We start from the raw sequence: 576,716 nt of genomic DNA, 5'->3' as shown, positions 1-576,716 counted from the left end.
GCACAAGCTTTCTCTCTTTGCCTGCTGCCATCCATGTAAGATGTGACTTGCTCCTCCTTGCCTTCTGCCATGATTGTGAGGCTTCCCCAGCCATGTGGAACTGTAAGTCCATTAAACCTCTTTCTTTTGTAAATCGCCCAGTCTTGAATATGTCTTTATCAGCCCATGAGAAGAGACTAATACAGTATTATATACCATTGTTTATAAAGGCATGGAGTTTGCTGGGTAAAAAGAAGGGAATTTGGGCAAGGTGAGGAATTCCAAGCAGAGGGAATGTGTTGTGCAAGGATCCTCTGTAGCCCACAGGGACAGCTGGCTAACAGTTCATCAAATCCATGGCCTCCTCTTCCTCCCGGGTTCTCAGCTGTCCCTATGGAGTTAGCTGTGGCAACTGGCTGAGGTCTAGTCATTTGCATGTGAGTGGAAGGGATGTGTGCCCCTCCTAGGCCTGGCCCATGAAAACCTTTGGGCACACTCTTTCTTGCAAAAGATTAAGACTGGGATGGTGACCTTTGGCTGACTAGGATGGTGGTCCCCAGGGAGCCCTTGTGGGATGTATGCTGGAGACAGCAGAGCTGTTGTTAGCCTAACTCTGGAAGAAATGAAGAGGACAGCTGCTCTTATCAATCAGGAGCATTCATTGTGTTCTGTTCCATGAGTGAGGGATAAAGTTCTTAAATTTGAGCCATAATACATTTTGGGGTCTTTTTGTTTTTGCAGTTAGCATTACCCTAACATATACATCCAAACCTTTTTCTCCTTTAAACTCATCACTCTTGCAATTCCTTGTGTAGTATCAACCTTTCTTGGTAGGCTGTAAGCTACACAAGGGCAGGGATCATGGCTTTCTGTCGTCCATCTCCCAAGCCTGGTGCACTGTTAAGTGCTCCATGATTTCTCTGGTTGAATGAAACCGAATAGACGCTTCTGGGAACACTGCACAGCGCCGTCTGGTGAGCGTGGAGAGCAGTGTTGCCTTGTTTCAAAGCTTTGTTGTTCTTTGCAGAGTGCTTCTGTTCTAAACTTGCCTGATTCTGACTTCTGAATGTAACATATGCCCTTAGTCCAGGCTGCTTACATGCCTGGAGCCTAAAGCTTTGCCTTGGCCACTGATTTCCTATGATGTTGGGCAGTGCATGAGCTTGCTGCCTCCTGTTCTTTCCTGAGCTCCCCGGTTCCAGGCAACTGTCTTATAACAGTAACACTGTGAGATGCTGGCGTTTGAACCCTGGCTTCACCACGTATTAGTCATGCAACCCTCAGGAATTTAGGTAACCTCTCTTGTGCCTCAGTTTCCTCATTTGAATAATCGGGATACTAATAGTATCTATATCATAGGATTATTGTGAGGACAGAATGAGGTAATACATGTAAAACACCTCGCATGTTGCTTGGCATATAGCAAGTGCTCAATAAGTGCTGTTATTGTTAGGATTATTCTTGCATTTTTCAGTTTATAAAGCAGTTTCATGAATTTCAATGAATAGCCCTCCTATGACCCTTGGAGAAATACATTATAAGTAAAATGACCATTCAACGCTCAGATGCAAATATTGTTATTGATAAGTTTGAGGCATCATGCTAATCTTTCACATGCTAAAACAGGAGGAGAAACTGAGGCCCAGAGAGGTTATGAGAGCTGCTAGTGAGTGGTCGAGTGGGACGCAAACCCAGGTCCTGGGTACGAAATCCCAGGGACTTGTTAGAGTAGGGTAACTTCCATGCCTGCTTGGAATTCTCCTGCTCAAGATGTCAGTGCCAAAGGCATTGTGGAGAAGGATCTTTAGGCCCTAGGCAGAGACTGCTCAATGCATGTGTGCATGCCACACACACACACACACACACACAATCACACTTACACACGCACTTCGGCACCTCTGACCTCTCTGAGTTTGGTGGACAGGTAGTCTCAGTGATATTTCTGTCCCTGGCCAGTGTCCAGCTTTGTGTCATTGCTCTGCCCACCTGCAGGTCTTCAGCATAGTCCCCATATTGTTACTTCAAAATGGGTTTCTGCCCTTATACCCACATCCTTAGAGCACCTTCTATTGATTTTTCATTGGCCTGCCTTCCCCAGTTGTAGCCCAAGTTGTGAATTTTCCTGACTGTTCTTCCCCCATGGGTCCCAGTCCCTCTCATCTACTCCACTAAGTCACAGTTAGCTACGCTGACACATGGGTTCCTGCAATTTGCTAGGAGGTGCTAAGGGGGCAGTAGGGAGTCATCCTACTAGACAACATCCTGGCTGGTAGGCCAGGTGAGTCTTTCAGGCATGGCTCTGGGAGGGAAACTAGGAGAGATGGGCCTTAGCAGAGAAACCTTTCAAAGAGCTTGCCTCAGCCCATGCAGCTGCAAGACTGGCCTGGCCTCCACTACCACACACCCGTTAATCACATCCTACCTCTCCTTCTGGGGTGCCAGAAAACAGACATCTCCTGGCTGAGGACTCCTATTCTGTAACAGCCTCTACCTTTGCTCTTTCCAGACTCCTGCCAGCTCCCTGGCCCAGACTGTGGGGCTGGCTCATGGTCTCCTTGCAAAGATTTCTGGGGAGGGTGCTGCTCTAGCAGCAAAGAGCTGCCGTGGCTAATCCATTTGCTCTGTGCACTTGCAAGATACATAATTAAGAGTTCTGCTGAGGGGGGAAATAAAGCACACCATTAGATTTGTTTAGCATATTACGCCAGGTCTAGTGCCCGCCTGGGCTCCCATGCCACACAAGACATTAAGGTAAGACTCCAGAAACAGCCCTAAGGTTGCCTGATGGAATCTGCTCTGTGTTAATTCCGAGTAAATATTTGCTATTCAGGTTTTTATATGCTTTACCACCAGTGGGGATTTTGAAAGGTGGGCTCCCCCACCAAACACTATTCATTTAATTATCAGACCACTTAAACATAGAGTTCCTAAGGCTCTCCCCATTTGCCCCTGTGTCTGCCTTGCATTTTGTTTCCTTCTTTTTTTTTCCTCTGGATCTTGCCTTATTCTTTCTGCCAGCTTCTCCTTTCTCTTGCCCTCTTCCATATCCTCAGTGTCCAGAGCTGGGAGCTCAGCCTCTCTCTGGTGGCATGGAATGAGCAAGGAAAGGGCACTCACAATCCTGCATTAAGGAAGGGCCAGAGCTTTGATGTCTTCCTCTGAATTCTTTGCAAGGTGGGATCAGGCATGGTGCTGTGGCTGAGGTCCCAGAGAGGAGAGGGTCTGGAAGGCTCAACACAGGGCTGGAAGAGTTTGGAACTAAAGAGGAAAGAGCGAGTAGAAGAAAGTTGGGGTCCAATGGGAAAGGGCAAGAGAAGTTTCTGAGGGTCTTTCTAGAAGCCAGCTGGTATGGAAACTCACTTTCAGGGACAGTAAGGTTTAATGCATAATGACCAGAGGAGTGGTGGACACCCTTATAGCACCCTGTGAAAGGTGCTATTCATGGCTGCCCAAGAGTCAGAACAAGAGAGCTTGCCCTGCACACCCGCACCAGAATTAGAAAAGAAAATATAAGGAAAAAAACCAAAAGAGAGGTTGCTCTTATATCTGCCACAGCATGGCAAGGAATCCTGAGAAGGAGGGAGAGAATATGGCAGAGCTTAACCTGGCACCATCTTGGGAGGCAGTGGTGACGCTCACACTTGGTCTCTGAGCCTCTCAAAAGCAGAATGACCTCAGAGGTCATGTTGGCCAATCTTGAGCATCAGTCCTCTCTATCCATAATAATGATGTTTCTTCCCTAATAATATGGGGCATACAACCCCATGGTTTAGAATCCATTGTAGGGCAGTGCGGAAGGTTAGAAAGCTCTTCTTCACACGGAGACAGCATCTGCCTGAAACTCCTGTGCTCTACGGGCCCCAGGTCTCACCTTGGAGTATCCAGAGAGTTTGTCCAATCCCTCCACCTGTGATTTCTCACACATTTGAGCTCAATCATCAAAGGACTTCTAAGTTTTTTTTCCTGGCCTCAACAAACCCCACTTTTCCCCTTCTTGATATTTATAATAATTCTCACTATATTGTCAGTCACTTGTGTAAGATGTAATTCAGTGTTTCCCAATAGACTGAGGACTTCAGGAGAGCAGGAGCTCTGTTTTATTAACTGCTATAACCCTGTGCCCAGCCAAGTGTCTGGCATATTGGAGGCACTCAATAGATATTCGTTGGATGAGTTAAATACAGTATTTGAATTCCTTTACTTTCCTTGCCTTCTGCCTACACTTTCTGTTTTCCTCTTAAGGTGTATGATCAGAGAAGACCAGAATGGGGCTATTGCCTCCCACTTTACACTGGGTTGGCAAACTTTTTCTGTAAAGGACCAGCTAATGAAGTTTTACAGTCTTACTTCTAACCACTGAGCTCTGTCATCACAGTGCTAAAGCAGCCACAGACAATATGTCAATAAATAGGCATGAATGCCCAATAAAACTTTATTTACAATGATGGGCCAGATTTGTCCTGTAGGCCATAGTTTTTTTTGACCCTTCCTTAGTTCTAGGAATTTTTTTTTTTTTTTTTTTTTGAGACAAAGTCTCACTCTGTTGCCCAGGCTGGAGTGCAGTGGCACGATTTCGGCTCACTGCAACCTCCACCTCCCGGGTTCAAACGATTCTCCTGCCAAGTAGCTGGGACTACAGGCACATGCCATCATGCCTGGGTAATTTTTTGTATTTTTGGTAGAGACCGGGTTTTACCGTGTTAGCCAGGATGGTCTCGATCTCCTGACCTCATGATCTGCCCGCTTCGGCCTCCCAAAGTGCTGAGATTACAGGTGTGAGCCACCACACCCGGCCGAAGTTCTAGGAATCTAGACTAGAATTGGATTTGCTTTTGAAAATAACCATATCAGAGAGCTCTTAGTGCCAACCACCCAACCAAGGAAGAGTGAGCAGGAGAGAACCCTTGGCCTCTTTGTGGCAACAGCAACCTCCGTAGCAAGCAAAAAGGTTAACTGCAAGGCCTGTGGACTTGTACGAGGTCAGGCTGATAATGAAGCTGGGTGACTACTGGGGAGATCACTCCCTGTACCTGAGGGCCTGTCACTGCTGGACTAGGTACTCAGTGTGCAGCCCAAGAGTGGAAATTCCATCCAAGCAGCAACCATGGCTGGAGGTGAACATCCTGGCCCTAGTGGCAGCTCTAGCATTACCTGGGGAAGATCCTGACAGGGGACACTGTAAGCCACCGTGCCTTAACTAAAGCAACTGATCATGGTTAAAACTGTGGGATGTGGGCACAGAGTGGGGATGTGTGTGCCTGTGAATTCGGCTGTGCCCATTTGCATGTCTAAGATGTGCATGTAGAATGTTCCTGTAAATTTGGAGCTATGGAAGGTGTGTGCTTGGATGTGTACATACTTCCATCACTGAGCGCATCACACTCTGATGTAATTGTCTGAATTTCTCTTCCTGACTGGGGAGCTCTTTGAGGGTAAGAGCTGCTCTTCTTCATTTGCAACTTTCCAGCACTTATCACAAGGTCTGATCCTTAGTAAGGGTTCATAGTCTACTTTAGATTTAATTAAAGTATTTAGTTTCATTAAATTGAATCGAGAGTGGGTATTCAATAGAGCCATGGTCTAGTAGAGGGAATCATATTAATACATGGCTACATTTGCATGTGGAAACAGCAAGTTTAGGTGCAAGTCCCTGAGTTAGGGTGTATGTAAGCAGACATGGTGTTAGTGCAGGGCATATATGCATGCACATGTAGGTATGGTATTTGGGGGTGTCCATTTGAAATGTGCATGCAGATAAGAAGATGTTAAAATATGATCATGGGCCCAGAAATGGGGTCTTATGTAGATACATATGATGTTAACATGCAGATAATAAAATATTGTGGGATGTTTACATGAGACATACAAATGCGGGTTGAGGGTTTATGTTTATGGGATATAAATATGCAGAATGGGATATAGCATGCATGTGTACATGAGGTGTATACAAATATACGCGAAGTATACAGGAAAGACCTAATTGCAGATGGGCTGGTGGGAGTGATGGTTTCTGTAAATATTCAACAGATATAGGGATTTGGGGAGAATATACATAGGGAATATGTATGTTGGGAGTATGCATGCAGACATAGGCTGCCTACGGTGGATGTGTATGCCAGAGTGTGCATTGCAGACATGGCTTGTTGAGGCTGAGTGTATCCGGGAGGTGTGCGTGGCCTGTGAGGGTGCATGTGCACTGGAAGTGTGCAAGGAGGCTTTGGTTATTGGGGTATGTAAGTGGTGGAGAGTATGCATGTGGAAATGGACAGTCGTGAGCATATGTGTAGGATTGTGATTGTCGAGGGTGGGTGCACACTACCAGTGTGCCTGCCAATGTGGACAGTTGAGGATGGTGTTCAAACAAAGGTGTGTCCATGTAGACAGTGGTATCAGCATCTGGAAAATGCTCCCAAGCTATGTGTCCCTCTTTTGTTGGGCTGAAGCTCATTCTGCACTGCTGCTGTCCTTGGCCGTTGGCCTCCTGGTCAGGGTCAGAAGACAAAGCATTAACTTAGCAGAATCGGCAGAGCTTCCAAGGCTGAGACATCTCTGGAACTAGATGCCCAGGAAAATCTTTAAAAATAAATAAATAAAAATGTTCCCAGGAACTCTTCAGCTGTTCAGGGAGGGAGGTGCATGTTGGGAGGAGAGAAAGAGACCCTAAGCAAAATGAGAGAGAGAAAAAAAACACAAGGCGAGGAGAGGGAGGAAGAGAGCAAGTGAATGAGCAATTTAGTTGAGCCTGAGGCAGGAGTGGCAATGGCAGCAGCTAACGGGCTGACAAGTTGTGTATGTTTTACATGCCCATTAACTCGCTTCCTCAATAAAAATGCAGAGTTACCACCATCCAGATATACCACTGCTAGAGGAAGCCTGTCCGAGCCGCCTGCCTCTAGTCTGAGGTCCCAGGGACAGCTCAGGCTGAGGCAGTCACTGTTAGGCAGTGGGAAATAAGTCCCCAGCCTCTGAATGGCAGAAATTAGGCAAGGCCCAGAGGAAATCAGGCACCGGCATCACCAAAAATCCAATCAGCTCTCCCTCTCTGGGATTTTTTTTTTGTACTATATTAGCCTCTCAGGGGACACCTTCTTGGGTTGGGAATGTGCAGTGTTTTTCAGGGGAGGAAAGGGAAGGAGAAAAGGAGAAGAAAGAGCAGGTGGACTTGGTGAAGGTGGAGAGAGAACAGGGGCCATGGAATGGAGACTCGGCTTTCCAGAATTATGGCGTTAGGCTGGGCTCAGGCTGGCAACGAGCTTGGTTCCACCCATGACAGGTGGCAGCTTGGATCTACAACTCAATGTGTGCTTCTAGCTCTCCTGCAGAGGGTTAACCTCAATTTGCTATCCGGGACTGAGTGTGCACCTACTGTGAGCCCCAGGCTGGTCTGAATACTGCGTGGCAAATACCAGAGAAGTGTGCGACATGGTCTCTGGCTTCTGCCCTCTGGAAGAGGACAGAGGAGGAGCAGGAAGTCCTAGAAAGAGCATAAGATTGGGGAGACTTGGGTTCTGTTTCTAGCTCTGTGTGGCCAGGGAAAGTGACTTGCCCTCTCTGCGTTTCCGTTTCTTCTCCTTCTCATTTGTCTTTTCTTATGTTTCGGATAAAAGATATACCCAGCTAACATGATCAAAATAAACACTTCGTTTTTCAGCATTCAGGTTAACAATGGCATCATTCCCCTAGACGAATAGCGGTGGAAAACTAAAAGGTCCTCAGCAATGTTTTCCAGAACAAAGGACAACCTCTCCATAGTGAAATTCAAGTCGCCTCCATAACAGATGCAGCAGGGCATCAATCCTGGGCAGATGACTCAATCACTCTGAGCCATGGTTTCATCTGTGAAGTGGAGATCATGACAGTTCCTCACTTCATAGTCTTGTTGTGAGGATTAAATGAGATAATATATGGAAAGAAGTTAGCAAAGGGCTTGACACATAGTAAGTGCTGATTCAGTATGAGCTGTGATTATCATTAGATCCCGAGGCTCTCCGAGGCTCCTTCCAGGGATGTTCTGATCATCTGACGCCTGAAGTCAGAAAGTTTAAATGGCAAGTAGGTGTCCTTCATAGGCCAGCCCTGGCTATTGGAGGAACCCACTGGACCACAGCGATAGAGGCAATCTGCAGCCTGGGCTGGCTACAGGGGAAAAGAGGGAGGTGTTGGATTCCCAATCTGTACAGGGACAAGGTAGACAGAGGAGCAGCTGCTTGTCACAGAGGCACCGGCACAGAGCTAGATGGGCATAAGAGCTTTCCTGGGGGTGGGTAGTCCTGCCTCTTCTCTTTTCACCCCAGCAAAGTCAGAGTCCTGGATTGGTGTTGTGTAGCCTTCAGTCCTCCCAGAGTAACATCCTCTCTTGAGCACTGTCCTGCCTGCTTGTTACACAGCTAGGTGCTTGGGCTACCACCCGGGAAGCCACAGCTGCTACAGGGAGGGTGAATGGTCCCTACCCCCATTCCTCATGGGGAAGATAGTACCAATAATTGTAATCATATTATCAGTAATAGCACCACCACATTTATTTCACGTATACTATATGTGGGGCACTGTTCTAAGTACTTTTTGTATAGGAAACCCATTTAATTCTTATGATCACCTTATAAGATCAATACTGTTATTATCTCCTTCTTGTAGTTGAGAAAAAGAAGGCACAGGAGTTAAGGAAGGCTTGAATCAGGACTTTGCCTTTGGACTTGTACCAGAGACCTGTACATGGTCTTTTGCAAGAGATCCCCTTCATAGGGGAAGGAGGAAGTTCTCTGGTACAAGTCCAAAGGCAAAGTCCTGAGTCAAGCCTTTTAAGAAAAAAAAACTGGAAAGAGATGCATTCAAATATTAACAGTGGTTGATATTAACAGTGGTTGATGTAGGTTATGACCTCCCCTTCTACTTTTTACATTGTCTTTTTTTTTTTTTGAGACTGGGTCTCACTCTGTCACCCAGGCTGTCATGAGTGCAGTGACACGATCTTGGCTCACTTGCAGCCTCGACTTCCCAGACTGAAGCGATCCTCCGCTTCAGCTCCCCAAGAGGCTGGGACTAAAGGCATGAGCCATGACGTCAGGCTAATTTTTGTATTTTTGTCCATGTTCGTAAGCAAAATATGTTCATTTGTAATGTGAAAAAAATTAAGTTTTATTGAAAGAGTGAAATCACTTCTGTCTTCTCCAGGCATTTTGCAGCCCTCTGGGGCCCTCAGGGGTGCAGGAAAAGCTGGACCCTACCAGGGAGGCCTCTCTGCCCTTCTGTGGGCCAGAGCAGCGAGTGTGCCGCATTAAATATCTCAGGCTGGGCTGGGCACGGCGGCTCATGCCTGTAATTCCAGCACTTTGGGAGGCTGAGGTGGGCGGATCATGAGGTCAAGAGGTAGAGACTATCCTGGCCAACATGGTGAAACCCCGTCTCTACTAAAAATACAAAAAATTAGCCAGGAACGGTGGCAGTTGCCTGTAATCCCAGCTACTCGGGAGGCTGAGGCAGGAGAATTGCTTGAACCTGGGAGGTGGAGGTTGCAGTGAGCCGAGATGGCGCCATTGCACTCCAGCCTGGGTGACAGTGTGAGACTTCGTCTAAAAAAAAAAAAAAAACTCAGGCTGGTTTGGGTTGTTTTCTGAAGTCAGAGGCCAAACTCAAGGCTCTGAGCTTGCTGTCACCCAGGAAGTCTGCTGGGAGGTTCAGACCAGACAGCTTGTACAGTGGCCTCCTAAATAGGTTCATGTGTGCGACAGAAGCCCTGGGAGCCTTCCCAAAGCCAGTGTAGGGAAGATGCAGAGATGGATTTGGAGGTGGAAGTCATCCTCCCGTGTATTTCCTCACTCCAGGGTCCCAAGCTTGGGCCCTACCACCACCTGTCTGCCCATCCCCACCACTGCCTGCCACTCTGTTTGATCCCAGATCTACCCCTCTCTGGGGCCCTTATCTGGCATGGAGTGTCTAAGGACGGGGGCGGAGGGGGAGCAGAGAGAGGGTGCAAGCTCCTGGCGTGCTGGTTTGGGGTGCCAAGAGGGACAAGCACAGAAGCTAAACCCGGGCACCCCTGCTTCTTCCCCTGGCTGCTAGGATCCTCCATTCAGATCCACTTTCCCTCTAGAGAAAAAGGAGCTGTCAGAAGCACAGAGGAGATGCTCAAGATAAAGGAGTAAGAGGCAGAGTTGCAGAAGCAGGGCTGCCCGGAACAATCAGCATCCAGGGAGTCTGTCCAGATCCGCAGCCTCTGGGATCCTGCGGAGGAGACCCGGCTTCCGCAACTCGTGCAGGGGGGCCGAGGGCCTGTCGCTCACCCTCCACCCAGCCAGCCTGTCTTCCTTGGGGACTGTCTTCCATAGCCCATCCTGCAGAGAGAGAGGACGGTGGCTCAAGGGGGCCAACAGTGTCTCTCCTTTGTCCCCTTTGAGCCTCCAAACGGAGGTTGTGAAGGGCGGGGGCTCCCCGGGCTCGGGCATTCTCTGCTTGAATGTGTAGTGTTTATTATGCCTGGTTAAAGATCATTAAAGCCTTTGTTGGGGGAGCTGACTGACAAGGAGAGTGGATTAATATTAGAACACGCTGTCACAACTGGTGGAAAGGCAGGATTGATTTTATAGGGAGTTTAGTCAGAGCTGCGTGTGAAGCCCCTGGGGTTGTTCTGGAGTGTATCCATCTCCTCCATTAGGAGGTCCCCGCGGGAATATTCAGCTGCAGTGTTTATGACAACCAAAGCTGCGTATCATAGATATAGTATTAGCTGCCTTTATTCAGCTGCCTTGCTCTCAATTGCCCAGGCTCCCAGTGGCTCAGTCCCATGTGCCCAGGCAGCTGCTCTGGTCAAAGGAGCAGTCCTGAGCTAGACTAGAAGAGCGCACATGTGTGTGCATGTGTGTACACATGCATGTCTGTGTCTGTATGTGTGTGTGCATGAATGTGCATATGCATGTCTGTATGTGTTTGTGCACACATCCATGCTCGTTCTGCAGTGGAGGAAGGGGAAGCTCTAGAGTCCCCACTCCTGGAGGATGGTGGTGAGCACCCTCTACTGTCTTCCCTACACATCATCCAGCAGGGTTCATAGATGGCCTCTCACCCCAGCCCAGAGGCTGAGGATAGAGCCAAGGAAATGAGGTCTTTCTTTCTTTCTTTGACAAAAGTTAGAAACTGGAACTTGGAAAATTTATGTCTCCAAGAGATTGTGTGCCTAAGGATTCACTGAGTACTACTTTGAGAAGACACACAAGAGTGGTGGCTTGAGACTGAGTGCCGAGCCAGGAGTCAGCTCTGCTACTCCTTAGCTGTGTGACCTTGGGCAACTCTGTTAACTCTCTGGGCTTGATTTCTTCATTGTTTATACGGGGATAATAAAAATGGTACCTGCCTTACAGAATTAAGTGAATATTACAAGCAAAGTGCCTGGTATATAGTAAGCACTCAATGCTACTGTATCATTACCTGACTATTCCAATATATTCTGAATAGGATTCAATTTACAAACCTTTAGTTTGAACCAAGCATTTCTGGAACACCTTTATTGCAGAAAACATGTCCTGCCCGTGGAAGCAGAAGGCCCATGGGGGACTGTTCACGAGTCCTTTCCTCAATTGAAGGCCAATGGAGCACTGGGAGGAAGTCCTGACCCAAGTGGAAAGCTCTAGGTCCAATACTGTGCACTGGGATGGGGACCAGGCACTTGGCCTGCTGGGTCTGAAATGACATAGAGTCAGGGCCTTCCAGTTCAGCCCAGGTGGACACAGGACTGGAGGCCAGCCTGACAGGCACTGGCCACCGAGAATAGATGCTGGGTCTAAGTCCCACCAGAACACAGATAGAAGAAAAATGTTGGGTTGGTGAGCAGTAAAGAGGAAACTGGCTATGTGTCTGGGTCTCATGCAAGAAGCCAAGAGTCTGAAAGCCAGGAGAAGGCGTAACTCATCTTGCTGAACTGTCACAGCTCTTTGGATAAATGTCTATCACAGTGCTCAGCAGGTGGTTTCACTTTTTCATAGAACATGAACATGATGCCTCTGGAGCCAGAGTACCTGGGTTCCAATCCCCAGTCTGCCACTTAGTTCACTGTGACCTTGGAGAAGTTATTCTCTATGCCTGAATTTCCTTGTCTTTAAAATGCATATAACAATAGTACTTACTTCATAGGGTTATTGTGAGGGTTAAATGAGATAATACATGCAAAGCATTTAAAACAGTGTCTGGCAATAAGAAACTCTCAGTGTCAGCTGCCAGCATAGTAGCCATCTCTCAGTCTCCTCTGACAGACTGAGCTCCCCACGAGGGTAGAGACCTAGAGTCACAGTTTCCAAGTCCACAAGACCCAGTCCAGGGGCCGTGCACATAATGAGCACTCGATAGATGTTTTTTGAACTGTTGGATCAAGTAGGATAAAGCGTAGTCACACCTAGGGCAGTGGGGGGTGACCTGAAACTGCTAGGGTGCAGCAAAGCCAAAGATGAAAGACAAAACAAGGCCAGATGCCAGGTTGGGTATTGTCAGGATTAACAGAGTTGAGGTCGGGAGCAGAATTGATCGCAGGGACTTCGGTGTCTGATGAGAGCTCAGTGGTAGAATCAGAATCCAAGGGGAAAATCTGAAAGAAGGTGGCAGAGGGAGGTGAGGGAACAAGAACCAAAGCCTAGGAAGTGCCCTTGGTCAGCCCAGAGAGAAGAGTTTTGCACACCATCCTTCTGACAGTGGTGGTGGCAGGCAAGTTTGGGGATTGTGATGCTTATAGGCTCTGAATCTGGAGCTTCCTGTAGGTTTGCAATGACCCAGATACCCCAAACCCAGAAGGAGAGAACTGAAGTTCTGGGAGGAAGGGGAACAGCAAGATGAGAAAAGTTAATCAGATTGCAGAGGTTGACAGGCAAGATGCGGAAATATAGGCCATCAGGATATTGTAAAACAAAAACCAGCAACAACAAAACAACATACAAACCAGCACTGTGAGCCTTTCCTAACAACAAATATTACAAAATATTTGTGTAAAATAGTTAAATAACTAAAAGTTCAGAGAGGAAATTAAAACATCCCAAATTCTACCTCTAAGAGATAATCACTATTAACATTTTGGTTAACATCTGTTGGCAGATGGAGGTATTCATAATCTCCATCAGTGTCCCTCCACACCATCCTAAATGAACATGCATTCTAAGGAAAAAAAAAACTTGATTGGTTTGTTAGCAAATGCAGCTTCAAAGTGAGACCCCCAAATCCTCTCCCCACCCCCACTCCCCTGTTCTAACCAGATTGCAGCCTTTAAGCCCCTCCTATCTGGAGCCAGCAATGCTTCAGGCATTTCTTTCTGTAAGACACCTATAGATTTGTGCATATAACTTTATGTAAAGTGGGTTCAGACTTTGCATGTTATTCTGTTATCTGATTTTTTTTTTTACTCCATAAGATGTCAAAGACATCTTTCCAAGTCGATAAGTACAAAGCTACATTATCATTTTTAATGATTGCATACTATTTTGCTGTTTGTATGTGTCTGAAGCATTTTCCTATTGATTGACATCTAGGTTGTCACTAAAATTTTGCTACTATAAATAATGCTTCAACAAACATTCTCGTAGTTATATTTTTTCATACTTAAGCAATTATTCCCATCAGGTAAATTCTTAGAAATAGAACTGCTAAGTAAACAATCATGCATATTTTATATTTTGATACATAAAACTATCTTCCAGATAGATAGGTTCTTACCCTTCAGCCCTGCAAAAGAGTGTCCATTTCTTGATCTAGGTAACAAACTAGATTTTTGTCAGCTCTTTAAAAGAATCTCTGCTAATCTGATATGTAAAAACAATATCTCTTTTCTTGTCTTTGATTATTGTTGATGCTTAATGGTTTTTATGTTTATTGACCATTAGCATTTCTTCTCATTTGTGATTTGCCTGAATATTAAAAAGCATGAGAAAAAGTGTAAATATAAGAAAATGCCATATTATAGAAGGATTTTGGTGTAAGAAAAATAGTTACCATGCAATTCAAAGTGATTAAGGTACAGACTGCAGAGTATTACTATATTATAATATTTTTCTTTAAAAATATATCGTTATACAAAGACTAAAGGCTAAAATAACACTTTCCAGAAGGTTAATGGAGATTATCTCTGGGTTGTACTTGGGAAATAGGTGGTTTGTTTTTTTTTTTTTAAGTGTTTACTCTTGGTTTCCAAGTTTTCTGCAATTAGAATGATTACTTTTATAATTAAAAGCTCCCAAGACACATTAATAAAGCCACAAAATATTCTTTATGTAATCTGTGTTACTCTACTACTGCTCCTTACCTGTAAACAGCCGTAAAATAATAGGTTTCTTGAGCTAAAAGCAACCTTAAATATTTTTCCTTCTTTTCCATTTAAAAAATGAGAGAACTGCAGCCCTGAGAAGTTAAATGACTGAGCCAGCAGAGATGGGAGAAATGAAGTGATATCCTACAAGACAGCAACAGAGGAGATGAAAGACATACCCTCACACCTCCACACCACTCCCCTCTTCTGCCAGGGTCCCACTTCTCTAGAGGACCAGTGCTATGTTTAAATTGCAGAAGGATGAATTTGCTTGGACTTTAGATGTGAGCCCAGAATTGCTGGTAGAGTGGGCTACAGAAATCTGAAACCTGGAGTCCTTAAAGGCTAGGAGAGTGGGTGTCTGGTCCAAGCTGAGAACAGATCCTGCCTGAGATAAGAGGAAGACCAAGGTGCTTTCTGAAAGTGCAGGGATCTGAGGTATTAGATGGCAAAGAAGGTGAGTGCACACCAGCTCCTCCACCCCAGACTGCCCATGCCTTTCTAATGGAGCCCTGGAGGGAGATCCAGGGGCCCCAGCCCAGCATACTCCCTGGAGACTCCAGATCTTCCCCATCTTCTTCCCTCCCTTCCCCTCAAGACCTTGGAACCAAGGTTTTGTTTTGCAATTTGTTGCTGGGTTTTTTCTTCCCTTTCTTTCAGAAGCCTGTCTGGGATTCTGCTCCATTTGGAGGTTGGGAGAGCAGCACGCTGCCTCTGGAAATCTTGTTTCCCCTGCCACATGACATCAGTGGGTTATATTGCAACTTTCCACATGGCTGCCCAGACACAGACAGTTGTGTTTATGAAAATCCTCTTGATACCAGCTTGGAGCCTCCCTGACACTCGAGGCTCCTTCTTGGGCTGTGGTGTGTTCTGCTGAGAGGGGCAGTTGACAGAGGGTGTGTGGAGGGCCAGCTCTGGTCAGGAGCTCAGGGTAGGGGCTCTCCCTCTACCCCAGCAGGAGCATCTTGGCCTGCACAGTGCTCAGCTCCCGCTGGGAAGAAGGCTCCAGATGGACAGATCATAGGTTCGGCGTCTTTCTGACAGTAGGGGCCAGCTGGGGTTGGACAGGGAGGGGAGCAGGTGATCTTTTGGGGAGAGGCCTGCCTGGGGGTCAGAACCCCCAGTTTGATTAGTTCTGTTGCTGGTCTGTAGTGTGACTGGATGAGGCATTTCACCAATCTTGGTGTCAATTCTTTATTTCAATCCCCTAAAACTGGGAAAATTATCCCTGTTTCTCCCCACCAACAATGGGGCTAAGGATACAATGGCAAACTATCAAGGAAACATTTGGGAGAGAAGCTCAGAAGACTTAGGAAGGCCATTTATCTCTCTGAGCTTTAGTTTTCCTTTCTATAAAATGAAGGAGTTATGTTAGTTGGTTTCTAAAGCTCCTCTAGTTCTAAAGAAAAAAAATTAAACCATGGCTTTATGATTTTTTTCGAATCCCAGCCACTAACACTAAATGATCCATTGATTAATACCCAGGGATCAAAGTGACCTAGGAAATCTGAACTCTAAGTAGAACCTTAGAAGGGTTAATTTAGAGTAAACGGAGTGATTTGTAGTGCCCTGCTCTTTTGCATGGTGGCCCTTTGAGCCTCAGTGTCCCTAAGTGCTCCCTAAAGAGCTGTGATGTTGGTGGGGGGAGGGTGTCTGCGCCCTCCCAAACCTCAGACATCTGGTCACTCCCCCCTCAGAACCCCTGGTCCTAGTGGTCATCTGTGATCCGGGCCACCAAACATTCTCTCTGTGATGGGTGTCCTGTCTCCCCAGAGTGTAAGTGCTGTGGGGGCACAAACCATGCCTTGGGGTCTTTGCATCCCTCATACTGTCATGCACAGTGATATTCATTCATTCATTCATTCATTCATTCATTCACTTATTCCTAGGTCTTGGAAAAATTAAAAAGACATGGCCTAATGGAAAGTGATCATTCTGCAGACTTCCTGAACCCCTCCTCACTGCTCCACCCTGCTAGGTAATAAATGCTAAAGAAGAGCGCAGCAGCTTCCATCTATCAAGTTCTTACAATATACTTCTCACCATGATCCTAAGAGGTGTGCACTCTCATTATCTGCACTTTATAGTTAAGGAAACTGAGGCACAGGGAGGTTAGGGAACTTGTCTAAGGTCACACAGTAAGTGGTGGAATCCAGATTCAAACCTACACAGTCTGACTTCAGAGCTCAGGCCCTCAGCCTCCGCATTAAACAGTCTTTTGACCCAAAGGCTAAAAGAAGAGAGAGAAGGGAGGGCTCACTTTTTCCAAGGAGGTTTGGGAAGGGTTTTCTACACGAGGAGCTGTTATGCTAGAGCTCTAATACATGAACTGTTATTCAAAACTTCGAGTTTGAAGTTTTCTTCTACTTCTGACCTTGTCTCTGCTTTTTCCAAGTTCCTTTTCTCCTCCTATTAGGTTGTATGTCTTATTGGCAGAGGCTTTCTGGAAATGTCTGGTGATCCTTAGTTGTCCATAGCTCTGGAGTAGGAAGACATTCTGCACTCTGCACATAGACGTGACTAGGGACCTTACCTCTGGCCAGCAGCTGGTGTGACCTGCTCTACTGGGAGAGGAAGCCGCAGCAATCCTGCTTCTCCATTTTTCTTTGCCTACCCCTTCCTCAGAGAAAAAGAGGTGGGGTCACAGAGGAACACCTGAGTGACTCTCATCCTCTCTCAGGAGGACTATAACCTTGGTGCTTTTTGCCCTTATCGCCATGGGGGTCCCACCCCCTGTAATACGGTAGCTGCTGGGCACCACTTCTCAGGGTCTTGCAAAGGAAGGAAAGAACTGCTGGGCAGGGATGAAGGAATGTCCAGGTCATAGCAGTTACTGAGAGGCCTGTGCAGAGTGAGGGGTGCCTGAGCCTCCATGCTTCTGCTCTCCCGGCATGCCCTCCGGATTCAGGGGAGTCTCCTCAGGTGTGATTTAGAAGGGGCTGGTGCTGAGCGGTTGTCTTTTCCTCATGGGACTGGGTCATAATTCTCAGCAACCCTCTCTCCCTCCCTCACTCCCACCCCCTCCCAGTGGCTACTGCTCTGAGACATTTAGGGCAGATTTAAGATCAAAATCAAATCAGATTCACCAAACAAGGTGTCACGCCAGGCAGGAGGGCTGGGGCCTGGGAGTTATAGCCTGGAAGGCCTCGCAGTTCCCTGGAGACTATTAAGTGAGTATATTTTATGGCCAGACACAACACCAAGCGAACCATCCATAAGCCAATTACAGGAAACTTGCCCACACATTGCAGGGAGTGCCGGTGGGCAGCTGGGTGGGTAATGAGCAAGCGTACCCTTGCAGCCATCAGGCATTCTTGAGGGTCGCACCTGCCGTGGCACCCTGGCTGGCTCCCTCCTTAGGACACGGCACCTCCCAGCAGGACAATTCCCCAGAAAGAGTCAGCAGTGAGCTCGGCCCTTTAGAAGCAGCGAGTTCTCAAGATGAATGGGATCCATCTTACCAAGAGAAAAACCAAAACTCTGACACAGGAAGAGTCCTTACTCTTACTTTGACTCTGCCTCTGTCTCTGGGCTCCTGAGGAACAGAGCTGGGAACTAATGATGTGTCTCCCAACCTAAGTGCAGCACTTTCACAGGCCACCAATGCTCAGGCCGGAAAGCAGATTTCACCACAGATCCTGCCTGCCACACTGCTCTCAAAGTCATTCTTAGGAATCCTGCAGACCCCACGCCCAGGTGGGGCCACCGCCGCTGACTGGGGCAGATACTATCACCTCCATGCTGGGCTCGCATCCCGTGAAGCATACCCTTACCTGGGACCTCCCAGATAGCTCGAACCCAAGTCCTGGACCATTAGATCTGAAGAATGTCCCCCTCTCCTTACCAGAATGCGATCCGTCTGAAATCAGGAACTGTGTCAGTTCGTCTCTACATCATTTAACAGGCTTCCTGGCACATGAGAATTACTCAGTGAATAGATGCTTAATAAATGAATACATCTGAATCACCACCATCCACAGTTGCTTTCCAGAGAAGGAAGCTGAAGTCTGCAGAGGCAAAGTTACTTGTCCAAGGTCACACAGTAAGAGTGACAGAACCAGAACTAGGACTCAGATCTCTATCTCCCCTGCCCTGGGCTCTCCTCTCTGCAATGTGTGGCCTCCCCTCAGATACCCCAGGCAGGGCCCCTGGGGCTCAACTGAATGATCTAGAATGAATTCTCTGTTCCTCTCCTACAGGGAAAATGCAGTTGTACCATCCATTCTGGCTGCTGAGGTCTCACTTTTAGAATGGGTGGAATTTTAGGGGAGGATGGAACTTCCTCTAGTGAAGCCCTGGGGAGGCCAAATGGTCCCCTCTCCCCTTTGCAGCCCCCACGGCTGCCCCCAGTGTCTCCCCTCCTCTCCCTCCAGCTCTGCTGGAGAGTCTGCTCTGAGCTCCTGCTGGCCGTCTCTGAGGACCTGGGAGAGGCTCAGGAGAGGCAAAACCCAGGGGACCCAGCTGCTTCCCTGCCAGGTCCAGCTGCCCTGAGCGTTGACGGCTTGACAAGTGGCATTAGCATAAAAACCTCTGCAGTGGCAGCTGCCGGCTCTGTGCCAGAGCCCTGGGCGTCCCTGCTCAGTGCCATTCACTGTCACCGGGGGCAGGCATCTGCCAGCCAGAGGTGCATGGCTGTCTCTCATATTAGGCTCCCCAGACTCCCGGCATCTCCATTGGGAAGCTCTCTCAGCACCCCCGCAGCCTGCGCTGGTACCTCCAGACTTTTTCCCCAGAGGCAAATGGCCCCCCTACCCTTGGTCCCCAGCACTTTCCCATCCCCAGGAAGGCCTCAGATGCCCCAGTCCCGTCTACTTTCCTGACTGGAAGACTCTGGCCTTGCAGCATGACTGGGCTCAGTTTCTCCCTGTCCTCCCATGCCTCTCTTTTCTAATTCCCCTTTCCCTCTGAGCTAGGATGCCCTATCTGCCCCTCCAACTTCTTTCTACCCAGGGTAAGACAGGGACCCTGCAAAATACTGCTGGAGATGAGCACCTCAGTGTTGTTCAAGGGCAAGGAGATAGATGTTCCTGGACTCTATGCCCAACTCCCCTTCAGGCGACGAACCTGCATGGTGGGTGGAAATGTGAGAGGCAACAGTGGCCCTTGTTAAAACAAATGGCAGGACCTCCAGGGTTAGCAGAAGAGGAGACCTGAGAGAGGGATGCAGGTGATAGTGGGGCAGAGAGAGGGAGCCCCCTGCAGGAGCCCCCCTGCTTCCGGTGCCAAGGCCAGGTCCTGCTGCCCTTTCTCCAACCTTTGTAATTTGAACACACAGATGAGGGCCTGAAACCCCTTTTCTGGGTTTCCATAGCACAGATTTTATAAAAACAAAGCAAAACTGGTGGAAGACTAAAGAGCAGCAATTACACTAAGCAAATGGCCGATGAGCCCTCCTCTGCCCTGAATCCTGCTGGTCACCTTGGTGTAGAGGCCCATTCTTACTCATCTCCTCCTCCACCTCCTCCTCCTCCTCCTCCTCCTCCTCCTCTGACTCCAGTACACAGGGGCCTTCTCTTAATTCCCACCTTGGGCCTCTGTGATTGCTCTTCCTTTTGCTTGGAACTGCACTGCCTCTGCTCCACGGAGCTCTGAGCTGCCTTCCAGAACTCTCAGTCCTGGGGAGCCCCTGGCATTCCTCTCACTGCTGTGATGCCTGGATCTTGTTTTTCATAGCACCTCCCAAATTATGGAACTGTATACTTTTGTGTAAATAGGTTTCATGTTTTGATATACATATCAATAAATAAGTTCACTTTTCTTTTTTGAATTAGATTTTTAAAAAATCAATATATACACAGAACTTAAAAATCAAATAACGTCATGAGGTTTTGCTTGGGGAAATCCATCAGGCCCTGATCATGTCTCTTTCTGCCCACCAGAGACAGCCACCTTTAACTCTGGGCTGTTTCTCTTGTATTTAGACCCCTTAATTGAAACAACTTACTTCGGCTTTTTTCGCCTAATACTTTATTACAAAAATTTCAAATATATAAAGAAGTTTAAAGAATTTGCAGTGAATACCCTTAAACCCACCACCTAATTTTTTTGTTTTTGTTTTTGTTTTGAGATGGAGTTTCATTCTGTCGCCCAGGCTGGAGTGCAATGGTGCGATCGCGGCTCACTGCAACCTCCACCTCCCAGGTTCAAGTGATTCTCCCGCCTCAGCCTCCTGAGTATCTGGGATTACAGGCACCTGCCATCATTCCTGGCTAATTATTTTTGTAGAGATAGGGTTTCACCATGTTGGCCAGGCTGGTCTCGAACTCCTGATCTTGGGTGATCTGCCTGCCTCGGCCTCCCAAAGTACTAAGATTACAGGTGTGAGCCACCACACCTGGCCTCCACCACCTAACTTTTACACTTAACACTTTGCTATATTTGTTCTATCACATATCTTTCTAATTTACCATCCTTCCATCCATTAATCAATGCATCTTATTATCTGGTGCATTGCAAAGTAAGTTGCAGATATGAGTCCACCTCATTCCTAAATTCTTCGCTGTGCATATCATTAGAGTTCCATATTTGCTTGCAGTTTATTTTAAATTATTTTAGGTAAATTCTGCATGCAGTGGAGTGTGCAGATCTAAAGTGTACCAGTCCATGAATTCAGACAAATGCATCTAACTGTCGAGCCAAACCGCCACCAAAACTCAGACCTTTACCATTACCCCACAGAGTTCCCTCACATACCTTCTCAATAAATGCCAACTGCTACCCACATAAGGCAAGCAGCCACCATTCTCTTGTTCTCTCTCTCTCTCGACTCTATTTTTTGACAAAACAATTTTTGACCTTATCTATTGACTTCCTATTATGGCATGAGCCTTAGCTCATAGCTCTGCTTTTCTTCCCATAATGTACTGATGTCACACTTTTAAAAATTAAGTCAATATTCTCTTATACAACAATAAGGAAAGCTGTTCACTCCTGAGACAGTGTCATACAATGATCATGCTTCCTTTCCTGTACTACTTGATACTCTTCCCTCGTTTTTGACTTGCTTTCTTTTTGATGCATGTCTCATTCTTTTTTCTTTGTGATTCAACAGAACTGGAAAACTGGAAAACCTCTAACAATATTATTTGCCACATGAGCAAGTGCATCAAATAATCTGTAACTTACTTTTTTTTTTTTTTTTTGCGGGGAAACTGCCCTCCAATCTATTGAGAGTGGCTCTGCCCCTGCCTCTTTCTGGGGTTTTAGATGCCTCTCATCTCTGGCGTCTGAGACATCATGATCACGTGTTAGACCTTTAGTGACCTTTTCAATCTGCAGACCAACATCTTTCAGTTCAGGGAAATTTTCTTCTATTATTTCTTCAATAATTATCCCTTCCATTTTCTCTGAATCTTTCTAGAATTCTTAATGGTCAAATGCTGGACCTCTTGAACTGATGCTTTAATGTTCTCATTTTCTCTCGTATTGTCTGTCTTTCTCTGTCTCTCATTCTCTTTCTTTCTGTTCCACTTTTGGGGAAATTTCCTCTACTTTATCTTTCAAAGCTTTTATTAAATTTTGAATTTTGGCAATCATTTTTAATAGCCAAGAGTTATTTCTTGTGCTTTGATTTTATATGTGGTAGTGTAAATCTATTTTTATCTTTCTATCATCTATCTGTCTATTTTCTTTCTCCTGCTCTTCCTTCAGGTGAAATGTCTGCATTTATCTTTCTGAAGGTATTTATGATATATGTTTTTGAAGTTTTCTTCTACTTCTGACCTTGTTTCTGTTTCTTCCAAGTTCCTTTTCTCCCCCTATTTGTTTGTGTGGTCTTATGGGCAGAGGCTTTCTGAAAACGTCTGGTGATCCTTAGTTGTCCATATTTCAGAGTGTGGGCCATTTAAAAAAAAAAAAAACAACCTGATTGGCAGCTCTACGGGCATGAATGCATCCCATGACTGGTGAGCTGCATTGTCAGGTAAATGGACAGGGAGCTGACTTTTTCTTCGGAGGACTCCCCCAAATCAGTACTGTTGTCTACTTCCATAGGTCATTCCATTTTTTCAGAGAAGAATTCTCTTGCCTTAGCCTGGGGTAAGGCATGGGAGTTGTGTGATATCCTGGCTGCTCCCCTTTACGAAAGTACAACTGGGGAAGGGGGCTGAGGGTCTCTCTGCCCAGGATGTGGAACTCAGCCTCATCTTCCTATGTTATGTCCGGTACTGTACTCCCACCTGCCGATGGGCATGGCATCCTCCAGTCCTCTTTTGTTCATTTCCTTCAGAGGCTAAGTCACCCACCCTGCCCCTCAACCCACCCAGGTTAGGAGGAGGGTTCTCGCCTGACTGCATAGGCTGAATAAGGGAACCTGGAGGTCTAACCAATGCCTCAGGCTACCTTCTGCCATGGCCAGTGTCCCTGACTCCCTCTGGTTTCCTGGGGATTCACAGGGGCCATATCATCTTTCTTAGACCCCTCCCTCCGCAGGCCTGACAATTTAAACATCCTTCATTCTGTTAAGTCTGTTGTCAATCTTTTTTTTTTTTTTTTTTTTTTTTGACGGAGTCTTGCACTGTTGCCCAGGCTGGAGTGAAGTGGCACGATCTTGGCTCACTGCAACCTCCACTCCCAGGGTTCAAGCGATTCTCCTGCCTCAGCCTCCTGAGGAGCTGGGATTACAGGCACACACCACCATAACCGGCTAATTTTTGTATTTTTAGTAGAGACAGGGTCTCACCATGTTGCCCAGACTGGTCTCGAACTCCTGACCTCAGGTGATCCACACGCCTTGGCCTCCCAAAGTGCTGGGATTACAGGCGTGAACCACTGTGCCTGGCCAAGTTGTCACTCTTGCATTTGCTTTTCGTCTTCCCCAAATTGGAAGACATTTTTCCTCTGCTGTTGTCATTTCTTCCATTCCTTTTTTCTGATGGGGTTTTAGTGGCTTGAATCTCATGTTAGTGTAATTTCAGGAGGGAACTGTGATAAATGATTGGGATCCATTCCCATTGTTTCACCTGAAGTCTTTATTTATCATCTGCTTCCCCCAGTAGCCTGCAAGAGTCCCACAGATGGAGACCCTGCCTGTTTTGTTCAGCATGGTTGTTCCAGCACCTAGCAGAGTGCCCAGCACATATGAGGTCTTAGGAAATAGATACCAGCTAAATTAAAAGTATGGCAGGTGGGAGGTTTTATATGCTCTCTTATTTAACGATGTTACTGCACTGGAGGCGGGGCCCTCAGTCTTCTCCTCTGTAAAATAAGTAGGCTGGGTGGGATCTGGGGGTTGCAGTTGTGGTTTGGAGGGGGATTATGCCTGTGATTGCAGAAAAAGAATCACAGGTGGATAACCTCACAGGTAGGATAACCTCTTGGTTGCACCAACTCAAATACTCTAGGATTATAAAGATTGTCTGGACAGCTCCCAGAGGGGATGGTCTGAAGGTCCTGGGGTGCCTGGCAGCAAAGAGGAAGGGCCTGGTTTCAGCCCCAGTGCCTGTCCCCTCGACCTTGCCACACTCCCCACCCAGAGGAAGGAAGAGAGAGTATGGCAGAACTGGACACCTCCTCCAGAGAAGGCAAGGAAGGGAGGAGGAGAGAGGAAGGCGGGGCAGCCTCAAGCCTCACTCAGCACTGAGCCCAATGCTGGTTGATGAGCTAAAAATATAATGACAGGTATCCCCCCCTTCCACTGTCTTAACGTGGTTTTTTAAATAAGTCAGCCTCTTTCTAGTTTTCCCTTTCCACTGTCATTTATTTCAGTTTTTATCTCCACAACAAAAATTCTTTCCAACTTTTTTTCCCTCTCTCCCTCTAATGCTCTTCACTTTCAAATGCTAATAATCTCCAGCTGTAAAAGGCTTAGAAGTGGCTCTAGATTGTTTGATCTTTGGCCTGTGATCTGCTTTCATCTCTCTGCTTTCAAATGTTACTTTAGATTTACTTTAACCTATTAACATGCTTGGTATTCATGGACACGCACTCGCCAAACCGGCTTCCCAGCACCCGGGCCGCACCCCCTCCCCATCAAACCCAGACCAGGAAAAGTGAAACTCCAAGCTCCGACCGGAACTTTGCAGGAGCTGGAGGAGGAGGCCTGGGAGGCCGAGGAGGGAGGAGGGAGTGCAGGCAGGGGGAAAGCTGCGGGGAGAGGACCGAGGAAGGGGGCAGGAGGGGAGGCAATAGGGTAGTAGGGGGAGAGAAGAGAGGCAGGGGAAGCAGCAGAAGACGGCGGGAGAGTAAAGGAAGGAGAAAGGAGACAAAGGCAGAGAAAGGGAGAGCAGGGACAAAGAAGGATGGACAAGGCTCCGTGGTGAACGCGCTGCCTCCCGCCTGGTTAGACACTATCTAAATCTGCTCTCCCCGGAGCCGGAGCCGGGAATGGGGAATGGAGAGACGCTGAATTAGCGCTTAAGATTTCTTGCTCCCGCGTTGTGCTGGAATGTCTGGCGTATTCGTTTCCACAGGAAACGCGAGGCATGAATATGGATGAAATTCCTCACTGAGACCACAAGGGTACGGTTCAATTATTTGCCATATAAAGTAGCACATGAGGATTCTTTGCGCTTGATCATTTCCTCTGTGTACATCTCTGTGTGCGGTGTGTGTGTGTGTGTGCGCGCGTGCCCGTATGTGTGTTGGGGGTGCGTGGGGGCGGCTGAGGAAGGACCCCCCCAACCCACCCCCCCAGGAGACGCCTTTGAAGGCGCTGTGTCATCCAGACCCTCACCGAGGGCTCCAGTTGCAGCTGAGCGCCTGGGGGTGATTTGGAAAGAGGAGCCCCCACTTTTCCACCTTCCCCACCCCAACACACACCTGTGTACGCCCGCAGTGTCAGCTCTGACCCTCCAGCCTCTGATCCGCCAAAGGACAGAGATCCAGAGGACGAGTATTGATATGAGGGTTTTGGAAAGCCCTGGCTGGCGCAGGAGTCATTCCAAGCCAGCCTGGTGGCCCCTTTCAGCTGCGGCTGCTGCCTCGGGGAGAAAGCAGATGTCCCTGTCTCCCTTCCCTCCTGAGGGGAAGCCTGACCCAGGCATCCATCTGGATGGTGGTGGCTTCAGCAGGAGGTGGCAGCGGGAGGATGTCTTGGCAGGGCTGTGAGGAACACTGAGGGAGGCAGAGTCCTCCTGGACAGTCTCCCATAGAGGAAAGGCCACTGAAGCCACTGGAGGAGGGGAGGGTGAAGAAGCCTCACCTGGCACCAGAAAGTCTAGAGTGCAAGTCCTGGGCGAGGGACTGAGCCCTCTAACCTCAGTTTCCTCATCTGTGAAATGGAATAGCAATACTCTTTATTTCAAAGGGTAGTTGTGATGGCAACAACAATTCTAGTAAGTATTATGATTATAATTAGTTGAGCACTCACCACGTGGGAGGTATTCGTCTAAGTGCCTTATAAATATTAACTGATGTAATCCTCTGTTAATCCTCATTTAATACTCATTTAACCCTATGAGGTGGATACTATTATTAGCCTCATTTTACAGATAAGGAAATGGAGACACAGAGGGTTTAAGTAATTTGCACAAGGTCACACAGCTAGTGCTATCATGTTCATTTTAGACTAATTAGGCTGCTGGGTCACATGAATTCATCTATTACCTAATTTAATTCTTTCAACATCCCTCTGGGTTGGGAATCACTGCAGTCAGTTTACATAGCAGGGAACAGGCCAACACCACCCAATGAACCCAAGTTCTTTGCAGCCCAAACCCATATCCTGAATATCTTGAGATGCTGCAAAGATGCTTTTCAATGATAATGAGCTTGAAAATGTCAGTTATGATTAGGGGATTTCTGCCAAATGGAAGAGTCACATTTGGTGCGTAGAGGTCCAGGGTGCTAAGGGAAAGGCAGGCTCCCTAGGCCATCCTCTCTCTGAGACCTTCTGGAGGGCAAACTGGAACCTTTGTGATGTGGCCGTCGGTTGCTTCTGGTCCTGAACAGAGAGGATAGGGAGAGAGGTTTCCTGGCTGGTAACACAATAGAATCAGCAAAGCGAGTGCAAGGACCAGGGACTGCCCACAGCAGGGCATTGCCTTGACTGAGTTGACCTCCATGGCTCCCACCCCCTCCCCACCAGCTTCTGATGGTGATGATGTTGGTGAGTTGTTTGCAGGGGCTGAGCAGAGGGGGGATCACTAGTGAAGCTCACCCATGGGCTACCCTGGCCCACTGAAGCAGAAGAGAAATATACCCAGTCTGCCATGTGCCTGGAAACTCATAAGGTATTTCCACACCTATCAGCAAATTCCAACTTCACCCCAACCCTGTGAATGAGGCTGCCATCTGCATCATCATTTTGCAGATGCTGAGAGTTTAAGTGACTTGAACATGGTCACACAGAATCTTTTCATTACACCCCACTGCCTCCCTCAGCACTCAGCGGATATAGATTGATGACAGCAACTGAGTATTAGACTGGAAAGCACCTTGGTGGGCCTCCTGCGCCTGAGACGCCCGTGACTTCAGTCCTGCTGAAGGTCCTGTTTCACCAGCCACTGGGCTTCCCTGGGGCTGGGCCCAGGTCTGCTTGTGACCTGGTAAAATCCAAGCTTAAAGCATTTCTCCTTTTTACTCTCCCTGAGCCCTGTCTCCTCCCAGCTTGCCTGGTCTAGGAGGGAGCCCTGCATATCGGTTGCCTCTGATGAGACAGACTCAGGCAGAGTTTGCACTCGGCTCTTCTGCTTACTGGCTGTGTGCCCCCAGGTAAGTAACTTAGCTTCTCTGAGCCAAAGTTTCCCCATCTGCTTAAATGGTGGGGTGGTCCTAATGAATCCTAGTCCCTGGGGTGATGGGGCCCTGGAGGCGCAGTTCCCTTGCAAGGAGCCCTTTGTAAGTGCTGTCCTCTTGCATAGCATTGGGCGCCCCCAGGAGGGGATGGGCATCACATAGAGCCCCTAAGTCTGGGGCTTGGAGAAGGCTCATGCTGGCAACGAAGAAGGGAAGGCACTTGTATCCTCTCCTCTGCTGGCTCCAGCAAAGCTCAGACATTCTGCCACCTGCCCCATAAAACACTCAGTCTTGAACCCCAGGAGCACTTTCCATATGTGTCTGTCCTGGGACTGTGACTAACCTGGAGCACCCAGATTCTGTTGTGAGGCCTCCCACCTGAAACCCAATAGCTGGCTCTTCAGGCTACTAGAAGAATCCTTCTGGGTTGCCTTGGGGTGTGCGGATGTGGGGATTCATTAGGGCTCTTGTTCTTGCTACTCCATGGCATCCTTTGGTGCCAACTCACCAGGGCCTCAGGAAGCTGGGAGGGTCAGGGGGCAATTAGGAAAAGTTCTCCCCTTCTTCACACCACCCACCAGCCCTTAGTTACTGGAAAGAGCAAATGCAAATGGATCCAAAGCACAATACCCAGAATACACTGCCACGCTTCCTAGGGGCTCACTCTTAGTTAAAGCTGGGCTCCTCTTGGGGGCTGACATTTTCCTTGGTTCAAACAACATCTGCGCCTTGCCAAGCTTGGCAAAAGGTGAGGGAGCCAGTTACTGCCACTGTAGACTCAAGTGAAACAGAATACCTAGCTACACTAGGTCCCTCCCACCTGGTGGGGGGGCTGGGTCCACACATGCACTCATGCACATGCACACATGCATGCTCCCCCCACCACATACACTCTCATGGTTACCTCACACACACACACGCACACATGTGTGTTCACAAGTCCTCCATACACACACATATGCCTACTTAAGAGTACCTCACTCACACACACTTGCATGCTTACAGATCCCTTCACACTCGCAAATCCAGTGGGCACATTCACACTTATGTGCAGACACATGTGCATGCCTTATCAGGAAACTCAGGCCCACTCAAACATGCCCACATTCATGCATACCTATGTCCACCATGAACAACACACAGACTCTTGTGAATGAGAGAAGGGGGTTGGCCCTCTCCCCTCCACCCCCAGCTCCTGAGATTCAGCAGATCCAGCAAAGGCTGCTGAGAATTTGAAATAAAGGGCCATCTTCCCCTCCAGGCTCCAGGCCAAATCTCCAAATAAAATCAGGCCAGGGAGAAATGAACAGCTGAGATGCACAAAACAATGTGAAGAAGCAGCTCTGAAAAAAAACGAATAATAATATAAAAAAAAGGTGAGAGTTATTTTTCAGCTCACTGGCTTTCTGAAAAGTAATATAAAGTTGGGCAGCCTCTTCTTGGAATCGACCTTTCTGAGCCGAGACCCAGGCCACACGCACATCTCTTTCCTCTCTTTCTATTACCTGAAATTTGTATGGTTTCATCTCCTCCGATTTTCTTTCATTTGTGCGCCTGTGCAAACCCCTTGTGTCAGGGGCTTGTTACTAACCCGGCAGCCCCGCCATGCTGGGAGCTGCTTCTCCTTTGGCCTCCTGCAGGGCTGAGAATTGAGAGCTTGCTCAGCTCTGTTCCCCTCGCTGCCCAGGAGGGGCTGTAGACCTCCTCCCTACCCCACTCTTCCACTAACCTGGACTCCCAGCCTTCTTTGTTTCTAAGAAAATTCTCTCGCACACTTTTCACTCAACCAGGGCTGGAAAGGAGAGGCTGGATGGGCTGAGGGGCCCAGGGTGCTGGAGCCCAGAGCCTAGCTCAGGGTCTGGTGCAGGTAGGAGCAGAACAAATGTTTAGTGAATGCATGAAAGAGCAGATGAATAAGCAAATGGTTCTGCCTTTTTCAGGGAGTGGAGGGAAGAAGTTCCTATTCTAAAATTTCCAGGAAAAAGATTTAGGAAGGGGGACCAGAATATTCCTAACAGTGATGATATTCCCTGAGGTTCTAGTTACTCCTCCTCTAGGAGTGAGACTTGAAGGTCTTACAGAAAGGTGGCCCTTAACCTTTTCTCCCCTGTCACCTCCTGTCCAAGACACAACACTCATATGCACAAACACACAGTGAGAGAACCTCAAACACACCCACAGAGTACACACACATGCACCCCTCAGACACATTAACAGAGTACACACACATACACCCCTCAGACACATCCACATAGGTACACACACACATGCACCCCTCAGACACATCCACAGAGTGCACACACACCCCTCAGACACATCCACGGAGTTCACACACACACACACCCCTCAGACACATCCACAGAGTACACACACACACATCCCTCAGACACAGCCATATAGGTACACAGAGGCACCCCTGAAACACACACAAATGCATGCACCTGTAACACATCCACATATATACATGAACATGCACCCCTCAAACACACGTGTATGCTTGTACCACAAACACATCTGCATAAGTATATGTGCAGGCATTCCTCAGGCATATGAGTGCATACACTTTACACACATCCACATAGGTACATGCACGTGCACCCCTCAGACACACATAAGTATATGCACGCATCTCAAACACACTCATGCAGTTATACACACATGCACCTCTCAGACACACACGTGTGTGATCATCTCAGACACATCTACATAGACACAAACAGACAGTCCTCAAGCACACACAAACACATGTGCACACCTCATAAACATGCACACTCAAACCCATGTGTTTGGACATCTCAAATAGATTTTCACAAATATCTACACGTACCTTTCAAATACAGACATACTGACACATCTGAAACATTTACACATATACATATGCACACAGGTGCATATGCACATTCCTTTGCATGGGTGCCTTTGTGAGCAGTGCTAGTCTCTTTTCAGTCACCTGTGTCCACTCTCAACTTCTACTTCCTGCCATGAGGACATGTGTACTTGATGATTTGCATCCCTCTTGACTTTTGCAATGAAAGAATCAAACATGGGGTGGCAGCTCCCCGTGGCTTCTTTAGTGTAAAGATGATTGAGGGGTGCCTGCTTTATCCCAGACTAGGGTATAATGGCTTCAACAGGACCAATCTGGCACCTGCCTTGGGTTCATTCGGGGGAGTTAGGAAATCTCTGTATGGATGTGCATTGTGTATGGATGGGGAAATGGGAGCATGAGGATGTAGGTAAAGTACTTGAATCTTTTCTCCAGAAGAAAGTAGGAGGAGATAGCTAACTCTGATGCCCATCCCTGCTGTAGCCTCTGTCCTGACTCACACTCAGGGCTCAAAGCACAAGGGAGCTGGATGAGGGGCTCATGGCATGACATTAGTGGTGGACTGCTCAATGCCAACAGTACAAATAATGGACATTTGCGAATCCTGGGCTGTTTGGAGAAATGCTTCCTCCTTCATTATGCCGTTTCTATCATCACAATCATCTTGTAATAAAAATGGGACAGGTATTAGCTAAAGGGCCTATTTTATAGATGAGGAATCTGAGGCTTAGGTAAGGTGAGCATCTTGCCAAGTGTATTAGTCAGTGTTGGCTAATTGCTGTAACAAACATTCCCAGATCTCAGTGGGTTAGCTCAGTAAGAGTTTCTCAAATATGCCCTCTTCAGTGAGAGTCAGCAGGGTTGCTCTTCTTGATGCAGTAGGGTCCAGGACCCAGGCTGCTTCTCCCTGTGACTCTGCTGTCCTCAAGGTATTTGGAGTTTCTTGATTTGGCTGATCAATGGAGAAGAGCAGGGGAGGGTTGTTTGTGGAATGCTTTTTCTGGGCCAGGCCTGGAGGCAGCACACATCACCTCTTTCCATATTCCATAGGTTAGAATAGAAACACACAGCTATAGCTAACAACAAAGGAGGCTGGGAAATGTAGTCCAGGAAGAAAAGGTGAATGCAGATATCGGTGAGCCCTGACAGTTTCCACCACACCCAGAATTACACAGCTAATGGAAGTGGAATCAGTTCTCAGAGCTGGGTTTTCCATTCCAGTGGCTGTGCCTTCCCCTTCTAGCATGTTACTTTGAAGTATAAAGCTTTACCGACAGAACACTGCTCCTGATCTATGTTCTAGGTCTGGAAGCCCTGACATTTATAAGAATGTAATGATAATGACAGTAATATCTAATGATTTATTGGTTTCCTATCTGTTCTATTGTGTACACTCTCTCATTTCATTGTCTCTGCCACCCCATAAAGTATGTAGATAACACTACCTTCTCTAATCTACCTTAGAGAGATTAAGTAGCTTGTCTGAGGTTGTGGGAGAGAGAGATTGTGAGTCCAGGACTTCCTGGCCCCCATCTCCCATCTATCTCCTATGTTGCTATGGCTCCCACTGGGCATAGGGTTGGAAGTAGGGTGGGTGGAGAGTCAGCCTTCTCTGTCCTGCAAGGCAGACATTCCTGGTGAAACTTAAGTAGGATGCTAGTGATGTCAGGAGTGGGCAGAGTCCTTGCAGCCTGCTGTTCTGGGGAGCATCTGAAACCATGTGTGAGCCTAGGCCATTGTAGCTTAGTTTAGTTGATAACCATATGCCTGGGTGATGCTGGGAATTGATTTCTTTTCTTTTTTTTTTTTTTTTTTGAGATGAAGTCTCGCTCTTGTCTCCCAGGCTGGAGTGCAGTGGCGCGATCTCGGCTCACTGCAACCTCTGCCTCCCGGGTTCAAGTGATTCTTCTGCCTCAGCCTCCTGAGTAGCTGGGACTACAGGCACACACCACCACACCCAGCTAATTTTTAAATTTTTTTAATAGGGACGGGGTTTCACCATATTGGCTAGGCTGGTCTTGAACTCCTGACCTTGTGATCCACCTGCCTCAGCCTCCCACCTCGGCCTCCCCAAATGCTGGGATTACAGGCATGAGCCACTGCACCTTTTTTTTTTTTTCTTCAATTTTGCCCAGGTTGGCCTTGAACGCGTAGCCTCTCCTCCTTGTGCGCCAGGACAACCGGTCGGAGCCACTGCAGCTACCTTGATTTCTCATTATATGACCTTGAACAAAGCATCCTGGGTTAGGAGTCATGCCGAGACCAAACCATAATTAACTGTGTAACTTTGGGCACCTCACTGAAAGTCTGTGGGGTTCAGTACCACCACCCTTTTTCCCCTGTGAATTGGAGATTGTCACCACTATCATCATTCTAGACCTTTCAGGCTGCAATGGCCTCCTCCTGATTGGTCTCCCCAGCACCACATAACTCCTCTTCAAATCCTTCCTGCACATCCCTGACAGATTAATCTTCTCCATTGCACACATAGATTTTCACCATGTCTTTCTTCTGCTTGACAATTTCATGACCCTCTGCTACCATAAAGCCCAAACTCCTTAGTGGAGCCCTTTCTTTCTACTCTGCCCCCAGGTTACCTGTCCAGATGGCTCACGCTTGACTCCCCTGAGCGCAGCAAATGCTACTGCCAGGCTGTCCTTTTCCTTCCCCGGGGATCCTTATTGCAGAGTGGCTCTCCTTCCTGCCTACCTGTTTACACCTCTAAGATCCCTCTCTTAACACCACGATCATCTTCATTCTCACATCACTGCACTTGTACTCCATGCAGCACTTCCCTTGGACACTCATTTGGTGCTGGGGGCTTCTACAAATGTGTCTTATCTTCTTCACTAGATTGTAAGCTTCATAAGGGTGAGAGCCGAGTCTTGCAGTTCATACCCTTGGATAGAACAGCCCTCGGACAAAAGTTAATGCATGAAAAACATGATCAGAAGATGAGAGACTTTTTGTGATATGCAAATGAAAGGTTTGGCTTAGAGGCCAGCATTAAAGTTGTTTTGATTGTTTTTTGTCAGCCAGCAATCAGGAGGAAGCTCCCACATCTTGGCTGGCTGGTAACCCTCTATGTCTACCTGCAAAACTATGTAGATTAGATCTCAAATCAGAGCCTCATGGTACTTCTGGTGGTACTTTCTTTGCCTCCTGGGGGAATAAGCTCAGGCCTCCAGCAGGCTAACCTATCAGGCAGAAGCAAGCTGGGCGTGTACATTTGGTGAGCTCCTCAAATTGAGCTCTCTTGGCTTTTTCCCCACACCCAGCGCCTCCACACCAGGCCAAACTGTAGGCTGAAGCCAGTGGAGAAAGTAATAGATTGGAACTAGGATGCTCAGGTTAAGTGGGCCGCTTTGTGGAGCTCATCCATAATCCTGCAGGAGCCCAGAGAACAATACGTTAATTAGAGCCGACGGCACCGCTCCCACCAGCCATCCATCCTGCCTGTGTCTGCTGGGCCTTCCCCATGGACATGCCAGCCTACTCTATACTCTGAAAGAGATTTATTCATTATCAATGTTGTCTGAAAGAAAGGGACCTGGTGGGGAGGGAGTGAGATTCCAAGAGAAACAGGATATGAAAGAGGCGGAGCCGAACCTGCTGGCAGCTGACAAATGGGTATGTTTGGGGGCTGGAGAGATGGGGTGTTCCCAATTAGGAGGATAAGGCAAGTCCACCTGGTTGGGGAGGGAGATAAGTCAGTCAGATGAAATTAGAAGATGTTCAGCAAATATGTCCAGCAAGAAGTGGCCCTGGCTAGGGTTTTAGGTTTGGACCTAGCTCACTTGGAGCCCCAAATGATGGGGGAAAAGAAGGTAGGGAAGAGGAAGTTCACTTACCTGGTGTCTATCCCAGTGCTTGCACTCAGAGAGCACTGAAAAAGTGCTTGTCAAGTGAATAATTAAATGACGGGGTGTTTAAAGCTAGAGGGATTTAGGTCAGCTATCATGAGGAACCCATTACCAATGAGCAAAGAGAAATATGAACCAGAGAGAACAAGAACGGGTCCTGGGATTTTTACCCAGGTGTTCCTTGAAAGAAAGGGAGACACGTTTCATTTTTGCCAGAGCCTATTATCTATGTGTCATGTAGATTTTGGAGAAAATGGGAGATGACCAGCCCTCCTGAAGTTAACGTGGCAGCCTGGAGAGGAGAGAGATGACGAAGGACTGGTTGGGCAGTGGCCCACTGACCAAAGCTCCAGAGAGAATGATCCGGAGCTGAGCAGTAGACACGAAGTCACTGCTGCATAGACTCATCTTGCGAAAGGCACATAAAAGGCAGTAGCTCCTTCTCTGTCCAAATGGAGAAAGTGAGGCTGAAGGGGGGAAGTGAGTTGCCTAAAGTCCCACAACTGATTAATCCCAGAACCTCTGTCCAGCTGTGACACCAGGGCCATAGTTTGGATGGACCTACATGGACCTCTAAGCGTGTCACCTAGAGGCCTTGTTAGACATGCAGAGCCCAGAACTTCTGAATCCGAGTCTGCATTTTATCAAGATCTCTACGTGGTTTCCACACACCCCAGTGTTGGAGAAGCACATCAATTAGATCATGTGCGTAGTGCCTAGGTGTGCATAGTGCAACACGGTGTTTTGGGGAGAGAACTAATGTGGTGAATTGTAAGTTCTAGCCCTGCCTTTCCATTAACTGGCTGGGAGACTTGGGGCACATCACTTAGTCCCTCTGGGCTTTAGTTTACTTATTTTTAATACAACATGATTGAGCAAGATCAGTGATTTTTAAGTTTAGCAATCCTCAGAATCACCTGGGAGAAAGGCAGATTCCTGGAGGCTGCCCCCAGGGTTCTGTGTAGGGCCCGAGAATTTGCATTTCCAGTAGTTTCCAGTTGATGATGGTCCTGCCAGTCTGGGGACCACACTAACTGCATGACCAGGTGACTTCTTCTAAGATTCCTTCTGATTCAGATATTTAATGGGATATCCCCCCACTACCAAGTGTCTTGGTAAGAAGAATCTCTTGACTCCCCAGTACAGGCCTCTTCTGAGTGGCACCGGCCTGTCCCTGTCATTTCTGCCTTCCCCTCCTGCTCCAGGCAGTTAATGCCATTTCTCCCACATACCCAGGATTGATGATCTAAGTCTTATAAAATGCACGGAAGGCAATACAGGCAAAGTATTATCAACAAGATTTAAGAAGAGTCCTGAGAAACACAGCAATAAAACCTGGAAATAACTATCCATTTCCTACCAACAAAACATCTCATTTCCGAGTCCATAAACGCTACCCCCCTCCAGATCCCCAGACCCATCTGTTTTGTAAGCATGTATAATTATTAGCAACATAAAGTCAGTTTCTATACCTAATGTAATTATTGGGAGCCAAAATAGTATCAGGTGAAGGAGGGGGAGAGAGGAGGAAGCTTGCTCACTGCAAACTCAGATTATTTCTTTAAAGAGCGAGAAGTAGTCACATGAGAAGATAGGGATTCTTTATGGGGACATTATACTTCCTATGGAGAGTTTGGGGACAGCTTTGCAAATAAGACTGAGCTGGCTCATCTCAAAGCAAAGAGCGGTTTCCTGCCATGTGAGGTGAGTTTAGGCCCTGTTGGGAACAAGAAATTAGGATCACCATGCTTCCTCTGCGGCCAACCTTCAGATTCTCTGGAGACGTGGAGAGCATGGCCTTCCTTCCGGAGGCACTGCTAAAGTTAGTTCATGCCTTTCCTTCTCTTTGTAGTGCCTCTGGAGGGAAAAAAAGAGTTTGCAAAGGCACTCTGAGATTTTAGCCAGCTGGGGATTCCTGGTTCACAATGAATTCAGGACCATTATCTTTGTGCCCTGCCACAGTGTCCTGGGGGAGCTAGCTGGTCACCTGTTGAATAGGTGAGTAAGTGAATAGATGGAGTGAGGCATGATTGCAGAAGGTACACATGGTAACAGGAATTGTTATTAAAGGTGAAGGAGAGCATACTCCTTCTCTTCGTATGGCTTATTTGTGACAGCGTGTCAGGGGTGGGGCAGAATAAAGACCAATGAGGCATTATAAAGAGGCTGATTTTGATTTATTTTATAATAAGCAAAATAACATTTTGACCAGGAGAGCTTTCCAAATGCAGTGGTCCCCTTTGTATGGTGGTGAGTTCTCTGCCACTAGAGATTTTCAAACAGAGCCATGGCAACCCTTTCCCATGAGTCTTATCTAGGAGCTGGGTGTATTAGGTAGGAAGGAAGTGCATGTGGGTGGGGGTAACAAGAATATTTATCGAGCATCTACCTACTGTGTGCCTGACTCTGTACTAATCTCATTTAATCCACTCACCAAACCCATAATGTAGATGCTCAAACCCCTATTTTAAAAATCAAGCAAGCTCAGAGATATTTGTGTCACTAGTCTGTGTCACCCAGCTAGTAAGAAGTGCAGCTAGGATCCAAACCTAGGTCTGCCTACTCCAAGTTTATCTGTCTTCCACAGTGCCTTGAAAATACTGTCGTAGGCTTCAGATTCTTCAGTGCACTTATTGGAACTGAACTTGATGTGCCTGGCTCCTGCAAACACAGGCTGGTGCCACCACTGGCTGAGATGATGTTGCTCTGTCTTCTGGATCCATCGCTGAGAATTCAAAGCTCTCGTAAGAGGGCCTGCGGTGGGGAGGACTGCTATCAATGCCATTGTCTTTTGCTTTGAATTTGTTTCTTAAGCCGCCCTAGCATCTTCCCCTCTGCAGATTTGCTTGTCTGCCAGAATCCCAAATCAACCTGATGGCTTAGGGATTTCACTCTATGATCTGGAAATCCATGTTCCTTCTTCCCCTTCCCCACTCCTGGGAGTGGGCTCCTTTCTTCAGCCATCACACGGACCACATTCAGGGCTGATGGGGGGAGCGTTTCAGCTGGACAGGGGCAGATGGCCTCATTGTCGTTAATGTGTAGTGATGGGAGAATCCCAAAGGTGCTGGTGGCGTAATCTGGAGACAGCTGGAAAGCCGGACTGATGTGTTTTCTGAAGCGTCTCGGCAGCCTTTGGAGGCAGCTTCGTGTGAGTGTGTTTAACTCCCATCTTTGTCCCTTGTTCTCATGCCAGCCTCCTCTGGATGCCTACCAGATTCCTTCCTGCCTGTGTGACTCCATGCCCTGTCTCTGTCTCTCCTTGGAACTGCATGGCAGGGACTCCTTCCTTGTGTGATGGGGGAGCAGGCACTGAGGAGGGAAGAAGGGGCGGGGCACAGCTAGGCAGCTGGTGCCGGCCACCACCTTTCCCTTCTGAGCCCACCCCCTTCCTTTTGCCTCTGCTTGCTTTTGCCTCCAGTTCCTCCCAATCCAGCTTGCCATTGTGCCGGGGCAGGCCCAGCAAGAGGAGGACACTAGCCAGGCCTCTGGGAGGGCATCTGCTTTGGCTGATAAGTACCCCTGTCTTTCTCCTCCCCTTCAGCAGGGCGGAGATGCCCTCCCCCATGAGCCATGGAATTAAAACAGGGAACTGGGCTCTGGCAACTGGCCTTCTCCCTGGCACCAGGCCTGCTCTGTCTCCATGGATTTTTCTCTCTGAGAGTCACTGTTTCCTGATTAAAAATGATTTCTTCTTGCATAGCAAACTACGGCCTTGTCTGGTGTCCACCCCCAAATGAGATGGAAAGTTGGAACTCTAGGGGCCCAGGACACATCAATAGGAAAGAAAGACCTTGATGTCTAAGAATCCATTCCCCTCCAGGCCAGGGGGAGGTTTGAGAGCAGAGGACTGCATGGAGGGCGAACCTGATCCTACTTGCCTCCGACCTGTGGTTTACCGTCTAGCCCAGCATGAGAGTTGGATAGGGCTGCCTAATAAAGCACCCCAGACTGGTGGCTTACACAATAGGACTGTGTTATCTCACAGGTCTGGAGGCCAGAAGTCTGAAATCAAGGTGTCAGCAGGGTTAGTTCCTCCCGAGGGCTGTGAGGGGAAGGATTTGTTCCAGGATCTCCCCTTGGCTGCCGATGGCCATCTTCTCCCTGTGTCTTTTCATGTAATCTTCCCTCTGTGTGTGTCTCTGTGTTCACATTTCTCCCTTTTTATAAGGACACCAGTTCTATTAGTCTGCTTGGACTGCTGTAACAAAATACCACAGACTATGTGGTTTAAACAGCAGAAATTTATTTCCCACAGTTCTGGAGACTGGAAATCCAAGCTCAAGGTGTTGTCAGGGTCAATTTCTGGCAAGGACTCTTCCTGCCTTGCAGATGGCTGCCTTCTGACTGTATCCTCACATGGAGTGGAGAGAGCTCTTGTGTCTCTTCCTCTACTTGTAGGGCCATGAGCCCTATCAGATTAGGGTTGCATCCTTATGACTTCATTTAACCTTTACCACCTCCTCACGGGCCCTGTCTCCTCATACAGTGACACTGGGAGTTAGGCATTTAACATATGAATTTTGGAGGAATGACACATCCCAAGTCCATAGCACCAGTCATATGGGATTAGAGTCCATCCTAATGATCTTGCTTTAACTTAATGATCTCTATAAATACCCTATCTCCAAGTAAGGCCATATTTGGAGACCTTGGGAACTAGGACTTTGACATATGAATTTTGGGGAGACAATTCAACTCCTAACACTCTGGGTCTTCCTGGCTCACTGTAGCACCCTAGAATCCATTACAAAAGAGATTGGTGGCTCGAGTGTGTCCCCCTTCACTGACACCATCTGCTGAGTTTTCTCGGGGAAGGGGTGGGCAGAGTCCCCTCAGGAGCTCCCTGTGCTGAGGCTGAACCCCAGGGCACCCCAGGCTCTGCTCAGCAGCCCCACCTTATGTCTTGCCAGCTCCACTGCCTGCTGCCATTCCTGCACTTATGCTGTCAGCTTTCCCACTAGGGCCACCACCACCCCGGCTGACTCATTTCTGAACCATAGCCTTCAGCTGGTCATTTCAGGTCTCCTTGAAGATATCTGGGCAGAGCCAGCTGGAGAGCAAGAAGGGGCACATTTTTGATGTTGCTGGGCATGGGGCATGTGGGGAGGGCATAGAAGTGGGAAAGAGGTGGAGGAGAGGAGTGAGAAGAGAGACCAATGGCAATTAGATTCTCTTTCATCCCAAACTTGCTGTCACAGCCAGGAAGCAAACCCTTATCCCACTTTTTCTTCATAATAGGTTTATTCCAAAAACATTTCAAGAAAGAGAAATGCTGTTTTCTTTTAAATCTTTATTTAAAGTACACAAAGAAAAGAATTTTTCTTTTCTAGGTCGAGTAGCCCTCATATCTTTATCATTCTCCCATCATTTCCTGCTGGAGATGAGGAATGCAGGCCGCTGTGATCAGGAGGCCCTCAAGTCACACGGTGGACCTGAATTGTGGAGCTGGGCAAGGCTCCTGGGAACCCTTCTCTTTGTTCCTTTGGGTGACCCACACACTGTTCTGTCAGCTCCTGCTTTGGTTGAATCCCAGGTCTCTCCAGTGTGCCTTCTGTGTCTTGTCTTCCTCCCTCCTCATTCACACACCTCTTGGCATTATGGTATGAAGAGAGCACAGGGTTAGGAAATAGAGAACTCACCTCACCTGCCATTGATGTAAGTGGGTAAGGGGAGAAAGGGCTTATGGCAATGACGAATGTCCCACAGCTCCTTTACCTCTGGGGACACTGCGCTGGATGACATCTATGGAGAATGACCACATCACACCCTCCCTGTCTCTGTCTTAAAATCACAGTCTCTGAGAGTTGGAAGGGTCTTTGGAAAATATAGAACTCACTTTCCGACTGCGCCCCTGATGGATGCTGGATAGCGCCCCAGAGTGAGGAAGATGGGGAAGGCACACTGGAGAGGCCTGGGATTCATCCAAGTCAGGAACCCACATGCATGCTGGATAGGGCCTGTTTCTTCTGCATTCGAGGCTGGGGCTGCTCCCTCCCTCTCCCAACTATGGCTCATCCCATGGTTGGGCAGCTTGGGGTGTTCAAATATCTTTTCTAGTGTTGAGTAGGATCCTTCCTGTATTAGTGAGGGTTAGAAACAGAGCCAAAAGGGGGTGTGTGTGTGTGTGTGTGTGTGTGTGTGTGTGTGATATAAAAACATTTATTCTAACAAATTGGCTCATATGATTATGAAGGTTGACAAGTCCCACGTCTGTCGGGTGAGTAGGCAAGCTGGAGACGCAGAAGAGCTGAGGTTGTAAGTTCCAGCCTGGGTCTGAAGGCCTGAGAACTAGGAGGGCTGATGGTGTAGGTTCCAGTTGGAAGGCCACAAACTTGAGACCCAGGGACAGCCAATGTTTCGCTTTGAGTCTGAAGGTAGGAAAAAGCTGATGTCCTAGAAGGCAATCAGGCGGAAAGAATACTCTCTTACTAGGGGGAGGGTCAGCCTTTTGCTCTATTCAGGCCTTTAACTGATTGGGTGAGGCCACCCCTGTTGGGGAGGGAAATCTGCTTTGGCCGTCTGCTGATTCAAATGTTAAACTCATCCCCAAACACCCTCAACAGAAACACCCAGAATCATGTTTAACCAAATATTTGAGCACCCTGTGACTCAGCCAAGTTGACACATAAAATTAACCACTACCCTTCCTTTCTATTTTTCCCTAGTTATCCTGGTCTACCTTAACTGGTTTTCCAGGGAGGGCCAGCCCTTCAAAGGGGCCCACTGTCCAGCCCAGCCCACTGTTCCTGGGAGGAGGCCTGGGTGCCCCAGCTGGAAGATGCCTCAGTTCCCGTTAGGTTGCCTCTCCCCATAGGGCAGTGGCTGGCTCCCCTTACCTCAGCTGGGCCAGAGGGGCCATCTGTCCTGCCCTCCCATCCCCCAGCACATCCAGGTGCTTGGCTGGCACATATCAGGATGCTCTGGCCAGAGAGGGTGATGCTGGTTGGCCTCTGCTTGGATCTATCTTAGAGAAAACAAATAGCTCTCAGGATAAGAGCCCTCCTCCCTTCCTTCTCAATTCTTGGTAAATCACAGAAATCACAGTGATTAAGGCCAATAAAAATCCTGGGACTGACCTCTGGAGAAGGAAGTAAGAAAGCTCATTTCCACCTCTGTTCCCCATCCCTAGTAGTCCCTAGTAGGGGCCTCAGAGATGGAGGGAAGGGGGCTACTTACTAGATGCCAGAGACTCTACACACATCATATCCTGTAAGCTGCACAAACGCCTAGCATGGGCCAGTCAGTCTCATCTCTATTTTTACCACAAGGACACTAATGCATGGAGAGTTGATGTCACAAGCACAGAGTCAAATAGCTGCTAGCTGCAGGAGCCAGGATTTGAATCCAGCACTGATGTATTCCAAACCCTCCTCTTTCTGCTACATCTTGGGATGTTATGTGCCTATGCAGGCTCTGTGAACTGTACTCTGTAACGGCAGAGGGGCAATAATCAGTTTTAACATAATTCTAACAGTAACAATGTAGCTCTACCCAGCTGGTAGCCAGCATAGGGGATCGCTGCAGGTTTGACACTGCTATGTCATTTTCAGTAGCTCGTGAATGAAGAGGCTGGAGGACATGGCTACTGAGGGCCACCTTTTCCAGCTCTGGGACCCTAGGCATGAAAGCCTTTCAGCTGACATAGGAGGATCTCCAGAGTAGGTAGCCTGAGACGCCTTCATTTTTGCAGCACCAAGGAAAGGGAGAGGTGGAGGAATGAGAGGCCTACCTCCCCAGCATCTCATGGTCTGCAGTCCCTCCCCCCACCATTCTGAGAGGGCGAGACCTTGCTGGCAGAGGAGGTGTAGACAGGAGCCTTTGCAAAGGGCACAGCGGAAGTGGAGCCCAGCTTCCTGTTTGTTTGGGACATAGCCAGCCTGTGTTCTGCAGAGACTCTGAAGAGGAGAGCAAACAAGGGGATTTTCGGATGGTCTTTGCCTGCTTTCTCCTTTGTTTTCCCTTAGAGGAAGAGGCAGTGGCTACGGATCCTCTAAATGTTGGCCTGGAGGAGTCAGGCACAGGAAATTGGAGGGGGGAATGGCTTATGTGAGATGAGGAGACTGAAGTTCTGTTAAGCCGAGCTGAGGAGTGATTGACTTGCGCCCTCCTCAGAGAAGCTCTGGGTTCTCTGGAGGGAGTGTGAGCTGACCTTTCTGGATCTCCTTGCTTCTTTTATAGTGGACTCTTTAACAGGCATTGTTATCAATTTGGAGAGTCTTGGGGCTGGAGGAGTCTGAAGTTAATCACTCAGACACTCCTTGAATACCTGCAGAGATGGGAAACTCACTCTCTTCCCAGGCAGCCCATTTCATCTTTACACAGCTCCTTCCTAGGCAAGCTGTCTCCTAGGATCTTCTATTCATCATTCCAGGGTCTTCAGAGCCCTGCAGTGTTTCTCCTCCTTGCTTTGTGGCACTGCAGACCATTCCTTTTTTCCTCTGACCCCACACGTGCATTTTACGTGAAGTGCCATGATAGTCCTCTGGGAATGTGACCCAGTGCTCTGAAATTACGTGTAATTGTTGTTTCATTTCCTCAGCTGGACTGTGAGCTGCCTTCAGCGGCGACCAGACCGTCTGTATCCCACATATTCACTACTAGCAGCTGAGCAGATGGCAAGCGCTTAATCACTGCATGGTGGAAAGAAGGAAGGATGAAAAGGAAGGGAGGGAGGAGGGGAGGGAGGACAGAGTTGCCCTCATCATCTTTGTCTACCAGACAGTAGGTCCCCACCCAGGATAGGGTTCCCTGTAACAGTCAGTTGTTCCTGTCTGAGGGGTACTCTGGTATAGAAAACAGCTCTGGGCTCTGGCCTCACTACCTGGGTTCCAGTTCCAGCCTTCATATTTCCTGGCCCAGCAAGCTTGGCAAGTTATTTCTGTGAGCCCCAGTTTCCACTCTGTGGGAGGGAATAATCATCACTCACCTCACATAGGGTTGTTATGAGGATAAAATCAGATCAAGGGACCTCATGTCCTCCATAAACTGGGTTTCCTTAGGGATAGAGGCCATACTCAAACTGAGTTTCCTTAGGGATGAAGGTTTAGCATATGGGGAACCAGGATTCCCGCAATAACGACGCCATTATTATTGGATTACTCTCTGCTGTGTGTTAACCACTGAGAAGTTTCTCTGTGGACATTGTCTCAGTGTATGGCTTATAAGGTGGGCAGTTTGGTGATGAGGAAACAGAGGTTCAGAAAGGTTAAGTGACTTGAAAAACTAGGATTTGAACCTAGATTCCTAATGACCTCCGACTCCAAATACTCTTTCCTCCACTTCAAGCTACTTCCCCTTAAGGCCAATATGGGCTGCGGGAGAGTAGGAGGGTCGATGTGGTGGTGGTGGTGGGTGTTGAACTCAAAGACTCTAGAAAATACTCTTAAATCCTGTGACTTTATCATTTTCCCACTGAACAGGGTAAAGAAATTACTGAAGCCTCATTCTTTTCCTGGTTTCACAAATCTTTCCCTTGCCCTAAGTGACTCATTTGCAGTTGGATTCTGGTCTGCCACCAGGTGCTGTTTCATTTTCAAGGAACCAGGGGTGGCTGTGTAAAGATGAGGGTTCCCAGGAGTGCTCAGTGTTGAGGGGGGTGTGCGTGGTGGGGGGAATCTGGAAACCAGGTGGAACAAGGCAAGGAAGATGCAGCTTTGAGGCAGCAACCAATTGATCATTTGACAAAATTTACTGAGCACTTACATGTGCTGGAAGCTGTGCTGGGAGCTGTGCTGAACCCCACAGGGCTGAAGACACCATGGGCTCTGGTCTCCAGAGGTTTGCAGATTGGTGAGGACGACAGGATTCAAGGCAGATGGAAGCTCCTTACGCTTATGGATGGTCAGGGGAGGGGAGGGGAGGAGGATGGTGGGAGGGGCATGCTGCTGGGAAGAGAGGACCAAGTCTTTACCCAGGGGATGGTGGGCAGGGGGGCAGAACACCCGTGTCCCTCTCCAGAATTCTCTGCCTCAGTGGCCCCCTCAGGCCCAGTTCTCAGTTTAAGTCAAATAATTTGGGACCCTAGTTGCCTCCTGCCTGCCACGTTCCAGCTCAATCATTCTTTGAAATTTGGAGCTGTAGCTAAAACGCCTTTGCCCTGTAACAGGATTTTCACGGTCTCCACGGCAGCGGCTAACGTCGCTCATCACCTGCTGTTGTAATCCGCACCGCTAAGCCGTGGGCTAGAGGCAGAAAGCTTAACTCGCCTTGCTGCTTCGAGCTTGCTCTTCCTGGCATCTGAGCCATATTTCAGTCAGGGGAGCTAATCCGCCCCCCCCCCAACCCAACTGCACACACAGAGACATTTCAAAGGAAACACAAATGGCAGAGGGAACTGTGGCTCCTTCTGGGAGGGGCTCCGAGAGCCAAGTTCCCCAGACCTAATGGGCAACAGGAAGTGTGTCCTGGGGTCTGTGAGGAAAACCACTCTTCGTGCCTTCTCCTGAAGGGTTTGCGGGGAGAGCTGAAGGGCTGATTTTTCTGAAGATTGTGTTTCAAGGGCTGGCCAGGCCTCAGTGTCCACATTGGGAGAGTCAGCTCTGTAAAAGGGAATACGTGAGTGAGCTGTGAGCAAGAGCATGTACATGTGTGCCTTGACTCATTGTGCCTGATGAACTCAACACCTAGCATCTTTCCTAAAATCATAATCCCTGGTGGGTTTTTTTTTTTTTTTTTTTTTTTTTGCCTTCTACCTCTGTCTTAATACTTTATGCCTCAGAGAGCCAGAGCCCAGAACACTTGGGAAGAGTGTTTGACACATGACAGGAGTTCACCAACTGCTTGTTGAATGGGTGAGTACTAGCACTGGAGCTCAGCTTTGTTCCAGCTTCGGTGCTGTGTGCTTAAATACATGGGTATAAGTGGAAAAGCAAACTAGAAACAGGAAAAAGTTGTAAACTCCTAAGAGGCAGGGGCCAAGCAAGCATACAGGCATTCATTCATTCAAAACGTGTTGACGAAACCTAACACGTGCCAGGTGTTGGGTTTTTTTTTGTTTGTTTGTTTGTTTGTTTTTTTTGATATAGATGCTGGGGAGACAGCAGTGAAACATATAGACAAAAATTCCTACCCTGGTTCTAATGGAAGGCACTGGACCAAGACTGGGCAGTGAGCAGATTTTTGCTAAACCTAAGAAATGACTTTCTGAGAACTAGAACTGTCCAGCAATGCAATGTGTGGTCGTGTGAGGTAGTAAGCTCCCTGTTTCTGGAAGAGTTTGATCAGAGGCAACGTGAGCATACCTGGGGATGCAGAGGAGGGGGCAGCAGATCCTGTGGATGCCCATATCTCCTTCCCTTATTTCTGCAGTGCAAACTGGCCAGCTTTCAGCAGCCAGCACCTGCATTTCTCTGCCCTAGAGCCTTCTCTGTCCCCAGAGTCTATTTTGGTCCCCATTCATCAACTGCAAACACCAGGGAATTAATGCCCCACCGGGGAGGTGACCTCAAGTGATGACTGACTGGAGCTGGTACACAAATGTCCCAGTTCCCATGTCCCTTGGATGGGATCACACTGAGGCAAATGTTTTCCACTGTTTCTCAGAGTTTCCAGCAGGATTAAGTGAGGGTTCCCCACAGTGGAAACTTGCTGGATAATGAATCCTTCACTGGCTGCCTTCCCGCCCCAGTACCACTTCCCCACTTCCTTTCTGATGTTTCCTGTTCTCACCTCCAAAATGGATGATTTGCATTTGAATCCTGATCTCCATATCTGCTTCTGGGAGACCCCGAAGGAAGACAAGGGGATCCCTGCCCTGTATGGGTGTTGGGACCTCTGAGGATTCCCTCCTTCCATTTCTAACACTTGATAACTGCTGGACTCCTACTGGGCTTTGGAAATGGCACCAGATTCAACCCGGAACTCCCTGTCCCAGCCTGGAGATTGGGCAGAGGACATTTCCTACCCATATAAGACATCAGAGGCTGCCAAACCTGCCTCCCTACCAGGTCAGGAGGTGCTTTGACAGCAGTCCGCTAAGTCCCTTTTGGGATAAGCCCCATGACTTCTGTGCTCCATCAGAGCAGAGCTGTAGCTTCTGAACCTAGAACCCTCCATTAAGGTTTGTTCACGTGGCTCTGCCTGATCTTTGCATCCCCTCAGCCTGTGCCAGCTCTAGCTAGGGCTGGGCCCCCAACCCCTTCACTCCCAAGGTCCTTCTGCTTCCCACAGATGTTGAGCCAGGGGCCAATCAGGCCTGGTCTACAGGCTTTATTATGACATCTGTCCAGAGAAAGTTCAGGGCATAGAACTGAGTGAACGGCAAGCTGGGCTCAATGTCTGCCAACCCCCAAGGCCTGGCACCATAGGACACAGGTACGGATGATAAAACTACATGTTTGGGTGGAGGGGAGAGGGACACACATTGTTTAGCAGGTGTGGCGGACACTGTAATATGCAGCCCAGCCCAGATCTCCTGTCAATGAAGAACATGTTGACCAGCTGCTGGGAAAGTCAGCAGACAGGCTTCCGTGATCCGTCTCTGCAGAGATCACTTCAGCTGCAGACAGCCTCATGCCTGGGGTTGTGCCCTTCTGGGGTGGCCCACATCCACTGACAGATTGATGTGGGAATAGGAAGGCCTGGCCATCTTGGCTGGATTCAGCATGGTTTCCAAAGGCCCTTATCGGCTCCAGAACTCCTTGTGAGGTGCCAAGGCTGCCTGGGCTGCATAAAAGCTGGATTCCTCGATCTGCCCAGGCTCACTTCTTACCCTGCTTGACCATTGCTGTGGGCCCCATGCCACTTCTTATTAAATACCCTGCTGGCAAAACTCCATCCATCTCAGGGGCTGCTCCCAGGCACCCTGACCTGTGATAGTGGAACATCATCCCCACCTACTCAGCTAAGCCTCTGCATCAGCCTGCCAAACCCTATTCCTTTCCAAATTGTTATCCCTACAGCAAGCTCTGCCTACCTTAAAGAGCAAGTCTCGAGCCCAGCCCAGCTCCTCCATTGGTCTTGGCAGGGGGATGTATGTGTTGGGGCGGGTGGGAGTAGGGTAGCTGCTTTCTGCAGGCCACACCCTCTCCCCAACACACACATGCCACCACAACTAAGTCATGTGCTGATGCCCCAGCCGCACACTCAGGCATCTAGAAGGTAAAGCCATCACAGGCCCCAAGCAGTGTCTCTGGATCTGAGGTGCATTCCTGCGGCTGGGACTGCAACGGGAGCTTGCTTTATTAGATCCCATTATAAACGGATGATTTGCCATCTCTGAAGATAAATGGGAAACTTAATGCAGAGATATCCTGTCTGGGGAAACTGGAGAGTTATGGATGTTAGCTTTGTAGCTTTATGAAAGCACTCTCTTATAGAAACTGAAATGACCAAGATTAGATTGAATTAGTATGTACTGGTATGAGTTTTTCTCCCTCATCCATCTTGACTTTTTTTTTTTTTTTTTTTAAGGCAAAATATTTGCCTCCTGTGCGAGCATTTCATAAAAATGCAAATCCCGAGTTTGGGTTTGGTAATTAGCAGGGTTGCCTCCTGGTGCTAACGAGGGTGCTGCCCAGCTGGGACTGTCTATGTAGGTGGAGGAAGCAGTGCCCTCTGCTGGCTTCCCTCGTGGGTGGTGTCTGCTCCCTTCCACCTGGGATCCCCCTCGGTGCCAGGTGCTCCCTTCGCCTGTCCTTGTAGAATACAGATGGATTAGTGAGGCCTTCTATTCCAGCAGCCAGGCTCCTGGCCACCCCATCCGAGGATGGGGATGATCCATCCCATGCAGACTCCACTATCCAGCACAGTGTTCCCTAGCCTGAACTTGAGACCCAGCCCCCAGCTGGGTGGCAAGGCTTTCTGCCAGCAAACAGCTGCATCTGATATATATGTTCTAGCACTTTTGATACCAAGCACAGGGCTAGGCACTGGAGGTATTAAGATGTGGAGGCTGAGATTCTTGCCCTTGAGGAGACCAATCTAACTGAGGGGAGAAAGGCAGATATAGATGATTTCCAAACTGACACTGTTTGATTGTACTTTCTGTCTTGATGGAAACGTTTTACATTTTTGCTGTCCAGTGTAGTAGCCATGAGCTTCCTGTGGTCCCATGGAGATAATAACTGGGATCTAGAGAGGAATTCTAGGGTTGGTTCTTAAGCCAACCATCCTGCGATCTCAGGCAAATCACATCTGCGATTTGAGCCCCAGTTTCATTTTCTCTTATTAAAACTTGCTCTGCTTCTCTACCATATTAGAACCAAGAGACCTAATCTTCACTTGGCCCAACCTTTTCACCTGATGGAGGGAGGAGCAGAGGCTGTGATCTGCCTGATCTTATGGCTGGGGAAGGGCAGAATCAGGCCCTTAACTCCTCATCCTGGCTTTTCGACCACAGCAGGCTGCTGCTAGGGGTACCATGGGGATCAAGTATGAGAAGAGAAATGAAGATCTTTGGAAAGTCAAAGCTACCCAAGCCCCAGACCTTTTTGACACCATGGTGGCTGGTGCAACCACCCATAGAGCCATTGCAGGCTCAGGACCATGTGGTGAGGTTGGGCACACACTTGAAGCTTAGAGAGCTAATGTAGAAGAGACTTATTTGTGAGATTATGCAATACCCTAGGCCCAACGCACAACTCTACAGCTGATGTCTGCCCCAAACTTCAGCGTGATAAAAGAATTCTAAGAGTTGGGCTGTAGGAGGAGGAGATAAAACAGTGTATGTGCCATGGGATACCAAATTTCAGGAGCCCTGAGAACCTCAGAGCCTCTCAGATACCTTACTGGGGTTGGGGTTCACCTGTTGGATGCCCAGAATCCCCATTAGATAGTGAGTGGGGTATCCCAGCATGGTTTCTGAAGCTGTCTTTGGGTCAAGGAGCTTTGCAGAGATGGAGAGGGGGAGACCTACATGGAAATAAAAGTGGGGGACTCCTTGCAATGAACTCAACTTCAGGAGGGGTGTCAGCACAGTAATAGAATTTGAATCAAGTATTGAGAGCTGGGTTGGGAGATAAGAGGGGCCAGGCGCAGTTACTCTCAGGTGGAGTCATTTAAAATTTAAAACACAGATTAAACATCTTCCTTTTTCTGATGACAAGTACTGTGTCTATCCCAGGTCCCAGGGTGCTCCCTCACAGAGGTACAGAGATCTGTTGAATGCAAGAACCCAGGCTAAGAGGCTTCCTCTGTTCAGCAGCCAGCTCTGGACAAGGCCTGGGGCTGCTTTTCCTGCAGGCCCCCATCTTTTTCCACACTGTGGCCCAGGGGGCCTTGGGGCCTCTGCCAAGTCCTACCAGCCCCAGGGCTGCCTCCATTTCAGGCTGTTCATGTTGGTGTGAGCTACTTCTCCTATAATGGAAGTATTCTTTGTACCTCTTGCCTATTGGTTCCTTACTTTGAGCATGCGGAAGTGAGATCTTTCCTTGGATGAGATGTGCTTTGTGCTCTTAATGCTGGTTTCTAGGTTACCTCCTGGCTGCAGCAGGAGCAGAGCTGGAAGAACTTTGGGATGACTTCAGCCTTCTCTCTCCCCATTGACAGAGGAGACATTGAGGTCCCAAAGAAGGAAGTGACTTGCCAAGTTCACACAGCTAGTCAGCAGCCAGGTTGGAATTGAAATTTAGGATATATAACTCATTCAATCCTTCATTACATAGATTTTTAATAAATGCCTAGTGTATACCAACAACTATGTCAGCCAAGGGTAAAATGGAGAGTGAGAAGACATGGTCTACATTCAAAGAATTTGCCTTGGAATGTGGGAAGATGAACATATAATCCTAGATTTTTACAAGTGGTACAAAGGAAAATATCTGCGTGATGATACAAGAGACAAAAGCAGAGTGGGGGGTTACTCTCTAGAGATAGTGGTAAGAAAAGGATCACCTGAATAAGCAATTATATTGAGCTTAGATAAGCAGGATCAGCAGGGGTCAGGTGAAGAGTGTTCCAGGCAGAGGGAGCAGCCTGCACAAAGCCCTGCATGGGGAAAGTTTGGTGTCATTGAAGAAACAACCACCACCAAGATCAGCGTGGTTGAGCAGGGTGCGAGAGAAGGTGCCAGGAGATAAGGGTGGAGAATGAGACAAGGGCAAGGTCGTGCAGCAGGCCTCCTTGAGTCAAGTGGAAGAATGCCGATTTTATTCCCATTTCTGCCATGCAATCTGAAAGTTGTAGCTGTGTTTGTTTAGGTGGCTCAGTCTAGGGGAAGGCCAGGGGCAGAACACAGCCTGAAAATGCAGGGACTTAGCATGAGAAGGAAAGGGCTTCTGAAGACAATGGTAGGACATAGGGTGTATAGAGCTGCATTCAGCCAAGGGAGGGGACCCTAAGGGGGTACAAGCAAAGAGGCCCTGGAGGAAGAGCCCTGAGACTGGCACACAAAGCTTTCAGGTGGCAACTGAGAAGTCAGTTTCACCAGAAAGGACTCAGTACATCCAAGGATTGGGGCCAAGAGGCATCATCTAACCAGCCAGGGCCTTAACAGATCCAGATGGAAGAAGCCAGACTTGGGCCTCAGCATGAGCCAAGCGTATCCTTGATTAAGCTGAGTGTCTGTGAGTTACTTCCCTGCATGCTGCTGGTGCCCCCAGGAGTCCTGGCCAGGCGTTCTAAATAGCAGGTGGAGTGCGTGCCATGCTGCCACTCTCCTCACCTGGGAGATGGGCTGCAGAAGATGCATACGGCAAGGTGGCAGGGCCAAGCATGTTGCTCCCGTGGATGCAGCAGGTAAGGAAGGTAGAGGAGAAGAACGAGTGGGTGGGATTGGAAGCTTCCTTCGGCTCAGATGGAGCAGGGTCTGCCTTTCGTGTCTGGGCTGTCTTCTCTGGCCCTGGCTGTGGAGGTCTGAGGCCAAAGGATCAGCCTGCTTCTTGCTCCAGGTGAGTGTGACTGGCATGGCCCTGGAGACGGCCGCCCACGCTGGTTTTGCACCTCTGGTGACCATCAAAGCTGGCATCACAACTTGATTAACAGTGTGACCTCTCATAGGGCCGTTACCTCCAATGAACGAGATAAGGCATGTCAAACACTTAGCACAGTGCCAGAGACCCTGGACGCTCAGTTTAGCTACCGTTAGATTTACTATTTACTGGGTCAGGTCTCTTCCATTAATGCTATTTAGCCCCACTCCTTTGCCCTGGGCTGAGCTCCTTGACCTTCTCACATGACCTGATGTCCTCCTATCTTTTGAGAGCAGACAATATAGCACGGGGCCTTTGGTTCTCTGCTTGGTGCTGCCCCAGGGTGACCTCAGCCAAGTCGCTTCTGCTCCCCAAATCTGTTTTGTCATCTGTCAATTGATGTGCTTGTTCTAAATCAGAGCTCCCCACTAGGTTGCTGTGCCACATTGCCGAGCCACAACTAGGTTGCCTGTGTGTTGAGATGGTGAGTCTCTTGGCCCTTCAGATGCCTGGGTGGGTCAGGACAGGGTCTCCTCTAACTGCAAGTAGCCTGTGCTATTGACTTCAGCATGCAAATATTACCATTTTCCCTGTGTGACACAATGTAAAAAAGGAAAAGTTGAGAAGCCCTAGAAATCATTCCTGTTATGCTAATATTCTGAGTCATCTCCTAGCTTCGAAACTGGCCTCTTCCAAGAAGTCTGCCTGCCCCCACAACATCGTTCAATGATATTTCTTCATCACAGTCTTCTCAGCAGTTATGAGCTGCATTCACTTGGAATGAATGAATGAATTTGTACTTCTTAATATGTGACCTGTGGGTTATTTCCTGTAACAACAATGACAATAACAACAACTCCTCTCACTTATTGAGCACGTGGGTGCCAGACAGCTCATGAAGTACTTTGCTATTCACTCTCACAATAGTGCTGTGAGGGACGCGTGCACCGTTGTGTATGCACACATGGGAAACCTGAGACTTCAATGGTTGAACACAATTGCCCAAATAGGAAGCAGCTGAGTGATGACTTGGATGTGAGTCTGTCTGGTCTGATGTAGCCCATGCTCTTAAGTAGTTAAATAGTATGCCTTGTGTGTGTGTCCTCTCCCAGTTAGACTATAGATCTCCCAAAAGAGATAGTGTTTTCTGCATTCCTTCCATCTTCCCGAAGCTCAAAACTATACTCAACAGTAAGAGCTCAGTGATTACTCTTGGGCATGTTAGACACTTTGTTGTAAATTAAAAGTGAGAGGTAGAATAGCCTTTCCTGGGTCACAGGCAGAAGGCACAACTGACTGCTAGTGTTGCCTGGGTGTAGGTGGGTTTGTAAAATCTTACTGGTACTGTGGCACAGAAGAGCAATCCCCAGGTAGCTTGACTGCCATTTCAGGGTAAAACCGTCCCCAAGGGAAGTCCAGAACTGGAGAATTCATATAGCATGAGAATTGGTCCTGAGGCTTCCCACAGCTCCTCCCACAGTCCTGTCTTCTCTTTCTGTGAGAGGGGAAAGTAAGAGCCAGTGATTGTCATCTAGGATTAGTGGGTCTTGGTAGCCTGGAGTGGGGATCACATAGCCAAGCAGTGCTCATTTGTGGCCCTGGCCCCCAATCTACAGCCCTTCTCACCTCTCCATCAGTGCCTCAGGACTGCATGCTCAACCCTTCTTCCTTGCCTCTTTCCTCAGGTTCATTGTCCTCACCTGGCCTTCCCACTGCTTGGATTCTAGTTGGGTCCTGTAAAGGACCTTGGCCTCTTGATGAGTTGTCTTTGAGTGGCCCTGGGTAGCCCCCATCCCACTCTTCTTTCTCCTGAACACCCAAACTGCACACATATACATGATGTGGTTAAGGATCAGACAGTCCTGCATTTGACTCTCTGCTCTAACTCTGATTAGCATGTAACCTTGGATAAGTTCATCAACATTCACTTAAGAAATATTTACTGAGCACCTACTATGTGCCACATACTATTCTAGGTACTGGACATGTGGTGATATAGTGTGTAGTATAGAACAGGCAGGTGCATGCTTGTGAAGGTGTTCAAGTAAGGCCTCTTTGAGTTGAAGACTGAATGATGAAAAAGAGGAAATATGGAGGAAGAACATTCTATTGAGACAGAGGAAACAACCAATGCAAAGGCCCTGGGGCACAAAAAAGGCTGACACATTCAGTAGATTTATAGGGTGTTGCTGTATGGAGAATGAATTGCAGGTCATCAAGAGTGGCAGTAGGGACACCAGGGAGAAGGCTACTGCAAAGGTCCAGGTGAGCAATGATGAAGGCTGGGATAGATTATATCTGCTCTCTGAAACTTACTTTCCTTATTCACAAAATGAATATAACAAGAGTCCCTACCTTACAGGGTGGCCATGGAGATTAAATAAGTCAGTATTTGGCATGCAATAAATGGTAACTATTAGCATTAATAAAAAGAGTAATAATCATAAGCGTGGGCTCAGCTCTGTGAGCCCTTACGGGAGAACTGAGCCTCCAATTAAGCTGAGACTTTTCCATTCAGCAGGTCAGGGATGCTTCCGGTGAGTCAAAGACCAGATACCAGCTGCCCCTTCTGACTCACCCATCCCAGGTTCTTAGTAAAGGGCATCACTGGATGCTCAGTGGGGACGGAGGCAGGCACTGCACAGGGAGGAAGAACAGGTGGCCTTGGGAGAGAGGGCAGCATCTTCTCTGTGCTATGGAAGCAAGCAGGCTGAGGAGGGGAAAGGCCCAGGCCTCCCATACTCCCTGGGTTCCTGAGCCAGACCTAGGAGAAATTCTCACCTCATCCAGGAAGACTTAGAGTTGAAAAGAAAGAATTGAGCTAGTCGGGGAAGCAAGCCAGAGTATAGAAGGCAAGGAGGCAGGCTCCCCCTCTTTCTGACTTTCCATAACCCAGGGAAGGGATGTGGGGTAAATAGAGGAAGAGAGGGGGAAGGAGTGAGGGGAATCACTTCCCATCTTTGCGATGAGTGGATGAGCTGAAAGAAGCTGAAGGCCCCAAGAAGGATTTGGTTAGACGTCCACAACTGTACAAGACAGCAGCTGGACCCTACGGCACATTTCTGCTCGAATAAACAGGATCTTCTCTCTTGCAGAAATCCTTCTCTTCCAAGTGGTATTGGGGGCGAGCCCGCTGAGAGGTTGAGAGGGCTCTGATGACCTCCAGCTCCTGCCCCCACCTGACTGTCCTAGTTGTCTGCAATGGTGGCAAAGGGAAATTTTATGAGCTCTTCAGTCCTCAGGTCCCATGGGCTTTTGCCTTGCTCCAGACCATCTCTGATACACACATATACCTTGAAAAGGAAAAGAAAGAGAGAGAAAAGCTATTTTATTTCATTGCCAAACCATCCACTTTAAATACCCTTTTTATTACAGTATCTGCATAGTAATACTAATAATAGATCTTGTTGGCAGCTCTAATGAGGCTGGAGAATATAAGGTTTCCAATAAAGTTAATTGTTGCCTTTAATATTCTCATACATTTATACATGGTAAATCTTTAAAGGAGAAAAAACATTTCATTTCATCCCTGTTAAGCAGCCGGTCCTAGACTGGATGGAGACCAACAGTAGAGACGTGGGCTGGGAGCTTGACTGTCGGAAAACTTGGATTATGATCTCCAAACTTCCTCCTACCAGGAAGAGCATGAGTTTTGAGTCCGAGAGCTCTGGGTTTCCAGGTTGGTTTTGTCACTTCCTGACTTTGAAGCTAGGGCCAATCACTTAACCTCTCTGTCTCAGTTTTTCAGTCTCTAAGATGGGATTTATGATAAATGTATATAAAGCTCAGTATAGTGCTGGCATATATGTGATGTTCCATACATGTGAACTGTTATCATTATTTTAAGCTATTAAATAGTTATTATTTTATCCACTTGCTAGGTGTATCATTAATTGTGAAGTAAATCAGGGTAGTGCAGTCATTGTATTTGAACTTCACAGCTAACTAAAAGATCTTTCTGTTAATCTATTTCTTAAGGTTGTTTAGCAGTAAGCGATAGATCAGGGTTAGAAGCCGGGATTCTTGATCTCCAGCAACTTTCAATAATGAGAAGTTACTAGGCAGCCCTGATCTCCATACCCCACCTCCCCCCAAGTCTAGAGCATACTTGACTAACTTTACCTTCTGCCTACCTTTAATCAGACCCATGTCTACTGCCTGGTCCCTGAACTAATCGTGATTAAAATGCTGGGGTGAAGGAGGGCTACTTGTCCCTATCTTGCTACAGACACTCGTGATTCCTGTCCAACCTCTCTCAGTAGTCATAAATTTTCTTTGTTTTGACTTTTACATGGAGACAATTTTGTAATTTTTACAGTCACAAAGCAAAAAAGAATATATGTTTCACCATTTATTGTATTACCGATGTCATGTATTTTTGACAGTTCCATCACATTTCTGACATTTACAATGTTTTTTTTTCCCCTGGGGGGTGAGTAGAAGGAGCCGTTTTCCCATGCCCCACTCACACGATCCTGGAAAAGGAGAGCAACCCGAGATGCCCCAGGTTAGGGACAGGCCTGTGTGACCTTGTGTTTCAACAAATGGATCACAAACAATGCAACCTGCACCTCTCCGGCCTTCCCCACCCAGTCGGAGTTCTCCGCTCCACATCATCGCCTCTCCCGCTGGCAAGTGGTAGGAAATACTATGTGACAGGATGGTTGCCATGGCAACCCTCATTTCCAGTTAAACAACCGGGCATTGATGAAAGGAGTCTCGTTTGCTTTGGTTACAGGGTTTGCTGGGAAGGGTGTGGAGTGCGTTTCTTCCTCTCTTGTTTTTCCGTTTCTTACTCCTCACTTTCCTGTCTCCTTTTCAAGGATGAGATAGAGGCACTGAAGGGCCAGGTCCTAGAGAATGGGGAGTGTCGTTTCAGGCTGGATCAGAGGCAGCCGGGCTGGGGGCTGGGGGCTGGGGTCTGAGCGGAGGTCGCGCCTCCTGTCCTTGCAGCCACGGCTTTTCTCCCAGCCCCACCTGCCTCAGGTCCCCGGTTCCCCTGCCCTTCCAAATAAAGGACCTGTTGGGGGAAGAAATGGGCTGGCGGAGGACCCTGTGTCCCAACAGGTGGTTGGGTAATTAAGTGAGCTTTATGCATACAACACTGTTTTGCCCGATGTAATTGCAGTTTCCATATAAATAATTCACGGGAAATTATTAGAGTGAGGACATCGCCCGCCTCCTCATAATTTGCTTAACCGAAATAGGCTCTTTCATCATCTGCGTTGATTTGCCTTAAGACCATGCACTCAGCATCCTTCATAGGCCTGCTCCTCCGAAAACGAGAATGCAGAATTTAATTAAGTTATGCAAATTGGGCATCCCCTGCCTGGGGAGAGGCAGGGTGTTTGCCCACATGGCTGTAGGGTGGTGCAGGGAAGAAGGGGGGGGCATGATGTGCCCCAGGTGCCCAAGCAGTGGGCAGCTGTTTGGGAAGGAAGCCCCCCCCACCCCCGCTCCCAGCCACAGAAAAATCGCAGCACTGCAACGGAGAGTTTAAGAGCTGTACTCCTTGAATGGGGTAGAGCAGTCAGAGCTTGAACTCTGGGGTCTGCTTCCTGGCTTATTCGCTGTGTAACTTTGGGCAAATAACCTCACTGAACCTCAGCTTCCTTCTCTGTAAAATGAGGCTCATAAAGGCACCCGTCTCCTGGGGTTGAGGTAAGGGTTACATGAGAGGGTCTCATCAATATGGTTCTGGCCATAGGGCTTCATAAGCACCTGCTATTACTGTTATTATTATTACTGTTACTATTATTATGATTGTTGTCATTTCCATTTTGATTGTTCTCATTAAATACAGAAGGATCTCAGCTGTAGCTTCCATTGCTCTTGATGGGAGTATCTGCCTGAGTCTATCCTGGCCTTCTGCCACAGGGAGGGTTAAATTTATGACATTCTCCCTAGATTATCCCATGATTTTTGGAGGAAATTGTCAAGTTAGAGGGAAAAACCATGCATTTTGGAGCCAGACAGATCAAGATTGAATCCCAGTTCCCCTGCTTGTATATGTGTGGTCTTGGGCAAGTTATTTTACCTTCATGAGCCTTGAGGGCCTCATGGACAAGATGGCGGTGGTGTTCTTCCTTCTCTTGGAGTTTGTGAGGATTAGAAAGAATGTCTGCAAGGCACCAGGCACATGCCTGCCACACAGTTTATGCTCAACAAATGGTCAAATGAATCTGAATCTAGGCAGGGCCTGCCTTAGCCTCCTCACTCTCTACCCTTCCTTTTTCTTAGTGGTGGTTCTTCCTGCACATCCCTCCTGGCATCCTTTCGCTTGTACTTTTCTTTTAAAGGATCAAAGGATTCAATAAACATCCACCCTGAGGTATAAGTGACTGATGAGCTTAAAATCTCTGCTCCTCCTGAGGGGATTGTCATTTTCTCAAGGGGATAAAATACCTAATTTTTCTTAAACCAAAGGTTTGGTGCTCTAATGGGGGCATTCTACAAGCCTGTCATAAAGCAGAGGGGTGCTCCCAAAATCTCTACTGGAAAGTGATAGGTTACTTATAAGGGAAGCTCTGAGTCTGGGAACCCACCCTGATGGCTAGTGCCTCTCATGGATTCTCTCTTTTGCTGAAATTTAAGATTTGTTAAGCAGTTAGTTGCTTAATTCATTTAACAAATATTTACTGAGCACCTGCTATATGCCAGGCACTGTGCAAATCATTGGGTTTACAGCAGTAAGCAAAACAGACATAGTCCCTGCCCTAATTGAACTTAAAAGCCAGTGGGAGTGACAGTTATGAAACAAATGTTAGCATTGCTAAATATAAATATAATTACACATTCTATAAGAGTATGAAGAAAATGAACAGGGGGCAATAAGAGTGAATAGAAGGGTGGCTGAATTCAAATGGCAGGTGGATGGGTAATGGAGGTATCTCTGCAAGAGAAGGAAGAGGAGGACTGAGCTAGGAGAACAGTGAGAGGGAGAGCATTACTGGCAGAGGGAAGTGTGTGTTTAAAGGCTCGGAGGCAGGAAAAAGGCTGCTGCATTTGAGGAACTGGAAGAAGACAGCAGCTGGAGTGACTAAAGGGAAAAGAGGTGTTTGGTGAGGCCAGGCGCAGTGGCTCATGCCTGTAATCCCAGCACTTTGGGAAGCCAAGGAGGGGTGGATCACCTGAGGTTAGGAGTTTGAGACCAGTCTGGCCAACATGGTGAAACCCTGTCTGTTCTAAAAATACAAAAATTAGCTGGACATAGGGGCACATCCCTGTAATCCCAGCTACTAGGGAGGCTGAGGCAGGAGAATCACTTGAACCTAGGAGGCGAAGGTTATAGTGAGCTGAGATCGCAGCATTGCACTCCAGCCTGGGTGACAAGAGCAAAACTCTGTCTCAAAAAAAAAAAAAGAAAAAAAAGAGGTGTTTGGTGAAATAGGCAGAGGTCAGGAGTGGGAAGTCTTAGGGCAATAGGGAAATGCAGATCCCAGGGTCCCAATTAAAACTGCAGATCAAGCTGGAGGCCCTTCAATAGCTAGGCCTTGAGTCCCAAATAGGCCCCTTGATTCATTTTAGAGGAAGAAAAAAGCAGACTGCCAGCAGGAGGGATTGGGGAGAATTTTGGACTCAGTGTCAGAAAAGCCAGTTTGGTTCTGGCTCTGCTAATTGTTCCTTAGGAAATTAACTGCCTCTGAGCCTTAATGGCCTCACCTGTAATGGAGCGCACTGTGTATTTCCCATTGGCCCCTCCTGAGCCACTTTTGAGCCTTCTGTGCCCTGCTCTGGGCCCCAGGAGGCTGATTTGTATGGACTGCCTCAGTGGGCTCCTTTTCCCTCTGGCTTGGCTAATGGGGAGTACCAGTACAGAAACGGGGGCAGAAGAAGAGTGAGTTTAAGATACGGACTTCCCTTGCTCTCACCCTACTGGGCAGTGGGTTGTCTGCATCTCTCTGTAAGAGGCCACTACCCCAGTTTCACATTCACCTCCTGTAGCCACTGAGTCCAGGTGCTGGTAGTTGCTATCCACCAGGTCCTAGCCTAGGAGTAGCAGTGTCTCCTTCATATTGCTAGTCCCACAGTGCTGCACTATCCCTTGTCACTTCCTCTTAGCCCTGCCCACATCTTTGACAAGAGTCACCACAGTGAACATGATGGGTAATTTTCGATGCCAACTTGCCTGGACCACAGACATTTGGTCAAATATTATTCTATTGTATCTCTGAGAGTGTTTCTGGGTGAGATTAACATCTGAATCAGTGGACTAGAAAAGAAGGCTGCCCTTCTTAATGTGGGTGGGCTTCATCCAATCAGTTGAAGACCTGAATAAAACAGAAAAGCTGAATAAGAGGTCACTTCGCCTGCCTGACTGCCTCAAGCTGGAACAAGCCCTTTGCCCTTTGACTGCAACTTAACACCATCAACTCTCCTGGGTCTCTAGCTTGCCAGCTGCAGATACTGGGACTTGTCATCCTCCATAATTGCATGTACCAATCCTTTAATAAACACCTCTCTCTGTCTCTGTCTCTCTCTCTGTCTCTCTCTCTCTCTATGTGTGTGTGTGTGTGTGTGTGTGTGTGTGTGTGTGTGTCTATAGTCATGTGTCACCTAACAACGGAGTTACCTTCTAAGAAATGCATTGTTAGGTAATTTTGTCATTGTGCACATATCATAGAGAGTACTTACACAAACCTAGATTGTTTACCCTGTTATATACCTAGGCTATATGGTATTCTCTGTTGCTCCTAGTCTACAAACTTGTACAACATGTTACTGTACTGAGTACTGCAGGTAGTTGTAACACAATGCTAATTATTTGTGTACCTAAACATAGAAAAGGTACAGTAAAAGTACAGTATAAAATATCCATTATAGTCTTACGGAATCACTGTCATATATGTAGTCAATTGTTGACTGAAACATTGTTATGCAACATATGACTATATATATGTAGTCATATAGAGAAAGTTATATATATATAGTCATATATATAGAGTTATATCTATATCTATATATGCAATTGGTTCTGTTTCTTTGACCAATACAGTGTTTGACAAACATTTGCTGACTATTGCATATAACTTTATCATCTCTCAGGTCCCTGCCAGTTCTCACACATCAATTTAAGAAACAGACTATAGAGGGGAGCAGGGGAGCAGGTAGGAGGTACAGGGAAGCTGTGGCTGTCCTGTGATTGGCCCAAGCCCCAATGTCCCTTCATCTTCACTCTTTCCCTTCCTTCACCACCCCCAGGCTGTAACTGGGAAGGTAGAATAAGAGAAGGGAAGAGACAAAACAATCTTCCCTACTGCTCCTATATCTCTTCTTGGATCCCTTTACCTTTTATTTTTAAGTTTTATTAAAATATAATTGACATACAATATACTGAACATATTTAAACTATACCATTTGATGAGTTTTGACATATGTATATTTGAGATAATGAACATATCTGTCATTTCCAAAAGTTTCTTTGTGTCCCTTTAAATCCCTCTCTCCTGCACCCCCCACCCCTAGTCCCTAGGCAACCACTGATCTGCTTTCTGTCACTATAGATTCATTTGCATTTCCTACAATTATATAAATGGAAGCTACAATATGCACACATTTTGTCTGCCTTCTTTCACTCAGCATAATTATTTTGAGATCCATCTGTGTTGTAGTGTATATCAATAGTTCATTTCTTTTCATTTCTGATAGTATTTCATTATATGAATATACCACAGTTTGTCTATTCTCCAATTGATGGACATTTGGGATGCTTTCACTTTTTGGCTGTTATAAATAATGCTTCTGTGAGCATTTGTGTAGAAGTTTTGGCATGGGTATACACTTATACTTGTCTTGGGTAAGTACCTAAGAGGAGAATGACTGGATCATATAGTAGGTGGTTAAATTTTTGAGAAACTGCCATGCTGCTTTCAAAATTAGTTGCACCACTTTACATTCTCCCAGCAGTGTATGAGAATTCCAATTGCTTCACATTTTTGGCAACACTTGGTATGTTCAGGCTTCTTAATTTTAGCCATTTTAATAGGAGTACAGGGGTATCTCATTGTGGTTTTAATTTGCATTTCCCTAACGAGTAATAATGTTGAGTTTCTTTTCATATGTTTCTTTGCTTTCTGTATATTTTCTTTGGTGAAGGCAAATCTTTTTTCTATTTCTAAATAACATTGTTTATGTTCTTATTATTTATTTTTGAAGATTTATATATTATAGATATGAATCTTTCACCAAATATATGGTTTGGAAATATTTTCTCTCAGTCTGTGGCTTATCTTTTTATTCTCTTAACAGTGTCTTTGAAGAGCAATTTTAAATTTTGATAAAGTTCAATTTACAAGTTTATTCTTTTATGCAGTTATATCTAAGAAGCCTTACCTAACCCAAGGTTATAAAGATTTTCTCTTATGCTTTCTTCTAGAAGTGTAAAAGTTTGAGGTTTTATACTTAGGTCTATTATCCTTTTGAGTTGATTTTTGTATGTGGTGCACAGAATGGATCAAAATATGTAGTTTTGCATGTGAATATACAATTGTTCTAATACCATTAATTGAAAAGATTTAAACTTCTTCCCCTGGATTGCTTTTATAAGCTTGTCAAAACTTAGCTATCTCTATATATGTTTGTGTCTATTTCTGGCCTCTAATCAGTTACATTGATCTTTACACAAATACCTCACTATTCTGATTACTACAACTTTACAACTCTTGAAAACAGATAATGCTAATCCTCTAACTTTGCTCTTCTTTTTCAAAGTTTTGCTGTCTATTTCAGGTTCTTTGCATTTCTAGAAATATTTTAGAATTAGTTTAAAACTTTCTACTAAAAAGCATGCTGAGATGTTAAATGGGATGGCATTGAATCTATTGATGAATTTGCAAGGAATTGACATTTTACTTTTAACAATTTTGAGTCTTCCAATTCATGAACATAGTATGTATATTTCCATTTATTTGGGTGTTTAAAAATGTCTTTAAGCAATATTTTAGGGTCTTTGGTGTACATGTCTTTCACAACTTTTGCAGATCTTGCCTTAAATATTTTATATTTTCTGATGTTCTCATAAATAATATTGTTTTCTCAATTTTTGTTTTTGATTTATTGTTAGTATAGTGTTAGTATATTAAAATTTAATTTTTGTATATTTATCTTGTGTCTTTCAACCTTGATAAACTCATTTGTTAGTTCTAGTGGCTTTTCATAGATTTCATTGGAATTTCTACATAAACCATCATGCTGGCTGTACATGAAGAAAGTTTTTCTCCTTTTTCAATCTTGGTTCCTTTTATTTTATTTTATTTTTTCCTATTCTTATTACACTGGCTAGAACTTCAGCACAATGTTGAATGGAAGAGAACATCCTTTTGCTATTCTTGGTCTTGGTGATGGGTATGTGTGAAGCATTAATCTTTTTTATAGATGTCCTTTATCAGGTTGAGGAAGCTGCTTCTATTCTTATTTTGCTGTGAATTTTTGTCCTGAATGAATGTTGGATTTTGTTACATTCTTTATTTGCATCTATTTAGATGATACAGCTTTTCTTCAAAATGCGTTTCTATGGTGAATTACATTAAAAAACATATTACATTTTAGATGTTAAACCAACTTTGAATTCCTGGATTAAATTCCACTTAGTCGTAATTATTATCTTTTAAATATATTGTTGAATTCAGCTTTCCAAAAATTTGTTTAAAATTTGTTTAATTTGTGATATTGATCTGAAGCTTTCTTTTCTTGTAATATCTTTGTCTGATTTTGGTAACTGGGTAACATTGACCTTATAGAATGAGTTGAGAAGTATATTCTCCTCTTCAATTATCTAGAAGAAGGTATAAAATTTGTATTATTTTTCTTTAAATATTTGGTAGAAGTCACCAATGAACCTATCTGGTGCTGAATTTTTATTTGTCAGAAGATTCTAACTACAAGTTCAATTTCTTGAATAGATTGAAATTCAGGTTATCTATTTCTTCTTCTTCTTCTTCTTCTTCTTCTTCTTCTTCTTCTTCTTCTTCTTCTTCCTCTTCTTCTTCCTCCTCCTCTTCTTCCTCCTCCTCTTCTTCCTCCTCTTCTACTTCCTCCTCTCCTTCCTCCTCTCCTTCCTCCTCTTCTTCTTCTTCCTCCTCTCCTTCCTCCTCTTCTTCTTCCTCCTCTCCTTCTTCCTCCTCTCCTTCCTCTCCTTCCTCTCCTTCCCCTCCTTCCCTTCCTTTCCCTCCTTCCTCTCCTCCTCCTCCTCTTCTTCTTCCTCTTCCTCCTCCTCCTCCTCCTTCTTCTTTTAGATGGAGTCTTGCTCTGTTGTCCAGGCTGGAGTGCAGTGGCGTGATCTTGGCTCACTGCAACCTCCACCTCCAGGGTTCGAGCAATTCTCTGCCTCAGCCTCCCGAGTAGCTGGGATTACAGGCCCCCGCCAGCATACCTGGATAATTTTTCTATTTTTTAGTAGAGACAGGATTTCACCATCTTGGCCAGGCTGATCTTGAACTCCTAACCTCATGATCCACCCGCCTTGGCCTCCCAAAGTGCTGAGATTACAGGTGTGAGCCACCGTGCCCAGCCTATCTATTTCTTCTTTAGTGAGAGTTGGTAATTTGAATTTTTTAGTTTATCAATTTAATCTAAATTCCTAAATTTACTTGCATGTATTGGCATATTATTGTTTATAATATGACTTCATTACTCTGTAACAAGTGTGGAATTTGTACAGTTGCAATGTTTCTCATTATTTATATTGTTAATCTGTCAAATCTCTATTTTTATTAATCAGCCTGGTTAAATATTTATGAATTTTATTGATATTCTTAAATAAGCAAATCTTGTTTTTATTGATTCTCTCTACCATTTTTCTGTTTTCTATTTCATTGATTTCTAATTTTTACTAATAGTTTTTTTCTACTGCTTACTTTGGGTTGCATTTACTCTTTGTTTTTAAGTTTCTTAAGGTGAAAGCGAAGTTCTCTGGTTTGATACTTTCCTTTTTCCTTCTTTCCTAATGTAGGCACTTATTGCTATAAATATTATACCGTGCCCCTCCACCACCACCAAGTATTGCTTTAATAGTTTCCCACAGTTTTGGTTAGATTGCGTTTTATTTTTATTCAGTTCAAAATATTTTCTAATTTCCTTCTTGAGTTACCTGTAACTCACAGGTTATTTAGAAATATGTTATGTAGTTTTTAAATATTTGGGGGACATTCTGGAGATATTTCTGTTATTAATTTTAATTTAATCCGATTAAATTGAGAAAACATTTTGTATGACTTGAGCTCCTTTATATTTATTGATATTTGTTTGTGGTACAGAATATGTTCCATCTTATGAAACTACCTTGCACTTGAAAAAACTTGCATTCTGCTATTGTTGGGTAGAGTGTTCTATAGTGTTAATTGGGTCAATTTGTTTGATAATGCTTCTCAAATATTCTATACCTTTTGTGATTTTCTGTCTACTTTTTCTTTTTCTTTCTTTCTTTTTTTTTGAGATAGAGTCTCACTCTGTCGCCCAGGCTGGAGTGCAGTGGTGCGATCTCAGCTCACTGCAACCTCCGCCTCCTGGGTTCAAGTGATTCTCCTGCCTCAGCCTCTGGAGTAGCTGGGATTACAGGTGTGTGCCACCATGCCCGGCGAATTTTTTGTATCTTTAGTAGAGATGGGGTTTCACCGTGTTAGCCAGGATGGTCTCGATCTCCTGACCTCGTGATCCGCCCGCCTCAGCCTCCCAAAGTGCTGGGATTACGGGTGTGAGCCACCGCGCCTGGCCCTTCTGTCTACTTTTTCCATCAAATACTGAGAAAGAAATATTTGAATCTTTGACTATAATTATGGATATGCCCAGTACTCCTTGTAGTTTTATCAGTTTTTGCTTTATGTCACCTGAAACTTTGTTATTTGGTACATAAATATTTAGGATTATTAGGTTATCTTAATGAATTGACCCCCTTTCCATTATGAAATAAACCTAAAGGAAAATAGCCCTGGTAACATTTTTTGCACTGAAATCTACTTTGTCTAATATAATATAATCACCCCAGCTTTTGTTCTTTTTCACAGCTTCATAGAGACATGTTATACAGCATAACTTCACACACTTCAAGTGTACAATTCAATATTTAATATATTTACAGAGTTGTGTAGCCATCACCATTATCTAATATTAGGACATTTTCGTTATCCCCCGAAGACACCTAGTACTCATTTAGCAGCCACCGCTATTCACTTCTCTTCCCACCCTCAGCCTTAGGCAACCATTTCCAATTTATATAATTTGCCTATTCAGGACATTTCATATAAATAGAATCATACAATATATGGTCTTTGTATTTGGGGTTTTAAATATTGTTTTTTAATTAAAATTTTTATTTTTATATAATTGTAGATTCACATGTATTTGTAAGAAATAGTACAGACAGATCACAGGTACCTTTTAACCAGTTTCCCCCAATGATAATATCTTGCAAAACATTAGTACACTATCACAATCAGGCTGTGTACGTTGATATAATCAACATACAGAAATTTTTATCACCAAAAGGATCCTTTGTGTTGCCCTTTTGTGGCCATGTCCAACCCCATCCCCACCTCTCCTTAACCTTTGGCAACCACAAATCTCTTCTCCATTTCAATAATTCTGTCATTTCAATAATATTCTATGAATGAAATTATGCAGTGTGTAACCTTTTATGATTAGAATTTTTTCACTCACCATAATTCTTTGGAGATACATGCAGGTTGTTGCATGTAGGAATAGTCTTGTTTTTTTTTTTTTAATTCCAGAGTAATATTCTATGATATGGATGTACCACAGTTTAACTATGTAACCATTGGAAGACATCTTGGTTCATTCTGATTTGGGACTATTATGAATAAGGTTGCTATACACATTCATGTATAGGTTTTTGTGTGAGCATAAGTCTTCATTTCTCTGCGATAAATACTCAGAAGGTCCAGTTGCTGGGTTGCATGGTAATTGCCAGCTTGTTTTTCAAAAAACTGCTAAACAGCTTTCCTGAGTGTCAGTACCTTTTTACATACCCACCAGTAATGTGCAAGTGATCTGGTATTTCTATATTCTCATCAGCATTTGATGTTGTATTAGTCCATTTGCATTAATGTAAAGGAATACCAAAGATTGGGTAATTTATAAAGAAAAGAGGTTTAATTGGCAGAAGTTTAATTGGCTCTCCGTTCTGCAGAGTGTACAGGAAGTGTGATGTCAGCATCTGCATCTGGTGAGGGCCTCAGGAAGCTTACAATCATGGTGGAAGGGGAAGGCAGGAAGTCCCAGGCTTTTAAACGACCAGATCTCTCATGAACTAATAGAGTGAGAACTCACTTATACTCAAGGAGATGGTGTTAAATCATTCATGGGGGTCCACCCCTATGATCTGATCACATCCCACCAGATTCCACCTCCAACATTGGGAATCACATTTCAACATGAGATCTGGAGGGTCAGACATTCAAATCATATGAAATATCATTATTTTAAAAATCGTATCCATTTTGATGGATATGTAGTGAAATTTCACTGTAGTTTTAATTTGCATTTCCCTAAAGGTTAATGATGATTATCTTTACATGTGTTTAATTTCTGTCTGTATATCATCATTGGTGAAATGTCTCTCTAGGTCTTTTGCCCATTTTCTAATTGGATTTTTGTTTTACTATTGAGTTTTTTGAGTTCTTCATATATTCTAAATGTAGTCCTTTATTGCATATGTGGTTTACAAATATTTTCTCTCACTTTGTAGCTTGTCTTAACCTTTTCACGAGATCTTTTACAAAGCGAAAGTTTTTGATTTTCATGGAAGTTTGCCATTTTTTTTCTTTTTAAATCTTGCTCTGATATCAGGTCTAAGAACTCTTTTCCTAGCTCTAGGTTTTCTCCTATTTTTTCTAAATGTCTTATGGTTTTACATTTTCAGTTAATTCTGTGATCCATTTAAGTTGCTTTTTGTATAGGTGTGAGATTTAGGTTGAGTTTCTTTTCTTTTGTCTATGGACGTCCAATTGCTCCAACACAATTTTTTGAAAAGGCAAATTTTCTTCCACTGAATTGCTTTTGCACCTTTGTCATAAATCAATTTGGCATATTTGTGTGGGTCTATTTCTGGATTCTCTATTCTGTTCCATTTATCTTTGTGTCTCTCTTCCAATACTACACAGTCTTGATTATTATAGCTATATAAATCTTAAAATCAAGTAGGCTTATTCCTTCCACTTTATTTTTTTTCAAAATTGTTTTAGCTATTCTAGTTTCTTTACATTTCCACATAAATTTTAGAATAATCTTATCAGTATCTGCAAAAATATGGCTAGGATTTTGATAGCAATTTATACCATTAAAACTGTAAATTAATTTGGGGAGAATTAACATCTTTACTCATCTTTGTTGAGTCTTCCAATCCATGAACACTGATGTCTCCCCATGTATTTAAATCTTATTGAGTTCTTTCATCAACATTGTGTAGCTTTTGGCATACAAGCACCATACATGTTTTGTTAGATTTATATCTAAGAATTTTTTTCATGAGTGATTGTAAATGATATTTTAAATTTTGATTTCCATGTGTTTATTTCTAGTATATAGAAATATACTTGATTTCTTTATGTTTATCTTGTGTACTACTACCTTGCTGAACTTATTAGTTCTAGAAGTTTTTTGTAAATTCCTTGAGATTTATACATAGGCAATCATGTCATCTACAAATACGGTCAGTTTTCTTTCTTTCTTTTCCAATTGTGTGAATTTTATTTCCTTTTCTTGCCTTATTACACTGGCTAGAACATCTAACACTTTGTTAAATAAGAGTAGTGAGAGTAGATAGTCTTCCCTTGTATAGGGAGAAAGTATTCAGTATCACATCATTTAGTATAGTGGTAGCTGGTTAGCTGTAGGTTTTTTTGTATTCTTTATCTAGTTGAAGAAGTTCTCTATTCCTATTTCTCTGAGAGTTTTTATTATGAAAGGACAATGAATTTTGTCAAATGCTTTTTCTGCATTGATTAATATGATTATATGACTTCTTCTTTAGCCTGTTAATATGGTAGATTATACTGATTAATTTCTGATTATTCTGATTATTGAACCATTCTGATTATTGAACCATTTCCACTTGATCATGGTGCATAATTATTTTAATATGTGGTTGAATTTTATCTGCTAATATTTTTAAAAGAATTTTGTGTTTATATTCTTAGGAAATATTGGTCTATAATTTTCTTTTTTGTACCATCTTGATCTGCTTTGGTATCAGAGTAATTGCATAAAATGTATTAAAAAGTGTTGTCTCTTTTTCTGTTTTCTGAATGAGACTGTGTAAATTGATGTTAATTCTATTTGACAAAATTCTCCAGTGAAACCATTTAGGCCTGAAGATTTTTTTAGAGAACTTTTTATTACAAGTTCAATTTTATTAATAATTATGGGGCTATTCAAAAGATCTATTTTGTATTAGATGAGTGTGGTGCTCTGCAATTTCCTAGAAATTGGTTCATTTTATTTAAGTTATAACATGTATGTGTGGAGAGTTGTTTACAGCATTTCCTTATTATATTTTTAATGTTTTCAGAGTCTGCAGTGGTATCCTCTGTTTCATTCCTATTATAGGTAATTTGTGTCTTTTATACTTTGTTAGTCTTGGTAGAAATTTGTTGCTTATATTGATCTTTCCAAATAACTAGTTACTCATTTTGTTATTCTGCTTTTAATTTCCTTTATTTCTCCTCTTATCTTTACTATTTTTTTCCCTCTGCTTTCTTTAAGTTTAATTTGTGCTTCCTTTTTTAGGTTCTTGAGGTGGAAACTTAGATTATTAATTTGAGACTTTTCTTCTTTTCTAATGTATGTATTTAGTGCTGTAAGTTTCCCTACCAACACTGCTTTAGCTGCATCTCACAAATTTTATCTTATATTTTTATTTTTACCCAGTTTAATAGACTTTTTAAAGATTTCACTTGAGACTTCTTTGACTCACAGATTATTTAGAAATGTCTTATTTGTTTCCAAGTGTATAGTGCTTTTTATATTTCTGGTGTGTATAAACACACACAAACACACACACACAACCAGATTACCTGTATCTATATCTACATGTATGTCTATATCTATCAATCATCTATCTACAGAAAATATCAGATAAAGTATACTTCAGAGCAGAGTATATATATATGTGTGTGTGTCTGTGTATGTACATATGTATATTTATATTTCTGATATATACCTGTTTAAAAATTTCTCTATTTCTGTTATTGATTTCTAGTTTGATTTCATTGTGGTCAGAGATCAGTTTGTGCAACATTAATTATTTTAAATTTGTTGAAGTTGTTTTTTGTGACCCAGGACATGATCTATTTTCACGTATGTTCTATGGACACATGGAAAGAATATATATTCTGCTGTCGTTGGGTGGAGTGTTCTATAAATGCCAATTAGATCTTGTTGTTTGATGTTGTTGTTCAGTTCTCCTATATCCTTGCTGGTTTTCTAGCTATTGTTCTACCAATTGCTGACAGTGGAACGTTGAAGTCCTCATATATAATTGTGTTTTTTCCCATTTCTCCTTCCAGCACTAGCAGTTTGGCTTTATGTATTTTTTTTTTTTTTTTTTAGCTGTTTTGTTTGGGTCATACCCTTTTAGGATTGCTATATGTCTAATCAGTAAACTAACTCTGCTATCACTACATAATGCCCCTTTATGTCTCTGGTAATATTCTTTGCTCTGAAATATACTTGGTCTAACATTAATATAGCTCCTTTCTTAGCCAGGTGTGGTGGGACACACCTATAGTCTCAGCTACTTGGGAAGGTAAGGCGGGAGGATCCTTGAACCCAAGAGTATGAGGCTGCAGGTGGCACACTCAGGTAGCACAATTAACACTCTGAGTGACAGAGTAAAACCCCATCTCTAAAAATACCGAAAACAAAATATAGCTACTTCTGCTTTCAATGGCTTGTTTGTTTATATATCATTTTTCATTCCTTTACTTTCAATTGCCATATAAATATATTTAAAATGAGTTTCTTGAAGATAGCATATAGTTAGGTCATGTTTTTTAATCCATTCTTTTGTGTGCTTATATACTATTTATATTTAATGTGATTATTAATATGTCAAGGTTTACGTGGGCTACTTTATTTTTATTTTCTGTTTGGTCTCTTTGTTTTTCCTTGCCCTGTTTTCCTTTTCCTGCTTTCATTTGGATTACTTGAACTTTTTTTGATAATTCTACTTTTATTTATTAATAGTGTTTTTTAGTGTATCTGTTTGTATAGCTTTTCAAGTGATTGTTCTAGGTATTATATCATCTATACATAACATACTGCTTACTGATATTGAAATGGAAAAAGTTCCCGTGTCCTCCTCACAAGGCGTGAGACGGGGGTGTGGCTCGCTTCTTCAGGGCCCTGCTGCTCAGACCTTTAGGGGAGAGTACAGATGGGCAGGTTGTGGAAATCCGATCCTACAGCAGTGTCTGGGGGTGGATGTTTACAGCTCCTGAAGCCCCAGGGGGCGTGTGCTACTGTGTGCTTTTTTAGTTTTGCCGTCTATAGGCAGCTTGTGTTAACCAGCTCAATTAGACCCTCTACCTTGTCGCAAGGACATAGGGCTTTCTGTATCCCGGGTTCTTGCCTTGGTGTACTGGAAGAATCGGATCACACCTGGGCTTGGAGAATGAATGCAGGGTTTTATTGAGTGGAGGCAGCTCTTAGCACATGGGGGAAGCCAGAAAGGGATGGAGTGGGAAGGTTTTCCCCTGGGGTCAGGCCACTGAGTGGCCTGGGCTCTCCTCCAACCGCCCCTTGATATCCTCTCAACGTCCAGCCGCTTGTGTCTTCTTCTGCCGGTGTGTTCCTCTTGATGTCCAGCCACTTGTGTGTTCCTGCACTGATGTGCTCCTCTTCACATCCAGCCACCTGTGTGTCTGCCTGCTAGGGTGTTGGGGATTTTTATAGGCACAGGATGGGGGTGTGGCAGGCCAGGGTGTTCTTGGGAAATGCACCATTTGGACAGGAAAACAAAAATGCCTGTTCTCACCTAGGTCCATGGGCACAAGCCCAGGGATGGAGCCCTAGCCAGGGACCACGCCCTTCCCTTCCCCACTTCCGTATCATTTAAATGGACCATGCCGTTCCCTTTCCAGCACTTGTGTATCATTTCCCCCCTCTGAAGAGGTACATCTAACTACCGCTAGAATATGGTTTAGCTGCTTCCTGCTGACAGCGGATGTTGTTTTGGGGAAAACGGCAGTCAGATTCCTCTCAGAAGTCTATCTAAGGGTTCCTAGCAAAAAGGAGCCATTGTCTGAGCCTCTGGTTGCCTGGCCATTTGGAGTTTGATGGCTTCTAGGTGCGAGAGAACAAAACAAGTTTTATAAGCTTAAGTATGCATAGGTTAAACATGTATTATACAAGGAAAGAATTTAGTGCCGAAGATTACAGAGATAAGAAGTGAAGTATAGTAACAACAACATTGTACCCTGAGGTGTTTCACCCTGGTGAAAGGAATTAAACCTTGTATGGGAGCAGATAAATGTTAGAAGAGAGATAACTCTTCTTGCCATATCTTTAGCGGTTAACAGGTGTACCCTGGGAATTCTGGGGTTTGTGGGCTTTGCTCAGTGACCATTAAAACTTTTGCCTCTTTCCTGTATTTCCTTTCTCTTTCCTGGGCCTCTTGTCTCTGTTATAAAACACCAAGGTGGCCACTTTCAGGAGGTCCTCCAATGTACTATCTGGTCCCAGGGTCAATTTCTGCAACTTCCTCCTGATGTCAGGAGCTGCCTGAGTAATAAGTTTATCCTATAGGATTCGTTGTCCCTCAACTGAATCAGGAGATGGAGAGGTGTGCTTTACCAAGGCTTCTCTTAGCCTTTCCAGGAAAGCAGTGGAATTTTCATCCGATCCTTGTTCGATCATGGACAACTTAGTATAATTGAGAGGCTTGGTCTTAGTCCTATGTAAGCCCTCCATTATGCACACCTGAAAGTGTCTCCTTTTCCAGGCTTCTATCTCATCATTGGGATCCCACTTAGGGTCATTTACTGGTACTGCTTCTCTTCCAGTTGGATAATATTTGCCCCTTTCCCTGATGCTATATGTGATGCAAAGCTCATCCCCAAATCTCTCTGCTGCTTGCCGAGCAGCCTGTTTCTCTGTGTCTGTCAGGGTCTGATTCAAAAGTAACATAACACCTCTAGGAGAGTTCAAATATTTGAGTGAAATTCTGGAAAACCTCTATATATTAGGGTCATCTGAAAACTTGCCAAGATCCCCCTTAATTTGCTTTAAGTCCTATAGGGAGAAGGGGACCTGGACCTTACTGGGCCCAAATTCACTGAGCATCTGTTGGAGGGGCAAGAGTGAGGCTGGGGCTTGTTTAGGGTGAGGATTTCTAGGATGGAGCAAGTGAGAGGCTGAAGCTGGATAGGGAGGTCGGGGTGGACCTGGAGGAGCAGGGCTGGAAGGAGCTGGCTCCTTTGCTGGGGGTGCCTTTGGGACTTGCATCTTTAATTCCCTGGGCTTGCCCTTCGCAGCCTTCCCTGAGATGGCAAACAGGAGGGCTAAATCAATCCTGCATTGTCAGCAAAGGTCTGGATTGCCTTGCAAGGTATAGAAAGCCTGCACATATGGGGCCTTAGACCATCTATCCTCACATCTACAGAAAAGTTCCAACTGCCAGATGGTATCAAAATGAATGCCTCCTTCCTGTAAATCAGAAAGCCCTTCATGTAAATCATGATTTGGCCAAACCTTTGTGCAGAGGGCTATGAGGTGCTTTTCCTCCAGATTCTGAGGGTCAAAGCAGTCCCACTGGTTCCGGATACACTCCAGAGGAGTATAGCTGGGAATGGTGAATGAAGAGAACTGGTTATCCATTCTGAAAGACAGGGAAAAGAGGCATCCCTCATTTCCTTCCTTCTTTCAGCAAAAATTCAGGTGTGATGGAGAGAGAAAGTAAGCATCCTCCCTTCACTCTCCACCTCTTGTCCCTGAGTCCCGGAGACCTTGCCAGGTGCCAGACCTGGGTACTGATGTGGTATGTACCCATGAAGCAGGGAAATCCCGGAGAATAGGAGTTAACCGCCCTCAGGTCCCCCGGGCCTGTTTATGCCATGAAGCACGCTCCTTCCGTGAGGTGGGGTCCAGTCGGCAGGAATCGGTCCTGCCCATTGACATTGTGCCTGTTGCATGGCTTTGGATCCCTCAGACCCGATTTTTCTTTCTAGGGCCTCAGCCTGAAGCTTAGAATCGAGTTTGGGGCTGAAAAGATATTTTAGAGGCCGTTTGTATCTGTTTAGAGTGTCTCAAATGTGCCCTGCTGAATTTGCAGTTCTCAGCCAGCAGGGGTTGTTCCTCTCTTAACTTCTCTATCAGAAACAGAGCTGGGAGGGGGAGCCCTCTCACTTAGAAAATGAAAAAAGAAAAAAAAAAAAAAAGAAGATTGAAAACAGTTAAAGGGGCAAAAAGGCTCCTGGACTAGCCCGGAATTGAAACGGGAAAAATTCCCTTGTCGCCTCACAGGGTGTGCCATGGGAGAGTGGCTCACCCCTTCAGTGTCCCGATGCTCAAACCTCTAGGGGAGGATACAGATGGGCAGGCTGTGGGGCTCCAACCCCGCGGCAGTGTCTAGGGGTGAATGTTGACAGCTGAAGCCCTAGTGGGTGTATGTTACAGGGTGCTCTTTTAGCTTTGTTGTCTGTAGGCAGCTTGTGTTAGTCAGCTCATTTAGACTCCTGCCTTATTGAAAGGACAGAGGGCTTTCTGTATCCCAGGGTTATTGCCTTGGTCTACCAGAAGAATTAGAACACACGTGGGCTTGGAGAATGAGTGCAAGGTTTTATTGAGTGGAAGTAGCTCTCAGCAGATGGAGGAAGCCAGAAGGGAGCTGGTTTTCCCCTGGAGTCAGGCTGCTCAGCAGCCCGGGCTCTCCTCCTACTGCCCCAGCCAAACTCCGCTTCGTTCTGCAGGTTGGAGGCCTGCTGGAGTGCCAGTGCCTGTCGGTGTGTTCCTCTCGATGTCCAGCCGTCGGTGTGTTCCTCTCGATGTCCAGCCGCCTGTGTGTTCCTGCGCTGATTTGCTTCTCTCAACGTCCAGCCACCTGCGTGTCTGCCTGCTAGGGTCTTGGGGTTTTTGTAGGCACCGGATGGGGGCGTGGCAGGCCAGGGTGGAAATGCACCATTTGGGCAGGAAAACAAAAATGCCTGTCCTCACTTAGGTCCATGGGCACAGGCCAGGAGGTGGAGCCCTAGCCAGGGACCACGCCTTCCTCTACCCAGCACTTCCCTTCCCCGCTTCTGTATCATTGAAGAGGATCATGCCCTTCCCTTCCCAGCACTTCCCTTCCCCTGTTCTGTATCATTATGCTACCAGTTTCAGTGAAGTATAGAAAACGTAACTCCCTTTACACTTGTTCATCTTTCCCTATTTGTAAAATAATTACCTCATATAGTTCTCCTACATTTATTCAGAACATCAAGCAATATAATAATTTTTGCTTCAACTGTTAAATGTAATTTAGAACACAAGAGAAGGAAAGCCCATTGAATTAATCTATATTTTTGCTTACTGAGTTCCTTTTTTATTTCCTGATATTCCAAGGTTCCTTCGTTTTATCATTTCTTTTCTGTTTAGAGGGCTTCCTTAGTCGCTGTTTTAGGTTAGGTCTGCTGGCTGAGCACAGTGACTTACACCTGTAATCCCAGCAATTTGGAAGGCTGAGACAGGCAGATCACCTGAGGTCGGGCGTTCAAGACCAGCCAGACCATCATGGAGAAACCCTGTCGCTACTAAAAATACAAAATTATCTGGGTTTGATGGCACATGCCTGTAGTCCCAGCTACTCCAGAGGCCGAGGCAGGAGAATCGCTTGAACCCGGGAGGTGGAGGTTGCAGTGTGGTGAGATCGAGCCATTGCACTCCAGCCTGGGCAATAACAGTGAAACTCTGTCTCAAAAAGCAAACAAACAAACAAACAAACAAACAAAAAAACCCGAAATTTTCTTAGTTTTATTTTTTCTTAAAATACCTTTATTTCCTTTTCAAGCCTGAAAGATGGTTTTGCCAGATACAGGGTATATATTGCTGGGCAATAGGATTTGGAGGATGGTGAAAACATATTTCACTCAGCACTTGAAATATATTGTGCCATTTCCATCTGGCCTGCATGGTTTCTGATAAAAAACAAAACAAAACAAACAAACACAAAAACCTTGCTATAATTTGAATTATTTCTCCACCATAGGTAAGGTGACATTTCCTTTGACTGCTTTCAATAATTTTCCTTTGTCTTTACTTTTCAGAAGTTTAATTATGGTATGTCTTGGCATGAATTTCTTTGTTTTTTTGTTTTGTTTTGTTTTGTTTTTTTGATTTTTTCAGCTTCTTGAGTCTATAGGTTTATGTCTGCTGACAAATTTGAAAAGTTTTTAGTCATTATTTCTCGGAGTGTTTTTTCACCCTTCCCTCCTCTACTTTTGAGACTCTGATAATACAAATATCAGATCTGTTGTTATAGTTTCAGAAGCCTCTAAGGCTCTGTTTATTTTTTCCAGTCTATTTTATTGAGTATATTTTTGTAATTCAATTTTATCATCTTATCTTATCAGAGAAACCTTTATTTATTTATTTATTTTTGAGACTCTCTCACCCAGGCTGGAGTGCAGTGGTGCAATCTCAGCTCACTGCAACCTCTGCCACCCGGGTTCAAGCAATTCTCCTGCCTCAGCCTCCCGAGTAGCTGGGACTACTTGGTGCATGCTGACATGCCCGGCTAATTTTTTGTATTTTAGTAGAGATGAGGTTTAACCGTGTTGCCCAGGCTGGTCTCGAGCTCCTGAGCTCAGGCAATCCACCCGCCTTGGCCTCCCAAAGTGCTAGGATTACAGGCATGAGCCACTGCTCCAGGCTATTTTATTTTTTATTGGTTACTTTAGGATTTCTAATATGCTTACCTCACCACAGGTTACTTTTAAAGGCCATTACGCCATTTAAAATACAGTATAAGAACCTAACAACTGTATACTTCCACTTTGTCCATCTACTTTTTGTACCATGATCGTCACACATTTTACCTATGTTATAAATCCTATGCTTGATCACTATTATTTTTGTTTAGTCAATTATTGTATAAAGATATTTAAACAATAAGAAAAATACATATCTACCTGCATAGTCATTGTTTCTGATGGTTTTCATTTCTTTGTGCAGATCCATATTTTCTTCTGATATCAGTTTTCTTCCACCTAAAGACTGTCCTTGCATATTTCTTGTAGTGTGAATCTGTTACTCACAAATTATTTTTGCTTCTTTATGTCTAATAAGTCTTTATATTGCCTTTGCTTTTGAAAGATATTTTTGCTAGGTACAGAATCTGGGTTGAACATTTTTTCTTTCAGTACTTTAATGATGTTGCTTCAGTCTTCTCACTTGCCTTGTTTCTAGAGAGAAATCTACTGTCATCCTTATCTTTGCTCCTTTGTACATAAAATAACTTTTTTTTTTCTGGCTGCTATTGATTTTTCTCTTTGTCACTGATTTTGAGCAGTTTGATTTTGATGTGACTTGCTGTCACAAAAAATGTTTCTTACGCTTGGGGTTCATTGAGCTTCTTGGATCTGTCAATGTATAGTTTTCATCAAATTTGGAAAATTGTTATCCATTATTCAAATATGTTTTTCTGTCTCTTTTCCCAGAGACACCAATTACACATATATTAGGGTATTTGAAGTTGTCCCACAGCTTACTGATGCTCTATACGTTAAAACAGTTATCTTTTCTTTCTGTGTTTCATTTTGGTTTGTTTTTATTGCTATGGCTTCAAGTTCACTAATCTTCTCTTCTGCAATGTCTAATCTTCCCTCAATCATATTTTGTGTATTTTTCATTGTACATACGGAAATTTTTATCTATACTAGTTCAATTTAAATCTTTTTTTTTGGGTAACTTCTACATCTCTGTTTAGTTTTTCAAGATATGAAATACAGTGATAATAACTGGCTTAATATTATTGTGTGCTAATTCTAATATCCGTGTTAGTTCTGAGTTGATTCTAATGGATTGCTTTTGCTCCTCCTTATGGGTTGTATTTTCCTGATCTTTTGCATTCAAAGTTTTATTGGATTCCAGGTTAAGAATTTTTTCTGTTGACTATTGGATATTTTTATATCTATTCCTTGTTACTTCATCTTGGCTAGAAGAGGAGGTCCTACTTTATCCTTTGAGATGCCACCAGCAGTTGGGCCTTCAGGAGGGGCAGAGCTGGGCATTAGGCATCTTCTCAGGTTACAGTAGGGGAGTGTGTTGGGCTGGTCCTCTGAGGATGCTCAGGGTTTATTCTGCAGTGCTGCAAGTTGGCTTCCTCCCTCCCAGAATTCTCTTTCTCTGTCACACTCCATTGCCAGGACCATATTTTCTATGGCATAATGGCATCTTGTTTGGGGGATAAGGAAAGCAAAGAAACTTAAACTGATCTGCTCTGTTTGCCTTAGTTAATGACAGAGGCAAGAACCATTATTTTCTTCTTTACCAAATGGATTTTGCTCTCTTCTTTCTTCATTCTTTTGTTCTTTTATAGTGTTTATGCACTGAGAATTCCATAATAAATAAGATAGATAAATTATTATAATCTCCTGCAGCTTATTTTGTAGTGAAGTCTGAATAGACGTCCACGTCCTAATCCCCAGAAACTATTAATTTACTACCTCACATGGCAAAAGGAACTTTATAGATGCAATTGAAGATCGTGAGATGGTGACATTTCTGGATTGTCCAGGTGGACCCAGTGTAATCACAAGGGTACTTATAAGAGGGAGGCAGGAAGCAGAGGTAGAGGTGATGCAACAATGGAAGCAAAGGGCAGAGTCAGAGAGCGGGGGAGTTTAAAGATGCTATACTGTTGGCTTGAAGATAGAGGATGGGACCATGAGACAAGGAATGCAGACAGCCTCTAAAACGTGGAAAAGGCAAGGAAATAAATCTTCCCTAGCACTCCCAGAAGGATTACACGCCTTGATTTTAGCACAACAAAATTGGTTTCAGACTTCTGATCTTCAAGACCCTAAGGTAATAAATTTATGTTGTTTTAAACTACTAAGTTTATGGTAATTTGTTATAGCAACAATAGAAAACCAATATGAAATCAAATATTAAGCAAATAAATAACTAATAAATTACAGGTAGTGCTTATTGCTACAGATGAAATAAATAGAGTATGAATGATGCAGTCATAGAGAATAATGGGTGTATCTGGTGGTGCTGAGGAGACCCAGTTTGGATTGAATGGTCAGGAAAGGTCTTTCTGCAGAGGTGACGTTTAGTCTGTGTCCTAAAAGATGAAAGAAGCCAGGTATGTTAAGCTCCCTTCTCTTTCTTTTCTGGTCCAGTTCAAGCTCCCTACTTTCATTCTTGCCAAAAACACTAGAATAAGAGATAAATACAATTACAGTTTGCTTTAACCTAGAGATTAACAGAAAAAAAGTGAATTTAATTTTTAGGAGGAAGTGTTCTGGTTTAGAAGGACTTTCTGGCTGAAGCTGATCAAACAAATGCCCTGATATTCCTAGTACACCAGCACCACTCACCTTTGAACTTGGAAGACAGCTCAGAGGGCAGTCAGTACAGCCTTGCAGCTTGCAGAGAAGAAGGAATCTTGGTAAGAAAATTAACTTGTCCACAGTTGCTCAGCTAGTTATCAGCAGAACAAGGCCTGGAGCTTAGAACTGGCATCCCAGTTCTCTGCTTTCCTCTTTGCAAAACCAATATTAATTTCAGATTGTTGGGTTGGGCTCCTGACACCAGTCATCTGACCAAGTCCTCCAAATGGCTTTGGGTACAAACAGCTTCATGGAGGAGGGAGGGAGGCAGGCCTGAGCTCAGAACTTTTGTAGACCCCAGGAGAAGGAGCTCAGGGCTGATAGTAAGGCCATCTGACATGTGAGATGTTTGGTGAGAGCCTGAGCACCAATGCCACAACCCCACAGAAGGGGAAGAGCTGCTCCTACTGGCTCCAGGCCAGAAAGGCTGACAGTGACAGCAAGGGTCCAGCCAAGATGGCCCATCACTGCCTTTCTGCAGCCACCTCCTGTCCTGTGACTACAGATCAGTCAGTGAGTGGAAATGACCATTGAGAAGGAGAACTGGGTCAGGACTTCTGGTGCCTCTCCTGCCGCCACCAATGTTAACATGGAATGAGTGCCCTGAGCTGTTCTGAGAATGCAAACTCACTTCCACGAAGGTGAAAGATGTTCATTGAACCTTGTTCTGTACACAAGTGTGCTAGGTCCAGCAGGTGGAAAAGGGAATGGGATGGCAAAGAGATGAAAAGAGGGTGGGTTGTGGTAAGTACCAGGGCTTATAAGTTTTCTGCTGCCCTTTAGACCATAGGGGCTGTGTGGATTCTCAGAGAATGTTGGTTAGGGAAATTCACTAATTTAATCACTGGATGCTTATCAATTGGCTTTGGTACCTGGGACTGTACACACATACATAAACCTTAGCTTACTTAATATCTGTAACATTTCCTGCCAGATTTGTCCCTCTTGTCTATATCCTACACATGAGGCAACTGCAGTCTGGTATGACTTGCTCAAGATAGTGAGATGCAGGTCTAGGTCCTCTGTAATCATTGCTACCCCCACAGAATAAGTGAGTGAATGAGTGAAGGAATGAATGGGAAACAGATATGCATGACAGCTAGCTTAGTGTCCAAATGAGCAGTGAGGGCTGAGGAAGATGCCCATGGATGGGGTTGTCAGGAGAGGGTTGGCAGGGAAGAGAGCTATCGGACCCTGCTCGTGCCGGGCTGATAATCTACTTGGCGAGAGAAGACATCCATGAAAAATGATGGAATAATTTATACCAATAATTATGTCGGGAAATGTGATAGAACCACACACAAATTCTAGTGGGGGAACAGAGAAAGTTCCAACTTTAGGAGGTGGTGATACCCAGGGTTTCAAGAGGATATCCTTAGGGAAGGGAGGATGTCTGTTGGGAGGGGAATGGGTGACATGTTTTCTGCAGGGGCAGGCAGGGGAGCACATTCTGTGAGGGAATGTTGTGTATAAAGCCAGGCCCTGGCATGGGGTAGGGATGTCGGGGCACAGTGCTGAGCATTGCACACTTGAATGGAGGGGTTGGAGGAGGAGGTGGCAGCTGGAGGGGGCACCGTCAGGCAAAGGAGACTAAAGCTTGCAGGGGTTTGAGAAAGAACATAATTGGTTGAAGCTGCCCAGAGGATCTAGTCCCTTTCCTGAAGCTCAGAGCTAGCGCCAACCCTGGTTAGGTTGCCTAGACCCCAAGTGAATAAGATCCCCGTCTTGTAAGGAATCATATTTCTGAAGCACCATATTTTTTCCTGAGCATCTTTTATGGCTCCCAGCTCCCAGAAGCTGTGGTCCTCAGTTCTTAACCCGGCAATTCTGTTCCCTAGGCTCAGGTCACAGCACACATCGGAGCTTTGCTTTCTGCTGTCACTCATTCACAATCTCTGATGCAGGTGCTCCAGCCTTTACTGGCTTCCAGGGTATGCAGAGCCTTCCTCCTGGGGAAACACTGCTTGACTCACCCTTTGCCCCCAACCCTCATCCCATGTCTATTTCCCTCCATCTGTCTTTCTGAATTCTACTCATTCTTTGAGCTCTAACTCAAGGCCCGTCTCCTCTAGAAAGCCTACCCTGGCTTCCCTAGTTCAGAGTGGCCTCTACCTCCCTTGAATTTCCATAGAATTTATTGTCCATGTAGCACCCTACTCCTGGCTTGTTCATTGTGCTTCTGTGGGGAAAAGGTTACTGGGCTGATAAGATCTGGCTTCAGAGCTTATGTGACTTTCAGTATGTTAGTAAACCTTTTTGTGCTATGATTTCCTTTTTTGTAAAATCAATGTAAAGGGTTATTGTGTCATAAATCTATTGTGAGAGTAAGACAACCTAGTGCATGAGGTGTGGCTGTTAAATACTTGGTGACCAATAAACGTTTATAGAATAAATGTGTGGTTTTCTCCTCCCATCAGTGCCTCCCCAGTAAGGGGTTTCGGAGAGTATAAGGGGTCAGGCACTGCTTTCCATGCCATGGGGACCCGAAAGCCCAAACTGGGCCCAAAGGAGACGGGGGAGAGATCACTAGCTGACTTCCTTTAGTGTGCAGGCCTACAGAGCCCCAGAATTTCCAGCCCACTGTCCCTGCTTTCCCTGACTCCAGCACAGACACAGGCACAGGCACAGGTTCTAGGCTCACTGCAGAGTGCTGAAAATCTGTAGCTCACAGCCAGGGATGATTACTAAGCTCCTTGGTGCTTTTGGTCCCTAAGAATCTATCTGCTGTCTTTCTCAGAGTTTCAAACAGTTTCTCAAGGACGCCCCCACCCCCAGGGATGTGTTCCCCTCTTTTGTTGGTCACAAAGAGCCCTACTTTCCTAATGAGCTGCTAAGGAGCTGTCAATTATGGATGCAAATAAAGAGGCCGGAAATTATTACTAGCCCAGAAATGAACGGAAGGAGGCAGCTTCCCTTAAACCTCCTGGGCTGGCACCTGCCCTTTCCTGAGAAAGCTGGGCCGGGGCGGGTCAGGAAGGCTGGCCTGCCTGTCCCCACAGCTAACAGCAATCTGGCTTTCTTTTTCCCACGCATCCCTGTCTATTCTGAAGGCTGCCCCTCAGAAGCACGTCAAAACTGCAGGGGATTGTCCATATATAATACATACTTTATTTTTTCTATGAGATATTTCATGATTTCACACACACACAAACACACACACACACACACACACGAAAAATGAATTAGCAGCTATTGAACATATGTGGTAGGCATAGTTTCTTTTTCCAAAAAATAATTCTTCTTATTAACCTTTCTTTTACTTTATATGACTATATATTTGTGTCTCTCCAAAAATTGAGGGCAGTTTTTGCTCAATAAACCTTCACTTAATTCAATTGGGAAAAGAAAGAATATAAGAGCCCACTGGGCTGGGCCAAGCAGAGCCAGGAGGTAAGCCTGGGATAGCTCATCTTCCTGTCCCACACCTCCCAGCACCTTCTCTCCCCAACCAAGCACCCTTTCCTGCTTCCCAGGGACCACCTGTTTTTCATATTCTAAAATATGCAAAGTGTTTCAGTAAAATATTTGACCAGGACACCCTATGAAGTAAAGATTAGGAGTGTGGGTTTTCAGTTTCAGACTGCTTGGGTTCAAATACCGTCTCCCGCTCCTATTTGGTAAAGTAGCTCTACCTCTCCATGTTGCAGTTTCCATATTTGTAGTAGGCAGATGTAGGGGAAAGGAAGAACTTTTCTCTCTATTTCAGGTTCATGGCTAAGGTTCCTATAACAAAAGACAGATTAATACATGAAAGGCATACAAATTTGTTTAATGTAAGTTTTACATGACATAGGAGCCTTCAGAAATGAAGACTAAAGGAAATAAAGAAACCTGTGTATTTTTATGCTAAGTTTGATGAAGAAGTAGATCGTTGTGGAGAAGTAGGACTAGACAAAGGTGGTATGAGCTGAGGGTAATAAATCGGAACTTAGCAAGGCCTGTGTGTTCAAATTCTTCTCTGTGTTCTTTGCATTTTAATGGTCTCTGTGTCATCAGAGTTAAGGATCTTCCTTTTCTTTGGGTACAGAGAGGGCACCTCTCACATGAGGGTTTTATGGCCTACTTCAAGGGAAGGTCAGAAAATTATTTCTAGGTTTTATGGCCTGCTTCAAGGAAGAAAGGCAGTGGCAGGGGAAGGGGGTGTTTGAGAGTGATATTCCTGCTTCTGCTGTTTTCTCAAATGCCAAGGTGCTATATTGTGAGGTAGTGTGTCTTGAATCCCATCACAGACAATTATAGCCCTACTTGGAGCTAATGGTACGTACCTAGCACATAGTAAGCTCTCAATCAATGCCACAATGATTCACTCACCTCCGATGGCAATCACAGCAACAGAACCTCACGATGTGCAAAGGTGCTATCTTAACCTCACAAAGACCCTGTGAGGGGAGATCTGTTGTTCCCATTTTTCCAGTGAAGAAACTGAGGCTCAAAGAAATTAGCCTGAGGCCACTAGGTAAAAGTCAAACTTTCATTATTTGAGTCTAGAAATCCTCTTCTTTGCATTAGAGGTGCTGATTACTAAACATTATTGTGTTGGCTCTGCCAAGGGATTTGCATTTTAATGGTGGCCAGAGGTCCTACGTTAATGCACAAAACTATGGATACCTAATCATAGAATCTTAAAATGTCACCTATGGGGATAGGTGAAAATGGGCAATGGCAGGTACTAAGTTGGGAAAGAGGAAATAATTTTGTTTTCTTTCGTGAATAGCAGGGAGGAAAAGAGACAATTTTTCCTGCTTTTGAAATCATGATACACAGGCATAAATTCTTTTTGTTCTAATCTGATCTAAACAGGAAGAAATCTCAATTAGGAAAAAGGAGGGCTGAGGAGGTGGGACTTCAGGCCTGCAGAGTTCTAATAAAAGAACCATTGCTCTTGGGTCTTTGGAATTTGGAGAAGCTTTGGTGGTCTGCAGGTCTAGGGAGGGGCCTGAGAGATGATTCTAAGCTGGAACCAACATCTACAGAAGAAGCCTTAAGGATCTGCCAGAAAGCAGAAGGCTGAAGGATGATTCAGTCAGAGTCTTCAGCTGTAGATACCCATGGCCAAATGCAAGAGAAAATGGGCTGAAGCAATTGCAAAGGGAATCCAGTTAGGATCAGGAGCTGAGAAGCCCCGGGCTGGCACTGGCTTTAAGCAAAGCTAGATTCAGGAGCTCAAATGGTGTCAAGTCTCAGTCCTTTTCCATCCCTCAGCTCTGCCTTCCAGAGCTCATTCTCAGACTCCTCAGGATGCCTCTCAGCAGGACCACCATAAGGTTTTCCCTAATGCTAGCAGTCCTGGTGATAGCAGAAGATAACTCCTAAACATATCATCAAGGTTTGGTGAGGAGACCAAAAGCCACTTTAGGTATCCGGAAGATGAATGAATTCAATACAAGAAGTTAAACTTACACAACCATTGGAAGGGCTGGAGGAGCAAAGACCAAAAAGGCAGCTGCTAACCTCCAGGAATCTGGATGCAGGAATCTCAGTGAGGCTGTCACTAGTGATCTCAGGTGCCTGTAGTGCCTGAGTGAGTGATTCACAGGAGAATGCCTGGAAGCCTGCAAATCTTCATGTGGCTGGAGAAAAAAAATGGCTTATTCTTCTCTTCCATCTTTTACATCTTGAACAAGTGCATCTCCTTGGTGGACCCTTACAGGGACCAGGCTGTCAAGGGCATCTGGGAAAGATAATTTACTGGCTGTCTGCCCTGTATACCAGGAAAGAGCTGACAATGGTGGGGACAGTACTGAGTATCAACAAATAGTCCCTCTCTCACTAGTTCTCTTGCAAAGGGTTGATTGTATTTTCTTGGCTTTGCCTGGACTAGGTGACTATCCCTGAACAAAGCTCTGGGCTTGGACTTCACATGTTTCAGAGGTTTACCAAGTCGCAAGACCCCCCTGAAGCTGGGAACCGAGTCAATGGCATTTGAAGGACTAGAACTGAGAGCAGGGAAAGCTGTCTCCGGAAAGGAAATTTGGGGTATTGTTACTAAAAGAAGCAGGAACTAATACTCAGGAGCCAGGAAAACATTCACATTATAATTCCTGTCTTGAACAGACAATTCAAAAACGGACTTCGGGGCCAAATGGATACTGGTTCAAATACCCGTATGATATGGGCAAATGTCTTAAACTTCTTGGAGCTTAATTTCTTCCTGAGAGTAACAAGATGATGCCATCTACTTAACAGAATTAGTATAAGACTCATGAGTAATAACTGCCTATGCTACTATCTGGTACAGAATATATGAAAAAAAAGTTCATCTATTTTCTTTATCTTTCCTTTCTATTTACTAATTGATTCAATAAATATTAACTAGGAGCCTACCATATCTATTAGCACTATGCTAGATGCTGAGAATCAAAGATAAATATGATACAGTTTTTGATCTTTACTAGGCCAGAGTCTAGGGGGTCACGTAGTTATAACGAATACAAGAAAAGTGTGTTAAGTGGAGTAATGCATTATAACACAAAGTCTCTCTATTCCGATGCAAGGAGATGCGCATTAAATGACATTTCACTAATATTTAATATCACCATTACATGCAACCAAGGCTATCTTGGGAAAAGTGGAGTTGCTGTCATTGCTCTGGCTTCCTCCTTGTCCCTACCATGGCCCAGAGCTGCCTACAGGCAGCCAACTGGATGGCTCAATTCACTGTGATCCCTTCTTCTTTCTCCGTAGCACACAGCATGATGCTCTTTTCCACAAATAAGAAATGCGGGGCTGAGGATTCCTGAAAATCAGATAACTACCCACAAGATAAACCAAGCTGGTTGTCCTTTTACCTCTCTGTTTCTCTCCTCTGCTTGGTTCCCTCTCCCTTGGTTTGGACTGCGCCTGGCTCCCAGGGATCTGGTAAGGCATGAGGTCAGGGAAGTTGCTGGGCTTAGTTCTTCCCTTGCAAGATAATTCTTAAGGCCTACGAGGAATAAATTTCAGGCTTTTAAGCAACTTGGTCAATTAGGGGTTAAGCTCCCAAGGAAAAGGTTCCTGGAGGCCCTGGCTGGCCTGTCTCTTCACTTAACAATGGCAAAGCTTCTTCTCTGCAGTAACCTTTGCTCTAATTGCACACTCGCCATCATTCAACTGGACTCACAATTCTTTGCCGGGTAGGGAAATGACAAGAGACTGAAGGGCTGTGAAAGTTCAGCTCTTGCCTTCGTGGCTTTTTGCTGCAAATGCCACTCAGGCCCCTGCAGTAGCAACATGCCACCATGGCTCCAAAGTCTAAGTGCCCTGCTAGCAGGAGCGCTGGGGGGTCAGAGCTGTGGCAATGATGGGGAAGGGTGGAAGAGAGCGGCAGGGGGGACCCTCTGAGGTCGTGGTTCCAATGCTCAGCTGTCAGAGAGATGGCACTGAGAAGGGCATCAGAACCCAAACAGCACCCAGGCTGTTTCCAGATGCGGGGCTGCATTCACTCAAAGGTCTGACTGTGGGTAGGTCAGAGAGGGTGAAGGACCTGAAGCAGGTCCAGATAAGAGGAAGCAAAGTGAGGAGTGGATGGAAGGTGCCGGGCTGTCTCTTGAGTCTTAGGTGAAAATACCAAGGCTGGCAGATGGCAGCGTCTCCATTAGATCATCCTGGGGTACAGGCTGAGCTAGAAACATCACAGGGAGAATGGAACAGCCAGTCCCAACATCCACTGGAGCTCCAATATAGGGCCTGCTCCTGCCTTCGCTCAGGCCCTCAGGACCTCCCGCTGAGGTGACTGGGCCCGCGCACGGGCTTGCAGTCTGGACTCTCTGCTTCTGCCCTCACTGCTGTCGGGGTAAGCTTCAAAAAATACAAGCGGAGCCATTCACCTTCCCCTAAATCTTTCAACAACTCTCAAAGGCCTAAAGGATAAGTTTAAACTCTTTGGCATGGCCTTCTCTGGTCATCTCAGAATTGGCCTCAACCTACCTTTAAAGTCTCAGATTCTGTAACATCCCTCTGCATGCCTTGGGCTCTGCACAAGAGAAGATAATCAGATACAGACAAGGCCTTGCCAGCAAAGGACAGTGCCTGGCATGTTCAGGTAAGGGAGAATTCATTGCGATCCCTTCTTCTTTCTCCATAGCACACAGCATGGTGCTCTTTTCCACAAATAAGAATGCCTTATTGAATTCTCCCTTACTTGAGCATGCCAGGCACTGTCCTTTGCTGGCATGGCCTTGTCTGTATGTGATTATCTTCTCTTTTTTGCCCATGGGCATTTAACCTATGTTTCAAGTGCCTCTGAAAAGCCATCACTGATCTCAGGTGAGAATTTTTGGCTTCTTGCACCTCCTGATTTGACTCTAACTGGAGATAGGCCCACCTCTTTGAAGTTGTTGTAAGTGGATCGAGGTCAGTGACTGTGTAAAAATCATTTGGTGCTGTCTACTGTGCCCAGCTCAGTGCCAGGCTTATAGCGAGTGCCCTGTGGATGGTGAATAAATGAACCAGAAGCCCTTGCTTGAGGTGAGTGATAATGAACCACAGAGGTACTTCCAGGAAAGGCAAGGTAGTAAAGAAGCTGTGAAGAGTTGCGTGTCCCTTTTCTTTAGCTATCATTATTCATTTGCCAGGCTGAGCTCAGCAGCCCTGCCACAGATGGATATAGGCTTGGAGGCCTGGAGGCCTGTTCCAAATGGGCCCAGCTATTCTTGGGAGCTTTTTGTGTGATAAAGAGAGTCCCCCGACTGGCCCACTGACCTTTCCCCAGGCCTCCTGAAGGCTGAGTTATTGCCTTGTGGTGCATAGCAGAAGAGCCGCTTCCCTCCCCAGAGAAAGAAGTAAAAACATGCAGGAGGGAGGGTAATAATAGCTTCCACTTATGGAGCATTTACAATGTGCCAGGCAGTCTGGTAAGCATTTTTTGATATATTTTCCTGTTTCATTCTTAGGACGCCTTGGTGAGTTAGGAATGATAAGAATGTGAGGCTCAGAATGCTTAGGTCACTTGCCTAAGATCACACAGCGAGGAACTGGTGGAGCTGGGCTCTGGACCCAGGTCTTTCTGACTCCAGAAGTCCACATTCTTATCAACTGCATTTTACAGTCTCGGGTGCGACAGGGCATCTGCGGCTCCCCTGCTCTTTGGGAGGACCCCTGTCACCCAGAGGTTGGTTTCAGGGCTCTGGATGGGCAGTTGGTTTGTGAGGGCCACTCTCTTCCCTGGGGTATGAGAGAGAGAGAGAGAGAGAGAGAGAGAGAGAGAGAGAGAGAGAGAAGAGACAGAGAGAGAGAGACAGAGACAGAGAGAGAGAGACAGAGAGAGAGAGAGAGAGAGAGAGAGACAGAGAGAGAGAGAGAGAGAGAGGTGGAGGAGGGAGAGAGCCAGAGGGAGAGGAGAGAATTTATTCCGCTGATTATGCTGCTTATTCTGTTGGGGGCAGCCTGGGTGACAGAAACATAGCATGCCAATAAAGAGTGTCTTTATGGCCCCACCGACCACAAGGGCTAGAAAGTCTCTAGCTGGAGATAAAGTCAGGAGAGATGGATTAGACCCTGTCAGGATCTCGGGCAGTAGAGAAAGGAGGAGGCAGGAAGCTCAGATGGAGCCTGTGGAGCTTGGGGGCTGTGGGGGTCTTGGCCCATCATGGCGGCTGCTACTCATCCTATGGGAGGCGGCCGCTCTTCCTGTGCGCTAATTCCTGTCCGCTAAGCCTCTGCTTGCCTCTTTCTAAGAAAACTCTGATATGGTACGAAGCACATTCTAATCACCACATCTAATTACAAAAAAGAGAGTAAATCACCAAACAAAATTAGTTTTCAGAGTCCTAATTATCACCAGAAAGAGTAATTAATAAGCAAAACAGGAAATGACCCAGCCAAGTCCTATAGCCTGCAAAGATGTGCTTCTCTCCTTGGTACACATTTGAGTGAGGAGTGGGCGGGATCTGCACCACCAAAACCTCAGAGCCCCGGAGGGCATTAAACATTACCTAGGGCTGCACACATTCTCAGAAGTTTGCATGCGTTTCAAACTTGGTTTGCAAACTTTCTAGGTCGTTCCTTCCAGGCCCCTTTCTTTCCCAGGCCTTGAGGCCAGAGTAAGGCAGCAGAATTAGAATAAATAGACCGTCCTCTCCTTTTCTCTCCCCGAGTGTAACAGGCTCTGGGCCAGAAACTCTCAAACCAATTGATAATAACAAGCTCAAGTTCAATGCCATTGGCTGTCTGGTGAGACCTCCCTGGCTTTTCTTGTCTCTGCTCTTCGGTTTGTATTTCTTTATTTATTCATTTTAATAGTAGCATCATATAAATAAAACACCATTACAAAAATGTCGCAGAAAGTTCAAAACTATTCATTATCCATTTCATACAGATTAAAATTGCCATCAAGGCTGTTTGGATTTGACTTGCGTTCTTTTCCTTCTAATGAGCCGGATAGAGAAGGCAAAAGATGCTAATTCATCCTTACATCTCTATCATATCTTGGCTTTTACTATATAAAGCATCAAGGTCGCATTCTGGGGAAATGTCTTTTTACCAAAGGTGCTATAATAATAATGAAGAAGCAATTTGTTTCAGCAAACTGCCTGCAGTAATGAGGCTTAATTATAACCATGTTATTAATACCGCTGCTTAAGGTAATTCACTTCTGAGCAGGGTGCAGAACAGTAAACTATAATTTAAACAAGAATCGAGACCTAATTTAAATCATCGGATCTACTGCGGAAAAAGGCAAACAGAACGACTATATTCTGCACGTGATTTAGAGCTTCGCCTCGGTGCCATTTCCGGGAGACCTAGGTGACTATCAGAGGGGCAGGGAACTGGGATCGGGGTCTGGGTCCTTCCACTCTTTCAGGAGGCTTGGTATGTGATGCATTTGCTGGACCTGTATCCAGGTGCCTTTTGCTTCTTGAACTTCATCCCCATATAGGTAGAGGAGGCTGAGGGGCCAGGAGGAAGGTCCTCTTCATCTCAAGGACATCTCCAATGTGCTCTTGCACCCATTTAAATTCCCCCACTAATACCCAGGCCAGACAGGGTGAATGCCTCACCTAAGAACACACAGTTGGCTGCCAGGTGTGAACCAACATCTTCTGCTCCCTACACCAGTGCTTTTGCAGCAATATCAGCATCAACTAGTGGTCTAAATGTCACTAGGCTACTCTAACATGGCACCCAGGACATCTAACCCAACAATTCCCAGACCTGGTTGTTCCTCAGAATTTCCTGAGATGCTTGGTAGAAAATATAAGTCTGTGGGTCTTACCCCACCACCTAGATACTGATTTTTCTTTTAGTCTGGCTTTGGGCTTGGGGATCCATGTGTTTATCAAGAACCCTGGTTTTCCAGATGCAGCTGGTCTAAGGGACCAGGCATATATTTCATTCATCTGCCCAGCAGCACCAGTACATTTAAAATATACACAAAAGTGTGTGTGTGTGTGTTGTGTTTTCTTGATTACCTCCTCTGAATTACATTTATTCATTCATCTATTCAACATTTGTAGGGTACCAATTATGTGCAAACCACAGTTTATGCACATCAGCTCTTCCTATTCTACTATGCTTTAATCCCTGCTGCTGGAGTTTCAGTGAATTTTCCTCTTCTTAATGCAGAACTATATTCCACGTTTGTCTAAATGAAAAGAAACAGGAAATTGAGAACAGTCTTAAGTAGTGGTAGATTTTATTAAAGACCATGTCTAGCTCCATGTTTTATACCAATGCTCCATGCATGTTCATTATTACCAAGGTAAAGAGCTGTCCTTTCTAAGAGTCTTCATCAATGCTAGCTAACTAAGGCCTAAGAATTCCTTGGGCAGTCAAGGCTAAGTTAATGAGGCAGTTATGAATACTCTGTCACTGAGAATTTACAAAGGAAGGAGAAATTTCTGGAGTGGGGGCAATGAAGACACTATTTCCAGCTTTAACTCCATGATAAATCATAGGGGCCTCTGCACCCAGGCAATCGTCTTTGACTGATTATCTAATTCCTGCCTATCCATCCTCCATCCAACCAGCCAATCAGCCAATCTCTTCCATTGTTCTAACTCAAGCCACTGTCCTTGGAGGTAGGAGGATGCAGGGCATGGTGAGCTGTGAAATGAAGACAGAAGCCAGTAGCCTGAAACCCAGAGCTCACCAAGAAGTCACATACCTTTAAAGACTGTGGTCTGCCTTCAGAACATGGAACTCCTCATACTTCTCACTCTCAGCTCTTTCAAGCCCCATGCACAGAGGCAGGTACAAAGCAAAGCTAAATGTGGAACCAATTGCATTCAAATTGGACATATTCTCTGAGGCAATGCTCCCCAGCAACCTTTCTCCTAAGTTCTGGAGAACTTTTTAAAAAGGTTCGCTGTTTTGTGAAATGTTACGTGGGAAGGTATGACTTCAAATGGGTCAAAGACAATAGAAATTCTCCTATATTTTAAAGGAGGTAAAGGCCTTACTTTGTCCTAAGGTCAGCCTCCTCCCCAAACCAACCCCCTCAGGCCTGCCTCAGTTTACCTGCAGTATCACCCACACACATTTCTTTGTCTCTGCTTGGGAAACCTGCCATCCCTCTCCTCCCTCTGCTCCCTCTGTTTTTTGTTTCTCTCTCACTTTTGTTCTTTTTTAAGACAACTCTACCCTCCTGGGTTTCCTCACTGGCACAGGAGCTCTGCAGAGCCAAATGACACCAAATGATGTCTCCAGCTGATGGTAATGATTGGGCTCTGGCTGAACCGCAAAAATAAGGCATAGAGCTGCAAGGCAGAGCCCAGACAGCACTGTACTGGAAGCCATGCTCTCTCTCTCTCTCTCTCTCTCTCTCTCTCTCTCACACACACACACACACACACAGTGCATGCCACACATTTACATGCATGCACATACGCATGCACACGTACAAATTCACAAACAGACATTGATGCTGGTTTGTGTGTACAAAGACATATACCCATGTGTTAATATATACAGACGCAGACATAACTTCATGCAGCAACGACCCTTCCTTTCCCCTTAATTAACCCCTCCTTCCTTCCCAAAGTGCTGGATTTACCCCACCAGTTATGTGGGCAGGTGTCTGGGGATATAGTCCATTTCAATCCTGGAGACACAGTGAACCCATCCAGATAAAAATGTCTGAAGAGTAGCTGATGGCAGTGGAGTGAGGGAGGAGCAGGAAGGCATGGTGTCTGCAGCATTTCCCTTAGTCGGGGGAAATAAAACCCCCCTCTGCCAGTGTTCCATTTCCTTGCAACCTCCCGCAGGCTGTTTCATCTCATATTGTGTGAGCTCTGAGGGGGTGTCCAATTTGAGGAACAATAACTATAAAGTCATTTTCAGTGCCCTGCTGTGGCACAGTGTCTGACTGACCTGGCTAAACACTACGCTAGCTCTGCAGAGCTGCCGCTCACTGTGGGCCTTGCATATAGCCATCCCCCCAGTCCCCCAAGTCCCCCCAGTCCCCAATCCCATGTCACTGGGGCCCAGACTCAAGTCCCTCAGAACCTTTAGTTGTGACTTGAGAATTTCATAGGAAGACCAGGGTGGGCTCACCCTGCACAAGTTACTAAGAGGGCCAGGCAGCGGGTGGTGGGACAATCTGGGGTGGATGGGAGAAGGTACTTAGAGAAGCCCCTTCTCATAGCTTGAGTCTGGAGGCTGACTGTCCTACAGAAACCGATGACTTTTTGCTAGGAACTTCAGGGTGGCATTTAAAAACTCTGGAAATTGGAATCCCTTTTAAAAAGTCATGCTGAATAGTGTCACCTTCACAGATCAATTGGCCCATCAGCTGGTCTTAAGATAAAATCGCCCCTCCCCGGGACAGAGTTCCTAGGAGGGTCTCTGCTCTTTGAAAGGACCACTCAGCCTTCCTTGGTCACTATTCTCATAAAGAAATATATCTGTTTCATCTTATACTTTTCAAAGCACTCTCACATCCATTAGCCCATTAATTGATTAATTCATTGTACACGTTTGTTGAACACACGAGGCACTTCAAATCTTTTTAGAACAAGGCAGGATCTAGATAAATATATGCATACATATTGAATATCCACAAAGTGAAATTTGCTCTGATGGGCACTGCAGGGAGTGAGGAGGGTTTTATAGAGATAAAGGAAGCATAGCCTACCAAGAGAGTCCCCTCTTCAGATCTGTAAGTCAGAGGCACATCTACTATGCTGATTTCCCAGCCGTGTAAACCAAGGGCCAGAGAGGTTAAAGGACTGCTTATGGTCTCAAAATGAGAGGTGGATCTAGAATGCACCTCCTGATTCAAATTGGATATGCTGTTTATGCTTTCTCTCTTTTTTGCTTTCCAGAAAGTTCCAAGTTCTGATCTCCCCTTCCCTACCTCTTTTCTTGACGTCTCTGGAACAAGCTATCTGAAAGGAGAAATAGTCACATCACAATTTTTTTTTTCTGGGCTCATGTGAATATTGTTTCAGGGACAAGAAGAAAAAAAAATTTGTCTTCTCTATTTCCTTAAGAAGGTCAGCAAGATGGAACAGTTGCATTTCATATGCAGCCTCTCGAAGGACATTCATTTTCTCCAGCAGAGCCCCAGGGTGGACAAGGAGGGCCAGCTGTGTGCAGCGTCTGTTGTGTACAGCATTCAGGACAATGTCCTCTTGGATCCCGAGCTCTCCACACAGACAGAGCAGATAAAGGAAGGTCCCTCTCCTGGTCTTCCTTCCAGGGAGGCTGTTGCTGAGAGAGGTTAAGGGACCTCCCAGAGTCCTCCTCAGGTGGGAGCGGAAGGTTGGCATTGCTGACCTCCCATAAGCTTTTACCTGAACTTGGGCTCTGCCTGTCTTTGTTCTGAGGTAAGATGGTGTGTGTGCGCGTGTGTGCATGTGTGTGTTTGGAGGATGTATGAGGCAAGTTCAAGGTTAAAGGCAGGAAGCACTATAGCTATTTTATCTCTGTACATGTCATCTTGTCAAAAAATTCTGAGACTCTTCAAGTCCCAGGACCCTCACAAGTGAGGGCGCAATGTCAACCCACCAGCAGCTTGACTAGCCATGGGAATGGGAATGGAGTTGCCTGGGCAGCTGAGTGAGGTGCTGGCCTCCGGTGCCCATGCCGGCTTGCCTGTGCCCAGGGGTGGAGCCTGGCTGTCAGGAGGGCTGCTGTGGGGCAGGCCTGGCACCTCAGGGGCATCCTCTGTCAGCTGCTTGCTCAGGTCCTAGGGACAGAATGTCTTGGCCTCCTGTTCCTTGGAGTAGAGGGCAAGTTCTTGGTTGCAAACAAGAGGAACTGGTTCTGGGTGGAATAAATGAAAAGAAAATTTGTAGAGGGCTATCAGGGCCAAGGGATGTTCAGATGGTCTGCGAGAGTAAAAGACAGGGAGGACAATTATTGATTTTTAGCAGATGTCTGGCCAGGACATCACCCCTCTGTTACATGGGGATGTCCCGCTTCTCCCAGCTATTCCCTATGGCCCCTGCTACTGGACACCATTTCCCTGTGTTCTCATCTCCAGGGCCAAGGGTCCTTGAGTGCCATTGTCTCTGTCTTTTACCCACCCAGAACCAGAGGCCCACGTGGGAGCAGGGGATGGATTGGGCCCAGCCCACATACCAGGGCTGGGGCATGGTAGGGTCTGCTTTTTTTTTTAGGGGAGTTTGGACAGGGAAACAGGCATATGTTCATCAGAGGAATGCTGAAGAATCTGGCACACCTTTTGTGGGGGGAATTAATCAGAGTAACAAGGCTTAATAATGTTGTTCAAATAACAGGTTTTTTCCCCTTTTTTCCTTCCGGAATATGATGGACAGATGGCAGATGGAGAATGAATGGGCTTAAATTATTGCAGGAGGGTGGAGAGAAGATGTGTGAAGGAGTTTCCTGATGGTGGTGGGTGGGCTCTGGGCCCCAGGGTGCGGTGACTCTGCAGCTGGTAGGCCCTCCCTGTGAAGAGCAAAGGGGATCTCCCCAGTGACTCCTTTTCCTGTTGCTTCTCCTTGGAGGCCTGGAGACCCCTTAACTCTAGGAGGATTGGGGCAGCATCCTCTCCTGAGATATATGGAGGGGCATAATAATGGGAGCAGGTAGTAGAGGCTGAGCCTGGGGCTCTTGATCTGGGATTGTGCAAGAAGACACTAATGGGGCCTTTCACTATTACCCCTAAGGAATGAGACTGCAAAGAAGCTCCCGATCTGAAAAGGTGGCATTTGCTAAGTTAGAAAATGGAAGTACCACCCAGTCTGGGGGATCCCATAGGCACCCAAGAGTGCACCAAGCCACTAGGACCAAGCTCACCTGAGAGTCCCACCCTGCTCGGAATATGCAGACTTGGTGTCCTGTCGCTTTAAAGCACTCCATGCCTGGAAATGCCACGGCCCACATGGAATGGGCACAGCCAACAACTCTCCAAGGAGCCCCAGCAATGAATGATGAGCATCTCCCCTGAACCCATCTCCCCATGTCCGGTGTTTAAAGTGAATTGAAATGAATATCTGATAAATGAATAAACCTGTAAATGGAATCAAAAACCTTATGAACTTGAAGGAGAAATAGGAGTCCCAGGTCTGTTAAGTCTAAATTGAATAAATCTGATCAACTGCCTGACAATTTCTGCCAACAGCTTTTGAAGAGGAAGAAAAGGGGTGAGCAGAGAAATTGGGTAGAGGAGAGGGAAGAGCGAGTGGGGTAGGGGAGGCAGGCATGACTCAGTAATGAAGCTATCACCAGGAGTCCCCAGTGTTCCTTACCTGGACTAATAAATGGATGACAATAGGAGTTCCTTGCAAGTCTGTCTGCTCCTGTGTGTCTGCCCAGAGGACACCTCTAGAGAATGAGAGATTTGCATAAAATGGGGCCAAAGTCTCCTTTTGGGCCTTGCTGGACAAGGAGCTGAGGAAGAACTCTGGAGTCCTGGAATCAGCTACTGGGCCTAGATGATCTCACCTGCTAGGATGGGTCTGTATGTTTGGGTAGCTTGAGCTGGAGGCAGGGAGGTCACATTGAGGATGCGCTCAATGGCTCTCGATTTGGCCTCTGCCACTCTTTGTTCTGTTGGGTAACTTACTTCCTGCAGTGGTTTTAAACATGGCCACAGACTTCTTTAACACTCATCTTAGTGAGAGGTGGTGGTGGTGGATCTGTGTCTTCTTCTCTTGAATCTAGGTGGCTTTGTGACTCCACTAATACAGAACAGTGGCATTGATGCTGTCTGACTTTCCAGGCTGGGCTGGAAAAGGTTGTGCAACTTCTGCCTGAGTTTCTTGGGACACTGTCATTGGGGGAAAACAGCCCCTATGTAGGAAATCCAATTGCCCTGAGAGTGCCATGCTGGAGAGGTGTTCCTGTTCAAGGCCATGCCCCACTGAGCTCCCGGCCAGTGGCCAGGCTGGCCGTGGGGAATGAACCCCGTGAGCCACTCAGTCTCGCCCAGCCTTCAGATGACTGCAGTTCCAGCCCATGTGTGACTGCAGCAGCTAAGTCACAGCTGCCTCGTCAAACTCTCCCCAAATTTTTGACCTGCAAAAGTACAAACGCTATAAAATTATTGTTTTAAGCTACTAATTCAGGAGTAATTTGTTAATAGCAACCAAAACACACCCCTTCTTGGGTTTCAATTTTTTTTCTGAACCATGAAGGGTTAGACTAGATAATTTTTAAAACCATACTTTGAAAGTTTTAAATAGTAGATGAACTTTTTTCAATTGTTTTTATTGTAGTAAAATATACATAAAATTTACCATCTTAAACATTTTTAAGTGTACGGTTCAGTGGTATTAAATATATTCACAATGTTGTGTAACCATCATCACCATCCATCTCCGTAACTCATTTCGTCCTGCAAAACTGAAACTCTGTACACATTAAACAATAACTCCGTCTTCCCCTTTCTCCTCCAGCCCCTGACATCCACCATTCTACTTTCTGCCTCTATGATTTAGACTACTCTAGGTATCTCACATAAGTGGAATCATACAATGTTTGCCTTTTGGGCCTGGTTTATTTCACTCAGCATAATGTTTTCATGGTTCATCCAGGTTGTAGTATGTACCAGGATTTCTTTCCTTTTTAAGACTGGATAATATTTCATTGTATGTATATACAACATTTTGCTTATCCATTCATTTGTTGATAGACACTTTTGTTTTTGCCATGTTTTAGCTATTGTGCATTAATGCTGGTGTGAACAGGAGTGTACAAATGGAAAGAACCTGCTTCCAATTATGTCAAATAGATACCCAGAAGTGGAATTGCTGATTTACATGGTAATTTTATTTTTAATTTTTTGAGAAACCACCACACCGTTTTTCACAGTGGCTGTCCCATTTTTGCATTCCTGCCACCAGTGTACAAGGATTCCAGTTCCCCACACCCTCATCAACACTTGTTATATATATATTTTTACAATAGCCATGATAATGGATATGAAGAGGTGTCCCATTGTTGCTTTGATTCACATTTCTCTAATGATTAGTGATGCTGGACATCTTTTCAAAGCATGTTTTTTTTAAAAAAGGAGTTCAAACATCATAAAAGGATAACAGAAATTAAACAGTTTTCTTCCCTACTCCTGAGTTCTTCTCACCACTGAGAGGTAACTAACTTTAACATATGACTGATTCTTCCAGAAATGCTTGTTGTGATTACAACATAATTATATCTTTATAAAATTACACATAGAATTATATCATAGTTAATTTTTGTAATTTCCTTTTTTTCCACTTACTGATACAGATTGGAGATATTTCCATACCAGTATACATAGGTCTACTTCATTCTTAATATCTGCATAATTCCATGGCATGGCTTGGTCAACGTTTACTTCTCTAGTCACTGTTGATGGGTATTTCAGTTGCTTCTAGGTTGTTTGGTTGGTATTTTTTGCTACTGTAATAATACTGCATTGACTATTATTGTATACTTGTTTATGCTTTTGTAGGTCAAATTCCTAGAAGTACAGTTTCTGGGTCAAAGGATATGCATTGACAATTTTGATAATTATTGCCAAATTTGTCTTTTAAAGAGGTGGCACATATTTATACCACCACAATGAGGAAGCTAGTATCCTGCTACCTTTATTATCTTTCAGGTTTTGTCATCTGCTGGAAGAAAATAATATTCTGTTTTCAAGTTTTCATTTCTTTAATTGTGAAGTTGAGCATTTTTATATGCACTTTGATGATTTTTTATACAAAATTTCAATCATGCAAAAGTAGAGAGACTATATCATGAACTCCCATAAGTAGATCACCCCAAGTCAACTGTCATTATGGGTTTACCACTTGTTTCAAGATTGATGATTTTTAATTTCTATTTTTCATTGAATAGCTAATTTATATCCTTTGCCAATTCTATAGGGCTGTTCATATTTTGTTTTTTTTTAAATGGTTTGTCGGAGCTTTTCTTATCATAACAAATTAACTTTTTGCCATTATATGTTACAAATATTTTTCCTATTAAACTTGTGTTTTGATATTATTAAAGGTCTTTTTGTACAGAAGCAATTTTACTTTTTATATCAAATTTATCAATCTTTTAAAAAGATTTGTAGTTTTGTGTTTTCAATGATCTTCTCTACTCCAGGAATATAAAATAAAATAATAAAATAAATCATCTGTATTTTCTTTCAGGATGTCATTTTTACATTAAAATCGTTGATGTATTTGGATTTTATTTTTGGTATAAGGAGTGAGATAGAGATCTAATTTTACTTTTTACATATGGTTACACTACTGCTATCCAGTAGAAATACAATGTGAGCCACGTATATAATTTTATATTTTCTATTAGCTGCATTAAAAAAGTAAAAAGCAGGCAGAAGTAATTATAAGATATATTATTTAACCCACTATATGCAAAATATCATGTCAACACGTTATCTAGCTACAAATTATTAATGAGCTATTTTACATTTTTTCATACCAACTCTTCAAAATAGAGTGTATATTTTGGACTGGTGGCATTTCAAGTGCACAGGAGGCACTTATGGCTAGTGGTTGCTGTACTAGACAGCACAGAATTAGACAATTCCCCCAAATAATGCTGATCAAGTCCTTCTTTTTCTCCATTGATTTGAAAAGACACCTCTATCATAGGCTGAATTATGTTTTATATTTAGGCCTATTTCTGGTTTCTATTTTTTCCGTTGAGCTATCTCTCCCTTCCCACGCCAATAATGGACTATTTTAACTATGATGGTTTTAAACTATTTTTAATACCCTGTAGAGCAGTTTCTTTCTCTTATTTTTGTTTAGGGTTTCTGTGGCTCTTCCAGTTTAGTCCTTTCTCTAGATAGACATTAATATCTAATATTACATATTATCTAATACTATAATCTAGATACTACACTATACTATAGATACTATCTATACTATAGTCTATATTCTAAACTATAGTATGATATATGATACTATAATATAGATATTAATATTTATTAGTATCTATACTCTCTACTATACTAATTAGTATATACTATTAGTATTTACTATACTAATAGTATATACTATTAGTATTTACTATGCTAATATTTATTAGTATCTATATTATAGTATCATATATCATACTATAGTATAGTATGTACATGATAGTATAGATAGTAAAACAACCAACCAACCAACATAGAAGCAACTGAAATAATATTAGGCATTAATATTCAAAAATATATAAGTTTGAACAGCAAACAAGCTATATTATGAGTATTGATATGGGGATTGCAATGAATTTGGGGCCCAGGTGATTAATAAGGGTCCGTCCACTCTAAATCTCAGTAGCTCCACTTTGCTGCCAGCAGATGGAATGTGGGGGCTGGAAACAGTCCCATCCTGTGTGACTAGTGTGGTGGGCTCGTCTGTGCTGTGTGTGGCACATGTGTCACCGCCAACCACAAGACCTTCCGGCAGGTCCTGGATCCCATGCGCATGGTGTGAGATGTGTGTTTAAGAACTATCCGGTGGTGATAGTTTAGAAAGTCCGACACTAGAATTGTTTTGGCGCTGCCTGGGAAGAGGAATTTCGGCTGTTCTCTAGAGAGAGTTGTCTTGGAAGATGAAAAACCGAGGAGATGTGGGGTAGGGAAGAAAAAAGGAGTGACCGCCTAAGATGGGAGGAGAAGGAGTGGATAGGTGAGAAAAATCAGGGAGAAGGGAAGGAAAGGGGGAAGATAAAGGAAGAAAGATTGGAAGGAGAGGGAGGAAAGGGGGTGGGAAGAGAGGTAGAGGGTGCAGGGGAGGTTTTCAGTAGAACAGTAGGCTGGAAGAGATGAGGGTCAGGGGGGACCCTAGGAAGGAAGAGAGAGCGCTCACTGGAGAGAAAAATGCTAAGGCTCAGGAGAACCCTGACAGGCAGGCTAGGGAGGTCTAGAGTTCTCAGCACCGGCATGTCTTTTCAAGGCAGCCTCATGGCCATGATGGATCAGTCAACAATAGGAAGGAGAACTCTGATCTACAGGAGGCTGCAGTGTCCCTAAGAGACAGAGTTAATGGTATGGGGCAGCGTGAGCACAGGAATGATTGTCAGAATCCATTGTGCCTGGGGAGCTGGGCTAGGAGCCCAGAGCAAAGACTGGCAATTCCCAGCTTTCAACAATGTCCGTGGCTGGGGTATAGAGATTCTTCTTTACCCTGGAGACTTGACTGTCCTGGGTGTGAGGGAAATAAGGATGAGGGATGGTGAAGTTGCATGAACACTGAGGAATAAGAGAGGAAGGACTCATCCAAGACACTGGGTCCCTAGATGCCACTTGAGGCAAGTGTCTTAGTGGTTGAAGGCACTGGGCTTCTTTCAGGAGGAGGGGAATGGCTTCACCCTCAAATAACCCTCTTGACTTTCAGGGTTACCTCTCTTGTTGTGACCCTCACACCAAAGCGGGGAGTAAGGAAGGACAGGCAGATTATCTGCCTATGGCACCCAGGGAAGCTGAGGCCCAGAGGCACAATCCCACTTGTTCATGGCCACCCAGGGGGCTGGTGGCAGGCCCTCTCCCATCCTGGCTGAATGCCCTTGCCAGGTATTTTCTTGTCCCCGCTCTGTCTGGAGAAGTAGAAAAAGGAATGTCAGGCGTTGACTCAAGAGCCACTGGATTTTCAAGGAGTCAGAGGGTCACAGTGAGTCGGAAAGAAAAGGGGAAAAAAACCCCCACCTTCACAGCTGCCAGGATGTGCAGCCTGTCTCCCTAGACTGCTTGCTCCTCATCACAACGGCGACAAAACGCTATTTTCCTTTCAGTGGTGTGCACAGGTGCCAATCCAAATGAATATTATTCACACACTTCTGTCCAAACACTGTGAAGTCTTCAAAGGTTGATTAAACCTCTGACATTGTTGCTTTACTTCCCCTGCACTCCCCGCCAGGTGAAGACCTCCCTCCTGTGACCTCACCCCTCCTCCTTCCCTGTGCTTCTCCACACAGCCTGCCTTCCCACACAGGAATCCAGGTATCCTAGGAGAGGGTATGTCCAGTCTCCTTGGGAGGGGAAAGTGGAATGGTGGGGAGCCCGGCTTGGACTTTGGTTTGCTGAGGACTCAGGGAACAGGGCAGAGTGAAGTCACCTTGCGTGTGATGGGGGCCAGTGGCAGGGGCACTTAGGGGTGGGAAAAGTGAGGGATTTGACTTTGATTACCCAGCAAAAATCCATTTCCTGCTAGTAATGGCTGGCTGGTGCATATTGGAAATCACAGCCTCCCTGCTCTACTCTCCCCGCATCATTAGTCCCCAGTGGAGCGATGTCTCATTGGAAATCACACCTGGTGAAATGAGGCATGATGTGAAACTCTACGGACCCGCCTTCCCTGGGTAGCCTAATGGTGGCAACTCGGAGGCGCCCAACACTGGCCAGAGTCCCTTGATAAGCCAGGAGATTCAGTCATGCTGGGGCATTTTTCAGCTTTCCTTCATCTTATCTGTCATCAGGCAGGCTGTGTACAAAATCTTAAAGCAGTCTGTACCACCTGCAGTGCTTCACATAGTGTCTGGTGTCCAGAAGCACCCCACAGTTAAGCTAGCACAGGAGAATGACAGATTCAAAGATTGAGGAGCCCAATGGTCATGGAGTCTAAGTAGTATTTGTTTTGTTTGCCCCAGCATCCATTTCCCTTTCTTTTGGTAATAGCATCCATTTCCCTTTCTTTTGGTAACAGCATCCCAAGTTTCCTTGAAGAACCACCCCTTTTCCATTCCAGTCCAGAGGTTTGGGTGGGATTCTCTGCATCCTCTGCCCCACCCTCAGGGATGGGCATGTGACCAAACCCTGGCCATTCAGCATTTGACCGTAGGGACTGATGGAAGACTGCTATGGAAAGCCAAGTGCAATGCTGGGACTACTGATGGGAAAGAGGTGTGCTTTTCACCTGGAACTGCTAAGGTGATTAGATGTAAGCCTAGGGTTACAGGGGATGATCTTGCCACCACACGAAGTGACCACATCAGTGGCTAATAAAGAGGAAAGAAAGTGGAGACACATATACAATCACATGATTTACAACAAATGCTCCACCACCGTTCAGGAGAGGAAGAGTTGCACTTTTTAATTGATGGTGTGGGTTAATTGGATATTCATGCAGAAAAAAAAATGAACCTTGACCTCTATCTGACATCATTTCCAAAAATTAATGCATGAAGGATCATAGATCTAAATGTGAAAGCTAAAACAATTAAATTTCTAGAAGAAAACAAGAGAGAACATATTCATGACTTTGGAGTCATCTGAGTTTTCTTCAATAGGATATACATGAATATGTACACGCACAACAGTAAACACAAAATAAATGTTAAGTTGGACTTTAGTCAATTAAGGGCTTCTTTTCATAAAACTACACCATTAAGAGAGAGAAGAAGCAAGCTACAGATTAGGACAAGATATTTTTAACTCATGTATCAGACAAAGCACTGTAATATTCAGAATATATGAAGAACTCGTAGAAATCAGTAAGCAAAAGACATAAAGTCCAATTTAAAAATGCTAATGGGAGTGTAAATAGTGATCACTGCTTCAGAAAACTATTTGAAAGTTCCACAAAGGCTAAACATACATAGGCTCTGTTTTTCAGCAACTCTGGTCCTAGGTACCCAATAGAAATGAGTGCTTTTTTTGACCCAAAGACATGCACATAGCAACTTTGCTCACAAGAGCCAAAATTGAAAACAGTCTATGTGTTTATGAACAATAATTTGTGGTATATGCATATAATGGAATAGTACTCAGCAATGAAAAGAACGAACTTCTGAGGCATACATTGCACAATCATGATTTTGACTGTGCAAAGTCAGTCATACAAGAATACCTTCTTATGATCCCATTTATATGAAACCAGTGATAGGAAAGACTAAACAATGGTGACAGGAATTAGCACAGTGCCTACCCTTAAGGAATTGTTGTTTATGGTAAGGCAAAGAGAAACCTTATGGGATGTTGGAAATTCTGTAGCTTGATCTGGGTAGTAATTTTTTTGTGTAGAAATTCATTGAAATGTACACTTAAGGTCTGTACATTTTACTGTATGTAAGTTATGCTCCAATTTTAAAAAAGGATAGTGGAGAGAGGGAAGGTGATTGATCTTGGGAATATATCATCTGAGCACCTGCATCCAGCCATACCTGAAGACAAACACTCCTGGACCCTTTAAGAGATTCCTTAAGAGCCAATTAGTTCTCCTCTCTTTTTTTTGTATGAATCAGCTTGTGCTGAGTTTTCTCTCACTTGCTGGTAAAGTTGTCCTCAAAACTACCATCTCCCTGCTTCTAGGCCAGAGTTTTCCTCCTTTAGCCTGAGCAGGTGGAGGAAGTCCTATACTTAACGGGACACAAGGGAACCAAGTTCCTCAGTCTGTTTCTGGTCCTACTAGCACAGGCCATCAGGCAGGAGTCCAACATCTTTGTTTCTCAGTTTCCTCATTTGTAAAATGAAGCTGACAGCAGCAACTTCTTCATTCAGTTGGTCAGTTCCCTTGTGGAGTCTCAGATACCTTTGATCATAGCCTCTGGTCCTCATTTGATTGATGTTTGTGTTATGACTGCCATGGGGACAGGGATTGTTTCTGTTTTTCTCACCACCATATCTCTAGTGTCAAGGCCACCAGGAGGGTATGTAGGGTCCTGGGCACATTTTTTCCCCTGCCGTGGGGCCTCTGTCTATATAAGCAATTTGAGTGAGGAAGCCAGCACCATCCTAGTGCCAATATTTCATGGGACCACATGGAAGAAATACTGTCAGTCAGAGGGAGCAATGTGCTCACCAGTCCAGTCTCCTAGAATTGCTTCAGAGCATCTGGTCAGCCGTGTGTGTTGGGGGATGGGGAGGGGAGGGGGGGAGGGGTGGGAAGAAACAGGAACAGGGCTCACATAGGGCTCAGGAGTCCCTACCTGGTCAGCACTGGCAGCATCAATAGGTACCAGGCACCAGAGAAGGGCCTGGAAAATTATCAGGAATGTGCTTCAAAGCATGAAGCCCTGAGGTGAGGGTCCCTTTCGCCCAAGTCTAAGGCTCAGACTGCCTGGCCTGTGTAGTATCTGGCACCTCAGAAGTACTCAATTCATGTCTGTTTGGAGGAATGAGTAAATGAAAGGTTTCACCAGGGTTATATAACACACAGTAAGTGGTCAATGATGTAGGGTAGTTGTGTTACTATTCCTGAGAGGCAGGAACCCTCCTTGCTCCCATAACCCCCAGAGCAAAGGAGTTGGGCAGTAGGGTCTTGTGACCGTGGCTTGAGTGCGTCAGCATCTCACAGGGTCAGGTTTGGGAATAGTCCCCATTGTGGTCTTGTCATAGAGGACAGATTCCCAAGGAGGAACAAAGGGGCCTGAAAATCAGGCCAGGGAGAAAAAGACCATTTTGGGGTTATTTAGCGCTTATTAATTGGTCACCTCGTTAGCAGCCCATCTGCAGTCTGACTCCAGCAAGTGAGTGGGTGAAAGGGAGGGGGTGCCCTGACCAAAACTGGCTTCACAGATTCAATAATAAGGACAGAGCAATTACCGGAACTTCTAGAGCCAATTCCCGTTAGGAGCATGCCAGGCCGGGCTTTGTCCTACGGAGAAGAGGAAAAGGTCAGTGTGCTCTGTAGGAGGAGAAAAAAAGAGCCCTTCACAGGGAAAGAGCCTGCCTGAGGGAGGGAGACAAAGAAAAGGAGGGCTCTGTGGAGGTGAAAAACTAAAGAAAGAATGACATTTGGAAGTTCCTCAGAATGAGGAGAGGAGAATAATAAAATAAAAATTACAAGGGAGAAGGCGCCAGTGGACAAACAAGGAGAGGCCAAGGGAAAGAGCGCTGGAGGATCACTACTGCCCTGGAAAGCAGCTGGTGGAGGTGGCCTGGCAGGGGCTGGTAACCAAGCCAATCACGACCTGCTTGGCCTCAGTTTCTCCATCTGTAAATCGAGGGGCCATCTAGACTGGTACCCACTGGACCTCTGGTCCTATCCTGTGCAGGTGTGTGGAGGAGAGGAAGGTGAGGCTCAAAGGCACTACTAGGAAAGCTAATTTGCTCCAGCCCCTTGGACATGGTCTGGGGCATAAATAGTGCTGCTTCCCAAATGTTCCCCAATGTGTCCCAGCCCCCTCACACTAAGGTGGAGCCATGGGACTAGGTCTGGTCCATGAGCAGCTCATGTCATTTCTAGGCTGAAGCATAGAAGAGCCAACAAATGGCCCTCCAGCTGTCTCCTCTCGGCCATAGCAAATTCCAAAGCCTGGATCCCTGAGTGACCAAGTGGAGCAGAGGCCTCCGCTGACCTATATGGGACATGTATCATTAATGGAAACACACCTTTGCTGTTTGTAAGACACTGAGATTTGGGCTTGTTCTGAAGAGAAACAGGTGAGGGTCATGAGCCACCCTATTTGCAGAGGACCAGTAGCTGAAGTGTGGACTTGAGGAGTGGAGGTCAAAGGCTGGACCATGTGTCTGAAACAAGCATGGTCTCCCCAGAGCCTGGCTGTCTGTGCAGTTACTGGGAGTCCCTCTGCCTCCCTGACATCTACCCAGAATTGTTGGACAAACCCCATTCACTGAGATGAAAGGATGTCTCTCTCTTTCATTGACTGGAAACTGAGGAACTGAAAGAGACACAGCCATCTTTGTGAGATCTGCTTGTGGATCAGCCTTCTGGGCCTGAGCCCATGGGATGGGGGAAGAGCGGAGTCTTTCCAAATCCAGGCATAAGTCACATCTAAGGACCTTTCTTTCATAGTGTGTGGTCTGCTCAACCAGAGCTAGACCTGAAGGGTATATATGGAAACCATAAAACCAGCATTCTCCTTTCCTCAGTGCTTCAGAACGTCATGGGCTGGGGGTCCTTGATTGGGTGCAATGATTTTCTCTGCACATCTTGGCCACCCCAGGAAGCCCAAGTGCAAGATTAGGCTTCCACGTACTCACTCTCCACTCCCCTGGGAAGAAGCAAGACATCAACAACAGTAAACTCAGGGCCTGTTCAGACAGGCACCGGCTTTATTCTTTGTGGGGAGGAAATTTCTCCTACCTCCCCTCTGACTTTGTTTCACAAGCCATTTGTCATTGCTTCCCAGGGGACTATGAATGGAAGTGAGTGGGTGTGGGGGATGGGACGGCATTTCTGCAGGACAACAGGAGCAGTGAGTGCAGTGTGGAGCCCAGCACACTCTCTTCTTCACCCTAGCCTTCCTGCTGGCATTGCCATATCCCTCCCTCTGCTTCTTTCCCAACCAAGTCTGTTCCCGGGCTCTGAGCATGGATCCAGGATCCTTTGCTTCTTTTTTGCCTCACTCCCCTCCACCCTCATCACCCACAGCAGTGGGTATTCATTATTTAAGCAACCCATGCCTCTGAAGTCTTATTTATCCAACATCTTTCCACAGCATATGTCAAAATCTACGGTAAGAGCATTCATCCCATAATAAACATTTGGCTTTGCTGGTCTACCAGCGGCAGGGCTAATTAGGGAGAGGGATTCCCTTGTTATCCGAAGGGAGGTCAGATACAGCAATTAGCATCGTTGCACAGCTTTAATTGTGACTTGGAGGCTAGGCCCTTTGGTGCCAGGTGGGGTGGAGAAATTGGCAGGGAGGAAAGGGGAGCCTTCCCCGGCAAGTTCTGGGAAGCCACAGCTATGCTATGAAAGGCAGCTCAACTAGTTGGTTTCCTGGACTCCTAAGCCTCTGTATGCAGTCTGAGCTCCCTGCAGGCTTTTCATCTTCCAAGCAGGGCCCGATCATGAGAATATTCTCCCACCGACCTCTATCTCCCCAGCCATCTCTGTGAGCATTCAAGAGGACGCTTCCACTTGAAAATCCTGTCATTGCCTCAAACTCAAAATATCCAAACTAAATGGACACATCCAAGAATGAGCACCATAGGATTTGAGAAGAAGCTTAAAGATCATCGGGTTCATCATTCACCTCTTCTTCTGGATGTCTCTAGGTCAGGCAGTTGTTCAGCTTTGGTGGGTCACTCTCCGGACCCCTTTCCCTGGGGAGGGAAGAGATAAGTGCTCTGGTTTGGGTTTGGATTCTCTAGGAGCAAGGGCTGGCCATGGGCCTGGCTAGGCTGATTGCTGGATACTGGGTGTGCCATCCCACAATGCAATGCAAACTTGAAGGCAGAGAGGTCCAAGAGGCAGGTGCAAGGAAATAGGCAGAGAGCCAGGGTCAGCTCCGAAGCAGAAGGGGATAAGATGGAACAGACAGGAACAATGGGGGTCAAGAAGACTGCCATTCAGGGGTCCCCAAAACCACTCTTAGCTTTAGTAATTCACTAGAAGTACTCGTGGAATTCAGCAAAACTGTTAGACTCACAGCTACAGTTCATTAGCAAAAGGTTACAGGTGAAAATCAGCAATGGAAAAAGGTGCAGAGGCATAGTCCAGTAGAGCTCCAGGTGTGGGCTTCCATTGTCCTCTCCCAGTGGAGTCAGCAGACAGCTCCTAATTCCCTCAGAAATGATGTTGACAACACACACAAAGCATTGCCAACCAGGGAAGCTCACCTGAGCCTTGGTGTCTAGTTTTTATCAGGGGTTGCTCATGTAGGCATGGAGCTCCTGCATGGCTTACCTCAGTCTCCTGCCCCTCCAGAGGTCAATCTGAGACTGAGACCAGGGACCTCAGGTAAAAACAAAGGTGCTCTTACTGGGCAGATATTCCAAGGGCTGAGAGGCTAACTCTCAGGAGCTGGGCAAGGGCCGAACTTCTCTGTGGAAGGTGAATCCCTACATTCCCTGGGAAGCTATCAGAAGGAGGAGGCAAGGCCCTATTGGAATAGCAGGCTCCAAGTGGCACAGAGGTCTAGGCCTGCCCCTGAAGCAACCCCCTGCCTCTCCACCCCCATTGCCTTGAGGATGGGTCAAAGACACACCAGCATCAAGTCCAGAGGAGTGTTTCTCCACCTGGGAATGGGCTGGTCTCTGAAGAGGAAGTCTGAGGGAGGAGGCTGTTTACAATGTGAGAGCAACACAACACCAGGGTGAGGAGTGAGAGGATGAGGTCATGAAGCCATCAGATATGCACTCCCAGGGTCTGAACTTTGTTGTTGAGGGGCAGCAATTACAGTGAGGTCCTGGAATCATTTGGGGTTTAAAGCTTGTATTCTGCACTTACCAGCTTTGTCGCTTGGGGCATGTTACAAAGCCTCCTGGAGACTCATTTTTTCCACCTGTAGAAAGGGGATGGTAATAGTTCCTGTGTAACCAGGCTGCAGTGAGGGTTGCATAAGGTGAACATGAGATAAATGGCAGCTATCTTTATCCTCACTGTGAATACCTTTCCATGAAGCCAAGTGCTTCTTGAGATATTCTTGGCCTCTGTAGAGTTCTTTCTCATGTTGAGATGAAACCTGCTTTTATATTGCTTTCTGTTACAGTGTTCTGGCTCTCCTTCCTGATCTTCCATTTCTGTCAGTGGTATCACCATTTTTGTTCTCCAGGACCACCAGTTATTTATTCATTCATTTATTCCTTCACTTATTCATTCAATATATGTTTATTGATATTTTTTGTCTATCGATATTGGTATCGTGCTAAATGCTGGGTATAGAAGAGAAAATAAGATATTCCTAACTAACTCTCGAAGGACTCATGGTTGAGATAGCAAACAACTGCATAAAATAAGCAGTTAAAATGTTTTGGTTGGTAAATGCATTGAGTGCTTGGGGCATAAACGAAGCAGTGATCTGTTTTATCTCTTCCTTCCCCTCCCTAAGGCACCTTCACACTTGCCTTTATTCCCCCCATGAGATAACTTCCAAATTCTCTTTCTTTTTTATTCTTGTTGCTATGGGTTCAAGAATTGTAAATAAATTGATTCTCAGGTTGGAACTCACAATAACTGCTAGTGATATCCTAGAGGATTCCAAGGCTGCGTTTTGGCCAGTGAGACCAGATAAGACGGTCTATCAGAAAAGAATTAGAAAGCTGTGATCATGGAGGAATACATTCTGGTGTCCTATAGCATTGTAGAATGACTATAATTAACAATAATACATAGTTCCAAATAGCTAGGAGGAGGATATTAAATGATCCCAACACAAATAAATGTTAAATGTCTGAGATGATGATATGCTAAGTACCCTGATCTGATCACTATACATCATGTGTATTGAAACATTGTTGTGTATCCCATGAATATGTACAATTATTGTCAATTAAAAAAACAAAATTAAAGAAAAAAAGCTGTAATCATGATATAATTCAGCCTTCTGCCATTTGTGCACACCCAAGGCTCAGATTAGGCAGACACCCTGGCTACATGCAAGCCCCGTAAAGTGCTACCCACTTGCATGCCCCTACTCCCTGTCAAGCACCACCCCTACCTCATGACTCACCACCTCAGCTCAAGCACACCCCATGACTCACAGTGCTCTCTCCCTTCCTGGAATAATGCCCATCGCAGGACTCGCTGCCTTATGTCTGCTGTGATGTCTTCATTTTGGATAATATTGTCCTTGGGTGGGACTTACCTGTTTTATATCATTGGTGTCTCTTTTGCCCATTCCCACCCCCAGCCTAGTATAGGTCTGGGCTCCTGACGGGTGCTGACCGATTGATAGACAGCTATTCCATGTGATTGTGAAGGGCCTCTGGCTCCACAACACCTTCCATGTTGGAGATGCCTTGGCTACATTGCCTCCAGATAAGCCACTTGCCTTAGTATCTCTGAAGGGACAATATGATGTTAAGAAGCAAATGCCTACTCTCCACCTCTCCGTTGCTTGCACTCAGCCCTTTGTTGCTGCAACGTCTCTCTGCTACTTCCCTCCACACAACCCAAGACAAAATGTCCAAGTGGATCTGGGAGCACTCCTAGCCTGCATGGTGCTTACTCTGTAAAGGCTGCCTTCACAGAGATGACAGCTCAGAAAAGAGTGGGGAGGGAAGTCTGGGGGCTCCTGCAGGGAGATGGGAACTCCGTGGAGAAGCCAATGTTCCACATATGTGACTTTCCATAATGCAAACATAGGAGGATGGGAAGGTTTCCTGGGACAGGGTGGTGCAGCCCATGGGGAGCTGATCCTGGTGGGAGGGGCTGTGGCTCTCCACTCCTTATGAAAGTGGGAAGGGATGAAGATGACCGGGAGGGCCTAGCTATTAAAATCTGGAACTAAGGTGCTCAGAACAGTGACAAAGTGAATCCAAAAGTTTTGGAAGCTATCCTTCAGCAAATGTTTACTAAGCAGGCTTCAAGGAGGCATAAGATAACTGCTGTTAAAAATCATCCATGCATGCATCCATCATTCATTTCTTCAATAACATGTTCTGCACAGCTACCATGAGCCAAGAATGGCGTTAGGCACCAGTGCCACAAAGAGAAATACCATACAGTCCTTGTTGTGGAGGCTGGAGGGTCCATCAGGGATTCTGAAGCACAGGAGACAGGCAGGGGAGGAAGGAATGAACTTGGAGAGATTAACTGGAAGCAGGCAACCAAGTGCTTGGAATAGCAAGCTGGAGAATGTGGTCTTAGTCACAGCTGGGGAGTATCAGGGCATTTAAGTGAGGGAAGGAAGGGTGTGTTTAGGAAGGCTGTGGTGGTAACAGCATGGTGGATCGCTTGCAAGGGAGCAAGCTGAACTCAGGAAAGTCAACAAGAAGAGAGGAGGAATCCAAAAGACTTTTGCAGTGAGAATTTATTTGAGGAATATATACAAAGCTATCAACAAGAAACTGAGCACTGAAGGAAACCACTTGGTTTCAGGATGGTATGGAAGCAAGACAAACTAGCAAGGAAGAATTGTGACCCCAAATGCCAGATGGAAGGAGGAGGAAATGCACTCACCTACTGTGAAAATTCACTTACATTGAGACGCAGGAGAGAAAAGTGCTACTAACACCAGCTCTGAGGTCAGATAGAAAATAATTTGACACTAATTGTGCAGATTTGACACACCAGTTGACCTCTCTGAGACTCAGTTTCTTTGTCTTTAAAATGGGCTCAAACTGTTTTGAGGATGAAATGAAGTCGTGTGTGTAACACTTAGCATAATGCCTAGACTGAAGCAAGTTCTCAATAAAAGTCAGTTGTATTTATTGTTAGGAATTAGCTGAAAACAACAACATTTATTGTTACGGAGTGTCCTTTTTCTCAGAAGGCTGGGGAAGGAAAAGGGGAGTAGAGGGCACTGTAAACAGCCTGGCTAATTGTGGGTTACCCTGCCTAGCAGTCATAAGATAGTATTCATATTTTGGAGCTGAGCACTGCTAAATATGGAAGCAACTCCTGAATAATTAAGATACAACTGCGGAATCTGACCTAGGTGCCTTTGTTTTGTGTTGCAGATTTTTCTCTCTTGACTTCTCTGAGAGAAGATTGCAGTGTCTCCTGACACACCAGGGGGAATGCCGCAGAACAGAAGGAGTGAACTTCAGTACTGTAACCAGGCTGGTACTCTAACACCAGCTTTGCACCTTAGTGGCAGCATGAAGCACTTTGTTAGAGTCCCAAATTAGACTCTAGTTAGATGTCTTAGCCATCCCCCATCTCTCACATGGTGGCTGTCTTTATTGAGGGGCGAAGGGAAATTCTCCTAAGAAATATAAAGCCCTTCTGGGGTTACCTTCTAAAAAGCATCCAGAAGTGGGTGAGCCCACACTTGGGATTCTTTCTTCACCCAGTTGGCTCCTCCTCCTTCAAGAATTTTTGGGGACAGGATGAAAGAACTCAAGGCTCCGGGTTTACCCACCACAACTTTGCAACCTCACTTTTGCCATAATGGTCTCCTTATGCCTCCACTCTGAAATGACCAGGACTCTGTGTTTTTTTCTCCTCTCACTCCTCCTCTTTTCTCTTCAGTATAATCTCTTTTTATTAAGAACTTACTGTATGCTAGGAACTATGCTATATACCCATACTATATCTCATTTAATTCTTACATATCCCGGTGAAGGAGGCAGTCTTATGAATCCCATTTTATATATGAGAAAACCAAGGCATAGTTAAGCAAATTGTCCAGGGTCATCTAGTTAAAAACTGGCAGAGTCAAGATTCAGGCTCAGGTCTTTTTGATGCCCAAACATATATACTTTACCTTTAAAAGTGTGGCTCATGGATGCCTGGGGTTTCCTAGGTCCTTTACAGGGTTCTGTGAGATCAAAACCATTTTCATGATGCTATTTACCTTTTTCACTGTGTTGACATTTACACTGATGGCACACCATCAACAATGGGTAAAACTGTAAACTGCTTAGCCCAAATCAAGGCCGTGGCACCAAACTTTAATACTGAACATTATATTTTTTACTAGATTGCAATTTTTTATTCTAGAATTTTTTATTGTAGAATAAAAAAATCACTTTTACTCAAGAATGCCCTGATGTGGCAGTAAAAATATTAATTTTCTTAAATCTTGACCTTTGAGTACATGCCTATTTAATATTCTGTGTAATAAAATGGGAAGTATGCAAAAACAGTTTATGCTAAATATGTTCATCTTGAGGAAAAGCACATGTGCACTTGAGTTGCAAGCTGAACTAGCCACTTTCTTAATAAAACACCCGTTTACTTGAAATGATGAGTGATAGACAATTTATGACTAACCAGACTTGAGTATTTGGAAAATATTTTCTTACAGATAAACAAAGTGAGACTGTCACTTCAGGGAAAATGACTGACAGTGTTTGTTGCCATAGATAAGACTGAAGTTTTTAAGCATATTAGAATTTGTGAAAATTTGTATTCCTATTGTATCAGTCACGATCTAGTCAGGAGAGAAAAACCACCTCGCATATAAATAGGGAAGGTTTAACATAAAGAATGAACTATTTGCAAGAATAAAAGAGAATTCTAAAGAACACCGTAAGACTAAGGGAGAGTTCCAATAAAGGAAGAAACTTGAGTGGGGGCTGGGAGTCAGAATTCACTGGAGTTGGTATCATGGTAGCCCCCTGCATGACAGGAAGCTACTCTGGGCCACAGCCCATCCACAGTCACTAGGCCAGGCCTGGCAGACAGGAAACTGCTTGTGATGGTCAATGGAATTTGCTGGAAGCTGTCATGGAGGCTGGTGAACACGCTGGGAAGCCCAGCTGTGGCACACACAGGGTTCACCAAGAAGCCCCTCTCTGTGGTCCTAAGAGGCTGCCCCCAGGGAGGAGCTGCACTGATGGGTGAACTTTCCATAAAGCCACTCTCCATGGTGCCAAGGGAAGCTGGTAATGGGGGAGATGCCAGCTCCAATAAACATGACATCACTTAGTATCCCATGCACTGCTGGCTACCATGCACCAAGGAGAAAGCTGAGAAGATCACTGGAACCAGGAAGAAAAGCCCTTTCCTCCTCCAGTGTTCTTCCAGTGCTGTCTACTGACAAAAAGTTCCAATTGACCAGTAAGACACATTCCAGTATCACAAGCAGGAATGAAGGTAGCCTTGGAGCTGAGCAGCAATAATTTGATGACTGGCATAGTCCACCCTTTTATTTACACAACCTCTGCACACACTTGAACTTCTGTTTGACACTGAAACAACTGTCTTTCTGCGTAATGAGTTATAGCTATCCTTTGAACTAGTGAAATTCTCATCCTTTTCCTAAACAGATGTATAGTCTCAAGAGTTATTGTATCTGTTGCTGGGTATATTAACATCTCCTTAAATTTAGCCATGGTACTACTAAATAACACCTAAACAGAACATTATAAAGTTAATCTCCAACAATTGCTATGTAAAATGATGATGAGGGCTCATCCTCAGCAGCCTGGCACCTCTTCCTAGGTGGTTTCCCTTGGTATCCCAGAGGAAGGCTTCCCAGGGAGCTCTCCTGCATGGTGTAGCATTTCCCTGTGGGCAGCCTTACAGGAGGCACCTTCCTGGGGAGTTCCATAGGTTCCCTAGCTGGCTTACCAGTTAGCTCAACGACATTCCTGAAGAAGGCTTCCCTGTATGTTTCATTAGGTGCCTCGGCAGGGGTTTCCTGTTTTCCAGTTCCTGTTTCCCAGCCTCAGCTCATTGACTATGGTCCAGCTTGGGTCCAGGCAACCCAGAGAACTTCTCTGCCTTCCAGCAGGCTGTAATTGCACCTTCTCCAACAAGGGCTGAATCCTAGTGGCCCTTGCACTGGGAACTTCCAAATAGTTAAAAGACTTTTCTGACGCAATCTGAGGCGATATGGACAAATGTGGATTTCCAATATTGCATCATGAAATGTATCAACATTTGCAAGATCTGTATAACTCAGTGAACCAATATTTCCAGATGATCAATCCATGATGCAAAAATTCCATTTCAAGTGTAAGATAGATCAATGGATTTTAATGTAACATTATATGAAAAGGTTTCTCATTCCAAGCTGTAACCTTTAAGAAAGCACCATTTTTTGAGTTTTAATGTAATTTCCATAAATACCCACAATTATCAGAAAAGATTATTAAGCTATTCCTCCCCTTTCCAAATACATATCTGTGTGAGGCTGTATTTTTTTTTATGAACTTCAACAAAACAGCCTATCACAACAGGGTGCGTCCAGAAGCAGATACGTGAATCTAGCTGGTTTCTATTAAGGCTGCCATTAAAGAGATTTGTGAATATAAAACAAGGCCACTGTTCTCACTAATTTTGTTTTGGAAAATTAAAAAACTATTGTATATATTCACGTATGATAGATGTTATTTTTAAATGAATTAACAAATATTTTGTAATTTTCTCTGTCTCTCAGGCTGGAGTGCAGTGGTGTGATCTTGGCTCACTGCAACCTCCATCTCCAGGGTTCAAGTGATTCTCCTGCCTCAACCTCCGGAGTAGCTGGGATTACAGGTGTCTGCCACCACACCCGGCTAATTTTTGTATTTTTAGTAGAGACAGGGTTTCACCATGTTGCCCAGGCTGGTCTTGAACTCCTGGCCTCAAGTGATCTGCTCACCTTAGCCTCCTAAAGAGCTGGGATTACAGGGGTAAGCACCACACCCAGCTACTTTTCTCAGTTTTAATATCTAGTACAGTAAATATCAATAGACAAAACCTACACAAGCATGAGCTCTTGGGGCCTCAATATGAAGAAGTTATGAGACTAAGACTCCTGGGTGCTGCTGTTCTGGACTAGAGTAACTTTCCTTCCAAAAGTGAGGCCTGTGAGCTTGAATATGGATAACAGGGCTGCGGCACATCAGCCACAGGGGTACCTCTGCATATGGGGCTTGAAAATTCATAGGTATTTGCATCCAGATGCCTAGAGAAGCTTCAACTCCCATCTCATTTTTACAGCACTGCACTTGCTCCCTGGCCTTTTGCCTTCTTTGTTGTCACTACCTGCCTGAGCCTTTGCTGAACCTGAGCACTGGAGAGGGAGAAGTGCCTTTTGTTTTGAAGAAGCCCGGCCTGAGAGAGACATGTCGATGACTTTGTAAGAACAGGCTTTGGTTGGATTTGGGGAGCCATTCGAAGGACACCCTATGTGAGCACCGGGACAAGCTGCTGCTCTGGGGCACATTTCTCCCCCTCGCCACCCTGGGCTGCCCATCTGTTGAACAGAGCCTGCTGCTGCTTCTCTGTTCTCCCATCTCTCTTAAACTGTGTGGTTTTCACTTTCCCCCGGTGGAGTAGAGGATCTCTGTATCTTGTCCGATTTCTTCACGCTAGACTTTGGGGAGGAGGCACACGTGCAATGAATAAAGACTGGTCACCCAGAGCTTTCAGGGAGGTGCTCACTACCCTGAGATGCCAGGAGCTCCCGAGAAGAGTGGATAGATCTAAGAAAGAACTCTCTGAATTAGAAATAAAGTACAGCAGCAGGCTGGCTTGTGTTTGCTAGTTATAACCAGGGGCAGGAGTGGCCCTAGGGAGGGTGCGTTGTGACTTAGGTGCAACTGTTTGAAACATGTCTTGTAGAGCAATGTTGGAGATGCTCACAGTCTGGCTCTCAGGACTGGGAAGACATAATGGAATCACTGAAATCTCCCAAGATTGTGCAGGCCAGGTAGGTCAGGGTCTTTTCTACTCATCTCAGGCTCTTTAAGGGAGAGAGTTACCTGGGAAAGGAGGTATAGGGAAGTGCACCCAAGAATCTGCAAGAGGGTGTCCTACTCAAACAATAAGGAGGAAGCAGATTCCTGTGCCCATACATTACTCAAACAACAGATGCCCTTGAATGTCTTGTGGGAAATGTCACTAAGAGGAGCCCTACTACTCTGCACTTTCTGTCCCAGGTCCCAAGTTCCTTGTGAGCTCTGCCTCTGTCCCCCAGGGGAGGCTTCAGGCTGACCAGCTCAGCAGAGAGGTGAAAAGAAGAGGGAAGCCTCTTCCGTCACCTTTGAGATAAAAAGAAAAAAAAAATAAAAGACAGGGGGAGAAAGAGAGAGAAACAGAAAAAAATCAAAGACTAATCCTACAAATTCTCCTTTAATCTTAGAGCTTCCAGACCTAGTTTCTCTTTCATCTAGGACTTCGAAGTTATCTAGTTATTTTATGGGTAGTGAAACCACAAGACGAAGAGAGGGTGGTGGGGGGGAGATTAAATTAATGAGCAGGTAAGCAGGTTTATTATTTCGTCTGATCCTTCCTTCCTGCTAATTTCTCTGAGCCAATTTGGGAGGCAGAGCCTAACATGTTAACTCAGAGACAGAGTATTGTATCCATGTTCTTTCTGAAGCCATTTATCTGAAGGATATTAAAGATCCAATTTACATAGACATTATGGCATTGTGAGGAGGGTGTGTGCATGTGCACAAATGAGAGAGAGAAAGAGAGAGAGAGAGCGCTAGGGTATCCATCCAGTTGGGCCTGTGTTTGTGTACATGCTCAACCTCCAATGAGTGCCATCCCTCATGAGGCTCTCAAAGAAGTTTGCAATCACTCAGCAAGTTAGTTCAAGAAGTCATTGGGCCTTGACAGAAATCAGGCTCCAGGCAACGGCGGAAATGTTTATTAAATTTGTGCTTCAACCCTCAGGCTCCTGCATTTCCTTATCATTGCTCCTAGGTTCACAGTAGAGGAAATAGGGCCCTCTTGAGCTTGATATCTGCTTAATTAAATGCCTGATCGTATTGCCCCAGCCCATGCGTGTGCCTATGTAATGAGGCACAGGGTAGGATAGATGCAGAAAAGAGGTCAGATTACCAGGTTAACCCTCAGCTCCTAGGTTAACCCCATCCAGTAAACAGAGAGCCCTCGATTCCCCACAAGGAAACTGCGTGACCTGGGACATTCTACATAATCTGGCAGCCGGGACTGTCATTTTAGTCACTCATGAAACGTAGATTAAAAAACACCTATTCTTCCTATGATTCTGCTTTGTTAAAAGCATTGAATGAAGAGATATACATAATAGCATGCTACAGAGAATTTAGCAGGAATGAGGGGATATGAAGCAACTATAGTGGTTTGTTGTGAAGATTCTTTCAGGAATAGCCAATGTCCCTTTGCTTATGTTGGGCTAAACAGGGAGCCTTCTGATGGATAATCTGGCCTCCTAAGCAGACTTTCTCACCAGCCCATGCCAATGGCTAGTGCCAGCAGTCCTATTAGGGATGCTGCCATTGTGAATGAGTGTGCTGTCATTCACCTCCAATGCTTCCATTCATTCATTGTGTATTAGTCTGTTTTCACTCTGCTAGTAAAGACCTACCTGCCTGAGCCTTTGCTGAGCCTGAGCACTGGCGAGGGAGAAGCGCCTTTTGTTTTGAAGAAGCCTGGCCTGAGAGACAGATGTCGATGACTTCGTAAGAAGAGGCTTTGGTTGGATTTGGGGAGCCATTCGAAGGACACCCTGGATAGATCTGAGAATGAACTCTCTGAATTAGAAATAAAGTATAGCGGCAGGCTGGCTGAGTCTGGGTCATTTATTAAGGAAAGAGGTTTAATTGACTCACAGTTACATATGGCTGGGGAGGCTTCACAATCATGGTGGAAGACAAATGAGGAGAAAAATCATGTCTTACATGGCAGCAGGCAAGAGAGCATGTGCAGGGGAATTCCCATTTATAAAACCATCAGATCTCGTGAGACTTATTCACTACCATGAAAACCGTATGGGGGAGCTGCCCCATAATTCAATTATCTCCACCTGGCCCTGCCCTTGACATGTGGGGACTATTACAATTCAAGGTGAAATTTGGGTGGGGACTCAGCGAAACCATACCACATTAGTTCTTCCATTGTTCAGCTGCCATTCATTGATGATCTGGTACAATTGTTCATAGCCTTGACTTTACTTTAGATCACCTGTGAAGTTATAACTCTCATGCCTGGGCCTATTCCCAGACCAATTAATTCAGAGGCTCTGAGAGTGGCTCCTAGCCACTGGTATTTTAGTAAGGCACCCTAGGCTGTTCTAATGAGTAGACAGGGTTAAAATCATTGACCTGGTATATGCCATACATTGTGCTTGTCCCAGAAGATACACAGATGAATAAGATGCTCTTAGCTCAATGCAAACCATCCCCCTAGTACTGATCACCCCTGGGAACATGGGGTGATTATATTAATATTTCTCCAACTGAAAAGTTGAGACCTAAACTTTCTGATGACCCCTCTAGATGATCTTCTCCACCTGCCTTTACTCATGAGCCCAGCTTGCTGGCCTGACCCCTGCTCTTCAGAATGATAGGCAGTGCCTGAGTCCCAGGTATCACTAAGATCACCTTGGCTTCCCAGTGTGGCCTCTCTCCTGGTCCGGGCATCTCTCAGGTCACTGCCTGCAGCACTGTTGGTGAAGCTGGTTTGGTGATGATTGGTCTGTTTTCCACCCAGGTTCTGGGCCAGATCCTCATGGAATCCGTGAGAAGACAATATTCTCAACAGCTATCTGTCTCATATTTCTTTCCTTCAGTTGCTTCCAGAAGAGTGGCTCTTTTCTTCCCTCTTGAAGCCTGGACTCTCGCTGGACCTGCAGTGAAGTTTATGGTTTGTTTCTGAAACAACTAAGCTCATTTGAAAAGGTGAAATGATGGCTATTCTTCTGTAGATGGATCCAGGTCAAGTGATGAGCTGTACCCTCTTCAGGATTTTATTATTTGATCAGGTGACACCTCCTTCAGGCAGTAATCTTTCAAAGGAGGCCATTTTCCCACACGATGCCTTTGTCCTGAAGTTTTCCAAGCCGCGGTTATGTTTGCTTCCCCAGCAGTCCTGCCCTGAGCAGCTTGCACCCTGCGTTTTTAGTTCTGTGCTTGTCACAAGTCAGGGAAGTGGTAGTAGCTTAGGTCAAGGAACAGGCTTATGGCTGAGATTAAAGTCAGGCTTCCCAATCAATTGTTTCTTCCGTGACTCCCTCTTCAGAGCTGGCTGCTACAATCGGATGAGATTGTGATGTTTTATCATTCAAGTCTGTTAAGGATCTGTTTCTTTCTGCAATCAAAACTTTGTTCCTCTCTTCTCAGGGACTTAAAATACTGTCCTTGAACCGAGACGGGGCCCTTGCGCATTAAACACACTCGCAACTTCAAAGCTACGCATGTGTTGCCACAGAGGGTCCCAGGGGAACGTCAATAAGAGACGTGTGTTTGCTGTAGTACAAAGAGAAGCCTCGCTTCTTGATGGAGTTGATCTGAGGGGTGGGGGTGCCAGAGGGGTTTGTTGTTTGTCTCCAAATGAAGAGAGGATTAGGGGAAGAGAGGCCTAAACTTCAGAAGGAGCTGCTGGCTACCACAGCCTCCTTCACAAGGAGGCTCATGGTCTCCTACTGGGGTAGGGGGGAGGATGGTGCCAAGACCCCTGAGGCGCTACCATGCCAGCTGTTTCTGTCCTTTGAGTAATTCTAAAAACACTGCCATTTGTATAGCATTTTTCCATGTGCTACCTCACCTGAAGCTCACACTAGCTCTGTGAGTAGGCAATGCTATTTTTTCAGTTGTCAAATGAAGAAATGGAGGCTTGAGAGGTCAAATTGCATGCCTGTGTTTGCCCAGCTAATATTAGACCTATGTTCTTTCTTCTTTCAAAAAGGTGGCAAGTTGATTTCAATACCTGATTGATTGATAGCTGTTGCCTAGAAAGAAGGCTGTGTAGAAAAGGATTTTGAGGTTGCACCTGGGCTCAGTGGGAAAGAAGGCTGCGGTTGATTGGTAAGGTCAACTTCCATTTTATCATTCAAACTGGGCCAGTTTTGAGAGTGAAAGGAACTGGATTAATCATATTGCCTGAATATCAAGTACAATCTTGAACTGTCCTGGACAAACTAGGATGTTTGACACCTCATTAAGTAATCATGTGTGGTCAAGGTATTGGGCTGGGGTGGTGGGCAGAGACCACAGTGAACATGTCAGCTCTGTCTTATTTCTGTGACTTCTATGAGGACTTCTCTTCTCATCCCATTCTCAGGGGGACTGGTTCCAGCCTTTTATTTCCTGAAAAAGTTGAGGGGAGGGGCCACAGAGCAGAGGTCATTTGATACGACCACAATCCAGACCATAACATGTCTTTCCCACTTGTGCTTGCAAATCCCCACTTCCCTCATCTCCTGTGTGCATAAGGTGAATAGCTCATTTCATCAGCATTACTACAATCATCTTTAACCACTCCCTCCCCACCAGCTTGAAGGTGGTTCAAAACCCCCTTTTGTGCTTATTTGACAACCATTTATTCACTGGTGGAATTCACTGCCAGACCCACATCGATTCTTGCTCTGACTAGTTCAACAGCCTCCTCGCTCCTAACTGCCTCCTCTCTTGCCTTCTCCATTTCATTATGGTATTTCCAAAAATCTTAATCTAACTGTACTAATTCCTAAAAATTGTCTTTGATTTTTCACATCTAAAACCATTAGGCTCACATTTCCAGCCTTCCAGGATCACTTTCCATTATTTCCCCACACAGACCATATTCTGACTTTCCCAGATTCTGATTCCCCATTTTCTGAATGCATACATGAAACAATTTTCAAGCCTCTATACCAGTGTACTGTTCCTGCTGTAGTCTCTTCTCTCACCTCTTTTTCTGACTCATTAATGTCTATCTACTTAACCCTTAAAAGCCCACAACTCCTATTAAACCCTCCTCTTTCCCCAACCCCAAGCAGGACTAATTTCTGCATTTGCATAGCATGTTTTCACTTACGGTATAGATACTGGCTTGCAGCTTTATTTCTCCTACTCAAAGGAGTTGTATGTTGTTTATTTCTAACATGGTGCCTGGCACAGTAGCCACCTAAATACTTTTTGAGAATTGAAGAGATGAATGATGCTAGACCCCCGTACAGAACTTCTTTCTTCTAAAATGTTGAGGCCATCATGGAATTGCTCTTATGGCTTGGCTTCTAGGGACTGCTCTCACTAAAGGGACCAAGGAAGATGAGGAGGATGGTGCAATGAGTGGAGTAGACCAGCTTTGCCTGCTGTCCTCTGTGGATTCAAGGTAGAGGCCAGAGGGCAACAGCAGGGGCAATGTGGTTGGGGAATGGTGGAGAAGGGGTGTGCACGGCACACCTAACTTGCCAAGAATGCTCTGCTCTCTGCAGAGAAGTAGAAATTAGGGACCAGAGAGAGGAGAATGAGCTGGAAAAACAGGCTTCTTTCTTTACCTTCATGTACCTTGTACTTTACCTCAAGCTTTCTCTTCTGCCCAAAAGCTGTGAGTGACCTTCTTTGCCTGACCCTAGTAGCATTCACTCCTGCCTCTCCCCTTCTTCTGTGGCACTGGCCTTGCCATCTGGATGGCTTGCTCTCCCTGACCTTCCCTTCTCAGCTCCTTCCTGGAACACCAAGCTTAGTAATGTACCTCCCTTGTTTCCACCAGCAATTTCCCCCACAGTAATGTTGCAGAGGAGTGGGGTGGGGATGGGATTGGGGGAGGAGGGTCACCTGGACCTCAGCCTGAAATAGCAAGTTCAAGGGCTCACAGCCCCTGTGAGCTGCCCCAGCCGCATTCTGAAACCCACTTAATCCCAGCTTCTTGCTGGGTGGAGGGGCTCTGCTGCAGCTTTGCCTGGCCTCACCATTGACCCCTTGCTACGAAACTGTTTATCTGCCTTTCTCCTCTTTGCCTCGGCACATTTTGGCAGCCCAATTAGTGCCTTGCAGATAGTTTCTTGAGTCTGAGCAATCCTCCTACCCAACCTTTCCCCTACCGACTTCCCTTTCCTGCCCTTGTAGGGAGATGTTTGACAAGCTCTTTTCCATTTCATCTTCAAGCAGGCTGACACACTCAGAAGCTCTGCTGCTGGCTTCCAAATGAAAAGCGGGTTAACGAAGGCATATTTTCCAGCTTGTTTTTAAAAGGGAAAACAAAAGAGAGAGAACAGGTATCCTAGTTAATGGTGCCTAATTGCTTCTTTTCCAAAAAGTCTTCAGCGTAAAACAGCCTAATTGAGAACTTTCTAATCTTGTGCTGAAGAGGAAGCAGGGTGGCGCCTTGCACCTCGTAACTCCCACTCATCCTTCAGACCCCGCTGGCTGCCAGCTCCTCACAGGAGCCTTCCCTCCCCCTTAGACGAAGTCAGGTGATTATACTGGACACTGTGCTGTGCAGCCTAGAACATTCTGAAGGACAGAAGTGTTTATTTTGCCAGCTGCTGCAAGGGTTGTCGGTAGACAGCCCTCACCTGTCAGCCCTCTTCAGGAGTTGTCCTCATTGAAGGGCCATCTTGTCCGAGGTCATCCCTCTTTCCTGGGGCAGGTTGCATCCAGTGATTGGCCTATGCAAAGACATGAAAGCCTGGACCACTCATTTCAGCTTGGCACAACTTTGAAATGCCATTCTGACTTGTGGTGGCATCAGCTGAGGCTGTTAATGAGACTACATCTCAGCCCAACTTCTCCCTCTGCCCATTCTAGCTTTCTTCCTTCACACTAATCTCCAACTCAGGGTCTGCTCCCTGAGGACCCTGACCTGTAGCAGTAATCCTCCTTGGCATTGTCGTATATTCTTCCTAATCCTCCTCATCAGTGTGCAGTCATATGTTAGGTGCCCAAAAAGGTATTTTAGGAGGTGCGTAATGCAATGAGGCCATTTATGTCTTTCAATTTAGCGGAGATAGATGGATTTGATGTTTGCAGACTTCTCATGCCCTATTAATTCCTACAAAATGTGATCTACCTATCTATGCACCTATCTATTGTCATCTATCTACCTATCATCTGTCTGTCTACCCATACATCCATCTATCCATCAATCCATCCCTTCCTCCCTCCATCCATCATACACCTATCTGTAGTAGAAGCTGTAGGTGCTCCACCAAAACTCCCTTTACTGGCTGATGACCCCATGTCCCAGCTGCTGTAACTGTTGGTGCATAACAATTCACAGGTGCACCCTTTTCTGGAGTGCCATCCTTGGCCAAATGTAAGCTGCTTCCCCATGGAGACTGTGCTCTCACCTCTCCTTCCCCAGTGGCAGACCTCAGCTGATGACTGACTGGCATGGGGTAAAAGGACAGTTCTCTTGCTTCAAGGTGAGACAAGCTCTGAGGAATTCACACTGCAGCGCTACCTGCCCATGAGATCAGATTGAAGCTAGTTGTCAGCCAAGGGCACATTCCTCATTAGCTTTTCTTTTAGTGCTGTTTTGCTTCTAATATGGTTTGGCTGTGTCCCCACCCAAATCTCACCTTGAACTGTAGCTCCCATAATTCCCACGTGTTGTGGAAGGGACCCTGTGGGAGATAACTGAATCATCGGGGTGGTTTTCCCCCATACTGTTCTCGTAGTAGTGAATAAGTCTCACGAGATCTGATGGTTTTATAAGGGGAAACTCCTTTCACTTGGCTCTCATTCTCTCCTTGCCTGCTGCTGTGTGAGACGTGGTTTTGCTTCTCCTCACCTTCTGCCAAGATTGTGAGACCTCCCCAGCCATGCGAACTGTGAGTCCATTAAACCTCTTTTTCTTTATAAATTACCCAGTATCAGGTATGTCTTTATTAGCAACGTGAGAACAGACTCATACAATTTCCCTCAATCCCCTTCTTCTGAATTTACCACCCTAATAAAAAGCTTTAACAAGGGTCCTCGTATCAGGCTCTGTTTTTTGAGGAGCCTGACCTGAGACATCTGGTATTGAGCATGGTCCTAAAAAACAAACAAACAAACAAACAAAAAAAGAAAAAGAAAAAGAAAAAAAGAATGACACAAAGTATGGGTTTCTAGAACTGGGTTGCAATGAAGCAGGCGAAGTGCTGATAGTCCCTGGCAGGCTGTAGCAGTGGGATTGCTAACATCTTTACCTAGGTGAACTGGAAAGGGGCTGTACCAGCTGGCCCAGTGTCTTGGGAATTGGGAAGATGTCTGCTAGGGCTGCCATAATATCACAGACTAGGTGGCTTAAACAACAGAAATGTGTTTTCCCATAGTTCTGGAGGATGGAAGTTTGAAAACAAGGTATCGGCAGGTTTGGTTTCTCCTGAGGCTTTCTCCTTGACTTGCAGACGGTCATCTTCTCACCGTGTCTCCAGATGACCTTTCCTCTGTGCATACATCCCTGGTGTCTCTCCCTCTTCTTGTAAGCACACCAGTCATATTGGATTAGCGCCCAACCCTTATGACTTCATTTAAACTTAGGGCCTTTAGAGAGGTGATTATCTCTAAATACAGTCACATTGGAGGTCAGGGTTTCAACATATGGATTAGGGTAGTAGGGTACAATTCAGTCCATAATAGGAGCTTAGGGAGACGTCACTATACAGACTGTGGAACTGGGTGGGTTTTGCTAAACACCACTGATTTGTTGAAGAGAGAAAATGGCAGGCTCAAATCTACTAATTAACAATTTAAAGCAAAGTGCTAGGCGTTTAAAAAAACCTTCCATTCCTACAGCCAGGGACAGGCAGAGCTAGAAACCAGGCTCAGTGTGTAACTGTAGAAGTGTCAGAACTTCAAAGAAGACTGAATTCTCAGCCTAGGTGAGTCACTTATGCTGACAGTGGGGCTGTGACAGTGGGACACTGACACTTGGGATGGGAATATCTGGATAGCTGTGCTTGAGAACTAAATCTTCAGAGTCCCCTGGACCTCTTGGGCCTGCATAAATGGCCCACTGCCCCTGTTAAAATAGAAGCTCCTGCTTGCTTGAAAATGATGCAGAGACCTTACATGAGGCCTTCTAACAGGCCAGTACTTGCTACCCTCTGGATTTGCCCCCATCTCCCCTTCTGGCCACCAGATCACAAATTGGGGTCAAATCTCAGCATAGCCAGACTGGGAAAGGGCTGGGCCTGCTGAGGGATTAGAGGATTCTCTCCAAAGCTGCAGGAACTGGCTACAATACAGTGGGGCCAGGAACAAGGGGTGGATCCAAAGGGCCTAGATTGGGGAGGGGCCAGAATATAAAGCTGGATAGGGAGAGTTTTCAGTGCAGGGTACTCTCCCATGACACAGGATAGAACATCCTGGTGAGGGCCCCAGGTTATGCTTCTAATGCACTGCTGAGATGGTGCTTGGAAGCTTGGAGAAAACAGTGGCCCACATTAAACAAAACAGAGTTGCCGGAACTGCCATGGCCAACTGGGCAGAAAGAGACCAAAAGGCTCAGAGAAGTGGGCATGCTAGAGTGGGCCTGTTATCTAATACGAGGAAATCCACCCTCAAACGGTTTCTCAGGAAGGCCTGGAGATCACTCGGTTTACTAGGGTGATTAGGAATGTGTGAGTGAGGGACACCAGCGTCAGCAGAGAGGTTTGGGTAGGACTGAAGAGATCGTATTTCAGAACTGGGCTCCCTAGTAGAAATGGTAAAAATCCCAGCACAGCAGAGGCCAGGTGGTAGCACCTAAGTGTCAGAAGCGTGGTGGATGTAATTACTGTAAGGGCAGCAAGGTTGCAACAGTGGCTAGAAGAGCCCAGACTACAGAGATTTCTGGAAATAGTATGTAAATCATGGTGTTCCTAGAGGTAAAATAGATGGGCAGCTAGCAAAGTTATTTGTGTGTGTGTGTGTGTGTGTGTGTGTGTGTGTGTGTGTAAATTCATAAGAGATCAATAATGAATGAACGTAAGACCACCTTCAACCTTTCTAAAGAAAGTCAAGATGTCTTGCTGGTTTCCAGAGCTGAGCCAGTTCTCAAACCCAGAGCTCATTGGCCATTGACTAAAGGGGAGGCCAAATTTCCACAAAGAGAGACCCTGCAGTGCCACAGTAAGTGGGCACAGTAGTGATTCCCCCAGTTCTATAGGTCCCCAAAGGACCTATAGTTGTTTACTGGCATAACCAGGCACTGGAAAGAGGAAATACCCAGAGCCTTTTGAGGTCTGTTGGAAACAAGTTCTGAGTTGATGCTGATACTGGGGGACACAAGCACAATGATGACACTCCTGTTAGAGAGGCCAGAGAGGGCCTGGTGATAGATGGAGTTCTGGCCCTGGCATGTCTCAAAATGGTCCACCTGGTGGTCATTTCTCTGGTTCCTGAAATATAATTGGATTGGACATGTTTAGCAAGAGATACAACTTTCCATTAGTTCTTTGACCTATAGAATAAGAACTATTGAATAGGAAAGGCCAGTAGAATATCCTGAAAGTTTCCTCTCTTTACCAGGATAGTAAATCAAAAACAATATCACATTCCAGGGAGGATGGCAAAGATTAGTGCCACCCTAACTGGTTTAAAAGATACTGAGGAGGTGGTTCCTGTCATTGTATGGGACAGGCTGTTCCTATCCCATATAATTCACCAGTCTGGCCCCTGCAAAACCCAGATAGATTATGGCAGATGACAGTGGATGATTGCAAAGTTGACCGAATAGTAGTCCCAATTGTAGCTGTCATGCCAGTCATATATTTACTAGAGCAGGTTAACATGGCCTTGGGTAAATGGTATGTAGCTATTGATCTGGTGAATGTGTTCTTTTTTTTTAATCCATCAGCAAGAAAGATCAAATACAGTTAGTATTCATATGGAAAAGATAACAATATAAATTCATCATCTTGTCTCAGGGAGAATGATAATTCTCTGTTCATAACATAGTCCCAAGTATCCCGGACTCTCTGGACACCATGCAAAATATCAGAATGGTCCACTTTATTGATGCTATCATGTTAATTGGACCAATGAGAAGAAGCGATAAATACACTGGATGCCATTGTAAGATAGATACATGCTATCTAGAGGGTTGGTGATAAACCCCAGGGACTTAGGGTACTGCCATATCATTGAAGTTTTTAAGGAGCTAATAGCCTAGGGATAGCCCCTCCCCAGGACAAGTTATTACTCCGTGTACCTCCTATCATTAAGAAATAAGCATAACAGTTATTTGGCTTCTTTGTGTTTTGGAGGCAGCATATTCCAGTCTTAGAAATTCTGCCTCAATCCCTTTATCAGGTGACACTGGAAGGCTCCTTACATGGACAGCGCAAGCTAGGTCAACCCGCTAGGCAAGACCCTTAGACCAGCAGAAGCGCTAGCTAAATGTGAGGGGAATCTAGAGTGGGTGGAAGTAGAAGATCATGAACAGCAGTCATGGCCTTGGGCACATGCAGCAGGGCTGTGGTTCAATCTATTAACCTTCCTTTTGCACCAACCTAATATGTCTCCAAGGAAATTGTGATCTTTCAGAATTCTGAGGTTGCTGTATCTGGGTGGAGTGAACTTAGTGAAAGAAGAAAGTGGATTGGAGCTGTGCAAAGGGTGAACTGCAGTAGACACTATTGGTGCCCAACCCAGATGCTCTTTAGCCCCTGCAGATATTGGCCAGCTGGCTTGGGCGACCACAGTCCCTGGGAGTTTATCTCAGACAATGATTGACTGTCACATGTGGGTCAAAGGTCCCCAAGGTGGGGCTAACTCTGGGGTAGGGGGATTTAGAGCTCTTGGTTAGAGCTTGCCCATGGCATCAGAAGCAAGTCTAAAGCTACTTTTAGCTGAGACACATTTTCACTTAGCTCCCCATCTCTCCTGCCTTCTCCTTCCCCCTCACTCCTAAGAGTACATCCTCCAATCAATCTTCCTCAATAAATCACTTGGGCAAGAATCCCTACTCAGGATTCACTTCTAGACAATATACACATGTGTGTGTGTATTTGTTATTTTTTAAACATAATACCTCTTTCTTCAACGCCACCATCCAGTGTACACCTCACAAACCCAGTTGTCACATTTGCACTCCCTGAATTGTGTTCATTGATTACGCGACCCACAGATATCTAAGCCCAATTTACTGTATGGTTTCTCATACTTCAGTTAACTAATTCCAATCTACATTTTTTGAAGGATGGAAAATTTTGCACTAGGAAGATTTTACTAGTTCAAACTGAGTCAGTGGAGTCGCATCACATAAATGAACTTCAACTTCCTGAATTTCATCATAGAAAGTCAGACAGAGAAAGAGGGAGAGAGCCTTTTATTTACCTATTGTCCTCTCTTCCACAGCTCAAAATCAAAGAGAAATAAAAGGAATTAATTTTTTGGCTTTTGAGCTTCTGAGAACCCAGCTCTTGTAGATTTTCAAGGAGAATTTTGGCAATACCTATTTTTACCTTGCATGTTTGATTTTAAAGCAGGCTTTCCTGCTTAAGATAAAACTCAACTGTGATAAGCTATTGAATTATTCTATAACCTAGACTCTTCATTTCAGAGTAGGCTTCCCCACTTTGGTCTGGATTAGTGAAGTTTGACTACAAGTGGACAGCAAATGAATTGCAAATTATATGTAAATGTGTATAAATTAGCACCAGTTATTAGAATAATTTGCATTTACAGCTCTGTAATTAGGCAGCAGCTTGGGAGAGAAGGGCAGTGGGCAGGGGACCCAGGAAGCTGGGAAGGCATCCCAGAAGTCCTGGGGTCCCCACCTCTATGTTAATGAGGCTCAGTTTTCCCTTCCTTAGGCCCCTTAGCACAAGACTTTGAGGATCTAAAACCTGTACCCTGGCTTTTGGATTTCTGGTTCTTGCTAAGATTCTTCATGGCTGCTGCTCAGGGGCTTTGGCCTCTCTGGCTCAGTGTAGCATAGTGACAGGTCATGGGATTTTGAGCATAGAGGTCTTAGATCTATTGCTTTCAGGGTAACTTTGGCCAAATTACTCTCTGATCCTTAGTTTGCTCATCTAAAAATGGGGTTTATAACAAACACTTACCCCCATACTATCAACCAGTACTATGGGGTTCACATGAGATTCTGTATGTGACCCTTATTAACCTTTACATGCATTTGATATAACAGCTGAGTTCATCTAACTAGCCCATGGCGGATCCAGGATTTAAAAGTAGGTTTGTCTGGCTTTAAATCACCTTTGTATCACCACGTCCCATGGCCTTAGCAGGAAGCATGCATGAAGAACAATTTATTCCCACACCATTCGCTCTCCTGGCCCTGCCTGGCCTCCTGCATCACTTGGGTGCAGGTATCTGTTGGCCAGGGATTGGCCCTTAATGCCTTTGCACCCTGTCCTTAAAATACTTCCTGGTAGAATGTGCTTTGGTGTGTGCCCAGCTCTTGGAGCCCATGTCTGTCTATAAGCTTATCTTAAGCATTTCTCTCTCTTTCCCTTTAGCCTGGAACAAGAGAAACAGCATAAAGCCCTCACCCACTTCTCTGTAGCCACCCTTAGATAACCCCCACCTTAGTTGAATGAGGGTAGCTGCAGAGGCACAGGGAGTTGGAAAGAATGTATGATGAAAACATGATCACCTATTTGCCTGTGGAATGAATCAGATAATATTTTTAAAGAAAATTTGCCACTTATTGTTATGAAAACACATGTCTGTGCTCTGAACCCAGCCTGGAGGATGCTCAGAGGAGGAAAGGTACTGAGGGCTAGGGGTCATCCCCAAGCAGATACTAGAGAAAGATCACAGGATCTAGGTTAATAATCAAGTACTGGTTCCTGCTCTGGGAACTTGTAAGCCTTCTGAGCCTTCTTGTACCCTTCACAGAGTGACTGTGAGGATGAAATGGGATTTTAGATGTAAAATGAATTTGCTGTCATTTCATTATTATCAAGAACACGCAGCACAGACCAGTCAGATCAGTTCCTGACCATCCCTCCATCCCTCAACACATATGCCATGTGCCAGTGGTGGAGAACTGCTGGTCATTCTAATCATCTTTAATCATGCTGCCATCTTCCTTCAATGGCTTTTCCTGCTTCATTTGCTTGGCCAGTGTCTACTGATTAATTAATTCATTGAATAGATGGATGTTTATTGAGCACCTACTATATGCGAACCACTATGATGGACACAGGTGACACAATGGTGAACCAAATAAAGATGGTTCCTGTCCTCATGAAGCCTATATTTTCTGAACCATTTAATACTCAGCTTAAATATGAAAGCCCTTTCTTGACATCTATTCTCCCTTAATAGTTTGAAGCACCCCTCCTTTTTGCCCTGCCAGTGTCTAAGGTTGTCTATGCTAGTGCCTTTAACATTGCACTAACTCTTGCACATTGTACTCCCTCTCTCCTCTCTTGCCCTCTCCCTCTTCACTTTGCCTTATCTCTTTCCTTTCTTCTGCTGTCTCCCTCCTGCTGGTAGCCATCTTCTTTGTCCTTCCTTGGAATTTATGAGGCCAATCCTTGAAATGAGAAGGTGACCACTTTCAAACAGATAAAAGAAAGCCCTTCTTTTCCAAGCAGATAATTAATTTGTGTCACTTGCTGGTCATGGAACATAATTGAGGCCAAGGGCTTAAGAAGGCCCTGAGAAGGAATTAGACATGTAGTCACACCAGGGGGAATGTATCACTCACTCTGCTTCCCCATCCCTGGAGGGTGAGGTTAGCGAGCCCTGCTCGAGCTGGGTGGCAAAGAGCTTCTCAGCCTATTAAGGGGCCTGGCCAGGCACAGTGTTCACTTACCACATAGTGAGCAGAGATAGAGCTTTCTGGCACCAGAGATGTGTAGTCAAAGATGCAGAATAAGACTGAAGCCCTGGATTCAAGTCCCGGGTCTGTCATTTTGCTAGCTAAATGATTCAGACACATTTCTTCTCCTCTCAAAGCCTCCAGTTCCTTGAAATCCAGGACTCCTGTGTGCTGCTCCTCCCTGGGCTGTGAGAGGCTCAGGAACTGTAGTAAGCTTGGGAGGATGAGAGAAGAGAAAAGGAAAGAGATAAGGCAAAGAAGGGAAGGAGAGGGCAAGAAAGGAGAGAGGGAGAAGGGTGTGCTAGAATTAGTGCAATGTTGACAGCTCAGCAAGCTGTAGACCTCAGGAAGGACCGAGTGCTCTGTGGATACTCATGGTGTCTCATCTTTGGGCGTAGTGAAAGGCTGGACACTGGAGAAGAGAGAATGTGTCCCAGAAGCTGAAAGTCTGACACTGGTCTTGGCTAAATGAAGCACGTTGCAGGCATAGGGTAACCTGAGGTGAGATCCTGGGAGCAGAAGTGATCTCAGCATCCCCTAGTTCCGTGCCTACATCCAGCACTAACCAGCTATGAGGTCTTGGCAAGTGCTTTTTCCTTTCTTGACTCTCAGTTTCTTCATCTGCAAAATAGGCATTGGGGGTTGGAGCAAGGAAAATTGTACCCAATCATGATTTTGTAAAGCATATTCCTTGGAACATCAGTGAAAAAATGTAAGGAAAAACAAATTCCAGGGGAAAAAAGAATTCAAGGAAAAGTTTGAGAAATGCTGCATAATATATATAGATAATCAGAGTGCAGATTAGCATATTGCATCTCTTGAAAATCCTATAATAGGGAGAACTGTTTTTGTTTAACCTGGTTTGGTCCAAATTTTGCAGAATCCTTTATTAACATCCTGTGGATATTGACACTACCAGGAACATGCCTTAGGAAACAATCTTTTGGGTTGTTATCCATCAAACATTTTGTGCCTCCACATAGCTCACAGGGCAATTCCATACAGACTGGGGAGGAAAGAGAGAGTTCAACCTCACACCAAGAATTGTCCAGTGGTTAGTGCTGTGCTGTTGTAGAATGTCCTGCTGAATCTGTCTGTGAGCTCCATTCTCCTGATTATGTTTGACTATGTTAAGTGACATCCAGCCAGCTTTCCCTGAACAGGCAACACCAGACAGAGCGAGGGGTGGTGGCAGGGGACCCAGCAGATAGGGATCCCCGAGTGGGTAATTGGGAGTGCATTGCAGCTGCAGGCATGTTGCTCATATTGCAAACTAGACCCCCAAGGCATTACGTGAGCTGAGTCTTGGGGAACTGGTAGCAGGTGTGTTAACCTGATATTCTACCTGTAGAATGCCAGCAAGGAGAGTGAAACTGTGCAATGCTACTCAGCATTTTCAAGACAAATGCATTGAGCACTTAAACTGTGCCCAGTACCACATTGATTATCGGTGGCAAAGAGGTGACTCAGACACAATCCCTGCCCATGAGGTACTCTCCAGCTGGGGGAGGGAGGAAACAGGAAGCAGCATGTAAATAGGTAATAGCACCTATTCTCAAGCACTGGTGTGCAGTAATAGCCTGGGAAGTTTGTTAGAAATTCAGGCACTTGGCCTCTGCCCCAGATCTTGAGGATCAGAATCTGTAGGGTGGAACCCAGGCATCTCTATATTATGATATGTGACTAGGTTGGGGAATTACTGAGTTACCTTGACAGGGTTAACGGGGAAAGCATGCACTTTGGAGTCAGAATGTCAGTGAGGTGACCCTGGACAAGTCCCCCTACCTCTCCAAGCCTGAGTTTCTTTATTGAAGATGCTTATGCATATGGAGGAGGATTACATTGGGACACCGTGTGTGAGGCACCTAGCACAGTGTCTGGCACCCCACAGTCAGGAAGTGGTGGCTATTCTTGGTACATTTATTGAAGTACAGTAGAAACAGAGAAAACAGAAAAATCACCCACTCAAGTCCACTTCCACAGGCCCTATCCCAAAAGGCAGGGAGGAGCCAGGCTGGGTTCTAGACATTTCTGGTACCAGCTGGAGCAGGGCACGCTGAGTGCCGGCATTGCTATAAAGAGATACCATTTAATTGCAGAAGGTGACATTGGGCCCAACACTTCAGCGCTTTTTACAAGGGGGAGTTTGAGAGACTTCTGGAGTTCGGCAGAGCTGCATGGCTCTATTTAGCCAAGATCCAAATTCCCGTTACAGCAGCTCTTTTGGTCTGATTCACACATTTAGTAGCAAAGCATTCACTTCCTTACAGCAATATTAATTTCCTGTGGGCATGCCTTATTGCCTTTGCTAGGTCCTTACGGCCAAGGTCTGAACATTTGACACCTCTTCTATCCCTCACCTAGTGCTGTGCAAACAATAGATACTCAATAAAAATTTGTGCCTAATTGATAATTGATCTGTTGCACTGGGGAGGGCAGATGTCAGCTGTGGCTGTTTTGTCTTCAATTTGGGTTCATTTTCACCTTTAAAGAGCTTGTGCATTATTATATTATCATATTATGCAAACCAAATATCCTAAAAAGACTGATAGTTAACAAACAGACTAGTAGATTAGGGATTACCTGTGGGATTCATCCTAATCAACCAGCCTACTTATCTGCCTGTGATCAGGGCCCCGAATCTTTATCATTCAGCTGAGTGAAGCAACATACCAGGTTCCCAGAGGAGTAGAACGGGATTTCAATTACATATCCATTTTTTTTTTTATCACTTCACTGAAATAACATGGGCTCCCTGGCTCTAAATTGCTAAAAACCAGTTTAAGTTAAGGAGGCAAATAGACACTAATTACAGAGCAAAGAGGAGTCCAACGCACCAAGGCGCTTGGCTGAGATGCCTTCCGTCACTTCCTCCAATGTGAAGCTGGAAGAAATTGAAGTCTCCTCCTCTCCTGCTTTCCCACTCTCAGGAACCCCTCCCCTCAAGGGGTAGGAGTTTGGGGGGCGGGGTACAAAAGAGCCATCTGTGGAGAGAAGTTTGGATGTTCCTCTTTTAGCCCTGGCAAGCTATTAACTTGAAGACCATGGCATCTGTTTCTTTTGTATAATAATCTGTGTCGTTGTCTACATACTTATCTATTTAGAGGCACCCTCAAATCCTAATCAGTACTGCAGCTTCCCAGTGAAAAGAGTAATAATGCATAGGCATTAGGTGACCTGAATCCTGCCTGTTCCATGATCAAATGGTTACATGACCTTCACCTTGGACAAGTCACTTCACCGCTTGGGCTTCAGTTTCCTCTTTTGTACATGATGAGCCGGTCAATATTTGAATAGCTCTACAGGGGGAAAAAGCCCTTATTTGTAGCTTTTGCCAATTTCCTTGGTGTAAATACTCCTACCATGGCTGATTTCAACCTGTCACCCTGAAGTTAATGAACCTGGAGTCGAGAAGAAAGGCACACAATCCACTCTCCGGGGGCTGGTGTGAGACGGCTTCTGCAACCACCGGCTGAGATCTCTTCCAGCTCTTACATCAAAAGATAATGTGATGGCCATACAGAGCTCATTTAGTCTCTCTGCCTGTCTGGGTTAGATACATATCTCCACTTCTTAAAGGGGAAATTAATTGGTGGGTAACAAGAAAATAACCTCATTTCTGTCCCTTTCAGACATGGGGGAAGAGTAAAGAAAGCAATATTTTCAACATGTGATAAAAAAATACACGATTTCATTCATTATTTATATCAGTATTTAATGAATATGTAATAACATTTATTAATGTAATAATCACATTCAAACCTTCGTTGAATAAAAAAAATTCTGCTTTTTTGCCTTTGTGAAGAGAAGGTGGAACATTTATTGCATACAAAGGGAGTTTGACAAAACACTTTCCCCCGATCTGTCACACCCAAGTCCACGTCAGCAAATGCTTGGTGGCTGAGCACTGACAAAACTCCTTGGCCATGGAGGTTTTCCCTTTTCACAAAAGGCAGAGTTCTGGCAGTCAGGCACTGAGTACTAAGCCAGCCATTCAAGATTCTCCCAACACACCCCATGTTACTTGTCCCTCCAAGTATTTGCCCATTTCAAATGCCTTGTCCTCCAGCTTTACTGCAGGTCCTTCCCTACCTTCTAGAGCATCTTCCTCTGACCCACCATGGCACTTTGACCTTTCTTATGGCACGTGTCTTATCCTGCCTTGACTGCAGTCATTAGTGCATTTGTCCTATTGCTAACCAGATTGTGAGCATCTTGAAGGAAGAGGTTAGGTCTTATTAATCATTTTTTTAATTTCCTGCAGTGTGCTTAATAAATGCTTTTGGAATTTTAATTGAATTTGTATGACTAGAAGGTGATGTCGTTCTATAATCTAAAGAGTTCTTTAAAAAATGAGTTCTGAAGTTACATTCTATTGAAGAATATGCAGGATAACAGTAGCCAGAAATGTTGCTGTGCAGAAGAATAGCAGAAAACAAAACTCCTAGGATGCTTTGTGGGATGCCAAAAAATACTCCCCACCTCACATACAGTGGTTTGTTTGACATCTGACATTACTTATTTCAAATAAGTATCCATCTATATACACATTTGTTAATCTTATAACTGAAATCAATTGAACAAGATATTTTCAACATTATCTTCTCTAAGCACATATAACATTCTAGGTGGCATGGGACATATGGAAGTGGTACAGTATAGTCTCTGCCCTCAGGGAGCTTGGAGCTGGGGAGGTGAGCAAGATCAATATCCCTGACATACAAGTAAGTGGTCCAGGGGTAGTTAGATAATACTGGACTTAAACCTTGAAAGATGAAGTTGAATTTAAGTAAGAAGAGGAAAGAGAGAAGGAGATAGAAACAGAGAAGCACAGGAGAAGAAATAAAGGAAGGAAAATAAAGGAAGAAAAACAAAGGTATTTTAGGATGCGAAGGGGAAGATGTGGAAGTGGTGGGGGTACAGCATCATGGGGAGGGGTGTTGACTGGCTGGTGTGAGGCTTTCGTGTTGGGAGATAGTATCATAGGTTCGCCTGAGAACTAAAAGATGTAAGGCCTTGAACCCCTGTTGAGCTTGGATTTTAAGAAGCACCGGGAAGCCACCACAAGCTTCAGGATGAGGAAGTAGCACCATAAGGACAGACGCTGGAAGACAAGCACTGGAGCCAGACAGCATTGGCCAGCTGAGGTCAGAAGCCTCCAGTGGGACTAGTTGGAAGAACTAGAGATTCCCGGCTTCATGATGGCAGTGAGGATGGAATGGAAGAGATGGGGGAAAGGAGGGAGAAGGAAGCATCAACACAATTTGGGCACTGGTCAAGCTATCTGACAGCGCGTCATAGAGTAGAGTAAAAGGTGATGGGTGGGTAGCTGTTTAAAAGATGCGTGGGGTGGGAATTAGAAACGAACCTCAAAGTCATTGAGAAACCCAGGAAGATCTGTGGGGCCAGGTCCTCTTTCTCTGTCTTTTTCCTCTCTTGGACTGCAAGGTTGATCTCTCTCTCTCTCTCCAGTTCCTAGAATCAGTCCTTCTCCCTCCATAGCTATTCCACTCTCTTCTCTCTTCCATTGCCTTTCGATGATCACTTACTTTTTTCTCTCTCTCAATAATTCCAGCTTTTCCATATCAACCATGACCCCACAGCCCACCCACTGCTAAGTGACTCAGCTGCTCAATATGCGCCTCTTCATACTTCCACCAGAGGGGATCTGATTGACTCAGTGTTCGCACCTGTTACATTATGGGAACAGCCACCAGGTCTTGGCTCAGGTGCCATCTCCTAGTCCCATCTGCTATGGTCTGATGGTGGTGGTGACGATGCGGTGGGGCCAGAATCTGGGTCACATTATGGAAAAAGCCAGGTACTGTTAGGCAGGGCCTCAGAAAAGGCTGTAGGTGGGGAGCATCATGACTATTATCTCTACATAGTTTTGCATTTAGGGTATAAAGATAATGATGGAGTCAAAATGACTACAAATTCATGAAACTGGCTAGCTGGAAGAATAGAGTGGCAGTGACAAGAAAATAGAAAAATGTAGCAGGAAAGCAGGGTGGGAACAAACAAGTGATATGTTCATTTAGGGCTAAGCTGAATTTTACTTATTCATTTAGCAAATGTTTATCACCTGTCCACCATGTGCCAAGGCGTGTGCTAGGTGGGGACTGAGGAATTAACAGACTTAAATATTGAATACGTCAACTGAATAAATTAAATTATAGTGATACCTACCATCTGTGAAGCTCCTGTAGTGTACAATGTGCTTTTTTTTTCTTGGATGGAGTCTCGCTCTGTCACCCAGGCTAGAGTGCAATGGCACGATTTCGGCCCACTGCAACTTCCACCTCCCGGGTTCAAGTGATTCTCCTGCCTCAGCCTCCCCAGTAGCTCGGATTACAGGCATGTGCCACCACACCTGGCTGATTTTTGTATTTTTAGTAGAGATGGGATTTCACCATGTTGGTCAGGCTCTTCTCAAACTCCTGACCTCAGGTGATCTACCTGCCTTGGCCTCCCAAAGTGCTGGGATTACAGGTGTGAGCTACCGTGCCTGGCCACTATGTGCTTTTGATATACTATCTCTTTTAGCCCTCACAGCCATCTGATGAAGAAGATATTAATTTCATTTTATAGTTGAGGACACTGAGGTTGGTGAGATTTGAACTTGAGTCTGCCTGATGACAATGCCCAGGTGCTGTACACTGGATTTTATGAGGACAGTGGATCTGGAGCTCCAGAGAAAGGTCAGGGCTGTGGATGGATATTTGGAATTCATCTTCATAAAAGTGTTAAACACATTCAGGAGAATGAATTTATTCTCTAAAAGAAGAAACTCAGATTTTCCTTTGAGGGGAAACCTATGTTTAAGGGGTAGAAAGAAGAAGAGGAGCCTCCAGTCGATACATAAGAGCAGCAAGAGACTTAGCAGGGGAATGAGGATAGTGCAGAACCACCTGGGAGGGGAGTTCCAGAAGGAAGGGCAGCTGCTGGTGTCAGTGCCATAGATTCAGGAGACTGAAGACAGAGGAGACAGGCTCCAGATCAGGTTATTGTGAGGATTCAGGTGACCTCATGGATTGGATGAGTCACTGAGGAACCATCTGGGCTGGCCAATGGCTACAGTTTTGGGGTCGATGAGATATCAGTGGACACCATTACAGATATGGTAGAAGGAAGAGTCTCACAGTGGTTTCCAAGTGTGGTCCCCGGACCTGCAGCATCAACATCACCTGGAAACCCATTAGAAAAGCAAACCCAGCTGTGGGCCCAGCAAGTTGTAGTTTAACAAGCCCTTCAGGTGATTCTGATGCACTCTCAGGATTGAAAAGCACTGGTCTGGGAAAGACACAGTCTCCTCAGACCTGAATGTCACATCATTCCAGGTGTATACTTTGGGAGGTACACAGACCCACTGTAGCACCTTCAGATGGTGAGAAGGAAGGCCAATTAAAAGAATGTCCAAAGAAAGGAGTACTCATCATGAGATAAAACACCAGCAGAGGAATGAAAGCTGCTTCAAACAGGTATGGACTTTGAATATGAACCAGGCACGGTACTTGGCACAGGGGATGGTGTGAGCAAGGCAAAGTTCCTGCTTTTACAGAGCTGACACTCCATTTGGGGAGGCATATAAACATACAAGAAGACCTCAGGTAGTCAGGGTGTGTAATAACAATAAAACATCATGATGTAGTAGGAAAGGCTGGAAGTCTGCTCCAGTCAGAGAAGGACTTGAAGAGTAAGTGACATTTGAGTGAAATCTGAATGCATCAATGAGCAAGCCACAGGAAGGAACAGCAGAGGGAAGAGGGGTCTTGGTGGCAGGAGCTTCAAGTACAAAGACCCTGATTCAGGAACAGGCTTGACTTGTTCAAGGAATAGACAGAAATCCAGTGTGGCTGGAGGCTGGTCAGGGTGGTTCTCACATGGGCAGTGCCATCTAAGATAGGGTCATATAGTCCAGAGTAAGGGTTTTAGACTTATGGTAAGTTCAAGATAGGAAGTCTATGGAGGATTTTAATAAGGAGAGGGACACGATGAAATTTCTATTTTCTATTCCAAAATGCAGGAACAACCCAAATGCCCATCAACGGGTGAATGAGTAAACAGAATTGGTATATCCATACAATGGAATATTATTCAGCTATAAAAAGGAATGTAACTCTGATATAGGTTGACATGAATGAACCTTGAAAACATGATGCTAAGTGAAATAGACACAAAAAGAATACTGTATGATTTCACTTAAATGAGGTGCATAGTGTAGTCACATTCAGAGACACAAAAAGTATATCAGAGGTTAAAAGGGGCTGAGGAGAGAAATGGAGTAGGGGAGTTACTACTTAATGATTATAAAGCTTTAGTGTGGAGTAATGCAAAAGTTCTGGAAATTGCCTGTAGTGGTTGCGTAACAATGGGGAGGTACTTACTGAATTGTACACTTAAAAATAGGTAAAGTAGTAAATTTTATGTTATATCTAGCATACCACAATAAAAATGTATTACACATAAGTTACTCTGGCTGCTGTGTGGAGAACTGGTTGTGGGGTGTCATGGGTGAAGAAGCAGGAAGACCAATGGGGCTGTTGCGTGATCTTGTTCAGATGCTGATGCCTGGGCAGAGGAGTGCCAGCTGAGGTGGAGAGAAGGGGTGGATTGGAAGCCGAGAGCTGATTGGATGAGCTATGCATGAATGAGGTGAAGAAGGGAGGGTCTCATGTGATCCCCAAAGTCTTTTTTTTTTTTCTTCCTTTTTGTGGAGAACGAGGTCTCGCTACATTGCCCAGGCAGGTCTCGAATTCCTGTGCTCAAGCTATCCTCCCGCCTTTGCCTCCCTGAGAGCTGGGATTACAGGCGTGAGCCACCGCGCCTGGCCCCAAGGTCTTTTCTTGAGACACAAAGTGCGTGGTGGTGTCCTGATATTTTAGGGGAAACAGCTGAAGTGCTGTCAGCTGATATTTTAGGGGAAACAGCTGAAGAAATATTATGCTTGCTTAGTGCCACACAAGGGGCGGATGGGACTGTAAGGAGACAGGTTTGGGCTCAATATTAAAAAATAAAAAATTCTTTCAAATTGAGCCATTCTGAGCATGGTTGAGGGCCTGTAAGAGCAGGGGATGAGACTCTCCTTAGAGAGGCCACCATGGAGAGGAGACTAGGACTAGGTGATCTTCCTAGTGGGTTCTCAACAACCCTCAGATTCCTTTATCCCAAGTCTTTGGAAGCCTTTGGAAATGGGATTTCTGTTGCAGGTTGAGGCAGAAGTCAGATTACAGAGGTGGGTGGTGAGGAAATGAGATAGTGGCTGGAGGCCCTAATTTGAGATGATTGTCAAGAATATTGGAGCCAGGAAAGCCAACAGGGTTAAATAGGGTTTTTCTGTTTTCTTTTTCATTCTCCTTCCCTCTTCCCTCTTTTCTGAGATGGAGGAAAATGAGCTCTCACTGTTTCCTAAGAGGTCCCTGGGAGCGAGATAACATAAGGATGGCTGGTCATTTTCGGTTAGAATTGGGACCCATGGAACAATTCTTTCCTTCTAAGCTGGGTCCCAGCTCCATGTTCCTGCAGCCACCACAGCTATTCTGACATACCATCACAGACAGCCTCCGTGGCTCAAATCACTTCCCGCTGTGCACCCATAACACACAGATTGGAGGTAACTTTACTCTAGAGAACCAATTAGCACAGACCCAGGCTGGGTAATTACAGTTTGATAAGATCCTTGCAGCCGATATCCAGGGCAGATAAAGCGCTAGGAAGCCATTTCTCAGCAGGACTTGGGGGGGAAACACAATGCAACTCACCTTCCTCCTTCCCTTCCCTGCCCTTGGACCCCACCCCTGTCTCTCTCAAACTTTAAACTGGCCCCAGAGAGGAAGGGGATGAAGGGGATTAGAAAAAAGTCGCTCAGAGGCTCTGGAGTGGGCAGCTTTTCCTCTCCTAGGCTAGGCCCACTGCTGGTGCCTGCTTTCCTTTCAGCCCTAAGAGGTCGCTGTTACTCAAAGCTGGGGAGATGGTACCAACTAACTAGAAGGAAAACTAAGGGCTTCCACCCTGAGTGGCAGACAAGGAAAGGGATGCCCCATATATGCCTTCTGGATAGACAGGCAGATGCCACAGTGCTGCTCAGGGAGGCCAGGGCCACCCTCCACAGCCCCTCAGGCCCTCCAGGGTCTCTTGTCTCCTTCTCTGCCGTTCCCTTTGGACTTGCGCAGGGGTGGCTGCTGTGTGCAAAGCCATTTCTCTTCTGCCTCCTCTTCTAAGCCATCTTTTTGTCTACCTGAACCTCACCAACCACCCCTCACTGGCTTCCCCAGAACCACTGGGGCTCTCTTTAATCCACGGTCTACACTGCAGCCAGAGGGATTGTTTCCAATGCAAATCTGATTCTGTCGTTCTCATACTTAAAAATCCTTCCATGGCTCCACTACCATTGAGATCATATGCAAACATGGCCTTGGCGTGGCTGAATTTTTTTCCTTCAAAATTTTCAGTAACAAAGCATTGCAGATCCTGTTGCAATTCACTGCCTGCCATTCTCCACTCTCATTTTCTTTTTTGAGCTCTTTAGTGGTGAACTTTTCTTTTGTGACTTTACATTTCACTTTTTAAATTAGCCAGTGCTGAAGTTAACTTAATTTTTGCCGTAAAGTTCTATGAGTCTTAACACGCATAGGATGTATATACTGCCATCACAATCAGAACATGAAACAATTCCATCACCCCCCAGACTCCCTGGTGCTGTCCCTTTGTAGTGACACTGTGCCCCCCTTCCCTAGCCCCTAACATGCACTGATCTGCTCTCCACCACTATAGCTTTCTTTTAAAAATGTGATAGAAATGGAATCATACAGTATGTAACCTCTGAGAGTCCTCCAGCTATTGCATACGTCAGCAGTTTCTCTTTTTTATGGCTGAGTAGTATTCCATCGCATGAATGAAACATGCAATGAAATACTATTTTGTTTATCCACTGTCTTGTTGGCATGGCCCCTTTGTCTCCTGACATTTGTACATGTTGTTCCTTCTTCCAGGGATATTCCCTATCTCCTCCTCTTTGCCTACCAAATGTATTGTCTCTGTTCAGAGATCAGTTTGTATGCCTCTTCCCCAGGAACATCCCTCAGACTCTAGACAGAATTAAGTCCTCCATACTAGGTGCTCCTACTCACTCAGTTTCTTTCTTGAACCACATCCTCACACTTCAGGGTAGGTTTTGGTTAAATTGCCTGTCTTCTCCACCATTCTGTGAGTACCATGAGGGCAAATGTGCTGTTCCCTGCTATGTTTCCATCACCTGGCAAGTCCCAACATATACTTGTTGAATTAATGAACATTATTTGCTTTCGTATCCTAGGACCTAGTATTGTAGTAAACATTCAGCAAATCACAATGCATGTCTGACGAATTAATAAAGAAATGTCTTTGGTGTCCATCTCTTAATTGATACATACATTCATTTGTTTTGTTTACACTGATCAGACCACTTTGTCAATCTTTCTGTATATTCTGAGCCACCGCTTTTTTTTTTTTTTTACAGAGTTGCAAAAACAAATTGAGATAGCTTGTAATAATGACATACTACAATAAGATACAAATAGAGATTGATGATTGGGATGAAGCGAAATAAAGGAGGAACAAGAATAGGAGACCTTAGCTAGAACACAGAAATTCATGTCATAAAGTCTGAGCTTCCTAGCAACCAAAGACAAAGGGGAAGCCATCAGTAGCAAATTTGGCATTGTCTATTAGTGAAAATTATACCAGTTTCTCTGGAGAAGCTGAAGCTAAGGGAAGTTGCCCATGTGGAACTTCAAAAAGGGACATCTAGATCTAATAGGCAATTTTTAAAGTGCCATTTTGACATTAAATGTAATAGCTAGACTCGTGGCTTTCCTTGAAGGATTTCTTCAGTGCAAACTTAAATCAGTATGCCTAAACACAAGTTAGGAAATCTGCTTCCACAAGGAGCGAAAACCATTTGGTCCAAATATACAGCACTGATCGTCGGGCTTGATCCAGAGATAAAATCGAGTGTACCTATAGGAGTAGATGGGCTACATGTCCTTCAGATAATCCTCCATGAATAATATTTCTTGCACCTGGGCTTTTCAGACAGCCAGCAGCTGAAAATTGGAGTTTGTTTCCCAGTGAGGGTATAGAGGATCCTCTTGTGACATCAAGCCTCTTAACCCAGGCTGTTGCCTGAGCCGATTGCCATTTCCCTGGGTCTGCTGAGTCACCAACATAATCATTTAAGGTCATAGAAGAGAAACTGAGGTCTCCCCTTTCCACTTCCACACCCCAGGTATATGCATTATCAAGAATTTGGTAATGTGTGTAATGTATATACCTGGGGCGTGGAAGAATTTGGTTCAGTGTTAGGAGAATTTGGACAACAGAACTTTAGGAGAATCCCAGATCCTGAGATTAAACATGTCGAAGACAATGCATCAGCTAATATTTGGATACAGAATGTTCCCATTTACACAGTTTTTTCATTGGTGTTCACAAATGCAGGGCAGGAGGTAGGCTGCGCAAGGCTTACCATCCCTCCCATTGTACGGGTGACAAACAGATACTTAGGAGGGTAAATGAGTCTCTCAGCATAATGTGTCAGAACTGAGACACTAGTTTCCCTGGACTCAAATCCTGTGTTCTTTGCACTTCCCATTTAAAATATTAACATACTAGAATACTACATGCTAATGTAGTATAATGATTTCCTAGAACAGTAACAGGGAGAGGTGACTTTTATCTTTAGATCAAGAATAAGGAGTTTCCAACTATAATAAAAGGGATTTGGATTAGGCATTAGAAAGATATCTTCCTGGCCACTCTCCATTTACATCTCCATCCTACCTTAAATCTCTATCAGGGAGAGATGTGAGTCATAAGAACAGGCCACTGAGGGAGATTAAAATTTTCCCACTTATAACCTTTAAAAATGTGGGTACTGCTCTTGATCAGGAAACAATTTTGGGGTTGTCCTATTTAGAGACACCCATATCTCCCTTGAGCTTTCTTTTGCCTTCCTTCCTATCCTCCATAGCCAAGCCTGGGCATCAATCTGGGGCACCTGCCAGTCATTTATCTATCCACTCAGCAATATGTGTTGTGCTGGACCATAACTATATCAAAGTCTCAGTAGGAGATATGTTTCCCTTCAGACAGTCCAGATAAAGGGGCTCCAAGGAAGGAACTAGTTACAAAGGTATGAGCAGGCTAAGGGACCAAAAAGGCATGGCAAAGGATCAGAAACCTGCAATATCAAGACAGCCAGGGGAAATGGAGCTACTGGAGCCCATGAGCACTGGAATCATGGAAGAGAGGCTGTTTGGCAAGAGCTGTAGCAGCTGTAGCTGTAGAAGGACCCTCCTGCCAGATCCACAGTGTCAAAGCAGGGAAGGAGTGGCCTCTGATGCTCACACTGGACACACCCAACAAGGAACCAGTCATCAAGAGAGCGTGGGAGGTGCAATTGGCAGAGGTCAGCCTCCTGGGGCCACAGCAGGTTGCAGAAGAGTGGAGCATGGACTGGAGGGGGCAGAGGGCAAATGGAGAATAGACAGCTCAGTAGGAACCAAAGCCACACAGTCCCCGCCCTCCTCTAGCTTTCATTCTAATGAGGCAGCCAGATAATAGATATTTACACACAAAGGGTGTGTTGCAATAACAGCAGTGATGCATGCTATGAAGAAAAACAGAGCAGCGAGAGCTGGAAGTGGGAAGGGGAGCTATTTTAGATGCAACGGTCAAGGAGGCCTCTGAGGAGGTGATATTGTGCAGAGAACTGAATGATGTGAGGGACTGGTAGTCAGATTCCAGCGAGGCGAGATAATCTCATTAGGGAAAAGTGAGGGGGATAAAGTGAAGGCTGGCTCTGCAGAGTGTCCCCCACCCCCACAGCTGAGGGCAGAGCCTGGACCCACTCATATCTCCCAGCCCCAATGCGTGATGCAGAAACTCTAGAAGAGGACAAAGGGAGAAATGCCACCAAAGGTGTGCCCGACATCACTGGTGACGAGCGTGAGAGAGCCCAGAGCTCCCATCTCAGTTGGCTTGGCTCACACGCTGCACGCACAGCTCCCCACACAACCATAGCAACAGATTCATTCTGAATGAGGCGGAAGCATGTCAGTGCTGTGCGGGGGTTTCAGAGCTTACTCAGCGAGAGACAAGTGTGGGGAAGGAAGGCCGCTGTTACCAATTGCTAGGCAGTGACCCAGAAAATGCTTCAGACTCCCGTGGCTGCTCCCCAAGAGTTGGAAGAGAGTGGCAGCTGGTGGACAGGTGGTGGAGCACCCACACTCAGCGATGGTTGTTCTCCACAGTGGTCTGGGGCTCAGGAGTGGGCTATAAATGGCATTGTGAGGGACTCACACCCACCTCCCCCTAACTCAGAGACAGTTTCTCTCTTTCTCTCTCTCTCTCTCTCTCTCTCTCTCTCTCACACACACACACACACACACATACCCCTAGAAGTGCAGGATTCCATAAGAGCATGTAGCAGAAACACAAAACAAGTACATAGTGGTTCCAGGAAGGCTTCCTGGAAGAAGTGGCATGTAAGCTGAGACCAGAAAGCAGATGAGTTAGCTGAGCAAAGAGAAGGTGCAGAAACATTCCAGGCAGAGGGAACAATGTGTAGAGGCTCAGAAATGAGAGAGAGAGCAAGCTGGCCCAGGATTGGGAACCAACAGAAGTTCAGAATGGCTAGAACAGAAAGTGGGAGAGATTCTGGAACAGATGCGGCTGGTGGGGGGTCATCCACATTCTCCTTCTGGTCCCTCCTGTGAGTCCTCGGCTGCGAAGGTGACACTCTTATTTCCAGAGCAGTGTACAGTTTGCAAAGCGCTTCTGTGTCTATTTTTCATCAGTTTCTTTGTCACACTCATGATGGACAGCAGGGCTGGGACTGTGAACATGGGTGAGAACAAAGGGCTTTGTGACATATGGCAACTCGTTCAAAGGCACACAGCTAAGGGTCAGCAGCAACACACTGCACTCCTGACTCCTGCTCTGATACTTGCCTCACTGGAACCGTCATCCCCTCTCATGTGGCAAATGCAGCTGGGTATGTGGTCAGTGCAACCTGTACTTCTACAGCCACCAGCCTGCAGGCTGGACCCCATTAGAGTGAGGAACGGAACCCCTGCTAGCCAGCCTCAGGTACATGCTCTGGGCATGCGCATGCGTGAGTGTGAGCATACTCAGCCTCCAGGGGGCCCCGCCTGGCACTAGATTCTGTTGTTGAAGCTTTGGTTTCTGAGTCCCATCCTGCTCCCCAACTTGGGCCAAGGGGTCCCTGGACAGAACCTCCAGCACTGTTTCCAAGGCACTTTTTCTCCTCCTAAGACGAGGCTGCAAATCCTCTAGTCTTAGCGTTTTGTTTGGTTGTGGCTTTGCTCTCTGGCATTTTCCACGTCACCCAACTGCCTTTCATGCCTCACTTCCGCGTGGTTGTTTCGCGCCTGCATCTTTTCTATCATGTTCCTTCTCCCTTTGTTCTGGGGCTTCTGTGATCTGCCCTGAGTGCTCCATCCTTTTGCAGGCTCTGCCTACTTTCCCTCCCTCCTGTGCTAGACTGCCCGGCCTCTCTCTTCCTCCTCCTCCTTCCTCTCCATCTCCATCCCCTCTGGGCCAGCCATCCTCCTATTTCTACAGCAATACCTCCCTAGAGAGAGATGCCCCAGACCCTAGAAGAGCTGGCCTGGGGGGCTTGAACTTGCTTCCCAGAACTGTGCTTCGGGGAGTCCAGTGGATGAGGAGGCATCACGACTCCACTGCCTTTGAACGGGAGGGGAGGAGAAGGGAGGCGCACACAGACTGAAGGAAAGAGCAGCTATTAGTCACCAGGAGGAGAGAAAGAAAAGGAATTGGTCCAGCAGCAGGGGGTCCAACAAAGCTCACACAGCCCAAATCAGCCCTGAATTTAATAAGGGGATGGGAATTAGAAGCAGACAGGGAAAGGCATTGCTGCTGGCCCAGCTTCTCCCCTCCTGCAGCCCAAGGGGAGGAAAAAAGGTGAGCCTGCAGGCACCTGGGGTAGATACCTCTTTGTGTCTTTGAAAGCTGAGGGGAAGAATAACGGGAGGCAGAGAGAACAGATAGAGGCAGGAGAGAAAGGGACAAATAGCTGCTCGCATTACTTCTGTGCTTTATAGGGGCTTCAAACATCCCATATGCATCCCCGTGAAACAGCACAGAATGCAGCGTCCTTTGTAGCTGAGTGCTTTTCCTTCTGCCCAATTATTTCCCTTTAACATAGTTCGGTGACAGGAACAAATATTTGGATAAATTCAATAATAGTGGTTGCCACCTCTAGGTATCAGGCCCTAGGTAGGTGCCAGGGATCAGCAATGAATAATGCATGGTTCATGCCCTGAAGATGGGCACAGTCTAGAAAGAGACAAAGACAGTTACAGTAACAATTCAATCCGGTTGACCATACATGCAAAGTCCTGTGGTGACCCAGCTCTGCCTAGAGGGTTAGGAACACTTCACAGAACGTGGACTCTAAGCCAAGACTCAGAAAACAAGGGAGAGTTAGGCAACCAGGTAGAGAAAGGGTAATCCCAGCAGTCGGAAGAAAATTGCTCAAAACCTTGGAGCCATCATGGGTCTGGTGTGTTTGGGGAATGTAGGGGCACGTCGGAGCAAGAAAGAACAAGCCAGGGGAAGCTAGCAGCTGATTGCCCTTGGGGGCTCTGGTGGATAAGTCGCAGTGGGATGGGAAGTTCAAGAGGCTCCTGGAATTCAGGGATAAAGGATAAAGGAGTCACCACCCATCTTCCTATATGACTCCCAATGTGACTAAGCCATGCTTCTCAGTGAAGGTTCCAAAAAGGGCGTGGGGACCAGGACCTTTGTTTAAGACGTCTTAAAGGAGTCTGGGTTTTTGTTGGCCTGGCTTTTGGGGGAGGTGGCAGGTGTTATGCATCTCCATGTAATAGTACCCTCCTCTCTGCTTTTGCTTCCAGTCATGAAGATCTTCATTAACTCTCCCCCTCCAACTCCCCCGCCCCAACACACACACGCTCCTTGGAATATGTTCATTTCCACTCATCTATAATGGCCTCAGGCCAGAGTTTATTTGTTCTCTTCCACCCGCCCCACCCTCATTCTGTGGCAGAAATGAGAATAGAGCCCTGAGGAAGCCCAAGGAAAAATAGTACAAAAAACCTTCAGAAGGGGTTTTCTTATAATGAGCATAATTTGGAAAGCAAATTGGAAAACTGTATCAAGAGTGTGCTTAAAATCCCTATTGGCTCCCTACTACCTTAAAGGTAGAATGCAAACTCATGGCACGGTCCGCAGGTGGGCCACCTCCTGCTCAGCCTTGTCTCCATCAGCCTTATCTCCTGTCATCAGCCTCTCCAGACCCTCTCTGCAGGCACGTCTATGCCCTGATACGATCAAGCCACCAGCAATTCCTGGAATACCCCATATTTTCTACTGCTGTCATGACTTAGATCTTGCTATTTTCTCTGTCTGGAATTTCCTTCTCCACCATGCCCTCCAGATTGACATTTCCTGCATTTGCAGGGCAAGTAGATCCTGTTCTGGAATGGCTTGCTCAACCATGTGCCTCTTGCTTGGCTCAGTGAGAATCATTTCCCTGGGACCCCAGTAGCCCCCCTTACCACAACTGGAATATTTATGAACTGTGTAGTTTATGTGTCTGTGTTGCCGCCAGACTGTGAACCTTCTGACGGCAGAGACTAACTCTTCCATCTTTGTACCCCCCGTGCTTAGCGCAGTCTCTGGCCTGGAGTAGGTTTTCAAAAAATGTTTGGTGAAAGCATGGATGAGTCATAAACATTATTCTATCCCTCCACCTAGTAATTTCAATTCGAGATATTTATTATTAGGAAATATTACAGAAGAAGGAAAAAGAAGCACGTGCATAGCTATTCATTGCAGGATTATCTTCATTAGTAGAAAACTAGAAGCATCTAAATGCCAACACTAGGGGAACTGTTAAGTGAGTTACAGACTATTGCATTGCCATTACAAAGAATAACTGTTGAGACTAGTAACAATGTAGAAAATGTTTCCCACACAGTCTATGGTTTTAAAAAATGGGATATAAATGGTATGTTCACTCTGATTATAATTATGTAAAAGTAAGAGCAAGGACTAAAAGATAATATACAAAAAAATGAGTTGTTGGTCTGGGCTTAACCCACTATTTTTTTCCTTCTTAAACATTCTTAAAAATTCATTTTGATGCTGTTATAATAATATTTGTATGGAAAAATAATATTGATACTCGGGGAAACACCCACGTATTTATATGCATATTTATATGCATGAGCCATGCAATCCAGTCTCTGTCTTTAAGAGATTTTGACAAATATATTGTCCTTTTGTACAACAGCCTTAAAAACCCATAGATTGCCCTCAAATGCTCTGGCTTCTCCCATTATGACCCTGTGAACCATAATATATTCAAAATTCTTCAAGCTGTTTGTGTTTTCAGCTCACGATGACATAGATTTGGATTATATCCTTTTAGCTTATTCCTTCTAGGCCAATAAAGCCTTATCTTTAATAAGTCTGCATACGGTGCTTCCTACCGCCATCCTTATCACATTGATCATTCTGTAATTCTTTCCTGGACCTGCTCCTTATCTATTGCAGTGTTTGCATATCAACTATTTTATCAAGTGCTTACCTTATGCCAGGTAGGGTGACCAACTAGCTCCATTTGCCTGGTATTATCCTAGTTTTAGAACTGAAAGTCAGGCATCCTGGAAAACAAGTCAGTCACAGGAAAATCAGGATAGTTGTTCACCCTAGTACCAGGCTCCACATTATACAATGAAGTTAAAGTTATGAACCAGATGGACACACTCCTGCCCTCAAGGAGCTTACACGGTAACTAGTGGGAAATGACCAAAAATGTAATAGACAATTTGAATGTGCTGCTACAAAGATTGGCATCAACAACTATGAATGTGTAGAATATAAAGCAATGATTTTCGCAAATGCCTGTGAGGGGTGTGTGTGTGTCTGGGGCTAGGGATGACCTACAGAAGAGATGGTATTTGAGCTGGACATTGAAAGGAATGTAGGTGCTTTTTCAAAGAGATGAGGGACGTTGCAAATAGGTATCTGCTGGAGTCTCAGGTCTGGTCCTGCACAGCACTATGTGTGATTGCACTGCTACTTTCTTCAAAGGAAGAACAGCGCTCCTGTTTGGTTTCCAACACCCTTCTTTATGTGACCCAGCAGTTGGCCTTTTCTGACATCTGCCCGCTGGGTTCTAGTCTTCTTAGACTGTTCTTGGTCATGTTTGCAGCTAGGTGTGCATAACCCAAGAATGAAGTGCGAATGCTCTCTCCTTGCTGCAAAGTGGCCTAGTGTCCGCTAGGCTTTCCCATACTAAACACTTACCCCAGGCAGCGCTCTCCTGGCCTGGCCTGCTTTGACTGATATCCACCTTCAGTGAGGGGTGGCGTGAGGGCTAGGGATTATTATGGGCCGAATTGTGTCGCCTCCCAAAATCTTTTTTTTTTTTTTTGAGACAGAGTCGCCCAGGCTGGAGTGCAGTGGTGCGATCTCAGCTCACTGCAAGCTCCGCCTCCTGGGTTCATGCCATTCTCCTGCCTCAGCCTCCCGAGTAGCTGGGAATACAGACTCCCGCCACCACGCCAGGCTAATTTTTTATATTCTTAGTAGAAATGGGGTTTCACCGTGTTAGCCATGATGGTCTCGATCTCCTGACCTCGTGATCTACCCGCCTCGGCCTCCCAAAGTGCTGAGATTACAGGCGTGAGCCACCACGCCCAGCCTCCTCCCAAATTCCTATGCCAAAGCCCTAACACCAATGTGATTGTAGTTGGAGACAGGACCTATAGGAAGGTAATGAAGGTTCAGTGAGGTTATAACGGTGACTTCTGAATCACGTAGAACCAACCAGTGGCCTTATACAAAGAGGAGGAACACTGGAGACCTCTCTGTCTCTCAGGAAAGGCCGTGGGAGGGCACAGGGAAAAAGCATCAGTCTGCAAGCCAGAAAGAGAACCCGAGCCAGCCACAGAATCTGCCAGCATCTTGTTTATGGATTTCTAACCTCCAGAAAATAAATTTTTGTGAAGCCACCCAGCCTGTGGTATTCTGTGATGGCAGCCTGAGCAGACTAAGACAGGGATGCTTTACTATTTCCCAGGTGAAAGTCTGTTCTCCTTAAGTGAAGTTCAGCACTTAGGAGCAGGCAGGAGCCCAAACATAGGCCATGGGTCCCTCATTGAGCTTTGGTATGTGGCCAAGCATGGAGTAGGTGAGCAATAAAAACCTATTCATGGCTGGGTGTGGTGGCTCACACCTGTAATCCCAGCACTTTGGGAGGCCGATGCGGGTGGATTGCCTGAGCTCAGGAGTTTGAGACCAGCCTGGGCAACACAGTGAAACCCTGTCTCTACTAAGATACAAAAAATTAGCCAGGCGTGGTGGCATGTGCCTGTAATTCCAGCTACTCGGGAGGCTGAGGCAAGAGAATTGCTAGAACTTGGGAGGCAGAGTTTGCAGTGAGCCGAGATCACGCCACTGCACTCCAGCCTGGGTGACAGAGCAAGCGTTCATCTCTAAAAAAAAAAAAAAAAAAAAAGCCTATTCATTTATTGAGAGGAGAGACCTTCAATATCAGGAGAAAGGACCTGGGTCTTCGTTAGAAAAAGACCATCAACCCTCAGGCACTTGGACAAAGGAGCCAGTGATGCCCACACTCCCTTTCTCTTAGATGCTTTTCCTCCCTCGAGAGTGGGGGCACAGATCATTCCTTGGTCATGTTCTGAACGTTTGTTGTAACCAAAGATCAGAGTCTACAGACCCCCCCTGTTCTAGAATCCAGAGATCTTTCCTTGGCCATTTGCTAGACATGTATTTGAGTTGTGAAATAATTTTATGGCATCTCATTTGATCCTCATAACCAGACTTGGAAGTAAGGACCTTGCATTGATCTTTGCTCTACAGGTGACAAAACTGAGGCTCAGAGGCCAATGGCCTTGTTCAAGGTCACACGCCCACTAAATGAGAGACCCGGAGACCTGGCATCACACGTAAGTCTGTTTGCCTCCAAAGTCTGAGATTTTTCCTGCCCCATTCCCCAGGAACAAGTATCTCATTGCTTGGGCCAGCCTAACGCAGGCTGCCCCTCTGACCAACTCCTGCTAGAGCCCCTTCTCATTCCTGTTCTGCGGTCAGGGAACATATTTCCTAGGGTGAGAAGACAGCCTGGAGCTACCCATTCGACAATTGCTCCTTTCAGTCCAGATTTGGTTTTTGATTTGTTTTCTGTTTGTCTTTTCTTCTGGGAAGGAGAAGTGGGGGAACCTCAGCCTTTTCTGAGAGCTCTGTGTTTATTTCTTCTTCTGTTGTGTGGGGATTTTAAATGATGAAGCTTTGATTTTTCTGCCTTCTTGGGAGACTTGTGCAATTTTTTAAAAACATACTGGCTCTGGTATTGCATTTCTGCTTGATTTTGCCTGCTGAGGAAGCCAAGGGCCTCAAAGCTGAGTCTAGGGCTGTCTGTGACTGTCTGCGTTTCTTCTCCCCCACCTTTTGTGGGGCATATGAAAGGCATTGACTCGGTGTGCTTTGCTGAAGTTTAAAGTGACAGCAAGAGAGTGGAGAGAGAGTGAGGGGAAAGTGCCAAGTAGGAGGAATGATAACTCTAGACCACATGGCTTTGCCAGGCTGCATTGGAGTCCTTGTGCTTGAACATACGAGTGTGCCCTCCTGGCTATGAGAAACCATTATGTGGTCAGAACAGGGGAAGGCAAGCATGCATTTGCTTTTGCTCAAGTGCATACATTTGAGGGAGCTGACTTGGAACACAATTCCACATATAGTCAAGCAGGTTGGGTAAGGAGAGATACGTCAGTCATATGTACTTGGACATACAAGTGTGTTCCCACATCTGTGCCAGACCTTGGGTGTGAAGACATCCATACAGCACATAACCACAGACTTCCTGTGGGCAAGTATGCAAATGTGTAGAAAAGATGTCAGATTAAACTGTGAGTGCCCACACGTACGAAAATGATTTTGGAGGCTGGATAGAGCATCAGGAGGCTTTGATTCAAGACTCCAGCCTCCGCCTGGCTACCGTAGTATGCGTTTTTAAGCATACGTAGGAATGTGAGAAGATACACGGGCACACATCTATGTTTCTGTAGGTGTCAGCATATGAGCACAGCAGGGCGTGTCTTTGTGTTAGCATGGGTGCACACGCCTGAGTGTACACAGGGCTCTGTGAACGCATGTGTAGAGGGACCCTGGGAGGAGAGGGGCCTGGATGTGCATATGAGAATGTAGGGGTGCTCTCCTGGGTTTGGGTTCCTCATCCTGGAGAATTTAAAACAACAGCAACAGCAACAATGACAAAGGGGATTGGAAGATGGCGTAACACTGCATACATTTCTGAAGCTTCAGGAACAGGCCCCGCGCCGGCTACGATTCCAGCAGTGTCCGTTACCATGGCTATCGCTAAAAAGACACTGCTGGCTCTTCTGTTTATTTTTAAATCCTCATCCCTTTGACGCCCCCTTCTGAAACTCAAATCCCATTCCCTTGGTGCTTCCTTTCCTCTCAGATCAGAAGATGAGCCCAATTCCCTCCCAATCCCAGGGGTAGGAGGCCGAGGAGGCAGCCAGCCAGCCCATCATTCTAACCCCCTTTCCCTCCCCAGACCTGGGGTGTCTCTAGGGATGACTTAGGACCCTGGGGCTCCTGGAAAACCAGAGAGCTCAGTGAAGATGGATGGCTTCCAGCCTGCCTTCAGGGGCTCTCCTGGCCTTGCCTAGGAATAAGTGGCTGCCAGGGTCTGGGAGAGGGAGGGGAAGGCTGACACAGAGTGGAAACTGTGGATTTCATAAGTTCTGAGTCCACTGGCCCAGGCAAGGGGGAATGGGGAGACTGAGGAAACTACAGACAGCTGAGCTTGGCCTTAGCTGCCGTGGGTGGGCCTTCACACCTTCTCAAACACTCCCTCTTGGCCTCTTCTCTGTTTGTGACTGGGTTTGGAGGAAGCTGGAGGGGCTGGGGATTGCCATGAGAGAGCAGGAAGGCTGGGCTACACTAGGATGCCTTCTCCTGCTCACAGGGCTTCTGCTTGTGAGCTCAGTGCTTTAAAGGCCCAAGTCTGGATTTCCTTTTGCACATCAGCTAATCAGCTTCAGCTATGCCTTGCTGGAGAGACAGCCCCAGCCCCTAGGAACACAGAAGGGAGGCAGGGGCACGCACCAAGCACTCCCCACTGCCAGTGATCAGCAGCAATGGGCCCTGCTCCTCCCACCAGAGAGTTAGCTCCCTGAGGGCAGGAGCTGTGTTCTTTTAGGCCACACCCATCCCTGCCTCCAGCCAGGCAGTGTCTTGTCCTGGGCCCTGGTTGGGAGCCTGCAAACCTAAGTGCTTCCACTCGGGAGCCTGATTGTGTGTGGGGGAAACTCTTTACCTTTCTTCAGCATTGCTTTCTTCGTCTACAAAATGAGCTCGGATTGAATTAGCCCTGTACTCCCGCACTGACATTTTGTGATTCTATTAACTAATTGAATTGGATGGACATTATGGAGAATGTTCAACAACAGGCTAATTTCTCTTTGAACATTCACCAGATCCTCGGCTGTGTCATAGCCAGGTCAGTGGAAAACAAAATACAAAATCATTTCACCTTCTTTCCTTTCATAGGTGAGCAGATTTGCCAAGTCTTTCCTGAAACCTGCAATGGAGAGTTTAGAGTGTCCCCAGTCCCGTTTGTGAGTTTTCTGGTGGTTAGAATGCTTGGGTCACTAGCTGTCCTTTAGGCTAAGGTGGCCATGGGCTCCCCTCCAAGGGAACATCTAGAACTGTCGGCTCCAGCTGTTCTGTTCTTCTGTTTTGGGAGAGTAAAGAGGGAGCTATGGGAAAGATCTGAGTTTGAGAAACAGGTCCTGGCTGCTCCAACAGAAACAAATAACAACAACGTATCTTTGTCGAACAAAGGATGTAGGTGCTGGAATTCTCTCTCCAGCTCCTGGCTTTCTAGGTCACCCTCTGGATGCCCTTTTATTTCTTTCTGATTGATAAGTATTATGTGTTTATTGTGTCACCTTGACATTTATATGTTGATGTCCTAAGCCCCAGTCCTTCAGAATGTGATCTTATCTAGAAATAGGGTCTGTACAGATGTAATTTGTTAAGAGGAGGTCACCCTGGAGTAGGGCGGACCCTTAGCCTAACGTGACTATATCCTTATACAAAGGGGAAATTTAAACATGGAGACCCACACAGAGGGAGAATGTCATGCAGAGATGAGAGCAGAGTCGGAGTGATGCTTCCACAAGCCAAGGAACTCCAAAGATGGCTTGCAAACCATCAGAATCCAGGGGAGAGGTGTGGAGCAGGTTCCCCTCAGCCCTCAGAAGGAACTGGCCCTGCCAGCACCTTGATCTTAGACTTTCAGCCTCCAGAACTGTGAGACAATAGCTTCTGTCATTTAAGCCACCCAGTCTGTGGCATTGTATGGCCGCAGCTGTAGCAAACCCATACAATAAGAGATAGAACGTGATAGAAAAAGCTCTGAATGTCAACCACTGTCTTCTGCCACCCCCACCCCCTCTGGCTTCAACCCACACCCCAGGCCTCCACCCAAGTGCATTAGGCAGAGGCAATGTAATAGCAGGTAAACATCCTCAAGGAAAGTGATTTCTCCAGCCCAGTTTTGTTTCACAGCTACTACTATGGATCAGGAGGTCCGTCCTTCTATCCCACCTCAATCCCACCTGCTGCCGCTCCATTGCATTCTGTCTTGTTTGTCCTCAAAAGAGACAGTGATCAACCAGAACCCTCACTAACAGAAAACAATCCTTTGTTGTCTAGAAGTTACAGGTGGAATCTCCTTTCCACAATAGCAGAGAGCTCCCACCCTCTGGTTCAAGGTAAACATTCCACTCTCTGCTCCCACCCCAGGCCCAGGCTCTCAGTCCTCCAAATGTCCCCACATAATGACCTTTTCTCTGACATCCCAGAGCAGGCCTGCAGGATCCGGCCACCTCCTCCTACCCCCATCCCTCACCCCATCCCTCCCCTGTCTCCTGGATCCCTCAACGCAGGCCATCCTTCCAACAGACAGTGCTTGTTTGTGTTGCTCACACATGCCTTGTCTGCAAACATAGCGTGGAGAGAAGTCGTAAGGACTGAGATGCAGCGGCTGGGAAACTGCAGTGACCGACGAGAGGGCCTGATTGCTTGTGCATAGCTGCTGAAAGGGGTCTTGACATTTTAAGTGCTCGTCAGAGTGAGGAATGACAGCAGCAGACAATGAGACACTTCCTCTTTGCCTTTTGCTGGCTATTAATAAGTGTTTCTGATTCTGCAGATGTGGGAGAGATTCTGGGCCATTGGGCTGGGTGTGCTGTGTGGGTTTTTTTTTCTCACTTTGTCTTTCTTCCAGTCCCGTTTCCTCCTCTCTCCCCTGCCTCCCTCTGCGTGAGCTGCCACTCTCCTTCTCTCCCAGGTGCTGCTGGCTGTTTGTCTTGGAGTCGGATTTGTTAGTGCTCAGGAAATGGCATTAGGCAGCTGGACTCAGACCTGCTCTTGGCACTTTGCCAATCTCTTAGTCTCCTGGCTTGGACCCACTGCCAAACCCCACTCACTTCCCCCAGGGTAGGAGAGGCAAGGAAGGGACACAGTGGGCTGGTGGAGAAGATAGAGAGGGGCTGTGAGTCTACGGTTGGGGAAGGGACCACCAGGAAAGGAAGCAAGAGGGACCATTTAGACAGTCAGTGCAAGCTGGGACAAAGGAGCCAGCCTTGGGGACAGATGACTCAGAGAGAGCTGGGAGATGGACTTTTCCCTCCCTCCTTCCTGGAGCTGCCTCCTTCCCTCCGCTTCTTGTGTTCTCCCATGGGCCCTTACCTCAGAGAAGCCAGCAGCGGCCATGTGCTCCTGCATTGCCCACACTTGGCAGGTGTGCTACCTTCTGGCCTTGGGAGAATATTGTCTGCTGAAGCCAAGAGAGAACCGTTTGGTATCCCAAGTTCCCCACCTGGTTCCTTAGGTTCTGAAATCTACCCTTTCCCTAAATTAGGGTGGCCAACCATCCCCAGTGATCTCAGAATTGAGAGATTCCCCTGAGTGTTAAAACTGGGGCAGTCCCAGACAAACCAGGGTGCTTCATCATCCTCCTCCAAATCTCACTCACGACCCCCAACGTGGCCTGATGCCCCTTCTCCAGAGGCCCCTTCCTCGGCTTTAATTTCACTTCGATTGAACAGGAAGTGGGCAGTCAGGCTGATGCAAGAGGATGGGGTGAGGTAAGACAGGAGAGACTCTTCACACTGCAGGACATGGCCTCCTTGTTCCAGCAAAAGAGAACAGAGATGTCCAGCCAAGGATAAGTGATCCCTAGAGATGCCCTCCAACCCTCTCCAGAGGGAGCCTCTGGATCTATGGGGGAAAACAAGGCTCGAGGGAACCAAGCAAAACCAGGAGCAGTCCCCTGTCTGCTCTCGGGGCCCACCTGGCACTCTGCTCCCTGTGCCCTTGTCCCCTCCCTCTTTCCCTCCCCTAGCCAGTCCCCTCCAGCTAACCCCCCTCCAGCCTGGCTTCACTGGAGTCCAGCTCCAAAGCCTTATCCCAAGCCCGCAGCCTCTGGATCTCTTTATTCTGATTCAATTACATACACAATATGAGCTTTGCAAACAGAAAATTACACGCTGCAATAATTGAATTCTTTCCTGAACTTGAAGCTTGCTGGGCTGTGGTGTGGAGCTTCCAGATACCCAGCCTTGCCCCCGGGCCCCACCTTCACTTAGCAAAATCATAACTAACATTTAAACATCATTTGATAGTTAATGGCATTGCCACCCCCACCATCTCCTTTGAATTTTACAACTATGTGAAGATATATATGTGTATCCCATCATTATTATTTATAATTCCCTCTCTACAAATGAGGAAACTGAGACAAGGAGTAATTATAAGCCATGCTCAAGGTTACAGAACAAATAATGGTGACACAGCCAAGATCTAAATCCAGGTTTTCTCAAACAAATTTCATGTTTTTCCCAATCTAGCCTGTCCCATTTCCTGCCAGTTCGGACTAGCACATGGACCTGGTTCTCCTGGTCTCCATGGTTCAAGGATAAAGGGGATGATGACTTTTCTCCCTTCCCCCAAGCCTAGGTCTGTGTGTTATCTCCAGTGCTGGGGACACAACTGATCTGTCCCCAACCACAAGCCAACGCTTATTGTTTCAAAACCTGTGAAATGCTCACAAACCAAGATAATTGTTAAGCACTTTGAAGAGAACGCTTTTCCCCCATTGGTCTACCAAACATTTTCCCTGTAGGACCAACGAGGCAAGTACTCTCATTTTATTTCCCCTGCCCTTCCTTTACAATAAAGCTAAACACACGGATTCCTTAGACATCTGCAGTAAATAAGCCTGTGACTTCTGTCACCTTCGACAGCACTTCCACAAATGTTTATTGAGCATCTGCTGTGTGCCAGCCATTTGTTACCTCATTCAATCCTCACAATAAATTAGTGAAATAGGTGCCATTATTTCTCTTTTAGAGACGAGGACCTGGAGCTTAGAGCAGCAAAGATGCTCAGCCAAGTTCCTACTTCCAGTAGAGACTGAACCCAGGTCTCCCAACTGCAGGGCCTGTGCTTTTAGCTAGTGTAGCACATGGTGGGTTAGGGACCCAGCTCCTTCCTCCCTCCCTAGTTCAGACCAGCCTTCTCTTTGAACTGGACTATTGAATTTCTTCTTAATGGTCTCCATGACTTTGGTCTTATGTGCATTAAATTTATACTCTATACTGAGCCAGTAAGTTGTTAAACAACTCCAACAAAGTCATTTCCAGGCTCCAAAAAAAAAAAAAAAAAAAAAACCATCAACACTACAGGAAAAAAAAAGACAGAAAACTAGAAGTTCAAGCTCTGTGGAGTACTGGACAAGGTACTCTATGATTCCTGCTTATCTCTGAAGCCTTGTCTTCTGCCTCTTTCTTCCTTGCATTGCACTCTATAGTGATGCTAAACTGCCTATAATTCCTTTACTGCAAGCAGCAGGAGGTTTCGTATTTCACTGTTTTTATGAAGACCTCCTCTTCTCCCCAGAGCGCCCTTCCTACTTTGCTGGGCTTAGCTTACTGCTTCATCAAGGCTCAGCCTAGGCATCATCCCTCCAGAAAATCTTTACTGTGTCTCAGGTCAGCTAAGTCTTCCATGCTGTGATTCCATAGTACCCTGTGCACTGCTCTTAGAGGACAATTACCTGGTCAGCTGTCTGTGACTCTTAGCCCTGCTCCTCAATCCTGAACTGGAAATTCATGACACTGAGACTGTAGATCATTCTCTCTGTGCCCCAGAAGCTAACACAATTCCTGGCTCATGGTACTCACTCACTAAATATTTGTTGAAAGTCTTTAAATCACCACGTTTAGCTGGATGATACTACATGCACAATCATATCCTCCTAAATACCTAACCTCAGAAGATTGTCTTTGGATCCTGATGCTGAATGTAAAAGAAAGTATTTGCTAACGTGGCCTAGAGTCGTATGCACCCAAGGAAACACTGTTTCTTAGAGCTGCAGTATAATTTTAGAATAAGAAAGTCTCCTCTTCCATATCAACCAATTTCTCACTGATTTCCTAGAGAAGCCTAGAAAACGAGAAGGAAAGTTTGAGATGAGTGCCAAGTTCACCTGTTAGTCTGAGGCTACCCTGACACATAGGTAACAGACAGGACAAAGAAGACAATACAGTTCACAGACATTATGGTCACAAAAGGAAACCCGGGCAAAGGAAGACATTTACTATGTGCCTGATAAAGAAGATTCAATATTGCAAAGATGTCAATTCCTGCAAATGAATCTATAAATACTTAATGTACTCCCGATCAAAATCCCAACAAGATTTTTCATAGAACTTGACAAGTTCATTTTGAAATCTATATTGAAAAATAAATATCAAGAAAATCAAGATAATTAAATGAAAAAAAGGAAGGGGGACTTGCCCTCTTAGATATCAAAACATACTATAAATGTATCATATTTAAACAGTAAAATTCTACAATATTGACTTGCAAATAGACAAACTGGTGGGTAGACTAGAATGCCAAGCCCAGAAACATATTTGTTGGGCACATAATAGGCATAAGATATTTGTTGAATAAATAAACAAGGGTGGCATTTCACATCAGTTGCACAATAAATTGGAGTGGAGCAATTGACTATTCATTGAGGAGAAAAAAATAGAGGTAGATTCTCTACCTAGTATCCGTTACTAAAAATCAATTCCAAATAGCTGAAAAAACTAAATATAAAAATATCCAAAATGTTTAGAAAAGACAACAGAATAATGTGTTTATGACCTCAGGATAGGAAGGGCCTCCTTATGTAGATGAAAATAAGCAAAATATATAGAACAGAGGTTGGCAAAGTACTGTTCCATGGGCCAAATCTGGCCCACCAAATTTTCTTAAAAAACCCGATGTATTGGGACATAGCCACATCCGTTTGTTTATATATTGTCTGTGGTTGCTTTAGAGCTACAGCAGCAGAGTTGAGTAGTTGGTGACACAGACTGCATAACTCAGAAAGCCAAAAATATTCATTTGGACATTTACTGAAAATATGCTGACCCTTGACAGAGTATAAAGGATTGATAAATATAACTACTACATCAAAAATTAAAACTCGCCAGTCACAAAGATGCCATGAACAAAGTTCAAACGGCAACCCGCAAACTTAAATATTTGCAAGGTGTCTAACGGGATGATGATTGAGGTTATGTATATGAGGACTGCCTACAAATCAAGGAGTCATTCTAACGTGAAAGACTGGGCAGAGGATATGAACAGGAATTTCATAGAAAACATTAATATGGCAAATGGAAACATGAAGAGATGCTCAGCCTCACTGATTTTATTACTCAAAGCCCCAGCAAGAAACAGAGGGCAAAACTAGATACTTTGAGGAAAGTATAATTAAGGAGTTGTTTATAAAGGTATGGACTGGATTTTAAGCAAGGAGTGATACAATATCCTGTGGCCAATAATTTTGTGATACATGTAATTTTGTTATATATATTTTAACATAATAGCATGGACTCCACCTGCCCCCTAAAAAAGCCATTAAAAACCCAACTATATGGCATTTAAAAATATTTAAATATCAAAATAAAGACAGGTTGAAAAATAAAGACAGGTTGAAAATAAAGGATGGAAACTGCAAAGTATAAGCATTAAAAAGCTCACGTGGCTATATTTCTTTCAAAAAATAGATTTCAAGACTAAAAAATTACCAGAAATAAAGTCATTATTTAATGGGACAATCCTTTAAAATGACATAATAATCTTAAATGTCTATGAACATAATAAAAGATTTTCAAATACAGGAAGTAAAAATGGACAAATCTAAAGGGAAAAACAGAAATGCACACACACATAGGGTTTAACATATTCCTCTCAGTAACTGACAGAACAAGCAGCAAAATATCAGCAAGGATATAGATGGTTTGATAAAGAGGGAACTGTAACCACCCCAAGGCTGAAGATGCACATGAGAGTCAAAACCTGGAAGGGCTCTGCAGGGGCTTTTCTGACAGAGCTGTGGCTTTGGGCACAAGGATGCACCACGCTTGCAAGGCAGAAGAGGAGAGGGAATAAATCCCCCAACCTCATTCTCCTCCTCCCCTCTGGATCTTCTATTGGCTAAATCCAACCAAGAACAAGTATCCTGTTGATACTGTCCTGACAGGTCAGCTTCCTAGAAAATGGAGTGGAGAAATGTGGAGAGTGAATCTGGGGGGCAAACTGAAGGTATGCAGCACACTGGTAATTAGGGAAATGGAAATCAAAGCAACAGTGAGAAACCTCTTTTTACCCACAAGAATGGTAAACGTTTGTAAAGTGTAAGTGTTGTGAAGCACTCTCATACGCTGATGATGGAGAATAAATTAGGACAGCTGCTTTGGAGTACAGGTCATCAGTTGCTATGAAATTTTAAATGTACATGTACCATGACCCAGCAATTTCACTTCTCTGTATCCAGAGAAACAGTTGTACTACTGCACAAAGTGGTACGTACAAAGATGTCCCAGATTCCTATCAGTTGATGAACAGATACATTGTATTACACTCAAATAAATTGTAGTCATATGACAAGAAAATATGCATCAGTTAAAAAGAATAGGGTAGGTCTAATACATACTATTATGGGTAGCTCTTCAAAAATATTGAATGAGAAATAGAAGTTGTAAAATTATATAAGTATTTTATTTATGCAAAACAATCATTTTTTAATACAAGTGTATCTACTTCAGTGTAAATTTATGGACAGAGTCTAAAAGAATATGTGTCATGATTAGCAATGAGGAGATAGTCAATTATTTTTTATAATATGTACTTATTATTTGTGAAATTAAAAATTCACTGTCACTAATACCGACAACAGCAAAAAAAAAAAAAAAAAAAAATCATTGGACCACAAAATACCGACAACAGCAAAAAAAAAAAAAAAAAAAAAAAAAAAAAATCATTGCACCACAACGCTATCTCTTTCCCATGAAGCCTTCTAGTTCTGTCTGTCAGAATTCCTCAACCTCTGCTCTCCAGGTTCCATCTGGGCCAGGCATGTCTGTTCTAGCATGTTCCACAGTCAGTCTTATACTAGAGTTCATTGTTTCTGTGTCTGCTTCTCCCTCTGGATTGTAATCTCCTTGAGACCTGGAGCTATGTCTGTGTTATGAACATTGTTTTCCAGTCTTTACCCCTTTCTGGCAATTTCTCTGACTTAAGTCCAATCACAGGTTACAGTGGTGCCCCCTAGGAACTCTGCTTATCAGATGGTCAACTAACCCAAGTTGGACCAATTAGGGTCCCTTCCTGGAAAATGAAGAATTGGGGTGGAGAGGAAGTTAGGTCTGCAATATGTCAACTGCCATGTTTCCAATTAGAAGAAGCAGAGAAAGCTGTTATGGAGAGGAGAGAGAGAAGAATGAAAAGATATAAGACAGGAGCAAAGAAATGAAGCCTGCTGTTGTTTGAGACTCTGATTCTGGTTTGCTTCAGCAACATCCTTGTACCTTTATATGAAGGATATCCCTACATCTTTATAATAAATAGCCATGTTTTTGACTAACACCTCCAATTGGTTTCTGTTGCTTGTAGCCAGAAGAATTCTAATTAGTAGTGAATAACAGTTTGCTTTTCAATCTCCCACGGCACCTACCTCATAACAACCTGTTTCCTAGTAGATGCTCAATACATATTTGCTAAATTGGACAGAAGATGTCATTCATTCCTCCTTGCAGGTGCTCGCCCAGCCTCTGTTTGGAACTTGCAGTGCTTCTAACTCATCACCTCCCGAGACACCCCATTCCACTAATGAGCAGCTCTGACACCTCCACAGTGGTCCCGTGGCCCCTCTTTATCATGGTAACTCTGCAAACATAGGAAGTCTTCTCTTTTCTGAAACATCCCCAGCTTCACCAACTGTTCCCCATAAGGCACTATTTCCAGATCTTTCTTTCTCTGATAACAGTCCTCAGGACAAACTCCTGTTGGTCAGTGTCTCTCTTAGATTAAAGTGCCCCAAATTGGCTTTTCAGACCTCAAGTTCCTGTGGTCTATGAGTGATAGGCAGAGTTGCAGGAGCTCACAGACAGACTCCACAGAGCTGAGAACTGGTAAGGGGCTGTATTATTTTGCCGAGTATTTAAAAGAGAACTATTATCCATAGGGAACCAATTGGAAATTGTCCTAATGTAGAAACTCTTTGCTATTAAAAGTGTGTGAGTATGAAATTTGTTAATACCCATAATTTAATTTGCTGATGTGAAACCCCAAGCACGAAGTGTTACTACAGCACAAAGCACACATCTCCCCAGTCAATCCCACAGTCCCTTTGTGACTATGAATCACTCACACTCAAGGGGCAGCTGGCATTCCTCTAACTTGGAATTGAACTGCAGACTTTGCAACATCAAGTGGCAAGTAAGACTGCCAGAGCATCCTAGAGCCGGGAGGATACCTTAGAAAGGATCAGCTTGTTTAATCCCCTCATTTTACACATAAGCCACCTTAAATCCATTCTGGAACAAGTAGGGCATTAATAAATAAATAAAATAAAGTAAACTTTACCCATGAGGAAGCAAAGACTCAAAGCAGTCAAGTGGCCAACCCAAGAGCATGCCGTAGGTTGGGAGTGGAGCTAACACCCACCCATGTAGGTCCACAGTTCTTTGCTCTGCACCTACCCCCTTGGGAAAGGAAGTCGGCATACTGTAGGGGCAGCCTCTAGGTGCTAAGAGGCTTCTCATCTTCCCCTTGAGGACAGCAGGTGTAGACCAAGGGCCATTTGTTAAAAGCCAGAAATCTAGGAGCAGCTGAACAAATCAAAGCTTGCAATTAGGGAGCATACCTCAACCACACTGCCCACCCAGAACTGGTTTCCCAGCTGACCCTCCTCCCCAACGGCACCCAGGAAGTCAGATCAATATTAGAGTTAAATTCTTCCCTCTTCTTAAAGGCTGAATTTCTGGAACTGTAAGGAACAGCAATCGATTAGAACACAGTCTGAGCTTTATACGCATTTACAAATCTCTTGGCTTCTCCATAGACTCCTGAATCTCACTTTATCCTGTGGTAAGGCTTTAGGAGGCTGGAAGAGTTGTGTCTCAATGCAATGGTCAGACAGAACATGCCACCCCCTTCTGTGATGACTTTCCCAAGCTCTAGCATCTCTGGTCCGTGGAAGATAAATTCATGTATTTCATATTGGGAACAATCAAACCCTTCACCCGTAGTCATCACACAGTGACCTGGGCATAGTGAGAAGGCTTCAGGCTGTTTGCAATGTGCAGATGAGGCTGAGGAAGAGCCCTGGTCAGCCTGAGCTCCCCAGAGTGGCTCAAGGGTGACAGAGACAATCCAGGTCCCTGGAGCTGAGTTTAGGTCCCTCAGGAATTGCAAAGGTCGGAAACTTCATTTTCTCCCTGAAAAGTGAAAGACACCAGAGGGACGCTGTAGGGCTTGAGGAACACTTAACACCACACAATGGAAGTGACCAAGAAGAGAAGAGATGACTGCAAGAGCTGGACGAATCTAGAAGGACTGGACAACACTTCAAGCCAGAGAGTTCCATCTACAGGAAAAGCCATGACTCTGGCCCCACACCAGCCTCATACCTCCCCATTGCCCACTGGAACTTTCTCCAAATAGAAAACCTCTTTAGTTGGTGGCTTTGCTTGGATGCCCAGTTTCCGATGCCTTTCAGAAATAACGTTTATCTGGCTTTGAAGGTCTTATTCTGGGGACATTTCTTATTTTCCTTCTTTCTTCTTTCAAAAAGAGAAAGAAAAAACAGCAGCTTTGACTAGTCTGAGGGTGACACGAACGCCTGATTTTTATGCAATGTTGCAAGTGCCTTTCAGCAACACAATGGCAGGTTCCTTGACAATGTCATGCGTCTATTCAAAGCAACCGGCACGCCAGTCAGAGGCCTGGGTGTTTGCACAGTGCTTGTTCTCTATAGTGATAAGGCATGTTAGATTTTCCCATTCTATTTGAGAAATAATTCTGGTCTTTTTTTAAGTCCCCTGCCTTTTTGATTATTTTTTTCTTGCCTCTTTGCTGAACAATAGGACCTGTCCCTATTTGATTCCTTACGTGATGCTTGTGTGGTAACAACTTGAGAAAGAGAGAAAAAGAGAGTGGGGATGGGTTGGGGGTGCAGGGCAGTGGGGAGAACGTGATGGCTTAACAGTCCCTGCCAGGTGCTGGCCACAAAAGGGCCGGCATTAAGGAGGGGCTGGGAGATTAGCGCTGATAATTTTGCTCGGCTGATTTGTCCAGCTCCTTTTGTTGGAACCCAGGGTTTGTCAGAGGATGGGCTAATTATCAGGCCTTCCATTCCCCTGTCTGGTCTACCACAGCAAACACTCTCTCTCCCTTTAGCAGGTGCGTAATGCCAAGAACGGAACGTCTGCTTCCTGCCCCTGCTGGAAGCATGATGGATAAAAAGGGAAAAGGAGAGCAGGGACCGGGATAAGTGTTGGGAGGGTATGAAGCCACCTTGTTTTGCAAATGGAGATAAAAAGGCCCCAACTGCGTTCTTACCCCACAGGATCTCCAGCTGCAATTTGCTGGTTCTAATTTTCATGTCTCTAAACACATTGCCTTCCCAACCAGGGTTATCAGTCAGTGTTGGCTGTGTAGTAAGCTACCCCAAAACTTACTGGCTTAAAACAACCCCCAGTTATTTAGATCATGATTCTTCTGGGTAATTCCATCTGGGCTGGGCTAGGCTGATCTCTGGGCTCACTGACGTACAGGAGGGTTGTCTGTGGGGCTGACTGGCCTGCCCAGGTGGCTCTACTCACACGTCTGGTGCAGGCTGAAGCTAATGGGGTGGCTGGGTCATGTGACTCTCATAATGTAGCAAGCTAGCCGGGTGGCCAAGTTCCAAAACCAGCAAGAGGGCAACACCAAAAGCACACGAGCTTTTCAAGCCCCTGCTCTGTCTTTTGCGTTAATGATGGCCAACTCAAGTCAAGGAGTGGAGAAATTGACTTCTGAACTCCACCACTGCATCAGAAGCTAGAGAAAAAGAATTTGTGGCTATTTTTCCTTTTGTCTGCTACAACTTGAATAGCCTCTTCCCCTTGTCCCCTTATCACCCAGGAAGATGCACACACTAAGAATAGATTGAAAAAGCTTCAAAAGAGCTTTCTCCTTGAACCCAACATCCAATTACTCTCATGTTGTTCATTTTCTTTGTATTTCTACTAATGTGTGCCTGCTGTTGTTTTGCTTTATACCCTTTTCACTTGCTAGAATTTCAGAGCTGGCCTAGCCGCCTCATTTTGTGGATGAGGAAACTGAGGCCCAGGGAGGCAAGATAATGTGTCTGATGCCACCCATCCAGCCAGTGGAATACCTGAGGTCCCAGTCCCCCAACTCTAAGCCCAGGCATCTTGCTCCCATGGCCAAATACCTTATGAAGTTATCGTGTGCCTTTCTTCCACCACACGAAACTAAATGAATGCCTCAAAGTTGTGTTTGAGGATTTTGTGCCCTGCCTATTACCTGAAAAGGATTCAGAGTGGTTTTCACACGAAAACACGACGCAAAAAGGAACAGAGGCTGTTGGAGGGATGCAGAAGCAGTATGTGTTCTCAGACCTCTGAAATGGATAGATTACACCACCTGGACTGCTTTACTGAGAGTTTTCCAGCAGCTGAGGCAAAAGAGAGAGATTCACTGAGTTACACAGGGTTTATCTTCTAACAAAAGAAAGAATACAAACTCACTTATTAGGACAATTCAGTTTTGCTGGCACAAAACTTGAGTAGATATTTACCAGATGTAACTTTGTCTACGGAACATCGAGCGGCTTTATGGACAGCGTCCTCCATCATAATTCCCACATCACATTCATTTGCTGTGCCCCTTGCCTCCTGCCCCGCAGTGCCTGGTGTGGTGTGGTGCCCACAGTGGGTGCCCAATCAATGCTGTGGGCTGATTGGTGTGTGGCATCAGCCGTTTTGACTCCTCACCAGGAGTGGAGTCTGTAGCCCTGGTTGAGTGAGTGGGGCTATTTGGAAGCCTAAATTAATTGATTTACTATCGATTGGACTACAAACCTCTCTCCAATATCTCTAGAATCCACAGCTTCCTCCATTGAAGAAGCACTTCAAATTCCATCTGGGTTTTATCTAAGCAGGACAGATTTGTAAATCGCTACATAGACCAGACCAGAGTTCCAGCCCCCACCTTGTTATCTACTCATGAGTGGCGCTGAGCAGATTCTTTTACTTCTCTGTATGCCTACCTGTTCTTCTCCCATCCAGGTACTTTCAGGATCAATGGATGTGATATGAGCGCAACTCTAAGTGCAGTGCAGATGGAAGGAATCTTAGTGATACTCTCAGACTCTCAGTTCAGAGCTCAGCTAAATTTTCCCTCTTTAGTCTCAGGACTTGAATATCTGATTTTACTCAAATCAAGTGGTTTTTGGTAACATGTATTAGAGAAAAAGGGAAGAGAGGCTAAAGAGTCCCCACAGGACCAAACTACCACTACCATAGCTGGTATTTGTCTGACAGCGCTTCGCAGGGTTAGAGGCCCCATCCTCCAGCAGTGGGATATGGTGTATGGCAGGTTCCTCCTCTGCTACAGCCTGTGTCCTGCTCTGTCACTTGGTCTGGGGCTGTGCACCTCAAACTCTGATGTGCATGTGAATTCCTGGGGTCTTGTTAATATGGGGCTGAGAATCTGAATCTATATTAAGCTCCCAGGGGATGCCAATGCTGCCGGTCCAGGAACCAGGTCTGCGCACAACTAGAGATGGAAGAATCAGCACCACACTGATGCAAGGGACTCATTATGCAGCCTCAGTGTGTCCAACTCGAAAGGCACTGTCTGAACAGGGAATGCAGCTGTGGTGGGTCCTACATACTCCTGCACTTCAGAGCAGATGAGTTAAAGAGGGGCCTAGAATGTGGAGAAAGTGCTTTTTATCCTCGTATATCTACCATAACCCCAGGGTCTTTCTAGGATTCAGGATGTGATGAGGTAGGCATGAGGGTTACAATTTTCTATTCTACCCTGGCTGTTCCACATTTAAGGTGGGAGAGGCACAGACTGTTGAGCAATCTGGCTTCCCACCATGTTTAACCAACAAATGAAATCGCACAGGATGTACTCTTTACTAAGCACCTTCACATACATTATCTCACTGAGTATCTACTGTAGTGTAGATGTTTTTGCTAACCCCTGTTTAGAGATGAAACAGGCACAGAGAGGTCAAGCAAACATGCTAAGGTGACTCAGCCAGGAAAGGCAGGTCAAGCTTAAAGTCTGATCCTGCTTTCCAAAGTCTACTTCTTTCTAAGACACTGCATGAGCTCAAAAGTCAATAAGCCAGAGAGCGGCCCATGAGGAGCCCCTGCCTAAGGGCCTAGCAGGCGGCAGCAGCCAGGGGAAAATCTATCTCTCCATTTAGAAAAGAAAGGACAGACAGTACACCAGCCCTGTGTTTCTTTCCCACTCCATGACAAGCTACCTCAAGCACAGCAAGTGCAGTTGCACACTGAATGTCACCAGGGACAGAGAGGGGAGTGTACCGAGATACTAATCAATTACTGAGGAAACTGACAGTCTGGGGGTTTTCACTTAAAAAGAAGTTAAAATATGTCACTTGCTTTTTATTATTTTTTAAGAGTGCAGTTAGACATGGGGAGCTTAGCATGAATAACCTCAGATTTATGTGCCGATCAGATGGATCCTTAAACTTCCTAAGTGCTTAAAGTGTACACATTTTAACTTGAAAAATTACCAGGTTTGTCTAAAGAAAAATTTTCAAACATAAAACACAAAGTTCATTTGAAGGGAGAAATTCTCCAATGGAGTGAACCCAGCCTGTCATAAAAAAGTTAAGCCAGGCATAAAGGAAAATGTCATATGTGTGGGAAAACCAGCTGTCTCTCCTCTCTCCTCTTTTTTTTTAATTTTTATAACCTAGATCAGATTATGGGAGAATATATGAATGTCTGAGGCAGGGCTTCAGGAGGGCCACAGGAGAGTGAACCTTACTCCCCTGGGTAATGCTGAGCTCTTTCTTGGAGAATGCATTTTTTTTTTAACTTCTAAATAAAGTACTCTAGAGTGGCACATTTATAACCAGCAAAGAATTACTCAAATAAGAAACGCTGTCAGCTATTTATTTTAAAAGCTTTTTTCCTGAAGGAGAAGGGGAAAAAAAAATCTCTCCACTCTCCTCCATATGTCTTCAAAAGGTTTGTGGGTGAATTCCTTCCTGGCTTTATTCTTCTCCTTAGGAGAGGAGCCTGTCTCCAGGCCACAGGATTATTTCTGTCCCTCTTTCTCTCTCTTCTCTACTCCCAGCAAAACAGTCTATCCACCTTCCAGGAAACAGGGAAGCTCACGAGAGTGTGCTGGAGATGGGACATGTGTAAGTGTATGTTTGTAGGGTGCACAAAGGGTTCTTTGTCAAATTCCTGCAATGACACCCAACCAGAAAGAAGGAAGAGAGGGATGCATGGAGGGAGGAAATGATACAAACTAGAAAGGAAGAAGCAGGTGTACCATGAGGACTTATTTTTTAAAATAAAGAAGAGGGGAGGCAGAAAACAAGAAGAGAATAAGTTTTTTGTTTGTTTGTTTGTTTTTTGAGATGGTGTCTCACTCTGTTGCCCAGGCTGGAGTGTAGTGGCACGATATCGGCTCACTGCAACCTCCGCCTCCCGGGTTCAAGTGATTCTCATGCCTCAGCCTCCTGAGTAGCTGGGATTACAGGTGCCCACCAGCACGCCAGGCTAATTTTTGTCTTTTTAGTAGAGATGGGGTTTCACCATGTTGGCCAGGATGGTCTTGAACTCCTGGCCTCAGGTGATCTGCCTGCCTCAGCCTCCGAAAGTGCTGGGATTACAGGCGTGAGCCACCGCATCCAGCCTAAGAAGAGTTTGAGAGGAAAGGGAAGATTAAGGAAACGAAGAGGAGCTCCTAGTCTATGGGAGCAACATGAGATTGAGGGCTGGGTCTCAATCTTCCAGATCGTGCTGTCTTTGGAGAAACTTTTCCCTTTTGGTCCCATTTCTAATCATGCCTGAAGTGTGGACTCAAAGTCAAGAGTGGATGCCATTCGGTGTTAAGCTGCTGCAACTCAGACTTGGTTGAGCACTTCCCTTTGCAGAAAGTCCTGTATGCAATGGGGTAAGCTGGGTCTGCATGGTGGCCCCAAATGAAAGGAAGCAGGGATGGACTTGTGGTCATGAAAATGCCAGAAAGACATTCACTGGGAATAGAATAGAGAGTTACACTCTGTTGAAACAGCAATGGTAGTTGAACCGAGTTCTTTTTCTTCTTGGCAGGTGTCACCTAGGCTGAAGTAGACACCCAATTAGCTGATGCCTGGCCAGTGTGGTGAGACCACTATGCCTGCCCACTGCCTTCTTGTCCCCTATGTCCTGTTAGATTCCTGCCAATTTCTCAAATTTTCTTCATCATATACCCCTTCTGGCCAGGACTGACCTCCTTCTCTAAAAGCTTTACTTGTATTTCAGAACTGGCACCTTATCCCATTCTGGGCTGTGTTAGTTATTTGAGTGCACACTCCAGGCCAAGGCTAGGCAGGTTCATTTCTGTATTTCCCACAGTGTTTGGTGCAGAATAGGTGATCGATAAAAAGACTCAGGAAATTACTAACACTATAGCCAACACATTAAGAGCTACCAGAGGGCAGCCATTGCTTCAAGCACATTCTGTGTGTTCCCTCGAATTCTCACAGCAACCCTGTGAGGCGATGCTATAGTTGCCCTCACCTTAGAAATGAGGCTTCTGAAGTGCAGGGGTTAAAGAATGTGCCCAAAGTCATTCAGCTTATAGGTAACGGGGCTGGGATTTGAACCCAGGTGTTTGGTGCTGGAGCGGTGTTTTTCAACGCTGTACTACGTCCCTTGAAAGCCTCACTTGCTACACGTGGTCCAGTTGAACAATTTAGTAAACATTTTTATCATGTTTAATAGTCCAACTATAAGGCCATTCATTAGCCTTAAAAATTATTATTATTTTTTGGTCACGTTTATGTTGTACACTCCCACCCAACCCCTGCCTCGAAACGCACAACAAACCAACCCTGCTTGATTCGAATGTGAGTCTGCTAGGCCCAACACTCTTTACTCCTTTTTACTTTGTAACGTTGGACATGGAGTCAGAACAGCATAGGAAAGATCAGTGTTCCAAATTTGTCACTTATTCACCTTGCAGAGTTATTATTGACAATTCAATGAAATGATATTGTCACATGCCTACAAGAGAGCCTAGAACAAAACTACTCATGATGATGGCAATGGGAACCGCATCATAAGGCCATTGCAATTAGCATCCCTCTGAGATCTGGTATCTCAAACTCCAAACCCATGGAGTCAGCCCAGATTGCTGTGTGCAGCGTGGGGCCTGGGTGTGTGTGGAGCTCTCTGATTCCCAGGGATTCTGAATCAGACAGACCAACATTCACATCCAGGCCACTGGTTTGTGATTTTTTTTTCTTTTTTTGAGATGGAGTCTCACTTTGTCATCCAGGCTGGAGTGCAGTGGCTCAATCTCAGCTCACTGCAAACTCCGCCTCCCAGGTTCCAGCAACTCTCCTGCCTCAGCCTCCTGAGTAGCTGGGACTATAAGCGCCTGCCACCATGCCCAGCTAATTTTTGTATTTTTAGTAGAGATGGGGTTTCACCATGTTGGCCAGGCTGGTCTCAAACTCCTGACCTCAGGTGATCTGCCCATCTCAGCCTCCCAAAGTGCTGGGACTACAGGCATGAGCCACCATGCCCAGCCTGGTTTATGATCTTAAACAAAGGATTTACCTCTCTAATCCACAGTTTCCTCGCCTAAAAGATGGGGGCATGGCTGCAGCTCTCACATGATTCCTACGAGGGTGAAGGGAAATGACATGCTTTAGTGGCTGAGGACAGACCATGCGGTAGCCAGCGTTCAATAATGTCAATCATTACTTTTTGAGCCTGAACAGAGGGGAGGACACAGAGGAGGCACTCTACAGATGCTCGTTGATCAACAAGTTGGTTCCTTATAAAGCCCAGACTTGCAGCTCTTCCTTCAAATAAGTCCGCTTGAAGGAGCCAACTTTACTAAAGCAGGGGGTGGGATGCAGCAGCTGTCAGTGCAGGCTAAGGGAGGCAAGGAGAAGGGAAAAGGAGATAGTAGAGAAGAGAAGGGACTCATCAAGGACACTCTGTGCATTGTCCTCGGCCTAGCCTGAGAGTAAGCACTTTCTGTGGGCAGGGGCTGCCCTGGCTGTTTCTGTTTCTGTGTCCTGCCAGTGACATGCAGAAGACACAGACGCAGGTGGCTGTTGTTGATGCTGCTTCTCATTCACCCACCACGTCTCCCCAAGGCGAGCTGCTCGGGGATCTGCATTCCTAGCCTGGCTCTTCAATGTACATCCACCTCCCCAACTAAGAGAAAAACATGGACCATTTGCTGTCGCAGAAATAGTCCTGGTCAGGGAGTTGAATGACTTGAGTCTTCTGGACACTCACAGCTTCTGCCAGCCATGGGTCACTTGTCTCTACACAAGAATAGCCAGCAAATTCTCTGTCCACCTTATGAGGTTGCTAGAAAGCTCAAACAGGATAACATGGGAAAGAACTTTAGAAGGTAGAAGAAGCCATTCAAAAGCTAATACAAAGGACTGTAAATAAAATCATTATTAGGGTATTACAATACTCAGCGAAACCTGTGGACCTTATACTGCTCCATGAGCTGTTCAGCTGCCTCTCTGATAAGAGTATATGTAAGCTGACATAGGCAGGCTTAAAGTGGTCATCTTTGTGAAAAACTAAGAAAAGCGCTGCAGGGAGAGGGAAGAGTATGTGCAAAGGCCCTGTGGTAGGGAGGAGCTTTGGATGTTCCAGACACTTGCAGAAGACCAGTATAGTGAATATTCACCATTTGTATAGTAAATAGGGCATAGTTGGAGAGGAGTGATGTATAGCTTAATAACATTGGATGAGTGAATAAATGGATTGGTGAGTGAGTAGGGTTGCTGGAGGGGTCTTGGGAACCCCATTTGTCTGACCCTTTTCTAGGGGTTCACATCTCTGTAGCACCAGTGAACACTTCCGGTGGCCTCATCCTGAAGGATCTGGGGTGTTGCCCGCTCTACTGGCAGAGACCCCCTTCCAAGCTCCAGCAGCCCACTTGGCGATCAGACATCAGCTGGAAGTTCTGGCCTTTTCACTCAGCTGCCCTTGTCCACACTGCCCACTCAAAGAGCCTCTCCTTTCCTCCTGCTCTGCCTCCCTCAGGGGACCACTGCCGTGTTTATGAAAACTGAACATGTCATTCAAACCAGCACCTCTGGCCTCGCGAAGCCGAAGATCAGGAGCCACTATTTTTACCTCTCCTTTCTGTCACTGGACTTTACAAGCAAATGCTGGTGTCCCCCTTGGCAGTTCCCGGAACCTCGCAGACAGTAATGAGTCTGGGGATGGTGTTAAGCTCAGATGTCAAACAGAGTGGCCAGGGCCTCCTGAAACGCTGAGAGAGCCGCGAGCTTCTCCCTCTACAAGGTCAGCTTGTGTGTAACACTTCATTAAGTTGCTCAAACACTGAGCCGTGTCTTTAACCAATACCTTTAATGTCATTTTCTGCAGACTTAATAGAGGAGCATTAGCATACCTGTCAAGTCTTCCCATTTAAACTTCGAAGCAAGTGAAGTTTAAAGTGCCTCCTTCAGCCCACAGTGGATTTAGCTTCAAACTTTAGTTTAAGAAAAGAAAAGAAAAGAAAAAAAAAAACCAAGAAGGAGAAGGAGGGGGAATCCTCTGCGGGGCTATGTGACGAATTAGAGGATGTTATCTTATTGCAACCTTCCGAGTCCCTCTTCCTGCCTCCAGGAAGTATACCTAGGTTAAGAACAGTGGGGGGCATGCCTCAGTGTTTACTATGACATGACCTTTCCTTGTCTCAGATTTACAGACTGGAACAGAGTCCCGGGAGGTCAATTAGTCCATTCCCCTGCCCCCTCAAATTCATGCTGCTCAGAGTAGGACATAAAGCACTCTGGTTAGGCATAAAAACCAAGCTAAGGAAGGTGATATGACCTAAATATTTGTGTCCCCTGCAAAATCCATATGTTGAAGTCTAATCCCCAGTGTGATGGAATTAAGAGGTGGGGCCACTGGGATGTGACTAGATCATAAAGACTCCATTCTCATGAAGAGAATTCACACCCTCATAAAAGAGATGCCAGAAGGCTGGCTAGCCCCTTCTACTGTACGAGGATGCAGCAAGAGGTTGTAATCTATCAGGCAGAGAGAGATGCCTCACCAGACACGGATCTTGGACTTCCTAACCTCTAGTACAGTAAGAAGTAAATTGTGCTGTTCATAAGTCACTAAGCTTATGAAATTTTTGTTACAGCAGCTCTAACAGATTAAGGCAGAGGGGTATGGGAAGGCTGCATTCTTGGGTGCAAAGCTAATTTGGATCATTTGGGATGAAACTCTGAGGCCTGGATTGCATGTGTGCACAGCTCAGTGCGTGTGGATAACTACATAGCTCTGTTCTTTGCCCTAGTGCGGGGAGGAAAAGGAACTACAGCAGAAGAGGAAGCTAACAGGCAAGGGCTGGTGAGAGGGTCAGCAAGGTCTTCCTAGTTTTTTAATGAAGTTGCTGTTTCTTGGGTCAGCCCTGAGCTCTTGAGAGACAGGCCCAAAGAGTTAACTCATAATAGAGCCTGCCCTCTGGTCTGGGACCCCCACATAAGGAGGGTGTCTTAGTCCATTCAGGCTGCTTAACAAAATACCATAAACTGGGTGGCTTATCAACAACAGGAATGTATTTTTCATGGTTCTGGAGGTTGGGAAGACCAAGATCAAGGCGCTGGAAGTTTTGGCATCTGGTAAGGGCACTGCTTCTTGGTTTATACAGGACTTTCTTGCTGTGAACTCATCACATGGCAGGTGGGGTAAGGCAGATTTCTGATTCTCTTTCTTTCTTTCTTTCTTTCTTTCTTTCTTTCTTTCTTTCTTTCTTTCTTTTTTTTTTTAATTTGAGATGGAGTCTTGCTGTTTCCCAGGTGGGAGTGTAGTGGCGTGGTCTCGGCTCACACTGCAACCTCCACCTTTCGGGTTCAAGTGATTCTCCTACCTCAGCCTCCCGAGTAGCTGGAATTACAGGTGTGTGCCACCATGTCTGGGTAATTTTTTTGTATTTTTAGTAGAGATGGGGTTTCGCCCTGTTGGCCAGGCTGATCTTGAACTCCTGGCCTCAAGTGATCCGCCCTCCTCAGCCTCTCAAAGTGCTGGGATTACAGGCTTGAGCCTGACGGCTCAATCTTCCCAGCCTAATGGCATTAATCTTCCATGGGGGCTCCACCCTCATGACCTAATCTCCCCGCAAGGGCGCTTGGGAGTTAGGATTATAAATTTGGTGTGAGGGGAGTGCACAAACATTCAACCCATAGCAGAAGCGTTCATGAAGAACATAGTGATTAGAATGTTCCTTTAATCTGTTGGTAGTGGGGAATGTCCCTTTCAATACTCCTGTTGCCATGGAAGGGCAAGACCAGGACTGTGCTCTGTGATCTTGGTTGGACCAAAGAACAGGCATTCGGCCTTAGAAAATCTCATCTGTGAAATGGGTTCATCTATCGGGAGAAGATCAGCTCTCATAGAGCTGAGGGTAGAGTGGGCCTTGAGTACTCAGCATTAAAGGCTTGGCAGGAGTTAGGAAACAGGATAATGAATGTGCCTCTGTCATTAAGCCACTAATCGTTAATTATCCCCCTAGACATCACATAATGTGCTACCCAGGCAAAAATAAAATTGCTTGAACTTTTCTACCGAGCTCTAGTTTTAAATAAATTACTCGTGTCAAAACTATTTACCAAAGTGAGTAATTTTAGATATTTGTCAGACTTCATAACATGCTTTAATTAGTGCCAGCTAATAAAGTCCTCGTGTAATTAAGCATACATACATCCCTGTTGTTTTGTATTTTGAATTTTTGCTTACGATAATTCTTTGAAATGATTTGATGCCTGGCTTTCGGAATACATGTATGTGCATGGAGGTGTGTGCCTTTGTGTGCATATGTTTCCAATGTTACTCCGTAATGAGATCCATGCAATTAAAGCACCCACTTAATTATTAATGCTGCAATTAAGGCAAGAAGGAGGAGTTTCTCTTTCAAAAGTGGAAAGTTGATCCCTGGCTCCCAGTGCGATGGGAACTGGTGCAGACTGGCACTCTCACCCACTTGGTCCCAGAAGGCAGATCAGACAGCGTGACTTGTGCCTGGATGCCCTTAGGGAGCAAGCAGGTCTATAAGGAGCCTGCTGGTTTCCCTGACATGCTCCGCCTGAGAGGCTCCAGAGTGAGGATGGCAGTGGTGACAGTTCACTCCCAGCTCAGAAACCTGTCACTTGGAGATCAGCATTTTAACTACCCCCTGCCCCTCAAGAAAAAAAAAAAAAAAAAAAAGAAGGACACCTTAATTTACCCTGCTGATTGGCTTGAGAGCTGTCAGAGTGACAACCTGTCTCTGGCTGAAAGGGACCTGGTGTTAGTTCTCAGGCTGGCTTTGTGTGCATTATATGGTCTGCTTGCTCCTGGAAACGGCAACACTGAGAGCGCTGAACTGCACCCTGGTATCTGCTCTTCCCCAGCTCCTGCCTCCCTACTCATTGGCCATGGTGTTCAGGGCCAGACAGGCCAGAACTCCAGATTTTAGCAGGGAACCATGACTTCTCTTTCCCCCATGCTTGGTGTACCCAGTGAAAGCTTCAGGACATAGATGGACCCATCCAAAAATATTCGACAAGATTGCCCATTGCCTGTGTGTTTGAGATAGGGCCACCCATGACTCCAGCATGTGGATGCCTCCAAGAGTTAACTGGGTGTCCTACATAAAATCTAAGACTTAATTTCACCTTCACATAAGACTATGCAGTCCTTGTACTTTCTTCTTCTCTCAGGAAATGAGTTTGATAACTTAGGATGACAAAAACATCATCTGAGAAGCTGCTCTTCCCCAAAGGGCTAGTATGTTCCTTAGTCTTTGTAAATCCATGCTTTTTTATGTTTTGGTAAACATTAAAAAATCCCAGACCCTTTAAAAGCCCTAGAAATTCTAATACAACTTTCATACCTCACTGAGAAGCCCTCATATGTGATTGACAGTTCTTCTTCAGAGTCTCTTCATTAAGATTTTGTCAAAGTTTGCTGTCTGTAATTTGTGTTTATAAACTAGATTTTTTGTGTGTGTTCTAAGTATATTTTAGGATTTCTTTGCTTTTTCAAACTACACAATGCTTCCCTAGGGCATATGTATACCTTTCCCTGCCCTGCACGTATCAGTTGAGGCACACTTACAATACATAGCTAGTAGCTACATGGGGCTATTGAGCACTTGAAATGTGGCTCGTCCTAATTGAGCTGTGCTGTTAAGTGCAAAATACACCCACAGACTGTATGAAACAAAGAATATAAAGCATCTCAATAATTTTATATTGATTACATATTGAAAGAATATAATTTCATCCATGTTAGGTTAAATAAAATATATTGTTAAAGTTAACCTAACCTGCTTGATTTTACTTTTTAAATGTGGCTGTAAGAACATTTAAAAAACATGTGTGGATCTCTGTATTTTTATATTGGCCAGCACTGATCTAGAGGATCATGACAGCTTCAGACACCTATTGCAGCTGAGGGCAGATGGGGTTGCCCTGCCTTGGCCTTGGTTTGGTCCACCTCTGCTACTCATCTGCTGGCCTTGGACATATCTCTACTTCTCTGGGCCTCAATTCCCTGAGAAAGTTGACTATGTAAGATGGCCAATGAGGTCTGGTCTTGTTGTATAGAATAGGATTGTCATCTCAGGGTACCTTACAGGAGGGGATGGATTCTCTCCACTAGCTTTAGAGATGGAGCCGTCATTGCAGCAGAGAAGGGTCATAGTGACCTCTGGCACTTCTGATTGGCTCTCGGTTGCCTTGTACCTTTTCTTTCTAGTCACCTGGGGAATTAGACTCAAGCTCCCAAAGGTACGGCCATATGAACTTCAACCTCTCTACCCTAGTTCTCTCATTCCATTTTGCCAGGCCAAACAGCACCTGCGGAGGGACACACCTGTCCTGTCCTTTAACCCATGGTGATATGTCACTGATCAGCACAATTGGCTCTAATAGTTCCCCAGGTGGATTCCAGAGAGCAATGAGCAGAACATAAAAATCCCTTTATTATTGCCATTTCACTTTTATATACCCATCAAGCTTTCATATTTAATCTCCTACATCACAATAGCTGATCATTTTTAACATTTGACATTGATAGAGTGCCCACTGCTATTATTCTGACATACTATAAAACATTACACCCATTTGCAATAGAAAAGGCCAAGAATCAATACCCAGCCCCATTTTCCACTGTGGCTGTAAATCACGAAGTACCTAACAAATTGGTTTAAGTAGAAGAAACTTCAGAACCAATGAATGGCCTGACCAATCCCCACTCCCTGTTAGAACTGACAGGGACCTGGAGGCTAAGGGTAGGAGAAGGGAGGGGGGGAGAGAGGGCTGGAGGGAAGCCAAGCTGCTTCATAAGGCAATCAAGATTCTTCAGGGACAAGAATTGTCCCTCTGTCTGAGCCTTAGAGACACCTACAGAGAATAAGGACACCTGTGCTCTGCTCATGTCTGCTTCGGTCTTGACTCATAGCAAGCAGCTCCATATCGGGAAGCTGGTGACTTCCTAGTTCCTACCCCATCTTTCTACAGACTCAGAGTCCCATTGTGAAGATTATCAGTCTATTTTGTCAGTTGTCTCATTCCTTGGAATAACGAGACATTAAAATAAAGTATCTTTTATTTGGCTATTTAATCAAATTGACTTCAGGATGAATTGATCAGACAGGAGTTAAGAAAAGTCATAAATTAGGCATTGCTTAAAATATGTAGGGTAAAAGGTTGGGCTAAATATTCAGTCATTATCTTTGTATTTGAAGTGAACGACATTTTAAAAGTGTAAAAGTTTAAAATATTCAGAACATTGCCTTTACTTTTTATTCTTGGGCATCATCTAGATCCAGTCTAAGGCTGTGATGATTTTGTTGGGCTCCATTGAAAGCTTCTTTCAGTCCAAGTTGCCTGGTTGAAAATACATGAGCCTGTGGTCTGACTGAGGACAGTTGCTGCGATGCTGGAATGTTCTAATAGCATGAGGACCTGGCTCCAGGAGAACAGAAGGGAAAAGCAGCTTATTTATCAATTTATTTTCAATTCAGGACTGGATTTCTTATAGAAGCCTGGTATATGAGTGCACACATTTACCTGACTTTTCTGCAATAGGTACACTCCTAAAGTCACACATAGGCCAGATTTTTGCAGAACAAATTCCTTTCTTTTCTATTAACTTACATTATAATTTCAGAAATGATTTCCCTGCATTTCAATTAGCAGTGAGTGATTCTTTACATTATCTGTCTTACTCAACCTCTTAATGATCCCACATAAGATGAAGAACTTTTGTAAAAAGGGATTCTTTGGAAAAGGAACACACCCCAGTGATTTGTGGATGATTTCAGTCCTATTTTGCACATTGGAATGACATAGGTGGGAGCTCACTGGAAGCAGATTTGTAGCGGTTCTTTTGCAAGCTTTGTCTAGTGCTAAGAACATCAGATTGTGAGTGAGGAGGTTTGAGTCTCATCCTGCTATTTTCCAATCGTGTGAATCGCAGGGTAGATATGATACATGACCTTTCTACACATTTTGTTTTTCATTTGTAAAGTGGGGATAATAATTCTTTATCTCTTTCATAAGATCCACAATGAGGAAATGAGACAATGAAAGTAAAATAATTTATTATTACTGTTATTACTGATAAGGCAATAATAATAATTATAATATGTGATGAGAAAAGAAACAAGAAAAACCATTTTTATATTGGTTCTGTTTTGTTCCAATGGAAGCAAAACACAAGAAACTCAAATCTAGGTTCCTCAATTTTGTACCCTGAGAATTGGAAGTCAGAAAGACAGTCAGATCCAAGTGAATTTTAGAGGACCTCTAAGCCTTAGAAAATTTTTGACTTGTGCCATGTATTGCTTTTTCTTTGAGTGTATTTGGGTATATGTTAATATATTCAGTCGAGAAACATGTATTGAGTGCCTACTCTGTGCCAGGCCTTGTACTTTTTCCAAAACGTATAACAAAAGCAGACAAGATAGTGGCCCATGCCGATCGTCTATAGATGAGGTTCTCAAGCTCTCTGTGCATCAGAATCACTTCCCAGGCTCAACCCCAACCCTTCAAAATCAGAATTTCTCATGGTGGAAGTTGAATGCCTATATGTTGACAGATTTCCCAGGTAATTCCAACATTTGGGCCACTGGTTTATATGGAAACACCCTATCTATCAGCCATGACCAGGAACCATGTTTCTCCCACCAACTGTGGTTTTCAGAGTGGGAAATTATGTTGAGATTCCCTATTTCTGGTTTTCCTAAAATGGGAACATAACTAAAGGCTGATGTGTTCAGCTGGTACGTGACCCCTGCAGGGATATGGACATGGGCCAAATCCTTTGTTCTCAGCCTACAGTTCTGCTGCTGGCTTGCTCCAAAATAACCTGGTTTGTCTGGCATCCTGGACTGCAGCCCTCCTGTCTGTGGGCCCAGAGGATGACCCAGAAATCCCATTGTTCCTTTTATCATCAAGCATGGGTTGGTTCTCTTTGGACTAAGTCTCTGTTTAGCGCTTGAGAAAGAGGAGGGGAAAATCAAAGGAAGAAAGGGAAGGAGGTCTAAGTCAGCTCCCTGGTGACTTAGCCACATTGTTCTCAGAGCTAAAGCAATACTCCAAATACTGCACACTTCTATTCGCCTGCAAAAGAGCTTTTCCAGAGCACTTTTCCCTCAGTCATCACGTGTGAACCACCTCTCAACAACACTATGAAGAACCTGGGGTAGATGTCACAACTTCCGTTTGATGGATGATAAAGTTGAACTTCAGAGCAATGCAGTGACTGACTTTGCAAATTGAACAGGCACATGATCCCTAGGGTGAAGACAGTATCAGTTTTTATCACCTTTGTACCCCTTAGCATATTTCTATAGGAGAACCTTGAAAATACTGTATTTGTTAAATTAGTGAATGAACAAATGCAAAAGAAAAGCAATCAGTTAGAGCTGGACCGGCATCAGACTCTCTCCTCGGTCTAGGGCCTGATGACCTGGAGCTCTCTAGCTTCACCAAAGAAAACTGAACTGAGGACCTTCCCCTGTCCCCTGCTAACCCGCCCCAGTGAAGTCTTATCATTTTCAATAATCGTGTTGCTTCAAAGGTCACTGGAGCCTTTTGCAGTCTTCTCGTGGTGGGCCCTGAGTGGCCTTTTTGATGGCTGTTTTTACTTTTTACCTGAGCCTCAGTGAGGTTTGGCAAGCAAATTTTTACCTTGCCTTGTGGTCCGGACTTTCTGGATGGGGAGCTATTCTTGTCTCACACTTGCTCCTGATGATTTTGCAATATCATGATTTCGGTGAAATGAAAATACATCTTATTCCCACAGAACTGCACAGAGCCCTTTGATGGGAGCCAGTTTTGGTAGTGTTGTAGTTTGGTAGAGTAGTGTTGAGGTGAGATGGTGGCAGAGCTTCCCAAATGAAAAGGTCTTAGAGGAAAGAAAGGGCAGAGAGCCTATCAGAAGTCACCCTGAACTGCCCCCTGCCAGGGGCATTCTCAGCCCAGCCAAGTGAGAACCCCCATACATCCTCCCGTGGCCAGGAGCTTTTACTTAGCACTGAAGTCCATTTCTTGAGCTGAAATGTAAGTTGCATTTCTTCTTGCTCAATCCTCAGTAAATTTGGAGAAAGTGCCGTATATTTAAGCTTAGAATGCTGGAATACACAACCAAGCAAAACTGTAGAATATCATTCCTGAGAGTGCTGGAAGGAAAGATGAGAAATTTTTGCCTCTTAGAGTTCAGTGAGACGCAGGCTTGCCTAGAGGCAGGGGCGGGAGCAGGTGACCTCCTGCATACCCTCGGCTGTATCCAATTTTCTGTGACACAAATCCATCTCTAGCAGCAAGTTTCAGATGGCGGGAGGACAAGAGGCAGGAGCCCAGATCCTGTCCTGGCAATGAGGAGGACAAATAAGTTGCAGCCATGGAGTCGTGCAGACCTTACTACAAAGGAGCCAAGGGGCCAGACAGTACTAAATAATTCTGTTTTTCAGACACATTTGAGCACCCCAATCTGCCCTCAGTCCCTCCTTCCACTTGGCCCAGGTGGCCAGGACCCAGGCTGCCTCCTGTCCTGTCAGAAGTGACCCTTTGATATCTGATCTCCCATCTGCTGGGCTAGGCATGTGGAAGAGACAGCTGGCACAGCCCCTCCCGGGGGACTGCAATTAGGGGATATTTAATCCTGTCACCTGGTTCATTTACAGTGATGGATTTGGGCTGGAGCGCTCAGTGGCGCCGAGAGGATATTGGATTACCAGGGCCCATCCCCTTCACCCCTCAAAGAGAGCTGGCCCTCCCCTGCCCCTGCACCTATCTTCCCTGGCCCCAGGGTGAGCCACCTGGCTCCTGTGAATTAAGAGCAAGCACTTGCTGTCGGTCCCCTCCCCCAACTGCTGATATTTCACATGAAACCACCTGCAGATGTAAAAACATCCATGGGATTTTCACCCCCATCAGTGCCCCCTCTGGCCCCTGCTTATTTTGGAGGTTCTGACTTTCAGATTCTAGAGCTCAAGGAGATTTCCAGTGACTCCCGTCTTTTCATTTTCCAGACTCTCGATGCTGGGAACTTTGCATTAACTGTTGTTTATTTGGGGTTTTTTTTTCTGAACCACAATACCAGTCTAAATTTACCTAATTTGTCCATCTTCAGGCTAACTAAGAATACTGGAAGGAGATAAGATTGGGACTGAAAGACCTGGATTGAATGATTTTTATCAAGTCACTTCCCTTCCTTGGATCTCCATTTACTCATCAATAAACTAAGCAGATTGGATTAAATGTTCTGTAAGGTGCCTTCTAGGTGAGGAAGAAGTTGGGATAAGTCATAAGGTGAGGAGTTTGGACTAGACAATGGGAAAATCCCAGAGGGGAAACCAGTGGGGTACATCAACAAAAGAAGATGCATATTAGAAAGAAATTCAATGTGGAATAAGAACCAGCGTGTCTGGAATAATTTTGAGGTGGCCTTAGTGATTTTAAGTGACCCCCATGAGACAGTTTTAATCAGTCTTCTATCCCCTCATCGGCCTGAGTTTTTAAGGAGCCCACACAAAAGAGGTAGCCTCAACTTTCTGGACTTTCCAGTTCGATATATGTTAAAGCACTCGTTCAGGATGGTGGCCAACTTCTCTATGGGCAAATTCCATGTTTCAGGAGAGGGGAGGAGTCTGCGCTCACATGGGAAGTTCCACTACTCTTAAGATTTTGCACAATAGCTGCCACCTCCCATGAGACAGGCCAGATATCAAGCCTTTCTGGGGGTCAGCGGGTCATCACATCATTTCTCTGATTCAAATGGTTCAATGGCTTCTCGTTACACTTGGAATAAGATCCCAGTGCATTACCATAGTTACTAAGCCTGTGTGATCTGGCCTTGCAATCTTCTGTCTTAATTCTCCTCCTTAATGCCCTCTCACTCCCTGCGTTAGGCCAGTGTGTGTGTGTGTGTGTGTGTGTGTGTGTGTGTGTGTGCGCGCGCGCGCGCGCATGCGCGCGCGCCTATGTGTGCCAGCACGTGCACACATCTTAGAGTTTCCAGTCTTGTCCCTGCCTCAGCAGCTTTGAGCTTGCAGTTCTCTCTCCCTGGAATACCCTTTCCTTAGTTCTTGATATGGCCGGTCCCTTACTGCCCTTTAAGTATTGGCTCAACTATTTCCACTTCAGGGAGATCTTCCTGGACCTCTCTCTCTATATCACTGTTTATTCTCTTAGTAGCCATACATTGTCTTGTATAAAATAAAGTTGCAGATTTTCTTTATTTTTCCTACTTGAATATAATCTTCATGACACCAGTTAACTTTTTTCTTTTGTTTAAAGTCATATTCCTAGAATATAATTTTAGCACCTAGAATAATAGCTAGCATATCATAGTAGTATAATAAACATTTGTTGAATCAATGAACATGGAGTTCCTATTGTAGGGTGAGGACTGAGGCCACATTTCTGGATGTCGTTTGATGAAGGCAGATTATGAGCTAGGCTCAAAGCCTCCTCACCGCCCACCAGCACCACCACCCCCAGTAGCAGGTGTCTGTGCTTCCCACCTCCAACCTTGAGGTAGATAAACAATTGTCCCCCTTGCTCTGCCCTCTGCTGACCTACTCAAATTACCTGTTCCTAAGATGATCAAAGGGATTGGAACAAAGACTCGTAATCGAATGAGTTCTGTGTCACATCCTGGAAATGGGGGCACTTGCGGAGTGAGTACAGCCCCGGGAGAGAGCTCTTGAGATCAGCAAAGCTGCTGCCTTCAAAGGGTTGACGTGAAAGCAAACGGAGAAGCACTTGAGGAGAGAGGATTTCTCTCCAAAGAGGGGAAGCACTTCAAGCCCATCACCCCACCCCTCTAGCCACAGATATGAGTGTATGCCTGTGTGTGTGTGTGTGCACAAGCCTGTGTGTTGGGTGTGTGTCTCCAACAGAGGAACAGAACATCTCTTGCAAGCACTATGAGCTCTCAGATATCTTTGCAAATAGTCAGTGGCCCACTCCCCCTCTCCACCCATAGTGTAGGGAATTCTGTGAATTTTGTTTATCTTGCCAAGGCCTCCCATTAATTTCTTGTTTCTCCAGGAAGCACCCCAATGAACATCTCCTGCCTCTATGGTTTTTCTGACATCCATCAACATCTGTCAGAATTTGAAAATGTGACTGCTTTTAGGTAATTGGATACATCATCTTTAGACATGTTCAAAGGCATGCGCTCTGTTTTCCATTCCATTTATAAGCTCCTTCAAGGCAAAATCTATATTTTGTTTTCTATTTGTTACCCTCTCCACAAGAGTCCTAGGACAGAATTTTCCTCAGTGTGCTTGTTGTCTGAGTACATTTTTGTAGTGTGAGAACCATTGGATGCTGATTTTATTTTACTCATTAATTTATTTAAAATATTTACTGAGGCCCATTATATGGCAGGCACTGTGCTTAGTGCTGGAGATTCCGTGTTGAAGCTCACAGTCTGGGGCAGAGATGGAAACAGACACAAATAACTATAATACAATGTGGTAAGTGCTGTAATATAGGTACTGTATGCTCAGAGTGCTACGGGAACTCAGGAGGGAGCTTATGAAATAATTTAGTTAATGTTCCAATGTCTAAATGTGAATGTTTAAATAACGTCTTTCTTTCCTCAGTGCTTCCTGCTTTGCATGGCATTTTTTACTGTTTTTTATCTTATTTGCTGATTCTAGCGATCCCGTTAATAAGTTTTCACTCCACAAACTCACCCTTATACAGAGTAGGTGCTCAAGAAACATCTCCCAAAAGACAGAATAAGTGAATGGATAGTCGATGTTATTAGCTTTTGTTGACAATTAGATAAACTAAATGTCGCAGAGTGATTTGCCAAAGCTCATAAACACACATTAAATACCTGCTACATGAGGGCCACTATCTACGATGCTACCGCAGATAAAAGAAAGTACAAGTTGTGTTTCCACCTCCTTGATCTTTCAGTCCTTTTGGTAAAACATGAGGTGAACCACTGATTGTTCAGTAATAACAGAGGAGAACAGGAGCAGCTCAGGAGAACAGCACGAGGCAGGGCATGGTTCACCACCGAGTGAATGGAGCAGACGAGGAGGACCACAGGAGGCAGGTGAGGTTGCTGGAGATTAGGGTGGTCAGGAAAGGCCTCACAAGAGAAGTGGAATATGAACTGGATCTTAAAGATGGGTTGCTATAAACTGAAAGAAAAGAGTAGAAAAAAAGAGGTAGAGAATAAAAGATATGTTCAAAGGAAATAAAATCCAATAACCCCTGAGCACCTTGGCCAGCTCCAGATTCAACAGGGAGGCAGCCCTCAGCAGTTGTGTCCATCTCTGTCTCACCACATCTCAGCTCACGTGTACCTGCAAATTCTTCCCAAACAGCTCTTCACCCCAGCCCTCACCTGGCAGCTGCCCTGTGGGTGTTAACTTATTTCCAATCCAGACCTAATTAATTGTTTAAAAAAAAAAATTCCTGTCTGGGCGTGGTGGCTCATGCCTGTAATTCCAGCACTCTGGGAGGCCGAAACGGGTGCCATCACCTGAGGTCAGGAGTTTGAGACCAGCCTGACCAATATGGTGAAACCCTGTCTCTACTAAAAATACAAAAATTAGCTGGGTGTGGTGGCATGCACCTGTAATCCCAGCTACTTGGGAAGCTGAAACAGGAGAATTGCTTGAACCCAGGAAGTGTAGGTTGCAGTGAGCCGAGATCACGCCACTGCACTCCAGCCTGGGTGAGAGAGTGAGACTCCATCTCAATAAATAAATAAATAAATTCCTGTATACTCAACTTTGTTGCCAGTGCCCTAGACCTCCTGCTCTAATTAAACACTCAGCTTCCCCCTGGTGGTCAGGGCTTCCTCTGTGTCCTCTCCATGAGATACTCTTTTATTCTCCCACTCACCTAGTGTCATCTACATAAGGGAGGGGCTGGGGCTCAAAGTCCTCCTAGTTCTCCACTTGTTTCTGGATCATTATTCTTTCTCTTATGTGGAAATGCTGCATCATAATTTGAGGCTAATGGCATCTGCTAAGACCCTTCTCTACCTCTATTCATTGATGCCCTCTGTCAAACTCTGGTTCACTCTGAAAAATGATGTGGAGGATGACACTTCTGCTTAGGAATGTAATAACTATCTTTGGTGTGCCTTCCCAATCCTTGGTCACCCTGCTCTTCAACTACTGCCTGATACAGGAGTGTGGTCCAGAAACTCTTTATATTATGTATCCCCGATCCCTCATCCCTAGGTCACAGGACCCAGTTAGACTCCTGACCCAGGAGGACCAATCCAATCCTTTCCCTAGGAGTTGGGAAAGGAGACCAAGAGGTTAGTTTCAATCTGAGATGGTCCCTTGAACAGAGGAACAGCAAACTGGTGAGCTGTATGGTAGCCATGTTTGGCCATGTGCACATGAAGTGGGGAGACCAATCTGAAGGAAGGTGGAGAAGAAAAAGGCAGATGTGCAGAGAGAGGCACCTGACAGCTTTCTAGTCCGTTCTGAGACTCAACTGCTCCGCCTCCATGTCCTTAAAATATTCCTGTGTCTTTGGAATAATCCCCACCTTCACCCAAGCTTAAGTAGCTTTGTTTCAAATTTTGCTTGTTTGTTTTTGATACTTACAACTAAAAGAACTTTGCTAAAAAATAAAATCAAAGGTGGATGGAGACAATTGCGATCAAGTGTTGAAGTTTACAAAGGTAGAAATGACCCAGTTAAAACAAAAGGGCACTTTTGCTGCCATTTGATTACCTATCTAATGGGAAGCACGGTCATTATGGAAGAAGAAGTGTGCCTTGTGGTTTTAGAAAAATGGTAAATCATAATCTGAAAATCTTCCACTAGAGTCATCTAGAAATGTTTAATATTTAAACAAAAACAATCTTGTTTTCTTTCTCAAGAAAAATGTTTTTACATGAATGAGAAAACTAGGACCCAGGGACTAGTTTGACTGATGCTGCAAATGCCCTGGAGGGGGTGGAATGGGAGAGATTTTTGTCTTGGTAACCTTGTGTTCACACAAGGCAGAGAAGTGAAATTGAGATCTATGCATAAAACCAAGATCAACTCAAAATGCACACACCCAATGAATATGTGAAATGAGAAAAAGAAGTAACCTATGATCACGGGGCAACCATAAAGAGGTTTATTTTCTGCTACCTGTGCTCTGGATGATAAAAGCAAATGTTCTCGGTAAACTAGAAAACCTGAGTCTACGTACTACCTGAGTTTGAGGTCCAAATTTATTAATAACCCTGTTGTCTAGAAAGTCCAAGTGAGTAACTTAACATAAAAATAGGTTCCTGCTCAACAAATCCCTGGGAACTGCTGATTGAAGAAAATGTTATCTGCTTTGGAACTTTGCTCCCACAGTATGATCTGCAATGAATTTTCACAGGGAAAAAAATTTTACTAAATATGAGCTCACAATAAAAATGGACAAAATACACATGGAAGTGGTCTACCATGACTGAGAATCAGCATATGCAACTAACAGAAAGATTTGAACATCAAAAATTTCACATAATAGAATGGCAGTTTGAAAGATTATATAGAATAATTATACTTAAAATGAATAACGACCTTTAAAAAGTAATGTAGACTCTATGACATGAAAAATGCCCTATGAAACAGAACTGGCAAATTTGAAAAGGAACCAAATAGTAATAAAAATGCAAACTTTGAAACTAAACGTTCAATGGAAACATGTTGGAAATAGAAGAGAATAAATGAATTAGGTGACAAGAGGTTTTAATCAAAGTAGGGTATGATGAGAGAAATAGATGTTGTCTTAGCACACTTTGTGCTGCTATAACAATACCATAGACTGGTTAATTTTTAACGGACAGAAATTTATTTGGCTCATGGTTATGGAGGTTGAGAAGTGTGAGACTGAGGGGCTGCGTCTGGTGAAGGTCTTCTTGCTACGCAATTCCATGGCAGAAGGTGGAAGGAAAAAACAGTATTTGCAAGAAACAGAAAAGAGGCTAAACTCATCCTTTTATCAGAAACCCATTCCCAAAATAACTAGACTACTCCCACAATAATAGCATTAATTCATTCATAAAGGCTGAGCCCTTATGATGTAATCACTTCTTTTTTTAGGTATATTACATGCATTTTATTTTATTTTTAAATTTTTTTTCATAACTTATTGGGGTACAGGTGGTGTTTAGTTACATGAGTAAGTTCTTTGGTGGTGATTTGTAAGATTTTCATGCACCCTTGACCCGAGCAGTATACACTGCACCATATTTGTAGTCTTTTATGCCTCAGCCCCTCCCACTCTTTCTCCCAAGTCCCCAAAGTCCATTGTATCATTCTTATGCCCTGCATCCTCATAGCTTAGCTCCCACGTATCAGTGAGAACATACGATGTTTGGTTTTCTATTACTGAGTTACTTCACTTAGAATAACAGTCTCCAATCTCATCCAGGTCACTGCAAATGCTGTTAATTTATTCCTTTTTATGACTGTGTAGTATTCCTTCCTACATATATACCACGGTTTCTTTATCCACTTGTTGATTGATGGGCATTTGGGTTGGTTCCACGATTTTGCTATTGTGAATTTTGCCACTATAAACATGTGTGTGCAAGTATCTTTTTCAAATAATGATGACTTCATTTCCTCTGGGTAGATACCCAGTAGTGGGATTGCTGGATCAAATGGTAGTTCTACTTTTAGCTCTTTAAGGAATCTCCACACTGTTTTCCATAGTGGCTGTACTAGTTGACATTCCCACCAGCAGTGTAGAATTGTTCCCTGTTCACTGCATCCATGCCAACATCTACTGTTTTTTTTTTTTTTTTTTTTTTTTTTTTTTTTTTTTATGACCATTCTTGCAGGAGTAAGGTGGTATTGCATTGTGGTTTTGATTTGCATTTCCCTGATCTTTAGTGTGATGTTGAGCATTTTTTTCATGTTTGTCGGCCATTTGTATATCTTCTTTTGAGAATTGTCTATTCATGTTCTTAGCATGCTTTTTGATGGGATTGTTTTTTTTTTCTTACTGATTTGTTTGAGTTTGTTGTAGGTGCTGGATATTAGTCCTTTGTCAGATGTATAGATTGGGAACATTTTCTCCCACTCTGTGGGTTGTCTTGTTTATTCTACTGACTGTTCCTTTTGACACACAAAAGCTCTTTAGTTTAATTAGGTCCCAGATGTTTATCTTTGTTTTTATTGCATTTGCTTTTGGGTTCTTGGACATGAAATCCTTGCCTAAGCCAATGTCCAGGAGGGTTTTTCCAATGTTTTCTTCTAGAATTTTTATAGTTTCAGGTCTTAGGTTCAAGTCGTTAATCCATCTTGAGTTGATTTCTGTATACAGTGAGAGATGAGGGTCCAGTTTCATTCTCCTATATGTGGCTAGCCAATTATCCCAGAACCATTTGGTTGAAAAGGGTGTCCTTTCCCCACTTTATGTTTTTGTTTGCTTTTTGTTTGTTTGCTTTGTTGAAGATCAGTTGGCTGTAAGTATTGTAAGTATTCTGGGTTATCTATTTTGTTCCACTGGTCTGTATGCCTATTTTTATACCAGTACCATGCTGTTTTGGTGACTATGGCCTTATAGTAGAATTTGAAATCAGGTAGTGTGATGCCTCCAGGTTTGTTCTTTTTGCTTTTTGATATCACCATCATTTTTTATGATGGGGACTGCATTGAATTTGTAGATTGCTTTTTGCAGTATGGTCATTTTTACAATATTGATTCTAGCCATCCATGAGCATGGGATTTGTTTCCATTTGTTTGTGTCATCTATGATTATTTTTTAGCAGTGTTTTGTAGTTTTCCTTTTAGAGGTCTTTTGACTCCTTGGTTAGGTATATTCCTAAGTATTTTATTTATTTATTTATTTTGCAGCTATTGTAAAAGGGGTTGAGTTCTTGATTTGATTCTCTGCTTAGTTGCTGTTGGTGTATAGAGGAGATACTGATTTGTGTACATTAATCTTGTATCTGAAAACTTTGCTGAATACTTTTAACAGTTCCAGGAGCTTTCTGGAGGAGTCCTTAGGATTTTCAAGGTAAATGATCATATCATCAGCAAACAGTGAGAGTTTGACTTCCTTTTTACCAATCTGGATGCCCTTTATTTCATTCTCTTGTCTGATTGCCCTGGCTAGGACTTCCAGTACTATGTTGAAAAGGAGTGGTTAGAGTGGGCATCCTTGTCTTGTTGCAGTTCTCAGAGGGAATGCTTTCAACTTTTCACCATTCAGTATTATGCTGACTGTCATAGATGGCTTTTATTACACTGAGATATATCTCGTGTATGCTGGTTTTGCTGAGAGTTTTAATCATAAAGGATGCTGGATTTTGTCAAATGCTTTTTCTGCATCTATTGAGATGATCATGTGATTTTTATTTTTAATTCTGTTTATGTGGTGTATCACATTTATTGATGTATGTATGTTAAACCACCCCTGCATCCCTGGTATGAAACCCGCTTGATCATGGCGAATTATCTTTTTGACATGTTGTTGGATTTGGTCAACTAGTATTTTGTTAAGGATTTTAGCATCAATGTTCATCAAGGATATCGGTCTGTAGTTTTCTTTTTTGGTTATGTCCTTTCCTGGTTTTGGTATTAGGGTGATGCTGGCTTCATAAAATGAATTAGGGAGGGTACCTTCTTTCTCTATTTTGTGGAATAGTGTCAAAAGGATTGGTACCAATTCTTTGAATGTCTGGTAGAATTCTGCTGTGAATCCATCTGGTTCTGTACTTGTTTTGGCTGGTAATTTTAAAATTACCATTTCAATCTCACATCTTGTTATTTGTCTCTTCAGGATATCTAATTCTTCCTGATTTAAGCTAGGAGGGTTGTGTTTTTCCAGGAATTTATCCATCTCTTCTAGATTTTCTAGTTCATGTGCATAAAGATGTTCATAGTAGCAGTGAATGATCTTTTGTATTTTAGTGGTGTCAGTTGTAATACCTCCTGTTTCATTTCTTAGTGAGGTTACTTGGATTTTCTCTCTTCTTTTCTTGGTTAATCTTGCTAATAGTCTATCAAATTTATTTATCTTTTCAAAGAACCAGCTTTTTGTTTCATTTATCTTTTGTATTTTTTTGTTTCAATTTCATTTAGCTCTGCTCTGATCTTGGTAATTTCCTTTCTTCTGCTGGGGTTGGGTTTGGTTTGTTCTTGTTTCTCTAGTTCCTTGAGTTGTGACCCTACAATGTCATTTTGTGCTCTTTCAGTCTTTTTGGTGTAGGTGCTTAGGGCTATGAACTTTCCTCTTAGCACTGCCTTTGCTGTATCCCAGAGGCTTTGATAGGTTGTGTCATTATTGTCATTCAGTTCGAAGAATATTTTAATTTCCATCTTGATTTCACTTTTGAACCAGTGCTCATTCAGGAGCATGTTATTTAATTTCCATATGTTTGCATGGTTCTGAAGGTTCCTTTTGGAGTTGATTTCCAGTTTTATTCCACTGTGGTCTGAGACAGTGCTTAATATAATTTCAATTTTCTTAAATTTATTGAAGCTCATTTTATGGCCTATTATATAGTCTATCTTGAAGAAAATTCTATGCGCTGTTGAATAAAATGTGTATTCTGTGGTGGCTGGATAAGATGATCTGTATATATCCATTAAGTGCATTTGTTCCAAGGTATAATTTAAATCCATTTTTTGTTTGTTGACTTTCTGTCTTGATGACCTGTGTAGTGCTGTCAGTGGAATATTGAAGTCCCCACTATTATTGTGTTGCTGTGTACCTCATTTCTTAGGTCTATTAGTAATTGTTTTATAAATTCAGGAGCTCCAGTGTTAGGCACATCTATGTTTAAGATTGTGATATTTTCCTGTTGGACAAGGCCTTTCACCATTACATAATGTCCCTCTTTGTCTCTTTTAACTGCTGTTGCTTTAAAATGTGTTTTGGCTGATATAAGAATAGCTACCGCTGTTGGCTTTTGGTGTCCGTTTGCATGAAATGCCTTTTTCCACCCCTTTACTTTAAGTTTATGTGAGTCCTTATGTGTTAGGTGAGTCTCCTGAAGGCAGCAGATAGTTGGTTGGTGAGTTCTTATCCATTCTGCAGTTCTGTAACTTTTAAGTGGAGCATTTAGGCCATTTACATTCAATGTTAGTATTGAAAATGAGGTACCTTTGCATTCATTGTGCTTTTTGTGGTCTGTGTACTTTGGTTTTTTTGCTTTGTGTTTTAGATTTTTAAATTGTATTTTTGTTTTATAGGTCCTGTGTGATATATGCTTTAAAGAGGTTCTGTTTTGATGTGTTTCTGGGATTTGTTTCAAGATTTAGAGCTCCTTTTAGCAGTTCTTCTAATGGTTGCTTGGTAATGGCAAATTCTGTCAGCATTTGTTTGTCTGAAAATGACTGTATCGTTCCTTCATATATGATGCTTAGTTTCTCTGCATTCAGAATTCTTGGCTGATAATTGTTTTGTTTGAAGAGGCTGAAAATATGGCCCCAATTCCTTCTAGCCTGTAGGGTTTTGCTTAGAAATCTGCTGTTAATCTGATAGATTTTCCTTTATAGGTTACCTGGTACTTCTGTCTCACAGCTGTTAAGATTCTTTCCTTTGTCTTAACTTTAGGTAACCTGATGACAATGTGCCTAGGTGAAGATCTTTTTGTGATGAATTTCCCAGGTGTTCTTTGTGCTTCTTGCTTCTTGTATTTGGATGTCTAGGTCTCTAGCAAGGCTGAGGAAGTTTTCTTCAATTATTTCCCCTAATATGTTTTCCAAGCTTTTAGAATTCTCTTCTTTCTGAGGAACAACACTGATTATTCTTAAGTTTGGGCATTTAACATAATCCTAGGCTTCTTGGGGTCTTTGCTCATATTTTCTTATTCTTCTTTCTTTGTCTTGGTTGGATTGGGTTAGTTAGAAGACTTTGTCTTTGAGCCCTGAATTTCTTTGTTCTACTTATTCAATTATATTGCTGAGATTGTCTAGAGCATTTTGCAGTTCTACAGGTGTGTCCAAAGTTTCCTGAATTTTTTATTGTTTTTTCTTTAAGCTATCTATTTCCTTGAATGTTTCTCCCTTCACTTCTTGTGCCATTTTTTGGATTTCCTTGCATTGGGCTTTGCCTTTCTTTGGTCCTGATTACCTTAATAACTAACCTCCTGAATTATTTTTCAGGTAAATCAGGGATTTCTTTTTGGTTTGGATCCATTGCTGATGAACTAGTATGATTTTTGGGGGTGTTGAAGAGCCTTGTTTTGTCATATTACCAGGGTTGATTTTCTGGTTCCTTCTCATTTGGGTAGGCCCTATCAGAGGGAAGGTCTGGGGTTGAAGGCTGTTGTTCAGATTCTTTTGTCCCACGGGATGTTCCCTTGATGTAGTACTCTCCCCCTTTTCCTATGGATGTGGCTTCCTGTGAGCCAAACTGCAGTGATTATTGTCTTTCTTCTGGGTCTAGCCACCCAATAAGTCTACCCAGCCGTGGGCTGGTACTGGGGGTTGTCTGCACAGAGTTCTGTGATGTGAGCCGTCTATGAGTCTCTCAGCCATGGATACCTGGGCCTGTACTGGTGGAGGTGGCAGTGGGGGGTGCAATAGACTCCATGAGAGTTCTTAGCTTTGGTGGTTTAATGCTCTATTTTTGTGATGGTTCTAGAAAGCATCAGCTGTAGTAATATAGAGAGGAACCAGTGGTGGGCAGGGCCAATATAATCCCAAGATTATATGCCTTTTGTCTTCTGCTACCAGAGAGGATAGGGAAGGACCATCAGGTGGGGGTGGGGCTAGGTGTGTGTGAGCTCAGACTCTCCTTGGGCAGGTCTTGCTGCAGCTGCTGTGGGGAATGGGAGTGAGATCCTCAGGTCATTGGAGTTGTGTACCTAGCAGGATAATGGCTGCCTTTGCTGAGTCATACAGGTCATCAGGAAAGTGGGGGAAAGCTGGCAGTCACAGGCCTTACCCAGCTCCCATGTAAACTGAAGGGCCGGTCTCATTCCCACCATGTCCTTCACCCCAACAGCCCCGAGTCTATTTCCAGGCAGAGGGCATGATGGGCTTGAAAACTTGCCCTGGGCTACCAGCCTTCTAGCTGTGAAAGAAAAGGGATTGGTTCCTCCCCTGCCTATGGAGTCTGCACACTGGATTTGCACCCTCCCCCAAGTTCTGGCCAGAAGGCTCCTCACCCCTTTCAAATTGTTGCAAAGTTCAGCTAGAGATGTCCTTTTTCCTGTGGAGTTTCACCCCCTACTCCTCTGGTCACCCTCCCGATGGATCCCTGTGGTGCCAGGTAAGAATGGCCTACTAGGGGATGCAGTGAGCTCCAAGGGCCTTTCTGCTGCTTCCTCTACCCCTGTATTTCACTTGGTTCTCTAAATTGACTCAGCTCCAGCTAAAGTCAGCAACTTCTCCTACAAACAGACCTTCAGCTTCTACAGTGGGGGTATATGTTCAGGAGAGGAGGGTCTTCCTTTCTCATTTCCACACTCACAGTATTTGGGGTGTCTCCTGGGTCATGCAGGAGCAGTCCGCTTCCTTTAGAGGGTCTGTGGGTCCTCTCGGGATTGCTGGTTTGTTCTTGCAGTCAATTTGGAGCTAAAATTCACAATGCGAGCTTCTGCAAGCTGCTCTGTCTGGAGCTGCAATCTAGTCCTGCCTCCTGTCCACCATGATCCGTATCATCTCTTAAAGGTTTCACCTCTCAACACTGGTATTATGTTTCCAACACATGAACTTTGGGGAATAAAATCAAACCATAGCAGATGAAAAATAGAAAAATAGAGAATTGAATAATAAATCCTCAATAAATGCCCAATAGGAGTTCCAGAAGTAAAGAACTAAAATAATGCATAAAAGGCAAAGTTGCCCAGAATGGATAGCAAACTTAATTAATCATGTTTTAAAAGTGCAAAGATCTTGCAGAATAAATAAAAATAAACCCATAACTAGTCACATCATAATGAAACTGCCAAATGCCAAAGACAAAAAGAAATTTATAAAAGGAAACTGAGAGTTTACTATAGAAAATAATGTAATATCTTCAAAATGCCAAAGAAAAATAATTGCCAACAAAAAATTTTGTACCTATCTAAACTGTCATTCAAAAAGTGAAGGAGAAATAAAGATATATTCAGAAAAATAAGGGTTAAGTGAATCTATAACTCCTAGAATCCTGCTGAGAGAAAAATTAAAGAAAGGAATTGAACCCAGAAGGAAAGAGCAAGGTGCAAAAATAATGCTGAGTAAATAAACTGGTGAACACAGGGGCAACATTAGCAACAAGGGTTATATAAAATAATAATTATAAAAATAAATAACTTGAGGACTACAAAAAGAAGGTGGAAAATAAAATAGTGAGCGATAACATCAAGTAAAATATTTTTAGCATAATAGTTGGAAGTTAAAATGTTCAAACTTTCTTGTTTTGTTTAGAGTACAAATATCGATTAACTTTAGATTTTTCAAGTCAGCAGTTATGTTAAAAATGTAAAGCTAACCACAAACACATAGAAAATAGGAATATAATGCATAAAAGAAGGGAATTAAAAAGAAATGCAATCAATCAAATTAAAAGCAAGAGAAAGCAGAAAAGTCTGGGGAAGAACAAAACAATGAAAAGTATAATTAAATCCAAATATCAGTAAACACAATAAATAATATGACATCGAATGATATTTATCTACCCTAAAATATACCCTGGGACTTCCTCAGTAAACAAAGATATATGTTCACCATTACTAAGACATATACCCTGGGGAAATTTATATCCAAAAACATATAAAAAGAAAGGTGCTTATCCTCACTAGTAATCAGGAAATACAAACTTAAAAAAATCGGCTGTCACTTGACATCTATTGGATTTACAAAAGTAAGTGGTGGTGAGAAATTTAGAAACTAAAAAAAAAAAAAGAGAGAAATTAAGAAACTCTTAAACATTGTTAAAGGAGTATAGCTGAAAGCAACTGGGCAATACACCTAATAAAGTGGAAGATAAAAATCTAATATAGCAAATTCCACTCTGGCTATAAAGAACTGACAACATCAACAACTAGAAAACTGGACAACATATGTAAAACAACATTTTTCAGATCTTGAACAGGAGATAGGCAGGACTGTAATCCCTGAGAGAAAGGAAACAAACCAAGGGAGCCATACAATCACCATGGCTTTCTTCACTGAAGCAATTCCTGACCTGTGAGCCAAAACAGCCTCATGGTCTTGCTGAGTTGAGAAGTTAGAGATCAGAGTTCAGTGAGATTGGGGTGGCAAAAATTTACAAGACCGAATACTGAAGAGGGGAAGCTATACAGATAAAGAGCTCCAGAAAACAGCATAGGAATTCCCTTGAGTCTTTGGCTGAAAACTATACTCTTGATAAATGTATTAAGAAGACTAATAATTCTAAATGTTTATGCACCTAATAATATATTTCAAAATACACAAAGCAAAAGCTGATAGAACTTACAGAAGAGAGAAATCTATAATTATAGTCAAAGGCTTCATAATCTCTCATTAATTAATAGAACAAGTAGACAGAAAATAGTAAGATTAAATTGCCATGAGCAGTATTATTAACCAACATAACCTAATTAAAATTTATATAACATTCTATCCAACAATAACAGAATATACATGTTTTTCAAGTGTATATGGAATGTTTGTTAAAATAGATCATGTTTTGGGCCATGAAAACAATAAAAACAAAAAATTTAATTAAAATTTTAAGAAACATATTCTCTGACCATGATACAATTAAAATAGAAGTCAATAGTAGAATGGTATCTAGAAAATCCCCAGGTATTTGGAAATTAAACACTGTACTTGCAAATAACCAATGTATCAAAGAGGAAATCACAGGGAAAATTAGTAACAATTTTGGATTTAATGGAAATTGAAGCATAACTTTTGATATGCAGGTAAAATAAGTGCTTATAAATAAATTTATAGCATTAAATATTTATATTAGACAATAAAAAAGGTTTTGAATAAATTACCTAAGTTTTTACTTTAAGAAACCAAAAGTAGAAGAAAAGATTAAACAAAAAACAGAAGGGAAGAAATAATAATTATGAGTAAAAATAAATAAAAATAGTAAAACAATAGAGAAAAAAACAAAATCAAAAGTTCTTTGAAAAGATCAATAAAATTGACAAACCTCTAGCCAAACCTGATCAAGAACAAAAGAAAGATAGAAATAAACAATAACACAAATGAAAGAGAAAACATCATACAGATCACACTGATATTAAAAAGATAATAAAGACATGTTTTGAACAACACTGTGTCAATAAATTTGAAAACATAAAAAAAAGTCAATACATTTCATGAAAGACATAAACTTAGCACAAGCTCACTCAGAAAACAGATAACCTGAATATCTCCCAACAAAAAGAAACTACAGTCTCAGGTGATTTCACTGGTGAATTCTACTAAACATTTAAGGAAAAAAATACCAGTTCTGCACAAATTTTTGCAGGAAATAAAAGAAGAGGAAACACTTTATGAGGTCAGCATTATCCTTACACAAAAACCAAACATTACAAGAAAACAACAGACAAATATCCCTCATGAACTTGGATGCAAAACTTCTTGATAAAATATTAATAAATTGATCTAGTAATATACAAAAAGGATAATACATTATGACCAAGTGGAGTTTATCTCAGGATGCAAGGTCAGTACAGCATTTACAAATTAATCAATGTAATCTACAATTCAATGGGCTAAAGAAAAACATTTGACCATGATAATATGTATAGGAAAATGATTTGACAAAATCCAACACGTATTCTTGATAACAACTCTCAGCAAAAGGGAACAAAAGGGAACATTCTCTAATTGATAAATGGCAGCTTTGAAGACCTATAACTCAGGTCAGGAAAAAGGCAAGGATGTCTACTCTTACCGCTCTTAAATATTGTGCTGGAGGACCCCAACAGTGCAATAAAGAAAGAAAAGGAAACAAAAGCATACAATTAGAAGAGAAGTAAAATTCTTGAAATTTTCAGAAAACATAAACTTCTGTATAGAATATCCTAAAGAATCTGAAAAGCTATTAAAATTAATAAGTGAGTTTAGCAAGTTTGCAGAATACAGATTTTTGAATATTAGTTGTTTTCTATATGCTAGCAATGCACAATTGGAAAGTTAAATTTATAAAAAGAGTACCATATATAATGCCAACACAAACCATGAATCATAAAGGATAAATCTAACAAAATATATGTAATATTTTTATGCTGAAAATTATAAAACATTAATGACAGTAATCAAGGAAGACCTAAGTAAATGAAACACGATAATATTGTGTTCATAGATTGGAAGACTCAATATTGTTACACATCAGTTTACCTAAATTAATCTATAGATTCAATGGAGTCTTATGAAAACTATAACAAGTTCTTTTCTTAGCAGGTAGAGTAAGAATTAACAAGTTCATTCTGAAGTTTATATAGATGGGCAATGAATCTTTTGTGGTAATCAGTCCCCAAGATAACCCCTAATGATCCTGGTATTCAGATTAGTCTCTGTGTGACCAATAGAATATGGTAGAACTAATAGAATATGGCAGAATTAACCAAATTTGGAGGTGACATACTATTAGTTCTACCATGTTCTATTGGTCAGAAGACACCCTTTTACATTTTCTCCTTCTCTCTCTCTCTCTCTAACTCTCTCTCTCTAACACACACACACACACACACACACACACACACACACACACACACACACCCCATTCATTTTTGGGGAAGCTAGCTGTCATATTGTGAGAAGCCTTATGGAGATGTCTAAGTGGTGAGACACTGATGCCCCTCGCCAACATCTAAGTGAAATTGAAAATAAGTCTTCTAGCCCAATCAAGCCTTCAGATGACTGTAGTTTGGGCTGATATCTCTGTTTCAACTTTATGAGAGAATCTTATCTAGAAAAACCCAACTAAGCTGCTCTAAATTCCTGACTGACAAAAATTGTGAGATAATAAATGTTTATTGTTTTAAGCCTCTAAGTGTTAGGCAGATTGCTATGCAGCCATAGATAACTAATATACTTAGAGCACAAAAAAACACAAAGTTAAAAGACTTAGAGTAAGAGTATGAGACTTAGTATAAAGAACCATGGTAATTGACACCATGTGGTACTGGCAAAAAAAAAAAAACAAAACTAAACATAGATCCACAGATATATAATCAATTGATTTTTACAAACTGTGAGTGAGTTCTCACAAGATCTGGTCATTTAAAAGTGTGTGGCACCTCCCACCTCACTCTCTTGCTCCTGCTTTTGCCATGTAATGTGCCTGTTACCCCTTTGCCTTCCACCTTCCACCATGATTGTAAGTTTTCTGAGGCCTCTCCAGAAGCTGAGCAGAAGCCAGCATTATGCTTCCTGTACAGTCTGAATAACCATGAGCCAATCAAACCTCTTTTAAAAATAAATTGTCCAGTCTCAGGTATTTCTTTATAGCAATGTGAGAATGGCCTAATACAACTACCTTGTAAAAATATCTGTATTCCCATGTTCATGGTAGCATTATTTACAATAGCCAAGATATGCAAACAACCTAAGTGTACATCAATGAATGAATGAATTTAAAAATGTGAAAAATATGCATATTTAAATAATATTCAACATATTACTCAACCTTAAAAAAGGAGACTCTACCATTTGCTAAATCATGGATAGACCTGAATGACAGTGTGCTAAGTAAAATAAGCCAGACACAGAAAGACAAATATTGCATCTCACTTTAATGTGGAATCTAAAAACAAAAAAAGTCAAATATACAGACATAGAGAATGAAACAGTGGTTATCAGAAATGGGGTGGAGGGGAGGAAATGGGGAGATATAAGTCAAAAGATACAAAGTGGCAGATATGTAGAATAAACAAGACTAGAGGTCTAATGAACAATTTGAGGACTGTAGTTAGTAAAATTGTATTGAATTAGGGATTTTTGTTAAATAAGTAGATTTTAGCTGTTCTTATCACAGAGAGTAACTATGTGAAATGATAGACATTGTTAATTTGCTTCACTATAGTAATCATTTTACTATCTACATGTATGTTGTAAATCTCAAGTATAAATGATAAAATGTATTTAAAAAATGGCTGAGGAAGCTTATCACCACGAAACCTGCCTTATAAGAAATGCTAAAAGGAGTTTTTGAGTAGAAATAAAAGGAAACTGAAGTAACAACATGAAAACATATGAAATTATAACTCTTATTCGTAAAAATAAATACATAGTCAAATTCAGAATACTGTAATACTGTCATGGTAGTCTATAAATCACTTTTAACTCTAGTTTAAAAGTTAAAAGATAAAAGTATTAAAAATATACTATACTATAATAATGCATAAATGGTTACACAATAAAAAAGGTGCAAATTGTGGCATCAATAGCATAAAATGTGTGTGGAGGGCAGAGAAACAAAAGTGTAGAGTTTTTTTATGCAATTGAAGATTAGTTGTTATTGGCTTAAATTTGAATATTATAATTATGTTTTATGCAAGCCCCATGGTAACCACAAAGAAAAATACCTATACCTACAAGATAAAAGGAAAGACATCAAGACATACCACTACAAAAAATTTAACAAATTACACGAAAGATAGCAAGATTAGAAGAGAAAAATAAAGGAATTACAATGTAGTCAGTAAACAATTGACAAAATGGCAATAGTAAGTTCTGACCTGTTAATAATTACTTTAAGTGTAAATGAATTAATTCCTCAATTAAAAGATAGAGTGACTAAATGGATTTAAAACAACAACTACAAAAAAAGACTGAACAATATGGTACCTACAGGAGACTCACTTTAGCCTAAGGACACATATAGATTGAAAGTGAGAGTTGGAAAAAGTTATTCCATGTAAATGTTAACCAAAAGACAGCAAGAGCAACTATTCTTACACTAGACAAAATAGATTTTCAGTCAAAATCTGTCACAAGAGGCAAAAAAATCACTATTTGATGATACAGTTGTCAATTCATCAAAAGGACATAACAATTGTAAATATACATGCACCTAACACTGGGGCACCTGTGTATATTAGAAAATATTAATGAACTGAAGGGAGAAACACACAGCAATATGCTTATGGAAGGGGACTTCAATATCCCACTTTCAACAATGAACAGATCATCGAGACAAAAAATCAATAAGGAAACATCATAAATGAATAATGCTATAGACCAAATGGACCTAACGGACATATAAAGAATATTTCATCCAACACTAGTGGAATACATATTCTTCTTAAGAGCACATGAAGTATTCTGCAGTATGAATCATATGTTGGCATACAAAACAAATTTTAACAAGTTTAAGAAGACTGAAATCAACTCAAGTATCTTTTCTGACCACAGTGTTATAAAACTAGAAGTTAGTAACAGGAGGAATTTTGGAAAATTGACACACATGTGGAAATTAAACAGGACACCCCCGAACAAATAATAAGTCAAAGAAAAAATTAAAAAGAAAATTTTAAAATATCTTGAAACGAAGGAAAATGGAAACCTAACATACAGAAACTTATGGGGTACAGCTAAAGCTGTGCTAAGAGAAAAGTTTATAGCAACACCTGCCTACTTTAATAAAGAAGAAAGATCTCAAATAAGCAATGTAATTTTATATCTCAATTAGAAAAAGAAGAAAAACTCACCCTAAAGTAAGCAGAAGGAAAGAATAAATATTAGAGAAAAAAATAGACACTAGAAAGATAATAGAAAAGTTTAAAAAAGTAAGAGTTGATTTTTTGAAAATATAAACAAAATTGACAAACCTCTAACTCGACTAATCACAAAAAATAAAAAGGACTCAAATAAAATCATAAGTTAAAAAGGTGGCATTATGATTGACATCACAGAAATAGAAAGGATCATAAGAGAATACTATGAAAAATTATACACCAACAAATTAGATAACAGAAGAAATGGATAAATTCCTAGAAACCTACAACTTACCAAGAGTGAATGATAAAGAAATAGAAAATCTGAACAGACCAATAAATAAGGAGATTGAATCAGTAATCAAAAACCTCCCAACAAAGGAAAGCTCAGAGCCAAATGGCTTCGTGGGTGAATTCTTTTTTGAAAAAGATCCAAGGCCAATTCATTTCAAACTCTTTAAAAAAATTGAAGAGAAGGTAACACTTTCAAACTCACTTTATGAGGCTAGCATTAGTGTCATACCAAAGCCAGATAAGGACACTACAAGAAAAGAAAATTATAGGCCAATACCTTGACTAATATGATGCAAAAATCCTCAACAACATACTACTAAACTCAAACAGCACATTAAATGGCTAAAACACTATAATCAAACATAATTTATCCTTGAGATGCATGGATGGTTTGACATATGCAATTGACATATGCAAATTAAAAATGTGATACACCATATTAACAAGATAAAGAATCATATGGTCATCTCAATGGATGCAGAAAAAGTATTTGACAAAATTTAACATCTTTTTATGATAAAGTCTTTCAACAAATTAGATGTGAAAGGAATGTACTTCAACATAATAAAGACTATATATGGCAAGCCCATAGGTAACTCCATACTCAATGGTGAGAAGATGGAAACTTTTCTCTAAGATCAGGAAAAAGACAAGGGTGCTTACTCTCACCACTTATATTAAACATAATACTTGAAGTCCCAGCCAGAGCAATTAGGTTAGAAAAAGAAATGAAAGGCATCCAAGATAGAAAAGAAAAAGTTAAATTGTCTCTGTTTTCAGATGACATTATCTTATATGTAGAAAATCCTAATGACTACAAAATATCTGTAATAAACAAATTCAGTGAAGTTGCAGAATACAAAATCAGTATACAAAAGTTACTTTTGTTTTTATACACTGACAACAAACTGTTCAAAAAGGAAAGAAATTGTTTCTATACACTTCTGTTTCTATACACTAACAAACTGCCCAAAAATGAAATTCTAAAAAATAATTCCACTTAACAATAGCATCAAAAAGAACAAATTATTTAGAAGGAGATGAAATATCTGTACACTAAAAACTATGACATTGATAAAAGAAATTGAAGAAGGCACAAGTAAATTGAAAGATAGGTTCATAGACTGGAAGAATAAATATTGTTAAAATTTCCATGTTATCCAAGGTGATACACAGATTTAATTCAATTTCTATCAAAACTCCAAAGCATTTTTCTCAAAAATAGAAAAAAAATACTTAAATGTGTAGGGAACAATAAGAAACCTTGAAAAGCCAAAGCAATTAACCAAAAAGCTGGAGGCCTCACACTCCCTAATTTCCCTATATTACAAAGTTACGGTCATCAAAACAGTGTGATATTGGCATAAAAAAGAGATTCATAGACCAATGAAACAGAATAGAGAGCCCAGAAGTAAACTCATCCATATGTGGTCAACTAATCTTTGACAAGAGCTCACAATGAAGATATACAATGGGAGAAAAAAAAGTTTCTTTGATAAATGGCTATGGGAAAAATGGATAGCCACATACAAAAGAATGAAACTGGACTCTTGTATATTGCTATATACAAATATTAACCCCAAATGGATTAAAGACTTAAATGTAATATCTGAAACTATAAAACTTCTAGAAGAAAACAGGAAAAAAAGGTTTTTGATACTGGCTATGAAAATGAGTTTTTGAATATGATATCAAACACACAGGCTACAAAAGTAAAAATACACAAGAGGGAGTACATCAAACTAAAAATCTTCCACACAGCAATGGAAACAATCAACAAAATGAAAAGGCAACCTAGAGAACTGGTAAAATATTTTCAAAGCATGTATCTGATAAGTGGTTAATATCCAAAATACATAAAGAATGCACACAGCTGAACAGCAAAACAAAAAAATAGCTGATTTTTAATAAATGGGCAAAGGCTCTGAACAGACAATTTTCCAAAGAAGATATACAAATGCCAAACAGGTATATGGAAAGTTACTTAACATCACTATCTTTAGAGGAATGCAAATCAAAATCACACTGAGCTATCATCTCACACTTGTTAGAGTGGCTATTCAAAAAGACAAGAGGTAAGTGTTGGTGAGGCTGTGAAAAAATTAAAACCCTTGAATACTGTTGGCAGGATTGTAAATTGATATAGCCATTATGGAAAAGTGTGGAAATTCCTCAAACATTTTAAAATAGAACTACCAGGAAACCCAACAACTTTACTTCTGGGTATATGTCCAAAGGAAATGAAATCAGTATCTCAAAGAGATATCTGCACTCTCATATTCACTGCAGCATTATTTATAATAGCCAAGATATGGAAACAATCTAAGTGCCATTGACAGATGAATGAGTTAAGAATTAATATATATATATTCATTATATCTAATTTATATTATATTTCTACATATACTATACCTATATTTTATATGTAATAATATATGTATATAATATACTTGTATATATATATTATACATATATAATATATATGCACACACATACACACATAATAGAATATTCTCCAGCTATGATAAAGAAATAAATCCTGCCATTTGCAACAATATGGATGAACCTGGAGGACATTATGCTAAGTGGGAAAAGCCAGACACAGAAAGAAAGTCACTCTATGATCTTACTTATATATGGAATCTAAAAAGGTCCAATTCATAGTAACACGTTGAATGATGGTTGTCAGTGGCTAGGGGGTAAAAGGGGTTGTGGGAAATTAATCACAAAGTACACATTTTTAGTTATAAGATTCACTAGTTCTGGGAATCTAATGTACAGCATGGGTGGTGATGGGTGTGTTGATTTGATTGTGCCAATCATTACACAATGTATACATATATCAAATTATCACATTATACATCTTGAAAATATACAATCTTTATTTATCAATTAAATATTTTAAAATAAATTTTAAAAACACCAGAGAAAATCCTCGTGGTATACAATAGAATACTACTCATAAATAAAATGATCTATTTAAAACATGAATGAATCTCAAAATAACTATGTTGAGTGGAAGAAGCTAGACACCAAAATAATTTGCACTATATCCTGTTTATTAAAACTCCAGATATTGCAAACTAGTGTATAATTACAGATAGCGTGTCAGTAGTTGCCTGTAAGGATGAGAATGGCAGGCATACAAGGGGGCATGAGAAAACTTTTGGTTATGTTAAATATGTTCATTATCCTGATTGTGGCAATGGCTTTATGATTATATACATGTGTCAAACTTATCAAATTGTACACTTTAAATAAGTGTGGTCTATTTTATATCAGTTCTACTTCAATAAAACTGATTTTTAAAGGCATATAGATGGCTAAGAGGTACATGAGAAGGTATTCAAAGTCACTAATCATCTGGGAAACACAAAACCACAATGAGATATTACCTCACATCTGTTAAAATGGCTATTCAAAAAGACCAGAGATAACAAGTGTTGGCAAGGATGTGGAATAAAGGCAATCCTTATATCCTCTTGGTGGGAATGTAAATTGGTACAGCCATTATGAAAAACAGCATGGAGGGTCCTCAAAACGTTAAAAATAGAACTACCATATGATCTAGCAACCTCATGCCTGGGTACATATCCAAAGGAAACAAAATCAGTATCTTGAAAAGTTATCAACATTCCTATGTTTATTTTAGCATTGTTGACAGTAGCTAAGATATAAAAATGACCTAAGCAGCAATCCATGAATAATCGAATAAAGAAAATGTGACGTATGCATACGACAGAATATTATTTGTCATTAGAAAGCAGGAAATTCTACTATTTGTGATAATGCGGATGAAACCGCAGGCCCTTATGCTAAGTGAAATAAGCCAGACAGAGAAAGACAAATGCTGTATGGTATCACTTATATGTGGAATCGTAAGAAAAAAAAGTTGAACTCATAGAAGCAGAGAGTGGAATGGTGGTTGCCAAGGGGCTGGGGCAGGGGTAGGAAAAATGAGGAGATGTTGGTCAAAGGGTACAAACTTTTAGTTATAGGTAAATAAGTTCTGAGGATATAATATCCTGCATGGTGACTATCGTTAATAATACCGTATTGTATTCTTCAACTTTTTTTTTAAAAAAGATAACAATGTGAGGTGGTGGATGTGTTAACTTGATTGAGGTAATCACTCCACAGTGCAAACACATATCAAATCATCACATCATACATCATACGTTAACATATATAATTTTATTTGTTGATCATACTTCAATAAAGCTGAATAATTTTTATCTAAAAATACATAACAAAAAGGGAAAGAAAAGTTGCTCAGTGTCATTAGTTACAAAGAAAACGTAAATCAAAACCACAATGAGGTAATACTTCATACCCATCAGGACAGCGATAATAAAAAAGATAAAAATTTACAAGTACTGGTAAAGATGTGGAGAAATTGGAACTCTTGTGCATTGCTGGTGGGAATGTAAGATTGTGCTGCTGCTGTGGAAAACAGTTTGGTGGTTAAAGATAAAGTTACCATATGACCCACCAATTCTATGCTCCTAGGTATATATCTCATATAACTGAAAACAGGAACTCAAACAAACACATGTACACAGTTGCTGATAGCCGTATTATTCACAGTAGTCAAAATGTGGAAACAACACAAACATCTATCAACGGAAGAATGGATAAACAAATTATGGTATATACATACAATAAAATATAATTTAGTTATAAAAAGGAATAAAGTACTAATATGTGCTGCAATGTGGATGAACCTCAAAAATGTTATGTTAAGAAGTCAGAAAAGATTACATATTATATAATTCCACTTATATAAAATACCCATAATTTGTAAATTTGTAAAGATAGGAAGCAGATTAGTGGTTCCTAGGGGTTAGAGAGGAGGAGAGGTAGGGTTGGGGAAAGTGGAGAGTAATTGCTTAATTGGCAGAGGGTTACATATTTTTTTGTTGTTGTTTTGTTTTTTTTGTTTTTTTTAATATACTTTAAGTTTTAGGGTACATGAGCACAACGTGCAGGTTTGTTACATATGTATACATGTGCGATGTTGGTGTGCTGCACCCATTAACTCGTCATTTAACATTAGGTATATCTCATAATGCAATCCCTCCTGCCTCCCCCCACCCCACAACAGGCCCCGGTGTGTGATGTTCCCCTTCCTGTGTCCATGTGTTCTCATTGTTCAGTTCCCACCTGTGAGTGAGAACATGCGGTGTTTGGTTTTTTGTCCTTGCAATAGTTTGCTGAGAATGATGGTTTCCAGCTTCATCCATGTCCCTACAAAGGACATGAACTCATCATTTTTTATGGCTGCATAGTATTCCATGGTGTACATGTGCCACATGTTCTTGATCTGTCTATCATTGTTGGACATTTGGGTTGGTTCCAAGTCTTTGCTATTGTGAATAGTGCCGTGATAAACATACGTGTACATGTGTCTTTATAGCAGCATGTTTTGTAATCCTTTGGGGATATACCCAGTAATGGGATGGCTGGGTCAAATGGTATTTCTAGTTCTAGATCCCTGAGGAATCGCCACACTGATTTCCACAATGGTTGAACTAGTTTACAGTCCCACCAACAGTGTAAAAGTGTTCCTATTTCTACACATCCTCTCCAGCACCTGTTGTTTCCTGACTTTTTGATGATCACTGTTCTAACTGGTGTGAGATGATATTTCATTGTGGTTTTGATTTGCATTTCTCTGATGGCCAGTGATGATGAGCATTTTTTCATGTGTCCTTTGGCTGCATAAATGTCTTCTTTTGAGAAGTGTCTGTTCATATCCTTTGCCTGCTTTTTGATGGGGTTGTTTGTTTTTTTCTTGTAAATTTGTTTGAGTTCATTGTAGATTCTGGATATTAGCCCTTTGTCAGATGAGTAGGTTGCAAAAATGTTCTCCCATTCTGTAGGCTGCCTGTTCACTCTGATGGTAGTTTCTTTTGCTGTGCAGAAGCTCTTGAGTTTAATTAGATCCCATTTGTCAATTTTGGCTTTTGTTGCCATTGCTTTTGGTGTTTTAGACATGAAGTCCTTGCCCAAGCCAATGTCCTGAATGGTATTGCCTAGGTTTTCTTCTAGGGTTTTTATGGCTTTAGGTCTAACATGTAAGTCTTTAATCCATCTTGAATTAATTTTTGTATAAGGTGTAAGGAAGGGATCCAGTTTCAGCTTTCTACATATGGCTAGCCAGTTTTCCCAGCACCATTTATTAAATAGGGAATCCTTTCCCCGTTTCTTGTTTTTGTCAGGTTTGTCAAAGATCAGATAGTTGTAGACATGTGGCATTATTTCTGAGGGCTGTGTTCTGTTCCATTGGTCTATATCTCTGTTTTGGTACCAGTACCATGCTGTTTTGGTTACTGTAGCCTTGTAGTATAGTTTGAAGTCAGGTAGCATGATGCCTCCAGCTTTGTTCTTTTGGCTTAGGATTGACTTGGCGACGTGGGCTCTTTTTTGGTTTCATATGAACTTTAAAGTAGTCTTTTCCAATTCTGTGAAGAAAGTCATTGGTAGCTTGATGGAGATGGCATTGAATCTATAAATTACCTTGGGCAGTATGGCCATTTTCACGATATTGATTCTTGCTACCCATGAGCATAGAATGTTCTTCCATTTGTTTGTATCCTCTTTTATTTCATTGAGCAGTGGTTTGTAGTTCTCCTTGAAGAGGTCCTTCACATCCCTTGTAAGTTGGATTCCTAGATATTTTATTCTCTTTGAAGGAATTGTGAATGGGAGTTCATTCATGATTTGGCTCTCTGTTTTTCTGTTACTGGTGTATAAGAATGCTTGTGATTTTTGCACATTGCTTTTGTATCCTGAGACTTTGCTGAAGTTGCCTATCAGCTTAAGGAGATTTTGGGCTGAGACAATGGCGTTTTCTAGATATACAATCATGTCATCTGCAAACAGGGACAATTTGACTTCCTCTTTTCCTAATTGAATACCCTTTATTTCCTTCTCCTGCCTGATTGCCCTGGCCAGAACTTCCAACACTATGTTGAATGGGAGTGGTGAGAGAGGGCATTCCTGTCTTGTGCCAGTTTTCAAAGGAAATGCTTCCAGTTTTTGCCCATTCAGTATGATAGTGGCTGTGGGTTTGTCATAGATAGCTCTTATAATTTTGAGATATGTCCCATCAATACCGAATTTATTGAGAGTTTTTAGCATGAAGGGTTGTTGAATTTTGTCAAAGGCCTTTTCTGCATCTATTGAGATAATCACGTGGTTTTTGTCTTTGGTTCTGTTTATATGCTGGATTACATTTATTGATTTGCGTATGTTGAACCAGCCTTGCAACCCAGGGATGAAGCCCACTTGATCATGTTGGATAAGCTTTTTGATGTGCTGCTGGATTCGGTTTGCCGAATCCAGTATTTTATTGAGGGTTTTTGCATCGATGTTCATCAAGGATGTTGGTCTAAAATTCTCTTTTTTTGTTGTGTCTCTGCCAGGCTTTGGTATCAGGATGATGCTGGCCTCATAAAATGAGTTAGGGAGGATTCCCTCTTTTTCTATTGATTGGAATAGTTTCAGAAGGAATGGTACCAGTTCCTCCTTGTACCTCTGGTAGAATTTGGCTGTGAATCCATCTGGTCCTGGACTTTTTTTGGTTGGTAAGCTATTGATTATTGCCTCACTTTCAGAGTCTGTTATTGGTCTATTCAGAGACTCAACTTCTTCCTGGTTTAGTCTTGGGAGAGTGTATGTGTCGAGGAATTTATCCATTTCTTCTAGATTTTCTAGTTTATTTGCATAGAGGTGTTTATAGTATTCTCTGATGGTAGTTTGTATTTCTGTGGGATCAGTGGTGATATCCCCTTTATCATTTTTTATTGCATCTATTTGATTCTTCTCTCTTTTCTTCTTTATTAGTCTAGCTAGTGGTCTATCAATTTTGTTGATCTTTTCAAAAAACCAGCTCCTGAATCCATTGATTTTTTGAAGGGATTTTTGTGTCTCTATCTCCTTCAGTTCTGCTCTGATCTTAGTTATTTCTTGCCTTCTGCTAGCTTTTGAATGTGTGTGCTCTTGCTTCTCTAGTTCTTTTAATTGTGATGTTAGGGTGTCAATTTTAGATCTTTCCTGCTTTCTCTTGTGGGCATTTAGTGCTATAAATTTCCCTCTACACACTGCTTTGAATGTGTCCCAGAGATTCTGGTATGTTGTGTCTTTGTTCTTGTTGGTTTCAAAGAACGTTTTTATTTCTGCCTTCATTTCATTATGTACCCAGTAGTCATTCAGGAGCAGGTTGTTCAGTTTCCATGTAGTTGAGTGGTTTTGAGTGAGTTCCTTAATCCTGAGTTCTAGTTTGATTGCACTGTGGTCTGAGAGGCAGTTTGTTATGATTTCTGTTCTTTTACATTTGCTGAGGAGTGCTTTACTTCCAACTATGTGGTCAATTTTGGAATAGGTGTGGTGTGGTGCTGAAAAGAATGTATATTCTGTTGATTTGGGGTGGAGAGTTCTGTAGATTTCTATTAGGTCTGCTTGGTGCAGAGCTGAGTTTAATTCCTGGATATCCTTGTTAACTTTCTGTCTCGTTGATCTGTCTAATGTTGAGTGGGGTGTTAAAGTCTCCCATTATTATTGTGTGGGAGTCTAAGTCTCTTTCTAGGTCTCTAAGGACTTCCTTTATGAATCTGGGTGCTCCTGTATTGGGTGTATATATATTTAGGATAGTTAGCTCTTCTTGTTGAATTGATTCCTTTACCATTATGTAATGGCCTTCTTTGTCTCTTTTGATCTTTGTTGGTTTAAAGTCTGTTTTATCAGAGATTAGGATTGCAACCCCTGCCTTTTTTTGTTTTCCATTTGCTTGGTAGATCTTCCTCCATCCCTTTATTTTGAGCCTATGTGTGTCTCCGCACGTGAGATGGGTTTCCTGAATACAGCACACTGATGGGTCTTGAATCTTTATCCAATTTGCCAGTCTGTGTCTTTTAATTGGAGCATTTAGCCCATTTACATTTAAGGTTAATATTGTTATGTGTGAATTTGATCCTATCATTATGATGTTAGCTGGTTATTTTGCTCGTTAGTTGATGCAGTTTCTTCCTAGCCTTGATGGTCTTTACAATTTGGCATGTTTTTGCAGTGGCTGGTACCGGTTGTTCCTTTCCATGGTTAGTGCTTCCTTCAGGAGCTCTTTTAGGGCAGGCCTGGTGGTGATAAAATCTCTCAGCATTTGCTTGGCTGTAAAGTATTTTATTTCTCCTTCACTTATGAAGCTTAGTTTGGCTGGATATGAAATTCTGGGTTGAAGAATGTTGAATATTTGCCCCCACTCTCTTCTGGCTTGTAGAGTTTCTGCCGAGAGATCAGCTGTTAGTCTGATGGGCTTCCCTTTGTGGGTAACCCGACCTTTCTCTCTGGCTGCCCTTAACATTTTTTCCTTCATTTCAACTTTGGTGAATCTGACAATTATGTGTCTTGGAGTTGCTCTTCTTGAGGAATATCTTTGTGGCGTTCTCTGTATTTCCTGAATTTGAATGTTGGCCTGCCTTGCTAGATTGGGAAGTTCTCCTGGAAAATATCCTGCAAAGTGTTTTCCAACTTGGTTCCATTCTCCCCGTCACTTTCAGGTACACCAATCAGATGTAGATTTGGTCTTTTCACATAGTCCCATATTTCTTGGAGGCTTTGTTCGTTTATTTTTATTCTTTTTTCTCTAAACTGCTCTTCTCACTTCATTTCATTCATTTGATCTTCCATCACTGATGCCCTTTCTTGCAGTTATCAAATCGGCTACTGAGGCTTGTGCATTTGTCATATAGTTCTCCTGCCTTGGTTTTCAGCTCCCTCAGGTCCTTTAAAGACTTCTCTGCATTGGTTATTCTAGTTAGCCATTCGTCTAATTTTTTTTTCAAGGTTTTTAACTTCTTTGCCATGGGTTCGAACTTCCTCCTTTAGCTTGGAGTAGTTTGATCATCTGAAGCCTTCTTCTCTCAACTCGTCAAAGTCATTCTCCATCCAGCTTTATTCCATTGCGGGTGAGGAGCTGCATTCCTTTGGAGGGGAGAGGCACTCTGATTTTTAGAGTTTCCAGTTTTTCTGCTCTGTTTTTTCTTCATCTTCGTGGTTTTATCTACCTTTGGTCTTTGATGATGGTGACATACAGATGGGGTTTTTGGTGTGGATGTCCTTTCTGTTTGTTAGTTTTCCTTCTAACAGTCAGGACCCTCAGCTGCAGGTCTGTTGGAGTTTGCTGGAGGTTCACTCCAGACCCTGTTTGCCTGGGTATCAGCAGCGGAGGCTGCAGAACAGTGGATATTGGTGAACAGGAAATGTTGCTGCCTGATCGTTCCTCTGGAAGTTTTGCCTCAGAGGGGTACCCGGCCGTGTGAGGTGTCAGTCTGTCCCTACTGGGGGTTGCCTCCAAGTTAGGCTACTTGGGGGTCAGGGACGCACTTGAAGAGGCAGTCTGTCAGTTCTCAGATCTCAAGCTGCGTGCTGGGAGAACCACTACTCTCTTCAAAGCTGTCAGACAGGGTCATTTAAGTCTGCAGAGATTTCTGCTGCCTTTTGTTTGGTTATGCCCTGCCCCTAGAGGTGGAGTCTACAAGGCAGGCAGGCCTCCTTGAGCTGTGGTGGGCTCCACCCAGTTTGAGCTTCCCAGCTGCTTTGTTTACCTACTCAAGCCTTGGCAATGGGGGGTGCCCCTCCCCCAGCCTCACTGTTGCCTTGCAGTTTGACCTCAGACTGCTGTGCTAGCAGTGAGCAAGGCTCCGTGGGCGTAGGACCCTCTGAGTCACGCACGGGATATAATCTCCTGGTGTGCCGTTTGCTAAGACCATTGGAAAAGTGCAGTATTAGGGTGGGAGTGACCCGATTTTCCAGGTGCCATCTGTCACCGCTTTCTTTGATTAGGAAAGGGAATTCCCTGACCCCTTGCGCTTCCCGGGTGAGGCAATGCCTCGCCCTGCTTCAGCTCACACTTGGTGCACTGCACCCACTGTCCTGCACCTGCTGTCCGACACTCCCCAGTGAGATGAACCCGGTACCTCAGTTGGAAATGCAGAAATCACCCATCTTCTGCGTCGCTCACACTGGGAGCTGCAGACTGGAGCTCTTCCTATTCGGCCATCTTGAAATGCCGGACCGAGGGTTATATTTTGGATTTATTAAAATGTTTTAGAACTACCTAGAGGTAGTGGTTGCACAACATTGTGAAAGTACCAAATGCTACTGAGTCGTACACTTTAAAATGTTTAATTATATGTTATGTAAATTTTACCTCAATTTAAAAACAACTAAAAATAATAAATAATTTTAAAAATAAAGGTATACAGAGTGAAATAAAGGAAGTAATACTATCTTTATTTGCACATGACATTATAGTTTTACAGAAAATTATAAGGAATTTACAATAACATCTATAGAACAAATATGTGACTTTATCATGTTTATAAGATGCAAGGGCAATATACCAATATTAACTATATTTTTATATGTTATCAGTAAACAATTTAAAAATGAAATAAGAAATGATATTATTAATACTAGTATAAAAATGAAAATATGTAGGGATAAATTTAACAAAATATGTGCAAGATCAATATCTTGAAAACTACAAAATACTGTTGAGAGGGATTTTTAAAGATGTAAATAAATGGCATGACATACCATGTTCATGGATCAAAAGACTCAATAGTGTTAAGATGTCAGTTGTCCCTAATTTACTCTACAGTTTCAAACTATTCCTATTAAAGTCCTAGCAGCCTTCTTTTTTAGAAAATAGCAAGTTGATTCTAAAATTTATATGGAAATGCAATGAATTTAGACTTGTGAAAATATTTTTTTGAAAAATAACAGCTATGAAAGATTTATATTGTATGATTTCCAGACTTACTATAAAGCTATAGTAATACACAGGTACTCACATAAAGATAGGTTTTTTGGATCAATGGAGAGGAATCAAAGGTCCAGAAATAGACCTTCACATATATGGTAAATTGATTTTCAACAAAGATCACAAGATAAATCGCTGAAGAAAGAAAAGTATTTTCAACAAATGGTGCTGAGATAACTGGATATCTACATGAAAAAAAGTAAAACTCAGCCTTCTCCTAATAACATACAAAAAAATGAACTGAAAATGGATCATAGACCTAAACACAAAAGCTAAAATTACAATATTTCCAGACAAAAAAATCACAGCATAAAATTGTCATGACTTTGAGGTAGGCAAATATTTCTTGAATAAAACACAAAAAGCAAAAGCCCTAAAGAAAATAATTACTAATTTAAAAATTTTAAACTAGCAAAATGAAAAGGTAAACCACAAACTAGAATAAAATGTTCTCAATACATGTATTTTACAAGGAATTTTAATCCAGATTATGTAAAGAACTTATTCCAGCTTAATAAGAAGAAAATAATCCAATGAAATGTTGGTAAACATTTAAGACAGTTCACAAAGAATATATACCATGAAAAGATGCTGAACATCATTAGTCATAAGGGAAAAGTAAATTAAAGCCATACCATGAGATACCTTTATTATACCTACTAGAATGATTAAAATTAAAAAGACACATTACCAAGTGTTGGTAAGGAATTGAAGCTACAGGAACTCTCATACCCTGTTGGTAGAAATAAAAAAAATGGCACGAACACCTTGAAAAACAGCTTGACAGTTTCTTAAGAAGTTAAATATACCCTTACCATACATAAACTATGGCAATATCCTTTCTAGCCTCTCTCTTGTGGACACATTAGACATTACCATGTCTAGTGAATGTGCACAAGAAAACAAATTCAAGGATTCTCTTGATAGCATTGCTTCTAATAGTGAATAAATGGAAATAAACTGTGCCTTATCAGGCAACTAACAAACTGTGGTTTACTCATACAGTGAAATACTATATAATAATTACAGTGAATAGACTACAGCCACCATATATCAACATGAAGAAAGCTCATAAGAAAAAGTCGAGTGAAAAAATTAATTGTAATAGGGTATGTATTATTTGCAGACACACATAAATAGTAAAAGCACGAAACACAAATGGACATTACACAAACTTCAAGTTAGTAGATATCTATGGGGTGAATAGATGGGAGAAGAATGTAGGTGGGACCTTATCTGTAACTGAAATTATTTCTTTTAAAAAACAGAGATCTGAAGCAGATATGACAACATATTAATTTCTGTTTAATTTCAGTTGTAGAAAAACAAATGTTTATTATATTTTGAAAATGTCTCTGTTTTTTGTGTTTTGTAACATAAAACAGGAAGAAACTGGCCCATCCTCAAAGAGAGGGGAAGGTCAGTCCAATGAGTTTGGTTTGCTGAGCCCCACTCAGGAATTCATGGAGAAATCAAGTTCCATGTGGCTTCCATTGCACCTTCCAGAAAAGAGTCAGAAAATACACCCAGGAGACCATGCCAGAGAGGAAGGTGTAAGATTCTGGAAACTGCAGCCTCCTACATTTGGTACCTGCCACTTTCACTTCAGTTTCTGACAGCAATCAGCAGGTTCTCAGAACCAAAAGGGCCTGCAGGATTGTCCTCAGAAGCATCAGGGATGTGAGGGCTGGGAAGGCTGAGTTTCACTCTGCAGCCAGGTTTGAAGAGATAGAGCCTGAGCAAAAAAATGGGGATGGTTTCAGTTAATGCAGTGAGAGGAAACAGTATAGCCCTGGTGTGGAGAAGAAGGAGAATAAGTGAACTTAATGAGATCCTCATTCTACACAGATTCCTGAAATGCCCTAACATACAATCACATTGCCATAAGCACTTAGAGTCTTCTTCTGCATACTGCTCCATGGGAATATTTCAGAATTCTTGGAGAGCTGATCCAACACAATAGATCCTAAGTTCCTTGACCTTTCTTAATCCCACTGAACATTGTTTCCACTCCTATATGGCTGTGTCTTACCTATATATCATCATTTGGCTCTTCCTTCAGTGTGAAAACTTCAAATCTAGAGGCCCTTCTCTGCCAAAATAAGTGTATCAGGTCTTTTACTTTCTAATTCCCATTGTACTTGCTCTTCAATCCCAGTGATGTCTCCGGCCTGTGAATCCCTCATTTTCCTTTTATCTATCAACTACCTTTTAATTTCATTCTTTTACCAACCATGAAACCCACATGGATATCTTGAGTTATTCACTTGTAACTTCAACTCTTTTCTCCCATTTTCTTACTTGGCATTCTTTCCAAATTCATTCTGCAATCTATATTCTCTGTCCCTAAACATGTATGGCTGAGAAGAGCCAGAGAAAATTTTATATCCATACAAGCTGACATTATTGGAAATTTATAATTTCCAATATGAACTGGTTTTCAATTCTGTTTAACAAACCTTTCCTTTGGCTTAGACAATTCACTGTCAATATTCCTTTAGAAGATATTCCAAACCCATCTTTTCCTTAATCATTCTCTGAACCTCTGGCTTTCTACTTCACAAAGAATAAGAAGGCTATCAGGTGTGAGTTAAGTATACCTGTGTCTAAACCCACAATGGGATACTTTGTAATCTCTACAATCATATGACCCTCTGTTCAAGGTTTATCATTCCCACCTACTTTGGGCCATTTTTCCTTCTCTTATTCCTTCAGGATCAAATTCATTCTCTTTTCTGCCTTTATCCTTTTGATACATAAATATCTGCAAGGCTTTACCATCTTAAAATCAAACAAGCAAAAACATTTACAAAAAATCATCCACACTTCCCCATCCACTTAAAAAATTATAAAGTTTCCTAATATATATTTTTCTAATATAGAGATGTATTCTAATATATGTAATTCATATACATATATACATGATTGTGTTTGTGTGTCCTTCACTTTCCGTATACCCCATGAGTCACAGCTCATGGCTCTTACTCTTTTACTACACTACTAAAAGTACTCTGGCAAGTCACCAGTGACCTTCTATGTTCATATCCAGTGACCACTTTTCTGTCTTATTTACCTGTGCTTCCTACAATATTTGATACTACTGATCAACCTCTCCCACTTTCAAGGAATAATTCACTTCCTAGTGGCATGACATTGTGATATAATAAGAAATACATACTTGGTCTCTGCCCCCAGTTTCTGTCAAAGAGCTCCTAAAATCTTTGGAATTTCCTAGGCAATAAGGACGTCTTGTGTTTTAATGAGGTGACTCTTGGTAGGCTCCTGGATGGAGGTTGGTTACCAGAAAGACCAAGCCAGGATTAAAAGCTTGGGACTTTCAGCCCCACTGCCTGACTTCCAGGAAGAGAAGAAAGGCTGGAGATTGAGTTAAATAATAGATCATGCCTACATCATGAAGCCTCCATAAAAATCCCTGAACTACAGGGTTCAGAGCAGTTCCAGGCTGTTGAACACATGAAGGTGCTGTGAGGGTGGTGTACGCAGAAAGGCTTGGAAACTCTATGCCTCTTCCCATACACTTTGCCCCAGGTAACTTTTCATTTCACTGTTCATCTGTGTCCTTTGTAATATAGTTTACAAGAAACCAGTAAGCACATGTTTCTCTGAGTCATCCTAGGAAGCTATGGAACCCAAGGAGGGGATTGTGGGAACCCTGATTTAAAGCTGGAGGGTCAGAAGCAAAGGTCACAATCTGGGAGTTGCAACTGAAATATGAAGTGGGAGGCAGTCTTGTGGGTCTGAGTCCTTGACTTGTAGAGTCTGTGCTATCTCCAAGTAGACAGTGTTGGAATCCAGTTAAGTTGCAGGATATCCAGCTACATCTGGGTGTCAGAGAATTGGTTGGGAATGCATGTGAGGGGGAAAAAACCACACATTTTGGTGGCCAGGAGTAAAGTCTTGGTTGTTGAGTGAGAGTAATAGAGTGGAGAAAAATGGAGTTAGTTTGTTTTTCCATGTTCACTTGGTTTCCTCCATATCATGCTCCCCTGAAGCTTCTGCTATCTCTCTCCCTTTGCACTCAGTGCCCTTTACTCAGGTCTCATTCATTGTTTGTCTCTTTAATACTTGACTTTGACCCTCTCTCTTCTCAATCTACAAACTCTACGTGGGTGAATGCAGTGACTGCCCCTGTTCCCATGGCTTCCACACCACCTCAATCCTGACAACCGTAAAAACCTATACTGTATTTCCAATTCATATTTCCTTTCCTGAGCCCCAGTTCCTCATACTTAGCCATTTGCTGGTCATCTACTGTAGCATACAAAATTCGACATGTCTAAATCCATACCCTGTAGAATGTCTTTTCCTCCTAAATTCTCTGTTTTGCTTGGTGAAACTCCTGTCCTCTCAAATTCCAATACCAGCAACCTAGAATTTAACTTCTCCTTTTCCCTCCATGTACATCCAGTGAATAATTAAGACTTCTCTCAAGTATACCAAAGTATTTCTTGAAAGAGGCAGAAGAATTTAGTGGTTAGAAAGAGGATCACTTGAGCCAAACTGCATGGGTTTGTAGGCTGGTTTTGCCACTTACCAGCTGTTGACCTTGGTGAAGTTACTTATTTTCTCTGTGCCTCAATGTCCTCATATATGCAAAAGGAATGATAATAATAGTACCTACTTCATAGAGTTGTTGAAGATTTAAACAAATACATAAAAAGCATCTAGAAAGTAGCCCACAATAATCATTTGGTAACTCATTATCATTATATTATTATTAATTTCTTGTAATTTTCACAGCCACATATCTGTGCAGATATCCATCATCTCTTTCCTCAGTCTTCTGTCCCTTCTCTCCTTCCGAGAAGGCTTAGGGGTTTTGGTACTGAGGTCTTGGAGTGGGAGTGGTCAGAGCTGTCTCATAGCAAGCAGCAAGGCAGGAATCCAAAGCCACTCATTATTTGGCTCCTGAGTAAGTGCAGACTGGGAAGCAAAAGAAGGTACAAAAAGACATCAGGGGAGGGAATCAAGAAGAACTGAGTCTGAAGGGAAGGGCTGGCCACCCAAATTGGACCGAGACAAATGAAGAATGTTCAGAGGTGGAGCTGGAGATGTTCCAAGGCAAAATATGAAATTGAATAGCGAGAAAATATATTTCAGAGAAATAGTCTCCTAACTCAGTGTTCTGCAGTCCATGCTGTATATTAATATCACCTGAGGAGCATTTATGACCTACTGAAGCCGAGGTGCAGCCCAGGCAGATTTAATCAGAATCTCAGGATTGAGGTCACAATACCATGATTATTTTTTAATTCCCCGGGTAATTCTAATGTGTGGCATGTGGCTAGGGTTGGGAATTAGTGTCCTAATTTTGATAACTTACTTCTCCAACACCATCCCTACCTGTCATATATACACACGGGCAGTTTGCACTTGCTTTTGTTAAGGCAAAGCTGGTCATGACATTATCTAGTCTAAAGCCCTTCAAGGGCTCTCCATAATCCTATAGGACAAAAAATCCCAATTCCATAGCATATAAAAAGCCTTTCCTGATTATAGCCTTCTCTACTTCCTGCTGGTTTTTGAGAGCCAATTGAGCATATTTTTTTCCCAGCTTTGAGTTTAATGATGTCTTGGAAGTTTGAAATCAGCCATGTTGGGTATGTTTACACTATAGAAATTGGCATGCTAAAAATCAGGGTTCCCGTAACCCCACCCCAAAATGCTGGTTGTTCAAATTTTACCAGCTCATCACTGCTTTCTCTCACATTTTCCACATTGAAATGTTAGATATACTCTACTGAAATGTTAGACAACTTGAACTTTCTAGAACATGGCCTTTCAGAAGCTGTTCCTTCTACTTATAATATTTTTGTCTTTTCTTATTAACGATGCACATTTCTTTTACCCTTCAAGTCTCAATTGAAACATCACTCTCCCTATGAATGCTCTCCCATCCACTCCAAGAAGAGTGGGTCTCTTCCTTCCCTGTTACCGCTACACATCATTGGTGTGATATTTAATGATTGTGTTTTGCTGCATGTAATAACCTGAATTGCTTGTGTACTTACATGGTGTTTTTCCCCATCATACTGTGAACCCCTTCTTGTCAAGGACCATCTCTCTGTCATCTTTGGATGTCTATTAGCCTATCATAGTGCCTGGCATATAGTAGACACTCAATAATTGTTTCTGCAATGAATAAATGGGAGGATGAATGAATAAACCCATTGGAGGGGAATATTCAGAACAAAGAGCTTGGAGCAATACCAAAATGCCTCATTTTGGAGGGCATTTAATGCCAGATTTGGACTTTATCTTATAGTAAATGGAGAACCACTGAAGTTTTTCTGACAAGGGAAGTGACCTGTAACAAACCTTGTTTAGGATGGTTAGTCTGACAGTAGTGTTCAGAGGGGAATGAGAGAAGAGGAATCGGAGGAAAGAACTCTGGTCAAGGGGATCAGAAATTGAATAGGTGAAAAGGTAGAGTCAGAAAGTGGGCTCAGCAGAGGCACGCCTACCAGTCACTGGCATCCTGGGATGAGCATGGGGGAGAATTAATGTGATAGTGAGAAGCCCAGAAATAATAAGGAGAATTTGGTTTGCTTGCCTTGAAGAATAGAAAATGTAAGGATACGTGATGGCTCTCTTCAAATCTTTGACAGCTACTCCCAGGGGAACAGAAATTAGCCAATTTATTTCTGTATTCTGAGTTTCCCAGAGGTCAGAACTAAGACAAATATAAGGAAGACTTTTTTTTATCCATTAGACATGTCTAAAAATGGAGCAAGCTGCCTAAAGAAGTAGTGAGTACCTTGTCACAGGAAATGATCAAGCAGGGCAATTGGTAGGGTATATTACAGAGGGAATCCAAGAATTAGACCAGGTAATTTTTCTGGCACTTAAGATTCTGTTATTTTCTGCTGGATTCTGTCCCATTGAATTTGAGATAACAGTGCAATTTTCAGATGCAGTGTCCAGGAGCTGGAGTTCCTGGACATAAAGCCAACGAGACCTCTCAGGGACAAAACTGTACTCTGAGTGTTGGGTGCCCAAGCCCAGTACTGTTTACATTATACCATAGTTATCCCAAAGAAAACAGCCAGTGACAAAAAGTGGCAGTGCTGTGTTGAGTCATCTCCGTGACTTCTCGAACCCCAGGAGGGTGTCAGGAGGCCATGAAGAAAATGCCCCACAGCAGCTTTCCTTCCCCTTCTTAGCTTCAGAAGATGACCTCACTGTGTTTTCCTCCAACAATAGGGTGTTCCTCAAGTTCTCTTTTCTCCAGCACAGCGTTTCTTCTGCCTTTACACCCTCAAAGGCCCTCTGTCTTGCTGTGACATAGTCCTCCACATGTGTTCTTGGTCCCATTTCCCTTCTCCCCCTTCTAGGATCTTCCTCCATCTCTCTTGGTAACCAATCTTTGCTTTTTATTGGTTCTAAACATTTATAAGTATTTTTATCCTAGAACAAAAAAGTCCCTAAAATTACTAGTCAGCCTCCATTCACTCAAATTTGTAAAGTGGATGCTCTAGTCTTGTTGCCCTTGACCTTGGCCACATCCTTGCACCTCACACCTTTCTTACAGTCCAACTTCAACCCCAAGGTGCTTTTCTGAAAGACAACCATGTAACACAGCAGAAACAGAATATGATTTGAGATCAGAAGGCCTGGATCAGTTTCTGGATCAGCCACTTACTATCCGAACCTCGCTTTCTTCATCACATTTGTTATGAGCATCAGATGAGCTAATAGATGAGGAAGACGTTTTCTCCCCATGAACTGAAAAACACTGTACAGTTGTTAGTGTTAGTGAAACTGCTGTCACAGAGATGATCAGTGATGTCTTTCACCACCTGCTTCAAGGGCCTTTTCTCGGTTCTCCATCTCATAGTGTCTTGGCCACATTTGAACTTGCTGTGCCCTCCTTTGTGAAACTCTTTACTTCCATGGTTTCCTTTTCATTTGTTTCTAAGAAATTAACATCTCATTTCCAGTTTCCTCTCTGCATCCTCTTTCTCCCGCAACATCCAGATTCCTATAAGTTGTCTTCCCTTTTCTGCTGTTCCTCCTTTACTTCCAAGTGAGGGAATAATCACCCTTCCATGGATTCAACTATCTCTTCTGGATGCATAACCAATTCACATTTCTCTCCCAAGTTTTGGTCCCGGATTTAAAACCCTGCTGGATTTCTCCTCTGGTTTTCCTGCCAGGATCTCAAATTCTTTATTGTTGTCACAAGATAAATCAATGCATCTTTGCAGAGCCTCTGACAAAGTGGTTTGAAAAGGCCAGGGACTGAAATATTATTGGCCAGCCCTGCAAAGGAGTGCACTTATCATCAGGGCCCATCTCCCAAATGCCAATCAGAGAGAACAATTCCTTTTATGTAAACTTCATGTTGTAAATTATAGTATCTGCATGCCAAGTAGAGGATGGTAATATTCACTCCCATGAGTCTCTGGGTATTGCTAAAGCATTTTATGAATTGACAACTCTCCCATATTATCCATCTCTCTGGGTTCTATATTCTTGGTTTTGGAAACTGTCAATGGCCAAAGTCTATAAGCTGAGTTCCTGGGTCCTTCCCAAACCCTCCTTGATGGGTAAACAAGGTGATCATCAAAAGAGTAATAAGACCAATTCTTATCAGATTTCTTTTTCCTGGTCTGAGCCAAGAGAAACCACCCATTTAGTCCAACTGGCCCAGAAATTCTGTCCTTTTAATATTTTGAGTTGTATTAAACTATAAAAAATCTCTTCTTTATATCATAGCAAATATATGTGATCTATCTGTGTTTCCCTCTACTGGTCTCTTTAATTTATGTTAGTGGTAGATGTTTAATAAATGTTAGTTTTCTTTCCCTATTTCCCCTTTCTCTATCAGACTGCCAGAGCCATGAGGGGAGGGACTTAGTATTTCTCATTTTTGTACCCCTAATGCCATGCCTTATTCATCCACACATACACATACACACACACACACACACACACACACACACACAGTTAAATTGAACTTATTAAAGTAAGTATAAAATATCTATGTGGGTGGTGTGGGAATATCCAATTTTTAAACAGTATCAAGAAGGATAAGGTATGATGTCTTTTGCATTGACTGGTGGGGCGTATTATCCATATAATATATCATGGTTGTGTCTGAATGTAGCACTTCTGATCCCCAACCTGTAGCTCCAGAGAACCTTCTCTAGTCTCATCATCTTGTGTCTAACCCCTTAGCATTGACCAGGACCCATTCCCTACTTGCCCCTCAGTATGGCCAGGTAACTGGCAAACGGCAGTGTGCTGGAGGCAGCTCTCACAGGTTAGTGACGATCCATTGTACACATCTCTTCCCAAGTCTGCATTAAGGGATATCACATTGGCAACTTTAAACTGGCAATGTGGGAGTATTTACACCATGGTAACTGGCAACCACTGCAAATCAGGGCTTTCTTTTCCCCCTGAGAGCTGGCTGTAAAACATTTACTGCCACACCATTGTTGTCAACGTTATTCCTCGTTTATCTCTTTGCATGACTGGCTTCTTCTAATCCATAAATTTCAGCTCAAATATCACCTCTTCTGAGAGATATTTTTATCCCAAGTTACCCCCACTCCCTTCACTTTCTATTATATCATCCACTCTTTCCTTCAGAGGGTATATTTCAATCTGTAACTATCTTGTGCATGTATTTTGTGTACTGGTTTATTGTTCATCTTCCTCCCTAGAAACCTTATCTTGTCTCATTCACTGCTGTATTCTCAGTATCTAGTACAGGCTCAGGCACATAGTTGGTGTTTCAAAAATATCTACCTGAAGAATAAATAAAAACAATAAATGATTCTAACATCTCAGGCATCAAAGATGCAAAATACAATAGTTTATATACTTGTGTGTGTCTCCTACTACATTCTGAGTGTTTTGAGATTGATTTTCAACATATTCCCAGGACCTAGCACAGTGCCTGGAACATAGCAGAGGATCATTAAATTTTTAAGATGAATAAATGTAACATTAGAGACCAGCCAACTCATGTAAGTTTCCCTGTAACACCCCAGAGAACTCTATTCCTTCACCTTCGTCAACAGCATAAAAACACTACTGTTTTCTTCTGAGAAAGCAAAACCTCAAGGCAGGAGTTTGTCCCCACCAGCACTGCTGGAAAGACTGGGGTGGCATCAATTTATCTCATCCAACCTGTATTTTTCTTCTCTGACTGGGTCAGAGCAATTCATTATGTCACCCTTAGGCAAGTCCCCAAATGGGAATGAGAAAGGCCATGGCCCCGTCTCTTCCAGTGGGCTGCAGCAGAGATAGCTTTCCTTGCATGGATGAATAGCTGTAAGCCACCTTTGCCCCAGCCTCCTGGAGAAGGCAAAAGAAGTTTTCTAAATGTTTTCCTGCCATGCGGATCACTGAATTATGCATGAGGCCAAACCTAGGGAACAGCAAATTGTTGTGGGATGGAGGGGCAGGGTTCATCCAGAAAGTGAAATCGAAACCTTACTTGCCTCCTCCTCAGGATGGCTTCCCTCAATTGATAAGTAGTGTTATATTATTCCACATCTTTCATATATTATCGATGCATTTGGCAATGATATAATCCTGGCGTCAGGAGTAATTCTTTCTTTTTAATATGCTGCACTTACTACACTGAGGCGAGGCAGCTTGGACACAGGGCCTGGCTGATCCAACTCAAATCAATTAGATCCAGGACTTCTCTGGGCATCGATCGGCAGGATGAGAAAAGATGCATGTTCATGATTTGCCTCAAAAGCAAGAGAGACCATGAGACAGTGAGTCTACAGGAGTCTTCTGGTGATACAGGCGAGAAGGCCTCTTTCTTTCATCTTTGCATGGAAGATGCCAAGTACCTTGCCACCATGGCCATAGTACTCAATATAGGGCTGTGCCATCCACCAGTGGCAAGCGGTGCTGCTCTCAGCTGAAAAAATGGAAAGGATCATCTTCATCTCAGTTGGTACTGCATTCCCAGCAGTGTTTTCTCCCCTGTCTCAGTTCTTTTCCAATGGGTAGTCATGCTTGTGGCCCAGAGGGCTCCAGTCATTTCATAAGGCAGAAGTACCTCTAAATACCCCAAATTACACACTCAGGAGTGGAGTAGGGATGGATGTGGAATCTTTGGATATGGATCTTGGGCAGACAACAAAATCCTTAAACTGAGCAGGGAGAGCCATTGAGGTCAGCTGCTTGCATCTCAGGAAATTCCAGCAAACCTTGAAGAGCAGAGGAGGAGCAGCCTAGTTAGAGATCTACCAGCCAGGCTTTATATTATTCAGGAAAGCATGATCTTGCAATAAAAAATTCTTTTTCTGGAAAGTCACAACCTTCCCACTCACCTCCTGTATAGTGGAATGAGTGTTGGAATTGAAGTAAAAGAAAAAAAAGATATGAGTTGAGTACTGGATTGGCCATTTTTCAAAGCTATGTGTGTGACCTTGGTTGCTTAGTCTCTCTTAACATTATTTATTCCACCAGTCAAATGGGAACAATTATAGATACCCTACATTACTCACAGTTTTGTGAGGGACAAATAAAATAAATAAAATGAGATGATACAAATAGAAGCCATTTGTAGCCAAGTGCCATATGAACTTCAGGGACAATTGATCTTCCCTTCTTCTAGGAAGTGTCCTTTTCTTCTTGGAAATGTTTCCCTCCTAAAAGGAATCATGTGGTTTAAATAAAGGCTGCCATGTTGTTACTCCATGTGTGGGTATCTTTCCAAAGCCAGGTCAGTCATGGCCACCCCTATCATAGCTGTCATCATTGAATGGGATGGCTCTGAGGTGGGCATCTAAACTCCAGTGAGACATTCAGAGCCCTTCCCCAAGGGTTTCCACCTTGCTATGAGAAGAGTGTGAAGCAGTTCTCTCTAGGGGTGGAAGCTGCGAGGTGGGAGGCATGCAGGTTGTTGGTCATTCTGTTCCCTAATGCATGGAGGAAGCCTGCTGCTGAGGGAGAAAATGAAGCTGCACAGAGAGAAAATGAAGAACAAACAGAGATGAAACACAGAGTTATCACGATATGTCTGGTTCAGATTTTCCTGTGGGTCCAAATGAATCCTTTCTTGTCCTATGGCTTGGAAGGATATTATTTCAGCATCCTTCAAATACTTTCCTCTTTTTGCCTAAGCCAGTTTCAATTTTATGTCTGTCACTTACAACCAAAAGAGGCTCCACAGAGAGGCAGCCATTCATTATTTTGGTTCCTAGTTCCAGGTGGGTCGTGGATCTCACATCCTGATCTCTCTGCCTTACTATTCACAGAACTCATTCTCCAAGGCCATTGCACTTGCCTTGTCTTTATTCACACTATGTGTACTTTTCCCATGTTCCAGGGACCCTCCCAAGCTTCTGGGTCTGCCTATAATCTAAGGAAGACATTTGGATATTATCCTGAGGAAACTCACTCAAGCACCATGTCTATAAAAGCACTCGGTTAGAAGGCCAAGTCCACTTATTTATTCTGATGCATCTAATTATTTTATTTTCTATAGCATGCATTTATGTAGAAATTGTCAAATATTTTGTGGAATGGGGTAGGTTAGGTTATAACTAACTAAAAATTGCTAAGCTTTTACCATCAGCTGAGAACTACTGGGAAAAAACAAAAATAAGACATGCCCTGCCCTTGAAATGCATATAGTCTTGCTGAGCAAACAACGAAAAGCTAGAGAACAAGTCAGAAAAATAAAACCTGGCAAATTATGAGACATAGATAAGTGTTTCAAACAATGACAGAAGGTAAGTCTTTGATAGACTAGGGTGTTTAGGGTAGAATTCCTACAAGGTGTAATCTATTGGAATTGTTTTGTTAGACCAACAGAGTATTTAATAGTTTAAAAATTGGTGCTTATTACTTAAAACCAGATTTCATACATTTTAAAAACATGTGTTTCTGGGCCGGGCGCGGTGGCTCACGCTTGTAATCCCAGCACTTTGGGAGGCCAAGGCGGGTAGATCACGAGGTCGGGAGTTCAAGACTAGCCTGGCCAAGATGGTGAAACTCTGTCTCTACTAAAAATACAAAAATTATCTGGGCGTGGTGGTAGGTGCCTGTAATCCCAGCTACTTGAGAGGCTGAGCCAGAGAGTTGCTTGAACCCGTGAGGCGGAGGTTGCAGTGAGCCAAGATGGCGCCACTGCACTCCAGCCTGGGCGACAGAGCGAGACTCCATCTCAAAACAAACAAACAAACGAAACATGTGTTTCTGGTTTCTTTTGATAAATGGGGGGACTTGATAACAATTCTCACTTGACAATAACCAGCTGGGATGGAGTAGCTGCTCCCTTCTTCGGCCTGAGCGGGAACGCTCCGGTTACCTGACTGGCTTCATACTTTTGGGTTCCCCGGGTTGGTTCCCAAAAGCATTTGAGTTTGCTAACTGAGGCCTAAGTTGGAGATCAAAAGGTCCCAGCTCCCCAGCAGCTGGAAGGAGGAACTTTAGGACCGATACCTATCTAAGGTTGATGCCTACCTTGACAAGCATCCAATTCATTATTTTAAAAGTGTCATTGAAAAGCATACCCCACGCCGGCAGGTCTAGGCTGCATTCACCCACCATGCGACAGGTGAACTGAAGTCAGGGACAGGCTTCTCTGTAGGAACACAGAGGTAGAGGAAGCCTTCCTCAAGTCATCAGCTACCCAACACCCACCACTCCGAGCCTCAGATTTTCTTCAGAGCCTCTTCCTTCTTCTTCTCCTTCTTTTTAATGTCCACATTTTTTTTTTCACTTTGTTGCATTTGAATGCAGATGATACAGAATGAAATTCCTTTGGCGGCTGTATGTGCGGGAGTGCGCAAAAGTATTTATGAATCCTAAATGAAGCTGGCTGCAGAGCCAAGGAGCTCCAGCAGAGCGCCGGCGTGCGTGCCCGCCGGAGTCTGATCTCTTACATGGGAAGCTGCGTTTGATATCTCATTTGTTGGCTATGTTCCTCGCAAATCCGCGCGCTGTTTAACCCACTTTGCCACAGCAGAAAGAGATGCAGAAGAGGCTCGCTGGGCATGGGGAAGGCGGTCCCACAGCAGTGCCCTGGAATGGTCAGAAAACAAAGCCAGCCATGGGGCGTGTGGGAGGTGCTGCCACCCTCTGGCTGGGTGTAGCACCGCATCCTGCTGGACCAAGGAAGTTCCCCCATCCCTTGGAGCGGGGGTCTCCCTGTCTCTATACCTCTCTGAGGTCCCAGAATTGCAGATGAATCTGGACCGCGTTGGCTTTTATTGGGGCTGTTAGAAAAATCTGTGCTTTCCTTCTTTCTGGTTTCATAAGAAACTTCTCTTAGGCAAACCAAGACCCCCCTCCAAACTTGGCCTAGGAGAGACACAGCATGTAGCTGCGGCTGAATCCGCCTCTTTCTGCTAGATATTCAGCCCACGCATGACAAAGACTTTGGCAAAATGCTAGCAATCAGAAACCTGCTCTTCATAGACATAAAAGAGTCGGGACATAGGTCTCCCCAATAATGATAGTCTACATGCATTAGCATATATTTTCTTGAGAAGTGAACTACCAGAGTTAAGTCCCTAAAAGCAATTCATTCTATTTACAGCTTTTCTGAAGCCCTCGAGAGGGAATCATCTTGGAGCACTGCAGATACCACACTGAAAATAGTGAAAAACATTCAATTTAGAAACAATTTTATCTTGATTTATCTTTTTTTTTTTTCTTTGTGAGTCAGCCCACTGCTTCTGCTCCTTCTCTTACCTAAAGGTGGTTCCCTGCATACCTCCTCCCCAGGTCATGAGGACAGGGATGGTGGTGTATTCCCACAGTGTGGCCAGGGTGGCCAAGAACGATACCCGATCTTGCCTCCTGGTGGGAACGCCTCATTCTCAGAACTGCAGAAGGATGAAGAGGGAGCCGGAAAACAGAAGCTGCACCAGGTGCAGCAGCAGCACTGTTGCTTGCTACAATACACAGATTATTCTCCAGGAGGTAACTACAGCTCTTTAAAACACTGACAATGTGAATGTCATGTCCTATTACCCCATCCTCTGGGCTAATAATAAGATTTTGTAACCATGTCAACAGCAAGAGAAAGAGAGCAGCAAAGTATCCCTTTGATTACATAAAATGCCCAGGTACCTAGTACAGCCTTGTAAATCACTCAGCTCACAGGTATGTGCTGCCTAAAAAAGGCATGAGGTGAGGTCAGGCCTTGCATCTCCAGCAAAGCCAAGGGTGCACCTGCAATCAAGGCTAGGTAAGTAGTAAGCACCTACTGTGTGCCCACAACCATGTTCGGAATCAGAAGCAAACAGAGAAGGGCCAGGTGCAGTGGCTCATGCCTGTAATTCCAGCACTTTGGGAGGCTGAGGCGGGTGGATCACTTGAGACTAGGAGTTCAAGACAAGCCTAGGCAACCTGGCGAAACCCCATCTCTACAAAAAATACAAAAATCAGCCGGGCATTGTGGTGCATTCCTATAGTCCCCGCTACTTGGGAGGCTGAGGCAGGAAGATTGCTTGAACCGCAGAGACAGAGGTTGCAATGAGCTGAGATCGTACCATTTGTACCACTCCAGACTGGGTGACTCCATAAAAAAAAAAAAAAAAAGAAAAGAAAGAAAAAAAAAGAAAAGCAAGCAAGCAAGCAAGAAAACCAGATAAATAAGTAATAAAAATTCAGTTTCTGCTTCTGAGAGAAGTTAACAATTAGGTTAGAGATAAGCCCAAGTGTGGGTTGTAAATACACTGGATTTAGACTCAAAAGACAGAAATCGAGATTCTCCTTCTTCCCTTAGCTGTGTGCTCTTGATGAGACAGTTTATCTCCCTGAGCTTCGGGCTCCTCAGCTGCAAAATGTGGGTGATAATACCTAGTCCTACAAGCCTCACAAACTTCTCATGAGGATGAAATAAAAAATGTAGTTTCTAAATCAATAGTGCAATCCCTTTTAAAACAGAAAAAAATTGTGTGTGAAACTCTAAAATGAAACACAGATCAAGAGCTGAGCTGCTGTAGTTAGAGGGGGCAGGGACATAAGCATGAGGCTTATGTCCTGAGGGTGAGCCACCTCCTGGCCCTGGGGGCACCCAGGAGTACCCTATAGCTCTGAGCAGCATAACGTGAGGACCAGAGAGGAAATGCTTTGAAATAATGTATTATTATAATTATCAAGAATAATACAAACTGGCCATTCATGGAGGTAATTGTAGAAATGGAGAGAAGGGAGAGATCAATGTGAGCTTCAGTGCTTAAATAGTAGTAGGACCCATGCTGCTCCTTAAAGAATAGCAAGCATCTGGGTAGACAGAGAGGAGTAGGGAGAGGATTCCAGTCGGGGCATGGATGTGAGCAATGGCATGGACACAAGATGAGAACTCATGTGTGCTCTTCAGGCACAAAGAAAGAGCCAACCTTGTGAGAGCAGAGCCTGTGTGTACTGTGGTAGTGAGGTGTGGATGTGCTTAAGGCTGACATCTTTAGGGTCAACGTGATTCACATTGGGACCCCACAGGCAGGTACTATGGGAAGACTGAACCAGGTAGGAGCAGGCTGGTGGGTGTCTGATTTTATTGTAGCTAGGCTAATTCATTGGCTTGAACTCCACCTGTTTATTGGAGTCAAGTTTCCTTCATCAAGGGCCATTTACTCTACTAATGATGATCCTTTGCTTTGGATTCTGTGATTCCTAATTGCCGTCTCACAGCTCTCCATGTGTTCTGCTCCCCTCTGTCACTAACTGATGTAGATGGAGGTGTTCACCCCCAGCCTCTATGGAAGCATCCCCCTGAGAGTCCGTTTACTCAAAATTTCAAGCCTTCCTATACCCCCCATGGGGCACACCCACTGAGGTGCCTCTTTAGGTCCTTGTGTCCCTGGGAAGGGCTGTCCAGCCCAGCCTTCTCTGCTGAATCCCCTCAGTCCCCAAGGATGACTGATCTTCTCTGCTTGTCTCAGAACACCTTGTTGTCTTGTCCTCTTTGAAATGCCTGACGGCAGCAAATGCTTGGGTCTAAAAGCAAAATAATGAAATCAAATGAAAGCTCCCCAATTTCTCAACCGCTTGTCCTTTGTCCGGTGTGGTGCACGGCATGCATTATTCAGAGAGAAGCAGCTGTATTACCTGAAGCAGAAATTCTATTTTTCAGGCGCCAGTCTGGAGGGATGGCTGGAGTGGAGTTGATGGCCCTGCCCAGGAGCCTGGGAGTGCTTGGGGGCGGAGGAGAGTCCAGCTTTTGCATTGCATTTGAGGAGGTCATCAAAGTAGCTGCCTAGTCAAGAGAAAGGTCACTTTAGTAAGTGAGCCCAGTTTGAGAGAAGGGAAGCCCAGACAGGCCAGGCATCTATGAAGGGAGCCAGCAGGAAAGATTACAGGAGAAAGCATGCAGACTGTCTGGATGAAGGGGCTCCTAGTTGTTCAGAAGACTTCCAGATATATGACCTGTGCTGCAAATCATCCCCCACAAATACATCAAATACATGAAGATAATATTAATAGGACATAGAATATCTTCTAAATAAGAATGCTATGAAAATCCATGTGGGTGTGTATGGAGTGAGAAGGACAGGGTCAGATTCACGGTCGTGGATTGTACTGTTGTTCTAGAATATTCACTTTTTCCCCTTGAGAGCATTGTGCATCCATGCGGCTTCCCTGTGGCTTGCGGTGGCCTTTAGAAAATGGAGTATATAGCCGGGTGCAGAGCCTCATGGCTGTAACCTCAGCACTTTGGGAAGCCAAGGTGGGTGGATTATGAGGTCAGGAGATCGAGACCATCCTGGCCAACATGATGAAACCCCATCTCTACTAAAATACAAAAATTAGCCAGGCATGGTGGTGGGTGCCTGTAATCCCAGCTACTCAGGAGGCTGAGGCAGGGGAATCGCTTGAACCTGGGAGGCGGATGTTGCAGTGAGCCGAGATCACGCCACTGCACTCCAGCCTGGCGACAGAGCAAGACTCCATCTGAAACAAACAAACAAGAAAATGGATTATATTCTATGCCCCCACCTCCTGCCCCTGTGTGCCAGCTCCCCACACCCCCATCAAGCTTGGCCATGTGACTCACTTGGATTCATGGAATATGAGTCAGTTCAGAAGATACAAGGAGTACAGCGTGTTCGGTCAGTTCTCTTGCTCAGTTCTATTGTCAGATCGGCAGGTCCCAAATTAGGGGCTGCCCTTTCAGCCTAAGTCCCTGAATGAGAAGACTCATGAAGCACATCTGCAGCTGCCAACACGCTCTGTGAACAAGAAATAAATGCTTGTAAGATATAAGCCGCTAAGATTTTAGGGGTTGTTTGTTACCATAGCAAAACTGGCTAATATAGTTAATGTCAATCAATGATGAGGAAATTAATCACATCTGCCTTCAGTTAAGCTTTTTTAAACTTGATTTGTTTATTTAATTGATTGTTGTCATCTTCACTTGGGGTGAATAGCATTGATAAATAAGAGGGTCTGTTTGCTTTAATGAATCCATGGGAGAGTGTTGTTGATTTTTATAGACTCCATATATTAGAATTTGACAAGTCCTATGGCTGGGCCTCTAGCTGGGTTTCCCTTCATTAGTGGTTGACGAGGTCTAAACGTAGCATAGACTTGGCCATTTTCTGCCCTCAACCTGTGGAGAACACATTCCCACAAGCCCTTCCCTGGAATCCTACCTACTTTGTGTGGACAGCCTTCTTCAGCTCCAATTCAGTGACTATTTAATTAAGCCCTCAGTATGCCCTGGGTCTTGGGAGTGTATCTCCATTATCTTATTTGGTCCTCCCAACTATAATAATAGGTGTTATTGTTGCCGTAGTTCATTTAGGTTGCTATAACACAATGCCATTGATTGGGTAGCTTATAAACAACAAAATATATTTATCAAAGTTCTGAAGTCTGGAAGTCTAACATCAGGGCAGATTTGGGGTGTGGGGAAGGCTCGTTTCCTGCTTCATAGATGGCGCCTTCTTGTTGTGAACTCACGTGGCAGAAGGGGCTATCCAACTTATTGGGGATTCTTTTGCAAGGGCACTAATGGCAATCATAAGGGCTCTACTCTCATAACTTCATCACCCCCCAAGGGCCCCATCTCCTAATACCATCCCCTTGGGAGCTCACATTTCAACATGTGAATTTTGGAGGGACATGAATATTCAGGCCATAGCAATTGTTACATAGCTTTTGAAGAAATCAAGGGTCCCAAGGGTCACCCAAGGGCACAAAGCTGGTAAAGGGAGATCAAGACTTTGACCTAGGTTTCTTTATTCTTAGCCTAGCGCTGTCATCACCACACCAAGCTACATGGATTGAAGGTGTTCTGTGTCAGCTTAGCATCTAGGATCAAATTTGCCAAAGGCTCGGGGACATGGGTTCATGGGCTTGTGGTAGGAAGGTGGAGTGGAAGACAAGACCCTTTGTACTTTATACATTTATATTACAATATATATTTTATTGCCCAGCATAAATTCATTTAAATTCTATTCCTAGGACAGGCAGTCCAACAAGCTATGAGACTGAACTCTAGGTAGGTCCTACCTTTTTGGGTGGGACTTCTGTGTCCTCTTGGAAGAAAAGCATTAGTGAAATTAAAAATAGATACCTCTGGAAGACAGCCAGTCTCCAGGGGGACTGTAATCTTTGAAGAACATTCCCACTCTCAATTCTCTGAGAGTGGCAAGGGTGTTGTATTAACAACAACAACAACAACAATAACAGAACAATAGCTTCAGTGTCAACAGATATTTTACAACATGCTTTCATATAAATTGCCCGTCTGCTGCTTGAGAAGGCCACCAAGAGCCGCTGTTGTGTCACCAGGCTGTTGACTGCCATCTGTCTGGGGCTCAAGGATTCCAGGAGCAATGATATTGGACCCCCCCTACTGCTGGGGTACAGATAGGCAGAGGCAAAGAGGCAGGCAATAAAGAGGTGAGCTTGTCCTTGCATTCTTGTTTGGAAGGATTGAAAGATCCTCTCCATGAGCCTAAAAGAAGAGTGTTGGGTGGAAGACTCTATCAGTACAAATATCACTAAGGCCTGGGTATTAGAGGCTTGCTCTCGACATACTGGTGACGATGTGCTGGTTCTATTGCATGAAGTCAGAGACACCTTATGCTGACCCCAGGACTCCTCCAGCCCCTCTCAGATAGAAATCAGTGGGCGGGGGGGGGGGGGGCAGGCCTAGCAGGACTTCATGGAGTCATCTCATGTCTCTCTTGCCTCCAAAAAAATAAAACGTCTCCTCGATAGGCTGGGAAGCCCAGCAGCAACTGAAGAGGCCTTTCCCTGTCCCTTGTACCATCAATTGACTGAACTATAGATTTGCCCTGGCTTCTTATAGGGACTTAGGGAGAAAAAGCAGTAGTTCTCGGTTTACCTGTATATGACTCTCATACAATTTCAGCTCTTGGGAAGGTTTTGTGGGATCCATTATTTTCTCCCCAGCCAGCTGAATTACAAACCCATCTCCTTTAGGACAAAGGGGTCCCAGCAAGAGAGTGTGGATGACCCAGCACACGCTCAAGTTCATCACTAACACACAGCCAACACACAGCCATGGGATGCAAGTAACATCTATCTGAGAAGGGTCAGCATGTTCCCTGGAGTCTGGCCTCAGGTCCTGCAAAGGGAAGGGTTTGGGAATGGACTTTGGAACAGCCAGATCTCCCCACTCAGTGCAAATGAGAGAAAAAGGGGTGGAACATCTTGCTCTTCCTGGGAACTTTCTGAATTGAAGCACACAGCCTGGAATGTTCCCCTAGAGCGGTGCTGAGGTCCTAAAGAAATGCATGGGTCCTACTGACTGTGTGCTAGCCCCTCTCCTTGGTTTTTCTGGACTGGGGGCCCACCCTGTCCCCTTGTGCTAGGTTCTGAGTACATCTCCTTCTAAGCTTTGTTACCCTGACATCTGCATTCTGGCTCACCACTGCAGACTAACATGGCCAACAGAAATGAGGCACACTCTTGAAGAGTTATGATTCTTTCTTTGTGTAAGCTGCTTTGAGATCAAGCAGAGAATCACACATAGACCTGGTTTGTGAGTGTCTCACACTCTGAAAGCCTCAGGCTCTGAATCCTAATCCCTTTCCTTTCCACCCTCTTGTTTCCCTGGAATCCTGGGGAGTAAACAGGTAGCTGCCTGTTATACTGTCCCCTCGGGCCTGCTCCCCCTGGGGAACCCCAGCTCTGCCATACCCCAAGCCTCAAGCTCTCTTCTGAGGGTTTCTTATGCATGGGTCTCTGTGCCAAACCCACGCCAGGCCTAACCTATCCTCTCACGATAGCTACGGAACCAGGAGGAGGCCTCAGACCCCAGGGTAGCCAATTTCCAGCCTGCCAGTGGTCTGTGTGGTGGTCAGGCTTTTAAACCTTCCCAGTGAGTGGTGGCCAGTCCCAGATGGTGACTAGCCACATCTGTTGTACTCTCCCTCAGAAGTCTGAATGTAAGAGGTACAGAGATTTGGCTGCTGAGCTCCTTGGTGATGGTAGAAGCCAGAGAAGCAAACGCTGAGAGTTGCCAGGCTCTTCTGTGGAGGGATTCTAGGTCAGGGGCAAGGCCTGCTGCTGGGGGCATGATCTGCTGACCTTGTCTCAAAAGCTGGTTGGCCCCTGAGCGGCTCCCAGGCCTGTCTTTTCATCAGGCTGCATTCCTGTGTTCTTGCAACAATCTCAGCAGCCTGAGTATATTTATTTTTTCTTGAACCTAAAACTCACACAGAAAGCATCGTTGAGAAACCTGGATTTAGAAGGAAGAGCAAAAACAACTCATCAGAGCTTTCTTGGGCTCTCGCCAGTCTACTACTTTTTTGTGCCCCCTATGACATAATCTGGAGCCTGTCTGAGCAACCCATCTGGGTCAGGTTGAGGGGTGCCTCTGGCCCTGCCTTGAAAGCAATGATCTGTGGGAGGTTTGGAGGACAGCAGGGGAAGAGGCCTTGCCCCTGCTGTTGTGTAGCAGCTCCAGGAGAGGTCAGAGAAGGCCAGTAGGGTGGGAAGGGCTCCAATCCAAGAAGATGTCCCTTTCCCCTTCTCCAGCCACTCCAAGCAGAGGAAGGGGAGAGGTGGGAGAGCAAAGTGAGGATGGTGAGAGTTGTGGTGTGGGCTGGGGGCGAGTGTGGTGGATGGGAGAAGGGAATAGGATTGCAACGTCCCCAGGTCTCTGGCTCTTGGCTTGGGCCCAGTCAGACAGTGGGGAGATGCATTGAGTGGGTGCTCAATGTCTGGGCTGTTCTTCTTGCCTCTAATTTTGGCTTCTAGTCTGATGTCCTCACTTCACCCTCTCTGCAGCCAGAGCTGAGTCTCCCACTCCCCTGGGAAGAAAGGAGCTTTGTCTGCCCAGAAGTCTAGCATGCACAGCAAATGGAGAGGCAGGAGTTCTGCAGCCCACCTCTTTCAGGAAGCTTTCTCTGCTTAATTGTAACAGCACGCTCTTTATTCTAAGTTGTACCACCAGGGAATGTGAGTTGGACTGCCCGACCAGGAGGACAGGAGCCCTGTCAGACTTGCTTAGTGACTATCCTGAATGCTTAACACAATGTTTAGTCCAGGGAAGGGACTCACTAAATACTCAAGGAAGGAAGAAAGGAAGAAATAGTTTCTTTTTTAAAGCCAAAGCGTTTTTATTTTAAATAAAATAATACACAACTTCCAGTACGTACAGGTAGATAGCAATGAACTGTGATGAAGGGATGGGAGAGGGTCCATGACTCTGCATCTGGGCTCCCTTTGTTTCCCTGCAACTGTCTCTAAGGAATCTCTGCATCCTTTGAAATTCAGAGCCAACCCCACCCATTTTCCAAATAAAGAAACTGAGGTACCCAAAGGAAAAGTGGCCTGTCTAAGCCAGAACAGGCACCCAGGCTATTGTATATGTGCTCTGTGGAGACAATGAGTTCACACATGGTAGGTGCAGGAAGCGTTGGATGAATGAAGCATTGGAGGGAGGCGGCAGGAGAGGGGGAGTTGTTGATTCCCAGGCTGTGTGGGCCTGGAAAGAGTCATGAGCAACACCCGTGAGGAAGGATGCTGCACCAGAATCAAATGTATTGTATTTAAATATTCCCCAAGTCATTTTGTGTATTTAAGTCTTAATTCATCTCCTCTAAATCTCTCCAGCTACATTAATGTGATGACTTTGACAGAAAGATGAATAACATTATTAAAGAAGCTTGTGAGCAAATTTCACTCATAAAAATCTCTCATCCACTCACGTGCTCTGCAATGCCCACTCCATGTTTGTTTCTGTTGACTTCCCAAGTGTCTGCTGAGCTGGGCCTCAGGTTGCCGGAGGAAGTACGTGGGAGGGTCAGAGGAGGGAGGAGGATGCATTTCACACCCACTCTTAAATCTTTCCCTTTCGTTAAGAAAATAAATACATCATTTGAACCAAGAGTCTCCAGGAGTGCCAAGATTCAGGCTGAAGAGAAGGAGAAGGCAATGCAGAGCCTGCTTCAAGAAAAACCTCCAGTGGGTGCACAGAATGGGAAGCACAAACAGCAAGTGACTAGGGAGGGTGTCCTCCTCGGTGACCCACGACTCAGGACAGGAGGGACCCTAGCTACAAAGTCATCTTCTGGGGATTCCTCCCAACTGACGCTTTTCAAAATGCTGGCACAGGCCCAGCTGGAGACAGCTCTGGAAGCTGCCATCACATCCTGTTCCTCCTCCCAGAGCCCTGCTTGGCCTCGCTGGCTAGGGATTTATGCCCCTCTTTGCCAAGCCGCCCTGATGAATTGCTTCCAGGATGGCAGCGAAGTCAATGGTATTCATCTCACCGACGTCTTAACCTTCTCCTTTAAATCATTGCTCATGTTGGCAGCCGTTTGTTCGCTCCTGACAGCCTGGCCTGGGCCTGGCTGCTCCATTAATGAGACTCCCAGCCAGAGAAGAGCCTGCAGGGCTTGGCAGGGGCTAGAGGAGCCTCTGCAACCTTCTCCTCGAATGCCATCCCTTCTTTACCTGGCCAAGCTTCCATTTGGTCACCTGGAGTCGGGGAATCTAACCTTAGAGCCCCAAAGGATCCTCCTGTCAGGCACACCTCTCACCTATCACTTACCATATTATTTAAAAAGTATCTGTTGATATTACCAGGCTATTAGCGCTTCTAGGCCATGGACGTGCATGCTTCCTCTCAGTATTCCCAATGCCTAGTGGAGTGGCTGGCTCATAATAGGTACTCAGTGGCTATTTGGTAAACAAACTGTTTAAATTGTGGAGTGGATACAACTTCTTTGGAAAACTACTTGGCAGTCTCTGCTGAAGCTAACGATACCTATGCTGTATGACTCACTGGAGTTTATATCCAACAAAAAGTGCTTGTGTCTACCAAAGACATGTACAAGAATGTTCATGGCAACCTTATTCCTATAGGCCTAAACTAAAAATTGCCCAAATGTCTATCAACAGTAAAATAGGCAAATAAATTACAGGCATGTTTATTCAATGATTCGATTGCATTTGCGTTAATGCAGCAATGAAAAAGGACAAAGTACTATTCATACAATATGGATGAATTTAACATTTAAAATGTCAAACAAAAGATGGCAGATACAAAAGAGTATGTAGTGTATGATTACATTTATATGAAATTCCAAGACATGCAAAAGTTATCTATGATAATTAGAGGTCAGAATGGTTATCTTGGAGGTGGTGGTTATTGACTGGGAGGAGATATGAGGAAGCCCTCTAGGGTATTGGAAATGTTCTAAATTTTGATCTGGGTGGTAGTTATACAGGTGTATACATATGTACTAAATTCACTGGGCTATACACTTATTACCTGTTTACTTTACTGCATGTAAGTTAAACCTTATTAAAAATGGTTAAGAAAATCTGAAATGGTTCTCAATCATTTTGTAATCTGCGCCTCAATGTAATCTCACACTACTGCATATCTAAAACCAGACAAAACTGTTACATTGAGTTGTTTCTATGTTTTAGATTATGAAAACAATTGATATATTGCGTGTGCATTTTTTTACTCAAGAGAATGCCCTCTAGAAATTTTAAACATATCGCTCCCCACTTCCCAACACCCTGAGTACAAATCATCACATTCGAGAATATTTACTTCTTAGCACAAAAGAGACTCATTGCTTCCCAAGACCATGTCTCATTACAGTGAGATTGTAGGTACTAAGAAGAATTAGTAGCTCATAAAGATACGGGAGTTGGGAGGGGTAGGAAGCTGTCATAGTGGAGAAGCAAAGAGGGTTTGTGTCCAAGAACCTCAGCATCCTTAAGAGGTCTGAATTCAAGGTCTTTCCCAAGAAGAGCAAGGGGTATAGAACATCCCTTACCTTATCTCAGCTTAGTTCCCTGAAAACTAAGCCGTGTGCCTTGTGAATTCAGATGCTACTGGATATACATGGGGCTGACAGCTTGAACCACTGCAATCAGTTTGGGTGAAGACAGGAGCTATGAGGGAACAAAGGTATCAAAGCCAGGTCCAAAGACAAGGGCTGGCACTCAGGAATGGTAATAAATGGAGCAACAGAGCTGCCAACAGCTCCTTGGCCTTAAAGCTTCAGCCTGGGTGCAAAATTCAAAAATCTCAAGAAAGAGACCTGATTGGCCCAGATTGAGTCAGTTGACTGTCTCTAGACCTATCTAGGCTGAGACCAGAGAGGAAGACCCAGTATTTTAAATGACTGCTCCTGCATTTAACATGGGGACGGTGGATGCTAGGTGCTATTGAATGAGCAGTGTCCTTAAGGCAGGGCTGGTCAGAGACAATACAATAAATACCCTTTATAAGAAACCTAGAAAGCAAGTGGTTCTTTCTTCAATCTACAGTTGTAGGCAGAATCGGATAAACATTATTTTCTCCTAACACTGTGACCATAAGATACCTATACTTGGTTGATGTAACCTATATATTAACTTCTGTTACGGTGAGAGTTTGTTCATAGTTTGACCTTGTTTTGTTTCCTAGTTCTTCAGTCTGTCTGCCATTTGGCACCCTGGTACCTCAATCTTGTTATTTTGACAATTTCTTGCCTGGATCCAGCATTCATTTACTTCAGTCAACTCCTAGTTGTTGGGTCTACAGTCCAAACGGAAGGGTATGATGGTGGAAACTTGACTGCATATTGTTGAGTTGCTGATACCATCTTGGTAGGTGAGGAGTTTCTTCTTGGGTAACCCATTTAACCTCTTTGAGTCTTATTTATCTTCAGGTAAAAATCAAATAATATTAACATAAAATTCTATCTGCCTTCTTCATTACATCCCTTCGTTTGATCCTCACAACAAATCTATGAGATGGGCAGATATTTGTTAATACAACTCTTTTCTTACATTTGAAGAAAATGAGACTGGGAAAGGTCAAACAAGTTGCTCAGAGTTCTAGATACCGGTGTTAAGTGGTAGATCTCGGATTCAAATTCAGGTCTTCTGATTACAAATCCTCTATTTGCCTAAAGATGGAAGGTTGAGCCAACCAAGTGACTTGTCAGATTCCTTCCAGATTTAAAATCTACAATTCTGTAGAAAATAACAATATTAAGGTAATATTAGCTAACATTTATTCAGTGTTTGCTATGTTACAGGCACAATTCTAAGCATTCTATACATGTAGCTCATTTTATTCACATAATAACCTCATGCTGTACATACTATAATTATGACCGTTTTATGGATGAGAAAACCAAGTCATAAAGAACCAATTACCTTGCCCAAGTTCAAATAGTGAATAAGTGATAGATCTAGAATTCTAATGCAGACTTTCTGGCTTCAGAGCCTGGGTTCTTAACCCCTACTGCCTCCTAGGGTGACAAGAGAAACTTCCTTTAGAACTCTCAAAACAATAGGGACTGTCTGCTCTCTGTCCCTGGGATTACATAGCAGAGCCTCATTGAAGGTTTGACAAATCCTACCAAGGGGATCCAGGGCTCCATGGGAGGGTGATATAGCACTAAACACCTCTAATAATTAGGATGAGAGGTGGTGCAAGATGAAAGGAAAGGAGAAAATGCACTTAAACAGCATACACTGTGAAGAAGAAGGCAAGAAGTGAAGCATGGATTTGGGGGTTCCAATAGGGTTTGAATACTCACTATGTGTTTGGCGTGGATAAATGGCCTAACATTGTTGAACCTCAAGTTCCTCATCTGTAAAATGGGAATAACAATAATCCCTACCTCCTGGGTCTAAGGTGAGGATGCACATGAAGTACTTAGCACAGTGTGTAATATAATAAGTGCTCAATTAATACGTGGTAGCTAGAAATGTTAGATTGGATGAAAGATTAAAGCAAATGAAAACCCCTTGGCTGCGCAGCTTTGTTTCCAAGGAGCTTGCATTCCAAGAGGGGAAGTAAGCCAGAAGAAGAGCATTTGTTGGGCATTCCTATGTGCTCCTCAGAGCAAAGAAGTGCAGCTTGGAATGAGTACTGTTTCAGTCCAGCCAGGAGGGGTAGCGATGGGACCTGGAGGAAACCAAGACACCAGGTAGTGTGCTCTTAACCCAAGGAGAGAGTTTCCCTCTCCATACACCTGGAGAAGATAAAGCCACATCGCTTAAGGAAGGAGCCTCAGTTAACATCCTGGCCCAGCCCTTTATTAGTTGGTTACCTTGAGCAGGTGAGTTACATTCTCTGGTGTACAGCAAGAGGACAGGAAAACAGGTACCTAGGGCTCTAGTCCAGTGCCTGGCACATAGGAGGCACGGTGTCCCTCTTTAGGTGGCCGTTAGTATCATCAGCAGTGGAGACATTACAGTGATGCCATGAAACGTCTGCGCCATCCCTTTCCCTAAACCAGGAGGGACACTATACCTGCTGCCCTTCCCCATCCACCACAAAGAGCAACCCTGGTGAATCTTCCTTCCCCACTGCCTGGATTTGAAACCTTAAGAAATTCTCTTTCTGCTTTACCCTACAACCCACTAGGACACACCAAATATAGCAGAAATCGTACTGTAATTAGAGCCGGTTGAACTAAGCTTTGGGTAATTCACTCAAATATCTCTTGAGCCTCCGTTTCTTCATCTATAAAATGAGAAAGACAATTTTTGAAAGGGTAGTTGTGAGAACGAAACTAGATATCATTTGCACAGATTGATGGTCAAGGTTACTTGAATCTGCCATGAATCTGGAGGGTTGGGCTTTCTTTACCTCCTTATCTCAACCCTCTGTGCATCTTTCCTTCATGCCCTAAAGGGAACATAGCACTGCTGCATGCAGCATATTCTTGTTCTACACAATGGGCACACTCAGAGCTTGGCCTCTGCATGTACACATGCACATATGTACACACACACACACGAGTGCATGGCACACGGGCATCTCCAGGTCATGCCCCCCCCGACACATACGTGCACTGCACACAGACATATCCAGTTCATGCGCGCGCGCGCGCGCGCACACACACACACACACACACACACACACACACACACACGGTATGGCCGCCGTGTGGCGAAACAGCAGCAGGAGGAAATTCCCCCGTCCTCTCTCCCTATGTCGCTTTGTTCTGCCTGCACAGGCAACAAATTAAAACAAGAACCCCCCACCGCCCAGAGCTGCCTGAGCTTCTGCCACATCGGCTCTAATAATAGCTGAGCAGAAAGGCCCCCTGTCCGTCAGGCCCGGGAGCCAGGAGGCAGCGCTTTTCATTCGCAGCCAGAGAAGCGGCTGGGAGCTTTTGCTGTGTTTATTTGGTGTGACTTTGGGGCGATTATATATTGTTTCTTGTCCTCTCTCTAAGTGCTTCATCAGAGGTTGGGGGAGAACAAGGGGTGAAGGGGCAGTAGTGGGAAGGAAAGCAAAAAAGAAATTCAACTTCCTGAGAATACACACACACACGGGGCGCTCCGTCAATGCAGCACCAGCACACGGCAAAATTGAACTTCCCCTGCCTCACAGTGGTCTTTGAAAGCATTCAATTATCTGTCTGCACCTATAGAAAATGTTAGGGATTGCTTCCAGAAGCCTTTAAAAGGGTCTATACATAACAGAGGCGCACGCACACTCTCAGCGGCAGGCTGAAAAACAACAACAATCTATTCATTTACCTTTGAAAAAGCCAAAAAGGTATAAATTCTGCCCAGAAATCAATCTTCCTCTCTCTTTCTTTCTTTGTCTTTTGCCACATCCCTTCCCCACCTCTCACCCTGTCGCATGCTTATTTATTTATTTTTCAGCTAAGGCCACAGAAGGAGCCAAAGAAGGCAATGTTAATGCAGAGGAAAGAAGCTGAGTTTATTTTGCTGGAAATGCTGGGTCCACTCAGGCAAAGCAAAGGCTCCTCAAACTGGTTCCCTGCAGGTCTCCCATTCAAATGGAATGCATTTTCATGGCACACCCACTGTGGCACAGCACCAAGCACTGCAGTGGATGCCACTTTACTGGGTTCTCCAAATGAATCTTTGAAGTGAATGGTGTTCCTCCCACTTTGCAGATAAGGAAAGTGAGGCCCTATTCAGATCTTCTGTCTCTCAATCTAGATTTCTTCCTAGCTATACCATTTTTGTCTCCTTCCTGGGCTCTGACTCACTAGAAAAGACACTACGGTAGGCTCAATGGATCATGTCCAAAGTTACCAACAGCAACAAAAGGAAACTGGTTTAGTGGACAATGTTTATTAAAGGCTGAGAAACACTGTGATGAAAATAAAGATGAAGATGATGATGATAAGGATGAAGTATAGGGAAAAATACTGACTTAGAAGGTGAGTGCCTTAGCTATTAATCTCAGCACTACTACCTACAGCTGTGTGACACAGCAAAAGTCACTTCACCTTTCTGTGTCTTCAAGAGGTTGGATGAGATCAATGGTTTATCCTTAGCTAGGTCTCTAAGGATACCCCTGCTCCCTGCATGGGCTGTGGGGTAAGTGGATGGAACTTAGGAATCTGTTTCTACCAGGGAAGCCCCCACCTTTTAAAATACCTAGTTCATGTCTTGTAGTTCTGCATGATGGTTTGTTAGAAGAAAGGCTCCTACTATTAACAGGATGAGATCCAAAGGCTCTTCCTGTCAGAAGATTCCATGATGTGATGGTATCATGGCATTCAGAATCCAAGGAGCTCACGCCTCTCTCAGGACCTTAACACCACAGAAAGCAATGGCAGAAATAACTTGGGCCTAGATAAACAGCTTTGTGGTGGGCAAGGAGAGGCTGTACCCCTCATATTGCCACCGAGGCAGGCTGGGGAGACACAGCTGGTGGGATGAATCCAAGACCGGGATCTTGAAGGAGAGCTGAGGGCCTGAGGCTGACATAGCCATCAAGAAACAAGGGATACGTCAGTGAAGGGGTGACTGGAGTCACAGAAACTGGATGGGAACTGGAGAACTGGGTCAAAGTGGAGCTGGCTGAGAAGGAGCGGGGAAGATGAGGGAGCAGTGCTGTGCATATCGTGAGCATTTGTCCACCTTCATGGGCAGGCGGAGCTCAGTGGGTCTGGCTTAGGGAGGTAGGGTCATGATGAACAAAGGGCTGGTTGTAAAAACCTGGTAGTGCATGCACTTCTCACCTGAGTCCCACTATCCCCTGTGGACACAAATCCTGGACAAAGCAGAGCATTCTCTGTTCCCAAATGTGTTTTGTAAGGTGTTTAATGAGCCAGTCAATTCCAAATCTCTCAGAGCAGATGCAGTTCATTACATCTGTATGATCAAGGGTCTAATATTGAACCACAAAATCACAGGTTTGCAGCATTTTGGCACCAAGAAATCTTACAGGTCAGTTAGCCCAATTTCACTACCATCCAAAATCAGGGCTAGATTTTGGGGTCAACTTGCATTTGGAACACACATCTCAGAGCAGATGGGATGGGCAAGATGGACTGTTTCCCAAAACTGGGCCAGTACCTGGGAATGATCACCTGAATGCAACACTCATAGTTCTCAGCTTTGTCTGAATTATTTTTACTCACACTAATTTGGTGAGATTGCTGGGAGGACTGATTAAAACCCAAGTTTGTCCAACCTACAGCCTGGGGGCCACATGTGGCTTAGGGCAGCTTTGAATGTGGCCCAACACAAATTAATAAACTTTCTTAAAACATTATGAGATGTATTTGCTTAGCTTATCAGCTTTTTAAATTTTTTTTATTTTTTTTTGTGGGTTTCTTTTGCTATTATACATCCCCATTGTTTTATTTTTTATTTTTTATTTTATTTTATTATTATTATACTTTAAGTTTTAGGGTACATGTGCACAACGTGCAGGTTTGTTACATATGTATACATGTGCTATGTTGATGTGTTGCACCCATTAACTTGTCATTTAGCATTAGGTATATCTCCTAACGCTATCCATCCCCACTCATCCCACCCCACAGCAGTCCCCGGTGTGTGATGTTCCCCTTCCTGTGTCCATGTGTTCTCATTGTTCAATTCCCACCTATGAGTGAGAACATGCGGTGTTTGGTTTTTTGTCCTTGTGACAGTTTGCTGAGAATGATGGTTTCTAGTTTCATCCATGTCCCTACAAAGGACATGAACTCATCATTTTTTATGGCTGCATAGTATTCCATGGTGTATATGTGCCACATTTTCTTAATCCAGTCTATCATTGTTGGACATTTAGGTTGGTTCCAAGTCTTTGCTATTGTGAATAGTGCCACAGTAAACATACATGTGCATGTGTCTTTATAGCAGCATGTTTTGTAATCCTTTGGGTATATACCCAGTAATGGGATGGCCGGGTCAAATGGTATTTCTAGTTCTAGATCCCTGAGGAATCGCCACACTGACTTCCACAATGGTTGAACTAGTTTACAGTCCCACCAACAGTGTAAAAGTGTTCCTATTTCTCCACATCCTCTCCAGCACCTGTTGTTTCCTGACTTTTTAATGACCGCCATTCTAACTGGTGTGAGATGGTATCTGGTTGTGGTTTTGATTTGCATGTCTCTGATGACCAGTGATGATGAGCATTTTTCATGTGTTTTTTGGCTGCATAAATGTCTTCTTTTGAGAAGTGTCTGTTCATATCCTTCGCCCACTTTTTGATGGGGTTGTTTGTTTTTTTCTTGTAAATTTGTTTGAGTTCATTGTAGATTCTGGATATTAGCCCTTTGTCAGATGAGTAGGTTGCAAAAATTTTCTCCCATTCTGTAGGCTGCCTGTTCACTCTGATGGTAGTTTCTTTTGCTGTGCAGAAGCTCTTGAGTTTAATTAGATCCCATTTGTTAATTTTGGCTTTTGTTGCCATTGCTTTTGGTGTTTTAGACATGAAGTCCTTGCCCATGCCTATGTCCTGAATGGTATTGCCTAGGTTTTCTTCTAGGGTTTTTATGGCTTTAGGTCTAACATGTAAGTCTTTAATCCATCTCGAATTAATTTTTGTATAAGGTGTAAGGAAGGGATCCAGTTTCAGCTTGGAAGGGATCCAGTTTCAGCTTGCTACATATGTCTAGCCAGTTTTCCCAGCACTATTTATTAAATAGGGAATCCTTTCCCCATTGCTTGTTTTTGTCAGGTTTGTCAAAGATCAGATAGTTGTAGATATGCAGCATTATTTCTGAGGGCTGCGTTCTGTTCCATTGGTCTATATCTCTGTTTTGGTACCAGTACCATGCTGTTTTGGTTACTGTAGCCTTGTAGTATAGTTTGAAGTCAGGTAGCATGATGCCTCCAGCTTTGTTCTTTTGGCTTAGGATTGACTTGGCGACACGGGCTCTTTTTTGGTTCCATTGGAACTTTAAAGCAGTTTTTTCCAATTCTGTGAAGAAAGTCATTGGTAGCTTGATGGAGATGGCATTGAATCTATAAATTACCTTGGGCAGTATGGCCATTTTCATGATATTGATTCTTCCTACCCATGAGCATGGAATGTTCTTCCATTCATTTGTATCCTCTTTTATTTCATTGAGCAGTGGTTTGTAGTTCTCCTTGAAGAGGTCCTTCACATCCCTTGTAAGTTGGATTCCTAGGTATTTTATTCTCTTTGAAGCAATTGTGAATGGGAGTTCACTCATGATTTGGCTCTTTGTTTGTCTGTTATTGGTGTATAAGAATGCTTGTGATTTTTGTACATTGATTTTGTATCCTGAGACTTTGCTGAAGTTGCTTATCAGCTTGAGGAGATTTTGGGCTGAGACAATGGGGTTTTCTGGATATACAATTATGTCATCTGCAAACAGGGACAATTTGACTTCCTCTTTTCCTAATTGAATACCCTTTATTTCCTTCTCCTGCCTGATTGCCCTGGCCAGAACTTCCAACACTGTGTTGAATAGGAGTGGTGAGAGAGGGCATCCCTGTCTTGTGCCCGTTTTCAAAGGGAATGCTTCCAGTTTTGGCCCATTCAATATGATATTGGCTGTGGGTTTGTCATAGATAGCTCTTATTATTTTGAGATATGTCCCATCAACACCGAATTTATTGAGAGTTTTTAGCATGAAGGGTTGTTGAGTTTTGTCAAAGGCCTTTTCTGCATCTATTGAGATAATCATGTGGTTTTTGTCTTTGGTTCTGTTTATATGCTGGATTACATTTATTGATTTGCGTATGTTGAACCAGCCTTGCAACCCAGGGATGAAGCCCACTTGATCATGTTGGATAAGCTTTTTGATGTGCTGCTGGATTCGGTTTGCCGAATCCAGTATTTTATTGAGGATTTTTGCATCGATGTTCATCAAGGATGTTGGTCTAAAATTCTCTTTTTTTGTTGTGTCTCTGCCAGGCTTTGGTATCAGGATGATGCTGGCCTCATAAAATGAGTTAGAGAGGATTCCCTCTTTTTCTATTGATTGGAATAGTTTCAGAAGGAATGGTACCAGCTCCTCTTTGTACCTCTGGTAGAATTCGGCTGTGAATCCATCTGGTCCTGGACTTTTTTTGGTTGGTAAGCTATTGATTATTGCCTCAATTTCAGAGTCTGTTATTGGTCTATTCAGAGATTCAACTTCTTCCTGGTTTAATCTTGGGAGGGTGTATGTGTCAAGGAATTTATCCATTTCTTCTAGATTTTCTAGTTTATTTGGGTAGAGGTGTTCATAGTATTCTCTGATGGTAGTTTGTATTTCTGTGGGATCGGTGATGATATCCCCTTTATCATTTTGTATTGCGTCTATTTGATTCTTTTTTCTTTTTTTATTAGTCTTGCTAGTGGTCTATCAATTTTGTTGTTCTTTTCAAAAAAACCAGCTCCTGGATTCATTAATTTTTTGAAGGGTGTTTTGTGTCTCTATCTCCTTCAGTTCTGCTCTGATCTTAGTTATTTCTTGCCTTCTGCTAGCTTTTGAATGTGTGTGCTCTTGCTTCTCTAGTTCTTTTAATTGTGATGTTAGGGTGTCAATTTTAGATCTTTCCTGCTTTCTCTTGTGGGCATTTAGTGCTATAAATTTCCCTCTACACATTTCTTTGAATGTGTCCCATAGATTCTCGTATGTGGTGTCTTTGTTCTCGTTGGTTTCAAAGAACGTCTTTATTTCTGCCTTCATTTCATTATGTACCCAGTAGTCATTCAGGAGCAGGTTGTTCAGTTTCCATGTAGTTGAGAGGTTTTGAGTGAGTTTCTTAGTCCTGAGTTCTAGTTTGATTGCACTGTGGTCTGAGAGAAAGTTGGTTATAATTTCTGTTCTTTTACATTTGCTGAGGAGTGCTTTACTTCCAACTATGTGGTCAGTTTTGGAGTAAGTGTGGTGTGGTGCTGAAAAGAATGTATATTCTGTTGATTTGGGGTGGAGAGTTCTGTAGATTTCTATTAGGTCTGCTTGGTGCAGAGCTGAGTTTAATTCCTGGGTATCCTTGTTAACTTTCTGCCTCGTTGATCTGTCTAATGTTGACAGTGGGGTGTTAAAGTCTGCCATTATTATTGTGTGGGAGTCTAAGTCTCTTTGTAGGTCACTAAGGACTTGCTTTATGAGTCTGGGTGCTCCTGTATTGGGTGCATATATATTTAGGAGAGTTAGCTCTTCTTGTTGAATTGATCCCTTTACCATTATGTAATGGCCTTCTTTGTCTCTTTTGATCTTTGTTGGTTTAAAGTCTGTTTTATCAGATACTAGGATTGCAACCCCTGCCTTTTTTTGTTTTCCATTTGCTTGGTAGATCTTCCTTTATCCCTTTATTTTGAGCCTATGTGTGTCTCCACATGTGAGATGGGTTTCCTGAATACAGCACACAGATGGGTCTTGACTCTTTATCCAATTTGCCAGTCTATGTCTTTTAATTGGAGCATTTAGCCCATTTACATTTAAAGTTAATATTGTTATGTGTGAATTTGATCCTGTCATTATGATGTTAGTTGGTTATTTTGCTTGTTGGTTGATGCAGTTTCTTCCTAGCCTTGATGGTCTTTACAATTTGGCACGTTTTTGCAGTGGCTGGTACCAGTTGTTCCTTTCCATGTTTAGTGCTTCCTTCAGGAGCTCTTTTAGGGCAGGCCTGGTGGTGATAAAATCTCTCAGCATTTGCTTGTCTGTAAAGTATTTTATTTCTCCTTCACTTATGAAGCTTAGTTTGGCTGGATATGAAATTCTGGGTTGAAAATTCTTTTCTTTAAGAATGTTGAATATTGGCCTCCACTCTCTTCTGGCTTGTAGAGTTTCTGCTGAGAGATCAGCTGTTAGTCTGATGGGCTTCCCTTTGTGGGTAACCCGACCTTTCTCTCTGGCTGCCCTTAACATTTTTTCCTTCATTTCAACTTTGGTGAATCTGACAATTATGTGTCTTGGAGTTGCTCTTCTCAAGGAGTATCTTTGTGGCGTTCTTTGTATTTCCTGAATTTGAATGTTGGTCTGCCTTGCTAGATTGGGAAGTTCTCCTGGATAATATCCTGCAGAGTGTTTTCCAACTTGGTTCCATTCACCCTGTCACTTTCAGGTACACCAATCAGATGTAGATTTGGTCTTTTCACATAGTCCCATATTTCTTGGAGGCTTTGTTCATTTCTTTTTATTCTTTCTTCTCTAAACTTCTCTTCTCGCTTCATTTCATTCCTTTTGTCTTCCATCCCTGATACCCTTTCTTCCAGTTGATTGCATCGGCTACTAAGGCTTCTGCATTCCTCATGTAGCTCTCGTGCCTTGGTTTTCAGCTCCATCAGGTCCTTTAAGGACTTCTCTGCATTGGTTATTCCAGTTAGCCATTTGTCTAATTTTTTTTCAAAGCTTTTAACTTCTTTGCCATTGGTTTGAATTTCCTCCTTTAGCTCGGAGTAGTTTGATCATCTGAATCCTTCTTCTCTCAACTCGTCAAAGTCATTCTCTGTCCAGCTTTGTTCTATTGCTGGTGAGGAGCTGCATTCCTTTGGAGGAGGAGAGGCACTCTGATTTTTAGAGTTTCCAGTTTTTCTGCTCTGTTTTTTTCCCATCTTTGTGGTTTTATCTACCTTTGGTCTTTGATGATGGTGATGTACAGATGGGTTTTTGGTGTGGATGTCCTTTCTGTTTGTTAGTTTTCCTTCTAACAGTCAGGACCCTCAGCTGCAGGTCTGTTGGAGTTTGCTAGAGGTCCACTCCAGACCCTGTTTGCCTGGGTACCAGCAGCGGTGGCTGCAGAACAGCGGATATTGGTGAACCGCAAATGCTGCTGCCTGATCGTTCCTCTGGAAGTTTTGTCTCAGAGGAGTACCTGGCCGTGTGAGGTGTCAGTCTGTCCCTACTGGGGGGTGCCTCCCAGTTAGGCTACTCGGGGGTAAGGGACCCACTTGAGGAGGCAGTCTGCCCGTTCTCAGATCTCAAGCTGCGTGCTGGGAGAACCACTGCTCTCTTCAAAGCTGTCAGAGAGGGACATTTAAGTCTTTAGAGGTTACTGCTGTCTTTTTGTTTGTCTGTGCCCTGCCCCCAGAGGTGGAGCCTACAGAGGGAGGCAGGCCTCCTTGAGCTGAGGTGGGCTCCACCCAGTTAGAGCTTCCCAGCGGCTTTGTTTACCTAATCAAACAACTAACTGGACAGTGGCGGGCGCCCCTCCCCCAGCCTTGTTGCCGCCTTGCAGTTTGATCTCAGACTGCTGTGCTGGCAATGAGTGAGACTCGGTGGGCGTAGGACCCTCCAGCCAGGTGCAGGAGATAATCTCCTGGTGTGCCGTTTTTTAAGCTGGTTGGAAAAACGCAGTATTAGGGTGGGAGTGATCTGATTTTCCAGGTGCCGTCTGTCACCCCTTTCTTTGACTAGGAAAGGGAATTCCCTGACCCCTTGCACTTCCCGGGTGAGGTGATGCCTCGCCCTGCTTCGGCTCGCACATGGTGCACTGCACCCACTGTCCTGCACCTACTGTCTGGCACTCCCCAGTGAGATGAACCTGGTACCTCAGTTGGAAATGCAGAAATAACCCGTTTTCTGCGTGGCTCACGCTGGGAGCTGTAGACCGGAGCTGTTCCTATTCGGTCATCTTGGCTCCTCCCCCTCGCTCATCAGCTTTAATACAGCTCATTAGTGTATTTTTTGTGTGTGGCCCAAGATAATTCTTCTTCTTCCAATGTGGCCTAGAGAAGCCAAAATATTGGACACCCCTATTAATATAACTTATTTTGTTCATACCCATACACATCTAAAGGAGTGATAAAGAAGGGCTTTTGTTTCCTGAAATTACATTCAGAAGACAATATCACTTTTAAGTTTTCAGACTTTTTATATCTGTTTTGTGTAATGTACCAAAGGTGTCTATCAGTAAGTATTATTAGTCCCACTTTATAGATGAGTAAACTGAGATCCAGGACACCCAGTGACCTATTCAGTTATTCAGTGAGTTCAGGGCCAAACTGGAGCTGAAGTTCAGTCTCTCTCTTTCACCCAGCTTCCCTCACACAGCCCACCCTTCAGCAGCACCCCCATCTGCTGAGCTCCCTATTTGGACCTGCAGAAATCTTCCGACCCCAGGGCCCAGCTTTAAGCATTGGGGAACTGAGGGTAAACGAGAGAGTGACTTTCCCATGGCGTGTAACTTGTCGACCAATTTGAAGAGCATTTTCTTGGCCAGTGCTCTAATCCCAATGCTTGAGTAATGCCCTGAGACCACATCGACCGGGATCTGGGAAATTCCGACCTGACCGCAGCTCATTGTAATGGCCTCTGCCTAGGTGACCTTCTCCCTGTCAGAAAATACATCTTTTCTGCAAGTCCCTGGCCTGCAAATATCACTGACAGCCAGCTTAGCCCAGACAAAGGGCTTTGAAATGGTCCAGATAATGCATCGAGGGGAAAACTGTTTTCCAAGTGTGTAATTCGTCCACTATTAACCTGCAGCTGTGGAGATGGCCCTGCCTTTGATTCCCTTCTTAAACCAGGGCCACTCCTGTCATGTCATGTGACGCATGCTGCATGGCAGTAGACAGGGAGCAGAGGCTTGTCATATTTCCTGAATGCTAATGACCCCCTGGCCAGCTGGCTGACACTCTGCTGGCTGCCTGGCTGCACTTCAGGCCTAACCCACCATGGAACTTGTCTGCTACTTGGTTCTACCACGGAAGTTGTCCTGGTATTTGGCTGAGTGGCATGAGAGGGAGCTGGCAGCCTCTGCCATCTGGAGGAGTGTGTTAAGGATAGGGCTTGACACAAACACGAGGTCCTAACTTAGATACTCCGGGCTCCAGTTCTACCTACTGACACTGGGAAGCTGTGTGCCTTTGGGAAAAGCACTTTCCCTTTCTGGCTTCACTTGTATTGGCTACAAAATAAAAGCAATGAACAAAGTCATTGGACTTATATTTCCTAGATTCTGTTTTTATTTCCAGATGATTTTGTTTTGGATTAAGTGATGGGTACAATTTAAAAAGGAAAAAGAGGAGGAAGAGAAAGGGGGAGATGAATGCAGAAGGCCTGGGATAAATGATCCTAAGCACCAAAATATGTGTGCATGGGGTGAAAAAAGAGAACATTTTCACCATTATCCTTTTTTTCTTTTTCTTTTCATTATTATCCTGGTCTCAGAAAGTTTTCTGACCTCCCCCTGAGCTAAGCTTGGCCTTGGGTTTGAGGAATCAGGCCTGAATAAAGAGGGCCTATGGTACTGGTGAGTGTTCACCAGGTGAGAGTGGCCTGAGAGGCACGACAATGAGGCAAGGGGACAGAGAACAGGTGCAGAGTTGTGGCAAAGGTGTGGCACCACCGAATGAACAAGGCTGCTAGGGGAGGCTAGGAGGCAGCATCAGTGACATTTTCCAAAGTAGTGGGAGGTGAAGGATGAAGTCCTTTATAGCAGGGTCCCCAGTCTGTGGCCTGTTAGGAACCAGGCCGCACAGCAGGAGATGAGTGGTGAGCAAGCATTACTGCCTGAGCTCTGCCTCCTGTCAGATTCTCATAGGAGCACAAATTCCATTGTGAACTGTGCATGTGAGGGATCTAGGTTACACACTCCTTATGAGAACCTAACTAATGCCTGATGATCTGAGGTGAAACAGTTTCACCCCAAAACCACCCCCTGCCACCTGGATCCATGGAAAAATTGTCTTCCACTGGTTTGTCTCAGACTGACAAACCAGCCCCCGATGCCTAAAAGGTCGGGGATCACTGCTTTAGAGGGTGTCTTCAGAAGGGGAAATGGGGTAGGGAAGGAGCTATGATGAATATTCAGCCAATTAAATAATGGTAGTTTCAAAGGAGTGATTCTCAACCACTGACAAATGTGCAACATTAGCCCACTAATGTCTAGTGTAGGACTGAGGGTCTGCTTAATATGATAATCCAAGAAATAATGAAACATGGGGGAAAGTCTGCTTTATTAATTTTCCAGGCCCCAAATAAAAGATGAAAATCAGGGAAGCAAAATTACACTTACATCCCCAAAGGAGTGTGCCTCCCCAAAGCTTGGGTTTGTGAAACCCCAAAGCTTGGGTTTTCAGCTGGTAATGACTCCATCTGTAGAGCTTCTAAAAAATACAATGTCTAAGGCTCATGACCTAATGAATCAGAGACAAGGCCTTCCTGGGCATGGACCATAGTTAGCACTGCCTGTTGAGTAAGGGGAACGGGATGCCACCCACTCACTTCTAAAACAATAGCGAGGACAACTATGGGACATGAAACAGCTGCTTAAGAACTGTGCTCAATCAGGCCAGCTGTTTGTTCTACTAAATGTTAAATATTTGTTGAATAAATATTGCAAGACTAGACTGTGAGTTCCACTAGATTCTGCAATCTTTTAGTGCAGGGACCATGCCTAAGTCATCCTTGTGTCCCTAGTGCCTGGCACACAGTAAATGCCCAATGCATGTTTGTTGAGCATGTAAATAAAGGAGTAAATGAATACATGAATGTAGAATGAGAACTCCTGTTGGAATAGAAAGAGCCCGAGCTTTGACACTGGAAGCCTTCATTCCAATCCTGGTTTTGTAGCATTTTAGCACAGCATCTTTGGGCAAGTTGCTTCACCCATTTGAGCCTCAGTTTCCACATCAGAAAAAAACATGGGGACAATACAGTGTGCTTCATGTGGCTAAATGAGTTAATTTATATGAACAGGCATATGTAAGAGTTCAAAGTACTGGATTCAATTAATGTGAATGGGACAGAGTTCCATCTGGGGCTCTGGTGCGAGACACCGGCTCTACTTCCCTGAAGCAGGAGGCCTCTACTTCCCCATCAGCTCCTAGTCTTTTCAGACCCCAGAGCCCAGAGAGATGCAGGAGAGATCAGGGACAGTAGCTGTGAAATAACCTCCCTCCAGTACATCAAAATCCTCACATAGGACCAGACTGACACTGTTTTAATTTTAAGTGACCTTGATAAAAATGGCTCATTTTCCTTTAAATTCATCATCAGACAAAATTGCCTTTTCCCAGAAGCCATACACCACAAGTTTGGGTTGACATGATATATCAATGTAGCAAGACAACATAATTTAAAGGAGCCCTGTGGCTTTTACATTTGAGGCTGACTGTTTTCCAGCATTTGAGCCAATGCTCGGAGAACAGCTGGGGGATTAGGTACTAACGAAAAGGAAATGATTTGAAATATCCATGCTACGCTCCCTGCAAATCAGAGTGCCTGTGACTTGGCAAGCTTCATCTTTCCTCCCCACCCCTGCCACCCCCATTGAAATGTGTCTCCATACGGGGCTGTCTGCAGAGCTGCTCTGAGATGTTTACAGCTCTCTCGCTCTTGGCTTCCTTGTACGTTTGTGTGATGAAGGTTTGGCTTTGTTGTATCAAGCAAAATCACAGAGCTGGATGTTTCCCTTGTCTGTCTGAGAAATACTGCAAATATTATATTAGGTTGTGCCTTTGCGCCCGATCGTTTATCTCGCCTATAGTTGTACCTTTTGGGGACTATCCTGGGTAGTGGAGACAGAGCGAGGGAAGCAGAGGAGGCTGCAGCGTGTCACCCGGACAAGCCCCCACCTCCGGGCAGAGATGCCTCTGAATTGTTTTAAGTAGAGTCGTCTGGCTTCTGGGGACTTTCTCCAGTGATCAGCTAGATCTACTTGTCCAATCCAGATTAAATCCCCTGAATCAGCCAAAAGGCTTCCTCTCAGCCAAATCGATTCTCCCCATTTTTGTTTTTTAAAGTCCCTGGACTTCTCTTCTTTGGTATACTCAATCCCAATATCAGTTTTCTTCTTAACTGGACTTCCCCTTGAGACAATTAGAATGAAAAAAACAAAACGAAACAAAACTGTTGTTTTCTCCCAAATTTCTCAGGGTCACATCGGCTAAGAACAACCTATCTCAGAAGGAAGGTACCTTTCATTCTCCGAGGCTGGTACAAATAATATACAGATAAATAATAAAGATGTTCATGCTGTTAACCTTCATAACCTGCTGGAGTAGGGTTAGGAACTGAGACAAAGACTGCCTGATTAGGACTTGATTCTCGATGATGAGACTGAGCTAAAGCAGGAAGGAAAAATATTCATTCAACAAGCATTTTGAAGCTTCCAGACATTGTGGATCAGTATTGCCTCTGCATCTTCCTCAGTTCTTCATCTCTCCCCATTCTTCTAGTGTCCAGAACAACAGACATGACAACTAAGCAGGTAGACTTAGATCTTTTCCAGAAGACTGGGGAGGGGAAGTTGTGAAGACTTACACTTTTTTGGTTGTCGCCCTTATTGCAACTGCTTCTCTAACTAGAGTACTTGTACCCCTGGGGGCATGCAGTGGCAAACTAGGCAGTTTAAAGGTATAGAATAAACAAGTTATATCTTCCTGGGGCATTGATTTTATTTGAAGATTTGGGGTTAAAACATTTTTATATTAAAACAAACATATGTATTATGGAATAGAATGCAGAATTCACGTGAATTCCTGAGATAAAACATAAGACTTCAAAGAGATGTGCTGTGGTGGGGCTGCTTCAGGCGCTGCCCCCAGCCTCCCTGGAGGACACTCTCAGGCTCCTCTGCCAGAGGGAACTTTGCTGGGTGGAGACGTTTGAAAAGCTCTGGTATATCCCACCTCCAAGAATGGCCCAGCTTGCAGGCAGAGCAGTGCAGGGTGTCTCCTGAGCTCTGAAACTCATATAGATCATTGTGGGGAGCCCAGAAACCAGGGAATAAACTAGAATAGGGTGTTCTTAATAGCAGAAAGGCCTGGCAGGCTGCCGCAGGACAGCTCCAAGAACTTGCTCCATGTTCGAAGAGGACTAAAATAGCCAATTTCTCCCAGTCATGGGGATGCATCACCTGGGGGCCTGTCATTTCCTTGGAAGAAGTGGAATGGATTATGGTTATCAGGAAAGAAGCAACTAACTCACTTTTATTGCAGGGAAACTTAGTCTCCAGCTGCTCCCAGGGGACAAACGAATTCATACGCACACCTACACACAGAGGCTCCACACACCTACCTGCTGTCCTCAGAGCCAGCTGGAGAGGGGAAAGAGAGCAAATGTGATTAATGGGGCCACCCCAGGGGACTTGCTGGATGGCAAGCAAACCTGCAGGTACCACGGAGCCAATTTCAGTAACAGGTTTAAGGGATCCCTGAGACAGAAGGAAATGCAGCTGACTCAGCCATTCCGGCCTCCTCTAAGTCCAGAGGGAGCCTTGGGAGGAAAGGAGCTGGAGATTGCTGCAGAGATCGGTGCCAGGGGAAGCTTAACACTCACACCTCCGTTGCAGCGGCAGGGCTGATGGAGGAGATGCAGGCATTGCTAAGGGATGAAGGAACTTATTCCATGCATAGAGGTAACTCTGGTCTCTGTCTTGGCCAGTGTCAAAACGAAACATGATACTAAATATTCCTACAGTGCTTTATAATTTTCAGAGTATTTTCATGAATATTATCTTCTTCATTTTTATAGTAATTTTGTGAAGAGGATAAAAGAGGTTTGGAAAGCTTATTAAGTTTTTTTTTTCTTTTTCTGTTTGTTTGTTTTGGCAGGAGGTCATAGAGTCAGGGCTGGAAACATGGACTTGGCCTTGAGGCCAGTGTCCTGTCTCCACTCTTCCATGTCATTACCAGATGCGATGGATTTCTTGGCAGTCAGTGTTGCCAAACATTAAAACCAGGGACCAAGGAGAAGGTGCAGGAGAGAAGGTTCTCTGAAGCTATGAAGAGAATGGCCAGGACCTCCTTCTGTGCTTCCCTCCTTGCTACCTGTGTGGTCTTAGACAAGTTCCTTAACCTCTCTGAGCTTTTGCAAAATAAGGATGACATACATATATCACAAGGATTACTAAAATAGCTTACGTTACATGTTTGGCATGATGTCCAGCACACACTAAGTTATCAATGAAGATGAGTTGTTATTATCACCATTTTTCTTTTTGAAAATAGAAAAGAAATTTTCATTAGCTTAGAGAGGAACCAGAAAATCTCTCCAGCCCCTGGTATGTCAGAGATTTTTCAAAAGACACTATTAATCCAAAGAAGGCAGCAGGAAAAATCTAAACCCCAGAATAATTTGTGAATAAAATCATATTTGAACTAGCAACTGTTTACCAAAAAAACTTTATATTTACACACACACACACGCACACACACACACGCACACACACACACACATACAGAGTTGACCCTTGAACAATAAGGGCTTGAGCTGTGAGCTGTGTGGGCCCACTTATACATGGATTTTCTTCTGTCTTAGCTACCCTGAGACAGCAAGACAAACGCCTCCTCTTCCTCCTCCTCCTCAGCCTACTCAACATGAAGACATTGAAGATGAAGACCTTTATGATGATCCACTTCCACTTAATGAATAGTAAATACATTTTCTCTTCATTATGATTTTCTTAATAGCATTCTTTCTTTAGCTTACTTTATTGTAAGAATACAGTATATAATACACACACAAAATATGTGCTAACTGACTATGTTATTGGGAAGGCATTCAATCAAGAATAGGCTTTTCGTAGTTAAGTTCCGTGAGAGTTAAAAGTTATATGTGGATTTTTGATGGCATATGGAGTTGGTGCCCCAACCTCCGTATTGTTCAATGGTCAACTCTATATATACAAAATATATACATACATATTAAAAACATGTTGGAGCTATCTTCTCCGCAGTGCACATTGTGGGCTCCCAATCACTACAGCTGAACGACAGTGGGGAAGGGAGAGCTTCAGAGAATCTTCTTGTGTCTCTTGCACAAAATAAGCAGGCAGACTCCAGGGAACTGTGGGGAGGACAGCACCAGCTGGAGGAGGGGGGTCGGGCCTTCAGCCCACCCCTGTCTGGTTGTGGCCTCTTCCGGAGCTCACTTGGCAAAGGTCTATATTGTTTAACTCCAGGACTGCAGCAGGAGTGAACAAGATCCTGTTTGTGACCTTGTACCCCTACTCACGGGGAGGGCCCCCATCTCCGGATGCCCTTTGAAACCTTTGAGAATCATAGTATGTAGGAGACTCACACTGGAACTGGGAACCGACTTCTTTTACAAAGAAAGAAGCAGAGGCTCAGAGAGGCAAGGCAATCTGCCCCGGAGCCACACAGCAATTTCTCATCTTTACCCGACTGTCTGGCATCCATGTGGGCTTCCTGAGGCACTGTCCACAGCTACGGAAAATCACTGCAAGCTGCAGGCGCGGAGCAGGGGGTCGAGCCACATCTGCTGCGCGGTGTCTCCCCGGCTCCAGGCTGAACGCCAGCCGCGGGAAAAGCGTGTCTTCCGAGGCTCCCCGAGTCCTTGACCAGGACTCAGGCACAATGCAAACAGGAGAACAATAGGGAGTGTGTGAGGGAGCCCAGCCGGACAGGGTATTGATCATGTTTAAAAAAAGAAACACACACCGAGGAGCACAGAAAAACCTTACCAACGCACCAGCTGGCTTAGCTAATTAGCGCGGGTGAGCCGTGTCAGCCGCCAGCTCGGAGCCAGGAAGAAAATAATTCGCTCAACAAACAGAACATCTAAGGAGGAACAAAAATAAAACAGCCACTGTCCCCACACCTCTGGAGAATCTGTGCCGTCCAGGGAAGGGGGATGTGATGGGGTGGAGGTGGCGCTGAGAGTGGGATGGAAGTGGGAAGTCAGGAAGAAGGTGGGGAAAATATAAGCTCGGGGCCAGGGGAAGGGCCAAGGCGGCACCCAGCACTGAGCAAGGTATCATGGTGCCAGGCCTGAGCTGCCCGGCCCCGCCACCGAAGGAACTGTGTCGACTCTCGAAGCAGGGGCTCCGAGCCCGCCTCTGTTTTGGGGGTTCTTTAGCACCAGGCACTAAGATTCCTCTTCTGGGGAGTTTACTTACCATGGAGGAAGCAAGGGGGCAGTGCTTGGGCAGAGCCTGCAGGCCTGAGCCCGGGAAGGAGGCCTCACCCACAGCAGGCGAGGCACCGGGAGGTTGTTTGGTCTGTCGCAGATGAGAGGATGTCCAGGAAGTCCCTCAATTTGAATTCGTGTAGCCAGTGCTGAATGCCCATACATGGGCCTGGCCTACAGGCTTCTGCCTGTGAGAGCTGTGGCCCCATGGACTACACCTCCCAGAGGACAAGACTGGTGCATGCTGCCCAGGGAGGGGAGGGACATCGGACAATTTCGGCTCCTCAAATGAGGTGATTCAGGTTATTTGGGTTCCAAGCTACCAAATAGTGCAAAGAGAACAGAGGAAAGGCATGATAGAAGGAAAAGAGGGAAGAAAGGAGGGAAGGAGGAAAGGAAAGAAGGAGGGAGGGAGGGAAGGAGAGACGGAAGGAGGGAAAGAAGTAGGGAAAGAAGGAAGGAAGCAAGGAAAGAGGGAAGGAAGGAAGTAGGGAGAGAGGAAGGAGGAAGGGAAGGAGGAAAGAAAGGAGGGAAAGAAGGGACGGAAGCAAGGAGGGAATGAAAGAAGGAAACAGGGAGGGAGGGAGAGAGAGGGAGGGAGGGAGAGAGAGGAAGGGAGGGAGGAAGTGACTTCTTTGCATCATCTATTATACCTCAGTGATCTTCACAGTACCCAGTGGGATTAATATAATCATTCCATTTCCAAAGACAAAGAAATGGGGCACAAATAGGTCACACAGGGAGTAAATAAATGGTGCAGGTGGATTTGACGTAGCAGAATGCCCAAACTCAGGGACTCCTGACTATTCTGTTGGACTCTGCAGACAGGGTGGGTGTAAATGAAGTGAGCGACATTTGTACCCCTACAAAGGGCTGTGCACCCCCCTCTCTGTCAATGCCCCCTCTTCCCTGCTGCTTGGGCTCCATTGCTTTTTTTTTTTTTTTTCCCACACAGACCAGGAGCCCTCTGATCAGAAAGAAGCCTCACTCGTGAGGTTAATTATCTCTCTATTTCAGGATACTCCCAGGAGGCAATGTGATAGAGTGGAAAGAGTGTTGGGACCAGATTCAAGAGACTGTGCTTGAGCCCAGCTGTCTTACTCCCTACTTATGTGATATTTAATAAGTCACCCCATCCCTGTGGACCTCAGTTTCATCATCTATACAATGGGAGTTAACTCACAAATTTTCTGTGAAGATCATCTGTGACATTATATATACCAAAATATCAAGTCCTTTTAAAACCATAAAGTACAAGTGTTATTAGGAAGTATCACATTAAAAGAGAATCCCAGAGAGTTCAACATGTTTTTCTCTTCGTATGTTTAAAATTACACAGTGGATAGATCTCTAGTAATGCCATATCCAACATCAGAGCACAAGGATCAGGGGGAAATATTAGGGGTCTAAGGCCTTCCCTGGCTTATCAAATCACATTGCCTGGTAATACCCCCCTTTTCTTTCTCCCATGAAGAAGAGGTCCTGAGCATGGGCTATGAATTAGGAGGTCACTTTGTGGAATCTTTTTCTTTAAGTATGGACTTGATCATGTTTGTAAATGTACATGTGAACGTGCCCACATTCATTTCCATCCATTTTTTGCTTTTATGTCTCAGTCAATAGTTTTTGGCAATGCCTTTGCAACACCATGAACTGCAGACAGGAAATAAGACCCATCCATTTGTGCTGGTACAAGCTAAAGATTTTCTATAAAGTGCCCACATTTCCAGGCTGGGGGAATGGATTTCACTGCAGGAAAAAAAATATTGTGAGGTGAGAGAAGTGCAGCAAAGGAAAATATTGGCCACTTTAATGATTTACAGAAGCATAAAAAACCTCCTTGCCTGCTGATATTTCATATTTCCCCTTCTGCCAGTAAGGGGGCTGGGGTATGGGGTCTGATTTGAGCTATTCTATGAGGAAGCACGAGAAAGCCCGGGCTGGCCCCTTCCGGAAGACTCTGTCACCTCCAATGAGGCACTGTCTGACCCAAGGAAAAAGAACTGGCAGTGGGGTTGGGGTTGGGGGAAGGGGTGGAAGCAGGAATAAAGGTGGACACACCTCTCATGTGGGACTACCCGTTCTGGAGCCCTGGAAGGCTCTAAGAAAGGCTGCTTCCCCATTTACAGATGAGACAACTAAGAGAAGACCAGAGATTTGAAGCGACTTTCCAAAGATCATCTTTCTAGTATGTAGACAAACTGGAACCAGAACGCAGGCCTTCCAGCTGCCAGCCTCAAATCCTTTCTACTATATCCGCTGTTAATATTGTTAGCATTATTGTTGGTATAATTACCATAACAAAAGGACCCTTGAGCACTTTCTATGTGCCAGGAACTGTACTAACAACTTTACATACATCATCATATTTAATTTTCATACTGCTCTACAACATATGTGTTATGATTCCCACTGTAGATGAGAAAACTGGGGCTCAAAGAGGTTAAATGACTTACTAAGATCATTGATTTGAACCCAAATCTGTCTGACTTCAGAATCCATGCCAAAGCCACTTTCCAGTGAGTATTTCTAAAGAGCAGAAAATGTAGGGACATAGAGTAAGAAATGCTACTTCTCAGAGAAGCTGCTCAAACTCACCAACAAAGAAACCCAGTCAAAAACAACTGGCTTGAGCAGTTCAGAGGATGGGGCTTCAGAGCAAAGCCCAGGATGGTTGGATGTAGATGGTAAACAAATGCGAAGCAGCCCCTTTCTTGTACAGTTGTGGTAATTTGAATGGCTTGCAGCAGTGAGTAGTGGGAATTGAGCTATTAATAAAAGGAGCCGGCAGAATGATTTACAATCAGACATTAATATGGAGATTTTCATAAACACAATAATTCACACCCAAGCAGAGTCATAAATGTAAAGTTGCATTAACTATTCTAGTTGGCATGGAATGTCACCCGCAGTGTGAAATTGAACATTCCATTGTACCATAATAATGGACTAATGGAAAAACTTTTCTTAGGGAGAAGGAGGAGGGGAAGGGTGGGGAACTGGGAGACCAGATATTTTCTGTTTCCACCTTGCTTATTCCTAGAAGTCACTATCACAAAGCTCTGCCCTTGCCTTATACTTTTTAAAAAATACACTTTCCATCTTGCAATCATTTTAGATTTCCATAAAAGTTACAAAGATAGTAAGTAGAGAGAGTATATCTTTCATCCAGTTTGCTCTTTGTTAACATCTTACATACCCATGAAATATTTGTCAAAACTAAAAATTAACATTGGCACAATACTGTCAACTCCAGATTTTATTTGAATTGCATCAGTTTTTCCATTATTGATCATTTTTTTTTCTGTTTAAGGATCCCATCTAGGGTGCCCCGTGGCACCTAGTCATCATGTCTCCTTAGTCGCTGGTCTGTGACAGGTTCTCTGTCTTTCCTTGTTTTTCATGACCTTGGCAGTTTTGAAGGATACTGGTCAGTTATGTTGTGGAATGTCCTTCAATTTGAGTATGTCTGATGTTTTTCTCCTGTTTAAACTGGGGTTATGGGCTTGGAGAAAGCCTACCACCGGGCTGAATTGCCCTTCTCATCACATCATATCAGGGGGTGCATTATATCCATGTGACTTACCACTGCTGCTGTTGACCTTCATCACTTGGTTGAAGTAGATAGTGTTTATCAAGTTTCTAAACTGTAAAGTCACTGTTTTTTTGCCCTTTCTGTGTTCTTTCCTGTGGAAGCCAGTCACTAACTCCAACTTATATTGGGTGGGGAGTAGAAAGGAAGGCAGGATTGAGCTCTACTGCATGAGGGGAAGATAGACACATATATTATTTGCCCTCTACTTTTAAAAAATTAATTTTAGATTGATCTGTAAATTTTACTATAAAATGTCCTGTCTTTTAAAGCAGATTATTTTGAACATAATTTGACTTGTTCTAGATCACCGCCTGCCATAAGTAAACTCAAATTCCCCAAACTCTGTGACCTTTTCTCAGTTCTGATCCTCTGTGATCTCTCTGCAGAATTTGACATTGTTGGCCAATCTTTCTCATGGAAAAAAACTCCCCCTACTGCCCCTGCCATTCATTAGTCTCCTCTGCTTTCTTGTCTTCCTTCGTAACTTACTGCCTATCCATATCTATCTCTGTTTCCATCTCGATCTCTGTTCCTTTTCTTCCTCCCTCCACCTACCATATGCACTGTCTGGGTTCTCTGTGGTCCTCTCGCACCAATGTTTGCCTTAGCAATCCTTCTCCTTTCTCACCAGTGTTTCCCTTAGCAATCTCATTCATTAGATGGTTTAAATCATCATTATCATCCAGATGACTCTTAGATGGACATCTCCACCTCAGCCTATCTCTATGGCTATAGTGCCTCTATCCAAACTCTCTCCTGGCCACCTCCACATTCTGCTATGCCATAAATGCATCATCTCTCTATTAGTTAGCGTACTGTTACAGCTGCTTTAACGTAAGCCGAAATAACATGGTCTCAACAATACACAAGGTTTATTTCTCTCTTGTGTGAAAATCTGAGCTGGTAGAGGTCTGAGGGCTATGGGAGTGGGAATAGCTCTGCTAGGGTCCATGCTATCCCAATACCACTGCTTTGGATGTTGCCTTTGCCTGCGTGGTGGAATCTGAATCCTGCATGCCACTTTCCTGTACAGACCTTCAGGAACTGGAAAGAAGAATGAAAAACAAGTAGCCTCCCCCCTCCTTTTTTTTTTTTAAGGAAACAACCTAGAAGTGGTACACATCACTCTGTTCACATCTCATTGATGAAAACTTAATCACATAGCAATACCCAGTTACAAGGGAGCCTGAAAAATAAAGTCTCTAGCTGGGTGGCCAACTATACAACATAGAAGGGAATGAATATTGGGACAATTGACAGTCTCTGAAACCACCATTTTGCTCTATTTCCTGACTCCTGTAACTCCTTTCTTGACCCACTTCTCCTCTAGTCTTCTTAATATGTGCTACTATATTGTTAATATTTATGAATTCTCATTCTAGTAATCATAATTGCAAACTTAGGTATCTTTGATAGCTCCCCTTATTTCACTGTAACAACTTCCCACATGTTTAAGATTTCCGCTCCCTTCTTACTAACCCTACACCAATTCAGACCTTCATTGCCTCTCATCTGAGGTCTTATGATAATTTTTTCTTTATTTTTTTTCATCAGCCAATGGGCAAAGGAAGAAGTCTTATGATAATTTTATAAATAGTCTTCATGCTTTTAGTCCCTCATTACTCTAAAGCATCTTTAATATGGCTGCTGATTAATCTTAGTCAACACAGCTCAACTCCTCAATCCCATGCATAAGTCCTCAGCGGCTTCCTATCACCAACTCCATAAAGTTCAAGTTTCTTACCCTAGCCCTAAGCCTTGAGAGACTCTCTGGTCCACCTTCACTCTCTCTATTTGGTTCTGCATTATATGCATTCTCCCTTCCATGACAATTCCTGACCTAATCTCCCCTCCCTGTTACTTCATCATCATAATTGAATAACAGCTAACAGGTATTGATTGCTTACTTTGAGCCAAACACAGTTATATACATTACTTCATTAAATACTTGCAACAGGAGTGACATCAGCAAGATGGTGGAATAGGACTTTCTGGTGCTCATCCTCTCACAGAAACAGTCTTTAGAAACTGGTCTAGTTTGAATAGCTATACATGCATGATACCTTCACAGAGCGAAGGAAAGCAGGTGAGAGATTGCAGCACCTGGGTGCAGCACAGAGATTTTTAAAAGACACACTTGAGAGGGCAGGAAGGATAGTTTCACATTACCTGCATCAACTCCATCTCCAACTTCAGGCAGCACAGAGAGATGCTCTCTGCTTGGGGAAGGAGAGTGAAGCAAGCACATGACTTTGGCTCAGATCCCAATACTGGGCTCACCCCAGTCAAACCAAGCATGAAACAGGTTTCCGTGGCTCTAGATTACAGGCCAGCACCACAGACCAAGCCTCTAGGCCTACTTTTATGCCAGGCCAGCCCCAGCAGCCCCAGGCTGTGGACCAGCTCTCATAGACTCAGCCTTCAGGTTTACCCCAGTGCTGGGCCAGCCCCCAAAGACTCAGGCTCCAGACCTGCCTCAAACTTCAGGTCTGCCCCACTGTCAGGCTGACCCTAGTGGCCCAAGGTTTACATCCCCAGCACCCAGGTCAGCCCCCACAGACCAATACTCCAGGTCAGGGCCCACAGGCCTGGCTTCCAGGACCTCCTCAGGTCCAGGCTGGCCCCTATTGACTCAAGCCCACTGTGTCCCAGGATCAGGTTGGCACTCACAGATTCGGGCTTCAGACTTATCCCCACGGGCTCAGGGTTCAGGTCCATCCCAGCTCCTGGTCGGCCGTGGCAGACTCAGGTTCAAAGCCTGCCCCAGCATCACATCAGCTCCTGTGGACCTAAGCTTCAAATTGGCTCCTGTGGATACAGGTGTTAGGCCCACCCTTATGGACCCAGGCTTCAGGCCAATGACCCAGGCTCCAGGCCCACCCCCAAGCAGACCCAAACTCTAGGGCTGCCCTGGTGGATCTAAGTTCCAGGCTCGTCGCCATGGATTCAGGCACCAGACCTGCCCATCTGCTCACTCAGGCATCAGACCAGCCTGCCTAAGCCTCTAGCAGCAAGCTCACCTACAAATCGTGTCAGATGGCTTGCCTAGAATCTCTGGATGAGCTGACTTGTGAAGGTCTTTTCCTGATGACATCAGTTTCTAAAGACTGGAATAAGTGCCTACATTCTCAAATGTGCAAACACCACTGCATAGCCACAAATATCATGAACAATTGGGTAAACATGACACCACCAAAGAAACAAAATAAAGCACCAGTAACTGACTCTAAAGAATGGAGATTTATAGACTTCCTGACAAAGAATTCAAAATAAGAGTCTTAAAGAAGCCCCATGAGCTATAAGAGAATTCAGAAACAAAATCAGGAAAACAATATACAAACTAAATGAGAGGTTCAACGAAGGGTACAAACCATGAAAAAGGATCAAAGACAAATTCTGGAGCTGCAGAATCCAATGACCGATCTGAAAAATTTTATAGAGAGCTTCAACCACAGATTTGATCAAACAGAAGAAAGAATCAGTGAGCTCAAAGACAAGTCATTTGAAATTGCCCAGAGGAACAAAATGGAAAAGAAAAAGAAAAAGAGTAAAGATAGCCTACAGAAATTTTAGGACACCATCATGTGAACAAATATATGCATGATGAGTATTCATGTGAGGCTTGTCTATCCCTCACAGTACCAAATGATTCCCTGGTTATGATTCTGAAAGCAAGGAATTTAATGCTGACATACATCAGAAGAATATCACTGGTTAGAATGCTGCAGATTACATGTGTTACCTAATGAAAGATGACAAAGCTGCTTATAAGAAACAGTTCTCTCAATACATAAAGAACAACATAACCCCAGACCTGATGGAGGAGTTGTATAAGAAAGCTCTTGCTGCTATGTAAAAGAACCCAGTTTATGAGAAGAAGCCCAATAAATAGGCTAAAAAGAAGAGGTGGAACCATCCCAAAATGTCTCTTGCCCAGAAGAAAAATCAGGGACCTCAAAACAAGGCAGGCTTCCTCAGAGCCCAGGAGTGGGCTGCTGAGAGCTAAGTCAAGTAATTTTCTATGAGGATTTTTCAGATAAATACAATAAACTTACTGACCAGGCAGCAAATAAATAAATAAATAAATATGTAAATAGATTTTCACCAAGTCACATAACCAAACTCCCAAAAGTCAAAAACAAAAGAGAATTTTGAAAGAAGCAAGAGGAAAACAAAAATTACATACAAGAGAACGCTCATAAGACTATCTGTGAATTTCTGAGCAGAAACTGCAGACCAGGAGAAAGTGAGATGATATATTCAAAGTACTAAAGGAGACTTTCTGTCTGGTGCCATCAGGTAAACCAAGATGGGTGCATACAAATACATCCAGGAGCTATGGAAGAGGCAGTCTGATGTCTTGCACTTTCTTCTGAAGGTCGGCTGTTGGCAGTACTGCTGGCTCTCTGCTCTGCACAGGAATCCCCACCCCACCTGGCCTGATAAAGCATGCCAACTGGGCTACAAGGCCAAGCAAAGTTACATTATATATAGGATTTGTATGCGCCATGGTGGCCAAAAATGCCCAGTTCCTAAGGGTGCAACTTATGGCAAGCCTGTCGACCATGATGTTAACCAGCTAGGGTTTGCTTGAAGCCTTCAGTCCACTGCAGAGGAGTAAGCTGGACACCACTGTGGAGCTTTAAGAGTCTTGAATTCTAACTGGGTTGGTGAAGATTCCACGTACAAATTTTTGGAGGTTATCCTAATTGATCCATTCCATAAAGCTATCAGAAGAAATCCTGACACCCAGTGAATCACCAAACCAGTTCGCAAGCACAGGGAGATGCATGGGTTGACATCTGCAGGCTGAAAGAGCCATGGCCTTGGAAAGGGCCATAAATTCCACCACACTCTTGGTGGTTCTCGCTGGGCAACTTGGAGAAGGCACAATACTTTCCAGCTCTACCGTTACCACTAATATAAGTAAAGTTCATAAAATTCCTACATAATAAACAACTTAGGACAGTCATGTCTGTCTACAGGTATTTGTCTTTTAAAACTAGTCTGCAGATTGTTTCATGAATGCTTTGTCAAATTATGAAAGTTAAAGTGCAGTAATGTTTGACAATGACTATAAATGATGCTGTATCTTGTTTCCAATAAGATAAACTTTTTTTGTCTTTGCTCTATCTTAGCTCTATCTTATTAGGAAGTTATATGTCAGTGTTTAAAACATATTGTGTAGTATAATAGGTTTAAAATAAATTCCCTAAAAGAGGAGAAGGAAAAAAAAGTACTAAAGGTAAACAACAACAACAACAGCCAACAAAGAATACTATATCTGGCAAGGTAGTCATTCAGAAATGAAGGAGAGATAAGGACTTTTTCAGACAAACAAAAGCTGTGGGAGTTCATCACCATTAGACCTGTCTTACAAGAAATGCTAAAGAGAATGCTCCAAGCTGAATAAAAAATTAGTGATACAAAAACACATGAAAGTATAAAACTCGGAGGTAAGTCAATTTCATTGTAATCAATAAATCAAGTTTAATAGGAAAAAATCCTCACAATAATCCCATAAGATAAATGATAGTCATAACTGTCGTACAAATGAGGAGCCGAGGCTCTGAAGTGTCAATTAAATTATCCCCAATTTTGTGATTAGAATGTGACAGAGCCAAAGTTTGGTCCCAACTTTGTGTGACTCCAGAGCCTGTGTTTTTAGCTCAAAATGACACCATCTTTCATCCTATGTCTTCTCAGATTATTCCTTTATCAGAAATGCACTTTCTTCTCATCAACTCATGGCAAAATCTTAACCATCTTTCAAGATCTGCCTTGCATGCCTCTTCTTCCAGGAAGACTTCCCTAAAACTCTCAGTTGGAATTTATGCCTCTTTCCTCTAACTCCCATAACCATATGTCTGTGCCTTTCTTTCAACACTTAGCATCTTCTACCTCATACTATAATGCCTTGTAGAGATGTATTAATTTCTCTAGACTCAATCATGAACTCAAGAAAGTGAATACTATTGGGGAGTCTAGGTCATGTTTTTGTCCCTGAAGTGGAGCATTTATTACCTGGCCTCAGCCTTCACATCTAAATATAGTATCAAAAATATTTTTCAAATATAACCCCTCTTCTTCATCCATATTACTGCTTCTCTCCTTCATACCCTCAATATGTCTCTCCTGAACCACTGCAATTGTTCCCTAACTTACGTGCCTAATCCATTTTTAAATTCCTCCTCCATAAGGCTTCCAGAGTAATCAATCCCTATTAGTGGCTTCCTCTGGTCAATGTGATGTCCTCTACACATCTTAACCTGGTATAGAAGACTCTCAGTATTGAGGACCATACCTACCTCTTAAGTATAGCCTGTACTTGTCTTTTTTATGATCTAGAAATATTATCTACACTATGCAAGGTTTCATACTTTCATGCCTTTCTCAGGCTATTCCATCATTCTGAATTGTTTCCCCATCTTTCTTTATCTTCATCAAGACTCATCTTGGGCAAATGACCTTCAAGAAGCATTACCTGAATTCCACTTCCACTTTGGGCTAGCTGCTCTTCTTCTTTTCTCTCATGACATATTAATATCATATCATGCTCAGATGCATATTTTTCTTCACTGTACCATGTTAGTGGAAATTATCTGTGTATGTGTCTGTCTCACTCATCTGTGTGCTCACTTTTTAGGGTTAGGAAACATCCCCAGTTTATCTGTGTCTTCCTTGCACCTAGATTAGTACATATATTGAGTACTCAAACACAGTAGTTTGTTGAATGAACCATAAAAATCAGTTATTGTATTATACCTTAATACAGTGATATCACCAGGGTCTGCTGAAGTTTACATATTGCCTATATTAAATGATTTCATCTTGCTGTTTCCCTGCAGTCTGTTTGCTGTCATGTCACACTGTAGCGAAAATACTTGCCTCTATCAGCTCCTCTTCCAATAGGATTTTATTGAATGTCCTTCTGATACAGGTCCATAGATATAGATCAGAAAATCAACATGGCTACAATAGTATTAGAACAAGACTACAATGATTCTGATGGGATTTCACACGGGCTTCTGTGTCAGTAAATTTTGTGAATTTTATAAATATAGCAGCAACACCTGTTTTGATTGGTTAAATTATTTTGATCCCATTTCTGGTTCTCAGTATGTTCTGGAGAGATGTGGCTCTAGGATTCAGATGACAGACCCAGAGCCAACTGGGATACACCATGCACCATTCTGCTCTTTCTTTGATTATGGTAATTTTACTTTGACCAGGACTATTTTAGGCTTATGCTTTTTGCATTCATGCATTTTATCTCATTTGATCCCCAGAAGATCCCTTTGCAGCTGATCTATTATCTGAATTTTACAGGTAATAGAAGAGACACACAAAGGTTAATGGGCACATCTAAGGTCACACAGTCAGTAAGTAAATGAGTCATGCTGAAAATCAGGTGTCTTCACTCAAAATCCAATGTTCTTTCTTCTATCCCACACTTTGCTCCATATAATTTTTGTGTGAGAAAACTGTATTTGTCTAAACTACTGTTTTTTCAAACTGCAGGTTGAAACTCACTAGTTGGTCATAAAATCAATTTAGTGAGGGCCAAGCAGCATTTGAATAGAATGGGATGGAATGGAACAGAATGCAATAGAATGCAATAGAATAGAATAGAATAGAATAGAATAGAATAGAATAGAATAGAATAGAATAGAACAGAACAGGTGGCGTGTGACACGTCATGACATGTCAGAGTGTAAGTATTGTTTCTTGAAAGTTTTTCTCAGGTCACAATGTAAAATATATTTTTCTTTCTTTCCTTCCTTCCTTCCTTCCTTCCTTCCTTCCTTCCTTCCTTCCTTCCTTCCTTCCTTCTTTCCCCTCCCTCCTTCCCTCCCTCCTTTCTTTTCTTTCCTTTCTTTTCTTTTCTCTCTCTCTCTCTCTTTCTTTCTTTCATGGAGTCTCACTCTATTGCCTAGGCTGGAGTGCAGTGGTGCAATCTCAGTTCACTGCAGCCTCTGCCTCCCAGGTTCAAGCGATTCTCCTCCCTCAGGCTCCTGGGTAGCTGGGACTACAGGCACATGCCACCATGCCTGGCTAAATTTTGTATTATTAGTAGAAACGGGGTTTCACCACATTGGCCAGGCTGGTATCAAACTCCTGACCTCAGGTGATCCACCTGCCTAGGCCTCCCAAAGTGTTGGGATTACAGGTGTGAGCCATCATGTCTGGCCTAAAATATTTTTCTTATATTGGGTCATAGAAAAAAAAAAGCCTCTTTTTTAACCACTTTGTCTAAAACTGAAGTTGCCAAAGTGATCTTATCATTGCCCAAATGCCAGGCATATCTCAGTTCTCATCTTCTTTGATCCTTTGGTGGAATTTGATACTTTCCTCTACTTTCATCATCAAAAAATGCTTGCCTTCCCTGGCCTCTGAGCTCTCCCTTTCTCCTGGTAGTTCCATCTCTCCAACAATCCTCATTCTAGCACCTAAACATTGATATTCCCTAGAGTTCTCCAGGACCCACTTTTCTTCTTGCTCTATCCTCTTGGCATAAAAAAACAGCTTCAACCATTGTCTAAAAACCATTGATCCCTAGATCAATGCATCTAATTGTGAGTCCTCTCCCAAACTCCAGACTCATATTTTTAGCTGTCTACTGAACACCTCCTTCTTGATATCCATGAGTCTCTCAGAGTCAACATGTCCACATGAATTTATTATCATCTCTTCAAATGTCCTCTCCTTCTACGTCAGTGGGGGACATCTTCGTTCGCCCAGCCACCAAAGCTCATAGCCTGGGAGTCCTCCTAGAGTTCTCTCTGTCTCTCCTGTCTTGACATCCAGTTAATGGCCACATCCTGTCAATTCTGCCTCTGCTATACCGCTTGAAATTGTCTGCTCTGCCACTTTCTTAGTTCATAGCCTAATTATCTCTCATTGAACTACTGCCTCCATTATCCCCTCCTCTAGTCAATCTTTCACATTGCTGCCACAATTTCAAAAATGCAAATCTGACCAGGTTGGCTCTCTCTGTAAATCATCACAGAGTTTGTGCCAGTGTGGACTGACAAAGATGCACGCTTCTCAGCATTACCTGCAAGCCCCTTCATTCTTCTCACTCCTGCTTCCTTGCCTCCTCCTCTCCCTTCTCTCTCCTGTCTGCTCAGGTTCTCTTCTGTGCTGCAGTGGACATGCCAGGCTCCTTTGACCCTCCTGATGAATGCACACACTGTTGTCTTCGCCTGAATGCTCCTCTCCTTGCTCACCCTCATCCACCTGCCAACATTTTATTTCAGGTGTAACTCTACTGCTGCCTCCTGGAAGGTTCCTCTTCCTCAGACTTATCTCTTGTGTAGATACTCTAGGGTGCACCCATGGCTTTAGGATATTCCCTAAGTACTTTTTGCCTCTCAGATTACGCTCGATTATAATTGATTATTTGCATTTCAGATTCCACCGCTCTACTGTGAACATCTCAAAAACTAGAATTATGACTCATCCACTTTCCTATGCCCAAGGCACCAGCATATAGTAGGTGTTCAATAATATTTGTAAAATAAATGAAGTCTCAGTTCTGCCATTTACTAGCTATTACTTTGAGCAACTCCCTTAACCTCTTAAGCTTCATTTTCTTCCTCTGTAAGTGGACAGAAACTAATGGTTATCGAGTACTTCTATGCATCGGGCCCTATATTGTATGTCTTTACATATGTTATTTAATTTTCACCACAAACCTCGGAAATAGAAATGATTCCTCATCCTATAGGTAAGAAAAGGGAGAGAAATGAAGCAAATTGTCCATGGTTTGGTAGTCAGAGGCAGAATCTGAACTTAAGTCTGTCTGATTCCACAGCTCTTTCCACTACACCAAGCTGCCAATAAAATGGAGAAGAAGACTATCGACCTCACTGGGATTAAATGTGATAATGTATGTGAAAGCACTTTGTAAACTGTTAAACGCCATCAAAATGTGAGATGATGTTATTGTCATTAAGATCTGCCATGGTCTGCATATCATGGTCAGAATTTTCAGTAACTGATATCGGAAATCATTCAGTTGTAGCTGGCTGCAAGGGCCTATGGGAATCAGACACCTCTCTGGGGCTATTTCCGCAGCATACTTGCTCCCCTGCTTGTAGATGCAAATAAATAGCAATGCAACAGGAGGCCCAGTGGAGCGCAAGGATGCAGCATGCCCAAGGAGAAATGATGATGAGTATGCTTGTCAGTTACAGGTTACAGCACCCTGTGAATGTCCTGGTGACACCATTATGTTTTAGAATCTTCAGGCTGCTTTGTTGTCGCAACATCCCATTTAGAATCTTGGCGTGTGCTGAGGGTCGCGAACTGCACTGCTTTTAGCTGCTGCCACCAGTTTGTGAATCATCCTGTTTACAATCTTTCAGATGCTATCTGGGTGGCGCGCCTGCAGAAAAGCAGTGATATATGGCATTGCCTGCATCAGGGAGGTGACAGGGAACCGCCATGAGAGGCAAGATTCACAGTCAAAACATATTGCATTTAGCTGGCCATTTAAGTCACCCAAGGCCATCAGGTAGGTCCTGACAGGACAGCTGACCAAGGGCATATGATGGTCATGGGCCACCAGAGTTACTTCTCCTATTGAAGGCATGGATGGTGGAAATGAAGCCTTGCATTTTTACTGACCGTGCAAACTGCCTGGGCAGTGGAAGGTTAGCTCCTTAATTTTCTCTTTCATCGTTTGAATGCTACTTAATTCCATGTAACATAATTGGCTTGTTAATGTCTCTTGTTTTTTATTGCTGCAAAGAAACATGCTCTAACCGATCTGGACAAATCATGCACATGTCTGTAATTTAATGTCTGCTGACCCCAGTTGGAGACATTTTTCTTCAAGCATATTTTCCCTGGGTCTAGAAAACCTTTCTTGTGACTTGCGTCCCTCCAACATCCTTTTCCAAACTCAGTTTTCCTCTCAAGTTAATAAACAAACAAAAGCAAGAGAAGACTTTACAATGATTCAATGAAAAAGCTGTGGAGAGAGATTCTCCTGGATATGGAATCAAATTTTGAAAAAGTTTGCCTTATTTCTTAGAAGCTATGAAATGTAATTTCCTCTAATGAGTAACAACTAATTAAAGCCTGTGTGTTAAAGCAAATGCATTCCAATTTTGTCCCTTCAGAGGCAGCCTCCTCTGAATGCTCTCAGCTTTGTCCCAGACATGGTAGCCCGTGTTCAATTTTGGAGTGCAATATGTGGGACTGAATCTGATTTAAACATTGCCAGCTCGCTCTAGAAATTTCCTAATATACTATGAAGTGCTAAGACATTTGCAATAGTCTGACTTCTCTACCGCAAGTAGATAATTAGTCGCCCTTGTTCATCAACAATGTGTTTAGATATCAACTTATTTTAAATTTCTTTGGGGGCAGACACACACATTATATATAATACATATATATACACACATTATATGTACATAGAGACATTATATATTGTATAATGCATATATATAATGTATACATACACACACACACACATATATATATAAAATCCACCATCTTCTGGTGGCAAAAGAGGAAAGGGGGTTAATGTGTGTGTATATATATAATATATATAAATTATATATAGATGTATATGTATATGTTAGGTATATACATTATATACATAAAATGTATATATACATTTTATATATTAACACTGATACGTATATAAAATGTATATACATTATATACACATTAATGTTAATGTGTATACAATTGTGTGTGTGTGTATATATATGTGTGTGTGTGTGTGTGTATATATATATGTACATGCACACATTAACCCCCTTTCCTCTCTTTTCACCAGAAGATGGTGGATTATGGATCATCTGCAGGCCATGTTATTACCCCCTGCAGACTAGTCAGAGAGAATCAGATCAAGTGATAGAATAGACTTAATCGTCATCATTTTCATCCTAAGTACTTAACATCCTGGCTTGCAGGACCTCTGTATTTACTGTGGAGGGGTGTGTACATGTGTCGCCATTTTAAAGATGGCAAGAGTGAGGCCTGAAACATAAAGTAATTTCCATAGGCTGAGCAGTTTGTAAGGGTGGGAATCGAACCTGATGCTCTTGACTCTCTGTTCCAGCACTCTACACTGGTCCAAGCTGTTTCCAAACACACTGGAGACAGTAAACATTTAGGGTTCTCTGGTCTTCTTGCCTCCATCTTTGATCATTTCTGTTGTTTTGGAGAGCTGAAGGCATCTGTAAGGAACCAAATCTTATAAACTCGGTGCCTAAGTTGTGCCCCCGAGATGCTGTAACTTACAGGTAACAGCGTTGAATTGAAACTAATAGCCCAGCATGGCTCACTGCAGTGTTCTGAACTTACCTACAGATTCGCTGTGGTGTTACTTATGGATATGACAGATTTAGTGTAGCTCAGCTTAATAAAATAGCATTTATGGGAATATCTGTGCAATTAGAGCACACTTCAGCCAACGTGGCATCATACACATTCCCCTCTACTTGGGACACTGTTCTTTGGAGACTGACGTGAGCCCTGGGCAGTTGAAGAGCATTTGGGATACAGGGAAGACACCCTAAAAAGGATTAGGAGAAACTTCCCAGCTTTTAGGAGATAATTCTCCTTCATGCCCTATTCCACTTTTGATGGAATATCTCCATCACAAGTGCCTGTGTTGTATCAGGGTGTTCTAGTTCCTGAGCAGTCTCTGGAGACAAGTAGGTACAGTTGAACTTAGCCAAGCAAACACTCATTTTTCACCTCTGTGATCCTACACATGTTTCTCCACCTCCCTGGGCCTCCCTTTTCTCATCTGTAGAATCTGGGAGTTGGGTTAATAATCTCCAAAAGGCTAGAATTAGAAGTCTATTTCTTCGGGGTTGTTCACTCCACAATCTAGGATGAAAGCAAAGCGTTCAGTCAGCATGACTTGGGGGAATCATCTCTGCATTTCACAGCTCTGAACTCCACCTAACCCCTGTCTGCCTCCCACTCCCACTAGCAGATATTACCTAGAACTGCCTGAAGTCACTGAGTTCCCAGACACAGAATGTAATAGGAGTGGGATTGTGCCCTCCAAGTCTTGTCTTTCTTGAAAATGTCTATGGTAGTTTTCTATTGGGTCTCCATAAAATGGTCATGAGGCTAAAATTATTATTGAGGCAAATAGTTGATGGATTATTTGACTCCACTGAGTAACTTGCCAGATGGTTTTAGAGCTGTGTAGACATAGTCTCGGTCAAAACTGTTGAAAGCATTTGTGTAGGCAAGCCCAGCCTCAGTTAGTGTCACAGTGACCAGCTGGGAAGTGAAAAATGTAACCAAACAATGGACTGCTTTCTTTTCATCAAGCCAAATAACCAGTTTTACTGATTTTCTTTTCCCACTGACTTAATTGTTTTTGCAACTGATGTGACTCACTTCACAGATTGTTTCCAATCATGCGGGCGCAGCCCGAGTTGCAGAGCGTTGTGGTTACTGTTCCTTCCACCCTAGTGAGGTGGGAGTCGAGAAGTCCGGTGACTCACCACAGGCTACCAGCCATGTGATGGCGCTTCATCACGTTGTCCTTCTGTGTGCCCAGCACTTTGCTGCGGACATGGAAATAAACAGATGCTATGAGATAGCAACACACACACACACACGCACGCACGCACGCACGCACACACACTATATCAAGAAAGTATGGTCAAGATGCCGTAAAACTCAAAGGGCTAGGCATCTTGAAACTTTGTAAATAGCCATTAACCCAGGACAAATTGGGCCCATTAATAAAGAAAAATGCCAATTTCATTGATTTGCCTGTCTTACAGTTCACTTGCTTCTCTTCTCGGTGTGACAAGCTCCACCTCCGATCATCCTGCACTCTCTAACAGAGAGACTAGAAACTAGCACTGGCCTGAATCAGCTCTGTGGAGCCCAAACCGGAATGCATCTGATCCAACTTTGTGGAATGGGGTAGGAGTGTAGTTGGGAGCTTAATTGAGCAGATAAACTGGTCAGTAAGTCACAGAAGCCGTAGCTAAAGGGGTCATCAGTGCAAGGAGCACCTGAAATGGTTATAGGGTGTGAGAGTCTGTAAGCGCCAAGACTTAGGAGAGGATGAATATAAGGAACCAAATGCTGAAATGGGTGAGCAAAAGTCCTACAGTGGGTCCTACAGAATGCCCGAGACAGGCAGCTGTTGATGGTGGCTAGTTTCCTACCAGCTCCTGGGCCTCTGGCTGAGGGCAAGCTAGTCCTGAGATATCAGAGTAGAGACATGGCACTATCATTTTGCAAAATGCTTTCTATCAAATTGTTTCTACTAAAGCTAAATATACCCATGCCCTATGATTCTGGCAATTTCACTGTTAACTATATAGAAATACATGTGTATAACCACTAAACAACCCGTTAAAGTGATTAGAACAGCATTATTCATATAACCCCAATCCAGAAACAGCCCAAATGTTTCTCAACACTGGAAGTGATAATTGCGATTTACTTAGAAGTAGGATAATATGCAGCAATGAAAAAGAACAAACGGTTGCTTACAAACATATTATTAAGCAAAAAGAGGTAGATACAACATAATGTACTGTGTATGCATCCATTTATATAAAGTTCCAAAACAGTCAAAATGAATCTATGGTGACTGAAGTCAAGTGATCACTTTTGGAGACAAAGGTAGAAGTTAGTGGCTGGAATGGGGTCCAACGGAGTGCTGGGAATTTTCTATTTCTTGATGTGGGTGGGAGTTATGCTGGCGTATTTACTTTTTGTATATACTGTAATCACATACAAATATTAATATTAATAAAAATTTTAGGCAGGTTATAAAAAGGGGGACAGGCAAAATAGACACTGGGGTATAAAAGTCCTCTGTCACCAGGTGCATTTCTCATGGGAATAAGCATGACTTCACTGACCTATTATGTAGATTTCGTCTTGCCTGGTGTCTGAGGGTGTTCAGTCTGTGTCGTCATGTCAGAACTTAGCTGAAAAACTGAAGACTGAGGGGAGAACAATCTGATGTCCATGCCCTTCACCTAGAGAGGAATGCCCAGAAAGGGGTGGTTGTGGCAGGGAAGGTGAAAGTGCAAGTGCGTGCTCGGGAGAGTAGGGAGAGTATAAAGGGGTATGGAAGCAGGGGAAGGCAGGGACCACTGGCTTTTCACATCTGGACTCTGAAACCACCATCTGATGCAACACTTCTCAGAAGCACCCATGCTAATCACCACCAGCTGACACCCCCAGCCACATCTGCACCACCCCAGCTAATCACTGCCCACAATTGCCTACACCTGTCTTCCCCTCCTGCCCGCCCCTGCCACCTGCCTGCCTGCCACTTTCAGTCCTCACGCTAAATCAATAACAAAGTCCTCTGAGGGCTGCCTAGCTTCTCTGTTGATGCCCCCTCCCCTTAAACCCACTTCCCCTCCTCCCCTCTCCAAGCCTGATCCATCTGCCCAAGCTCAGATCTGCTTCAACAGGACTGGCAGGGTGGCTCTGGTTGCAGACAGCATGGCTCTCCCTGTCCTTAGCAGCTGCCGAAGCTGCAGTTTAAGAATCGCCATGTCTGGAGAAAGTCCATTAAAAGACAGTAGCAATGTATATTGTGCAGTGACCTTCTGGGCATCCAATTCTACCTTGTTAATGATCTCTTTGAAATAGCCAAGGCTGTGGAGGGAGATGTGGTTCCAGAGGTCCCCAGGACTGTGTTGTTAGGACACAGCTGCATTTGCTATGTTTGGGCAACACTCAGGAATCACTCTCCTGCTAATGGGGGCAGGTCCTCAGAGACCCACTCAGCCAATTAAAATACTCTTCAGGAATGTGCTGAATGTCCAGCCACTGGGCAGATCTGTGAATGTTTATCCTGGCAAGGAGAAAGCTAAAGATGTAGCCATCTATTCCATGTGGAGGAGCGAATGTTCCAACGGTGAGTCTCATAGCTGTTTCTCTCCTTAGTCAGGACACTCGGGTGAAAGTGACATATTCCGAACACACCCACTGCCTTAACAGAGGTGATACACAATCCCCTGTTATCCAGCTGTGACTCTACCACCACCCTCCCACTCAAGAAAGCAAACTGAAATGCAAGTAAAGCAAGAGAGACGTTACAATAAGCACTCTTTCGAATTTTCTCTATTTACAAAATCACCTTCTCAGATGTGATGTTTTATTATTGGTAACAAATTACTTGCAGTGTACCTCAAAACAGATGAGGCAAACCAGTGTGTTTTGACAAGTAAGCTAAGAACTGTTGCTAGAGAATACGGAAACCATCAGCTAACCACACTATAAGAAATACGTTGGTGGCAGGATATAAGGAAGAACTTCCAGGTAGTAAGACTTGAGCATTTAATAATAGCTCAGCAAACATTTAATGAGTGCCTGCTTGGTGCCAGGCTCTTTCCTAGGCTTGGGGCATGATTGCTTATTGCAAGAGTAACTGGAATCTGAATATCTTTAACAAAAATGTAGAAAATCATTTAAGGCAGAGATTTGACAGAAAATGGCCTGGGTTGAAGACATTCCCAAGATATTTAATTCCCATTTCCTTCCATTCCTCTCCAAGCTCTTAGGGATGATTTCAGGGCTATAGTCAGGTCTGGGCTATAGAGTATGAGAGTCTAAGAAGCAGCTCTATCATGTGGTTCATAGTCTCACCTGCCTGTACCTGGTCACGAGTTCTGTGAATTCATGGGCTTTGGAGAGGGTGTGAGAAAATGGCTCTTAAACGTGATCTCTCTGTGGAGGAAGGATGCCAGTGCCCTGACCACCATGGCCTTACTAATGGGAACAGTGTTGTCAAGGGTCCTAAATTGGAAGTTAAAAGACATAGATTCTAGCCCCACTAGAGCATAATAATTTTAGGAAGATATTAAGGGTCCAAGGCCTCAGATATCCACCCAACAACAAGGGGCTTCAAGCCACGATGTTGAAGTACATTGCTGTTAAAACACAGATGCCTGGAAGCTGGAGAATACCATTACCCTAACTCTCCATGGGGAAATCTGACACTGTACCATTCTATTCCGTCCTCACATGTTATGACAAAGTTCTGTCCATTATTTTTAAACCATGAGCATACCTCCAAGCCCACTACCCTTCTGTGATACAGTCTCTGAACTTTCCAAACTCCCACTCCCTCACATTTAATCATCCAGTTATTCTCCCATTCCAGAACTCTCCTTAATCTCCCAGATTAAGGAGAGGAGCATGTCCTTTCTGGCCTCATTTGTCTCCCTGAGACTGTGCCCCTGGCCAGTCATTTCACCTGCCCTCAGCCAGTCTGGAAGTTCCCACTCTCCTGACCAATGAGTCCCTTGGTGCCAGAACCCAAACACAGCCCAGGTTCAACCTGCTGCCCTAGCAAACACTGCAGGAGAAAAAAAGTCATGGGCCCACCCACAATCCATAAGGTGAGCTGGGCTACCATCTCTTCGGGAACCATTTCCTTAGCTTTAACTGACCTCCCCATCAGAGTTCTTCCAAACCATCCTCATTTTCCTCAGTCTCTCCAATCTGCTGCTATCCCACACCCTTACTGTGTGAGTTGGCTAGGGCTGCTGTAACAAATACTAGACTGAGTGCCTTAAGCAACAGAAATTTACTTCCTCACAGTTCTAGAGGCTAGAAGTCCAAGATCAAGGTGTTGGCAGAGCTCGTTTCTTCCAAGGGCTCTCTCTTTGTCTAACAGATGGCTGCCTTCTCCTAATGCATGTCTGTGTCCTAATGTCCTCTTCTTATAGGGAGTCCTATTAGATTAAAGCTCACTCACTCATATGCCCTATTTTACGTCAATTTCCTTGTTAAAGGCTCTGTCTCCAAATACAGTCACATTCTGAAGTACTGGGGGTTAGGACTTCAACATATAAATTTGGCAGGGGAGGGATGCAATGTAGCCCATACTACGTACCCTTAAATGACAACCTTGCTTTCTGTTTATTGGAAGACAAGAGCCATCTGATTTACCTTCCCCAGTTGCCCTGCTCTTTGCTCCAATGATTCCCAAATTTTCAGATGGCCTTTCTTTTCCCCTCTCAGCTCCAAGTTAGTTTGAGTAATAGCTTTTCTGGAAAGCTTTACTTAGCCCTTGGAGCAGAGTAAAACATTTCTTCCTCTGCAGTGTCATTGTATTTTGCTTCCAAAATAAAGAAAACTAAGCTCTCTGGAAGGCCTACTATGTGCTCATCACTGTGCTGGGCACATTAGCACAATGTTCTTGTGTGATTATTGTAGCAACCCAGGAGAGTGGTGGTTAAAGCTAAGAAAACTGAAGCCCTGGGAATTTACCTTCTCCTGAGTCTCTCAGTAGGTATGTGGGCAGAGGCACTATTCAAAATACCACAAATGTTTCTATCCTAAAATCTAACAATTTTCTAGTGATTCTTTCTACCTCCTTCTCTCCTAGAGGGGAGTGGCCATAACTTGCCCTTTCTTTATGCAAAGTGCCCTGCCACAGAGGAACCTAGCCCATGCCCCTTGAATGGGTGAATGAATGAATCTTCTTTATTAAAACTAAATTTAGGAAAGTCATGTTCTTGATCCCTTCTCCTCTGAGTCCTTCTCCAGACATTTTCCCCACCATCTTGCATCTTTAACATCTTCCTTCCCACTGACTAATTCTCTCCACCTTGGATACATCTTCTCTATTTCTCTTTTACTCTTAATACTTCTCCATGCCTTGATACCTCAAGCTATCGGACTATCACTTTACCTCTCTTTCCCCTCAATATAATTGAGAGAGAAGCCCTTCTCTCTGGAGATGCTACTTCAGATGGTCTATTGTGAGATGTTGGTATTTTTTAAAGCCACCCAAAGAGCCAGGTTTAGGGACCTCCAATCCATGCTCTGGGCCTCCACTTCCTTACCTCATTGACACTTGCAACTGGCTTTCACTGTCACCAACAAAATCGCTCTTGCAAGGTTTTCAAAGACTTTCTAAATGCCACATCCTCCTTGGGCCTCTGCAGCATTCATCTCAGATGGTCACTCTCAGGATCCCTTCACTTTTACCACAACCATCTCTCTGCCCTTCTTATTCTCCGTCTACTGCATTAGTTGCTTGTTCTCTTCCCACCTACCAGATGGAAAATTCTCCAAGGTCTGATTTTCTTCCCTTCTCTCTTTTTTCTCCATATTCTTTCCCCTAGACAATTGTATTTACTTCCCTAATTTCAATTACCTTGTCCGTGTAGATGATTTAGAAATAAATATCTCAAACCCCAGCATCTCTCTAGAGTTCTGGACTCAATTACCTTTGTTTTTGGAAGAGCTCCACCTGTATGTCTGTCCTGGGTTCTCCCAAAAGCAAAACTTGAGGCAAGAAATGAGTGCAGGTAGTTCATATGGGAGGTGATCCCAGCATGTAACAGTGATTGAGCAGGGAGAATTAGTCAGGAGCAGGAAGCACTGATGTGAGAAACATCATCAGGATCAGTGCTGTGGGCAATGGAGCCTCCATTCCACTGGGACCTCCTGAGAAGTTGACAGATGCTTTCAATTGTTCTTCTGAAGGACTGAAGGTTCAGCATTGATCCCATTCTCCATTAGCTGGGAGTCTCCCAGGGCATTATCTCCCCTACACTCAAGCTATTCTGTGGTCAGTCCAAGCAATCTCCTAGGTTTTGAAGAGGGTCCTAGTGCACAATGTGGAAAGAAGCACAGAAAGCCCGCAAGGTGGGATGCAGGTCAAGAGCTGGGTGAGTCTGAGGCCTTGTGGGACTCTCCACTACAGCTGTGCTGCAGACAGAGGTGGATCAAAGGGAGATTGACACCATCAGCATCCTTTCTCCAAAGTCAGCTCAACCAAATATTAAAGCACAAAGCTGCAATGACTTCTGACTCTTCACCCCTCATCTTAGTGTGTAGTTATTAGAACCATGTCCTATTTATTCCAATCAGACTTGCTCTCCAGCATTGTCCCCTCATGGATTTCTCATGATTGCCTCAGCACGAGCTTTTAATTGCCATCTTCTGGACTCGTATCTATTAACTTTTATCTCTACTGTCTATCTTGCCCCCTTCCAAACTACCTTACACATAGATGCAAGATTATTCTTCCCAAAGATGTTTAAGCATCATAAACTGCTAAGAAATCTTCCATGGTTCCCAATGGATGGCCAAAATGTGTCTAACATTCTTAACCTGGCATCTGATACCCTCTTTGTTCTGCCACTGTTTCATCAGGGCAAAAGTGTTATTCTTATTACCCACCTACCTGTGTTTTCTCTCCAGGACTTTTGACTTCTTTAACTACACTACTCTAATTTATTTTTGCATTTACATCTTTATTCTCTCCTTTCCCCCTGCAAATAATTTTCTAGATGGCCCCATGCACTGAAACCATTCTAATCTCACCTGTCCTTTTAGGCCTATGTGTGTACAATATTTATCTCCTCTATGAAACCCAAATACACTTCTACTTCCTTTTCCCTGAACTCCAAATGCTTAATCTCTTCTTATCTTTTCTTCATTTATTATTATTATTAGCAACATGGTTGCGTTTGATTTGCCTTTTTCCTAGGTAGAGTGTGGCTGGGTCCTTGAGGGTAGGGGTGATAGCTGCATCATCTTTGAGTCTTCTGTGGTATCAAGCACAGTGTCATGCACAGTAAATGAAGGGAAAAAAGAAGGCAGGAAAGGAGGAAGAGAAGGAGGAGTAAATCTGATATCACACTGAGAAACAAGCTTCACAGAAGAACAAATGCTAGGAGCCAAGTAAGGGCCAGCATATGCTAACCAACTCACCCCTCCAACAGACTCCCACCTCCTTGAAAAGGACTTTATTGTTGCTCATTATCTCACCTGCCCTTGCTGCTGAGCGCCCACCTGGAGTCAAGCGCCTTCTGCCTGAGACAGCTGTTTCTGATGTCTGGGTAAAGATTGTGTAGACTTCAGCTGGGGAGAACTGGCAGGAGGAAGGATACCCTTTCTCAGTTACAGATGGCAGAGGTGAAAAATACATAAAGAAAACATGCCAACTGTTTCCAAACCACCCTTAGGTGTGTCAGCACAATGTCCACAACAACTAGGTGAAATGAAAAAAGATATAAGTCAAACATGGTTTTCACTACATAATGTCCAATACTTGGTATCACTAAAGTTGTAGCTACCCCAGACTGTCAGATTGCCTGAATTAGCCAGTATGTTCTTTACTATATATACATATAGAGAGAGAGATGGGTTTTAACCAAATCACCAGTGTCTTCCAGCACCATAGCAGGATCAATTGCTATCCGTAAGTCTTCAGATATCCCAAATGACTGGTTGATTTGGTCAAACATGAGGCTGGACTCACCCATCAATGACATGACCAACTCACCTGTGACTTTGGCTTGGTGCCGAGTCAGCCTCTGTCACAGACTAGCCACACTTAATTAAATCAGCAGTCAGAAAGATTCCATTGCTTCTCAGTTCCCTGGCCCCACGAATGGCAGAAGGCCAGAAATAGGGCCTGTGGGATTATGCATGAGCGACAGCAAATCACAGCCACCTTTTTCCTCCTTGCCTCATGTTCCCATTAGAATAGAGACAGACTTTGATTTTTATTCCCTCAACATGCTTTGCTTAAAAACCAACTGGCCATAGGAAACACTAGAAAGGAGATGGGTATTATCTTCAGGATTTCCTATTTCCCCTCTTGTATCACCTTTCTTCATTTTGGAGAAATCACCCATTCCAGTCTCCTATCCCTGAAAGCAGTGTCACCTACTCTAATGTTAATTTTACAATCATACCTCTCACTCCTTTCCCGATCCTCTTTTCCTTCCATCCAAACTACCTACTGTGTATTATCATGCATCCATCCTTTCATTTATCCATTTAGAAGATAGATACTGAGCACCTATTACGTGCTCAGATAATGCCCCATTGTGTTGGAGCTGATATGCACATAGTAATATGCTCCTTTTGAATATAATACCTTAATATAAAAGAGTGACCCAAGGGGTTGGTATTACAGGCACTATGGCAGACCCAGAGATTGAGAGTCACTATATGAGGACAGATGGGACTTTAATGACTTTCTGAAATCAAAAAAGCAGTTGATCTGTCCTCTGCTCCTTCTTTCTTTGGTTAGAAGCCTGCCATTTCTTTCCCTTGCCATTCAAACAGGACTTTGTGTAACATGAAAAGGATGAAGGTTCCCATTCTCAAGGACATTATGATTGATGGAATTCCTTGACTTACTCACCGTTATAAACTCGAATGAAGGACAGGACCATACAGAAAGTGGATTGTTCTCTTCTTCCCCTTCCAGGAAAAGCAAAAAGTACAGTGCTGCCCAGGCCAGCAGTCTCAGCCATAGCATCTGTTCATGGTGTCCTATCTGTCTTGGAACCCAACGAGTCCACCATGTGATTGATGGTGTTCCACTTGATAGGGAACGGAACAAGCAATGATTTGTCATTCACCATAAAGTACTGCTATTTCATCTGCTCCCATTCCCCGGGATGCAGCTCTGGCTGTTTGCTCTATGCATCAATTTATAGTTTATCCTAAGACTAATGATGTTGTGTTTACAAGGCAAGGTGGGGCTTTGTTTTTGTGTTCTACCAGCAGAGGATTACATTACTGATTGATCGCACACGGTTGTCTGAGGCAAAAACATTTTGAATTGATACCTGGATTTGAACTACAATCAACTTCCTCGACAATTGCCTCTTGGTGCTGAATAGATCAAGGAACTGCAGCTTTCTAATAGGGCCTCAAGGAGATTTTGACAATCCCTGTTAGAAGTGAACAGTTTGTTGAGGTGTATGGGAGGCAAATAGATCATCCAAAGGGCTGGCCTGTGGCTTTCAGGAGCCCGAGGACATGCTCTAAGACCCCACTATTCCAAACAGCTGAAACAGGCAGGAGCAGCCGTTTGCTGGTATATGTTGAACAATCAGTTCTCCTAAGGGGGGTGGAGGTGAGAATACACCTAATTTGTAGCATTACCAATTTCTCTGGTGTAAATATTCCTACCATGGCCAATTTCAAGCTACCAACGTGATGTCACTGAACACAAATTTGGGAAGGGAGGCATAACATTGGCTCTCATGAGCTGGTACTAGGTAGCTCCAACACACTACTCAACAAGGACTAGTATTTATTTATTATATACAGTCCTGTTCTAGGAAATTTTTTTTCTGATGAGAAAATTAGGGTCCAGAGAAGGTATGCAAGTTACCCAAGATCACACAGTGATAAAGTTGAGTCTTCTCATGCAGTAGCTACACTCTTTTTGTTATCTCCTGTAGTCCAGAGTGTAGAACTAGCAGGTGGTAGGGCCAGCTGGTTAACCCCGGGGTCTGATTTCAAGGCCTATCTATGCTCCTTCTGTACACCATGTTGCTGCCTCAAAGAATGGTAGGATTCAGGCTGTCCACTTTTGTCTACACTTCTGCCATTTAAGCCTGGTCAGTTCTGCTCTTGCCCAACTTGCTTTGATGGGGAAATTCAAGTCTGCCTCTGTACTCATCTGCTAATTTCTCTCAGCCCCAGTAACTCTAAGGAAAAGGATATAAGTTTTCATGGTGACTCCTGCCTAGAATCTGGAAAGAGACAAGATGACCCCTAGGAGATCCCAATCATAACAGTCCAAGAAGCCAATTCAACAACCAATTTACCTGGAAATCTAAATGACTTCCCCCTTGGATTTGTTTTCACCCCTTTTAATTTTCTACCCACTGTCTTTGCAAGTTCATTTCCTTCCTGAAATTCTGAAGCAAATGAGGCAGTGCTGGTAGGGGGGTGAGCACAGGGCTGGGGCAGTGACCTGCCCTGTGCTCTGTCTGGCAGACTCTGGTGCAGTGCAAAACAGCAGGGCATTAATGGCTATTAATATCCACAGAGGAAGTGCTGAAAGGCCAACCACATAATTACCATTTATTCATCATATCAACTGGTCTTCAGCTCCTTCCGGTGGCATGTCATATTGTCCTGGAGTGGGGAGTTTGGGGGGAAGCGGGGAATAAAGAGGAGGATCAGCAGCCCCTTCCCCATCACCCTCCCTCCCCTGCTGTGATGGGAATGGGGGTCAGAACGCAGGGCACTGTGGCTCTCTGAGCACAGAGGTAAACAGGAAGCTCTGGGCACAATCTGGGTGGTAGAGAGCAGTGGTCAAGGAGGGCAGCTGCCAACCAAGGGCAGCAATGCCAGGCTGTTCTACTATCTCCTTTCTTAAGAATTGAGCTCCACAGCTGCAAAGGAAGGCTGTGTGGAGCAAGCAGAGAGGGGATGAGACCAGAGACTCTGTCTGCAATTCTCAGCTCCTGAGAAGTGAGTGGATTTTGGACTGCTCATGAGTCCAAGTAATTTCCTGAGGATGCGTAAAAAGGAGGTTATCCAGCCACCCTTTCTGGCACTTGCATTTCGGGTTCCTGGGGCACCCTGCTCCTTAATCCCATCCCCTGAGAATGGAGTACTTTGGTTTCTGGGGACTCCAAATCTGGACAGGGATGGTGGGGAAGAGATTAGTGTTGTGTTTTTTCTTTCCCCCTGGTACCAGCTTGACTGGCAGCCTGGGCAAAGAAGAGCCCATTCTAAATGCTCCCCGGGGTCCAGAATGGAACTCATTACATCAAACCTGCTGGTAGCCAGCAGCTCTGCTTTGTGAGCTGTGAAACAAATGTTTATCCACCACTCAGTGTGGTTCAAAGCTATTTAAGGAGCTCAGGGTGTTGAGCTGCAGGCAAGAGCTATGTGTGCAAGGCCAGCCCTGGCACCGAGTGCAGTGGGCAGATGTGGGGACTGCAGCCTCCAGGCTCTCCAGCTGCAGGACTCAGCTGAGAGCAGAGCAGTCAGAATGAAATGGCCACTTTCTCCTCATTGCATTTTGTCTTTCATCTCCAGCCCCTTCCTGTCCTTTCTCCCATTTCCCTTTCACTTGCCTTCCACGTTTTTATCTTTTCTCTCTCTCTCTCTCTCCCCCCCCTTCGATTTTTTCTTCCTCTCTATGCCTTTCTTTCTTTTCTTTAGCCTTTCTTCATTCCCCTTTATTCTTTCATTTTCCACTTCTCTTCCCTCAGATAGGCCTGTGGCTCCCTCATTATACTGTAATATGCATTATTCTCTGTCTCAGTGATGTAATCCACAAAATGCATGGAAGAATAAAATAAAGCTAAAGTCTTTACCCGCACAAAACCACATCTAAGGAAAAGCTGGCACAGTGTGAACCTAATGTGTACTTAGGGAAGGGAGAGAGGTCAGCAACAGAGCATGCCCAGTGTAAGTTCCAGGAGCTTTTCTGGAATGACATAAGGTGCTGATAATTCCCTGTCTATACATGCCAGTGCCTCCACGCAGTAGCATCATGTGCAGTGTTTTTGTTTTTTAAAGAGCTGTGAAGATCACCAGTTATAAGTGAGAAAGCTGCGATCCGCGACACTGGTTTCCAGAGTTTGGTGGAGGTGGCTATTGAACTTGTGTATGAGTCACTTCTGTTTTAAGACAAGAGGTATTTGTGAGGATACCCAGAGAGTGCAGATGAATGAGGGAAAGTGAGGTGGCAGTCACTACCAAGGGCTCGACATCTACATTTTCAGTGATTCCTCATTGAAATGATTCCTCATTCCTTACTTTACAACTATTGTAAAGTAAGTGTTATGTTCTGACTATCTACTACTGCATAACAAACCACCCAAACAGTAGCTTAAAGCAATAACTATCTTTTATTTTGCTCTTAAATCTTGGAGTTGCCTGAGCTTGGCTAGGCAGTTCTGACTTGGGAGGGTCTGTCTCATAGTTGTAGCCAGGGAGTAGTTGGGACTGAATTTATCCTTAAAGCTTCTTCAGTACATGTCTGGAGCTTGGGCTGCAAAGACAAAGACAGCTAGGGCTCTTGGGCATCTCACTTGTTGTCTGATGTCTCTCCAGGGTAGCCAGGGATCTCACGCAGCAGCAGAAGGCTCCCAAAGCAGGTATCCTGAGAGAAACCAGCAGAAGCCAAAGGCCTTTCCTAAGCCACCCTTGGAAATTTCATAGCATTCTGTTCACTGCATCCTAATTCTTGAAGTCTGTCACACAGTTTATCTAGGACTTTCAAGGGGAGGAGACCTAGATTTTGCCTTTTGATGGAGGAGTATCAAAGAGTTTGCAGACAGGTTTTAAAACCACCACATGTTGTTAAGCTGTTTTTTTACCACCCAAGGTTCAGGTAGTTATCCAGCCCTGCTGTGAAGTATTGCAGTGGTTAAACACAGATGTTGTAGCCAGACTGCTGGGCTCAAGTACCATATTCGTCGTGTATGAGCACTGTGATGTTGGGCAAGTCACTTAATACTTTGAGAATCAGTTTTCTTGTCTGTTCAATGGTGATAATATTCCTGACTCACAAGATTGTTGTAAAGATTAAATTAATAGCTATTAAGTACTTAAAATAGAGTCTTACATCTTGTTGGCATTCTACAAGTATTTGCTATTATTATTTTTATTAGATTCCCGTTTTATAGATGAGAAAGCTGAGATGCAGAGAGAGAGAATACTGATTGGCCTCCGTCACATAACTGGGATTCGAAAACAGTCCCAACAGATTCGAAAAATCCTCTCTGAGTTCCTGATAGCAGCACCTCTTCCCTCCTATACAGAACTGCTCCCAACATTAAAATCCCTGTAAGTCTAGAATTTGGAATTTATAGGCCCCCAGGCCTTGGAAGAAGGTCCCCCAGGAGCTAAACTCTGGACTTATGACCCACCTTCACCCTAACCATTTAAGTCCAGCCACAAAGAACATGGATGGGGAAAGCAAGGTCCCTACTCTGGCCTTTTATGCACATTTTTGACCCTTAGGGGTTAAAAGGGTAGAGATGTAAGAGGAGATGGCCCAAAAATAAAGAAACAGTACCTAATGACATTTGCAGGCAAAGGAAACAATACTGGATCTGACTTCGAAAGGCAGTTTTTTGAGATGTTAAGTTTTGGTTCCTGTCTCTGTAAAGAGAACTGTACTGTGTACCACATGGTTTTTACCAGGACCATGTGAGAGCCTAAGGGTGAAAGCACCTGGTAAACCACTGGGTCCTGGCCACCAGTCAGTCATGAATTGAGCCCAGCAGAGAGCAAGGTGATAGCCTTGGGCAACTGCCATGCTTAAGCTGGGACATGGTCAGAGCAGCCCTGATGTGGGGAGAGGGCTGTCCTTTGGGCTGTCGCAGCCTGGGCTGGTATCCAGTCATGGTTTCAGATTGCCCATGGGCCTCTTTGACAGGCATGCACGCCTGAACTTTCGAAAACACACAGAAGTGAATGCATGCAGTCTGCACACTGAAACGTGTCTCCGACGTGCATCTACACATGCACAAACACACACACTGTCTTTGTCTGATGTCCACCGCATGCAGAGGCACTTCAGATAAACACCTGTTGCCTCCTAGGCCAAAATGAGGGCATGGATGCCCCCACCCTACCCTCTGAGAGCCCAGCATTGCCTGAGGTCCCTGAGGCCCCTGTGGGAGGACAGACCATCTTCTTTCAGCTTCTCGAAAGCACAGCTTCTTCTCAGCATCCACTGCCATGCAGCCTCCAGCCCACACAACCACAGGAGCCCAGCTCCTGGGTACCCTGCCATGTACTTAAACAGCCTCTTCTTGATCCCTTGTAATCTCCTGGCTTTTCCTCCTCTCTTCCTTTTTCTGCTTCTTCAGCTCCTCTTTTTCATCCTCTGCCACTGACTCTCCATGGAAGCCTCCATAAGGCATTCAAGCCCCTCCCCAAGGCCTGAGGCGGGAGCCCCTCTTTGTCCCCATGGAAGGGGGCAAGGGAGGAAAGGAGGTGGGGAGAGGGTCTCTGGAGTCTGGGGCACAAGCAAACATCTGAGCTGAAGGAGCGTCCTTCTTCCCAATTCCAAATCCTGAGATGATAAACTGAAACACCAGAAAGCACAAAGCACAGTAGTTTAAAGGCAGCAACGTGGAGGGGGTGGCCTGACCTGGCTCCCTATCCTCACATAGGAGGACGGCCAGAGTGGGTGGGGCTCCCAGGCACACACCCAGAGTGCTGCCTGTTCTCCACCAGGAGGAAGATTTGTTTCTCCCTAAGTGAGACTCTGGTCCCTCTAGAAGGCACAAAGCTTAGGCTTTGCCATGGGGTGGGAATGTGGGGAGTGGGCTGGATAGAGAGCTGATGATGTCCCTGTCCACAGAGGCATATGCATAGCCCACAGCTGCAAGATCCTGCCTGGGGGAGCCTGAAGCCCACCACCGAGTAACATTTCAGGGTTTTCAAATCAAGTCAATCCTATGGGTTAGCTAGGGCGAGGACCACCACGCCATTTGTTAGATAAGGAAAATGAGACATAGGACTCAGAAGATTCACTACAAAGTCTTGCACCGTGAGGTGGGGGGTGAATGACCATTGACTCATCACCAAACTACTCTCTACACTAACTCTTCATGGCAATTCCTTGAGCTCTTCTCCTTTTCATCCTGGGAAGTCTGCTGGTCAAGGGGCTCAGCCCATAGCTCCTAGGGGTAGAAGAGGGGATCACACTTGGTTCTTGGCTCTTCCTGAGGCCATGCCTGCAAGCCATTTTCAAGGCTCTGTTGACTTTAGCATTAATGAAATGAGCTCTTCCATCCAGGGCATATGTGTTAGTTTGTTCTCACACTGCTATAAAGACATACCAAGACTGGGTAATTTATAAAGGAAAGAGGTTTAATTGACTCACAGTTCGGTATGGCTGAGGAGGCCTCAGGAAACTCACAATCATGGCAGAAGGGGAAGGGGAAGCAAGCACTTTTTTTCACCAGGTGACAGGACAGAGAAGAGCAAAGGAGGAACTTCCAAACACTTATAAAACCATCAGATCTCATGAGAACTCATTGACTCTCACGAGAACAGTGTAGGGGGAAACTGTCCCCATGATCCAATCACCTCCCTCCCTCAACACTTGGGGATTACAATTCGAGATGAGATTTGGGTGGCGACACAGAACCAAACCATGTCAGCATGTGTTTTCTTTCCACCAAGTGCTTTGCATTCACTATCCACGTGGTCCTACCACATTTTTGTGGAATTGGTTCTATTATTATTGCTTTACTTACTATTACTACTATTTCTACAATGCTTCAATAAAAGAAGGCTCATTGAGTTTTGGGAAACTCCTCAGAGTCCTAAGAGAAGTATGTGGCTGAGTTGGGCATTGAATGATGGCCCAAAGAGGAGGAACCCCTGCACACCCAACCCAACACACACACACACACGTTGTTGTTCATGTACTTTGGTCACTCCTTGGCTTACAAGCCAATAGAACTCTCTTTGGATTTCCAGAATTTTAGAAGCTGAATTTTGCCCACAGTTGAGTCACGGCCAGCTCCCATGAAGCCACATCATTCAGGTCATGGGGTTTGAAAGGCCAGGAAAAGCCACCAGTAGCCACCATCCTGCCCCTACAGCACATTCTGCACATGCACACACACACACACATCCAACACATATTTGCTCTGGACAGGTAGAAAGGCTCTTAGCTCTCTGCTGTCTTTTTCTGTTCTGGGGAATTTGGGCCTAATGAAATGGATACATAAGGAAGACCAGAGTGTGGGGTAAGAGTAGAAACCTGTGGGAAAACGATATGCCATTTCAGCTTGGGCTTTCCTAGGAATAGCTGGTAGGGGCTTTGGATGTGAATGTGAATCATGTTTCTACTGCTCAGAACCCACTGTGGTCCCTGCAGCAGTCTCCAGAAGTTGGCTTTAAGTCTCCTGAGCTCCCCTCTCATGTGCTTAAACTGTGGAAACTCTTTTAACCTCAGAGAATAGAGGGAATTCCCCCTTATAAGGTCCCTGGCAGATGGTTATCCAGTCCCTGTTTAAACCCTTCTAGTAACGGGGCTTTCCCTGCCTCATTTCTGAACTATGTATGAGTAGGCATATGCTACTCTCATAATCCTGGCCAATGGTTCTACAGTCCCTGTTTAAACCCTTCTAGTAATGGGGCTTTCCCTGCCTCATATCTGACCTATGTATGAGTAGGCATGCATGATGAATGGCTACCGGCTGTTTCTCTGAACTTCTCATCCTGAGACACAAAGGGAATCCCCTCCAAAGTTCCCCCTGTCCAAAATTCTCTCCCAGCAGCCTCAGTTATGAGACATCCCACCAAGACACAGTTATAGCTCCACAAGGCTACCTCAGTGTGCAAGGGAAGGACTGGAGAGTGAGGAGAAAGAAGAGAGGGGAGGGGAAGGAAGAGGAAGCAAACCCGCCTCCCTGCCCCTCGATGTCTTTTGCAGCTGGAAAATGTTGGGGGTGTGGAGGGTGGGAGGTTCTGCCACAGAAGGAGGTTTTGAAGCCTCACGTGATAATAAGAAAAGATGGATCATCTCCAAGTAGATCACCCCTGCCCACAGGTTCTTCTGGAGAGTGGTACAGTGCAGTGGCTGAGTGTGGGCTTGGGAATCACATGACGCTGGCTTGGAGATCCAGCCTTGCAGCTTACTTAGTTCTATAAATTCTCTGAACCTCAATTGACTTCTTTGAAACATAGAAATAATAATACTACATTATACAGTCATTGAGGATTAAATAAGATAATTAATGTAAAGTGCCAGGCACAGGCTTGGAACATAGAAGGTGCTCCATACATAGTAATTATTATTATTAAGCCCAGAAAGCTCTGTCATTCAGGAATAAAAGACTAAAAATAATGATAATAGCTACGTGCCGTGGCTTACACCTGTAATCCCAGCACTTTGGGAGGCTGAGGCAGGAGGATCACTTGAGGCTGGGAGTTCAGGATCAGTTTGGGAAACATGGTGAGAGCCTGTCTCTATAAAAAATAAAAAAATTAGCTGGGGGTGGTGGCATATGCCTGTGGTCCCAGCTATTCAAGAGGCTGATGTGGGAAGATCACTTGACCAGGGAAGGTCAAGGCTGCAGTTAGGTATGATTGTGCCACTGCACTCCAGCCTTGGCAATAGAGCAAGACTGTGTCTCAAGTAATAATAATTAATACTACTAATAATAGCAGCTAACATTTACAAGATGTTTATGATGTACCAAGTATTCTTCTAAGAATTGTATCTGTTAACTAATTCTAATTCTAACAACAACCTTGTGAGGCTGCTACTATTATTTCTCTCATTTTACATATGGAAAAGCTGAGGTGTAGAGAGCTTTAAAAAACCTGCTCAACTCTATACAACGGGTAGAAGGGTACGGTGGGCACTACGTACAGCTGGGCAACGTTGGAAAATCCCTTCCTCTCTCTGGGTCTTAGTGACTACTTCTGTAAAGTGGGGAAATTGATCTATTAATATTTCCTGGGTTATCATGAGTATTAACTAAAATTGTGGATAAAAATGGTCAAGCATAATGTCTGGTACCTGGTAGGTGCTCAAATAAATGTGGATGTCCCTTTCAGGGGGCCATCTCTTCTTTTTCACCTTCTGGCCACTCTTTATCCATTTCCTGCTGGAATAGAATGCTGTAAGCAGAGAGACACTGCCTTGCAAGGACTTGGAAAGACATGAGACAAGAATCCTCACCCGATCATGAACATAATGAGGGGCAGTGTGCAGGTCCGAGATGAGGCCCGGCATGCTTCATTCCTAATTGAGAGAAAGGGAAGGCTTTTATAGTTCAGAGGGCTAGGGAGGCAGGGGGATGGACTAAATGACCCCACAAAGCCCATTCCCTCCTTACTCTGTTCAAAGTGGCACTTTTTCTTCTCCCCACCCCCGCCCCAATCCCCACCGTGCAGGCAGCTCTATTTTATCCATGCTGGACCGGCCCTCACTGCATTCTCACCTTTGCTGGAAATAAGGAATAAATAAATACAAGGTTCCTGAAACTGTCTCTCTGAAGTTTAAGACAATACAGTGCAGGCCCCCTTCACCTGCCCAGAAACCCGAGTTCTTGTCTCTCCTTGCCCCCTCCTACTCCTGCTGCTGTCTTCAGCACACATTAAGATTCCTCTCCAAGGGCTGCTGTAAAGGCAGGATGGCAGGGGCGGTGATATAATAACGGACAGCAGGACCCCTGGGCAGGAGATTCTGATAGCTGGTTCACTAAGAAAAGCTCACAGAGAAAGCAGGGGAAGCCAATGCTTTTCCACCAGCCAGAGCCCGGCTAATTGCCACCGGGGAGAAGGGCAGAGTTCACGCAGGTAACAGGTGTGCCTTGTCTTAATGAAGACTGACTTGTTTGCCCAGAGCTGCCTGCGGAGGTAAGAGGAGCAGGAGGAGGGACGTGTGCTGCTTGGCTCCACGCTGGACTCCACCAAATTAGAGGAGCTGGTTTTGTCCCCTTTATGACCCACCCTGGGGTTGGACATATGGGAAGAAGGGGAGATAAATAGTATCCCCAAAATGGTGCTCGCCTAAGAGAATGGTGGCAACTTGATTATTTGTGGGTGGTGTATTCACTTTGCAAGATATCTCTGGCCTTGTTACTGTCCAGAAAAATTCAATTAGGAGATAGCAAGGACAGCGATGGGACAAGGGAGGGGAGAAATGAGGAGAGGGCAGGGCAAGAGGGAGAGACCATGAGTGTGCTGTGGGAAGGGAGAGGTGGAAGAAGAGAGCTGGGGCACACACAGCTCTGAATGCAATTCAACAACAAGTATTTATTAATTGTCTATTATTTGCCTGGCACTTTACTGGGCACTGGGGACATGGGGAAGAATAAGCACAGTCCCTGCCCTAAATCTGACAGGGGATGCTGCCATGTAAACAGACATTGCAGCACACTATGAGGTGCTGTAGTAGAGGCTATCGCTGCATGTACAGGGAGAAGAGGCATAAAAATGGAGAGGAAGTCAGGAGGAGTTAAAAAAAAAAAGCCACATAGAGATCAGAGGACACTTTAGAGGAAACCATGAGGATGAATTTGAGTTCACCTGGTGGGGCAGTATAGGGGCAAAGGAGGTTGAAGGGAGGACATTCCAAGAATAAAAAATCAAAGGAGCAAATGGGCACAGTATATTCAAGGCAGAGTGGGTAGTCCCTGGGGAGAGAGAAGGGAGCAGAGAGATGCCTCTGCAGAAGTCTCCTGGGACCAGAACATGAAGAACATGAACAATACCCCAAGGAGTAGGGCTTTTGTCTAGGAGACACCCAGGGTTATCAAGCAGCAGTTTTGGGTGCTCCTCTCTTATAGAATTACGCTCTCTCTCCTCTACGGCCACAGACAATCAAGGGTGGGCAGCAGTAAGTGGGGCTTACAAGGGGCTATTCATCTTTCTTCAGCAGACTTTTGAGCACCTCTCCTTCTTCTTTCCATCTCAGCCTCACATCCTTCCAGTAAGAGACAAAATGATTTCAGATCAGGGCACAACAGATGGAGGCACAAAAACACAGAAAGATTGGGGGCTTGCCCAGGGGTGCTCAGTGTCTGCTCTGGGTCCAGCTGCCCTGTCCCACTCCTGACTCAATTACTCCATCATCCAGATTTAACTGATGAAAACCATTAATCACTGAACTGGTCAAGGTCGAAAGGATGAAATCCTGGAATGACCAACCAGCAACCAAAACCATGCACATCCTGGATACCTTGCCTAAAGCTCAGCACAACAATGCAAAGCGTGTATCAGTTTCCCATGAGAAAACTAAAGCTCGCAGAGATTATGTAACTTACTCATCATCACAGAGCTAGTGAGAGACTGAGTTGGGATTGGAAGCCAGGTATAGTTGACACAATGGCCTGTTTTCTGTTTACCATCACTTATCAGAACAGTAAGAGTTAGGGGAAAGACGGGATGGAGACTGGGTGGAGATGGCATCCAGAATTGATCCAGTGCCAAGGACTAGAATCTTGTTAATTCCACTCTATGATGTGTTAGAAACAAGGGGGTGGGAGAGGACAACATAGTTGTGTTAGTTTTGTGTTGCCATTTTTTTTTTAAATCTCTGAGATGTCCCAAAATGTTGACTTTGTAAATTTGTTCAGTGAGGAGGTGGGTAAACACAAGCATTCGGAATGTGAACAGCATCATCCAGCCAGAACGCCCAGCAGGTTTGCAGAGGTAGATGTAAAACACTACAAACAGCATGCGGGAGCAACCAGCTCTCCCTGAGAGGGAAGTATAGCCTCAGCATGGAACTGGAAGCCCCCTAGAAGGCCATGGCATGCTGAGAGGGAGGAGAGGCACTCTGCCAGGCCTTCCAGCTATCCCTCGGGGCCCTCTCTTCAGGAGGGCAAGGCCGTACAGTTCACAGCACACCCATTTCAAGCCTCAGTGAGTTCAGTGAAATGCCATTTCCCCAGGTCAGCATTTTACATTACACCAGCCCAGTATCCCTGCTTGACTGCAAAGCATTAACTAGGGCCCTGCCTCAATCAAACATGCTGCCATGGTGTGACAGGATGCATTCTGTGTAACGACAGGCAGAATGTCAGAGACCTGGGGAGGAAAGCTTGCAATCTGTCCAACAGTGCAACGGGAAGCTCAGGAGTTACTGAGCACCTCGTCATTGGAAGCATCCAAGAAGACATTGGATAGGCATCTACATTGCATAGTGTACTGGAGTCACATTTGGTCTGAACTGGAATTCTGGCTCTACCATTTATTGGCTCAATTTCCTGCAGCCTCAGTTTACCCATTGGAAATGGGGGGAAATAAGGGTATCTATCTCACAGGGTTGTTGTGAGGAGAAGATCATGCATAAAAATGGCTTAGCACAGTGCTCCATAAATGAGAGAGACAATGATGAAGGTGAAGGTGCTGGCGATGGCGGTGGTGAGTATATAAAGAGGAAGAGGAGAGTGAACACATTCTTGACTCTGAAGGGAGTTTAATGAGGAGCAGTTGCAATGGGGCACTCTGTAGAACTTGCCATTTTGACAGCCCTGCTTCCATGTGGAGAGCTAAATAGAGGAGGCTCTGGGAAAGTTATCCCACAATAAAACCCACCCAGCCCTTCCTACCTTCGTTGTGAGTCAGACACATTCTCCCATGCCTAACCCTGCCTATGTTCTCTCCCAGAACTCTGGACAGAGAGATACAATTCAGCCAATTAGAGCACTGCTTAATTGCTAGCATTTTGCAAACCACTGCCTTATTGGCTAGAAGGGCAATAATATCAAAAAGACCTCCTGGTGACTTCACAGTTGGGAAAAATAGATGCTCCTAAGTCATCCCTTCTACCCTCCTCTAAGTAACAAACACCTTTCTCCCCTGGGGAAATTTCTTCTTTCATTTGCTGTAAAGTGACTTCTGCTGAAGTGTGTGTTTTTGAAGTGGAAAATTGAAAGCACATGATTCATTCCAAAAGCAAACTGTTAGTTCACAGCTGAGAAATCACTTTGCTATTGGTCCAAAGAGTTGCTTCTCAGGTTTGAGGGGGGCAAATTTGTAACTCCACTTTCACCCTCTCCGACTACAGAACCACTCCATTGACAGACCAAGAGCCAGAGAAATGAAGATCGAAATAGCACCTTTATTCCTGATAATGTTAAATTAGAGGGGGTGGCTTGTGTCAGACCAGAATGACCTGCTACTCTACCCCTGAGCTGATCTGATCCCCCAAAACTTCAGGCTTCCCCAGTCGGGGCAGAGCCAGCCCCACGAATCTTACCACATGGCTGACAGCAGAGCTTGTGTGTTCTCCCAGGGCAGGCATATACCAAAAGAGAGGGAGAGGGAGGGGAAGAGAGTGAGTCATACATAAACTCAAGTGACAAATCACTCCTAGCTGGGTCAAAAAGGGAGTAGAGAGGGGCCAAGTGTGTGGGGTCAGGGAAGTCCCTCTATATGAAAACTAGAGAAGGAAGGGGATAAAAATTCCCCAGATTTTTGTTATCTTAACCAGCTGGGCTTAATGTTTAACCCCTGGACAACCAGGTATGTGGTCATCTGGCTCCAGGAGGGGATGAGCTAACTATCTGAGCAGGAGGTCGCTCCCCCAGCATCAACTTCTGTTCCTTCCTGTGCCTTCCTGGGACCATCCTAAGACACTGTTGATTTCACTTCCATAAGCCTCTGAGATGAGCCAGAACAGTGTGTTAATAAAATCCAGTCCAAGGCTATGTTGTGTCTAAGACTGCAAGTTCAGAGCCTGTTCTATTTCCAATCCAAATTGATGTCCAGCCACATGGACCACTAACCTCATCAGAGGTTCTGTAATGAGGTTTAATAGCAGAGTGAAGATACTTCAATAATAAAATGCATAAAGAGCTAATAAAAAATGCATAAAGATTTCTTCAATAATAAATGGGAAAATAAGATGTCCCAAATTTGGATATAAACCCTTCCCATTATCAAATTCCTAGGGAAAAATTTAGAGATTAAAATCCCAAAGAGATTAAAGTCCAAAATCAAAGTATTTAGCCCTTGCGAATTAAAGCCCAAAGAAAGTCCAAATTGCCCAAGTTACATTTAAGTTTAAAGCAGTGGAGATCCTCCCCAGTTCCCTACTCTGCTCAGTCTCAGGCAGCAGCACTCTTGGTGTCTGAGCAGAGGGAGGAACTCCGTGAGCAGCTGGATCCTGAGTTGGCTTCCACTGGGGTGTATGTGTGTACCTCCTCAGAACCTCAGAAATGAGATCATTCAACTCCAAGCCTCTCATGCACTCCCTTTTTTAACAGCCCAAATAATTAATAGCACATTAAAGCTTATCAAAGCTCTCTCCTGACACCAATAAAATTTAGAAAACCAGGCATTCTGAAGCCCCTACAGCAGTTGTCCCAGGCAAAATTATGTGCCCAGCCCCAGTGCTCAGTTTTGCCAGAGACCATAGCAGAGCATCCTGGTACCTGAGGGAAGCAGGAAGCCAGAGATGGTCCCGGTCCAGCCCTAACAGGTTCCCATCAGTGCCTGCCAGTATCCCAGAGTCCATGACCTTTACCCATCAATCACAGGGTTATTCCTGGCACTGTTTTATTAATGCCCTGTTTCTCCCTCCATGGAGAACACCACCATATCCCCACATGCCTGGACTCTCCTCTGCTGGAATTGGCCTCTCCCTGCTGGCACCTCCCAGGCCAGGGCTCAGCACCTGAAATGGCAGAATATTGGCTGCTCCAGCAAGGAGCCAGACTGGGATGGAAATTTCAAAGGAAATATCCAGAAACTGGTTTCACAGCTCAAAACCCTCACTCTTGTCAAGGGTATTAAAAAAATAAGTGTGTGGGAGGTTGACAGGAAGGTATTTGTGAAGAGGGCTTCTTTAGAGACAGGTGAGCTGTGAGTTCCACCTCCCTAAGGGGAGAGGCAGGTGTAACTGTACCTTATCTCCAGTCTGCTAGGGGGTCTTCAATGGGACCACTCAGACAGCAGAGTGTATGTCCCCTGTAGTGTGGGAGAATGAGTGCCTGACATGTGACCTTCACCTGTAAAATCTGGGTGACAGAAGGGAGGAAAGCAGAGGAGGTGGCACATGGGTGAGTTGCTCTCCCAGTATCTGCTCAGGCAAAGATGCCTAAGTGTTTCCTAGGGTTTTCATATGGGCTTTGCAAGCAAGAGAGCTGGGATGGTACAAAGTTAGGCCCTGCCCACTGGGCCGCATGCAGGAACAATGGGACCTCTGCCGATACAAGCTGACCATTCAACCCCTGCCCTGTTGCAGGCACTGGCTGGGGAGAGAGAAACCAGCTATAACTTTGTATGAAGTTGGAAGCTTTGACCATTACATGGGATCAGGCATTCTAAATATGAGTTCAATCTAGATATGATTTCAGGTATCATTGAACATTTTATTTCCCCCAAAATATTCCTAAAGGTCATGGATCTTTCCATGTACATATTTGGGGTTAGTAGAACTTTCCTCCTTAAGTAAATGTAAATAGTGGGAAATCAAGAAAGTTGCTTTGTGATTTCATTTCAAGCTTTTTCAAAGAACAGGTCACAGTGGCATAGCACTCTTACAGATTCTTCTTTACTTAACTTGCAGCATGGTTATCTGTGGACACATCTCATCTCTGGCCAGTAGACTGTAAGCTTCTTGTAGACAGGTGTCTTCTTTATCGATTACAACTCCTTTCTGAATGTTTGGAACATGGCATGTATTCAGTAAATATCTGAGGATAAAACGAAAACAGAAAGGAAGGGAGGATGGGAGAGACAGAGAGAGTGACAGAGAGAGAGAGAGAGAGAGAGAGAGAGAAATGAGAGAGTCAGAGCATCCGTGAGACTCTTGTGCAGCAAAGATCAGTTCATCAATAGAACCAGAGTACTATGGGGCTAGAAATTGATGGGCATCTTCCCCACATGCTGCCATGTATTTTTTGTCTTTGAAGCTTTTGCCACAGATTACCCTCTGGTCCAGAACTGCACATAGCCACTCACTGCTGGCCATTAGTCACAGGTCAGATGAGCAGAAATGCTGCTGGGCTAGTCTAGAGATTGCTGGCTAGGAGTCCAGAGTTCCTGGTACTGGGTCTGGGCATTCATGCCCGGAACTCTTCATTGCCTCATCTAGTAAGTGGGGATGGCAATGTCTCCTCTGCTAAGCGGTCAGGGTTATTATGTAGAGTATTTGGAAAGAGCAGGTTTCAAAAGTGATTGCCAGGTGCTGGCACCTGCCCCAGATTTCAGCTGCCCTTTGAGAGGCTGTCATAACCCACATAGGCTGGGCCCTGGGGGCTTCCCTCTCAGGCTGGGATCAGAACACTACAATGTAGACAGCTTAGGAGATCCTGGGCCGGGCCCTTCCTCTCTTCATGACTGCAGCCCTCCCCATTTCGCCTGCTCTCCTGAGGACTAAAGGGTTAATGAGTAGGAAAATAAGAGAGATTTTAGTGCCTGCTCTGTCTTTGCAATGCTGCCTTTTCCCTCTTTGACACTTTGCCTTCACAGTCCATTCTATAAAACGGGCTCCGAATGTGCACTGATGTTGTCCTGCTGCAGTTAGTGATGAAGCCACATCAGAGCCTCTCTTGATGCTGCTTCTCTAAACTGTGGTGTGCATATGAGACAGAGACAAAGAAAGAAAAAGAAAAGGGAGGAGGAGGAGGAGGAGGAGGAGGAGGAGCGAGGGGGTAACAGGGAGGGAGGAAAATAAAGAGAGGGAGGGAGAGGAAAAAGAGGGAGACTTACCATCTCTCTGTATTTTTAATTACATAAATAATACATGTTCATTGTAAGAAGTCCCATAATAAAGGGATGTGTTTTTAAGTGAATGGTCTCACCTTACCTCTCTCCTTCTATCTTGAAGTAAGTCTGGGGATCTCCCTGAAATCTTATGAACTCCAACGTACTTATTTGACCCCACAAATCCTCTGCTTCTCACCTAACCTCACCCCTCCTGTGTTCTCCTACACACACACACCCCACATCCTTGTCTCTCTGCTGCCTCACAAATCTCTCCCAGGCTAATTTGTTCCATACCCTTCTATAGGCAAAGCCTAGTACATCATAATTGCCAGCCTGGTCTAGAATCCACTGAACTATTCTATGTGTCCTTCACTTTGGAGAATCCTGAAATAGCCACCATAAAATTCCCTTGGCAGTCCCTTCCTAAAGAGGAGGGCCATCCTACAGACACCATTAGGAAGATTGTAGAACTGAGCAGGGAGGTACCACTGTGAGACTAACATCAATGAAATGCGTCTGAACATTTCCAGAGCTGAGCAAACCATATGTCTTCATAATTTGATTGTGTCCTGGTCCCAGAGGCACCTCCAGCTCTATTGAACACCGATGGAGTTATTTAGGATCATAAATAATATTATCAGAGAGGGTCCACTGGGTAAACAGAGTCAGTGTGTAAATTGTCGGAGTGAGATATTGATTGTTCTTAACTGACTAATGAATTATTCTGTTTAAGAGCCCATAGAAATAGTGCATATCATTTCAAGGCAATAGGGCCTTTGAAGGATTTTCTTGACAAGCAGCTTCTATCTAGTAGTGTTGGCTGCCATAGCTGAGGAACAGCACTTCATCAGCCACTGTGCCACCACAGGAAAATAACAGGCAACCCCATGGTGCAGGGGCCCCAGAAGGAGTTATGAGGTCCAATGAGGGTGAGGAATGGAGACAACTGCCAGATCCAGCCAAATCCAGCCCCTTGCTGCTGCAGGTTTCAGATCAGGTCTCCACGAAGTTCACAGGCTTCAGATCTATTGCAGAAGTGCCCAAGATGAGGGTTCCAGAGTAGGGACTTATTGACATACGACTTTGTGTATTGTCTATGAGCTATTCATTCCATGCTCTGACCTTCCTCAGTGACCTGCCAGTGGCCGACTGAGCCCATGCTTTTAATGCAAGGCTATTGGTGAGAGTTTCAAAAGGTGGAGGTTGCTGCTAATTTCTGTACCTGCCCCTGCTTTTAAGAGTATAGTGACTCTCCTGCCTACAAGTCTACATCTTGGCCCCTTTCCTTACTCTATGACCCTTTAACCTTCCCAGTTTCTACCCAGCTCTTGGCCCCTTGTCAGTCTTTATTCTCTTTACTATAGAAGGTCTTTTCACATCTCCCCCTACTCCACTTAACTGTTGGACTACTTGTCTTTTTCTTAATGGCTTTTCTGAATTCTTTATATTTTATTGAATCTATTTGTACTAATCCTTTACTGAATCTATTTGTTACAAATATATTTCTTCCCATCTGTGCTTTGTCTCTTCTCTTTCTTCATGCCATTGTTTTGGTGAACATACATTCTCAATTTTAATGTATTTACATTTATCAACTTTTGAATTCATTATTAATACTTTTTGTGTTATGTTGAAGAAATCTTCCACCCCTCATAGTTACAAAGAGAGCCTCCTTTATTTACTTCTAAATGTTTAACAGCTTGGCCTTTTACATTTAAGTCTAGTTTTTCAAGAAATTATTTTTAGGATTTGTGCATTAGGATCCAATTTCAGTTATTCTGTATAAGTACAGGCAATTGTCCCAGCCCCGGTGTTAAGTTGTCCCTTATCTCCCCAGTGACCTGCAAGGCCACCAGTCATATAAGTTTCTGTGGATATGTCGCTAGCACTGTATTCTGATATATTGGTCAATTAGTCTATCCCTGTGCTAATACCACAATATCTTTTTTTTTTTTTTTAAATAGAGACAGGGTCTTGCTATGTTAGACAGGCTAGCCTCCAACTCCTGGCCTCAAGCTTTTCTCCCACCTCAGCCACCCAAGGTGCTGAGATTACAGCTGTGAGCCACTGCATTCAGCTATAGTACCACGGTATCTTAAACATCTACAGCAGTGGTCCCCAACATTTTTGGCATCAGGGACTGGATCAGCGGAAGACAATTTTTCCATGGACGTGCAGGGCAGGTGATGATTTCGGGATGAAACTGTTCCACCTTAGATCACCAGGCACTAGTTAGATTCTCCTAAGGAGCATGCAACCTGGATCCCTTGTATGTGCAGTTCGCAATAGGGTTCGCGCGCTTATGAGAATCCAGTGCCACCGCTGATCTGACAGGAGGCAGAGCTCAGGCAGTAATGCTTGCTGGCCACTCACCTCCTGCTGTGCAGCCCAGTTCCTAACAGGCCACAGACTGGTACTGATCCACAGCCCAAGGGTTGGGGACCCCTGGTCTTCAGGAAAATCTCCTCTTTCTGTTTACTGACTTCTCCCCAATGACTCTCTAGTCCAATCCAGTCCTCAAGACCTAACCCCTCTAGGAATTCTTCCATAATCCTCTATCAGCCAGTCCTCTCTCTCTTCCCCTTCTTTGATCTTTACCTCTATCATTTATTTACAATTTATTACATAGTGTCATGTGCATATATCTCTGTCTCACACACTAACTCCTGTGAACAGGGATTATTTCTTTTACTTCTTTTTTTCTCTGTTCAGCTCCAAACCCATCCCTAAAACCTCACATAGTACCAGACTTCCTATAGATTCAATGAATACCTGTTGAAAAGATTCAAAGGTCAATCTCAGCTTAGATCTTTACATCTCAGTGGACTTCCCCATCCTGGCAAAAAACAACAATTTGGGCACTTCTGGACACATTACACCTTAACCATAACTTATTTTTTTTCTGGCCTATCAGAGCAAACTCAGTGGAGTTAACGAGGCTGAATAAACATGGTAGAGGAGTGAAAACCACCTTCTTGTCTTTTCCATGGAAAACTAAGGCAATCAGGTGCATTGGGCCATATGCTACAGGAGCAAACATCCACAGGGTTGGAGGTAGTACCAGGTCCAGTTTGAAGCCCAGGGCAGCCTCTCCACTTCGTCAGCCCAGCAGACTGAAATCCTCTGCCAACCACCAGAGGGGATGCTTGGAGTCTTGTACTTGCTGCCCCCACACCAATTTACAAAACTGCCTTAGTCTTCCTAGTCAGGTCTGCATCATGAGCCAGCAAAGGAGGCTACCAGAAAAGGGACTTCCTGCAGCTAGGAATAGAACTGACACAGTGAAGTCTTGCAAAGCTCCTGAAGAGAGGAAACCTTCCTGGCACTAGCTGATGCTGGTGATGCTGCAATATAGATTCCAGCCAGGTGAGGGAAGTGGAGGTTTATACTGGTGTAAAATGTACAAGAAAAGGAAGGGGGAAGCAGAAGGAACAGAGAATGTACTTGGTGGTTGAGAAAGGACTTACCATACCTCTTCTTTCACTCAACAAATACTTGTAAAGATCCGCTATATATCAGGGACTCTGCTAAGTGCTGAAGACTCAGGAATGAAGCAGACCCTAGTTCCTGTTTCTTTTAGAAGCTCACATCTTGGGTACAGGCTAGCCTTCTCATTTCCCTTCATGTCCAGAATGCTGGAGCACAGCTAGATCTTCTGCTGTCAATTAGGAGAAGTGAAAACTGCCACCAACATTTCTACATAGTGCCCCCACCAGAGCGGCAGCCGGGCACGATGGCTGTGGAGTAAGTTGCTTAGCCCCAAGTCGTTTGCCTTTGTTTTCTGAGTTCAACCTTCAAGTTAATTCAGAGCAAAAGACAGTTACTTAAATCCAGATATTTTATCTTAATGTGGGTAATTCCCATAATATCATACATTAAGATGTCTGATTTCAGCTGCCACCCAACAGGTGGCAGGGATGTTGTTTCAGATCTGTTTTATCGCTGCATGTGCATATGTTTCTATTTCGTTAATGGCACGAGAGGCTGTCACCAAATTGGTCTCGCATTCAAAGTGTGGAAATAGAAGCAGTTAGATCCTGACCTTTATGTAAGTTAGGAGCTTTGTGCATTGAGTGCATGTGTGTGTACGTTTATGCCTGAAAGAAGGGAAGAGGCAGGAAAGAGGATATAATTGCCAACCCCCCACCAAGGACCCATGTAGTTCATCGGTACAAACGACAACTGGAAAACCAGATCTTAAGGAACCAATGGCCCGTTGCATCTCAAAAGCCCCAACGAGGCAAACCCGGTGGCTTTTTGCAGAGCCCAGTTTGTCAATAGTAAGAAGGTAAATTGCAAGGAGAGCACTTTTGTGCTCTCAGCCCTCCTCACCCCACCCAGTCATCTCAGCCAAATTAGCAACGCTTCACGGGGCTGTTTGTTTGGGACTGATTCTGCTGCCTCTGCTCTGTTGTTCACCAACATAGGCTGGGAAGCTGCCAAGAGATTAAGCGATCATGGTTAGCCTGTTACTTGAACTGCTTTCTTCTGGAATATTAAAAGTTTTACAGCCTCAAGCAGCGCACTTTGGCTCCTAGTAATTAATACCAATTTTGCCATAATATCTTATTTTTGTGGGCATTATCTTGTTTTTCATGAGCTGAAAAAAGATTGCTGCAGCTTATGAAATATGTTATAATGTCTCGCTTTGCACAATCATATTTGTGTCATTATCTGGCCCCTCAAGCAGCTAATTTAGCCCACATGATAAAGAGCAATATTTATTTTCCTACTGATTATTTGAGGGGCACTCTTTCTACCATGTTGCACATATGGGCAAATCAAGCCTTGATCACAAACACATCCTTCAAGTCTTAGCTCCCTGGCCATCTCTATTGACTTTGCCTGACACCTCCTAGCAAACCTGGACCCTCCATCTTCCTGACTTTTGTTTTTAACATATATTCTCATTATAGATCTCAATACATTGCTTTTTTGTATTTGTCTCCCCATAAGACCATGAGTTTTTGAGGACAGAAATTATATCTTCTCTTCTGTATAGATTTTGTCCCTATTTCAGAGCCTCACACATTGTATGTGCTCAGTAAATATTTATTGCCTGGGTGCAGTGACTCATGCCTCTAATCCCAGAACTTTGGGACACGGAGGCAGTGGATTGCTTGAGCTCCGGAGTTTAAGATCAGCCTGGTCAACAAAGTGAGACACCATCTCCACAAAAAATACAAAAACTAGCCAGATGTGGTGGTGCACACCTGTTGTCTCAGCTACTCGAGAGGCTGAGGTAGGAGGTCTCTTGAACCTGGGAGGCAGAGGTTGCAGTGAGCTGAGATTGTGCCACGGCATTCTGACCTGGGTGAAAGAGCCAGACCCTGTCTCAAATGAATGAATGAATGAATATGTATTAAATGATTGGTCATAATTTTGTTTAACATATTAAATAAGTTCATATAAGCAAAGAACTTAGCAGAGGACTTGACACAGAGCAAACATTCAATATAGGTTAGTTGTTATTATTATAGCAATTTATGTGAAGCCAAACTTTGTTTTTCTGCAATTTGCACATCTTGGTCCTTGTTCTTCCCTGTGGGTTGTAAGCCAGTGTTGGTAAGCCTAAAAATGCTGCTGTCAGCAGGAACTAGCTGAGCTACTGTTACTGGCTAGGGTAGGAGCACCAGGCCCTGGAGGGTAGGGGTTGTTGGAGGATGACTCATCATACTCCCCTGCACCGGGAAATGTACTCATGTTTGTACAGAATATGAATATTTCCAAGGAATTTCCATAAATGCTGTTTTATTTGATCATCCTAAAAAGCTGGTGGTATAGATGGTATGGTATCATTTTATCTCCATTTTATGGATAGTTTCTGGTGTTCTGCCCAAGACTGTATATACTATGAAGGATAGAAGTGAAACTTGAATCCAGGATTTTTGACTCCACTGCAAAAACCTCTAGGCCTATGACCCCCAATATCCTTTGAAATGGCCCTTCATAGTGGTGGCTTCAAAAGATAAATGGCATCATTAGACCTAGGTACTCCAGAGTAGCCCACGCAGAAAGACTGCCCTTGCTACCCCCTTCCAGACAACTGAGGCAGGGAGCTTATCTTCCAACTCTGTCTGCCCCTTCACTTTATGCTTTTGGTCCTGGCTGTGGCCCAAAGTCTCCCTGGTGCTGTCTTCTCTTGATACCTTAATACATTCATGGAGTTGACAAGCATAAAAGATGGAGTACCTCTCCTCCAGCTGTCAGCTGATTGGCCTGCTGGGAGCCAGTGGGTCATACTACACTAGTGAATCAGGAGAAATGTTGTCTGGTGCTGGCATCACAGAGGGTCTTGGGGCATAGGGACTGCATTATTTTATAACCTCACCTTTGGGCAGAGAGAGCCTCTCCCTGTGCAAAGAAAGGATAGTTGGTCCTCCCACAGAATCATAGTATCCAATGTGGGAGGCTTCATGGTGTGGAGGAAAAAGCATATTCTAGTTCTACCACTGATTAATCATGTTGGCTTGAGCAAACGACATTCCCACTTAGAGACTGAGTGCCCTCTTCAATAAAATGAGTGGAGAAAGTTAAAAAAAAAAAACAGGTATTGTAAAAGACCCAATGAGACAACGTATAAGAAAAACATTTCAGAAACTAAAGTCTATATAATGGAAGGGATTATTCTGCTTGAAGCTGATTTCTATGACTTTCAAGTTATATCTGTCATCCTCTTCAAATTTAATGTGGCTGTGACTTTTACACACTCCCTCCATGTTTTAGCAGCAGATCCACGGTGACTCCGTGGAGGTATGGTACATAAGAGGGTGACTTGTTCTGTAGGAGGGCTACTGGCTGGGGCCAAGGTCATTCTGAATTCGGGCTGCAGGCAATACACTCCATGGAAGGCATGGAAGGCATGGATAGTACACTATCCGACCCAGTGATGTGGAGGCTGCTCAGAACCCAGGGCAATCTAGTGATCCTCTAGCTCTCAAATACCAATTCACTCAAAATACACATTCTTCATAAATCCCTTGCCATTAAAAGAGTTTAATTTTTTAATCTCAATAACATCAGGTTGCATGTATCATAGATATCTGAAATTAGCACTTCAATCACAGTATCACAGAATCTCAGAATTAAGGAAACTTGAGAGGTTATCTTTCCAATTCAACCCTAATCCAATTGTTCTATTTGGTTACGTTTCTCTCCATGATACAAACATGATTATAACTTTTCTAGTGGTGGAAAATATTTCTTGTCCATCTTCGTGCCTCCCATAATGTGACTTTGTGTCTTCCATCACAGTCACTTGAACATACTCAATGCTAAATAGCTTCTTTTTGAATGAATGAATAAATAAGTAAATAAATGGAGAATAAATGAATAAACGAATGAACTTTTGTTGCATAGCTAATATGATTTCAGTTCAACTAGTACAGAAGGTCCCTTACTTGTTAACAGGGACTTGAAACCAATGTATTCAGTCAACAAGTTTGCCTACTGGATCATTCACTGAAGAAATGTTTATTGGGCACCTACCATATGCCAAACACTGTTCTAGGAACTGAGAGTTTATCAGTGAATACAAAAGACAAGATCTGCTCTTATGGGGCTAACTTTCTAAAAGAGGGAAAACAAATGGGCCAATCTGATTGATGGGCTTTTAACAGAATAAGATGACTGACTATTTCACTACTGATTTAGCTATTCTAGCAACACTTAAGTACAACTTTTAAAAAATGAATTTGTTGACATCTACTATTTCCAGATGCTCTTCTAGGCATTTTGGGGAGAACAAGATAGATTATATACACAAAGACATCAAAATTTACCTGATGGGACTGAGTAGCACAGTTGTCACAAACTTTAGTACATTTGTTTTAAAACACTACTTACAGATTTTTTTTTTACCACACCTATGACCTGGGTTATTAAATTTTTATGTTACACAAGGACTTTATGAAGATAGTACATCTATGTGTGAGCTTCCCAGATTTGTATTTATCTGTCATTTATTTTAGGGAATGGTGATACTGACAATAACTGTTATCTGTGTGTGCGGCCGTAGATGAAAAAGACCATCCTGGGACCAACTGTCCTTTCCACATTGTGCACATAAGAAGATTACTCTTTGGTTTAGGAAAGAACGCTCTGTTTGCAAAATCAATGATTGTTTACTGCTTAACTTGGACTGTCAGCTCAGAGAACTCTTTGCTCCAGAACAGCCCCAGATGGTGCTTCCCACTTTCCCAAGTCCCTTCCTTAGCACTGACTCTTCCATGGCCATGTGTCTGGTGGTTTATCTGCTGCAGAGGCTGCTCAGCCTCCACTGGTTTTGTTTCAGGACTGGCATTGGGGCTGAGGGTATTATTTGAGCTGCCCGCTGACCTGTACACTTGGCTGTATGTCTTCTAAAACCATTCTTTTCCCACCTAGATACTCACTTAAAAAAGGTTTTGCTGTTTCTTTCCATAACCAGTGCTTATTTTTATAAAGAAACCTCTACAAATCAAGTGGATTTGTGTTTTACAAAGTCCAGGAATGGATTTTTTTTGTGGTTCATCTGACATTTTTAGAATCATATAGGTACATGTTTGCAGAATTAATACAACTTGAGTAATATGCATAATCATAGGGAATATACAACAATATGTAATAATCGTCTCTTACATAAGGAAACATTTGTTTTATCTATTAGTTGTTTGCCAATCTTATCTCTCTCACTGAAATGTAAGATGGTAGGAAAGGAGACATGGCTTAGATGCATCCTTTTATTCCTAGCAGGTAGCACAATATTCTGCATATAGTGAGTACTCATTGCATATTTATTGAACAATGGATACATTTTAAAAATATAAAGAATGAAAAATGTTACTTAAAAAACTGACACCCAGAGAGGTGTCTAAAACTCTAGCCTAAATCCCATGTGCTTATAAACAAAAATTATAATTTTGACCAAAAACCAAGCATATTAATTTACTGCTTTAACCTTTACAACTATGCTATGAAATAGACAAGGCTGGCTTTTCTACCCTTCACGATAGGTAAAAAACGGAGGCTACAAGAGTGAGTTTATTTGTCCAAAGCCACACAGCCAGCTGGAGGCAGAGGCAGGGGGCAGGAGGAGGCAGCAGGTTCCTACTTAGTGGGCCATGTCCTACAAAACGAACATGCTCACTGGATACTTGACGGATGATGAGCAGAGTATTTTATGGGCACCTATTATGTACTCAGCAACTTATAGGAAGCTTTGGGAGCGCTACAATTATAAGACACAGTTCCTGCTTTCACGGACCTTATCACCTGGCTGGAAGGTCCTGGAACCCACAGCAAATGTTTAAATAGCCATGTAAGGCAGAGAATGAGAAGGGCAAAAACAAACATGAGAGACCCTGAGCAGTGTGGAGCTCAGAAAGAGAGTAGACCGGCACTGGTGGCAGTAAATGAGGGATGGTTCTAGTTGCATCTCAAAGGAGTCGGGAGCATTGATTCCAACACTGACCGTGGTTCAGTCTGCAGGACTGCTGAGACTTACCTGATGCCTGGGAAAGAAGGGATCTTTGGCCTTGCAGCTCTTCACTCCCTTCTCATCCCTGTTCCACAGAAAGACAGGCAGAGAAGCCACCTGAGCAGCAGGAGAAGTCATCCTCTCCCGAGTGACCCCCGTTTTAGGCACGAAGGCTGCCTCCTGGGGCAGCAGTGGAGGGCCCCTCTATTAATGGGGCCCCATGCACTCAGGGTGTTACTCCCTGATGAGCATGAGGAGCAGAGACTGAAGGGGCAGACTCCTTCATCCCCAGAAAGTTGCCCAGACCCTTTAATTAGCGTCCCCAGCTTGTTACATCTGCCACTGTTTTCCCCCAAGGGATACAGCCAGGCCTCACTTGCGCTGAATGTTATCTTTCAAGAGCTCAGAGCAGAGTGCTTTTTCAGTAACCCCATCAAAGGATAAGCTAGGATTCAGATAAGCTTTTCAAGGAGGAAGTCGGGGTTATAATTTTCAGAGACTTCTGAATGTCACCTCCAATTTTCAACTCTTCAGTTCAAATGCCAGTTTGGGGGAGCTGGGCAGCCTCAGATATTGAAATGGCAACCTCTGACCTCGGTCCTTCCACATTCCTGGTCATCTTAGAGCCCGGCAGATCCAAGAGTTGAAAGTGCTGGAGATGTCTGACTTTATAATAATTCTGCTTCTCAGAAGTGCAAATTACGCAGGAATTGGTGCTAAACTCTCCATTAACTACGGAGTCCAAGGAACCTTTAGTTTCCCAAATTACCTGTCAGTTTCTCCTTGACGCCATATAATTCTGTCGTTTAGAGGGAAAAATGGTTGTAATTTGAAATTTCAGTGAAATTTCTAATTGAATCTGCATTTAACTTTGAAGACTTAATGTTCCTCCATTTCAGCAATGGGTTGAGTCGCATTTGAAATTTCAGTTTCATCTTCCCCTAAAATCCACAGCTCCTTTCTCCTATCTCAGGCAGGAACACACATTATGGCAGCACTGGCTGCTCATGTTTCATCATACAATCTTCATCCTGAAACAAGACCTTCAGAGGTCATCTAATCTATCCCCCACCTCAGTACTGGGAGGGAAGATGTAAGAGCTAAGCTCAAATAAGGTTTAAAAAATAATTGCTTCCCCTTTAAAAAAATCTCATAAATGATGATATACCACAATGATTCTTAGTAATGAATTCTGGTAACTCCTAGTCATCATACTGATCAAGTCATAGAAATATTTAGGTTTTGTGGTTTTTAAACATTCTCCCTGAGGAAACTTTGGAGCAGACATGATGACTGGGGGAGTGGGGGGCAGTTCTTGATTTATTTTCTACCCTCATGTAAACCAGAAAAGCTCACTTAATATAATTAATTAATTAGAAGTGGAGCTTTTCTGGTTGAAATGGTTTGATTTCTGCTTATATATTCACTTAAAGGAAGAATTCCTTAGCATTGGGAGAAAAAATGGATTGAAATCTGTTGAACGAATATCACATTACATCTGAAGCAACTGAGACCAGATAACACCATGTTGAACTCAATGCCACTGGCTCATTTATTCCACACATATTTATTGCAAGCTTTTTATGTGTCAGGCTTGTTCTAAGCACTAGAGTATAGTAGTGAACAAAACAAAGCCCTTGCCCTTATGGAGTTTATATTCTAGTGGAAAGAGAGAGACAATAAGCCAGAAATCAGTGAATATTGTGCCCAGGTAGTGCTAAAGGCTATGGAGAAAAATAAAATGGAATAAAAAGACAGAAAAAAACACTCGAGGTGGGAGAGGTGTGCTATTTTATATAGGATGGTTAGAGAAGGCCTTATGAAAAGGTAACAAAACCTTGCTATGCATATAACCAGGAAAGGAGCATTTTAGCAGGAAAAAATGTAAAATAGAAAGGGCACAGCCAAAGCTGTGGCCGAAGTGCAGTGAACAAGCGGGAGGACTGAGAGAGGAGGTCAGAGGGGTCAGAGGGATCAGAAGGGCCTGATCATCTAGGACGCTTTAGGCTGGCATAGGTCGTTCTGAGTGAGCCGTCGGAGAGCTTTAAGCGGAAGAGTGGCATGATCTGACTTAGTTTTTCTAAAGGATGGCTTTGGCTGCTAAGGGGGCTATGGTTGGACAACAATGGAAATCAGGAGACAGGTTCACCTCTTCGGAGGCTGTGGCTATAATCCAGGCAAGAGAAGATGTCAGGGTGAAGAAGGGTGGTGGCAGTTGGGGTGATGAAAACATGATGAAGTCCTGGATATTTTCTGAAGGTTGAGCTGAAAAAATTTGCTAATAATTTGCATTTGGAGTGGGAAAAAAAAAAGTAGAGTGAAAATGACACCAAGGTTTTATGGACTGAGCAAATGGAAGAATGAAAGTGTCATTTTCTGAGATGAGGCAGCTTAGGGAGAAGCTGATTGGGAGGGAAAATAAAAGTTTTGCTTTGGTTATGTGCAAGTTCCAATGATACCTGTTAGACATCTATTAGTCCTCAAACAAGAACAAACAATTTCTCCAGCACCAAGAAAGGATTTTTCTGCTATCCCCTTTCACCTTTCAGGAGCAATACAAAAAGTAAAATAGAGCCAATTCAAAGTTTTAACATGTCACCTTCTCTGCAGTTGGTAGCTCAACCATTGGTTCACTGGCCTACTAATTTCCTTTCATTGAATAATATATGCAAAGGGATACAAGCTCATTTTAACAATAGCCTATGCAAAACAGTAGTCTGCTGAAACTTGACCATCACAAATGTCTGCCTAAATCATGGAGAAAGCTTGCTATCAAAGTTGCAGATGGCACCCAGCTGGGAGGGATAGTTAATAACGCTGTATGACAAAATCTAGATTCAGAAGGCAGGCTAGAAGGAGGGGATAGAATACACAAGATGAATTTTATCAGAGATACATTTTGGGTCCCACCCTTAGTTCCAAAATGAACTGTGCAAATATAGAATGGGAGAAGTCTTAGTTTTCTAGAAATTCGTGTAAAACAAAGCCATAGGGGATTAGTTGACTGTAAGCTCATTATGGAATAGCATGGTACATGACTTTCAACAAGACTAATGTAACATAATAGAAATGTAGTGTCCTGAATAAGAGAGTTAATCATCTCAACCTATTGTGCACTGAACTGTCCACACATATCAGGATAATTATGCTCATTTCCAGTGCTGTATTTGAAATCGCAGTGAGCATCAACGGGAAGGTGCTTGAAACTCTCATGGCTTTCAGGATGTATCTTTAGCTATTGCTTTGGGGAGATAAGCAACGAGAGAACTGACTGAATATCTCTCATGCGGGGTCATCATCTCCTGGTGGTTATTCCTCACTTTTGATTATTCCAAATTGAGGTTGTGGGCTAATGCTTATCATAAGACCAAAGAATGACTCATTTTGATCCATTCTGAATACCATCTAGCCCACTTTTCTTATGCAAAAGACACTAATCCCATTGGCATTTAAATAGTTCTTTTGTAAAATGTTCAGGTGATCAGCCCCAAAACCATAAAATAGAAAGGGAAGGAGTAGAGAGAAAAAGGGAAATAGAGCATAGGTTCATCTAAGCTTACCTGTTTGCCAGCACCACACAGAAGGATGTAGCACCACACAGAAGGATGTGGCCCCACACATCCCATGTGGGTGCTCTCAGTTTCCTGCTTTCACCTCTTCACTCATCTGCTTTCTCACAGTCCTTGTCATTTAACTCCTCCCTGACCTGTTGTTTCTGTCCCCACATGCCTATCCTAGAAAAAAGAGTCAGTCCCCACTTTATTCTTGGCTCTTAAATCTGCTGCCTCAGAAATTCTTCTCTGCTCAGTTCCTGCTGTCTCCACAATGTGGGGAGAAAGATAAATTCTATGCAGCAAATTTGGTGGAAGAAGGCTGGGAAGAGGTCTTGAAAATGAAATAGAAAGTACCACAGTGGCAATTTCCTTCCAAAGACTACCTGTGTCGCTCGCAAATGCCTGTTACTCTTACTATTATAAAATTGGCCCTTTTCATGACAGGGATAGCTAGCTTCTATATTGGAGACTTGATGATGGCAACTAGCCGCCCAATTAGGGACTATAATTTCTTGGTCTCTCTTGAAGCCAGGAAGGGCCATAGGACTAGAATTCTTGTCAATGGAGTGTGAGCAGGAGTGGTGTACATCACCTTCAAATAATGGAGCTTAAGAAATAGGTGTATCTTCCACAGTCTCTTCCCATCTACTAGCTAAACGCAGAAGATTTTGCAGCCATAGGTGAGAATAAAGAGGCAATATTGAAGGGTTCTGAAGCCTAATTACCATCTGGAGGGCTTCTAGCATAAAACCATTAGGTAAATGAGAAAACACATATCTGTTGTGCTAAAGCCAGACTGAGGGGCTTATTTGTTTCAGCAGCTAGTGTTATCCTATTACATGATTTCTTTGGAAGAAATAACTCTGGAACCATATGCAAATTGTTTGCTTCTCTAATCTCTAGGTGAGGGGTAAAAGTGAAGGAGGACACTTTGCTCATACTGGGTCATATATCTAATGAGGAACCATTGAAGAAAGCTGGAATTAAGAACCCTGCTGTGTATATGTGTGTGTGTTTGGGGAGACGGTGATGGTCATTGACATAGGGGGCAGCACTACTCAATAGGTAAGAAGCTACAGGAAATCCAACTCACTTCAATGCATGGAAAACCTTTCTAAGTCTGCACCCTATGTATGCTCCGTGCATTGTCTAGTTGCCTGCTATGTCCCAGGAAAAAACTTGGTGATTGGCAAGCAAATTGGTACTACATAATGTTTCTTTCTTTTTAAAAATTAATAACAGATACGTTTATTATTACATATCCATCAGTGTGGCTTTTAATACTACTTGAAACATGTATATCATCCTAGAGACATAATATCTCTTAAATTTTAAAAATAATTTTTGAAAGTCCTTTTTGTGTCTGCCAACAATGAAACCTTGCTGCGAGGGAGTGATTTTTCCATTAGTGAAAGTTCCATGCAGAGTCTCAGTGAGCCCCTGGTGGAAGGTTGGGCTAGATAACATCCCAGCAGATCTCTTCCCATTTTTATTGTCCTACATCTCAAAGGCTTTCACAAACTTTTCCCATCCATTTTCTCTTTTCATCCTTATAACAAATCTGTGAAATTATCCTACTTTTAGAGGTTGAAAAATGGAGAGATTTGATAAAATGAGGCATCCAAGGTCACCTTGCTATTTAGTGATGACACTGGAACTGTAACTTTAATCACTTGATTCCTGGAACAGAGTTCTCTGGTGATTCTCAATTCTGGAAACAGAAAAGGATGATGGGAGGTTGCCAGAGAGAAATAGTAGTCTTTATTGAATGCTTGCAATGCTAAGTACTTTATATACATCTTCTCAATAATCACAGCAACTCTGTGAAGTAGGCACTATGATTAATCCATTTTATAGCAAGAATCAGATACTTAAAAGGGTAAGTTTACACAGCTCAAAGGTTGTAGATCTTGGGTTGGAGCCCATTTGTCTCACCCAAACCTTATACTCTTCTGCTCTATAGCTACTAGCTTCCTGCCAGGTGCAGAAGAAAGCAATGGGGGTCAGGGTAGTTCATGAAAGACTTCACTGGGGAGATGGGACTCAAGCTGGCTGCTGGAATTATAGGATCCACTGGTGTGTCCTATCAGGAAACTGGCCACAACATATTTCTGAGGAGCAAGAGTTCACATATATTTTCTTGTGCCTTTGCCATTGCTGATAATCTCCAAGGAATCTAGAAAGGGAGCAAGGTTGGGGGAGAATGGAAAATTTATCTACCTGTATCTTTCTGGGATTCATAGGTCATCCTCATGGGCATAAGAACTCTGTAAGGGAAAATAAATCATTGTTGGGCTGAGAACTTGATGCTTACACACACACACACAAACACACACACACATACTCACCAGAGACAGCCAGGGCTGTCTTTGATGGTTTGGGGAAGAATCATCTGAACTTTGAGGACTGCAGAGTAGACCCTTAAAGTGGCAGAATTAGACGAGCTCCCAGACATCAGGCCTTAGAAAAAATTCCAAACAGTTACAATTTCCACTGCTCCATCCCTATGGTCATGGTTACCACCGTCCCTAAGCCCTGCTATTCTTTCTCCCATATAATTTGTATTTTCTCTTTCTGCAGCCATGTCCACTTTTCCCCAATGATTTAACCTCACATCAGATCCTTCAGTGGGAGCTTTAATCTTGAACATTTTATTAATAAAGAAAAACAATTGTATTGAGTAGAGAGGACCTGTCTTCAGTGGAAACCCCTGTTTCTGCCCCCTCTTTCCCTAGACCAGCCCGCTGCTGCTCTAACTTATTTTCCTCTTGGTCAGATTCAGGGCTCTTCTTTCAAACATTGTGTCCCATCCATTCTGGTTAAACGACACTAACTACATTGTAAGTAATAGCTCGCCCGCAGCAATGTCGCTAACGGGTCTGTCTGTGCCTGGGTTATGAATGGGCTCGTCCTCAGCTGCAGTCACATGGCTCTGGGCTGGGAGCTCATCCATCTTGCAAGGTCAGACCTCATTGGTTTTTGGACGATGGGGAAATCTCCTAGGAAAACCTAGGATGCGGCCGAATGGGCTGCTCCATAGATAATCTCTCTCCTGGAAGGTGGTGCCTTTTCCTTCTCTCAGCCCAGAGTCACCAGTGCATTCAAAAGGCCAAGTCTTTAGATACCTGGATCGAACACTCAGGATAAACCCCAATTGCTACCTGCTGCCCTTAGATAGTATATGCAAGGGAAATACTTAAAGCGTATCTTTACCCAGGAACATCTGTGAAAACAGCCTTATTCTTCATAGTCATCTATCCTAGCAAAGCATCAGACACAGAGTCGACAGTCAGGAAGTATTTGTTGACTATTAACACTAACAATAGTTTTATTTTATTGCATGCCAGAGACTATGCTAAGTACTTCACACATATTAGATAATTTTATTTTACTTAATGCTCCTAGTAAGCCTATGCATTAGGTATTGTTATTTTACTATTAGAGTTCAGGAAACTAAGGCCCCTGCAGTTTCCTCATCCTGAAGTCACACCACTTCTGAGAGGTGGAGCCAGCATTACAGACTGCCTGACTCCAAAACCCAGTCGTCTTAGGCACCCTATTATACTATTTCCTTAAAGGAAAAAAAAATTGTTCTTACCATCAGCCATGTTTTAAAGTCACTGGCATTTTCACATCTGCTCTTAAAAGTCTGATCCAAATGCTCCATACATAAATACCTGTGATTGTGTGTGTGCCTGCGTGCAAATACATACACACCCAAGTTCATACTAAGGGAGAGGGAAATGATTCTGAAATGGGTTGGGGGACAAAACACCCATGTTCCCTCCTCAGCTCTGCTTTATGAAACCCTGCCCAGCCACATACCATGTGGCACATGGTGACACATGACCCCCTAAACCCCCAGTCCCTGGTCCTCAGCCCTACTACTCCCCACTTCATTCTCAGTCATTCGGTGTAGGATCCTTTAGATTGCCTTGTTTCAAACTGAACTTTCACCTTGTAGATTTAACAATGGAACTGGACTTCCCCCATTTTTTGACCCTTGTCATTCTCCAAGGACTCCTTCATTGAGGTTTTTTCCTCCTGGCAGGTTAAGGCACAGACCTTGCACAGCTTCATACTGGCACATAGGATCCCTGTATTCTTTCATTCATGAATCATTTGTCTAGCAGATATTAATTGGGCAACTACTATGTGTCTCTGCTCAACCCTAGAACACACTGGTGAACATAACCAATATAGAACTAGCACTCAAATTGCTCACTATCTACTATGGGGTATGGGGAGCTGATAAGTAAATAGGCAAAAATTACAGGGAGCGGGGGAAAAATAACTTACGTTAAAGCTTAGGCAGAACTTCTGAAATTGGAGAGCTCTCTTCTCTTTAGCAATATACCTTGATGGGCATATGATGAAAAGATAAGGCTCAGGGCCTGGCCTGCCAGGAGGAGAGTGAGTCAAGGTATTGCTTTTCATTGTAAAAAGGAAATGTTAATTCCCTTGAGTAGACTTACTAGGAAGAGTCAAGAGGCAGTAATGGATATAAATAGAGAACATCATGAGAATTGGGGAAAATGAAAGAACCCATTACCCAGAAGAGGCAAAAGTTAGAGAAGTTGATGGTGATGGGAATATCCAAAGGACTTTTAAGACCAAGCTAGTATTTGTTTTAAGTTCTTTGCTGTGTGCTACCCCTCTGCCTTTCCTTATATCACTTAAGTAAAATATGTCATACAAAATAGCTGTCGTTAGTGGTTTTGTGGAAATTGTTGAATAGGGCAACATAGAGAAATTTCAGCCTCTTTACACCCCTTTTCGATTGAGAACAGAGTGACAGGAGAATATGACACTGAGGGAGGGAGCGACCCTGGAGTTCCAGGCAGTGGTCAATAACAAACGGAGCAGTAGTGTTGAGCAGAGCTGAGGGGAATAGAGAAGTAGCTGCAGATGTTCATGTCAGGACACCCCCCCAAACACACACACACACACACACACACACACACACACACACACACACACACACATCCATTTCTGCCCAGATAGACTTGACCTGAAGTGGTTCACTCCTGACTGCACAGAAGAATCATCTGTGTGCCTTAAGACCTGTGGACATCCAACCCCAGGATTTCATTGTCCAGTTAAGACCCAGCCATCAGTATTTTTTGAGCCAGAGAACATGACCTTGGAGGGATATTCGACCTCAATATAATGTGGTAAGTGTCAACGAGGCATAAATAAAGAGAACTAAAGAACAGAGATGAGGTAACGGTAGATGGGAGTGACAGCTAAACTGAAAGCCTGGGGATTGAGTAGAAGTTAGCCAAGCAATGGGAAAGGAGATATGGGACAATGTCCTCAGAAGAGGAAAAGCAGAAGTCAAAGCAAGAGTTCAAACTGTACAAGGAGCTCAGTAAGGTTAGAACTTGGTAGTTTTGGGGGAAGGGGTAGGGTGGGCGGGGATGTTTGTACCCATGGCAATATGTGAAACCAAAGAGATAAGAGAAGTCCAGATCATGTAGAGTCCTGTGTGCAATAAATGATGAACTGGATTCATCCCAACACCCTCGAGCTCTGGCAGGCAACATGACTTCCCTCCACCATTTCAGTCTCTGCATTAGTTAACAATTACTGCATAGCAAGCTATCCTAAAACTCAACAGCTTAAAGCAATGGACACGTATTATTGTTCACAAGCCTGTAAGCCTTTTGGGTGGTTCCACTGACTTGGGCCAGGCATAGCTGATCTTGACTGGGCTCAAGGGTATGATTGTTGTCTGCTGGTGGATTGGCTGGGGGCTGGCTGCTCTAAAATGCATCATTCCTGTACCTGATCATTAGCTACTGGCTGTGGCAACAGAGTGACTGGGCCATTCATCTCTTATCACCCAGTAGGCTAGCTCAGGCTTTCACATGGCAATGCCTTCTCCAAGACACAGAAGTACACAGGAGCTCTTGGATTCTTGGTTTCTTGGTTCTTAGCTGACACACTATCACTTCTGCTGCATTTTATTAGCCAAAGCAAGTTAAAAACACATCATTCCAGATTTAAGGGATAGAAAAGCAAACTCTTCCTCATGCTAGGAGGGTCAGCAAAGTCACAGTGCAAGGTATATGGATACAGGAAGGCAAAAAATAATTGCAGCACATATTTGCAGTTGATCTGCCGTACCTCCATAACCCTCACTGTCTCCATAGATTTCCCATGGTTTGGAAGTGGGAGGGGGCTCAGGGACATGCTATTTTTCAGGTGAACACTAATTCAGGCCACAGCTCATACTGACCAACAAGCCACAGGCAAGAGCCAGGCTGCCAGTCCTAATTGCTCTGTCCAGTCTTCACTTGCCATCGATTTCCTATTTCCCATCCTCTGCGTCTCCAATGTTGTTTTCCTTAACACCACAAACTGTTGGTTGCTTTGTGCATCCCTCAGGCCTCTGCGGGCATTTTCTTTTACATCAGTGCACAAAGAAGCTGCAGCACTCCCCCAGGCAGCCAAGGTGTCAGGGCAAGGCCAGTGATCACAGGCCCTGCTGGTGACAGGAGGTAGGGATTTCCAAAGAAAAGCTGGGCCCTTGCTCACCATTCCTTCTGAAAGATAGAATGCTGCCTCCTAGACCTCCCAGGCCTCTTCCTGTGGATACAGGACGGTGTGATACAGCTTGTCAGAACCTGGCCAATGGGCCTCCCAGGCTTGCAGCGGCCACCACACTCTCAAGGCAGACATGGATGTCAAGTATGGCCAGACTCCCTTTAGACACCGTGTCCAGTCTGGACTCTGCATTTGAAGAATAATGGAAAGAAAAGAAAGGGATAATAGAAAAGAGAAATGGTGCCTTGCAGGATAGACCAAAGGGAAGATCCTCATTGGGAAGAGAGAGGAGAGGGAGATAGAAAGAGAGAGAGAGAGACAGAGAGAGAAAAGGCTGGGAGTGATTTTAGTCATTGGTTTCATGTTTTAGAGAACTAGTCTAGTACTGGTAGGAACATGACTTCCTGTCTATCTTTTCTGAGAGAAGAGTGTGAAATAAATACACGCTTTAAAATTCAGCATGAGGGAATCAGGTTAGATGGAGTGGAGAACCTTCTGTTTGTAAGAGATGTAGTAAACACAACATGAGGCAAGAGTTAGACACTGTCTCTGCCCTCAAGAAGTTTCCAATGTTGTTAGAGCTTCCAGAGTAATGCACATAAGCTAATAAAGACAATAGACTCACACAACGTCACTGTACACACAGTAGTGATCTGGCAGTGACTCTAATTGCAATGAAATTTTAAAGAAGGAAAAATATCTAGGTAAATCTTTGTAGAAGCAGTAGGACTTGAACTAAGCGGGAGTTACACAGACAGAAGCAAGAAAATTACAATCCAGGTAGAAGGAGCTGTGCAAACAAAGGCAGTAAGGTGACTAACTCATCCCAATTTGCTGGGGCATCTCCTCAGTCCTGGGGAAATTTGCATGATTAGTCATCCAAAAGAGAGCCATAAATCAATCAGCATCATTTGTGGGAACAAATTTTGACAAGATAGTAGGATCTAGTTCAAGGACTACCTTGAGAGTGGAGGTGGGGACAAGATGGCCTCTAAAGGCTTCTCCCAATCTGCTAATGCTATCACCTCTGTCTGCAGAAAGTTAAGGAAACTTCCTTAATTTTGATGATAAATGCCTCACTGAGCACACATTGGTCAGAAAAGTTTATATTTTGATTCTGTCAGGTGACTCAGAAGACAGTACTTTTCCTCAAGAGCTTGTGGGAAGACTGTCTTAATGCAACACAGTCATTTCACTTGCGAACACTTACCTTACTGCACCTTACACCTGGTAGGACCTCAATGAGTGCTTCCTGGATAGGTGAATTATGGATGGATGGATGGATGGATGGATGGATGGATGGATAAGTGAATGGGTGGATGGATGGATAAATGAGTGGTGGATGAATGGATGGATGGAAGAATGGATGGACAGATGGATGAATAGATGGATGAATATATGAACAGATGGATAGATGAACAGTTGTATGAATGGGAGGAAGGAAAGAAAGATGAAATGATAAATAGACAAGTGGAACAGTGGCCTGGTGAGTGAAATGATGGATAGATGAATGGATAAATTGAGCAATTATAGATGAATCATGGTGGTTAAAGTAATAAAGCTATAAAGGGGAAATCATATAAGTAGAAAAAAATTACAAATAAAACAGAGTTGCATTTTCAATAATTTTGTGAGTCTGACATTCTAACATTGTCTTCCTACAGACAGATTATATAATCGCTCCACATGTCCCCACTATACACTCCATGGTTACCAACACTTCCTTACCCAAAACTCCTCTACTCTCTTCCCTCCTCTTTCTCTTCCAATTTGTTTAGATTAAACTTTAGTTTTAATTCAATCAGACCCACTAATGCTATGTGACTGTAAGCACGTCACATCAGCCCCTAGAGCCTTAGTAACTGTCCGGATAAATGAGAGAGTTGATTCAGATAATGCCTGGAGAACCTAGTGCTTGGATCATCATCCTTATTTTTAAAACATGAAGAAATATGGCAGATAGCACAAGAATGATATTTTGAGAATATTCAAAATTTCCGGATTGGGAGCCAATAAAATAATCTGCTACTTTCTATATACATGATGAAATGTCTCCGTTTCTTCTCATGTGAGAGAGAGATAGGGGGTTAGAAAGAAGTATGGGGAGAGGCTTTCCTCACGGTGCTGGCTACAGGACCTCTGCTCCCAGCCTCCCTGAGCTGGAAAGAGGATGTGTTTCAGTCATTGCTTCCACTCTGGCTCCATGTGGCTGGTGTAAAGTTGTACATTTTGCAGCTGAAGGCAGTGGGCTCCCCAGGATAATAGCAGCTGTTCAAGTGCATATTAGCACTCGAGATGCTTGATAAGAGGAATTAGAGTACCGCCCGGTTTCTTTATTTTTTATTTTTTGCCTGGCTGAATCAATAATTAAGTGTATTCTAATAGTGCAGTTTTGCTCGAGATTCTCATTTGGCTCAGGCATTAGGTCTAAATGAAATATTTAGTTGACAGGATACAGTTATGAAGCAAAACCACATTTCTGTCTGTATACTTTAATTTTTCTAATGATGAGAAACCACAGTCTGTCTTCCAACCCTGGCTGCTGCAGCTTTCCTGTCATTCCCTCTTCTAGAGAGAAGATAACAATCTTTCTTCCTCCTGCAAGAAAAATGAGAATGTCACATCCTGGTGACCACCATCAGTTGGGGCCTGGAGCAATGAGAAAAATCCTACTTTCACCAATTTTACCCTAATGCAAACAGACTCATCAGAAAGGCATGCCAAGACCTTTGCCTTAGGCAGTGGGTAAAGAAAAGAAGCTGAGACTGTGTAAGACCAATACTGGGGGCACTGAGTGACAATATGGAATGAGCTAGCATCTCAGCCCATGCAGAGATGTGTAATGTATGCAATGTGTAATGCATACAGTGACATCACGCCGTGAGGTAGGGCATCAGTCAGGGGGTCAGGGCCACAGTGATGCTCCAAGTGAGAGAATGAGTAGTTCATGACCCAGGAGACCAGTCTGTTCAGCACATGGCCAGCCTGTGCCAGGGACTCAGAGACAGCTAAGCACAAAAGAAGGCATAGGAGATGAAGTCCCAGCTAGGCAGGCTACGGCTCAGGGTAAGCCTGCAATCTCATCTTTGCCACTGCCTTACTGTATGACATCGGGAAAGCCCCTCCACCCTGTCAGACCTCATTCCCTCAACTACTGATAAAGCGCCATGACCTCAGAGCTACCATCCAGCATTGGCTCCTTAGGATTCTGGTTCCAGCAGGCAGGAACACTGAAAGGTCACCTCAAGCATCTTTCTGCCTCAAGACAATCTTCCTTTCATTCACAGGCATCACCTGACCTACAACCCTTCCACTCTGCGTGTTCCTGTTGCACCTTAGGCAGCAATTCCATAGCCTTCTTTATTCCCTTTATTTCACATTCAAACAGGACCCACTCTAACATGTTTTCTCAAATCTAACCTAAGCCCACTTACAGATGCCTAGCTCTTTCTTGAGAGAATATGTGTCTCTATGCCTCTAGAGGTCCTGTCAATGCACAGCACCATGCCATTGCCCCTCCAACCCATCACTCACTGGAGGAGGAGAAGAGCTCCAGAGAACATCAGCTTTGAGCCAAGTGAGGCTTCCCCAAGTATTCCTGGGTTGCAAGGCAAGGTGGGGTCAACATGAGTGCCTGGCCGCCGAAAAATAGAGACTGGAGTCACCCATGTTAGGCACACAAGGGCTGCAGATCGCTAATTATTTGCACAGCTTGCTTTCCTGAGTGCCTCTATTTTAGATAAATATTTTGTATACATTTACTCTAGAAATTAGAAAAGGAGGGAGGGGTACAAAGGAAAAAAAGGCAAGTGATGTTGATCTTGAATCCAGGCTGGCTGGTTCGCTCTTGTAGTGTTTGAAAAGTCAATCCATTCATCTCCAGCAAAGTGGGCAATGCAGAAAAGTGATATTTGTCTAATATTTGCTCGGCTTATTGTGTCTCGCTGTGTATTCCCAGGTGCACTGGCTTTCGGAGAAAGTTAATCACTATGTCTTAAGACCTCCCCGGCAGTGCCATTTCTGAGCAAAAGGTGTAGAGATTTTTTAAATATCTATCTTCTTTTCTTTTCTTTCTTTTTGGTTGTGGCTGGGCACAGGTACTAAGAGATAGGGGTAGGGGCAGAAACACAGAAGAGGGCAGAATTCTGGCCATGGAAGTTCTCTCCTGAGCATCTCTGTGGGTCAGAGGCAAGGAGGTGCCCTATGGGGAGAGGGATCAGGAGGACAGCCCATGGAAGGAAAGGGCCTTAGGGTTGAATAGTTGCCATACTGGGAGTCATGGGAACAATCCTCTGTGATATTTAGCACTTGTGATTTCTTTTTAACCTACCATGTTGCATTTTGATCCCTGCAGCAACCCTGTAAGGTGAATAAGGCTGTTGGTATTATGCCCAGCTCACAGACAGACCAACTGAAACCCAAGAAGATGAAGTGCATTGCTGGGGGTGGCATAGTGATATCTCCAGACCACAAGATTCCCAACTAGTAAGAAAAACTAGAAATGAATCACTTCGAAGTAGCCAAATGCTTATCAAAACATACTATACAAAGAGGACAAAAAGAAAACGAACATGCCATTCTCTCTCACACTCTGCAAAGGGATTATCTCCCTGGTACTCCATAAGTGCCATCCCTACCCCACAAAACCTACTGTATGCCAGCATTTGCTTGTGATCTAAAGAGAGCATAGACCCCACTCCTCATGATTCCTCCCAGTGGAGGAGTGTTACTTAGCAGAACACACCTGGCCCCTCTCCATTCTCACCCACTCTTCCCCAGAGAGGATTAGCTGCTTATCCACTTGGTGATTTTAGGGGAGGAACTAGCTCTGTGGAGCTCAGCTCCTCTTACTTCCTTCCTATTTTCAATGAGTTTGCCAGCTCAAGAAAGCTGGGTGCAACGGTCCTATGGCCAGCACCAAGAGGTTAGTCTTCCCCCATACTTCTTTCTAACCTTCTATCTCTCTCTCACATGAGAAGAAAAGGAGCCATGTCCTCAGATGTATAAAAAATACAGGTTATTTCATTGGTTCCCAAACTGGAAATGTTAGATAGTCCCAAAATATCATTCTTGTGCTATATAACCATCTGATATTTCTTCACATTTTAAAAATAATGAGGACAATGATCCCAGCATAACAGGGTCTCCAAGCATTACCTGAATCAACCCTCTCATTTATCCAGGCAAAGTTACTAGGGCTATAGGGGCTGATGTGACATGCCCAGTGTCACATAGCATTAGTGGGTCTGATTGAATGAAAACTCAAGTTTCATCTAAAAAATTGAAGGAGGTAGAGGGAAGAGAGTAGAGGAGTTTGGGGTAAGGAAGTGTTGGTAACCATGGAGTGTGTCATGGGGAGACATGGTGTGATTATATAATCTGTCTGTAGGAAGACAATGTTACAATGTCAGACTCAAAAAATCATCGAAAATGAAACTACATTTTATATGTAATTTTTCCATTCATCTTATGATTTCCTCTTTATAGCTTTATTATTTTAATCACTATGATTCTTCTATAATTCCTCAATTTGTCCATTCACATATCCATCATTCGACTTACCAAGTCACTGCTTGTCTATTTATCATTTCATCTTTCTTTCCTTCTTCCCATTCATCCATCTCTTTGTTCATCTGTCCATCCGTCCATCTATTCATCCACCCACTTATCCACCTATCCATCCATCCATCCATTCACCCATCCATCCATGTATCCATCCATCCATTTATCCATCTATCCATTTATCCATCCATCCATCCATCCACCCATCCATCTAAAAAGCACTCGTTGAAGTTCTACCATGTGCGAAATGCTAATCTGGGTGCCACAGAACTTTAGAAGGTAAGTGTTCTCAGGTGTTAAGAACAGTCTCCCCACAACTCCCGAGAAAAGGCACTATCTTCTGAATCATCTGGCAGAACACAAATATGAATTGTTCTGACCAATGCATTCTCTGTTCTGCTTTCAACCCTCATAAAAGCATAGTGGGGAAAGTCTCTGCCTTGGGAGCTGACAGGGAAGAGTTGATGCCTGACACCTACGATCAAACCTCTCTGATTCAAGCAATATCTGGAGGCCCATTGTTATCGCATATTTATTGAAGTCATATCCTCAAAGTAACCCTTACCAATAATCAAGGTGATAGGTTTGACCTTTGTCTTCTGTCTCCTGGAAGGAAGAGAGTGAGGTTGGAAGAGAGGGAATATTTTGTGGGCTGTAGAACCTCACCTCTATTCCGATAGGCCTAATTTGATCCACAGGAAGTCACTGTCCCCTAATCTTTCTCTTCTTTTCTCCTCTTTCCCAGGGAACAAGAGCCAGTCTTCTGGGGTTCCTGTCTCTTTCCTTCCACTGTCTATGACCAGCAGCTGAGAATAGGCCCATTCATCAGCAGTTCTGCCAGTCCCAGTTGTTATTGCTTATGTTTCCTCTGACACTACATTTTCCCCGACTTGAAATATATGTCATGATTTAATCCACCAGGATGAATGGTCTGATGTACAACCGTCTCCTCAATCCCACTGACACTTTATGAAAATGCTCCACTAAGTCCGATAAAAGGGCAGCTTTATGTTTTGAATGCTTATGACTTTATCAGATAAAATCCCAGTATAAAGAATTACTGGGATTTCAGGCCAGTTCCAGACTAGGAGAGAAAAGAACCCTATATTGAAGCCATGTGCGTTCTCTTTTGTATATAATCACAGAAAGCTTTTGAAGATGGAAAGCATGTGCGTTATACTCACTCATGTGCAGTGAAGGTGAAAATATGATGCTCTCAAATGAACCTGCGTTCTCAGCTCCCTCCCACTCTGCATCTTCCAGCAAAGCTAGGCTGAGCCTGCTTTTCTTGGGGCACAACTGAGCAGAAACAACATGGCTTTGGAGTCATCCGGACGTGGGTTCAAACTCTGGCTTTGCTATTACACTATGCATGATGTTGGGAAGATTACTTAAGCTCCCTGGAGCCTCAGTTTTCTCCACATTAAAATAGAAAAAGACTTGCAGCTATCACGTACTATTATTTCATTGATTCAATAAAACACAGTAACTTACTTACTTCATATGTTTGTCCTTTCCCTTCCATTTCCCATCAGATAATTTTTCATTGTTTTGTTTTCAGTTTTTGGGAGATTTACTTCCCTTTGTCTTACAAATCTTCCATTGATTTTTTAAAAAATGTTAGCCACTATAGCTTTAATTTCCAAGAGCTCTTTCTTATTTTCTCATTGTTCCTTAAAAATGATTGATTGATAATAATGATAACATCCTGTTCTTGTTTCTTTCCACATATTTTATGGGGATTTATTTCTTCTCACGTTTTTCTTCTGCTTCCTGGGTTGCTTTCTTTTCCTCTCAATTTTTTTTCCCTGATAATTTGGGCATTGCTTTTAGGGTTTCTCTAAGTGTCTGGTGATCTTGGGTGGCCCTTCAGCATGAGGTATAAAAGCCTTACGGGAAATTCCCTGTAAGGGCTTATCAACTGTTGGGACCCAATAGCCTATAGAGCAGGGCCCAGCCATGTCCTTGGGGATCCCCCAATGTCCACACCTTGAAGTCTTTTTTCTGTGATCTTCTTCTCCAGAGAACAACCTCAGCCTCCTGTCTGTGGGAATATGAGCAGGCTGGCAGAGTTGCAAGAATGCAGAAGAGCAGTAGCAAGGGAGGAGTTCAGAATATAGCAGTCACCTGATACCTTATTTCCCTGTGCATCTCCATAATCTGCCCTGCCAGCCTCTCTGATCACTTTGCCCTAGTTCAAGTCCCCCAGCCTTCCTTCTCTACCTCACATTATCGGCTGCCTGCCAAGGGATGCTGTACTTGCCATTCCTTCTGATTAGAACGCTCTTCAGGAGCCTGGCACCTCATCCTGCAGTGCTTGCCTTGGGCCACCTCCTAGAAAGCCTTGTTTGTCATTCTCTGTGCCTTTGGCATGTTTTGGGATATCATGACCATGGAGAACTCATCGTCTTCTCTGATGATATTATGTATTAACCTATGGGTCCATTTTCTGATTTCTTCCGCTAGAGTTAAAGCCCCTGGAAGGCAGGGAGCTTGTCTGTCTTGTTGACTGCAGATGCAGTAACATCTGAAACAATGTCTGGCACATATTTATCATCTGAGTGAAGGACTGAAAGAATGATTAGTAGAAGACAATATTGGAAAGACAAGTTGGGGCCCAGACTGAGTGGCCTTGGGTGCCAAAATGGGGACTCTGAATTGTATGCCATAAGCAATGGGGAACCGTTGAAGGGTTTTGAGGGGAGGGGTGAGGTCATCAGAGCTGGCCCTCAGGAAGGGTAATCTCGCAGGTCTGTGAGTTTGGAGTGGAGTTGGAAAAGGGAATGGAGGCCAAGAGTCCAGGGAGGTCCAGCAGTGCTCAGGTGAGAGATGTAGAGGGCCATCAGGCAGGGAACAACCAAGGGAATGACAGCATTGAGAGGTGGGCAGAAAGCAGTCGCAATCTGCCTTGCAATCGGTGCATTTGCTGGCTGCTCCCAGTGACGGCCCAGGCCTCCTTTGCCTCTTTCCTGCTCCTAACACCTTGTGCATGGCTTCACTCCCTAAGAACCAGGTATGGGGCCATGGCTGGCAACTTTGGTTCGTGTTTTCTTCCCTGGCTGCTGCCTCCACCCAATTTCTGGTCAAGGAGGACCCACAGCTGTCCGTTTAGTGGCTGCTTCTTTCTTCCCTGGTTGATTTTAAGCTTGGGGTTTGCAAGCGCTAGCCGCAACAGTTGTTTTCAATTCCCCAAGGCAAATTTAGAACCAATCGCCGAGTTCAGGCAGAAACAGGGAGGGGAGCCACTGTGCAGGTTTTGCCTTCATTAATAAGTTTCCCTGACAGCAGAAGGAAGTCTTTCCAGTCAATTCTTTGTAGTCAATTCCTGATCATCGTCCTCTCGTTGTTAATATTGTTGTTAAACTCCCGAAGCCTCGCTGAGTGAAAGCTAATTATAATAATTAACAGAGAACTCCTGAACTTGTCAAACTGGTAATTATAAACCACGGGGACTTTTATCATTAATAGATGCCATGGAAAGTGGAGGCACAGGGGCGCTGGCAGGGAGAGGCATGCAGGAGATGTTCCGGTCCTGAGCCAAACCTGCGTGCCACCAGGATGCGAGGACATGGCTTCCCTTGGCTCTGCGCCCGCCACTCGCTGTCTCTGCTTTCCTGCAAACCAGCCCCGAATCTCTCCACACAGCCACCTTCTCACCACTACCTCAGCGAGGCCCACCTTCCCCAAGCACACACACACTCTCTCTTACACACTCAAGCACTTAAATAGGATCAGTTTCACCATAGGAAGACTTAAATTTGTTCGTTCGTGCATGCAATTGCAAATAAAGCTTAATACCTGTCTTCAAAGAGTTTATAATCTGATGAATGAGGGGGAAATAATTTTAAGAGTCCTTTACAATACAATAGAGTTTTATAATTGCTCCAATGAAGGTATCTATTAGGTGCAATATGAGAACAGGAATAAGGTATCCAGACCTGCTGGAGTGAAGAATAACCCTGATATCAAAACAATCTAGAAAATGAAATTCTACTTTTAAAGTAGTTTTTTTTTTAAAAAAACGTTTCGTAGTTTCTAAATGCCTTTAAGGACTGGATGAAAGTCACAGCCTTTCACTTCAGGAACGAGCTCCTTCATGCCTACATGCAAAATCATTCCTGGAATTTCAACAGTCCACAGAGACCCCAAATTTTCATTCTACCTCTGTGGGAGATCTGTAGACCTCTATGCAAAAAGCTCCCTGTTGTGTAAAGCACTGAGCACTTTGCCTGGCACATAGAAGGCACTCAACAAAATTTAGTTTTTATTAATATTATGAATACTTTATATTCTTGTTTGGAGGACTATATAAGAGAAGGTATATGGAAGCATTTGGTTAGCTCCAGAACAAGATACAGGTCGGTTATTGCTATTAACAAACACTGATTAAGCCTGGTCACTGTCTTGTTTGCACAGGAAGGACACACACATGAGCTGCCGTCCCCATTGTGGCTTCCTCTCCCACATCAGCACTGCAGAGGAATCCTCAGATAGCTCCTCTAAGGAATGATTCCACCTCCCCTCTCCAAGGCTGGCCTAGGGTGTCTTATGCTGCAGGTACTTGAGCGCTTTCCAGCGGAAGCCTTAAGAATAGCCTGGCTCCCCCTGCCCCCGAGACTGTGGGTAGAGTTAATTCTGCTCTGATCCTGGGTGTTATCCCTCTCTCATGCCACTGAAGTGCTCATTAAAGGAAACCACTGCATAAGGGTTGCTTGAAGAGGCTCTAGTACCTCCACCCCCACCACCCTCCTACAGACCACCCCAATTAAACCTGCAATCTGAACAAAAACCACTCCCCTGCTATGCAAACACATGCTCAAGACGAGGTTCCCCCAGGACCCTTTTCCACCAAATTACCCCTCCCAAGTCCCTCCTAAATACAAATCTGGGAGCTGCCAAGAAAAACAAGTCTCTGTTGTCAGCTTCAATTGCATCCCTAGCTCAGGCCCCAGAGAATGAAGGGGACCTGGGGGCCATCCGAGGGACCCATGGTGATCTGGCAGGAGGGGCAGCTGCTGACTGGCAGCCCGCTCCCTGTCCAACTGTGCGTGCTTTGAAATTTGTGGGCTTTTGCTGGCAGGGTTCAAGAGTAAGGGCAAAGCTTGGGCCTGCTTCAAAGTCCCAGACCAGTTTTTATTTTTAGCCCAAGTTCAAAAATTGTCAGAAAAACTTCAGAGGCCTCTAGTCCAACAGCAGCTTTGGGTTTTGGCTGGAACAAGAAAGGGACAGACCACAGGCCACAGAGCAACTCTGAAAGAGGACTCAGAGGCCGGTCACCAGGATGCCCTGGAGCCTCCCTGGGAGAAGAGCAGTGGCCTCTGTGGAGTGTTCAGGGGAACTGGAAGATCAGTACCCCCAAACTTCCCCCACTTCCCGACTAGTCCTATGTCTCCTTTGCATAAGGGGAGAGGGTCAGGCCAGGCTTTATCTGGATTGCTTCTTGCCAGAACCACAAAAGACCAATTTCCTCAGTGAGAGCTTTTGTTTTCAGAAGGGGCCGCAGCTCATCCCGGGAGAAGCCATTGTTTCTGCAGAGGATTTTTAGATCAGCTGCTGGCTTCTGGTGCCCTTCTCCTGTGAGTTCTCCCGTTCTTTTTGTGCTGCCCTGCTTTCCTGGACATAAACAACAAATGGTCCTATTCACCCTGGAGATAAGATTGTGCTTCTCCCAAAGTCACTGCTGTCTTCTCACTGCCTCTGGAACTGTTTGAATAATGAGGCTCCTAGAGAATTTGTGTTGTTTTATCCTTTTCTTCACTGAGACTGGAGATTCCCTAGGCAGCCCTGGTGGGCAGTGCCTACAGGGGGTTGCCTGGGGGTGGCTAACACAGGGCAGCCGCCCAAGAGAGCTTTTTGTTTCTTACGTTAATCTGGGTGCCGTGGAACTTTAAAAAATGTTTATATATGCTGGTTTCTCTTCCTTTTATTTTTTAATTTTTTTTCCTGACAAGACAAACAATAGCTCTTAGGCAAAGAATTCCCCACCCTACAGAAATGGTGGAAACCTTCAGCCTGTGATTTCCTTCCACCTCCTAGAAGCTGCTATGGCTCCAGTAAGACTTGCAAAGGGAATGGAGAGGATGTCAGGCAGAGTTGGCAGCCAGCTTATTATGTCAAAGCACTTCTTCCTTTGGGATCTTGTCCACCCTCCATCCGCTGCTGGACTTATTGCTAGAAGACCTGGATTTAAGTTACAGCTCTGCTGCTTACTAAGCCTGTGACCTTAGGCAAAGCACTTTAATCCTCAAACTTCATTTTCTTAGTCAGTTAGAGGTGGTGGATAATTCTTCCAACTTCATGTTTGTGATGAGACTCAAGCAACAATAATGGATGAAAAAATGCTTTGTGAACTGACAAGTAATATACAAATGTCAAGTACTGTGATCATTTTATTATTACTATCCTAATGGTTGTTATCATTATCATTATTACGATAATCTGTGAGTAGTTGGTTTCATGGTAAACAACTAAGTTTGTTTCCAGACTTAGATTTAAATCTTGGCCCTGCCATTTATTAGCTGTACGACCACAAGCAAACTACTAAATTTCTCTGTGCCTTAATTTTCTCATTCACAAAAAATGGGAGTAATAAGGATACCACTTAATTCATAGGATTGTTAGGAAGTTTAAAAGATAACATAAAAGTAAAGTGCCCAGTACATAGCAAGTTCTTAACTAACATTAGTTTCCTTTGCTTTTTACCTTTTGTTAATCCTTTTAGGCATCCCTTGAATGTTTATGAAACACCCATCATATGCCAGACCTTGTGCCAAGTGCTCAGGATGCAAGAGATAAAGATTTGAGAAATGCATTGTGTGACTAAGGTGACAAAGAAACAACAGCAATTCACTGGGCTAAGTGGTTTGTACAACAACCAGGAGAGAGCAGATTAATTCTGTCTAGGAGCTCAGGATGGCACTTGAACCAGACTTTGAAAAATGTGCACAGGATTTTGCCATCAGAGAAACAAGGTGAGGACATGTTAAGCAGAGAGGACTTTGAACCAAAGCTCTGAAGCACAGAGGTCTATGATCTATCAGTGGCAGCAGGTGAAGCTAGAGAAAGCTGGGACCAGATTGGAAGAGGCCAGGCAGACTACCTGAAGGGGCTGGATCTTACATGAGAACACTGGGAAGCCCCTAAAATTCTGTAAGCAGGGAGGTGACATGGCTAGATGTGCTTTTCAGAAAGGCTTCCTGGGGCATGAAGAATGGACTGGACTGGAGGGGGAGGAATGAGTGGGGTAACAATAGAGGGGAATAATTCAGAAGACAGAAGAGGCCCAAATTAGGTAACTGGCTCGGGGAAGGAAAGGTTTGGACTTGGTGAAATGGAGCTGTGTGAAAAAAAGGAGTAGGAGCTGACTTGGGTGTCTGGTTCGGGAAAGAAGGAGGGTGGTGATGTCATTAACCTGGAGAAGGAACAAACTCAGCACAAATGATTCCCAGCTGTGCCTACTCTCAAACACAGAAAAGCCAGAAATAGGCTTGGCCCTGTGACCAGCAAGAGGGTACCCTATGATCAGATGAGATTAAGGGGCTAATATCCTCAACTGACTTTAAGGTCGAAAGAAAAAAGGACCTCCCCTAAGTCCCTATTTCTTTATGTGTTTTTGAGGACCCTAAGAAAAATGGGGGTGAATAATTGTTTAGGAAAATATAAACATAAAGACTGTATTATTTTATAACTACCTTACAACTATAACTACATTGCATAATATAAAGTGGTAAAATTATAAATGTTCTAGTGTTTAAAAATTAATGGAACCATGGGTGAATTTTATTTGTATATACTTTTCTATGTTTTTCAAATCTTCTATCATGAACATACATAATTTTTATAATGAAAAAAAGTTAACTCTAAAAAAATGCGCAAAAGACTTGAGTAAACACAGAAGATAACCAAGTAACCAATAAATAAAAAGATCCCTACCTTTATTAGACATCAAGAAAATGCTATGTAAAGTCACTATACAATGCTACTACACATGTAGCCAACTGATAAAATGAAAAAGATGGAAAATATCAAGTGTTGGCATGAATGTAGAAAAAAATGGAACTCTCATACATTGCTTGTAAGGAGTGTAAATTTATAGAATTATTTTGTAAAACTTCTTGTTAGTATATTTTATGTACACTATAGCTGAACATATGCAAACACTACAACCAAGCAATTCCACTCTTAAGTATATATCCAAAAGAAATGCATACATATGTTGACCAAGAAATAAGTAGAGTGTTCACAGTATAACTATTTGTAGTCATACCAATCTGGAAACTATTCTAATGCCCATCAATAGTACACTAGATAAATAAATTATGATATATTAATACAGTGCAATATGATGCAGCAATGAAAATTAGCATTCTACAGCTATATGCAATAGTAGGAATGCTTCTCAAACACATAATTTTAAGTGAAAGAATAGAGACATTTATAGGAAGACAAAGCCAATCTATGCCATTTGAAGTCTGGATGATGCTTACCCTTGTGGAATGTATAACTAGAAGGGAGCATGGTGAAGGCTTCTGGAGTCCTAGTAATGTTTTGTTTCTTATGGGTGCTGATTATACAGGTACATTTCTGGGAATTCATTGAGCTGTATGATATAGTGTATGTATGTTATACTTCAATAAAAACTTAAAATATATAAATATTAGTCTAAAAATCAACTAAAATAGAGCAGTAGAAATAAGAGACTGGTGATTATACCAGTAATATTTAGTGGAACTCCCTGGTTCCCTAGCCTGGTTTTAGTGTCTACAGGTGATGGTAGGAGGAGAGAGCTAGGTGCTAGGAATGGTAACACAGAGGTAAAAGACATCTACACCAGCATTTCTAGATCCATAAAGCCCCAGGATCTGAAAAAGAAATACATTTCTTCTTATTGAGTATAGGAACAAGTACCTAATATTAGGAATGGAAAAGGTGATACTACTACAGATCCCACAGAACTAAGAAGAACATGAAGCTATTATAAACAACTCCATACCAATACATTTGCAACTGTAGGTTTAATGGACATATTTCTCAAAAAAAAAAAAAAATCCCACAACTTACCAAAACTGATACAGAAAGAAAGAGAAAATCTGAATAGTCCTACATATAATGGAGAAACAAATCTATAGTTTCAAATGCTCACACACACACACACACACATATACACATACTTCAGGTCTAGATGGCATCTGTAGTGAAATCTACTACATTTAAGGAAGAGATAGCAAAACTTTTACAAAAATTTTTCCAAAGACTTTTGAAAAAGAGGGAATTCTCCCCAGTTCATCTAAAGCATTAGGAAACCTTGATATCAAAACCTGACAAGAATATTACAAGAAAGAAAAAGTGTAAGTCAAAGTTACTCACAAACCTAGACAGAAGATTCATAAGCCTGATATCATCAAATAAAATTAAAGAATATATAAAAAAGATACCTTAAGTTTATCACAAAAATGCAAGGTTGATTTAATATTTAAAAAGAGTGTAATTCAGGCCGGGCGCAGTGGCTCACGCCTGTAATCCCAGCACTTTGGGAGGCCAAGGTGGGCAGATCATGAGGTCGGGAGATCAAGACCATCCTGGCAATCACAGTGAAACCTTGTCTCTACTAAAAATACAAAAAATTAGCCAGGCGTGGTGGCAGTCACCTGTAATCCCAGCTACTCGGGAGGCTGAGGCAGGAGAAAGGGGTGAACCCAGGAGGTGGAGCTTGCAGTGAGCTGAGATCATGCCACTGCACTCCAGCCTGGGTGACAGATCAATACTCTGTCTCAAAAAAAAAAAAACAAACAAACAAACAAAAAGAGTGTAATTCGAAAAACCGGGAGCCAAGATGGCCGAATAGGAACAGCTCCAGTCTACAGCTCCCAGCGTGAGCAATGCAGAAGATGGGTGATTTCTGCATTTCCAACCGAGGTACCGGGTTCATCTCACTGGGGAGTGCAGGACAGTGGGTGCAGTGCACCATGCATGAGCCGAAGCAGGGCAAGGCATCGCCTCACCCAGGAAGTGCAAGGGGTCAGGGAATTACCTTTCCTAGTCAAAGAAAGGGGTGACAGATGGCACCTGGAAAATCACATCACTCCCACCCTAATACTGTGCTTTTCCAATGGCCTTAACAAAAGGCACACCAGGAGATTATATCCTGCACCTGGCTCAGACGGTCCTATGCCCACGGAGCCTCGCTTATTGCTAGCACTGCAGTCTGAGATCAAACTGCAAGGTGGCAGTGAGGCTGGGGGCAGGGCACCCGCCATTGCCCAGGCTTGAGTAGGTAAACAGAGTGGCTGGGAAGCTCGAACTGGGTGGAGCTTAGCCTGCCCTGAAAGAGCTCCTGAAGGAAGCACTAAACATGGAAAGGAACAACTGGTACCAGCCACTGCAAAAACATGCCAAATTGTAAAGACCATTGAGGCTAGGAAGAAACCGCATCAACTAACGAGCAAAATAACCAGCTAACATCATAATAACTGGATCAAATTCACACATAATAATACTAACCTTAAATGTAAATGGGCTAAATGCTCCAATTAAAAGGCACAGACTGGCAAATTGGATAAAGAGTCAAGACCCATCTGTGTGCTGTATTCAGGAAACCCATCTTATGTGCAGAGACACACATAGGTTCAAAATAAAGGGATAAAGGAAGATCTACCAAGCAAATGGAAAACAAAATAGGCAGAGGTTGCAATCCTAGTCTCTGATAAAACAGACTTTAAACCAACAAAGATCAAAAGAGACAAAGAAGGCCATTACATAATCGTAAAGGGATCAATTCAACAAGAAGAACTAACTATCCTAAATATATATGCACCCAATACAGGAGCACCCAGATTCATAAAGCAAGTCCTTAGTGACCTACAAAGAGACTTAGACTCCCACACAATAATAATGGGAGACTTTAACACCCCACTGTCAACATTAGACAGATCAATGAGACAGAAAGTTAACAAGGATATCCAGGAAATGAACTCAGCTCTGCACCAAGTGGACCTAATAGACATCTACAGAACTCTCCACCCCAAATCAACAGAATATACATTCTTTTCAGCACCACACCATACCTATTCCAAAATTGACCACATAGTTGGAAGTAAAGCACTCCTCAGCAAATGTAAAAGAACAGAAATCATAACAAACTAACTGTCTCTCAGACCACAGTGCAATCAAACTAGAACTCAGGATTAAGAAACTCACTCAAAACCACTCAACTACATGGAAACTGAACAACCTGCTCCTGAATGACTACTGGGTACATAACGAAATGAAGGCAGAAATAAAGATGGTCTTTGAAACCAACGAGAACAAAGACACAACATACCAGAATCTCTGGGACACATTTAAAGCAGTGTGTAGAGGGAAATTTATAGCACTAAATGCCCACAAGAGAAAGCAGGAAAGATCTAAAATTGACACCCTAACATCACAATTAAAAGACTAGAGAAGCAAGAGCACACACATTCAAAAGCTAGCAGAAGGCAAGAAATAACTAAGATCAGAGCAGAACTGAAGGAAATAGACACACAAAAAACCCTTCAAAAAATCAATGAATTCAGGAGCTGTTTTTTTGAAAAGATAAACAAAATTGATAGACCACTAGCAAGACTAATAAAGAAGAAAAGAGAGAAGAATCAAATAGATGCAATAAAAAATGATAAAGGGGATATCACCACCGATCCCACAGAAATACAAACTACCATCAGAGAATACTATAAACACCTCTACGCAAATAAACTAGAAAATCTAGAAGAAATGGATAAATTCCTCGACACATACACCCTCCCAAGATTAAACCAGGAAGAAGTTGAATCTCTGAATAGACCAATAACAAACTCTGAAATTGAGGCAATAATCAATAGCTTACCAACAAAAAAAAGTCCAGGACCCGATGGATTCACAGCCGAATTCTACCAGAGGTACAAGGAGGAGCTCTTACCATTCCTTCTGAAACTATTCCAATCAATAGAAAAAGAGGGAATCCTCCCTAACTCATTTTATGAGGCCAGCATCATCCTGATACCAAAGCCTGGCAGAGACACAACAAAAACAAGAGAATTTTAGACCAATATCCTTGATGAACATTGATGCAAAAATCCTCAATAAAATACTGGCAAACCGAATCCAGCAACACATCAAAAAGCTTATCCGCCATGATCAAGTGGGCTTCATCCCCGGGATGTAAGGCTGGTTCAACATATGCAAATCAATAAACATAATCCAGCATATAAACAGAACCAAAGACAAAAACCACATGATTATCTCAATAGATGCAGAAAAGGCCTTTGACAAAATTCAGCAACCCTTCATGCTAAAAACTCTCAATAAATTCGGTATTGATGGGACGTATCTCAAAATAATAAGAGCTATCTATGACAAACCCACAGCCAGTATCATACTGAATGGACAAAAACTGGAAGCATTCCCTTTGAAAACTGGCACAAGACAGGGATGCCCTCTCTCACCACTCCTATTCAACATAGTGTTGGAAGTTCTGGCCAGGGCAATCAGGCAGGAGAAGGAAATAAAGGGTATTCAATTAGGAAAAGAAGAAGTCAAATTGTCCCTGTTTGCAGATGACTTGATTGTATATCTAGAAAATCCCATCGTCTCAGCCCAAAATCTCCTTAAGCTGATAAGCAACTTCAGCAAAGTCTCAGGATACAAAATCAATGTGCAAAAGTCACCAGCATTCTTATACACCAAGAACAGACAAACAGAGCCAAATCATGAATGAACTCCCATTCACAATTGCTTCAAAGAGAATAAAATACCTAGGAATCCAACTTACATGGGATGTGAAGGCCCTCTTCAAGAAGAACTACAAACCACTGCTCAATGAAATAAAAGAGGATACAAACAAATAGAAGAACATTCCATGCTCATGGGTAGGAAGAATCAATATCGTGAAAATGGCCACACTGCCCAAGGTAATTTATAGATTCAATGCCATCCCCATCAAGCTACCAATGACTTTCTTCACAGAATTGGAAAAAACTACTTTAAAGTTCATATGGAACCAAAAAAGAGCCCGCATTGCCAAGTCAATCCTAAGCCAAAAGAACAAAGCTGGAGGCATCACGCTACCTGACTTCAAACTACACTACAAGGCTACAGTAACCAAAACAGCATGGTACTGGTACAAAAACAAACAGAGATATAGACCAATGGAACAGAACAGAGCCCTCAGAAATAATGCCGCATATCTACAACTATCTGATCTTTGACAAACCTGACAAAAACAAGAAACGGGGAAAGGATTCCCTATTTAATAAATGGTGCTGGGAAAACTGGCTAGCCATATGTAGAAAGCTGAAACTGGATCCCTTCCTGACACCTTATACAAAAATTAATTCAAGATGGATTAAAGACTTAAATGTTAGACCTAAAACCATAAAAACCCTAGAAGAAAACCTAGGCAATACCATTCAGGACATAGGCATGGGCAAGGACTTCATGTCTAAAACACCAAAAGCAATGGCAACAAAAGCCAAAATTGACAAATGGGGTCTAATTAAACTAAAGAGCTTCTGCACAGCAAAAGAAACCACCATCAGAGTGAACAGGCAACCTGCAGAATGGGAGAAAATTTTTGCAACCTACTCATCTGACAGAGGGCTAATATCCAGAATCTACAATGAACTCAAACAAATTTACAGGAAAAAAACAAACAACCCCATCAAAAAGTGGGCAAAGGATATGAACAGACACTTCTCAAAAGAAGACATATATGCAGCCAAAAAACACATGAAAAAATGCTCATCATCACTGGCCATCAGAGAAATGCAAATCAAAACCACAATGAGATACCATCTCACACCAGTTAGAATGGCGATCATTAAAAAGTCAGGAAACAACAGGTGCTTGAGAGGATGTGGAGAAATAGGAACACTTTTACACTGTTGGTGGGACTGTAAACTAGTTCAATCATTGTGGAAGTCAGTGTGGCGATTCCTCAGGGATCTAGAAGTAGAAATACCATTTGACCCAGCCATCCCATTACTGGGTATATACCCAAAGGACTATAAATCCTGCTGCTATAAAGATACATGCACATGTATGTTTATTGCGGCACTATTCACAACAGCAAAGACTTGGAACCAACCTAAATGTCCAACAGTGATAGCCTGGATTAAGAAAATGTGGCACATATACACCATGGAATACTATGCAGCCATAAAAAATGATGAGTTCATGTCCTTTGTAGGGACATGGATGAAGCTGGAAACCATCATTCTCAGCAAACTATCACAAGGACAAAAAACCAAACACCGCATGTTCTCACTCATAGGTGGGAATTGAACAATGAGAACACATGGACACAGGAAGGGGAACATAACACACCGGGGACTGTTGTGGGGTGGGGTGAGTGGGGAGGGATAGCACTGGGAGATATACCTAATGCTAAATGATGAGTTGATGGGTGCAGCACACCAACATGGCACATGTATACATATGCAACAAATCTGCACGTTGTGCACATGTACCCTAAAACTTAAGGTGTAATAATAATAAAAAAAGAGTGTAATTCAAAATATTAAGAGAATATAGAAAACTAATATGATACTCTTGATCGAAGCATGGAAAGCAATTAATAAAACCCAACACCTACTCATGGTAAAAGCTCTAAGTGATATAGAAATGAAAATTATTTTATAAGAAAAAGTTAAAAAGAAACAGCCAACAACAGTCTTAATGAGAAATATTAAAGCTTTTCCTTCAAAGATGAAAACAAGACAAGGATGGACTTCTGTTAGAAAAACATGTACTGGAGCTTCTAGCCAGCACATTAGAGAACAAATAAAAATAAAAATTGTAAAGGGATAGTGAACACTGTCAATATTTACAGATAATATTATATTAAACATAGAAAATCCAAAAGAATATATGATAAATAATCATAATTTAAAAAATTATTGAGAAAGGTTGTTGAAAACAAGGTCAATATGTAAAAACCAAATATAAGTGTATAATACTAGCAAAGAGCTGGAAAATAGATTATTCTTTAGATATTATAACCTAGTCATAATAGCATCAGAAAATATAAAATAGTAATAAATCTGATAAAAGGTATGAAAGACTTCTACACATACATACACCCCCAAAAAACCCTATAAAACATTATTGGAAAAATTAAAAGATCTAAATTCATAAGCATTAAAAACTAAATACTGTGAAAACATCAATTATATCCAAACTGAGCTATATATTCACTTTAATATCAATCAAAATGTCAATAGTTTTTCTTTATTCCTTTTTTCTTTGTGAAATTGAAAATGTATTATTTTAAAATGTACATAAAAGCACAAATGGCCAAGAAGCTAAGACATTCCTTAAAGAAGAACAAAAAGGTAGAAGGATATACCACTAAACTATAATAATTAAGATAGTGTGACATTAGTACAATGATAGTTAAATAGACCAATGAGGTGGAAGAGAGTTTAGAAAATACCATACATGTATGGACATTGGCTTCTGAGACTGTGGAACTGTGGGAATAGGACAATCTTTTCTATAAATAATATTGGAACCCTCGGATACCCATATACAAAAAATAAACTTGACCTTTATACCAGAGCATATACAAAAATTAATTTCAGTTGGTATTCATATCTGAAAGTGAAAGCACTATAAAGATTCTATGTGATAATATAGGATATTATTTCTATGGACTTAGGAGAAAAACAGAAATTATTTAGAAGCACATAAAAGTACTAATCATGAAAGAAAAGGCTGTTAAATTAGACTACACTAAAACTAAGAACTTCAACTTATCAAAAGATACCATGAGTAGAAAAAAAAAACATGTGCTCAGACAGAGAAGTTATTTGCATCCATATAAAGTAAGCAAAGATTCAATCTAAAATATATGAAGAGCTCTTACAAATCAATAAAACACAGACAATTAATTAAAAAGTGGGTGAAAAGGGGACTTCATAAGAAAAGATATTTCAGAGGCCGGTAAACATATGAACGTGATCAACCTTATTAGTAATCAAGGAAATGAAAACTAAAACCACAATGAAACACCACTACACATCTACCAGAGTAACTGAAACTCACAAGATTGGTAATAGCAAGTGTTGGCAAGGTTGCGCAGCCACTGGAGCACTCAGACATTGTTGATGGGACTGTACGTTGGTACAATTACTTGGAAAACAGCTTGGTATTACCTGCTAAACTTAAACTTACATATATTCTATGACCCAGCAGTTTCAATCCCAAGTAAATATCCAGCAGAAATATACACATGTGCACCAAAAGACACGTACAGGCTGGGCAGGGTGGCACACGCCTGTAATCCCAGTAACCTGGGAGGCTGAGGCAGGAGAATTGCTTGAACCCAGGAGGTAGAGGTTGCACTGAGCTGAGATCACACCACTGCACTCCAGCCTAGGCGTGAGACAAAGTGAGACTCCGTCTAAAAAAAAAAAAAAATTGTGCAGGGATGTTGTTCATAGTAACATTATTTATAATAACCCCAAAGTGAAAACAATCCAAATTCTAACAGTGGAATAGACAGATGAATGGGGTATATTTGTACAGTGGTAAAGTATACAGCAATGAAAATAAACTGCTGTATGCAACGATGGGTGACTCTCATGTATATAATAGTGATCAAAATAAGTCAAATACAAAATAATATATAGTATAAGTCTATTTATATAAAGTCCCAAAATAGGCAATATTAATCTATAATCTTAGAAGCCAGAAGAAGAGTAACCTCTGGATAAAAATAAGCCTCCAGAAGTAGAAAGAGAGTAGTGAGGGGGAGGAGGGGACAAGAAGAGAGCATCTTGGATGCTAGAGGTGTTTTATTTCCCAATCTAGGTGACGGCTTCCTAGGTGTCTATTGCATGATAATTTGTGGAACTATGTAGTTTCGTGTTTTGTGTGTATTTCTGTATGAGTGTTATATTTCAATTGAAAAAACGTTTTAAAGAAAAATAAGCATAATGTCCATGATAAACTAGAAATAGTTTAAGCCCTCGGCTGCATAAGTGGATTGAAAAGGAAAGGTCAAAGGAACTTTGTGAAGGGAGGATAAATTAATGAAAACAGGGGTGTACTTCAAATAGCAAATTCACAGTAAATGGAGGTTATTTTTACAAAGTCAACTCTCAACTTCCTTTTTTTCGTTGTCTTCATAAATCATGCAAAGCGGGCTGCCTGCCTTGGCAGTTCCATACTAAAATTGCTCCACATACACATTCATGTGTCCTCCCCTATTTGAAGGTAAACAAGTCTCAGCCAAGACAAAATTGAAAAAGTTTGTAGGGTATTTCTTTTGTCTCCAGTTTCTTTCTGTAGCTTTGGTGTATTTTTTCAAGTTCACTGGGCTTGCAGTCAGAACCTCAGGTACAAGTTCAAACTAAATATCTCTTGTTTCATAGTCACTGGTCCTGGGAATAGTTACTTGACAGCTCTGAGCCTCAGTTTCCTTTTTTGCACAACAGGAAGAATACAAATGCCTGCCTCCCAGAATTGTGAACACTAAGTGACACAAAGCATACACACACACACACACACACACTTCAAACCTCAAGGTGTACACCTGAAAGGGACTGCTCTCCCTCCCCGCCCATCTCCTTGGCAATGCCCATTTCAGGTGTTAACTCTTTTAACCCTCCCCCCTGTATCATAGCAGGGAAGAATCTGATATCAGTAATTTATATTCCAAGGATTGATTGATTATTCTCCAACTGGAGCTCAGCCAGGCATTTGCATTTTATGCCTTTTATTCCTAATTGTGGCATGAAAGTCTTTTTCCCTTGTTAAAAGAATCTGAGACATCAGCAAGAAGGTGGAGAGCTCCAGGGGCAGTGAGGGGAAGCTTGAAATCACATTAGCCAGATTCTGCTGTTCTGAAGGTGAATCTGATTGAGCCCTTTTCAAGTGCCTTTTATTTTGCTGGAGATGGAGTGTAGTCAGAGGGACTGCCCCCGTTAAATGGCCCCTGCTCTGGTAGACTGGGTCAGGGAGAAGGTATGCAGTCATCTGAGGATATTGAAGTCCCAAGCCATGCAGATGATAAAAGAAAGTGAATCCCTCAGCCACTATTTTTAGGACCCAAAGCCTGCCTCACTCCAAGGGAGGGCAGCTACAGTCCTGCCCTCCTACCACCCCTTACACCTCTTCTGGTTTGAATTCAGCTCTATCTTCTCCTCCAATTCTCCTAAACTTCACCTAATCACTGCCACCCCTTCCCTCTGTCCCATGCAACCCCGAGGACTTTCAGCATCATTTTATTTCACTTTTAAAGACTGTTCCTACCTTAATCTCTCTCACCCGGTAGCCTAACGTTTATTCCTAGGCCTCGTTTATAAAGTCTACATTTGGTTATAATATTTCAGAAATATGTTTTTGTAATTTTTCTCCTTGGTTAACAAAGATGTTGCTGTCCTGAATATGTTTAAAAGAAAAAGGAAGTTGAAACAATACAGGAAACTCAAGAGGAACTGGCAGGATGAATTGGTGCAAATTGCTAAGTACACAAGGATGGCGTAAAGGAGCATATTGTCTGACCAGAAAAACCCGACTAGGTAGAGAGAGGGGAACTCTCAAGATCTTGTGTAGTCCACCAAAAAGTGTCTGAAGCTTTGACTTGGATAAATAGGTGCTGGGCTGAAACCAAGGAAGGCAGACTTTCTAAGATGGGATTCAGGTGGCTGCAAAGGGAGTTGTTTGACTCAGCATTGAGAGGCAGAATTTGGGCAGCCAGCAAGAAATGACGGAGTTAACCAGACATCCAACTAAAGGAATACTAGGTGTGAAATAAGGCAGATGAGCTTGTTGAGCCCCTGGTTTCAGAAATGAGGAGATGCACCTGTGATGGATCCATCTAACTATAGCTTGGCCTGAAGAGGAGCTCACACCAGAGAGGTTGTCTCGCACTTGAAGTGGCTGGATGAGCATGGCAGAGCAGTAAGGAGGCAGGGAGGTCCAGAGCCCGCTTCCTCCAAGACTCAAGAGAAAAGACAGGAGAAGCCCAATCCTCTGTGAGGTGTGAAATGTGGAGTGAAATATACAGGGCACTGTCAACTTTGTTGTTGGAGGAGGTGGCTGTTTATTGCTTTAATGGGAAAGTGTAGCAGATCTAGTCATCTCAGAACTGTTCCTACAAATTCACATTTTTCTCTACAACCCACAGAATCTCTCTCCTTTCTCTTTTCTGCCCTTTATAATACACACCTGACCTCTCAGGTCCCACCTTCTGGTTCAGGCCTCCTCCCCTTCAGAATATAAGAAGTAGAGGCATCTTTTCCAAGTCATCATGTTGGATGAAAATGGCTTCTTGCTACATTCACATTAAAACTTGAAAATGGAAAAGAAAAAGAGAGGGGGAAAAAGTAGCTAAATAGCAATGTTCGCTCAGCATGATTTTGCTTTAATCCAAGCCTGTGAGCTTACCAGGGCTCAGAATAAACGAAAGCAGATGCGTCCATCACACCAGCAGATATATTACTACTAATCCGAGACAAGATGACAAAAACACATCACGCCTGGACCCCACACTGTTTCCATCTTAATCCGCCTCTAATTGCACTGGGCATGCTGCCTGCACACCTCTGTCCTCTGATGCTCCTCTGGTTCCACTTGCATCCTGGAGTTGGCCAGCGCCAAAGGGGCCCTTTTTGCTGGAGCAGAGGTGGCATCTGGGGTTTGTGTGTGTCTTGGAGAACAGGATGATGCAGCTAGTGTGGCAAGAAGAGGACTCAGCCAAGGGCCAAGAGGTGTGGTTCAGCAGCAGGAGAGGGTTAGACGAGACAGTTTATGTGAAAGTACCTAAAGCAACTCTTGACACATAGCAAAACTCAGTAAATGCTACCTTCTCCAAATAGGAGCTACCATTATTCACTGCCTACTGTGCGTCATGCACATTTTCTAATTAAAAAATATGTAAGTAATGCTTGCTAACTGTAAAAAAAAAAAAAGTCTAACACTAGAGAAGTTTATAATCAAAGAGTAAAAATTTCCTGGTTTTGCACACCTTCCCCCCAATGCCACTCCTCAGGGATAATCACTGTGAAAAAAAAAAATGTATATATATATATATAAATATACACACACACAGAGATATACACATACATACACGCGAACACACTTTGACATATATAGATGTATAAAAATATACAAATATATATTTTAACAGTCTAGGTGTATTATATAGTAAATAATATTAATGTGTAATATATATTCTATATAAGTTTATAACTGTGCTTGTGCATATGTATATGTATATACACACATGTATATGTGTATACATGCATGTGTGTTTTTATATATTGCTTTCATACTATATATACTACGCTGCAACTTTTTCAAAATTTAATGTTGAGGGGCTTCAAGGTGGCTGACTAGAGGCATCTGGTAAACGCCTTTTCCACAAAGAAGAACCAAATAGTGAGTAGATAATCACACTTCAAATAGATCATCAAAGAGAGAGCACTGGAATTCAATATAGAAGTAACAGAAAACACTTAAAGCACGGAAAAGAGAGGGAAGCAAGGCAGACTGCTCAGTAGGATTGGCTGAGAGCCTGGAGAGGCTCTCTAATGCAGGGAAAGAGTAAGCAAGTGACCTCCAGTGATGTACATTCCAACCATGGACTCCTGCATCTTAGCTACAGGAAAACTCCTAGACCCTCGCAATCCCTGTGACTAACATAGGAAGCTGCCTAAAGACCATGTGAAGGTATTGCTCCGGAGAGGGAGCTCATACTAGGGCTCACCCTTTCCCTCATGAAGCCATAAGCAGCTACAGCAAGGTTCCATATTAAAAGCCCAGCCCCCGCAACACTGCATCCCGTCCAGGGGCCCAGTAGCCCCTGCATTTCCACATCTCTGGAGCCCAACTTATATTCCTTACCTGCAGCCACTGCTGCAGCTGGCTGCTGCCTCCAGAGCTAAAGCACTAGCCATTGGCAAAGATCCTGCTGCCACCAGCAGCAAAGTTTCCATGCATTTTCACATGCCTCAAAGACAAACTCCCCCACTTGCAGCAGCTGCTGCTGCAGGCTATAGCAGCTGGGGCCAAAGCATAAATAAAGTGCATATTTCCCAGCTGCCGGCATATGATTGCTGCCGCTGAAAGCAACACTGCCCTCACCAGTAGCAGGGCTGCAGTGCAGCTGCTGCCACACCCACCTAAACATTTTGCCTTGGGCCTGGGGATGACCTCACCCTGGCCTACCACAGACAGCATCTGCATGTACCACCAGTGGTCCTGATGACAGATTTACCTGGCCTGGTTCCATTTTTTCAGTGCCCAAATATGCCATCCAGGGGCCTGGGGACTACCCAGCCTGATCCACCATCCTTGGCACCTGAGCAGTCTTTCTGGGGGTCTGAGGGTGGGATCACCTAGCCTTCTGCTACCACCAGAGTGGCATCCCCCCCTCCCCACATGTGCCACCTCCAGGCCTGGGGACTAGGCCACCTAGCCCATCACAGCCACTGTCAACACCAGTGCAGACTGCTTAGGACCCAGAGGTTAGCGCTACCACTGCTACCTCCATCACCCATGCCACACCCACCTGCGAAGCCCACCACTGCCACTAACAGCACCTGAGTAGGCTGCCTGGAAGCCCAAGAATAAGCTGACCTGAACCTGCTAACATCCGTGCCAGAATATGCCACCCTGGATCCCAAGGACAGGCATGCTCAGCTTGCCACTGCCACTACTGGGGCCCAAGGAGAGGCCCACCTGGTATCCCCATCCCCAGAAAAACATCACTACATCCTTCGTCAACAACCACACCCTAAGCCACTGAGGAAATCACAGAAACCACTGGTGCTGTGTACAGCCAAATAAGTCACATGAAGACTACACTACTGCACATACTCAGAATCAAAGCCAAAGTGCCTTACCCAACTGAAATCATAGATATATCTTTAGGAAAAATTGTCCCCTACAAAAGCAAAATTTTAAAAAATTCAAGAAGTGACTGTTACACCAGATGCACAGATATCAACATAAGGACACAAGAAGCATAAAAAAGCAAGTAAAATATGACACTTCAAAATATGACACTTCCAAAGGAACGTAATAATTCTCCAGCAACCAGGTTCCAATCAAAAAGAAATTTATGAAATCCTGGATAAGTAAGTTAAAGTAATGATATTAAAGAAGCTCAGTAAGATAAAACAGAACACATAAAAACAATACCTCAGAAAAACAATTCAGGACATGAATGAGCAGCTTAGCAAAGAAATAAATAACATTAAAAAAAAACAAACAGAAATTCTGGAACTGAAGAATTCATTAAAAAATAAATAAATAAATAAATTTGAAAGCTTCAACAATGGAATAAGTCAAGTGGAGTAAAGAATTTCAAAACTTGAAAACATGTCTTTTGAAATAACTCAGTCAGCTAAAAGTAAAAAAAGAATAAAAAACAATGAACAAATCCTATGTGACACTTGGGACACCATAAAGCAATTAAATATATAAATATTTGGTGTCCCAGAAGGTGAAGGAAAAGGGTTAGAAAATTTATTCAATGAAATAATAGCAGAAAACTTCCCAAGCCTAGCAAGAGATTTAGACATCCAGGAAACACAGAGTTCTCCAAACAGAAACAATGCAAAAAGCCTCTGTGGGACATTATAATCAAGCTGTTAGAAGTCAGAGACAAAGAGAGAATTCTAAAAACAGCAAGAGAAAAGCAGCTAGGTCACTTATAAGGGACTCCCCATCAGACTAACAGATTTCTCAGCAAAAACATTAGAGGCCAAGAGACAATGGAATAATATATTGAAAATGCTTTAAGAAAAAAGGATATACAAAACAACCAGAAATCAATTAATAAAATGACAGGAAGAAGCCCTTACACATCAAAAATAACCTTGATTTTAAAAAGATCTAATATTATGCTGCCTACAAGAAATTAATCTTAACTATAAAGACACATACAGACTGAAAGTAAAGAAATAGAAAAAGATATTCCATGCAAACAGAAACCAAAAGCAAGCAGGAGTAACTATACTTGTATCAGATAAAAGAGAATTTAAGTCAAAAACAGTAAAGAGACAAAGAAGGTCATTATAACAACAGGACATAACAATTCTAAACATATGCACCCAACAATGGAGCATCCAGATATATAAAACATATATTATTAGATCTAAAGGGAGAGATAGGCTCTAATAAAATAGTAATTAGGGACTTCAACACCCCAGTCTAAGCATTAGACAGATTCTCTATACAGAAAATTAACTTAGAAACATTGGAATTAAACTGCACATTAGACCATGTAAACTTAACATGCATTTATAGAACATTTCATGCAATAACTACAGAATACACATTTTTCTCAACACATGGAACGTTCTTCAAAATAAACCATATACTAGGACACAAAAAAGTCTCAATAGCAAGTTTTTAAAAATCAGTCATATCAAGCAACTTATCAGATAACAATGGATTAAAACTAGAAATTAATAACGAGGAACTTGGAAAACTGTAAAAATACATGGAAATTAAACAACATTATCCTGAATAGCCACTGGGTCAATGAAGACATTAAAGAGGAAATTAAATAATTTATTGAAACTACTAAAGATTGAAACACAATATGCCAAAACCTGTGGGATACAGTAAAAGCAGTGCTAAGAGTAAAGTTTACAGCAATATATGCTTACATCAAAAAAGTTAAAAAATTATAAATAATCTAATGATGCATCTCAAGGAACTAGAAAAGCAAGAATAAAACTCAAAATTCATAGAAGAAAAAAGATCAGAACAGAAGTAAATGAAATAGAGACTAAAAAATACAAAGAGTCAACGAAACTAAAAGTTGTTTTTGAAAAGGTAAACAAAATCAGTAAACTGTTAGCTAGGCTAACCAAGAAAAAGAGAGAATACCCAAATAAACAAAATCAGAAATGAAAAAGAAGACATTACAACTGATACCACAGAAATACAAAAGATTTTCAGAGACTATTATGAACAACTACACACCACTAAACTGAAAAACCTAAGGAAAATGAATACATTCCTGAAAACAAACAACCTACCAAAGTTGAATCAGAAAGAAATGGAAAACTAGAGCAGACCAGTAAGTAATGAAATCAAAGTAGAAATAAAAAGTCTCCCAACAAAAGGATTCCCTGTTTAATAAATGGTGCTGGGAAAACTGGCTAGCCATATGCAGAAAACAGAAACTGGACCCCTTCCTTACACTTTATACAAAAATTAACTCAAGATGGATTAAAGACTTACATGTAAAGCCCAAAACCATAAAAACCCTGGAAGAAAACCTAGGCAATACCATTCAGGACATAGGCATGGACAAATATTTTATGATAAAATTACCAAAAGCAATTGCAACAAAAGCTAAAATTGACAAATGGGGTCTAATTAAACTAAAGAGCTTCTTCACAGCAAAAGAAACTATCATCAGAGGAAACAGGCAACCTACAGAATGGGAGAACATTTTTGCAATCTACCCATCTAACAAAGGTCTAATATCCAGAATTTACAAGGAACTTAAACAAATTTACAAGAAAAATACAAACAACCCCATCAAAAATTGGGCAAAGGACATGAACAGACCCTTCTCAAAAGAAGACATTTATGCAGCCAACAAACATGAAGAAAAGCTCAACATCTCTGATAATTAGAGAAATGCAAATCAAAACCACAAGGAGATACCATCTCACCCCAGTCAGAATGGCTATTATTAAAAAGTCAAGAAACAACAGATGCTGGTGAGGCTGTGGAGAAATAAAAATGCTTTTACATTGTTTGTGGGAATGTAAATTAGTTCAACCATTGTGGAAGATAGTGTGGTTATTCCTCAAGGATCTAGAACCAGAGATACCATTTGACCCAGCAATCTCATTACTGGGTATATACCCAAAGAAATAGAAATTATTCTGTTGTAAAGATACATGCACACATATGTTTATTGCAGCACTATTCACAACAGCAAAGACATGGAACCAACTCAAGTGGCCATCAATGATGGACTGGATAAAGAAAATGTGGTACATAGACACCATGGAATACTGTGCAGCCACAAAAAGGAATGAGATCATGTCCTTGCAGGGACATGGATGAAGCTGGATGCCATCATCTTCAGCAAACTAACACAGGAACAGAAAACCAAACACTGCATATTCCCACTTATAAGTGGGAGTTGAACAATGAGAACACATGGACACAGGAGGGGAACAACACACACTAGGGCCTGTTGGGGGTTGGGGGTAAGGGAAAGAAGAGCCTCAGGACAAATAGCTAATGCATGCGGGGCTTAAAACCTGGGTGACAGGATAGGTTCAACAAACTACCATGGCTCACATATACCTATATAACAAAAAAAAATGTGCACATTCTGCATATGTATCCTGGAACTCAAAGTAAAATTAAAAATAAATAAATAATTTTTAAAAAAGAGAAAATTACCATTAAAAAACAATCTCCCAACAAAGAAAAGTCCAGGACCTGATGGCTTCATTGCCAAATTCTACCAAACTTTCTAACAAGAACTAGCACCAATTCTTCTGAAATTATTCCAAAAAATTGAAGAGGAGGGAGTTCTCTCTAACTCATTCTATGAAGACCGCATTACCTTGGTACCAAAAGCAGACAATGATGCAATAAAAAACTACAGGCCAATATCACTGATGAACATACATGCAAAAATCCTCAACAAAATATTAACAAACTGAATACAACATCACCTCAAAAAGAAAATACACAATAATCAAGTAGAATTTATTTCAAAGATGCAAGAATGGTTCAAAGTTTGCAAATCATGCAAATCAATAAATGTCATACATCACGTCAGCAGAATGAAGGACAAAAAATATATGCCATCTCAAAAGGCATAGAAAAAGTATTGGATAAAATTTAGCATTGCTTCCTGATTAAAAAAAAAAAACTCTCAACAAATTAGTCATTGAAGAAACATACCTCAACATAATAAAGATCATATATGACAAATCCATAACTAACATTATACCAAATGGGGAAAAGCTGAAATCCTTTCCTCTAAGAACTGGAACAAGATAAAGATACTCACTTTCACTACTCCTATTCAACATAGTACCTGAAGTCCTAGCCAGAATAATCAGGCAAGAGAAAAAAATAAAAGGAATCCAAACTGAAGAAAAAAAAAAAGTCAAATTGTCCCTCTTTGTAGATGACATGATCGTATGTCTAGAAAACGTGAAGACTCTACCAAAAAACTTTTATATTTGATAAATTCAGCAAAGTTGTAGCATAAAAAATCAACATATGAAAATCAGTACCATTTCTATACATCAATAATGGACTAGCTGAGAAAGAAATTAAGAAGGCAATCCCATTTACAATTTCTACAAAAAATAAAATACCTAGAAACACACTTAACCAAGGCAATGAAAGACCTCTACAGGGAAAACTACAAAACACTGATGAAAGAAATTTTAGAGGACACAAACAAATGGAAAGACATTCCATACTCATGGATTGGAAGGATTAATACCATTAAAATGACCATAACTGCCCAAAGCAATCTATAGATTCAATGCAATCCCTATCAAAATACCAATGTCACTTTTCACAGAAATAGAAAAAATAATTCTAACATTTATATGGAACCAAAAAATAGTCTGAATAGCCAAAGAAATCGTGAGCAAAAAGGACAAAGCTGGAGGCATCACACTACCTCACTTCGAAATACACTACAAGGCTAAAGTAACCCAAAAGCATGGCATTGGCAAAAAAACAGACACAGACCAATGGAACAAAATAGAGAACACAGAAATATATCCATGAATTTACAGTCAACTGATTTTTGACAAAGGTGCCAAGAACATACATTGGAAAATGGACACCCCCTTCAATAAGTGGTGCTGGGAAAATTGGATACTCACATGCAGAAGAATGACACTGGACCTCTATCTCTCACCATACACAAAATCCAAGTGAAGATAAATTAAAGATTTCAAACATGAAATCCAAAACTATAAAGTACTACATAAAAACCAAGGAAGAAACACTTTGTGCATTGGTCTAGCCAAAGATTTTATAGCTAAGACCTTGAGAGCATAGGCAACAAAAATAAAAATAGAGAAATGCAACAATATTAAACTAAAAATCTTCTACACAGCAAAGGATGCAATCAACGAAGTGAAGAAACAATTTTGTTGAATGAGAGAAAATATTTGCAAACTATTCATTCTACGAGGCACTAATATCCAGAAAATACAAGAAACTCAAACATCTCAACAACAACAAAACACAAATAATCTCATTTAAAAAAATGGATAAAGAACATTGAGACACTTTTCAAAAAAAAAAAAAAACCATACAATCGTCAACAGGTATATAAAAAATGCTCAACCTCACTAATCGTCAGAAAAATGCAAACAAAAATCACAATGAAGTATCATCTTACCTCAGTTTGAATGGCTATCATTAAAAAGACAAAAAATAACAGATGCTGGGGAGGATGCAGAGAAAAGGTAACTCTTATATACTGTTGGTGAGAATGTAAATTAGTACAGTCACTATGAAAAACAGTATGAAGATTTCTCAAAAAACTAAAAATGGAAGTGTCATATCATCCATCAATTCCACTACTGGACATGTACCCAAAGGAAAATAAATCAGTATATCAAAAGGATACCTGCACTATCGTGTTTATTGCAGCACTATTCACAATAGCAAAGATAGGGAATCAACCTAGATGTCCATCAATAGACAAATGGAATAAAAACATACTTATACACAATGTAATTCTATTTGGCCTTACAAAAGAACGAAATTTGTAGCAACACGGATGGAACTGGAACTCATTATGTTATGTGAAATAAACCAGAAACAGAAAGACAAATACTACATGCTTTTACTCATACGTGGGAGCTGAGGAAGTTGGTACCATGAAGGTAGGAATAGAATGAGAGATACCAGAGTCTGTGAAGGGTGTGTGTTGGATGCGCCATGGTAGGAAATAGAGGTTGGTTAATTGGTACAAAAATACAGTTAGATAGAAGGAATAAGTTCTAATGTTTGATGGCAGAGTAGAGTGACTATCGTTAACAAAAATGTATTGTGTATTTCAAAATAGCTAGAAGAGAGGACTTTAAGTGTTCCCAACACATAGTAATGGTAAATACTCAAGATGATGGACAACTTAAATATCCTGAATTGATCTTTACATTTTGTGTGCATGTAACAAAATACAGCATGCACCTGATAACTATGTACAAATATTTGTATCAATAAAAAAGTAATGTCAACAATTTTGTATAACAGTGCCCATAGATATATTTCACTCTTTTAACTACTGTATAGTATTCCATTGAGTCAATGAATCACAGCTTATTATTTTTAATTATGGGGCATGAATTTCGCAGTCATGTACAGGATTATGCAAAAAATATTGACCCTCTTTTTCCATAACTCAAATTAATCTGTATTTCAGTTCACCATTCTGTCTGGAGACAGAAAACATAATTGTGTCAGTTCCTAAAAAACTCACTCACCTCAGGGTTTGCTCAGTCACTTTAGACTCAAACTCAGTCAGCTGGAATTTCTTTCTTTGGAACCCTTCTCTCCAGAGTGGCATATACATTCTGGGGTTCCTGTGGCATCATGGTGGGCACAGAGCCTCTGGTCTGTGGCCCACCTTGATTCTACACCCTTCGAAATGAACCTTATGTCTCTGCGTGTTCATCAACATCTCACCCACTGACAGCTGTCCAGATGTCCTCACTCTGTCATGGTTCCCCTTCATCGACATTCAGACTCCTGTGCTCTTCCATGCTGGGTGCCGCCTCGGGCCCTCTGTCAGGCGGGAGTCAGCCTGCTGCCATTTCTACCCCGCTGCTGCCTAACCCATCATGCTGGCTTAGGAAAATTTCCTCTGCCACCTCGAAGGCTGCCCTGGGCAGACAGCACCTGTTCTCTCTTCTCACAGATCCTCCAATCCTATCTGAGGTGTTTGCCATAACATCCTGTGTTCCGTGTATGAAGCCCCTGTTCTGAAACTTTCACCACTAGCTCTCACCTGCTCTCCTCTCTGCCATTCTCTGGGGCTGCCATAGTCTCTCTTAGAACTTTTCAGGAAATACTGTCTTAACAATTATTTCTTCCCTACTTACTACTGTATCAGTAAATAATATAGTCTTGTATTGCATAACAATGTTTCTGTCAATGATTGTATATACAACCGTGGTCCCATAAAATTATAATACCGTGTTTTCACTGTAGTCTTTATTTTTGTTTTGCTTTGTTGTTTTTTTTAATAGAGATGGGTTTTTGCCATGTTGCCCAGGCTGGTCTCGAACTTAAGCTATCCTCCCACATTGGCCTCCCAAAGTGCTGGGATTAACAGGTGTGAGCCATAATGCTTGGCCTACTGTACTTTCTCTATGTGCAGATATGTTTCAATCATAAATACTTATCATTGTGTTATAATTGCCTACAGCATTCAGTACAGTAACGTGCTGTATGGGTTTGTAGCCTAGAAGCAATAGGCTATCCCATACAGCCTAGGAGTGTAGCAGGCTATACTATCTAGAGGTTTGTGTTAGTACACTTCTAGGATGTTCACAAAATGACAAAATTACCTACTAATGCATTTGTTAAGGGATGCATAAATGTGCATATACTTTTTATTTTGAATTATCACACTTACTAGGATCTACTAACCACCCTCCAATATGAATGATTAGGATTTTGTCACTCTTAAACTACCCACCTCCTTTCCCCCACTTCACCCCTCAACTTTTATTGTTACATATTTTTATGCTTTCTACTGGCTGCTTTTCTGACTAGATAATGTTTTTAGACATCTCATTCTTGATTTATTAGACACCATTTATTGACTCCATGTTGTGAAAGATGGGAAAAATACTCCTCACTCCTTACTCCTTCTACTTTTTCTTCTCCCTACACTTCCCAAGTTTTGTTAATTATATTATTATTTTAATGTTATCAAAGTAAGCAACAGTTACATTCCACTCTGTAACCATACTTCAGTTGTTTTTGCTTTTTCATGTGTTCTTTTATTAAACAGGTTGGTTCTAAAATTGAAATCAGTAGGTCATATTTACAATATTATGGTTATGGAAATAATATTTTAGTGGAACCAGGTTGGGTGATCAGGACCATAGAACAGGTAATATAACCAAGTATGAAAGTCTAAGACATCCTGTGCTACTTTCTTTCCACTTCACTTCTTTGAGTCATAATTATTCCACTTCTAAGAATAATCCCATCCTTTCTTTCATCATGTGATGAAAGACATCAAGAGGATGTCCTCTTTCCTGGTTATTTTTTATTTTGCTGATTGGCCTGTCGACTATTATTTTTATTAAGCATGCATGATCTTGCCTGTCTAAAAGGCTGTATTCTGTCCTAACAATTGAATGAGTTTGCCTGGCTATAGAATTCTAGGTTCAAAATGTTTCCCCTTAGAATTTCAGATATTCTGAAACATTCAGATAGTTCCTCCTCAGAGACGCCTCCAGTGCATTTTAACATCCAGAGCTGCTAATAAGAAGGCTGATACCAATCTCTTTCTAATTCTTTTTAAGGTACTCTTATCTTTTCTCTGTATAGTTCTGGAATTTTTGTTTTTTCACTTAGCCACAACTAAAATGTCATCAGATGTTGAGGTATGCTTCTTCCCTTCCTCCATCCCTTTTAAAACAAGAAGTATGCCTTACATGTGGTAAAATGTTCAAATCTTAAGGGTGCCTTAAGATTCTTTTGCCTTACACAACAATCCAACCCATTTAATCACAACCCAGATCAGAATGTAGAAAATGTCTAGTACTGTAGAAAGCTTCCTTAACTTTCCTTCTGTCATTTTACCTCTAGGCAAGACCACTCTTTTGACCTGTACCAACATATATTATTTTTGACTATTTGTAACTGTAATCAAAAGTACATAGTCTTTTGTGCCTTACTGCTTTAACTTAACATTATGTCAGTAAGATTTTTCTGTGTTGTGTGTGTAAGCTTTTTGTCCATTGCTACGTAATATTCCATTGCACAGATGTACCACAGTTTATTTACCCAGTCACCTATTGTTGGGTGTTTAGGTTACTTCCAGTTTGGGAATAGGAGTAAAACTGCAGTGAACATTTTTATACATACGTGTTGGTGAACATAAGCACTCACTTTTGTTGGCTGTAGACCTAGAGATGCAATTGCTAGATCACAGGGTAAACAAAGGATAAGTATTGCCAAATATTTCCATAGTGCTTATTCACCCGCCAACAATATAAGATAATTTCACACACTCTACATCCTTGCTAATGCTTGGCAATGTTATATTCTTTTTAATTTTAGCCATTCTGATGGATATATAGTGATAACTTTTGTGGTTTGGTTTGCAGTTTTTGATAACTAATGATGCTCAATCCTTTGTCATGTGCTTATTCACCATTTGTGTATCTTTTTGTGAAATGCTTGAGGTTTATGTCTTCTGCCCACTTATGAAATTTAGATTGTCTATTTCTAATTGATTTGTTGGGGTTCCTAATATATTCAGAATATTAGTTTTTTGCTGGGTGTTGTATTCCAAACTTTTTCTTACAGCTTGTGGCTTGCCTCTTTCCTTTCCTTTTTTTTTTTTTTTTTTTTTTGACAGAGTCTTGCTCTGTCTCCCAGGCTGGAGTGCAATGGGATGATCTCGGCTCACTGCAGCCTCTGCCTCCTGGGTTCAAGTGATTCTCCTGTCTCAGTCTCCCAAGTAGCTGGGATTATAGGCATGTACCACCATGCCTGGCTAATTTTTGTATTTTTAGTAGAGATGGGGTTTCACTATGTTGGTCAGGCTGGTCTCAAACTCCTGACCTCAGATGATCTACCCACCTCGGCCTACCAAATCACTTCACTTTTTTGATGTTGTCTTTTGGCAAAGAAAAGTTCTTAATTGTAATGAACCCTAACATACTAATCTTCTCTTTTTACATTTAATATTTTTGTGTCCTATTCAAGAACTCTTTGACCCAGAGACCTGTTTAAGAAGTCATGACCTAGGACATGAATATCTTCAGTTTCTTCCCCCATATTATGATTGTTTTATTTTTACATTTATGTCTATAATTCATCACAAATTAATTTTTATGTACATTGTGAATTAGAGATCAAGGTTTATTTTTTTCCATGTAGATATGCAATTGACTCAGCACCATTTATTGAAAACACCATCCTCTTTTCTTTGTGAATTGCAACAGTCTTTGTTAAAAAACAAATGACCATATATATGGCTTATACAGGACTGTTTCTAGACTCTGGCTTCTATACCATTAGTCTATTATTTACCCATATTCAAATATGACATTAATTACTGTAGATCTATAATAAGCATGAATATCTAGTGGTGTAAGTTCTTTAACTTGCTCTTTTTTCAATATTACATTGGATATGTTAGGTCATTTGCATAGCCACATAAATTTTAAATAGGTTGGCTGATTTCTACCAAAAACAAAAATTAAAGTGAGGATTTGTAGTGAATCTATACCTCAGTTTAGACAGATCTGATGTCAATAATATTGAGTCTTCCAGTCCATGAACATGGTATGTACTTTCATTTATGTAGACCCACTTAAATTTCTCTTTGTAATTTTAAGTTTAGAGATCTTGTGTAGCTTTCACTGGATTAATTTCAAGGTATTTGCTATTTTTCTGGTATTACTGTAAATTGTTTTTCTTTTAATTTTCTGCTATTTTTGCAAATGTATGAAAATTTAATTGAGTTTTGTATATGTAACTTGTATCTAGCAAACTTGCTTAATTCAAGTGTTATACCTAATACATTTAATATATTTTTAAAAATAGATTCTTGGGAATTTTCTACCAATCATGTCATTACTGAATAATGACAATTGTATTTCTTATTTTCCAATATTACTTGCTTTCACACCTTATTGAAATAAAAAGGATCTCCACTACACTGTTAAATAAAAGTGGTAACTTAAATATACTTGTCTTATTTCCTATCTCAGGGAAAAGCATTCAATATTTTATCATTTAAGTATGATGATAACTGTAGAGTTCTTGTAAGCACTCTTTAATAGTTTAAGGAAGCACTCTTCTATTTCTAGTTTATTGAGAGGTTTTTTAGAAATTATTATCATGAATGGATATTGAATTCTGTCAAATAGCCTCAGAAATAACACCACATATCTACAACTATCTGATCTTTGACAAACCTGACAAAAACAAGCAATGGGGAAAGGATTCCCTATTTAATAAATGGTGCTGGGAAAATTGGCTAGACATATGTGGAAAGCTGAAACTGGATCTCTTCCTTACACCTTATACAAAAATTAATTCAAGATGGATTAAAGACTTAAAAGTTAGTCCTAAAACCATAAAAACCCTAGAAGAAAACCTAGGCATTACCATTCAGGACATAGGCATGGGCAAGGACTTCATGTCTAAAACACCAAAAGCAATGGCAACAAAAGCCAAAACTGACAAATGGGATCTAATTAAACTAAAGAGCTTTTGCACAGCAAAAGAAACTACCATCAGAGTGAACAGGCAACCTACAAAATGGGAGAAAATTTTCGCAACCTACTCATCTGACAAATGGCTAATATCCAGAATCTACAATGAACTCAAACAAATTTACAAGAAAAAAACAAACAACCCCATCAAAAAGTGGGCGAAGGACATGAACAGACACTTCTCAAAAGAAGACATTTATGCAGCCAAAAAACACAACAAAAAAATGCTCACCATCACTGGCCATCAGAGAAATGCAAATCAAAACCACAATGAGATACCATCTCACACCAGTTAGAGTGGCAATCATTAAAAAGTCAGGAAACAACAGGTGCTGGAGAGGATGTGGAGAAATAGGAACACTTTTACACTGTTGGTGGGACTGTAAACTAGTTCAACCCTTGTGGAAGTCAGTGTGGCGATTCCTCAGGGATCTAGAAGTAGAAATACCATTTGACCCAGCCATCCCATTACTGGGTATATACCCAAAGGACTATAAATCATGCTGCTATAAAGACACATGCACACGTATGTTTATTGCGGCACTATTCACAATAGCAAAGACTTGGAACCAACCCAAATGTCCAACAATGATAGACTGGATTAAGAAAATGTGGCACATATACACTATGGAATACTATGCAGCTATAAAAAATGATGAGTTCATGTCCTTTGTAGGGACATGGATGAAATTGGAAATCATCATTCTCAGCAAACTATCACAAGGCCAAAAAACAAAACACCGCATGTTCTCACTCATAGGTGGGAATTGAACAATGAGAACACATGGACACAGGAAGGGGAACATCACACTCTGGGGACTGTTGTAGGGTGGGGGGAAGGGGGAGGGATAGCATTAGGAGATATACCTAATGCTAAATGACGAGTTAATGGGTGCAACACAAGAGCATGGCACATGTATACATATGTAACTAACCTGCACATTGTGCACATGTACCCTAAAACTTAAAGTATAATAATAAAAAATATATATATATTTTTCTGCAACTATCAAGATTATCATAATTTTTTTTTCTAAAATAAGGTAATGTAGACTGATTAATTTCAAACGTTAAATCACCTTTATATTCCTGGAATAAATTATACTTAATCAGGATATATTATCATTTTACATATTAATGGGTTTATTTGCAGTTTCTTGGATGTTGTTTCTGTATACATTAGAAATAAATTTTTCTTTCTCGCAATTTTTTGTCAGATTTTTGGACAAAAGTAAATGACTTGGGAAGTGGTCCCTCTTTTTGTATTCTCTGGAAAGCTTGTGTGAGATTGGTATTTCTTTCTTAAATATTATAAAATTCACTAGTGAAGTCATGTGGGCCTGAAAGTTTCTTTGTGTAAATTCTCACAGTTACTAATTTCATTACTTTAATAAGTATGGAAATATAAAGAGTTTCATTTCTTCTTAGTTGTATTTTGATAAGTTGTATTTTTCAAGAAATTTATCCATTTTATTTAAATTGAAAATGATATTGTCATAATAATATCTTCAATATCCCCTCATTACCTTCTTTAACATTTCTAGGAATATAATATCATTCCCTTTTTCATTTCTGATAATAGTAATTTGTGTTTTCTTTCTTTTTTGTCATGTTAATATTTACTGTTGGTTTATTAACTTCATTAATTTTTTAACAGCCAACTTTTTAGCTTTATTGATTTTCTCTTTTTATATCTGTATTCCTTCATTGATTCTTATTCTTAAATAAATTTTCTTTCTTTTATTTTCCTGAGGTTTAATTTTATGTTCTTTTTCTGATTATTGAATTGAAAACTTACATAATTGCTTTTTAACCCATTTATGCCTGAGGTTGCAATTTTTTGAATTTTTGCAATCAGACCTTGGCAATGACCTTGAGCAGTAGGATATAAATAACTCTCACATGCTTCGTGTTCTAATAATGAAACACTAGGCATAAATGAGATTTAAGTATTCTGCTTTTCTAATAAATGCATTCAAAGCTATGACTGTTCCTTGAAGCACTGCTTTAGCTGCATTCCACAAATTTGATGTGTCATGTATTTATTACCATTCAGCTCAAATTATTATCTAATTTCCCTTGTGATTCTTCTTTGAGCCAAGAGAGTTTCTTAAGAGTGTGTGTTTTACTCCTAAACATTTTCGAGCATTTGGAATTTTTATAGTTATCTTTTTGTTATTGATTTCTACTGTGGTTAGAGGATATACATTGTATGATAGCAACCTTTTGGAATTTTTTGAGATTTGCATTTGACTCAGAATGTAACTTATGTTATTAAATTTTCCATGTCTATATTTTTTTAAAATATATTCTCCAGTTGCAAAAAATAGTGTCAATATTGTCAATTAGGCCATGTTGGCAAATCGTGTTAACAAAATCTTCTATATCCTTACTAATTTTCTGTTTACTTTTTAAATGGGTTACTAAGAAAGATGTGTTAAAATCTCCAACCCTGGCTGTCTATTCATCTACCTCTCAATTTTGTCTTTATATTTTTTGAAACTATATTCTTGAGTGCACACAAAGTAAGCAATATTTTATTACATTAACCTTTTGTCATTATAAAATGTACCTCTTTATATCTTACAATTCCTCTTATCTTAAAGTCTACTTTGCCATATTAATATAGTTATACTAGCTTTCTTTGAGTATTTATTTTGAATATTCTTTTCTTCTTATTTTCAATATTCTTTTCTTCTTATTTTCAATATTTAGTGGCCTTTAATGAAAAATATCATTTATAAACAGCATACATATGCGGTTTATTTATCTATGATGACAACTTTGTCTTTTAATTACACTATTTAATGATTTGCATTTATAGTATAACTATTTAAAGGTTTTATATTTAGTATAATTACTGACCTAGTCAACTTTAAGTTTGCTCCCTTTTAAATTAATCAAGTTTATATTTCAATTATTCTCCTTTTTTGCCTTTCTTAGTTGTATCTTCTATTTTTCATTTATATGGAGATTTAAAAAAATATTTCATATAATTTTAAATACCAAAGATTGCAATATTCATCTTTCATTTATTATGGTATATTTAAATTAATACTTATACCACTTTTCAAATATTGCAATAAACCTACAACCATTTAACTCCATGGATTCCATCTCACTCCCTTTATGCTATTAATATCCTGTAGTTTACCTTTATATATATATATATATACACACATATTTTTTTGAAATGGAGTCTTGCTCTGTCACCCAGACTGGAGTGCAATGGTGCAATCTTGGCTCACAGCAACCTCCACCTCCCGGGTTCAAGCGATTCTCCTGCCTCAGCCTCCTGAGTAGCTGAGATTACAGGCACCCGCCACCATGCCCGGCTAATTTTTGTATTTTTACTAGAGATGGGGTTTCACCATATTGGTCAGGCTGGTCTTGAACTACTGACCTTGTGATCACCCCGCCTCAGCCTCCCAAAGTGCTGGGATTACAGGCATGAGCCACTGTGCCTGGCCTATATATGTTTTAAATTTGACAGCCTTATTACTGTTGTTTCTAAAAGTCAATCTTTTTATTTATTCATTATTTTCTTTATATTGTTTTTTATTGCTTTCTAATGTTTTGGGCTTCCACCTGATCACTTTCTTCAGCCTTTTATTTTCATTCAGTATTTATTATAGTATAGGTCTGCTGACAATGAATTCTTTCAATATTTTAAATTGAAACATCTTTATTTTGTTCACATTTTTAAAGAATATTTGGGATGGGGTATATGATTCTAAGTTGGCTGTTCTATTTATCGGTTTTAGCATTTCAAATAAGTCATTTCAATATCTTCTGACTTTTATAGTATATATTTAAAAAATCAGCAGTCTTATTGTTGCTCCTTTGTAGGTAATATGTCTTTTGTCTCTAAATGTTTTAAAATATTCTGCTTGCCTTTGACTTTTAGCATTTTTACTATTATGCACCTAGATGTAGGTATTTTTAATATTTTTCTTCTGCTTGATTTGTTGAATTTATAGAGGTTGATGTCTCTCATCAGATTTGGAAAATTATCACTTGTTATTTCTTTAAATATTGCTTCTATTCCATTATGTCCTCACTTCTGGCATATCAAATACATATGTATTACACATCTTTAGATTATATTCCACATGTCTCTTACCCCCTTTTAAAACCACTCTTGTGCCAGGAGATGACTTCCAGACTTTTGCAAAACAAACAAACAAACAAAAAACAAACAAACTAAAAAACACGCAAGTAAATAAAGGTGGCTTTACTGATTCAAGAAGACATAGATAGGATTTTTGGGAAGCCAACATGGCAGGAATGTCCAGGGCACAGTACTGGAGAGGAGAGAGCTATGAAGAAGGAGAGCTTCAAAAATCTGCAGAGGGGTATTCTTTCTTAGCTGAACACTAACTGTATGTACATTAAACGAAATTCTGTGAGGCTGGGGAATTATGAGTTCTAGGTTTCTGAAAGCTAAAAAACTTCCAGAAAGCCTACAGGGATTGAAGACATTCAAATTATCACCAGTAAGAGTGGGGAGACCTTTTTAAACACCCAGAATATTAAGTAGAGTCCCCCAAAGAGTCATGTTTTGCTAATAGGTAGACTAAAGATAACCACAGATTAAAGCTTGTACATATAAATCTCTTTAAAAAACCTCAAAAGGATCAAGCTGATCAACAACTAATTTAGCTGCCCCCACCCCCAAGAAAAATTGATTGATACTCCTTAAGACAATAACAAAGTCCAGATATTCAACAGCATAACAATCACAATGTCTAACATCCAATCAAAATTAAATACCAAGAAGGAAATAATGCATCCCATAATTAAGAGAAATTTAATACCAAGAAGCAGGATAATGCAACCCACAGTCAACAGAGAAATCAGTTGACAGAATCAAAAATAATAAAAATGATGGAACTAGCAAATAATTTAAAAAATAACCCTTAGGAATTTAAAGGAAACAATCATAGTTAGGAAATTAATTGAAACTATAAAATAGAACCAAACTGAACTTTAACATATAAAAAATAAAATATCTGAAAAGACTCACTGAAATATATATATTGAATTGATTTCCAACATGATAATACAATGAGGAAATTAAAATTTTTCAACAAATGATGCTGGAACAACTGGATATCTGTTTGGATAAAAATAAATCTCAGCTCTTATCTCACAACATAAATATTTACTTAAAATAGATTATAAAAGCACAAATTATAAAAGAAAAATATATATAAATATGACTCCATCAAAATTTAAAACTGTTCTACAGAAGACTCTATTAAGAAAAAGATAAGCCACAGATTGGGAGATGATATTTGCAATACTGCAATTCACAATAAATATCTGTGAAGAGGCTTGTATCCAGAGTATATTAAAAAACTCATAACATGATAATAAGAACAAAATGGCTCAATTTTAAAACATGGGCAAAATGTTCAAACAGACCTTCATAAAGGAAGAAATACAATGGTCAGTAATGCTTGAAAAGATATTCAATATAATTAGTCATCAGAAAAATGCAAATTAAAAAGTTAATAAGATAATATTATACATCCATTAGAGCATCTCAAATGTAAAAGTATGACAATACTAAGAGTTGCAAGGATGTGGAACAATTCGAATTCTCACTATTTCTAGTGGGAGTGTAAAATGGTACAACCACTTCAATAGTCTGGTAGTTTCTTGTTTAGTTAAATATATGCCTACCCCATCACCAAGAAATTCCACTGCTAAGTATTTATCTAAAATAAATGAAAACATACCCACAAAAGGCTTGTTCATGAATGTTTATACATACTTTATTCATAATAGCAAAAACTTAAAGCAACCTATGGTGAATTATTGTAGCATATTTATACAATGAAATACTACTCAGCAATAAAAAGAAACAAACTTCTGATATACCCAATAACAGAGGATCTCAAAAACATTATGCTGAGCAAAAGAAGCCAGACAAAAGGATACAACGTAACAGGCAAAACTTATCTACTGAGGAAAAGCAGATTAGTGGTTTCCTAGGGCCAGAGAAACAGTAGGGGTCATTGTCTACAAAGAGTCCTACAAAAATGGAAATTTGGGAACAGTAGAAATTATCTACTTCTCTCTTAGAGTGGTGATCATATGGATGTAAACATTCGTTAAAACTCATAAATCTCTACAATTAAAAATAAGTTGCTAACATTTCTTTTTGCAAGTAAATTATACCTCAACAAAATTGATATGAAAGTTAAAAAAAAAAAATCCTGATTACCAGGACATAGTCTTTTTTAGGCCTTGACTGAAAGTCTATGGGGTTAGCTAAGATACCTCCATTCTTATTATGTCAGAATTTCAGTGTCCACCATCTAACCTGCCAGCAGCTTTTCTTTCAGAGTCTCTCCCCATGCATGAATAATTTAGAGATTGCCCAAGAAACAAAGTGAATTTTTAAAAGATTATTGGGACACCTCTGCAGCTCTCTCCTTACCTGTGACCCAATAATTTAATTGCCAGCTCTCCTGGCAGTCCTAAACTCTGATCCACGTCTTTTCTTCTTGAATAACCTACCTTCTAAAAGAGGAAATTTAGGAATGATAGACCACCTTTTAATAGGTAGCCTATTCAGGTAGCTTCTACCTAATAAACTACCTTCTTCCTAATAGACTACTGCTTGGGCTTCTGTACCTCAGTTTGGAAAACATCTTCAGGGAGAAAGTGAGTATAAATACAGGGTTCTCCTCACATGCATTTCCTCTTCCCTGGATTGTATCTCTGCTCTGCTTTTTTCTCCAATACCTACAAACAAAAGGTTTTATATATTTTTGTCCATTTTTATAGTTGTTTATGAAAGGAGTGCAAACCAAATACCAGCTACTTCATCAAGACTGGAACTATAAATCCAGGTGTGGACCTTTTAAAATCTTTTCTGTTCACATTTAGGGAGTAAACAGAACTGAACTCAGAAGAAACAGAGATAATTAAGGGAACAGAAAATAAGAATAAGTGTATCAGGAAAGCACAATGAAAAGGCAAAAAAGAAGAAAACTTGGAAATATAAACATTGTTGTAATGTATGACTTTCTTTTTTTCTTTTATTTATTTATTATTATTATTTTTTTGAGACAGAGTCTCACTCTGTTGCCCAGGCTGGAGTGCAGTGGCACCATCTTGGCTCACTGCAACCTCTGCCTCCCAGGTTCAAGCAGTTCTCCAGCCTTAACCTCCCAAATAGCTGGGATCACAGGCATGTGCCACCATGCCTGGCTAATTTTTTATTCTTTTGTAGAGACAGGGTTTCACCAAGTTGCCTAGACTGGTCTTGAACTCCTGATCTGCCCACCTTGACTTCCCAAAGTGCTGGGATTACAGGTGTGAGCCACTGTGTCCGGCTGCAGTGTATGTCTTTCTTCAGCTCTGGAAACTATTCTTCCATTATTCTTTGATTATGCTTTCTCCCCCATTTGCTCTGTGCCTTCTGGAAATTCTCTTATTCAGACCTTAGATCCCTATTCACCACATCTCTTAGACTTTTCGATCAGATTTTTCATGCTTCACTTTTTGCTCTTCTACATTATAATTGGTTTTCTTGATTTTCACTTTTCAGGTACCCAATTTTGTCTTCAGCTATGTTCATTTTATTATTAGTTGGTTAGTTGATTTTTTAAAGTTAACAATAAAAATATAATTTTTTAGTCTCCTCTCTGTTTTTTGATTGCATCTTTTTATGTTTGCAGTGGCCTCTCAAATGTGTATAAAGTTCTATTCTGCTTCCTTTATCATCTCCATTTCATCTATGGTCAGTTCTGCTTGTTCACCTTGCACCTTCATTTCCTATCAAAAGTTTTACTCATGTATCTAGTGATTGTCTATTAATATTTATAAATGAGGAACTGTGTCCATTGGTTTAGTAAGCTGGTGTAGGTTTCATCAGCCTCATCCTCATATCTGCAGTTGGGCACTACAAAGACTGTAGATGTTGATTGGCAGAGTTCCTTGTGGGGCATTTTGGTAAAGGGTAGGCAAGCAGGTGTGCTGGAAATGGGGGTCTTTCTGGATAAGGAGGGCCCTGCTCTGGAGATGGCGGGGATGTTCTCTTAAGTGAAGCTGCCTTTTCTTTCTCCCTACTCATGATTTACTCTGTTTTATATTCAAGTTGAAATACTCTCACCAGGAGGTCTTTAGACCCTATGGGTATTTCAGTTGCTCTGTCAGTCTGTATTTCATGGGAAGGTCAGACCCCATTCTGTGATAATCCCATTGAATTCATGAGATAGAGTGGTGGATGGACCCTCCAGATAAAGAGCCTGGGCATTAGAAAACACAGTCGATAACTTCTCACTGCACAAAGAGCTGATCAGTGCAGGGCTTTGCCTATTGCTCACAGACATAGGCAACATTCGGAAGATACAAGAATAAAAAGGATGAGAAAGCAAATGCCCAAAGTTCTATCATTTCTGTAGTGTAGCAGTTATCACACTCGCCTCACACATTTGTTTATATCACTTCCTCACAGGCACAGTTTCTGTGCTCCCCTGATTTTACTTCTAAGGACAAATGGACCAGAGCTGTGAGTGGCCACAGATGTTTGACAAGAGTTGTTCAAGGCAATCATGGGAAAAAAACATGAGCAGAACCTTCTCAGTTAATTTTCTATTTTATCTGCCTTCAGCCTAATTTGATTCTATGGCTTGATGTTTCCTTATATAGTACTTCCAGGTTGATTGGGGTGAGGGGAAGAGAGTGCAAGAAATCTGGGCAGTTGGCCTGTTTTGACATGTTGGACAGCCCAGAGCTTCTTAAGAGGCAGTTACTAGTGCTAAAGCATCAGATTTTATCTAAAAGCCAGATGGGCTGAGTTCAGTGGTTTTGGGACTGGGTTAGGACTGCTCGGACTGTGGGTAACCAATACCACAAAGAGTTCTGAGAAATAGCTCTAAGCTTAAAATAGTCTAGGGTGTGTCCTGGATTTGCAAAGTTATTGGAAAAACAGCCTCAACAAATGGATAGAACCTAGAATTTACATCAAGCCTGCAGTATGTCAGGGATGAGGTGGGGGTAGCTGGTTTACCTCTCTTTACTAAAGTAAATCCAGCTATGCAGTGGAGCTGGGAGAGATGTGGAGGGTGGAAAGACTGAGCAATATACGTTATTTGCTTCTTGCATATTTGGGCACAAATGAGATTGTAGGGTCACAATTCTTTTAGATCCTTACAAGTTGTAGTGGATAGTTATCATTTTGATGTCTGTCAAGCAACTTGTTATTTTGTGAGATTCCCTCATGTATTTCATCTCATTGTGAAGCTGGCTTCACCTCCCTGCCACTAAGGAAGCCCCAAACGCCCAACCTTCTTTTTCTCTGTGTCTTGGCAGCCACAGCACAGGCAGGTAAATAGGATCAGCAAATCAGAGGCTCCTACCCTGGACTTTGACATTTGATGAAGTGGTCAGAATTCCATCATGAAGTTAGCAGTGATGGCAGCAGTTGTGATGAGAGCAATGTCCTGGCCAGACTGTCTCCCTGCAAAATGTTGAATGTATTTCTTTCTCCTTGGCCCACTGTAGGGACTTTAGTTCCTGTTTGTTAGCCAAGACTGGTCTTGTAGCCTGCTTCTGTCAATTCTGACAGCCTTGTAATAAAACATCATTTTGTTTAGGTAACAAAAAAAAATAGTTTCTGTTACTTACAGACAAAAACATTCCAACTGACTGAAATTTACTTTCAAATTCAGAGGCAGCATAGCACACTGGTTATAAACATGGGCTCAGGAGACAGGCTGCCTGGATTTGAATCTCCAGCTTTGCCACTTACAGCTGTGTGAACTAGCTTCTGTATGTATCAATTCCTCAACTGTAAGTGTGGATAAAATAGTGCCATTCTCATTGGATTGTTTTAATGCTTAAAGAGTATATGTATTAAAATTGCTCAGAACAGTGCCTGGCATTTAATAAGCACATTGTGTTTAACAGAGCTCCAATAAAATATGAGAAATCTGAGATGGTTGTCTAGCTTAGGGAAGGCAACACGCAATGAATGTTCTGTTATTATTCCAAGATAGAATTCTAGTTCATGGCACATAGTGGCACATGTTTGGTAGCACACAGTTAATCAAATTATTACTTTCGGTCATTTGGAATAAAGTACCCATTAAGGGCAAAGCTTGGGAGATTGTTTTTCTGCCAATTCAAGGTCTACAGGGTAAGGAAGCTATTTAGCATTGAATAACATTTTTAAGAAATGATTCACTAAAATTTTTAAATTCTCAGATTTTCTATGGACAGTATGAAAGAATCTTTTCAGTCATGTCTTTAGGATTGAGATAACTGAAAACCAAATTTACCAGAGGTTTTTTTTTTCCCTGCAGATTGTCAAATTACAACATCTGTTGAATAAATCAACTTGTGATGTCTTTTCAGTTGGGCCCCTGTTCGGGAAATAAGAGAACACTGAAACATTGGATTAGATATAAATGGCAACATCTGGAGATATCTTGGTATCTAGAACCCTTACATTTCACTGACCTTCCCTTGCCCATGTCTGAAGGAGTTACCCTACAACATTAAGCCAGTTTCCCTTTTGATCTACACTCTCTACACTATTTCAATCCCTTCTTTTCTCCAAACCTGTAATTAGATTAGATTCCATCCTACTCCAAGGAAAAAGTAATAAATCAAATCAAGAAATAGAGGACGTTAATCCCAAAAGAATTGCAGAACTTATTAATTTATATCTGCAGAAGTCTTTGGAATGTGTGTGTGAATGAATTTAGAGGGTCCTCACAAAATTGGAAGAAAAGTAACTTTAGATTGGACTGAATTTATCAATATGGATGAACTTGCCACAGATCCTCATTTTTGTGTGCCTGTTGGTATGAGATATGATAGTTTGTGTAACTAATCAATGGACAACTGTGTTCAGTGCTGACCTCTAAACAAAACTGAGATACCAAGAAAAGTTTTGGCATAATGTAGATGAAGGATTTTTAATTTGGGGAGAATCACATGCATTCCCATACTCCCTAGGTCACCAGGGACTGCCCAGAAAAATCTCTTTTAATTTAAACCTTAAGACAGATACTGGTAAGTGAAGTAGGAGCATCTTTGAGAAACACTTTGGTGGCTGTTCTATGTAGTACAGAGGAGTTGATAGAAGTTGCTGCAGCTAAAATGAGCTCCCTGATTTCAATGTTATGCATATATCCCAGGATGGAAAAAAACACAAGCAGAGAAACTTGACTGGCAAAGACAGAATGAGCTTGACTGCTATAAGAGAAAAAAGTATAAACATAGCAAATACAATGGTCTAAGCCACTAGATCATTGGTGGTGCTTGATTGCTCACAGGGTCCTTTGACTGTAAGGATGGGTTCCCCGCTGAATTAGTCTGGATAGACTGGTTTATATTGTGTTAATATAATGCCCCAAAACTCTCAGTGACTTAGCACTTAAAAGTTTATTTCTCATTTACACAAAGTTGGCCACTGGTCTGAGTGACTCTCTAGGGCTTTTGATCATGCAGTGACTTAGTCTGCTTTAGTCTTGTGATCTAATTCACAGTTTCCATGGAAAGGAAAGAGACCACATGGGGAATTCATACTTGCTCTTCCAGGCTTCAGTCCAGAAGCAACACATGTTACTTCTGCTCACAGCCAATTGAGCAGAACTGGTCACATGGCACTACTTAACTCTAAGGGGGCAGGGAAATGGATGGACCAGGAGGACCACTTGTGAATATTACTTTTTCTACCATCCCTAAGGCCCTACTGAATGTATGTAAGTGCGTAAGCAGAGAACTGACTTCAACTGCCACCACGTTATAGTGACTGCGGCCCCTCACTCAATGTTCAGACTCAAGTTCAAAGACACAGAAACCCCTGAATGAAGGGAAGATCAGGTACACTTGAGGAAAGATCCTGCACAAATATCCAAGTGCATACTCAGAATCTTCCTCCTGTTCTTCTCCAAAGGTCCCTGTGGATATTTACCCTCTGAGAAAGGTAATTATCTAAACCTTGTAAGTATGTTGAACATCAGGTCTAAACTGGTGCTACTGCCTAGGTACCCAGAACACCACAGTGATCTAACAATCAGAATGAATTTGTTAGATTTGTTAGAATTTGTTTTAGACAGGTGACAAATGGAGTTTTCACCTATGTCATTTAATGATGGTAGAACAATGGGACTCAAAATCCATGTCTTAATTAATGGAATAAATATACCTGGGAAAAATTGTCTCCCAGTCTCCTTTACCAATGGAGGGAGGAAAAAAATGCAAGGGAGGGAGGTGAAAAGAGACAAGAGGGAGTCTCCACACTTTCTGTTTCCTACCAAAATAAATCAAAATAAAAACCATATCCTTATGAGAATCATGGAAATCAGTGTTGTCATCAAATACTTAGAAAAAAACAGGAGTCATGATTCCAATTCACTGGCCCATTTTTTCTGTGTTTTAGCCACTGCCATGGATAGATATACCTTGAAAAATGGCAGTGGATTGTTGTGAGTTTAATGATGTATGACTCTAACTGCAGGTGCTTTTCCTTTCTAGTCTCCTTATTAGAACAAATCAGTACAGCCCTTAATATTGAGCATAGAGTTGTTAATCTGACAAATGCTTTTCCCCGCCTCAATTTCCAACAAACAGAGGACACCAGAAGCAATTTTCTTTTACTTGATGGGACAAATGTACACTTTTATGGCTTAGAGATATCTTAACTGTCCTTTGACCAGCATCTCTCTTTTTCCACTTTGCCTGGAAAGAATGATGCACAGAGTCAAAGATTTAGGTGATTGCTAATGATTTAGTCAAATGGTTAGGGAGTTGGAAGGAGCAAAATGTCAGGATTGCTATGATAATATTGTGTCCCATGTGAAAAATCATCAAAATTTTCCTATTGTAGAGAATCAGGTGAACATTAGTCAGACTTCATCTCCAGTCACTGCAGTCTTGCTTGTGGTAAATAGAAGAGCCCTCCATAGCTGTCCATGCCTGAATCCCTGCATCCTGGAAATACACTGTTACTTGACAAAAGGAACTTTGCAAACATGGTTAAACTTATGAATCTTGAGATGGGAAGGTTATCCTTTATTATTGTGGAAACCCAGTCTAATCAAATGTGTCCTTAAAAATGGAGAATGTTTGCTGGCAGAAGAGTCAGAGTGATGCCACACAAGAATAAGCAGGAGAGATTTAAAGTGAAAAAAAAAAAAAAGCCTCAGCCTATGAGCACTAGCTTTGAAGAGACAGAAAGAGGGCTATGAGCTCAGGAATGCAGGGGCCTCTGGATGCTGAGAATAGCCCTCAGCTGACAACCAGCAGGTGAAGCAGGGAGCTCAGTCCCACACCCTTCAAGGAGCTGAATTCTATCAATACCTTGAAAGAGCAAGGAAACAGATTATCTCCAAAGCCTCTGAGAAGAAACACTGCCCTGCCAACACTTTGATTTTGTTCAGATGAGACCCATATCAGACTTCTGACCTACAAAACTGTGAGATAATAAATTTGTGTTGTTTAAGACACCAAATTTGTCATGATTTTCTTATGGCAGTAATATAAAACTAAAACATTGCTGAATATTTTCATAAACAAAGCTAAGTTGGTGTTGATTCTATTCTTCAGAATATAGAGTATGTTCAGAATAAGTAGATAATACGTAGTGCTGTTTTGCAGATGGAACAGCAGGACCATGTGACCAAGAGGTGATAGGAATGGGGACTAAGAATAAGGACTTTTTCTCATCAACAGTAGAAACCACAGCCAACAACCCTAGCCTCTGATATGGTGCATAGTTCAAGGTAATCTGCTAGCTTCCTGGTAACAGGTTGAACACATTGAACCCTTCCATTCTGAAGGGACAATGATTTACTTCTTGGAAAAGAAAGATATTCTGGATTAAGATTTTCTTTTCTTCTTAACATAATTTTGTCACCTATCATCTGTGGTCTAAATAAATGCGTTATACATCATTTTGACAGTCCTCACAACGTGTTTCTTATCAAATATTTCACTTTACAGAAGAGAATTAAAACAATGAGCCCATATCCATGGAGTCATTGGTCATATCATGTGACTATCATCCAGAAATAGATGGCCTTATAGAACATAAATGTGAACTCTTTGTAAACATCAGAGCCAGTTGTAGGACAATCTTGTGAGATTAGAGTACATTGTGTAAGGCAAATTGTATGCTTTGAATAAGCAACAAATATATGGTGCTATTTCTTCCACTAATATACTCCCCAGGTTGAAAATAAAGATGTGAAGTGGAGTGGCAAGGGGTTGTACAAGGCTCACAGCCATATCTAGTGAAGCTTTTGACTGTGTTTGTTTATAGTTCTTATAACTGGGCTTTGCTCGTTTAGCACTTGGTGATAATGGTTAATATTTAGCAAACACTAGGTGCCAGGCTCTGTTCTATATGATTTACATGTAATAATCTATTTAGTCATGATAACAACTCTATGAGTAAAGTACTATATTGTCCATGTTTTTCAGATCAGGAAACTGAGTTCAGAGAATGGGATAGCCAGAATTTGAACACAGTTTAAGATCAGTGTCCCTGGTCTTAACTACTATCCTATATTACCTCTCAGTGGAGGTATGTTTCCATGAGGAAACACAAAGTTTATTCCACTGAATTGGAAGTTGTAATGGCCTCCTGGATGTTTTGGGTTTCTCATACTCTTGGGAGAACATGCAAAAAATTATTTTGTAGTGATAGATGGAATAGAGGGCTGCTGCTGCAAAAGAAGAGCCAGGAAGAGAAAGGAATAAATTCAGGGACGCTACTGGGACACTTCCTAGTGGCATCATTTGCAGTGGTAAAAGTTCATGGATGTCTCTAGGCAGGATCAACGGCTCAGTTCTCTCAGAAATGAAGGCTTGGGTCATATGCACCACCTCATCCGAGAAAGAATCCCAAGGAGTTGAGGCATTACCTAAGGTCAAAGGAAACATGAAATGGGTAATAGAGAAGGGAAGTCATAAAAATTAACTACAGTGTCATAACCAACTATCGAAAAAATGGGTATGGTCTCCATCTGTATTTATTTCCTTGTGGTATAATAAATTCCTCTTCCTTTCTCTTTTTTGTCATGATTTAATGTAATGTGCATTGGTGATGTTGAACTTCTACAATATGGCTTGCCTAACACTAAAACAGCATAATCAAAAATGCTGCACCTGAAACCGGAGCAAGAACTGCAAGATCTTAGGCTTCTCCCTTCAGTGAAAGAGTGGGTGTATTTGCAATTGTATGAAAGATAGTTGTATTTTATTAAGAGATTTCCTTCCCTTCCTCCCTCCCTCTCTCCCTCTCTCTGTCCCTCCTTTCCTTCTTTCCTTCCTTTTTTCTTTTGACAAGTTTTAAGATTTAAGGAAGAGTATATGAATTTTGGCCAGCTAAAGAGATAGACTATGGTAGAAACTTGTTTTTTCCCTTCCTCTTTCCAATATCTAACTCCTCTTTCTATTGTGGAAGAATATCTGTTATATAGTATTCCTGCTGCATTACTGACACTGAAATACTAGTTTTTCCCTCTATTTCCTTAGCAAGCAAATAACAGGAACAACCCTAGACTTAGCCAATAAGTTGCCTTACCCTCTCCTACCCCAGACCCTAAGTCTTGAAAAAATGATGCAAAGATGAAGGATGTTAGAATTTATTTACATGATTGATGACAGCATACAGGCACTGTCTTTAATAACGACAATGAAAGCACCTAATTTTTTTTTTAAGAGAATGATAGTGGCATCTGTTTCCCCTAGGAAAAGGGCAGTGGATGGACAGGGACTGTGTTTGGTCCAACTTAGGAATGTTTGAGTGGAACCAGACAAGTGAAAAATGCCAACTTAGTGACAGTGCTGACTAGTTGTTGAAGGAATCCCTGCAAACTCATCCTTCTTCATGACAGCAAAACTTGACCAAGATTTTTTTTTTCAAACAAAAGCGGGGGCAAATTCAGAGTCATAAGTGATTTTCTATTTATTCAGTAGTTTTGAAATAAAGTGGTGACAAAAATTGAACAATTTTTATTCTTCTCTTAATTCTCCCATTTTAAAAAATGACCCTGCAACTAGGATATCAAAACCAAAGAACCACGGAAAACATCTACATTAGAAGTAGAAATCCTGGTGCCCTAAGGAACACTCAAATATGTAGGCCCAAACCACCAACAGGTGTAAGACCCATGCACCTGTGCTGGAGGAAGGGAGGGAAAGCAACTTGGCTCTGATAGCCCCGAGAACATGAGACCCCCCAAATGCCAATAGGCATGCACTGGAACTATGGAGGCCCAATCTGAGAACAGCCAAACAATGAATGGGAAGGGATTCTGCAGGATCCAATTTGTGGGTGAGTGCAAGAGGACAGTGGTACGCTAATGACAGATGGTACTGACCCATTCGGGACCCTAACCTTTTTAGAGCTAACCAATTAAAACTTACTTGTGGCCAGGCATGGTGGTCACATATGTAATCTCGGCACTTTGTCAGGCCAAGGTGGGAGGATCACTGGAGTTGAGGAGTTCAAGACCAGCCTGGGCAACATAGCAAAACTCAGTGTCTACAAAAAAAATACAAAAATTGGCCAGGCATGGTGGCTTACACCTGCAATTGCAGCTGCTTGGGAGGGCTGAGGCAGAGAGATCCATGGAGTCCAGGAGGTGGAAGCTGCAGTGAGCTATGACGGTGCCACTGCACTCCAGCCTGAGTGACAGAACAAGACCCTGTCTCAAAAACAAAACAAAACAAAAAACCTTACTTCTCCAACAAAACATCACACAAAGGAGAAACTTATGGGTGTTTCCTATCCATAATGGGCAGGACAGGGATGATAGGAGCATAGGAGGGAGAACCTTCAGATAAAAGTGAGGGAGGGATCAGAAGACTCAGATCTCAGAAAGTACACTATCAGGAAGCCATATTTTTAATTGCTTTGTAAAACAACAGAGGAGGAAACTCTAGTGCCCTGAAGCTAGACAAACTATCCTGGCTACCCCTGCCTAATAAACCCTATTTTACATTTATGCTGTAAGATGCTGGTGCCACACATGTCTGTGTCCCATTTGCAGAGCAGAGATCCTTATATGCCGTGCTACGGAGTTAGGGCTTCACACTGTAGGTGACTGAGTGGTTTTAAACAGGAACATGGCAGGAGTGGATTTGCAACCTTCAAATATAGCAAGTTGTGATAGATAGGACAAAAATGGTAGAAAGGAACCCACACCCACTACCTGTACTTTCTGGTGTGCCTTTCTGTATTGCAGTTGTTAGAAAGACTAAAAAATTACATCTCTCAGGCTCCTTCATCAGGGTTTTGAGATTTAGGTTCAGCTAAGCCGACCCACTCATGTAAGATCTGAAAGGCAGAGGTAGGGCCTTCTTTCAGGCATTGACTGTTTTCTGCTGGCAAGCATGACCAAGAGCCCTGGGGTCTATGCAGAATGTTCCTGAGTCCATTCATTAGCTTCTTGAATGCCAACATACTCGGCATAGGTCATCCAGTTTTTTCTTCAGGTGTGATCTTGCAAGAGTGATATGGCTCTTAATACAAGTTATAGTGGTAGTAGTACCCTGATCCCTGAACATTACCTAAAATGGCATGTCCCTAAAACTAAGTATTCTAGGGTATTTCCCGATTCCTTACGTTTCTGATTGGGCAGACGGAGCAGTTTCCAAAGATAAGTTCTGCGGTATTTTGCAAGTCTTTCTAGAAGCCTAGCCTAGAACATGCTCCTTGAAATTTTCCAACATTACCAAATTATCCATATTTTGTCTATTTTTTTGCTTTAAGAAAGATAACATTGTTTCTGTCTTCTTTTTATATATATATATATTTTATTATACTTTAAGTTCTAGGGTACATGTGCACAACGTGCAGGTTTGTTACATATGTATACATGTGCCATGTTAGTGTGCTGCACCCATCAACTCGTCATTTACATTAGGTAGATCTCCTAATGCTATCCCTCCCCCCACCCCCCACCCCACAACAGGCCCCGGTGTGTGATGTTCCCCTTCCTGTGTCCAAGTGTTCTCATTGTTCAATTCCCACCTGTGAGTGAGAACACGCAGTGTTTGGTTTTTTGTCCTTGAGATAGTTTGCTGAGAATGATGGTTTCCAGCTTCATCCATGTCCCTACAAAGGACATGAACTCAACCTTTTTTGTGGCTGCATATATTCCATGGTGTATATGTGCCACATTTTCTTAATCCAGTCTATCACTGTTGGACATTTGGGTTGGTTCCAAGTCTTTGCTATTGTGAGTAGTGCCACAATAAACATATGTGTGCATGTGTCTTTATAGCAGCATGATTTACATTCCTTTGGGTATATACCCAGTAATGGGATGGCTGGGTCAAATGTTATTTCTACTTCTAGATCCCTGAGGAATCGTCACACTGACTTCCACAATGGTTGAACTAGTTTACAGTCCCACCAACAGTGTAAAAGTGTTCCTATTTCCCCACATCCTCCCCAGCACCTGTTGTTCCCTGACTTTTTAATGATCGCCATTCTAACTGGTGTGAGATGATATCTCATTGTAGTTTTGATTTGCATTTCTCTGATGGCCCATGATGATGAGCATTTTTTCATGTGTCTGTTGGCTGCATAAATGTCTTCTTTTGAGAAGTGTCTGTTCATATCCTTCGCCCACTTTTTGATCCAGTGTAGTATCTGTTCTTATCTGTTTCTGTCTTCTGAAGCTAAGCCAAGGTCTCTAGGAAATAAAAATTTGGAAATTCAGGGAAGACTCCATAGTTTATAAAGGATATGTACCACCTCTTAAAAGTTAGATCGAAATGGAATTGACAGAGAGGAAGGGGGTGGACATTTCAGACTGAAATGGTAGCTTTAAACAAATGCTAACAGACAAAGTTATCAATATTTCCACATGGGACTCCAAGGAAACCAGGCTAACCTGAATGAAGGCTAGGCACACAGGAGCTATGGGCTATAATATGTGTAGGAGGGGTGCGGAGAGATCATAAGGATACTAAGAGCCAAACAGAGAATTTTATGCCAGATGGAATGGCATCTAGAAGGGCATAGGGGTCATGAGAGAAATGCAAAGTAGAGAAAAATGAGAATGTTCAGAGCGGAGGGCCAAGAGAAACAACTGGTTTCGGAAATTTTGAATGATTGCTGGATATCCCGATAAAGCTGATTCTCTTTTGCTTCTGTGGAAAAGTTAGACAATATGAGTCTCTGGAGCCATCACCTCTTTCACCTGTACTGGTGGTGGATGGTTCCTACCAAACACGATGCTGTTTTTTGCTGAAACCAGACTCGGTCTCAGAATTCTTCTCACAGAGCTCCAAGCAGTCATTAACAATCAATAAAACTTGACAAGAGAAATAGAATCTACTAGTTGTACCCAGTGGAGTGAATGCTGTTCTAGCAAATCCTAACAATTATAAAAAATATTAACCTCTCTTATTTATTCACATATTTTATTGTAAACACAATTAACAACCTCATTCTTCTCAGATGCAACAATAATGATTTCAGCGATTGAACTCATAAAAGAGCAACACAGAGTTTTCCGTGACTAAATACAGGTTTCAGAAGGCATAAACAGATTGTGTCAATAGTCTATCCCTGTGACAGACTCTGAAGTGCCTCTAATTCTTATAAACATTTCCATGCACTGTGTTAAGTTCAGAATAAGTGACATGTGTTTAGCATTATATGTTGTAAACACTCTAAGATTAATTTCAAAAAGAGCAAATAAACAGAGATGCATGTAATTCTTCTAAACATTCATTTCATTCTCATCACCTGTCACTGTCAGTATTTATAAGTGAATCAGCTAGAGGCTTGCAGTCATTGGTTGTAGTGATTCCATGAAACCAGGCCTACATAAACTTAGGAAGGCACACCTTACCCTTTCTAAATGACAGACATATCATCCTAAACTGAAGTTTGTCATTGGGTTCTTGGGAAAACAGATGATAAAATAAGTTTTTTAAAAATGGGTTTTGGGGTCAGACTGACCTGATCCTAAGTGTGAGGGAATTCATGAGTCATGTCAGGGATAACAGAATAGAGAAATGGAAATTTAATTTTTTAAAGGAATATATCAGTATAAGAGTATATACTGTGGATACTGAAGTAGGCAGAGTATTCTCAGTAAGTGAAAGTGTGGTGATATTTCTCTACAAAATATCCTGGAGGCAGCTGAATACAGGAGACAGAGCTCTGCAGAGTGCTAATACATGGATCTGAGCATTTTTTCTGAAAGTTGCATGTGAAACCATATAGGCAGGCTCTCTAAAGAAAATTATGGCCTGGCATGGTGGCTCACGCCTGTAATCCCAGCACTTTGGGAGGCCGAGGTGGGCGGATCATGAGGTCAGGAGATGAGACCATCCTGGCTAACACGGTGAAACCCTGTCTGTACTGAGAAAAAAAAGAAAAAAAAAAAATACGGCCAGGCGCGGTGGCTAACGCCTGTAATCCCAGCACTTTGGGAGGCCGAGACGGGTGGATCACGAGATCAGGAGATCGAGACCATCCTGGCTAATATGGTGAAACCCTGTCTCTACTAAAAATACAAAAAAATTAGCCGGGCATGGTGGCGGGTGCCTGTAGTCCCAGCTACTCGGGAGGCTCAGGCAGGAGAATGGTGAGAACCTGGGAGGCAGAGCTTGCAGTGAGCCGAGATCACGCCACTGCACTCCAATCTGGGCGACAGAGCGAGACTCCGTCCCAAAAACAAAACAAAACAAAACAAAAAAAGATTATACAGAGAGAGAAGCCTTTGGAGACCACTGATTATAACCCCCTCTCCATCTCCACCACTATGGGCCTGGGCCAAGTCACCATCATCTCCCCCATGGACAACTGCAGTAGCCTCCTACCTGGTCTTCCTTGCATCTTTCCCCCCTCTACAAAGTATTTTAAACACAGAAGCCAGAAGGTAGTTCATGCCTCTGCTCAGGGCTCTCAGGTGGCCTTCACAACATTTAGAGTGGCGTTTGAAAACTTTAGTGTGGATCAGAATCACCTAAAGGTCTTGTTAAAACAGATCTCTGGCCCCACTTCCAGAGTTTCTAATTCAGTAGGTATGGGGCAGGGCCTAGGAACCTGCATTTCTCACACATTCCCTGGAGGGTGCTGATATTGCTATTTGGGAACCACGTATTTCCACCACTGATGTAGAGTAAAATGAAGGTCCTTGCTATGGTCTACAAGGCTCTCACAGGGATCTGGCCTCATGACCACTCTGACCTCACTCCTATTACTCTTTCTTTCACTCCATTCATGTCACATCTACCTCTTCTTCCACCCTCTTCTCCGAGCATAGCCCCCAGAGAGCATCATGGCATACTCTTCACCTCCTTCAATTCTTTGCTCAACAGACTCCTGGTCCATGAGGACTTCCCTAGCATCTTCTTTAAAACTGTGTACAGTACCTGATCCCTTCCTAGCATCCTTCCTCCCATCCCACGATCAGTTTTTTCCATAGCACTATCACCAACTGACATGCTACTCTATTTGACTTATTTGCTTATCCATTTTTTATCGACTCACCCACCGGCTGGTACAACACCAGAGCCCTGACAGGACAGGAAGCTCCTCTGTTGTGAGTAGTCTGTTCACCACTATATATCCCACACCTAAAAGAGTTCCTGGCACATAATAGGTGCTCAGTAAGTTTATTTAATGAAGGAATAAATAAATCAGAGAGATAGAAGGAAAATTTAGATGTGTTTACATACTGCTGTTGAAGCCAAGCTAGAAAATAATTTCAAAATGAGATTTCAAGATAAATAATAATAACTGGGGTAGGGAGTTGAGTAGGGTTTAAAACTGAGGACATGTCCTTTATATCTACTACTTTTTTTATCTTGTTTAAGAAATTCTTCAATACCTAGAGGTCATGAGGGTATTCTATTTTATCATCATCAATATAATTTATCAATATAACTTTAAAAATCATTTTACTTCAAATATAGTCACAGGAAGTTGCTAAAAACTGTTCAGCGACATTCTTAGCTTCTTCACCCAGTGTCTCCCCATGAAAACATCTTTCATAACTGCAGTACAATATCACAATTAGGAAACTGACATTGGCACAATCCCGAGAGCATATTCAGATGTCATCATTTATACATGCGCTCATATGTATGCATTATACATACATGGTGGTATCTTTATATAGCCCTATGCAATTTTATCACATGTGCAGCTTCATGGAACCACCAGCACAAATGCATACTCAGCCGTACCATCCTCACAAACCTCCCTCTTGCTACTCCTTTTTAGCTACTCTCTCTCCCCTCTATCCTTATCCCTGGGCAACCACTAATCTGTTCTACATCTCTATAGTTATGATATTTTATAAATGCTATATAAATGGAATCATGCAGCATGTATCCTTCCGACGATGACTTTTTAATCTCAACATAATTTCCTTGAGATTTACTCAAGTTGTTGCATTATCAATAGTTCATTTTTTTATCGCTGAGTAGTAAACCATGATATGAGTGTACCACCACTTATTTAATATTCCACCATTGAAAGTCATTTTTGTAGTTTCTAGTTAAGAGCTATTGCAAATAATGCTGCTATAAATATTCTCATACAAGCTTCTGTGTGAAAATCATATTTTGTGATAAATGCCTAAGTGTGCAATAGTTGGGTCACACATTAAGTTCATTTTTCATTTTAAAGGAAATGCAGTTATTTTCCAGAGTGACTCTACCTTTTACATTCCCATCAGCAATGTATACATGATCCAGTTTCTCTACATCTTTGTCAGTATGTGATGCTGTCACTCTTTTTTATCTTAGCCATTTTGATAGGTATGTAATGTTGTCATTGTAGTTTTAATTTGCATTTCTCTAACGGCTAATGATGTTGAACATCACATTTATTTGTCATCTGTGTAGGCTCTCTGATGAAATATCTGTGCATATCTTTTGCCCCTTTTCTAATTTGATTGTTAGGCTTTTTTTTTTTTTTTTTTTTTAGACGGAGTCTCACACTGTTGCCCAGACTGGAGTGCAATGATATGATCTCAGCTCACCGCAACCTCCGCCTCCTGAGTTCAAGTGATTCTCCTGCCTCAGTCTCCTGAGTAGCTGGGATTACAGGTGCCCGCCACCATGCCCAGCTAATTTTTGTATTTTTAGTAGAGACAGTGGTTCACCATGTTGACCAGGGTGGTCTCGAACTCCTGACCTCAGGTGGTCCACCCGCCTCGGCATCCCAAAGTGCTGGGATTACTGGCATCAGTCACCGCCCCAGACCTGATTGTTTGGCTTTTTAATGTTGAGTTTTGATAGTTATTTGTGTATTCTAGAATACAAGTTCTTTGTAGGCATGTAGTTTGCAAATATTTTCTTCCAGTCTATATTTGTCTTTTTGTATACTTAATACGGTCTTTAGTAATACAAAAGTTTTTAACTTTGATAAAGTCCCATTATTTTTTCCTTTTATGCATCATGCTTTTGGTGTCAAGCCTAAGAACTATTTGCTTGGCCTTGGAACCCAAAGGTACTCTCTTATGCTTTTTTCCTAGAATTTGGTCCATGAGTCATTTTGAGTTAATATTTGTATGTAAAACATGTAGTTTAGGCAGAGGTGTGTTTTATATCTATGGATAGCTTTAGAACTCTTTATTAAAAGACTATCCCTTCTCCATTGGTTGGTTTTGCTCCTTTTTCAGAAATTTGTTGGGCATATTTGTGTGGATCTATTTCTGGGTTCCCTATTCCATTGCATTGATTTGTGTGTCTATCACTTCACACTTTCTAGAATACACTAGCCATAGAACATTGGATATCTATGTTAAGTGGATAACCACTTAACATTGGGAAAAGGGATTTCTCCCTCTTCATTCATTTTTTCAAAATTGTTTTGGCTATTCTACAGACTTTCTATTTCCATAAATATTTGAATATGAGCTTGTGTATGTCCACGAAAAAATTGCTGAGAGTTTGATAGGAATTTCATTAAATCTATAGATCAATTTAGGGAAAGGTGCCATCTTTACTATGTTGAGTCATGTAACTCATGAGCACAATATGTCCCTCCAAGTACTCACGTCTTTAATTTTTTCATCAACATTTTGTAATTTTTATCACACATAGTCTGTACATGTTTTGTTAGACCTACAACTAAGTATTTTGTTTTATTTGGAGCAATTATACATAGTACTGCATTTTTAATTTTGGTTTCTACTTGTTCATTGTCAGTATGAAGAAATGCAATGATTTTTGCATGTTAATCTTATAACCCGTGACCTTACTAAATGCACTTATTAGTTCTACGATTTTTGTGGGTTTTCTTTTGTGTGTGTGTGGGTGTGTGTATGCATGGTTTTGTTTTTTTGTAGATGCCTTGTACTTTTCCATATAGACTATTATGTCATTTGCAAATAGAGACAGTTTTCTTTACTTTTTCCAATCTGTATCCCTTTTATCTCTTTTCCTTTTCTTATTGCCATGGCTAGATCTTCCAGTGCTTTGTTGAATAAGAGTGATGAAAGTGGAAATAAGAAAGGAAAAATATTCAGCTTTCTACCATGACTAAGATGTTAGCTGTAGACTTTTTGTGGATGTTCTTTATGAGGTTGAGGAAGTTCCCTCCATTCCTAGTATACTAAAAGTTTTTATTGTAAATGGATGTTGAATTTTGTCAATTGCTTTTTTTACATCAAATGATATAATCATATGATTTTTCTTCTCTAGATTGTTGATAGGGTGGATTACACTGATTTTCAAGTATTGAAACAGGATTGCATACCTTGAATAAATTTCATTTGGTTGTAGTGTATTATTCTTTTTATACATTGCAGGATTTGATTTGCTAGAATTTTGTTGAGAATTTTTGCATTTATGTTCAAGGGATATTAGTGTATAGATTTATTTTTTGTGTGCCATCTTTGGTTTTGATATCAAGGTAATAATGGCTTCATAAAATAAGGTTAAAAGTGTGCACTTCTCTTTTGCTTTCTGGAAGAGAGTACGTAAAGTTTGTGTTAATTATTTTAATGTTTGGTAAAATTCTCCAATGGAACTAGCTGTGCCTAGAGATGTGTTTATTTAGAGCTTTTAAATTACATATTCAATTTTCTTAATAGCAAAAGGGCTACTCAGGTTATCTATTTTATCTTGGCTGAGTTTTGGTAATTTGCGTTTTTTGAGAAACTGGTTAGTTTCTTCTAAATTGTCAAATTTCTACGTGTAAGGTCATTTATGCTGTTCCTTTATCACTTTTTTAATGATTATAGAATCTTGTGATATCCCCGTTTAATTCTTAATATTGGTAATTTGTGTCTTTTTATCTTTGTCAGTCTTACTAGAGTTTTATCAATTTTATTGATTATTTTGAAGAACTGGCTTTTTGTTTCTGTCTACTCTATTTCATTCTATTTCTATTGTTTTCTTGTTTAAAATTTTATTTTTGCTCTTGTCTTTTATTTTGGTAAAATATACATAACATAAAATATCTCATTTTAAGCACTTTTAAGTGTGCAGTTGATTTTTAAGTGTACAGTGACAGTCCAGTAAGTGTTCAGTGAATGTACAGAGTATACAGTGAGTGTACAGTGAGTGTACAGAGAGTGTACAGTGAGTGTACAGAGAGGGTCCAGTGAGTGTCCAGTGTCCAGTGAGTGTCCAATGACTGTCCAGTGAGTGTACAGTGTCCAGTGAGTGTCCAGTGAGTGTACAGAGAGTGTCCAGTGAGTGTCCAGGGAGTGTCCAGTGAGTGTACAGTGTCCAGTAAGTGTCCAGTGTCCAGTGAGTGTCCAGTGAGTGTACAGAGAGTGTCCAGTGTCTAGTGACTGTCCAGTGAGTGTACAGTGTCCAGTGAGTTTCCAGTGAGTGTACAGAGTATACAGTGAGTGTCCAGTGAGTGTATATTGAGTGTACAGTGTCCAGTGAGTGTCCAGTGAGTGTACAGAGAGGGTCCAGTGAGTGTCCAGGGAGTGTCCAGTGAGTGTACAGTGTCCAGGGAGTGTCCAGTGAGTGTCCAGTGAGTGTACAGTGTCCAGTGAGTGTCCAGTGACTGTCCAGTGAGTGTACAGTGTCCAGTGACTGTCCATTGAGTGTCCAGAGTATACAGTGAGTGTCCAGTGAGTGTAGAGTGTCCAGTGAGTGTAGAGAGTGTCCAGTGAGTGTCCAGGGAGTGTCCAGTGAGTGTACAGTGTCCAGGGAGTGTCCAGTGACTGTACAGTGAGTGTACAGTGTCCAGTGAGTGTCCAGTGAGTGTACAGAGATTATACAGTGAGTGTACAGAGTGTAAAGTGAGTGTCCAGTGAGTGTACAGAGAATGTCCAGTGAGTGTACAGTGTCCAGTGAGTGTACAGAGTGTCCAGTGAGTGTCCAGTGAGTGTACAGTGTACAGTGTCCAGTGAGTGTTCAGAGTGTCCAGTGAGTTTACAGAGTGTACGGCGAGTGTCCAGCGAGTGTCCAGTGAGTGTACAGTGTCCAGTGAGTGTACAGAGTGTACAATGAGTGTCCAGAGTGTCCAGTGAGTGTCCAGTGAGCATACAGAGAGTATACAGTGAGTGTCCAGTGAGTGTACAGAGTATACAGTGTCCAGTGAGTGTACAGTGTCCAGTGAGTGTCCAGTGAGTGTCCAGAGAGTGTAAAGTGAGTGTCCAATGAGTGTCCACAGAGTGTCCAGAGAGTGTCCAGTGAGTGTCCAGAGAGTATACAGTGGGTGTCCAGTGAGTGTACAGTGTACAATGAGTATCTAGTGAGTGTCCAGTGTCCAGTGAGTGTATAGTGAGTGTTCAGTGAGTGTCCAGTGAGTGTCCAGTGTCCAGTGAGTGTACAGAAAGTATACAGTGAATGTCCAGTGAGTGTATAGTGAGTGTCCAGTGTCCAGTGAGTGTCCAGTGAGTGTACAGAGAGCATACAGTGAGTACCCAGTGAGTGTACAGTGAGCATACAGAGTGTACAGTGAGTGTACAGTGTCCAGGGAGTGTCCAGTGAGTATCCAGTGAGTGTACAGTGTCCAGGGAGTGTCCAGGGAGTGTCCAGGGAGTGTCCAGTGAGTGTCTAGTGAGCGTACAGAGAGTGTCCAGTGAGTGTCCAGTGAGTGTACAGAGAGTATACAGTGAGTGTCCAGTGAGTGTACAGTGGCATCACATGCACATTGGTCTGCAACCATGACTCCCATTCAGCTCTGGAACTTTTTCATCTTCCCACACTGAAACTCTGAACCCATTAAATGCTAACTCCTCATTCCCCAGTCACCCTATCCCCTAGAAACCCTCACTTTACTTTCTGTCTTTATAAATTTCACTGCTCTGGGTACCTCATATAAGCAGAATCATACAATAGTTGTCTGTGTGTGACTGGCTTACTTCACTTAGCCTAATGTCTCCAAGTTTTATCCATGTTGTAGCATGTGTGCAAACAATGTAATATATATACAACCAAATAATATTACTCTATGCACACTATGTGTTTCAGTTTTTTAAAATTTGTTCAGATTTGTTTTATGACCCAGGTTATGATCTATCTTGGTGAATGTTTCATGGCAATTCAAAAGAATATGTATTCTGCTGTTGAAAAGTGAAGTGTTCTATACATGCCAGTTACATGTTGTTGTTTGATAGTGTCATTCAGTCCTGTATCCTTGCTGACTTTCTGTATGGTAGTGCTGTCAATTGCTGGAGTGAAGTGTTGAACTTCCCAACTTTCACAAATTCCAAGTTTTGTGGATTTTTCTATCAATACTTCAATTCTGTCAGTTTTGTTTCATGTATTTTGAGGATCTGTTGTGCTGTGTATATGCTTTTAGAAGGGCTATATCTTCTTGGCAGGTTGATCTTTTAATTATTATGTAATATACTTCTTTGCTCCCCATAATATTCTTTGCTCTGAAGTCAACTTTGTCTAATATTAACATAGCTATGCCTTCTTTTTTGATTAATGTTTGTATTATAAATCTTTTTCCTTCCTGTAACTTTCATCCTACCTATGTCAATATGTTTGAAGTGATATTTGAGAGATCATTTAGCTGGGCTGGGATATTTTGATCTACTCTGCCTATCTCTAACTTTTAATTTTTTTTTTTTTTTTTGAGACGGAGTCTCGCTGTCGCCCAGGTTGGAGTGTAGTGGCGTGATCTCGGCTCACTGCAGGCTCTGCCCCCCAAGGTTCACGTCATTCTCCTGCCTCAGCCTCCCGAGTAGCTGGGACTACAGGCGCCTGCCACCTCGCCCAGCTAATTTTCTGTATTTTTAGTAGAGACAGGGTTTCACCGTGTTAGCCAGGATGGTCTCGATCTCCTGACCTCGTGATCCGCCCACCTCGGCCTCCCAAAGTGCTGGGATTACAGGTGTAGCCACCGCACCCAGCCTCTAACTTTTAATTTCTATACTTATTTATAAAGTAATTATTGATATGCAGAGAATTGTTTGACATTTTATTTGTTTTTCATTTATTCCTTCTGTTTCTACCTCCTCTGTTTCTTTCGCCTTCCTGTGAGTTACTTTAACATTTTTAGTACTACAATTTAATTTACTTATAAAAATACTTAGTATATCTTTTTTTTTTTTTTTTTTTTTTTTTTTTTTTGAGACGGAGTCTCATTCTGTCACCAGGCTGGAGTGCAGTGGCACGATCTCGGCTCACTGCAATCTCCGCCTCCCAAGTTCAAGCGATTCTCTCCTGCCTCAGTCTCCCAAGTAGCTGGGATTACAGGCACGTTCCACCACACCCAACTAATTTTTTTGTATTTTTAGTAGAGACAGGGTTTCACCATGTTGGCCAGAATGGTCTCCATCTCCTCACCTCATGATCCACCCAGCTCGGCCTCCCAAAGTGCTGGGATTACTGGCGCCAACCACCACACCCAGCCTGTATTTTTTTTTTTTAGTGGTTGCTCTAGGTATTACCTTTTACATATGTAACATGACAGTCTACTAGTGTCAACATTTTGCCACTTCAAGTAAAGTTTAGAAATCATATTTCCATTTAAGTCCCTTTACTCCCCCCAATATTAAAAATATAATTTTTTTGGTGGGGACAGGGTCTCACTCTGTGATGCCCAGGCTGGAGTGCAGTGGCATATTCTCAGTTTGGTGCAACCTCCACCTCCTGGGTTCAAGCAATTCTCCCACCTCAGCCTCCCAAGAAGCTGGAATCACAGGTGGGCACCACCATACCTGGCTAATTTTTGTATTTTTTTGTAGAGACAAGGTTTCACCATGTTGGCCAGGCTGGTCTCAAGCTCCTGACCTCAAGTGATCTGCCAACCTTGGCCTCCCAAATTAAGATATAATTGTTTCAAGTGTTTCCTCTATATATATTGAGTGCCATATCAGATGATAATGTAACTTTTATGATTGCTTCAATCATAAAGTATGACTAAAGAAATCATGGAGTGAAGGACAGTCTATTACATTTATTTCCATTTTTGCTCACTCTGTTGTTTTTGTTTTCTCTCTGAAGGTCCTAGCCTTCTATTGTCCTTTTCTTTGTGTTTGGAGAGCTTTCCTTAGCCAGTCCTTAAAGATAGGTCTGCTAACAACATATCCTGTTGGTTTTCCTTTCTCTGAAGATATCTATTTTTTATTAATTTCTGAGGGAAAAAATTAATTTCACTGTCTATTTCATCAAGATGCAAGGTTGACACTTACTTTCAGAACTGAAAAATATGCCATTTCTTCCTGGCTGTGTTGTTTCAGATGAAAAATCATCTGTCATTCTAATTGGTGGGTTTTTATAGATAATGTGTCATTTCTCTCTGGCTGTTTTTAAGATTTTTTTCTTTGCCATTAGATTTCAGAAGTTTAATTATGATGTTTCTTGATATGGATTTCTTTTGGTTTATTCTATTTGGAGTTCACCTAGCCTTTGGATCTATAAATTTTTGTCTTTTGCCAATTTGGAAAGTTTTCAACCATTACTTATTCTGAGACTCCAATGATATGAATGTTAGGTATTTGTTACATAAATCCTTAAGACCATGCCTTTCTTCCGTCTATTTTCTCTCTATTGTTCAGATTGAATAAATTCTATTGATTTGTCAAGTTCATAGATTCTATGCTCTGTCATCTCCACTCTGTTGATTCTATCTGGCATGTGTTTTTCATTTAAGTTATTGTATTTTTGGGGTCTACGATTTCTGTTTGGCTCTTTTTTTAAATAACTTCTGTTGCTTTGCTAAGATTTTTCTATCTTTTCATTGTTTCAAAAAAATCGTTATCGAATATTGGGTCATTTTTATGAGGGGTGCTTTAAAATTCTTGTCAAATAATTCCACCATCTAATTCATCTCAGCATCAGCATCTGTTGATTGTCTTTTCCCTTTCAAATTGTGGTTCTCCTGATTTTTAGTAAGAAGGAGGATTTTTCATTGTATCCTGGACATTTTGGTTATTATGTGAAGTGACCCTTGATCCTGAGTAAATGTATGTTAGCAGGAAGTTACCCTTTTTAAGTTTAGCATATGGGTTCTGCCCTACTTTTGTGGCTTTAATTCTAATAAAATTTTAGTTTTCTAAGCCCCCTGGTATGTTATTCTGACCAGCTTTGTTCTCTTAGTGTTGTTATGACACTTGCTCAATGCCTGCCAGCACTGTCTGCAGTACAGAAGGTACTTCCTTTGGCTACCTGCTGTCGTTGGGGGACCTTTGGTGGAGGAGAAGGAGAGGAACACTTGGCCTGGGTCTCACTATGCCACTGGTGGAAGACAGAGAAACGCAGGGCTTCAGGGCTGTTGCCACTGAAGGTGAATGGGATGACCTACCAGTACTTTCATTGTATAATAGAGGCTTGGAAAGCCCAGGGCATCACTGCTGCCAAGGTATGAGATCATTCACTGAGCCTGGTTTGTGGAGCAGGGGCTGGATGGCCTAGGACTTCCCTTGTTGCTGGTGCTACCATTGCTGTGGCTACAGGGGCAAATAGATAAGACCATCCACTAGGAGGGCTCTGGTCATGGAGCAGAGATTGAGATGACTGGGTCTTCACCACTGCCACTGCTGCCAATGGATGAGTCCAAAAGCAGGGTCCCCAGGTCCCCAGGTAGGGAGCAGGGAATGAGTTTCCCCACTAGATCTCTGTTGTCTCTGTTGAGCTTCCCCTTTCTTGGTCCTTTGGCTAGAGAAAGAACACTTTTTTTTTTTCTCTCTCTGCTTATTGGTTCTGGACTGTAGGCCTCTCCACTGCCCAGTTCAGTGGTATTTGGAAGATTAAAAAAATTAAAACCTAGGGAAATCACCACGTTGCCATTTTTCAAGTCCTGAGGTCTCTACCCAGTCTACCTGTTTCTTTCCAGCTTTCAGAGTCCTTTCATCATTACGTTTAATAAATTTCTGTGTATTAAGTTATATTTAGAAAGGAGGAGCAGGGAAAAGTGAATCTATAGCACCTTGCTCTGGAACTAAAATTCCAGAAAGCAATATAATTTTGACTGCACAAGCAGGTCTTTAATCCATCTGAAATTGATTTTAGTCTATGATGTGAGATAGAAATCTAATTTCATTTTTTTCTCCATATATATTCAATTGTCTTGGCACCATTTTTGAGAAGTCTGTCTTTTATCAAATACTCTGCGGGGCTCACCTCTGTACTGTACAAGAGTCTATTGCTTGGCTTGCTATTCTAGGTAATTGCTCTATTTGACTATCCCCGCACCAATACATACTGACTTAATTATCATATCTTTATAGTAAGTCTTGATATATGGTGGTGCAAATATTCACACAAATGTTTTTTATACTTGTTTTGTATGCAGAAAACTTGTTAAAACTCTCTAAATTTAAAAATGTATCTATGGAATCTTTTTGAATTTTCTGTAATCCACACTGATTATATCATAATGTGCACAGTTACATGATTTTTTTAAATCATGACTTCCCCCCACCTTTTCAATCATTTTTAGGGAATAGAGAATGGAAGATTTTTTTTCTGTGGTGGCCAAAACCTCTACTACAGTGTTGATCTGGTGAAAGTTGGGGTAGTGCAATTATTTGTCTTGTTCCTATTTTCTAAAGGAAAAGCTGGCTGGGCATGGTGGCTCATGCTTTGTACTCCCAGCATTTTGGGAGGCAGAAGTGGGAGGATTGCTTAAGCCCAGCAGTTCAAGACCAATTTGGGTAACATGGAGAGACCCCATCTCTACAAAAAATAAAAAAAGTTAGCTGGGTGAGGTGGTGCACACTTGGAGTCCCAGGTACTGCGGGGCTAAGGTGGGAGGATCTCCTGAGTCTGGGAGGTCAAGGCTGCAGTTAGCCATGATCGTGCCATTGTACTCCAGACTGGGTAACAGAGTGAGAACTTTTTTCCAAAAAAAAAAGGAAAAGCGTCTAGAGCTTCACCATTAAGTATGATGTTTGTTGTAGGTTTTAGCAAATATATTGTATAAAACTAAACAGGCTTCCAACTATTCTTAATTTGCCATTTTTTTAGCATAAATAGTAAATTTTATTTACAAAAAAAATAAAAGCTTAGAAAACACATGCTAGGCCAGGTGTGGTGGCTCATGCCTGTAATCCCAACACTTTGGGAAGCTGAGGCGGGCAGATCACCTGAGATCAGGAGTACGAGACCAGCCTGCCCAACATGGCGAAACCCCATGCCTACTAAAAACACAAACAATTAGCTGGGCATGGTGGTGGGCGCCTGTAATCCCAGCTACTCAGGAGGCTGAGGCAGGCGAATCACTTGAACTCGGGAAGCGGAAGCTGCAGTGAGCCGAGATCGTGCCACTGCACTCCAGCCTGGGTGACAGGAGTGAAACTCCCTCTCAAAAAAAAAAAAAATAAATAAATAAAAAGAAAACGTATGCTATGCTAATCCTAGTCAAAAGAAAGCTGGAGTGCTTATATTAGTATTAAACAAAGTAGGTCTAATAGCAAAGAATAATACTATGGATAAAGACCATTATGTCTTTATCCATATCAATCAATCAATAATCAGTAAATTGATTAAGGAGTCAATTTATTAATAGGATGTAACAATCCTAAACATGTATGCACCTAATGATAGAGCTTCAAAATACATGAAGCAAAGATAGATAGAATTGAGATGAGAAATAAGCAAATCCACAAGCATAGTTGGAGATTTCAATGCCCTTCTCTTAATAATTGAAAAAAACAAATATTAATAACATAAAATTAGCAATGATACAGAAGACCTAAACAACAATATTAAAGAATTTGGCTTAACTGATATCTATAGAATATCCTACCAAACAACAGCAGAATATGCCTTATTTCCAGAGACATATAGAAAATTTATCAAAATAGATCATATTCTGGGCTATAAAATGAGTCCAAGAAAGTTAAAGGAATTCAAGTCATGAAGTATGTTTTCTAACCAAAATGGAAGTAAATTAAAAATCAATAATAGAAAAATATCTGGAAAATTCTCAATTAGGAAAGTAACGTACTTCTAAATATCTTATGAGTCAAAGGACAAACCAAAAGAGAAAGCCAACAGCATTTTGAACTAAATGAAAGTTAAAACACAACATATAAAAACGTGTGGGACAGAACTAAAGCAGTACTTAGCAGCAAATTTATGTCACTAAGTGCCTATTTTAGAAAAGAAGAAAGATCTCAAATCCATGACCTCATCTTCTACCTTAAGAAACTGGAAGAAAAAAGTAGAAAAAAAGGAAATAAAATCAAATGATAATAGTGGAAATAAATGTAATACAAAATAATTTTAAAAATCAAAATTAACAGCTTCTTTAATATGTGTGTATATATATGAATAATCTGTAATAATATTATTTCATAATATTAAAATTAATAAGGCCAACCTGATCAGATAAAAACAAAACAAAGCAAAACAGAAAACACAAGCTACCAATATTAGTCATTAAAAAGTGACATCACTACAGAGTTTGCAGATTTAGAAAGATAATAGAGGACAATTATAACTGTATGATAATAAATTTGATAACTTAGATAAAATGCAACAGTTCTTAACAGTCACAAACTACCAAAGTTTATTCAAGAAAAAATAAAATTAAGTTTATAAATAAAAGCCTTCCAACAAAGAAAACCCCAGGCCCAAATGGCTTCTTCTGTGGGTCCTGCTTAACACTAAAGAAGACATAAGACAAATTCTATTCAAACTTTTCCTGAAAATTGAAAAAGAAGGAATACTTCGCAACTCATTCTATGAATCCAACAGTACCATGATACCAAATCCAGACAAAAACATTACAAGAAAAGGAAACTACAGAATACCTGTCATAAACATAGATGCCATAATTTTAAGCAACATTTTAACACATAAAATAAACAATAATACATCCTGACTGAATAGAATTTGTTCCATAAAGGCAAGGTTGATCTAACATTTTTAAATGCATCAATACAATTTATCATATCAACAAGCCAAAACAGAAAAACTATAGAATTATCCCAATGGGTGCATAAAAATCATTTGACAAAAATTCAACATCTCTTTCTGATTTGTTTACAAAAACCTCTCAGCAAATTGATAATTAGAAGATACTTTCCTCAGATAAAGAGCATCAACAAAAAACCAGCAGAATAATGAAAAGGCTGAATTTTTCCCTCTAAAATCAGGAAAGAGACAAGAATGTTCATTCTACCACTTCTGTTCAATAGCATATTGAAATTTCCAGCCAGTGAAATAAGGCAAGAAAAGCAAATAAAAGGCATCCGGTTTGCGAAGGAAGAAGTAGAATTGTCTTTGTTCACATACAATATGATTATTTATGCAGAAAATTGGGTATAACATGTAAAACAAATTGTACAGGAACTAATAAGTGACTTTAGCAAGGCTGCAAGTTGCAAGTCTAATGTACAAAATTTAATTGTGTTTCTATATACTAACCATGAACAACCAGAAACTTATATACACACACACACTCTAAATGGCAAGAAATATGAAACACATAGGAATAAAACTGACAAAAGATATGCAAAACCTGCCACTGAAAAGTACAATGCATTGTCAAAATAAATTAAAGAAGACTTTAAATAAATGAAAAGATGTACCTTGTGCATCAGTTTAAGGGATCTATGCTGTTAAACTGTCAATTATCATCAGACAGATTCAACACAATCCCTATTTAAAATCTCAAAAGGTTTTTTTGTAGATATAGATGAGCTGATTGTAAATATCACATGGAAATGTAAAGAATGTAGAATAATCAAAATAAATTTTTAAAAGAGGAGCAAAGTTGGAAAGCTAATGATACCTGTTTCAAAACTCAATATAAAGCTACAGTAAACAAGATAGTGAGGTATTGGTATCAGGATAGATGAATAGATCAAATAGGTCAGTGGAACATAATAGAGTCTAAAAATCTCACACACAAAACTGATTTTTTTGACAAAGGTGCAAAGATGATTTGGTGGAGGAAGCATAGCCTTGTCAACAAATGATGCTGGAACAATTGGATATTCATACGCAAAAAAAAATGAATTTCAATCCATATGCAAAAAATAACTCAAAATGAAATTTAGAAGTAAATGTAAAACCTAAAATTCTACAAAAAAAGTAGAAAATTTACTTTTTTGGATGATATTGTTTTTATTCTTTTGGACTGGATCATGTTTATTAGCAATCATCTTTAATTTCCACCATCCTCCGTGTTCTTCCCTGTATCTCAAGAGCTGAAATTTCACTACACTTCTTAGGCTCCTTGACACCAGTTTTGAAATGCAATTTATGTTCTGCTGATGAAATATACTCATGTATGATTGGAAAGCAGGGAGGAGGAAACGACCCTTTTTTCTTTGACAGTGATGACAGCTGATGTGCGGGTTGTGGAAGACATGAATGTTTGCAGTAGTTGAACATAGGATTCCATTGCCAGTCACCAGCTTCAAGATGTGGAAAAGCTGTAATATCACCAAGTATTTTTTGCAATTGACTCTCCTCTGGGTAGCAATGGCAGCCTTTTGACTTCCGGATTGTGTTGTAGTGATGCAGCCAAAAGCCTAGAAGCAGCCCTCTAACTTTCGTACCTCCAGTTTCCCAATGATTTTACAAGCTTCTAATTCCCAACATTAAATTATTTTCTTCTTGAAGTACTTTGCCTCTATTTTTCTGCACTAATTTGTGACCAATACCATCTTAAAAATACAAAATGTATGCTTAAATTATCTAGCCAGATGTGAATACCTTTACCTTATCAGATAATATAAGGACCCTAGCTCCATTAATTATACTTTTAAATGTAAGCCACGGGGTCTTATTGTTATTTTTTGTATATTCAATGTTCATTTGGATTTACCCACTTATTTATAGCTGAAAGGTTGTCTTTCTCTTGATTACTTTTTGTATTTCAACCCTTCCATCTACAATCATTTTCTTTCTTCCTGAAATACGTCATTAAGAATTTCTTTTACTGAGGGTCTCTTGATGACAAACTCTGTTTTACTTATATTAAAAAGTCTTGGCAGGCATGGTGGCTCACATCTGTAATCCCAGCACTTTGGGAGACAGAGTTGGGTGGATCACGAGGTCAGGAGATCGAGACAATCCTGGCTAACATGGTGAAACCCCATCTCTACTAAAAATACAAAAAATTAACTGGGTATGGTGGTGGGAGCCTGTAGACCCAGCTACTAGGGAGGCTGAGGCAGGAGAATGGCATGAACCCAGGAGGCGGAGCTTGCAGTGAGCTGAGATTGAGCCACTGCACTCCAGTCTGGGGGACAGAGCAAGACTCTGTCTCAAAAAATAAATAAATAAATAAATAGTCTTTATTTTGTTCTCATTATTAAAAGATATATTTCGTGGGTATAGAATATTCATCAGCTATTAACTTTTGTCAATATCTTGAGGATCTTATTCCCTTGCCTTCTGACTTCCATTATTATTGTTGAGAAGTCAGCAATCAGTCTAACTCATTCATTTGAAGACAATCTGTTTGTCTCTTATAACTGCTATTAAGATTTCTTCTGGCTGGACGTGGTGGCTCATGTCTGTAATCCCAGCACTTTGAGAGGCTGAGGTGGGTGGATCACATGAGGTCAGGAGTTTGAGAGCAGCCTGGCCAACATGGTGAAAATCTGCTTCTACTAAAAATACAAAAATTAGCTGAGCGTGTTGGCACATGTTTGTAATTCCAGCTACTTGGGAGGCTGAGGTAGGAGAATCACTTGAACTCGGGAGGCAGAGGTTGCAGTGAGCCAAGATTGTGCCATTACACTTCAGCCTGGGCAACAAGAGTGAAATTCCATATTAAAAAAAAAACATTTCTTTGTTTAGGATATTCTCTGTTCTCACTATTATGTGTCAATGTTTTCTCTATCCTGATTGAGATTTTTAAGGCTTCTTGAATCTACAGTTTCATATCATTCATTGTTCCTGAAAAATTCTTACCCAAGATTTCTTCAAATATTGCTTTTGCCCTATCTCTCTCTCCTTTCCTGGGAATCTGATTAAATATATGCTAGCTCTTCTCACTATATCCAGCATACCACTTAACTCCTCATCTGCATTTTTCCACCTTTCTATCTCTTTATGGCACATGTAGACTAATTTTTTCTGGCATATCTTCCAGTTTACTAATTCTTTCCTTAGCTGTGTTTAATCTGCAGGTTAAATTAATCCTTTAGGTTTTTTTTTAATTTAGTAATTGGAGTTTTATTTTCAGAAGTTCTATTTTAAAAAACTCCACTGTGTCAATTTTTATAGTTTCCTGCTCATACGAGTATATTTACACTTTTAAAAATTTCAAACATGGTGTAATGAATGCTGTGCTGCACTGGACATTCCCCTTTCAGGAATAAGGGATTTATTTACTCAGCTGATGGAAATATTATAGTCTGACATTGTCCTTGGAACTAAAATCATTGGCCAATTTTGATTTCTGTTACCATATGTCCATGATGACCTCAAAACAAAAGTTCAAAATTCCCTAAATTGGCCAATGTTGTTAGGGCAAAAAAAAAAAAATGTCTTCTGGGTTGCCTTTACCTCTCATTTGTTTCCTTAAACAACTTTCCTCCTAATTCCATACTATCTTATTATCCATTTGATACTTTTAAAAGGACTTGTAGTTTTTTCTCAATGAGTAATTAGGTCCGAAGAACCCACATTTCATTGCATGAAATACACAAGAGTAGCAGAAAAAGACTCTGATGGCTAGAATCTAGCAGTGGCTACTGGTTTGCTTTGTTCAAAAAGACTGCAAGATTCCTTCTGGCTTAGAAGAAAAGAGTGCCCGAATGAATTAATGATGTCTGTCATGGTCACAAGAGGTGGTATGCCACAGGAGGGGCAATCCTGTGACCAAATCATTTGAAAATCTTTTCTCATTCTTTGGGGCCCTAAATTTATTAATATAAAGAGCAATTTATCCCCAAAACTTTAACCAGTCCACTCACTTTACAAACTGCTCACCCCGAGTTTAAGGCTCTCTATGCTCTTGTGTCAACCTCTGTTTCCAGACTGTTTCACCACTGCACCATATGTACTAAAATCCACAGCCAAGCAGACTCCGCCTTCCCCTAAACATCCTCCAACATTTCCATCTCCAGCAACTTGACTCAGGGTTTCACTGTTTGGAATACTTACTCTTCGTTTATACATTCAGAAATTCTAGACATTCTTCCAACCTAGCTCCAATGCCACCTACTCATAAGGCTTTCTTTGTCTCCCTGTTGGATTGCTCCTTCCCTTGGTCTCTCAGAGCATAATAAGACTTTCCAGCAAACTTTGCCTTTCTCTGTTTTTTTTTCCCATGGTATTCAGGCCTTAGTTTAATCTCTGGTCCTATCCCATTAGGTGGAAGAGGCTCAGGCAGGGACTGCCTGATCTTTGTAGTTAACATAGTTTGATACTCAATACATGTTCCCTTAGAAAAGAGAAATATCTGACGAATGGAAAAAGTCATATTCCTCAGTGTTATTTGTCCTTCAGACTTTGGCTGTAGGGGCTGCTCAGATTCCAATGGCTAACTGTACATCCTCTGAGCTGCAACCACCCTCTCCCTCCCCAGGGTCCTGGAACAACTGTTCGAAGGGCACCATACTGAAGCACAGAAGGTAGGACCAGGAGCTACACACCTGTTTTTTGGACGTTAGGACATGTAGGCAGGAGCAGGGCATGCCTGGGTTGCTGTTGCCCACCAGCAGCAGAGCTGGCCAGGCCAAGCATAGTTGAGCATTTAAAATACATTAAAGGCCTACTCCCTTTGAAGTTGGAAACTATATCTATTTAATCAGAGAGAAACAACTTTTCAAAAGATTTTTTCCCCTCTTTTTTACCTTCAGCTTGCTGGCTTCTCCTGTGGTTAGTAGCATGAATAAAACATGCATATCCCAATTAAATCTTGATTTAATTTCACTTCTTTGCAAAGCTGATGAACTCGAGTGCTTTCATAAAGACACTGAGCATTAGCATTCTTTTGTTATGCACAATCCATTCGGAGGAACAAGGGGCTAAAAATATTCAGCTGCCTCTCCCCTGGCCTTGCCAAGCTCTCCGTGAGTTAGGGAGAAAGGAAAACACATAGGCACACACACATTTCCAGCCAGGTTAATCCTCCCCGTGGACACCCCCTGGTAATTGTAGGGAATGAGAGCTCGTTTGACCATGAGTAACATCTTAGAGTTGGAAGGCAAACAGCATCTGTAAAAAGGACACTTTCTCAGGTGCTTCTTTGGTACTGTACCTGGAACAGTCAGTACCCATAGCAATTTAAGAGCCCTTCCCTTCCCCTGCTCCAGAGGAGGCACCAGCAGGAGGAAGAAGCTCTGGACCCAGCTGTGCATCCCAGAGGGCTGACTGAGCTTCTTGCCATTTGTTTCTAAATCTGAAAAGTACAAACTTCCCCTGAAGTTCACGATCATCACTTCAAAAAATAAATACTGTATTCATTGAAGACTGAAAAGAAGTACATGAATGTGTTTATCTGTGGTTATTCCTGGATGATGGGATTATGGATGATCTTTATGTCATGTCTGACATTTTGTGGCACTTTATGAACTCTCTTTAATAAGTGTAAAGAAATTCTACAATCCGAAACAGTTGTTTTAGAAAGATACATTTATTGACACACCCTACTATAGACAGGGGGAAAATTATCTAAGATATTTTCTTAATAACTTAAAAACTCCCTAACTTCAGAGAGTTTTGTTTTTTGTTTTTTTCTTTTTTTGATACAGATTCTCACTTTGTCTCCTAGGCTGGAGTGCAGTGGCGCCATTTCGGCTCACTGTAGCCTCCACCTCCCAGGTTCAAGGGATTCTTCCCCTGCTCCAGAGGAGGCACCAGCAGCAGGAAGAAGCTCTGGACCCAGCTGTGCATCCCAGAGGGCTGACTGAGCTTCTTGCCATTTGTTTCTAAATCTGAAAAATACAAACTTGCCTCAGCCCCACAAGTAGCTGGGACTACAGGTGTGCACCACCACGCCCAACTAATTTTTGTATCTTTTTTTTTTTTCATTAGAGACAGGGTTTCACTATGTTGGTGAGGCTGGTCTCAAACTCCTGACCTCAGGTGATCTGCCCACCTCAGCCTTCTAAAGTGCTGGGATTGCAGGGTGAGCCACCATGCCTGGCCCTTCAGAAAGTTTTTAATCTACATAGGATAACTAATAATAGATAGGGTAACTAATAATAAGGACTAAATATAGAGGTTCCAGTTCTAAGGTGCCCAGAGAAATAAATTTTCTGAAGGTAGTGGTGGATAAAGAAGACTTTCCTGAGGTGGTGAGACTACAAAAGCTTGGATATCAGAGTTTGAGGGATCTTAGGAGCCATTTAGACCAACTCCACATTTGGAGCTTGTATCTCATCTTCATCAGCCTCACAGCATGACACCCTGGTTGAACATAGCCAGTTTCTGACCAGAAACTTGATAATGTTTAAGTTAGTCTCTTCTATATTCGAGTTTTTCTCATACTTGGAGGTTCCTTCTATTTTTATTTTATTTATTTATTTTTAGAGACAGGGACTGGCTCTGTCTCCCAGGCTGGAGTACAGTGGGTGATCATAGCTCACTGCAGCCTCAACCTCCAGAGCTCAAGATATCCTCCTGCCTCAGCCTCCCAAGGAGCTGGAACTACAAGCCCACACCACCATGCCTGGGTAACTTTTTAAACATTTTTTGTAGAGATGCGGTCTCACAATGTTGCCCAGGCCTACTCAGAGGTTCTTTCTCACATTGATCTGAGCTCTGTTTCCCTGGAGGCTCTGGTTGGCCTCCTGGGGCCACATACACCAGGTCTGCTGCCTCTCCCACCGTGATGATCCTTCATATTTAAAGTCAGCTTTAACACCTTTTTTCTCTTTTGTCTTTTTACTGTGGTTTTTAAAGCATACCTCAAATGTCATAACTTCCAACTGACAAAGGCTCTGAGGATGGATAAAACTTACACAAAACGGAAGAAATGGAATGGGTATTCTCAATAGGGAAAATGGTATAAGCAAGACACAGAGTTTGACAGAGGCCATCTGTGTGGACTGGCCCATGAAGAAACCAGTCCAGCTGGGGCTGCACTGACCTGGGGACTGGTGGGAGATGCAGGTGGACAGGTAAGAGGGAGGCCACCTGGGGAAAGCCTTGATCTGCCAGCCGAGTCTGACTGTCCTCCACACCCCACATCCTCAAGAGTGTCTTTCACTCCAAGAGGAGCCTTGTCTGCGGTTCAAGAGGCCTCCTGGTAGCCAGATGCTACTGCTTCATGAGAGCCCAGGTCCTTGTGGACCCTGTGGGGGACAGCCAGGGGCACAATGAGAAGGGGCTTGGTGCTTAGTTACTGCAGGTCTTTCCCTCAGTTGCCACATTTGCCTATGATCTGACCAGTAGGTAATACACAGCCAGCCCATGAAGGAAGACTGTAGAGGTATGGTGGTAGGAGCAAGGTTCAGAGAGCTTGGCCCTGAGATACAAGTCGATTTCATGGTGTGTGCAGGGAGGATGCTGGGGAAGAAGAGGGGCTGTATGGAGCATTAAGCATCAGGGCAAGCAAGGGACGGAGAGCACAGGACAGGCCTGTAGGTGGTTATCCCTGTGAATTCTCCCCTCCTTCTCCCATGCCTCCAGTCTCCTGGCATTGTTGTCAATATCAACAGAACAGATTCAACAGCACCTGGACAGAGGCTGCATATACTCAGAATATGAAGATGAAATGGGAAGGATGGCATTTGTAGGCCCTACAGCTAGAGTACAAGGGAGACAACCAGACTGTGGCCCAGCCACCTTCTCTTCCCATACCTGGTTCTAACCTTCCTGACAAGAGGCCCTGTGTGCATGTGTGTGAATACCCCAGACCACATAGCTTGGTTCCATTCACTTTCTCTACCATCTAAATGTCACCCTTTGGGCCTAGGGATGGACACCAATAGACCCTTGAAACAGGACTATGCAGGCCTTCTGAGTGGGCTCAGAGCCATTTAAGGAGGAGACCTGGGGCAGGGCAAGGACCTAGAAATTGTTCTTATGAGAAGGGATATGAGATCCAAATGGTCATGTCCCATGGGCAGCCAAGATGTGGGGAGGGGTTGGACAGGAAACAGGCCTGTTCTAGTTCCTCCTAAGCAAGGAGACCAGAGCAAGGGCCCTGGAGGCACAGGGCTAAGGACAGGACTGATGACAAGTCTGGTGATCCTAAAATGACCAAGTGGAAGGAGCAAAGACTTCGGAACCACACAGGCCTGGGCTCAAATCCTAGCTTTAATGCTGACTTTCTCAGCCATTAACCTCCTTGAGCCTCCAGTTCCCCCTGAACAAATCTGAGACCAGCACACCTGCCTTGCAGGGCAGTTAATGAGATGGTATTGAAAAATGTATGCCATAGAGCCAGCTTCCAATAAACAACGGTTATTGTTGCTTTTAACATAAGGTCACTCGTCAAGCAAAAGCCAACTTGAGGCAGTGATAGGACAGGGTAACCCTGGGGAGAAAGAGAGACCATGTGGAGGGAGGAGGGGGAATCTAAGTTTCCGTTGGGGTGAAAAAGCCTCTTGGATGGCTTTGGTAAGTCTGAATCTGTCTAGTGCTGACCCTTGGGCCACAACTCATAGGCCTTTGAAACGGTTTTGTTTTATTTCATTTGAGCAGACTCCTGCCCACTATTCAGAGAAAATGTCTAATGCTGTTTTTTCAAATCTCCCAGACTGTCCACCACCTTCCACTTGGCACAAGTCTAGACCACACTGGAGCTTTCTCCCACACAGGCTTGTCAATTCGAGCCTCAGAATGGCTCACACCAATAAACAGGTCCCCAAGACCCAGGAGGCACACACTGCGGAGAAATTTACACACTCATAAAGAGAACACGCCTGCTAATATGTTTACAGGTTGGGGGTCTTTCTCCTGAATGCAGACAAGATATTGCTGCTGTAAAAGAGGAAATTGTTCAGGCTGATCTTCCAAGCACAGACCAAGGAGGAATCCCCAAGTCTTGGCTGACACAGCTCATAAATCTCCTGAGTTTCTGTTTGTCCCAACTTCCATCATTTCAAGCAACATGTGGGACTGTCACATTTTAAGAAAATAAATCAAATGAAATTATAGATTTGCCTTTGTGATCCTGATGTGCAGATTACATGTTATTACATTATAGATCTCACACCCCTTAATGCATTTGCACTATGGTATGATTATTGGATTTTGATGTATTGCCAACATCAAACCCAAATAAATATTTTTCTTCACTAAGTGCTGCTGGGAAGGAAGGCAGTTCTCAAACATAAAGCCTATTTAGGTGGTTTAGTAAGAAATGAAAGGAGACCAATGTGAAAAAGAATAAACATGTTGACACTGGTCTTCCATGGCAGTTCTTATACAGCTAGGTCCCCAAGCCCTGAGAAAATAGAAACAGAAATGGCAATGAAGCCTGGAGCCTGCTCTCATTCTCAATATGATTCATGTGTTAATTCAACAGATGTTTATTCAACAACGACTAATATGGCTTGGCTCTGTGACCCCACCCAAATCTCACCTTGAATTGCAATAATCCCCAAGTGTCAAGGGTGGGACCAGGTGGAGGCAACTGGATCATGGGAGCACTTTCCCCCATGCTGTTCTTATGATAGTGAGTGAGTTCTCAAGAGATCTGATGGTTTTATAAGCATCTGGCATTTCTCCCACTGGCATTCATTCTCTCTCCTGCTGCCCTGTGAAGAGGAGCCTTCAGCCATGATTTTAAGTTTCCTGATGCCTCCCCAGCTATGCAGAACTGTAAGTTAATTCAACCTCTTTTCTTTCTAAATTATCCAGTCATGGGTATTTCTTCATAGCAGCGTCAGAATGGACTAATACACATACTATGTGCCAGGCACTGTTCTGGGCATCGGGGTGAGACGATGAAGACAACATACGAAAACCTGTGCCCTAAGAGAGCTTGCCGTCTAGTAGAGGGAAAAAGAAAATCAATAAACAAGTGAAATAAATAGCATATCAATGCATGGTAAGTGCTTTAGAGAGAAATTAATTAAGTCAGCAGGGTAGGGGGGATGTTTGGTACCAATTTTAAATGAGTGGTCAGAAATGGTCTTACGGTGAGAGTGACAGTTGACAAAGGCCCAGTAGGAAGGGAGGCAGCAAAATCCAGAACTGTCTGGGGGAAGTCCATTAAAGCAAATGGAAAAGCACGTGCAATGGCCCTGAGGCAGTGGTGGTCCTGGGATTTCAGGAAGCAGCAAAAGGTTGGAGCTGAGTGAGGACAAGGAAGCAAGGGACAGTAAAGTGGAGTGTGGCGGCCAAATTGGAAGGGCCTTGCAGGCCACTGCAGTGACTTTGGATTACTCTAGGTCTGCTGTACAGTAATGGGCAAAACAAATATTGTCCCTGCTTTTTCAGTTTATGTTATGATTGAGAATATAGCGACATAAGTAACCAATTATGTACAGAGGAATAAGAGTTCACTCTGTGGTGGGTATCTGAGAGGAGTCATGTGTGAGTCAACTAGAAGCTTCCCCCAGCCCACTTCTGCCATCTTCACTCTAGAGTGCTTACACCTGAGGGGTTTTGGTCATCTGAGAACAGTGCTCAAAAAAGGGTCTGCAGGGGACAGCATGGAAGGAATGCGTCCCTTCAAAGATGGGCAAGATGAAAAGAAAAGAGAGGGAAAACTTCTCCAGCAGAGAACCTGTTGACTGTGTTTCACCCCTAGTTTCTACTGGAAATGCCAACTAGAAAGGCAAGAAAATGGAATGGAGGAAGGGGTCAAAGTGGAAGAAGGCAAACACTACAGTAGCATGTGGTGGGGTGAAGTGAGGCCTTTCTTGGAGAAACATACACATCAACACTAGCAAAAGAAGATCCATGGTACCTGTGGGTCAAAGCACTGTGGGTCAGACCATGGAGTTACGCTCCAGAACTCTACTCATAGGGGAAGCAGAATGGCCCAGAGCAGGATAGACACAGGCAAGATCGAGGTGCCAGGCAGCCTGTGTGTAAATGCCAGCTGTGTAGGGTGTTATCTGAGAGTGCCAACTGTTAGCATCTGCACACCTTGTGAAAAGGTAGATTCAGGCTGCTGAGAGAGGGAATTTCATTCCCGTGGGAAGTTGAGTTAATGCCTAGGTCCTCCTGTTAGAAAAAGGGAGCTCTTGCTCCTAGTCCATCCATTGCCAGGCAATCTGAGCTTTAGGAGACCATCATCACTAATATCCTTGGACAATTTGCCTTTTTTCTCCTGTTGGGGTAAAGACAGCTCCTGATCAAGATTACTAGGTCAGCCATAGTAGAAAGACTAGCGATCCCAGAGTCATAGAAAGGTATAGACAACCTCATGGTAGAAGATACTTTGGGAAACTCTGTTGGTTATTTTTGTTTTCTGTTTTGTTTTGTTTTGAGACAGGGTGTCACTCTGTCACCCAGGCTGGAGTGCAGTGGCATGATCACAGCTCACTGCAGCCTTGACCTTCCAAGCCCAATCCATCCTTCCACCTCAGCCTCCTGAGTAGCTGATACTACAGGTGCGTGCCACCACGTCTAATTTTTTAAGTTTTGTAGAGACTGGGTCTCCATATGTTGCCCAGACTGGTCTTGAACTCCTGACCTCAAGCAATCCTCCTGCCTTGGCCTCCCAAAGTTCTGGGATTAAAGGCGTGAGTCACCATGCCTGTCTGAAACCTCTTGTGTAGTAGAGAAAAATGCAGTGGCCTGAGAGTCACTGGTTTTAGCTCAGAACAAGTTTTGGGACCTTGAGAAAAATCATTTCACTATCTGGCCATCAATCTCCTTGCCTTGAAAACAAGGCTTTTCAAGCTCTGCTCCTAGAAATCCAAAGGATCCGTTAGACGTGTCCAAGGACCACTGTGATGGAAGTGGGGGCTTCCAGGGTGCCATCTGAAGAAACACTGGCGACAACACGTTCTTTCTTCCACAGCAGCTTTATATTTTGGGCTTCTGTGGAAGTTTTCATTTGAAGGGAGAGTTATACTAGGTCCTTAAGAAATTAGCATGAAAACTACTGAGCTAAATAGCTCTGCTCTGACCTTTTTCTACCTAATCAGTCCTACTGTATCAATGCCTAATCTACTCCATCCCTTTGCTGAGTGTCCTAAAGAAAGCAATTTCTTCATTCTACTATGTCATTAATTTCCTTGTTTTTCTGTCTAGTCTATAGTCTCACTTAAGCCTCTCAGGCTATAAAAGATGCTAGAATTTGCTGCAAAACAGCCATCCTTTCTGTCTACTCCCTCCCTTCCATCATCATTCGCTAGCTTTGACTCATCCTCCAACCCTCAGGAGAAAAGTCTTTTCTTTCAAGGAAGCCTTCCAGGTGCTCCCTCCACTCTCTCATTGACCCCTAGCCAGGGACTCGTAATATGCACTAAAATCATCTTTTTCCTTGCATCTCCCTTACTAGACTATGACAATTTGGAGAGAAAGAAGTAAATTTGTCTTATTATCACTGCCTGCCAAGGCCTAGCCCAGTAATCACCCTGGCCATTTGCTATGATGGCTGCTGTTTGCTAAATACTGACCGCTGCTGGGCACTGGGTGTGGCATGTCACACACATTGCTTCACTTTATTTTCACATCAATCTTTGAGGGCAGGTGTCACTTTATACATAAAGAGGCTGGCTTCAGGATGCTTTAGTGGACTACTCAAGGGCACAGGTGAATAATTACTATCATCTCCATGTTGGCTTTTAAAAGGTCCTCAAGAGTGTGATTTCATTATCTCTGCATCCTCCCATTCTCCAAGGTGAGAAAATCAGGCCCACAGTGGTCCCTGCTTAGGTGAGAGCAGAGGGTAAAGGCTGATCTCCTTATGCTGATGTATGGCTGTGGATGGGATTTTAGTCTGTCAGTTCATGGTTCTCTGGAGTATAAAAGAGTAGAATAGAGAAATCCTTATGGAATTCAAAATGCACATATGAAACACATGAAATAGCCATGAAGACACTTCTGGAACAATATATCAACAATTGCCCATGAGCTCCCAGCAGAATGCACAAGCACCTGATATAATACATATACCTCAGGCGGGGTAAGCCAACTAAATATTTTTAAATCCCTTTTAATAAAAGAGTCACTGAGGAATGCTTCAATTAAATAAACACTCCCTGAGGCTCCATGATGCGCACGGCGCTTTGCTCTACATTACAGGGTACAAAAGAGACCAGGGCTACAGTCACCCCCAACTCCACATGAAGACCTCCAGCTCTGCATCAATTTGCTAAATTGAAATTATGCCTTTTTGTGCCTCTTTTCCCCACGGAGTGCTTCTTTCTTAGGGCGGGGCTCATGTCTTACATACCTCAGTATTCCCTGGACCTACAGCACGTGCCCTGTAGAAAGCATGTGGCTGAATCAGATCTCGGCCCCCAAGTAGCTAGTAAAAATAATCAAAATATAGATCAAGTTTATGCAGGAAAGAAAGTGATGGATTTTCCAGAGAGCTAGAGAGTTCTCTGGAAGCCCAGGTGAAGAGTAAGTTGGTCCTGGCAGGGACAATGTCAGTAATAGAGAGAGGAGACAATAGGCTGTCACTGTCTAACAGAGCAAATGGTAGAAGCAGGGGTGAGGCAGAGAGAAAGCTGGAGACTCAATGAGAGGAGGAGGCTGAGGACAGGCTGGAGGGCCCAGAAGCCTGGCTGCATCAGCAGCTTTCTGCTGCATCCTGCACTTCCAGGCTCTCAGCTGCCTCAGGGTCATTACACGTGCTATTCCATCTGCTTAAATACCCTTCCCCCAGATAGCTCCAGGTTTTGCTGCCTCCCCTCCTACTGGGCTTTTATCAGATGTCACTGTCATCCTAAGACTGTTTCTGATCACCCATTTAAAATTGAGTCAGGAGGGAGCACGGCATGTGGAGCCTGGTGCTTTAGGGAGGTCACACTGACAAACAGCGGGGAGACGGGGCACAAGGCAAAGAGACTGAGTAGGGACACTGGTTGGTAACAGCGTACCGGAGGAACAAAGTTGGGGAGAAATGTAGAAGTGACTGGAGAAGTGGAATCATGGTCAAATCAACAGGACTTGACAATTGACTGAGTGGGCAAAGAAGGAAGAAAAGGAGTGGGGAGAGAAAACAATGCTCAAAGGTTTAGTTCTGCCCACTAATTGGGAAAATTGTGATGCTGGCTGCAAAAGTAAAAAAAAAAAAAAGGCAGTCTAAGCCGACTAATGAAATCATCTTTGCAAAAATTATAACAGTGAGGAAGTTATGACAGTGAAAAGGATCTGACCTAACTGACTCCATCTTGTTTCTAACCTCCAAGCTGCCCGTTTATTCCTGGGGACAGCTCGAACTAACTTTGGGAGGAACTTAGTTTATAGTTTAACTTTGAAACAAAGATGATAACAGCCCTTTCCCAAAACAAATTCCCTTCTTGCCTGGGGACCAGACTGCCTCTGTAGGACTAACACATTAGTTATAAGATTTGCAACTTCCCCATCTACTCCTGCAGATAACATCACTATTGTAGGATCTAAGATTGACCTTTCGAGATGTCTTTCCAGATTTTTGCATTTCTGACTACTGATGGCTCCACCTGAACTCATGAACTGGTCCTGTGGCTCCCACCCAGGAACCAACTCAGTGCAAGAGGATGGCTTCGACTCTATGATTTCATCTATCACCCAACCAATCAGAACTCCCCACTCCTTGGCCTCCTACCCACCAAACTATCCTTGAAAAGCCCTAGTCTCTGAACTTTTGAGGGGACCAATTTGAGTAATAATAAAGCTCCAGGCTCCCATTCAGCTGGCTTGGCATGAATTAATCTCTTTCTCTATTGCAATCCCCCTGTCTTGATGAATTGGCTGTATCTGGGCAGTGGGCAAAATGAATCCACTGGGTGGTTACACTAAGGTGGACAAATGACAAATTTGGTTTTAGGTAAATTTTGGTTGAACTGCTGGTAGGCCATCCTGACTTTGTAACTTACTAGCCGTGTTACTTTATGTCTCTATAACACAATTTCTTAATCCATTAGATGGGGATAATATAGAACCTATATCATAGGGTTGTGGTGAGAAAGTTATACATTCAAATGTATATATATATTTCTATATACATACACACAGCCACACCCAAATACATGCCTGGCACACAGTTAGCAGCCAATCAGTCAGTATGTTAGCATTATTATTATCTAGGTTGAAATGTCCAGCAGGAAGGTAGAGCTGCAAATGTGTTGCTCGGGACCAGAGCAATTCTTTGCAAAAGAATTTATCATAAGATTGCTTTAAATAGAAACGCTCTCAGTGCTTTTAAGAGAGGGTTTCTCTCTCTCTCTTTTTTCATTTTACTTGCAACCTTTCAGAAATCTATTTAGTGTATTAAGTGAGGCACCCCTGTAGTTAAAATGAAACCTCTTCACTTCCTCAATGAAGACATTCTTTGGGACAAATCTCCTTTTGAAAAAGTCAGCCTGGGCCTGGAGGGCTCTGGAGAAAGGTGTGTCCATCCGAGGGCAGGTGGCTGAGTCGAGGACGTAGTGCAGAAAGAAGGCAGGCCGTGGAGAAGTAGATAGAAGCCCTTTTTGGCAAGTAGGAGGAACTGCCTATACCTGTGGGCAGCCACATGGGAGCCCATCCCAAGAGAAATTTCACTACTCCTGCCTCCATCTCACTCCATTAACAGTGACCTAGAAGTCTGGGTCTACCTACAGACATAAAGCCACTCCTAAAAACACAAGCATCTGCTTTATCATTTCATCCTCTGATAAAGTTTCCCCTTCTTGCTGTTGTCATTTGCTAATGTAAATGCTAATGTGTTCACCAATAAGTGCATTTAGGTAGAGAAGACTTCTTGGAGGAGGTGGCTTCCTAAAGAAACAGAGGCACAAGGGAGGGAATGAGTGGAGACCGCTAAATCGGCAGGGATGTTTTTGGCCTTTTCAGGAGCCTGCAGAAGCCTGAGCACAAAGTAGAGGCAGGAGCCCAGGACCTGGGGAGGGTGTGAGGCTCCTGTGCCTCAGGAGGTCTGCTCGAGGCACCCCAAGGGTTAATGCCAGGAGGAGAGCCCTGCCCCAGGCAGTAGGGTGTGGAGTGTGCTCCCCCAGGGAGCCATACAGGAAATTGCCTAATAAACCAGCTCCAGATTCCATCTCTAGTTGCATATTTTATTGACTTGAAACTTTTTTTTTAATCAGTGGACTCCCAAAACCAGATAGGCTACAAAATAAATAAATATAAAAGAGTCTAAGACTAAATGAGGAACAAATTACTCCTGCACTCCCCATCCCCCCCACTCCACTTCTTCCATTATCTCCAGCGACTCCCAACTCACCCAATCACAACCTGCCTAATAAACCAGCTCCAGAATCCATCTCTAGTTGCATATTTTATTGACTTGAAACTTTTTTTTAATCAGTGGGCTCCCAAAACCAGATAGGCTGTAAAATAAATAAACATAAAAGAGCCTAAGACTAAATGAGGAACAAATTACTCCTGCACTCCCCATACCCCGCACTCCACCTCTCCCATTATCTCCAGCGACTCCCAACTCACCCAGTCACAACCTGCCCTTTTACTACCAGCTCTCCCACCCCACATGTGTAAGGTCTGATTGGCCAGGAGGGATTCTAAATGGGAGATGTGTAGGAAGAGGGGGGCAATTTATACCACAAAGTTTGTATCTGAGATGTGTATTATGTATAAGCTTTTTTAAAAAAGAAAAAACAAACAAACATGACGACTCTTGTAAATAACAGATTTGTATATTAACTTTCTGGTGCAGCATCCTTACCTATGAATGAGTGAACAACATTAAGTTCCCATTTAGGAAACAAGAGCCTAAACCCACTGGATTGAGGTACCTGATTTATCAAATTCAGCCTGCTCTATAAATCAGAATCCAGCTCCAGGACTCTATGGCAGTGTGACTCTCCATGCCGCTCTGAGGTTTCTTCTTTGTGTGGTATCTCCCGCCTTCATCTTTATTTATTTCCAAAAGAAAAAAATGTTGCAACTGATTGAACTGACTGATTGATATGTCAGTGCTGAGATTTAAGAGGCTGGGCACAGCTTCCAGGGCTGCCTCTTTATCCTGTCTCCATTCTGATGTAAGCTTGGCCCCTTACCAAAGATTTCCATATGCCATGTGCAGTCCTGTTCACCCTCTAAGCTGCTAGATCCCTAGTCAAATCCTCTCCTCCCCTGAATCTTTACTCAGACACTCCCAGACTATCCCTCCAAAGATTTTACCCCATCCTACAAATGATGGCTATGACAGGTGCAGCACCCAGAGAATAGGGTCTGTAAAAGGGCTTAAGGAGCCTCATTTCACCAATAAGAACTGCGGCCCAGACCAGAGAGGTGGAGAAGCTTAAAGTCACACAGGCTGTCAGGAGCAAAGTGGAAACGGAAAAATGCATTATTACTTTTGCATCCAATACTGTTTCTACCACCTCATGCTTTGTCAGGAAGCGCTTGTTTCAGGGCCTTTGAAAGAATCTGGGCTCGGTGGAGGTTTCTGCAGATGAATGGAAGACGGAGAGTCAGGAGCAGTGGCCTGGGCTACCAGGAATTGATGTTGAACAAGCTGGCACCTCCTTCCATCCTCCAACCTGATGCCTGGTGAAGATGGGTGGGGAGGGATGCCCAGGAACTTCACAGCAGCAGGCTCTCTCCTTGTCCATGCTGCGCTAAGGGGAGTTCACCAGTCTTCGCACTGGTGCTAGGTCCTAAGCTAGCACTTTTTCAGCAAGTATTGTTTAGTTCCTTTTCCTTCCTTATCTGCCCCTTCTCTAATCTCCCACAGCACTTGTCTATACCCCTTAGTAGGCCACTTAATCATAAACTGTGGCACATAGTACCTGTCCTGCTGTTAAGCACTTAATCATATGCTGCCTTGTGATGCCTTCCATACTGTTAGTGTGCAAGATAGTGTGCTCATCACGTGGCCTTCTGCCTGTCTATATTGCCAGTGTCCCCAGGGCAGGGGCAATACAACTCATTCTGAGAAATGGATTGGCCAAAGCAGTTAAGAGCTGGCACACCTCCTCCATCTCTCTCTGCCCCCATTGTGGTGGGCTTAGAGACATGGGGGCTGGATGATGTAGCTGCAGAATGGAGTAGGGTCTCCTGATCTGCATCTGACTTTGCATAAACAGTAAACAGCATCCATTGTGTCAAGGCACTGAGACTGGAAATTTGGGGATATATTTGTCACTGAAGCATATACCCTCACCTATACTGATAAATGAAGTTAGTTACTGCTGCTAATCCCAGGCCTGCCACTAATTAGTAAATAGTCATTTCCCCACTTTTGGACCTCAGTGTCTTTATTTGTAAAAACAGGGCATTAGATTATATGATAAAAATAATAACTACTGTATATTTATATTTTACACGTGCTCTATTCCAGGCAACGTGCCAAGTGATTTGTAATCATTAATACATTGAATCTGACACCTACTCTATGAGATAGATTTCATTGGCCCCTTAGAATGAGGAATCTGAATTGGGGTGGGACAGGGTAGGGGGTGTTAAGCAACTCTTCCAAAGTCAAATAGCTGCTAAGTAGCGGTCTGGAGTTTGAATGCAGGCGATGTGAACCTGGTGCCGCATATTACAACCACTGTATTTTCTGATCACTCAAAATCCCTGAAGCATAACTCTTCTAGAACATCCAAATTGATCTTTAATTCTGTTTGTATACATATATTCCAAATAAAATTGTAAGGTATTTGAGAATGGGAGTGACGGGCTGCTGCTACTCATTAATATTCCCTCTTTCTGGCAGCAGAGTCTAAAACACGGTCAACATTAAGTAGATGTTTCATAATTTCTTCTGAATTGAATTTTACAACCCTGAAGTCAACTCAGATAAATATATCTCTTACTTGGCAAATCTGACTCAAACAATAGGATGGCACTAGGACTAAGATGATGAAAACCTACAGTCATTCAGCCTGATGATTTGATATGTGTCCTTCATTCCTTTGGCATGCAATCAACATGCGACTGCTGTATAAAAGGCCCACTGTGGTGGGGGAATACTAGTCATAGCCTCTGCTCTCTGGGAAATTACAGTTCGGCCTACCAGTGAGTTTTACCTAAAGGCACCAAAGTGACAACTTAAGTCTCTAAAGTGAAGTGTACAAAGAATAATTGTCACCCACATTATGTGAAGATTTGTTGCTACACACAAGCAGTCGTGTGCTGGTAAATGTTGAACAACTGCCTCTCTATGGGGAAAAACAAAAGCCCTGAGGTATAGTGTTTGCCAATTTCTATGGTATAAATATTCATACTATGGCTGATTATAAGTTACCAATGTGATGTCACTGACCCCAGAGTTGGAAGAGATATGTACAACTGGCTCTGGAGAAACCCATACCAGCGGGCTCCAGCACGCCATTGAGTACAACACATGATGGGTTCTTCCTGCCATCTTCATGGAAGTACAAATCAGAGAACCTCTGGGAACAAGAGGAATATAGATGAGCTCTAAGGGAGAACTGTCTCAGGGTTGAGGAATAGTAGACACTAAGGGTATATATGAAATGTCCTTCTGTGAACAAAAGTTTTTGAAGGCAGAGAAAGAGAAGATTCTTACCTGTCTAGGCTGGTTTATGTCCAGGCCTGCCTGCAGGCAAATGGAAGGGCCAGGTGACCTCTAAATGTCACACTAGCCTAAGGATTCTGTGATGCAGCAGAATTTGCTCCTAGCTTTTTTCTGCCACTGGGGACACATCAGGCTTTCTATAGACCAAAGTCAATAGTACTAGTGCACCCAGTAGAATGCTATCCGCAAACATCCTCTACAAAGTTGCTGACCTATTATTGAACAGGTTAATTGCAGCCAGTGGGGTGCTCGGGTGCCAGTGGGATTTCTAAGACTCTTGAGTCTACAACCCTGGAGAATGCAGACAAACAAATGACAGCTCCTAACTCCTAAGGATGGCAAATGGCCCTGCATGGGCTGAGCCCTCTCAAAGGGTGCTCAGGCCCCAGCTCACCTTGCCCTGCATGGCTGGCCAGCTCAATCACACTAACTCTGCAGCTCCCCTGTCTGGCACACTACCCCTTCCTGCATATTCATCATTCTCAAGGCTTGCAACTGTGGTCCAGGGCCTCTCCTGGGAGTTAGCAGATAATGTCACAGACTCCTGGAATCTCACAGAGAGGGCAGGGCTCAGCCTGCCAAGGAGAAGGAAGGATGTGGATGGAAGCTGTTCATTTCCCATACACAGGAAGCTTTGAGAGAATGCAGACAAACCATCCCTGAGACTGGCTCCCACTCTGAGGAACCACTTCCCCAACCAGGAGGGCAGGCTATCAAGGAAGGGCTCTGGTGAGGCCTGCATCCAACAGACTAAATGAATTCCAGAAACAATCTTAAAGGGCCCGGGGTCTACTTCTATTTCTAAGGGGTACAACTCCTACATGCAGGACTAATCATTCAGAGTTAACTGAGGAGCAAAATGATGGACTAATTTTCCACAGGTTGAAACTCAGGCACAGGGTAACAAACAGAGCCCTGCCAAACGGCCTGGCAAGCATTATCATTGCAAGGGGCAGATGGAGAATTAGACACTCAAGTTCACCAGCAAGTTGCCTGTGAAGGCAGAATTAGGAACCAGATACCTGATCCTTGGTTTACTGCTTACACAGGCCCCAGTAAATAATACAAATGATGATCAATGGGAAGCACAGCTTTTCATGAAGAGCCTGTGGGCTGTTCGGCAGTAAAAGGAAAGCTGGACTCAGCACATGTCTGGCTTTCACTGGGATTCTCTCCCCTATGCAATCAAAGGTTAGCACCGCATAGAGTCAAGTTTGCTTTTCTAAGTGCTGTTCATTCTCTTCCCCTGACCCTCTGTCCCCTCTAAACTCTCAACTTCTCCAACACCTGAGTTCCATCATTTATCCAACCATCCACCACTTGTGCATCCAACCATCCATCCCTCACCCACAAATCCAGTAATTTAATTCCTGTTAATCAAAAGCCTGCTGTGGCCCAGACACTCTGCTAGGAACTGGGGATGCTTTAGATTTAGTAGGGGTTAAGAGCAGAAGCTTTGGAGTCATACAGACTGAGGTTCAAATACAATCTCTACCACTTTCTAGCTATGTGGCCTTGAACCCATTACTTACCTCTCTAACCCGCAGCTTCCCTACTTATAAACTGGGTATAGTAATAATACTCCCCATTTGAGATTATGCTGAATAGTATGTAAGATGCACATGCACATAAAATAGTACAGTGCTTGGAGACTAGCAGGTGCTTAATAGCTTGTTCTTAAATGCTTTGGAGAGAATTAGGTAACTACAGTACAGGCCCTGACCTCAGTTTGCTTATAGTCAAACTCGAGTCTGCTTGTCTAGTGGACGGGGGCCTGTGGGCTAGGGAAGTCAGATTGCTCACCCATTTATCTCCTATCCTGCTCCTCTACTCTCTTCCTCCGTTGCTTCACTCCTTTCACCCTCATTGGCTGTGCTGGCTTTATCAGTGTAGAATGAACTACATTTCCCAGAACTGCCTCCATGTAGGTTTCTGGTTAGGCAGCACCATAAAAGATGTTTTCCTGCAAGAATCGGAGGGCAGAAATGAAGCAGCAGTCATTGTTTTCACACTTAGTAGTTTTGAGTGGGAGCTGTGTTAGCTTACACATGTCGCTGTTCTACTATCGTCTCTCTTTGGTGCTAGGCACCTGCTGGACATGTAACTGCTCCACCTTCCCTTGAGCTCTTCTTCGGCTTCTCTGACTCTTGGGCCAGGTGCGTCTTTAGATCTACGATGAAAGGCACTACCTACCTTCCCCTGCAGTCTATCGATTTTGTCAAGGTTGGAAGCAGTGAGAACTGGCACAGACTCATCAGCACTCATGGGTTCCAGCTTTTCTTGGGGTTCAGCTCATCCTTGCTATCCCAAGGCAGGAGATAGATCATCTGTTCTTGACTGCCTGCCCCATGGACTGTTGGCTCCAGCATCAGATGAAAGATAGTAGCCCCTCACAGACTGTTTAAGCAGCTCCCACAATTGTGTAAGGTCCGATTCCTATGACAAATCACTTAGGCAGTCAGGTGGGCAGGTAGACAGGCAAGTAGATAGATACGCAGATAGATAAATAGAGACATGGCTAGATATAAATATATATGGATGTATGTATAATGTGTGTGTCTGCGTGTATATATACGTATGCATATGTTTATGTATCATCTTCAAAAATCTTTGTTCACACATGTGTCAACTATTACACGTCTCTCCTCCCCTGGGGGTGGGGAATATCTTTAGACTGTCTCCTAAGATCGCATGGAGGGACTTAGGGAAAAATGCTGCTTACTACCTTCCCCTCTCTCTGCTCCCCACCACCACCCCCAATACATCTTGGTACTCCTACTCTGGAACTGCCTTGATGACTTCTGCAGACTCTGGCTCTTATGTCTTCCTTGTCCTGCATAGAAAGGACAATGACGGAATCAGATCTTGAAATGACTAGCAATTCCCAGTGCTGGTCAAGAGATCACCATTCACAGGAGAAGGCAGGGGGCCTCCCAAATGCTGGCCTTTCTGGCCCTTGGCCCTCTTCTCGTTTTGCTCTCTCTCTCTCCCCCTTGTTGATCTCATCTCCCCTAGCTTGCACATATCTATCTCCTGACCCAGGCTCTTGCTAGAGTTTACAACTTTTATTAGTGGAACTTTTTACTTATCTCCCAATCTCACATCCAAGTCAGATTATCTTTGGGACAGCCTTCCTTCTGTTCTGTTCAAGGCTCTGCCCATGGCACCAGTCGCCAGAGCTAACAACATTGGTGCCATTTTTGACACCCCCTCTTCATGAGTGTACCCCCAATACACATGCATCGGATCCAGTCAGCTGCCTGTGGTCCTTCATGTTCATCTTCCTTCCCAATGTATCTCTCACAGTGTTGTGCCAGACCCCTCTTGACTTCAATAGGGATGGCACCATGTTTGAGAGGCCAAAAAAAGAGACCTATAGCCAGTGAATGAGACATGGGGTTTATTGAGGACAATTACACGCAGTCCAGTGGTGGCAGGCTGGACAGGAGAAGTGCTACCATTTGTAGAAAGCATGCAGTTTATATAGTATTTTCACTTAGCACCTTCCCCCTAGAAACTTACACCTGACAACCTTTGTTTAACCCAGAACAAAGGGCCTCAATCCTCTGTACAGTCTGCATTCCATGAGATGGGCTGGGGGGTTCAGATGCTCCTCATAGATAAGGAATGAATCTCCAGGTTGGTCACTCCCAGACTCTTCAGCACAGAACTCCAAACACACATTCTTCTTAGACCACAGGGTCATTCTCAGGCTTTGCTTAAGTTAGCTATTGCTGTCAGATGCATCTGCCATTCACAGAGGCACTTCTTCCTCTGCCGTCCACTGCTCAACCCCAAGTTCAGCTCTTCCTTCCAGCTCTTGTGTTTTATTTCAATAGCTAACTGGTCTCCTTGATTCCTGTATCTCTCCATTCTTGTCCTTTGTATATCCTGCTGCCAATTTAGTCCTCCCAAAAGGTAACTCTGATCTTGTTCCCCTGCTCCAAACTTTTTATTATCTCCCCAATTCTTATTGAATCATTTTAAAACTCCTCATGTTAGCATTCATGGCCTCATGCAATTTGGCCCCTACTTGCCCTCCAGCCTCATTTTACATTGCTCCTCAATGTGAGCCCAGTACTTCCACCCAGCTGGACTGCTGGACTGTCTGCAGAACCTTGACATGATCTACGTTTTCACACCTCCCAGCCTTTGCTCAGACCCTGGCCCCCACCACTTTCAAGTTTCCTTTCTTTGCCTATAAAATCTGACCCATTTATCAAAGTGCATCTCAATTGCCACCTTCTCCAAGAAATCTTTTCTGACCTCCCATGTTGGCCCCCATAACATTTTGTCCTTCTCCAGTGGTACTCACCTCAACCTCTCTGCTTATTATCCGTGTCCTTGTCTCATCACTCTGTACATGTTCATAAACTCTTTGACAGCCAGAACCATTTTGTATCCCCACAATGCCCAGGACAGTCACTTGCACATAAATACTTGTTAATTCAACCAAGCTGCTTCCCCCACCAACCCTATTCCCATTCAATCTCGCTTCATGTGTCAAGGTTGTTGATTTTATTACCAGGAAATCACTTGCATATTCCTGCCTGCTTTGCTCACCATGCTTGATATCTCAGATTTAGAGGTAAGTTAGACTTTAGACTGGTTTTAAATATCCCCAGCTGATTCTACTACTGCAGCTGATGCCTGTAACATTTATTTATCACTTTGCAAAATTGGCTAGTGGTTAAAATATATAAACCCAAAGGGGGCTCATGCATTTCCAATACATTAAGGTATATTTAAAACATGCTGTGTCTTATCGAGGCTTTAAAATACACATTACCACAGGAGCAGGGAGGATGGGAGCAGGGTAATTGGCTAATGAGAATTCTGAACAGTGACTCGAAATATGGCAGAACTGCCCTTTGAGAACTGTGCTCGCACCTATTAATGAACTTTATCCACGGCTCTAAAACACAGCCCTGTGTTTCAAACACAAACCCAGGAGGCTCTGCGGCATGGATGCTGTTGCATTAATTCACACCTAGTTATGGTGACTGGCACCAGCCTTCAACACTGGTCAAAAGAAAGCTGCTGCAAAGCCCAAGAATAATTACTAAGGCTGGATGTATTTGATACCAGGTGCCAGGTGTTAATATGGAAAGACTTGTTTTTCTAACTTGAAGCTTGTGCACATACCAGGAAGAGGAGGAGGACGGGGGTGCATGTAATTGTTGGGATGTTCACAGTCATACTGCATACTGCATACATGTTCATGTTCTGCCATTTAGGAAGGGCCATGACATGGGAGAAAAGGGAATTATATAGGAAACCCAGTGACCTTCAGGCCTGGAAAGGAATCCAGATTCCAGACAGGGTCTCCGATAATTCAGGGCCCTGCAGTGAATATTCACATTGAGAGTAGTCCAAGTCTAAGCCCATGAAGACTGTAAAGTCTTCACTGTTGATCTCATGTCCCAAAAAACAGCCATTCTCTTTATAATGGGAGGGGAGAGGCAGCTTCCCACGGAGCCTCTACATGCTGTTTACCCAAAGAAGGAATATCAAGCTAGATTGTCTAGCTGCACTTGCCTTATTTGGAGCTGTTTGTTCTGCTTGCAATGACTTCTTTAAGTGCCCTCCCACATCTATATGGGTAGGCTGCTGAACGCCATGTTTGTACATCTGCCTCGCACTTTGGCGACAGATAATTAAATTGGGGCAGGCACCTGGGCCAATTTGCTTAACTGATTTTCACTGTTGCAACTCCCGCCTCTCTGCGGATGATTCCCAACTCTTTCTCAGCCCATTTCTCTCCCTAAAGGTTCAGGCTTGTATATACCATCGTCCACTGGATGGACCCATCTACCTGAATGTCCCACAGATACCTCATGCAACAATTCCAAACATAACTTATCCTCCTCCCATACCTCCCAAATCTAGACACCTAGTTCTGCTGACTTTACCTCCAAAATATTTTTAAATTCATTCCCTCCTTCTCCAACTCCGATTTTAGGCTCGTGGCCCAGACTCCTGCAACAGCCTCCCAGCTGACCTCCCTGCCTCCAGCTTTGTCTCCACATGGATTTAGCACACTTGAATCTGAAACACAAGGTGGCTCTCCCTGAGCTTTTGTAACCTGGATGCTCAAACTTCTTTTCCTCCCTCAACGTACCCCTAGCATTTACAAGCCCCGCTTCAGGCTTCAGCCTGTTTCTCCATCTCCAACCACTCCTTGCTTGGTGCTTCAGGCTCCAATAACACTGGATTACTTGCATTTCTCAGCAGATGCAGCTCCCTATTTCCATGTTAGTCCTTCTCATCTTCTCTACTTTACTAATTCCATCTCAGCCTTTAAGACTCCACTCAGTGGTCACCTCCTAGGAGACTTACCTGATTCCCTGCCTCCAGAAATTGTCTGGGGCCTCTTTTCTGTGCACCTGAGATAGCCTGGACACACCTCTATCACTGCACTGAGCACATTGTAATAGAATGATATTTTTAGGCTTGTTTGACCCAATAGACTGTTGGTAACTTGGCAATAAAAGACTGTACATATTTCTTTCCTCTTTTTACCTCCAACCCTTGATAAAATATTTTAGAGTGAGTATATGAACAAAGTGAATGAATGATACATTGTGCCATAGGTCTAAGAGAGGAAAAGGAGAATATGTCAATGAATAGGAATTTTAGAGGCCACTGGGCTCCCTGAGTTTTGAAATTGTATGCTAGAGAGGAGAAAATGTTCTTGAAACTTGCTTTCTGTGGTGATCCTGGAACCTGCCACTTCTGACCATATAAAAATTAGCCAGTTCATCTTAAAGCCCGTAAGGAGTACTTGTTCAGTACCAGCTGCTAGTCAGGTTGAGCAGGGTCTCCCGTCTCTATTACGATGCAGGGAGGTGGAGACAGGAGAGGTGTTGGGGCAAGACAACACAGGCTCCATCACTAATTCTGCCACATGTCCTTTGGAAAGCTACGTAACCTCTCTGAGTCTTGGTTGGAGTAATATTCCTGCCACCCAGACCTGTTGTGGGAATTGAGTTGATGGGTGAGGCACTTAGAACAGTGCTTGGCACCCAGTAAATATTTAACAAATGGCAGCTGTTATTCATAGTAGACAACAACTCTAAAACTTAGCAGCTCTTCCTCTTGTTAGTTGTATGTCCTTAAATCAGGATTTCTCAAGCTCTGCCTTATGGTCATTTTAGGCTGGATAATTCTTTGCCATTGGAGACTGACCTGTACATTGCAGGATATATAGCAGCACACCTGGTCTCTACTAACCAGAGGCCAGTAGCACTCACTCCCCTACCCCAGTTGTGATGACAAAAGAGTCTCCAGACACTGCCCAGTGTCCCCCATGGAGAAAAACTGCCTCCAGTTGAACTTTCCTTAGAGAAGGGGGTAACCTCTTCTCTAAATGGAGAAAATAGTACAGTTTCCTGACTGACACTTAAAAGTGTTATTTGAATGAGGTGTTGATAATGGATATGGTATTGTTTTGAAAACTTCAAAGTGCTTTTCAAATATAAAGGAACTGTTTTGACAGACTTCGCCAACTTCAATTTTTAACAGAAAAGCCAATATAGCACCTTCGAGCCACCATCCCTCCCCAAATTCTCCCATGGGGCCAATCCTGCTTTTGAAGGCGGAGGACTGGAATGTGAGATTGCTCCACCAGCATCACTGTGGTGGTGGCTGCCACAGGGGATCACAGATCTTGCACACTCATGGACATGAGACCACAGTGGTACCTGCACTAGGCTGCAAAGTAGCATTCTAGAATTCTCCCTGGAATGCAGGCGGCTGTCGACCCTGGCAGATTTGGAGGCCTGGACACCTCCTACTGCTCCTGCAGTCATGGTTTCCTTATCCCACACTGCTGTTGCTAAAGTTTGCACTGGCAATAAAAACAAGTGAAGTCATTATTTTCACCTCAATTTAATTAAGATCACAGTACAAGGACCGCAAGCAACAAAAACTTCAAAGTGTCTACCAAGGATTTGCAAATTTCAATGCTCAAGTCCCATTGCCCCAGTGGCATTAGTGAGATCTTTATCCAGCCAGAAGTTCCTGAACTTGGTATGAGGTGGTGAGAAGAGAATGCGCCAAATATTTTACACAACTGATGCAACCAAATTCACATGATTCTCCTTTTATCTCCCCTTTTCGGGAAGCTTATCAACAAGAAGATATTACAGGACAGACACGTTTAGACAAGTACCCCAAAGAGATAAGTGTCACATCATAACTCATCTTTAGAGGGGCTCCTGCCCTTATGGTGATCTCTGTTAGGTTATTCTTAAATGATCAACCATCATTCCCAGTATATATCACTGGAGAAGTATTCTACCAGCCTGTGCTGAGAAGCCAGAAGCTTTGGGTCAAGCCCAGATCACTAGTTCAGGCTTCTTTTGTCCTGGTATGCTTCATTTTTATGCTTTCAGCATCCCTTCCTTCAGCTTGACTTTTCGCACAGGACCATCCCACACACTTTCAAACTCTCCTCAACTTTGAATCTTAGAGAGCCTGGGGTCTCTATTTTTCTTTCTTTCTTTCTTTCTTTCTTTCTTTCTTTCTTTCTTTCTTTCTTTCTTTCTTTCTTTCCTTTCTTTTTCTTTTTTCTTTCTTTCTTTGTTTCTTTCTTTCTTTCCTTCCTTCCTTCTTTCTCTCTTTCTTTCTTTCTTTCTTTCTTTCTCGGAGTATCTGTCTGTCACCCAGGCTGGAGTGCAGTAGTGCGATCTTGGCTCACTGCAAGCTCCACCTCCCGGGTTCATGCCATTCTCCTGCCTCAGCCTCCCAAGTAGCTGGGACTACAGGCACCCGCCACCATGCCCAGCTAATTTTTTGTATTTTTAGTAGATACGGGGTTTCACCGTGTTAGCCAGGATGGTCTCGATCTCCTGACCTTGTGATCCGCCCGCCTCGGCCTCCCAAAGTGCTGGGATTACAGGCGTGAGCCACCGTGCCTGGCCTATTTCTTTCTTTTCAGGAGACCCTGGGCTCTTATAAAAACTGGCCCAGCTGAGTGCAGTGTCTCACACCTATTATCCCAGTATTTGGAGAGGCTGAGGCAAAGGGATTACTTGAGCTCCGGGGTTCAACACCAGCCTGGGCAAAATGGCAAAACCTCATCTCCACAAAACATACAAAAATTAGCCATGCATGGTGGCACACGCCTGCAGTCCCAGCTACTTGGGAGGCTGAGGTGGGAGGATCACTTGAGCCCAAGAGGCAGAGGTTGCACTGAGCCGAGATCACACCACTGCACTCTAGTCTGGGTGATAGAGTTAGACTCATCTAAAAAAAAAAAAAATTGTCCCAGTTTCTCTCTAGAGATCTGCATACACAGTCAGCTTTTATCAAGCCTACAACACCAAAAATGTGCTATGCACATCAAGAACAATTTTTTGTGTTATATTTGCAAAATGGAGTAGAATCATGCAAATAATTCCACCCAAGTTTTCTTTATTGATTAATAGACTGGGAAGTGGCCCACATAATTTCTAAGCTCCCCCCTCACCCCACATTCCTCCTGTAAGATAGTTCCACAATTAGCTTGAGAATGCCACTCTTCATATCCAGAGATGGCACCATCAGAACTGGAAAAAGGGCTTTTGGCTAGGCAGGTAATCACTTTGAGCCTCAGTTTTCCTGTCTGTAAAAGAAGAAGAACAACCCCAAGGCTGCTTGTTAGCATGAGAAACAGAGGAAGATGGCTCACTTAAATAGAACCAGGAAAATATTTGCAGAAAGCAAGGCCAGACGGGCTGCAAAAACCTCTTGGGGGGCCTCTGGATGCAGATGCAAAGACCGAAAAGTGCAAGACAGGGAACTGGTAACAACTCTAGGTAACTTAGCTTTTTAATGAGGTAAACCTTCAGCCAGCAGCAGAAACGCTTTTACCCACAAACCAGAGGCCAGAAATGCAGTGATGCAGCCTCCAATGTTCTCACTTGGTAGTAACAGGGGGGTACAGTAAGGCCTTCCTGCTCTGTGCAGCATCATCCATTAGAAAACAAAAAAGGTACGGTAAGTGCCACTGAGCTTCTCCATTAATTGCTAAGTAAGGGGAAAAAAAGAGAAGAATAAAGTGCTTTTACCTGCTCAGCTGGCTAATTAAAAGCTGCCTGAAGCCCTGCTAACCTTTTTCATTATGGCAGTGTTCATTATAAAGCCAGAAAGAATTAACTACACTGCATTATCAGATATCGAAAAATATTAATAGCAAAAGTGAGAAAGGGAAAGAAGGAATTTTGGGCGAGTTAATTAAACCACATGTCCTCAATGACTTATTAAGTGACTGGTCGAGCTTCCTGGAGCTTGGTGAGTCCCAGAGAGCAAGGCGATGTGCTCCTGCTCCTCAGGAAATGAGTTTCCAGCCCGCGGAACTATTTTTTTTTCTTCCTCTGTGGCAAATTTTTCTTTCTTTCTTTCTGTCTTTCCAAATATTGCCAAGTGAGTTAAGTCCTGAATTGGGACCATCTTGGAGCCAACAGAAACAGGAACTCACTGAGAGCTCTTAAAGGTCACTACTGAGGGATGGCTTTGGCGGTGAGTTTTCTCTATCGTTCAGCAAAACCCTTTTAGTTCTGCAACTGAACAAGTGAGAACATTTTATAATGAGGTCTCTTTGCTACTTTTGTAACCAAAGCCCATGAATGAGTTCATGACAGGCCTGCCACCCTTATCACATTCCCTTCAACAAGGCCTGGTACAACAGTCTGGCACAGGGCATTACACTGGGATTTGCACTTAGGGCCTTGAGAGCTGTCTGGAGTAAGCAGACTATCGACTCTCCACCTACAAAGAAGCCGTACGCACAACTCTGTTCTACAAAACCTCTTTGTGTGAGTTCAACTGTGACCACAGGATGGATAAGGTAAGGTGGGGAGAAATAACATCTTCGATGGTGGAGGGAACAAGAGAAGGAATATAAGCATTTTCATTTAGCAAAAAAGCAAAATTGATGATGAAGAAAATGTAGTATTGATTTCTTTTTTCTTCCTGCTGGCACTGGAACTTTAAATGAAGTCATAGAGCAATTGAGACTCCAACTTTGATTGGTTGTGTTTCAGCGTAATTTCATTTTAAGAGTCTAGTTTGCATGATTAGTGGTGACATGCGGAGGTTTCTCCTTAGGCAGAGTAAAGTTATCAATTTTCCAACATGCCATCATGACGATCAGACATTGCTCTAGAGAGCTCCCACTCTGTACTTGTCATTGAGTTTCTTCCCTGGGCCATACTGTGACCCCAATAACAGCTCTGCTCAGAAACTCAATGAGCAGTGCCACTTGCCCAAAGAGGAGCTTTCCAGGAAATGGGTGTGAGTGATGGTGTATCAAGCCGCAGCCTACATGGATTTAGTGGGGACAGAAAAGCTTTGGCTGGCATGTGGAAGAATGCCAAAATTGTTGCAGGGCAGGGAAGGGAGGTTAGGCAGAATGGATAAAGTCATAAAAATGGATCCAATGGTCGTGTCTCTTCCCAACATTATCAAAAGCTGTGTTTGCACACATAGCTTCTTGCATTTTGCCAGTCCACTATCTCCATTCTGCAGTCCGTGGGAGCACAACAGTCAGTGCCATAGGGCTTTCCCCTTGTGAGTTATGCATGTAAAGCAAAGCATTTAGAATAGTACCTGGCATTTGGTAAGCACTCAATAAATGTTATTGATTCTTCAGCATCTTGCATCTTTATCTGGAACTTCTTGTGGGCTTTTAATTCTTGAGATTTCCTGAAAGGAGAAATCTAGAGATAACACTGAGGAGGATATGAACATCAAATGTTGAATAATTCTTTAGAGATTGATTGCCACATTGAATGCCAAAAGCATTTTTCCATATTTGGCAAAATCCTTAACCTTCTGTTTTTTTAATCTATCCTTCTGGGGGTGGGGAGAGAGGTAAGAATAAGTGTTTTCTGTTTTTTCCAGACTTGAAACCAGGGTTAAAGTGGGACACCAGTTGCTTCCGGGAGTCAAACCTCTCTGCAGGGGTTCTGACTACTCTCTCTTTTTCTTAGGGATAAACACAAAGGGTGGGCTCCTTTGCCCAAAGGCCAAGAGGAATGCCTTGAGTCTGGACCATATAACAAAAACCTTTGGAATTCAGTGACTGGGAACCTGAAGAGAAGTAGAAAAGAAGTTGGCCACAGGCCCTCTGTGTAGAAGGCCAGGTTTCCAAATATATTGTGCATGTTCCTACTTCCTTATCTTGGCTTAATCTCCTCAACCCTTTATTCCTTTTTGTATTCTTCTTCCAAATACCATCTTCCAAGCAAGTCCCAGTTCAAGGTCCATGACCCCAAAAAGTCTTCTTTGAGTAGGCCCAGTCCTTGTTGACTTTTTCTCCTCTTAACTTCCTTAGTGTTATCTGAACTTCCCACACTTACCACCCTGGATTATTCAGTCTATCACTCTCTTTATCTGAGAAAGTTTGACAGCCTCATGATATAAATCTCTTCTCTGGTTATGTTGGGCTCTGGAATGGTCATTAAAAAGTGTCCCTCTGGTTGGGTCCATTGAGCTTCTATTGCCTTTTGTTCCTGTCCATATTACAGCAGGGATTTTATAGCATTTTAGTGAGTCACCCGTGTTGTTGTCCATTCTATTTGTGAGCATCTGGAAGGAAAGCATCATGTATTTATCTTCATATATTTATCATGCCAGGAACAAGCACACTCAATGCATGTTTGTTGGATCAATTTGAATTGACTTGAATTGCACTTACTTTGTATCTACATAGGACCTAACTTGGTACTGGGCAGTCTGGACACTCACTGAATATTTGCAGTGGAGTCTGAATTAACTCCCCCATAAACTCCTCCCAGTTCCCTCGCATTATGCTGATGTTTCATGACTGCATAGTGAAGACGTACGTGGTTTGCTGGGCTCCAATAAGCTTGCTCACCTCAACCATTCTGGCCACAAAATAGACAACCCTAAGAGCCCAATGCTCTCCATTTCCCCTTTTATCTCTGTAACTCAGTTTACCTCTATATTCTAAGGAACCATGTAACTATTTAGAAAGACACTAAAGATATGTTTTGAAGGTCATGCTTAGGTTTCCAGGCATTCTATATGTAAGATAATTTTCCTCAATCGTCTCACAATCCACGTAAAACATGAAAATAATCTATATATGCCCCATTCTAAGTACAGTAGGTACTATCCACTTAATTTGTGACTTTGGACAAGCTATTAACCCTTCTGAGCCTCATGTCTCTTCTTATGGGATTAAATCAGATCCTGGGTCCCTTCCACTCTAACAGTCATTCCTAACTCCCTTCTCTCTTGCCTTCTCCCAACTTATGATGATGAATGAATACATATCAATATATTTTTTTAATTTGCTTTCTCAGGTCTCCATACAATATGACTAGTTCAGAATTTGCACCCTGTGTGACCAATTCTGGACAGAGGAGTAATTCAGCTCAGGGGCTTCTGGGGCAAAAAAGGAAACAAAACAAACAAAACAAAAAAACTGCTTTCCAAGATAAAATGGACAGAACCCAACTTGAATGAGGACCTGTTAGGCATCTAATGATAATGAGATGGTGAACACGAGGACCAAAACAACTCAACCCACCAAGGATGGTGGCGTGCCTGACTCCTCTGTGACAGCATAGAGCCATGGGGCCATCACACTTAAGGAATCATTAATGCCTTCATGGGTTTAAACTACTATTAGGCAGGAATTATGTTAATTGCCTCTGAAAGTACCTCTGAAATGCCCTTTCCAATTTCTAGTCAAGTGGGTTCATCAGATCATTTGTTTTATTCTCTTGGATCCACTCCATGAGTCTAACCCCAACTTGACCAAACTCACAGGAACACACACACACACACACACACACACACACACAATTTGTAAAGTGCTTTCTATTATACATGTTTCCATGTACATTATCACATTTGATCCTTCTATCAACCCTGTGAGGTATGTATTATAATTTCCCCTGTTTCATACCTGAGGAAACTCAAAGCAAGTTCCAATCACTTTACTGACTCCAAATACAAGACACTCACACAACTCAATGACAAGTCAGGTCAGCATTCTATACCCTTCATCTTCAACAAAGCACCCCTGTCCCTTCCCCATCCTGGGGTCCAGGCAGAGAATGAGCCTTCATAATCTCAGAGAAAGCTCAGAAGCCCATAAAGCTCCTTTAGGAGAACCATGTCAGAGATGATGCTTCTCCTGCCCCTTGGTGCTCAGCAACCCTCAGTGGAGAGGGGTCAAAGACTGTCTCCCAGCCTGGGTCCAGAGCACAGGTAATTAATAGATGATCATGGCGATGGACAAATGCAGACTGACAGCAGGCTTACCTTCCTTATAACCTATTCCTTGGCTAACATTAGTTCTACAGCAAAACCCGAGCTTTGTTGACATGTCGTTTCTTTTCATTAATAAATAACTGCCTGAAACAATTACACTTTAGGAAACTAATCTTATTTTTCTCTTTCCCTCTAAAAGGTACCAAAAATTAAAAGCAAAGATGCTTAAATCAACTGCAGTCCTTCTGGGCAGATGTTCCTAAATGCAATCCATCTAAGAGGAAAGAGTTTTTGAGGGAAGGGTGATCACTGGGCCTCTACATGCCACACCCGGAAGGCCCAGCAGTGGGGCAAGGATAGAACACACAGTTTGGCGATGTGACCCTGCCTGTCTGCACACCTCAGGATCCCACCACCCAACAGGCATACATCTCCTGGAGCTACAGGTACAAGTCATTTTTTAAAATTAATATAGTATAATGAAAAGATTGTGATGCTTTGAAATCAAGCAGTCCTGATTTTGAGTCTGGATTCCACCATTTATTAACTGTCTGTTTTGCAAAAATTATTTAACCATTCTGAATTATTCATCTATTGTTGAATAACAAAGTACTCCAAAACTTAGTGGCTTAAAACAATATGCATGTATTACCTTACAGTTTCTGTGGGTCAGGAATCTAGATGCAGCTTAGCTGGGTGCTCTGCTCACAATCCAGAAGTGAGCTGGGGCTGCAGTCTCATCTCAAGACTTGACTGAGCTCACTCATATGGTTACTGGGTGGGATTCAGTCCCCCTCAGTTCCTTGCCATACAGGCCTTTCCATCAGGCAGCTCACACCATGGCGGCAAGCTTTCAGCAGAAGAAGCTAACTAGAGAACAAGATGGAAGTTACAGTCTTTTTATAACCTAATCTCAGAAGTGCCATCCCACCACTCTTGTTGTATTCTGTTTATTAGTAGTAAGTCACTAGGTCTTGGCCACACTCCAGGAGAGGGGATTACCCAAAGACATGAAAGTCACAAGGCTGGATCATTGGGAGCCATGTTCCAGCTGCTTGCCTACCATGACTGCTGAACCTCATGTTCTTCAACTATAGTGAGCATTATAACAACTACCTCAAAGGGTAGAGAAGGAACCAAATAAGACAGTGTGAAGGCGAGTGCCTGGAAGAGTATGTGGCACACAGGAGATGGTTAATAGAAGATAACTGCCCTCCCCTCCTCCTCCTGCCATGGAACCCTGATAAGTTCAGTGGTTCACTTTCAACAATGAAGGAAAGGGATGTGAGCAAGTAAGTCAGAGGGTCTCAGAGACCAAAAATGTTGGCAAGGGGAGCATTTGGGTTCTCCGGACAGGGTCAAAGGTCAACCTTGTGCCCTGAGGCACAAGATTGGAGGGAGTCCTAGCAAGGAGGCAAGAACCTAAAGCCAGTCTGGGTTATCATGAGGGTACGAACGAGGACTGAGCTAAGGGCAAGGAGCCTCCTCTGCTTGGTGTGACCCAGAACCCCTGGCTCCCCAGCACAGGCCAGTCCTCCAGCCTCCCCATTGGCTTCTGACAGCCCCGTGCACATTTCAGAAGGGCTCCATAATCATTTACGGATGTCCCTTCTTCCCCCAAGGTCAGCAGGCTGTGGAACTGGCTCTGAGCATTGATCACTCTCACTTTCCTTTTCTAATTCTCACCAGTTCATTAAAGATTGACCTTCTGGGCTTCTACAGCTACTGTGGATGTCCAGCCAGAGAGACCATTATATTTTAAAGGCTGTTAAACTGTCCAATGATATTTTAGCTTCTTTTTTTATATTTGATAGCAAATCATCAATCACTTTTGTAAACTTCCAAGTAAAAACGAGGAAGAAAAAGATGGAGAATTATATGAAATTATAGTGGAATGAAGCAGTTAAATTTCTCTCTATCAGTTGAGGCAAGGCGAGGTGAGGTGAGATGATGGTCAATTATCTTTTTCCACTCACTGATGGATTGCCAGCACCATTGAGGCTGTCAGCGCCTGAGTCATGACAAGCAGAGAGGGGCGTCAACATGACAAGAGAACTGGGAACACAGACCAGCTTTGCAGATGGAGCTGGGGCTTCTCCAACCCAAACCTGAATGCACTGGCCAGGAATATTAGCATGGGTCCTGACCATGTCCTGGGATACCCCCTTTCTCTTCTGACCACTGCCCCTACGACATCAGCCCCCTCCCCCATTTTGCTCCAAGAACAGCAGTGTCAGTCCTCAGCACCATGCTGGTCTCCACCAAACTGTCCAAGACTGACCTCATTATTCTCTCACATGCCTTATCTGAGTTAATGGCACCATCATTCACCCAAGCTATTTAACTAGAAACTGCATCGTTGTTGTCCCAAACACCTCCTCTTTCCTTGCCTCCTCCACCCATTAATTTGTCTCTGAGTCTGCTCTATTGCCTAATGCAATTATTTGTCACCTCTGCCACCTCCTCACCACCCCCATCTGCTGTGCCTCAGTCCAGGCATGTACCACTACTTCTCTAATCAATTGAAAAAGCCTCTTAACTGGTTTCCATAGGTTTAGTGTCCACACACACATACGCAGTCACCCATGCACATTCACACACTTATACACACATTCACACTCAATCATACTGATTCACCCTCAACCATACACACTCACCCACATACACTCATACATACACTTGCATACTCACACACTCACCCACTCACACTCACTCACACATACACACTTGCTCCCATTCACACAGATACACACATACACTTACACATATACTCACATACTCTCACACTCTCGTGCACGTCTCCATGCACCTTTCCAAGCTCATTTTGCTTCTTAAGCCGTAGGGCCTGTAAGTGATTGCATCTCTTCCCTGCTCAGACTGCAGCACCTCCCTCTTGCTCAGAGATGAAGCTAAGACCCCCTGCCCTGATACACCTGCTGCACGACTTCCCACAGTGTCCCCAACACACCTTCACCATCACGCACAGAGGAGCCTACTTGTCTCTCACATGCTCTTTCTTATTTCTATGGCTTTTTTTTTTCTGTTTGTTCTGCTACCAGAATTTCCTTTCCCTTCTAGTCCTGCTGGCCAACTTCTACCTATTCGTCAAGACTCAGATCAAACATCGCCTCTTCCATGGAGTTCCTCCTGACTCCCCTGTAGCAATTAGCCAGTCTCTACCCTGGGCTTTCAGGGAACCATGCAATTCCTCCACTGCATTCTGATTTTTGAAAATATATTCCCCCCTCACTAAATTACAGGATCCTTGAGCAAATACCAAGGCTATTCTCTAGCAACTCATCATCCTAGGGGCAAGGGCAGTCTGAATGTTTATTGAGTTAATGAATTGCCATGGACCATGGAGAAAGACAAACTTTTAGGTTAAAACATTGCTCTCCTACCTACTAGTTCTGTGACCTCAGCAAGAGTTCTGTGTCTTTGAGCTTTATTTCTTATCTATTAAATAAAAATTATTACTACACCCCTACAAGAACAGAATAAAACAATAAATCAGATCTGGAAAATATTCAACTATTGGAAGGATGAGGAAAGGAAAGGTATTTGAGATGAAGCTGAGATTTCTGGGAATAACATGAGTGAATGAAGTTTCCATGAACTAAGAGAGGGAATGTTAGGTAAGGAACAGTGCAGTAAAGAACCCAATACATAATGGGTATTCAAGTTCTACCTTCCTTATGGAAGTCTCGCAGTTAAAGAATAAGAGGAAATATTAAGCAGGTCCCTTAAATCTTATTTCTTTCAGTTACTACTTGTTTTCTGTTAATGACTTGGATAGATGCCAAGGCATATGGTTGGGGACAAACACACACACACTATATATACACATACATATATATGTGTATATATATATGTACGTATATATGTATGTATATATGTATACATATATGTGTATATACATACATATATGTGTGTATATATACACACATATATATATTTGATACATATTTGATTTCAATGTCTCTTACAGACTCTAAGACAAACACACCGAGGGATCTGATCATCCCTCAAAGTGGCTGCTAACTTGCTTGCCTGGCACCACATCATGTGTACACACAAATACAGCTGGGTAGGCAGGTAGAGAGTGTGGGCTGCTTCAAGCCAGCCTGTGCCAACTTGGCCCATGACACCAGGGGCCCTGCTCTTGCAGGAGGGCTGGGTTTAATGCTCTCCTTCCCTGGGAAGCAGGCTCAAAGGGACAGCGGCTCATCTGGAGCCCCCACTTCCTGGCCCTGACACAGTTGGCCCTGCTCCCAGGTTGGGAGTTGCTGCCTGGGGAACAATGTGTGGGATAGAGAGCAGGAAGTACTAGCTAGGATACCATGGCCTGCAGGTAGAAGGGTTGGATCAGCTGGGAATGGTTCTGTGAGCCAGGAAAAGATGTTCAGAGAGTTCTGGAAAGTAAAGAAAGGAGAAAGAGGACACAGCCCAGCTACCAGGACTCGGGGACAGGAAGGAGACAGGAAGACCAGAGAATTCTAAGAGCAGAGAGAACCCAGATATAACAGAACATTTGGCAAAGAAACAATCCAAATGCAGAGTTGGTTGGACTGGGCTGGAACAGGGTGGAGGATGCTTATCTGGGGGTCAATGTTAGCACAAAAATGCCAAGCCTTCCATAACACTCTTTTTCTGCGAATCAGACAAGCCCTGCCTGAATAGTGATGATCTGGAGGCACTGAACTGAACAGGAGAAAGGGCAGCACCTCTGCCCATGAGGGCAGGTCCCATTCTTCACAAGCATTATAATGAGTTGTTCATGTCAGTCCCCATTCATATCTATCACCCACAGATATCAGCAGAACAACCAGCACCAGAGGCATTTGATTCCTACTACATTACAGCTTGGAATAAAGCAGCTAGGTTTTCTTGCCTGGTGTCACTATCCGAGTCACATCCTGTCTACTAACTCCTAGGCTAGCATAGAAGTTAAGGGATAGAAGATACTATCTAACACATCTAGTCCCACCTGCTTTTTTCAGACAAAACAAAGTTTCTAGAAAGGTTAAGTGACTGTTCAAGCTAATATGACTACTTTGTGCTAGAGACAGAACTGGAATTCATTCTTTTAACATTCAATAGAAGATTCTCCTCATTCTACCAAATAACAAGCCTCGTACTGTAGGTAGTCTGGAATTTAACTTTTTGGGGAAACTACTCTTTTATTAGGAAAAAAAAATCACTGTAAAAAACATTTTACCAATGCAAACTTAAGGCAATGGCATACCAAGATTCTTGAGGAAGATCTACCTGGGAGCTATGAGTAACCCAAATACTGATGTTTCCAATTGAACCTTCAAGTGTCCTGTTTAGTATTACACACTTAGAGCAATTCATCCTATTTCCCTACATATTTTGTTGGAAAATATTTCTTCTCATAAATCTAAATTTCAGGAGAGATATGACTGAAAATTACTGTGTATTTCTGAGACATATCCGTATGGTTCTTGTATTAGCCAATAATTCGCTCCCCCAAAATCAGGTATGGAGACTGCAGGAAGAGACATGTGGACCTTTACTTTGAAGCAAAGAGTAGAACTGGACTAGATCTGGCATAGTACAACCTAGACTAGACTGTTCATGTCAGCATAGGACATTATCTCATGCTTTATAAGACAGAATTTGTTTAATGCCTTGTGAAACCATTGTATTGATATTTGAGGTTATGCAGACAGACATAACATTGAGGGTGAGTTGAGATTTTCCCTGAATGTAATAAAAATAGATATTCTCACCTTTAGTCATTCTAGGGCAAGGTTAATCTTGGGACAAAAAAAAATGAAGTACAACAAATAATGCCTACCTTACCATTTAGAGAATCAGAATCAGTTGATCTGGAATCAGGAGAGTTGGGGTAGACATGACACCTGCTACATAGAAGCAAATCAGCAGGTAGGCAGTGGTCCAGCCCAGTAAAAGACTCTGGGGTTGGTTCATGCCCATAGATTCTAAGGATAGTCAATCCTACAAATAATGAACTTCTCTCATAGTCAAGGGTTTGGTGAAAGTTTATTCAAAGTCATAGTTTGACCTCATTTGAGCTGAAAGGAATTAGAAAACACTAAACCCCATGTTTAAAAAGGAGAAGCCAAGAGAAGAATGGCTGTACCTCTCCCTGAAGACAACATTAGGGTTATCAATGACAGCTTCCAGCCAAAAAGTTAGACCCAGACAGGCAATGATAGCTGTGGCATTATCAGAAATAGGAACAGTAATAGTGCAGCAAAATTAAGAGGATCAAAGAGACCAGAGAAGAGCCTGAAGTTCTTATTTCAGAAAAGAAAGAGTGGGGATGGGCAATTCAATTGGTTACTAATTTGAGGGGCAATTAGGCTAATGGGAAAATATACCGGGCATTAAGTTTACTTTGGCTGTAAGCAAGAGCAATCAACTCTGGCTAGCATATTACACTCTTCTTTAAAAAGTAGGGATGAAGGTTTTATTAGAAGGATCATTGGACATCTCACAGAACAGAAGTAAGAATAGGAAAATCAAAACCCAGGAAGGAAAAGCCAAAGGAATTGACGGAACCTCTGTATGAGGTGCAGGCACTTCTATGGCTAGTTTCTAATTTCCAATCAACTCTGTTTCTCTCCTTTGCAAAATAAAAATCCAAAAAGCAAATAATTGAAATGGCTTGAGTGATCATTAGGGCAAGAACTATAGAGATCTACCCCTGTGGGTAATGGGAGGGAGAAGATTTTCTCCCTTTCTACATTGCACAGGTTATAATGTAAGAACTGCTTCCTTCACAGAAACATTACCTGCGTTTTTACTCCATTTACTCCTGCCCCTTCTCACCTGTCTCCAGGAGGACAGTATTAGTTTTCTATCATTGCATAACAAATTATCAGAAACTTAGCTACCTAAAACCACATGCCTCTGTTATCTTGCAAGTTTCTGTGGTCAGGAGTCCAGATACATCTTAACTGAATCCTCTGCTCTGGGTCTTACAAGGCTGTAGTCAAGGTGTTGTCTGGGCTGTGTTCTTATCTGGAGGCTCAACTGAGGAAGAATCAATTTCCAAGCTTATTTCAGTTTCTGGTAAAGTTTATTTTCCTGTGGCTATACCCTGAGGACCCTGACTTTTCAATGGTGTCACCTAAAGGTGGCCCACATTTCATAGAGGCTGCTCCAATTCCTTGCCACGTGGGCTTCCTCAACATGGTGGCTTTCAAGCCAGTGAGGGGAATCTTCCTCTCAGTGGATGACCCAATCCCTCTTCTAAGAGATTTTACTTGATGAAGGCAGGCCCATCAAGTATAATCTCCCTTTTGATTAACTCTAAACCAACTGATTTTTAACCTTAATTAGGTCTGCAAAATCTTTTTCTTATTCTGTTGACAAGAAGCAAGTCACAGGCCTGCTCACACTTATATAGGGTGTGAATCCAGGAGTGGGAACCACTCTGACTCTCCCCACTTATCCCTCATGGGACAAGGTGTTGAACTGATATTTGTGTCCCCAGAAAAGGCTTGAGGGAGTCAGAATAATGACAAAGACCCACATGTGAAAAAGCAGGTAGGCTGGCATGTGGCAGAGCATGTCCATGGCCACACATATCCCAGCCTTCCCCCTTTGTAAGAAGATTTTGGGGAGTTTCCAGTTGCACACAGTATGCAAAAAGGCCCTCTTACATCAATGCTTACTCTAGATGTTTGCCATAGAAGCTCTACCCTTTCCAAAATCAAGGTGAAGGCAAGACGGCCTCTTCCAGCTCCCAAGGTAAGTGACGTGCTATGTACTTTTTCCCTCCCTTATACTAACCTATTTGTGTCAGGCCCTAGCAGCCTGCAACTACCAAACATTTTTCAGTTCTGTTCTACACCCAATTGTTAAGCATGGAGGAAACACCTTAGGGTGGCTGCCCAGATAAGAATTCTTCTCACTCCTTTGGCACCTGCCCTCCAAACACATGTTTGAGGCTCTAAGTCATCACAACTCTCTCCCCTGAGGTCTGAAGAAATTAGAAAATAGAGGAATCAGATAGAGATCAAAGTACCAGTTTTGTGAGTGGTAAACCTGTATAGAAAAACAAGGTTTGGAACTGGGGCCAACGTACGTTTTCTTTCCTTCTCTCCTGAACTGAAATTCCCTACTTAGGCATAGACAGAGAAATTAAATGACTGCTGAGCTGCCCTGGTGAATTTACTAGGAGGAGGAGATAAGAGTATTTGTGGTCTGAGTGCAGGCAGATGAGAAAGAGTGACAAACGATGAGAGAGAATGAGAGTGCACATGACCAGATGGAGACCAAAGGCTAACTGGCTCTACATCTCATTGGTTGTGAGTCCTTTTGGTAGGGACATGACCAGGGGAGGGGCTACTTCACAAGAGCCATTATTTCTAACCAGAAGAGAATCTGAGGCACAGAGTGGGTGAGGGACCAGCTCGAGAACACACAGGAGTCAGAAGCCAAAGGGAGAGTTAGACTCTCCTCTGTGGCCCCTGACTACACTGCCCCCTTAATATACAGCAGAGGTGAATTAACTCTTCACATCTCTAGGACCTCCCAAGAAACAAGCTGGTGATGTAAATAAGCCAGAAAACCAGGGGCACGCGGGGGTCAGTTCCTGGGGCACCTCAGTTAAGATGGTTAATAACCACAGCAACATGATTTATTACTTAGCACTCTCAGGGAGCCTGCTGTCACTGCAGGCGCCTCCCTCCCCAGCCCAGTTCCCTTCATTTGCATAGATAATGGTTGTGTTATTAACATCTCATTAGTGTCAGGCCCAGGTGACCAGAAAGAAAAGCGCCTCTTGCCACTTGTATTTCAGAGAAAACCCCACCAGGACTGTTAACTCCAGGGCCTGGTGAGCCAGAAACGGGGGGTTCCTAAAACGGGAGTCACAACTCTTTTTTAACGACAAAGGACAACTCTAAAATCACATCAATACATATAATAAAATCTCTTAAATGATGTACCCTGAATATCATGTCACAAAGCTTGCATTTTACTTAGGGAGTCTTCCTCCCAAAACCCATAATCCCATCTAATCATGAGAAATACAGACAAAAATACTACCTTTGAGGGTCATTCTACAAGATGCCTGACCAGTAACCCTCGAACTGAAAAAGTCATCAAACACAGGGAAGGTGTGAGAAACAGTCACAGCCAAGAGAGGCCTCAGGGGATGTCACCTCCCCATGCAATGTGGGTGGGGTTTGGAATAGAAGAGGTACATTAGGAAAAACTAAGGAAATCTAAATAAACTACAGCCATAATAGTAATTTCTGAATATTGGCCTATTAATTGTAGCAAATGTGCCATGTTCATGTAAGATATTACTAATAGAAGTAAATAGGCACTAGACACATGAGAACTCTGAACTATCTTCACAGTCTTTCTGTAAATCTAAAATAATTTTCCAGCCTGGGCAACATAGGGGACTCCATCTCTGGACACAAATAATAATAATAATAATAATAATAATAATAATAATAATAATAAAAATTTGCCAGGCACAGTGGCTCATGCCTGTAATCCTAGTGCTTTGGGAGGCTGAGGTGGGCAGGATCATTTGAGCACAGGAGTTTGACACCAGCCTGGGCAACACAGCAAGACCCTGTCTCTACAAAAATTAGCCAGGCATGGCTGTGTGCACCTGTAGTCCCAGCTACTCAGGAGGCAAGAGATGGGAGGATCACTTGAGCCCAGGAGTTCAAGGCTGCAGTGAGCCACGATTGTACCACTGCACTCCAGCCTGGGTGATAGAGTAAGACCCTGTCTCAAAAAATAATAATAATAAAATAATAAAATAGTTTGATTTTGCTTTTAAAAGAAGTCTCTTTCATGAATGTGGCACATTCCGATATATGTTATGTTATTATTCAAACCATCAGTGGTGAGCCTCAGAGGGATGTGGTGTGGTAGGTAAAAGTATCATTACATCTGTTTTACAAATAAAATAACTGATACTTCAAGAAATTAAGAGACTTGCCGAAGGACACATAGCTACCAAGCCCAAGAGCTTAGTTTCTAATTCAAGGCTTATGACTCAAAGGCTCGTGTCTTTCATCAAAGCAAATGTTATCATCTCAGGGAAGATAAAGAAGACAGTGTGAGTTTCTGGCTGATGGCCCAAGTGGCTGGCAGTAGGGGAGATGAAGGAAGCATATAAGAGGTCAAAGTCAAGGTCAGCCAGTGGATCACAGTCATCTTTGTGGGTCTCCTTGGTCTCATGTTCCCTCAAGCCTATGCATGAGAAAAAGCTCCCCTCTCTCTCTTTTAACCATTCCCAAATCTCCCCCACATCCTAGATGTGGAAATACAATCCAGAATTCATTTGAAGTATTTTTGCCCAGCCAGAAAAGCACAATGACATAAAGATCCTTCTTTCTCTTTTCACCTGACCTCAAAACCTCACCCCACAGAATGTCAGCACCAGTCCTGGCCTAGAAGATTGTGGTCTAGGCCTACATAAAATGAGTCAATGGGTGACAAGGAAACTAATTCTAGCTCCATTTCTGTCTCTTGTGCTTTCTTCAAGCCCCTGCAGCTTTCAGATCCAGCTAGAATTAAATAGGAGCAAAGAGGAAGAACTTTCTGTAATTCAGCTTGGCAAGTGTTAGGAGAGGGCTGATAGTATCTATGGGAGACATAGGTGATTAGGTCCTGCTGTTGTCCATGGGAGAAAATGAAGCAAGAGGAAGGAAAATATTTTGCATGGGGAAAGAGCACTGAAGTGCTCCTAGTTTTAACCCAAACCAATTGTTGACCTTCACAAGTCATTTTTGATCTTGCTGGGACTCAGTTTCCTCTTCTGGAAAATGAAAGGTTTGGGCTAGGCAATCTTTGTTTCCTCTGAACTTGGGCATTCTGTGATCTAAAACAGAGTCCAGGGGTTCTCATCGACTGGAATAGAAATGAATAGAAGTGTAGTCATTGAATCAGATCCTTACAGTGCACCTGTTTTGATGACTAGAGACATCTCTGGTCACTTCTCCATAAGGAGAGATATGCTCAGATAATCATTTAACTCTCCAAGAGTTATTGAGCAAATGCCCACTGTTTTCATGATGCCACACTACACAGCGAATTAAAGATAAAGGGGATATTGGGGGCATCAAAACATGATCAATTTTTTAAAGAGCTTACAAGTTACTAGCTCATCCCATGGAATCTAATCCCACAATTAATAACACATCAAGTTACCTGCTGTGTCCTAAGTATAAACATTCTGTAATGAAGATATACCATGTGGGCACACATTTGAGTCTATATATATGTATGTACGTGTGCACATTCCACCCGTCATAACCCAGCCGGAATCTCCACTTGCCTTATCAGGAAATATCTCCTGGAAGAAGTGGGATCTGAAGGATAAGAATATGTCCTCAGGGATGTACCGATACCCAGTGGGGCTACAAAGCAATGGGAAATCTGACTCTCTGAAGAAGTCTTCATCAGACTTTGGCCCTAGGGAGAGTGGGGCTTAAATCAGGGTTAGGCTGTGTGGAGGGGTCCTCACCAGCTCCCCCGGCTTTGCTTCATGTCCTCCCTTGAGTCATGCCTTCCTCCTCCCTCCTGTCTACCTCTCTCCCCCTGTTCTGCTCTCTGCATACATTCCCCCCCCCACCACCACCACCAGCCACATACTTCCTTGTCCCAGACTCTCCTAAGGACAGCAAATTACTCCTCTCATTTTAAAAAATGTAATCAACCGCATTTGATCCAGCAGGTGCTTTTGTCAGGATGGGTTTAAAAAAAATAGGTCTAAAACAGCGGATAAAATATAAATTAAAAAAGAAGAATGGGTCTGGTTACAATCAATAACCCCAGAATTATTGACTCCTCTCCCCATTACACTGTGATGCCGCTGTAATCTTGCTGTCAGATTCTATAAAGGACGCATCTGCGCAAGATGAGATGTCCATTGTCAAAAGTTATAATTCTCTCCAACAGAACTCCCATAACAACAGCAAGGCAGTTTCTGCAGAGCGTTCTGGTGTCTGAGAACCACATGACATCACTCTCTAAAACCCATTTTGTGTCTCTGCACCGGGGCCATCTCTGTCCTTAGCAAGTTGGCAGGAGAAAAGGAAGTAGAACCAGAAGCCGAACTTGGTCCCAGCCTGCCGACCTGTGTTCAGGCATTTCAGGCTTTCCTTTACCCTACCAAAGCCCCTCCTAGACAGTTGTACCCCAGAGCTAAAGTCCTCCTAGAAACAAATGGATTACTCATCCCAAGGAAAAGCTGGAGCTAATCTCTGTTTTCTTGTATAAATTCTCCAGCTGGGATTGCTGCTCCTATGAATGTTTTGGCTGGGGGCAGAGTTCAGAGTTGGTTTCCAGAGATTTCGCCAGGAAAGCCCAGGGCAGGCAGTAGGCTTACATCAGCAGGAAAAAGCAACCTATCTGGACAAGGCCCCAGGAAGCCAGGCCTGTTGGCAGCAGGGCTCCAGACCCACCAGAAGTCAAGGAAAATCTCCAACCTGGAGCCGCTGACTCTTGCGGCCAGCAGCCAGCTCACTGGGACTCCTTCTGAGCTCACTGTTCAGTCCCTAGAAGACAGCACGGCCAGACGCGAAGGCCACTGGCTTGGGAGCTGCATGACTTTGACAAAACCCTCCTTCTCTGAGCCTTGTCTTCCTCATTTGCAGTGAGAGGGCTGGATGGGACAACCTCAAGAGGCCCCTTCTAAATGTATGATGAGTGATCAGTGACTGGCTCTCTCTCAGTCCTGGGTTGGGTTGGGGCTGTGACTTCTGTCACTTCTCAGCCTTCCCAATCCTTGCTGGCTGATACCCTATCCCTGATCCCAGAAAGAGCCCCTGCCTGGACAGAGGGTATCTGGGAGTCTCCCACCAATGCAGGAGAACCAGAAGGTCTGGGTGGGCCCTGCCTCTGGGGCCCTCTGTCCAAACTGAAAGCAAAGCTCTGCTGGTTCTGATTATGAAGACTTACAGCCGGGAGTGAGTTTCCTTGGCAATATTGTCTGCTGCCTTTATGAGCAGCAATTACATAGCATTTGGTACCTGGGAAGGCAACAGGCGAGAGCTGAAATGGTGAAATGCTCTATCACTCCGAGAAGCACAACGCCTTTGGTAATAAATATTGACGTTCATTAAGACAAAGCCAGAATTCAATCTGTGCTGGGGAATTCTCTGCTTCCGGCCTCAAGAATGGCCCTTATTTACAAGATGCCCCTAAGGGAATGAGCAGGCCGGCTCACCTTGCTCCCCAAGATACATTTTATTCAACCGACTTGTCCTGGGCAAATGTGTGTCTGACAAGCCAATTTGAAAACGAATTTGGTACATTTTTTGAGTTGATTATTTATTCTGAAAATGAATGCCCATTCTGGTGAGCTGACAGCTCTAGGGATGACAGCTCTGTGCTCCTTGCTCTTCTCCTCCCCCAACGAAGCAGAAAGTGTGTGGAATTTTCCCAGGCATTGGGCTGGAAGGGCACCTCCATCCACACTCCCCAGTGCCCAGTGCAGCATATGTTCATCCTGCTGACCAAGCCAGAGTGTGAGGCCTGCGGCAGGGAGGAGTGGGGTGGGGTGAAAGCACAGTGGGGCTCCATCTGCTCCGCCCTCTCGTATGCTGCAGCTGGGCCAGCATTTGGCTCTCACAGCCCAGAGTCATCATGAGGACCTAAGACACAGAGATGGAGCCCTGGGGCAGGTTGTGGGGTAGGAAGAAGGTTTCCTACCTCCATTTGATTTCTCAACTTCCTGTACCTTGCTTTCACTATTCTTTTTTTTTTTTTTTTTTTTTTTTTTTTTAGACAGGGTCTCACTCTGTTGCCCAGGCTGGAGTGCAGTGGTGTGATCTCGGCTTGACTGCAACCTTCGATCTTGGCTCACTGCAACCTCTGCTTTCTGGGCTCAAGTGATTCTCCAGCCTCAGCCTCCCAAGGAGCTGGAACTATAGGCGTGAGCCACCAATGCCTGGCTAATTTTTGTATTTTTTGTAGAGAGAGGGTTTCACCATGGTGCCCAGGCTGGTCTTGAACTCTTGAGCTCAAAGCAATTCACCCACCTTGGCCTCCTAAAGCACTGGGATTACAGGCGTGAGCCACCATGCCCGGCCTCCTTGCTTTCCCTATTGCCTCTGATGTGTTTGATCATATTCAGAACCTCTATCCTGTCAAGATGATTCATTTTCCCATTTCATGAAAAGGTAACATGGAGGAATGTGCTCAGGGAGTGCACCCTCGCCACCTCCCCTGGCTCTGTGCTTCCTCCTCAGCCCTCCTTCCAGGGTGCTCAGGGGCCCTCAATTTCTGGTATAGTCCTGGAAGGCTTCATGCAAAAGGAAGACCCCATCAGGGTGTTGAAGGATAGGGAAGTTTGGAAGGGCAGAAAGAGAGAAGAATTGTATTCCCCACGGGAGTAACTGCATGAACAGAGATGAGGATGCAGAAAGTATGTTCCAGAGATACTGAGTTGCCTGTGGTTAAAATGACATTGAAAGGAATCGGATCATGGAAAGCCTTGAATGCAAAGCTAAGAAGCCCAGACTCTAAATTTACCAAGGTGACTTCATTGCTTTCGTTCAGCACTTTCGAGTTACTTTTAGACCATGAGCCTATTCTAATGTCCTCTTGCCTAGAACCTCAGTGTACAAAGCAGATAAAGGTTAAGCTGTTCTGATTAAACATAGGTGAAGGGCCCTGAGTCTTACCCCTTACCTCACACAGAGTCACGTGAGGTGCTGGTTGAAAATGCAGGCTCATGGAATCCCTCACCAGACCTACGGATGTCTATTCTCTAGAGGTGGTGTCCTGGAATACGCATTTGTTTCTACCGTTCTTGGTGATTGGTAAACACAATGAAGTTTGAGAACCATGGCTGTAGGGCTTGATAGGGCATAGTGTAAAGACTGACAGCATGTCTTAATTTGCAAGTAAATCTTCCACCTGGCTTGACTGTATTCCCACCTATTTTACCTATCTCTCTGATGTGTAATCTGATTGTTCTGTGTCATATAAATACTCTCCCAAAGCATCATATGATTGTTCCTAGTACTGAAGCTGGAGAGGAGGGGGCTTGGAGGAACAGGGGTTATTAAAAACTCACCAACCCCAAAACTCCTGTACCTCATGTAGGGCCTCTGTGGCACTAGAAACCCCAGTTCTGAAAGCAAATGTTTGTGAGCACCTTGGAAACTACATACCCACTCTCAACAATTAGTGTGAAAGGGGTCATTCATTTCCTGGCTCAGTGGCAAGAGCAATATGGTTCAGGAAGCTGAAATCAGAAAATCTTAAGTCCAAGATCTTCAGAGACCTGCTTTCTGCCAAGAGGGTTGGGGCCCAGGCCCAGGAGCTTCAAGGAGTACAGCGTGGACCGAGAGCCATTTTCCCCCGCACCAAGTTTCAAATCAACACCCCGCCTCGAAAGGTACAGTTTCTGCCAGTTCAGTCATGTCATTATTTCTGTTTGCCAGATAGGAGAGTGAGGGGAAGCAGCCCTGAGCAATTAAATGTCTAGCCTAAGGTCACAGAGCAAGTCAACGCAGGCCCTCCGAAAGCACCAGGTCCTCCTGCCAGATTCAGGCAGCAAGTGGGCAATCTGCCCTCAGGCTCCTGCCTCAGTGCACCTTCATCTTGCCTGGCTCAGCAGCCTGGGCTGGCTCTTCCTCGACTCCCACACACCTCAGCCAACTCATCACTGCCCTGATCTAAGCCTCCCCTGCCACCCCAGCCTGAGGCCTCTGGAAATCAGGAGACACCTGCATGGGTAGATGATGGCTGTCACAAAGTGAACTCAGAGAGAAGGAGGGGGAAGCCTTGGCATTCAGCTTCCACTTCAGCTCTCAGCCCACTAATTTGGGGCAGTGAAGGGAATACAAGTGAGAGCTATGTCACCCTCTAGCTACGCTACAGTCATAGGGTGACAGAGAAGCTGTTTGCCAAGCAGATGTAGTATAATTGGACATCTATGGCTTTGAACTGACCCCCAGCACCGTCACCTGCACCCATGCCTCCTTCCTTGGGGGAACTACTGCTCTGCCATGTCAGTCACGTGATTCTAATGAGATGCCAGTCACCCCTAGTAGCAGCAGTCCAGGTCTAGCCAATATTGCTCCTCATCCACTTGGCTACAGCGATTCACCCAAGCGTGGGCATGGGACCATGTCTGCCCAATCAGAGTCCTTCCCTGGGATTTTTTTTCAGTCTGAGTGTGGTAGATGGGGCTATAGATGTAAACCTTCCCTGACACTTGGAGAAGGCCTCTCTTCGGAAGAAACAATGAAGCCAAGCAGAGACATACAGAGTGTGCACATAGGGAGAAAATATCCTAATGGCATCATGTGAATCCTGTAATCCAGTAGTAGCTGAATTAAGCTACTACTCAATTACATGTGTTGGTAAATTCTCAGTTACATGTGCTAGATAGTAAATCCTCTTCAAAAAAAAGATAATTTAAATTGCATTCCTGTTACTTGCAACCCAAGAGTCTTGATAAATATAATGGGATAGCCATAGAGCCTACTCTCACTACTCTCAGACACAGAACAAGTTTTTGTTTTTGTTTTCTTGAGATGGAATCTCGCTCTGTCACCCAGGCTGGAGTGCGTGGTGCTATCTCGGCTCACTATAACCTCCGTCTTCCGGGTTCAAGTGATTTTCGTGCGTCAGCCACCCAAGTAGCTGGGATTACAGGTGTGTGCCAGTGTGCCAACACACCTGGCTAATTTCTGTTTTGTTTTTGTTTTTGTTTTTGAGATGGAGTCTCACTATGTCACCTGGGCTGGAGTACAGTGGTGCGATCTTGGCTTACTGCAACCTCCACCTCCCGGGTTCAAGCGATTCTCCTGCCTCAGCCTCCTGAGTAGCTGGGATTACAGGTGCCCGCCACTATGCCCAGCTAATTTTTTGTATTTTTAGTAGAGGCAGGGTTTCACTATGTTAGCCAGGCTGGTCTTGAACTCCTGACCTTGTGATTCGCCCGTCTTGGCCTCCCAAAGTATTAGGATTACAGGCGTGAGCCACTGCACCTGGCCTAATTTCTGTATTTTTAGTAGAAACAGGGTTTCGCCATGTTGGCCAGGCTGGTTTCAAACTCCTGGCCTCAAGCAATCCACCTGCCTCGGCTTCCCAAAGTGCTGGAATTACAGGTGTGAGCCACTGCACCCGGCCATAACAAGCTTTTTAAATGGGCATTAAAGGTCTTTTCTTGACAAATGGAACAAGACAAGGGAGCAGGTAGGTCTAGCTAGGAGCCAGCAATAGAAGGAACCAGTGGAGTTGGGGCCAAAAAAAAATTCCAAAAATATGCCTATGGATTGAGGGCTCCAGGTCTAATTGGGGACCCGATAAATGGAAATGAAACAACATCCCTATTGCTCATTTTACCTACTGTCACCAAGGTCAGCAGTGAGGACGTAAGCACTGAATCCCACAGTGCTCTCTCAGCTCCCACCTGTCTGCAGCCCACAGCCCTTATCCCACAGCCTTCCTTCGTTCAAAGCTCCACTTCTTTGAATGGCAGACACTATCCTAAATGAGTCCCCATACTGCTGTGACCATTCTTGTGTCTCCTCAGATGGCTCCTGTTTATTCTCCCAACACGGAAGTGTGGGCACTGCTTGAGGCCATGTGCCAGGTATGCCACAACACCTTCTAGCCTGAAGTTTTACAGAAGCCCCCTCTTCCCAGACTAGAATTGTGAGCCCAAGTGCCTCTTGTGAGCTCCAATGCACATTCCTAATTTAAAGACTCATCAGCTTTCACCACATCCAGGGCCTCCTCTGATCTTCTTGGTACAGGCGTGGACCCACAACTCCCCTGCTAGCTCAGGCTCCAAATTTCAGAGCAAACAATGACTCTTTTCTTTCCTTCATCCTGCACAGCAGGTTATCGTGGTCTGTAATTTCTTCTTTATTGGTGTCACTAGGATTCTTCCCTTGTTCTTTATTTTTAATTCTTATTTCCTTAAGGCCTTTATCACCTTGTACCTAGATTTCAGCAACAGCCTCTTCTTTGCTCTTTTCAAACATTTTATTCAACAAACATGTATAAGGTGGCTTTTAGGTATCAATCCCTATACAGTCTTCCTACTCTCGAATCCATTCTGTACACAACACCAAGGTAATCTTTCTCAAGTGCTACCTTGATCACATCATTCTGGGTCTCTAAAGTCTTCAATGATTCCTCACTGCCTACTGGGTAAAGCTCACACTCATCAGTCTAGTATTCAAAGCCCTCCATAATTTGTCCCCAACCTACCTGTCTGGCCTGATCTCCTACTATTGCCTCTATACAGACTTTTTACTCCAGACAACCTGATCTATTTGCTTTCCCTTGAACAAGCACTGCACTTTTACACCTTTTTGCCTAGTCTGTTTCCTCTGCATGAAAGTGTTCCCAGCTTATTCTGTGTCTGCTCTTACTCATGTCTCAGAGCTCAGCTCAAACATGACCACCATCTTCTTCTCTTAGCATGCCAGCTAGAAGTGATTCCTATCACTTTAGACTCCTGCCATCCTTTGCTTTTAACATTTGTGCGATATCTAGCATGTGATACCTTGCACTGTGGATCGATGACCCATGCCAGGATTCCCATCATGAGATTTCTTACCTGAAACATCTGCATCAGAATCATGAAAGTGTTTGTTTAAAATGCAGGTTATCAGGCTCTGCACAAGGAATCTACACTTCCAGCCTGTAACCTCGGTGATTCTCTTGTGTACTCAGACCTGAGAGCAGCTAGCTATCTTATGAGAGTGTAAATTCCCTGAGGGCAGGAACCACATCTTACATGGCTTCATAAACATCAATACACTTAGACACTCAGGTTGAAAGGAAGTCCCAAGATCACTGAGTTCAAACTTGAATATCCTTTCAACATCACCACTACGTTAAAACTTGCTAAACTTTACAGATTAGAAGGATGTGTGTACAGAAAACATTCATGAGGTTTGGACTGAGAATGCTGTAAGAACTTATTATAACATGAGAACCTAGCCCAAGACTCAGAGTAGAAATTTTTCTCTAGTCTTGGTACCATAAACAGTTGCAGTTTTTATAAGCAATTTAGATTCATTTTTGTCTCCTGGATACTGAATTTTGTAAATGATCTCATTTCTCTCTTGTGTTGACCACGGGACTGCCTATAATAAACTCCATGGCCACCACCAGCAGGTAACTAGGACTCCATGACGTCCACAGAGCATTCTAACCTCACCCGTGACTCCACTGCCTCCTCCTAGCCTTGCTTTCCATTTGCCTGTTTTTTGTTTTTAAACTTATTTTTAGTTTATTTTCTCTTGCCATATTGTTTGCATCTTCACAGAAGGTCTTCTGAAAGAAGGCCATTTATAAGTAAATAAAATAAATTCATGAACCTGTGGGTGTGCAAATGTTTTCTGATTTTTTTTTTTACTCTGAAGAGAGAAATTAATGTGGAAAATGAATCTTCAGATCAGCAATTCTGAGGGAAACCTGGGCCAGAAAGAACAGATGGAGTAAGTGGTGCTCCGAGGTCAGAGTTGTAAAAAAATTAGGACTTGTAGAGAAAACATGTATTCGGAAAGGATGATGGAGTTTTAGAACAGGAAGAGACGAGAGTGGTTTTAGAGTGTGATCATAAGAGGCAGAAAGCAAGAAAAAGCTTTTAGAGCAGGAAGAAGTAGTTAAAACAGGGCTGGTTTCAGGGAACTAACCTTGGAGTTTTTATGCCCAGACAAGGTAGGGTCTAACTGCAGTTCCAAGGCCTCGGTGCAGAGGGATCCCACTTGGGTTTAGATGGCTGTGTGGGGGAATGAATTTAGGGCCTAGGGAGGAAGAATCTTACCTTCCCAATGGTCAAGGAACCTCAAGAAAAAACTCTGGTCCAGAATTGGAAGTTGAAAGCAAGAGTCAATGAGAAGAGACACATCTGACAAAGGACTAATATCTAGAATCTACAAGAAACTCAAACAAATCAGGAAGAAAAAGCAAATAATCTCAGTAAAAAAAAAATAAATAAAGTGAAAAAAGGACATGAATAGACATTTCTCAAAAGAAGATATACAAATGGCCAACAAACATATGAAAAAATGCTCAACATCACTATCATCAGAGAAATGCAAATTAAAACCACAATGAGATACCACCTTAACCCATTATTAAAAAATCAAAAACTACAGATGTTGGCATGGATGCTGTGAAAATGGATCATTTATACACTGCTAGTGGGAATGTAAGTTAGTACAACCTTTATGGAAAACAGTATGGAGATTTCTTAAAGAACTAAAGGTAGATCTACCATTTGATCCAGCAATTCCACTCCTGGGTATCTACGCAGAGGAAAAGAAGTCACTATATCAAAGAGATATACCTTCACACACATTTACGACAGCACAATTGATCAGTGCAAAGATTCAACCTAAGTGTCTATCAACTGATGAGTGGATAAAGAAAGGTGGTATATAATATACCATGGAATACTACTCAGCCATAAAAATGAATAAATAATGTCTTTTGTAGCAACTTTTGTAGAACTGGAGGCCATTATTCTAAATGAAGTAACTTAGGAATCAAAAACCAAAGGCCACATGTTCTCATTTATAACTGAGAGCTAAGCTATGGGTATGCAAAGGCATAAAGAGTGACATAATGGACATTAGAGACTCAGAACGGGGAGGATGGTAAGAGAGTGAGGGAGGAAAAACTACCTATTGGGTAAATGTATACTACTCAGGTGACAGGTGCACTAAAATTCTAGACCTCACCAGTACACAATTCATCCTGTAACCAAAAACAACTTGTACCCCTAAAGCCATTGAAATAAAAAATTTAAACAAAAACAAACAAATATAAAAAATAGTAGATGAAGAGAGGAGTAGAAACTAGAAACAACAGAAGTTTGCCCTATATAGGATGTCATGCTAAAATGAATCAAATAATATGTGTCCTCATATTGGTAACTTACCTAAAGTGCATGTCTTTGGTACATCAAGACCTTTCCCAGTGTAGTAATACATTATGGGAAATTCAAGTACTATAGAAGAGATGGAGATACAGGGGGCAAAACACTTTTAGAATAAACCCTTGACTTCAGGGAGCAGGCAGTGACAGGCTATCATCTAAGTAGCATGGTAAATGGCTAGGCTAAGGGGCTACCTTCCTCTTCACATTAGTAAATGCTGAACACCTTTGGGCTGACACAGCCCAAGAGCACAATGTTTCAAGTGGGCAGGAGTTAGCCTTTAGAACAGTCCCTGATGCCAGCTTAGGATCCAGGGGCCCAAAATATCATCACACATAGAAAATAGAAAGATGTTTATTGGGTGGTTGTTTATTTATTCATTCCACACTTATTGAATATTTAATGACTACTGAGCACCGGGCTAGGGATCAGAAATATGAAGGATACTAACACAAACTTTTTGCCCTTAATAAGCGCAACACATACTTCTTGCCCTTAATAAGCTCAAAGCCCATGGAGAAAATCAATATGTAAATCAAGCATGACTGTGTGTGGTATGAGTAATGCTATAGTCAAGGCATGTGCAAAGTGCTACAGTATAGGTGGGATCACAGAGGATAGAACAATTAACTCTGCCCTGGGGAGGTGGAGAAAGGGGGCATATTTGACCAGGATCTTGAAGGACGAATAGGAGTTCTGCAGACAGAATAGAGAAGAGAATATCCAAAAGTACAATGGTCTTAAATAGCAGGGTATGTTTTTGGAACCCTAATAAGTTTGGGGTGATTAGAATAGAGTGTGGAATGGGAGCAGCAAGAGATGTGGCCAAATATTTGGGGCTAGACTGTGAGGGTCCCTAATATGTCACCCTGAAGAGTTTGAACTTTGTGTTTTAAGCAGAACAATAATTTCAGACACATTAAAGAAAAATAGCTCTTGCAGTAGTCAACACCGACTGCTGGGAAATTTCTAGGATCCTGATGTCTCCTGGGAGTCCACCCTTCAACGATCAGCAGAGTGGCAGGTTTCTGATGCTATGGGTCCCAGGGGAGGTGGAGAGGCTTAGAGAGGGCATGCTAACTGAAAGGTCAATGCTGTGGGTGTAGGAAAAGCACTGAGGTGGGCCCGCCCCAGAATCCCTGTTTTGCCTGGCTGGGGACCAGCTTGAGCTGAAATGCTCCCCATTTCTGAAGGCCCAGTGTGGGCCTTCAATCTTAGGGCCCAGTCACTTCGCACAACAGCAAGAGTGAATTTGCGAGCCAGGAAAAAAATGAAAGGCTGTAGTTCTTCCTTCGAATCAAGTTGTTATTGTTCAAATGCATTATTAATGATCAGGGCTGCAATCATTTATAACACGGTCATCACAAAAGCAGCTGTTACCATTTACACATAGCTCTCCGTGAGTATGTTATTAAGGTAATATTTTACCATGCATGCGACTTGCTCAGGGGCGGCATGCCTAATGCTTGCCTTGAACAGTTCCCCCACTCCCTTCTTAGAAGTAATCACTCCTTTCCTTTCTTTACAGAGATGCCAAATGCCAGAGAAGGGAAGCAGGAAGGGAGATGAAGACAAGGAACTCTGAAAAATGGAAGCAGAAACACAGGCTGTATTTTCCCCTATCCTTCTTTTCTTTGTTCCCTTTTTTCTCTTTTGAATGAAAAATAAAAATGCAGAAAACCTCAGGAGCCTCGTAACTTTCCAATTTTTATTTAAAAATAAACCTACTGCCGTGGCTGTCACTACTTCTATGCATGTAATGCAAACTCGAATCCCACTGCCCAATATTTATATACGAGAAGGTAAATGCTCTAAAGAGAAAAAATAAATCAGGTTAAATCTTACAAAAGGAGTAGGGAATTTGTCCAAAGAGAGAACTGGGAAGCCAGCATAGTCCTCTGAGGACCCCCTGAGTCAGCAGATGGAGGGTGGGGTTACAGAGGAACGCCAGGAGTATGTGTGGCCTATTCTGTGGCTTCTGAGCTTCACATTTGCCTGATGGGGAGGCTGATGGGCTAGTGGTGCAAGAGGAAGAGAAACAGAGGTATCCCCTGCATCTGGGACTCTTTATGCCTACTCTGGGCATAAAGGTAATGAAAAAATGATGCCCCAGCAGCAGATGTCAGATCTGCCCCTTCCTTTTCTAGGCTGGACCAGCCTCCTGAGCTTTCCTCCTTCACCAATAAGATGGTCCTGGAAATCTGCATTAAGGGTGTCAGAAGCACTTGCAGGGACCAGGTGTGGACAGACCACAAGACTGAAGAAGGGACCCAAGCATCAGGGAACATCCTAGAGGGATCCATGACCCTTGGGGCAAAATAGCAGATAGAAATGCTGGATTCCCCTGGAGCTTTCACAGCTGAGAGGGGATCCTCTTCCTTTCCTCTACCCAGGAAAATAGGGGCATTGCAGCAGGTTCTGAGGTCTGACCCTCAAGGTTGGTGATTGGGTACATAACGAAGGAGGAGTTCATTGGACAAACAGTTGTACAGTGGCATTTAGGGAGCAGCCTGTTCTAAGCACTGGCAGGAAGCCGATTGCATGTCATAGAAACCTCATCTGATCTGAAAGATCACGGAAAGCTGATGCAAGAAGCTATGCAAGTTACGAGCTGAAGAGTGAGTCAAAGATTAAATTGGCAAAGGGGAAAGAAAGAATAATGCATCAGGAGTAGAAGCACGCACAAAAGTCCTGAGGCATGCAGGAGTGTAGATTAAGGAACCAAGGGAAGGCCATGCAATGGAGCTCAGAAAGTGAGGAGAGAAGAACATAAGAGGAGGCCAAGGAAATAGCAGGGACAGGTCACGTGGGGCCTTGCTAAGGATTTTGGTCTACACCCTAGGAGCAATGGGAGACCATTGCAGAGTTCAGGATTTGAGTTGAAAAGAGCCCTCTGCGGTGTGGAGAATAACTAGAGGGGTCGGCATGTGTGGGGTGAGTGAGGAAGCTGGAACCAGCAGAAGACTGTAACACTTTAGCCTGTGGTGGTGGCAGAGAATGAAGGCTAAGGAAGAGAGCCAAGTAATCATTCGGAAGTAAAATCAGCAGAGACCTTGTGGTCAACTGGATAAGAGGGCAGAGAGAGTGGGGACCCCAGGTTCCTAGTTTGTGCAAATGAAAACACAGCATTTCTATACATGGAGGAAAGGAATAATGGAAGAGAGCCAAGACTGAGAATGAAGGCAGTGAATTCAGTTTCAAAAATATTGAGTTGGAGGCAGCTTCAAGATGGTTAAGTGGAGATTTCAGGTTTGCTGTTGGAAATACAGCTCTAAAGTGTAGAGGAGAGGTCTGATTTGGAGGCAAATGAGGGAGTCTTTGGCATATGGATGATGATTAAAGCCAATTCCATGGGAAAGATCACCTTTGGGGGAGAATATAGAGTAAGAGGAAGTGAGGGCCAAAACTTGAAGAGCCCCATTGTGCAGATGTCAGATAGCAGAAGAGGACAAGCCTGCCACAGAGACTGGGGAAAAGCCCCCCAGACAGAAGAAAGGAATCCAGGAGCATAGGACTATGCTCTGGGAGAAAGGAGCATCATCTCCCAGTGAACAGGGAGGAGGGCATTTCAATGAAAGAGAGTGGTCAGGAAGGTGTACTATCACTGCAAGGTCAAGGGAAATGAGGAGTAAAAAATGTCCATTAGATAGAGACATCAACCCAAGGTCACTGGGAACCCAAGCCATAGCTGTGTCTGTGCACATATTAAAGGAGCCAATGCACACGAGGCACCCTGTGCAGCAACTGGCACGTAGTCAGCTCTCAGTAAATGTCAGCTTTTGTTAAATTCACTCTTTAACATGTATACATCTAATATTCTCCTATTCTATTGAAGGAGGAAAAGAAGGAGACACAGGTTAACATCTTAACAGGAGAGCTTGAGATTAAACCCAGAGAACTTCCAGACAGGAAGGGCTGTAAAATGCCTGTAAAGGCTATTAAAGAATATGATAGGACTCTGGATAAACTTAGGCTCAGGACAGATTCCTGTGTGGCGTCTGAGACAGGACTAATGCAGCTCTTCCTTGAGGCAGGGGACCCACCCCAGTCATCAGGGTGGATCATTTCTGCACTGGGTGGCCCTAGCCCTTCCTCCCCTGCCCCCATGGAGACGAAAGCTGTCCTGTGAAGGAAAAGCCTCCTCATTTCAATGGCTGGGCAGCCCAGGTTAACATTAACAGAGTCCTCCAGCAGAAAGCACCCAGAGGACAAGCACTGAAAAATATGCTTGAAGGGCCAGCCGAGTGGCCAGGATTACAATGTGATGCCCGGCCTTGGGTCAGTAATGGGGAGGTATTAGTCATCTCTTCAGACCTCAGCTCCATTATTTTTGCCAGAAATGTGAGAACAGCTCTCACTAATAACGTGTGGAACCACTTCCAACTATTTGCCTTTCAAGTCAGCCTCCTCAGGTCGGGTGACATATCTCGTTTAACAGGGGGTGCCATTAGAGGGAAGATTTAACGTGTGGCTAAAAGCATTTGTAGCGAGAGCTGTGGGTGGGTTCCTTTTTAAGCTTCTGTGGCTGGTAACTTGCGTCTCTTCCCTCCGTGCTGTTGGGTTTTGTTGTTGAAGCCTTTTTCTTTCCTGAAGGAGGTTGGTCATTAACTCTACCCTTCCCGGAGGATCCCCTGGCATGAGCAGGGCAGGTCGAGAGTTGAATTAGAAAACTTTCCTGTGCCAATCAGAGACTGCATGAGGTTCAGCAGGCTGGCATAATTATTTGAAGCTTCTTGCTATCCTCATACAATTCCCCCCCAATCAGGTGACCTGGTGTCCCTTGATATTGATGTCTTACAGCAATAACCTTAGCCTTGAAAACAGAACCACAAATTTACCAGCCCACAGAATCTGTATATCTACCAACAACATGAGTCCTGCCTCTTCTCATGCCTTGAGAGGGCCAACAGTCATGCCAGGAAGAGTGGAAAGAAGAGGGCTGAGAATCTGGAAAAAGAACTTGTTATTTTACTGAAATCTCCTTTCTTGACATTTTTCCCTGAAGGCTGGGACCATTTAAGGCCCTGATGAGCTTCCGAAATCTCTGTCCCAGGGTAATCTTCCTATCTCCCAAAGTCTCAACCTCTCGAGACTCTGATTCTTTGTCTGAACACAGAGAGAGTAATAGCTACCTATCAAATGAAAGGCTATAGTTAGAAGCACTGAGCACAGGGCTTTGCACATGGGAGGGGCCCAATAAACATATATCACTTACATCATTTTTGGTTATAAGTTACAAGTCATAGAAAATCCAACCAAAGTGCCTAAATAGAGGGAATTTATTGGATTGTATAATTAAGAAATCCAGGGCTAGGCCTGGCTTTGGGAATCTAGCTGGTGGCTCATGAAACTCTCTCCAGGGTCAAGTTTCTCTCTGGCCATCCCTTGACTGGGCTTCCTATGTCCTGGCTCCAGGTCATTCAAGGCTTGGTGGCAGCAAGATGACAGCAGCTGTATTAGTCCCAAGTCCAACAGAGAAAAGGCTGCTCTTCCTCTACCTCATCCCCCAACAATTCACCTAAGTCCTAAGCCAGACACTCACTGGGCAAGTTGGGTTATGGACTCATCCCTGAGCCAATCGCCAAACCTTAGGCCTTGGAGTGTGATGACTGGGTTTACCCCTGAGTCTCAAATTCCACCTGAAGGGGAAGAATGACGGAAGGAGCCCCATCAAACTCAAGGTGCTGAGAGTTGCATGGAAAATATATCTCAAAAAAAAAGAAAAAAAAAGGTATACTATCACTACCAAAAAAGTGGCCAGGGAGGATATCAGGGTGCCCAAACATAGAAATATCCACTGCAAATAATAATTTACCATCCTACTCCATGTGTGAGATACAGGTTATTTGAGAGTAATGTTTAATAACGATATATCATCAAGGAAATCTCCATGAAGTCGCCCTCAAAACTTTTCAGCAAAGTGCCCACTTCCCCATATATTAGTAATATATTGATTACACCCATTATAGCACTTTTATCATCTGCCTTCTATTAGAGTTACTTACTTTAAGACTCTGTTACCTCCATCACAATTAAGCTCTGGGTAGTCAAATACAGGGTTATTTTTCTCCTCAACCCACACAGCACAAAGCACGCAGTGGGAAATCTGGGTGCTTCCCGACCCACACTGGCTCCCTGTATCCAGTTCAGCTCTGTTCTTGTTCTTCCCTTTCCTTCCCCTGACCACTTTATCTACTTGGGGTTAGACTGGGAGGGACTAATGGATGCGATGAAGTCTAAGGTCAGAGGTTCCCCGACTCACCCTCTCTCTTGCTAGCATCTGCCTCTGTTATAGCTTCTCTCATGTTGTACCTTGGGTTGTTTTGCTGGTTTCTCACCACTGTTACCTTGTGCCTAGAACAGTAGCTGTCTCCAAGAAAGCACCCAATTAAGTGGTATAACCACTACGAGTGATTCTCACTCATAATCGCCCCTCAGATTCTCAAAGAAGAGCCTCATCTATCAGGGCTACTGAAAGGTAAGGTACTCAGCCCAGGTGAGGGGTTCGAAATCTAGAGGGCTATAATGCAGAATACATAAATAGAGAAGGAACTGTAAAGCTCACTGTTGTTCCTTGCTCTCCATCAAGCCAGAGAAGATGCAGAGACAGTACAGGGAGCCTGACAGGCTATAGGGGGCAGACTGAGTTAGTAGAGCAGGGGATCTTCAGCTTGACTCAGCATGCAGTTGGTACCCATGGGGAAAGGGGAGGCCAACAATTAGTGGGGGGCTGGCAGCAAAGACCCTCAAAGGCAGAAAAGCAACACAGCTGTGGCTGTGAATGAGCAGCCTGGCAAACCATGATCTCAGTAGTGTCCTGAAGCCAAGAGGAACAGGCTCCACTCCCTGGGATGTGGGTGGGAAAGGGCCCAAGAGGAGGCCAGTATCTCAGTCAGATGGGACTGGAGCTCAGGGGGCTGTAGTGCTAATTAGGAAACTAAGGCAGAGTCCCAGCACTAGGAATGGAACCACTTTAGTGGTGATCAAGGGAAGGGTGTTTGCCACAAACATACTGGATCCTGAATCTGTGGGCAGACATCTGAGTACAGCACTTCCCCTACCAGTAAAAGGGAGGTGCTAGTGCCCTCCTAGCCCAATTAGGGCAGGCTCCGTAGCTGGGTGGGGCTGAGCTTGTAGGAAAAGGCCTACTAGGCAGTGCCCTGCAGGGCTGGGCAAGCCAGGACTGATGGCTGGGCCAGGTGAGAAAGATTTCCTGCTGTATTTGCAGACTGAATATGTGTCTGGGGCTAGGGGCTGAGCTGCTGCCAGCACCATCTGACCTCAAGGATCCCCCTAGTCAACAAGCAGCAAGAACAGGAGACTCCAGAGGCTCCCTCAGCTTTGGAGATAGCTCTGCAAACAAAACTCAGTTTTTAGGGGTTAATCCTCAGCCCCAGGAGGAGGCAGTGGGCCTCCTCTGAAGGGCAGAGTCAGCAAGTGGGCTGAGACTAAAGGAAAGGCCCAAGACTGCAGGCCTGAGATTAGTTTGGCAGCAGCTCCAAAGAGCAGCCCTTGAATCGCAGGGATTGTCTGAGCCCTCAAAAGCACTGGCTGCCTCCCACCAGCCTAGCTAATGGGGCTGAGCTGCTGGGGCCATGACCTCTGTCTACCCGGCTGATGGTCTGCTGCTCTGAATCTCACTCCCCCAGCACCCAGCAGGACCAAGGGCTCTGTCTAGCTTATGTGCATCGTGCCCTTGCATGTTTTCAGCACCTACTATGCGCGCAGCATCACACCTCCCCATCCACCTGCCTCCTGTTACTCTCACCAGCACGCTCAGTCAACCCTTGGGCTAATTAGTGATTAGGTCTACAGTAAGCATGCATGGTGGGGTGCAGAGAGTGGGGTGGCCAGCGGGTGATGAGTGAGGGGAGAAGAGAACAGGAGATAGGAGGTCATGGTCTGACCTTCTTCCAAAGCCCGGAATCCCTGAGTCTGTCTCTGGCAGCTGTGAAACAGAGGGAGCATGGGATCTGAACCGTGCCGCCATCTGGGAGGTCACACACACTCACAGCCAAACCCCCGGAAGGAAACTCGGGCTGAAATACACCGTTTGCTGAAGAGCAGGGCTGGGCACTGGTTTCTCTGCGTTCTGAATTTCTAGAAAGGGTAGGGTCTCCGTTGCCAGGCGGCGTCTGCCACCTCTTCCCACCGCGGCCCCTCCAGCCCTCCACCCCTTCCCCTGGGAGACCCCCTGTGAGGACCCTCAGCAAACTTCTGCAAAACCTGACGGGCCCTGGGTGCAGGGTGGTGTGGACGCAGATCTTTCAGGCCGAGGGGGGGGCGGCGGGAGGGTGGGCGTGGAGGTGCGAGAGGCGCGCAGCCTCCGCCTGCCCAGCTGTCTCTGCGGACCCCGCCGAGGGAGGGAGAGAAGCGCTAGGAAAAGGAAGAGGAGAAGGAGCTCGAGCGGGAGGCAAGCGAGAGGCTCTTTTGCTCCTCCCAAAGCAGGGGGCGGCTCCACTGTGCTTCTGATGACCCGGCCGCCGCCGCCGCCCTGCAACCGCTCCCCGGGACCCCTCAACGCTGACACTGATGACCCGCGGCGGGGGCGCTGGGCGCGGGGTGCGCAGGCCACTGGCCGCGGGCTCTCGGGCCCGCTCCTGCCGCCGGCTTCTGCTGCTTCCGCGGTAATGACACTCGGCGGAGCGGCCGCCATCTCTTCTGGTACTTTCACTGGAGGAGGGAAGGGTGGGGAGAGCCCTCTGTCCACCCCTGCCCTGCCCTGGCGCTGGTCCGCCACTGCCCGCTGCTCTCGCGCTGGTCCGCAGCTCAGCCGAGCAGCTCCCTTCATCTGGCCTCCCAGACCCTCACTCAGCCGCGAGAGGAGGAGCTCCGGCGACCTCGGGCCTTCCCTTAGGGTCTGCGCGGCCCTTACCCCAAACCCGCCCAAGGTAGAGGCGTGAAGGGGCCGGCGGCGATGCAGAGGCGGGAAGCGCATTGGGGAGGCGAGGCTGGAGAAGGGGACGCAGGGAGGCGGGGGGTGGACCCCCAGCATACTCCAGGAGCCGGCAGGAGCCAAACCCCAGCCCTCCACACAGGTATTCCTGCGGACCACGAGGTGCCACCCGTCCCTGGTCGCAGAAAAGACGAAGGGAAGGCCCAGCTTCCCTACCTCTACCTCCCATGCCGGGCGCCCAGCCTGCTCAACTGAACCCCAAGCCGCAGGTTAACCCTGCTCCAGCTTCTCCCCTTGGCTATGGGCAAACTCCTTTTCTCTTTCCCATTGAGAACCACCGCTCAAATTCGGAGGGCTTTCCTCCTTGGTGCTCAGAGCTCCCAAGATGGGTGATTCTCTGCCAGGGGTCCTTAGCTACCCACTTTGGACAAGGATGGACAGATGTTTTCTCAAGCTTGCCTAAAGCACAGCTTCTAAACAGATGAGCCCTCCCCACGTTCCCCGCAGATTGTCTGGCCTTCGAGGAAATAAAGATGACCGTAGCCAAGCTGCCCTGCTCCGCACAAAGGACCCTGGGCGCCCCATCCTTAACTCCCCTGCCTTATGCTTGAGATTAGCATATCCACCCAGCAACTCCTCTGCTCCAGACTTAACTTGACCACTGCAGTCCACACCGACTCTCCTATCCACCAGAACTGTGCACTTAAAATCTGCTGCACACAATCCCATACTTGCTTGAGTCTGGCTTTGTTCTCCAATAGTTTCAAATGCCTGTTTGACTCCCCCCGCCACCCCCACAGAGATAAGGTCATCACAAGCAGTAACTACTGCTTTGCTTGTTTTGATTCCCACAGAGCCGAGCATAGATTGATGTGGCATAAGTGCTCAATAAATGCCCATGGACTTGGCTAATGGATGGACTTGCAGGGGACACTGCCCCATCAGGAGAGAAAGGTAGCCTTACTCTCATCTGCCCCACCAAGAGGAACCTAAGGTCCTATTTCCTGGGGGTGTCTCAAAAATCGGCAGAGTCGTTCTCCCCCCACCATCCCTCCTTGCCTCCACTCCCCTCGGCCTTCTGGATCCCCGTGGGTTTGGAGAGGCCGATGCTTGTGGCTCTTACCAACATCAATTTGCAGTCTCCAGGATGCAACTTCACCCTATGCTGCGTTCATAAATTAATCTCCTGGGATTAGATTCTGTGTTTTAGTAACACTCCTGAGGCATTGTATTTACACATTAATAATAAAAGAAAAAAAGTGAGACAAGTTCTGACAACTTTCAATAACATTCAGAAATAAAGTGCGAGGCACGGAAGTGTCCAAAGTTAATTAAAAGCATTTGGTGCTGACGGGGGCTGGGGGTGTTGCCTGCCTAGCTCTGACAGGTGCTGTTTCTGAAATGCAATTTTCCTGTCTATAATGTACCTGATGCCTGCAGAAAAGGAGAAACCGAAATAAACTGAACTGGCAGCATGAGCTTGAATTTTCTCTTGTTTTGTTTTACAGTGCCGTGGACACTGCCAGAATTTGTCAAAGGTCCTAGGAAGAAAAGGCTCTTTCACCCCTCCCCTCAATGAACAGATGGCGTGTTTGGACTGTTCGCATTCGCTCCTCATAGGTGGGATCCTGGAGGAAGTTAAGGGGTGCTCCGTTCCCTGGGGATGGGACAGCAGCTCGCCTTTTTACTAATAGCTATAAGGGACTGTCAGACATTTACCTGACTAGACCTTCACCTCAGAGCTCAGAAGGGGAACAGCTCCAGAACTAAAAGAGAGAGCCTCTGGCAGACCCCAAAAGACAGCATGTGGAGTGAAGCTGGGCTTCCCTGCCCAATCACTAGGATCATTTATTGCACAAATACCTGTATTTTAAGCTGCAGATTATTGTGAATTTTTGTATTTTCTTCATTTCCATTTAGCTTTTTTTCAATTTTAGAATAGCCTTTCTCTAGATAACTCGAGGAAGTGGGAGACGGAATTTCCTTTGTTTCTGTCTTGAGCCCAAAGGGACAATTGAGTGTCAGGTATGACAGGGATAAAGGGAGAAACTCAGAAATAATGCTTTTGTTTTGTTTTGTTTTGTTTTGAGATGGAGTCTCGCTCTTGTCGCCCAGGCTGGAGTGCAATGGCATGATCTTGGCTCACTGCAAACTCCACCTCCTGGGTTCAAGCGATTCTCCTCCTCAGCCTCCCAAGTAGATGGGCTTACAGGCAAGCGCCATCACGCCCGGCTAATTTTGTATTTTTAGTAGAGATGGGGTTTCACCATATTGGTCAGTCCGGTCTTGAACTCCTGACCTTGTGATCCACCCACCTTGGCCTCTCAAAGTGCTGGGATTACAGGCATGAGCCACCGCACCCAGCCAGAGGAATGTTTTGGGTGCTACACGTGCAGCCCCTCATGACTGTATCTCCTCAGAGCTCTTTTCTTCACATTCCTGAGTGCTTTGTGTTTTGTTTATTTAAGGGACAAATGAATCTCTTCCCACGCCATGGGATTTCCCTTGATTTTTATATTGGGAGTGAAAAGATGAAGCATGAGACTCTTCAGCTGCATCTCGAACTGCATCTAATCCCAGCACATCTCTCTCAATCTTTGATTAAGTCTGTTCATCTAAAAGAGAGACACAGGGGAAAAATGGAAATGGGACTTTGGAAGAATGACCATCCACATTCCCATCACAGCCTGAGATTTCCTACCTGATTGAGATTTTCAGTAGATGGCCCTAGGTCTAGTTTCCCACTTTGGACCTGCTGCCCTTGGCTCCAATAGAGGACTTCCAAGTAACTAGGAAGATTTCACCTCTCTTTTGAAACATAATGGACAAATGTGTTTCTTTAGGATGAGAGGTGCACCTGGCTAGTCAATCTTTATTTTCCTAAAATAAACAGGATGAAAACTCAAAACAAAAAGAAATACCTCATGGGCAAAAGCTCTCCCAATACAACTAATACAGACACTCAACATGGCTTTGTAGAAACTGACCCCTCTCCCAAGTCTTATGTTTGTCAGAATTGCATGCCTATTTCAATCGAAGAAAAGTGATCTGATCTCTTCAGATGAAGGTGGGACTTGGAGATGCTGCTGCCTAGAGTTAACTTGCCAGAGAAAGGATAAGCATTCGGGAAGTGCCAGGATGGGGTATCAGCTGAACAATGGCAGGATCCCTTCTGCCAGTGGGCTGGCTCAGGGAGTAAACCTCCCCGGAAGGAATTTTGTTTCTCTCTAGAATCAAAGTGGGCAAAATGATCACCTTATTCGCCTGGAGTGAACCAGGTTGAAACTGAGAAGGCAGACATGGGTGATAAGCCAGATGAAGTCATATGTTATAACTAAGCTATGTACCTGTAACTTGCCTGGTAGTTTTTTCATTCTCTCTAAACAGGTCATAATAAGTGTTAGTCTGTGATCCACTATGGAGAGAGATTTCTGGAAAGAATAGAGGCAGTGGTAGAGGGTCCAAGGTTGTTATTTAAGGAGATGAATGTGGGTCAGGTGCCGTGGCTCACACCTGTAATCCCAGCATTTTGGGAGGCAGAGGCAGGAGGATTGCTTAAGGCCAGAGTTCAAGACCAAACTGGCCAATATAGTGAGATCCCCCCCCCATCTCTACAAAAGATAGAAAAACTTAGCCAGGCATGGTGGCAGGTGCTATAGTCCCTGCCACCATGGGACTACAGCTCCTGCAGTCCCAGCTACTCAGGAGTTGAGGCGGAAGGATTGCTTGAGCCCAGAAGTTCGAGGTTGCAGTGAGCCATGATCATGCCACTGCACTCCTCCGTGGGTGACAGAGCGAGACCTGACTCAATAATAATAATATTAATAATAATGATAATGCAACACAAACTATCTTTTACCTCTTGAACAATGAATGCAGATGCCATGACTACATCTGTTTGTTGGGGACCAGGGAGGCTGCCAGTGAGGATTCAGGGTGGAAGTAGTGTGTACCCAATACCTATTGTGAGATGTGGCCTGGGGAGCCCTGAGATTGCCTGGCCAGGCTCACTCACTACCCAGACACCCTCTTCCTGCATGGCGAGTCCCTCAGCCCCTCCAAGGCTCAATTCTCAGACATCGGAGTAATCCACATCCTCCATCTTGAGTTACTCCTCACAAGGCCTGCAAGTTTTCCTAGGAGGAAGGGAAGACAGGGTTGAACCCACACAATTCTAGAATCTAGAATTTGGAGGATTTCTAAACCATTTCTGTAAGTCAGCCCTTGAGAACTTGTAGATTTTCTCATCATTTGCAGCATGAGAGTCTGGAGTAGACTGTTTGGATTTGACTCTTGGTTCCTTGGGCAAGTTACTTAACCTCTCAGCTGTGTGTCAGTTTCCTTATCTAAAAAGTGTGGTTAATAATAACTGACCTCTCAGAGGTATTGTGAGGTTACTGTGATGATTAAATTAGTTGATTCATATAAAATGTTTAAAAGAGTGCCTGGCATTATTATTAATAGTAATAAGTTTAGCATAAGTCTTGCCTGCCAATAAGGAGCTGGATTGAATGACTACTTTGATTCTATTTCTTGGCCTTCTCTTCTCTGGACTAGGTGACCCCAACTTTCTCCTTACTCCTGAAAAATTTATCCCAGTCTGCTAAGGAAGAGAAAGCCCATGTGTGCACATACACACATGCACCTACACAAACATTTACATACAGTTTTGCTCTTCTATACAGAGTTAATAGAGCTACTAGAGTGTCTAGGAACCAATCTGAAAGAGAAAGGAAACACTGCTTTTTTTTTGTTTGTTTTTTGAGATGGAGTCTCACTCTGTCACCAGGCTGGAGTGCAGTGGCGCAATTGTGGCTCACTGCAAACTCCACTTCCCTAGTTCAAATGATTCTCCTGCCTCAGCCTCCCGAGTAGCTGGGACTACAGGCGTGCATCACCACACCCAGCTAATTTTTGTATTTTTAGTAGAGATGGGGTTTCACCATGTTGGCTAGGATGGTCTTGATCTCTTGACCTCGTGATCTGCCTGCCTCAGCCTCTCAAAGAGCTGGGATTACAGGCATGAGTCACCACGCCCGGCCGAAACACTGCTTATTACAATTTATAGGTTTATGTTCAAAAAGTTGCTAATCTTATTGCTGTGAACCCCTGCCATCTCTAGTCCTGCCCACCTATAGGTACTGCAGACCAAATTACAGATTCAGATTTGCCCAGTTCCTGTTCCTGTCTTGACCAATCCTAGTAACTTATTTGGGGCCCAGCCCCATCTTCAGTGGAAGGTCTAAAATTGGCCTTGCTTCCTTAAGCTGGGTACACAGTGGGCCCAGGACTAAGCCTCATGAAGCTTTTAGAGGCCCACTGAGATTAACCTTTCTCACCAGTGCTCACCTTGTCTTCCTAGTGACCATGGCTGCCTTCTGTCTAGTTCTAGAGTTGCACTCTAATTCTCTTCCAGCGCTGTTGCCCTGATCTACATATCTATCTCTTTTAGAACTTTCCAGCTTATGTGTCCAATGTCAGTCTTTCTTCCAAATAAATAGAACTTTATCTTGATGAATATTTAATGTTCAACCCACCCCTGGTCCCTGGCTAGAATCATCTCTGAAATGTCTAAAGCTCTGCCACTACCTGCACCAGGAGAAGCAATGTGTCACCACCAACCTAATAGCAACCATCAGCTTTGCTGGAGTTATCCATTCACCGAACTGAATCTATCAGCTTTCCTGAGTTCACTGGGACACTGATTTGGACCGGACACCATCACTTGAGAAACAGCGTTAGCACCAGGGTGAACACCACCAGTACCCGACCTGCCTGTAGTTAGCTTCCTCCTCTTTCCCTATTGACCCACAGATTAAGTTGCTGCATGCCCTGGGGCAACACCTGGGGGTATGACAACTGAAAACTAAGAAACTAAGTACTATACATCCAATTTGTCTGTGTTCACTGCCCACTTGACGTTTCTACTAGGATGCTTGCAAGATGCATCAAACTCCGTAGTCCAAGATCATACTCATGATCTTTTGCCCAAAACCATACCCCGCTTCCATTCTGATACTCCTCTAATCAGTTTTCCACACTGCAACCCAAGTGATCTTTTCAAAATGCAAATCTGTTCATCACACACATACACACTTAAAACCCTTCATTGGCTCCTCTTCGTCCTCAGGAGAAAGGCTCATATCCTTAACACAGGCTCCCCGTCCTGCGTGTTTGGCCCTGGATGCCTTTCCAGCCTTCCCTGGCCTCACTCTCCCTCTCCCCTGATATACTGCAGCCACCAGGGTCATGTTAGCACGTGGGTCACTCTGCAGAGAATTAGATAAAGGTGCCCCTTCTGGACAGCCCAGTTGGAAAAATGATGCCCTTTCCTCTAAGCTGATGCAGTGTCTCATGGGCGATCTCACTTGGCAAGAAAAGCAGGGCTGGATTTCAGCTCCTACTCTGCTTCCTCAGCCCAGCTGTGCCCCCCTGGTCCACAGCACAGCCTGTGCTGGCCAAACCAGTTGCCTGCCTTCTTTTGGGTACCCCCAAATACACCATGTTCCCTCCTCCCACTGGCTTTTGCTCTTACTATTTGCTCAACCTGGGATACTCTTCCTCTCTCTTTCTATCCAGCAATCCCCTACTTAACCCTCAGATCCCACCCAACCCTTACATCCTCAGGAAAGCCTTCCCGATCTCTCCTTCTTTCCAACCAGTTTAAGTTCCTTTGTAATACCCTCTCATCAGACAGGGCTTCCATTTCTCCTAATACTGATCCATTTTGGAAGCTTACACTCATTTGTAGAACGAATGTCTGACACCCTCATTGTATTACAAGCTCCATTAGTGCAGAGACCATGTCCTTTTCATCTCTCTCCATTGTAGTCCCAGAACTTAACACAGGGTCAGGCACATAATAGTTGATCATTAAATATTCATTAAGCACCTACTGAGTGCAGGCTGCTCTTTAGTAGATGGTAGTGTCTGGACTTTATAATCAGAACAACTTAAGCTTCCCAGAGGCATGATTAAGCACGTCAAAGAGGAAAATATTCTGTTCCACTTAATTATGCATTTTTATTTAAAAATAGAAGTCTTTATTAAAACAACAAAGCATAAATATTAAAGAATGTATTTAAATAACTTGTGTAATTTAGTGCAAGCTTTAAAGGTTCATAAACACTGAAAGGCAATTCAATGCCTTTTTAAATCGTTTTCTATCATTATCTCTACTTTATCTAATCTTGTCTCTTAACCCAGTTTGGAGGAGAAGTAATTCATTCTGACTCTCCTCATTTTGTCTCAAAACCTGCTAAGGCTTGTCCACAACTGCGGCATGTTTCTGGCCTCCCGGGCTTTAGATCAGATTGTAGCAAAAGCCTCTGCAGGTAGTTTGCATCTTACTCCACTGTGGGAGAGCTCCCACAGTTTTAATGGAGAAAGGTCCTTCTCATGAGAGTAAACATTTTGGATATCTATCACTCTTTCTCTTTGCTTCTTATCCTGGTACAGCAGAAAGAAGTCAGATCATTCAGTAACACAAGAGCATGGCTTCCATGCCACAACCCAGTGGTGGTCATTCTTTACCATTTCCCAGGAGCTGGCTTCCGAACCTGCCTTTTAGAGAAACTCTTCATGTGAAAACCTGTTTCTCCATTGTCAGGGTTGCTGATCAATAGCTTGATCTAGTTACCAGTTAGACACCTATATAACTGCAATTCCTCAGAACTTAATGTAGCAAACGATTAAGCTGATCCTAGCCGGGTCTATGAAAGAACAAATAGTGTGGTCCTACACTAGGTGTGGCCACCTGCCCATTGGGGATAAATGGCCCCTGCCACCCAGGTGGATCTGCTTCTGAGCTTAAACTTCCCTTCAATCTTTTTCCCATGGCTGTGTGTTTACAGGTGCACAGAGAGAAGCCTGTGTGGTGGTGAAAGCTAGAAAATAAGAAGTCCATCTATTCACAGAGTTGCAAAGAGGCCATTAATGCTAAGCTTCAGCAGTGGAACACAGAAAACGGCATTAAAGGATTTACTTTTCATGACCATAATTCACAGTTAATGTACATTTGATGTTTAATGTATGAACCAGAGGTGACTTCAAACTTGCGGGCCTTTTCTAAATAGCGTTTTAATCTAAGTTAAAAAAAAAAAAAAAGGTTCATACACTCAGTCTGTCAGAGAAGAGGGAGGGGAAAAAGGCAAAGCTAGGTGTGAGAATCCGAAGTGGGGGCAGGCTTTTGTTCAGTCCTTTATTGAGGTTTTACCTCTAATCTCTCCCTTTTTGATGCAATTTAAGATTAAGGAAATGAAAGGCATGGCTGACTGTGAATGGTTTTACAAACAGGACAGCCAAGGGGCCCTCAGAAGACAGTTTTGTAAGAGGCTTTGGGCTTCAGTCCCTAGGAAGGATGAGGTGGGAGGTGCTACAGGGCCCGAGTGCACGGGAGAGTGGCCCTGAAAGGGCTGGTCTGTCTGCAGAGAAACTGACCTTCTGCATCCAAATAGGAGGCAGTGGTGGCCACCACACAGCTCAGTGGGAATCAGAGTCAGGTGAGGGAAGCCAAAAAGCATGATGGTCAGAGCAAGGGGTGCCATGCTCTGCTGGGAGGAGCCCCCAGATTAAACATGCTGGGTCCAGGATCTATCATGTGATGTCACCTCTCAGGACAGCAGTTCCCTCATCCAGATAATAAGGTTTGCAGGCTAAATCAGTGATTTCCAATGGGCTCTGCTGAGACCCTAAGGCACAAACACACCCTCAGGTGCTCTGGCAGATACAGTAGGGGACTCACATGGAGAGACCCTGGCCCTTGGCCCTCAGCATTTTTCAACAAGAGCAACTCCACTGTTTTATAATGAAGAGTTCCACATAAGATTTTTTATACAGGGAAGTTTCCCAGTTAAAGATACAAACACTGAAAGGTAGGAGATCAGCTGATCCCTAAGATCCTTTCCAGATCAAGTCTAGAAGGGTAGATAGGTAGAAAAGACACCTAAATGGGCCTCCTCAAGGAAACAGTCCTCCAAAATGGGCAACAGAAATAAGAGTAGCACCTGACAGGTTGTAAAGGTTGCATTGCTGGAGACCAATGCGGTGGAGGGGTCGAGAGTGTCTCCTTGGAGCCCAGTTTATCAATTTCAAGAAGATGATTTTCTCCAGTAATGCTAAGCTGCTTCAGGTCAGGAACAAAGTAAGCAGATAGTCGGGGCTTTTTCCCAGGTAAGTTCAGTGGAGAGAATAAGGAAAAAAGGAGTTGAGGGTATCTGCAAGGGAATTGCTTTGTAGAGCTGGGATGTGAAAAGAAAGAAAGAAAGTGAGAGAATTTAGTGGAGTGTGGATGAGGGAAAAAAGTCTTTTTATCAATAAACTGTGCATAACTTCTAAAGTTCTCTTTAGCCCTAACCCCTTTATGTTTTCATGATTCTATTCTATCTCTTAACATGGCTGGACAGTGGAGAATTCGCTGCAGGAGGAGAGAGCCAATTGGAACTAGGCAAGTTAACAGGAGCTGCCAAATGGACTGATGGATAGAACCCATCAACAGAAACCTTGGAGCAAGCACTCCTGGAGATTCGTTGATTTGTTCTTTGTTCATTTATCCAGCACATTTTTGTTGAGTGCCTACATTGTATTTGACACTGTGGATTAAGGATCATTAAACAGATAAGTAGGGACTGTGCCCTCACAACCTAGTGAGGAAGTTCAAAGCTGAACATTTGTTACACATGTGATGCATGTTATCAAAGTGGAGGTGCAGACCATTCAGGGGGTGTAACACAGGGCACTCACTCATTCTAGGAGCACAGGGCCTTCTCCCCTGAGAAATTGCCTGGTTCTGGGGTCAGTGTGAGAAATGCAGGGACTCTCAAATCATTGTTGCCCTGTGTCTTCTAACTCCAAGCTGCTCTCTGCTTTTCTCCTCCTGCCCAATCCCAGCTCTGGTTTCCCTGTTTATCCAAGAAGAAGAAAGGGCTCCAAAGGGCTGTGGGAATGGGGAGAGGGCAGGACTACCTGCAGCCCGCTCCCTCCCTGTGAAAGTCTCGCCAGCCTTGTGGAATGTTGTCTTTCCGTAGGGCTTCTTCCACCTAATTCTTCAGAAGAGATTTGAAGGTCTTCTACCAACCGTGCTTCCCCCCTTCCCTTTTCAAAAAATTCCCTTACTTAGATTGCATTAATAAAACCGTATTGTCTGGATGAAAGGAGAAGATAAACCTGTTCTAGTATGTGAGGGACAAACCAGACTTGAGTATTGTTTGCAATTCTCATATTCAGAGAACCACAAAACACGACTGATTTTAAGGAGTGTGGCCAGGGGGGTGAAAGAACTTGGAAGCATGGCTCATGGAAAACATAGAGAACTGGAATGTTTCACCAGAAGACATAGGGTGGCATGACAACCCTGCTCCAAAGCCTGAAGGACTGTCCTAAGGAAGAAGACAAATGCCAATTAATGCCCCAACATAAGAGCAAAGGTCAATGGGCTAAAGTCAAAATAACAGATTTTTAAAATCTCAATATTTTAGAAAAAGGAATTTTATGAGAATTGCTGGAAATGGAGTGGAGACCAGAGGGAATTGAGAAGTGGTGAGTTCTCCATAGGAGAAATGCAAGCAGTGGCTCAACGGCCATTTAGCAGGGATATTTTTAAAAGGAAGACAAAGTTAGGTAAAGTAATAGGCTCAGGCTCTGTAAGACACCACTCACACTTGGCAGCACATGATTCTCTGTGCAAGTCAAATTAATCTGGTTTTCATCCTAAGCCTTCAGTCGCTGTCATCGTCTTTCCCAGGTTGTCTCTACCAAGCCCTCCAGAAGCCCTTCAAGACCTGGTATGGGAGGAACGTCTCTTTGGGGGCGCTCAGAGAGCCTCTCTGAGCTTTGGCTCTGTTTTGTCCACCACAGTGTCTGCCCAATTATGGCATCCGTGTTCTCCCCAGCTGAGAGCCACTGAGCACACTGGGCCATCTATCCATCTCACTGTTAAGTGCAGAAAAGAGAAAAAGCCTAATCTCTTCCTACCTCCTCTCAAAGTTTGAGGCTTATTTCCTCTCAAACTTCAAATCTTGAGTCTTGCCGCCAGAAACCACTGAGAAGCCACTGACTTGCCTCAGCAGCATACAAGTCTGTCAGCTCTAGAAGTTGATTGTGCACCCCAGATTAAGAAGAACTTGTGTTTCCAGCCTGTCTAAGATGGTTTCCACTCATATCACTTCAGGTGCAGCTCCCTCATATGCTACAGCATGTGGTACCTTTAAATGGCAAACTTTTCTAAAAAGGCAGAAAGCAAAATGGATTCAATCCAGGAGAACTAATCCCGGAAAATCAAAATCTTCCACATAGGGGTGATGATAAACAGATGCCTCTCATCTCGACAAATGAAAGGTCACCGACAGACAGTGCAGAGTAATTATTAAATAACTTCTCCCATTTGTTCAGGATCAGTAGCGACCTCATTACCTAGATCCAAAGACAATATCTCTAAATCCTGGGCATGGATCCAAAAAGGTCATTAATAACAGGAGAGTCCCCAAATTTGCAGGAAAAGGAAACCAGTTCTAATTACAGAAGCAAAGTATTCCACCCCAACCCTTTACATCAACAGTTTGCAAGTTAATAACAGCAATATGGATTCCTCAGGCACCACTTACAGCCACTTGACCAACAGCAGCCTGGTTAACCCAGCCTTTTCTCTGCAAACTGGATGCGCCTTTGTATGTCATGGGCAGGGAATCAAGCCAACTTGAGGGTGGTTTTCTTATTGTCATTTCTCATGGCTTCAGGCCAGAGGCGAAGGACTGGAGCAGAGGCTCAGATTCCTGGCCCTTTGCCCAGATAACTGGACCTTAAGAAGAGCAAGGAAGGGCCGGGCATGATGGCTCACACCTGTAATCCCAGCACTTGGGGGGCCGAGGCAGGCGGATCACGAGGTCAGGAGATCAAGACCATCCTGGCTAACACAGTGAAACCCCATCTCTACTAAAAATACAAAAAATTAGCCGGGCATGGTGGCAGGCGCCTGTAGTCCCAGCTACTCGGGAGGCTGAGGCAGGAGAATGGCGTGAACCCGGGAGGTGGAGCTTGCAGTGAGCCAAGATTGCGCCACTGCACTCCAGGCTGGGCGACTGAGTGAGACTCTATCTCAAAAAAAAAAAAAAAAAAAAAAAAGAGCGAGGAAGGTGAAGGATAAAAGACTACACACTGGGTACAGTGTGCACTTCCTGGGTGATGGAAGCATCACAGAAATCCCCACTAAAGAACTTATCCATGTAACCAAACACCACCTGTTTCCCAAAACCCTACTGAAATTAAAAAAAAAAAAAAAAGAAGAAGAAGAGGGAGGTGAAGATTTAGGTCACCTCGTGGGAAAGAGCTGCCTTTAGTCCTAGCCTTGGCTCTCCAGGCCCCTTGGAACGAGAACAAGCCTACCCTGGGGGTTTGGCTTAGGAGGGTAGCTGTTCTTCTTACACCATCTTGTTAACCTGTCAGTCAACAGGCACCTTCTGCTTCCTCAAACTGGCTGCCCCTGACTTTTGAACTAGGAATCCCACAGTCCTCAAAGAGAGATTAGATTTTGCCGCCTATCAGAGGAAAGACAAAAACCACAGCAATTTCATGTCCCTGCCTCCTCTGTTCTCCATCTCTAAAGCAGCACAGCCATAGTAGTAAAACATGTAAGAATTCAGGCTCTGGAGCCAGACAGAGCCAGTGTAAAGCCTGTCACTTACAGCTAGAGGGCTTAGGCAAATCTCTAAGCCTCAGTTTCTCACCCACAAAATGGGCATAACAATTTATGGTCTAAACAGGGACTCTGAGAGTGAGAGGAAGGTGCCCTCAATAATTACTCTGAAGCAACAGGCACAAATCAGAAGGAACAAACCATGATGCATAGTTACTCTCTTGAGGAGGGTCCTATGAAGATCAAATAAAAGAATATATGTAAAATGCTTATCACAGTGCCTGGTACATGGCACATAGAAATCATGCTGCATCGAATGGATGCAGTGGCTCACGCCTGTAAACCCAACACTTTGGGAGGCCAAGACGGGTGGATCACCTGAGGTCAGGAGTTCAAGACCAGCTTGGCCAACATGGCGAAACCCCGTCTCTATTAAAAATACAAAAATTAGCTGGGCATCGTGGTGCGCTTCTGTAGTCCCAGCTACTTGGGAGGCTAAGGCAGAAGAATCCCTTGAACCTGGGAGGCGGAGATTGCAGTGAGCCAAGATCATGCCACTGCACTCCAGCCTCGGCAACAGAGCGAGATTCCATCTCAAAAAGAAAAAAGAAAAAAAGAAAAAAAATTTAAAAAGAAAAAGAAAAAGAAAAAGAAATAGTGCCGCATTGACATCACTATCCTGCCTTTCCAAACTCCCAGACTGCCAAAAGCGAAATAGGAGCCCGGATGGATTACCCAGGGGCTGCTTCGATTTCCTAGACCCCATCTCACTTCCTCTTAGGCCCTTCGCCATCCTCACTTCACACCCAGTGGTGCCGGCAGGATGTGTGTCACTGGGGGCACGTGGGATGGCTACCCATCAACATGCAATGTCATAAAAGCAGAACCATTTTGGGTCATGGGGTGTCCTTGGGAAACAGGCTGACATTCCCCATGTTAAGTCTGAAGGATCATCACACAGCCCATTTCAGGGTTAGTTCAGTGAATGGATCTGATGAATCTGATTAAGCCCTGAACATCCCATTTCCACGTCACTTGGCTCCGTGCTCGAGGGGCACCAGGCTCTACGCAGGGGCGGCCCCAAATGTACCAGATAATTAAAATCATCTCTGCCCTGGCTGATTGCTCCCCCCATTACTCTCGCCCATTACTGGTGATGCAAACAATAAATAATTTAATAACCCAGGTTGAGTACACTCTGGTTCCAAAACAAAGTGTTTTAATTCTCCAGTGTGCCTGCTTTCAGCATGACTGTAATTCCATTTCCCTTCACTTGACTGGGCCTTTTGCTGCTTTTTAGACTTCTCGTATTTCTCCCCAAGTTTTCCCCACGGGGCCCTGACAGTTGCATTATAGCAGGGCTGGGCAGCCAGCATGACATCACTCACTACTCAAGTCAGCAGCAGCAGCAGCGCAGTGACATGTACTCATTAGCCGAGCAATCTGCCCTGCGTCTCGATGGCGATGAAAATCTGTCCATGTGGCCGAAGGCAGGACTGCTGCCCCGGGGAACCTGGGTCCTCCTTTTTCCCCTCCATCTTTCTCTTTCTCCTGCCTGCTTTCCTGTAATCTTCCCAGCCCTGGTGATGGGGAAATGCCTGAAAAGGGAGAAAGGCACTGGAGAGGGTGGCGGGAAATGGCCCCTATCCCTCGCCCTGCAGAGTTGGGTCTGACTCGTCATCAAACTCTCATCCTGGTGCTGAAGGAAAGATCTCCCTCACTCCCAGCTTTGGCTGAGGCCTAAGAGAACCCAAGCCCCATAGAGAGATCAGATTCTGCTACCTTTCAAAGGAGCGCCAGGACCACGCATACTCTCACTCTGGCCAAGAGAAACCTCCCTGCGTGGCCCTCCCATCGCCTGCCCCCACCTGCAATCCTTCCACCTTTCAGAACAGCAGCAGAATATGCTGATGTGAGAGTCTGGTGCCCTTGCCTGAAGCTGAGGGGGGCCAGGGAGCAGCAGCTGCAGGGGAGGAGCAGGGGTAAAAGGAAATGCACCAATGGAGCTTTCGTTTAAATAAAGAGCGGGGAAGCATTGTGCTCCATTGATTACAATTTTTTTTTCTGAATGTTGTGACATTTGCAGGAAGGCTAATTTATTCAAGCATGGAAATCTTTAAAAACTTAATTAAGTTATTTCTGTGATTTTCCATGCCTTATTGTTTCGAGTTCACATTTACTTTCATCCTTGTTAATAAAAAATAAAAAAGTGGGGAGGGGCTGGAGAGGGAAGAAAGAGAGAGAAATGATCTCACAGCACCTCCCAAGACTAGATGCTTTCTAGATTCTCCATTTTCCTGCACGAGGCTTCAGCGGGTCAGGGCAAAAGGGAGGCAGGGATGTGTCCTCTCATGTCAGGATCCAAGTCAGGCTCTGTCTCCACTAAGATTGGTTGGGGATTAATGCAGACCCCTTGCCTAATCCTCCGGGCACTGTGGCACCTGTAGCAAGCTTGGGTGACTGTAAACCCTGGCATGATTTCATATAAAATAGTACTGATGCATAACTGTGATGCGTCTCCCCCAAGGCAGACTTGGCTCTGCACTCTATAGGGTATCATGGGGTAGCATGATGGGGGAGTTCTGGAATCAAGCTTGAAATGCAGATAGCCAGGCCCAGTTCTCTACGAGGTCAGTTGCCAGAGCCAGATGTCTTTCCTGGGCAGCTGTGGTGCTTAGAAATAAAACCTTGAACCTCATCAAAGATAGGATTTTCTCCAGCCTGGGCCCCAAATCCCTAGAAGTTGTGCTCATTCCTTTCTTCTAAAGGGAGTCCTAAGAATGCTCATGTACCCTCACTCAATTACAGATTGGGTAATGCCCCTGCCTGAGCCACTAGAGACTGTGGATGACTAAGATGCCGGGGCAGGAGTGGGATAGAGCCAAGAGCAGACCAAATCAAGAAACACAGATGCAAGAATTTCCATTAGAAAATAAAGTCCATGCTGGCAGGAAGAATATGCAGAAGCTATTCTGCAATAAACATTCATTTATACAAATACACAAATAATAGGTTTCTGTGGTTAATTTGGTTCCCACCCTGGGGGTAAGTGCATCGTAGGTTGACTGGAGAATGAGTGGGAAGGAGAGAGCACTGGGATTTCATGTGAGGACAGGGTATGGTTGGGGTAAAAGGAAGCAACACCTCTCAAGTGCTGATCCGGAAAGACGGAGAAGGTGGGACTTAAAGCAATGCGGAAGGCTGGAACCCATCTGGCGTCCAGGCTGCGCTCACTGCCTTCCTCCTGGGGTGTGCCCGGCTGAAGCCTTTCTGCAAGTGATCCCAACTCAGAGCACATGAGAACCAGAACTCTCTGCTGAGGGTATCCTCGGGTTTCCTAAATCAGTGCTTTCATCTTCATCTCAAAACTGCCTTATTGAGGAAATACAATCCCTACAGACGTCACTGGAGTACCTCCCTTTGATTGAAAAGAAAATATTCCTATTGAACATATGGTGCCATGTAGCCCACCCCAAACATTTAATGGACTCTGCTTTGTCCAGGACATCAGACTCGCATCCCCTGCTGTGGCCAGAACCCAGGTCATCTGTATTCTGATGACATTTGCACATATTATTTTTAAGTCATTTGTCTCACCTGATATTGTGAGTCAAGAACTTTAATAGGAGAAATTTATGACTTGTCTCTTCCAATCAACATAAGAGTTCACGGCAGTGTTCAGTGCACTATACTAATGGATATTGCTTTCAACTGGGTGTTGGGTTTAAAAAAACAAATCCCTCTCAAATTCATTAGCCTGTTCCTTCTGATCTATTAACAGGAGCGGTGGCCATTGCCCTCCACCCAGGCTGTCTGCTAACCCAGTGGGTCTCTAGGTGTGGTTCTTAAGAGGCCTCCAGGTGGTCTACCAGCTAATTCAAATGGAAAATTACACAAGAGTGCCTTTTCTTAAAGTGCAATCTCCAGAGCAGATTTGAACCTACATTAAAAAGGCCCAAAATGAACATTTTCAAAATTATAAGGTCAGTAATGGTTATTTACCCAGGCAAAAGTTTCCCTGGGCCATTACAAGGTTTTTGTAGTAATAAGTGAGTACTAGTGAGGTGCCCGGAGCCTGGGCCCTTCTGCTGCTGAGGACTGGCGGTTGGGATGTCTGGGGAGCCCTGTCTGTGCAGGCTGTCTGGGCATCAGCCTTAAGCAAGGCAACCAAAATGTCAAGGTTCAGAGAGAAGCGGCTTCAGCTGTCAGTCCACCCATTTCTTTCCAATAAGAGGAACGCACAAAGAAAGAAAATAACAATAAGAAAAATAGATTGATGAAGATGGGAGAGACATTCATCAACTGGTTTTGTAGAAACAGAGAGCTGGAAGGCTGAGGTCGTGTGGCCCACCCACCTCCCCTGAGCAGGCTTCTTCTCCCGCTCTTGTCAACACAACATGAACCCTGAACTCAGTGCCTAATGGCACATCGCCCTGTGCATGGGGCACAGCCTGCACACTCTGTACAGTGGTGACCCAGACCCTGCCTTGTAAGTGCTTGTCACCTAGGGGAGGGAGCTCAGAGCTTCTGTGAGGGAAGGGGAAAAAGGCAACATTCAAACAAAAGGCTCTCTGGGCATGTTAGCCCTTGGTTGAATTTCTGCCAGGACGACAAGGAATTGGGAGCAGAGGCTACTCCTCCAAGTCCATGGGAACCTCAATTCTCTGCAGCACCCCTCTTTAGGGTCTCTTGAACACACCAGTGCTCTTCTACAGGTCGATGGAAACCTGAGGTGCACTGTTGGGGGAGGCCTGTTAGCACTCCGACACCATCACAATCACGTGCCCTTCACTAGGCTGTGTTGTCCCCAGGTTGGCTCACGAACCTTCTGCTAGTCTGTTCTCTCTTCCTGCACATCCCATCTTGTCTCAGCAATGATCAAGCGTAGCTCCTCACATTATCTAGCCCTCCTCTGGGGGCCCTCCGCATTTCCCATGTATTGCCCACTTTTTTGACTAGAATGAAATGGCTCTTTGCCTTTTTTCCGTCAGACACATACCCTAAACTCTAGACTTCTACACCTCCTTGATCTCGCCCTCTTCATTCTCCCCATTCCTCCATACGGGATGCTCTCAAACTTTAGCACGCATCAAAGTCAACTGAAGGGCTTGCCAAAACGCAGAATGTCGGACCGGGCCCCAGAGTTTCTGATTCACCAGATCTGGGGCGGGGCCTGAAAATGTGCATTTCTAATGAGTTCTCAGGTTGTGCTGATCCTGCCGGTCTAGAAGCTACACTGTGAGAATTGCCACTCTATATCTAGTATGAGTCCCACCTACTCCTCTCTGGGAAGCCTTGGGCATGCTCGCAAGCTTCTGTCTGTGTTGGGTGCATCTCGCCCAAGGGGCCACACTCCCTTTATCCCTGCCACAGAATCTTGTCGGCCTTGCCTCTCCCTTCCCTTTGCGTTCGCTGAGCCCAGCCCCTGCGGCTTTACAGGCTCCGGCCACTCCTGAGCTGCCATCTCCACCCATGCATGTGGCTTCTTGCCTTTTGCTTTCCTCTCACTCCCTGTGTTTCCTCACATCCATCTCTGTCTGCCAGATTCTCACATTCAGGCTTCCTCTGGCATCTATCCATCATCCTCATCCATCTCACTGTGCAGATATTTACATTTCTAAAGCCCATTGTGTTTTTATGATTCCTCCTACTTCAGCCAAACAAGGATTTTCCTCTGAAACATACTCACAGTTAGGCCATGGGGTTAGGGAGGGAGGACACCGTACCCATTTGGAGTAACCCCTTTCGAGGCTGTTTATTCATCAAGAACAAAGAGTGGTTTCGGCAGGGATGGAGAGCAGACACAGCAGTGCCATGCTTTTGACTACCTGTCCCACTCAAGGACACACTAGAAACCCAACGGATGGGTTGGGTCCTATTGATCCTTTTTAATTGTATTGAATTGACTTGGAAACTTCTCCCAAAGGCCTTATCATGGGTATTTATTTGCAATACTCAAGGACCAAGGAAAAAATATGTAATATTTTTTAATTAACCCTTGGTCCCTGGAAAGCAGAATCATAGAGGATCGTGTTGTGAGCATGGACTCTGGTTGTGGGTTTCCAGGTTTGAATCCCATCTCTGCCCCGACCACATATGTGATCGTGAGCAAATACCACACCTCTCTAAACATCGATGTCCCCTCCTGCAAAATGGGCATGATGCCCCAGGGCAATGTCCAGAGAATTAAATAGGATGACATACCTAGCACGTAACACCTGTGGCTCACACACAGGACTCAGTAAATGGTACTAACATTAGTATCCTCTAGGTGTGCCACATCCTGGAGCCTCAGAATCTGGGTACAGAGACTGTATCCGGATTTGAGCAAAACCATGGATGGGTCACCTTCTACCCACGGACTGATCCCACCCCAGGCTAGAGAACCCTGGGTTTTCTCAGTTAGACAATAGCCATTCCCCATTTTGCTCTGAGCCATCAAATCCCCAGCACTTAACTTAAAAGCTTTGTGCTTTGGTTTTTGTCTTTTTTTTTTTTTAATAGAAAAAAAAGTCCTATTCTTGTCTGTCCAGTGCTTTTCCAGCAAAACAGCAAGTCAGCACTAAGATTCTCCTTGGTCAGCACAATGTGTGTTGCAGTGGGAAAATTTGGGGCAGTTTGAGGAGGCCCTAATGAGAAGGGAAGTTAGGGGTTGTCTGGGCACTAGCCAATTTCCTAGGTGTCCTGGAGATTCCTTAGGAGTCATACTTCCTCTTTCCTTCTACATCCCTTCTACTTCCTGACATCCATGAAATTCTCCCATGAAATTCTCTTGCAAGACAAGACAGAGGTCTCAAGAGAAGTCAGAGATAGGAAAAGCATTTCTTCCAGCCATGGCCTAGAGTCTGATGACCAAAAAGTTGCAACCATCTGCATGGACACTGGAGCCATTTCTTTGAGGGCCTATCTTCCAGGAATTCTGTGCCTGCCGCTTCCATAGCAGGGAAAACATAGGTTAGATCACCACTCCCCCGACCATGACCAGGGCACTCTCAGAATGTCTTGCCCTCAAGGACTTGGCTCACTAGCCACAAAGAAGTACATGTCAAGACCTGTTGGCCACTTTCCACCCTAAGGAGGCCTCATTCTTATCTCTGCTACGTCTCCACTTGCACAGCAGAATGTGAAGGACAGAATAAGAAGCCTGTTGCCTTGTATCAGCCAGGGCAGGCAGACTCAGAAGGGCTGGGGAGCACTTATAATACAGCAGCTCAAAATCAGGCCCTACAAAGGCATGGTGGGGGAAAGAACACAGAGAGTGAGGCCAGACAGGTCTGATTTGAGATCCAGTCTCCATCATTTTGATGAATTGTGCAAGTTACTTAATCTCACTGTGCATCAATTTTCTCATCTAAGAAATGGGGATAATGACTACCACTTCGCCGAATTTTTCTGGGGTGTATATATGTTGCATAAAAGCACTAGCATGGGTGCTGGGTGCAGAGTAGGCACCCAAAACTCTACAGGGCTTGTCCAATAAATTGGGGCTTTGTGATTATTTAAAATGGGCTGCAATACTGATAAGTTTCTCTGATGCCAGAGTCAGAAAAAAAGGTCAAATTCAGCGCCCCAAGTACCTTTAGCTACAACTGGCCTAAGCAAGCTGGAAAGCAATTCCCAAGTTATCCGGGCTGCTCTTGCTCCTGCCGGCTAATCCCTAACTGCATTTGTATTCCTTTGCAGCCGGCCGGCCTGTGCATATGGAATACATTTTCTTTGGGTGTCTCACCATTAGCGTTTTCATTTCTGCTTAGCATCAGGGACTTTGCACATCACTGGCCTTCCAGACTACTAAGCCCGTCTTTGTGTAGGCTTGCTTTGTTCTCTCATTTCCTGATCAGCCAGGAAGCATTTCTGGGCAAGAGCTTTTGGAGGAGGGGTTTTGCCTGGCAGCTTCATACACTTTGAGTTTTGGAGAAGGATGAATCAAGTACCACCTCATACACAGGTCTCCTCTCTCCCTCTCTGTACACATGGCTGCCTGTGGATTAGATACAGCCTTCTTTCCTCCCCAAGTTTTCTAGCACTCCCACATGTAGATCTGCTAAGCTCTGCTAATAAACACAAAGAAATTAGCTGCTATGTTCAAAGCTTATGCTATCAGTCAGCTGAGCATGACTCTGAAAAGGCAACCTTCCACTTAAAAGAATATAATAATTCACAGTGCTGGCAAAGGTGCAGTGAGATGGCACTGTCATAGCCACTGATTAATGAGATTGTAAATTGATGTGACACTTCAGGTGGGGGGAGTTGAGGGGGACAATTAACCAGCATATAACAAGAGCCTTCGAAACAGTGATTCCACTTCTAGGAAAGTGTCTCCTAAGGAAACAATCAGAAATTGTGGTCAAAGATTATTGTAATACAAAGATGTTCATTGCAGTAATGTTTACAATGGTGCAAATTTGCAGGAAATCTAAATATCCAGTTATAAAGATTAACTAAATGTATATAAATCCACAAAATTGAATACTGTGAAACTATTAAAAAAAGATATTGTAGAATAATACGAAAGGGACAGGAATAGGCTCATCATATAATATTAAATGAAAAAAGAAACTATAAAAATGCAAATATAATATGACTTGAATTTTATTTTAAGATAAAAAAGAAAAAAAAAGATTGGAAGGAAATTCCCTAAAATATTAACAGTGATTACCTTTGGTGGTATGATTGTGGATAATATCCTCCTTTCTCCTGTAGGTTTTCTATATTTTCTTTAACAAATACGTACTACAAATCAGAAAAGAATGACAACCATGTAAACAAAAGTGTTGCTTTCCTCTCCAGGGTCTGTGACCACAATAGAAAAGCTGGCTTGCTCCAAAGAACCATCTTCAACCCTGACCTCTTAAGGCACTGCAGGGAAGATACTATCTGGTCCCAGTTGGCCTGGTCTGCTCCCTGACAACCCTGTGATCAAACCTGACCAAGCCTGGTTGTCTAAGGGGACAGAGCTGGGCTGGCCATGGTCTCCTGCAGCCAGGCACATCCAGGAGCCTTTTCTAAGCCTCCTGTTAGCAGGCTTTTCTCCTGTCTCTTAGGTCACTGCAGATTGATTCATCTCACTTCACTGTGGTTTACAATTTGCAGTTCTTGACCCTTACATTCTCCCCTGGTGCTGGAGCCATGTTTCTGCAATACCAACAAACCAATGGCAGCAAGCAGAGAATCAGCTGCAAGCCGTGTATCCTCATGGCCTCCCCAGCAGGCTCCTTGCCCTCTCACTTCCTTTCTGTCCCTATCCAGCATCCACACACAAGGCTGCTTCTTTAAGGAGCCCTATGGGGTCCTACTCAAGATATGTGGGGAAAGGGAAGGCAGGCCTGAGATCTGGCCAATGGGAATTCAATTCGGTGCAGCAAAGGTCCTTATCACTGGTCAGACTAAGAAACAAGAGGCTTGACTGGAAGAGTCCACAAGGTCTGGGATTTTATACATTATATTTCAGTGTAGAGCAAAGAAGTCAAAATTTCTGGCCCAGATTACCATACTGGGTGAATTCAACAAGCCAAAAGTCTGGGCATCTGATTTAAAATGGGCTATTTGCAGAATAACCGTTTTTATTATACAAACAATGTCAGCAGAAGATGCCCCTGGGAGTTAGCATGGGTGTCTATCTATCCCTCTGTCCCTTATTGCCAATCAGGAAAAACACAAAAATTTTATCGACTCAACCTTCAAGGCCTCTGGCCACCTGGTTCCCACACCCTTATTTACCCAATTTCTTGCCTCTCCTCCACATGGGCTCCTGTCTATAAAATCCACTCTCTCCACTCCCTTCCTCTGACATCTTTTTCAATTTGTTCTTTTCCCCATCCCCTTCCAATGTAATTATGAGCAATTAGACAGAGAGCGAGGAAACCTGAATTCTCATCCTCTCTTTCTCATTCACTAGCTTAAAACCTTAGGCCAGGCCTGGGCACAGTGGCTCAAGCCTATAATCCCAGCACTTTGGGAGGCCGATGGGGGCAGATTGCTTGAGCCCAGGAGTTTGAAACCAGCCTGGGCAACATAGGAAGCTCCCGTGTCTACAAAATAAAAAAAAAATTAGCAGGCCGGCCACAGTGCCTCACGCCTGTAATCCCAGCACTTTGGGAGGCCAAGGCAGGCAGATCACCTGAGGTTGGGAGTTTGATACCAGCCTGACCAATATGGAGAAACCCTGTCTCTACTAAAAATACACACACACACACAAAAATCTGGGCATAGTGTCCAGTGCCTGTAATCCCAACTACCTGGGAGGCTGAGGCAAGAGAATCACTTGAACCCGGGAGGCAGAGGTTGCGGCGAGCCAAGATCATGCCACTGCACCCCAGCCTGGGCAACAAGAATGAAACTCCATCTCAAAAAAAAAAAAAAAAAAATTAGCCAGGCATCATGGTGCATACCTGTGGTCCCGGCTACTTAGGGGGCTGAGGTGAGAGGATCACTTGAGCCCAGGAGGTGGAAATTGCAGTAAGCCTAGATTGAACCACTGCACTGTAACCTGGATGACAGAGTGAAACCCTGTCTCAAAAGAAAAAGAAAAAAGAAAAACCCATAGGCCAGTCACTAACTTCCCTGAGCCTCAGTTTTCTGATCTGAAAGAAAATACAGGGGTTGAACTAAAAATCGAAACACCTTTCCAATTCTTACATTCTATAGCACTTTTCAGAGCCGAGTCAGAAGCCTTTTCTGAGTGAGCCCGCCCCTAACTGATGATGCCCACAGGTGCCCTCTGCAGTTCACTTCACAGGGTGGAGGAATCTACCCTAACTTGTTCTACATTTCCTGTGTGTATTTGGTTCTTTGATTGTTTTATTTTGTCCAGGTATAAAATATCTTTGGAACAATGACTGTGTTTCTTCACAACCCCCATATACCATGTTCAGAACACAGGAAACAGTCAGGGAAGGTTGTTAGCTCTCTGACTAATGTCTACCCCTCAGGCAGACATGAAAAGGGACTCATTTAAATTTGGTTTCCCTGCCAGAATTGTCAGGCCTCAGTGGCCTTGGGAAATCACCAAGAAGGAAAATCACCATTTATCCTAAAAATTCTGCAGTCTGCACAGGCTGCCATCATCTCCAAACCTCTGCCCAGCCCTCACACGGCAGCAGCATGAATTGCCCTGTCCTAGCCCTTCCCAAGGTCATAGTCATTCCTAGAGAAGAATGGGCTTCTGCCTCCTGCCAGACAGACTAGCCGGGATTGCCGGACACATTAACACCCAGAAATTGTATTCCCTACCACAGCCAAGCTGAAGAGAGGTTGACCAAGAGGTCAGATGCAGATGCGAGATGCATTGCATTCTGAGAGCAGCAACTGTCTCTGCTGTGTAAGCCTGAAATGTCTCTTGACATCTCTGAGCCTCACTCTCCATTTCTCTAGAATGAAGATCATAATGCTTATCCTTGCATTATGGTATCCTTGCATTATGGTATCTCCTTAAGGATCTCATGGTATTCTTATTACCATGAGACCTAAATATAATCAACTATATGGTCCCGCTTTTAAAAATGTGAATATTTTGGCCAGGCACAGTGGCTCACGCCTGTAATCCCAGCACTTTGGGAGGCCGAGGCGGGCAGATCACAAGGTCAGGAGATCGATACCATGCTGGCTAACATGGTGAAACCCCGTCTCTACTAAAAATACAAAAAAAAATTAGCCAGGCTGGTAGCAGGTGCCTGTAGTCCCAGCTACTCAGGAGGCTGAGGCAGGAGAATGGCGTGAACCCGGGAGGCGGAGCTTGCAGTGAGCTGAGATCATGCCACCGCACTCCAGCCTGGAAGACAGAGCGAGACTCCATCTCAAAAAAAAACAAAAAACAAAAAACAAAAAAAAACCAACAACAACAAAAAAAGTGAATATTTTACACCCTTTACATATTGTTTTACTGGTGTCCACAAGGATCTGGCCCAATATCATCCTTCTTTCCCTCCCAGAAACACCTTTCCATGAAGCTACTGTCAGGTGAGCTACACTGATGAGCGAGAAGCACTAGTCCTGATAGATACAGTTGGAACTCACAATATATTTTCCCTCTGGAACAATGGCATATATGAAATTTGGGTGTTGGGGACAGAAATGATCGTATTTCGTATTTTAATTATGTGTGAGTTAAATAGATTTTTGAGGAGTTCCCTGAAAACCTCCCCCTGCATTTAACACTTTTTCTATGAGAGGAAAACACTCCTGATTCATAATAACTAAGCTACAAGCAAATCTTTGGAAACCTGCCCATCTGTAAGTAGGGTTCTACCTGTGTTAAATCACCTTCAGATGCAGCCGTTCTGTGCCAACCTGGTGGGCTAATGACACATTTGTGGATCTCAGCGTGTCTGTGATATCACAAACACAGGTGTGGTCTCCTGCCTTCCCCTGCAGAGGAAGGAAGGGGTGAATGGAAAAAGAGTGGCAACTTCCTTGGCTCTCCTATCCTGCAGTAGGTGAGCCCTCTGCATGGGATCTTTCGGGGCTGAGAGCTCTTTTCTGTTAAAGGAATGTCTGCAAAAGACAAGACAAATACATTTGAACAGTCCCGAGGAGAGGTAATTTCAGAGTAGACACCTATTTCTCCACCAGAAACAAAGCAGATCCCAGATCTGAAAAGCAGGCTTGAGGAGGCAAGAGGAAGCATCCAGGAACCCCAGAGCAGGCAGTGGATTACCCATTGGCTCTGGGTAAAGCCAAGAGGGTTTAGAGAGGGATTTGCGCTGTTTCAGCCTCCTGATTCAACTCCTCTCCAAGGAAAGAGGCTCAGTAGGCCAACCAAGCCACTTTTCCTCTCTTGAGGGAAGACGACCAAAGATGCAACTTGCCCAGCTGTCTGTTATGAACGAAATTGCATCCCCGCAAAATTCATATGTTGAAGGCCTAACACCTCGTACCTCAGTATTTGACTGTATTTGGAGACAGGGTCTTTACAGAGGTAATAAAGGTGACACGAGGTCATTAGAGTGGGCCCTAATCCATTATGATGGGCATTTATAAAAGGAGGAGATTAGGACACAGAGAAGAATGCATGGAGAAAAGACCATGTGAAGACTCAGGGAGGGTGTGGTCATCTACAAGCCAAGGAGAGAGGCATCAGAAGAAACAATCCTCACAACACCTTGATCTTGGAGTTCTAGCCTCCAGAGCAGTGAGAAAAACAAACCGCCATCCAGGATGTGGCCCTTTGTTATGGCAGCCCTCGAAAACCAACACACAGCAGAACAACACCAGAGGCAAATCAGAAAGAAAATGAGATGCAGACTCCAGCAGCCTGGTCTCCCAGTCAGGACACAAGCCAGACCTGGACGGAAGTGGTCACAGCACTTCTAGCTCCAAAATAACCACTGGGTGGAGGGTCCTGGTTCCTCCTCCCACCAACCCCACGCAGCCCTCTCTATCCCCATCTTCTCAGGCTCACTGAGTGCAATGTCTGCCTGCATCCCTCTATCAGGGGCCTTCCTCTGCCCACAGAGGGAGTTATATACAAGCCCGAGGAATGAGGAAGAGAAGACAAAAGCAAGATGGAGCCTCACTGTCTGATTTTCCCAGACGTTCCCAGGAGGTCCTGGTTATGCAGGGCAGTCTGGATTTTTGGTGCGTACACCATTAGATGCCTCTTTCTTACTCTGCTTAGCGCACCAGGTCTGTAGGTTCTGGTTCTTAAGGGCCATGTAGAGTCCAACTAAAAAGGGCAGGTGTTTGTTTTCCAACCCAATTTCCTTCTAGTGGCGGAAACACTTGCAGCCCTTTCCCTTCCCTTCCTTGCCCACTGACCTCCACTCTCTCCCCTGTTGTAGACAGTGGTGTGTCTTCTGTCAAATGCATTTCTCCACCAGTCATAGCACTCATTCTGAGACAATCACAAGCTCAGAAAACCTAACAAAAGTAGGTGCTGTTTCTTGAGTGCCTACCACGTGGCCAGCACTGTACTAGTCACTTTACTCACCATATTTCCAGCCCTCACAGCCACCCCTGCAGGTGGGAATGACCACTCCCTTCCTAAAGATGAGAAAACCTGAACTAGGAGTGGTGGCTCGCACCTGTAATCCCAGGGACTCAGGATGCTGAAGTAGGAGGATCGCTTGAGCCCAAGAGTTCGACGCTGCAGTGAGCTATGATCCCACTGCTGCACTTTAGCCTGGGTGAAAAAGTGAGACCCTATCTCTAAAAAATAAATAAAAATAAAAATAAAAGATGAGAAAACCAAGGCTCAGGAGAAGTAACTTGTCCAGGGTCAGGCAGCCTGCTCTAGGCAGAGCTAGAACAGAAAGTGAGCTTTGGCTGACATATTTGCTTTGAACTTTTCACTCTGCAACTCTGATGAGAAAAAGTATATCTACACTGTGAAAGGCTATACAAGGAAAATTGGATTTTTTCCAATTCTTATTGATAATAACTAGGAGACATTAAAAAGAAAGAGAGAGGAGCCAGGCACAGTGGTTCATGCCCGTAATCCCAGCACTTTGGGAGGCCAAGGTGGGCAAATCACTTGAGCCCAGAAATTTGAGACTAGCCTGGGCAACATGCAAAACCCCATCTCTATAAAAAAAAATACAAAAATTAGCTGGACATGGTGGCAGGAACCTGTAGTCCCAGCTACTCGGGAGGCTGAGAGGGGAGGATTATTTGAGCCCAGGAGGTGGTGGCTGCAGTGAGACAAGATCACGCCACTGCACTCCAGCCTAGGTGACAGAGAGAGACTCTGAAAAAAAAAAAAAGAGAAAGAGAGGGAGAGGAGAGAGAGAGAAATCTTCAACAAGCACAAAAATGCCATGACTTCTAAAACTAAGATCTGATCTCCAACTTAAAAACCTTCTGTCTCTGTTTTGCCTGCAGAGAAGTATAAATTCCTTTGGAGAATGAAGCTGCTTTCCAATGCTTGCTGTAATAGCCCTCTGCATCTTTCTTTCATAACATCCAGTACAATTTGAAGTTATATATTGGGTGATTGTTTGATTAATGTTTGTCTTTCTGAAATTTTGAGGTAGCATGATCATATAACTTAAAGTGTAAATGGGAACACTTTTGAAAGTAAAAGGAGATGTTATTAATAATTATTCCAGGACAAAAAGGAGACTGGAACATGTGGTCATCCTACAGGTGAAGCAGAGACCAACTCTGGTTTACTTGTCATTGCAGTCCCAGTGCCAGATTCCATACTTGGCACAGAGTAGATGCTCAATAAATAAACATGATGATTGATTTAACAATGTCTTTGAAGTATTTTTCACTATCTTATCCCACCATATCTTTCAGGTTCCACCTACTGCAGCTTCTCACATATCCCAACCCTAGACATGCAGGGGTCCCCGTTTAGCCATTTTGAACATACCATATATTCTCACAGCCTCAAGCTTTTATGAAACTGTCGCCTTCGCTCACAATGCACTCCCCTCACTCTCCACCCGACTCCTTCCATTCTTAAAAGTATTCTCCACTCAGATACCACCTCTTCTCTGAAATCTTCCTCCCATTTCCCAGAACACTTGTACACTAATAGTGACCAACTTCTCTAATAACAAACATCCCACTCCATTGTAGGTATGTATGCTCCTTGTCCACCAGTAGACTGAGAGTTCCTCCAGGTTAGAGCACAAGTTTCATCCATCTCCCCAGGGCACATCCTAGCAGCATACACAGAGTAGACATGAGACAAACGCTTGTTGAAAGAATCAGATGAGGTTGGGAGTCCCCTTAAGTATCAACAGTCAAGAAATATTAAAAAGGAGTGAACTTGGGTTCTGAAATAATCATGTCTATGGTGTTATGGCTATACAGCTACTCACCTTCTTACACTGCATGGTGCTGGGCACCTAGCAATCACATTATCAATCAATATTATTAGTAGTAGTATTATCAATCATTTATTTTCATGTATCCCTTCACTCTTGTCTTTCCAGACTTCTGGAACGCTAACGGCAAGTTTCTGCTATCTCCTCAATCTCAGTTCCTCACCAGCATTTTTTTCTATTGGAACTGACCTTCTCCCCTGCTTTTTGTCAGCTGAGATGTATTAGAGAGTCTTTCATTGACAGGCAAGTCTTCCTGGCACTTCATCACGCCATATTCTTCAAAGTGTCTCTGACTCTATGGCTGCTGCTGGACTCCTTGGACCCTCCATCTTCCCCCTTGGCCAGGCTGTTTATATCCTTTAAAGACCTTTCACATAATGCCTGTGCTAATATTTACATCCCTGCTAAACCAGGCTGGCCTCTGCTGCCCTGGGCATTTCTTGACTCAAGCAGGATGGAGTTGCAATCTTTCCAAGCTACTCAGTAGCTATTTCCCATTCATAGAACCAAAGCATGCTAAGAGCTGGAAGTTGCTGAGTGTGCAGCCTACCTGGGGGTTAGGATATGACCAATGAAAGATGTGCTGGATTTAGCCTAGTTGCAGGTAATATACAGTCTTTGGAAACGGATAGTCCTGTGTTTGGAACAAAGCTCATCCACTCATCAGCTATGTGACCAGTAAATGATTTTATCTCTCCAGAGTCTTAATTCCCACATCTATAAAAAAGAAATCATTTTTTTATGAATAATTGCTTCATGTAGATAATTACATGATAGGATTGTTATAAGGATTAAATGTGATAATGTATATAAAAAGAAAGGCACATAATAATTGCTCAGTAAATGATATCTATTATTACAAAAAATCTAAAATATAGCACACACTTACTGTATATAAAGGTGTGTAGAGTGCTAAACTCTGGAATTGGAGTAAGGAAGATAAAAAGAGGAGGATAAAATCCCTGTCCTCCTCAAGTTCAAAATCAGAACTCAAAGCAAACTGTGATTAAGAGCTATAAGAGATACAGACAACTGGGAGCAAAAGGAGAAGATTCTGGAAGGGACAGAGTTGAGATCGTGGCTAGGCCTGAAAGATTGACAAGAGCCTTGGTTCACAGCTACGATGAGAGAAAACTTTGCAGAAGCAATGATTCATGCAAAATCTCAGAGGAAGGCTGTAGAATAACAAAAACAATAGCTAATACTTAAATGAGGCACTTCTTATAAGGCAGGCACTGAGCAAAATGTTTTATATCACCTCATCTAATCCTCTCAACAACTATGCGAGATGAGGTAGGTGCTAATATTATTCCCATTCTGCAAATGACTCTGAGGCTGAGAAAGGTGAAGTGGTTTGCTCAGGATTGCAGGGCTATTAAGTGGCAGAGCAGGATTTGAACTCAGGTCTGTCTGACCCTAAAGCCAAAGCTCTAATTCCACAACTGTGTGTGACAGGTGGGCATGTGTGAGAATTGTGGGAAGATCAGGGTGGCTGGAAGGTAGTTAGGGTATATACACATGGGTGTACGCATGTGTGTGTGCGTGCATGTATGCACACATGCACAAGTTGGGGGTATGGTACAGAGGAAATTTGAAAGAGAGGGCTTCTAGAAGAGAGGTAAGGAAACTACTGAGGAAGATTCTGGAATCCAGGCTGAGGGCCTTACGCTCTTCTGGAGGCTGACTTCAGTTCTCCTCACTGCATACTCAACCCCATTAGGCCCCAAGGGTTATCAATAATGGCAATGATCAGGCTAATAATGATAGTGGTAACAACCCCTGGAGGGAGGGTGGTGAGCCTGGGCCTGCAATGAACTCCTGCCAGGAGGAAAAGGCCTCCAACTCCCATTTTCTGGGCTTCAGGGCCAGGCCTAGGCCTCCAAATTGACTTTGACTTCACAGGAGAGCTCAGCAAATTCTGCAAAAGCAAAATACCTGCAGGAATATCTCTCCTTCTCTAGAGTTTTGGCAAACTCATTATCCCAATCAATATCTGAGTAATTACAATCCCTTGTGATCAAAGGGGGGTGTATTTCCCTTTCTTTGGCCTCTTTACAGGGCCCTCTTATCTGGAAAAAGATTTCTTAATCTACTTTCCCTAAATGCCCTGAAGGTCTGCGTGCCACTGCAGCCCCAGAATTCCCTGATTGCTTTTATTCTCCTTAACTGCTACCTGGCCCAGCTTGCTGGCAGCCCTGGCAGGAATCAGCCTTTTAGCTGGGGCCTCCCACTGAGCCCTCAAGGGAAAAGCAAGGAGGTGGGAGCCGGGACTCTCGGGAACCCACAAGAACCCAGGAGGGCCCCACTTCCTTCTCCATCTAAGAGGAAGCAGGGAAGGCTGAAGGCTGGGAGTGAGGTCAGCCCACTCTTGCCCCTCTTATGAGTTACACTCCCCACTCCTGCCAATCTTTCACCCTCTCACAAGGCCCCATCTCTGGCGGAGTCGGAGGAAGGGGTGGTTTGAGAATTAGAAAGATGTGGGTTCAAAGTTTTCCTTTAGGTCCTTGACAAGGACCCACAAGGTGAAAGAAATTTTTGTTCAGTTATCCCAGCCATCCTTCTACTCCATGAACCCCTCACCCATGCACCCTCCAGACAAAAGACCATCTATTAAGCTTGCAGGGTCCGGCCCCTAAGGCATGAAGATCAGCTCCCTAGCTCAGCCTCCCTGTGCCTCCTAAGTAACAACTGTGCTCTTATGTGGGTCAGGGTGGGTCTCCATGGAGGGGGAGCTGCGATGCAGAAATATAAAGAGGCGCTGCCGCATGGCCAACTCTCTCCTTACTGGGGGCTCATACTCATTGAGCATACTTACTTACTGAGCATACTCAGCCTGGCCTGATGTATGATTTCAAGACCAGGTCCTTTCTGACTCCCAATGGTTTAAGAAGTTTCTGCACGCCAGAAACCTAATTACCCCAAAGATTTCGGTTCCATCTTCCCAGCTTTGCTTCCAAAGAGGCCCCTCCAAGAACACCACTGGGTTGGAGTCATCACTTTGCTGACCACTTGCAGGGCCGTTTATTGTATTTTTATGAGGGGAGTACTGTGCTGTATAATACATTTCCCAGCAAAGAGCCATGGCTCTCAGTGCCACGGCTGCTACTGGGGAGGGGTAAAATAATGATGGACTCGTGTATACACACGTCTTCACACGAAGAGGGAGGTGTGGACCCAAGTGAGCACAGACAACTGTTGCCAGGCCACGCACACTTAGACACAGATAGATAAACCAGCTACATACTCTCCACCAAGCACATCATGGTAAGCATTCCAGAGCCCACAGGCCAGCCCTCTGCCTCCAGGCAGATTTGTTCCAATTTCCCCCAGACAGCATGGATCTCTACAACTCTGAGGCAGGCAATTTTACCATTCCAATGGCAGACTTTTCTAGTGTTTAACAGCCCTCCTCCCATGGAGTAGTTTCCTTCTAGAATTAGCAATGTTCACGCTGGTGGGGAACTTGGAGATCCTATAGACAAAACCTCTCACTGTAGAAATGGCAAGATTCAAGGTTCTCCATTCCCAGAGCAATCACTCCACCCTGTAGGACAGACACTCATGGCTTGGGGGCTTGGCAGGCCAATCAAACACCCCGCAAACTCTTCCAGCTCAGCTCAGAGCCAAGGAGGTGGCCCTCTCATCAGGTGTAGGTCCTAGTTAGGCTCATCAATTTTCATAAGAGAATGACAACCCTACTACAGTGTTGATGGATTTCAACTGTTTCTGTGTTTGTAAGGCATATGGGTCTGTCTTTAATTGGCAACCCAATGGCTGCACTTCAGTTATTTGGCAGGGAATACAGTCTCGAACTCACTGCCATGCAGTGTCCATCAATAACCCAGCTGAGAGAGACAAACTATATGAAAGATTGCCTGAAGGGGATGCAGTACATCCATCCCTCTAGAAATATTAACAACGGCCCCAGGGTTTAGCCAGGTCAGCAGACAGCTGTCTATTGGACCATATCCCTCTGGTCCCCTGTGGAGCTGCTTTTCTGAGCTGAAGTTTGGCCTGTGTTGAAGGATGATGCTACAGGGAGCAGCCTCAAGGAATGAGGAGCCAGCCTACTGTGAGGGTGGTGAGGATGCTGTTCATCACATAACACAGAGTTCCTAGGAAGGACTCCAGGAAAAGCTCTTTCTGGTTCAGCATCAGGAATAGTTGGGCTCTTTCTTTCCTTCCTTCCCTCCTTCCTTTCTTCCTTTCCTTCCTTCCTTCCCTCCTTCCTTCCCTCCTTCCTTCCCTCCTTCCTTCCCTCCTTCCTTCCCTCCTTCTCCCCTTCCTCCTCTTCCTCCTCCTCCCCCTTCTTCTTTTCTCTCTCTCTTCCCTCTTCCTTTCTTTCCTTTTTTTCTCTCATATTACAGGTACTGTAAACTACTGTAAATTGTGAGACTGACTGGGCTACCTTGTTCAGATTGGCTGTCAGAAACTTTAGATTCTGAATCAGAGCCTGCCATTAGTAGGTGTTTAGGGGCTTCAAGTTCTGCATCCCTGGATTGGCCTCATTCATGATCCCCTGTGACATTCCTTCCTTTGTTCTTCTATTTTCCTTTCCCATTTCCTTCTAATATGTGTTATGGCATTGTGTTTCACATATCTGTGTAAGCCACCATAACACCACTTTGGCACAAGGCAGGTATAAGTAAGTACATTAATGAATTAATTAATGCAGCTCAAACTGTGCTGCACACAGAGATTATATTTACAAAGAAGTCCATTTACCAAGCTGGTACTGGAAGGCCCCCCAGACAAAGAGTCTTGAAAGATGTGTGAGATACAGAGAAACAGAAGCAAGTGGAAAAATCATTCTGATCTGCATCCTGCCCCTTCCAATGTAAACTAAGCTGCATCTTCTCACTCTTCTCTTAACACCAATGGAGTCCATCTCTGGTAACTTCTAATCAAATTTAACATCTCTTTGTGAATCTGAAGGCACAGACAAAAAAAATAAGAATAATAAAATCACAGAAGGTGAGCACCTGGAAGAATCTGAGAAATCCTCTCAGCTGAGCCTTTATTTTAACAAGGGAGAAATGAAGTCCTAGACAAGACAAGTTCAAGTTTCTGGATGATTTAGAGCAAGTTCTGGGTTGAGAATCCAGTATCCCTAACTCCCTGAAAGTCAGTGGTCTTTGCTGTATTCCATTAATCTAAATCATTGTATTTCCTGTTAGGAAGCCTGAGCTTTATGCTTATGTTAGTACGTACTGATCATCTATAAAATGGAGGAGTGGTGGGTAGGACTTTCTCTTGTATGGTTTCATCCTTTCAGGGGGACGTTAGGGGATTTATGACTTTGGGCACATTTCTTAACCTCACTGAGCCTTTACTTCCTCATCTGTAAAATGGACATGATAACATTTCCCTCAGGTTATTGTTAGTATTGGATGAGAAAATGTGCAGGAAGAGCCTGACAGATAGAAAACACTGATAAAGGTTGGTTGTGGTGGTGGTGGAGATGGTGGCAGTGATGGTGGTTACTAGTTCCCCCATTTCACAGAAAGGAACAGCAGGCTGAGGGCACGTAGTAATTTAGCCAAGGAAACATACCAGGATCCCTGTTGTGTCTGCCCCAGAGCAGCACCTTCACGTTTAGAATGCTTGGAGTGTGAGAGAGCTTAGGTGCTTGGATTTCCAATTTCCCATTCTCTCCATCCTATCTCTGGTTTCTTCCTGATCCCACAGCCTGCCTCTGCCCACCGACTAACTACCTGTTCATAAATACCATATGCCTAAATACCAATACCAAAATACCTAAATCCAGATTGACACTTGAGTCAATAACCAAGGAACCAATCTTTTGGGGGCTCTTCTATCTGGGACAATTTGTGTGAGATCCTGACCACAGTGGCAAAGGAATAGGGACAAAGAAATTTTCCAGGGACCTTTTCAAGTTAAAGACTCTAATAATTCTATTTTCTTCTGGCCCAAGCTTAGGCATCTAAGTCTTGTTTGAGTACTGTTTTAGTCCACTTTGTGCTCTTCTAATAGAATATCTGAGCCTGGGCAGTTTATAAAGAAAAGAGATTTATTGGCTCACAATTCTGGTGGCTTAAGTTCAAGACTTGGCATCTGCATCTGGTAAGGACATCGGGTTACTTCAACTCACTGCAGAAAGTGGAAGAGAAGCCAGCATGCGCAAAGAGATCACATGGTGAGAGAACTCATTCACCTCCAACCATGGCGCTATTCATGAGGGATCCGCCCCCATGACCCAAACACCTACCACCAGTTCCCACCTCCAACAATGGAGGTCAAATTTCAACATGATGTATGGAAGAGACAAATATCCAAATCATAGCAGGTATCTTGGGTAGAAATGTTAACATCTGGAGCCTTTGCTGAGTCTATACTTCAAGGTCTGCACACAAAGCAACTTTCAGCTCTTGGCATGCTTTGATGCTATGAGTAGGAAATAGCTACTGAGTAACCTGGAAAGACTGCAACTCCATCCTACTCGAGTCAAAGAAATGCCCAGGGCAGCAGAAGCCAGCTAGTTAGGCAGGAATGTAAATATTAACATAGGCATTACATAAAACGTCTTTAAAAATATGAACAGCATGGCCAAGGGGAAGATGGGAGGATCCAGGAAGCCCAGCAGCAGCTGTGGCATCAGAGGTCTCTACCCTTACCTCACACCATATATACAATGCAACCCAAAATGAAACATAGTCCTGAACATAAAACCTAAAACTATAAAACTTTTGGAAGAAAACATAACAGAAAACTTTTGTGACCTTAGATTAGGTAAGTATCTCTTAGATATGACACCAAAACTATGATCCATGGTATAGAGAATTTTATCAACTCTAAAATCTTCTCTTTAAAAGACACTCTTGAAAGAATTAATAAATAAGTCACAATGTTGGAGAAAATATTTCCAAAACACATATATGAAAAAGGACTGAAATCTAGAATACATCAACAACTTTCAAACTCAACAATAAGAAAAAACCCAACACATTAAAAAAAAATAAGCAATGAATATTTCACCAAAGATACACAAATAGCAAACAATAACATGAAAAGATGTTCAACATTATTTATTTATTTATTAAAGAAATACAAATTAAGTTTGGGCATGGTGGCTCATGTCTGTCATTCTGATACTTTGGGAGGCTGAGGCGGGAGGAAAACTTGAGCCCAGGAGTTTGAAACCAGCCTGGGAAACATGGTGAGACCCTGTCTCTATTTTTAAAATTTTTTAAGAAAAAAATACAAATTAAAACTATAATGAGATACACTGCATATCTATTTATATGGCTAAAATTAAAAATAAATAAATTAATTAATAAATAACAATACCAAGTCCTGGGAGAATATGGGACAACTGGAACTGTCTATCATTACTGGTGAGAATGCAAAATGATACAGCCATTTTGGAAAACAGTCTGGCAGTTTCTTATAAAGCTAAATACATACTTGTCATGTGACATAGCAATTGCAGTATTTACCATGTAAAATAAACTTATGTTCACATGAAACCTGTATGTGAATGCTTACAGAAACTTTATCCATAATCACCAAAAACTGGAAACAAGCCCCATGTCCTTCATCTAGTGAATGAGTACACAAACTGTAGTACATCATAAGTGGAATCCTACTGAGCAATAAAAAGAAATGAACTACTGACATATACAACAACATGGATAAATCTCAGATTTATTATGCGAAGTGAAAAAAGCCAGACTCAAAAGGCTATATATATTACATTTATAAGATATTCTGGGAAAGGCAAGCTATAGAAACAGAAAACAGATTCATGGTTTCCAGGGACTGAGGGTGGCAGAGTAGCTGAAAGCAAAGGGACCCAAGGGGATTTAGGAGATTGATGAAATTTTTCTATATCTTCGCTGTGGTAGTGGTTACATTACTTTATGCATTCGTCAAAACTCATAAACTGTACAATAGAAAGAGTTAATAGTAATGTATGTAAATTATACCTCAGTTTTTAAAATGGAAGGAGTTCTTTATTCTTGACAGAAATAACCTATATGATACATACTAAAAATTATTATCTACATTTTATAAATGAAGAAATGGAGGAATAAAGAGATCAGTTAACTTGTCTACATTATACACATTATAGCCTTAGGAAGAGATAAAGCTGTGACTGGAATCCGGACTCTGGAGCTCCAAAGTCCATTATTTTGGCCACCAGACTATACTGTCTCTCACAATGGGGACTTCTCTTTGTTCTTGAGTAACTCTGGCTCACCCACTCACCCACTGGATTTTAACCAACTTGAAGGTACAGTCTGAGTGATAAGCCTCTTATGTGTGTTTTAAATACATGAGAATTAGTTGAATATATTGCGTTCTTAAAAACATTCAAACAATTCAAGACTATAGAGATTAAAGAGTGAAGTTCCCTTCCATCCCTCCTGGCCCACTTTCTCCCCTACTCTTGGAATAATTGTGTTGACAGGTGTTGGCTAGCCTTCAACTTTTTGCTGTACAAGTCTATAGTTACATATGCACACCATATGCATTTCCAATTCCCCGCTCAGTCTCCAGTGTAGCAACTGTGCTGGTCATGGAAGCGTGCTTGACTTGGAAACAAAAGCCACAGGTTCAAAAGCCGCCACTTTTCCTTGCTTTGTCATAGACTAGCTGCATGACCCAAAGGAAGCTAGGCTACCTCTATGTGCCTGCTTTTTAATTTCCAAAACATAAATAATACTCATTTTTAATAAGAATAGGTTCCTTACCACTTAGCAATAGTTCAGTAAATGCTGTTTAATGCAATCCAGGTAATTGAATTGTAATTGATGACAGCTATGACCATGACCAGCAAGTCTCCATTCAGTCAACCCCTGTGCATGAGGGTGATTAGAACTCAGGTCTATCTGAATTCAGCACCTGTTATTTCAAAAATCCACTATACAATCCTGACAGGTAATCTGGATTCTTTGTCACTCAAAGTGTGTAGGAATTGATGGGACAGGAAATACTTAGCCTGGAGAAGAAAAGACTCTTCAGGGATGTGAACATTGGTTTAAAATATTTGAAGAGCTGTCATATGGGAAGAGAAGGCAGATTTGTTCTCAGTTGCTCCAGGGCAAAGCTGGAATTAATCTGGATGCAAATTTTGTATTATGGAATAAAATTGTCCAACAACTATTAGCCAACAAAGGAGGAACTGCCCATGAGGCAGTGGGCTTCCCACCACTTTCCAGTAATCAACCTGAAACTGCATGATCATTTGTCAGGAGAGAGAAAGAAATGCCTCAGCTGGCAGATTTCAGGATTCCATGCTTCTCTGTACAGAGGTGCACATCCTCAGAACATATGTAGGTATATGCGAATAGTGGAAGAAGGGTATATGCATTCTATCTATCTTTTCATCCTCCCCACTAAGGAAAAAGTTGAGAGGCCAATAATGAGGTCAAGTGGAATCAGATGCACAGAGGAACCAAGGCAATATGAGATAGATGGTTTTTCATCAGCTGGTCCTGTATGTAAGAAGAGGAGCAAAAGGAGAGAATGTCCTGCCCTCCAAAAATGCAGACCTATTTGGATCCTATTGGAGATCCCTTGGCAGCTGACACACATGCCCATCTGCCATGCTGGCACAGTGCCCCCAGCAAGGGGAGCTCTGCTTCCTGCTGGTGGGCATAGGTGCCAGGTGGTTGCACATGCCTGCAGAGGGGGGCCTCTGTCCTAAATACTACGGGGAACTTGCAGTCCTCATACTCACCCCCTGCCCTACTCAACCCCCAGCAGCCCCACCAGGGGGCCTAAAGGTGCCCTGGAGTTGCAGAAAGTGGAAACAGAGAAGCTAAACACTGGAGAGTTTGGGGCTGCCAAATGAACAGGCCTTGCCACATCGAGCATGTAGTAGAGCCAAGACCACCCAAGGAACAACCAAATGGACTCTTGGAAGGAAAGGCCAAGGCACAAACTATACCAACTCAAAGGGCATCACAAGGGGTTCAGGCCCTTGAGAGAGAGAAGGGGTATTATAGGATGCCTTTGGCTCTGTCATTCTCCTCCAGGAATGAGGAGAAACAACTCGGAGGGAAGGATACTCATTTTTCTCTACATCTGAACTTGGTGAGTTCATCCCTGTCTGTTGTAGGATGGGAGTGTCCGACCCCGTAGTCGTCTCTGCCTAACTGCATGTGACGGTCTCCTCCTACGCTGGTGTGTGGTGTGTGTGTGTGTGTGTTGTGTATGTGTGCATGCCACGTCTGTGTGTGGGTTGCAGTAATTGCATATTGCTGATGCTGCAAAAGCACATAAAGGCTGGGCAGCTAATCCAATCATTCATGCTTCCCTTGTTCCTACTCTGGGATCTGATAGATAAAAATACCCAGGCAAATGACCAGTTTCATGGACTGTTTCCTCTTTTGTCAATACAAGGAATTGTGAGCTGTCATCTTGTCCCTCCTCTCCAGAGAGAGAACTCCAATATTTATGACCAGCTTTTATAACACTAATTGTATTTCTAATTGTTTTTCCCTCTCAGCAGCATTGCGTCCCTCACCCCAGTGACGATGGGCAGTTCTGAGGTTTATGAAGAGTGGTTTGTCACAAATGAAACTCAGAAGAGGTTGTGAATGAAGCGGCCACATTTCCTGCTTAGTGGTCCTCCTCTGTTCTGAAGCATGGGTTCTGGCTGGAGGCCAAAGTCCTACGTGTCCAACAGCAGAAGGGATGGGATTGGCTCTCGCCTCCCCTGCCCAGAGATCAGGAGTCAGGGACGCCATCAAGGACAGCTCCTTGGGCTGGGTGTCCTTCAATTGCAGTGCAAACATGTCCCTGCCTCAATTTCTTCCACGTAGAAAATCTCTTTCCTCTTCCCACCTCCTAAACCTGCTTCTTGCATTTCCACTCAGCAAAAGGTCCATTGGCTTTTTATTTTTTTTTAAGGTCTGAAAACTGATTTTAGATTTTTCAGATCAATGAAAGTGCAGGAAGCAGAGTGGTGTAGTGTGAGGCAAATCTGACTAGGAATCGAGAAAGCTGAGGTCTACTCATTCAATTATTCATTCGCTCATTTACACATCAAACATTTATGGGGGCCTACTATGTGAGCAGCATTGTCCTACGTTCTAGGAATAGAGAGACCCTAAAATCTCACGTCTTAAGCCATAGCTGCTTCTGTTATAAGGTGGAAGTGGACCACCAGGACACCACAGTCCCCAGAAGAACTGCATTCTACCTTTACAATATTTCAAAGCAGGACAGCTTGAAGAACATCTCTGCATATGTGAAGACAGGTCTGGATGGAGTTGGGGAGTCTGAGTTCTAATTTTGCTCTGCCCCCTTTCAATGCATGACCTTAGACAAATCCCTTGGACTCTCTAGGTCCCAGTTTCTTTATATATAGGACAAAAACAGAAGTAACCATGTACCCCATGCTGATTTTGAGTGTTACATGAGATACTATGGGTGGACACTATCTGCAAACTTTATATAAAACAACCCATCAAAGTAAGAAACGACTATCTGTGATAACCGGGGAGCCCTCGCTAATTCTTCCAGGCTCACCATGCAGAGTACAAAAATGAACACTTAGAAGTAATTTTGAGGAGGAAGGGCAATACTGGCCATTCCCTTTTCAAAGGAGAGGGAGAAATCTCAAGTAAATCCTTGGAAGATCTCCCCTGAGGCTTGGGCCGAACTAACCAGCACCCCACAAAAGGAGACACAAACTCAGTAATGTCCACAATAATAGTCAAGCAGAGTTTAACTCGACAGTGAATTCACCCTACGGAGCCATCTTTGGCTACTGGTAAAATGCACAACCCTGGGCTTGGGGAGCTATAAAGGTCATATAGCCCTGGATCTGGTATCCAACCAGGATCCCAGGTAGCTGATAGCTGAGCTCTGTGGATGATCTCTGTAGATAAACTAAGAAGAACAGTTGTAGGAGTGGCTGCCTCTGAAGAATTGTCCCCAAGACCAGAGAGGAATATTCCTGAGCCAGGGAGGGCAGGTGCGGGGCAGCTGAGAGAGCCACTCTCTCAGCACCAAACTGGGCTCATTCTCTCCATGTTTCCCTGCTCTCTCATGTAGAGCCACTTGACTTTGATTTGTGACTGTAGTGGTACAAAAGGAAGAAATCCTATAAGGTGAGGTTAGGAAAGAAAATTAAAGCATTGCAGTATGTTTGACTTAGAAAAGACACCAGATAGCAGCTCTTCCAAATCCCTCCCTTGACAGATGCGATATGGTGTGATCAAGCAGGGTGCTGACGCTCAGAACTTGCATAATCTACAGGACCTTGGACCCTTGCATCTCTGAACTTCGGACTTTACTTTTTCATTGGTGAAATGGTAGTAATAGTAATAACAACCTCTGGGTGTTGGATAGATGATATGCACTAATGCCATGCAAAAGTCCTTCAAGGAATGGTATGGCCTAGGGAAAAGCATGTGTGGCTTGGAGTCAGAGGACATGGAATTAGATGCAGCTGTTTATCTGCTGTGTGGCTTCAGTTCCATTGTTTAAGGTCTCTGAGCTTCATTTTCCTTTCCTGTGAAATGGAAATAATGATGATGATGCCCATCTCAAAGGGCGGTGAATATCAGGCAAGATAATGAAAGCCCTCTATGAACTTTTCATTTCATTTCAACATGAGTGGTTACCCTTCTGATGAAGAGACTGAGGGTCAGGGAGGCCAGCTGATTTGCGCAAGGCCTACAGGTACTATGCAACCTGAGCCAGCCTCAGAATCCAGCAGAGCCCTGACTTCCAGGAGGCCTTTTATCCAATCTTGAGCCCCAGGAAGGAGCCTGGCTCCAGCTGTCAGCCCAGGCTTGCTGCACTGGCCTGTTGGCGGCCACCTACCCAAGTGCAGCGGGGGGAATTTTACATCGATTTGAATGCCACTGTTTGTATTTGCCTTCCCTTAGGAGTTAACTAGAGTCCTTCTAGCATTGATTAGCTCTATCTGGTTTCCTAATGGAGTAAACACAGGGCCCCTTGAATATCGACTGGAATTTAACAAATATACCCCTTACAATACCAAAATCGGCCACAGGACAAGGTGTTTACACGCACAGGCCACTTCTGCCTGAACTCCCAGCTGGGATGCCTTGCGACTTCCCCTTGGGCAGCTGCTGCAGCCCAGCCGCTCTGAAAAGAACTCATGAATCAGTGGGACTGTTTATAGTTTTTCCTTTTTAATTTTGAGGCAGGAGTGATTAATTTGAGCCTCGTTGAGGCAAGGGACAAATAAGTGCTGATAATGGCAAGACCTAAGAAGGGTTGAGTTCCTGCCAGGCCTGGGCCTCCCAGAGTGTCTCTGAACTGGTTGGGCCCACCTGCAGGCTTCTTCCCACACCCATCCCAAGGACCCCTTTGAGCAGAGACCTCACAACCCTGCCTGGCCAATGCATGGAGCTGGGACTGTGTCCTTCATCCCACCCTCCACCTAAACTTGAATTTCCGCTGCTGCGAGTCACCAAGGTCCTCTCTACCTGCCCCTCTTCCCATTGCCTCTGCATTCAATCCTTGGGCTGTCCTGGGCCCATCATCCAGCCTCTCGTAGCACAGGCCTGCTCTGCCTCTCAGCTGCTTGTTCCAGGCATAGCCTCCTGAACTCAGGTCCGCTCTCCTAAGAAGACTGCAGCCGAGTTGAGGGGGGCTGAAGGCGAGGGGTCAGTCAGGTGACCCAGGGTGATCCCTGCTTGGGGCTCAACTGCTTTTAATCCGCCCCCCCAGGGAAATTCCAGGTTAGGCTTTGGGCATTTGCTCTGACCTCCCCAGCTTTCTGAAACCAATCTTTTTTTTTTTTTTTTTTTTTTTTTTATGCCTTGGAGTTGTTGAGGTGTATGTGTATGTTTACCTCTCAGAATAGCAATAAAATAAACCAGGGGAGAAAAACGAAAGTCCCAGTAGCAACGGATTGGTTAGACCTCTGGCTTGACTCATTAATGAAGTACAGCTGGTCTGGCAGAAAGAGCTCCTGCTCTCTTTTGGGAACCAGCCCCTTACGTCCATCCTTTCCAAGCAAGACCTCCCTCCCAGGGCCTCCCCATCTCATCTGGAGCAGGAGCAAGATCCGGGGCCAAGCCGCTCAGCGTTCCAGAGGGCACTAAGGTACCGGCAGCCTCCTTCTGAATAGAGGTACAGCCTGGAGGATGAGGGAGGGGTGGGGACACCAACCTCTCAGCCTGTACGTGCCCCAGCAGGGGACCCCGGCCCTGCATGGGTTCCATGTCTCCTGGCTCCCAAGCAATAATCCACCCCCATGGCTTCCTAAGGAGCCGCACAATGGCTTTATTGAGCGGAGCTATAAATTTCAGCAAGGCCAACCCTGGGAGTAGGCAATTACCTTCCGAGGAGGCTCCCTCCGGACTGACTGCCTCCCAGAACAAGAGGGTCTTTCATAACCACTCAGTGCCGGCACGGGCTGAGGACGGCCCATGCACTGGCGGGTGCTGAGCATGCCCCGTGCCCCCCCATCTCATCATCCCCTACTCCCGCCGACCCTCAGACTACAGCATCAGGAAGGCAGCATGATCGAGCGCAAACACTGAGCTTTGAAGGAGACTGTTCGGATGGCTGCTTCTTTGTTTCCCCCAAGTTTTGGCCTCAGCCCAAAATCGAGTTGAGGGAAGGATGGAGAAGAATAAATAACTATATCTTGCAGGCCTTTTTAAAGTTACGACACACCAGGAGACGGGGAGACGGGGATGGGGGAGGGGAGGAGGGAAAGACCGGAGGGAGGAAGGACCTTTTCTTTCTTTACTAGGGGGAAATTGCTACATTTTCTAATAACGACTAACTTGAAAACAGCTGAACCTTGAAACTTCAAACTTCAATCAAAGTCATTCTCAGAGAAGAGTAGGTGGTTTCCAAAGGCTAGGAAATTTTTTTAAAAAAGAACAATTGGTCTGGAATTAATCAAGATATTAATATCAGAAAAGGAAGCATCGGATACAGGCTGTATCCAGGTCACTCAGCTGTGAAAAGCCCAGAGCCTCGGGCCAGGGTCTGTCCCCAGAGGACCTGGCCTCTCTCCTTCCCCTTAGAAAGGCTCCTACCTTAGTGACAAGGCCTTGAATGGGCAGAGGGTAGACTGGTGTTCAAGACTCTCCTCCCCGCAACCTAGCCACCCTCGCCTCTTCTCCGAAGTGGCAGGCCAGCAGCATGGGCGGGGATGCCTGTCCCCAGGGGCAGGGACCCAGGAGCTGGCATTGACTGACAGCTCCAACCTACAAAGGGGTTTGTTTGATGGGAAACCAACGCTTGGGCTCCCCATGGCTGTCAAGCCACTCCCCAACTCTCCACTCATTTAAACTAAAAACCCAAGTATATTTATTCCCTAGTAGACCTGATACACTCCAGTACTCCTGCCAACTTGCTTTGCAACATCGTACACAGCAGATCAATGTGTGCAATTTAGAACAGAGAAATGAAGACTTCAGTGAAGAGGAGGGGTGGGATGGGGGCTGGCAAAGGGGGGCCTTGGCTCCTGCTCACTGCTCCCCATTCTCTCCTAAAATGCTTGCTTTCCCCTAGCAGCCCATGGTGCCGATCTTTGCACCTTTAAAAGAGAAGAAGGTCTTTTAGCCATGGACACAAAAGAATAACTCTTCCAACCTTAGCCAGGCAAGTAACTAGCACCTATTTTTCCATGTGCCTCACGTACAGAACATGACCATGGCCATAAGTTCACATAAAATGCCATCTGTATGTCCTGCCCTGAAGGGTATATCTAGAGGGCCCCAGCCCTCCCCACACCCTCAAGGAGTTCTCAATTCCTCAGCAGACATAAGGAGACTTAGGGACAGGTGACAACCGGCCGAACAAATACAGATGCTATTTACCTTCCATCCACTTTCCTGACAATTCTTAGAGGACTAAAAAAAAAAAAAAGTTTAGCTCAGTTCTGTCATGAAAAAATGTTGCAGAACCTGCTGTCTTTAAGAAACTGATTCTAACAGGCTTTGGACATTCTTTTCTCCACATTCCTACCCTCTTCTATCCAGGAGATGACCCAAGGGGAGAAAATGGACTCAGCTGTGCCAGCTGGTGTTAAAACAACAAACTTGCAATTCATCTGTATTGCATTGGCCCCTAAGCTCCCTCAACTCCAAAGCAAGACCTCTTGCCCACTTTCACACACACCCTCAGGCTGAACAGTGCTCTTTTTCCCACCAATGTTGCCCTTGATGTTCATGCTCATCTGATTTTACTAGAATGGCAACACCAGGGAGAGGGGCATGGTGAATTCTGCTTCGAACTCCACACCCCTGCTAGGAAGGGCACACATGCCTAGTAGGGTTTGGATGAACCAAAAAGTACTGCGCACTTGCTGAGCGCAGGCTCTGTTACATGCTTTATGCACACTGCCAGATCCCTTTCCTGGTACCATCCACTCCCCACCGCACAAAAATTCCCCGGAAAAATGAGAATAAGAACACACCAAATTACGTGATTTGCCTAAGATCGTATGGTGTGAATGGCAGCACTAGGATTCAAAATGAGATTTTCTGACTCTAAAGCTAGTGCTCTTTCCTTGAAAACAACAGGATATGAAAGAAAAAGGATGAGCTCTGGACCCAGACAAACCTGGATTAGGATCTTAGGTTAGATCTGGTTCCAGCACTTGCTAAGGGCATGGACTTGAACAATTACCCTTTCTGAGTGTCAGTTTCCTCTTCTGTAAAGTAGAGGACCTAACACCTATGCCATGGGATGACTGAGAGGATTATATGAGTTACCATCTGTATAATAAATATCTAGCACGTTGACAGCCCTGAAGTAGGTATAAACAGATGTTACTCTCAATTCTCCTCACTTCCATTTTGCAAGAGAAAAAAAAATTGAAGACACGTGTTCTTGAAATTTAACATAGGTGTACAAGTCAATGAATTTCACCAGATGTATACATCCATGTACCAGAAACCAGACCAAGAAATAGAAAGTTTGCACCCAGCCCTCAATAGGTCCCCTTCCACCCCTTCCCACTTACCATATCCCTTTGAGGATGATCACCATCCTGACTTCCAACACTATGGATTAGCTAGCTGTACTTGTTTACGACTTCTATATAAATGGATTCAGTATGTTCTCTGTCACATGTTTTTTTTTCACTTGCCATTATATTTGTGAGATTAATCTGCATTGCAGCCTGGTTATTGCTCACTCATTCTTACTTCTATATATTATCCCAGTGCGTGGATAGACGCAATTTATTTATCTACTTCATTGTTCATGAACATTTGGGTTGTTTCCAGTATTTAGCTTTTACTAAAATGCTGCTCTGAATATTCTTTTGTGTGTCATTTGGTACACGTGTGTATGCTTTTCTTTTGGCTCTAAACTTAAGAGTAGAATTGCCGGCTAATAAGATATATGTAGGTTCCGTATTAGTACTGTTTCAATACTACCAAACTGTATTCCAGAATGTTTGCTCCAATTTACACTCCTCCCTAGCATTTGAGAGTTCTGGTTGTTCACATCCTCATCAATACTTGATATTGTCTGTCTTTTTCTTATTTTAGCCATGCTGTTAAAAAAAAAAAAGAAAGAAAGAAAAAACAGTGATTTTTCACTGTGGTTTTAACTCACAAACTCCTGATCACCAAAAAGCTTGAGCACCTCTTCATATGTTTATTGATCACTTGGAGATCTTTTGAGAAAGGCCAGCTCAAGTCTTCTGGCCCATTTTTCTATAGGATTATTTGCCTTTTTCTTACATTGTGGATATGAGTCCTTTGATAGATATACTTTACAAGTGTCTTCTCATACTCCGTAAACTTCTCTTTTTGCTTAATTATGTTTTTTAATTAATTGAAGTTGTTAATTTTAATGTAGTTCAATTAATCAAATTTTCCCTTATGGTTGGGCTTGTTACATCCTGTTGAAAGAAGCTGTATATACCCTGGGTCATGAAGACATCCTTCTATTATGTTCCAAAAATTATTGAAAAAGTCATCCTTTCCTCACAACATTGCAGAGTCATCTTTATCATAAATGAGGCTACTGAATGTGTGTGGGCTTGTTTCTAGACTGTACTACATTTGATTGGCATGTTTGTGGGCATTTCACCTACATAGCACTGTCTTAATTACTATAGGTTGAGTATCTCTAATCTGAAAATCCAAAATCCAAAACTATTTAAGTGCCAACATGATGCTCAAAGGAAATGCTCATTGGCACATTTGAGATTTCAGATTTTTGGATTAGAGATGCTGAATGAGTATGTTTAATCAAACATCACCAAATAAAAAAAAATGAAATCCAAAACACTTCTGATCCCAAGCATTTCAGACAAGGGCTACTCAACATGAATAGTTTTATGTACGTCTTGAAGATGTCTTTTTAAAAACTAATGCTAATATTTTTATAGCCCAAGAATGTTTAAAATGTGTGCCCCCTTCCTTGACTCAAGGTAGATTGTACTGGTACCAAGCCATCTGTCTAATTAGTTGAGTGGCAAGAGGGGAATAAGTAGTGAGAGAGTAGCAAACTGTGTCATGAAAGTTTCTTCTTTATACTAAGAGAGGTTAGGGTGGATTTCCACATGCCATTCATGACAGGAAGAACGCAAAGATGCAAGAAAGTTCAGGGATCAGTGGAAAGAGCTTGGGCCTAAGAGTCCAAATTTCTGAACTCTGGACTCAACCATGCATTAGCTGTGTACACTCACCATGTAATCTTGAGCATCCTGGTCCCTCTTTCTGGCCCTCTTTTCCTTCTGTAAAAAGAAGGGCTTGAACTACATCACCTCCAAGAGCCCCTGTGTCTCTTAGAGACTGTAACTGTGACTCTTAGTCAAAAAAAAAAAAATAGAGCAATTGGTTTAGGAAATGACCTTCCAGTACTATAAAGACACTTTATATTAGAAGCAATAGAACAATTCCCTATTGTGATTCATCCCCAGTGCAATCTTTATCAGAAAGTGTGGATTCTGATGGACTGAATGTCTCCCTTGTATTCAGGATGGTGTTGCAAATGCCTTTCTCTGAGCTGGGATGTGTAGTTTTGGTACCAAACAGACATGGGTTCAAATCCTGCTTCTGGAACTTACTTGCTGTGTAACTCTGGGAAAATTGTTCCACCTCTCTCAATTTCAGTTTCTTCCTAGGTAAAATGAGTCTAATATTATTTACCTTCCTTGTGTATTTTTGCCAGCCTGCAATATCTCCATGAGGACAGCTTACTGTGGATGACCTCCGTGGCTTTGCTGCAGTATTGAACCTCATGGTCACGCATGTCCTCTCACCTGTACAGTTGCTTTACTGTTTCTCATCCCCACCTGCTATAAGCCAGCCAATAAAGGTATTAGTAAATTAATAATTCATCTAGAGCCAATCCAAAGTAGCACACACCTGCTCAGAAACTACCTGGGCTTATTTTCAGTAGCAGTTCCCAGACTCTTTGATCCTGGGGAATGTATTTATGAGTGTTTCTAAGGTTGGGGGAGGAGTATGCCGGTGCCCAAGGCTGTTGAGGATCAAGTGTGGCTGTGATGGCACATGGCAGACATTCAATAATGATCTCTGCTGGTGTTTCTATTATTCTTATTACACCTTCTGTTCTGAAGAAGGTGGCAGCGTACCTCTTTCCATGGTTAGAATAACAACAGGCTTCCAGCCCCCAAGCCAACTCAGCTTTTGATTTAAACAAAAATACTGCAGGTTATTCCTTTGGTAGAAGGTGGAGAAAAAGAAAAACAGACAGATTGCCAGGGAAGATGTCTTCTTTCCATTCACCTGATGGCTCTAGGGAGCCCTTCCCTCCCCCATGGAAGACAGGGCTCTCCTCCAGCCCAGGCTCTCCACGACCAGTCCCTTGTGGGAAGAGCAGGCCTCTGGCCACCAGCCCTTTGGCCTCCACTAGGTCAAAGAAAGGGCCATTTGGTCTTCTTTCCCACTCAATCACTGTGCCCTACAGAGGTGACGGTCCACCACTCCATGATGTTTCTGTGCAAGAGTTGCTCCACAAACCCAGGCCAGCTGCAGCATGGGCCCTATCAGGTGTTTCCGAGGGATCTTCCTCTTTCCCGATTCCCCCCTCCTGTATGACTGGAGGAGAGCAGGCTGGGCACGCAGGCCCTCAGCGGGACGTAATAGCAGATGTGTGCAGTGCATACGGTTCCCGGCACATTCGTTTGATCTGTGTCCAGGTTCTCTTAGACATTTGCTTCTAAGCCGACAGCTGAACATAAAAGCAGTCCCAAGTGGCTGTTTTCAGGTCTTCAACATTGGTTAGCCGCAGTTGGGAAATCTTCTTCCCCGTGCCCCTGAGTGAATTATCACGTTATCGAGTCGGAGCTTCGGGGTGGCCAAGCCGGAGCTCCGCCGCTCCTCCTCTGATAATCCATCACCCACCGAGTGGGTTATTAAGACATTCTCTGCCTGGGCGTGTGCATCAATCTGCGGCTCAACCATCCTCCCAAGGGAGCACGCTGGAGGGGTTCCTGGAATTCCCATCCCCCAGATGTTTGAGCCACACAACCCTCGCCACTTCCTCAGCCCACCAAGGGGTCCTGTGTCTGATCACCAGTCCATCTTCATCCCCTATGTACCCCCTCCCCACCATTGCCCCCTGCACCCATCCTAGCCATTCAAGTAACAATTTCTTCCAACACTAGCCCTCCTGAGCACGCACTCATAGGAAAGCCCACCCCCCTCCGACCCCATCTTCTCCTTGTCCCTCTGCAACCAGGTCACCCCTGCTGCCCTCAGCCTCTGGGCAGAGGGGAAGATTAGATTGCACATGAATAAGCAATATTCACTTGGCGCTGACAGCCTAGAGTAAATCCCTTGAGCTGTTGTACAGGAGCAGTACAATATTTCCCATCTCCTCTTCCCTCCATCGCCTCCCCCCATCTCCTATTTCACTTAAGGGCCTTTTTTTTTTTTTTTTTTTTTTTTTTACTGGGATGTACTTGCACGTGGGTGACTATATTAGAACAACACCATCAACACACAGCATTTACAGCAAACAGATCCCTGGGAGCAGTCACCTGATTAACAATGAGGAAAGATACTCGAGGAGTGTGTTTCCTATTTTGCCTTCCCTTCTACTGGGAGGAGGAAAGAGGTCTTTTGCTTCCCACATAAGCTCCAGGCCCTGCTGGGTCACTAAGCCCACCTGTGGAAGGAAAACCCTCCCAGGGGCTTCGAAGAGCCTGCCTTTCAGAAAGATCTGGAGAAGTGAGGTACCCCTCAAGAAGGGAAGGTGACCGCCACTTTTACCTAGCTCAGGGCGGATACTCAGAAACGCTGGGCAAGTAAAATCCCGCCCCACTACCTAGCAGCTGTGTTCCCTTAGGTGAGGCACTTCATCACGCCCCTGCCTTACTTTCCTCACCTGCTAAATGGGAATTAATGCCCTTGAGTAAGATGCTGGTCACAAATGTTTAGAACCGTGCCTGACACATGCAGTCAATACTCATGAACTGTTTTTGTTCTCCTTTCATCTGCCACCTCCACTCCCCATACCAGGCCAGATTCCAACAGTTACGCCAGGAACAGCAAAAAGGGACGTTTTATTTATTTTGTTGTCTTTGACAAAGACGTGCACCCGACCCCTCTCAATGGTTCTTCCTCAGGCCTGGGAAATGCCCATTAAACTTATTTGTCTCTAGTGCATGATAAGTAAGTGATCAATCAAGAGAAGAAGGGGGCAGGAAAGAAAGGGGAAAATGAAAAGAGGAAAGAGGGGAGGAGGGGGCGAGAAAGAGAGAGGACGAAAAGTCAGGAAGGAGAGAAAAAAAAAAAATGAGGCGAAACCGTGGAAGAGATTACCACAAAATCAGCCTGTTCAAAACAAAACTGATCCTACATCTCCTCCCCCGCCCCCACCCCACCCCGCCCAGCCCCAGCATGTCTGCCCGTGACTTCCCTGTTTCTATCAGTGGTGTTACCATTTTCCGTTGTCTGAGGCTTAAAACCTCAGGGTCATCTTCACCTCTTCCCCATTTCTTGTTCCCCTTATTCATTCACTGACTCGTCATAGTAACTCTTCATCATCTTTCTCAGGTACTTCTTTTTTTTTCATTTTCTGGCCACCCTCACTGTTGTTCAGGGCCTCATCATCTCCCATCCCCATGCATTTGGTCTTCCTGCTTCTAATCTGTGTCCCTACCACCCACTTTGCTCGATGCATCCAGACGAATCTTCTCAAAGCGCCATTCTCGTCATACGGTTTTCCGTTTCGAAAATCAACAGTGCTTTCCCTCTCCTATGAGCCCCTCACACCATCCCAGCCTCTTTCTCCACCTCGCCTCTGCACAGACCCTCTCCTCCAGTCTGACTTCTCTTCTCTTTGTTCAGGACACAGAAAGTGCATTTCCATCATGATGAATTTTGGGTAGATGCTCAACCTGCACCGTCTGACATAGTAGCCACAAGCCACAGGCGGCTACTGAGCACTTGAAATGTGCCTAGCACTACTGAGAAAGTGAAATTTTAATTTTATTTAATTTAAATTAAAAATTGAAAGCAGTGGCCGGGCACGGTGGCTCACGCCTGTAATCCCAGCACTTTGGGAGGTGGAGGCGGGAGGATCACAAGGTCAGGAGATAGATACCATCCTGGCTAACACGGTGAAACCCCGTCTCTACTAAAAAATACAAAAAAAATTAGCTGGGCGTGGTGGCGGGTGCCTGTAGTCCCAGCTACTCGGGAGGCTGAGGCAGAAGAATGGCGTGAACCCAGGAGGCGGAGCTTGCAGTGAGCTGAGATCGTGCCACTGCACACCAGCCTGGGTGACAGAGCGAGACTGTCTCAAAAAAAAAAAAAAAAAAAATTGAAAGCGGTGTAAACTATTTTTGTATTCAACACAGCTTTATTGTTTTGATAGAACCACATTTCACTTTAACCATCACATCCCATAAAATGTTATTGCTATGCTATAGTACATGTGTTGGGGAACATGTGTCATTTCTAGTATTAAAAACACATCACTGGCAATATCAGTATCAATGAATTGATTCTGTTTGAATGATTTTTTTCTATGCACTGAAGTACCATTGTAATGTGATTATTTATGTAGACAGCCTGTGTTACAGGGATACCTGTTTCTTTTAATTTTTTAATATGCCCACTAGACTATGTAAAATGTAAATGAGCCTGCATTGTAGTGCTAGTGGATCACTCTATTGGCTTGGGTGATGGGACACTGGGACTTATTAGCAAGGGAGGCAGGAAACAGCTCCCTAGAGCTGCTCATGGCAATGTCCAGATTGAGATGGTCCTGCCAGGGGCATCTAGAAACCAACAGTTTGAGGCACCCTGTGCTCAGGTGCTTAAGGCACTCTTAAGCACATTGCAGAAGGCTGCAGTCCATGGTGGGCAGGAGGCTTGGCTTGGGAATCCAGCTAAGGCTGAACTGGCATCCACCTCTGTCAACCTGATGAGTGATTCTGGGCCTCAGTTTTCCTGCCTGCTAAACTGAAAACAAGCTCAGAAGGTTGTTGGGAGGAATGCATAAGATAATTCTCTTAGCATGGTATTTGCAGATAATGAGTGCTCAATAATCATTAGCTATCAGTCTATTGGATTTAATGCAATAGAGGCAGGAGGTGTATAAAATTACTTCTGGAGGCCCGTTGTTTCCACTTTTCTCTGATTTGCAGTCACATGATGGCTGTGGAGGATGACCTTTTGACTCACAGAGATGAGGTCCATTGCAGCACTAAAATCAGCTCATAGGGAAGTATTTTTTTACCCACAGACTCAGCATGAAATGTGTTCTCAAATGTCCGTCGACTAACCACAATGACCTGCCCTTGCAAATCTCCCATGATCAGCTCTGAGCTCCACCTCCAGCCTCTCTGGGATGGGGTTGGGGGTGGGCTCTATTTCTATGCAGCTACTGGGTACTTCAAACTGAACGTTTGTGTGCCCCAAAAATTTATATGCTGAAATTCTAACCCCCAATGTGATGGTATTAGGAGATGGGGGCTTTGGGGGGTGATTAAGTCATGAGGTCAGTGCCCTGATGAGTGGGATTAGTGCCCTTCTAACAGAGGCCCTGGAGAGCTCACTCTCCCTGTCCACTCTATGAGGACAGAGAGAAGGCAGCTGTCTGTGAACCCAGAAGCAGCCCTCCTCAGACACTGAATCTGCCAGCACCTTGATCTTGGATGTTCCAGCTTCCAGAACTATAAAAAAAACAAATTTCTGTTGTTTAAAAGCTACCCAGTCTATGTTTTTGTTACAGCAACCTGAATAGATTAAGACACTGGATTTGCCAAAAAAAAAATAATACTCAGTATGCCTGGCCCTCCTCCCAAAAACTCACCTCCAGGTTCTCTCAGGGTTGACTGAGTTCTCAAGCTACAAATCACCAGGACTGTGGTATAGGAAACTCTCCAGAGAAGCTCCAAAAGAAAGCCTCTACCCTTATTTCCACCTAGCTCTTTACCAAATTTAGAGGGTGAGCTGATCCCTGGCACTACCCAGGCAGACCATCTCATGACTTAGAAATATCCCCTAATGTCCTGCCAGGCAGGAGGAAAGGAAGTAGCTTTACAGCTTGAGTCACTGGAGCACAAGTCCTCTCCCAGCACTTCTTAGTAAAGGAAAGGACAATGCTTTCAGACAACACTGGAAGAAACAACAAAGCAGAAACCAATTCCAAGTTCTCTGCAATGTTCTGGACCCAGAGCCAAAGACAAAGCTAGGGAGGCTTGGATTTAGGACCTAGAGATGCAGCAGAGTATCTTAAAGGGCAAGAGAGTAAAGCGTTGCAGCATGGTGGCAAATGAACTCACACAGGAGCCCATGCTGTCATTAAAGTTACTGGTTGGCCTGTTAGGGTTCTTTCCTATCTGTTTCTAATGTGACTCTGTGAGTGGATTAAGGACTCTGGAAAAGATTGCTGGAGGCCAGTAAATACCTCCATTTCCCAAGGCAAGTGTTGCAGGGAGCTGTTAAAGGGTCTTAGAGGAAAGTAATATCAGGACAACTTTTCGTGGTAAGTAACTTATACTCTTTTATTTTTTGAGACAGGGTCTCACTCTGTCACCCAGGCTGGAGTGCCCTGCAGCCTTCACCTCCCAGGTTCAAGCGATCCACCTGCCCCAACCTCCTGAGTAGCTGGGTAGCTGGGATTACAGGCATGCATTACCACACCCGGCTTATGCTTTTTTAATGAAAGGAAAAAAAGAAGGAATTAATTTATTCATGTATTTATTTATTTTATTTTTTTCTGTACTGGAAACAAGGTCTTGCTATGTTGCTTCTGTTGGTTTTGAACTCTTGGACTCAGCAGTCCTCCCACCTCAGCCTCCCAAAGTGCTAGGATTACAAGTGTGAGCCACCGCACCTGGCCAAGAAGGAATTTATTAAGAGGATCCTGAATATTTCCTATAATCAGAACTAAAATTGAATAACCGAAGTGGGAAATGTAAAAATGCTGCAACAGACCAGCTTCTTCCATGTAGCAGACCTACTTCACATAGCAGAGATTACTAGTAGCCTAATCCAACATGCATCGTCCTTTTCTCCTTAGTGACAAGATCCGTTTTACTCAGGGGAGTGAGCAATGGTTTCCAGCTATAAAGCTACATTTCCCAGCTTTCTTTGCAGCTAGGCATGACCATGTGATTAGGTTCTAACCAATGAGATGTAAGCAGAGGGTTAGGCCTTCTCAGAAGGAGGGACATGCACATTTACTTCCTTTTGTGCCTTCAACAGCTTGGAATGCAAATAGATCATTGAAGTTCTTGCATCTTTATTAAAACATGAGTGGACTGGAGCTGGAAATTTGCACTGAGGATGGAGAGGGAGAAAGTTAGGATCCTGACCCATGGAGCTCTCTGCCTGGCCCTGCAAGTTGTATCTCTAGACGTTTACATAAGAGCAACATCCATGTCTATTGTGTTCAACTCACTGCTTTCTGTTTAGTTTTGTTTTCTTGTGGTGTGATTGAGTGGGGCAGAGAATAGTACAGTACTACTGAATATAGTAAAATTCAAGTCATGGACTACAGTTAGGATATTTCATAATTTCTTATTCTATAGCATTTTTAACCAAAGAGGAATCTGACTGACTTCCTCAATTTTTGTTTTTAAAATTCCAGAAAAGTTCTTAGACTGGCCTAGCTCAGATGCAGTACTATCCCTGGACCAAACAGCTGTAGTCCTGGAAGCATGTCCCATGAAAGGCCAGGAAGAGAGGGGACACAGGATGTTTCCAATGCTGACCACTGCATGCAGAGGGAGGCGTAACAGATCCTAGATGCAAAGAGATGAGTAGACAATGCCTATATGTCTACTGTAAGAAGGAGTAGGGGCAAATTACATTAATTTTACCATTCCTGCACATGTCATTGTAATCAATAATGACATTTCATATTTGTATAACGGTTTTCAATTGTTTAGCAAATTACAATATAAAATCAATTTTTGCAGTTATGACCCCCTTGGATCTTCACAAGAAGCCTATAGGGTAGTTATGGATCATCCCTATTTTGCAGAAGCAAAACTGAGACCGAGAGAGTGTAAGTAATTCATTCAAAGTCTTCGTTGGGGAGTATCAGAGCTGGATCTCAAGTCAGGGTGCAATTTATACCACTCCAACTAACATATTAATTCAGCAGTCATTGAGCTTTCCTTTGACAGAGAGGACTGGATTAAAGATGATCTATCTCTTCTCCCATCCATCTCCACTCCCTATAAAAGACAGCTCTGTTATCATGATACTTAGAATTGAATTGGACAGAGGAGAAAACATACTGTATTAGTTCGTTTTCACACTGCTGATAAAGACATACCCAAGACTGGGTAATCTACAAAAGAAAAAGTTTTAATTGGACTTACAGTTCCACGTGGCTGGGGAAGCTTCACAATCATGGCAAAAGGCAAGGAAGAGCAAGTCATGTCTTACATGGATGGCAGGAGGCAAAGAGAGAGAGAGCTTGTGCAGGGGAACTCCTCTTTTTAAAACCATCAGATCTCATGAGACTTATTCACTATCACGACAACAGCATGGGAAATACTTGCCCCCATGATTCAGTTACCTTCCACCGGGTCCCTCCCACAACACATGGGAATTCAAGATGAGATTTGGTTGGGGACACAACCAAACCATATCACATACAGTGGAACTATTTTAAAGTACCAGGCAGGAAAGTAGCTATAAACTAAATAATGTCTCTAGAAGGAATGGATGCCTAAGCACTGCCTGCATGTGAAGTCAGAACTGGTCACTGCCAGGCTGCAGATGCTCCAGGAAAGTTGGCCATGATACTGATGTTAGCCCAGAAAATCCCTGGCAGCAAAGCTGTGAGAGCAACAATTTCTTTATTGGGACTTTTTAAAAAGAGCTTTTGGTATACTTGAAACATAAGTATGACTTATTTTCTCAGCTCTGGTAAATATTTAATTATCAAAAATAACAGTGTCTTTTTTCTTTTTTTTTTTACCTTTTTGAATCTGAATCATAGCTAGAATTTTATTAAGGCTCTCTTGGCAGTGAATGGCAGCCTAGTGTGGCTTTTTTTTTCTTTTCTTTTTTTTTTTTTTTTTTTGTGAGTTGGAGTCTTGCTCTGTCACCCAGGCTGGAGTGCAATGGTGCCATCTTGGCTCACTGTAACCTCTGACTTCCAGGTTCAAGCAATTCTCCTGCCTCAGCCTCCCGAGTAGCTGGGACTACAGGATCCCACAGTGTGGCATCTTTTAACTGGCATCCCTGTAATTAGAAGGAATTGTCTTTTTGTACCACAGATTTGAACTGGCTAATTTACTCAATGAATATTTAGCTTCATACGTAGGCAAACATTATGTGAAGAGAGGAAACTTTACTGAATAAGTATGCAACCTAGAAAACTTCCTAGGAGCCAAGTGTGGCCTGTCTATATGAGATTTTCTCCATGGCCCCTTACCCCAACTGTCATTTCCCACCTCTGCCATCTCAGATACACACACACACACAGACACACACACACACACACAGACACACACACACACACAACACATTCTGACATTTCTGGGGAAAGTGGGCAAGGTCCTCAGTTGTCATTCTTTGGAACTTTATATTTTTGTTTCTTATGAAACATTTTCAAATATTCAAAAATTTTAAAGAATAATATGATACTCTGTGTCTACCTCCTAGCATAAATAAAACATCACCAATAAAGTTAAATGCCCATGCACTACATCCCCTTTCTCCAAACCATATCCCCTACCCACTATTCCCACTCTCTTGAATTTGACCACCTTGAATTTGGTGTTTATATTGCTGTGTATTATTCATAAATGGTATATAATATGGTTTTGCATCATTTACAACTTTTATAAGTGGTATCATGGCGTATATATTCTTCTGCCACTTGCTTTTTTAGCTCCACAGTGTGTTTGTAGGATTCATCCATGTTGATATGCATAGCTCAACTGCATTCATTTTTATTACTATAAATACTTTCATTGAATGAGGCTGGGCACAGTGGCTCACGCCTGTAATCCTGGCACTTTGGGAGGCCGAGGCAGGCAGATCACTTCAGGTGAGGAGCTCAAGACCAGCCTCGTCAACATGGTGAAACCCTGTCTCTACTAAAAATACAAAAATTAGCCAGGCTTGGTGGCTCATGCCTGTAGTCCCAGCTACTTGGTAGCTGAGGCAAGAGAATTGCTTGAACCTGGGAGGCAAAGGTTGCAGTGAGCTGAGATTGTGCCACTGCACTCCAGCTTGGGTGACAGAGCGAGACTCTGTCTCAAAAAAAAAAAATAAAGATAAATAAAAATAAGAATTTCATTAAATGAATATGCCCCAACTTATTTATTTTTTATCCACTCTCCTGATAATGAAAATTTAGGTTGCTTCCTTTTATCTTTTTGTATGTCTCTCTCTTTTTTTTTTTCGGTTATCACAAACAACACAGCCATGATGCCTTTGGTGTGTGTCTCTTATGCATTTATATGAGAGCTCTTCTATGCCTAAGAGCAATGTCTAAGAGTGGAGTTGCTGGTTTGCAGAAAAATGTATCTTCAACTTTATGGAATGTTGCCAAACTCCTGCTACTCAGTGAAGAATATATAACCCAGGAAAAGTTGATCTTTGACCAAATCAGCCTTCCTTTTCAATGCTCTCCTGTGGCTCTGGGGACTTTCAGGAGCCTCCTTGGTGTTCCCAAGGGATGCTGGGCTCAGTGAGCCACCAGTAAGGGCCCAAAGCCACAGCCTCAGTGAGCAGGCCGAACAACCTGCCTGTTTCATTTTCCTGTTGATCTCCAGCACCTCTTTCTCCTCCAAGCTCTCAGAGACTTAGAGCTGGCAGAGGAGCATGATGAGCAATGCTGCTCAATGCCCACCATCACTATGACTACTGAGGGCCCAGGCCTTGAACCCTTGGATTCCCAGAGACTAAGCAGGGAACACGAGTCCTCAAGAAATGCAAGAGCAGCCCCAGGGCAAGAATAGATTGGTTCTACTGTCCTAAGGAAAGAGCTGATCAGTCTTAAGGGTTTACCGTCTCCAGGGCTACTTGCATTGTAATAGGAGAGTCTCAGAGAGTGCAAACCCTTCCACATCAAAGGAACAAATGAATCTCTTATGAAAGATTATCAAGCCCTGTGGAAGAGGGGAATGGGGAATGATTTAGCAGGCAGAGGTCAGCCTGGCTTCCCAGGAATCCCCTTCTATAAGAAGCTGCTGGGTCAGCTCGTCATTAAGCTCTGCCTTGCAGGGAAAGAGGGCTGTTATGCCTGAGAGCGCACCTCTGGGCTTAGGAAGTGCAGGCTGGGCAGGGCACTGAGGAGGCCATATGGCAGCATCCACACCAGCCCCAGCCAAGTGTCCCCTTAACCTCAGGCCTGGCCAGCCCTCTAGCACACTGCCAGATCCAAGTCTGCTAGAGAACTCGGTTGGGCTCAGGCTGCCACCCCCATGCACTCAGGTATTAGGGGAACTGAGTGCCAACCCTGGAGAAACCTGCACCTCTACAACCCCAGGCCAGGATGGAAACACCCAGGGTCGACCACAGCCTGACCCCGGGGATCTGCCCACATAAGGTCTCCAGCTAGTGTTGCAGCCCGAGGTCTACCCTCCCATCCAACGCATCACTGCCACCACATTACCACCGAGGCACTTGCTGGTACAGCTGGTGGGTGAACTCTTTATCACTGCATGTGGTGGGCTCACCCATAGCTGCCTCTTGGTAAACTTGGTGTGGCTGAGGCACAGCCCTTAGTCACTGAGGACTTACTTCTGCCCAAAGTCTCCTTCGACCACCCCAGTCCTCCCCACCCACTGGAGCCAGGAATTCCCTCTCTGAAGGGCCAAGTGAGACTCAAAGGAGAAGTCAGTTCCCAAGCCACCTAGCCAATAGCAGGGTTGGAACTTGCCATCAGAGCCTCAGCCACAGAGAAAGGAAGCTGCCAAGAAGCTGGACCCCAGTGGGCAACGGAGCCTCGTAGCTGCCCCCAGCTGTGCGGCACCCCAAACCCCCATGCAGCCCTGCAACAATGCCTGAACTAATTCTATCCCATTCTCCTTTAAAAAAGAAAACCCTGGAAATAATTACTTCAGTCAGACATTATTTACTTAAGTAATTCTTTACTCAAACGTCTTTAGGCTTTATTTTACTAATACTACATAATTACGTAATTGTGTAATTAGGAAGAAATTAAATGACAAATGTTTGCTGAGAACAAATTGAAAAAAATAGATCCTTTATTTCCCTGAGTGTTCTCAGTTCAGTACATGACATCTTCTTCCCCCTCCTCCCGTTCTTCCCTCTGGTCTCCCCACCCTCTGAGGTCTCCCCACAGGGGGCATCTCGAGGGCTGACTCCCTGGACAAGTAACAGCAGGTGTGGCATCTTGAGCCTGAGGTAGATCTGAAATGTCTGTCAGCTAACCTGTGTGTCTCTCTATACTGCCTGACCTCCTCCTAGGTTGGGCACTGGAGTCAAGCTTTCTCTGGTTTGCTCTTTCTGTCTCTAAGAAGCCTGGGAGACCCATGAACTCCAACCCACAGCCATCCTAGGAAAGTGAGTACAGCAGCTAGCTAGCCCTAAGGACTATCTTCCCGTGGGCACTGGCCTATTCAGCATGTTCTGCAGACGTGCTTTCAGAGGCTGCCAGGTCCTCAGGCTGAAAGAAAAGAATGAGGGGTCCACCAGGTTGAAAGGGAGTTCAGTGTGGATCTGCTTCACCAACTTCACAGGAATCCATAGCGTCTGCCCCAAAAATCTACCCAAGAAGGAGGCACAGCATGCACCCCAGGACTAAGCTGCCGATGGAGAGGAACCTGTTCACATAGACCACCACGCCTCCCTCCCTCCTTCCTTTCTCCAACCTCAGAAGCTGTGGAAGCCAGTGGAGCTTCCTGTGGGTAAAAAATTCAATCAATCAACCACCCACCCAACACCCATGGAGCATGTCTTTTGTTCAAGTTCTGAGGGGGACACAAAAGAGCAGGCAGGCCACAGCTATGCTCATTAATACGTCAGCTGCTTGGAACTTGGCATGTAGAGCTGTGTTATTCACAGCAGAAAGTTTCCTAGGCCAGCCTGCCAAAAAAAAAAAAAAAAAAAAAAAATCACTACTAAATGTCCCCGGCATTCAGTACCAGAAAGGAAGAGTACTCTTGGGCACTCAAGACTGCTGAAGCTCACATCCTGTCTCCAACACTTGCAGGCTGTGGGCCTGGATGAGTGACTCCATCTTGCTATGCCTCCATTTTCTTGTCAGTAAAATGCGAACCATGAACATGCTACCAGATTCTTGTGAGGATTAAATGAATCTGTGCAGTGAGACACTCAGAAGAGCACCAAGTGTTCAATAAACAGCAATGATGGTCTTCAACGTGTCACTGCAAAAGCCAAGCCATACAGAATAGAAGGGTGCTGTGGGAAAGCGCCCCTGCCAGGAGGATGGCCAGTGCTGGAGGCTCCTCCCCACCTTCACCAGCCCCAACTGACTGTGACTTCGGAGCTCAGGGTAGGGCTGGCAGACGAAGAGTCTGGGAAAGACAAGAAAAGCAAAGGGACACCATGCCCAGGGGAAGGGGCATGGAGCCATGGGAGAGGGACTTCCTGAGACTGAACTGCCCAGAGAAACTTCTACTAGGGGCTTTTCACTTCGGGGGCCAATTGTAGAAAAGAACACAGTGTCCCCAGTCTGACAAACTTGAAAATACTTTCTGAAAAGGGAACGAGTATACACTGTTGGTGGGGATGCAAATTAGCTCAGCCCCTGTGGAAAGCAGTTTGGAGATCTCTCAAAGAACTAAAAATAGAATTACCATTTCACCTAGCAAGCGAACTGGGTCTATAACCAAAGGAATAGAAATTACTGGGTATATACCCAAATAAATAGGAATCGTTCTGCCAAAAAGACACCTGCGCTTGTATATTCATGGCAGCACATTCACAATAGGAAAGATGTGGAATCAACCCAGTTGCCCGTTAACAATGGATTGGATAAAGAAAATGTGGTACATCTACACCATGGAATACTACACAGCTATTAAAAAGAAGGAAATTAGATCCTTTGCAGCAACATGGATGCAGCTGGAGGTCACTCTCCGAAGTGAATTAACATAGAAACAGAAAACCAGATACCACATGTTCTCTCTTGTAACTGGGAGCTAAACATTGTGTACACATGAATACAAAGAAGGGAAAAATAAACATTGAGGATTCCAAAACAGGGGAGAGGTGGAGGGGAGTAAGGGTTGAAAAACTACCTTTTGGGTACTGTGTTCACTATTTGGGTGATGGGATCATTAGAAGCTTAAACCTGAGCACCATGCAATATACCCATGTAACAAACCTGCACATGTACCTCCTGAATCTGACATTTAACAATAAATACATTCTAAGAAAAAAGGAAAATACTTTCCGAGGTTAACTTTTCTTTTTTTCTGCACACCATGGAGAAACAAATAAGATATTAAAGCGACTACTTCCTCTGATGTCACTTTTCATTAGTTTCATAATGAAACTACAAAACAAAGAAACACACAAACCACAGACAAGTGCGAATGGTGGGTCTTGGGTATCCACTGAGGTGAAGCACTTCCCACTGAGGTGAAGGACCCAGGCTTCTGGCCATCTCAGGCTAGAGACAGGGCCTAGAGGAGGGGGTGAGGGCCACGATGGATACAGGCTGGGCACTCTGAGCCCTTTTGACAAGCAGGAGAAATGATGGGTCAAGGAATTTGACCTCCCTGCTCCCCAGTCCTCTCCATAGGAGAGAAAGCATGCACTTCGGAATTTGAATCCCGGCTTAACAAGCTTGGTATCTGACTGACCTTAGGCAAGCTGTTGGGCCTCAGTTTCCTCATTTATAAATCAGGTCTTATAAAATGATTAAATGATCTTTCACAAGACTGTTAAAAGGATTACATGGAATACTGCATTATAAAACACTTAGCTCAGGGCCCTGGCATATATTAAGAATGTAATAGATGGTAATTCATTTATTCATTATTATTATCATGATTATTTCATGGATCCACCACCAGTCCTGCTGCCATAGATCAGATCTTAGGGGGTGTCAAGTTTGGGAGCCTAGGGAAGGGGTGGGGTTTCAGGCCACTGCAAGCGACAATGAGGTCTATAGAAGTGAGGGGAGGGGAGACCAGGGAGAGAGCAGATGAAAGAAAATTTGAAGCAGCTGCAGAGGATAGGGCAGGTCCAAGCCCCATGTGTAGTCCCTGGCTAACCAGCCTGGGCCGCTGTCCCCATGCACTGCCCAGATGGAAGAGACAGTTGACTGGCTAACTGAGAGATCTCTGCCTGAGACAAACCCACCCACGAGGGAGAAATTCCAGCCACCTTCTTTCCAGCATCCTCCACAAAGTTTCTTATTTCCACAAGCCCCTTTGAGGTCTTTAACTTATAATCTAAGGGGGTAAAATTTGCTCATATTCTTTCAGAGGCTAGCCTCAGAGAACTGCATTTTTAAGATTTGCTGTCATAGGCCAGGCACGGTGGCTTACGCCTGTTATCCCAGCACTTTGGGAGGCCAAGGCAGGCAGATACTTGAGGTCAGGAGTCCGAGACCAGCCTGGACAACATGGTAAAACCACGTCTCTACTAAAAATACAAAAATTAGCTGAGCATGGTGGTGGGTGCCTGTAATCCTAGCTACTCTGGAGGCTGAGGCAGAAGAATTGCTTGAACCCAGGAGGCGGAGGTTGCAGTGAATAGAGATCGTGCCACTATACTCCAGCCTGGGCGACAGAGCGAGACTCCATCTCAAAAAAAAAAAAAAATTGCTGTTTTAGCCTTCAGTAAGCCTAGATGCCCACACCTCATCCCCCTACTCAGGCATGGTCTGGGTGTGCCCTACGTGATGTTAACCAGGGCGCTTGCTCTGGCCAGGCTTCCAAAGCTTGGGAATTTAATTAGCCAAGAGAAAGAGGTTCCTCCCAGTGAGGGGGCTTTGCTTCCTCGGATAATTTCCATGGCTCCTTCTGCAGCTGAGTTAGTTCTCACTGGTTTTCATTTTGCTCTGCTCTGCTCAAACTCTCTCAGTCACACTCTGCATTTGCTTTAAGACTGGGTTTGGTGTCCTGTCCAAGCTCTCCCAGCCTGGCCCTGATTTTGCCTTTGCTGCTGCCCCCGTGGTGAGTCAGCTGACTCCCAGAGGCCTCCTCAAACCCTGGCTGAGGGCCTTCTAATCTCACCTCTGTGTTCTCCTTTGCAGGCAGCTACAGGATCGGGATGGAGCAGCAAAAGAACTAGGAAAGCCAGAGTGAGAACAGCCACACCCCTTCTCTCTAGGTCCAGTTTCCATTTTAATTCAATGTGATGGATATTTATAGAGTGTCTAACACAGGAGGGCTCAGAACCAAGTGTGTGTGCGTGTGAGTGTGTGTGGGAGAGGGCGTGTGTGTGCCTTGGGAGGTTCTGTGATGGGATAGATGGAGACTCATCTTTTTTGGCTTATATCTCATATCTTAAAAAATGAAATTCAGAACTGCTTTGAATGTTCTACAGAACACATCGCACCCCGTCAATACTGATCAATGGATGAACTGAGTTTTTTAATTTCAGGGTTTTCTCACAAGTTGGGTCCCCAGGGCCCAGAGGGAACACTACCCCCTCAGCTCTCAGCCCCTCCAATCTCCACACTAATCCATGGCTTTGCCTCTTGTGGCTCTCGGGCTGAGAGCTGGAGGTAATCATGATAAGTCTGCAATTAACACAGTCTCCCTCCTCCTCTAACCTTAACAAAGACAGAGACAGCCAGCACAGGGGCTGCACTTGTCTCCTCCTCTGCGCTGTTTGTTAGCCTCACAGATTATTATTAGAGGCACTGCAGAGCTAATCACCTCCCTGGTGGACACCCTGCCTCCCCCTGGCTCCTGCTCCTACATCCTCTGCATTTGACCTGGCTTCCCAGGGCTCCCTGGCTGCTTGCTGGCTGCTCCCGGGGAGGAGCAGAGGTGAGCCCACCTGGGCAGTTCTAGGGGATCATCTCCCCCAGGAGGGTGGCCTCTGCCCTGAGCCCCCAAGGACAGACACTGGTGGGGGTAGAGGGGGTGGAGGAAGAGAGGGGAGAGGAGAAGAGAAGGAGAGGGAGGAGGAACTTCGGAGAGGTACTGTAAGCTAAGCTGCCCTGGCGCTTATTCAACTCTAGTTAAGCCCTTGTTAGTACAACCAGGGGGAAGCACACTGGGAGAGGGAGGAAGACCAGAGGATGGCAGAGCTCCCCTCCCATAAATCAATGAAGGGTAATAGAGGAGGGTAATTAGCATTTCTCTCCTTCCCCAAAAGACTGCAGAAGAGAAAACAAACTTCAATTCCAGCAGAAGGAATTTAAGTAGCCCAGAGAAAGAAGTTCCTCCCAGAGAGGGGCCTTGCTTCCTCAGATAATTTCCATGGCCCCTTCTGCAGCCAAATTAGTTTTCACCAGTTTTTATTTTTCTCTGCCCTGCTGAAACTCTCTCAGTCACCCTCCCTGGGTGGGAGGAAATCCACACCCAGCGGCCTCACATTCAAGGTCTGCCCTTCCCACTCCAGGGTACTCTCTTGGCCTATCCAAGCCTTAGTCTTCCTGAGAAGCCAGCTGGGTGGCTCCAGATACAGGTGTCCCCTCCTGGCTCTGGCCTTGCATTCACCTGGCAATCCCAGGCCTGCTCCTGGTGTAGATCCATGTCTTACGTATCTCTTGAGTTTCCTCACTCCTGGGTGCAGTGTCTTACATAGAAAAGGTGCTTAGTGGATATCATGTGCTTAACATAAGGGACAAAGTAAGTCCTGGTGTTCTTGTCAGTTGCAGGATGATAGCACCAGCTTCAGTGCAACAAGGAAGATGAACAAGAAAAAGAATAATTCATCATAGGGTCTTTACCTCATTTCTTCCCTGGGACTGCCTTATTCAGTAGACATTATTATTTTTATTTTATATATTTGCAAACTGAGGCTTGAGAGGCAATTTGCCCAATGCCACATAGCCCCTAATTGGCACAACTGTGGGATACGAATTGAGATCTAATCCCCAAACCTAAATTCCCTCCACCATGGGATATCTCCTTGGTCGAAACTCCCTTAGATATGAGGTCAATTTGACCGACATTTCTAATTTTTAAAACTTTGCATAGGATTTTCAAAAAAAAAAATGGTGGAGCAAGTGGAAAACATGTTCGATATCACTAATCATCAGGAAAATACAAATCAAAACTGCAGCGAGACATCACCTTACACCCATTAGAGGATGGTCACGAGATGGAGGAAAAGAGAGAGAGAATTTCCATGGCTCCTTCTGCAGCCGAGTTAGTTCTCAGCAGTTTTTATTTTTCTCTACCCCGCTCTAACTCTCTCAGACACCCTCCCTAGTGGGAGAAAATCCAAACCCAGGGCCCAACATTCAGTGTTTGCCTTCCCCTCTCCAAGGTACTCTCTCAGCCTGGGTTTGAACTTAAGGCCTGGATGAGGTTTTAGAAAGGAGATTCTGACACAAGCTACAACATGGATGAACCTTAAGAACATTATGGTAAGTGAAATAAGCCAGAGAGAGAGAGAGAGAAAGGGAAAGAAAACAACAACAAGTGTTGGTGAGGATGTAGAGAAATTGGAAAAGTATAACACTTGTGCCCTGCTGGTGGAAATGAAAATGGACACAGTTGCTATGGAAATGGTGTTGGTTCTTTAAAAAATTGAAAATAGATTGCCATATGTCTCAGTAATCCTACTTCTGCATACATACAGAAGAATTGAATGCCAGATCTTGAAGAGAGATTGCATGTCCATGTTCATAGCAGCATTACTCATGATAGCAAGACATAGAAGCAACCCAACTGTCCATCGGCAGAAGAGTGTCTAAAGAGAATGTAGTATATATGCACAGTGGAATATTATGCAGTCTTTAAAAGGAAACTCTGACACATGCCACTACATCAATGAACCTTAAGGACATTATGCTAAGTGAAATAAGCCAGTCACCAAAAGGCATATACTGTGTGATTCCACTTACATGAAGTGCCAAGAGTAGTCAAATTCAGAGACAGACAGTAGCAGAGTGGTTACGTACAGCTGTGGGGAGGAGGAGGGGAGTTATTTAATGGGTACAGAGTTTCAGTTTTACAAGATAAAAAAGTTCTGGAGATTGGTTGCACAACAATGTGAATATATTTAACGCCAGTGAACACTGTACTTAGAAGTGGTTAAGATGGTAAGTTTATATTTTATGTTATAGGCTGGGCATCGTGGCTCATGCCTGCAATCCCAGCACTCTGGGAGGCCGAGGAGGGTGGATCACCCGAGGTCAGGAGTTTGAGACCAGCCTGGCCAACATGGGGAAACCCCTTCTCTACAAAAAATACAAAAACTAGCTGGGCGTGGTGGTACACACCTGTAGTCCCAGCTAATCCAGAGGCTGAGGCAGGAGAATCACTTGAACCCAGGAGGTGGAGGTTGCAGTGAGCCAAGATCATGTCACTGCACTCCAGCCTGGGTGACAGACTCCATCTCAATAAATAAATAAATAAATAAATAAATTTTATGTTATATGTTTTTTACCACAATTAAAGAGAAAATTTCTTTTTAATCCCTCACTCTCAGGGAACTTACATTCCTGTACTCTGAAAGGTACACCAGTTCACATCCCTGTGGTTGTCTCCTCCTGGGCCCCCTCCCCTTTCCATGGGTAGGAGAGGCTGTGCAAGCAGCCATCAGCGCATCTCTCTGCCCTGCACTTTCAAGCCTGGCACCCCTGCACCTCTCTGCACATCTCCTCAAGCTGGGGAGGATGGTGCCAGTAGGTCCAGCTTACTCTCACTGGCGCCCCTTGAAGGGCAATCATGATGGTGTCAAACACAGCCCTGCTGGAGGCTCCTTGAGGACACAATGCAGTTTCATCGCAGGGAAATCAGAGGCTCTCTCCTCTTGCCATTCCAGACTCTCCTGGGCAAGGAGTTTGTTGGCTTGTCACAGATCACCTGAGGGTGTACAGGTGTGTACTGTGTGTGCTCCTCTGAGTGTGCATGCAGCACCCAGGGCTGGGTGGGAGGATACTTCCTGCAGGACCCCCAGATTCAGCCAGCTGCCCGCAGGCTACCACACAGCCTGACCTCTCCCCAGAGAGCCTGTCTGGCGCTAATTGTTTGTTGCTCAACTGCAAATGCAGCTTCTCCACCAAAGTCTTCTTTGTCCAGATGTTGTCATCGGCCAGCCCCATCCAGCAGGGCTGGCCTGGGGTCTGGCTCTCACCTGTCAATCCTGACATCTTCAGTGGATAATGGAACACAAGGATGAGAGAGGCAGAGCAGATGCATGCTAATGAGGAGATCAATTTTAATTATGATTTTAATTAAACACCCGATCCAGTAGGAAATATGACAAGAACTAGGCTGGGGCTGTGCAACCTGAAAGAACGGAGGGGAATGAGAGTGGGAGGCACAGGGAAAGGGAGGCGCCTCTAGGCCTCCTCAGGATTTAAAAGAAGGAAAGGGCAGCGCTACTGGGAAATAGAGAAAAACCTGTGTCACCTGAAATTCGCACATAGTAAGTCTTTTCCTCTAAAGAGCATTTAGATGTCTAGACTCCTGGATGGCAGAATCTTAGCAAGGAAGCCTTGGAGATGGACAGGCTCCACCCCTTCATTTCACATGGGGAAACTGAGGCTCAGAGGGGAGCTAGGACTCTCTCATCTGCCCCCATAATATAACTGTACATGCTTCAAATAGAGTATTTGTTGCACTAAAAAATCATGAACTCTTCACGGTCTCCCTCTTGTTTATATCAAGTGTCTATAACATAAGAGAGTTCTTTGCACGATGCAAGCCCCCGGAGGGTGAAGCTACTTCTGCCCAGCTCTCTTTGCACAAAATTACAAGCAAGTGGACACTGAGAGCATTGTTGATGCTCATAGTGGTGGTGCCTCCTCTACTGCAAGAAGAATTATATGTAATAAAGGATCTTCTCCAAACTCCACACTCCACTCCCACTCAGGACAATCCCTGATGAGCTGCAGGCACTCAGGAAATGTTTGGGCCATGAATAAGTACATTAAGTAAAGTCTGTAACATTTAACAAGTCCGGAGCAGCACCCAATTAGCCACTCTGAGTTCTTTTTTTTCCCCCAGCTTTATGAACGTGTGATTGACAAATAAAAATCATGTATGTTTAAGGTGTACAATGTGACGTTTTGATATACATATACAGTGTGAAATGATTCCTACAATCAAGCTAATTAATATACCTGCCATTTGACAGTTACATTTGTGTGTATGTGTGTGTATGTGTGGTGAGAACGCTTAAGATCTTCTCCCATATCAAAGTATATTTCAAGTATATAATACATTATTATTAACTAAAATCACTATGCTGTCCATTAGCTCTCCAGAACTTATTAATTTTATAACTGAAAGTTTGGACCCTTTGGTCAACAATTCCTCATTTCCTTCATCCCTCGGCCCCTGGTAGCTACCCTTCTACTCTGTGCTTCTGAGTTCAGCTTTTATGTCCCATATATAATGAGATCATGTGATATTTACCTTCTTGTGTCTGGGGTATTTCACTTAGCATAACATCCTCCAGATTCACCCATGTTGTTGCAAATGGCAGGATTTCCTTCTTTTTTTAAGGCTGAATAGTATTCCATTGGGTACATATGCTGCATTTTCTTTACCCACTCATCTGTCAGTGGATACTTAGGCTGTTTCCTCTTGGCTGCTTGGCTACTGTGAATAATGCTGCAATCAAGATGGGAATGCAGCTATCACTTCTCAGCTGTTCTTAAGCCAGGCTATCAGATTTCTCAACATTGCCCTGATGGAAGAGAGCGATGTGCATGTGTGTGTGTTCTGTATGCCTTGCCATGTATGTGGCAGCAGATGATAGGAACTGATGGGAGGAGGAAGCTTAAGGGGGCAAAGGAACTAATTCTACGAAATACTTAATAATGGACAATTACAGAATAACGCAATGCAGAACTGCAAATGACCTTATAGATGGGTGCTAACAAAACTTTATTTATTTATCTATTTATTTATTTACTTACTTACTTGTTTTTAGAGACAGGGTCTTACTATATTGACCAGGCTGGTCTTGAACCCCTAACCTCAAGCCCAATCCTCCTGACTCAGCCTCCCAAAGTGCTGGGATTACAGGCATGAGCCACCATATCCACCCCCAAAACTTTTTATAGTGATGAAAATGTCTGATATCTAACCTGTCTGATATAGTAGCCACGGGCCACACATGTAGCTAGTGAGCATTTGAAATATCAGCTACTGTGACTGAGGAGCCAAATTTTTTAACAAATTTAATTAAAATTAAATTCAAATAGTCACATGTCGCTAGTGGTTACAATGTTGGACAGTGCAGTTGTCGATCACCTAAATTTTTTCTTTGGTTAGCAGAAGAAACTGAGGCCCAAAGAAATAGCTCTTGGGCATCACCCAAGCTTATCCATTGGACTTCACAGGTAGCACATCAAGACTCAATTGTATCATGGCTTTCTGGTGCATTCATGGAGTGTTTGTCCCACTTACAGAGATGTTAGCAGAGTCCCTTTATGAGGCCCAGGGGTAAAGACCAAAAAGATTCACCACAGTTCCTCAGGTAAGTTTGGACTGGAAGAGCTGGAGGCAGGGGCAAGACCTTGGGGGAAATCACCCAACTGCTGCTTCGGTCTCTTCTCTGCCACCATCAATGCCCCAGCAGGGTGAGCGCATCTGGTTCTCTCCACCCAGGTAATGTGAGGTCTCTCCCGCCTCGTCGCCTGCAGCTAAGGTCTCATCACTGGCATGAACAGAAAAGCCAAGATTGGAGATGGTGGCAGAAGTTAATTGAGATTAGATGCGCGTGTTCCATGGTTAACAAAAGCACAGATGCTCCAGAGCCACTTCTTAAACCCGATCATTTTCTAAGTACTCTCCCATCCTCCCTCGCTGCTGCCTTCCACCCTACCCCCAGCAATCCACTGCCTCCAGGGGCTCCGGAGAGGTATGGATTGGGCTCTTTCTCCCTTTGCATGTTATGACTCGATATCAGTTAACCCTTTTCCATAGTGAGTGAGGTCATTTGTGGAAGGAATGGAGAAAACAGAGACCCCCGGCCTCGCCTTAGCACACCCCCTCCCCTCCTTCTCCCTCATGTCTCCGCTGCTGTCGGCTTCCTTATTTGGGCTGCCAATAACAGAGGTGAAGTCAAGGTACCCACAAATCACCCTCTACAGTCAGAACACAAAGAACGTCCATTGTCAAAACATATTTCAGGCTCCCATGGCAGGGATGGAGAATCAGGGAAAAGCACGAGCTATGAATCGCCAGAGAATTCCCCCAGCCTACCCCAAGGAACCCCATTGTTGGAGCAATTGAATTCCAAGCTTCAGATGGACTCTGATTCTCAGACTCAGGGAGCTAGTTCACCAGGGCCACCTTCTTAGAAAAGATGAGTTCAGCATTATCTGTTCCTTTGGAATAAGTAAGGGATTGAGAAGGACAGAGATGTAAGCAATTCCCACCTGTGATTCTAAAAGTGCTTTCTTCTTCAGCCCAAATCTGAGCAGTTTCCGTGTCAGCCACACCCTAGGGTGCAAGCACACTGTCCCTGGACCTAGAGTCTGATTTGTACACTCAGGAGCCTCCAAGGAGGACAGAGATAGCCTCACAATAAACGCAGCGGTCTTCCTGGGAAGAGAAAGACCCTGCCGAGCCACTCCTGCCTGCCTGTCCGAGACCTGTTAGCTGAAACAGACAAAAATGTAAGAGACAGCCTGTTGACCTGCTGGGGCACAGGGGAGCCAGGAGCACACAGGACAAGAAGGAAGCCACATGGGGAGGCAGGCTATGAAGCCATCAGCGAGGGAAGGGCCGGGGAGGGACACCTGCCAGAGCTGGCCCTTCTAGCTGTAAGTGGGGTCTCAATTGGAATAAAATTCTCTTTGAAAAAAACTGACAAGGTGGTTTTTTGGCTACCACTCAGCAATTCCCTTTGCACCTTTCTTAAGGAATTCCTTCTGGGAAGCAGCCCATGTGTTAAAGGAACGAACCAGCCCACTCTTGTTGAAGCTGGCCCCTTGTGCCTTCTTCAGTCCATTTCAGCAGTCACTGGACATCTACTCTGTACTTTCTTCTTTCTCTTCACCACAGAGGACCTCTTTTCTTGCTAGCACAATGCCTTTCTCTCTTCTTTTACATTGTATTTTATTTTTTGTAGAGACAAGGTCTCACTATGTTACCCAGGCTGGTCTCAAACTCCTGGCCTCAAGCAATCCCCCTGCCTTGGCTTCCCAAAGCACTGGGATTACAGGCAGGAGCCAATGTGCCCGGCCCCTGTTTCTCTTTTCATTGGATTCCCCCACTGGTGAAAAATGGCTGGAGATACTGAAGGTCAGGGAGGGAGGCAATGGCAGGAGCAGAAATGGAAGCAAAGGAGGGCTGTGACAGCACCATGTCTCTTAATTGGTATTCAGATTCTTGCCTGACTTGGTTTTGTCCCCAGCATTGGCCTGACTCCTAAAGGCAGCTTGCATTGGGTGACCTTGAGGGTCCCTGAAGGTAAGGGCTGAGCTGTAGAAGCATTGGACAGCTTTCCCCAGCTCACTTGCCTCTACATAGTCTACTGGAGGTGCCTCTGGGTCCCACTCAAGCTCCGAGTAGACACACCCACCACCTACCTGCAGGGCACTGCATTCAAAGCCAAACAAACCTGAGACACTCTGTGTTATCTTAAACTGCACACCCACACAGTGCTCCTGGGAGCATCCAGGATGGGAAACAGCAGAGGTGAAGATTTCAGCCTGACAGCCAAGGAGACCCACATCTTGAACAAATACGCTTCTTCTGCTTCGGAACGTCTGCCCAAGCCCAGCAATTTCATCATCGTTTGCTGCAATTAGCAAGCCCTGGTCAACACACAAGGAGTTTATTTGCACTGATAACATCTCCCATCATCTAAGACCTTCCTGCCAAAGGTCACCATAGAGCCTGTCGGCAGGAATCCTTTTCTGGCCCACTCCTCTGCCATGTCAGGTGGGGGTAAGGTGTGAATGGAATTCCTTGTCTCTCAATTTTGAAGATGTTATAATCTAGGCTCAGAGCTTAAGGAAAATCCTGCCAGTTAGAGAACAAATCCAGGTGGAGCCATGGCATCCTCTTCTTTGAGCTTTTCTCACACTGACCACAGCAAATCTATCAACCGATATTTAGTGAGGACCTATTACAAATGAGGCATCACAGAAGACCCAAACATGTGCACATCAAAATTCCTGCCCTCACTGGAAGAAATCTCTGCTTTTTTGAGGAGATGCCATTCAGGGCACGTCAGGAGCTATGCAAGTGTGAACTGCACAACTCCAGGGAGTACATTCACATGGAGCACAACACAGTGGCCCTGGATGTAATGATACGAACGTGTTATTCCCAACAGGAGGAGGTACTCGCCAAATGCTGTAGAAACAGAGAAGGGTGAGGTCATGTGGGGTGACGGGATGGAGGGACTTCAAAGTCCTGGGGCTTGAGTTTCACCTAGAAGGATGATCTGGATTTAGCTGAAAGGAGATTGATGCAGAAGACACTCCAGAGTGTAAAATCCCTAGAGGTAGGGGTCTGGTCAGAAACAGCTGGTAAAAGCTCGCAACATACTGAACAGAATAGTTTGTCTGGAAAGGAGAGTTTATGTGGAGCAGAGGTAGGAAACCTGTTTAAAAATATAAACTGAAGTCCAAATACCACTGAAGGGTCCTTGGCTGAACTCTGTCCTACTAGAGAACCATGTCCTAGATCTTCCTAGAGATGAGAGGATGCTGGGTGGAGTTCATGGATAGGGTTCAGATCCAGCTCTGTGGCTGAACCTCCAAATGGATGCTCACCCAACGTGGGCAGCAGGCTCTTGTGCAGCCCCACTCCTGAGGACTGCACCCCCACTTTTCCTCACTGGGAGCCTAACATCTGCCATCTAATCACTGTGGGAACAAGGCTTTCCCATTCACTTCAGTTCCATTCTTTAGAAAAGAGCCTTTCCTCATTTTCCTGCCTCCAAACCCATCAACTTCTCTAAACCCACACCCATCTTCCCTCCCTCTCCTTCCTCCTATCCCAGTGGAGGCAGAGGCTGGTCCTTCTGTGTTCCAGATCTCAAAACACTTCAGGGGTTTGTTGCATTGTTTACGCCCTCCCATTCTAAAATTTTCAACTTCCCCTCCCTACTTGAACTTTCTCTTCATTATTTAGATATGCTCTAGAATCCCCCATCTTAAAATGGAAACCTTCCTTAACCCCACACCGACCTCTAACAACCGCTCTATCTCTGTATTTACTATCTTCCCCACCAAGCTGCCCAACAACCTTGTATACAGATGCTTTCTCCATTTTCTTACTTTAACCCACATCATTGTGTCTTCCACAGCTGTCCCCCACCATGACACACACACACACACACACACACACACACACACACACACACACCACTGAAACTGCTTTTGCCAAGACCACCAGTGACTCCCAGGTTACTAAATGTCATGGGCACTCTCTAGTGCCTTCATCCTACTCAACTCTTCAATAGTGTTTGACCAGTTAACCCCTCCCTCCTTTTTTGAAGCACTCTCGTCTTTCTGTTCCTATGATGTCACTGTCTCCCAGTTTTCTCCTCTCTTGCTGTGCTTTTTGCAGCCTCCCTTTCCTTGAGCAAACCATACTAACTCTTTACTATTTGTACAAGTCTATGCACTTTATATTTCTAACTGCTTTAATCCTCAAAACAATCCTATGACACAGATGTTACTATTTTCCCCATTTTGCTAGAAAAGAAAACTAAGACACAGAAAAACTTTGCTCAGCTTACTTAGTAACTGCAAAAGACAAGATTTGAACAGACAGTTTTGGTCCTGAGTCTGTGCTGTTCAATGCCACATTTCGCTGTCTCTTTACTTGTATTAGAATAGAATAGAATGGGTTGCAATAGCAAACAACCTCAAGATCTCAGTAGCTGGACAAGAGTCTATTTCTACCTCATGTTTTATGTCCAGGATATATCTTCAAGGATTCTGCTCCACAAAGTCACCCAGGGACCCAGGTAATGGAGGCCCCAACAACTAGTAGCTGCAGAAAGGATAGATAGGGAGAGAGAGAGAGAGAGAGAGAGAGAGAGAGAGAGAGAGAGAGGAGAAACTGGAACATTACATATGGGTTTTTCAGTGTGATTTCCACTCACATTTCTTTGACTAGGACTAGTCCCATGGCCTTACCTAAATGCAAGAGGGATGGGAAATATTGGGAAGCAAATGGAATACTTGCTGAGATATTGTATCTGCAGTACTAAACTTTATCTTTTTATTTTTATTTTTTTAGAGACAAGATTTCATTATGTTGCCCAGGCTGGTCTCAAACTTGTGAGCTCAGGCGATCCTCCCACCTCATCCTCCTGAGTATCTGGAATTACAGACGTGAGCCACCATTCCTGGCTCACAATACTAAACACTTTTTTTCTTTCCACCTTTTAGGTTCAAGGGGTACATGTGCAGGTGTGTGACATGGGTAAATTTCATGTCATGGGAGTTTGATGTACAGATAATTTTGTCATTCAGGTAGGTAATCAGCATAATACCCTACAGGGAGTTCTTCAGTCTTTACCCTTTTCCCATCCTCCACCCTCAAGGAGGCTCCAGTGTCTACTGTTTTCTTGTGTTCATGTGTACTCAATGTTTAGCTCCCACTTATAAGTGAGAACATGTGGTATTTGGTTTTCTGTTCCTGCATTAATTTACTTAAGATAATGGCTTCCAGCTCTATCATGTTACAGCAAAGGACATAATTTCATTCTTTTTTATGGCTGTGTAGTATTCCGTGGTGTATATGTACCATATTTTCTTCATCCAGTCCATTCCTGATGGGCATCTAGGTTGATTCCATGTCTTCACTATTGTAAAAAGTGCCGTGATGAACATACTCGTGCGTGTGTTTATGGTAGAACGATTTCTATTCCTGTGGGTATATATCCAGTAATGGGGTTGCTGGGTCAAATGCTAATTCTATTTTAAGTTCTTTGAGAAATCTCCAAACTGCTTTCCACAGCTGCTGAACGAATTTCCATCCCCACCAGCAGTGTAAAAGCGTTCCCTTTTAAGTACAAATTCACCAGCATCTTTCGTTTTTTTCCTTTTAATAACAACCACTGCAGTTTTAACTTGCATTTCCCTAATGATTAGTGAGAGTGAACGTTTTCCATATGCTTTTGGCCACATATACGTCTTCTTCTGAGAAACTGTCTATAAATGCTGGAGATTCTCCAGACTCAGTCTTAGGCCCTCATCTTATTTTCCATACCTTTACTATTTATATCATGAAACTTCACTATTTTATATATTTAGCCCAGACCTCAGCTTCATTTATAACTACCAATCTTGCCTATGTGCTTACTTGACATCTTTAAAAGGTATATAAAAAATTTGTTAAATTTACATATTCAAAACAAAACTCTTAGAGTTCTCCCTCATCATAATTTCTCTCCTGCCCTAACCTATCTCATTTCAATAAGTGATATCTCCATATATTTAGTCATTTCTGCCAAAAATCTGCCTCCTCCCTTTACTTCCCATATTCAACCTGTAACCAAGTCTGGATGAGCCTATCTTCAAAATAATGTTAAATTCACCCAGTTATCACCAGCACTGTCACTCTTGTCTAAACTGCCACCACCTGTTGCCTACTGCAATAGCTTCCTCCCCGCTCTCCCTATTTCTTTTCTGCTGCCCTTCTAGAACATTCTCCACACTGCAACCAACCTAATCTTTGTAAAGTACAAATCAGATTATGGATCATGCCACTCCTTCCCGCCTCAGTGGTATCCATCTTGCTCAGGGTTAGGTTCAAAGTCCTTGAAGGGACCTATAAAGCCCCCCCAATTAAGTCCCCACCTATTTCCCCAACAACATCCTATGCTATTTGTCCCTTCCTGCACTACTTGCCTGCCTCACAGCCCTTCTCTGAGTTCCTTGAATTTGCCACACTCTTACCAGACCAAGCCTTCAAATATGCTGCTGCTCTCCTGCTCTCATTCCTTAGAGTGCTCCTTTTTTTTTTTTTTTTTTTTTTTTTTGAGATGGAATCTCACTCTGTCACCCAGGCTGGAGTGTAGTGGCGTGATCTCAGCTCACTGCAACCTCTGTCACCCAGGTTCAAATGATCCTCATGTCTCAGCCTCCTGAGTAGCTGGGTTTACAGGCGCACGCCACCACACCTGGCTAATTTTTTTGTATTTTTGTATTTTTAGTAGAGGCAGCGTTTTGCCATGTTGGCCAGGCTGGTCTGGAACTCCTGACCTCAGGTGATCCGCCCACCTCAGCCTCCCAAAGTGCTGGGATTACAGGCATGAGCCACTGTGCAGTGCTGGAATTACAGGTGTGAGCCACCACACCTGGCCTAAAGAGCTTTTTTTCATCCTCTACCCCACAAAGTCCTTCTCATGCATGGGTCTCATCCCAAATGTTACCTCCCAGGAGAGACCTTTCATGAGACCCCAGTGTAAATGTTGTCCTCCTGGTGTACTATCTCATCACAACCTACTCTTTTTCTTTATAGCACTTACTACAATTTGTAATTACACATCTATTTTGTGACTTTAATATCTTACTCTCATGGAACCATAGCTCCATGGAAGCTATGGTGAAATGTATTTTTGTTCACCATTGTATCCTCTGTACACAGTGTCTGGCATATAACAGGTTGCCAGTCAACAATTGTTCAATGAATGAGCCAATGATAAAATAACCCCTCGCCCTAGAATACGTCTTCAGTGATCTGCAGATTCAGCCTCTCACAGAGTTAGCTTACCATCTCCCCAACCCCTCACTTTTAATCCATGTGGTTATGACAAAGATCTTTTGTTGCCTAGGTCTCCAGAGAATGTGCAGAATGTGATGGCCTAGAATGGTTCCACTGAGCCTGGCTCCTGAGGGGACCTAGGCAGCATTGCCTAAGGCTGAACTGCACTGAGTCACAGACAGACTCAGCAGGGTGGAGGTCTCTTTTATTCATTTTGTAAAAATGATTAATTAATAACTGACCTCCTTAGTCCAGTATGCAAGCAAGCTGACCGATCCTACTTTCCAACTCTATTGCTGCTACAACCAATTGCCACAAACTTAGTGGCTTTAAACAACACAAACTTATTATCTTAGATTTCTGGAGTTCAGAAGTCTGAAGTGAGTCTCACTGGCAGGGCCGCACTCCTTTCTGGAGGCTTGGAGGGGAATCTATCTCCTTGCCTTCCCAGTGTCTTGTATTCTTTGGTTCACAGCCCCTTCCTCCATCTTCCAAGCCAGCGATATCAGACTGAGCCTTCTCACACTGTCTCCTCTCCGGTTCTCTCTCTTCTGCCTCTCTCTTCCACTGACAAGGACCCTTATGATTTCACTGGGCCCATCCAAACAAACCAGGATAATCTCACCATCTCAAGGTCAACTGATGAGCAACCTTAATTTCCACTACAACCGCTTTGCCAAGTAACTCAACATAGTCATAAGTTGTGGGGATTAGGACATGGACATCCTTGGGGGACCATATTCTGCCCACCACCAACCTCACTCCCTTCCGCTTCTCACTCCCAAACTCTACATTTTACCCACAAAGAACTTGAGACTCAGAATCATTATTCTGAAGAGCCAGGGTGGTAGGAATGAGGGCCTGCAGGAAACCGCACAAGTTGCCTTGGAAAGTTTCCCAAACGTGCTCTGCCTGGTGTACTCTCCATACCACAGATCATCATACAGCATTCCAAATTTTTTCACCCGAAAATGAAGATAAGGATGACTGTCTCTCTGGGTCGTTATGAGGATTCAATGAATTAACATTTGTACAGTGCTTAGGGAAGCAGGATACTGGATGAAAAAAGAGCTTGCCCTCTGGCTTCAGAAGTCTGGGTTCAAATCTTTTTTATTTATTTATTTATTTTTTTGAGATGGAGTCTTGCTCTGTCACCCAGGCTGGAGTACAGTGGCATCTCAGCTCACTGCAACCTCTGCCTCCTGGGTTCAAGCAGTTGTCCTACCTCAGCCTCCCAAGTAGCTTGGATTACAGGCGCGTGCCACCAAGCCTGGCTAATTTTTATATTTTTAGTAGAGGCAGGGTTTCACCATGTTGGCCAGGCTGGTCTTGAACTCCTGACCTCAAGTGACCCACCTGCCTTGGCCTCCCAAAGTGCTGGGATTACAGGCATGAGCCACCACGCCCAGCTAACTTTTGTATTTTCAGTAGAGACGGGGTTTCACCATGTTGGCCAGGCTGGTCTCGAACTCCTGACCTTAGGTGATCCACCCGTCTCATCCTCCCAAAGTCTTGAGATTACAGGCGTAAGCCACCACGCCCAGCCCTGGGTTCAAATCTTGGTTGCCCAACATTTAATAATTGTGTGACTCTAGCAGATTATTAAATTTTTATAAATTCCCTCAAAACTTCTATTTCCTCAAGTATAAAATAAGGATACCAAAAATACCCATCTTACAAGGTTGCTGTGGCGATCAAATGAGGTAAGTCATGCAAAGCATTTAACATATAGTAATTGCTCTAGAAGATGAGATACTATGACTATTATACTAGAACCCCTAATAAATTGTAGCTTTTCTTTGTTGTGCCGGTGCTTTATTTCGTTCTTTCATCTGACAGATTCTCAAACCTCAGCTTAAACATTGTATCTGCAGGAAAACCTTCCTTCCCCTTCTTTCCTAGGCAGAAGTAGTTAATTATTTCCTCCTGTGCATTTCCATAACACCCAGCCTACGTTTCTATTACGGCCTCAATACAATGGGTTGAATTAAGGATCTTGTATACCCCATCACCACCATACACATAAGAGATTGTGAGCTACTTGGGGGCAGGTTCCATGTCCCATTCATCTGTCTATACTCAATGCCTGGTTCAGGGCCCAGGCAGTGAGATGTTTAAAAAATGTTTGTTGAGGCTGGGAGTGGTGGCTTCTGCCTGTAATCCCAGCACTTTGGGAGGCTGAGCTGGGAGGATCACTTGAGCCCAGGATTTCAAGACCAGCCATAGTGAGACCTGTCTCTATGAGAAACAAACAAACAAACAAAAAATGCCCAGGCATGGTGGCACACACTTGGAGCCCCAGCACTTTGGGAAATCAAGGTGGTAGGATCATTTGAGCTCAGGATTTCAAGACCAGCCTGAGCAACATAGTCAGACCTCACCTCTACAAAAAGAAAAAAAAAAAAAAATAGCTGGGCAGGGTAGTGCATGCCTGTAGTTCCAGCCACTTGGGAGGCTGAGGTGGCAGGATCACTTGAGCCTGAGAGTTTGAGGCTGCAGTGAGCCATGATCATGCTGCTGCACTCCAGTCTGGGTGACAGAGCAAAAACCTGTCTCAAAAAAAAGAAAAAATAAAATGTTTGTTGATTGAATAAACATAAAATTCTATGTTACTACTTAGAAATTAGCATAACATAGAATATTTATTAGCTTTTTTGTCTAGTCGTCCATAGTATCACTGTGTTCCCAGTATTCAGAAAGGTGAAGTGCACATTCTTTGTTTCCTGGGAGCAGCATTCCTTGGGGTTTGAGCAGAACTGGTCCCCGGGGAGAGCTACAGCAAGAAAGCAGGATTTCCCCATGTCTAGCCCCCTTTCCAGAGGAGTCTTAGGTAGTGTACCTCAGACCACCACCCCTCATTGTCAGTTTAGGGGCTTGCATTCCCTGGTTCAGCAACTTGGCCCCAGAGAAAAAGTCTACCCCAAGCAGAACAGGGCTTAAAATCATATTTTCATGGGATGTCAAATCTCCTCTCTTACCTTAAATGAAAGGTATTATTTCTGAGAGGAGAATATCACACTCCACCACCAAAATTCTGCTTCCTCGGCAAAAACCCCAGCAGTTTCTCTGCATGGCTGGCAGCTCTCCACCCAAGGCCAATGCTAGGAAATTCACCAGGCCCAACGCAAATCATGAGAGCACAAGCCCCTCTGTGATTACAACAAGGGAAAGCAAACTCAAGGAGCATTTGCTGTGCAAAAACGGGAGAGGAGAGGAGGAGATATGGTCCAGAGACACCAGCCCAGGCCTCACAACAGGTCATAGCTCCTCTCGGGAAATTTACCCATCACTTTGCCTAATAAGTAAATTATCCGCAGCTCAGCAACCTCTGAGCCTTCCCTGTAACAAGTGATATCCTTTCACCTTCATCTTTGGTATATATAAAAATATATCCTTCTTAGCTGCCAAAAAGCTATCAGCCCCTTGTCTCTAAGCAATTCATGCTGGAGACTCAGACCTCTTTCTGATTCACCCACATGGAACCTGCTCTGGGATAAAAAGCTTTGTATGGAGCTGGGGAGGGTGGAAAAGGTGTCAGCCAGTGACTGGATTCAAATAAATGGGAAACTGTCTATACTTTTTAATGAGTGAGAAGGACCGGGGGAGCAGGTCAGAATGCGGCTTTCTGTCCCTTGAGCTCCCTGTTGTGTCAGCTTCCATGTGTGTGGCCTGGGGGCTGATCACGCTGTAAGTCCCCGAGAGTCCCAGGCACACTGGCTGCTTACCTAGCTGGCAGCTCTAAGCATGGACACCTGTCCACTGCAGCAATATCTTCCCAGATCCGGGGGATTCTGGTCCTACTTTTCCTCCCTAGCCATTCCCAGAGGCTCCTGCTTCCTGACAGAGATGTGAGTCTCCTTTGGGCATAACCCAGTTGATTAGCTCAGGAGTCTGTATCTTCTAGGTGCCCTGTGGCTGGTACCAACCTGTTCAATCCTAGTGCTCTCTGTGTTAAGCAGCTGGTCCGAGGGGCCACATGTTTTGCCAAGATTAATTTAGGCATTGACTTATGTGTGGCCTGCAAGCTCTCTTGGCAAGGCACCTCCTATCCAGACGTTCCATCACCCTGGCACCTGAGCCGACAGGGTGCGCCATAGCCTTGTGGAACCCTGACTGGACTTCTAGGGGCCCGCCTCCTCCAGAAAACTTCCAGTGACAAAGAGTGTCCTCCTGACCCAGGACTCTCCACTCAGAAATCTCCAGCTTGCTCCTCCAGCACCTCAGTCCATTGCATGACTGGGGGCTGTATGCAAACATTTGCTTTGATTTGTAAAATGATCCATATAATTAGGGAAAAGAGTTAAATAAAGGGACTGATTTCAGAGAGCAGGTTCTTAATGACACTAATACCTGACAAAAGGGGTCATTATGATAGGCTAATGGGCCTTGCCTGGCATTCAGCTCTCTCAGGACACAATCCAACACACTCAATTATCTGCTAATCAGGGCCGTTTTGTCAGAGGTTATTGCCCTGAAGTATCAATTATAGGAACATTATTAATACTTTATGGAGAAACCACATGCATGAAAGTGTTAAACTCATGGGGCGAGCCCTTCAGCCCCCTCCCCACTTGGACCCATAAAATACAATCTCTTTTTACCTCCATTTACCTCCCCAACTGGGGCTTACTACGACCCATTGGGTCTGCTGGGAAGGAGCCAGGGCCATGATGATGTTTGCAATCCTGTCACCTGTGACCAAGCTGGCAATCCCAACTCTTAATGCCACCAGCTGGCAACAGTGGCTTAGCCCAAAGCCAAGGCATTACTGACTCAAGATGTGAGGGGGAAACAGGGAGCCACTGGGGCTGCCAGAACAAGAAGTCTCTCTCTCCCTCTCTCCCTCTGTGTGTGTGTGTGTGTGTGTGTGTGTGTGTGTGTGTGTGTGTGTGTTTCCCTCTCTCTTCCTTACTATCTCTCTCTCAGTCTGTCTCTTTCTTTCTCTCCCTCCCTTTTCTTTTCCTTCTCCTCCTCCTCCTCCTTCTTTTCTTTCTCTCTCTCCTCACCCCCTCAATGTGGTCCTTTCAAGGAAGTGGAGAAGAGCTGGAAGGAGGCCCGCCACTTCAGAATACAGTCTGCTCAGGACACGGTCTACGCTGCTTCCTAGAACCCACGGCTGCCTGCTGGACACTCGGATTTCGCCTCTAAGGAGGCACCATCCAACACAGAAACGAGGAATAACTCTAAAATGTGTTGTGATATAGAAGACAAAACGTGATAAGAACTTTAGAGCCAGATCAGTCCTGATTCAAATCTCTGTCGTACCACTCGCTGTCAGCAGGATTTCAAGCAAGTCACTCAGCCTCTCTGGGCTCTAGTTTTCCAATGTCCTGAGAGGCAGTGTATCATAGTGAAGGAAAAAGGAGGCTTCAGGATGCCGGCTTTGCCACTTACTAGGTGTCCAAACTTGAGTGAGTTATTTAGCCTCTTTGGACCTGTTTCTCACATGTAGGGCAGAGATGGTTACATCCATATGCGAGAGCCCTGGTGAAGGTTAAACAATAACATGTGCACAAGGGGAGGACAGTACCGGGCACATTTCATTCACAGGGAGCGGGATACTAACTTTGAGGTGGGGTTCTGAGGTTGAAATATTTGTTGCTAAATAATAATGAGCCCAAACACTCAGAAACAGCAAGATCTCTCTGCTCCTTCACCCTTGAATAATTAAACAATTGCCAGTAGGACAAGGGTTTACTGGTTTTTCCAGCTGGGAAAGAGGGTGGTAGTGATCCCCTGAAAGTCCATCCAGTGTTCTGGCATCCTGGGAAAGTGCCCAGCCTGCCTGGGGGAAGCTGCCTTTCCGGAATAGATGGGACTCTCCACACCTGCGGCCCAGCAGGCCTAGATCTGCCTGTTACAATCAGGACTACTTGCAGAAAGAAGACTTGGTGCCTCGTCAGGATCTCCTGTAATCTGATTTATGCAGTTTAATCTCATGAGAAAAAGGAAGCAAGAAGAGATAGGAGAGTCTGCTCTGCTACTTAATGGTCTCTCTCTTCTTTGTCGACTTTACTCTGTGGTTGAGGAAGTGGAAATTTAAAATATGGTTGTGTTCATGCATTCACCAATAGTTGTTGAGTACCTACAATGAGTTAGTGATGTGATCACAGTCTAGAAGTGGGAGACCAACTCAAGAACAGATCAATTCTACTAGAGTTTGATCTACAAAAGTATCTATCTACATGCCTAGAGGTTCCTATAATTCCTGGTCAAGCTAAAGGAATGTGAGTTATTCCATCTGGGGAAATGAGCCGAACCACAGAAATGTAAAACGCTCAAGTGTTAGGAGAATTGTCAAAAATGGGTGGTCATCTCCAGCTCAACCGAATACAGACATCAGAGAAACAAATTTTCTATAACTATGAGGTTTTAGGCCAAGAGGCTTAGCCTAAACATCAATAAAAATGCAGGAACAGGCTCTGCAGCCTCTTACCTGGAGACGAGAGTCAGCAACTGAAGGCGCTTGGTTGACTTTGGCAGAATCCAGTCCAGTGCAGAGGGAGGACCAGCACTACAATTCCGTGTCCACCTGGTATGGCCAGGAAAAAGGGAACCAGCACTTACAGGCAAAAGGCCTCGAAATCCTGCCTGTGACAGCCTGACCCACGGCTCAGTGGTAGGAAGTGTAGGTGGAAGGAATGAAGGTGCTGAGAATGCGCCCTCCTGACCCTTGATTATGGCTTATAAATGTGCTGTTTGGTGGGCCTGCGTAATTAGTGTTTGTGTTAAGCAGTTACGGGGTTAAGTGCTACCAGGGGTTTCATTTGGGCTGACAGAGTCTGAGCTGCAGAGTGGGGTGGTTGCCTAGCAACAACACCTGTAGCACATTAAGCAGCCAGTCAGCTTTGTCAACTTCTAGCAGGGGCTTTGTAGAGCGGATGACAGGGAAGAGGAAGGTTTGTGGGGCACAGAGGTGGGAAGCTGGGCAGTGCATCTCAGGATGCAAGAGGGTTCTGGGGAAATCAAGTGTTTGTGTGAATTCCACAAGAACAGCTTTATGTCTATGTTCCTCAAGCAGGAGAAAGATCAACAGCTCCAGGTGTGACTCCAGGACAGATATCCTCAGTCTTACTGTCACCTGTTTCTAAAACCCTCACAGCAGCAGCTGAGTGAAATAGGAATCCCCCTTCCTCAACCCAAGCCCCCTCTCAAATAAAGTGCCTCAGATTGGGTGATTGGAGAGGGAGGGATAAGGGAGAAGTACTTTCATGGTTTTGTTTTCAGATTCAAGAAGAACAGGGGATATTTCTGCTGACTTGTCTTTGAGGCAGCAATCACAGAGAACAAAGCAGAGACCCTGAGAGGGTAAGATCTTTCTCACCACCTTCCCTTCTCACCTCCCATGCACTTCTCTGGACTTCATCTCATGCACGCCTGAGATACGGCTGGAAAAAAGAACAGATTTGAAGAAGGGTAGGGAGCTTGGTGATATTGCTGCTGCCTTTGTAGTATTCATGGCCTAGCTAGCCTTCTGCCAGATTTCCAAGCTGCCCTGAGTGGCGGTGGAGGGATAGAGTGGTGCACCTTCTAAGAGTGGGCAATCCAGAATGAAGCACTAGCAATCAGGTGGTGTGGGATCAACTCTGCTTCTGTCACTTGTAAGCCAATAGCCTTTGGCCGATACCTGTCCGGAGACTCAATTTTCTCATCTGTAAAGTGGAGGATAATTATATGTGCTCCACTTACATTATGAAGATCAAAGGAGGCCACTTAAGTAAAAGCATGCTACGAAAGCTATAAATCCTCCTACATGTATAAGGTATTAGTATTACAAGGAAGACGCCAATATATCTGCTCTTTCAGAATGGCCTGAGCTATCTGCTGTTTGGCCCACAGCGAAGAGCAGAGGAGCAGCCACGTGGCTGTGTTGCCGGGTAACTTGGTGGTGGAATGGCTCTGAAAGGAGGCCTATTCAACTCTGCTATTCTAGGTTCACTGGTTCAAATCCAGCCCTAGGCCAACAATTACTGTAATCACTGGGTTTGGAATTCAAGCGTCTGACTTTCGGAAGACCTTTTGCTTATCTGTGACCCATTGAGTTTTCACCACAAACTTATGCATGCGATTACACGGGAAGCCGGGAGACTGCAGAACCTGGCTTGTGGTCCCAAACACAGATCCACCCACCCTCCCCTCTGCAGGCCAAGGCTGCTTCTTCTAGATTATCTTAAAAGGCAATCTGGGGGCTGAAGGGTACGTCGTTTGCCCTCTGGGCTTGGAAGTAAGTATCGGCATGGCCGAGCCACATCTGACACTGCCTTTAAGTGTCCTAGGCCTACCCAATCCTCCCTGCATGACTGAGAAAGCAGGCGTCTGGCTTTCTCCACCACAGTTAAGAGAGCTCCTCCTCCTACCCTTTAAGCCACACCACATCTGATCAGGAAAAAAAAAAAAAATGTCTGTGTATATATTCAGAAACCAGCAGATTTAAGGCCCATCCAGGCTGAAGTAGCAACTTGCCAGCCCAGAATGCACCAAGCCTTCTATGTGATTTTGTGGGTTTTCTGCCTGTGTGTCTGTGGGGTCTGCAAACGCCCTGCCACACCCAGAGTGACAGACGCTGTGTGTGTACGCAAGCCGCTCGCTCCCCGGAACCCCTGCTCCTGTGTTGTGCCGTTATTTTCATGCTCTGTGTTATATTTAACTCAAGTCATAATATTTGGGGGGTTGGAAGCCTGCTGTTTCACCAAGAAAGGCATTTGAATATTCTCAGTTCCAGAGAATTCCAAGGGCTCTGGGAAGAGTGAGGCGGTTGCCCCAGATTTGCCTGACACATCGTGATCACGTGGACTCCATTAGTGGAGGGCTGAGGTGCTGAGCAGGCAGCCTAAAGGAATGTTGAGAAACAATGAAGAGGAGCCCTGAGTGATGTCAGCAGGAGGCTGATGCCTCTGGGGGTCCCAGGCAGTCGCCTCACACATCCCCTAGGGGAGGGAAGCACTAATTGGCGACACCACCTGCCTTGTTACCCCCACCCCCCACCTCGTACACCCCATGTCAATCCGAGGGGATGCAGAACCAAAGTCCCACGTGATGTGAGGGGAGGCGTAACTCAGCTCATCCCCAACTGAGGCTCTCACTCATCTCATCTCCAATAAGAAAAGCAAGCATCCGAATGGAGCCCCATCTAAATAGTGGGGGTCACTGTTTTGCCCCAAAGAAGGCCTGGCAAGGTTAGCATCGGCAAAGTACAAGTCATCCATAAAGGGTGGAAACAAGGATAATATTATTTATTATCCTTTAAATATTAAACATAATATAAATATTTAAATATAAATATCTAAATATTAAATATAAATATCTGAATATTAAATATAAATATCCTTTAAATATTAAATATTATTTATTATTCCTTATCGTAAGAAGCTATCCTTGAAGACATAGGTAGATTCACCTGTTTCTGGACTTTATGGACACCTTGTATATATTTTTTAATTCTGGGTCTCTAAGTACATTTCCTGAAAGTTCTTTCCATATTATATGATAAATTTCTCTGCGAGATTCCACCATATTTCTTTTTCTTTAAAAAAAATTTTTGTTGATTTTTTAGTTTTTATTTTTGAGACAGGGTCTCACCCTGTCACCCAGGCTGAAGTGCAGTGGCGTGATTGCAGCTCACTGCAACCCCAACCTCCTGGGCTCAAGCGATCCTCCCACCTCAGCCTCCTGAATAGATGGGACTACAGGTGCACACTGGGCTAATTTTTGTATTTTTTGTAGAGACGAGTTCTCGCTGTGTTGCCCAGGCTGGTCTCAAACTCCTGGGCTCAAGTAATCTGCCTGCCTTGGCCTCCCAAAGTAACCCTATTTCTTTCACACCATTTCTCCAAGCAACAGAGGATAGTTTGGGCAGTTTCCCAAACACACTGGGGTGGAGTCTGCCAGTAGCTGGAGAGGGAGGCCAGCTAGGATTGCAACATACTTTTCATTATGGTGTCTAGACAGAAGCAGGTCTTAAAGTTGGAGAAGAGGAGAAGGGAAAGTACCATATCCCAGGGAACCAAACACTGTCTAATCCCCTCACCAGTGAGAGCAGCTGGCCCGAGGCCTGCAGGGTGTCCTGTGAGAACAGCTCCCACTGGTGCCTTCAAGGGTCTTGCCAGGTGGAGGAGTCCAGGAGTCAGTCACTCGGGGAGCAGCAGACGAGGGCTACCCCAGTCCCTGGCCACTGCAGGCCATGCTCTCATCTCCAGCCTGAACCAACGCACTAAAACCAGCACTTGCTTCACATTCATGGGAACTGACATATGGCATAACTTTTTTTTTAATCTTCCAAGTTCCCTAGGCAGCTTTGACGTGAATATTAATACTAACATAATTTTATGATGATTAGAGAACACAATTAGGGGCTATTAATAATGACACAAATAATGACATTTAAGGCCTCATTTTAATTTGAGTAATATTCTGTCTGGTGGTATTCAAACAGCTCTGTCTAGCACAATTAGTATAGTACTGGGGTGCAGTCACTTTTCACAGAATCCGTCAGTCGCTCCTCACCAACACACCTCCACGGCAAGGGAGACAGATGGGGGACCCTGCCCCACACCTGAGATGCACCCAGAGACAGCCTTCTGCTGCAGCCTTGACTTGGACCCCAGGGACAGGTCTCTCAGACAGAGGGCGTTGTGCACAGATTTCAAGAGTCTAAATTGGGAAAGAGTGCTGGTGGCTGGATTAAAGTCCGCTAAGCAGTCAGTTGTTCCAACTTTAGGTACCACATCTCCCCAAGAAGGTGGACGAACAGTGTGGGTTTCCATTTCCAGCTTCCCTCGGCTAAATCCTACTTGACCTGCAGAACATGGCTCCCCACTGAGTCCCACAAGGCCCCCCAAGCCCTCTCCTTCTGCAGCATTATTCTAGGCTGTCCACAGAGTACAGTACACTCAAGTGTAGTGATTTGTGTACTTACCCACCTTCCCAGCGGGCTGCTCACTCTTTGAGGGGTGAGGTTGTGTCTTATCTGCCTTTAAACCCTCAGCTCCCAGGTACATAGTTGACTCTCAGTCAAAGCTCGTTGAGTGACTTAATGGCGAAATGACAGCGGTTCTGCCTTGCACCCACGGAGCATGTGTTGAAGCTGGTATACTATTATAGCATTTCACTCTCAGAGCTCTAAACTGCATCTTTGCTTTTGTTGTGTTTTGTTTCTTTTTTTAGAGATAGAGTCTCATTCTGTCACCTAGGTTGGAGTGCAGTGGTGCCTTCATAGCTCATTGTAACCTTGAACTCCTGGGCTCAAGCAGTCCTCCCACCTCAGCCTCCCAAGTAGCTGTGACTATAGGCATAGGCATGCACCACCATACCTGGATTTTTTTTTTTTTTTTATTTTGAGAGATGGCTGGTCCCAAATTCCTGGGCTCAACCGCTCCTCCCACCTCAGCTTTCCAAAGTGCTGAGATTACACATGTGGTCCAAACTGCATCTTTTGGGTGTTTATGACCAAAAGCAAACATGTGAGAGATGGCTAGGCTGGTTGAGGAGGTGCACAGTAAGGAAATATTTGTGAACTGTGAGACTTCAGTGGTTAAACAAAAACCAGTGGCCCTTAAGACTTAAAATAACCCAAGATCCTTAACCTGTGCGTTCACCAGCTAGGGGAAACATACCCTAGTTGCATATGTTTTGAGTTGTAGACTACATTCTTTATGAAGAGAATTAGCTGATAAGCCTGGACAAGAAACTAGGTTTTCTCCCAATTCAGGTCTCTAGAGTAGAGAGGAGAAACTGAAATAGCAAACTTCCCGATAAGTGAGGATTATAAATGAAGAAAAATGAGGAAGAGGGGAAGAAGGAAGAGGATGGGAGAAGGGCGGGAAGGAGGAGGGAGGAGAAGGGTGAAGGAGGAAGTTGGGGAGGAAGAGGAAGAAGAAGGAAAGCTATTTGTTGAGCGTTTTTCATGTGCCAGGCACTTCAGTACGTAACAACCGCTATGTTCTTTGATCCTCAAAATAATCCTATGAGATATATACTATTATTATTCTCACTTCACCAACGAGGAAGCTCAAGTTTAAAGAGGTTAAAGTAACATGCCCGGCCACATGGTAGCATGCAGCTGGGCCAGGCTTCAAGCCCCTGTCTGTCTGACTCCAGAGCCCAAATCGTGACCACCCACTGTACTAGGACAGGTGACAGAGGAGGATTAGGATCATGTGGGATGCTTACGTCACAGGATGGGGAAGGCCACCCACCAAGTGCATATGATAGATGAGGCAGCTTGTTGATGTCCCTGCCACCTAAGGACCCTGTGAAGTCTGCAGGGGGAAAAATGAAAATCCACTGGCCAAGGGCCAGCACAGGGAGCCCTAGAGCTGACAAGGGCAGGACACTGGCCCCCTAGAAAGGGTGGCACTAGACATACCCAACAACAGGGTTGGCGGGTGGCCAACCCCAGCACAGGCTGACAGTGTTTTGGCAGAGGCCAGCAAGACTTCGGAGGCTGGGGCAGGGTCCGCGAGCAGCGGGGGAAGTTAAGTGGAACCTTTCTGGGTAATTGACTCTCTCTGCCCATAGGACCCCCTGCCAAGCCCAGGCAGGCCCAGCCTGACATGCTGCAACCTGTCTGAAGTCTGTTCTGCAGCGGCAGAGCGCCTGGTTGACAGCAGGCTGATAATTTTGTTATAAGACTCACCCTTTCAGTTGCAAGCTCCTTTTGTCTGAATCCCTGATGTGGAACTCAGGGAACCATCTGAACGTATGCCAGTGGTGGCAGCAGCAGCCACAGTGTAACCAACAGGCAGTATGGGGGCTGGGGGCTCCAGGCTGAGTCCCCCTACTCACCAGCAGCCATCTCAGCAAGCTGGTACCCACCCACAGTGCCACGTGCCCACTATCAGACAGGGGCAGAGAGTGCAGAAGGGCACTGGGTCCCACACCAAGGGATTCTTATGGCAACAGGAGGCCTTGAAAGCCCCAAAGCTGGTCACTCATCCATTTTCTCCTTCCAGGGCACAACACATATTTCCTATTGCCACTGACTACCATCCCCTAAATCCTTCCCTCTCTTCTCTTAGTCCACAAGGCCTGGGATTGTGCCCATCCATCCCTTATAGCCAGCCACCTCAAGGAACAGCAGGGAACACCACCTACTTTGACAGGGACTCAGGATCCAAATGCCCTGATCACGAGGGGAAGCAGCTGCAGAGGGCATGCACGGGCTAACGAAGGGGCACAGAGGATGTGTAGGCACAGCAGTCAGGGGCAGCATGGAGATGGGGCTTCGTGGGACCCAGGAGGGGCAAAGAAGCAGGGCAGCCAGCTAGAAACAAGTCCAGGGCCAGGCTGAGCTGCCATTCTCTGGCCTCCTCTTTAGGCTCTGTGGTTGCTTTTCATTCTTGTTTAACACGTGTTTAAACTGAACTTCTCTTCCCCACTCACCTGCAGCTTCTCCTAGTGCCCTGAGCTCTATGACTGACACTGCTCTTCTCCCAGCTGAGTTATCTGGGGCCATTCCTGAACCCACCTCAGCTGCCAATCAGAGTTAGAGTTGCATTGATTTCATGCCCCCCACCCAGGGGTAGTGGGGTACCATCTACAGGGGTACCATTGTTTCCAGTCTAAGTTAAGTCCTTTGACCCTCTTTCCTAGACTATTACAGTAGGCTCCTAACTAACACCCAGGCCTTCATCTGTTCCCTCTTACCTGCTATATCAGAATTACATTCCCAAAGGGTAAAAATTATACCCAATTAGCTGGGTGTGCTGGTGCATGCCTGTAGTCCCAGATACTCAGGAGGCTGAGGCAGGAGGATCACTTGAGCCCAAGAAATCAAGGTGGCAGTGAGCTATAATCACACCACTGCACTCCAGCCTAGGCAACAAAGTGAGACCCCCATCTGTATATAAATAAATAAATAAATAAATAAATAAAATAAGTTTTAAGAAAATTATCCCCAACATTTACGAAGAGCTTACTATACGCCAGGCATTAGTCCAAGCACTCCTCATGTGTTACTTATTTGATCTGCACAACTCAATGCAGTCAGGACTATTTATCATTCCCATTTTACAGATGAGGGAACTGAGGCACAAGGAGAGTAAATAATTTGCCCAGTGTTACATAACTAGGAAATGATCGAGCCAGGATTCAAAATCTGTACGCTTCTTCTTAAATCAAGAGTAGTAATGATCACATTACACCCACTCCTCTCTGAAAACGTTATAGGATCTCACCACCACAAATCCCAGCTCCTTAGAATCCCACGCCTTCAAATCTCTATTCTAACTCCTCTTCCTGCTTGGTATCACCCTCTCTGCCCTCCCCGCATTCCAGCTGAAGGTGCTATGTTTCCTTCCCCAAGCACTACCAGCCTTGGTGCCTTTGTTCTGTGTTCCTTCTCCCTGTGACACCCTTCTGCTATATGCCTACATTCCCCTCTTCTCATCTCCCACCCCAGCCAAAAGCCTGTCTTTGCCCCTTTTGAACTCCTCTTAGGAGAGCTGTATGGTCTGGTGGCAAGCGCATAGGTCTGAGAAACACCAGGTTAGCACACTCACTCTCATTATTGGCTGTGTCACCTTGAAAAAGCAAATTCATGGCCGGGCACTGTGGCTCACGCCTATAATCCCAGCACTTTGGGAGGCCGAGGCCGGCGGATCACGGGATCAGGAGATCAAGACCATCCTGGCTAACACGGTGAAACCCCGTCTCTACTAAAAATACAAATAAATAAATAAATAAATAAATAAATAAATAAATAAATAAAAATAAAAATCAGCCAGGCGTGGTGGCGAGCGCCTGTAGTCCCAGCTACTTGGGAGGCTGAGGCAGAATTGCGTGAATCCGGGAGGTGGAGCTTGCATCTCCAGTGAGCCGAGATCGCACCACTGCACTCCAGCCTGGGCGACAGTGCGAGACTCTGTCTCAAGAAAAAAAAGAAGAAAAAAGAAAGAATGAAAGAAGAAAGAGCAAATTCACCACTCTGAGCATCAGTTTCACTGCCTATGAAAAGGGGGTGATGATAACAGTACTTATTTGCAGGAGTTGTTGGAAGGATTAAAAGAAGTCATTTGGGAAAAGCACCAGCTCCTGCTGGACTCTCAATCAAGGTGAATGTTCTTCCCCTCAGTGTCCTCCTGCATATCATTTATCACTGTCTCCTGGATGTTTTAGCTGTTTGAGTCCTCCAGGAAACCGTAAGTTACTTAAGGGCAGGTATTATGTCCTGTCAGATTCTGAAGTCCCCTTAATGCCTTACTGAATACCAGATATTGTTGCCGTTCAATAAATATTTTCTGGCCAGGTGCAGTGGCTTATGCCTGTAATCCCAGCACTTTGGGAGACCAAGGTGGGTGGATCACCTGAGGTCAGGAGATCGAGACCAGCCTGGCCAACACGGTGAAACTCCATCTCTACTAAAAATACAAAAAATTAGCCTGGTGTAATCCCAGCTACTCAGGAGGCTGAGGCAGGAGAATCTCTTGAACCCGGGAGGTGGAGGTTGCAGTGAGCTGAGATTGCGCCACTGCACTCCAGCCTGGGTGACAGAGGTAGACTCTGTCTCAAAAAAAAAAAAAAAAAAAAAAAGTTTTCTGTTTGAGTCCATTTAAATGCTTGCCCAGTGTTAGCACGTTAGAGAGTGGATTTACCTACCAAAGAAAGTGGATGCAGATGACCTCTGCGTTCCCTTCAGCCTTGAGAGACTAGAACTTAACAGTCCTCCCACTAAAGAGAACTTGTGCAAAACACAAAACTCTTTGTCTATCTTATTCTCATTGTCAACAGTAATGTCAGCTTGAGGTCACACTGACTCTTCAAATCTGTTTCTAGCCCATCCCATTTTTCTCCTCCACATTATTTTTTCCAGGGTCCTTGCATTTCCAGTCCACACCAGGAAGCTGAAGTTCTCCAGCAGCCCCATACCACGGCTGCCGCTGGTGGAGAAGTCAACCCGGCAAATAGAAATGTCACTCAATCATTTCCCTGCACTTTCCTCCCATTGCCCTTCCCCACCGCGTATAATGAGAAACTCTTTTTGCCCAAATATTGTTTGAGTTTCAAATACACAATTTCCCTGGTGGTGACCAGATGAAAAGAGAAATCTGGTTTGCAACATAAGACCTCTTTGTGGAAGTCGCATTGAGCGAATACCGAAACTAAATTTTTATTGAGCCCCTTGAAATGACAGGAGCACATCAAGGCAACCAAACTCCTTTTTCACTGTGGTAAGCTTAAATTATTTTAAGGGAGCACAAAGGAAGTACCCCTCAAGGTGGGAGAAAAGAAGGAAAGGACTTTAAATGCAGTGGGCAAGATGGTAAATCTGCTCATGGTATCTCATCCATTCCTAGCAATGTCCCAGCACAGGCCTTCCTATGCGTGGACTGTCCACAGCTGGGCTTCTTAACTGGGGGAGGGGGTCCTAGGAGCCTCTAGGGCAATGATTCTCAACCCTGGCTGCTTTAGGGATCTCAACCCTGGCTGCATTAGAATCACCTGGAACTTTTTAGGAAAAAAAAAAAAAAACTAACTAATGCCCAAACCCCACCCTAAAAAAATTAAATGAGAATATCCTTGTATAAGGCCCAGACCTCAGAATTTTATTAAAAGGTCTGAGATAATTCAAAGGTGCAACCAGGGTGGAATGTGTACATAGACTTGGAGGATGTTACCCGCCTGAAGAAGCAGGTAAATTTTTATATGCATGAGAATATGTGTGTTTTGCTGGGAGTGAGGGGTCATAACTTTCAGACAATTCTTAAAAACATCTGCAGCTCAAAACAGGTCTTAATAATAGGTCTGCAGCTTGGTGTCTCGAGTTCCTTCCAGCTGGAAAATGATGTGCATGTAAGATTTGGTTATTAAGGGTTAGATGTTAATGGGCAAGAAAAAGGCAGGTCTCTGGTTCCTGAAAGAATGACCCTTGTTGATCTGGATCCCAGATGGCAAGAAACTGTCAATGAGGGGCCCAGGGAGATTGGTAGGGGATAAAAGACCCACTGAAAAATAGAGCGATGTGTTCTTGCAGGGAAAAACTGGGAACTCAGTGCAATTTATGATTGAGGCAGCCCTGCCTGTGACTCAGCTGACAGCTGTGCCCAGCTTGGCCTCTGAATCTGGACACCAGAAGCCAAGTCTATAGAGAGGGATGACTGTCCAGGATCTCTTATTTTGGGAGCTCCATATTCATGGCTGATTAGTGCACTTCATAAAACTGGCCTGAGCACCAGCTTCTAAGTGTGCATTGAGGGACTGGAGGGAGGCAGCAGGCAGAGGTTGGGTAAAGAGGAAGGTCCAAGCCTCTGAATAATGTCCACAAGACTAGAGAAGCCCCTTGGAGCCTGCAGCACCTTCAGAACTGAATTTCAATAAATCCAGAGGGGGCTTAAGATTTGTGTGAATATCTAAACTGTGCTGACAGCTAAAGGAGGAAGGGGTAGGGAGGGAAAATGATCTGTTCGCCAGCCCCCAGCAGTGCTCCCTGGGCACTGGAGGCCACTCTGTCGTGAACGTCACTGGCCCCCCTCCTCTTACCCACCAAGGGCCTGGTTGGATCTCTGAATTTGGGCTCTGCCAGCATCAGCCAGCCCCGCCTGTAGCAGCGCTATAGCACTACCCCTGCCAAAAGGCAAGAAGGCCAGCACTGGGGCTTCCCAGCCCCAAGTCAGCTGCCTAAGTGCTCAGCCCTGCTCATGAAAGGGACCCCTCTTCCTCTCTTTTCAGCCCTGTGCTCTAATTTATCCTCCCCTTTGATAACCAACTCCAAACACATTCAGCCGAGGCCAGGCCATCAGTGCACAAAGGCCTGTGCTCTCTCGGCTGAATGCAGCACTTCACTCTTGGGGGGATTTCTATAGAAGGCAAAATCCACCAAACAAGCTATTACACTTAAATCAGACAATGCCCGAGGTGACGGCGAGGAGACCAGCGTTAATGACTCAGCTAGCAGCGGGCTTCTCTATTTTATAGCTCTACCACAGCATGAGAGAGCAACCCGCTGCCCTTCCCAGCCTCTGCCAGATCCATCTCCTCCTGCTCCGGGACTAGAAAGTTGACCCGCCATGTCTGCTGGTTCTCTGAATCCTGAGGGTGAATTCCCCCTAGGCCCACTTAGACTCACTCCTGATTCCCTCTTTGCCTCAGAAAAAGAATGGAGGAGTGAAGTCCTGTCTGCCCCCTTCTCTCTCTTTCATTCCAAAGATGAGGAAACCATGGTAACTGTTGACAGTCACAGAGTCGGCTGGTGACACAGCCAGGATTAGAACCCTTGTCTCTCATCTCATTCAATTAATACAAGAGCTAATATAAATTAGATGATGCATGTAAAGTACTTAGCGTAGTTTCTGGCACACCAAAACACTCAATAACTATCAGCTGTTCTTACTTGTAGAGGCATCACTTTTATACAGTTTATTTATTTTTATTTTTATTTTTTTGAGACAGGGTCTCACTTTGTCACCCAGGTTAGACTGCAGTGGTGCAAACATGGCTCACTGCAGCCTCAACCTCCCGTGCTCAAGCAATCTTCCCACCTCAGTCCCCCAAGTAGCTGGGACTAGAGGCGCACACCACCACGCCTGGCTAATTTTCGTATTTTTTGTGGAGATGAGGTTTCACCATATTGCCTAGGCTGGTCTCAAACTCCTGAGCTCAAGCAATCCACCTGCCTTGGTCTCCCAAAGTGCTGGGATTACAGGCATGAGGCCTTATATAGTTCATTCATCTATTTATGGAGTGCCTATCACGAGGCAGGCAGTCTGCAGGGTGCCTGGAATAAAACAGTGAGCATGACAAGTCCTGCCCTCCTGGAGGATCTTCTAATGTGAGATTCAAACAGGTCAATAGGCAGATGCAATACAGAGTGATAGGCCATAGAATAGTGAAAGTAATGGGTGCTTTAGGAGGTCAGAGGAAGGGCATCTAATCCAGACTTTGAGGCTCACTGAGAGAACTGGTATGTCACTGAGACAGAAGGCAATGGGTCCAAGTTAACCAGGGGAAGGCAGGTGGGAATGAACCGGACGAGTTGGGGTAGATAGAGATTTCTAGGAGGAGGGAATAGTCGAATGTGCAAAGGTGAATGACAGCAAGATGAATTTAAGGAAATGAAAAAGTCAGTAGGCCAAGAAGATTGGGTAAGATGGGGCAAGGACTCAGTGGCACAGGGAGGGAGGCCGATGGCCAAGAACAGAGGCACAAGTCATCTCATGAGGCCCGTGGTGAGCCATAGAAAGGAGCCTGGACTGTATCCTGACGAGTAAGGGAATAAGATCCAAGAACACAGGACCTATTGCGGAAACTGGATTGGAGAGCAGCTGCAGTGAGACCAGGGAGCAGGTCCAGGCACCAGCTTGGCACTTGTTCCGCATCCCATTTCAACACGTTACTTGGTTCTAATCTTGACTCAACAAATAAGGCCCCCCCATTAAGACAACTCATGAAGGGGAAATAAGTGGAAAAAAGACAACTACAGCCACAGAAGCCAAGAAATAGAATAATGGGTTTGGTTTCCCTGGCCACTTGAGTCATTACCCAAAAAGCCTTCAGCACCATTCAGTGAGATCAAATTCTTTTCCACCAACCAGATGTGTGAATTTCAGCAACCTCCATTTCCCCATCTGTACAACGAGGACAGTTCACCAAGTAATCGATAAACTGCCTTACAGTTCTCACATTCTATGCTTTCATGACTTGAAATATATATCACATATTTTGATTCTAGGATGTCTTGTTTTGCATTTTAATGTTTATAAAACCAGGACAAAATCGTTCTCATCTTAAAACAGAGCAGACACAGTTCATCAAAATCAGGTAACCTGCACAATGATCAAAGACATTTCCTCCTCTGGGTTCTCATCATTGAGTCCAAGAAAGGACCAGCTTTGACACCAGCCAGGAAAAGCTGCTTGGGAGCTGCGTTCCTGAGCTGCTCCAGCCTTTCTGAGCTGCCTGTGCACAGACCCACGGTCTTCAGGAGACCCTCTTTCCCAGGCCCTCTGCCCTTAGGCCTGCAGGGGTAAGGTTTTGCAGAAAGCTACAACCATCTCTCCTTGCCCAGCAGCTCTGGCAGCTGCTAAGGTAGAGGCCAAAGCTCCAACGGTTTTGGGCAGGTGAACAAAACAATAAATTCAGGCTGGTGTGGGAGAAGAAAAAAAAAAAAAACACTTCAGAGCTGTTTTTGGCTGGAAAATGCTCTCCATCCTGTGGCTTTAGGACACAGGCAGCATAGCATCCAGAGGCGCACAGCTGCATGGAACAATATAAAAATTGCCTTGTTGGACTACAACATGCCAATTTTTCAAATCTAGAGCCATTTGCACTATTACAGTGTATGCAACCTAAGCTGGGAGAATTTTCTTCTGGGAGGGAAAATTGATTCCGAGGTTACCATTAACCCCCATTATCACAGCACGCCCCATTCCAAAACTATTCTTGGGAACCAAGGGGGCTACAGGAAACTATGGAGGCCCATGGCGAGGTTGATGCCCAACATCACAGGTGCTAACAGCCAAAGTCCATTAGCCCCATGTCTCAGAAGGGCATGAAAGTGAGTGAGATGGAGAAGGGGAGAGAGAGGGAGCATAAAAGAATCGGTGGCCTGGTGTGACGGCTCACAGCACTGGTAATCCCAGCATTTTGAGAGGCCAAGGTGGGTGGATGGCTTGAGCTCAGGAGTTCGAGACCAGCCTGGGCAACATGGTGAAACCCCATCTCTACAAAAAAATACAAAAATTAGCCGGGTGTGGTGGCACATACCTGTAGTCCCAGCTACTCGGGAGGCTGGTGTGGAAGGAATGCTTGAACCCAGTAGGCAGAGGTGGCAGTGAGCCGAGATTGCACTACTGCACTCTAGCCTGAGTGATAGAGCAAGACCCTTTATCCAAAAAACAAAAAACAAAAAAAAGATCTGGGTATGTGTTTTCCCAAGAATTCCTAGGCTTTGGAAGTTTCCCTGCATCCCTCACTTCATTTGTATGGGTTGGGAACTTGGGTGAGCTGAACAGCAGGAACCAAGGCTAACACCTGCATAAGACCCTTTTCATTTTGACATGAAGTCCTGCCTGGTAACTGCCCTCTCCAGCTGGGGCCAGAGCCTGGTAGAGGAATGTTCTCCAGGAGTTTGGCTTAGAGGCTGCCCATCCCATTTTCATTCCTATACCCAGCTGTTCTGGGCCCAGGTGTGGGGACCCAGGGGCAGAAGGCTACTGGCTTGTCCATTCCAGGTGCTATGTATGGAAAATCACTCCAACCCATTCTAAGCACAGTCAAGAGCCTTTATTATGGAGTGTGCTATGACCTCCACCTTCCCAAACCCACCAGCCCAGCCAAGAAGGTAGTGGTGATAGTGGCTGCTGCAAAACAAGAAGAGAAAGACAGCTGTGTGGACAAAGGAGGCAGCAGGTGACCTTGGAGAGCAGCAAAGCCACTGATCTCGCCATCCTTACCTTGTCATTACATAGCAGTCAGTACTGGTCTTGAATCTAGAAAGCCCAAGTCTGAATTCTGAGTTGACCTTGGACTAATTACTTACTCTCTCTGAGCTTGTTTCTTTTCCTATGGTCTGGAAGTAAAAATAAACACCTAGCAAAGATGTTGTCCACATTAAATGACATAATGTGGGAAAGAAGTGACAAATAATGGTTGTTCAACCAATGTCAAATATCTATATGATATATATTGCATTGTCCCTGTGAATACAATGTAATACAATGTTCCAAGTGGCTCAGTCTTCATATATAAATATATTTAATAAATTAGTTAATTATGAGAGGAATTGGATACATACAGTATATATCAAATGTATATATATATATATATATATATATATATATATATGAAAGAAACTCAGCATCCATTCTATTTTTTTAATTCTTATTATTTTATTGTTATTTTTTTGAGACAGGGTCTCCCTCTGTTGCCCAGACTGGAGTGCAGTGGTGTGATCACAGCTCACTGCAGCCTTAACCTCCCAGGCTCAAGTGATCCTCCGACCTCAGTCAAGTAGTTGGAACCACAGGCACACATCACCACACCGTGCTTATTTATTTGTTTGTTTGTTTGTGTGTTTGTTTGTTTTGTAGAGATGAGGTCTGCCTATGTTGCCCAGCTGGTGTCAAACTCCCAAGCTCAAGTGATCCCCCAGCCTCAGCCTCCGAAAGTACTGGGATTACAGGCAGGAGCCACCATGCTCAACCCTAGCATCCATTCTAAAATGTGTCTCTGTTGTTCATAGAAGACATAGATTCATTCTCCTTGGCACAAGGGTTTGCTTCGGATTCTGGGTGTTGTGGCTACATCACTGGCCAGCTCTGAACTTTAAAAGTTCCTCCCGCCTGCCCCCATACCTTTTCTAGGACCACCAATAAGCCCTCCTCCTCCTCTCCCGGGATGCCGCCTGAACACATGGCTGACCTCCTCTCCTCCCTAGAGTGACCAGTCTTCCAGAAGCATATTGCAGAGGAAGGCCTTGATGACTTGGAAGTACTGGAGAGGAATGCACTCCAATTCAGCCCAACATTCAAAGCATCTGCCAGTGCTGGGCCCTGGGGCACAAGATGAGCAACCTAAGGGTTGCCAGGCGAGCGGAGGTATCAGATACACACACAGCTCATTCGAGCAATAGGTGAGTGAGGGCAGGCGCGCCAGGAGGAAGCCGGACAGATGGGGTTCATGCGGAAGGAGGCCCAAGGAGGGCGCCCCCAGGAGTGGACACAGCCGTTGCTTCCGTGCCCGCCAACACTGGGAAGCTGACCTCTCTTAGTCACCGGGAGATTTGTGCAGGAGGGGAGGGGTGGGGAGAGCAGGGCTAAGTGCTGACGGGACGTCCCTGTCAACACAATGTTCTGCCTGGCCGGGCCTTCATATATAAAGATATTTAATGAATTAGTTAATTAATGAGAGGAGTTTGATTGATAGATCATATGGCGCTCGCAGCAGGGTGAGTCTGACCCCGATATCGCCGCCTCGGCTGCAATCCGTCCCCCTCACTGGTCGGGAGAGCGCCGTCGCTCCGGCAATTTGCATGCATTTAATGTAGCTCTTTAATAGGATGTAATGTTAGCGAAAGCCAAAAGCGCAGCAGCTGTAACTTAAAAGACAGCCCCATTACTGCAAGCCTTATAATTAGGGTAAGAGGGAGACTCGGTCTGCCATATGTTAAACTCTTTTGAGGTTAATAGCTCTGTAAGATTTTTGCAATTTAAAAAAATTACACTTGAAGGATGATGACAAGGCTCATCAATGAAGCGCCTCTTCACTGGAGGGAAGGGACAGAAGGATCCCATGTCCCCCAAGGTCCCCTTCCTTGGGGACATGGCGAGGTGGCCCCTCTCCTCCCGCAAGTCGCCCAGACTCCCTTCCTTCTTTCCTCTCTGCACCAGCTTCCTGCACCCGGCCCCATTAGCGCAAAGCTGCTCTCTCACTCCGTGGAGTTGGATCTCTACCCCCGCAGCCTCTGCTTCCGCAGGTCCCCGGCATCCGGCCCATCGGGGGCGGGCGCAAGGCGCTCCACCGCGCGCCCCAGGGCCAGGGAGAAGCGCCGCGCGTGCTTACCTTGCAAACTCGCAGGCAACTCCAGAGCAATTACGGGTCCCCGCAGGTTACCTGGAGCTGATTGCACAGCCGGGGGCCGAATCAGGGAACACGCAGCGGGCACTGCCCGGGGGGGCGGGGGGAGGAGAGGAAATCGCCGGGAATTTGCTTGGTAATTACTTGGCACAAGCCCCTGGAGGTGTTTGCCCCCTCTGTGCTACAGCCCACACGGCTAAGGGACGCGACAGCGGTGTGGAGCCTGGTCCTGGGCCTGAGGGAACCGAAGCCGGCAAGTGGACCCTGGAGCGCTGCCGTCTGTGTCCCAGCTGCGACATGTAACAGGAAGGCCTCCCGCCCGCTCCCCGCGAAGAGCCCAGCTGCACCCTCCCGGTCTCTGGTGTCTTTCCCGAGTGTCCCTTCCCCGTGGCCCGAGAGCACCGGGTGGGGGACGGTCATAGGGGAGTCGCTGTAGAGATGGGAGATGGTCTCTGGAGACTGAAGCAGCCTCCTCCCGCAGGGTCCCCTCCCACGGTCTGTGCTCGGTGGGGGAGCAGGGGAGAGCCGCCTGCTAGGCAGATTCTCTCCCCCAGGAGTTCTGTCTCCTGTGTCCTTCCCCTCCCCCTGGCTCCCTTGCGGAGCGCGTGGGTGTCGGGCCAAATTCCTGATGACAGACACTCCAGACAAAACAACAACAAGGGACTGACAAAAAGAAATCCCTCTTATTTTTTTGAAAGGGGGCCCTTGTTAGAAAGAAACTACAGGAGCGGTAAAATTACTACTAATTGCACAATTATCTGATTATCTCTGGTACCAAAAATACATGAGATCCTTTCCACCTCCCAGCTACTTAAAGAATTCTCAGGGACACTTCTTGGGGAAGCAGACAGATCGCGCTTGTCAAAACCTGGAGAGACCAAAGGATGTAAGGAAAGGGGATGTTTGGGTGAGGGTGGCAAAGGGAATCACATGTAGATCCCTAGGGAGTAGAAGAAAAAGTTTAGAACAGGCTGGGGAAGAAATGGAATGCAGGAGAGAGGCTGGCAGAAGATGGTGATGGCCATGAATTATATAAATCACAGCTAAAAGAGCTTATGAGATCGTTTAATTCCAACATTATCCCTATTCTGAAAGTGAGATCCATAGAGGTTAGGCCACTTGTCCAAGCACTTAGGAGCTGGAAGGTGTGGAGGAATGAGGGTGGACTGTGGTGGAGGAGATGGGGGGCTGTTCACACCTAGCTCAGGCCCAGCACAGTGGGTCACACCTGTAATCCCAGTGCTTAAGGAGGCTGAGGCAGGAGGATGGCTTGAGCCCAGGAGTTCGAAGCTGCAGTGAGCTATAATTGTGCCACTGCACCCAAGCCTGGGCGACAGAATGAGACCCTGTCTTTTTTTTTTGAATTATTTTTTTCAGAGATAGGGTCTTACTCTGTCACCCAGGCTGAGTGCAGTGGCACGATCTTGGCTCACTGCCACTTCTGCCTCAGGGCTCAAGTGATCCTTCCACCTCAGCCTTCCAAGTAGCCGGGCTTACAGGTGCGTGCCACCATTTCCTGCTAATTTATTTGTGTTTTTTTTGTAGAGGCGAGGTCTCCCTATATTGCCCAGGCTGGTCTCAAATTCCTAGGCTCAAGCAATCCTCCCACCTCGGCCTCCCAAAGTGCTGAAATTACAAGTGTGAGCCACCTAGCCTGGCAGACAGACCCTGTTTCTTAAAAATAATAATAATAATAATAATAAATAAAATTAGGCTATCTTTTACACCCTCACTACCTTTTTGGGACAGAGATAATGGTCAGTTTCTGTGGTCAAGGTAGAAGAAACCTTTGTATTATACATCTTGATATAAAATGCTACCTACTGGTAGCTACTAAAAGTGAACACAACACAATAGCAATAGCTAACTTTTGTTAGTGCTTTGTGGTTTATAAAGCATTCCCATCTGCTTTCTCACATAATTCTCTCTTCTACCCTGTTCTTTCAGTACCCTTCCATTTTCAAATGACTTAAGCAAGACTTAGATGGTTAGGAAGGAGAGGATGCTGAGAGCTAGTTCGATAAGTGGATAGGCGGAGGCCAGCCTCTCTTCCTCTGAGAGCCTGCTTAAGTCTCTAAAATGGTTCGGATCTGTGTCCCCACCAAATCTCGTTATATTGTAATCCCCAATGTTGGAGGTGGGATCTGGTGGGAGGTGGTTGGATCATGAGGGTGGATTTCTCATGAATGGTTTAACACCATCTCCATGCTGTTCTCATGATAGTGAGTGAGTTCTCTAGTTGGTTAAAAGTGTTTGGCTCCTTCCCACTCTCCAGCTCTCTTGCTCCTGCTCTGGCCCTGTGGCATGCCTGTTTCCCCTTTGCCTTTGGCCATGATTGTAAATTTCCTGAGGTCTCCCCAGAAGCTGAGCAGATGCCAGCATCATGCTTCCTGTAAAGCCTGCAGAACTGTAAGCCAACTAAACCTCTTTTCTTTCTAAATTGTCCAGTCTCAGATATTTCTTTATAGCAATGTGAGAAGGAACTAACAGCCTCTCACAGCTTCTCCCCAGAAGTCTCACAACATGTCACGGGAACACCTAAAGTTCTGGGCCCAGCATCTTTGCAGTGTATCTCAGAGCCCTCCCTGGGGAGAGAAGCCAGGGTTTGAGGGATTTCTCTACTTGGGATTGATGGCATGTATATAAGGGGCTGAAGCTAATTTTCATGATTTTCTTTATGTTCACTACTTCTTTTAAGTCAGTGGCTCGGGCGCCTTTTGCACTTGGTTGTGGTTTAGTCATCTGGTGCTACTTTCCCATGGGAAGGCGCTTAGGTCACTGGCGACACCTCAGCTCCTTGATGGGAAGAGGTGCTGCCAAGCTGTGCGTGCAAAGTCCACAGTACTTCCTGTATTCCCTGCCTCCTACCTCACTAACCAATCAGGGTTAGGAGTAGAACTCCTCACAGTGCTTTCCATCCTCCCTGCTGCCACTGCTCAGGAGGGCAGAAGTGCAGAGGCACCACCTCAATGAGCCTTGGGAATGCCAAGCAGAGTCGAGGGCCACTGAAGCTTCCCAGTGACTCCTTAACAGTCCAGGCCACTGCTCCATAATCACCACATCCCCACCATGCAGCCCCCTGCAGAGCACCGATGGCTGCTTGAGAATTACCATCCGCAGATCAATAGTGGGGCGATTACTGGGTCTTGCACGCAGCCAGCAGGCCTCGCTCTGGAGGAGTGTGGAGACGCATGCGGGAACATAGGTTCCCTTTATTAGGGCAGCTGGATTCCAGGTGAGACCAAAGCAAGCCTAGAGACTCCCAGGAGGGGGACTGGGAGGCTTTTGTGGAGCCATGGCTCTGAACTGAGGAGTGAGGAAGAGAGAAGTGAATTGGCCTAAGATGGTCTCTGCCTATCTGCCTATCTGCACAGCTAATCAGCTCCCAGCATCCTTTCCCTGTACACACAGCCCACTTAAGAGAAGTTAATGAAAAGTAAACAAACTGATTCTTCCTATCAACTACCCCTTGATAGAAGGTCCCTTGGGCTGAAGAGGTCAATCCTCAGAAAAGCAGGATGTCTGAGGCCACAGCAGGCACAGAGCTATAGCTTAAGGCTATCTCTTGATAAGAGCTTCTTCAACAAAGGCTGCAGGCTGTAGGGAAGCTCCTTCCCCTAAGACTCAAGCCCTCCATTTACCCATCAGACACCATCCCTGTGATACAGACGCCAAGAACAGAAAGACAATCTGACTTATCCTTCTAGGAGTCTATAGTCTTATGGGAAAAATAGAAACATGACCGCTAGACTTGAAGAATATTAGACATCTCCAAGTTCAACACCCTGAAATTACAGAGGGGAGGAAACAGAGGTCTGGAGAGTGAAATGACTTGAGTAAGGTTTCCCAGCTTCCAGGGTCCGATCTGCACCTGGTGGCCTGACTCCCACTCCAATGTTCTTCCCACCACGAGGCAGAATGAAGCAGGTGTCAGCCTCTGTCTCCGAGCCTCGCCAGAGAGCCTATCTCCTTTGCCTTTGCCTAGCCCTGGCCACCTTCCTCACCTGCTTCTTTCTTCCAATTTCAAATGCATGATTAACAGCCACTCCTCAATCCCTCCTGCTCAACCAGAGGTTTGGGGTTTCATTTCCACCCAGCAGAGGAATTGATAACATTTAAGTTATTCAAGTTAAAAAGAAACGTCCTCCTCAAAACCATCTGTTCTCGGGGAGGAGAGCCTTGACCAGGAGAGACGTAGAGAAAGTGGGGACAGGAACAGAGCGGGTACAGGTGGGGAAGAAGGTTGATGAACCACAGCTGGAGGCCTCCCCTGGTCCAGTCTGCCTTCTTTGTCGAAGAAGATGGGGTAGGGTTCTCCTTGCTGGTCTTCTAACATGCAGGACAAGCTCCTGCCTCAGGACCTTTTCATGGGCTGTTCTGTCTAGATTCCCCAGATATCAGCACACCTCACTCCTCCACCACCTCTGAGTCTTTGCTCAAAGGGCACCATGTCAGTGGAGAACTACCATGACCTCCCTACTTAAAACTGCAATACCCTTCCCCCAGAATTCAGTGTTCACCACCTCCCTTACCCTGCTTTCTAGTTCTCTCTAACACCTAATGACTTCTAGTTTAGTATTTAACTGATTTATTCATCATGTCTTTTGTGTGTTTCACCTCTGCCACTACTAGAAAGCAAGTGTTGAGAGGGCAAGGGTTTCGTGTGTTTTTTTCATCGTACCTAGAATACTGCTGAGCATATAGTAGATGCTCAATAAATATTCGGTCAAGGCATGAATTAAGTAGTGAATCAAGAGTCTTCAGATATGAGGGCTGGGAGAGACCTTGAAGATAAACTAATCTCTAACTCTCAATTTGCGGGTGATGAAAATAAAAGCCAGAGAGAGTTTTGTAGAGAAGGTGATGTTCAAGCAAGGTTTTCTTTTCTTTCCTTTGTTTTCCTCTTTTTCAGCTCTTTCAGTTTGTGCATTTGTTCATTCATTCATCCTTTCACTTATTTATTCAGAAAATATTTATTGGACACTACAAAGTACTAATCACTGCATAAAAATAATATTTGAAATTTAAATTATTAACCATCAAAAAAATAAGTATTATATTTTAATGTAATATTGATCACTTTCTTCCAGACACCTTGCTAAGCGCTTTACATCCATTATTTCATATGAACAACCATACACACTATTATTGGCCTCATTTTGCAGATGATAAAATTAAGACTAAAGACACTGCATGGCCTGCCCTAGCCACACAGCTAGAAAGTGGAGGAGGTGAGACCCATGCTGAGGCCTGTTTGACTCCAAACTTCTGTGCTGTACCACTGCATCTTGTCCCCGCTCCCCACTCTTTCTTTTTCCTTCCCATCTCTGGGATCAAACCAAATGGCCCAATCGAGGCGGCAGAAGAGTCAGCCAAGGTCACCCCGAGCTGAACCCTTTTGAGGCCACACAATCCTGCCACTCCACTGGCTCCCTTGAAGCTACCTCTCCCTGTCCCAGCTGTTCTCCTAGTCCCGGCCCCACGCTCCAAGTCCCATATACGAATGCTGGTATGACTCACAGCGCCAAGATCGGTCACTGGGAAAGAGGACTCATAAAACCTTACAGCAGTTTTATAATGTATTCTTAGCTTTTACAGGCGTCCTGGGCGGCCGAGGCTGGGTGGATGGGCGGGCCCCATAGACCCAGAATTGGTGAGAACCGCTACCATGTGTGTGTGTGTGAAGACAGCACCGTCTTTTAGCTGCCTGATAGGGGAAGGGCAATACAAGAAATGGCATTTCTTCAGCTCTTTACAGTTTAAAAAGCACTTTCACGTGTAATGCCCACCAGATAAGGAAGGTATAATTTCAGAGTCACAGGTAAGGAAACTGGTACAGTGCCAGGACTTGGAATTGGGCTTTCCTTCCTGAATTCGGATTTGGTGCTCTGTTCCTGGGACCAGCTGGCATGGCACTAACTCTCAGTGACCTCAGCTACGTCTGTCCACAGAGAGAGATCCTAGGCAGCAGCATCCTCAGGTAAGGGGGAAGAGTCACCTAAAGTCGACACTGACACAACCACGGGGTCTCAGTCCAGGCCCTGTTACCAGCACATCCCAGAGCAGCCTCTGAGTACATTTCTGCTACCGACACCCAAGGATAGGGGATTTTTCACCCACATCTGTGCTGCAGAAGTCCTAGCTCGACTCCTTCACCTCCCTTCATGCTCCCCTGACTATGTTCTGCAAGCCACCCCACCTTTCATGTCCAGTGCAGACCCTCATTTGTGCCAGGCAAGGGGGCTCAGGGCAATGATGCAGTAACGATGCCTCACAGTTGTAATCACCCACACTATCTCATTTATTTGGATTATTCCTGAGTTCCTAATGAAAAATAAGTAAAGTGGGTCTTGTCATCCCTCTTTTACAGATGAGGTAACAGGTTCAGAGAAGTCAAGCAATTTTTCATATGTCACATAGCTGGTGACTAAGAGAAACAGGATCTGAATCAGGTATTCTGACTCAACTCCAAGTTTCCCTCTTCTCTTCAGTAAATTTCTGATAGTCCCAGCTTGCCTCTAATTGTTCAGTCTGACAATATTTCCAATTCAATGGATTTCCTGTTTCCTCCAAAATTGAAACCTGGAGCTGACTCTGTTAGCTACTTTGGTCCAGAATGGGCATTTTTGAGCTTGTGAGTTTTTGAGAGTGCAGCTGGGCGGTATTCCTTAGGTATCCATTTCCTTACCACTGACACTAACACCAGCCCCCAGTAACACAACAGGCACCTCTAAGATCGTCTCACTTAGGCCTAAGCAAGGGACCCAGTTAATTCTCCTTAATCCTCCATTTATGGATCACTAGCCCTTCCATGCAGGAGAACACCTAGCATGGTGTATTAGTCCATTTTCACAGTGCTATAAAGAAATGCCCAAGACTGGGTAATTTATAAGGAAAAGAGGTTTAATTGACTCAGAGTTCCGCATGGCTGGGGAGACCTCAGGAAACTTATAACCATGGTGGAAGAGGAAGCAGGCACCTCTTACATGAGGTGAGAGAGTGTGGAAACTGTCACTTATGAAACCATCAGCTCTCGTGAAAACTCACTATCACGAGAACAGCATGGGGGAAACTGCCCCGTGATCCGATCACCTCCCACCAGTTCCTTCCCCCAACACATGGAGGTTACAATTCGGATTGCAATTCGAGATGAGATTCGGGTGGGGACACAGCCAAACCATATTACATGGTTTCAATTGTCTTTCCCTGGAAACGTCACCATGAGGCTTCTCCAGCACTGGTTCCTTTATAGCATCCAGCTCCTTGTGTGGTAAACAGGACCCTGCACTAATCTGGCCCCCTCCTGCTCCAGGAGCCTCATGTATCTCTGTGCCTTGTCCCCCACTGTGCCCCAGTCACTAGCACTGCCTGCAGCCTGTCCAGGGACCCTGCTATCTCACCCTCCTTCCACACTGCTCCCTCCCACCTGGACTGCTCCCCTACATGGAAGGCCCTACCCAGGCCTCTTGGCCTGGCAAACACCTACTCATCTGTCAGGACACAGCTCAAATGTCACCTCCTGTGAAGTCTTTCCTGGTACACACCCCCATCATCCCTGCCGTAGAAATCCACCACCCCTCCTCTACACAGCCCTCACTGAGCCCTAATTAAAGAACTAGCTCCCCGCTAGGTCTGAGAGCATTTTGAGAGCAGGAGTACTGTTTTATTTCTCTCATCATCTACAAAGCTTATCACAGAGCTTGGTAAACTAGAGATGCTATATGAGCCCTCACTGAATGTAACAACACGTGAATGGATAAACAGTTAGTCAATTCCACATTACCTGTGGAAAGGAAGGAAAGGAAAGCTACACCAACGTGGAGCTTAAAACTTTACCTATGTCTCCATCCACAGATGCCTGGATAAGCAAAATGTGGTAAATAACATACAATGTAATATTATTCAGCCTTAAAGAGGAAGGATATTCTGACACATGCTACAACATGGATGAAACTGGAGGAACTTGTGCTAAAGAAATAAGCCAGTCACCGATAGACAAACATTCCACTTATATGAGGTACCTACAGTAATCAAATTCAGAGATAGAAAGTAGAATGGCATTTGCCAGGAGCTGGAGGAAGGGAATAATGGGGAGTTGGTATTTCATGGGTACAGAATTTTAGTTTTGCAAGATGAAGAGTTCTGGAAACGGATGGTGGTGATGGTTGCACAACAATATGAATGTACTTAACGCTACGGCACTATACACCTAAAAACACCTTTTTTTTTTTTTTTTTTTTGATGGTGGGGAGGGAGTCTCACTCTGTTACCCAGGCTGGAGTACAGTGGCGCAATCATAGTTCGCTGCATCCTTGAACTCCTGGACTCAAGAGAGCCTCTCATCCTAGCCTCCCAAGTAGCTGGGATTACAGGCTTGTACCACCATACCTGGCTTTTTTTTTTTTTTTTCATGTTTTTGTAGAGACATGGTCTGGCTATATTGCCCAGGCTGGTCTCAAACTCCTGGCCCCAAGCGATCCTCCTGCCTTGGCCTCCCAAAGTGCTAAGATTACAGGTGTGAGCCATCAGACCTAGCCAGGAAAACTATTTGGAGCAGGGCATGTCTAGATCTTAGCGGCAGCATTTTCTAGGAACTGGTACCTGTACCAAGCTGGTCAAAACTTTACAGAGCAAGGTGCTAGGGACTTGGTGATCAGGATAGAAAAAAGGGGCAGGGATCATTCAGATAGCATCTCCCCTGAGCGCAGAGAAGGAAATGACGAACAGTTATACTTGTAATATTCGTTAACTCCTCATGGCAACCCTGTGATGTAGGAACCACTATTATGACCTTAAACCTAAAGCAGCTAAGACTCAAAGAAGTCAATTAAGTTGCACAAGGTCACACTGGTTAGTAGCAGAGTCTGGATTTGAATCCAGGTCTAAGTCATTGTTCGTTAACAGGATTCACTGAGGTTCCCTGCCTGGAGGAGGAAAATGAGCAGGATTTGACCCTTGTCTGTTGGAGAAACACATCCTAAAAGAGCACATTGTGATTCTGTGTACTGACAGATGTGTGCCAGGATGCACTGGAAAACAGCGAAAGGCTTGTTAATTGGGCCTGGGGCAATCAGGAAGGTTCCCTGGGGGCAGCAGGGAGGAGTTGCAAGGGGAGGGGGACGGTGGATGGTAGGGGCAGGGAGGAGTGTAGCAGTCTGCCCCTCCCCAACAACTACAGACCATGAGGTCTCAAGTCGTCCCATAGCACTTAGCACTCCAGAGTGGAGTTAAACTCCATTCCAGCTCTCCCCTTCCCCATATAACCAGGGAGAAATTGCATCTGGCCTCTGCTTCACAGAACAGCATTTGGGAGGTATATACATACATACAGTTTTGTTTCTGGACTTGCACAAATGCACAGCTGTTTGTCAGCTTGCAGACTGCATTTCTGAGCTGTTTTGCTTTGAACGCCTCACGCCTTTGGCCCCTGAGAATGCTGGGAAACCAAAATGGCAGCAGCTTCCTTGGCCCGAACCTTGAATTTTTACCAGGACTGTCTCACGGGCATCCTCTGCAACCTGCAGTGGACAGCCAAGGTGCTGGTGGGAACCAGGAAGCCCCCTATGCAGAAGCACCAAGGAGAGAGGGTTGGCAGGAAGTCAGCCTCCCTTCTCCAGCACAAGCCATGAGAGGGAAGGACATTTGAGGATGGAGCCTCAAATGCAGGCTGATTGTAAAGAATGTTTCACACATAGAGCTCCTGCCAGGAAAGCCTGACTCTAAAAACTCCAGTCAATGTGGTACTGGAGGGCTCATTTGTTTAGCACCTATTATTTGCAAACTCTAAACTACCTGCTTTGGGGTTTTTAGTGGTGCCTATACCCTATGAAGTCAACTGACAAGAACCCAACTAACTGTAATAAGAGGAAGGCTCAAAGTCCCAAGAGATGCATCTCAAATGCTGTAAGAGTTCAAGGTGGGGTGGAGGGAGCGAGATGCTCCAACCCTGGTAACATCTCCAGCCGAGCCAGCCTATAAACGCAAATAGCCTAGGGGGCTGCTTTTACAGGAGAGTTGGGAGCAGATTGGATCCGTGACAGGAACCATTATTCTTCTGAAATGGAAGAGGCTATCGCCATAGACTGACCACTCCTCCCCAGGCAGGCAGCTGAAGTTGTCCCAAGCCTTGGAATTAAAAAAGAAAGAAGATGCTGATGCCCCAACTGGTCTGGAAAAACAAGATACAGGCTGGGCAGAAACAAAGCCAGGCTTCAGGATGAGATAGGCCTGGGGCCAATCTTGGCTCTTCGACTTAAAAGCTGCGTGACCTGAGGAATGACACTGAACCTCTCTGAGCCTTAGGTTCTCCATCTATAACATGAGGATGACAATCCTTCCATCACAGGGTTGTTATAAAAATGAAACAAAGAGGTATAATATGTAAAGCCTTTAGCCCAGACCTGGTATGTAAGCACTAACTTATTGATAGCTTGTATTATTATTAGCGTTAGTAGTAGTAGCATCTTTAGTGTTATTATTACTAAGATTTGCCTGGGTGTTCCTTTTGCCCCACTCATAAATTTGCTCCATATCCCGGTAGGTCCTGTGGCCTTGGAAGTCTCCCAGCACTGTGGGGAGATGCCTTATTTCTGAGCTTGGGACATTGGTGAAGGAGCCTGTGGTGCAATGTTGTCATTAGTACCTGATACAGGGTTGTCGTGAGGATCAAAGGAGCTAAACATACATGAAGAGCGTCTAGTAGTTCCTGGCACAGAGGAAGTGACAGTGTGGTGTAGAAGTGAAGATTGAAGACTCTGGAGGCAGACTCAGGTTTGAACCCCAGCATCTATCATTCCTAGCAGGATGACCCTGAGCAAGTTATTTAAGCTGCCTGTCACTCAGTTTCCTCGTCTGTGAACTGAGGAGGGAAATAATAGTGCTCATCCCATGGAGTTGTTGTGGGGATTCAACCAGATAACACAGAGTATTGGACTTGAATCCAAAATACCCAGGTTGGAGTTCTGACTCTAGCAATAAACAGCTGTGTAACAGTAGACAAATGACTTAACCTCTCTGAATCTGTTTCATTGCCTGAAAACTAGAGATACTAATGCCCATTCTGGCCACTGCACGAGGCTCACACCTGTAGTCCTAGCACTTTGGGAGGCCAAGGTGGGCAAATCAATTGAGTCCAGGAGTTCAAGACTAGCCTAGGCAACATAGTGAGATCCTATCTCTCCAAAAAAAAAAAAAAAAAAAGCTGGACATGAGGACATGCCTACAGTCCCAGCTGATAGAGAGGCTGAAGCTAGAGAACGCTTGAGCCCAGGAGGTTGAGGCTGCAGTGAATCATGATCCCACCACTGCACTCAGCCTGGGTGACAGAATGAGACCTCGTCTCAAAAAAATAAAAATTAAAATTAATAAATAAAAATAATGCCCATCTCACTTAACTTGATGGGTTAATGTGAGAATTAAAGCATTTTGTAAACTGTAACAGGTAATAAAAGTATAATAGACAAATGAAAAAGTAAAGTTGTAAAGCAGCATTATAGTTTTCTTAGAAATATTATAACGTATATGTCTTGAGGAAAAGACATATAGATAAACATACGTGCTTGTACAAACATGGAACATTTTTCAAAGACTTTTTAAACTCTTTTGTAATAATTGAATATTTAAAAACAAACAAACAAACATGTTTTCCTCCCACAACTTAAAACTAAAGCAAGGCCGGGTGTGGTGGCTCACGCCTGTAATCCCAGCACTTTGGGAGGCCAATGTGGACGGGTCACCTGAGGTCGGGAGTTTGAGACCAGCCTGGCCAACATGGTGGAACCTCATCTCTACTAAAAATACCAAACTTAGCCAGGGATGGTGGTGTATGCCTGTAATCCCAGCTACTTGGGAGGCTGAGGCGGGAGAATAGCTTGAACCCGCGAGGCGGAGGTTGCAGAGAGTTGAGATCGTGCCATTGCACTCCAGCATGGGTGACAAGAGCGAAACTCCATCTCAAAAAAAAAAAAAAAAGGCAATATCTCTCTGAACATTATGGATTATTAGTAGATTGCCTAGAACTTCAGATACTTTGGGTTTTTGCTTTGACTATGATGTCAAAATGAACGAGGCTGGGCGTGGTGGCTCACATCTGTAATCCCAGCACTTTGGGAAGCCAAGGTTGGAAGATCACTTGAACCCAGGAGTTCAAGAGCAGTCTAGGCAACATGGTGAAACTCTATTCCCACACAAAATACAAAAATTAGCTGGGTGTGCTGGCAAGCACCTGTAGCCCAGCTACTAGGGAGGCTGACGCGGGAGGATCGCTTAAGCCCAGGAGGTTGAGGCTGCTGTGAGCCACAATCACACCACTGCACTACAGCCTGACAGAGCGAGACCTTGTCTCAAAGAAAAACAAAAACAAAAACAAAAGAACCAGCACCCAGCCACATCCCCACTCTTGGCCTCAGTTTTGTTTTGTTTTGTTTTGTTTTGTTATGTTATGTTTTACACTCTCAGAGAGGGGAGTGTGGGCTGACCTCTGCAAGATGAGATCAGCCAGCCTCAGTGTTTTTCATCTGAAAAATGGGATGGCCATTCCCTTTACACCACCAGCTTTATGAGGTTAGGGGTAAGATAAGGAAGTGATACCTATTAAAAATAAAAATGAAGACAAACAAAAACAAAACCCTTTAAGCCAATGTATTGCCTCAAACTTAAAATAGGTGAGCTTCCATACCTATTTCAGGGACAGGTATTGGCCCCCACCCACAGCCCAAGGAAAAGATAAAAAACCACAGGCAGACCTCCTTTTATGGCACTTTGCTTTATTATGCTCCGCAGGTTAGATTTTTTTACAAATTGAATGTTTGTGGCAACCCAGCATTGAGCAGGTCTATCAGTGCCATTTTCCAACAGCACGTGCTGACTTCATGTCTCTGTGTTAGCATTTTTATCAATAAAATATTTTAAAATTAAGGTATACGCTCTTTTAGACATAATGCCATTGCACACCTAATCAACTATAGTGCAAACATAACTTTTATACACACTGGGAAACCAAAAAACTTGTGTGACTTGCTTTATTGCTATATTTGCTTTGCTATGGTTTGGAACCGAACCTGCACCACATCCATGGGTATGGCAGTACTGTTGGTTTTGCCCTGAGGTTCTCCATTAGGATCCATAGTGCCTTTGACCCTACACACAGCCCCAGCAAGCCTAGGCCCCTCCCCTCCCATCCAGACAACCAGGAGAAGAACCAAACCCACAGACAAGTCCAAGGATCCTGAGCCAAGGACTTCCAGAAAGAGCAAACCCTCCGAGGACTGGGACTGGGGACTGATCTAGGACTTCCCTCCTCAACCAGACACCCCTGCACAGTCAAGGCGGGGGAGCCAGGAACCCAGGCTGGGAAAGTGGCCTGGGCTCCCTCTCCCGCCTCGGTGCCTCCCTAGCTAGGGGCCACACGCTCAGAAGCCTCCTGCCCTGTCCCCGCTCCCCTTCCCTTGGGCAGCGGCTGCTTGGTATTCAGGCCACATCACCCTTGCCTGTCTCCATTTGGAAACGGCTGTGTGTGACCTCTCTGTGTGTCTCTCAGTTGCCTTTGTAGGTCGGGGGAGGGAGAGAGAGGCGTCTCCGCATTTACCTAATTAGTGGTAATTAGAAGGCAGGGCCCGGGTGCTCTCCTCGCAGCTGCTCCTAAGGACAGAAGCTGGAGGCTGGAGAGTAGCTCTAAACGGACATTGGGAACACTGTGTCCTAGGGCGCTCTGGCCGGCCACCTCCCTCGGATCCCCTCCGCACTCCCCACGCAGCGGACACGCTCGTATCTCTCCCCACAGCTGCTACTCCCAGGCGTTATTTCTGGGACTAGCCCTGAATTCTCAGTCCCCAAAACAGCAGCCCTGGGATATGTCAACCAGGCCTGGTTCCCATGGTAACCCAAGCCACGCCCCTAGGAGAGAGCCTCTCTGGGTAACGGGCAGGCTGCCTTCCCGGAGAGCGGAAGCTTTGGTTCTAGCTACCCTTGGAGTAGATCCTTGCAAAGCCGAGCAGCGGGGCCAACTCCCACCCTTTGGTTGGGTCCCGATTCCTTTTCAGCTCCCTCGAGCCCAGGCAGCAAGTCCAGAACTCCCGTAGAACCTCAGCTCTGATGGCGTCTCAGCACATCTATCCGTCTTCCGGCTCATCTCAGTAGGTGGAGTGGAATTAAGAACATGGCCTGCTCCACCCCAACATTAGGCACCAGCTGTTTTGTACTGTCCATCCTGTCGATGCTTATTAATGATTCTGATCAACCTCTATGGAGATCCATTATCTCTAAACCAGGGAATGTACTATTAATTCCCATCTGTGCCGGATTACTTACAGTTAGTGGTTGGTAGTTTTCCATGGTCTCACAACACATCTTAATCAGATGGTGAGTGGGTTTAATTAGCCGAAGTATAGGTTGTATTTTTTTTATTCATATAACTACTTAATCTAATGGAAGCCTATTATCTGTGGCTTTTTCCCATGCATAATTATTGCTGTTTTTAATTGATGGTGCATCAGGGGTTGCAGCTACAATATGGCAGCTGGAACACAAAGTCGCCTTTCCCTAGAATGAAGGTTGAGAAAATGAGTTGTCAGTGAGGCATCAGATTTCTTGTTTTCATTGAGATTTGAGCTCCCATGTGGAAGCTGCCGGCTCCTGCCAAAAGAAAGGAAATGTGGTTCTCAGCTGGGCGACCCCTGGGCTTCACTGCTGCAAAATGCCCTTCAGGAGCCCTGAGGCTGGAACCAAATCAGGAACAGCTGGGAAAGAGAGCTATTTGTCAATCCAACCAGATCATAAGCAACCCCAGGGCAGGGACCAGGTCTTTTTCTTGTTCCACTTTCTCCAATCCACAGGCCCTAGGATAGGCTCGTGTACCCTGTGTGTTCTCCATACACATGCAGCAAATTAAACACAGACCTAAGATGGTGCAGGAAACCTGGACGCTTGCAGGGAAAGTCATTTGTCTTCAATGTGAGGATGAATCTGAAGCTCTCCCTGCAGAACGTGGGATCCACTTTCAAATCTGGACAGGGGCTTTCATCCAACCTGCAGAAGATCCTGGCAGTTCCCATTTAGAAATAAGCCCCTGATCTTCAATGGGATGAATTGTCAATATTTCAGTGGCCATTTGGGATAGAGTGAGATCTCTAAGAACAAAAGTGTCCCATTTACCCAGATTTATAGAAGAGAGAAGCAGAAGGGCAGAATGATATCTGGTCAAAAGTAAGAGCCAGCAATTTTCTAATAACTTTAGAAAACTTGGGCTTCCTACAGATAAGCTATTTCTAGGGTTTGGTATGGGGAGCTGCCAGTTAGCAGAGCTCCCAGCTGACCCAGAATGGAAGGATTCCAGGGTCTTTGATCAATTTACAGAGTACCTTGGGCAGAGCAGAACAGGGAGCCCTATTCACCCCTAGAGAAGCTGAGATATTCACAGGACAGAGTATCATCCCTCCTGCTCTCTCTCAATCCCACCTCCTTCTTGCCTCCTGCTCTCTCCAGACCCTTAGCGTCAGTCAGAGGAAATCTGCATAGCTGGGTTCAAAGACTTGTTACCCCTCCTGCTTGTCTCCTCCTGTTAAATAATGTGACAAAGAAAGGAGGCCATGGGAAGAAAAGGTGCTGGAGCTTTCTGGTTGAACAGTCTTTTCCAAGAGAACCTGAGTTCCTGGGGCAGGAGGCATGGACTTTCTCTCCCAGCTCACAGCCATGGTGGGCTATTGTTGAAGGTGGCTTTGGGTTTATTCCGTCTGTCCCATTTTGCAAAAAAATTTGTACAGAGACTTCTGTGCCTGACCCACAGTCAGCAGCAGACAGGAGCCACGGATTCTTCTTGCAGCGTTTTACAGGGTGACGGATCAGATAATGTACACTTAGCGAGTGCACAAATAATGTGAATCAGGGTTGGCATAGTGCAGTGAGGTGTAAAAAAAGCAATTTGAATTGTTCTAGGGAAACGCCAGAGCTGCTCTGACATGCTTGCTTGCCAGAACGCTGCCCTGTGCCCCTCCAGAGGGCTGAGCTCCAGGCTCTGGCCGGAATGGCAACGAGGCTGCCCAGCGCTGCTGGCCTGGAGGGGAGCTCCCCCAAAGATGTGGAGAAGCTCTGCATCCACAAGGGAAGGGAGAGGGCATGAGTGGCCCGATGAAACAGAGCTCCATTTCATCCTGGAGGGGATGGCTTGACCCGTGATCTGTTGAGACTCTCATCAGAAGGAGGGAGGGAAGGAGAGCAAGAAACACCAAACGAGGGATCTTTGGACAGGGCTGCACATGAGCAGGCAGATTGATGCTGTACACCTACTTGGGGAGATCTATCCTTAGTCTCTGTGAACTCCCAGAAGTCATCTAGTCCATCCCTCTGCCTCCAGACAGAACTGTGCCTCCTCTCCCACACAACAAATGGATTTCAAATGTTTCAACGACTCTCCAAGGGAAGGAGATTTTGCATCCTCTCTTAGTCACCTGTTCTGGTATCTCACAACGCCCACCCTCCGGAAGTTCTTTACATCCAGCCTAAATCAAATCTCTCAGGCAGCCTTCAGCTTCCATGTTTTATGAGGGACTGGCCACACTTGGCAACTCGATGGTGTCTGTGTACCATACGCCTAAGTGCAGCCCTGGACACAGTGCTCTCCTGGCCAGAGGAGGTTCTGGAAGCAGGTAGCCAGCTCCTCCCTCAGGTCAGCCTTTCCTCCTGCTGTCATTTCCTCTCCAATGGAGGCCCAAGCTTTGCCCTGCTCCCCTTGCTCTCTGACTCTGCAAAGCCGTGGACTACCCAATGATGACACCCTGCAGGTTGATGAGGCTGATCCCCTTCTCGTGCCCTCTCTGTCAGCCTCTGTCCTTACAGCCCCTCCTTCCACCACACAGCTTCCATGAGGTTTCCTGTCCAGAGCAGGAGACAGGCTGTTTATCACCATGACACCTGCTGGGCAGCCTTACCTTGCAGAGCCACAGAGTTTCTGCCATCCTCCCAGCCCTCGCTTCCCCAGCCCTTGCGGTTGTCTCCCATCTCTCTGGGGAACCAAGGCTGTGCACACAGAAGATGCTCACTGAATTGGTCTGGATTTTTCAATAACCACAAGCAGACACTGCCAACCTCCTCTATTAAGTCCCTTTGTCCAAGTCAAGCTCCAAACCTGAAACTCACCATCTGGGTGTTTTCCGAAACCTGGTCATAGGGAAAGTGGTAGGAAATCTCTTGATTGTTTCAAATGAAAGCCGATTATAGGGAGTGAGGGAGTTTTCTGGTGGCTTGGGAAGCTGAGAGGTTTCAGGATAATGGATGGCCAGGCTGCCACCTGCCCACCTGCATTACTGACCTCAGAGTGGCCAGGCAGGGAACCCAGCACAGATTAAGAACCCAAACAAAAGGGAAGACAGGACAGGCCTGGGAACAGGCAGCCTGCTGAGGGACTGACTGAGGCCTCCAGATTTTTTTTTCCCAGGAAATCTTGGGACACATTTCCATGTTGTCTTTGCATAAATTTGTGTGATGATTTGCATACATTTGCATTTCCCCTGCAAAACACCAAAACTCCCAGAATATAAAATAAAAAGCAATTAATTAATTAATTGGTACCATGGATGGCAAATGTAGCCACACTAAAAAATACAGGATCAGTAGGGGGCCCTGATCAGGAGACAGATTATCTAGATTGTCCCTCTAAGACAGTATGATTTGGGGGACATAGTACAACCTGTTCTGAAGTTGTCTGTCTCTGCCACTAGACAGTGGACCCTTGAGAGCAGAACAGACAGAACTCTTTGATCTCTACATCCCTGGGCTTAAGCACAGGGTTTGTCATATATGAGACTATTAATAACTGTTTGGAGAATAAATGAACCAATAACTAAGTGACGAAATGACTCTCCTATAAATTGATGACCAGATGATAGGTCAAAAAGAACTGAAACTAAACCCTCTTAAAAACTGGGTAGATAAGGTTCAAATGAGCCTTTAGAGGGAAATGAGGAAGACAGCCTCACAGACCTGCTGATAAGGGACGTTGTTCTACTCAAGCCTACTTGGGAAGGAGGCCTGGAACCAAGTCTGGATTGAGTCCAGAGATTGTGGGGCTGTCCCAGTCCAGGGGCAAGGGCTCCTGGACCTGAGAAGGCATAGACTGAGATCTGGACCACACATAGCAGAAGCAAGAAGGAAAAGTAGAGGCCATCAATCTTCCCTCCCCCTGCCCATACTATGAGGCTTTAAGGTCTTCTGAACCTGGAAAGATCCCAAGGAGGTGACCTGGCTCATCCTTCCTTGGTGTCTGGCATAAGGCCTTGCC

At 43.8% G+C, this 576,716-nt stretch overlaps 7 long non-coding RNA genes and 1 pseudogene across 18 annotated transcripts, besides 39 other annotated features; 6 read left to right on the top strand and 2 right to left on the bottom strand.

Moving 5' to 3' along the window:
- Positions 789-1,083: a silencer, noted in NCBI's record as "tiled region #5427; K562 Repressive DNase matched - State 12:CtcfO". NCBI's record gives its function as "represses a minimal TATA promoter and a strong SV40 promoter by Sharpr-MPRA in K562 cells {active_cell/tissue: K562}" and the evidence as "EXISTENCE:reporter gene assay evidence [ECO:0000049][PMID:27701403]".
- Positions 789-1,083: an enhancer, noted in NCBI's record as "tiled region #5427; HepG2 Activating non-DNase unmatched - State 12:CtcfO". NCBI's record gives its function as "activates a minimal TATA promoter and a strong SV40 promoter by Sharpr-MPRA in HepG2 cells {active_cell/tissue: HepG2}" and the evidence as "EXISTENCE:reporter gene assay evidence [ECO:0000049][PMID:27701403]".
- Positions 37,006-37,507: an enhancer, noted in NCBI's record as "H3K4me1 hESC enhancer chr11:116051365-116051866 (GRCh37/hg19 assembly coordinates)". NCBI's record gives its function as "activates a minimal SCP1, AML or CMV promoter by ChIP-STARR-seq in primed H9 embryonic stem cells {active_cell/tissue: H9 hESC(primed)}" and the evidence as "EXISTENCE:reporter gene assay evidence [ECO:0000049][PMID:30033119]".
- Positions 39,921-40,421: an enhancer, noted in NCBI's record as "H3K4me1 hESC enhancer chr11:116048451-116048951 (GRCh37/hg19 assembly coordinates)". NCBI's record gives its function as "activates a minimal SCP1, AML or CMV promoter by ChIP-STARR-seq in primed H9 embryonic stem cells {active_cell/tissue: H9 hESC(primed)}" and the evidence as "EXISTENCE:reporter gene assay evidence [ECO:0000049][PMID:30033119]".
- Positions 40,422-40,922: an enhancer, noted in NCBI's record as "H3K4me1 hESC enhancer chr11:116047950-116048450 (GRCh37/hg19 assembly coordinates)". NCBI's record gives its function as "activates a minimal SCP1, AML or CMV promoter by ChIP-STARR-seq in primed H9 embryonic stem cells {active_cell/tissue: H9 hESC(primed)}" and the evidence as "EXISTENCE:reporter gene assay evidence [ECO:0000049][PMID:30033119]".
- Positions 49,827-50,327: an enhancer, noted in NCBI's record as "H3K4me1 hESC enhancer chr11:116038545-116039045 (GRCh37/hg19 assembly coordinates)". NCBI's record gives its function as "activates a minimal SCP1, AML or CMV promoter by ChIP-STARR-seq in primed H9 embryonic stem cells {active_cell/tissue: H9 hESC(primed)}" and the evidence as "EXISTENCE:reporter gene assay evidence [ECO:0000049][PMID:30033119]".
- Positions 50,328-50,828: an enhancer, noted in NCBI's record as "H3K4me1 hESC enhancer chr11:116038044-116038544 (GRCh37/hg19 assembly coordinates)". NCBI's record gives its function as "activates a minimal SCP1, AML or CMV promoter by ChIP-STARR-seq in primed H9 embryonic stem cells {active_cell/tissue: H9 hESC(primed)}" and the evidence as "EXISTENCE:reporter gene assay evidence [ECO:0000049][PMID:30033119]".
- Positions 86,652-87,151: an enhancer, noted in NCBI's record as "H3K4me1 hESC enhancer chr11:116001721-116002220 (GRCh37/hg19 assembly coordinates)". NCBI's record gives its function as "activates a minimal SCP1, AML or CMV promoter by ChIP-STARR-seq in naive and primed H9 embryonic stem cells {active_cell/tissue: H9 hESC(naive and primed)}" and the evidence as "EXISTENCE:reporter gene assay evidence [ECO:0000049][PMID:30033119]".
- Positions 88,543-94,687, top strand: LOC107984393 (uncharacterized). Of its 2 annotated transcripts, XR_001748402.2 has the most exons (3): positions 88,543-88,736; positions 92,255-92,758; positions 94,067-94,687. It is a non-coding gene; the product is annotated as an uncharacterized LOC107984393 (long non-coding RNA). The 2 variants fall into 2 exon arrangements; XR_007062897.1 differs by lacking the exon at positions 88,543-88,736 and having other exon boundaries at positions 91,608-92,758.
- Positions 112,992-114,191: an enhancer, noted in NCBI's record as "MED14-independent group 3 enhancer chr11:115974681-115975880 (GRCh37/hg19 assembly coordinates)". NCBI's record gives its function as "activates an origin of replication core promoter dependent on BRD2, BRD4, P300/CBP and CDK7 cofactors, and independent of MED14, by STARR-seq in HCT116 cells {active_cell/tissue: HCT116}" and the evidence as "EXISTENCE:reporter gene assay evidence [ECO:0000049][PMID:35650434]".
- On the top strand, positions 137,096-185,081 carry LOC105369513 (uncharacterized). 4 transcript variants are annotated; one of them, XR_948056.2, is made up of 6 exons: positions 137,096-137,267; positions 137,353-137,493; positions 150,950-151,035; positions 182,416-182,594; positions 184,338-184,425; positions 184,680-185,081. It is a non-coding gene; the product is annotated as an uncharacterized LOC105369513 (long non-coding RNA). The 4 variants fall into 4 exon arrangements; XR_948057.2 differs by lacking the exons at positions 137,096-137,267; positions 137,353-137,493 and adding an exon at positions 144,950-145,046; XR_948055.2 differs by lacking the exons at positions 137,096-137,267; positions 137,353-137,493 and adding an exon at positions 144,950-145,141.
- Positions 143,694-143,743: an enhancer, noted in NCBI's record as "active region_5553". NCBI's record gives its function as "activates an Ori minimal core promoter by ATAC-STARR-seq in GM12878 lymphoblastoid cells {active_cell/tissue: GM12878}" and the evidence as "EXISTENCE:reporter gene assay evidence [ECO:0000049][PMID:35858748]".
- Positions 143,874-143,993: an enhancer, noted in NCBI's record as "active region_5552". NCBI's record gives its function as "activates an Ori minimal core promoter by ATAC-STARR-seq in GM12878 lymphoblastoid cells {active_cell/tissue: GM12878}" and the evidence as "EXISTENCE:reporter gene assay evidence [ECO:0000049][PMID:35858748]".
- Positions 157,727-158,287: an enhancer, noted in NCBI's record as "NANOG hESC enhancer chr11:115930586-115931146 (GRCh37/hg19 assembly coordinates)". NCBI's record gives its function as "activates a minimal SCP1, AML or CMV promoter by ChIP-STARR-seq in naive and primed H9 embryonic stem cells {active_cell/tissue: H9 hESC(naive and primed)}" and the evidence as "EXISTENCE:reporter gene assay evidence [ECO:0000049][PMID:30033119]".
- Positions 164,785-165,316: an enhancer, noted in NCBI's record as "H3K4me1 hESC enhancer chr11:115923557-115924088 (GRCh37/hg19 assembly coordinates)". NCBI's record gives its function as "activates a minimal SCP1, AML or CMV promoter by ChIP-STARR-seq in primed H9 embryonic stem cells {active_cell/tissue: H9 hESC(primed)}" and the evidence as "EXISTENCE:reporter gene assay evidence [ECO:0000049][PMID:30033119]".
- Positions 165,317-165,848: an enhancer, noted in NCBI's record as "H3K4me1 hESC enhancer chr11:115923025-115923556 (GRCh37/hg19 assembly coordinates)". NCBI's record gives its function as "activates a minimal SCP1, AML or CMV promoter by ChIP-STARR-seq in primed H9 embryonic stem cells {active_cell/tissue: H9 hESC(primed)}" and the evidence as "EXISTENCE:reporter gene assay evidence [ECO:0000049][PMID:30033119]".
- Positions 221,155-221,304: an enhancer, noted in NCBI's record as "active region_5551". NCBI's record gives its function as "activates an Ori minimal core promoter by ATAC-STARR-seq in GM12878 lymphoblastoid cells {active_cell/tissue: GM12878}" and the evidence as "EXISTENCE:reporter gene assay evidence [ECO:0000049][PMID:35858748]".
- Positions 221,828-221,927: an enhancer, noted in NCBI's record as "active region_5550". NCBI's record gives its function as "activates an Ori minimal core promoter by ATAC-STARR-seq in GM12878 lymphoblastoid cells {active_cell/tissue: GM12878}" and the evidence as "EXISTENCE:reporter gene assay evidence [ECO:0000049][PMID:35858748]".
- Positions 231,366-232,565: an enhancer, noted in NCBI's record as "CDK7 strongly-dependent group 2 enhancer chr11:115856308-115857507 (GRCh37/hg19 assembly coordinates)". NCBI's record gives its function as "activates an origin of replication core promoter dependent on BRD2, BRD4, P300/CBP, MED14 and CDK7 cofactors, with strong dependence on CDK7, by STARR-seq in HCT116 cells {active_cell/tissue: HCT116}" and the evidence as "EXISTENCE:reporter gene assay evidence [ECO:0000049][PMID:35650434]".
- Positions 237,161-237,660: an enhancer, noted in NCBI's record as "H3K4me1 hESC enhancer chr11:115851213-115851712 (GRCh37/hg19 assembly coordinates)". NCBI's record gives its function as "activates a minimal SCP1, AML or CMV promoter by ChIP-STARR-seq in naive H9 embryonic stem cells {active_cell/tissue: H9 hESC(naive)}" and the evidence as "EXISTENCE:reporter gene assay evidence [ECO:0000049][PMID:30033119]".
- Positions 237,661-238,162: an enhancer, noted in NCBI's record as "H3K4me1 hESC enhancer chr11:115850711-115851212 (GRCh37/hg19 assembly coordinates)". NCBI's record gives its function as "activates a minimal SCP1, AML or CMV promoter by ChIP-STARR-seq in naive H9 embryonic stem cells {active_cell/tissue: H9 hESC(naive)}" and the evidence as "EXISTENCE:reporter gene assay evidence [ECO:0000049][PMID:30033119]".
- Positions 250,310-250,880: an enhancer, noted in NCBI's record as "NANOG-H3K4me1 hESC enhancer chr11:115837993-115838563 (GRCh37/hg19 assembly coordinates)". NCBI's record gives its function as "activates a minimal SCP1, AML or CMV promoter by ChIP-STARR-seq in naive H9 embryonic stem cells {active_cell/tissue: H9 hESC(naive)}" and the evidence as "EXISTENCE:reporter gene assay evidence [ECO:0000049][PMID:30033119]".
- Positions 265,251-265,750: an enhancer, noted in NCBI's record as "H3K4me1 hESC enhancer chr11:115823123-115823622 (GRCh37/hg19 assembly coordinates)". NCBI's record gives its function as "activates a minimal SCP1, AML or CMV promoter by ChIP-STARR-seq in naive H9 embryonic stem cells {active_cell/tissue: H9 hESC(naive)}" and the evidence as "EXISTENCE:reporter gene assay evidence [ECO:0000049][PMID:30033119]".
- Positions 265,751-266,252: an enhancer, noted in NCBI's record as "H3K4me1 hESC enhancer chr11:115822621-115823122 (GRCh37/hg19 assembly coordinates)". NCBI's record gives its function as "activates a minimal SCP1, AML or CMV promoter by ChIP-STARR-seq in naive and primed H9 embryonic stem cells {active_cell/tissue: H9 hESC(naive and primed)}" and the evidence as "EXISTENCE:reporter gene assay evidence [ECO:0000049][PMID:30033119]".
- RPL15P15 (ribosomal protein L15 pseudogene 15) lies at positions 267,323-268,270 on the top strand (annotated as a pseudogene).
- Positions 274,817-298,519, bottom strand: LINC02703 (long intergenic non-protein coding RNA 2703). Of its 8 annotated transcripts, NR_187258.1 has the most exons (7): positions 297,844-298,519; positions 294,303-294,527; positions 285,192-285,372; positions 283,805-284,027; positions 276,428-276,597; positions 275,768-275,902; positions 274,817-275,244 (listed from the first exon to the last, which is right to left on the bottom strand). It is a non-coding gene; the product is annotated as a long intergenic non-protein coding RNA 2703 (long non-coding RNA). The 8 variants fall into 8 exon arrangements; NR_187264.1 differs by lacking the exons at positions 274,817-275,244; positions 275,768-275,902; positions 276,428-276,597; positions 283,805-284,027; positions 285,192-285,372 and adding exons at positions 288,636-288,908; positions 296,142-296,213 and having other exon boundaries at positions 294,303-294,387; positions 294,465-294,527; positions 298,494-298,519; NR_187259.1 differs by lacking the exons at positions 274,817-275,244; positions 275,768-275,902; positions 276,428-276,597; positions 283,805-284,027; positions 285,192-285,372 and adding an exon at positions 288,636-288,908 and having other exon boundaries at positions 294,303-294,387; positions 294,465-294,527.
- Positions 275,634-276,833: an enhancer, noted in NCBI's record as "P300/CBP strongly-dependent group 1 enhancer chr11:115812040-115813239 (GRCh37/hg19 assembly coordinates)". NCBI's record gives its function as "activates an origin of replication core promoter dependent on BRD2, BRD4, P300/CBP, MED14 and CDK7 cofactors, with strong dependence on P300/CBP, by STARR-seq in HCT116 cells {active_cell/tissue: HCT116}" and the evidence as "EXISTENCE:reporter gene assay evidence [ECO:0000049][PMID:35650434]".
- Positions 288,422-288,561: an enhancer, noted in NCBI's record as "active region_5549". NCBI's record gives its function as "activates an Ori minimal core promoter by ATAC-STARR-seq in GM12878 lymphoblastoid cells {active_cell/tissue: GM12878}" and the evidence as "EXISTENCE:reporter gene assay evidence [ECO:0000049][PMID:35858748]".
- Positions 289,732-289,781: an enhancer, noted in NCBI's record as "active region_5548". NCBI's record gives its function as "activates an Ori minimal core promoter by ATAC-STARR-seq in GM12878 lymphoblastoid cells {active_cell/tissue: GM12878}" and the evidence as "EXISTENCE:reporter gene assay evidence [ECO:0000049][PMID:35858748]".
- Positions 292,858-293,137: an enhancer, noted in NCBI's record as "active region_5547". NCBI's record gives its function as "activates an Ori minimal core promoter by ATAC-STARR-seq in GM12878 lymphoblastoid cells {active_cell/tissue: GM12878}" and the evidence as "EXISTENCE:reporter gene assay evidence [ECO:0000049][PMID:35858748]".
- Positions 298,674-298,823: an enhancer, noted in NCBI's record as "active region_5546". NCBI's record gives its function as "activates an Ori minimal core promoter by ATAC-STARR-seq in GM12878 lymphoblastoid cells {active_cell/tissue: GM12878}" and the evidence as "EXISTENCE:reporter gene assay evidence [ECO:0000049][PMID:35858748]".
- Positions 316,581-558,802, bottom strand: LINC02698 (long intergenic non-protein coding RNA 2698). The gene is made up of 5 exons (XR_001748394.3): positions 558,431-558,802; positions 541,374-541,469; positions 317,308-317,419; positions 317,180-317,226; positions 316,581-316,670 (listed from the first exon to the last, which is right to left on the bottom strand). It is a non-coding gene; the product is annotated as a long intergenic non-protein coding RNA 2698 (long non-coding RNA).
- Positions 348,054-348,103: a silencer, noted in NCBI's record as "silent region_3919". NCBI's record gives its function as "represses an Ori minimal core promoter by ATAC-STARR-seq in GM12878 lymphoblastoid cells {active_cell/tissue: GM12878}" and the evidence as "EXISTENCE:reporter gene assay evidence [ECO:0000049][PMID:35858748]".
- Positions 399,566-400,155: an enhancer, noted in NCBI's record as "OCT4-NANOG hESC enhancer chr11:115688718-115689307 (GRCh37/hg19 assembly coordinates)". NCBI's record gives its function as "activates a minimal SCP1, AML or CMV promoter by ChIP-STARR-seq in naive H9 embryonic stem cells {active_cell/tissue: H9 hESC(naive)}" and the evidence as "EXISTENCE:reporter gene assay evidence [ECO:0000049][PMID:30033119]".
- Positions 424,901-451,183, top strand: LOC107987165 (uncharacterized). The gene is made up of 3 exons (XR_001748395.2): positions 424,901-425,213; positions 428,811-429,057; positions 451,027-451,183. It is a non-coding gene; the product is annotated as an uncharacterized LOC107987165 (long non-coding RNA).
- LINC00900 (long intergenic non-protein coding RNA 900) lies at positions 457,955-462,824 on the top strand. Its single transcript, NR_034148.1, has 3 exons — positions 457,955-458,125; positions 459,903-460,014; positions 460,863-462,824. It is a non-coding gene; the product is annotated as a long intergenic non-protein coding RNA 900 (long non-coding RNA).
- Positions 458,361-458,895: an enhancer, noted in NCBI's record as "H3K27ac-H3K4me1 hESC enhancer chr11:115629978-115630512 (GRCh37/hg19 assembly coordinates)". NCBI's record gives its function as "activates a minimal SCP1, AML or CMV promoter by ChIP-STARR-seq in naive H9 embryonic stem cells {active_cell/tissue: H9 hESC(naive)}" and the evidence as "EXISTENCE:reporter gene assay evidence [ECO:0000049][PMID:30033119]".
- Positions 460,075-461,274: an enhancer, noted in NCBI's record as "BRD4-independent group 4 enhancer chr11:115627599-115628798 (GRCh37/hg19 assembly coordinates)". NCBI's record gives its function as "activates an origin of replication core promoter dependent on BRD2, P300/CBP, MED14 and CDK7 cofactors, and independent of BRD4, by STARR-seq in HCT116 cells {active_cell/tissue: HCT116}" and the evidence as "EXISTENCE:reporter gene assay evidence [ECO:0000049][PMID:35650434]".
- Positions 475,894-476,436: an enhancer, noted in NCBI's record as "H3K4me1 hESC enhancer chr11:115612437-115612979 (GRCh37/hg19 assembly coordinates)". NCBI's record gives its function as "activates a minimal SCP1, AML or CMV promoter by ChIP-STARR-seq in naive H9 embryonic stem cells {active_cell/tissue: H9 hESC(naive)}" and the evidence as "EXISTENCE:reporter gene assay evidence [ECO:0000049][PMID:30033119]".
- Positions 476,437-476,979: an enhancer, noted in NCBI's record as "H3K4me1 hESC enhancer chr11:115611894-115612436 (GRCh37/hg19 assembly coordinates)". NCBI's record gives its function as "activates a minimal SCP1, AML or CMV promoter by ChIP-STARR-seq in naive H9 embryonic stem cells {active_cell/tissue: H9 hESC(naive)}" and the evidence as "EXISTENCE:reporter gene assay evidence [ECO:0000049][PMID:30033119]".
- Positions 483,393-486,210, top strand: LOC101928985 (uncharacterized). The gene is made up of 2 exons (NR_135066.2): positions 483,393-484,597; positions 484,961-486,210. It is a non-coding gene; the product is annotated as an uncharacterized LOC101928985 (long non-coding RNA).
- Positions 546,966-547,466: an enhancer, noted in NCBI's record as "H3K4me1 hESC enhancer chr11:115541407-115541907 (GRCh37/hg19 assembly coordinates)". NCBI's record gives its function as "activates a minimal SCP1, AML or CMV promoter by ChIP-STARR-seq in naive H9 embryonic stem cells {active_cell/tissue: H9 hESC(naive)}" and the evidence as "EXISTENCE:reporter gene assay evidence [ECO:0000049][PMID:30033119]".
- Positions 547,467-547,967: an enhancer, noted in NCBI's record as "H3K4me1 hESC enhancer chr11:115540906-115541406 (GRCh37/hg19 assembly coordinates)". NCBI's record gives its function as "activates a minimal SCP1, AML or CMV promoter by ChIP-STARR-seq in naive H9 embryonic stem cells {active_cell/tissue: H9 hESC(naive)}" and the evidence as "EXISTENCE:reporter gene assay evidence [ECO:0000049][PMID:30033119]".
- Positions 551,997-552,496: an enhancer, noted in NCBI's record as "NANOG-H3K4me1 hESC enhancer chr11:115536377-115536876 (GRCh37/hg19 assembly coordinates)". NCBI's record gives its function as "activates a minimal SCP1, AML or CMV promoter by ChIP-STARR-seq in naive H9 embryonic stem cells {active_cell/tissue: H9 hESC(naive)}" and the evidence as "EXISTENCE:reporter gene assay evidence [ECO:0000049][PMID:30033119]".
- Positions 552,497-552,998: an enhancer, noted in NCBI's record as "NANOG-H3K4me1 hESC enhancer chr11:115535875-115536376 (GRCh37/hg19 assembly coordinates)". NCBI's record gives its function as "activates a minimal SCP1, AML or CMV promoter by ChIP-STARR-seq in naive H9 embryonic stem cells {active_cell/tissue: H9 hESC(naive)}" and the evidence as "EXISTENCE:reporter gene assay evidence [ECO:0000049][PMID:30033119]".
- Positions 561,483-561,984: an enhancer, noted in NCBI's record as "NANOG-H3K4me1 hESC enhancer chr11:115526889-115527390 (GRCh37/hg19 assembly coordinates)". NCBI's record gives its function as "activates a minimal SCP1, AML or CMV promoter by ChIP-STARR-seq in naive H9 embryonic stem cells {active_cell/tissue: H9 hESC(naive)}" and the evidence as "EXISTENCE:reporter gene assay evidence [ECO:0000049][PMID:30033119]".
- Positions 571,981-572,621: an enhancer, noted in NCBI's record as "H3K27ac-H3K4me1 hESC enhancer chr11:115516252-115516892 (GRCh37/hg19 assembly coordinates)". NCBI's record gives its function as "activates a minimal SCP1, AML or CMV promoter by ChIP-STARR-seq in naive H9 embryonic stem cells {active_cell/tissue: H9 hESC(naive)}" and the evidence as "EXISTENCE:reporter gene assay evidence [ECO:0000049][PMID:30033119]".

The sequence above is a fragment of the Homo sapiens genome, chromosome 11, assembly GCF_000001405.40.
Source record: "Homo sapiens chromosome 11, GRCh38.p14 Primary Assembly".
Taxonomy (NCBI): domain Eukaryota; kingdom Metazoa; phylum Chordata; class Mammalia; order Primates; family Hominidae; genus Homo; species Homo sapiens.
The sequence above is the reverse complement of the archived record's forward strand: the minus strand, read 5'-3'. Positions and strand labels throughout refer to the sequence as shown.